Source organism: Eretmochelys imbricata, chromosome 1, assembly GCF_965152235.1.
Source record: "Eretmochelys imbricata isolate rEreImb1 chromosome 1, rEreImb1.hap1, whole genome shotgun sequence".
NCBI lineage: Eukaryota > Metazoa > Chordata > Testudines > Cheloniidae > Eretmochelys > Eretmochelys imbricata.
In genome coordinates, this window is record NC_135572.1 from 330872819 (window position 1) to 331401694 (window position 528876).

The window sequence follows — 528876 nt, forward strand, 5'->3', positions numbered from 1 at the left end:
AGAGCACCTGCTCTGAGCCTATCAATATAATTAACGCAGGGCAGGCCTGAGCGTCTGGCTACACTGCAGCTGCCTTGGGCTCACAGAGTTGTTTAATTGCAGTGTAGATATTCTGGCTCAGTCTGCAGCCTGAGCTCTGAGACCCTCCCACATCACAGGATCCTAGAGCCTGGGCCCCAGCCTGAGTGTCTATACCACAATTAAACAGCCCCACAAGCCCGAGTCAGCTGGCATGGGCCAGCTGTGGGGTTTTATTTGCAGTGTAGACATATGCTGAGTGTCCTGTCTCTTTTAGGACTAGTTAACCCTTTGGGGCATGGGCTCAGGGTGTCCACAACACAACAGCAAATGTGTTGAGCAAGTACTTTGCATGCAGTGCTGGGTTTACAATGGCCCCAGCTGGCCCCATGCTCAGAAGGGGCCCCAGCCTGCACTGCACTGAGCCCCAAGACCCCACTTCCCCCGCCCACCAAATGCTCCTCTTGGCCTGCCTGCCGGCTGGGTGGTGACTCCTCTCCGCCCCTTGGCCCCACTCCCCTGCTCCTCTCTGCTGGACCCCAGTGCACATCCAGCTCCAGGCAGTCTCTGCTTCCCACCACCTGTGGGGCCCCGCCTGTCTCCCTGGAGCTGAGCCGCCTGGGACTGGTGCAGAAGCCTGGACAGTCTCAGCCAGTGGGGGGCGGGAACAGAGTGTAGGGGGCTTAGTTGGGTCCCTCCAGGCAAGTGGTCTTGAGGGAGCCCGGCCGACGCAGGCCCTGGTCTGGCTGATCGTACCAGAGTTGCCTCTCATCAGGGCAGGTGACTGCCGCCAGGAGGCAGAGTGTGGGGGAGTTTCTTGGTGGGGGGGATGGGTACTGGGCTGTGAGGGGGCAGGGAAGATGTGTGTGTTGGGGCACTAGGGAGTGGGGGGTCTGTGTGGGATGCCGGGCAGTTGTGGTGGGGCTGTGGCAGGGGTGGTGTTGTGCAGGGTGCTGTGCATTTGTGAGGAGGGGATCTGGTGGGGCGCTGGGCATAGTGGGTCAAGTGGGGGCTCTGGTCATGGGCAGGGGGGCTGCGTGGCCCAAGCTGTGTGCTGCCAGCATGCCTCAAGGGGAAGGGGCATGCTGGTAGCACAGGGTCGGGCGGACCACTGTCTCTGGCAACTGCCAGTGTATAAATAGTGCCCTCGCACTGGGCTGGGGCCGTCCCTGCCATGCCTTGCCCCTGGCTGGCCCCTCGCTCTGGGGACTGACCTCTCCCCGCCATGCTCCATTGCCTCCATGGGGGTCCACAAACAGGTTTGGCGCCGGGCCCACAAAAGTTTAATCTGGCCCTGTTTGTATGGGATGTTTGGCAAGTCCCGATACTAGTAGTTCATGCTGGTGCCGTAGGGTTAAAACTTGCCCTGACAGCCTTTGAGACTCGTCTCGCTAATTTCAGCTGATCCTGCCTGTGCTGCTCTCACACAGTGTCAAACCCTCTCCCTTAAACCTCACTGCAAATGGTGGCTACATTCCTGTCACAGATCAATTCCAACCTAAAGCTGGCTGGCCTGGGATGTGAGAAGCCAAGCAGCAGCCTGTCACTTCAGTCTGTCCTAGACAGCAAAGCCCACAGCTTCAAAGATAGTTAGGCACCTAACTCCCTTTGAAATCAAGGAGCATTCGGTGCCTAGGTACCTTTGTGGATCTGAGCCCTTTACTCCTCTATGAAGGAAATGCAGGTTCTCTCTTCAAAAACTGAAAAATCCCATGAAGTTTTTACCTCTTTCAGGAATGTAGTGCCACTCCAGCCCTATCCGGGTGCTCTCTTAGTATAGTGCAGGCAGAGATCTCACGTGCTCCTTGGACTGCTTTTTGAATGGTTCAAAAATAACACAGTACAATTGTAAAGCAAATGCCATGAATTTATTTGGTGTTGAAATAAATTACAACTGTAAAGCATAATTTATTGCATTAAAAATGATCTGCTTTTAAAGGGCATTAAACCAAATGTAAACAGAACAAAGACAACTTTGATTGAGCAATTCATTCATTTTAAACTTTATAAACATTCTATACCCTATATTGTTGAAACCTCTGGACATAAGTTTATAAAAAGACTTGCACATGCACAAAGATAAATTTGAGTTTACCGAAAGGATATTATAGAATTAAAATCATTTTAGTGGCTTTAGGGAGGAAGTTACTATTGCAAATTCTCCAATCCTGCTTTCCTCGTGCAGACACAACTCCCTTTGATTTTAATGGAGTTTGATCTATGAGACTAGAATCCAGCCCTAAATGATGAAATTAGCATAGAACCAAAACTGATCAGTAAAGCAAACATTCATTGCAGTTGCAGTGTTAATAGCCAGAGAGCAGAGACTGTTTTTAAACATGTTTAAAACAAAACAAACCCCTGACCTTCAATGAATTAGTTTTGCTGGATAATTTGTATTTTAAATTTTTTTCCAGATAACACCTTTCCCCATTCCTGAGATTATATTAATTCTGCTCAAGGCCTTTTCTCCTGTAGTAGTCAGATCCTGTGAAGTGCTGAGTACCCTGAGTTTCCATTAATTTGAACAGGGTTTGAGGGTGTTCACAGCCCACGCAGAAGTGCTCTGCACAATCCAGCATCTGGCCTTGGTTCCATTATGATTTTAGCACATGAAATTCCTTAAACCAATGAGCTCAGCTGGGGCTAGCTCTGCATGGGCGTGCAAGGGGAAAAATAGGCACAAGGGCCCAGTCCCTCGAAGATATGTAGGCTCCCACCTTCTAGAGAAATTAATGGAAGTTAGGAGCCTAAACACCTTTTGAGAATGTGGGACAAGGAGGGGTCTTCTGCACACCCTGTTGCTGAGACTAGACACTCATGGTGTGAAATGACTCTGAAAGGGCAGTGCCCACAGAGGCAGAGACAAGGGGTGAGGGGTCATGTATCATTCCTGCCTCCTGAGCTAGCTGGCTGGCTGATCTCACTGAGGGTTCAATTCCCTGCTTACCCCACCCTTCCTTTGGGACCTTGAACAAGTCACATTGTCTTTTTGTACAATGCACTTCTCCCCTGCACAGGGTGTTGTGAGGCTAAGGATATTACAGATTGTGAGTGGCTCAGATGCTGCAATCTCTAGGTACAGATAAATGTTTGTTAGGTGGCTGCGTTGCCACAAAACAACAGCTACTCTTGAACTGTGAAAAGTGGGTGGCGCTTACCAGAAATGGGGCACAATCAGGATGGCGCTGGAGTCCTCTGTGGAGCACTAGCAGGAATGACAGCTGATCTCCTCCTGACAGGAACCGCAGCTAAGGGCAGTGGCAAACTGCTGGCGTTTTGAAGTCTTTTCTAGCACAAGCGTATTGAGCTTCCGTCTCTGCGACTAATGTCAATGCAACTCCAGTCTGAAGTACCCCATGGAAGAGCTAGCAGTGAGTACAGCTAGGCAAATGGCCTAAACCCTCCCTGAGCCTTAATACATCGCCTGTGTTTTGCAACGGAGCTTTGTCAGCCTGCAAAGCACCGGTCACACAGCAATCCCCTAACAATTAACTGTTTTCCTTTTAAAACAGACCCACCAAACTTCAGATCCAATTTCTCTCTGCTTAGCCTCTCTTGTTTCCCCAAAGCAGACTAAACACTTTCAAAAGCCATCCCTTCCTATTCTACCTTCCAGAGCTGTCCATTATGAGTGGCCTGTTGTACCAGAGGGGGAAGGGATCGTTGCACATTTCTGGACTGCACTCTCTCTTCATCCTGTCTCATCTACCCTTGTGCTGCTGTCAAGTAAAATATGGATGCAGCAAACCTTTTATCTGGAAGGTCAGAGGCACTGTGTTCTCGAGGAACTGGAACTTGAGAGTGCTTCAAATCTATTCCCGTCTCTCACCCTGACTCACTGCATGTTTGGCCTTGAGTGAGGTGCTAAGAAGGTCAATGTTTCCAGAAGCATGCTGCATTTGAGCTACCTTCAGGCTGACTGTCAAGAGGTTCAGAACAACCACAGCTCCCACTGAGGTAAAAAAAAAATTAGAGACTTCTGAAAACATGGCTGCAAACTTGTGTGTTCTCCCATTTGTAAGTGAGGATAGCAATGTTTACTCACCTTTCTGAGGGGCTGTGGGCATTAACTGATGGTTACACAGGGCTGTAACATTTTAAAGAACTCTAATTGCTGGGCATTTTTATTATCAGGGTGGTAGCTCATGAAAACTAAAGGGTGCATTAATAAAAAGACCTGGATCTTAGATAGGTCTTTTCATCCATCGATCACAAAGTGCCTTACACTTGTGAGTCATCTTATCCTCTTTTTATAGATAGGGAAATGAGGCAGAGAGGAGTAGTGACTTGCTTGAGGTCACAGCAGGTCAGTGGCAGAGCCAGGAACAGAACCTGAGTCTGACTCAGGATCCAATGCCTTGCCTACTAGAGTATACTGTATAATGGGCATTCGCATTCATAATCCCTTGAAAGGTTACTAGGAATTAATGTACATGTCCTGAGGAAAAAAGGCTTCTTAAATTATGCATTGTGGCATTCTGTACTCTACATGTGTATTATCTGTCTTGTTAAAGCCCTGTTAATTGGTTGAAAGGACAGTTGGATGGCTGCTGTTATGACAGTTATTTTCTGGGCTGCCTGTCATGTTGTTATTTCCTAGGGAAATGCAACTAACAACATGCATACAGCTCAGCTGAGGAACAGATTGGTTTCACATAGACAGGAAAATGTTTCCTTGTACCCAAACTAGATTTTTGCATGCATGTGCATACTCACCCAAAACCTGCCTTGCATTGCTCCATGCCGCCAGATTTGCTTTGTTTAGCAGGCATATCATATGCACAGGGCATTCTGTCATGAGAGCACATTCTGCCCATCAACTCCCAAGCAAGAATTCACCAAGCACATCTAACTGTGCCGGTAACAAAGGTGAATTGGGCTTTCACTAGGAATTACTGTAAGCTCTCATGACTAATCTTGTACAAAGTGCATTTGCTGATCTACTTTTCAGGGTTCAAACTACGTTCTTCCTTAATACCAAAATGCTAAAATCTTATAAAGCCCTATTTTTTGCTGACTACGTTTTTCTATGCTCTAAGCCTACCACAATGCATGCAAACAAGTGTTGTTAAATTTATAAAGCTTTTAACTAAAAATAATTAAAAATATCAAACATAAATTAAGATATTTATTCCTCTTTATCCATTGTTTTAAGCACTGAATCTTCTCCCAAGATTTTGCAAAGTTCATTCAGTCTCTGCTGCATTTCAGGAATTCCTGCAAGCTGGGATTCTAGTCTTTGTTTTTCCTCATTGAGTGATAAGCGGATAGCAGTGTCCAATTGTTCTAAACGCCAGCCTCCTTCTCCATCAAACTGCAACAAGTGAGTATGGTACTTCCTGCAGAAGAATTTAAAATATTAGTAATGGCTTTAGGGACATTTTTGTAAGTAAGGTTTGAGGTTCCTGGGTGTTAAGTGCCTTAAGGCAGACTTTGAGCCAGGCACTTTTGTATAAAACATCTTCACGCTGCAATACCACCATGGCTGAGAATGGGCCGTTTTTACAGTCACTGGGAAAAGCTTTTAAAAGCAAGTATGTGACTTGGAAGCCTAAGTCCCATTTTCAAAAAGAGACTTCAGAACTTTGTAGCCTAAGTCTCATTGAAAGTCACTGGGACTTACTCTAAGGCCTTGCCTACACAGGGATTCAGCAGTTGCCGGTCAGCAGTCTACGTAGCTGCACTGGTGCTGACCCCTGAGTGTAGACAAAGACAAGCCACGGTTTGCAGCAATTGAGCCCCCCGCCCTCTCAGAGCTCCCTGCTGAGGTGGTGCTGGTGGGCACCCTCAACTGGGTTATTAGGGGTGCTACCCCAGGGCCTTTGGCTTCAGGGGGTGGAAGTGGCTGTCTCCCACTTCCTGGCTGCCCAACAAGGAATGGCAATGGCGGCTGAGGCTGTGCTGCCCGGCAAAGCCCTGTTTCTTCAGATACTGTAACAGCAGCAGCATCTGGGGCTCTCTGTCATAGGGGAATGGCAGCAGGGAGCCCTCTTTCCTGGCTGCACTCACCAAAGCAGCCGAGACCTCTACACCTCCTCAACCAGCCAAGGAAAAATCCTTCTCTCCTGCCCACCCACCTGAAGAGAAGCGGCAGCTGCTCTCTATGTGCGCTTACCTGAGCAGAATGCCTCATGCTGCAGGGAGTCCCCTTCACACAAAGACATCACAACTCCACAGCTATGGGACCTCTACACAAGCCCAAGCCCCCATTTATATAAAATGACCCCTTCCACTCCACAGAACGGAGGGAGCATATAGACCATTTAATTTTCTTTATGTTACTTTCTATGTGATGATATACCTTCCTACCAGAAAGTCCACAGGTCCCGATATTTTGCAGGACTGGGTGCATCAGAATGCTATTGGTGCGACTGTATTTATTTTATGTTGCATGTCATTTTTCCTGAATTTCAAGCCCTGACTATAAGCTTTGCCTGTCCAAACCCTTCAGTTCTCCAGTGTCCCTTGATTTGCAAGTAGTGGAAAAAAAAACAACTCAGCACAGGTGTCATAGATCTTTCAATCAGCAGCAGGGCGTGTGCTCAAAGAAATATTACAAGATTTGCACATTGACTTTTTCAAGACACATACAGATACTTAAGAACATGGGGGGGTGGGGTTCCAGCAGATGTGCTGTTATGAGCTGGGTAATTGAAAGGAAGTTTATTGATGTCGAACTACATCACAAAGTGGTGATTATCAAAGTCATGTAATTCCATAAAGGAGATTTGATAAATTAATAAACTTCCACAGTTTATGACATAATCAGCAGATGAGATAGAATTGTATCATTATAATGACCACTTCACATGCATTGTTCTGTATAGCACAGATTGTTTAACCAATCCTCTTATACCCACTCCCAAAAGACACATAAATTAGAAAGAAGACACTGTCCTGAGAAGAAAATTGGCTGCTCTCCCAGACAGCATTAATCAGCCATCTCAGACTATCTGCTGCATGAAACATAAAATAACTGGTATTGTCCAGTGTTATCCTTGAGGAAGAGAGAACAGTTCATAATCTAATCTTCTGTCTCTGCCTGGCAATACCCTGGGAAGCATAGCTGAGTTGAAGACGTTTTAAGTCTAAATCTCAGAATTTGGTACTTCTTTCTTCCCATTCAAGACCAATACACGCAGTGTTTATTCCCCACAAGTTTATGAAATGGATGTATTAAAATTTGTCTCTCTTGCTATCAAACGATCAGATCAGATGATAATTTTGATAAACAAATGGAGATTACAAGAGGAACTGGAAACCTGCCTGACCAGCATAATTATCTGAAAAGAAGTAAAAACAGTGGGGACACAGACCTCCAATCCAAACCAATACACAGAAGCTCCCTCTGGGGTCTCACTCTCTTGTAGGCTAGACACCTCTCCCCCACGCCCATATTTAACTAGATACTTGCTTTCTTATCCAGTGATTTTAAAATAAGCTTGCCCTTTTTTATATTTAAATTGTTTTTTTATTTTTAATGTAATCTAATCTCTTAAAAATAAGTGGAATATGGGAGCTGAGCTTGGGGGTGGCAAACTTCTATTTTTCCAGATTTCCTGTCATTTGAGTTTTTTTCATAATTTAGGCCCCAATCCTACACATGCTTTGCTTTCTGCTCTGTGACTAGTCTCACTGACTAGGGAGGAATATGGCGGAAGCAATCCTTTTCTCAGAGAAGCTAAGGGAATGGGACAGTAATACAGCATATTTCAACTGTGAGGTCAAGAGGGCACAAAGCCTTTTGTCACAGGATAAAAAAAGAAGGTGGCAGTGGAGAACTTGGACTTGAGAACTAACGGTTCCCATTTAGTAACAGATTTCCTGCTTGCGGGTGCACTGAGAGGTAAAAAACATTGCAGGATTAGAATGCATAATTGATGCTATAAATGATGGGTCTGTTCCTCCTTGTGAATAGGGTGACCAAACAGCAAGTGTGAAAAATTGGGACAGGGGGTGGAAGGTGATACGAGCCTATATAAGAAAAAGACCCAAAAATCAGGACTGTCCCTAAAAAAAAAAAAACAGGGACATCTGGTCACCCTACTTGTGAAAGACAAAGGAGGAGATTATATTGGTGACATATTGGCCATCTTCTTCTTCCAAGCAATGGACAACCTGCCTGAGAAGTAGCCATTCTATTTATCTTTTCCCTTCATGTTTACAGAATAATATTGTGATATTTGCTGCAGCTGTGACATGATGTATTAATTAATTGGCTCTTTCACTATCTGCATGTTGCTATTAAGAGTGAAAAATTAAAATGCATTAAAAAAAAGGAAATAAATAGGTGTACATAAAAGGGAGAAAATCAATGCTAAATGCAGTTCCATGTCTATTATTGTAGTCAAGTTATCTTAAAAGGAGCATAGATATTGATTTAACAAGTGTACTGGAGCACAGAAGAAAAGTGAGTCTATCATCTGGTAGAAAGCTAAAAATAACCCCCCATTGTAAGTACTTGGATATACTCACCAAAGAGAAGGTCTGTGTGTGATAGAAAGCAAGGATATCCCAGAACCTTTTGCAGCTTGGAATATCTTTCCTTCAACATCAATGCTTACAGCACTCGTACATTCATCCAATAATGCATATTTTGGTCTTTCAAAAGAAAAGAAAACGTGTTCCTCATTTAGTTTTTGCACAACATTCCTATACACTGCATACAATGCTTAATTTAAAGAACAGAGATGATGCTTGTTGGGTGAGATAACTGGTTTTCAGAGACCACTGTCACTCATCTAGTACTGTAAGCTAGTATGCAACAGCACAATGGCCCCACTCCTCAAACCCTTACTCAGGTAAAACTGCCTTGGTCTTTAATTATAACCCACTAGTGCATGGGAGTAGAGTAGAGGCTTCACTCTACATGCAGCAGATTAGTGAGAAGTTTGCAAGTGCTGTACAATATCATAGAAGCTCCAAAGTTCTAATAAAAATACATTAAAAGCCCTTACCTAGGAGCCCAGCTTGGTGGATCAGTGATAAAGCATTGCTCTGCCATTCAAGAGATCTAGGCTCAATCCCAGATCACACTCTCTTACCCCCCAGGCCACAATGGAAGAATACAGCACCTGAGGGAAGGGAATGCTTTACGCTGCTTACAGGCAGCCATTCTGGCTGACAAAAGAATATAGTGGGCAGCTACTCAAAATAGGTTGATATTAAATTACACACGTGAGGCTTATACCCTAGAACCACTACACTACTGCCTTTGGAATGGAATAGATAGACTACCATCGAACAAAATCATCAGAGACAGAGATGAACATGATATGTTGGGGGAAGAGTCAACACAGCTTGTGTAAAGGGAAATCATGTCTCACCAATCTGTTAGAATTCTCTGAAGGAGTCAAACAAATATGTGGACAAGGGTGATCCAGCTAATATAGTGTACTTGTACTTTCAGAAAGCCTATGACAAGGTCCTATGTCAAAGGCCCTTAAACAAAGTAAGATAAAAGGGAAGGTCCTCTCATTGGATCAATAACTGGTTAAAAGATGGGAAACAGAGGGTAGGAATAAATAGTCAGTTTTCACAATGGAGAAAGGTAAATAGTGGAGTAACCCAAGGATCTGTACTGGAATCTGTGCTGTTCAACATATTCATAAGTGATCTGGAAAAGAGGGTGAACAGAGAAGTGGCAACATTTGCAGATGACACAAAATTATTCAAGATAGTTAAGTGCAAAGCTGACTGTGAAGAGTCACAAAGGGATCTCACTAAACCCAGTCATCCACTGAGTGACAAAACAGCAGACAAAATTCAGTGTTAATAAATGCAAAGTAATGCACATTGGAAAAAATAATCCCAACTATACATACAAAATGATGTGGTTTAAATTAGCTGTTGCCAATCAAAGAGATCTTGGCATCATTGATAGTTCTCTAAAAACATTCGCTCAATGTGCGGTAGCACTCAAAAAAGTGAGCAGAATATTAGGAACCATTAGGAAAGGGATAGATAAGAAGACAGTAAATATCATATTGCCAGTATATAAATGCATAGTATGCCTACACTTGGAATACTGCATGCAGATCTGGTTGACCCATCTTAAAATACACACACACACACACACACACACACACACACACACAAGAATTGGAAAAGGTGCAGAGAAGGGCAACCAAAATGACTAGGGGTTTGGAAGAACTTCCATAGGAGGAGAGATTAAAAAGACTGGGACTGTTCAGATTAGAAAAGAGATGACAAAGGGGGATATGACAGAGGTCTATAAAATCATGACCGGTGCGGAGAAAAAGTGTTATTTACCCCTTTGCAAAAGGGAAGTAGAGGTCACCTGATTAAACGATCAGGCAGCAGGTTTAAAACAAACAAAAGGAAAGGCTTCTTCACATAACACACAATCAGCCTGTGGAACTCATTACCACGGGATGTTGTGAAGGCCAAAGATATAACTGGGTTCAAAAAAGAATTATATAAATCCATGGAGGATAGGTCCAGCCTGACTAATAGCAACCCCATGTGCCACTGTCCCTGAACTTTCAACTGCCAAAAGCTAGGACTGGATGAGAGCAGATGGATTATTCAAAACTGCTCTTTTCTGTTCATTCCCTTTGAAGCATCTGGCACTGGCCACTATCAGAGAGAGGGGACTGGACTAGATAGGCCACTGATCTGACCCAGTGTGGCCATTCTTATGTTCTGATTAGATAAAATACCCAACAGGGAATCTAGGTTTGAATCCCATGCTGGGACTGTTATTTGGTATCGGTGTGTACAGCACCTAGCACAGTGAGGCCCATACCTGTCTGGCTTCTAGGCAGTACTGCAATATAAGTGTTAATGGCTTTTGCTTCCTGATCTTGCTCTGTGCATGGTGGTGGAACTTCTGGGTGCAGGGCTGATCTTGTATTACTCAGCAGTGTTAATGTATCAGAAAGTAACTAAAGAGCAACTCAAGATGCTTCTATCCCTCCAGGTGCTGAGTGTGTTGCCTTTGCAGAGTTTCCAGCCTTAGGTGGTCCAAGAGTAAAGGTCCAAAGGATAGGTCTCAAACTCACATCCCCCGTATGACGATATTTCCCACGATATTTCTAGGATTGCCCCAATGTGATCATTTTTGTTCATGATGCTAAGGAGAGTAATGTCTGGAAAACGCAATGCTTTTAGGGACAAATTAAGGCAGAAACAAGAAGCATCACCCAAACTAAAAAGCAGATCTCATACACACACCTCTTACAAACTGTGAAGTCTCTTTTCCTGTGCAACTGCCGATCAGTACTGTGTGGGGGTATAAAGACTATCACTGCTCAAACCATTTTTGCAAGCTTCCAAAGCTTGGCTGCCTGAAGAGCAAGTGAATACACTTACTTATGATAAAACATGCGAGCCATGCCCATCCTCTGCTTTTCTCCTCCTGATAAGACATCTCTCCAGTCCATCACAGCATCCCAGCCTTCAAAAAGATACAAACAAAACAGGGAACCATAATGTACAAAACAAGAAACCACAGAAAATTAAGTTCCTGCGTGCCTGCAATCCTCGATTTAAAGCAGAAACAAAATTCCCAGTGGTGTGGTAGAAGAGGTAGATCAAGGTGCTGGGTAAAATTTTCCGAAGTGCCTAAGACACTTATGATCCTAAATCCCATAGTCTTATTTGAAGTAGACTCCTAAATCCCACTTCAATTTTGAAAATGAGATTTGGCTCCTAAGTCACTTATGCACTTCTGAAATGTTTACATGTCACCTCTGACAAATGTATTCTTTCAGCTGGGTAAATCTATTTCTTTTTTTTTTTCCATGTTACTTTCCCATGGGATAATGCGACACTTCCTTAAAAGTTGAATAAGAATTTTAAAATAATCAACCTACAGGATAAAGAGAAAGGAAATTTAAGAAAATAAATGAGAATTCAATGAGTCAAAATATAAAACTATAACAGTTACAGAGTGACTCCCTTGCTATTGCAGGTAAGAATGATGTCCGCTCAGATTTTTGGTGACCCAGTTAGAAATGTCACTCACATGCCTCTGCACTGTGAATGCAGACTGTATGCACAAATGGGCAGCTAACACAAACTGGGTACCTGTACAGCACGTGTGCGCACACAGATTTTTTTTTCGCATGCAAACCTCTCCGCCCCTTTAATAAAAAGGTAACCCACAATTTCTATAACATTTGACACTGTTTATATAATTAGATTTTCCCATAAATCTTTTTACCATCTCTTCCTCATAGAAAAATCAGTAAAAAAACCCTATCTGAATGCATTTTATTTGCTTATTATTGTGGAATTGTGTTTATGTCAGCATTATGGCATACTCCTCACATTATACAGGCTACCTTATTAAAATTAAGATTTTAATAAAATTAAGCTTGATAGAACAGTGCAAAACAAGAAATTATTTTTAAAAGGGAGAAACTAGGGTAAGCACATTTCTCCCAATCAATCATTTACAGAGGAGAGAGACAGACTGTCTGACAGGTGGGAGAGGGGGTGGAAGAGAAGGAGGATATATTTCCAGATCAACCCAACACCACTGAAACTAGAGGAATAAAGAGATCCACAAAGACCTTTTCTGCTTCCGCTGCCTGATCAAAAATGAACAGTTGCCAGATAACACCATAAACAAGGTCGAGTAAGCAAGTTAGGCTGTGTGATTTCTTGGCTTTGGTCTATGGTTAGAAAAGTGCAGGCAGGGTTTTGCAAGGGTGCTGTAGGCTTCTGACTACACAATGGCATTGCTGGAATTGTGCCAGGGCCCACCAGGGCTGTGCCTTTGTAATTTAAGAAGCCTCAGTAAGTCTCCTGATGGGAAGTCAAGCTAAATGAAAATGGGAATCAGTAATGCTGTAAGCTGAATTCCTGGAATCTTCCGTCTACCCGATTGTAAAATATGTAGTAACACAATGACATTATTCATATATGTACATGCACGTAAATGACAGAGAAATACAACTTTTTCAGTCCTAGGTTCTATTATTTCTTAGAATTACATTGAACTCAAATCTGGAGGATCTATCTGGCTCTCAGTATATGGCATGTATATTGCTTCCTATCAGCGGATTTCCTTTAAAGAAAGTTGCTTAATTGTCTCCCACTTGAGTTACCATTTGGGTGAATTCTACCACTGGTGATAACTGAATGTGGGGGCTCTTTGTGACAGGGTGTCCCAGGTGCTACGACCCAGCACAGCACTGAGATGGAGTGCTATTCTGCAGACTCAGCCCAGCAGACAGATGCCATGGGTCTGGTGACCTCCAACCAAGGGGAACAGAAGTTTTGGTGTGTCTGTTTAAGACAAGGGGAACTGGGGTAGGGACAGAAAGTAGTAGCCATGCGAACACCTAAACTCAGGAAGTAACTGAGTCTGATGTTTATATCTCTTTCTTTTTACGTTAATAAAAAAGGGAACCCCAGGAACGTATTGGGATGGATGTTCTGGATCCAAAGTGGTCTCTGTGTGTGCGCACGTACTAAGAGTGGGGACTGTGCCCACCTACAGCCTATACCAGATATGGTACAAGAGTGGTGGAAGGCAAAAGAGAGGAAAGGTTGCTGGAAATGGAGGGAACATGACCTGTTCAGTAAACTCCCCCTATGGTCCCCTCCAAAAAAAGATGTGACTTCCATTTATCAAGGCAAAATTGCCAGGTTTGATTCTGCTTTAACTTATACTTTAACTGTATACTAGTATTTTTGTTTGTTTCCGCTGCCCTATTCCCTCTAATGCCTTCCTCATCCATCCCCTCCATGAGACTTAGAAACGTAAGGATTTAATAATGGTTAGGGAACATAATATAAATGTTACCTGTTGGGTAAATTTAAAATTAATGCTAATTTCTAATGCTCTGATTTCTTCCTCTGAACAGTCGGTAGTGTAGCTTGCAATAAACCAACTTCACAGTTTATATCTGCAACAATTGCATGTGGATAAACCCTTTGCACTTACATAGCACCTTTCAGCAAAGTATCTCAGTGCTTTGGAGACTTCAATAAAGCTTACAACACCCGGTGACACAGGCAATTATCCCCATTTTACAGATAAGAAAACTAAGGCAGAGAGGTTAAGGACGAGATCCTTATAACTTCCCCTTAGTCTCTGATTGCACAACACAGGTGTAAAGAATATTGAATATTGTATATATATTCATTTTAGAAATGGCAGGAAAACATCTCTGCAAAGTTGTTTGTGAAAGGAGAACTGTGGGATTTCAGAATGGATTTAGAGACATTTCACAGATAAAAGGTTGGTTTAGTCACATGACAGAATATAAGTAACAAAGCAATCAAGCAAAAAAAAATAACCAGACTATCAGAATGGCACATGTTTAATATGTTTAAGCCTGGGTGCTCTTGGCCAGAGTATCGTAAGTGGAAGCTCTTGTCAAAACTACTCTAAATTTGATTGCAAAACCAATTCAGTTCCTTGTACAGGCTCCTGGATCATCCTCTCCCACTTTCAACAACAAAAAGTAGGCATTTGTTCTGAGCACATGTGGTAAAGTACATCCCATGAGCCCCGTCTACATGGAAAGGATTGCACTCTGCTACCGCAAAGTGGTCAATAGACAGTCACATGTTCTTTTGAAACACTGAAAAATAGGCAAATTGAGGATCGGGGTGGAGCAGCTTCATTGACAAAAGCATAAATAGAACTATAGTTATCAGACTGAAGTCTCTGGAGCATATGCCACTGTATGTCTGTATGTCTATATAGTGCCCAGGCCTATGGGAACCAAGTACTGAAAAGGCTCCTGGAGCTACCGTAATGCAAAATAATAATGCTGCAAAGTCATGAACTAGTTCCACCTGCTTAGTAGTTCATCAGTCCCTAAGCCGACAAAACTGGGCAAGCACTAGGCAGGTTACAACAGGTATCTGGGGATTTTATAATGTAATAAACTGATCAGTGTGCCCCAGGCTGCAGTGCTACTGACAGTTGCTAAATATGTACACATTTTGACCCAGGATGGGGAATTAAAGCTCTACAGATCCATATTTACTTTTTTTTTTTAACTCTTTAATCTAGATTACTGGCCATGTCTTTTCAACATCAAATGTTAACCATGGCTTTATTTATTATTTCTAATATATTTTATGTTTCTATTCATTTATTTTATTGTAAAATTATTGGACAGCATCCTGAGCACCTTCACAGTGTTGTAGTGTGGGCTTTATAAATAAACCCAATATTAGCTTCCTCTAGCTGAGTAGACACTGTCAGTGTCCTTTTTGTGGATCTGGGACCAAATCCAGCAGTAGTATAAATAAACTGGCTATTATAAGCTTGTTGGAAAACAAGGGTAAGTGCCCCTCATCTGATATGTGAGGCAAACCTGCAGCCAGGCCAGGGTAGCTCACTCTTTTTGTGGATACAGACTAACACGGCTGCTACTCTGAAACCTGTCAGCTGGTCCTGACTCACTGCTCCAACAGAACCTGCAGTGACTCCCCACTCAGTATGCTGCAGCAGCCTATCCCTGAGCAAGACCCAGGTCAGATGACCCCCAGGCACAAGTATTTCACTGACCCTGCAGAGCTGCAAGTCAGTCTGTGCAACAGCACTTCCTGGCCAGGAACCCTTCTGCTGCTTTGCAATATTACTTGGGCCCTACCAAATGCATGGTCCATTTTGGTCAATTACATGGTCATAGGATTTTAAAAATGGTAAATTTCAGTTTCATATATTTAAACCTGAAATTTCACAGCAGGCTGGGGTGGAGGGGGGTGGTCGCAAGGCTGTTATAGGAAGGTCATGGTATTGCCACCCTTACTTCTGTGCTGCTGCCTTCAGAGCTGGGTGACATACCATACCATGCTGTCCTCACTTCTGCATTGCTGTTGGTGGCTGTGCTGCCTTCACAGCTTGGCTACTGGCCAGCAGCTGCCGCTCTCCGGCCGCCTAGCTCTGTGAAATCTGGTCTCCCCTACAATAGCCTGATTTCATGGGGGAGATCAGACGTCATGGTCTAGGACATGTTTTTCACGGCCATGAATTTGGTAGGGCCCTAAGTACTACAGATTTCCTAGGCTTCCAGCCTGCTCTTGATCTGGCTCCTGTTCCTGCCCCCCAGCCTTATCCCAATCTACTTTAGCCTGGTTCATGCCTTGCCCTGACCCCGCTCCAGGTTTGCATTAGCCTCCTGACCCCCAGACCCTTGCACTGACTCCAATCTGGCATCAACTCGTTTTCTGACTGTGATCCTGATTTGGCTTGTCCATGGACTCTGACCCTAGTTCTGACCCACAGCCTGTCTATGGGCCATGGTTTCAAAGTGGCCCAATCCTAACCCCACGTCCAGCTACCATGCCTGACCATGTAGAACCCAGAGCCTGACAAGTTGGCGTGGAGAATAATGATATGGATAGCAAATTCAGCCCCTCGCCTAAGGGAATGCACCTCACACTGGGAGTTGTCTGCTGGCACCAGAGCTGAATTTGGGTTTAGGAATGTTCAGATTCGATCAGCATAAATTAATTTATTGGGGTGGAAAAGACCTGATTTTTCTTGCACCCGCTGGTTAGTTGAGTTTCCTGTTGCATCCTGCTTCTGCCCCCACAGAGAGTAAGTTACATGTGGATAGTACATCTATTAAATGCCAAATCTGGGCAAGTTATTTTTCGTTCCCTTACACCCACTTTGACTCATTTTAGGCCGAATCTTAGTCCCGGTGCAGTAAAATGGAATTTCTGCTATTGGCTATAATGGGAATAGGAATTGGCCTCTGGGAGGGAGTTTGTGTGCAGGAGAGGGTGCAGGCTGCGAGCTTACATCACCACTGAATATGGTCCAGAGACTTCCACAGCAGTTGCACCCGCTGGGCCACATTTTGATTATATTTATACTGATGTAAATCTGAAGTAACTCTACTGAAGACAATGGGATTATTCTGGTATAAATCAGATCAGAATCAGGCTTGCTTACTCTAGGCTGTATTTGGCTCTCAACCCTACCTCTAGGGAGTGGAGCACAAATCCTTACAGCACCTTATTATGTGCACCCAGCAATCACAGACGATTAAAATATAGACAAACTGTAAACTCCTCAGGGCACAGCCCTAACAGAGACATAATACAGCAAGGGATGGGAAACAAAGGGAGTGGGATGTGAAAGACAAGAGCAAATAATGAGAAATGCTGTTTGTTATAGATATACATCTTGCTCCTTTTCTTAAGAATAATAAAAACATGTAAATTGTTTAAATAGCTTGCAGATATTCCACAGGTGTTGCTAGAAATTGGCTAAACTAATAATGGTTACATGAGAGCCTGTTGGGTAAAGTAATGTGTATTTTTAAAAAAGGTACATCATGTCTATTAACATGCACATATGCAAAATGTATGTAATGCATATAAAAGTACACATATTTTTTGATTGCCATCCTTCTCCTGCACCCTTTGTATGTTGCTTGTCTTGTGGAGAGGAAGGAAAGGGGGAAATGGAACAAACAAGCTGTGAGTTTATCATGGCTCTGACTTTTTTGCTGGTATGTTATAACCCGCTCCTGGTCCCTTTGTCTGCTTAGATTGCAAACTCTCTGGGACAGGGACTTTTCTTACCATGTGTTTGTGAAGCACCTTGTGTAGCGAGGTCCTGACCCTGTCTGGGGCCTCCGAGTACTCCTACAATAAGACTAATTATAATATTGTCATTTGAATTATTTGTATAAAGCGTGTGTTCAAATCTGAGGATAGAAAGTTAGGCAGGAGAGCAGGAATAGAGGGCAGTGATGAAAGGCTGACTGAAAGCCCTCCAGCCTCAGAAGCAAGAGACCAAGACCTTGATTCTGGGTCTTCCACTTGGTAGTATATGGCACGATCGGTAATGGCTGCTCTTTAGCTGCAGCATTGTTACTGCTTTATTATGGTTTATTACAACAATCTGTAACTCCACTAGTCCTCCCCCCATTTTTTTTGGTCCTGTGACTGCAGAAGTGTTAATGGGCCACTCCATTTGAATAGTCCCTTAGAACAGTGGTTCTCAAACTTTAGCAACCCGAGGGCTCCCATTGTCATTTAAATTTTTTCAGGGACCCTTAAGCACCCCCACTCAGTCCTTGCCCTGCCCCAAGGCCCTGCCCCCTGCTCTCCCCCACCCTCACTCACTTTCACCAGGCTGGGGCAGGAGATTGGGGTGCAGGAGGGGGTGAGGGGTGTGAGCTCTGTGAGGGAGTTTGGATGCAGGGTGTAGGCTCTGGGCTGGGGCAGGGAGGGGGTGAGGGCTCCGGCTCCCAAAAGCAACCGGCACATCCCTCTCTCATCCCTAGGCATGGGGGACAGGAGGGTCTCCGTGCACTGCCCCTGCCCACAGGCACTGCTCTCGCAGCTCCCATGGGCCGCAGTTCCCAGCCAATGGGAGGTGTGGAGCTGGCACTCAGGGTGGGGACAGCATGTGGAGACCCCCTTTCACCCCTGGGTCCTGAGGGATACGCCTTCGCCCTGTGTGCTGCCGGACTTTTAGCGTGCAGGAGGTGCTGGGAGGGAGGGGGAAGAGTTGATCAGCGGGGCCCCAAGTTTGAGAAACGCTGCCTTAGAATATGTGCTAACTACCAATGCTAAACAATCTGTTTCACCTTGTATTTAGCTGTGAGGCTCTAAGTAACCTTCCCAGACCTGAAGAAGAGCTCTGTGTAGATCAAAAACTTGTCTCTCTCACCAATGGAACTTTGTCCAAGAAAAGATATTACCTCACCCAACTGGTCTCTCTAATTAGCTGCATGTGTTCAGATAGAGAGCAGCAGGCAATTCATACTGGCGCATGCAGAGATGATGCATGGGGGGGGAGCATGCAGGGGTGAAGTACCCCCCAGATTGGCCTGCCGGGAGCAGGGAGGGAGAGAGGCTCTGTTCTGATCTCCTTGTGCCTCCCCCTCTTCTGCTCCCCCTGGCATGTTTGGCTGCTCTCCCTGGCAGCCAGAACTAGGCGGGGAGCGGGACGGAGCCACTTCTATCTGAGAGAGCCTGGCTGGGAGGCAGTGGCAGCCTGTTCCCTGCCCGGACTCGGCTGCTGGGGACAGGGGCCGAGCATGGTGCGTGGAAGGGGGGATCCAGCTCGCTCGGTCCCTGTCCCTGGCAGAAGGACCCGGATGGAGAGCCAGGCTCTCTCAGGCAGAAGTGGCTCTGTCCCACTCCCCGCCCAGCTGCCAGGTAATGTGGGGAGAACGTGGCGGCCTCGGGCTGGGCAGGATGTGTGTGGGGTCACTGGGCAGAGGAGACTTGTGGGGTGATCATGTGTCCTCCCCTTTACTTTGTGTCCCACTGCATATTGGGAGGCATGAGTCATCTATGGTTGAGGCCTTGTTTCTTTTCCACAGACCTCAGGAAAGCGTTGGCACCCATGAACATACACCATGCGATGGCTTATTGCTATTATAGCACAGATGCTTGATATGAAAGGTCTTTCTTTTAGAAAATATTTCTAAAACTGCTATTTGGAAAAAATGTCTAACATATCCTTCCACTATGAAGAAGAGTTCATAGTGGAAAGATAACAAAAAAAGCAGGGGAAAAACATAGATCCATCCTTCATATTCAGCTCTCACTTTATTTATTGTGTTTAGGGTTTATTTTTAAATTACTTCCTCCCCACCTCATCCCCAGGGTCCATTCTGCTGCTGCCCATAACAGCCACGGCTTAGCTGCTTTCACTGCTTCTGTTTTTGGTCCCACCTTCCATTAAAGAACGTAAATTGAGACTTAATATAGTTATAATTTTAAATTCTCAATTTAGTGAGTTGGGCCCTCTGACTCTTCTACCTCTGGCTAACAGGTTTTGTCTTCTGGTAAAATGTTTCATGCTGTGTGTTATATTAACAGATGTGAATGTTGAATGTGAATGGAGATGAAAGTAAATTTGATTTACTTTGGTTTTATTTTCTCATATTTATCCAACCAGGATAATGTCCCAAAATGTCCCAAAAACCCAAAGGGCAGAACCATCATGGCTTTTAGGTCAGTAGGTCACACAATCATTAAATTCTTCACGTGGGAAATGTTAACCTAGGTAAAAATATGAGTGCAGGATTGTGGATTGGGAAAAATGGGATAAGTACGGAAAATATTACACACATGGACATAAGTGATTACTAATGTTACACTCAGGAACTATTACTATCCACACTCCACAGTGTCACAGAAAGTCACCAATACGATATGTTTTTCAGAAAGAAACCAATGTCCTGGTCTTTTAGCAGAGTAATGGACTCCCAGGCAGGAATTGGAATTCAAAACTAGCCTTCAGTTTCCTACTGCCTGAGCCACTGGGGATGAACTACGCTGTGAAAATGATACAGTTGGTCTCCGAGAGCATGAATTACTGCACCTAAAGTACCTCCCCCTAAAGGAGCACCAACTATAGCTGCACAACCTGCTCTCCTACAGCCTCCTCCTGAGTATCCTTCTGCTTTTTTAAATGCTAGTAGTTCTGTCACAAATCAGTTACTAAAGCACACTACAAAGGCAGTCAATTCAAACTACAAATAAGGGATTGGTGGGACCAGAACTATGAAAATAATCTATAAGAAAACACAACAGAACAAAAAACACATTGACACCAGTGCTCCAGCTCCCTAGATACAACAGGAGACATTAATATCTTGACATTTACTGCGCTGAGGTATTTACAGTGTCCCCTATTCTTAGAATGAGGAATACTGGCAATACCATGGTAACTTATACTGCAAATGGTAAACATGATGGTTCTAAGGGCACTCACTGTAGTTTAGCTACTTTTAACTAGGTCAGTCTGGGGATGCTTGTAGAAAATACTACTTAAAACATGCCTGCTTTGATCAAAGCCATATAGGAGATATAACTGATAGTTGACAATGAATTTAATTCTCCTCTCACTTGCATCTTGTGGAGTCAATGGAGCTGCAATGTTTTAAAACAGGCGTGAGAAGGAGAATTGGGCCCAATATTTTCATAATATTACACTAAAATCTATGCCTGCAAAATGTTCAGTTATTTACTAAAATATAGGATTTACCTCCTTCTCTTTGAACTATGTGATACAGATGAACAATGTGCAGGATACATTCCAGATCCTGGTCTTGGTATCCTTTTTCATGCATGTCTTCCACTGAGTCCGGATAAATGACTTGATCACGTAGTGTTCCAATGGACATGTAGGGCCTGTAAAACAACAAAATGAAACTAGTAATCTACACCAAGTCACTTCTCTGCCCTGCTATTTAGTACATCTTGCTGACGTTCTGTGAGCAGCGTATAATGCTTTAAACACTGTTTCTAAAACTGTAATTATCTGTGGATACACTGTGGGTGTATGTTTCTCTAAACTCACTCTGGGGACAATGCACTGTTTACATAAAAACTGATTACAGTGCAGCAACATGCATAACATTAGCCTGAAAACAACATGATAGTTAAAGCAGAATAAACATTTCATGACCTAGTCTGAATCCATGTTGTTGTTGTTTTTTTTTGGGGGGGGGGGGGGAAGATACTTCATACTGTTTTGCATATGTTTTGGTTTTAGATTTTAAAAGTTTAATTCAACATATATATATATATATATATATATATATATATCAAAAGGAAACTACAATAAAAACTTAGCACAGGTGAGATTCTTTGCTGCATCTCTTAGAAGTGAAACACAGAATTCACAGGCCAGAAGGAAGGTGCCACAAAGTCATCTTTTCACCCTCTCTAACCTGAACTGGTTTTGAGGATGGGGAACAGCAGCGCCAGGCAGAGGCAATGGATTCTTCCTAAGAGTGGGGGGTCTACGAGACCTGCCCCCGCCCCTGCCCCTCTTCTTCCCCCCGAGGCCCAAGAACAGCCCCTGGCCCATGTTCTCTCCCCCCAGGTCACCCACCCAAGGCAGGTGGAGGGTCTGTGGCTCCTCAGAATGGCCCGCGCAGTTCTTACCCCAACCCAGCTCAGCCTGGGGGCGGGGCCTCAGTGGCCAAAGAGCCGCAGCCAGGCCATGGTAAGAGCCGTCTGGGCAGCTGTGGGGAGCCACAGACCTTCCATCTGCCCTGGGCAGAGGACACGGGGGGAGGGACATGGGCCAGGGGCTGCTCTTGGATCCCCCCATCCTGGGCAGGTGGAGGGTCCATGGCTCCTCACAGCTACCCGGGCTGCTCTTTCCAGGGCCGGGCTCCAGCTTCTGGCCTGGCTGGGGATTGGAGCCTTGGGGAGAAGGGGGGGGGGAAGAGGAGGGGCAGGGGCCTGGGCCTGTGGAGAAAAGTGGATGGGCCAGGCCTGTCCACTTTCAAAAGTGGGAGGGCCGTGGCCCCTTGGCCCCCATAGCCACAGGCATATCTCAGACAGCTGTGGACACCTGAGCTAGTGCTGACTCTTTGGAGTGGCCTAGGGGCAGGTGCCCGTGCTGCCCAGAATCTCTGCAATGCTTTGGTCAAGGGTTGCCAACCCTCCCTGATTGGCTGGGAGTTTCCCGGAATTGGCATCAATCTCCAGGTGACTACTGAGAGCAATCTTGGAGATTTTAATAGGATATTTTAAGAAAATAAATTGATATAATGAATGCACATAATTCAGACAGAAGTTCATTCATTGTTAAAACATAACGGTGTCATCTCACTGTGTTTTTCCTTCCCTTAGCAGCGTAATGACATAATACGTAATGTAAACCGGTAGTACTACCATAACTGACACACATGTACACTCTTAAAAGTTGCCTGTTTTTTCACTGCATTTCCCCAGTGAGCACTAGAAAAATTACATTAGCTATTTAGCTACCAGTTCAAAACAAAAACCCAAAACATAAATGATGGTGGTGAGGGGACAGTCGAACAGTGGCCCAGTGAAAAAGAAAAAGTATTTTTGCTGTTTTAATGACCAATGGTGCAAAGAACATGCATTCAAAAACTGGCTTCACAAAATTGACATGGTTGCAGCAGAATGCATTCCGTGCTGGCAGCTTTAAGGTAAAAACATAAAATTTAATTATAATTAATTATTTAAGTATGAAGGTTTAAAGTTTCAAGCTATTCCTTGTTGTTGCTCTGTAGCTAGCTTGATATTGTGAATGGGTTAAACAGCACAATTAATGACACTACATCATGTTGGGAAAAAAATTCTCCCATAATAGCTTCAGTCAGAGTTGGCAGAGTGTGGCCCCACTGCTGATACACCACCACTCCCATTCCCCCCACACCCCTTAAGCTTGGATTTATATGGGGGTTCTCAGAGAACAGCCTTACAATTGTCTCTGCAGTGCCTATGTTGGGAGAATCCTCCCCTACATGGATTACTAGCATTCAGGGCCCTTTCATGCTGCTCCTTCAATTTTATCTGGTGTAAAGGAGCTGGAGCAGGGGTGAGGATCTCACCCCATATCATGGGTGTAGCTATGGATGGACTATGGCCCACCCAATTAGCACCCAGAGCCACCCAAATCTGAGCCTGTGGAAATGCCAAACTTAAGTAAATTTATTAACATGCTTTTAAAAGATGTATTTATTTTAACCATGCACCCTGAAGGCAGCAGCTCAGATATTGAACAAATATGCTATTTTTAAAATATGTAGTAGACTTTGGCCAATCAAAGACAAAATTACTGTGATGCAATATTTATGTGGGATCTTCCCTCTTATACAACAAATTATGTGCAAGCAGCATTTGCACATTTATGTGCAAGGTTGTGGCCATGTGGTGCAAATCTGTTAGAAGTCCCAATTGTTTCCATATACCAACTTTATTTTACATGTACAAACTGAAGAAACTTAAGGTCTAATATAAATGATTTGCTCTGATTTCAGACCTTTATTCACTGCTTGTCCACTATAAGTAGGGGCCCACCCAAATTTCCATTTCTAGATATAACATTGCCACACATGTACAAATGCAACCATCAGATTTGTGTTTGGTATGTAATTGTTACAATAACATTTGAAGACTAAAGGAAAATTACATAACGTTGAAAGGACAAGTATTTTCTTATGACTTGTTTATTTTTGATTCGTCACTGAGAGAGTCTTAAAATACCCATTCTGTTTTTGGAGTGCTGCCCATTCTGATTAAGGAAAGTACTTATGCATGTGCCTAAGTTTAAGCACAAGGGTAGTATTTTTGATCTCAGTGGGACTAAGTCAGGTGCTTAAGTATCTTCCTGAATCAGGGCTATAATTGTTTATTGCAGGCATCTATACAAGTCCCATCACTGTACAATTTGGCTGCACTGATTGTTGCTTAGGAATGAGGCAAAACAATTCCCATTTGGAAGAAGTTGCCATACAGAAAACGAGAAGCAGAAAATATTGATTTTCGCCTACTATAGTGACTTATGAAGAACAAGCTGATATAGAACCTACTGCCCATTGGTATTTCCTCTCATAAGCACAGCGACGATAACAGTGCTGTTGGCACAGTGCAAGGAACAGTTTGTTAGTTAACTAGAATTCCCCAAACAGCTGGGCTCCAGATCATATTATATCTACTCAGGTGGCTTAGGTCCAGTCCTGCATCCATTGGGCCAGAGCCTCCACTGCAGCCAAACTGTGATCAATGCACACTGGGGCAGGTTAGTATATATAATTTTGAGCCACCCTGCTTCCAGCCTAAAGGCTGTTCTTTGCTGAGCTGTCCACTGTCTCAAGGATTGCAGCAGTCAGGGATGCCTGGTGACAGGTCCATGCAGGCCAGGTCTCTTTGCTGGGGGACCAGGATAGGTGGCACCAGTTCAGTTCCGGGGAATCCTCAGCAGACTGTATCCACTGGGTTTGTGCTACCAGAGGATTGCAAAGCCCAAGATCTGATCCTTTGACTTCAATGGTACTCAGATTAAAAAACCTTTATTATTCTGTCTGTAATGAGTTTCTTCGGTTGGTTGCCTTAGTACTGAGGCAAGGGTCATCTACCTCTAGTTCCTGGAACCAACCTGGGCTTCATTCAAAAACATTTACTGCCTTGTACAGACACTGCTACAGATAGATTGATATTAATTGAGCCATATTGTCCTAGCAAATGCACTTGTAGAGGGCTGATATCCCCCTGCCTGCCTATCACCATCTTCTGCTCTCTGGGATATTGTTGACACACCCTGTGGGTGATCTATGAGATATTTGGGGGTGCAGAATCTAGTGAGCTACAAAACACTGTCCCCTGCATTCTGTGTAGAAATCCTGGAGGAAGTTGTTATAGCTGGGAGCTATATTAAACTCCCTCTGGGTCCTCTTTAGCTGCTGATCTGCCAAAATCAGTACAGTTCCTGGTAGCGCTGTGGTGCCAGAGGCAAGAGGACCCAAAGGAGCAGTGAGGTGGGGCCAGCAGTAGTGAGCTCCAAGTAAGCACCCCTTGCCTCTGTGGATTGCTGTTAACTGTTAGTTTTACAGTGCCCAGAAGTATAGGCAACCCCTTCTCTGCAGACTCCAGGATCTATGGGGCTGGCAAGTCTCACCCAGGCAAACTCCATGGACCCCACATGGACTTTAAGGAGAAAGTTTACAGAAAGCTGAAAAGTTATTCTTTAAAAGTTTTTCTGTCTTCATGGCCTCCTCCCATGGGAGTCTTTTCAGTAGGGGGTGTTCTAACCCACTGATAGGATGACACTAATCAGACCACACTGCAGGGTAAAGGGAAAGAATTTTATGACACTAACAGTTATCGACTTCCAGGACTAAGGCCCTGTATAGTTTTTCATTTATTAATGGTATTGGCCTAGGCCTCAGTTGCACTTTCTGTAACAGTGCTGGCAATGGTGTTGTCCTATTTACACTAGTATAGCAGTTCCCAAACTGTGGGGCGCAATTCCAAATGGGGTCATGACCTCAGCAGATGGGGTCATGGCCATCCCTCATGTGTGGAAGATGCCAGTTTGCCTGGAACAGCGTGACCTTGTGTAACGCTGACAGACCCTAGTCATCGGCGGGCGGGTTTGAACCTGGGACTTCTGAGGCTTAGTGCATGAGCCTCTACTACATGAGCTGAAAGCCAACTGGCTGTTAGCTAAGGCTGTAGAGCAGACTCATTCTTCTCTCTAAGTGGTCTCAGTACCACTAGCTGGGACAGAACACCACACCCAGAAGGTGCGTGGGTTACACTTGCATGTACAGTGTATATGAGCTCACAATGCATGGAGTATATCACTTAAAAATGGCAATCTCCACACAGCGTGATCTCACATGCACTGTAGGTAAAGGTCATGCTGAGAGGACATCACCACGTTGTAGAGCAAAATGGCTAAGTCACATGCGGGTCCCAATCTGGTAGGCCCCCTCAGTGGCATGACCTCACACACACCATATGTACGAGGTCACACTGCTCTTCAAAATGGCATCCTCTGTGCTGTCTGGGGTCATGGGAGGAAATAATTAAAATGGGGTTGTGTCAACAAAAAGTTTAGGAACTGCTATACTAGCGTTTAGTGAAAGTTACTGTTTTCAGCACCAGCTTTTTGGAGTGGGGGAGGCAGGGAAATATGAATTGCTGACAACCACTTAGTCACTTTCCTACAAAACCACTGATTGTATTTTCATCCTCTGGATAAAGGACTTAAACTGCCTCATAGGTTTCCACCACAGCTTCAACAAAGCACCAACCGTCCGTTAAACTCTCTCTGGAACACTCCCAAGCTAGCATCAACTTCCTGGACACGACAATCAGCTTCAACAATGGAACCCTACGGACAACAATATACAAGAAACCCATGGATCACTACACTTATCTTCATATATCCAGTAACCACCTCAAACACACCAAGAAATCTGTTGTCTACAGCCAGGCACTCAGATACCACAGAATTCACTCCAAGGAGAAAGGCCGGGATATACACTTTAACACACTCAAATCCATGTTGACCAAACAAGGACACTCCACCAGAGAAGTGGCTTGTATCATGGAATGGGCAATCCAAATACTCTGAGAGAACCTGCTTCAATACAGAAATAAAAGCCCCTAGCTGTCACCTACCACACTACACTAGAACCCATATAGGATATCAAACAACTACGACGTATACTTGATGGGGACTCCATCTTGAAAGAAATCTTTCCTAAATTCCCCACGTCTGGCCTTCAAACAATCCCCAACCTTTCCAAGCTCTTCATCAGAAGCAAGCTCCCCACAGACCAAGGCACAAAAACTCAAAGCCAGCACCAGACCCTGCCAGAACAATAGATGTAAAACCTGCAGACACATCTCCACTGTTACAGTGACCAAAACCACCACAACACACCTTTCAAGATCCATGGGTCCTACACATGCCTTTCACAACATGTGGTGTACCTCATCCAGTGCACTACATGCCGAAATAGCAACCATGTGTGTGAAACCATACAATCACTATGCTCTCAAATGAGCTCACACAGGAAAATGATAAAAGACAAAAACACCATGTTAGGATATAGATATTCAGGCCTGTCTGTAAAGGCCCATACTCTAAGAATTTAGGTGTATTCTTATCACTCGGCTAGTTATAGAGATATAAAAGAAAGAATCAAAATCACTGTCTGCCGGTGTAAGGGCCTTCTCTTACCATGACAGTCTGAGGCGCTGTGCTTAGGCTAAGGCCTTTGGCTAAGCAACAGAGGCAGCCATAAGCTGGGAAGCGACCGGTCACATCCTCACATTCCAAACTAGTCACATTGAAATCAGGTTTAGTTAGTTTGTTAGGAATACAATCCTGTCCTGATAGTGCCTATCACCTCCAGAGAAAGGGAAGTGCCTAGAAAATGTAAAAGGAAACTTAGTTTGATAGCATCTTGTCTGGCAAGAACTCACTTATCAATAGCTGGGATGTGAAATCCTCACTTCTGTATTGTTTTGTCATTATAGTTCCCACTTTGCTATTGTTTGTCTGTATAATCTCTGTCTGGTTCTGTGATTGTTTCTGTCTGCTGTATAATTAATTTTGCTGGGTGTAAACTAATTAAGGTGGTGGGATATAATTGGTTACATAATCATGTTACAATATGTTAGGATTGGTTAGTTAAATTTCAGGAAAATGCTTGGTTAAGGTATAGCTAAGCAGAACTCAAGTTTTACTATATATTCTGCAGTCAATCAGGAAGTGGGTGGGTGGGTGGGTGGGTGGGGGGCGGGAAAATTGGAATCATGTTTGGCTAAGGGTAGGAATGGGAACAGGGATACAGGTGGTGTCAGAGCTGGGAAGGGGGACACTAAGGAAGGAAACTAGAATCATGCTTGCTGGAAGTTCACCCCAATAAACATTGAATTGTTTGCACCTTTGGACTTCGGGTATTGTTGCTCTCTGTTCATGCGAGAAGGACCAGGGAAGTAAGTGGGTGAAGGAATAAGCCCCCTAACACACCACATCACCTGTGGGTGAACACTTTTCAAAGTGATCATCACTCTGTCTGACCTACCAGTTCTCATCCTCAAAAGGAAACCTGCACAACACTTTCAAAAGACTAGTCTGGGAGCTTAAATTCATTACTCTGCTAGACACCAAAAATCGTGAACTGAACAGACACTGGATTTATGGCTTATTACAACAATTGGTTACCCACTAACCAAAGGTGAAAGTAAGCCAGAATGGGCTGGTACGGCATACCGGTAAGAAAGTAGCCACCGGTAAGGGCCGGTACACAGCCGATGTTAAAGCGCTGCCGTGGCGGGGAGGGCGGCGACGCTGATGGGGGGCAAAAGGGGCAGCTGCCCCAGGACCCAGCGATTTAAAAGGGCCCAGGACTCCCACCAGCGGCCAGAGCCCCAGGCCCTTTAAATCACTGCCAGAGCTCCGGGGTAGCAGTGACGGTGGCCGATAGCCCAGCGCTACGGCAGAGGTTTAAAGGGCCTGGGGCTCTTGGCTGCCGCCAGCGCCCTGAGTCCTTTAAATCACCGCTGGAGCCCCAGGTGGCACAGGCCAGGCAGTGCTGAAGGGCTGGCTGGGGGAGTCTGGCCCCAGCCCCGCCCCTTCCATTCGAGGTTCCATCCCTTCCAGGAGCCCAGAGCCACCGCCACCCCCAAGTTGCCCAGGACCCTGGCTGCCCTGTGTACTGGTAAGTACCGATGAAGTGAGCTGTAGCTCACGAAAGCTTATGCTCAAATAAATTTGTTAGTCTCTAAGGTGCCACAAGTACTCCTTTTCTTTAAGTCCTTTAAGTTACTTTCACCCCTGCCACTAACCCCCTCTTTTTGTCCTATAACTGCAGAGTGTTAACAGGTCACTCTAGCTTGAATAGTCCATTATAATATGTGCTAACTACTGCTGAATTGGAATTAATTTGCAAACTGGATATAATTAACTTAGGCTTGAATAAAGACTGGGAGTGGATGGGTCATTAAACAAAGTAAAACTATTTCCCCATGTTTATCCCCCCCCTCCCCCCGCTGTTCTCACAGGTTCTTGTCAACTGCTGGAAATGGCCCACCTTGATTATCACGACAAAAGGTTTTTTCCCCCTCCGCTCTCCTGCTGGTAATAGCTCACCTCACCTGATCACTGTCATTACAGTGTGTATGGTAACACCCATTGCTTCATGTTCTCTGTGTATATAAATCTCCTCACTGTATTTTCCACTGAATGCACCCGATGAAGTGAGCTGTAGCTCACGAAAGCTTATGCTCAAATAAATTTGTTAGTCTCTAAGGTGCCACAAGTCCTCCTTTTCTTTTTACTTACACTAAATAATCTGTTCCAATTTGCATTTTCCTGTGAAGCTGGGAGTTCCTTTCTCAGACTTGAAGAAGAGCTCTGTGCGACTCAAAAGCTTGTCTCTCTCACCAACAGAAGTTGGTCCAATAAAAGATATTACCTGACTCACCTTGTCTCTAATATCCTGGGACCGACATAACTACCTCTTTCATTGTATGCAATGTAGTTGTAGCTAGCTATATGCATTTGTTTGACTATTACGTAACAAATTAATTAAAACAATATATAAGTTCCCTAAGTAATATTGTGTTACATTTGTATTGCACCTTCCATCTCACCATCCCAAAGCAGTTCCTGGAATTATTTTACCCACTCCTGAAATGCAGCCATCTCTGGAGCTGACCACATCAACAGTACCAGGGCACAGCAACAGAACCCTACAGTTTAGATCAAGAAGTGAACAAGAAAGTTAATTAATTGAAAGTGCAGGGAGGATTAAGGTAGGTAGAATGTAATTAGCCAAACTATAATTTGGCTAGGACACTGGGGATAATACTTTAATCTTGCAAATAATGCCAAGGGATCTTTAATGACCACAAGTTCTCAGGGCTTCAGTTTCAACTCACACCTGAATGACTGCATTCCACACCAGGACACTGATCTCAGAACATCTACAGTCTAAGTTTTACACTATGCATGAGGGTGATGAAATCTTAGAGAGGGGACAGGATGAGGAAGAACAAAAGATGCAGCAACATGATTACATGGTTACTCAGTTTAGACACATCTTCATTTTTTTTTAAAAAATACTGCTTGCAGTACTGTTATGCACAGCTCAAAAAGACACTGTTTGTAATGGCTACTGATCTCTCCAATCACAGGGTTAGCATATAGCTGCTGTGTTACCAAAGGAGGAGTAATGCTGGTCCATAAGGTATGACAGGATAGAAAGGCTGTACTCCAGTCCGACTGTACTAGCATTTTCTAAGTCACTGTCTTGAAGTGTGGAGGGCCTTGTCAGCATAGAAGTTGTCAGGGTAGCAGGTGAAGAAAATCCATGTTTGGATGCCTGGAAATTCCTATTCCAAACCAGAAAAAAACAACCCATATCTTCAATACCACATTTAAAAATACTTCCTGAATGTATTCAGGTTTTTTGTTTTTGCTTTACATGGAAGTTCAAAACAGTTTAAGGTAAAATGTGCTTATAGAATGGATTAAGTATTCTAAACCACCACAATCTTACCATAGAAAATTATTGTGACTGAATACATTTTGATAATTTCTGAGATAATCTGAATGGTTCACAGTCCTAATTAAAAGCAGCATGCAGTAATTAATGCACTTAAAGTATATTTTAATTAAGTGGCTTGTACTGGAGTGTGACAGAGCTCATTCCAAATGAAAAGCTAGAGCATGCAGGAGACCTGATTTCAGAAGTGATCAAGACTACTTTACCTTTATTGGCAGGAGCTGCAACTGTCACAGAAATGCTCCGTCTTATATGGGGAAGAAGCAAAAGCAGCACAATTTGCATCATTCTGTCACAACTCTGTGCAGCTGACTCAGATTGATATAATCTTGGATGCGTTGGCTAGCCATACACCATCCATGAGTGATTGCAACTATGACATCAAATGGGGGCTGTTGCTCAGAAGGAAGGATTGGGTTATATAGGAAAAATAAAGGGGATGTAAAAGCCCAATAAACCCTGCCCGGATTGACGTAGGTTTAAAGTTTCTGCCTCAGGATGGTAAGAGACCCCCTTAACATAGGGGTAGGGCAGGGAGAGACTATGCTGGGATCTCAATAAAAGAATTACAGGTGGGATTTTTCAACAGAGTTCAGCGTTGGCTTAACTCCACTCCCTAGTGAAATCTATTATAAAACTCCCACTGATTTCACTGGGAGGCCCAGACCCACAAAGGTACTTAGGCACCTAAACCCCCGACTCAGGTGCCTAAATCTCAGATTTAAATCTCTGAGATGTACACATCTAAGCCCCAGTTTGGGCTCCACTGCAATCCATAAAACTCCTGTTGAACTCTGTAGGTGCCTAAACTCACGCAGTGAGCAAATTTTCCACAGTAAAAGTTCCCTCAGTGCCTATGCTCCTGCCTCTGGGCATGTGCACTGCTGCCTCCCTCTAGGCATCTGCCTGTGCCCCATAGTGAGCCACAAACTGGGAGAAGACAGCTGTTCATCCTCCTAAGTCACACGCAGAGCCCAATCTGGTAGGCCTCCTCAGTGGCAGCCTACCAGATCAGATCTATTCAAAAGCAGGCTGGAAGAGGTGGTGGTGCTGCTGACTTTAGAACTTTATCCCAGGGATTTGAGTACTCGCCAGGAATGTGGAAGACCCAGGTTCAATTTCCCCCTCATTCCCAGAGAGGGAGAAAGTATATGAATATGGGTCTCGCACCTCTCAGGAGGTTGCTCTCACCACCGAAATATTTTGACACGGGATTCCCTCGATCTCTCCTGTTGAAGGTGTTCTTCTGTGGATAAATAATGAAGCAGTAATTGGAGGAGGGGGACTGGCCCCAGGGTCTCCCACCTCCCAGGTGGGTGCTCTAACCACTGGACTACAGAGTCATTTTCTCTGTCTCTCTGGCCCGAAGACTCTAAGGGCCCAGTCCCCCTGCTCCATTCGCTCTTTTATTATTTATCCACAGTGGAATGGCTTAATCGAGAGAGACTGAAAGAGCGCCACATCAGAATTTCCCATGGCTCACTGGTGACAGCACACTCACGAGAAGTGGGAGACCCCTGTTCCAATCTCCCCCCTTGAGGGGTGGAGGAGAGGAATTGAACCTGGATCTCTCACATTCCAGGTGAATACTCTAACCACTGGGCTAAAACTTTTAAGGTGTGCATCACCTCCTCCTCCAGCTGTTTTGTGGTTGCCACTTGTGAATCACTAAGCAGAGAGGGGCAGGGTTTAGCACACACCTCTGACATCAGTATCTCCCATTGGCTAGCTTAGGCAGCTCCCCACCAGAGTGCTCTCTTTTGTGGATTGCATTCTACGGTGCCTATCTCTCCCCATTCATTGTACAGGGAGCCCAGGCTCCCTAACTCAGACTTTGTGCAACACAATGTTGTTCCTGTGATTTTATAGGTGCCTAAAGTTAAGCATTGTAGCACTAAGCATTACAGCATCTAAATCCCTTTGTGAATCTGGGCCAGAGAACATTAGAAAATCCCAGCCTACAGCTCTAACGTAAGGTGATGTCTGTTCCTATTCAACTCTCTGCTGGGACTAATAAGGTGAACAAAGAACAATCACAGCAGCACAACACAAACTAAGCTTTTATAAAGTTAGAGAGTCTTGAAAGAACATTAATTATGTTCCACTGCAGACACCAATCCTTGCATAGAAAAACATGGCGCTATTTAAAAAGAAAGTAAGATAGTGGAAATGAAGATTAGTTAAATGGAGTGTTATTTAGAGAACAGTAGGCTTGGTTCATAATATATTTGATTCTACTATATCTCGTTGAAGGGTTTAAGGGCCAGCTAAAGTTTCTACAACCCTTCTGAAGTTATAAATAATTGATCTGTGCTTAAAATATCCGACACTAAACTTTCCTCTCCACACGTACAAAAGCTATCCAAGAACATCTTCTAAATATTTCAGGTAGCTCAATTACCAAAGCTGAATGTAATTAGCTTACACCCACTAACAGTTTACAGGGTACGAAGTATAGAGCACAAAAGATATTTTCACTCTTGGCGCATATAATTAGAATCTTCTATCAAAGGCAGAAAAATCACAATAATGATTCTGTGCTCTCTTATAGAAAGTGCAAGCACATTTCAGTAGAAAAGAACCTGGGAAGAAATAGTAACCAGGATTGTAAATGCATGCCTTAATTATTACTGACTTGCCGCTATCAATTAGGGGTTCTCAAGCTTCATTGCACCATGACCCCCTTCTGACAACAACAACAATTATTACATGACACCAGGAGGGGGAACTGAAGCCTGAGCCCACCCAAGTCCTGCTGCCCTGAGTGGAGGGGCCAAAGACAAAGCCAAGGGCACCAGCTCCAGGCAGGAGGCATAACCTGAGCCCTGCTGCCCAGGGCTGAAACCTCAGACTTCGGCTTCGGCCCCGGGCACTGAGGCTCAGGCTTCGGCTTCAGACCCGGGCCCTAGCAAGTTTATGCCAGCCCTGGCAACACCTTTAAAACAGGGTCATGACCCACAGTTTTAGATACATTCTTTAACTACCAATTCACCATCACCAAGATCACTTACATTAAAACTAGCTATCATGAAAAAGCATAAAGAACTTTTTGTTAACAATTCACCAAAACTATTTTTCCATTTGGCCTGTTCATGTATGTTTATGTAAATGTATACCACAAAAGCACCCAGGTCAACCTCTAGGTTCTTTAACCTAAAACACACCATATCCATATAAAATAAAGACAGGAAATGCAGCCTGAAATTACCCCAGCTTTACATGACAAGTCACATTAATCAAGCAGACAAATGAAAAAAATATCCCACTTTTCTGAAGCAAGCAGTCTTTCCATGCCTCTCCTCTCTCCCTAACAGTGCAGGAAAATAGATGTGCCTAGTCGTAGATCATGAAGGTGAACAAATATAAGGGGTACGGAGGAGCAAATTCCAAAGTTAAGGACCCTTCATGGATCAGTGTCATGTGAGCCATGCCCTCCCATTTTAAACAGGGATGCTCCAACTCAAGGGCCTCTGCTGCTCACTATGTGACACAAACAGTCACTCTGATTTACGCAGCTCCCAGGATATTAGAGACACAAGGTGGGTGAGGTAATACCTTTTATTGGACCAACTTCTGTTGGTGAGAGAAAGAAGCTTTCAAGCTTACACAAAACTCTTCAGCTTATCCTGCTCACCAACAGAAGTTGGTCCAATAAAAGATATTACCTCACCCACTCTGTCTCTCTAAAATAAGGTTTGGTGATTCTATCCTAGAAGATTTGTTCTCATCATGCAACACAGAATGATTACTTGTTTCAGCTCACGAGAGTCTCCAGGGTATGAAGCAGGGTTAACTTTACTGCAGGTGAGGATCGATCAGCTCATATTCTGCAAGTCTATAAGCAATCCTCTAAATCCATTAATCACATGAAAGTTATCAACATAAAACTAGACATTTTTCCTCATTTGACTGAATCTTATCTTACTCCAATTCATATCTCCCCAAAAGGGGACCTTTGATTTATGCAAAGAACTTTAAAATATAAACCCCAGTGCAGCATACTGAGTGTGGTTTACAATCTGTGATTTCCATAGCTCTTTGCCTATACAAAATAAAGTGCTTGTAAGTCCTACACTAATTAGTAGACTCAGTGTCTGGGTGGTAGTCAAGGCACTTTAGACAGCTTGAGAGGAAATAACAGCTAATCCAGAAAGCCAATTTTCACTTCTGGAAATGAGCCCAGATAAATCTTACTCATTTTGCAAGTTACCTGCTGATCATCCGTGTTCAGAAACCATGTCCAAATTAAAATCCTTTGAAGTTCACAGTTCTAAGTGAATCCTTGATAGAACTGGACAGATCTTCCACTGACTCAGACAGGCAAAGCCCTTAACACATACAATAAAGACAAGGTCTCTTCTGATCTAGATAAGATAAGATGGACCTTTCTTTCAGGAGGATGGGGTAGAGAAAAGCATCTCAACTTAGAAGGTGTCCTCTACTAATTCAGATGAAGCATAACCTGGCCTGAACAGTGTCATTTGAGAACTCCTCAGAATCATGTTTCAGATGACATTGTGAAGGCTGTGTCCTAGTCGATGGACATAGCAACAGACCTGATGAACAAAATTTCTCATTTTTTATAGGTCAGCAGAAGCCCTGTCTGACCTTAGTGTATTTGCTTCAGAAACTTTTTTCCCCCAAAGCAACATTCAAATAAACTAATAGCCAATTATCTAAACTAAACCTAGTTTGAAAAGGCATATTTCACACAAAGGCTATTTCAATAACATTTAACAACAAGGCCACCATTAGTTTCAAATCAGACTACTTCCTCCTTGGCTTTAGAAATTCACCTATTTCTTTTTCAATATACACTAATGATGGCTGCTCAAATAAGGATGCTAGTTTATATCAGCTGATCAATTACATTCCTTTGGTTTTCACATCTCTATGATGGATGATGGCATTTAAGGACAGATATTCTTATAGAGAGTACTATGAACACAATGAAAATCAGCCTGATAAACAATGTCACTGATGAAAACTATGTTCAAAGGACTTAGTTTTGTGTATGAAGTGACCTGAAATAATGGCGAAAAGCTGGGAAAATAAAATAGGTGTGGTGGGACATCACTATTCACAAGCAGATGGGACAATGGATGATGTTAACATGGTGCTGGAATTCAGAAGAGAACGCTACATGGAATAGTCAAAGCCAATGAACCAGTTAACTCTCTCTACCCACAAAATGAGTCACAGATTTAGCAGAAGATGTCAAGATTAGGTGACAGATGCTTTAGAATATTAAACACGAGTGAGTCAGATGCACTTTACAATTGTTTGCAAGAACTACAGTATATAAAATAGTGGACCTGAAATGAGACAGTTTGTGTCAACATAATACATGCTATAAAAAAACCTGACATTTTACATGTCCATACGCTAATGAAAGAGCGAAACAAGATTTGACTTATCTAAAATAAAGAGGTAGATAACCCACACAGTTGCCCACTTTACAACTGTCTTCTTAAAGTTGTTACCTCATCATGACATTTTGTAATACTCTGATGCATTGCCACACAAAGAAAAGCAGATAATCCAATATCTGTCAAAATATAGAGAAGATGGACTGAAATGATTGTTTAGATAATTAAGAATTGTCTGTAAAATAGCCATATTTTACACTTACTGACTACCTGTATACGCAAGGTAACACTGGGTCTTGCATTATAATTCCATGCTTTTAACTTTCTGAAAAAGTTCTTTTAAGTCTGAAATTGTCCTTGCTGAGTCTCATCCAGGAGGTGAAATTTGGAGCTATTTGAGGAAAAATCACTTCAGACATCTGGGTTACTCTTTCTTCTGTCCTAAACCCTTCAGTATCTCGGTAGTTGATGCAATTTTATTTAGTAGCCAAGGAGAATTTTAGAACACAAAAGGAGAAACACCAGGGAACAAAGGCTTGTCATGGAAATCAAGATAAATCAGCAGAAACAGAAAAGCAGGAAGAAAGGACATAAAAGTTTCAAGAGGGCTCTATGGAACAGAATGGGCAAAATGTGCTAAACTCCTGAGCTATAAGACAACAGCAAAATATAGGTATGTAAATCTGATGAAAGATGAAAGATAAGTAATGTGGACAATACTATCGGTGAATCTTTGGTTGTTTCCATTTTAAAGATTTACAAGCCTGGTGTTGAAGGAAAAGGCTTAACATTAGAACACAGATCAAATTTCTGATTATCACCATCTTGTTAGAGAGGTACTGGAGGAAGGGAGAATTATGGAAGTGGACTCTGATGCCGATGGATATGAAAGTGGTCATGTAAAGTTTCTATATAATACCAGAAGACTGTGCACAGTGAAAGAGGGGATATATGTAGTAATGAAGAAACACATTTCTCATATAAAAAAGGCCTGATTTACACTGGAAACTACGCTGGATAGGAGACGTAGCACGGGATGTGAAAATCTGAGCCTAACTGATTAAGAGAGGTCACCAAAGGGTAGTCTACGTGCTCCTGGCTGGGTGTGGGGGACAAATGCTTATCTCGCTCTGGTTGGTCGTGTGCAGATTGAGTATTGTATCATTCACAATGAACGACCATTTACAATCTGAGTAAAATGCGCTCTCTCTCTATATATAGGTATATAATTCGTCACATATTTTCTATAAAAACATCTCACAATGATTACGCTGATCAGTGTGACATAGGCTTTCATTAGCGACCTTATGTGACATTGTTTTGGTGAACCCAAGGAATCCTTGTATCTCTATATACTCCTTGCCATCTGATGCTTGGCACTGAAGAAGTCCTTGTGTCACAATGTTAAATAATGTATCCATTTTTAAATGATAATACTTATAAAAAAGAAAAGGAGGACTCGTGGCACCTTAGAGACTATCAAATTTATTTGAGCATAAGCTTTCGTGAGCTACAGCTCACTTCATCGGATGCATTCAGTGGACTTATACAGTTTATACTTCCACAGAAAAGGGATTTCTGAGTGCTAAATCTGTAATTTTTGGTCAGTTAACCTCTCTGCCTCAGCTGTTTTAATATTCTGTATTGTGGTAGCACCTAAGGTTAGTGCCACCCACATTAGTGCCACCCTCCAGCATTGCTAACTTTGTTCTTAACATGTCTTCCTCCAACATCCAGGACCTTACCTCTCCCCTTCCCCAAATTCCCCTCCGCTTTGGGATTTTTTCCCCATTGGTGGGGGCAGAAAGGTGTGAGGGGGCGGGGCAGGGAAGAGAAGTCTCCTCTTGTTTCCTCGGGTGTTTTTGGGGCTAGAAGAGAGTTTTTACCGCAGTGGCTCTATTCGACATTGGTGAGGCCTCATCTGGAGTACTGTGTCCAGCTTTGGACCTCATGCTATAAGAAGGATGTGGAAAAATTGAAAAACGTCTAGCGGAGGGCAACAGAAATCATTAGGGGACTGGAACACATGACTTATGAGGAGAGGCTGAGGGAACGGGGATTGTTTAGTCTGCGGAAGAGAAGAATGAGGGGGGATTTGATAGCTGCTTTCAACTACCTGAAGGGGGGGTTCCAAAGAGGATGGATCTAGACTGTTCTCAGTGGTAGCAGATGACAGAGTGAGATGTAATGGTCTCAAGTTGCAGTGCGGGAGGTTTAGGTTGGATATTAGAAAAACTTTTTCACTAGGAGGGTGGTGAAACACTGGAATGCGTTACCTAGGGAGGTGGTGGAATCTCCTTCCTTAGAAGTTTTTAAGGTCAGGCTTGACAAAGCCCTGGCTGGGATGATTTAATTGGGGATCGGTCCTGCTTTGAGCAGGGGGTTGGACTAGATGACCTCCTGAGGTCCCTTCCAACCCTGATATTCTATGATTCTAAGAATGTGGTTCTGAGAGGTGGTTTGTGTAGTGGTCCCTCGCTCTTGAGTGGGGAGGGAGGCCACTCCGTCTCACTACAGGCAGACTGCAAGTCACGCTTTGTAGGGGAAACTCTGGCCCTCTGCACGGGGCTAGGGTTGCCAACATTCTAATCATACAAAACTGAACACCCCTGCCTGCCCTTCTCTGAAGCCCCACCCATGCCCTGCCCCTTCTCTGATGCCCCCCAACCTGCTCCATCCCCCCTCCCTCTGTTGCTCACTCTTCTCTACCCTCACTCACTTTCACTGGGCTGGGGCAGGGGACTTGAGTGCGGGAGGGGGTATGGGCTCTGGGCTGGGGGTGCAGGCTCTGGTATGGGGCTCAGTATGAGGGTTTTGAGGTGCAGGAGGGGGCTCTGGGCTGGGCCAGGGAGTTGGGGTGAAGGGGGCTGCGGGGTCCCAGCAACGCTTACTGCAGCTCTGGGGAAACGACGGTCAGGTCCCTGTGGCCTCTAGGCAGAGACACGGCCAGGTGGCCCTGCGCGATGCACGGTGCCTTCGCACCCGCAGGTACCGCCCCTGCAACTCCCATTGGTTGCGGTTCCCGGCCAATGGGAATTGCAGAGCCAGTACTCGGGACAAGGGCAGCACGCAGAGCCTCCCAGTCCCTGGCCGCGCCAGCGCCTAGGGGCCACAGGGACCTGAGAGCCGCTTCCAGGAGTGGCGTGGAGCCAGGGCAGGTAGGGAGCCTGCCTTAGTCCCGAGCACCCACTCCACCACCGACCGGATATTTAATGGCCTGGTCGGCATTGCTGACCAGAGCCACCAGGGTCCCTTTTCAACCGGGCGTTCCAGTTGAAAACCAGACACCTGGCAACCCTAGACGGGGCAGAGCCACAGTGTATAGCCCAGCACCTTCTGGCTGGGGCTGACAGTAATCAACAGTCTACAAGGGAAGCTCTGGCCCTCATGGCAGGGCAGAGCACAAACTGCCTAGGGCTCTGGCCTGCAGTCAGGGCACAGCAGCAAAGGAATCTATAAGTCCAGGCCCTCAGGCAGGACAGGGCACCAAATGTCCTTACTCTAGCAGGCCAACAAACTCAGGCCTCTGGGCCTAAAGGTGAGGAGGCTACCACCCCAGGGGTGGGGAGTAGGGATAGGGAAGGACCCAGATCCACCCGACTCCACCGGGTCTCAGCCCAGGGCCCTAACAGTGGTGGAGTTTTCCACCACTGGCATCAGCAGGGAGTTCAACTGCAACACACTAACTCACACTCCAGCAGCTGAATTGGACCAGACTCTGGTTCCCCTGGGCTACTTCCTACCGCAGTCTGAGTGTAGGGCTCTGTAGTCCAAAGGTCCTCTGTTTTATCAGGGTACTCTGCCACCTGCAGTTCCCACAGCTCTTCGGGGCATTCGTCTGATGGCAGTCCTGGCAGCTCCTCGGGGTACTCACCTGTCTCCTCAGACTGCAGGGCACAACTCCACTCAGGGCCTAGTCCAAGATCCGGTTGAGATCCCAGCTCCCTGAAAGAGCAGTCTGCTCCCTCTGGTGTTCCAGCCCCAACTGAACTCTAGGGAACTCCTTTTATACTTCCTGTCCCACCCTGGGAGTTCTGGTGAGGGGGTGGGGCAGGTTTAGCTCCGCCCACTAGGGGGAGCGTAGTGGTCCCTCACTCTAGCTCAGAGGGATGCCACTCTGCCTCGCTACAATCTGTAAGAAAGCTAAAGGAGCTAATGCTGGATGTTTTAGGAATGTGCTAAACTAGGAAGATTGTGAAAAACTGGAATAGAAGGTCTGACTGATCAGCATGGACTGAATGATAAATTGCCCAAAATCAATGAGAGCCTGTTACTAGAAGCAGAGTATGGTGAATAATGAACATCAGTAACCCTAAGAACATTTATGCTGACATGAAAATTTACAGGCCGGAAATGTTCTAATGAATGACCCTGTGGCATTGTCAAGGTAACCCACTGGGATGTTGGTCTGGGTGAGAGAGAAAGAAGTCAGAAACAAGATGGTCTGAAGGAAGCTGTGTTTCTTTACAGCTGAAGAGGTTTGGAAATTGTTTGGAGGTTTTGGATAGAAAGTGAGGAGAAGAAGAGTGAGCACTAGGTTCATCAAAATAGGAATGGAATTCTAGAGTTCATTAGTTCAACAAAGAGCCAGAGCCAGAATATTCTCCCAAGACCAAGAGAGAACTGGGGGAGGGCAGACTGGGCAAGTCAGGTTACCCTGAGGCACAATTGGTATGCTTACACAGCCTGCGCCAGTGAGCCTCCCAGCCTGGGACAACAGCCTCAGGCTCATGGGGCTTGTGCTCCCATACTAAAAGTAGCTGTGTAGATGTTGTGGCTTGGGCTGGAGCTCAGGCTCTGAAGCCTAGGGATGGGGGTGGGCTTCAGAGCCCAATCCCCAGCCTGAGTCGCAACTTCAAAGAGCTGGCTACACAGCTATATTTAAAAAGCTACCACAAGCCCTGCACACCCAAGTCTGTCAACCTAGGCTGGGAGGTTTGCTGCCGCATGTTGTATACACACACCCAATGCTGTTTTAGTATGGAAGGAGTGAGATTGTTTCCTTAATTCTTTCAAGTCAAGGACGAGTTCCATTTTCATATATGTAGAGTTAATTCTCATGTTGTCCTGTGCAGCTTTTTTGTTTTTTTAGTTTTTAAAAGTGTTTCTGGATTTTTTTAAACAAGATTTTCCATGTCCCTTAAATGTTAAATGCAATCATCTTTTGCTTCACTACCCTCTTGACCATTTACATTCAATGAAAAGGGAATGTAAAAGGAATAAATAGACTAACTTTGATATACCCTTGAAAACAAGACACAATTAGTCCTAGAGTGACCCTGGCCTTAGCAGAGGAAAAAGAGGAAGTGAAAGGAGCCTTTCCTTCCCTTCCCTATTGAAGCACGAGGACTGTTGCAGACCCTGTGCTTCATGGAGCACTTGAACTGCTCTGTCTATGGGCCCATGCGGGTGAAGACTGTCTGATTAGCATTAGTGACAATTTTTGCTCAATTAAGGACTAAGCGCTGCAAGATTTAGCACTGTATTTGGAAAAAAATTAATGGAAATCTCATAGTGATTTGGGAGACAGAGAACTTGGCAAAGAGAGACATTGACAACAGCCTAATTAATATTAAGCAATCTAGGAGATAGAAACCAGGGAGTCTCAGGTGATGCACTGTTTTAAAATCTAGAAATCACTAAGTAAAGCTACTGAGAAGTGTTTCCACAGCAGCAGAAACTTGGTAATATAAAAGGAGATAAATTGACCTTTTTATAATGTGTACTTATGTGTTCAGCTCTGAATTCAACCAAGCCAGCTGACTGTCCATGCATTTTTGGGACTGGACATTACATACAAAATCAGTGATGAAACAGGTTTCAGAGTGGTAGCCGTGTTAGTCTATCAACAAAAACAACAAGGAGTCCTTGTGGCACCTTAGAGACTAACAAATTTATTTGGGCATAAGCTTTTGTGGTCTAGAACCCACTTCATCAGATGCATGCAGTGGAAAACACAGTGGCAGGTATAAATTTGTTAGTCTCTAAGGTGCTACAAGGACTCCTTGTTGTTTTAGCGATGAAATAGTAATCATTCCATTCAGCCCCTCTTTATTTTGGTGTTTTTGTGGTGGTTCATCTTTTGCCTGCCTAATATCAGCAGAGATTCTTTTTTTATTTCTTACTCAACAGTCTGATGCACAGCTGATGGTGTCACCTGTGAGAGCACTGACTATATTGGTCTGTGCCCCCCAAAAAAAAAAAAAAAAAAAAAAGCTGACAGAGAACCACATTCAGCCCTAAGCAAGCAAGTGTGGCTCCCATTGGTTTCAACAGGAATTGTGCCCATTTATTGAGGGCTCAATAGGACCCTGTGATGGGATATGCAAACCCTACTTCGGGCTGGAAGCTGTTCAAGGATCGTACTGGGCCCAGGTAGCCCCCAACCCTCCAGCCCTCAGAGCCTGTTCCAACTGGAAAAGGGGTTGAAAAGGGACCAACCCAGCCCAGAAGTAGGAGGTCGGGCAGGGGAGAGACCTGCCCTGAAGGCTCCTGACAAAGGTGTCAGAGAAGCGTCCCTGAGGGACTGTATGTTGAGCCTGATTGGGGCTGATGATTTGGTGGCTTCTACTTTTTCTGTTCACCTTATATTGGACTGGAAGCTGGGGGAGAATAGCAGATGGTAGGAAGTAACCCAGGGAGGGTAAGTTGGAGAGCACTTTTGGGGACCAGACACTGTTGATCCTCCTAGGGCCCTGGGTCAGAATCTGGTGGAACTCTGACCAAGGCTCCCCTACCACTGACCAACTCACTGCATCCCTGGTTAAAAGAGGACTGGGACTGCAAGACCTGCCCACTGAGAGGATTATTACAAGCCCATATTGAAATGGAGATATAAAAGAGATTCCAAGTATACTCTTGCGCTTCTTTAACATATTGTAATTTATGGGAGAGCTGTAATCTGATAAGCCACCCCATGTTTCATCCGCCAAACTCACTGCACCACCAGCATACAGCTGCTTGAGGGCATTCTGCTATGCAATGCATTTTTCTTATGTGAGCAAATGAAAATGGTGATCTAAATAAGCGAGCCATAGTCATGCAGACCCTCTTTAGTGGCCTACAGCCTCCTTAAATCATCTAAGATTGATACATAGTCATGTGTCTGACTCAAAGGAGTTTTATGGAAAACCTGACATCGCCTCTCCAACAGATCCTCTTCAGGAAATCAGGCAGGTGGACAGTGTGTTATCAAGTCTGCTATTTTTGAATTATTTAAACAAACAAATAAAAAGGTCACTCTGACCATGCAGCAAATTGTAACAGGCTAATAAGTAAACTGGTTCCCTCAGGCTAGATTTCCCAAGACAAGTAGCGATTTGCTTCAATTGCACAGTTCTAGCACAATTTAGAATCTGCCAGGGTTATTCTCTGCCTCTTATAGTCAGGAACAAGCTAAATATTTAAAACACAATATACAATTCATGTAGGAATACAAATACACACTACAAAAAAGGAAGGTTCAACAGCCTTCAACCCCAGCAAAGACTATTAAATTATTCCACCCTTAGCTATAGTCAGAGTCCCCTGAATACTTGCCTAGCATCCCACCTAGGAAGTAACACCATTCTACTGGCCATGTTCATTCCAGGGCTCTCAGAAGAGTAAAGTATATCCTGTCAGGTTCATATGGACGCTGCTCTGAGATCTTGAAAAGATTTGACAATAAATGTGGTAAAATAACTTGATGGAGAGGAGAGGGGGAATTTTTACCCACCAACCTTCAAAAGTTTTAATCCCACAGTCCTTTTTACAAATACAAGCTACTTGTTGGCTGAGGGCCAAAGCTTCTCAGTTTTAAGGAATTAATATCCCAGAGAGCTGGACTTTCCCTTTCCTCAAAAAGGGGACTTTAAATCCTTCAACCAATAAAACAGAGAAGCTTTCTATTCAGACTTTAGAAGGAGTTTCCTCAACTCCATCTCTCACTTTCATCCCATTCTGAAGTAGAAGACCTTAATGGGGCCACCTGAACTAAGATGGGACTTGGTCAACTGAGAGCTCTGAAATGGACCTGGTAGCCAGGAAAGACAATAGTCTCATTGATGTGAAAATTCCCTCCTTCTGGGGCAAGAGACACCCCAGCACACTCCCATAAGGATACTAAGGGCAGCCTTAATTGGGCATATCCTAAATTTTGAATGCTTAACCTTATTATTATATATAGACTATCATTTGAGCTACTTGTGTGTTAAGCTTGAGAATCTATTTTGTAGTGTGTATGCAAGGAGTAGTCTATTTTTCACAAGCAACATACTACAGTCAACCTGGTCCTGGCTCTCATGATTTTTGAAGATGGGAGAATAGGCAACAGTGCCCAAAGGCCCCCTGTCACGGTGCGAGACTCACCCCTGCGGTGCCTCCTGCTGGTCTCTCAAGGAATTAGCTCTTCCAGCCTCCGGAGCACCCTCTGCAGGCCGGTGTCCTGCTTGTTGCTGACCCCTGTGTCCCTCCCGGACCCCGGTGCCCCTTTTACCCAGCATGCTGCCCCCTGGCAGTACCTCCCCAGTCTCTGGGTCTCCCCTCCCTGGGAAACCCCCACCCACTATCCCCACCTCACCTCAGTCTTTGGCTACTGCCAGTTACCATTGAGTCCCCACACACTGGGGCGGACTGCAGTGTATAAGCCTATCGTCACAGGCAAGGGGGAGCTTGGACCTGCTGCCTCTGCCTACCTTTGGGCTGCCCCCTGCAGCCCCAGTACCTATCCGGCCTTACCCTAGGCCTGTAGCCTGGGGGGTTTCCAGGCTGGAGCTCCCCAGTTCCCTTGGCCTTCCCCCAGCCCTGCTCCACCTCAGCTACTCTGGTACGCTCCCCAGCAGCCAGGCTCATCTCCCTCCACAGCTAGAGGAGACTCTGTGTGCTCCTGGCCCACTGCCCTCTTATAAGGGCGAGCTGAGCCCTGATTGGGGCATGGGACTGCTTGCTCCCAGCCACAGCCCTCTCCCAGGGGTGATTTCAAGCCCTTTAAGACCAGAGCAGGTGACCACCCCGCTACACCCCCATTTGTCCTACAACTACTCGTACGCTGAAGGAACAGTCTTATTTTGCAACAGTCATGGACTCTGTTGCCCTTGTTTTTACTGAACTCAGTTTGTTATAGAGTTTTGTTATGTTTTGTGACCAGGCTCTTCCATCAGTTCATTTATTTGTAACTATATAGAAAAAGATAATTATAGAGTAGCCAGCACGTTAAAACACCATGCTTTATGCCTTAATGCCAACATGCCTTGTGAAGTACATTAGACTATGCAGTATCTTTCTATATTACATTACATTTCTTGCTTAGACTTAACCATCATAAAATATTTATGCAAGCATATCTCAAAAGCAGAGATTTTTGATATGCTGCTTGGAGATTATAAATGAGAAAGGCCGAGAAGGGCTAGTAGTAAGATGATGATGAGACACATAAGCCCCTTTCTAGCACCTATCATATTCTAATTCTAGCAAAAGCTTGTTTATATGGTAGAGTTCAAAAAGCTCCTAGCAAAGAAATCTTTTACTTTGCAAGTAGTGAGAGATGTTGTGAACAGTGCAGGGGCAAAGGCATTAACGCTAAAAAAAAAGAGACCTCTTTAAAAGCAAGGAACATACAAATGTTCACCTTTCACCTCTTTGTCACAGTTACAATCAAGTGCTATGCAAGTAGTGACTGAAAGTGATAGTATCTGATGGCTACTTAGTGGCCTATCTGAAATGAACTGATGGCTTCAACTTACTTCCAAGAGGACATCTATGCACATCACAAAACCATAACCACAACTGGTACTTCTGTTTGCTATCTCAGCAAGGAGGGCAAGAATTCAGTGGCTAAGGAGCGTGAATTACTCTCTCCCCTTTAGAGGTGATCCCGTCAGGTCACAGCTAAGGATCACTTGCAGAGCAGTTTGTGGGAAGCCTTCTCCAAAGACAGAAAAAGAGACATTGAACACAGAAGTGGCTCCTCCAAGCGGACTTTCAGCCTCACTAGTGCCTAAATCTCTAGCACAGTCAGAGGGAAGTTTAAGATGTAACCCTTCCTGACCCTTCTAAATGTTTCAGGTGGAGCCAGGAAGGAAATGGGGAGCGTGGCTTTTTCTTTAAAATTTGTTTTCCCCTTGCCTAAAAAAGTCCCCTACAGTTCCAAGTGCCATTTCCGTCATTGCTTCAGATCTCTGGTTCAAGAGGAGCTGGAGAATTGTGATCACAGGACCTTTGTTACCAATCAGGAAGACTACTAGCAGCCTTGGACAATGGGTGCTTCTTTTCCAAAATGGCCTATTTTCTTATTGCAGCTCTGCCTGGCTCCTGACAGAACTGTATTCACACTGGAGGATAATTATCCTTTGCTATTTCTGTTAAATAAGCTGATTCTTGAGTTGGCTTTTAAAATCTTAAATAGAACATTAGACTTGCCATGCTTATTCAGAGTAATGGCTTATCTAGTCTAATACTGTGTTTCCCACAGTGGCAAGAACCAGATGCACTGGGTAAAGGTGCAAGAAACCCTTGAAGCGAGCAATTATAAAATAAACTCCCCATAAGAAAAGTTCTTCCTAGCCACATCTGTAACAGATTGAGTAACATGCCCTGAAGCATGACAGTTTATATCCTTTCCAAACGTCTTTTATTTTTTTTGCTTTTTTTTAATCCTTACTATTGTAATGGTGGGTGCTCATTATCCATTTTTTTTAATCCTGCTAAACTCTTGGTCCTTAATAATATCATGTGGCAGGGAGTCCCACAGGTTAATACTGTCATGTAAAAAGTAGCCTATTATCATTTTTAAATTTGCTGCCTTTCAGTTTCACTGAACATCTTCTGTTACCCTTTCTCATAACAACAAGAACCAGAAGTGTCTGGCTTACATTCTTTATACTGCCCATCATTTAAACCTTTCTTTCCAGGTGAGAGTGTACCATTGATTTCTATAGTGATGTAACCGTTCCCCAGAAGTTCTGAGAAGTTCCTCTTGGTATTGTTCAACTCCTCACTGCCTTCTACTAAGTACTGAGCTTTAATGACACTATCTAGTTACAAAATACTCCTTTGTGTTATTTGCTTTTTATGTTGTTTTGAAGGCTCTGTTTAGCTGCAGAGAAAAATCTATCCGTCACTTAACAGCTTCCACCCTGCTTTATCACTGGTATTTTTTAAGCAGAAACACATTGTGAACATTTACTTTTACCCAATTATAGAGGGTGAACTACAAAAGGCAAGCAAAGATTTTCAGTGCTTGATTTAGCTTTTGCAAAAACATCCAAGTTAGAACTCCAAAGAGAAATATTGGAATGTACTGGATTGTATTGTGGGAGTATTGTATTGTATTGTATTGTATTCTGGGAGGCCTGTAGATTACAAAGGAAACATTCAAAACATCATACTTTCCTTGGCAAAATGAACACAGATTTAAAAGCGATAATGTAAAAGTAATGCTGGATTTGGTTTTGGTTTAGTATTGAAAAATTTAGGTTTTTTTAAATTGTAATTCAAATTTGGGGAAAAATAATGTTCCCCACATGTGATACTTTATTTCAAATGTATTTTAAAAACAAGCTCTATTTGGCCTATTTCAAGTTTTGCTTGACAGAAAAGGAAACTATGTTCCAAAGCCTAAACTGTCCCACAGTGTTCTTCAGTCATCCAGCACTCTTTGGTGACTGGCAATGGGAGCTCTCCCCCTGCAACTGAATGTGGCAGCAATTCTTCTGCACTTTCCAGTAATAAGAGGTGAGGGTTACCATCTTCTAACCCAACTTTAGATGCCAGGGGTTTAGAAAATGGACCAAATCTCACAAAACTGGGGAAAAAGTATTTCCAATGTAGGCAAAGCACGTACCTTTGTGGGATATAGAACATGTGCTGGGGAGGTGGTTTGTAGAGAACACCATCATAGACTGGCCACAGACCACTTAAAATTCTGAAAAGAGAACTCTTTCCACAACCATTGGGACCAGTGATTAAAAGATGCATTCCTTCCTGTACCTAAAATAGTCATGAAAATGATAAAACAACCACCTTTCAAAATATATCACTTTTCACCATGAAGCCATGGTGTATAATGACACAATCTAGCACACCCCACAATGAAACCACCTAAGCATTTAGTTTAAGGAAGTACAAATTGTGAAATTGGCTACAACTCTTATTCAGTCTCTGTTTGAAAAACTGCATTTGCACAGAATATGTGGATTCAAAGAGCAAAAGCAAAGGAACCAGAAGAAATCGTATTTACTAGCTCCAAAGATGTGTTTTTTCTAATTTAGGAAACAATCCAGATGGCTATGCTATTACTTACAAAAGGCTATTTTGTGGAGGGGCATGAGTCATTAGCACTGAAACCTTTTTTAAACATTTGGGCACTTTGTGTCTTGGATAAAATCTAACTGCAGTTCATTTGAACATGTAGCAAAATTAGACCCTAGTCACAGAGAGCTGGGAAAAACATGCCCAAATACCATATGTCACTATCTATAATGAATCTTGATTTCAATATTCATTGTACTGAATCTACAAATCATATTTAGAGTCAAATATTCCCCTCAAGTACTTGAATGCACTGACTTCAATGTGAGGGAACTGTAAGGAGTTAAGGACACTCAGTACCTTACAAGCGTTAACATTCCTATAACTATACTAAACACCATCACAGTCTCATTAAACAGCGTATGGTATTTTTTATACAGGTGAATTAATTGCAAAGGGGTGAACTTGCAAAGCAGTGAATAGGGATGTGTGGCATGACCTTAAGTGAATGAATTGAAGCTGCATGAGCAAAGCCCAATGACTTGGAAAATAAACCTCAAAATTCCATTTCTGCTTATATAGTGTCATTTTTATGCATTTCTCTTTATTTATACACACACACACCCCTTTGTTTATTCACCCTATACACCCCTATACTTCCCCCCACCCACCCACACATTAGCACTGTTTGTGAATTCTCTCTATAAATCTACTAGGTAAAGTGTACAAACATACAGGTATCTCTGCCTGAATGTCAATCCATCATTTTATAGTGTTAAACGAAATACATTTAAAGTAGCTGGGAGTTTTGCCAAATTAAAGGCCCTATTCTGCCAGGTGCTGACTATTTCCTTAAAGATGCTCTCTCTCTCTCTGTCTCTCGCACACACCCAGTATACAAATACAGAGGTAACATAAGCAATTAGATGCATAAATGAGGTAGTGGAAGTTCTCATGCAACTTTCCAATGCTTTCACCTATTTCTATATAATTACTGCACTGACAGTCAGTATCGTGACATATTTTGGAGTCATTCAATAAATGAAATGCATTAACAATGTGATGCCAATAGGAATCAATTGCTATTTGCAATAAATCACTGAAAACAATGTGAGTTTTTACTGAGCAAAGATCGTAGGATTGGACCTGCAGATTATACTTTCAGCTGTTAGTTACTATTGCTCCTTGGAGTGGTCAAGTGAAGTTCCACAGACTCACTGTTTGCTCTAATGTTGTGGACTTGGAAGATTTTTAAAGCATCCCAAAGGTGATAAGCACCTCAGTCCCCTAGAAATTCAATGGGAGTTGGATGCAGAACTCCCTTAAGCAATTTTGAAAATGCAGCTGTAGTTTTTAATCTGACAATGACACAAGTCAAACCATTCCTTCTCCTCTCTCTCCATTTTCTTTGAGCAGGATACACTGTACATATCTGATGCATCCGATGAAGTGAGCTGTAGCTCACGAAAGCTTATGCTCAGATAAATTGGTTAGTCTCTAAGGTGCCACAAGTACTCCTTTTCTTTTTGCGAACACAGACTAACACGGCTGCTACTCTGAAACCTGTACATATCTGCCTCTAGTGAGCCGCTATGCCTACCTTTCTTGACTTCCCCTCTTCTCCAAGTATTTAACATAGGGTACATGAACTCTGTGTTGTTTTGTGTTAATGTGATGGCAACAATCAGAAGATTCTTGCATATCATCTTACTTTGAAGTTTAGTCTGGAAACCACCACATCTCCATTTGGGGTAATAATAGGAACATTTTCACAAACAATTCCATGATCAACATCAATAACTTTTCCTACAAGTTAAAAAAAAAAAAAGTTAGTGAAACATTCAGGGGGGCAGTGAGATCTAGTAGTCCAAGAACAGGGCTGAGAGACACGAATTTCTGGAGTTTATATGTCCCTTCATGCTTCAATCACCATTCCAGAGGACATGCATCCATGCTGATGATGGGTTCTGCTTGATAACGATCCAAAGCAGTGCGGTCCGACGCTCGTTCATTTTCATCATCTGAGTCAGATGCCACCAGCGAAGGTTGATTTTCTTTTTTGGTGGTTCAGGTTCTGTAGTTTCCGCATCAGACTGTTGCTCTTTTAAGGCTTCTGAAAGCATGTTCCACACCTCATCCCTCTCAATTTTGGAACACACTTCAGATTCTTAAACTTTGAGTCGAGTGCTGTAGCTGTCTTTAGAAATCTCACATTCGTACCTTCTTTGCATTTTGTCAAATCTGCAGTGAAAGTGTTCTTAAAATGAACAACATGTGCTGGGTCATCATACGAGACTGCTATACCATGAATTATATGGCAGAATGTGGGTAAAACAGAGCAGGGGGCATACAAATCTCCCCCAAGGAGTTCAGTCACAAATTAAATTAATACATTATTTTTCTAACGAGCATCATCAGCATGGAAGCATGTCCTCTGGAATGGTGGCAGAAGCATGAAGGGGCATGCGAATGTTTAGCATATCTGGCACATAAATATCTTGCAACGCTAGCTACAAAAGTGCCATGTGAACTCCTGTTCTCACTTTCAGGTGACATTGTAAATAAAAAGTGGGCAGCATTATCTCCAGTAAATGTAAACAAATTTGTTTCTTTTAGTGACTGGCTGAACAAGAAGTAGGACTGATGGACTTGTAGGCTCTAAAGTTTTACATGGTATTGTTTTTAAACTATTTGTAATAAAAATAATAATATAAAGTGAGCACCGTACACTTTGTATTCTGTGTTGTAATTGAAATCAATATATTTGAAAATGTAGAAAAACATCCAAAAATATTTAATAAATTTCAATTGGTATTCTATTGTTTAACAGTGCAATTAAAACTGTGATTAATCGCGATTTATTTTTTTGAGTTAATCGCATGAGTTAACTGTGATTAATTGACAGCCTTACGTATTTTGTTAAATCTTAAACTAATCCAAATAAAGAAACAATTAAATACAGGATTGTTACAGGTAAATCTGGTAGCAGTGCCTATAATTACGGTTGCTTTACGCTTTCCATTATAAGGCCCTGTTTTCAGTTGCTTATAACTTTACCAATCTGTAACTATTTGGGCTGAAATTTTCCATGTTGGGCATTTTCCTCAGGCTGAATTTTGCAAAGTTTCAGCTAAAATATTTTGGTGATTTCTGGGAATGAGATTAGGGTTGTTCTTCCCATCTTAAAATAGTTCTTACAACCACTTAGCTGAGAAGCTCTGTTGCTTCCAAGCTCTGGAGCAGGGACTTGAAATTTGGCAGACAGGTCACCCCGATGTCAGGGATGTGCCTTATGCCATCTCCATGAAAATTCATCCAAATTTGGCCAAGTTATAAGCCTCTGAAAAAAGTCTGAACATAAAGGCGTGGTAGAATTTGGCAGCTACATTCTCTGAATATTCCATCTGTTGCCTGCCTCATTTGTCAGAGAAGTTGGAAAATGTGTAGTGAAGGAGGCAGGAGACCATCAGAAGAGAATATATAGTCTTATGGTTAGAGAATTAAAATGCTATCCTGGAGAACTAGATTCTACTCCTTGCCTCTGCCATATGATGCTGGACAAGCCATTTGAACTAAAATGATCACCATTGGCCACTAACTGTGCGTTCCTTATTTTCTAGGTGCCTGACCTCAGACAGCTGGGACCAGATTTTCAGGAGTGCTCATGACTTCAACAGAAGTCAAAGCTGCACTTTGGACATATAAGGTGTTATAAAAATGTTAAATTATCTGAAACACCTAGTCATCTCAAGTTGGGTACCTATGACATATTTGTCCCTAATTTCTCCATGTCTCAGTTCCCCAGCTAGAATACAAGGATAATAATACCCTAAAACCGACCTTGTGAAGATCAATTCATTAACAGCTGTAAAATATGCAGATATTGTGGTGAGAGTTGTACAGGCAACATTAATTCTGGGATTTCCTAACATTTGAGTGCTTGACTTTGAGACCTTAAGGTTCTCTTAATGGAAGGGGGTGGGAGGTTGTTTTGTTTTGTTTTGTAAGGTAATGAGGCATATAATTGATAGCACTGCTACAAAAATAAAGTGATGATCCTTTTTATAATTCAGAATGATAAGATAAGGAATGACTATAGTAGAGTAATATATTATTGTTATTTTACTAAAGTATTTAAAAGGTTGTATGCAGGGTAGTTGTAGCCATGTCAGTCCCAGGATATTAGAGAGACAAGGTGAGGTAATAACTTTTACTGGACCAACTTCTACTGGTGAGAGACACCCGCTAAAGAGCAGCTCTGTGTGGCTCGAAAGTTTGTCTCTCTGACCAGTACAAGTTGGTCCAATAAAACATATTACATCACCCACCTTGTCTGTTTAACAGGTTGTCATTCTTTCTTGGCCTATGCCAGTACAGTTATGGGCTGTAGTAAATACAGAGGCTAATAGAACATTAGTTGGTGGCACAAGTTTATACTGATGATTAAAGAGGAAATAAGTGGTGTGGGTCGATGCAAAAAACTTGCCTTAAAAGACAGTTTAAAATATGGATTTTTCTTTTAATAATATGCACACTTACATGCATGCACACATGTGCACAGATACCCACACACACACACATACCCCTCCACTGTTATAAATTCCTATTCAGGGAATTCTGAAATTATGAAGGCTGAAAGAAAGGAAGAAAAATGTTATTCCATGGAACTTCTGATGGGAGAGCCTCCGAAAATGTGTTTCCACTACAGTTGCAAAGACTACAAAGTCTTGGTATGGGCTGAAGGAAAAAGAATGGGATGCTATACCACATTGAAACGTCAGCAGGGTTCTCAGACCCAAGCTGCAGTCAGTCTTTAAAATAACGAGGTAGCCATGCTAAAGAACAATGGCCTGTGGGCCAAGTACATTAATTTACTACTTTATGGACTAAAAAACCCTTTTCTCTACCACATTACAAAACAGAGTCTATTATAAAATGTGGTTTATTTTATTGGTAATCACACATTGTTTTGTCCTACAAGGTCAAGAAAACAGTTAATGTTTGTGCCGCCTCAGGGTGTTTATTATGACCCTGTTGAGAAATCTGTGCTGAAGGGCAATAATGTTGTAAGAGAAGGAAAAAAAATGTTTCATATATAGTAGTTTAACTCCTTCACCTCTGAATAGCTACATTTTTTCTTGTGGGGGTGGAGAAGGGATTTGGTTTGTCAGCAGCAGCTGGGAAACAGAAATGGAAGGTGTTCAATGTGGGTAATCAGGAAGAGTAAATGCAAAAGGCCATATGAGGGGACTGGGAAAGAAACTGGATGGGGGCGGGGAATAGAGACAGAAGGTGGTTAATGGGGCACAGTAAGAATTCAGTCACAGAGGACACATACACAGACCTTAGGTGGAGACAGAGGGGAAATGACAAAATGTAGAGGGTAGGAGGAGCAAGGGGAAAGGTAGGCAGGAGGGTTGGAGCGGATCAGAAAATTTTTCAGCAGAAAATTGCCTTTTTGTTGAAAATATGAAAACTGAACATATTTTGGTTTTCAGTGCCTGAAGTTTTTTAGGCCAAATCCTACTAAAAACATCAACGTTTTTCTCTTTTCAGATGAAAAATTTCAGGTTTCAGTTTTCTAATGAAAACTAAAAAAATTTAAAGGAAAGCAGATTCTTTCTGGGGGAAAAAAGTAAAAAAAAAACAAAAAACAATTTTCTGTGGAGGTTTTGATGGAGAATTTCCAGCCAGCCCTTGTGAGAGTACATTGGGAAGGAATCTCAGGGCTGTCTGCTGGGGGGCATAGAAAACTGCAAAGAAGTGGGCTAGGAATATGCAATGGGAGGGGAGTTGATCTGTGGCATCTCTGAAATAGCAGCAAGGGTTGTGTAAAGAAAGGCTTTGTTTATACCAGTAAAGTTGCATACTAGGCTGAAGGGTTTAACAGGGTTTAAAAGAGAACTGGATAAATTCATGGAGGTTAAGTCCATTAATGGCTATTAGCCAGGATGGGTAAGCAATGGTGTCCCTAGCCTTTGTTTCTCAGAGGATGGAGATGGATAGCAGGAAAGAGATCACTTGATCATTACCTGTTCTGTTCACTCCCTCCGGGGCACCTGGCATTGGCCACTGTCGGTAGACAGGATACTGGGCTGGATGGACCTTTGGTCTGACCCAGTATGGCCATTCTTATGTTCTTATGAAGAGTTTATAGAGAAAAGTATCAAAATGTGAATTACCCACCCTTGATTTCTAAGGGGCCATCAATACGTAGTTCTGCTTTATCTTCATTCTTGCTGTTCGTTTCAATCTCTTGAACAACAGCAGTTCTTTTGTAAATGCCCCTTTTCACTTCATCAAAGACTGAAAACATATTGTACACTCGAGCTGTATAGCCTGCTAACTCGGTGACCTGAGAAACAACAAATAATCTGTTTAAATTACATAATCTGGAAACTGGAAATTATATACTTTCTCTAATAATTTATGGATAGCATTCCCAATTGTTTTGACTCAGTACTACTTTGATTTCATTCTGGATTAAGAATAAAAGGAAATTTTTCCTCACCAATTAATTTTCTTTCTTTGAGATCTTCTCTGACAGTCCCCCCAGATGCACATGTACTGTTCCTATCCGCCAGCAGATGGCGACATTATGTTGAGGGACAGATTCTAAACTGATGTAAATTGGCATAACTCGAATGAAGGCCTTAAGAATTTTTAGTGCTGTCATCACCAGCAAATAAGGGGGCTGCTGGCTCCCATCTATCAGCTGAATCCCCTAAAGCAGTTCCTATCATTGCAATTTATTGTGCAAAATACACCAGATGCAATTTTTAGACCTTGGAGTCCTCGTATAAAACTTGTTGTTTGAAAAAGTCCTGGAAATTTGCAGAAGATAGTGCTAAGCTTGAAGGGTGGAGGCCTGGGCTGGCAGAAGATATCAAAGAAAGAAAATTTAACACATACGGAAAATTTTCCTCTCTTTGATTTTCTGTGCCAAGCCAGATGTTTGGCTACCTCCAAAAGCAACGCTGTGCCATTCAGTAGGGACTGATTATACCTCATGAAAGCTGCCTTCAGCGCTCTCACCAAATGATGAATCAGCTCATGCCTGAACATTACATTTGCTGAACACTACAGGTTAAACAGTGAAGGACATATACCCCAGGTGGCTGCCTTCCCTATCTCCTGTAGTTCTGTATACACCTTCCAGGCCACGATGCATTTAACTTTCTAATGCCACGCACTCTGAATGCTTCTGGGACTTCCTTGCTGGCACTGAAGCAACTTTCCCTGACTAGAAACTTCATTCTCTTGGAAGGAATGGATTTTGATGCTGCTCACTTTGTTTTTCTCTCTTTCTTCTGCGGCACTCATGCTGCTGTTGTGAGGCTCTGAACTGCTGAGCTTTTTTGCGAGATTCCTAACACCCATCCTGGGTCAATGGGGAGAAAAGCATGCCAGTGTACCATTCTATTTAATTGCTAGGGCATCTGGCTGCTAGAATTCATATCTCTAGTCCTGCTAAAATACTTCTCTGCTGTTCTGTTGGACTCTGTGGGAGTCTAGTCTGTTTAGGTCTTCTTCTATTGTGACAAATTCTCTCAAAAAACTCACTCCCTAGCATATTTAGGATCTGTTTGGCTAGTCTGCTCTATTGCATACTCTGACTATGGGAATAACAAATAGGATGGCTAAGGATGAATGGGGGGCTGCTTTCAATACCTGGTTTTCCTTGGCCATATCTTTGCTCCAGGTCGGTTTATTTGAGTGAGAGATGGTGGCTGTTCAGTGTACCCACACCAAAACATTTTTCAGCATGTGGTGAAAGTGCAGAGGAACAAGTCCAGCTGTTCTCCTCTGGATATGACAGATAGTTTTCACTGACAGAAAGGTATGAATCTACTACGGGGTCATGGCGTACCCCAGGTATACTCCTTTCTCTACACATTGGTATCTGTACTCAGGATTCCATGGGTAGGCTGAGGCCCCAGAGCAACGGAGACTCAAATGAGAGAGGCATCTAAAAATGTAGGGAAGGCTCTCCAGCAGACCCTGGCAAAGGTCCCATGAATCCTCCTTTGGATAAAGATCTGCTCTTCTGCCTGGACCTTGGACCCCCTGCAATTAAGGGGGCCGCTGGGGGACAGGGCTGACAGGGTATTAAGGAAGGGTCTTGACCTGTTTTATTTTTACCTCGTCATCCTCTATCTCACAGGAGAGGAATCCTGTGGGGTAAATCTATTTTTTGTGTGAAAGCCAAGCAACATGGGCACTTCCTACTCCTGAAATGACTGCAGCAGTTAGCCATATAGTACTCTTCTGAGGGCTAGCTCATTGCACTGCACGCTGTCTATGCCTCTTATGGAGCCTCATATTGGTGCATAACTGGAAATCCTCCTAGACCTTTGATGCCTGCTCAAGGACTTTCTCCTTTGTTCAGGCCTGTCTCCACAGCCATTGAAGATACTGATCCTCAGCCTGCTGGAGACAGAAACAAATAAGCTCTAGGACCTGGTAAGCCCCTTATCTTGCAGGGTGATGACCTCACCAAAAAGTCTCAATGTACTGTTTGCATCTGCTGGCAGAGAGTAATTACATCCAAGCATCTGCAGTAGTATAGAACAGTGCTACTCAAAGTGGTGATCCGCGGACTGGTGCCGGTCTGCGAGCCATCGGCTGCCGGTCTGCACGCACATTGGAAAAAAAAAATTGCCGGTCCCCCATATCAGATAGCTTGAGAAGCACAGGTATAGAAGACTGAAGGGAAAAGTATTATTCCTAATATAACTGAATGATTCCCAGGTTCAGAAAACACAAATTCTGATGTCAAAAGCTAGGAGAGAGGCAAAAATAGCAGAACAATGAGTATAAACGTGCATCTAAACAGTATGCTTCTTTCTGCGGCATGCAGAATACATACCGCGTAACCACCCTGCCCAGCACGGGTATAAACAGCACTGTAGACAGTCAGGCACGACTTAGGCAAATAAAGTAAAGGGGGGGGGTATGTATCTGAGTACAAACCCAACACAGCTCCAACTTGCCCAAGCCGTGTCTCCTCGTCTACACTGCTATTTCTAGCAGTATAGTGTCGCACTAACTCCCCATGGCCGAAGCCTTTTCCTGTCGCAGGAAAAGACGCAACCGGGGGGAGACAGAGGGGAAAGGTTTTGCCAGCTCCTCATTGCTGGAGTCCTTCCCTGCCATAGGAAAAGACTCCAGTAGAGGGAAAGGCTCTGACAGAGGGGAGCTGCTAGAACCTTTCCCAGCTGCCTCCCCCATTGCCAGAGCCTTTCACTGACACATGTAGCAACACGCCACAGCGTGAATGCAGCATGCTTTTCACTGTAGCATGTAGCACACGTATCTTACACGCCACCAAAAGTGGTGTGTCATTTACACATAGTCTTAAAAAACAAACAAATTAGCTAGTTGTAATAAAGCATTTAGAGGTAGCCCGATCCAAACCTGGTGTTAGAAGACACCTCTAGTATAAGGAAGTGTAACTCTAGACAAGTCCCATAATTGCACAAAATTAAAGAACAGCTATTTGTTATGAATTACAAGGTCCTGCTCTCAGCCATGGTTTTATAAGCGTATAGGAGTTTATAAGGAGAACATTGCAAAACCCATGATAATTATCAAATGTTTCAACTCCATGAGTAAGCCTAGACTGTCCTGCATTGGCAGTTTTTTGTCTCTAACACTTGTGAAAAGAGTTGTACTGACAGTATTTAAGACTGAAGATCTCCTTCTACCAGTATAGCAGGTACAACGTGGACAGCAGCAGGACAGCCTTTCCACATTGTCTCACCAGTGTGCCCTCCATCCTGACCTGCAATGACCACTTCTAAATATGACAACGTAATTCAGCCTCCAAGCCTATTCAAGGTCTCATCCAACTCCCACTGAAGTCATTGGGAAACTCTCCAGTGAATTCAGTGGGAGTTGAATCAAGCCCTCAATCCTTGGCCTCTGCTAAGACTTCAAACCAGCACTCCAAACAGTGTTCTCTGCTACAGTGATATTTGTGATACTGAACGCTGTACCCTATGAACAAACCTTAGACCATCATCTCAACTCTCACGCTGCAGGAAAGCTAACAGGTGGTAACAGTTTCCAAAGCATGAGCCTGTAGACTTATCCATCAAAACACTGAAAATTTGGATTTACACCAGTGGCCTACAGACAAAAAAAAAGAAATCGCAAAAAGCCAAACATTGCCCATCTTACTAACGAGGTCAGTTCCGCTGACCGATACAGGACTGCTTGTGTAAGAAAAGGGAGTGGGATTCTTACTTTATTACCATAAAATATTAAAGTTCACAGGAAGCATATTACCATTCTATGGCAATCACCTAAAACGAACTTAGAATAAAATATGAAGTTGTGGTATCCCAATACTTCTTTGGCAAAATTTGAAGTATAAAATTAAGATGGAAGCTCAGCTCACTGGTCTTTCACTTCATACTCTCCGAATTAAAGTGTAATTGTGTTACAAGTCAAATCAGTTTGCTGTCTTTCACCTATTATTTAGTGGCTATTTTTTCTGCGTCATAAAGCAGCCATGTTTGCAAGGCGCCATGTAAATTTATAGCATTATACAACACTGAATGCGAATAGTAACACCTTCACATAATTGGTAACCAGGCATTCTCTCTACATTGTAGGCCAAGTATTGAAACAGATGAATCAAAAATCACACAGTCTATTAGGAAAACTGCTTGAGAAGTCTGCACAGTACCTGGCTCTAGTCTAGAAAATGCTGTCATGGTTTATGCCAGGGGTAGGCAACCTATGGCACACATGTCAAAGGTGGCACATGAGCTGATTTTCAGTGGCACACTCACTGCCTGGGTCCTGGCCACTGGTCCAGGGGGCTCTGCATTTTAGTTTAATTTTAAATGAAGCTTCTTAAACATTTTATAAACCTTATTTACTTTACATACAACAATAATTTAGTTATATATTATAGACTTAAAGAAAGAGACCTTCTAAAAATGTTAAAATGTATTACTGGCACGCGAAACCTTAAATTAGGGTGAATAAATGAAAACTCAGCACACCACTTCTGAAAGGTTGCCGACCTCTGGTTTATGCTCATGGGCCACAAATTATCCCCACATTAAAATACTAGCTGTACTTAAGTTACTAAGGGACAAATTCTGCAGTCTTCACTTCAGAAAAACTCCCATTGATTTAAGGACTGCAGAATCTGCCCCAATATCATTACAAAAGAAATTAAAAAAAAAAATCTTACATTTGCAAATTCTGTTTTATTTTCATTTATTTCTCTTTTCAGTTGTATACTACAAATGACACACAATACCTCTTTGTAAGAAGACATAATCCTTTCAATGGCATCTGCTCCAGAGACCAACAGATTTCGTGAAGTAGTAAAGGCTTCTGTTCGCTCACTAACCATTGCTTGTTTATGGCCATCTTCTAATTCTAAAAGCAAAAAATGTTCTTCTGTTCAAATATTCTTCTGAAAAATATCTCTACAAATTAAATTATGGTTAAAATGTGAGCCATTATTAAAATAGATATTAAGTTAAGAACACTAACTCTATGAAGACAACTTTCTGAACGGAATCAGAAAGGCGAGCAATTAGCATAAAACTTCTAGTAACAAAGAAAAAATGGGAGTATGAGAAATTCTTCTTACACAGATCATCCTTTTTTCTTTTTAACACTCATCAGCCTCTTTTTCATTTTAATATACCATTACTCAGTCTGAGTTTTACCACAACTGTAATGAGTCAAACCTAAGTAATGTTCTAAAACAGAATTTCAGTTTCATTGTTTTGTTTTTACTAGTACTGCTATTACTCATTTTTAACCTTACTTAATTCTTCAACTCCACTTAAAAAGGAGCATTCATACTGATGCACATTTGGCAAAATTAGAATATTTTATAAGAATGCAATTAACTGTCAGTAAGTTTCTATATTCCTCTTGGTAGTATTAGAGGGATCTGTGTTTGAGTAAAAGCCTTCTTTCTCACACCCAGTTTCTCTGTCTGTCTGATCCCATAATGAAGTCATAATCCTTTGTTTATAACATTGTAACCTGTTAACATGAAAATTCTTCTGAATCAAATAAGAGCAAGAAGAGATGTGTTGTGAGAAAATACCCTGAACAACTGACAAAGGCAAAAATAGCAGCTGAAACTAGAGAGGGCATGGGAAAAAGAAACACATTTATGTTTTAAGTATAATATCTTCACATGAAGTGTTTGTTTTTACCAGAGTAAAATTCATTAAGTGTTTCAAGCCTGGAGTCCAACTCTGCTACTGTGATATCTCTTGCCGTCATCACACCCACAGAAACTGCTATACAGCACAGAGCCAATCTGTAATTTGCTCCTCCACAAAACCATCAAGATAATAATGTAGCTGAATTTTTTAAGAATGAATAATGTATAATCCTTAATATCTGCAACTAAGCAAATTAAGATGACAATATATGGTCAACCAAATGTAAAATTTTAGGTTGCAAGAGGGGTTTGGGGAGGATATGCAGATTGGAGCTTCTGTCTTTCTCTGAAGTATGGCTACTGCCAGACACTAGGCAAGCCACACTAGTAGGCTGATCCAGTATGCCAACTCCTATATCAGGAATTGTTATTAATAACGTCTATTAGGCTGGCTCAGTGCTTTTAGTCAAGAAAATCTGTGAGCAGTTTCCTACAGGTGTAACATGATGGTCACTTTATGTGCTGTTCTATGGCAGGTAATGATAAAGCAACATAAGCAAAATTTTCTTATGTAGCGAGTGGTTCTCTCACCTCCATGACAAGGTCAGACTCTGCAGTGTTTGAAATCCCGTACCATAAATCTTGTACCAAATCTCATTGTACCTGTCTGTATCTTCTTTTTGCTTTTGAAGCTCCTGATACCCAAACACTGGTTTGTTTTAATTTATCAAGTCACCAAAAAAAACCCTGGTTAAATACATCGTTGGTATAACTCCACTTACATCAATGAAGATACACCAGAGATAAGTATAAACATTTCGGGCCAAAATTATTATATAGAAAGTTACTGTCATATACGTAAGACCCCAATTTGGCCTCCCTTTGTCTCAAAATTCAATTTCTGAATTATTTAAGAAAACTGTGACTATTCAGATTTTTTAGTTTAAGTTATGCCAAGTCAATAGTGTGTCACCCACCACACTGGGATATACACATCTGGTACACAATGAGAGTCATGCCTTTCTAAAAAAGGACAGAACCTTCCTGAGTTAGGGTGTGATCCTAAAACCCTCACTCATATAGACAGTCATGTAAATTGTCACATTTACTCCAATTGGAGGATTCATGTGAATAAGGGTCTCAGTAGTGTTGCCAATTCAGTAGCACAAACTAAAAAAAAAATTATAACTCTTTCTTGGCAGATAACCAAGTTTTACTGATCTAGCCAGCATTTTAGATGTCATTGTAGGTTTAAAATTGGGTAAATTTGAGGAACTTTAAACTGTTCCAGAACACAATTCTCAATTATTGCATGACTGAAATCAAACCACCAGACCTGCCCAAAATAACTTTTCTTGATCATTTTCTCCAATATTTTTCATATATAGGCTTTTCCTTCTGTGTTAGAGGAAGTGCAGACTTTACAACAGACTAGGCCAGTCTAGTATCTAACCTCTGTCAGTAGTTTAACATGTTCCCCACTTATAAAACTTCTTAATCCCATTTGTTTTATGGAAAAAACATATCTATTGTGCCTAATGAAATTAAAGTCTCATTGTCATTAATGTTTAATTTTCAGGGAACTAACTACATTCAAGATATTTTGGTCTACTGGTATTTTTTGTATGATTCCTTTTGCATACTAGAGTACTATAAAACAACTTACAAAACGTATATACTGTAACAGCAAACGGATATCAGAAAATGTAGCACTAGCTGTGATGTGTGTGTGTGTGTGTGTTTTAAATACATACAAATACACAATTTTTTTTTTGGCAACAGTGAAAAGGCTATTGCTGTATTGATGCAATCCCTCCTGTCTGATGACCATCTGTGTGAACAGATGTGATTTCAGGCATGGTCATAAGTTCTAAACACTAGTATATTTTGGTCTACTGGTATTTTTTGTATGATTCCTTTTGCATACTAGAGTACTTAGAGTATAGTAGAGTATTGGGGTGAGGGATAGCTCAGTGGTTTGAGCATTGGCCTGCTAAACCCACAGTTGTAAGTTCAATCCTTGAGGGGGCCATTTAGGGATCTGGGGCAAAAATTTGGGGATTGGTGCTGCTTTGAGCAGGGGGTTGGACTAGATGACCTCCTGAGGTCCCTTCCAACCCTGAGAGTCTATGATACTTACAAAATGTATATACTGTAACAGCAAACAGATATCAGTAAAGGTAGCACTAGCTCTGATGTGTGTGTGTTTTAAATACATACAAATACCCAATTTTTTTTTGGCAACAGTGAAAAGGCTATTGCTGTATTGATGCAATCCCTGCTGTCTGAAATCACATCTATGTGAACAGATGTGATTTCAGGCATGATCATAAGTTCTAAACACTAGCTATTTGGTTCCGAACACTTCCTGGATTCTAATGGGTTTACTCATCAATGACAGTTCTAGTTTCCATTCCTGAGATTTTAACCAACTTCATTTGCCTTCCACACTTGATCTGATTGGATACAGTACTATTTCTCCAACTAATTTGCCTTCAGCGGTGAGCCACACTTGTTGGATTTTTAGCATACCTGGTTTACTTCTTACCACTTGATGGGGTCAATTTGTCACCATTAATAATGCATTTCTGATCTTGTCCCTGTTCTTGTAGAATGCCTCAGGGCTCTGTAATAAGTTCTACACTTTAACATTTTGCTGTTCCTCCAGGCCTATCACTGATTTGGAGAAGACAGATTTATTTTTCTGACCTTCTGCTCTTTCCACATTTTAAACATATTTGTCAGAGGTCCATTCCTGGATGTCAGAGAATGATATGGGTGAAATATTGCTCCTTTCCTCTCTACACCTTTATAGCGGCTCTCTCTTGTTGAAGGACAACTAACCTATTTCTGATTCATGGGTGAAGGGCTAGGGAGGAGACATTTACATTTGTGGTTAAATAATCTCTTTATCAGTTAAGGGATTTTGCTGAGCTGCGCTTATTTCCATTTTAGCAGAAAGTACATTAAATTGGCTAACATCATTTCTGTTACCAAAGTACTAAAGCACTGTTATCCTTCACTGGTTGTTGTGTGTAATATGGACCTGTATAAACTCCTTTGTTTAGAATATGATAACCAAATTTCAGAGCAGGTGAAATTTGTGCATATTGTCTGAATTCGATAAGGAATTTGGCAATTTGGTTAAATGTACTGGATTTAAAATTGATCTTTTCATATACAAAGCATAACAGAATCTTTGCATGGTGAATCTTATTGATTTTTTAAGATTTCTTATGATTCCAGTCATGTATATGGAGATTTGTTGAGCCAACTTCAAAGTCATTTGCTATCCATTTATTTAGCTTAGGTATTGCTAGGATACCTATCATTATAGTTTCTAAGCTCGAATATGCAGTATCTAAAAATGTTAAACAGGAATTTTTAATCATTGTATTCTTTTTTTGTGGATTTATCTTCTTCTGAAGTTAGTATACACTCTCAAAGTACAGCCTCAGAAACAACTCTGACATCATAATCAAAAAGGCTGACCAAGGGGGTGCTGTTGTCATCATGAATAGGTTGGAATATGAACAAGAGGCTGCGAGGCAGCTCTCCAACACCACTTTCTACAAGCCATTATCCTCTGATCCCACTGAGAGTTACCAAAAGAAACTACAGCATTTGCTCAAGAAACTCCCTGAAAAAGCACAAGATCAAATCCGCACAGACACACCCCTGGAACCCCGACCTGGGATATTCTATCTACTACCCAAGATCCATAAACCTGGAAATCCTGGGTGCCCCATCATCTCAGGCATTGGCACCCTGACAGCAGGATTGTCTCGCTATGTAGACTCCCTCCTCAGGCCCTACGCTACCAGCACTCCCAGCTACCTTCGAGACACCACTGACTTCCTGAGGAAACTACAATCCATCGGTGATCTTCCTGATAACATCATCCTGGCCACTATGGATGTAGAAGCCCTCTACACCAACATTCCACACAAAGATGGACTACAAGCCGTCAAGAACACTATCCCCGATAATGTCACGGCTAACCTGGTGGCTGAACTTTGTGACTTTGTCCTTACCCATAACTATTTCACATTTGGGGACAATGTATACCTTCAAATCAGCGGCACTGCTATGGGTACCCGCATGGCCCCACAGTATGCCAACATTTTTATGGCTGACTTAGAACAACGCTTCCTCAGCTCTCGTCCCATAACGCCCCTACTCTACTTGCGCTATATTGATGACGTCTTCATCATCTGGACCCATAGAAAAGAAGCCCTTGAGGAACTCCACCATGATTTCAACAATTTCCATCCCACCATCAACCTCAGCCCAGTCCAGTCCACACAAGAGATCCACTTCCTGGACACTACAGTGCTAATAAACAATGGTCACATAAACACCACCCTATACCGGAAACCTACTGACCGCTATTCCTACCTACATGCCTCCAGCTTTCACCCTGACCACACCACACGATCCATTGTCTACAGCCAAGCTCTGCGATACAACCGCATTTGCTCCAACCCCTCAGACAGAGACAAACACCTATAAGATCTCTATCAAGCATTCTTACAACTACAATACCCACCTGCGGAAGTCAAGAAACAGATTGATAGAGCCAGAAGAGTTCCCAGAAGTCACCTACTACAGGACAGGCCTAACAAAGAAAATAACAGAACGCCACTAGCCGTCACCTTCAGCCCCCAACTAAAACCCCTCCAACGCATTATTAAGGATCTACAACCTATCCTGAAGAATGACCCAACACTCTCACAAATCTTGGGAGACAGGCCAGTCCTTGCCTACAGACAGCCCCCCAACCTGAAGCAAATACTCACCAGCAACCACATACCACACAACAGAACCACTAACCCAGGAACCTATGCTTGCAACAAAGCCCGTTGCCAGCTGTGCCCACATATCTATTCAGGGGACACCATCACAAGGCCTAATAACATCAGCCACACTATCAGAGGCTCGTTCACCTGCACATCCACCAATGTGATATATGCCATCATGTGCCAGCAATTCCCCTCTGCCATGTACATTGGTCAAACTGGACAGTCTCTACGTAAAAGAATAAATGGACACAAATCAGATGTCAAAAATTATAACATTCATAAACCAGTCGGAGAACACTTCAATCTCTCTGGTCACGCGATTACAGACATGAAAGTTGCGATATTACAACAAAAAAACTTCAAAACCAGACTCCAGCGAGAGACTGTTGAATTGGAATTCATTTGCAAATTGGATACAATTAACTTAGGCTTGAATAGAGACTGGGAGTGGCTAAGTCATTATGCAAGATAACCTATTTCCCCTTGTTTTTTCCTCCCCTCCCCCTCCCCTCAGAGGTTCTTGTTAAACCCTGGATTTGTGCTGGAAATGGCCCACCTTGATTATCATACACATTGTAAGGAGAGTGATCACTTTAGATAAGCTATTACCAGAAGGAGAGTGGGGTGGGGGGAGAGAAAACCTTTTGTAGTGGTAAACACCCATTTTTTCATGCTTTGTGTGTATAAAAAGATCTTCTATACTTTCCACAGTATGCATCCGATGAAGTGACCTGTAGCTCACGAAAGCTTATGCTCAAATAAATTGGTTAGTTGCTAAGGTGCCACAAGTACTCCTTTTCTTTTTTTGAAAGTACAAAGAGTTGCACATGTTTCAAGTACATAAGAGGTTGTTACAAGGAGGAGGGAGAAGAATTGGGTTTAAACTGCAACAAGGGAGGTTTAGGTTGGACATTAGGAAAAACTTCCTGTCAGGGTGGTTAAGCACTGGAATAAATTGCCTAGGGAGGTTGCGGAATCTCCATCATTGGAGATTTTTAAGAGCAGGTTAGACAAATACCTGTCAGGAATGGTCTACATAATACTTAGTCCTGCTATGAGTGCAGGGGACTGGACTAGATGACCTCTTCAGGTCCCTTCCAGTCCTATGATTCTATGTAACAAGCAAATAATTTTTTTTTTTGCTTGTTACTACTTCTTAATTTAACACATTCCCCTTGCGTCCTGCTCTGCCAAACTGCATTTTTTCCCTGACTTTTTTTAAAAAAAAAAACACATTTCAAACAACTTTAAAATCAGGGCCTCACTTCGCTCTCATTGCTGGAAGATCTGGACATGATTTTCAGAAGACCTGAATAGTTCTGTCATAAAAGCCTATAACCTGAGCTTCATATCCCTTTCTGTACTCTACTTGAGATGAGAGGAGATGCTGATTCTTACACAGGTCAGCACAAAACAGAATAAATAAATATTAATTAATGTTTGTGAAGCACTCTGATACTAAGGTGATGAGCAAACGCCACAGAAAAACCACTAGATAGTCAGACAGTATTTAGTAATATAGCAGCAGACATTCTGAGAATTGACACACCTTCCCAGCCTTGGTTGGGGCATGAGAGCTACAGCTAAAGTTACAACTTGATGAGACATCACTGCTTAGGGCCTGTGAAGAGAGGAAAGCCAGCACCTGACATTCTTGATATTGCGAATATAAAAAACAAGATTTTATTTTAAAATTTGTGAGACCATCTTCATACATCAAAAAGGGCAGTAAATGGTTAAAGTGATATTTATAAACTGTTTCTCCACAATTCACCTTGGCATCTTATTTGAAAAACCTGTCCTTTGATTCAGAATGTATTCTGTTTATCAGGTTTAAATTCAAAGATATGTTTTTTGTCACTGATATTTCTTCAAGTGGTTTGTTTGTAAAGTTTAAACACATCCCAGGAGCTACCCAAGGATGAGGCATGCATGGTGTTTGGATATTATAGCGCGGCAGCTACAAATGGTATTAAAATGAAACGTAGTCTTCTTACATGACTACTCTTCTACACTAATATCTTTAAACAAACATTTGAAATTAAATAAAAGTCTTATTACCGCCATCTGCAAATCCTGTTGCTGTGATGATAGGTACCGCCACCATAATCAAACCACAGCTACTCCAGACGTACTTCATCAGGAACTGCTCTATCATGATGTACCACAAACGTTTAGACAATATGAGGTTCATTTGGTCTGCCAAAGCCTTGTAACTTTTCTGTAGTTGTTTCATCTCCACCTATAGTTAAAAAAATGTAAGTACTTACACAGAATAGTAAATATTAATATACATATAGGTACAATACACACACACGTACTTATAATATAATCAAATAACCAGTGTTCGGATTTGAATTCTTCACTATACCTTGCAATCAGTACTGCAAGCTATGTGGTATCTGTTTACACAAAGGGCCACATTCTCAGTGTAAATCAGCATAGCTCATGGAACTCATTGGGCCTGATTCTGATTTACACCAATGCCCCTTTACCTCACTCTGGCAGTTTTCCACCCACTTCACAGTACCAGAGCAAAATACAAGTGAGTGATAAAAGCTGTTCCTTACCATCAAAGTAAAACTAATTCTACATGTTTAATGAAGAGGAATAGGCAACATTTGGGGACTCAAGCCTGCAAAATTCCAATTTATTCCAATGAGAGTTTTGCCTGAGTAAATCTGCAGAACCAATACCTCGAATTGGTATTTCATGTCTTTCAGCAATGTGCCAAGAGGAAGTGATAATCTACATCAAGGAAATGAGTCAAGAATAGTGACAAATCAAAAAGAAAAGGAGTATTTGTGGCACCTTAGAGACTAACAAATTTATTTGAGCATAAGCTTTAGCTCACTTCATCGTATGCATTCAGTGGAAAATACAGTGTATTTTCAGTGTATTTTCCACTGAATGCACCCGATGAAGTGAGCTGTAGCTCACGAAAGCTTATGCTCAAATAAATTTGTTAGTCTCTAAGGTGCCACAAGTACTCCTTTTCTTTTTGCGAATACAGACTAACACGGCTGTTACTCTGAAAAGTGACAAATCAGTATGACATAATGCAGTCAATTTGAGCCCACACAAAAGTGGGAATCGGAAAAAAAGTGTTGAATTTAATGTTTATTTGAGCTGCAGTTAATGCAGTGCTGCAGACAATTTTTGGTGCTTATTGCTACTATAAAAATTAAATGTTTATGTTGTCTTATTAATACTTTTGACCGAAAGGGTAGTATGAAATTTTGCCATTTTCTTTTTCACATTATGTGAAACTTTTTTAAAAGCCATTTTAAACACAATGCAGTCAAAATTCACAATATAATTTTGAAAATTTCTTCAACATGCTGATTTTTAAATTATGTTACTTTTATGTAACTGATAACCCAAATACCGTACTCTATTTCAGCAACTTTAGGACTGTAGTGACAACAATTTTCCTTAGCTATCTATACAAGACAATGTCAAAGACTGTGTTGCCATCTAAACTATAGCAAAGTTTTCTTCTAGATTACTGTGTGCTACTTATTTTTGCATTTAGAGAAATAGTATTTCTGTATTATTAAATATTCTTAGTTAATAAAATAGGGGAGAAATAAGAGGCAGGAAAGGTTAAGAGCTAGGGCACCTTTTGGAAACGAGACAGAAAAGGGAAACTAAAATTTACTAGAGAAACGTGATGCTGCTCAGAAGTAGGAATACTTTAAAAGAAAAACAAAATGGAGAATACTCTATACTTCTGTCTCTCTCCAAACAATGTGGGAGAGTATATATCGTAAACAGGTTTAGGAATCAGAGGAATTCATATCCCTCACAGAGGAGAGGGCGAGGGCACATGACCACCATTATTACAGTAGATCAACATCTAGTAGTACAGCAACAGTTCTGAACCATCCCAGATTTTAGTCCTTGCCTTTATTTCCATTTTACCTTGTGTCCTCTGTAGAAGGCGATCTCTTCCACATTGGCTATAATCCGCGAATGGACGTACCGTAGATAACCCTTTCTATGAGCTTCCTCTGCGACCAGCTTGCCAAATTTGGGTGAGCACGCTTTCAGTACTCTCGCCGTGGCATACACCACAAGCCCTGCCAGCAGCGTAGGCCCGATGGGGCTTGCTCCCCTGGACCTGGCGGTCTGGATAAGACTATAGGATGTCAGCACCACATCCAGGATGGGTTTGGTCAGGTTGGAGTACAGGTGTGCCACCGACTGGGAGAACATCATGATGTCCTCGGTCAGGGACTGGTCAGGGTTCGCCAGCCTCCCATCCATATTGATCACCTTATAGTAAGTTTGATTGGCAAAGTAGGTCTCATAGGCATGATCCACCAGGCGGGTACGGAAGGCTAGGGCCAGCTTGCACTCCAGGTACCGTATGGCGCTGTTCACGAAAGTGGCAGGAATTGCAATCATGAGCCACTTGATTAATTTGATGGCAAAGCTCCTGGGCTTCTTCTCCACGATGCTCTTGACGATCTTCCCATCCAGACCGGCCACGTAGATGGAGAGGAAGGTCCGGGAGACCAGAGCCACCGAGTGGAGGCAAAGCCAGCCCAATTCGGTGCTCACAAGCTTCGGGAAGAGGATCTTACGAAGTTCCAGCAGCTGCCTGAAAAATTCCGCATTCACTGCCGGGGAGGCTCTGCCCCGGATCCGGCTGCAATGCAGCGGCTCCTCTCCCCCTCCCGCCCGGCAGGCAGCCTGCAAGCCCTTTTCGCAGGCTGTCTGCTGCAGGCGCTTGCGGAGGACGGGGTAGAGGATTTTCAGCCCATATGCCGCAGCCACCAGGCACGCAGCCCGCTTGGCCGCGCTGGATCTGCTCCACTTCCCTCGCCCGGTTGCGGCACGCAGCAGCTGGGTCATGTCGCACAGCCGCAGGGACCGCCGCGGAGCAGGGATGCTCTGGCGCTGGGTCATGCCCAAGAGGAAGACCGCCTAGGAGGGACGTTCATGAAGCCCGGGCATGCCCCATGCTCTGCCGCGGCGCCTTCCCCGCCGCCCTTGCTGGAACAGAGGCGAGGGGACGGACGCCGGCTCCCAGGGCCGGATGGTTCCCTCCAATGCACCGAGAGCTGCCGCCTGCTGAGATCCGCCGCCGCCAACTCCGCCTCCGCCGCCCGCTCATTGGCTGCGAAGAGCTGGGGAACCCACCGCTTCGCTCTGGACCTTTCCCAGCCCCGCGCGGCGCGCTCTGAATCCTGCGCCCGGAACAGGGCCGGTCCGTGCTGGGAGCACCCGATTCATGCAGCTCAACTTGGGCTAGGTATTGGCCTTGGCAGGAGCATCGCTAGACACTGGGAGGACCACCCAGGAGGCGCATCAGAGGTTGAGGGGGCGGGGAAAGAGTCACCAATGGGCTGCTGATTTTGCAAGTGTATCACTTCTAGATTTACCTCCAGAGAAAGAAAAGGAGTACTTGTGGCACCTTAGAGACTAACCAATTTATTTGAGCATGAGCTTTCATTGGTTAGTCTCTAAGGTGCCACAAGTACTCCTTTTCTTTTTGCGAATACAGACTAACACGGCTGTTACTCTGAAACCTCCAGAGAGAGGAACAAAAGGGGAACTGAAGGGAGGAGGGAAGGTACTTGGGAGCTACGTAAACTCTTCAGTAAAAGAACTAAAAAAGAGCCACGGTGGCTTCACAACTATGTAAAAGAAGCAGAGAGATAAAAAGGCATCTTTTAAAAAGTGGAAGTCAAAGCCTAGTGAGATAAATAGAAAGGAGCATAAACACTGCCAAATTAAATGTAAAAATGTAATAAGAAAAGCCAAAAAGGAGTTTGAACAACAGCTAGCCAAAAACTCAAAAGGTAATAACATATACATCAGAAGCAGGAAGCCTGCTAAACAACCAGTGTGGCCCCTGGACGATCCAGATACAAAAGGAGCACTTAAAAATGATAAAGTCATCACAGAGAAACTAAATGAATTCTTTGCTTCAGTCTTCATGGCTGAGGATGTTAGGGAGATTCCCAAACCTGAGCCGTCTTTTGTAGGTGACAAATCTGAGGAATTGTCACAGATTGAAGTGTCACTAGAGGAGGTTTTCGAATTAATTGAGAAACTTAACAGTAACAAGTCACTGGGACCAGATGGCATTCACCCAAGAATTCTGAAAGAACTCAAATGTGAAATTGTGGAATTATTAACTATGGTTTGTAACCTGTCCTTTAAATCAGCTTCTGTACCCAATGACTAGAAGATAGCTAATGTAACGCCAATATTTAAGAAGGGCTTTAGAGGTGATCCTGGCCATTACAGACTGGTAAGTCTAACGTCAGTACTGGGCAAATTAGTTGAAACAATAGTAAAAAATAAAATTGTCAGACACAGAAGAACATAAATTGTTGTGCAAAAGTCAACATGGTTTCTGTAAAGGGAGATCACATCTTACTAATCTATTAGAGTTCTTTGAGGGGGTCAACAAACATGTGGACAAAGGGGATCCGGTGGACACAGTGTACTTAGATTTCCAGTGTGAACGTAGAATAAATTATATTGAAATTATAATTCATTAAAGAAATGCTGCTTGAAGAGTTTGTTGAAATATAGTTGTCAGGAAGAGAAATGTTAAGGAGTGTGAGACAATGGGTCCTCAAACTAATTAACTTAGAGCTCCTACTGAGCTAGGAGATTGGTAAACATTAGTATGCACATAAGATATGTATGTATATTTGTCAGTTTCTGCTTCCTTTTGTCTCCTATGTTAAATTGGCTTTGGTTTCTGTATAAATATGTTAGCTTGAGCTTTTGCATGGGGCTCACATATATCTGGGTGCATTGGCAAAGCGCTTTGCTAATAAACAGAGTGATCTGACAAATTCTGTGAGCCTTGAATCTGACTTTGACAATTTGGAAGTTCCAACGAGATGGCAACCATCTTCACTGGAGCCGTGTGACTCCTGACCGTTCTTAGGACAGCCATGGCAAGCCGGCACCTGGGCATTTGGCCCGAGCGGTCCTCCGCCAGAACGGAAGGGTGCATGACCTCAGTGAAGTCTATGCCATCGAACCTGTTGGTTCCCACTCTGTTCTGGTAGGGATCCCAGGATCTGACATCAGGAATCTGGTCAGGTAATTATTTCTGTGTTTTGTCCGGACTGAGGACTGTCTTGTCTCTGTGTCTATCCGTCCTCCCTGTGGTGTGTTTGAGTCTGGGCGCTGTCTCTGCCTGGGGATCGGCTGACCAAAGGGTTCCTCTCCCCACGGTCTGAGTGAGTGAAATCTGCACAATCGCAGCCGCACCGTGCCTTGGGTAAAACCCTTGGTGTGAAAGCAAGGGCGATTGAGGCAGTAACCTGTGGGCTCCTTTTGTGTGTTGCACCGGGCATCACTCTGACGAACCCGACTTTCCTTCTTGTGTGATTGGTGTGTAAAGTCCTCCTGTATGGGTAACCAGACGTCTAAGTCGGGACAGTTCCCTAAAGGAACGCCGGCTCATTTTATGTATTTTAGGAAGGGTCCGGACTCCTGTAAATTTCTGGAAAAATGGTCTAGGCTAACTCAGGAGAATCCCAAAATTCAGTGGCCACTGTTAGGATCTTGGGACAAAGACCGAGTAGACCTCTTAAAAGACAAACTCGGCCAACCTAAAACTAAATTGGCAAAAGGAGAGGTTGATTGTTTCATGCAGTGGTGGGAAGAGGCAAATCATAGGTGGACAGAATCAAAACTTGCCTCTCTCAAAGATTCTGGCTTCTATCCCACCAGATACAATTCATTTTACTGTTGTTGATTTGTGCTCTGCTTTCTTTTCTGTCCCGGTTCACCCTGACTCCCAGTTCCTGTTTGCCTTTTCTTACAAGGGGCAACAGTACACATGGACCACACTGCCCCAGGGGTATACTGAAAGCCCGTCGTATTTTTCCCAAGCATTAGCCCGAGACCTTGCTGACCTTGTTTTCCCGTCCAGGTCCACACTAGTCCAATATGTAGATGATCTACTCCTCTGTTCCCCTTCATTGTCTGCCTCTGAAACTGACTCTTTACTGCTCCTTACTGCCCTAGCAAATAAGGGTCACAAAGCTTCTCACTCTAAACTACAACTCTGTCAAGCTTCTGTCACATAACTTGGCTTTCTCCTCTCCCAGGGTTCCCGTGCACTTTCTCCCACCCGCGTCCAAGCTATCCTTAGCTTTCCCCGACCCCACTCCCCACGCCCGGAAGTTTTTAGGCATGGCTGGATTTTGCAGACAGTGGATTCCCCAATATGCCTCCCTTGCAAAACCTCTCCAGGAACTCACTCGATTCTCTGTGCCTGACCCCATGCCGTGGCCCCCTGAGGCCAATTCTGCCTTTGTTTCTCTCAAACAGGGTTTGGCTTCTGCCCCTGCCTTAGGGCTGCCTGACTATTCTAAGCCTTTTACCCTTTTCTGCCACAAACAATCTAGATGTGCACTTGAAGTTCTCACTCAGATGCACGGAGAAAAGAACCGCCCAGTGGCTTATTTCTCTGCCAATTTAGACCCTGTTGCCCAAGGCTTACCCCCCTGGCTGCGTGCTGTGGCTGCTGCAGTGCGCTTAGTCGAAATGTCTGATTCCCTTGTTCTCCGCTCTCCTCTTACCCTCCTGGTCCCTCACTGACCTCACCCTGCTCCAAGACTTTGCCCCAGAAACCAAGAAAGAAGCCTGGGTTGCCCAAGGTTGTTCTCTACATCCCGATTCTCTTTGGCGCTCGCCTACTGGCGCCTTTGTAGCCCCCTTTTCACTCTACCCATCTCTGGCCGCCCTGCTACACGGTGTTTCACATGTCGGAAAGGAAGGGATGGTCTCTGCTGTAACTAAGACAAGATGGTGGGCCCCCCATTTTAGCTGTTTTGCAGCCCGCCACTGTGCAGCCTGTACCATTTGCCAAAGTCATAATATTGGTAAACCTGTAAAAGTGGTCCAGGGGTTCTGGGGTCTGCCTCAAGCACCGTTCTTGCATTGGCAACTTGATTTTGTACAAATGCCTAAGTGTCAACAATATGAATTTATATTGGTTATGGTATGTTTATTCTCTGATTGGATTGAAGCCTTTCCTTATCGCAAGGCTGACTCACTGTCTGTTGCCAAATGTTTGTTAAATCATATTATGCCTGCCAAGGGAATTCCTGCTACTCTGTCCAGTGATCGGGGTACACATTTTACTGGACAACTTGTTCAACACCTGGACCGTATAATGCATATCAAACACCTGTTGCACTGTCCCTACCACCCACAGAGTGCAGGTGCTGTTGAAAGACGAAATGGTGTACTTAAGAATAAGCTTGCTAACATTTGTGACTCTACAGGATTAAGCTGGCCAGTAGCCTTACCATTAGCCCTTATGGACATGAGATCCACTCCATCCCAAAGGCATAAATTAAGTCCCTTTGAAATTGTTATGGGACGCCCTATGCGAGCTATGACTACCATTACTCCCATTTCTGATTTGAACTTGACTCACAGTGCGCTCCTTCAGTATTGCAACGGACTAATGCTAGCTGTAAGTCACTTCCATTCACAGGTTCGAGCCGCCTGGCCCACGGAACCCACCTCCGACGCTTGCCACAACCTCGAGTCAGGTGATTGGGTCTACGTACGGCGCCATCATCGAAAGCACACCTTGGAGCCCCGGTGGAAGGGTCCTCATCAGGTACTGCTTATTACACAGACAGCTGTTAAACTATCTGGCATCGCATTGTGGATACATGCTTCACAGTGTAAGAAGGCACCATCCCCAGAGAACCAATCACCACCTCAGGACAGTGCAGAGTCAATTTTGACTCCAGAAGAAGACGTAGAGGAACAGTCTGCAATACCTTACAATCTACGCTCTCGTAAGGGTTGCCAGAAGCAGACGCTGTTCCCCGGCTGCTAGTATCTTACGGTCTGGGGAGACCACGATGACAATTCTTTTATCCAGCAGCAGGTGTGGATAGCTCAGACCCTTAATATTTCTAATTGCTGGGTCTGCAGCCACATCCCAGCCCACTCTCAAACTGGCTATCCCACTCAAGTCCCCAGACCTCACTGGAGGGCCTCGTCCGTTTAACAAAATATGGAACAGCAATGACACTTGTGAAGCAGTGGGAATAAATGCATCTAAATGGATAAGTGTGGTGGAGGGAAAAGGTCATTGGTGTTGGGTGTGTAATGGGACAGGGCTGGATCTGGGGAAAAGCCATTGCCTTCAGCATATTGTGGCCAATGGTGTATGGGATTATTCAAACAAAACTAAAAGGTGGCGGGCTGGGTATGGAGATATGAATTTTTTTTTCTCAACCTGGGATCAAACAGAGAAATCAATCTCATGTTCCCCCTACAGTCATGCAAATAACACCACTCCTCGTAAGGAGAATTACTCTGTACCCTTTGGGGGATACTCCTCCTCCTTTGCAAACACCTATATGATAAATGGGTGCAACCGACCCTTCCCGGCCTTAATAGGCCATCACTGGGTGTGTGGGACCAGAGCTTATACCGCACTACCAGCTAATTGGTCAGGAATCTGTTATCCCGCCCCACAATTCCGAGTGCTAGGAACCTTCCCTCGAGAACACCTCCTCAATTTCAGGCGAAAAAGAAGGGACTTAACAGATGCCCAATGGTATGTAAATAACATAACCCCTTAACCTGGGAAGAGGCCATTGGCGGTTCCTTAATACCATTAGGGGGAGTAATACACCATGGAAAAAGGCTCCTAAGGTTACAAGCAGTAGTTGAAATAATGGCAAATGAAACCGGAGAAAGTTTAAGAGCCCTGGCCAAAGAAACAGGGGCAATCCGACAAATGGCCCTCCAAAACCGTCAGGCATTGGACATAGTGCTGGCGGCAAAAGGAGGGACTTGTGCTCTCATTGGAAAAGACTGCTGTGTGTATATACCAGACAACACCAATGAAGTAGTAGATTGTGCTAGCCACTTAGAGCAAATCGCATATCTTTCCCACGAAGAGCCAAGTTCTTTATGGAAGTGGCTAAGTAACCTTTTCAATTTCTCTGGCATAGGAAACTGGTTGTTTCAGGGAGCCCTAACTCTCCTGTTTGGAATCCTAGTAATTTTTGTATGTTTTCAGTTACTTTCCTGTTGTATCCAAAATTGCGTCAGGCATGCTACACAGATAGCTGCCCCAAACCAGAGTGCTAATTTGATGATTTTAAATATCACTGATGAACAAAGAGATAAAGAACGATTGATATGTGGAACCCAGTCATTATTGGTCATTGCGTAGCTTTGTGTAGACTGCGTAGACCGAAAGGAGGGATTGTGAAAGTAGAATGAATTATATTGAAATTATAATTCATTAAAGAAATGATGCTTGAAGAGTTTGTTGAAATATAATTGTCAGGAAGAGAAACGTTAAGGAGTGTGAGACAATGGGTCCTCAAACTAATTGACTTAGAGCTCCTACTGAGCTAGGAGATTGGTAAACGTTAGTATGCACATAAGATATGTATGTATATTTGTCAGTTTCTGCTTCCTTTTGTCTCCTATGTTAAATTGGCTTTGGCTTCTGTATAAATAAGTTAGCTTGAGCTTTTGCAGGGGGCTCACATATATCTGGGTGCACTGGCAAAGCGCTTTGCTAATAAACAGAGTGGTCTGACAAATTCTGTGAGACTTGAATCTGACTTTGACACCAGAAAGTCTTTGACAAGGTCCCACACCAAGGACTCTTACATAAATTAAGTTGTCATGGGATAAGAGGGAAGATCCTTTCATGGATTGAGAACTGGTTAAAAAGACAGGGAACAAAGGGTAGGAATAAATAGTAAATTTTCAGAATGGAGAGGGGTAACTAGTGGTGTTCCCCAAGAGTCAGTCCTAGGACCAATCCTATTCAAAAATGATCTGGAGAAAGGGGTGAACAGTGAGGTGGCAAAGTTTGCAGATGATACTAAACTGCTCAAGATAGTTAAGACCAAAGCAGACTGTGAAGAACTTCAAAAAATCTCACAAAACTAAGTGATTGGGCAACAAAATAGCAAATGAAATTTCATGTGGATAAATGTAAAGTCATGCACACTGGAAAAAATAACCCCAACTGTACATAAAATATGATGGGGGCTAATTTAGCTACAACTAATCAGGAGAAAGATCTTGGAGTCATCGTGGCTAGTTCTCTGAAGACATCCACGCAGTGTGCAGCGGCAGTCAAAAAAGCAAATGGGATGTTAGGAATCATTAAAAAAGGGATGGAGAATAAGATGGAGAATATCTTATTGCCATTTATATAAATCCATGGTACGCCCACATCTTGTATACTGCGTACAGATGTGGTCCCCTCATCTCAAAAAAGATATATTGGCATTAGAAAAGGTTCAGAAAAGGGCAACTAAAATGATTAGGGATTTGGAACAGGTCCCATATGAGGAGAGAATATAATATAAGAACTAGGGGCCATCAAATGAATTTAATAGGTAGCAGGTTTAAAACAAATAAAAGGAAGTTCTTCTTCACTCAGCACACAGTCAACCTGTGGAACTCCTTGCCTGAGGAGGTTGTGAAGGCTAGGACTATAACAGGGTTTAAAAAAGAACTGGATAAATTCATGGAGGTTAAGTCCATTAATGGCTATTAGCCAGGATGGGTAAGGAATGGTGTCCCTAGCCTCTGTTTGTCAGAGGGTGGAGATGGATGGCAGGAAAGAGATCACTTGATCATTACCTGTTAGGTTCACTCCCTCTGTGGCACCTGGCATTGGCCACTGTCGGTAGACAGGATACTGGGCTAGATGGACCTTTGGTCTGACCCAGGATGGCCATTCTTATGTTCTTAGTGGGGAGAAGAGAAAAAAAATCAGGAATAACTCCAGTGAATTAACCCCCCCCCACTGTAAATAGGGTTGCCAACCCTCCAGGATTGGCCTGGAGTCTTCAGGAATTAAAGATTATGTCTGGTGATTAAATCTCTAGGTATACATCCAGCCAAAATTGGCAACCCCAACAGTAAATGAAATCAGAATCTTGCTCTAGATGAGAGCTCCAGGTATGGCCCCAGCATTGCAGCTAATTCAGAATGAAATCAGATGGGGGAGAAGGCAGAGAGGAAGAATAGGCCCCAGGTGAGGGAACTTAATTAGCTTGAGGTTTTGAATTCTAAATCTAGGTAGGCAGTTGGGACAGCATGAAGGATCAGATGGTTCCCTCTGGGAATATTTTGAAAAATACATTTAAACTGGAAATATTCCTCCCCCCCATGCATCCTGCTGCTGCACTACTACATACAGTTTATTGTATTGCCAATCATGGGATTTACTCCCCAAAAAATATTTGAATTCTTGTTACCTGAATCATTAGCACCTATAACATATCATAAATCCACAAAAAAGAATGACAATACAAACTGTTTCTCTAGCCATTTTTCATTTCCCTTGTTCCCCCAATCCCATTATTTCAAGGTATAATGCTTAGTAAGAGTATAGTATTTAGGACTCAGAAGGAGAAAAGAAAATGTAAAAAAGAGCAATTAACTTTTTAAAATGTGAAATATGTTCAAGTAATGCAGCCACTATAGCTATAAATGCAATAGTTCTTCCCCCATTTGGTGGCGGAGGGTAAATCAGAGTTTTGAAAATACATTATTTGAAATAACCATAAGACTAATATAACTAAGGATCACAAACTTCCATAAGAAATATTCATTAACATAAGGCCACTGAAAGGTGCATGACTCAACTATTCTATAAATAAGCTTATGCAGAGTAAAACTAGCTAATATTACTGCTAACAACAGAGTTTTTATGTAACGATGACATTTAGGAAGCATTTTACTCTGGATGATTCAGAAATACGAAACACTAGCTTAGCTCTGTGAAAGTTAGAATTGGAAAAAAAAATCTAATCAGGCACCAATCTCTGTAGTGTGAGAGCCCCCTAAACAAACCCAAAACAAGACAAGGTCCAACAAATCATCTATTTTTCTGCCTCCTTCCCTAACAGGGTTGCAGGAAATGTTTTTCATTGTGTACCCATTGTTGATTGGAAGAGTTGCGTAGAACAGATGGAAATGTAAAAACAATGGAGTTAGAATATTTGTAATTCTATATATTGTCAAGGGTGCCTAGTGGTTTGGATGGGTGTCTTTTTATCTTGTTACTTTGCAAATCAAAATAGATAAAATAAATTAAGCATAGAAAGCAGTTTTGTTGATATATGAGATAGCTGTACTCTGTTCTCTTTCACAGCTGCGCTTCCCCATTGCACCAGTTATTATTTTGTCAGTAAAATAACCAGAAAACATATAACTCAAAGATACACAGGAACTAGACATGTTGAGTAAGAAAGTACCTAGTTCAGACACACACATTTTTTTTTAAATCACAATTTCCATTTGATGATTGCATATTTGTACTGTTTTGTGCACTAGGCATAACATTATCTTAAAGTTGGTTTGCCAAGCCACAGTTACTTGCAATGTGCCCCCACCCCAGCATTTTTTTAAAAATAGGGGAAATGTTCATAGATCCCTATTTCACTTCTGCATATCTGCTGACTTTTGGCTGTACCAGAGTCTGAAAAACTGAAGCTTTCAGTCATGCGGGGCCCGTGGGAACGTTAAAATGAAACAAAAATCTCCTGACCATACAGTACTGTAATGAATAAGAGCAATGCATTTTATTTTTTTGAGAACACGGGAAAAGCCTGAACTGTCAATTGAATTACCCACTTTCTTCTGTTCTTGCTGTCTTGAGATTTTTGTGTCACTCTCTATAACCTGTAAACAAATTACATCTTTTGTGAAATGTAGCCTTAGTTGTTAGAATTTTTGGAATGGTTGCGACTAGTGATTTTATCACTTCATAATAAAACTACTCAGGCAACACTGATGAAACAGTTACCAAAGCTGTAGTAACATCTATCGCAGATTGTTTTTAACCTATGGGATCTGCCCAATTTCTAACTGATTTTATTTAAAAACCACAAAAAAAAAGTGCATTCAAATAAATTAGAATAACTGACACTGGAAAGGGGGCACTGTTGTAATTTCTGTCATGCATACATGAAGATCCAGAGATATGCATGTGTTTGATTTTTAAAAGTAATTTGGCTGCTTTTTTATTGATAAAACTGGTTTCAAACAAATAAATTAAAAGTCACTTGTATGCACTTTCTGAATGGAAGAACAATCCTAGAGAAGGAAAAATAAGGAGGATATGAATGACTTCTAAAGGCCAAGATGCAAGCAGGACAAAGTGCACTGTAACCATAATGTTGCTCCATGGAGATCTAATAGATTCTCCTTTTTCCAAACAGTAATGTTGTGATGAAGGAACGAACAGAATCATTGCATATGGAAATGGGTTGTATTCAGGTAACATTACATTCTTTGGAACATAAATAGAGGTGATTAATGTTAGGTTGGATAAGTTCTATGAACACATGAACATTTAGGAACTAGAATGGAGAGTGCATGAGGATGTCAACTGGCTCCTCCACCACTATAATGCCCTGCACTACTTGTGGACGTTATGCAATACTAGAGCTGAAATATAGGGGACAGTAAGAGAATCATTTAATGATACATCCAGCCTTCACAATTTTTAAAAATTCTTTTATATCTTTTGAATAATAATATAAAATGCAAAATTTGAGGCAAAAGCCCACTTACCTGATCTCCTCTAGGCCGGTGCCATCGGACTTTTTGAGTCTGTAACAGACATGGGGGGTTCAGAGTAGCAGTCGTGTTAGTCTGTATCTAGAGTGCCACTTGAGAGCTGGTTGGTGTGACATTGGGGATCTGAAATGAAAGTCAAAGGTAAATATAAAATAGATAGATACTGTATGTCCCATAGTCTTGCTATTTTGTGCTTTCAACATTTAAAATACATTTAATTCATATATGTATATATTTACACACACACACACACCCCATTGATTTCAATGGGATTTGAGTGGCTTAGCCTCTTACACAATTGGTCCATTTAAATCCACTTTAACTAGAGATTTTTCTTCTGTATTTCTACAATATGCTGATTAGAGGATTATATCTCTTCATTTTGGATGAATTTTTAGTATTTCTGTTGCCCTTCTGTAAACTAGGTACTGTGATGTTAGGTTGTACAAATATTTTCTTCTTCTGTTTGTATTAAGAACTACCTAATTTAATATTAGACTTCAATTGTAAATGATTTCTAAGATATGTAGTATATGAGTACATATCATAGGGTCCCTAGTGTTTTGTGACCATGATTTTTTTTTTTAATTTCACTCCATATGTTTATATACTATTGTAGGAAAGATCAGCTTTGATCTGAGCCAAAAGAAATAGTGCTTGATCATGCAAATCCTTATTCACATGAATACTTCTACTCATGGGAGTAGTTCCATTTAATTTAATGTGACAACTCGCACAAGTAGGGACTACTCTTGTAAGCAAAACTTTGCAGGATCAGGCCTACTTCCAGTCCCAAAGGCCAATGTCAAATTAGGCCTAATTTGACAGCCTACTTCCAGTCCCAAAGGCCAATGTCAAATTAGGCCAAGAAAGCATTTAAGGAGGCTGATATTTGCTCTGAAATGTTGTGTCAGCAGCAAATACTTGCTCAATATAACTCCTGCTTTTGAGAAGATACTGGCTTATAATCATGTATACAAAGTGGAATATCTAGAATGTGGAGATTTGAGCCAGACAAGAAGCACCAAATACCATATGGCAGATGTTGAAATAGAGTTGAACATTGATTATTGTGGTTAGACTGCATTGTACTGATTTTAAACTACTGAGCTGCACTGTGCAAAAATATATTTTGGTAACAATTGCTTTGGTCCTGATAAATCAATACTGTACGAAAGTTGACTTGTTGGTTATGGGACTCGTGCCCAACCCAACAAGTGATCCTGGGGATACCATAGTTAATGACAAATTGATCATAAACTGTTCAGAACCACAGACTATTCTAGAAAGAACTGTAGGTTCGTTTCAGAGTGGTAGCTGTGTTAGTCTGTATCAGCAAAAAGAACGAGGAATGCTTGTGGCACCTTAGAGACTAACAAATTTATTTGGGCATAAGCTTTCGTGGGCTAAAACCCACTTCATCAGATGCATGCAGTGGAAAATACAGTAGGAAGATATATATATGCAGAGAACATGAAAAAATGGGTGTTGCCATACCAACTCTAATGAGACTAATCAATTAAGGTGAGCTATTATCAGCAGGAGAAAAAAAAACTTTTGTAGTGATAATCAGGATGGCCAATTTCAAACAGTTGACCAGAAGATGTGAGTAACAGTAGAGGAAAAATTAGCATGGGGAAGTAGCTTTTAGTTTGTGTAATGACTCATCCATTCCCAGTCTTTATTCAAGCCTAATTTAATGGTATCCAGTTTGCAAATAAATTCCAGTTCTGCAGTTTCTCATTGGAGTCTGGTTTTGAAGGTTTTTTTTGTTGAAGAATTGTGACTTTTAGGTCTGTAATTGAGTGTCAAGGGAGGTTGAAGTGTTCTCCGACTGGTTTTTGAATATTATAATTCTTGATATCTGATTTATTCTTTTGCATAGAGACTGTCCAGTTTAGCCAATGTACATGGCAGAGGGGCTTTGCTGGCACATGATAGCATATATCACAGTGGTAGATGTGCAGGTAAATGAGCCCTTGATGGTGTGGCTGATGTGATTAGGTCCTATGATGGTGTCCCTTGAATAGATATGTGGATAGAGTTGGCAATGGGCTTTGTTGCAAGGGTAGCTTCCTGGGTTAGTGTTTTCCACTGTATTTTCCACTGCATGCATCCAATGAAGTGGGTTTTAGCCCTTGAAAGCTTATGCCCAAATAAATTTGTTCGTCTCTAAGGTGCCACGAGTACTCCTCATTTTTTTTGTAGGTTCTTTGTTATCCCTTTACTGAGAGAGAAAAGAGTGATTTCTGGGATGTAGATTTGTCTATCTGCTGAACCTGCTGCAATGAAGAATTGAATGATCACACGTTTGTATCAAATACTTGTGTTTTTAGAAGCTAAGTATTCACTTGTCTGACTTTTTTCAGGTACATTTTTACTGGAGAAAACCTTGATTTCAAAGACAGAGGCATAAACAAGGAAAAGACATACAGATAATTCCACCTACAACAAACTGCATAGTTACAGATATTAGCATGGGAATTATTCATGACTCTTTTAATCTTGTAACTGTCACAAATGTATTTCATAATTTGCCTTAAATCAGTGACATTGTAAAGTTCTGTTTTCAGATCAGTAGCAAGAACTAGACTTAGACAAAGATTTGCTAACAATTCTGAGTTAATAGTTTACTCAGCAGTGATGTAAACAATGGTATAAGGTGACATGTCAAGTGCAAATTGGTCATAAAATGACAAAGTCATCTAACTTGAACCAATTTAGCATTCATTATGGAGAAAATATAAAGAGGGCCCTTCCCACAGTGGAACCAGCTGTTTCCCTGTGGCAAAAGGATGACAGGATTATAAGAGGTTTTTTATCTTTGAGAAGATAACCAATTTTTTAGATGAAGGAAATGCAGTAGATCTAATCTACCTGGATTTCAGTAAGGCATTTGATACAGTTCCACAAAGGAAATTATTAGTTAAATTGGAGAGAGTGGGGATTAATATGAAAATTGAATGGTGGATAAAGAACTAGTTAAAGGGGAGACTACAATGCATCACACTGAAAGGTGAACTGTCAGGCTGGAGGGAGAAAAAACAACGAGGAGTCCTTGTGGCACCTTAGAGACTAACGCATTTATTTGGGCATAAGCATTTGTGGGCTAAAACCCACTTCATCGGATGCATGGAGTGAAAAATGGAACCAATCTCATTTAACATTTTTATTAATGACCTTGGCATAAGAAGTGGGAACGTGCAAATAAAATTTGCAGGTGACACAAAGTTAAGAGGTATTGGCTATACGGAGGAGGACTGGAATATCATTCAAAAATCATAGAAGATTAGGTTTGGACGAGACCTCAGGAGGTCATCTAGTCCAAACCTCTGCTCAAAGCAGGACCAACCCCAACTAAATTATTCCAGCCAGGGCTTTGTCAAGCCAGGCCTTAAAAACCACTAAGGATAGAGATTCCACCATCTCCTTAGATAACCCATTCCAGTGCTTCACCACCACCCCTAGTGAAACAGTGTTTCCTAATATCCAACCTAGACCTCCCCCACTGCAACGTGAGAACAGCCTATCCTCTTTGGAACCCCCCTTCAGGTAGTTGAAGGGTGCTATCAAATCCCCCCCTCACTCTTCTCTTCTGTAGACTGAATAAGCCCAGTTCCCTCAGCCTCTTCTCATAAGTCATGTGCCCCAACCCCCTAATAATTTTTGTTGCCCTCCGTTGGACTCTCTCCAATTTGTCCACATCCTTTCTGTAGTGGGGGTCCAAAACTGGACGCAGTATGCCAGAAGTAGCCTCACCAGTGCCAAATAGAGGTGATAATCACTTCCCTCAATCTGCTGGCAATGCTCCTACTAACGCAGCCCAATATGCCGTTAGCCTTCTTGGCAACAAAGGCACACTGTTGACTCACATCCAGTTTCTCATCCACTATAATCCCCAGGTCCTTTTCTGCAGAACTGCCGCTTAGCCAGTCAGTCCCCAACCTATAGCAGTGCATGGGATTCTTCCATCCTAAATTCAAGAAGAAGAAGAAGAAGATCCTCACAACCTTGAAACCTGGAGCAATAGAAAGGGGATGAAATTTAATAGTGCAAGGTAATGCACTTAGTGACGAACAACAAGAATTTTTGTGATAAGATGGGGATTTATCAGTTAGAAGTGACAGAGGAAGAAAAAGACCTGGGTGTAATGGTTGATCACAGGATGACGATGAGTGGTGGCTGCTGGCTGGGTGCCCTGCTCTGAAGGCAGCGCTGCCACCAGCAGCAGTGGAGAAGTGTCTGTGTTTGATCTTTGTGCTGGGAGGGGTGGCTATGGGGGAGCTAAGGCAAATTTTGGGGTGGCTATAGCCCCCTCAAGCCCCCACTAGTATTGCCCCTTTGGCTAATAGAAGTAGTTATTACTGAAAGAGAAGTGTGCTGTCTCTGTTATGTACCATGGGGTTCCCTTTCTGTTGATAACCTCTCTACTGTAATCAATCTTGGGGCTGAACTTTCACAGATTAAAGTAGGTGTAAACCCTCACTTTAGGGTGGGTAATTGGTTAAAGTAACCCATAAGCTATAGATAAAGCTACAATCTTTGTAAAATGCCCTTTATTACCTCCCATTGTCAGTGACTTTAGACTACTTTGGGTGGAGGACACATTACAGCAGCAAGTAAAATAATTTTTTGTGCTAATTAGCACTCATTGAAACAGCACAGAAACTAATTTTCTTGCCCCTTTTTGAGCCAGGGATTGAGGCACATAGGCAGGGAGTGTTCGCTCTGTTTTGTAGCTAACAAAGATACTTGAATCACTAGCGTTAGCAAACTAGTACTTTTACTTGGATCAAGACTAAATTTTTCAGCCATAAGTTAATATTTAGGCATCTAAATAAATGTAGTCTGATTTTCAGAAGTGCTAAATACCAACAATCTCCACAGAATTCAACAGAAGTATGGATCCTCAGTGCGTTTGAAAATCAGGCCAATTTTATTTAGCTATCTAAATATGGGTTTAATTCAACATATTCATAAACGATCTGGAAAAGGGGGTAAACAGTGAGGTGGCAAAATTTTCAGATGATACAAAACTACTCAAGATAGTTAAGTCCTAGGCAGACTGCGGAGAGCTACAAAAGGATTTCACAAAATGATGGGGTCTAAATTAGCTGTTACCACTCAAGAAAGAGAACTTGGAGTCATTGTGGATAGTTCTCTGAAAACATCCACTCAATGTGCAGCGGCAGTCAAAAAAGCTAACAATGTTGGGAATCATTAAGAAATGGATTGATCGATAAGACGACAGAAAATATCATGTTGCCTTTATATAAATCCCTGGTATGCCCACATCTTGAATACTGTGTGTAGATGTGGTTGCCCCATCTCAAAAAAGCTATATTGGAATTGGAAAAGGTACAAAAAAAGGGCAACAAAAATTATTAGGGGTATGGAACAGCTTCCGTATGAGGAGAGATTAATAAGACTGGGACTTTTCAGCTTAGAAAAGAGACGAATAACGGGGGATATGATAGAGGTCTATAAAATCATGACTGGTGTGGAAAAAGTAAAAAGAACTAAGGGTCACCAAATGAAATTAATAGACAGCAAGTTTAAAACAAACAAAAGGAAGTATTTTTTCACACAGTGCACAGTCAACGCCTGGAACTATTTTCCAGAGGATGTTGTGAAGGCCAAGACTATAACAGGGTTCAAAAAAGAACTAGATAAGCTCATGGAGGATAGGTCCATCAATGGCTATAAGCGGGGATGATGTCTCTAGCCTCTGACAGGTTTCAGAGTAACAGCCGTGTTAGTCTGTATTCGCAAAAAGAAAAGGAGTACTTGTGGCACCTTAGAGACTAACCAATTTATTTGAGCATGAGCTTTCGTGAGCTACAGCTCACTTCATCGGATGCATACCGTGGAAACTGCAGCAGACTTTATATACATACAGAGATCATAAAACAATACCTCCTCCCACCCCACTGTCCTGCTGGTAATAGCTTATCTAAAGTGATCATCAAGTTGGGCCATTTCCAGCACAAATCCAGGTTTTCTCACCCTCCACCCCCGCCCCCCCCCCCACACACACACAAACTCACTCTCCTGCTGGTAATAGCCCATCCAAAGTGACAACTCTCTACACAATGTGCATGATAATCAAGGTGGGCCATTTCCTGCACAAATCCAGGTTCTCTCACCCCCTCACCCCCCTCCAAAAAACACACACACAAACTCACTATCCTGCTGGTAATAGCTCATCCAAAGTGACCACTCTCCAAGTTTAAATCCAAGTTTAACCAGAACGTGCGGGGGGCGGGGGTAGGAAAAAACAAGGGGAAATAGGCTACCTTGCATAATGACTTAGCCACTCCCAGTCTCTATTTAAGCCTAAATTAATAGTATCCAATTTGCAAATGAATTCCAATTCAGCAGTTTCTCCCTGGAGTCTGGATTTGAAGTTTTTTTGTTTTAAGATAGCGACCTTCATGTCTGTGATTGCGTGACCAGAGAGATTGAAGTGTTCTCCGACTGGTTTATGAATGTTATAATTCTTGACATCTGATTTGTGTCCATTTATTCTTTTACGTAGAGACTGTCCAGTTTGACCAATGTAAACGGCAGAGGGGCATTGCTGGCACATGATGGCATATATCACATTGGTGGATGTGCAGGTGAACGAGCCTCTGATAGTGTGGCTGATGTTATTAGGCCCTGTGATGGTGTCCCCTGAATAGATATGTGGGCACAGTTGGCAACGGGCTTTGTTGCAAGGATAAGTTCCTGGGTTAGTGGTTCTGTTGTGTGGTATGTGGTTGTTGGTGAGTATTTGCTTCAGGTTGCGGGGCTGTCTGTAGGCAAGGACTGGCCTGTCTCCCAAGATTTGTGAGAGTGTTGGGTCATCCTTTAGGATAGGTTGTAGATCCTTAATAATGCATTGGAGGGGTTTTAGTTGGGGGCTGAAGGTGACGGCTAGTGGCGTTCTGTTATTTTCTTTGTTAGGCCTGTCCTGTAGTAGGTAACTTCTGGGACCGTCAAGAACACTATCCCTGATAATGTCACGGCTAACCTGGTGGCTGAACTTTCTGACTTTGTCCTTACCCATAACTATTTTACATTTGGGGACAATGTATACCTTCAGATCAGCGGCACTGCTATGGGTACCCGCATGGCCCCACAGTATGCCAACATTTTTATGGCTGATTTAGAACAACGCTTCCTCAGCTCTCGTCCCCTAAAGCCCCTACTCTACTTGCGCTATATTGATGACATCTTCATCATCTGGACCCATGGAAAAGAAGCCCTTGAGGAATTCCACCATGATTTCAACAACTTCCATCCCACCATCAACCTCAGCCTGGTCCAGTCCACACAAGAGATCCACTTCCTGGACACTACAGTGCTAATAAACAATGGTCACATAAACACCACCCTATACCAGAAACCTACTGACCGCTATTCCTACCTACATGCTTCCAGCTTTCACCCTGACCACACCACACGATCCATCATCTACAGCCAAGCTTTGCGATACAACCGCATTTGCTCCAACCCCTCAGACAGAGACAAACACCTATAAGATCTCTGTCAAGCTTTCTTACAACTACAATACCCACCTGCGGAAGTGAAGAAACAGATTGATAGAGCCAGAAGAGTTTCCAGAAGTTACCTACTACAGGACAGGCCTAACAAAGAAAACACTATCAGAGGCTCGTTCACCTGCACATCCACCAATGTGATATATGCCATCATGTGCCAGCAATGCCCCTCTGCCATTTACATTGGTCAAACTGGACAGTCTCTACGTAAAAGAATAAATGGACACAAATCAGATGTCAAGAATTATAACATTCATAAACCAGTCGGAGAACACTTCAATCTCTCTGGTCACGCAATCACAGACATGAAGGTTGCTATCTTAAAACAAAAAAACTTCAAATCCAGACTCCAGGGAGAAACTGCTGAATTGGAATTCATTTGCAAATTGGATACTATTAATTTAGGCTTAAATAGAGACTGGGAGTGGCTAAGTCATTATGCAAGGTAGCCTATTTCCCCTTGTTTTTTCCTACCCCCCCCCCCCGCCCCCAGACATTCTGGTTAAACTTGGATTTAAACTTGGAGAGTGGTCACTTTGGATGAGCTATTACCAACAGGATAGTGAGTTTGTGTGTGTGTTTTTTGGAGGGGGGTGAGGGGGTGAGAGAACCTGGATTTGTGCAGGAAATGGCCCACCTTGATTATCATGCACATTGTGTAGAGAGTTGTCACTTTGGATGGGCTATTACCAGCAGGAGAGTGAGTTTGTGTGTGTGTGGGGGGGGGGGGGATGGAGGGTGAGAAAACCTGGATTTGTGCTGGAAATGGCCCAACTTGATGATCACTTTAGATAAGCTATTACCAGCAGGACAGTGGGGTGGGAGGAGGTATTGTTTTATGATCTCTGTATGTATATAAAGTCTGCTGCAGTTTCCACGGTATGCATCCGATGAAGTGAGCTGTAGCTCACAAAAGCTCATGCTCAAATAAATTGGTTAGTCTCTAAGGTGCCACAAGTACTCCTTTTCTTCTCTAGCCTCTGTTTTCCACAAGCTGGGAATGGGTGACAGGGGATGGATCATTTGAGGATTACCTGTTCTGATCATTCCCTCTGGGGCACCTGGCATTGGCCACTGTCGGAAGACAGGATACTGGGCTAGATGGACCTTTGGTTTGACCCAGAATGGCCATTCTTATGTTCTTATGTTTAATTGACTAATGTTTGATGACAGGATTGAAAATTCTGGCCTAACAGAGTAAAAAAAGTGTGTTAAATTAACACACACAAAAGTTCAGTAGTAATAGACTTCATCTAAAGCCAGCTGTGAGAGTCTTCAGATTTTATTATACAATCATTTGCTAAGTAAAGTATTTAGGCACTTAAACCCCAGATGCAGGCACCCAAGTCTCTGAGCCAGAGAGAAAGTGAGAATGACTGTAGTCCAGTGGTTAGGGTGCCCACCTGAGAGGTGGGAGACTCCAGGTCCAGTTTTCCTACCCCAATCACTTATTATTTATCCACAGTGGAACAGTTTCAGGAGAGATTGAGGGAGCCCCACATCAGAATATCCAATAGCTCAGTTGTTAGAGCACCCCACTAAGAGGTGAGAGACCCCTGTTCTAAAGTTATAAGGTAGGAACCTCCTCCTCTGGCCATTTTGGGTGGAGCAAAACATTCCTGCAAGAAATGCCTTAGACGCTTAAGCAGCCTAGAGTCAGGCAGCTGGTTCCTGTTCTTGGGTCACTAAGCAGAAATAGCTGCCTCCCTGCTGCCAGACTTAGACGCTTATCTACACGAGAGGGGCAGGGCTTACCACCCATGCCTCTCACTGGCTACCTTACATGAGTTCCCACCTAGCATGTGACTTTGTGGATCACATTCTAAGCTGCCCATCTCTCCCCATTCATTGTATAGAGTGCCTAACTTGGCTTTGTGGATCGCAGTGTAGTTCCTGTACCCCAAAGTTAGGCCCTGTGATGCTCAGTGTTGCAACAGCTTTGTGGATCTCACTCCTCCTTTACCATAACCAGTAACAGACTGAGATCACTTGCTCGGAAGGAACTATAAAATGAAAGGACTTATTAAGAGACATAAGAATAATTTATAATCATGGAGAAACAAAGTTTATTTCTAATAAAATTAGAAAATTCAGTTTTTCTATATCTTCCTTTGTAAATACAGGGTTTTACATTAGCTGTTCCAATTCACTTCCCTCCACATGAGACAGTCCTGCTGAAGGAAAGCAGAGAGCTGGAGTCCTTACTGATCAGAGACCATAGGCTCTGTCAGTGCTCACCTCTACAACAAATTGCTGACCTGATTGTGCCCAAGAAAAAGCAGCAACTTTAGAACCGTACCTTCCCTGCCCCCAAGTATTTCTGGCAAGCGCCACTGAGCATTGGGATGTGGGGAGGTGCTTGACAAATGAATCCAGGGCAGAATTCTATTGTTTGATGAGGTGGCTATAAAAAAAAGTTACCAAATAAGTGAAGTCTTCAAGGCTATTTCTCCCATCAGGTTATTTCAGTTTCACAAACAGAGGAAACAGCTTTGCACTGTACTTCACTACAAAGAAAACCAATTGAAAAAAAAATCATGAAACTCAATATCTCTTCCTTCCAAAAATGAATAAGAATAATGGTGTCTTGCAATTCTTTGTATATGTGACATCATCCCATATCTGAGCCCACTGTCTAAAAGCTTTCAAATGTTGACAGTAAAAACATATTATTTAAACATTAGAAATCCTGGGTCAAAGTCATCCCTGGTATTACTCAACGACATTAAGCTCTGAAGATTGGACTTGAGGTCAGGAGGGGACACTGCCTGGTCATGGACTGGCAGCGACCATGCAGTCACCCACAATTAACCTGGCTGCACCAGATCAGTCATAATCCTGTGGAGCTCTTAGATGCTTCGAATAAAGCCATAGTGTGGTCATGGACACTGTGCTACATTTCTCCACTGTCTAAGCATATTGTTGTTGTTACTCCACTGACTTTACACTAGAGATAAATGTAATTCCTTATATTAAGTTGGTTTGAAATAACTTTTCAGGATTTTGGTCTCAAAAACACAATTTGGGGTGGGGGTGTCAATATTTTTTACACTAAAAGATAATCAAGTAATTTAAATCTTCATTCATGACAATTTTCCTTAACTACCGGATCCAGTAAATGAAACAAGTGAAAAAGTTGCTTGTGGTCTTTTTTCCTTTGACTCAAGGTAATACCACAAATTAAGAATAATTAAGAACAAAGGTGGTATAGAAAATATCAAACCTCTATGACCAAATTCAATTCTGATATAAGACAACACATTTGCCATTAAAAGTTGGGTTCAACCAGGGGCAACGTGGAGAAGCCTTTGGGGACCAGGGACAGCCTGCGTGGAAGGGAAGCTGGTAGCTTGTTGGCAGGGAAACGAACAGGACCCTGGAGCCGACCCCCACCCCCGCTCATTCTCCTGTCTCAGGGTCTATGAGAAGGGGCCTCCTTCATCCTCTGTCCCCTAAGCCTGTCACATTGCTTCCCTGCTGGTGCCCCTGGCAGCTACCACTTCTTTCTTCTGCTCCTCTCTGAGCAGTCCAAGCTGGCTGGCTGCCACTCTGCCAGCAAGGCGAGCACAGGGTGAGGAAGAGGAGGGACAGGCTCCCTGCTCTCAGTGTCAGCAGTCCCGCTGGTTGCGAGCCATCGCTACAGAAGAACCTCTGCTCAGCCCCAGCTGCAGCCGGCCTGCAGGCGGGCTGCCTTGACGTGGGTGGTCATTTGCGAGACCCTCACCATCAGCAGACCTCCAAGCCCCCTGCACTCATTCTCTCAGACAATGAACTGGGTTGGTGGCTCCCGGTGAGTGAAGCTCATCCAGGGCCTCACTGTTAAGGCACAACCAGGCACCGAGACAGTGTGAGGCTTCAACCCCCACCCCAGAGCGCACAGCCTGGAGCTGTGCGCAATGCGGCCTACACACTTCCCCCACTCCCAGACTGGGCAGCCTAGAGCTGTGCACAGTGGGGCCTACACACTTCTCTCTCTCTCACACACACACACACAGGGCAGCGTGGGGCTGTGTGCGATGGGGCCTACAAACTTCCCCAGCCCAGATCGGCAGCATGGGATTGTGCACAAAGGAGCCTACATGCTTCTCACACAGACACATACATGGCAGCAGGGGGCTGTATACGCTAGGGCCTACACGCTTCCCCAGCCCAGACTGACAGCAGAGGGCTGTGTACAATGGGGCCTACACACTTCACTCACTCACTCACACACACACACACGCACGACAGCGTGGGGCTGTGCACAATGGGGCCTATGCACTCTTCCCCCACCCCCATCCAGATTGGGTAGCATGGGGCTGTGTACTATGGTCCTCCCCACTTTGGAGCTGACACAGTCAGACTGTTTGAAAGGGCCTTCCTTCCTCGGCCTCCCTCACAGACCCCCCTTATTTGTGCAGTGCACAGGAGTCTCTTCCCAGGACTGGGTAAGGTGGGACATTTAGAAAGGGCTTCTCTGCACATACTTCCATCCCTACTTTTTGTTTGGGCAGTGCAGGGCTATATGTGACGTGACCTTCTCCCACTCCTCCAGGACTGATCAGAATGGGGCTGGGTGAAGGGGCCGTAACAGAAAGTGTTACTGCAGTGTCATCTGACCTGCATTTACTACAGCTGTATGAATGAAATGTGTATCTTGTTAACTGGAACGGGTATTTTTTTTTACATTTTGTTCAGCAGCATCATGATACTATCAGTACACGGGGCTTCTATACAAAATTTTAAGTTAGTTTCAGTCTATTATTACTTGTCTAAAGTTTTTAGTAGTATGGCATGTTTAACATTTGTACAGCAAAGATGCATGCATTACTAATTCACAGAAAATAATTGATTTTTTTAGAAAAGGAATTAGGGGTGAAAAATATTTATTAGGTCTTCTAGTCCTTTCTTCCACTTGTGCAGGATTAATCTCTTCAGTGTAATTTGTCAAGCTATCTTCAGTTCTGATAGGAATTTAGCATTATTGTGCTTTCTCTGAACACTGATCTACTAATTCAGACTGCTACAAAGCAGAATCTCTAAATCTCAAATCAATAATTAGTAAATTATTCTTTTCTCTCTTTTAGCTTAGGTCCTCCTCAGAAAGAAGATAAAGGTAAAGCAAATTTGTTAGTCTCTAAGGTGCCACAAGTACTCCTCGTTCTCTTTGCTGATACAGACTAACACAGCTACCACTCTGAAACCCATCTTTGAATGAGCTTCCTTTCCTTCAAATTCCGATTATGCTTTAGAATATTATCTACCACACCATTGTAGCTTTAGGGTAGAATTTTCAAGAAAGCCTAAACCCCCTTAAAAAGAAAAGGAGTACTTGTGGCACCTTAGAGACTAACAAACCCCCTTAGGCACTTTTAAAAACCCTAGACTTATTACTCTCAGTTTCCTTATCAGAAGGAGACAAAGTTTTCTCACTTCAGAAGATTGTTTTTATCCAAACAAGAAAACAGTTGAAGAAATTTTTTTTCTGAACCTGGCAATTTAGCCAATTTTTAAAAACCATTTAGGTCTGAACCTGGATTCTGTGCACAGGGACAGGCTCTGCCCACATCAAGCCCCATTGCAGGATGGGGACATTGGTCACTAGAATAGGTTTAGTTTAATTATAGACAACTGATTCTTTTACCCCTAATTATGCCATAAATTTTAAGTCATATACAGTTTTGACTGGACCTTCTTTGCTTAGTGTTCATTGGCTGTTTGCCCTCAACCCTCCCCCTCACTCTTCATTTGAGCTTCACTGCCCACTTGACCATCTTCACCCCTGCCCTTCCTATTTGGCTTATCCCCTCTTATTATTAATTAGTATTATCATAGCACTTAAGTACCCCCTCCCCCCACACACAGAAAAAATGGAACATGACATTTGCTGCCATCACATTGTTCACTGTTTGTGTGTTCTACCCCATGTCTGTCTTGTATATTTAAATTATAGCCTCTTTGGGGCAAAGAGTCTTGTACTCTATTTGTACAGTGCCTAGCACATGGGGACCCCATTCTCTAGGAACTACTATAATAAACATGATTAACCATACGATATTTTGGAAGGATGAAGAGTAAAAACTGAGTGAGAGAAATTTCCCCACCATTGTTTTAGCAAATATGAAAGACATGATGCTGGCAGCCACTCTACACTAGAGCTCCTTTCATTGGGAGCGCTGGTGAAGCTGCAGTGGTACTAGAGCAATGGTATGCAGTACCCCTAAAATGGTCAGTGTGGGCAAGGCCTAATTGTCTCACTCAGAGATTTGATGGTCCAAGACATGTTGTAAACCTTCAGACTTCTTTTAAATTTAAATGAAATTTAGAGAGCTTTTGTAACTTTACATTTCTGATTTTAGTTTCCGGGTCATTTTAACTTTGATGTTTTATATTTTTAAAATCCTAGCTGTAATAGAATCATGTTAATCAATTATCAACACATTTTGTTGTTCTCATTTTCTTGCAATTTGGAAACAGTTTCAAACTTTGTATTCTGCAACCTTCATAGTCTGAATTTACTATAACCTTTTATTCATAACTGCTACATTTCTAATCAAATTCAAGATCTTCCCCATCATAGAAGCCAAATGTACATGTCTCAATTATGAGAAATTAAAAGGAGACAAGCTCATCTTCTGAACATTAGAGAACTTTGAAAATAAAATGCCTACGATCAGTAGACCAAAGTTTAATTAGTGAGGAAACCTTCAGTGCCTTTTGCTCCCAGTAATGGTTTTAGTGACAAGATTGTTCATTCTCTTTCAACAGAAAAATTTGAAAGTTGGCAGTGTATATTTTCTATTATCCTATCTATTTTTATATCAAGTTCTGGGGAGGCAGATGTGAAACTACTGAGCTGTACAGAAAACAGTAAAGTCACCACCAGCAGGTTTACTAAGCTTTTTATAACAAATGTTTTTGAAATTTTTTTTTTTTAAGTATAAAAAGCACTCCACCATCAATTCAAAAATTTAAAATTCAAAGGATTTCACCAGGCTTTTGAGGTTAGTCTTGCTAAACAATTTTGTAATCATCCTAACCATATATGGAGAATCAAACTAAAGTAATTCCAAATGCATAAGGAAGCCTTTTTGTAAGATTCAAGTTGTTCAGCACTAAGTATGTGGGGGAAATTTCAGCTTGACATAAACATTGACCTAAATGCTTGGGAGCACTATCCTGTACATATCACAAAATATCTAGGAGGATAACATTCATTTTGCAAAATGTGTATCCCTTGTGTATTATTATGGTACCCACTATTGCTATTAATTGCATGTCAGGATTCCAGTGGTATCCTTAGGCAGCAGAAAAATTGCCTTTGACTAAGGCCCCCCCTACTGCAACTACATACAATATATATTTATAAAGTGCTTATCCAACATTAAAATGTACAGTTCCATGGAGACATCCCATCCCCACCTGGTACTTACAAAGGAGAGACCTCCATACTTACCTTCCTATTCCCATAAACATTTCCTACTTGAGCATACTGAGGCCCCTCAATCATCAGCTGGTCATCCTGAAATCATCCCTCACCTAGATTCCTGTCCCATAATTACCACTTAGCCCTCCAGACAAAATATCAATTTTCCTCACAGCAATGTTGAGAAAATTGGTTGGTTTTGTATTATGTCCTGAAATTAAGACTATGGGGAACCAGAGAGGGAAATCATCTCCTCACCAAGATGCTCTTCTAACAGCACCTGCCTCCATTTATATCAGGAAGGGATTGGTTGCTCAAGTATCTCAGGTGGTGTCAGCTACCATGTTAAAACAAGAAACAGAAGGCCCCTGTCACACCTGTCCACTCACCGCTAGGGCAGCATCTCCTCCTGACTACTCCAGTGATTAACTTGATCCTGGACTGACACCCCTTTCTGTCTTCTCATTCTCACTAGGCCCCCACTCAGTCTTTGGAACTCTACATATTGTGACTTTGCCTTCCAGACAGGAAACTGTACAGCCCTTCCAGGCTATCAAAGTGCCTCTGGATCAGCTGTCTTCATCCACACCCCACCCAAGGCCAGGTCTTGTACCCCTTTCCCAGCAGCTGATAGGTAAGCCCAGGTTCCCCTACTACTCTGGGTTCCCAATCAGAGACCCTATGTACAACCATAATCTGCTTGCTCCGAGACCCTGTTGTTATTTCCCTGGACTCTTTTCTAATTCTCTGCCCTCCCATCCTCTTTGGGTTGATTAACCCAAATTCCCTCCTCCAAGGGAGTGACTACTTAATTCTGCCATCATCATTGTTCCCCCTCCCTCCCAGGAAATGACTACAGGCTACTTCTTCTACAGCAATCTTCTGACTGCAGCTTGCTGGCTTTATACAAACTTTCTACCATTGCCCAGCTGGCCTCAATCATCAATCAGCCTTTAAAGCCCTGGCTCTCCCTCAGGGGCAGCCTATCAGGGCAATTGACCTGATTTAACCTGCTCACCTTGTGTGAGGGTGGACACTGTATTACAGTATCACAAGTGGATGGAGCCAAACCATTAGAGGACTTTAAAAGTCAAAAAAAACCAGCACTTTTAAAACTTCCAAGTAAATAAATGTATATGCTCTGCATAAGGCTAACCTTGAAATTCACCTAGAAGCTCCAGATAGCACTGAATGTAATCACCTGCCATCTGAGTGATGCAGGATGCTATGATCCCATAAAATCTGTAATGGCTTCCACCTTTACTTTTGGTTTCAATTCAAAATGTGGGTTATAATCTTGGAAGCCTAGAATGATGAGGAACTTGAGCTATACACATTAGCTTTTGTTTTTCCTTGCTCTTATAGCATCTGTACTACTGTTGAGCCATGGCATAAAAAGCAGAAAAAAGGCTGTTGAAAAACTGAAGGAATAAATATATTGTCAAAAATTTCTTATATTATTCTAAGGATTTAAAAATAGATAATTACATAGCTCATTAGTCACTTAAAAGTTTGGACTTTTAGGCACACAGTGTGTTTAGTAGCCCTGATTTAGAGACAATGGGCCAGATCCTGAGACAGATCCCCAGACAGAGCTCAAATTGACTAGAGCTATGTTGTCTCACACCAGCTGAGGACTGGCCCACTGTCTCATCCTCAGAGACGAGGGTTTATGCATTTATCTCCCAGTAGTGTTACTAAGAATTGCAGTCCAGCCTCCTCATGTCTCAACTTTAAATTACACTCTGCAAATAAATAATAATCCCTTTTTGAAGAACTAATTAGCTATTTGCCACCTTTCAGGAGCAGAATCATACTTAAACAGGAAAGGAGAAAGCAAAAGGTAAATTGTTATAGCTATTTATAATTATTTTACACAACTAAAAAAGGTTTAACATGAATTTCACATGCAGATAATTTTTCAAAGCAGTTGAAGGGAGGTACAGTGCTATGGGATTAGACTAGTGTGCATACCTTCAGAGTAATTTTTCAGGGCAAAAATATTTTGTCTAGGAGAGCTTCAAGCTGAATTCTTGATTTTTAATTATTATTTGTGTATGTATTTCTATGCATAAAAGTCCTGCAAAGTTTAGTAATTTCTTACCCATTACAAACATATGCCCGTTATACAGATATGACTGCAGGAATGGCTTGCAGATTCACAATCCTCAAATACTTGGTCATTTCAACTAATAGCTAATTACAGATAGATGGCATTCTTTCTGGGGTTAAACGTAAGAATGTTTAAGTACTTTTTTCTGGCTTCCAAAGTGCACTGAGTGGATCAAATTCTGTCCTGATATAAGCAGAGGAAATGTCACACAATAGGCAAGAAATCAGTGAGGGAGGGTGCGTGTAACTATAATAAGAACAGACTTTCTTCCTTCTTGGTAGGAGCTAGGAGCAGTGAGGCAAGGTTAGGAAGCCCAGGTAAGGGGCCTGCACCCACTCTGGACACAGAATAGATCATGGAGACTAGACTCCAAGTGGCACCTCTCACCAAGCCATAAAGGAGAAGGAAAAGCAGGCTTGTGGGATGTAGCCAGTCCCAGAAGCAGACTCCCACCAGTGGGATGACCCTCTGGGGTCCCCTTGTCCCTCCCCAAACACTCTCCTAATCCCTTGGATACACAAGTGATATGGGGCAGATCATTAAGGACTAACTGGGCTAATCAATAACATTACAAGTATGTAATGTGCTCCAGCATGGTAGGATGGTAGAAGCTGGCTGGAGGGGGTCCAGGAGCTGATGGAGAGGAATGTGACACAATAACTGTAAACAGTGCATTTAATAAGTGTGAAGGTAATGGGAAGAAGGTATATGGGACCATATCTGGATATATGCTGATAAGGGACAAGTGTGGGATTTTGAGGGCAGAGGCATTCAGAAAATTCTTGTATGGTGAGAGGGAAAGAGATAAAGATTATGAAGCAGCATTAAGAATGCTGAGGGAAATGAAAGGATTAAAAGAGGTGGACAGTAAGAATTGTGTTCACTTATGCCAGGGTTGAATTTGGCCCCTTGTCTTCCTAATCGGAAATAGCTTTATCTGAAGTATATATATGTTTTGCAAAGACCAATATCATAATAACTTGAAAGATTATTATACAATTGCTTATCCTGGAAAATATTTACCAAAAAGTCATATCTGAAATCTGTCAAATATCACATGGGGGTGGTTACTAGTCTAGTCCAAAATTATATTCCCATGAAAAGCATTGCAGCATTTTGTAACTTGGCACAGCCTGGAGACTTTGATGTCCTTGTGGTGGCTAAAACGAACAAGTTACCATTGTTCTTATTTACTCATTCAGTATTATTTGCTGCATTTGATACTGATGATCTCAGGATGATTATTAATAATCTGTTCTCCTGCACAAAGCTTGTTCCCTGCATTGCTATGAACAGAATTCAAGGGTTAAACTGAATTGTTTACATAATCCATAGATTTTGGAAGTGTTAACCAGATCTGCTTTAGACTCTTGCCACATGAGGGCAGCTATGGGAGTTTTTTTTCTTTTTTTCATAGGACTGTATATTCTGTGCCAAGGAAGGCTATCTAAGAGAATGATAAGCTCTTTGCATCTTTGTGGATGGCCATGTGTATATAATCCTTGTTGATGTTCTTGCTAGTTTATAATGTGCATACAAAGTCTCAGCTCTTCAAATTATTGAAAAATAGAAGTTGTTTTTCTTCCAGGGAGTCTGACACTTAAAAAAAATGTTGTACAAAGTTTTAAATTGTTAATAGGTAGGTGAAGGTGGAAAGAGTGAAATTTCAGAGACTGAATTTTCCCATCAGAAGCACCATCATTCATTTGGTTTTCAAAAAGCAATTCAGATAATATTTGTACAAGAAATCTTTTTTTAAAGAGATGAAAGTGAATTTAAATGCTAGATTTGTGTGTATAGCGATTCAGCCATGTGATTTTATTGATATTAAAGGCAATTGTGCAGGTAAATCATGAATATGTACCACATATACTTCTGCGTTGCTCTGTAGTATCTATCAAGTGGTTTATTGTTCTGTCTTTTGAAAATTATAGGAATTCTTTGAAAAGAAAAAGCTTAGATCAAAGATGAAGCTGCTAGGAGTATCATCACCCCCTAAAAGTTCAACAGTCAGTTTAGATCTCCTCAACCTGTATGTTGTTAACCAGATATCCACCAAGAAAGACACTGCTGGTGAGTATAATATAGTAATAGACTTTACAATTGGAAGACCCATTTACTGTAACCTATAACTGCTATTGCCTCAACTCTTCTGTACTCCCTTGTAAGATTATAGCTTGTAGTGTCAACAATTCAATTTATCTTTAATCAAAATCTAACTGAAAGTGAAACAGCAACCACACAAAAAAGTCAGAGGACAAAAGAGGAACCTAATAATCTTGGCTAGCAGCATAATTTCACCTTCAAGGCTGTGCTCAGCTCTGCACCTGGCTAAGTAGCATCATACATCCCTTTTTTTTGTTCCTTGTGACCTTCTTTTCTTAAACACTCCATTCATATACTACTTCCACTTTCATGACTTCTTTCATGGAACATACTATCACTCTGGAATAGCCTATCACCACCTCTACATCAAGTACTTCCTTCAGATCCCTCCTCAAAATCCACTTCTTTCACACTCTTCCTACACTGATCTCCTCAATAACGTCTCCATCTACCTTATGAACCTTAACTGTTGTACTGTATTGCATTTTTGTATGAATAAAACTGTAGAGGCCTTGCGTTTCAAGTTTTTTCATGGGCTGTGGGAACACCTTAGCCCTCAGGAACTAAATGAGAAGTGTAATAGAACCTTGCAGTGCCCAAAATCTGGTGGATAAAAGAAGTGTATACTCTAATAGACTGTAAAATAGAGTTAATAATAAAGCAGTTCAGATAGCGGTAATGGCAAATAAAGCAAAACGTATGTATTTTATATTGATTATGTAGAGTGAAGGGTGGGTTCTGTGTTCTTATTAAAATTCAGATATCTCAAATCTCTCTGTGACATAGGTACTAACACTCTGAACACTTTCATTACAGACAGAGTGAGAAAACCAGTCCATGTGGATCTGAACAGGGGCTTAAAAACACCTACAAGGAGACAAAATATAGAATTTCCCAGGTCACCACAATGCACATCATCTAAAATAGCCCTAGATGACATCCAGTACAGGTACTTGAATAATTATGGACACTGGTCAAACATTAATGAAGTTCAGCAAAGATAAGAGCTCCATGATGCCATTTCTTCCTTTTGATTTATAAAATATATATTCTAAAAGTGCCAATCCAGGCACCATCACAAAATTGAAAAATACAATCAGAACAAGAGTAAAACCAGCAACTTCCACAACACCCCCCTCCCCAAAGCCAGCCCTATAGATGCTCAATCTACACTAACAGCCCTTATTATGCTCCTCCCTCCCCCAAAGCCTGGCTAAATGGCTAGAGCATGCTGCACGGTCCCCTGGTCAAAGAAGTTGTGCTATTTCAGACCAAAGGGAAGGGACCGGGTCCCATGGCTGAGGACCCCTCACACAGAACACTCTGCCAACAGACCCCTCTCTTTTTTTTTTTTTTTTTAAACTGAGATCAAACACTTCTGCTGATTGGTGGTGTGGCACTATAATTCTGGGAGAGAAGCAGTTTCTCAAGTAGGTAGTAGGTGCTAAGCCATTTCAGTCAAAACAAACACCTGAATTTCTACCTGCAATCTACAGACAGCCTTTGCAGATCCTAGGGCACTTGTGTCATGTGCTCTCAGCAAGATACACTCAAAAAGTGGATTCTGCAGCAGCTTCTGGTTTCACTTAAGATATGGCCCGATATGGAACACACTGCATAGTCTAATGATGAGCTAACAAAGACAGGGATCACAGTAGCGAGGTGTGCATCCAGAAGAAATTATTGCAATCTCTTAGCTGGAGCAAGACGGAAAACACTGTTGCTATGTGATTAACAGCAGCTGGAAATCCAGCAACACCTCAAATAAATATAGGCCATACTTACATAATAGGGGACTGTATCCTGGAAACAGTGACTCTGAAAAAGATGTAGACGTCATAGAGACAAACAGCTGAACATAAACTCCCAGTGTGATGCTGGGGCAAAAAGCACTAATGCAATCCTTGGATGTATAAACAGGAGAGTAGTAAATAGGAGTAGGGAGGTGAGACTGATACTGGAATACAACATCCAGTTCCGGTGTCCACATTTTAAAGGGGATTTTGAAAAATTGGAGAGGGTGCAGAGAAATGTTATACAGGATGTCAGACTAGATGATCTAATGGTCCCTCTGGCTTTAAAATCTCAGAATCTATGAACTGGCAGATATGCACCCTCCACAGAGGGACAGATACAATTCTCACTATATGTTCTTATTGCTTTCCCCAGCCTTCCACCATCATCTCAGCCTTATCCAGATTAAGTTCTAGCCAGCTAGATCGCTTCCATGCCTCAGTCTCTTCCAGACATTGGGCCAGGTGCTCACCAGCACTGGTTACACTGGATAAGATAGAAATTTAGAGATAAGGATGTCCTCTCCCCACCGTTCATGACTGATCCCATGGGGAAAAGGCAGTTGGAGGACTAGTGGGTGATTGGGAGCCTAGGACTGTTCTGGACTGAAGCGGGGGATCTGCTTTCATGAGGAGGTATCTGTGTTGCCTGCGCTTGTAGCGGTCTTGTTACCCAGACAGTCCTGTCTTGAAAAGATCTTCTGAGGAAACGTCAATTATGAGTAGGAAAATAAATACAATATTCTAGGGTTGAAATAGTTTCACAGCAGTGCTTTAAGTTCCAATTAGATGGGTCATAAACATCTTCACCAATATAAAGGAGTTCGGAAATGTATTTTGAACAAACAAAAAGTTGTAGGTGAGGCTCTAGATTTTCAAAAGTGACTAAGGACTATTTCTTTACTCATGTAAGATCCTGCATGCAGTAGCTATATCTAAGGAGCAGGCCACTGTATTCAAACATTATTTTGAATCTTCAATCTTTCGGTGCCCAACTTGAGACATCTTAAAGGAGCCAGATTTTCAGATGGACCATGGTGATTGCTCAGGACTCTTTGAAAATCAAACCCTTTTAAGATCTTTCAAGTTAGGTACCCAAAATCATGAGTCTCTTTTGAAAATGTTGGCCAAGAACTCCAAATATCATAGGTTTTTCTTATACTTTGTTACAAGGATACAACAACAAGTATTAGAGAACAGAAGAAAGCATCTCTCAGACAAGATGAAATACCAACCTCAGGTAAGTTAAATATACATTTATAACTTGACATCAGTTTTGTAAACAAATAACCCTTAAATTGTTTTTTAAAACAATGCCTAATCTCACAGATTTTTGGTGTGAAGTAGAGCTTTCCTCTTTAAGGCTATGCTGCATCATTACAATTATCTTCCAAATTATTCTAGGTGGTTTCAAAACACTCAAGAACAGTCTCTGCTCTAAAGAGTTTACAGTAAGGACAAACAAGTACACAGAGGTTAGGGGAAAGGGAATGGGAACAACAAAAGGCAAACTATGTAAAATGTACATAAAGTCAGTTTGATTCACTGTGAGCAACATGGCAGAAATGAATCTTTAAATGTGGACAGGATATGGGCTGTGAGGATGAATTCAGAGGAGTGTACCACACACAGCAGGTCACGTGGAAGAAGACACAGAGGTCATTGTAAGAAGTTGAGAAATTGGCAGACAAAGCTGGGAACACTGGCAGAGCCCAGGGGATGGGAGGCAACTTGACAATAGAAGATAAATAGGGAAAGGGCAGGGTTATACAAATCAAATCTGGTCCTCAGCTCTTTCTCCTAAAACACTTTGAAACAAATTCTCCTTCCACTACACCTGTTCAACTTGATGGTGTTGTAGGGGTATAACTGAGAAGAGAATTTGTCCCTGGAAAAATCCATTACAAGCATTTCCAAAAGTATATTGAATTTAGGGTAGATGTCAGTAAGCTATCATAAACAAATCTGTACAGTCTTTAAATGCATTTGCCAAAAAGATGTGGGACCACGGGGAAGCTATTATCTCACACATAGTTAAAGCATGGTTTGTTTGCATTCTTTTAGATGGACTGAAGGATAGTTTAGATGGTTTATCAACTTGCAACCCCCTGTACTGGTGGGTGCAGATGAGTAGGAGGTGGAAGGATAGCTTTATTATCCACCTGGGCCTCCACAGGAGGCTCCCTGCTAGAAGATGCCCATGAAAGAAGCTGAATCAGCACTTCTCCAGAAGGCCTAGCCCGACCTCACCCCACTTTTGCAGCTCTGCTGGCCCACTCCCAGGCTCCTTGGTGTAACAGGGATTGCTGGCAATTCATGACACTGCACTCCTCAGACTGTCAACAGCTGAGAGCCTGGGTTGTGTCATCTTGCACCAACAGAATTCATTAAGTGAATCGGGCCTATAGGTGAGACCATACGGACTTGTGCTCCACACAATTAGGCCCTTTGTTTCTGTCTAGGCTAACTGAACCATGTTGTCCCCAGTGTGTCACAACAAAGCTCCATCATCATTTTTGCTTTGGTAGTGTGAGTGTAAGGCCTTAGAATGCAAATATTGAAGTATTAGATCTGTGTAAAAGTTACACTTCTAATAGCTTTTATGAAAGGCATCCTTTGAATAAAGTTATCAGCTGCTCAGATGCAGCTACTAAACACCAATTCTTCTATGAATAAAGAGATAAAATCTCTCTAGACCTAGCAATTAAGCAAAGTTCTCTACTGGCATAATCCACTGATTCCACTGCAGTTATGCTGGTGGAGAATTTGATCCATTGTTCCTAAAGTCATGCAATTGGGCCGAGATTTTTAGACAAAGTAAGAAAGATAAACCTATTTGTAGGATTAAATTCTTTGTCTGAGCAAAGGAGAATTACTTAGTCTAGGTTAGGTGTTTGGCTATGAAAATATATTTTACAAAGATCACAGCTTGCAATAAATTAATTTCCTAGATATTACTCTAGTAAAAGTCTTCCACTACAGTTTTATCCCTCATACTGGTTGGAGAGAAAGAGGCCATTATTTTAGGTTGGTATAGAATGCCCAGAACTCATTGGGGGCAAATTGTCATCTGGGCCTGTGCCTGCTCTTTATATATGCAAAGACTTGCTAACACTGTGCACATACAAGTGTCAGGCTGGTTTGAAAAGTGTGCACCAGCATTTGCACCTGCATGCTTGTTTGCATCCAAAAATGGAGGCACTGGGCTAAAAAAATGTTAAAAATAAATAATTGCATTGAGTGAAATTTTTCCATCCCCCACAAAACCTGAAAGTGGGATTTGTACAAAGTACTAAGCAGAGAGGGTGGGTCTGAAGATTCATATTCTCCAGCCTATTGGCAAGCCATAGGATTGCAATGCAAAGGCATTGTCCATTCGTTTGAACAGAAGACCTTGCCACTATGTGCTCCTTATGCTGAGTGTAAGGGCAACCAGGATCTGTGTAGTTGCAGATCCCATAGCACTTCACCCAGTCTACCTCCAAATCTCCTTTATATGCTGACTGGCTTGAGCCAACATAGCACCCTCCCTCCCACAGAACAGCTCTCCAGCCTACAGTAAAATAGAATATATTTTGTTAATTTAAGCCTCAACTCAGCAAAGCACTTTAGTACATGTTTAAAGTTAAATACATGTTTAAGTCCATCTCCATTCATCATAGCACTTAAGCACATGCCTAACTTTACGCATGTGCCTAAGTGCACTGCTGAAATGGCATTGGCAGAATTTTTTTTTTCTTCGTGAAAAGGTTTATATCTGGATAGGTCAAATAGGTTTACGTTTTTCTTGTAGTAGGTACATGTGTAATGTATTCTGTAAAATAAAGAATTTTACTGAAAGTGTAACGTTAAACCAAAATATTTTTAGATAAATAAAATGTCTGTTGTGCTTTACTTAAGTTATCACAAGTTATGGAATCAACTTGCACAGACTCTAGTCTTGAACATCTGCACAATCTAGCAGCAGACTGTAATTCCTATCCAGCATCCTCTTCAGTTTCCTGGTCTTCTAATTACAAACAATCTACAGAACAAGATTTCAGAACGAACCTAGCATGCAGCCCTTGGGAAGTGGCCTACAAAGAGGAGAAGCAGATCAAACAGGTTTGATATGTTGTCACTTCAGAGGAATTGTATTCAATGAAATTTTTTCTTTTGGGATAGGTCTAGCGCACTGTTTCCCAAACTTGGGACGCCACTTGTTCAGGGAAAGCCCCTGGCGGGCCGGGCCAGTTTGTTTACCTGCCGCATCCGCAGTTTCAGCCAATCGCGGCTCCCACTGGCCGCGGTTCGCCATTGCAGGCCAATGGGGGCTGCGGGAAGTGGCACGGCGAACCGCGGCCAGTGGGAGCCACGATCGGCCGAACCTGTGGATGTGGCAGGTAAACAAACCGGCCCAGCCTTCCAGGGGCTTTCCCTGAACAAGCAGCATCCCAAGTTTGGGAAACACTGGTCTAGTGAAATGGCAGAAGGTTTCTTGCCGATTGGTGCAAACTACATTTAGAGTGACTTAAAAAAAAAAATTGGTTGGTTTGAAAATAAGCCCAGGTTGATCTTATGAACATGCAGAACTTTCTCTGAGTTCTTATTCATGAATACATAACAATAGTGTAAAGGCTAAGCAAGCTCTATGGACTACACACAGATGCCGGCAAGTGCTCTGTGGAGAGCTGGCTGGTAATATGGTGCTGACTCTCCTCTTTCCCACTCCTGCATTGAAGTAAAGATAGCTAAAATGTATGAAATATTTTCCTAATATTACTCTGTACTTGCTTATGTGGGAATCTAATTTGTGATCACACAACATCCTCTTACACAATCTCTCTATTAAGATGTTGTCAATGCTCTGAAAAAGTTTGAGAACGCCTGCTCCAGAGGATACCTTTTAACTGAAATCAGTATTTTGATATACCATTTTAAGGCAATTAATGACAGTTGTTTATTCTATTTTGAAGTTTTATTTTGTTTTAAATATGAAAAATCATGTGAAAAAAAATACAATAGCAATTATGAGGGTTTTTTCCTGCTAAAATATTTTTATTTTTTAGAAAATAATTTTGTCACACATATGTAAACCCTTTAAATTCTATTAGTGATGGTATCTTAATGCAAGTTCAGGAAGTCAGAACTTTGTAGTTCTGATGGCATTGGATGCTAGATGGACATTTGAAGGCCTTCTGTTTGCAAGCTCGCTGACAGCCAGCATTTAAAATACGACCTGCACTGAAGTCAGTTGAGACACTTATGTGAATAAGGTAAGCAGGATTTGGCCTGTTACATAGAGCAGTACTATGAATGTTTTCTTCCATAATGAATTTATGGAAATAAATAGCATTATTCCATTTTTTTCAATTGTATTAGAATAAAATCTTGTTTTTCCTCACAGAGATCGAAAGGACATTGTCTTGTTGAATTTTATTGTACAAAATTCAAAAGAATCACAATAGTTAATATAGTATATATAATGTGAAATGTCATTTTAAATATTAAAATTTAACTATTCTCTATATTTAATATTTTGGCAGTTTCTACCATTTTCTCAGTCGGGAAATATTCTCTCTCAAGACCCTGGGGTTTCAAAATCCCAAAACAGGCAATACATTTTCAGCAAGTCCAATACAGCAGGGCCATTGGGAACATTGTTTAAGAAATTGAATAGGTAGGCGGAGATTTTGTTTGTTTGTTTGTTTTAAAAAAAGAGTCACATTTAAAAAATAAGAAAGGACTTTCAAGACTCATCTGATTATTATTTTTTATTGTACTTCAATGCCCTTTGAAAATTAAGTTGGAATGAAAAGTAAATGACAAAAGTACCAGATTACTTACAAATTGCTGAAATACATCAAAATGTTATTTTAGTTCAATATCCTAGATTCAATTGTTCATTTTCTCACTACATTATTCAGTAGTGTCACTGAATTCCTCCATTACACATGTAATTTGCAGAACAAACAAAAGCATGCACTTTCCTCCTGTTGGTTAAATAATTCTTCTGGTTTCTTTTTTAATTAAGAATTTAATTTTTTTTCATGAAATCATTCCCTTTTCACAAAGGAGAAATAGAAATATAGCGAGCAGATCGAGGGACGTGATCGTCCCCCTCTATTCGACATTGGTGAGGCCTCATCTGGAGTACTGTGTCCAGTTTTGGGCCCCACACTACAAGAAGGATGTGGATAAATTGGAGAGAGTCCAGCGAAGGGCAACAAAAATGATTAGGGGTCTGGAACACATGACTTATGAGGAGAGGCTGAGGGAACTGGGATTGTTTAGTCTGCAGACGAGAAGAATGAGGGGGGATTTGATAGCTGCTTTCAACTACCTGACAGGTGGTTCCAGAGAGGATGGTTCTAGACTATTCTCAGTGGTAGAAGAGGACAGGACAAGGAGTAATGGTCTCAAGTTGCAGTGGGGGAGGTTTAGGTTGGATATTAGGAAAAACTTTTTCACTAGGAGGGTGGTGAAACACTGGAATGCGTTACCTAAGGAGGTGGTGGAATCTCCTTCCTTAGAAGTTTTTAAGGTCAGGCTTGACAAAGCCCTGGCTGGGATGATTTAATTGGGGATTGGTCCTGCTTTGAGCAGGGGGTTGGACTAGATGACCTCCTGAGGTCCCTTCCAACCCTGATATTCTATGATTCTATGATAAATAAATATATTTTGAACAATGTGCCGATAAGAGAAAAACTTTACCTATTGACTGACTGCTTAGGGCCATATGCAGTTTATAATAAATATCTTATTTCAAGTTTGTTCCAGGGGTTCTCTGCATGTCTCTTGGGTTCCTAAGGAGTCTACTTTTTCTGCCCAGTTTATTGCATCACTTGCTCTCCAGTCCCTGGTCCACCCCTGACCTGACTGAGGAGGGCAAGACAGAATGCCTTTTGGAATCCATCCTCATGTTCCAACACTGACTAGAGTGATCGGGGAAGCACAGTAATGGGAGCTCTTCTCAAGTACACCCAGTCTATTTGCTTGCCTCTACAAGAAAGGGACTGTAGATTTCTCACTTCGTGGCAGGCAGCACTAGCTACAGGAACACTGGACTGACCAATAACTTGATCACCATAAATTTAACTTATCTTTGTTTCTCACCTCTCCCACCTTTTCCCCAGCTATTGAAAATGCAGATGATTGAAGTCCTCTTCCTGTTCTCTCACTCGGACCACATCATGCCCATCCTTGAATCCCTTCATTTACTTCCTGGCCCTCATTGCATCACATTGAAAGCCCTACATAATCTTGCCTCGCCTACATTTCCACTTTCATTTCCTCATGCCCCTTCACTTGTGCACTCTTTTCAATCCTCTCTTCTTACTGTTCCCCAGTTGTCTCCTTCTCCCACTCAAGGATTGTGCTTTAAGCTTGGAACACTTTCCTCCTCTTTGCTGAAGAAATGCTTCTCTCACTCCTTCATATCTTCCCTCCTCCATACTGGATTCTCTTCATCTATAATCCCTACAACCTCTTATCTGAACTGTTGTCCCACATCTTATCTTGCCTTTGACTGCCAGCTGTTCAAGGTAGGGAATGTGTTTTTCATGGTTTGTAAGGTACAGTGAAAACTGTGCATTATCGGAGTTTTATTTAAAATAACTATTTAGAGTATTTGCATTTATTTATTAAGCAGTAACCAAAAACTTGGATGTAATGTACAAATGCCAGATGGCTATGACTCTAAATAGTAGTAGACTGGGTCATAGATGAGCACTTACTTTTACTTAGCATTAAATAGTGTCACTTGGCGGTGTTATAATGCTCACAGGTTAGCTTTGGTCAACACTACTGAAAGTCATTTCAGAGACAGCATGGTTTTACTGATACCACTTGAAGAAAAGAGAGACCAGGACAAAAGTTGTGGGAAAATGAAGTGAGAGGAGATTAATTAGGGGCTTCAGGGATGGTAAATCAGCTGAATAGGAGGTAGTTAAAAGAAGCTGAGGATAGCAAACAGTAGCTGGGAGGAGGGCAGACGCATAAGAGCAGAGCCCCTGCATTCTGTGTTGCTTCAGTTCTGTTATGTTCTTACAGAGCTGTGTCCGTAGGTTTCTGCAGATAACGTTTTCCCTCCTCATGTATTTAGTCTCTTAAAACTTAAATGTTTGCCAGTTTTTACATAAGCAAAGGACACTGCTTTCACCTTAGGATCATTTTGGGTCTTTGTTCAATTTCTAGTATTTCCTAACAGACACTCCAAAACTTTTATCATGGTATGCAACACTGTGGCATTTCTCTTTCTCCGATGGTCATGCAGTTGTGCCCTGCATTGGTGACCGGACTCAAGGATGAAATATTGGCCATTAATTTACAGTCCCTTGCTTTTGTCAGTTCTCAGAGCCTTAATGTGGGTTTGTACTAAGATACCTCTGTATTTCTGTTCAAAAACTATGCTGCACATGATGCATCCTTCCTTACTGTGCACGAACATGTGCTATGTGCATGATTTTTTCCCAAAGGCTCTTCACTTGGTCAAAATCAAAAACACTTTTCACCAGAACACACCAATGCACGTCTCTCTAGTGAGGAATTTTTCCAGACATTTAAGTTGTGTGGTGTTCAGGAAAAAAGACTTATGCACTTAAACAGTTAAACTTATTTACTTAGACTCCCTGAAATATTATCCTGCAGGCAGGATCCGAAGCTGGAAAGTTTTAGTTTGAAAGGTGAAAATTTCATTAAGGCTCAAGTGAGCTTAGAATGGAAATATTTATGCAGCCTTAATTATAGTGGTCATTAATGTCACCCCTACTGTATGCTGAGGCTGTACTATGGGCAAAAGAAAATGTATGTTTGGTCCCATTACTACTTTATTAAAAAATTCTGTGCCAAATGTAAATCACTGCCACTAGATACAAATGGAATTCCCCTCTGTCCAGAGAGCTTGCACAAGGCCTATTGACCACTTAAGAACAGTGACTTAAGTGGTACAGAGACTTTGTATGGGCCTTCTGTATAGAGGGGAATTGTACCCTAAAAGAACAAACCACCTTCTAAAAACCCTAAAGAAGATTGTCTTGCATTTGGATGTTGTGCACAGTCCAGTGTCTAATTCAGCTGAGTGGAGCAGCAGTGACATACAGTGGGTGATTTGGTTATTCACAGCTCTTTGTGCAAGAGGATACATCTCAGGTCTGCAGTTATGTCCAGAGGTGGCGTGAAACCGAATTCTAATTCTCTTTAAAGCTGCAGGTCTAGGTTCTAAGTTTTTTGCCTTACTATAAAACCACATCTATAATACAGGAGGATTTATCCATTAAAAGAACATGCGTTTTTGATAGAAGTATGGAGAGCATAAAGAGTAAAGGTTTTTTGAGATTCTTAACTTAAAATTGGTAATTTAATGTTTAAGCATTTAGTGTTTTGCTTACCTTTGTACTGAGCAGGCTTTTTCTCTTTTATTTTTTTTTCCCCTCAAAGTCCAGAATATACTGGTAATACTCCAGCTTTAATTACTGGTAAAGATTCTGGAAGCAACAACAGAATAAAAGAGCCATTATTTGGTATTGTGAAAGAAACAGCAGCAAACGACACTCACGGTGAAAATGGTCTAGCACTGTCTGAAGATGAGAGACCGCTGTTTCATGATATTCCTTCCATGGAATATTGTGGTCCTTTTGTTAACCAAGGTAGTATCCGCCAGTTATTTACAGATCCAGATGATATGAATGAAATATCCTACAGATGTAGCCCTTATAATAGAGAAATTTATAACATGACTGAATGTACTGAAAGGTATACTGTAGACAGATGCCTTAAAGGGATTTTCACTGTTCCAGAGCAGACTTTCTTTAAAAGTAAGAATATTTCAAGTGCAAGCCATAAAGAAAATAAACAGCCTAATAAAAGCCACTTGAAAGAATATCCTGATGGACATGATTACATTATATCTTCTGAAAACCAAGAAAATCCTTCAAAATCTGAAAGAACAGGTAAGTATCAGTGATGCAAGGAAGTAACATACTATGCTTCCATCTTTTTGGCATTGTTTTAGTGAGCCACAGGATTTGTATGTCATAGTGAGAAAGATGTTATGAAACTAGGCACTGTAGTATTTTTGTTTCAGGTAGAATTATATAATGGTAATCATCTTATGAGCTAATATGTCACTTAATAGTAATTTCTGATCAAAACTGTGATGGAATCATTTGTTTTAATTCAAAATTGTATTTTAAATTCAAGGTTTAATTTTTGTTTTTAAGGAGCATTTACAAATCACCACAATCACAAGATTAGCTTAGAGGAAAAAATGTGGAATTATTCAACAATTAATAAGTAAGTTTCATAAGCAATTGTTAAATTAAAATGCGATATCTGTATATGATAGACTTGATGGGCGAAATCCTAGCTCTACAGCAGTCAATGGCAAAACTCCAATTGACTTCAGTGGGTCCACAGTTTCACCCACTGAGTATAAGAACATGAAAATTTCTTTAAGATTATTAGCTTTGCAGCTCATAAGTCTGCAAATATTTAATATACAAGATATTTCTGAACATGCACCATCCTCTTCTATATAAAATGAGTATTTAGATTGTGCCTTTCATACTCAAGCTCATGCAAAGTGCTTTAAAAATAATAAGTTAAATAGACAGTGTGACAATATTTTTAAATAAAACAAACAGCCATTATTGGCATTATTGAGCAGACCCATCAGTTACCTCAAGGTTGCTCAAGTACCCAATGTTACAGTCTTTCCTCTGGAGCTGTCTTTTTTTCATTTTACAAAGTGGCGTTGTCTTCAGTAATCTTTAACAGCATACTGTTCCACAAAAATGATGTTTATAAAATCAAGTTCTTTGTATTATATCTTTAACAAATTGTAATAGCGGGATGCATTTTGTAATTAGAGAGCAGTGACAATGAGCTACAAATAGCAGTATTGCTATGTTTTATGAAAATAATCAAAGTGGACCATAAGTTTATTAGTAATATTTTTCATTTGAGGTGTAAATAGATGCTGAAAACCATAGCATGAATCTCTTCCCTTAGGACCTTATTTTGGTTTTATTCCTTAGTGACAATGCTCCTCTTGAACAATTCACTTGTGAGTGCTCACAAGTCTTTGGATTTGAAGAGGTAAAACAGTTTTACTTAGCTTTTGCTTAAGGAGACAAATGTACTTTTGTGCTATGTACTACAAGATGTTGGTGCCAGGCACTTTGGATCAGATTCTTTGCTGCAGCTCCAGAAAGCAGCAGGCAGCTACTGTTTGGGGTGGGTACTGTGAGAGAGGTTGCCACATACCATTTCCTGATATGAGAGTGCTCTATAGCTGTGCATATGTAAATAGCTATATAGATAAGGGGCCAGTAGATGGCATTCAAAAATACATAGAATTGTTCATCGGTTTTGTAGGCCCAATAGTACGTGTGCACTTCAGTGGCTTCCTCTGTGTTCTTTACATGGAGCTCTTAACATTCACCACTTGATCCAAAATATGATGCAAGGATACAGCAACTCTATGGGAAAGGGGTTCCTGGCCCCGATACCTCTCAGCACCAGAACCAGGGCAGCCAGGGGGCCATGGCTCCCCACTTTTTAACAAAAATAAGCACAAAATTCATGTCTCCTTCAGATTTCTCCCCCAGCAAAATAACAGATTCTGCTGGGGAGGTGCTGCAATTACATAGAATCATAGAATATCAGGGTTGGAAGGGACCTCAGGAGGTCATCTAGTCCAACCCCCTGCTCAAAGCAGGACCAATCCCCAATTAAATCATCCCAGCCAGGGCTTTGTCAAGCCTGACCTTAAAAACTTCTAAGGAAGGAGATTCTACCACCTCCTTAGGTAACGCATTCCAGTGTTTCACCACCCTCCTAGTGAAAAAGTTTTTCCTAATATCCAACCTAAACCTCCCCCACTGCAACTTGAGACCATTACTCCTTGTCCTGTCCTCTTCTACCACTGAGAATAGTCTAGAACCATCCTCTCTGGAACCTCAGGTAGTTGAAAGCAGCTATCAAATCCCCCCTCATTCTTCTCGTCTGCAGACTAATCAATCCCAGTTCCCTCAGCCTCTCCTCATAAGTCATGTGTTCCAGACCCCTAATCATTTTTGTTGCCCTTCGCTGGACTCTCTCCAATTTATCCACATCCTTCTTGTAGTGTGGGGCCCAAAACTGGACACAGTACTCCAGATGAGGCCTCACCAATGTCGAATAGAGGGGGACGATCACGTCCCTCGATCTGCTCGCTATGCCTCTACTTATACATCCCAAAATGCCATTGGCCTTCTTGGCAACAAGGGCACACTGCTGACTCATATCCAGCTTCTCGTCCACTGTCACCCCTAGGTCCTTTTCCGCAGAACTGCTGCCTAGCCATTCGGTCCCTAGTCTGTAGCGGTGCATTGGGTTCTTCCGTCCTAAGTGCAGGACCCTGCACTTATCCTTATTGAACCTCATCAGATTTCTTTTGGCCCAATCCTCCAATTTGTCTAGGTCCCTCTGTATCCTATCCCTGCCCTCCAGCGTATCTACCACTCCTCCCAGTTTAGTATCATCCGCAAATTTGCTGAGAGTGCAATCCACACCATCCTCCAGATAATTTATGAAGATATTGAACAAAACCGGCCCCAGGACCGACCCCTGGGGCACTCCACTTGACACCGGCTGCCAAGTAGACATGGAGCCATTGATCACTACCCGTTGAGCCCAACAATCTAGCCAACTTTCTACCCACCTTATAGTGCATTCATCCAGCCCATACTTCTTTAACTTGCTGACAAGAATACTGTGGGAGACCGTGTCAAAAGCTTTGCTAAAGTCAAGAAACGATACATCCACTGCTTTCCCTTCATCCACAGAACCATTTTTTTGCCCACCAGGAGCCGCTGTAGTGTCAGAAGATAGGGGAGCTGGCTCACCATGGGAGTAGCTTGAGCCCCAGAACTTGAGCCCCAGTGCCCCCTGCGGGGCTGAAACCCCGATCCCTGGCACCCTCCGTGGGGCTGAAGCTGAGAGCCATGGGGCTGAAGTCCCGGGGGTAAGGGGGTTGGGGCTGAATCCCTGGTATCCCTCCTCCCCTCGCTGAAGCCAGGAGCTGCGGGCGCTGAATGCCTGAGCCCTGGCAACCACCGCGGGGCTAAAGGCAGGAGCCGCGGGGTTGAATCCCGGATTCCTGATGCTCCCTGTGGGGCAGAAGCTCCTGAGCCCATGGGCAGAGTTGGGGGGCATCGGGAATGTTGCCCCTCCCAAACTGCTGTGCAAGTGCAGGGCAGTCCAGGGGGAAGCTTTACACCCCCCACAGCTCCTGCCTTCAGCCCCGTGGCGGTCGCCAGGGCTCAGACATTCAGCAACCACAGCTCCCGGCTTCAACAGGGGGAGGACGGGTGCCAGGGATTGGGGCTTCAGCCCCAGGGGAGGGCTGGGGGGGGGAATCAGGGTTTCAGCCCTGCAGGGGGAACTGGAGCTCAAGCTCTGGGTTTCAGCATTGGCGCCCAGTGACCCCCCTGAAAGGGCTTGCGGCCCCTCCCCTTGAGAACTCCTGCTTTAGATTTCACATGGAGAGGGGTCACACACACCCCTACCCCATCCTCCCTCCCCCAGGGCTGCCTCTCCTCCTACCTGATGTTGCCTCTCCACCCAGCCTGAGGCCACCACCTGCCCACACTCACCCACCTGCTGCAAACAAAAGGCAGATGGGGGTGTGCTGACTGACCAGCAGGGGAGCAGAAAATACCAGACAACTTACCTGTTTTTGTTTGTTTGTTTGTTTTGTTTTTAAAGGTGGGACACCTGCAAGAGGGCTTAAATACAGGACTGACCTGTTAAAAACGGGATGGATGGTCACCCTATTTTTAATGGCGCGCCTCCTTCTCTCCCTGCCCCCTGGCCAGTTTGAGGCAAGGAGCCACACAGAGTGGAGCTGGTGCCATGGAGTAGGCAGCTGTGGTGTTCCCTCCTCTTCTGCTGGTGCAGGGAGTAGAAGCTACTCCTTAGCTCCCAGCCCCCTTTTTTTCATGCAGCTGGTAAGAGCTGCAGGGGTGGGGGACCTGGCGCCATGGCCGGCAGAGCCCTCAGGGAACAGGGACCACAGGGGAGCCCTCCTGCCACATGGCCTCTAGCCACCCCTTCCCTGTGCTAGCCCCCTGCCCGCACACAGTCCCTACTTACCCCTTCCCTTCACCCTGAGCTACCCCCTGCCTGCACCCTGAGCTGTTTTCAAACTTTTTGAGCTGAACTCCCCATCTTTTGGGTTATAATTTTGGGTTGCGCCTTTCCCCCCCTGCCACAACCAAGACAGGCTGGGTGGGCTGCTGAGGTGAATCAGGGGGTGGAGGTGGCACTCCCTCCCTGGACCCACCATATGGAGCTGGCTTGAGCCCCACTGGCCCCTGCCCCCAAAATAGAAGTCGTACTATGCCTATGCCCGAGGCGCCACGCCAGCCAAGCCCCCAAAGCCCCCCCTTCCCCTACTGGGCCCTGGAGTTTTTATAGCATGTTTGTTTTTGAGATGGGGTACTGCAGAGTTCTCATTGATTGATTGCCATTGAACTCACTTGAATTTGAACAATTTTACCAGGTGTCCTATATTCAGCATAGGGAAATATGGTCACCCTACTTTAAAAGCTGGCCACGCAGACTCCTCTAACATTACAGCCATGTGACTAGGTGAGGCCCACCATCAGTTAATAGGGATAAAGTGGACCCCATGACATGGAAGGCAGCGTCCTTTCCTCAGATATACTCGCCAAAAAGAAAAAGGCAAGAAACATGCCAAATGTCCCTGCTCCAAAGCATAGACACAAGAGCTTCTCAATGAAATGGATGTAAGCCTATTTTTTAACATGGGCAAACCACGTTTTTTTTTTTTTTTTCTCTCATCTTGGCAATAGCCAAAACACTTGAGCTTACATTTTCCAGAAAAATTCAGCCTGAGGCTGGAAGTTTTCAGCCCAAAAGGCTGAAGTGTGGCCAAGTTATAATCAACTGAAAATCGAGGTTTCCAATAGAAAGTGTCAGGAAGCCTTAACTAGTAGCAGCACTACTTGTGCTGACTAGAATAAATGGTCTGGCAACTAATTGATATTTCTTAGTCCAGTGAATGAAGTGTTAAGTTATAAAGTGGAGGAATATTAACCCCAAGAGAACTAGATAATTGCCATGTGGCTGCTATTATGCTCTTATGAGGGAAGGCTGGGACACATTGCTAGGTCAGGCTAGATGCATGGCAGAACCATCGTGGAGATTTCTAGTATCCTCAGCCAATGGGATACAGGAAAAAGAGATTCTATAGAAAGGAATACAAGGAAGAAAAGTATGACTGTTGGACTGAAAAATGTGTTAACTTCACTTTTTTAAAAAAGGTTCTGACAGCAAAGGAGGAACAGTGTGATTTTGAAGTCTGTTCAAAGCTTGGAAAGATGGAAAAGGGTCAGTATACATAGTTCTAAAGTAGATTTTCTCCACGTAAAACTGATACAGCAACATCTAAAGTCAAGTAAAAGTGACTGCATCCTGTTTTGTGAGCTACGAATATGTCTGATTCACCCAACAGTGAATGAAGAAATTGGAACATTAGTGCATAACTGAAATACTTTTAATTACTTCTATCTAAAAAGATTAAAGTTAGCATCTCCTTAGTGATTAATCCTCTGTTATTTTTTCATTGTCTCTTTTCTGCTACTATTGGCATATCCAAAAACATAAAAAGCCAATTTTGCGAAGAGTGGTAATTGTAAAAAAACATAGACAGTTTAGCAATGCTGCTAAGAACACAACAGCATAAGCCTATGAATAAGCCCATAGTATAAGGTGATCATTCCAGATATAGTTTTTTCATTTGCTTCCTTTCTCATTCCTTTGGACCATGATTAGCTTGAAAATATTTTGTAAAATATTTTGACATGAATTAGTCCCTGCCCTGGAAGTTCAACCGTAGTCTCTTACTAGACTCTTTACCCTCTTAGTGCCAGACTGTCCTGCAACTCCACAGGGGCATTGTAGTGATAGGAGTCTGCACCCTCACCTGTCCCTCTGTAGCAGCAGGGCACAGATTAAGTCTCTGTGGTTTCCAGAAACATCCCCACCTCCTGGGGCACAAGATACCCAATGAGGTAAAGCAGCTGCCACACTCCCTATGGAGCTTGCCTCTGACAGTACAGCGCCACACTGTGCCCATCACAGGGCTGCATTTTAATAGCACAATTTAGGCCTTTGAGCATGAATATAATTCCCATGGGTTCTACCAGGAGACAGCACCTATTCTGAGAGGAGAATAGGCACTTTATAATGTACTGCACAATGAACTAGCTAACCTTTACTACTATAAATAGTGTCTTAAAATTATTTATAAATTGGGTCAGTGTTATTTTAAGGTGGTGTGCATGCAGTATATGAGAGGTTGGTTGGTTTGTTTGTTTGTACCTAATTTTTCTCAGTCTAACCTCATTTTGTAGACATTGAATCATCACTGAGCAGTCAGTCCCCCGGTTACTCTCCAAAGCAAACAGACAGTTGTTTCTGTACTAGTTCCGAGATGGTAAGCAATACAATTTTATCTTTCTTATATTTTTATTATTATTATGCTTTTTATTTGTACGAGCTCATCACCATGCTATCTCATGCCAAAGCACATGCAGATGAACTTGCTGTATTACCGTAGTTATTAGCTTTTTTTTTTATACAAGCAAAAATCACTTGTGAGAAATATAAAAAAGAATCCACTTTAAGCTTTAAAATAGCATAGGCAAGCAGTCATTTACATTATCTGTAAGTGATATTGGACCATAGGGAATTTTGATAATATCTAATGAAATACAGTTCCACTCAGTTCCTTATATTGCATAACTGTTCGTGAACAAGAAGATCATAGGTCTGGCCTTTTCACTTTACTTACTGTAGTTGCGGTAGCAACTTATTGGATTTATGTACACCTGCATTCATACAAATCTATTTGTGCAGTCTGAAGAGGACTACCTAGCTGAAAAGTGTCTTTCTGACAGCTCCTTTCAAGTAAACAGTGCCAATCCAATTGCAGCTTCAACAAGCAAAGGACCACAACATAGCTTTGGCACAGAGAGTTTGTTTTTCCCTCCCTGCACTGGTGTTGCTATGAAAGAAGCCAACACTCCTAAACAGAAAGAGCCCAGTTTACAAGCAACAGAGGAGGAAAATAAAGACCAGCCTCAGCACAACTCACCACACATATCATTTAAAAGGAAGAATATTAATCTGAGAGAAAGATGTGATGCTTGGTCACAAACTGAGAGCCCCCCTGTAAGGGTAGAAAAATTAAATGCTGCCATACAGTGTGATATAATACAAGCATGTTGCTGTAGAAATCATCTTTCCTCTGTCCACAGTGCTGAACTACTAACTAATGTTAGTAAAGCAGATACCACTGGAGGGCAGGAAATTACAGCCGATGAGGCATTTCAGTCTTCAGGAACAGACAGTGCAACAATTATTGCAGAATTTCCTCCTGAAACTGGGTATCTGACTTTGCCTGACAAGATGACTGTAGATGTACTGAACTACATTAACATAATGAAAAAGAGAGAAGAGAACAACTGAATACAAAGGAGAACCTATTAAATATATTGTGGGTACATCAAAGAGCCCTGTACTCTTAGGGGATTTTATTAATTCCACAGTACATTATTTCCTTTTATTTGGTACATTTGGTTTTAGTTGTTGGACAAGATATTCTTTTACAAATTATTATTAATGTACTCTCAATATTTTATAGTAGCTTATTGAAAATAGCCCTTATTCATTAGATACACTTCCACAATACAGTTATAATATTTTGTGGTTTGGGATGGATCCTGTTCTTATTGAAGTCAATGTAAATACTCCAGTTAACTTCCAAGGGCATTGGATAGGGCACTTGGTGCACAAAAACATATACATGGTTATACACCCATTTTAACACACACACACACACATATATGCAATATTTGTATGATTTTTAGTAAAAAACAAACAAACAAAAACCCAAAACCAGAAAAGTCATATTTATGCACACAGAATAAATTAAAATTACTACAACATATTAAAATGAGCAGTAATGTTTATGCTCTGATTGCAAATACAGATTCATCTTTTTTGTAGTTTGCCTGCTGATTAAAATGCTGCATTCTAACCTTTTCTTATTTAGTTCAGTATTTGTGTTAATCCATAAATCTTGAAAAATAAAGAGTTGTATTTCCTATAACACTGTTTACATTTATTTCCCCTCCCCTTCCCCACCACCAAACACACACTTTAAAATGTAGTTCTCGTGAAAGGGACCGAGCAGACTACAACTGAAATCCTCTATTTACCTACATGACCAACAGTAGAAGTGCACATCTCCCATCAGTATAGCTCAATCTTGTTCAGAAAAGGCCACCTCTAGAGTTGTCTCCATTTGCTTTCAAGCTTTATGCTCCTGACTTCTTGGAGTGATCACATTTGTTGAGAAATGAGTTTAGTCAAAAGATGCATTAGCAATTGTTCTGTGAACAGTCCGGTGGGTTTTCTTTATAAGGGTAATATGCTGTGGCTTCTCCTGTTGGTGACCCCTGTTGCAAGATTCACTAAGTCTACCCCTATGAGGTCAGTTTCTCCTCTTACCATGTTTTGACTAGAAAGGATTCCTGGCTGAAGGGATGTGGGCAATCCCACACTGCTAAAATCCCTTTCCATTGTAAGCAGAACGTTATTTATCCCCAGGCCCATGGCTAAGCTATAGGTTGCATTTTCTACATCATTTTATTTTTGGAGCTAAGGGACACTTACCTAGAGCTATTTTTAAAAGGAGGTTGACAGTTGTCAGGAATGTGCGGGTTTAGGGCTAGGATGTTTCTAAAAGAGTGCTTGTCAGAAATTTCATTGGATCTTTCAGCACTTTGAGAGCACCAAAATTTAGGGTATTGGCCTTTTTACATTCACAAATCTTGTGTGGGATGGGGTTTGTACAGCCAGACTTCTGAAATATGGGGCCAGTATTCAGCCAGAACAGAGCCTGATTCCTGGGGCCAGACATAAACAGATTTTCTTCATTCACATTATCTCAATCGGACTTCAAAGAACACAAGCTTCCTTGTAATTTTCTTACCTGAAATTACAATGATGATCTTCCTCAGAGGGAGGTATGATTAGCTGAATCATATTTATGATTTGCTAAAAGCACAGTTTTAACATATAGTCTGAAATACTGTCCCTACAGTTCCTGACAATATTTAGTAAAAATGTGATATACCATATCACAACTATGGGCTAGTAGTCTGTAAGGTGTTGTGTTGTAACAGGGACATAATTACGCTGCACACACCCCTGCAAAACTTGTGCAGACTATGTCACATGAAAGAGGTTTTAAGTGTTGAGGTTTTAAGTCTCTGTATCCTCGACTTTCTTTTGAGAGTCAATTATATGGTATCAGAGTACCTGTAGATAACAGATATGTTGGTGTGTCTGAAGAATCTAAGTGTGGGGGTCCATGGGTTTCTTGTATACAGTCCTCTGTCTGGTTCCATATTGAAGCTGATCATGGTGTCTAGGAAGTTGATACTGGTGTGGGAGTGTTCTAGAGAGAGTGATGCCTGGGTGATGGTTGTTTAAAGTTGTGGTAGAAATGTATGAGGGAGTTTAGGTAGGGGATACACATTTAAAACCACCTTCACTAAACAAAGATGCTCCACCAGAGAAGTAGATTGCATCATGGAATATGCCACCTGAATACACTGGGAGAATCTGCTTTAATACAGGGTGAAAAAACCCCTACTAATCAGACACCCGAAGTTGTCACCTATCACCCCACACTAGAACTCAGATGGGCTATCACCAAACAGTTACAATACATACTTGAAAGGGACTGCATCCTGAAATAATTGTTTTCCAAGCCCCCTCTTTTGGCCTTCAAACGAGCTCCACATCCTCATCATCAGAAGCAAGCTCTGCACAGACCAGGATACATGAACGCAAAGTGGTACCGGTCCCTACCCGAACAACAGATGCAAAACCTGAAGATGCATCTTCACTACTATGATGCTCAATACCCTCCCCTGCAACACATCTTTCAAGGTCCCTAGGTCCCACACATGCCTATCATAACTTACGATGTACTTCATCCAGTACATCAAAAGCCCCACAACAACAATGTGGCTGAAACCAGACAATCATTGCACTCTTGAATGAACTTACACAGCAAAATGATAAAAAACAAAAACACCATAACATCTGTGGGCAAACACTTTTCACAAAGCCATCATGACATATCTGAACTCTCAGTCCTCATCCTCAGAAGAATCCTGAACACCACCTTCAAAAGACAAGTCTGGGTCCTTAAATTCAGAACTCTGCTGGACAATAAAAACCATAGACCAAACAGCACCACTACTAATTGTCTGGCTCATTACAATAATTTGTAACACACACTGCTGCCTGCAAACTCTTAATTGCCCACTTCATGTTAAGTGGCCTCCTGGAACATGTGCAGAACCCCTGCTGCTTAACAAGCTGTCCCACCTTGTATTTAGGTTGGATACTCTGGTTACCTTCCCTAGACCTGAGGAAGAGCTCTGTGAAGCTCGAAAGCTTATCCCTTCCACTAACAAAAGTTAGCCCAATAAAAGATATTACTTCACCTACCTTGTCTCTCATATTTACCTGTCAGTTTTTTCAGTTGCTTGTGTCATACATCATGCATGTCTTTACATGCCACATGTTTTTTTGGCTCTGTTCTAGGTATTAGGCTGTGCCATTCTACCACAACTATCCTTTGACATGTAGCAGCCAAATGTTCCTGAGTGACACATTTTACATTTGGGCTGCTGATTTAGCTGGAAAATGCAAAAATCCCATGTGGCCAGGGAATTCTCTAGTGACTACGGTTGGGCAGATGCTGAAGAGTACAAGTTATTCTGACTTTAAGGTTGCAATTAAAAATCTGCCACTATGGGGACCTAGTTCAGATAGCGTAGTCAAGGTTTTTTTAGATTTGTTCTTGTTCTCTTAATATAGCACCACCCACTTTTGGACAAAAGTGTCTGACCTGTAGGCCTAAACTTTCTGCAGGACAGCACTCTACCTTGGTGCAGCGCACCTGCTACTGTAAAAAGAAAGGCATATTTCAGAGCCATACAGTACAGGTGTGAGAGCATCATAGAGACCTAAGCATGGTAGCTTTAAAAGAGGCAAAACTGCTTGATAAAAATAAATGTAATGTAAATATAAGACCTTAGAGCCTTGCCGTAGGCTGGACGTTTTTCATAAATTATACTACTAATTTCCGTGGCAAGTCAGTTCATTGTTACTGATGCTGGCAGTGCAAAGAAGCCATAAAGCTGTTTTAACCAGCTTCCTGAGGATTCCCCAGCATAAGGCCAATCACTGCTTTGTGCAGATTGGTTTGACAGTTCTTAACCAACCTAGAGGTAGTGGCTGAGGGGAAATACCTGGATACCAGATAGGTGCCTTGGTGCTCCGGGTAGTTTAGAGCCAGCTTGAGGCTGTTCAGAATTGCATGGGGGAGGGACAAACTGGCTCCAAGATTGGGAAGCTGCAAAGCTTTGTACCTCCCCTCTGCTCCAGTAGCCAGCACAGCTCATTCTGTCCAAAATGGCCTTACCAGTTTACTTAGTTTTCAGTTTAGGCTAAATGACCTTCCAGTTAAGACTGAAAACATGCAGCTCAATGGCAGAAACAAGCATTGTACTGAGTATATGCAGGAGAGAGAGAGAATGTATTGTGTGAATAACCTGTCAAACACAGGTCTAGATGTCTATAACATGTAATAATTCTGTGCCAGGACTGTGTCTATCAAAATAAAAGGAGTACTCGTGGCACCTTAGAGACTAACCAATTTATTTGAGCATAAGCTTTCGTGAGCTACAGCTCACTTCATCGGATGCATACTGTGGAAACTTATGCTCAAATAAATTTGTTAGTTTCTAAGGTGCCACAAGTACTCCTTTTCTTTTTGCGAATGCAGACTAACACGACTGCTACTCTGAAATCTATCAAAATAGATAACCTTATTCCAAACCCTTTGGATGAGAGCATGTCAAATCCAATTACTCGCTCTTCAATGCTTCTCACTTATAATGCTAAACCAATGAGAAGAAATAAATTGATTTTTCTAGTTATAAATATGGCAGCATGTTTCCTTGAGCCACTGCAAAGGTATTTTAAAGTTTTTATACTCAGATAATGCATATAAGCGAATAATTCAAATACATTTGCCATAACATTCTATCCAAGTTAAAGAATATACAAAAGCTTAATAATAGGTATGTGTCTTACTCATCTATTTCTTCATTCTGTTCATGTGCATCCCGAAGGGAAGCAAATCACATTTAATATCCTATTGCGATCTCTAAAAACGTAAAAACATGCTGTAATGGAGTCCACAAGTAAGGCTTATTAGCTAGCACAGACAGTCATGCCTTTAACCTAATCTCAGCATTTGTACTACTAACCTTTTCTTGAAACCCTGTTTGCACCACAGGAGTGTTTATTTACAGGCAGGATCCCAAATAGACTGGACGCTGCTGAAATCTGCTATGTCTGTCATCTCAAATAAAAAAATAGGAGCATCAAAGTATTGATGTAGCTCTCCCAGGATGATCAATTCAAACGAGGTGGTGCAGGTTCAATTTAATAACATCAGAGTGCCATAATCAGAGATGGGCTAACATACCTCACACCTCTTTCTCATACTCACCAGAATGTCAATCCATTCCAAGAAATCATAGCACATCCTTTCACATTTCGGGGCGGGGGGCGGGGGAGCATGAAATTTTGGAAGCATGAAGGCTGACTTAATGGGGATTTCTTCAGTCTTTTCCAGTGGGTGTTTCTAATAAAAATTTTCCTTAAGTCTTCACCAGCAGAGGCTTTGAAGCAACTGGCATTGGTTATCTGTACTGAAGACCATGATTTCACTGCTGCATGTTGAGCAACCACTTCAGGTTTATCTAATCTAATGAAATTGATAGAGATGTGGTTTATCAATCCATATTTGTCTTCCTGAAATCGTAAAAGCACCTTTGAAAGTTTAAAACAATGTAGATTTGCCTTGTGTATGTTTAGTAGGAGTTAATTCTTATGTCTGTGCTATATTTCTCAGTTCACTTTTAAAAAGAAACCCAGGTTTTCTTAAGGAAGAGTGTAGAAAGGTATCTGAAACTGACCACAAACTATAGAATTATCTTACTATCACTTCAGCATTTCTAAATATAAATCACCCGGTTTGACTAAATTTTCTAAACAAATTTATTCCCTTATTGAAAACTTTATACCAAGTCTCAGTCTGAAGCAATGTTAATGGCCAAGTTAGAAACCCTTTTTAAATAAAAATGTCTCTAATTACAGTTGCCCTCCTGGGAATAGATTTAAATAGGTATGTTTTTTAGGCAAACACCAACAGGATTGTACCTTTAGTGCTACTCTACTTCATGTAGCTTGTACTGGATGCAGCTAACTGCAGCCTCCATGAACTCGGCGGAAATATTTGTTCCATTTTTGTAAAAGAGCATCACTGTGTGAAATGAAAAGCTTAATGTAAGTCTTCAGACACCTGACTAGTTCTCAACTGGAGACCATTTGGGAACTTCCTTTTTTCCTAAAGGTTTTAGTGGAGAGCTTGGTTTACCACTGTCAGCAGGTAATACGACGTTGGGATTCTTGCTTAGTGTTGCCCATAGGACTAGCTAGCCTTTATTATATTCACTGCCTTGCCTTCATTATATTCAGCAGTGATGCAAGGAGCTTACAGGCCTGTATTCTGTAAGATATTGACTTCAGCAGTTAGCCTAAGTCTTGAGGCCTATGAACTTTGGCGAAGATAAATGGCCTAACAATCACCCCTAAGTTTTGGGAAACTGGAAATATAGTGTGAGGGGAAATTTTGTCCATAATGACATCAGCCAACCACAGTAACATGAGCTAACACCAGCTTTTGGATAGGACATCTGCAAATGTCTGACCACAAGAGTGCCATGACAACGATTTAACACACATGATAATAAGCTGAGGTCATTAATATACTAACCTATAGGAGAATGACACCCCAACATTAGTAGGGTGAGGAAATACAACTAAGGAAGAGGGGAGAAACCCCCACTGAATATGCATTAGACATAGTGGCATCAGTGTAACGTATTATAAAAGCTGTATCCCAGCCTGTGTGCAGGAGGAGAGAGAGATGCAGCCTTGGGGAGGTGCCAGGATATGGCCACTGGTGATGATGAGAAAGATAATGGCTAACATATCAGATTGTTCTGCAAGGGGTGGTGTGAGTATATGGATGTCCAGATGTATATTTTGTATTATCTCCTTACTGAGTTGGAGTGTCTGTGACTTTGCTAAATGTGTTCATAAACTATTGTAAATATAGAAGAGTTCTTATAGGGTGAGTGTTGCAACTGTGCACATCAGGGTTCCCAACTCTACAGTAAGTTTAATAATATTGGGCCTGCTCTTGAGACACGAACCTATCAAATCTCAAAGGGATAACTGGGAATTCTTAAGTAATCAGTAGAATTAATACATAATCCATAGATCAGCTACATTAGAACAAGTCCCAACTCTCCTATCTAAATTGTAGTCTGTCCCTCTAGTCCAGAGGTACAAAACCTCCCTGCTACTATTTCTCATCCTAACCTTGTAAACATCCTCCTGTGGATCAGTCCTGTTCATTTGACTCTGAAAGCACAAGCCTCTAAAACCTGAGCTAAAAGAGAACTCCTGTCAGAGCTGTCCCGTCCATAGAATGGACTGGGGCAACTGCCCTGTGCCCTGCGCTTTGGGGAGCCCCACACTTCGGGACGCGGGGTCCAGGGTGGCCTAGGGTGCTAGTGGGGGGCCTGGCGGTGACAGCAGCAAGCGGCCCGGCCCCAGCCTGCTTCACTCCGCCCGCTGGCTCCCTGCATCATTAAGAGGAGGGGGCAGAAGCCAGAATGATACAGGGCAAGGGCTTGCGGTGAGGGGTGGGCAGGGGGCGGGGAAGAGGCAGGGAAGGGGCTTGGGGGAAGGGGTGGAGTGGGGGCAGGGCCTGGGCCAGAAGGGGGTTGTCCTGGGCCCTGCACCCCCCTCGTGACAGCCCTGACTCCTGTATTTCTGCTAGTAGGTCTTTTATCATTTCTATGAGCCAGCCTCTAGAGGGCAGTCTCTCTCACACACATATGTGCATGCACCAGTACATTATAATGTAATTTATGCTCCACCGATAGAAAATGATCATCCCAGTTAATGGAGGCTGATGGGAGTTCAAATCCAGCAGGCACCAACCTGTAATGAATTCATATAAAGCACACAGATCAGTTACACAAGTCACGTGGGAGCCCAGCCAGCAGAAGGTCAGGAAAAGATACCAGCTGGAAGCTAGAAGAAGTTGGCCCAGCAGCTCTGTGGTGGGGGACAGGGAGTAGGTAGGATTGGCTCAGGAGGGAAAGGAGTCAGGTTAGGGCTCTTTGCAAGAGAGGCTGGGAGACGGGAAAGGGCTAGTTCTTTCATCCGCTCAATTGCTCAAGGCGCAAATATTTTAGGTTTCCTAAATGACTGCATACTTCTGCACAGCACACACTGTTGGTGGGAGGGATTGTGCATCACTCCATATCTGTACAGTGCCTAGCACAATGGAGTCCCAACCTGGACGACGCCTCCAGGAGCTACTGTACCACACATGACAACCAATAATAATGTACCCAATTTATCCTATCCTGGGGCTGGGAACCTGGCTAGAGCAATGAGATAACTCCAGTGCGGTTGGCTATCCACGCCACACATAACTGGAGAGGCTCTTCAGTCCACCAGATTCATCCTTCAGCACGCTGAAGATCCCTTCTTCTTGCCCAGCCCCAATCAGCACTGCTAGGCATATCCCTACAATCCGGTTCCGGGGTCATGGCTCTGTTCCCACAGCATAGGCCCATTTCCAGGCCATGGCCCACTCCTATGTCAGGCCCTGTCACCACCATGGCCCTACTGCTGCTTGGGGTGATGATGTGGGGGCCATCCACACAAGAGACATCTGCTGGAATGGTGGCCCATCGCCACACTAGAGGGGTCTCCTGCCAGCTCAGTAGAAGGCCTCGGCTAGACCACCATTCCAATAAATGTGAGTGCCAGCCTCCTCCACGGACCCTTGCTCCTGGGGTGGGGTCATGACCCCCTCCTGGCTGCCTGGAAAGCAGTATCTGTGGCAGCTGAGTCTCTCTTCCCCAGAAGAGCAGCAAGAGCTGGGCTGGGCTGGCCTGTCTTTCAGCTGTTTGGCTTTGGGTACTCACCAGGAGACTACAGTTGCTAATAGGCAGGGACAGGCCAATAGTACATAATGTGACCCCAGGCTAGAGTTGGATACGTTCACCTGGTAGCTCTCTTCCCTACAGCCATTGTCATGAGTGATGGGGCAATCCGAGCCTGGATCTCCTCCTTTGGGCAGTGGACTGTACAACAGCTTCATCTTTTTTTCCATGGACTGTATGCCAGTTGCAGGGCTGATGGAATCAGGGACTCAGGTGTGCAGTGACTGAAGGGAGGCAGCTGTTCAGTGTTGGCCCATCTCCCTTCTGCCTGCTGCATTCACATCTCCTGCCTGTCACTGCTCCAGATTTCACTGGCAATGGCCAACAGCAGCATTTGTACTGAGCAACCGGTTCCCTGCCCCTGGTCTAGGTGTTTGTAAACACAATTAACAGATAATTAACAGCTGTGGTGAGCCCCAATACTTAGTGGAATACAACACAGTTCTGGGCAGGCTCAGGGACTGTTGCAAACCACATTTTGAAAGAATTCATGATGTTGCATCCTATGAGGTTATCTTAAGCTTTCAACTTTTCCCCATGAATCTGAGACACAATAATAATTTCTGACATACTAGGAGGCTTTATGTAAAAGATATCTCAGCTGCTATCAGGCAGGGGGCACAAGTCATCCAGCTCCCCATCTTATAAGAAAATTGCTTGCACTGTTGTGACTATTTTTATGTTATCTTTACCACTCAGTCCCTGCCCAGCAATAAGAAAACAGCAGGTGCACCAGTACCAACTCCTGACTTAACTTTGATGTTCTGCAATACGTACAGCCTCCCACTCTATTCCTCAGCTAACTTGTCAGACATTGTCACATATAAAACAGAGGGGCAAGGGGGAAAGACACCACAGACAATTAAGGGCCAGGTCTAACTGGAATCTCATGTCTGTGACAGTCAAAGAGGACATGATTGTGACACTCTACACCCCAGGGGAGCACCCTGTAACCCCCATGTTCATCATTTGTATATAATTGTGATATTGCATATAAAGCATGCCTTGTAAGGTATCATGGGAAAGGTTATGATCTGCTGAAACCCACTGTTCCATCTAAATATGCATATCATTAATGCATATGAAGTTATGAGATTGTGTTGTATGGCTGTCACTAAAACATGTTGTGGGTTTGGGAAGTGCCCAGATACTAGCTCCCCAAAGACAAGAACCAGGGGGATAACCAATGCGTAGACGGGTGTTGAACAACCATCAACAGCCATTGTCAGCAAGGGAGCTACAATACAATGACTCATTTGCACAAGGCCACACCAGGGGAATTGCTCAACCTTGCCTGCTGACTCAGCAATGCCCACCAGACATGCCTGGACTTGTGTTCTCCAAGCACATGGACTAAGAGTATAAAACAGACCACAGCAGGCCCATGCTTTGCCTTTTCTCCTTCCCCTGTGCTGCAAGCAACAAGGACACTCAAAAGACTGAAGGCTCCAACAGAGGAGACTGGCCCAGGTTTCAAGGATGAAACCTATGTACTATGAACTGCAGTATCCACTGGGGTGAGATAAACTTCTTAAGCTAGATGTTCCCCAGTCTAATAGGGTTCAGAGTTTAGACTGCATGTTTATATTTTATCTTATTTTATTTTGGTAACCACTCTGACCTTTTGCCTATCACTTATAATCACTTAAAATCTCTCTTTTGTAGTCAATAAACATGTTTAACTGTTTATTTTAACCAGTGAGTTTGCCTGAAGTGCTTGGTAAATCTGCTCAAGTTTACAAAGTCTGGTGTATATCCACTTTCCATTGATGAAGTGGTGAACCAATTAATAAACTTGCATTGCTCAAGAAAGGGTCTTGAGCAGTGCAAAACAATATATTTCTGAGCTTCAAGGCTGGGAGCTGGGAGAATTTGGATGGTGCCTTTCTCTGTGTGATTCATGAGTGGCTCTGGGAGCATTCATGCAATCTAGCTGGTATAGGGCACCACATGTGGTTGTGCTGAGTGAGAACAGTGCCTGGAGGGGTTTGCTGCTTTCCACTAGCAAAGCATTGTGAGAGACAGTCTGGAGAGTTAAGGGGGCACAGCAGTCCCATAGTCCTAGGCTGCACCCTGAATCATAGAATATCAGGGTTGGAAGGGACCTCAGGAGGTCATCTAGTCCAACCCTCTGCTCAAAGCAGGACCAATCCCCAATTTTTGCCCCTGATCCCTAAATGGCCCCCTCAGGGATTGAACTCACAACCCTGGGTTTAGCAGGCCAATGCTCAAACCACTGAGCTATCCTTCCCCCCAAAAAAGGAAGATTAGTGGGAGCAATAGCATGGGCTTTGGTGCTGTTCTCGTGTGAAAAGATTAAATAGGACATCTCTTTAAGAAAAATAATTACCCCCAAAGTATCATGTTACATTGTGGCCATCCAACATCTTGACAGATGAAAAGAGACACAACAAAGTTGGTCCCTCAGTGGTGCTTAGCAATGGTATGGGAAAAGAGCCAACTGTGCGAGCAGCAAACCGTTCCCAGAGTGGCTACAGGTTCATTTGTCAGATGGAGCCTGAAGCATACCCTGATTCCTGACTTGCCTATAGGCCTCAGCCTGCGCTCTCTGATGGCTCTCTATGGTGACTGCACCAGCCTTACCCCGGCTTCTCCAAACTGAGCGACTGTGGGCAGGATTTTCCCAGTTGTCACTGGGAATGCTGAATTTCTTGAGACCTTTGATCTTGTGGCAGAATCAGAGCTTTGGCTTTCCTCTGCATTGTGGGCAGTTCTTAAGTTGGCCATAGAGCACAGCCTTTGGCAGATGATCTTGAGGCATACGCTCTACATGTCCCAACCAGAGAAACCAGCAAACGTCCAGTGTAGTCTGCATAGACTGTAGGCCAGTTCGCTCAAGGAGCTCATTATTGCTGAGCCATTGGTCCCAAGTCACTCCAAAGATTTTTCTAAGATAACAGAGGAGGAAACTGTTCAATCTTCGCTTGGAGAATGTAACCCAGCTTTCACAACCATAAAGGAGGGTACTAAGGACATAAGCCTGATAGATGGACTCCTTTATGTTCAGGGCTAGCAACTTCTTGTTCCAAACATGTGTGGTAAGTTTGCCAAAAGTGACAGAAGCTTAGCCAATTCTAGCATCAAGTTTGCTGTCAAGGTGAAGTGAGCTGGTAAGAATTGAGCCAAGATAGCAGAAGTGATCCACGTTTTCCAGAGCTTCGTTATTGATACAGATGTTGGGTGGAATGTTGGAACCTTGTGACATAACAACTGTTTTCTTGATCTGATTACCATGCTAAACTTGGTGCATGCATCTGAGAACTTGTTCATCCTGACCTGCAGTTCATCAGGTAAATTAGAGATGAATGCAGCGCCATCTGCGAAAAGCAGATCCCGAATAGTAAGCTGGGTGATATGCCATCTGCTCTTGAATTGTTTGATGTTAAACAAGCCACCATCCATCCTCAATTCAATTAATGCACCAGATATGTCATTTCCAAAGCTGTACTTAAGAAGAATAGAGAAGAAGATGCCAAAGTCAGTGGACACTAAGATGGCAGCCTTTCTTCATACCAGTATCAATATTAAACTCAGATCATGTTTCATTTTCATACTAGATGGTAGCCTTCGTTCCCTCATGGAACTGTTTGAACAGGGAGAGCACCTTTTGTGGACAAATTTCTTGACAGCAAATCCAACACCATGTATTCTTGGTTCAGTGTCAGATTTCCCAGACCAGGAGAAGTTGTAATTTACTTCATCTAGTGATCCAATTTCCAAAAGCCTGATTTTACTGAATGCTGTAATATCAATGCCCAATTGATGTAGTTCTTTAACAAGAAGGGCTGTTTTCCAAAGTTCATAGTCTTCCAGTTCAAGTCCAGTTAACGAGTGTGAACATTACATTAGAGGCTGTGATTCCTACATTTAGAATAGGTTACTCTTATCTCATACTTGCAGGATGATGTATTCATATCACATGATGAAATACTTTCCAGTCCACTAAAAATGAAGGAGGTTGTTAAACAGCATGTAGTAGGGATAAATATTGTAAAATCAGTGGGCCATCATAACTTGGACCCAAGAGTCCTAAAAGAGTTGGCTGGGGAGAGCTCTGGCCTGATGTTTTTAATATTTAATAATTTATATTTTAATATTTAATATTTAATATTTATATTTAATATTTAAAACTTGGAATACTGAGGAAATTCCAAAAGACTGGAAGGATGCTACTGTTGTGCCACTATTCAAAGAAGGCATATAGGGTTACTAGGGTAAATATAGGTTGGGTATCTAGACATCAATTTCAGGCAAAATAATAAAAAAGGCTGATATAAAATTAAATCGATAAAGGCTTAAAGGACCGGAATATAACTAATGCCTGTCAATATTGTTTTATTGAAAAGAGATCCTGTCAAACAAATGATGAGACAACAAGTTTGGTTGACAAAAGTAACCGCCTAGATGTAACATAATTAGAATTTTGTAAGATGCTTGAATTAGTGCCGCATAATATTCTGATTTAAAAATTAGCAGTATACAATAAATCATACATTAAATTAATTCACAACTGGCGAACTGACCGCTCAAAAAGTAGTTTTCAATGGAGAATCATCACTGAATAGTTCACAGTGGTGATCTGCAGGAATTGGTGCTGGGCCCAGTGCTGCTATTCAACATTTTCATCAATGATCAGGGAGTATATACTGCGGACAAAATTTGCTGATGACATACAGATAGGTAAACAGTTATGCAGACTGGGCAGTCATATGGAGCAATCTGGATTGCTTGGTAAGGTGGGCCCCGTCAAACAAAATGTATTTGAATATAGCCAAATGCCTAGTTCTATATCTAGGAGCCAGTGCTGGTGTTAGCCCATTGTGGGCCCTAAGTAGGAATATTTTTGTCCCTCCCCAAACACCACATACTAATAATTAATAGGGGGCCCTCTTGAGCTGCTCAGGGCCCCAAGCAATTGCTTAGTCTGCTTATGCCTAGCGCCGGATCTGCTAGGAGCAATGAACACAGGCCATACTCACAGAATGGGGGGGCTATATCCTGGAAAGCAGTGACTCTGAAAGCCTTAAGGGGCCAAAGTGGACAAGCAACTCAACATGCCCTTGTGCTGGGATGCAGTGGCAGAAAGGGCTGATGCGATCCTTGGATGTATAAACAGGGAAGTAGTGAGTAGGAGCAGGGAGTGATTACCTCTGTATTTGGCATGGTGAGCCTGATACTGGAATATTGTGACCCGTTCTGGGTTCTGCATTTTAAAAAGGATGTTGAAAAACTGGCGAGGGTGTAGAAAAGTGGCACACAAATTACTCGGGAGTAGGAGAAAATGCCTTACAGCAGGGGTCCTTCAGCAACCTTTGGCACGCGGCCCATCAGGGTAATCTGCTGGCGGGCCACGAGACATTTTGTTTACGTTGACTGTCCACAGGCATGGCCCCCCACAGCTCCCAGTGGCCGTGGTTCACCATTCCAGGCCAATGGGAGCTTCAGAAAGCAGCGGCCAGCATGTCCCCATGGTTGCCGACCCCTGCCTTACTGTGACAGATTTAAAGACCTCAACCTGTTTAACTCATCCAAGATATGATTGAGAGGTGACTTGATTACAATGTATAAGTACCTTCATGAGGGAAAAAATACTGGATACGAAAGTGCTCTTTCGTCTAATGGAGAGAGGCATAACAAGACCAACTAGCTGGAAGCCGAAGCCAGACAAGCAGAACCAAGGCACACATTTTAAACAGTGAGGGTGACTAACAACTAGAGTAACTACCAGGGAAGTGGTGAAAGCCAGACATGTATGAGCCTAACACAAGTTATTAGGGTTAATACTGGGGTAGCTGGAAGAAATGAAAGGATTTGTAATATACAGGAGCTCAGACTAGATGACCTAATGTTCCATTCTGGTCTTAAACGATGAATCTATAATATAAATCTTCTTATTTTTGTCAGCTACACTGCTGCACATATCACAACGGGTCTTGAAAACACACTTGCCCCGGGCTGACAACTGGTATTTTACATTTCAGCTCTGTGAGTCAGAACCCTCTGAACACTGGGGATTATAAGAGCAATGCCAGATGCCTTGTCTTTCTCGCTCGGCATCTGGAGCATCCTCAGTGCAGCAAGAATTTTCTTTTATGTACAGTTCCATTTTACCTGGTAAGTGTAAGTATTTCCTGTGAAATACGCTGATGGCCAAAAAGACAGTTTTAAGATACTGGAAAAAACATGTATATAGCTGTGGTTCGCTGCGCTCCCGGATTTAGCTAATAGCCGAAGAACGCCCTTTGTAGCCTGGTACCCATGACACTATTTGGAAATGCCTGCTGAAATTACAGTACAAGTAATTAAGCTGTTGCAGGCACTTAGACTTCCCCCCGCATCCTACAACCTAATATGGGCTGTGGGATAGGTGCTGGGATCCTCCTCCTGACTTACTCCAAGGCCTCTCATCCGTATTCATTCTCCTTGGTCTCTGCTACTTTTTGACACTGGAATTGCAGTTTTGCCAGGAGACCTCCTTCTCCCAGAGAAACCAGGTCTCTGTGTGTTCCTGATTCTCCTCTTGATGACCACTCCTTCCATATCTCTTGCTTTCTCCCTCTGACATCCATCAGGGTTTTGTTCTCAATTGTCTTTTCTTCTGGCACCCTCATTTTCTTGGCAACCGAATCCAATCCCAGAGTTTCATCTACCACCATCACTCTGAAACTTTGCAAATTAACTCTCCACCCCAGCTTTTCCCTTGCTGTCTAGTCCTGGCTGTATCGCCATCTGCTCCTTTGAGTCTCCTGGATTCTTTGCTGCTTCCTCAAACATTGCCTTGCACCCTTCTGCCCCTTTCTCTTTTGCCATCTTCAGTGGGACACAAGCACATGCCTAAAGACTTTGTTAAATAGGGGTGGGCTGCAACATGTGGTTAAGTGCTTGACTGAATTGAGGCCCTGCCGTGGACCAACAGCCTACCGCAGCAGTGTAAGATCAGCCTCTACTGAATATCATCCTCATCGCTGGATGAGGCTTTCATGCTGGAAGCTTCTACCAAGAGCTCCTGAAAAGGATAGCTACATTTGAGGGTATTCGGATGGAGTTGGTGGAGGAGAATCCTCATAAGGTAATCCTTCCTGTAAATGAGAATCCATAAATATAAATAAATATGTCCCATCAAGTCACCGGGGCAACACCCTTTCTTCTGTTTCACCCAGGGTTAAGTTCATGGAGTACAAAACAGGTTCTAGACCAGAAGGTTGAGCAGTTTGATTCACACTCTGCAGCGGGCTCACTGTTATGGTGAATAAAAGGAACTGTCAAGGTCAAGCTGAGTCTACATTCCAAGAAAAGGAAGCCAATAAAGCTAGATCTCTTTGGGAGAAAGATTTATTCACTTGCAGGGTTACAGCTTCACATTGCCAACCCCGGCTTGGCCCAGTATGACTATTCAAATTGGGCAGCAATGTCTCAGTTCAAGGATGAATTGCCTGAAAGCGATAAGGAACAGTTCCAGCCCCTCATTCAGCTCTGCAGGCTTCCTTGTATGCAGCCAATTCTGCAGCGAGAGCCATGGCAACAGCAGTAACTGTGTGCCATTCCTCATGGTTGCAGTCGTCAGGGGTCCTGCAAAAGTACTGCAGATGACTGAAGACCTTCCTTTGGCAGTCTATGCTTTATTTTCCTCCTAGACTGAAGAAGTTTTACACACATTAAAAGACTTGAGAGCAGTCTCAGATTCCTAGGCTTATACACGCTGGACTCAAAGAGGACAAAATATCAGCCTCGATTCCAGATGAGACAGCAGTTCTACCCCTACAGACTGCCTGACTGTTCTAGGTGCAAAGAGCTCAAAGAAGGAGGCCTCCCTGTTCTATCTCCTCAGTTACTTCATTGAGGCAACCACAAACCTGTAAGCAGCCTGTTTGTCCCTTCTGTCAAGGATAGAATGCCTAGCAACTCTGATCTCGCCGGCTCTCTCCGTCAATTTGGAAACAGGTTGTTCCATTTCCTAAAAGCATGACTTGCCATCAACTGAGTGCTTTGCACAGTGGGATCAGGATATACCTTACTGTTTATTTCTATCCCCGTGTCTCAGCCCCTGTTCAAGGACCCATCTTACGAAACTGTGCAAAGTCAAGAAGTGAAGATTCTACATTCTTTCGGAGCTAAAGAGGAAGCGCCTCCTCAACAGAGAGGCAACATTTTAACTCCCAATGTTTCCTAATGCCCAAAGCCAGAAGGGTTCAAACCCACTGCAGACTTTCAGAATTTAAACAGATAAATGTTAACATTCCACATGGTTTCCCTTGCTTCTATTATTTCCTCTCTAGATCTGGGAGATTGTGCTCAATTTACAGGATGTCTACTTCCATGTGACAATCCATCCTGGCCACAGGAAGTTCGTAATGCTCATGGGAGGAGGAGATTACTCTACCAGTCCATCATTCTACCCTTCAAACATCATAAGCACAACGATTTTTCCCTAGTGCACGGTGGCAGCCTATCTCCACCAGAGGGACATCCTTACCTGGTTTATTGGTTGGTACAAGATCACTCCAGTCATCAGATAGAGGCCATAATCCATCTGAATCTCCTGTTCAGCATTTTGGGTCTGAAAATAAACAGAGAAAAGTCACTCTTGTAACCTTTTTAAAGAATAGAATTAACTGGTGCGGCTCTGGATTTGACCTTGGCCATATAGAACCGCTCTGTGTTGTTTAAGATCAGCCACAAACCACAGTGAGGAATTGCCTCAGGCTCCTACATCACATGTCTGCTTGTATATGTATGACCCCTCATGTCAATCTGCACCTCTGCAGCCATGTATACATGGCTCAAATCAGTCTACTGCCCTCGGGTTCACCATCATTTTGGTATATATTAACAGGAGTGTTGTAAGCAAGAAATAATGCTGAATCCTTCCATTCTATTCAACACTGATGACTGTGTCCAGTTCTGGGCACCACCCTTCAGGAAAGATGTGGACAAATTGGAGGAAGTCCAGAGAAGAGCAACAAAAATTATTAAAGGTCTAGAAAACATGACCTATGAGGAAAGATTATTTAGTCTGGAGAAGATAAAACGGGGGGGGGGGGCAGAGTTATGATAATAGGCTTCAAGTGTGTAAAAGGTTGTTACGAAGAGGATAAATTGTTCTCCTTAAGAAGAAATACTGAGTTTAAATTTCAGGAGGGAGATTTAGGAGACATTAGGAAAAACTTCCTAACTGTAAGAGTAGTTAAACACTGGAAAAAATTACCTGGGGAGGTTGTGGAATCTCCGATATTGGAGGTTTTTAAGAACAGATTAGATAAATACATATTAAGGGTGGGGTAGATAATACTTAGTCCTGTGAGTGCAGGGGCCTCTTCCAGTCCTACATTTCTATAATTCTATCTAGACATGTTATTATGCATACCAGACAGGGTGTTATCATCTCTGAATTGATGGATTAGTCAGGACAATGTGTGCGGGGGAGTCCCCTTCTCTCCATCTCTCCCCTCTTTGGCAATATATGCTTCAATTATGGGTGGGAAGCCCATTTGGGTGATCTTCAGGCTCAAGGCTTGTAGGTCACCCATGAGGCCAGGTTACATATAAATGTTCTTGAGCAGCATGCAGTATTCCAGGTGTGTCAACAGTCCAGAATATCTTGGCAGACCACCCCCACCTGAGCAGATCCTTCACCCTGGACCACAAATCGTCTCTTAACACAACAGTTCTAGGATCAGTGTTTTGGATAGTAGAATTTCTGATAGAAGATTCATTAGCAACTCATTAGAACAGGCAATGTCTCCAGTTCTGTTTAAGAGTAGGTCACAGTCCTGGGTCGATCGCTGACACTTTTCTCTTCCCATGAGGCAAGGCCATGCTGAAGGTGTACCCACCAGTGCCACTCATTCCCATAGCTATTGTCAAGCTGAAGCAAGAACGAGGCAGAATGTTTCTCATATCTCCAGCCTGGCCAAGGCAGCCTTGGTATTCGAATCAGCACAGGCTATCCACCAGAGAACCCTTGCTTCTGTCACTAAGCAAAGACTTGATTGCCTAACATCACGGGGGGGGGGGGTATTACACCCTAATCCTTGGGTGCTACACCTCACAGTGCGGTTCATTAGTGGTTAAATACAGAACAGGTGGGCTGTTCAGTGGTAGGTCAGAATATCCTTCTTAATAGCAGGAAGCCTTCCATGACCTCTAATTACCTTAGTAAATGGAAGTGTTTCTGCTTCTGGATGGCTAGCCATAATGTGGCTAATTCACAATTCAAAAGATTTTGGACTCTCTTTTATATCTCAGAGAATCAGGATTATGAGTCAGCTCCATTAAGGTGCATCTGGCTACAATTTCAGCCTTTCAACTCTGTATTTAGGGAAGGACTGTTTTCTCCAAACCTACAACAACCAGATTTCTAAAAGGTCAGGTTGTTTCCACCCATCAGGGATCCAACTCCACCTCAGGATTTCAATTTAGTGCTGTCAGCACTTATGGGTCCTCTTAGCCTCCCGCTTGTTATTATACGGCTCAGTAAAAGTGGCCTTCTTAGTGGCCATCGTCTCTGCTAGAAGAGTGGGGGAATTGCATGTCCTGGTAATGGATCCCCCATACACTATAGTCAGGACAATGTGAAGCTTAGGCCCCACCACAAGTTTCTTTTCAGTTTGGTGTCTGATTTCCACCTAAATCAGTATAAGGAGTTGCCTGTCTTTTTTCCAAAGTCACAGGCTCATGAGGATGAACAAAAGCTGCACACTTTAGATGTATGCCAAGCTGTAGCTTTTTAGACCAAAGCTTTTTTTTGGTCTCTTCTCAGCTCTTCATAGCTTATGTGGAACGAATGAGATGAGAGGACATCCTATTACAACACAACCACTCTCGAAATGGATTACCAGTTGCACTGTCAAGTGCTATGCTGCCAAAAGTATCATGCCTCCCATGATGCTGTCAGTACATTCAATCCGAGCACTCTCAGCTTCTGTGGCGTTTGTGAGCAAGGTCCCTGTTGTGGATATCTGCAGCGCAGCAATGTGATGCTTGGTCCACACGTTTATCAGATACTATGCCATTATAGCTGCATCCAGGGAAGAGGCAAAAGACAGAAAAGGTCCTATAGTCCCTCTTCCGATGAAGCCCCCTAGCCCCACCTCCATTTATAAGGGCTTGGGAATCACCTACATCGTAACAGACATACGCAAGCACTCAAAGAATTAGAAGTCACTCACCTTCTCATCACTGCTGTTCTTCGAGATGTGTTACCCGTGTCCTTTACAGGATCCACCCTCCTTCCCCAACGCATTGGAGTCTATCGTCAGGATCCTGGTGTGAAGGAACCGCAAGGTTGTGCACTCATATGCCCTTGAGGAAGCCAGGGTTCATGTGGGGCTCTATCAGCATTGGAGCACACGACACCCGCCCCTACAACATCATGGGCATGTGCAGCACATCTTGAAGAACACCAGTTAGGAGAAGGTGAGTAACTATTTCAACCCTTTCAAAACACCCCATTTCTTGATCCGCTGTATTAATTCTATTAAAACCCAGATGGGAAATGTTCTCGTCTGAAATCCAAAAGAACGATAAAATCAATACTGCTAATTGTGGCAGATGACTGCTGTGTGTAAAGAAGTGACTTATACCAAAAGACTTCAAAAGGTCCACTTCTGCAGGTCTTCTGGATAAAACCCTCCCCAAGAGTTCAATGGGGTTTTTTGCCCCAGAAGGTATATCTGACCATACTGCAGTTATCCTTCTTAAAAGGAGTATTTGAAAGCTGTTGAATATTAACTTCAGCAGTGCTCCCATTTTAATATTGCACTGGCTACGTGCGCTGGTCTGTACAATGGTTGAAGAGAGAGTTCCTAAACTGAAGACCTTACAGGCGCGAGTACAATACAGAACATACACAGGTGGCCTGTGGTCTTTAGAGAGAGAATGCTTCCTGGAATAAGTGGATCTCCAGGAACTTTGGAAGCAGCAGAGGAAGCCCATTTATTACAACTACACTGATCTCAGCATTGAGGAACCACATATGATGATGTGTGTCCTGTGCCAGCTCCCAATCCTGCCTGTGGCTGTGCCCCCTTCAGCATAATCCAGCATAAGGCTTAGAACCTCCCCCCACAATACCTCCTTGCTGGGGTCCCACCAGCTCCAGCTTCCTCACACCTGAACCTCCTTCGTGGGCTGGGGGAGAACGAGGAAGAGTTGCTGGTGGAGACGAGGGGTAGTCTGTCCTCTGTCGTTGGTGTTCTGCTCGGTGCTCGGAGCCTGTGGAGGGGACTGGCAGGGAAGGAGCTGAGGCTCATAGAACAGCATCCTGTCTACCCAGTGCGGGAGCAGAGCAAATCCTAGTTATGTGGCTGCAGCTGCAGCTCCTCCTCAAAGCCCAGCTGACCAGCTCAACAGGAGGAAGTGCTGAGCTGCAGTAACCAACAGGGAGACTGCCCCCTCCTCCTCTCTGCTGCATCCCCTGCTACCAAAGGGGAGTAAAAGTTGGGGTGGGTGCAGTATGGTCCTCTGCAAGATGAACGCCGGGTAGGCAATGTCCTTTCTCGTTTAACTTAAATCAATTTTTAAATCATAGAATCATAGAAGATTAGGGTTGGAAAAGACCTCAGAAGGTTCATCTAGTGCAACCCCCTGCTCAAAGCAGGACCAACCCCAACTAAATCATCCCAGCCAGGGCTTTGTCAAGCCTGACCTTAAAAACCTCTAAGGAAGGAGATTCCACCACCTCCCTAGGTAACCCATTCCAGCGCTTCACCACCCTCCTAGTGAAACAGTGTTTCCTAATATCCAACTTACACCTCCCCCACTGCAACTTGAGACCATTACTCCTTGTTCTATCATCTGCCACCACTGAGAACAGCCTAATTCCATCCTCTTTGGAACCCCCTTTCAGGTAGTTGAAGGCTGCTATCAAATTCCCCCTCGTTCTTCTCTCTGCAGACTAAATAAACCCAGTTCCCTCAGCCTCTTCTCATAAGTCATGTGCCCCAGCCCCCAAATCATGTTCGTTGCCCTCTGCTGGACTCTCTCCAATTTGTCCACATCCCTTCTGTAGTGGGGGGCCCAAAACTGGACACAATACTCTAGATGTGGCCTCACCAGTGCTGAATAGAGGGGAATAATCACTTCCCTTGATCTGCTGGCAATGCTCCTACTAAATGGATTTAGTTAACCCAGTGCAAATGCCTGTTTGGACACTCCGTTTTGTGGGGGAGGGATTACAAGTGGTTTATTTCAGTTCAGTTTAAATCTGTTCCTAATCTACTGAAACCAGATTGAATTAAGTCATGCTGAGGGTTTGTCTACACTATGAGGACTATTGTGACAGAGCTATGGCTCCACAGCTATGTCAGCATTACCCACTGGTGTAGATGCAGCCTACAGTGACGGAAGGGGTTTGTCTGTCAGAGTATGAACACTACTTCTTTGAGTGACAGTAGCTAGGCCATGAAAACATTCTTTTGTTGACACAGATGTGTCTAAACTGGGTATTAGGTTGGCCTACCTACATCAGTCAGGCATGTGGAGTTTTATGCCATAGATACGCTAAGCTACATTTTAAATGTAGACCATGCCTGACACCCCCAAAATGAGTGTCTGCACAGGGTTTTGGCCCAGTTTAATGTTTAACTAAATGGGATTATAATCACATTTTAAGTTCAACTGGTGCAACTTTCTCATGTGGACAAGCCCAAAGACACAGTCCCTGCTCTGAAGCAAAAGATAAAAAAGGCAGGGGGGACGGGGGAATGAACAAGCTACAAGAATATCAGTAGTAAGCTCACATGGCTACCCAGGTGAAGCCTGGCTCCATTTTGCTAAGATCAGATCAAATGTTTTTGCTTAAACTTACCTCTCTTATCGTGTGCAGCAGCTTCCTGTTATTGTGGTAGAAATTGTAATGGTATCAGACAACAGGCAGGGGCATGTCTATGTCTCACAGGGAAAACGGAGCGAATGCAAATGCTGTCCTATGTGGGTGATTTGGGGTTAACTACAGCTCTGCAAAGCTTTGATGTTTATGGGTATGAGCCTGCAAAGCCTTACTCATATGGGCAATTGCACTCATGTCAATGAGAGTGAGCCTGGGCGCAGCACCGCTCACATCAGTACACGTTTGCAGCAGCTGGAGTCTCTCTGAGCAAAGATGTGTCCATTGATTGACCTGTAATTCGTCTTTGAAAGCTGCTGGGGCGGAGTGGAATGGGAGGCAGCACAGAAGAGGATTATTTGACGGTCCATGTTCTGTCCTTTTTCACTTTCCACACAGCTGATGTATGCCTATCGCGACAGGTCATTCAGAAAGGCTAGTGTCCATCACTTTGACAAGAAACCTAATCAAGCGTAACCTGTCCAGATTAGCCTCCCTTTGCTCACTCATGGTGGTGAGCTCGGTCACACATAAAGGGGATTTGCTAAACAAGTGCCCTTTGCCACTCTCTCTTCTCTGAGCCCTGTTGCTTTGGGGTATGTGTTCAGCACAGCGCATGTGAAAAGACTGCAGCTTTGTCACAGCTATGAAAGGCGTCCATGATGTCTGACCTTTTGTGCGTGGGTAGAGGGACAAGACCAGACTCACTCAGTGTCTTGAGGGCTGCTCATTTAAAGCCTTGCTTTCCCGGGAGGGTTAGTGAGCAGGAGCTCACGGTGTTAGGGCTAGGGTGAATTGTCAAGATGGTGTGTGCACACGTGTGTCCGTCTCTGTGCATCCCATGGCCTCACTGGCTCAGCATTTTGGGGAAGTCATAAGGAGGGCTCCTTGACTGCAGCAGTGGCCAGCGTGGCTGACCCCAGAGCTGCCCAAGCAGCGGCTCTGGGGCCAGCTGCTCAGGTGGCCTCAGGGGCAGCCCTGGGCAGCCGGCCCTGGGGACTGCCTGAGCAGCGGCCGGTGCAGGTGACTCTAGGGAAGCGCCTGAGCAGCAGTCCTGGGGGGCGGCTGGAGCAGCCACTGCTCGGCAGCCCCTGGCAGCAGTCCCAGGGCAGTGTCGCCAGCTGCCTCCCCCTCCCCCACGAGCGGTGCTCCCCACCACTTTCCCCCTCCCGCGCGGCGGTCCCGGGGCAGCCAGAGCAGCCACTGCTTGTGCCACTGGCTCCACTCCCCCAAGCAGTGGCCCGCACCCCCCCAGCCAAGATTTAGTCAGGGGTATTTATAATATAAGTCCTGGACAGGTCATAGGCCATGAATTTTTGTTTATTGCCCACGACCTGTCCGTGACTTTTACTAAAAGTAGCCGTGACTAAACCATAGTCATAAGGCTTATGTAAGTTGGCTTCAGAGGGCGCTGCAGGGCCCTGCTCCCTTTGTAGACGCTGAGTCAGGGAAGCAGCGCTGAGGCGGCGGCCGTCGCAGTTGTGCTCCCTGCCCAGCCTCCTGCATGGCAGCATGGCTGAACCAGCAGCCACTGGGCTGAGAGGGTTAGCTGGTCGCTGTACTGTTCATTACCCATCAGCAGATGGCTCTGAACAGTTTCACCTGCACATTATTTTGATTAAAATATGTACTCTGGGACACTGGGCAGTTTTTGCTCCACATTTGTGACTTCTGCACGCTCCCTGGTCCCATAATCAGACAAAGTATTTGAGTATAAATTGCCCCCCAAACCATTAGACTTTGTCATAAGCTAAGCAGAGCTACGCCTGGTCTGTACTTGGATGGGAGACCTGGAAGGCAGCAGTATTTGTGCGGCAGTAGGGGCACTCTTCCCTTGCAATCAGGAGTAAAGCAATGCCACAGAATGATGTAAAGGAGGCATGGTGCTGGAGTTCCTTAATTCAGATGACACCTAATGCATTGACCATTTGTAGCCTTAAAGAACCTATGATACTTTTCACAAGGGTAGGTGGGTAAGCCACATTACCCATGCCATATTCCATCCTGGATATTTACAGTCTGCCTACCTCAGGGCCACCTGTAATTGTAAGTGAAGTTATCATCATTAATTTCTGCTCCTAAAAAACACTTGCAAGGAATCATATAATGGTTGCTGCATTTTGCTCAGGGAGGGCTGTGTTTCACGGCTGACCTGTGCTCCTGAGTTCCATTATACGTTTTATTTAAAGCCTCCAGGAAGGAAAGTGGACCCGTCAATTTTTAAGTGAGTGCTACCACCATCATTAGAAAAACACCCCATTTTTGAGATATCTATATAATAATATGAGCTGAGTGAAACCTTGTTATGCCTTGGAAAGCCCTGTTGAGATTGGTAGGTGTGAACACATCCTTCAATTAACGTAACTGTAAACATATGCCCACCTAAGACAAAAGGGGTGTGTGGACCCGCCCAGGAGCTTTTGGGCTGAGTATTATTTTGAGAAGGGGTGGGGGCGAGTCTGAGAGAGCACACAGATATTGAGATAGCAGACAAAAAGAGAGAGAGAGGCAAGGGAGGGAGGCAAGAAAAAACCAAGTAGGAACCTGTAAGCACAATGTGACTCAGGAAAAAGCTAGAGTGAGTGCTTTTGGGTCTAATGTTGGCCAAGGGGGGCTGGTAAGCTGAGGGCTTGTCTACACTGGCAATTTACAGCGCTGCAACTTTCTCGCTCAGGGGTGTGAAAAAACACACCCCTGAGCGCAGCAAGTTTCAGCGCTGTGAAGTGCCAGTGTAGACAGTGCCCCAGCGCTGGGAGCCGCATTCCCAGCGCTGGGAGCTACGCCCCTCATGGAGGAGGTTTTTTTTAGAGTGCTGGGAGACCTCTCTTCCACGACTACACAAGCCATGTTAAAACGCTGCCATGGCAGCGCTTTAGCATTGCCTGTGTAGCCTAGACCTACAAAACTGCTTATTTTGGTTTTGGTGAATTCTGCATTCAGAAACACAGGACGTTGTACATTCCTTGTAAATAAAAAAAGACTGCATCAAAGAAATACCTATCACCAATTTCTATTCCCAGCTATAACACCCCCAGGGCCCAAACTTTGGCTAGCCACTTGGGTCAAAAGGGGCAACAATAAGATTTCAGGGACTCTGAAGCCTAAAATGTCTATTGAGTCAGTGTGAAGTGATGGAACCTGCTGCAGGCATGTTTGAGAGCTCTTTTTGTTTCGAATATTCCCAGGTTCAACAGTGGGATTCATGGTTTATTACCATCCAGTTTTTAAGTTCTCAGCCATTTTTGGCTTTTTTACACACATGACTTTATAAATGACACTTGTATGTCATCTTGGGCTTTCAGCTACCAATGTTATTTAACAGCATAGCAATCAAATAGATTAAGAAATACTTTAATATCATCTAAGCCAATATTTATATCTCATTTCTAGCTCATCTTGCTAGATGATTTGTTTTTCCAGCTATAAAAAGTTACTTAAATTCTAGTACAAATAAAACTCTTAGAAAGATTATGTAATTAACTATCTCACCTTTTATTTTGTTCATTTACAAGTCTGGCAATGACAATTCTCTGAAGATATTTATTTTTTATGTAAAGCCATTAGAACATAAAACAATCATTTAACTTTACATCACTGAAATTTCATAAAATGTACAACACTTTCATACATTATAGGCTTGTTTGGCTGCAAAAGGAAACAGCACATGTTCAACAGGCTGGTGAATAACATATTCACATTAGTTTTGCCAAAACTCATTTCTTAAGTACTACATACTGTAACATGCAATCAGGGTTTAGTGTATGCCCACCAGCTTCACATGTGTACGTGTTAGTAATAAGCACATCAATATAACTAAATTTAGTCTCTAATAACATTTTGTTTCAAGTATTCTAAATCTGACTTCATTAGAGAAATATCAAGTTAAAGATTCTGACAGAGTCTAAATGAGAAGTTGCTGTATATATAGGCCCTGATTCCCGGCTGGAGCCCGATCCAGCACAGCATGTAAACACGTGCTTAATTTCAAGCCTAATTCCACTGATTTCACTGGGACAACCCAAGTGCCTAAAACTGAGCATGTGATTATGTGTTCTGCTGGACTGAGACTGGTTTAAACTGCAGAAGGTCTGCGAAAGCATGAAACCACACTATTTGACATCAGCTAAGGATCTGTCCCACAAGGCTGAGCCTTTGTTCAGAAATCACGATGGTTACATTTTCAATCCTTTCTTAATTTTGCTGAATGTTTAAAGAAATGAGATAAGTTTGCTTGTATTTTAAGGCCTTCACAAACTTTATTTGTATTTTTAAGCATATGGACGTTTTTACTATTCTGTGTTATCCCTTGCTAGTCATATATATATGATAAAATGTCAAACTAACTTTTGAAAAGTAAAATCCAAATAAAAAGTGTACAGTTTAACAGAATCATATTTAGAGCTTTATAATTACACATGCCAAATCACTCAACTGTAACATACTGTACATCTATTACATAAAAACGTAAGGATTTACAGAAACTCTGGATTCATCAGGCCTGATTCTGGTCTAACTTACACACTGGTGTGATTCAGGAGTCAACTGAAGTCAACTGTTGAGAAACTGGTGTAAGTGAGATTAGAAATGGGCCTTTAGTTAACACAAACAGATTGTGTGGCTAAAATATTTTCCTCTACAGTACTTTGGAACACCATTAACACTTTGTTACAAAACACCACAGTGACGATTATTGGCACATAAAAAACTCCTCTATGTGAGAACATACACAAAATACACAGGAACTGCCATTTTCTCTGACTTTTAAAATCTATATAGTTGCCTTTAGGGAGTCTCCCCCCCAATAACCCAAACAACAATATTTCTTCAACAATGTTCACCTAGAAGAGTTTACTGGTCTGACATTTTTAACACTGCCACAACCTAAACCACTTCATGGATTATGCTTAACTGTACTGTACACAAGGCTATGAAGTTTTATAGAAAACAACAAGTATTTTTGCACAAAAAAAAGTGACTTGTCTAAATCTGGAGAATAATTCAGAATCATTTTTATAGGCAGCAGCTACATGTAAGCTGTAAATGTTACCCGCAATAAAACAAGTTGCCATAAAGCACATATTGTGGATTATCTGCTTCTGGCCTGGTACACAAAGCTCTATTTTCTTCTAGATGAAAAGGACTGGGATTTGGTCAGTTTCAATCGCTCAGAAAAAGTGCACAAATATCTTTGCTTTTTTAAAGTGCTTAGCAGAACTTTGTTTTTTATACTAAAATATCTCTATAATGTGGAATGCGACATCTCTCTTTTGTTAAACAACGTCTGGACAATAAAAGCTTCTTTTTGTAAATTACAGGTAATGTTAAAAACAAAAAATCCTTGTTAAAATAATATTAAAGGTGAGAAACAAACAAACAGAATTATGAGTCTGGTCCATCTTATCCCATTGTACATAGCTACTCCTGCACACAGGGCCTCTTCCAAAGTCCGAAAAGTCAAAGGAAAGACTCCCATAAATGCAATGAGCTTTGGATCCTTATGGTCAAAACTTCTCTCCAGTGCCCAGCCCAAGAAACTCAGGGGAGCAATGGGGAGCTCCAGAGGAAAGGGAGCTCCCTCTTCGCAGATCTGCTCAAGCCCAGTGTTCCCCCCTTCCTATGAGAAGCTAGGACTGGAGGACATGTGGAGCAATTGCATCCTTCTTCCAACTCACTCCTGCCATGCCATCTCATTTCATGGGGCACACCTGCTCCGATGTTTATGGGAATAATCTGGGGAACTGGACTCCATGCCACACAAGGGGTGGCTTCTACCATTCTGTACCTTCCTACAAAGCAGAATTACAGCATTGCCCCTGCCGGACGCCCATTCAACCTGCAAAGGAGGGGGCAGGATTTGCCCTTTTGGCACATTCGCTTTGCTGAATAACCTTGCATGCCCCCAAGTCCCCGGTTAATAGAGGATTTATAATGAGGTAAGTAAAAGACAATTCCTTGTCCTCCTTGATGGGTGTCTCAACTGTAATGTTACTTTAAGAAACTTCTAATATGAAATATTTGATCTTTTTTCTCCAGCACTAACTCCTATACAAGAAAGTCATTGCGACTTCCATTTTATTCAAAAAGAAGTTAGCACAACAACATTTCTTTTCATGTCTCTTCCCTTATTACAAGGTTCTGACTTGCTATCACTACAACTCACACGATAAAAATGATCTCCTGTGTATGCTCAGCAACTACATTTCATTACTAAATGCTCTCTAAATGATTCCTGGAGGGCTTAGTCCACTTTAATGATTATCTTCAAAACCAAATTAAAAAGAACAAAAAACCAAAACCCCACAATTTGACCAGCAATTTGATGACGGGCAGAAACAACTTGTAAATTACATGAAAGAAGCTTTAGAACTCTACAACAGGATTAACAAATTAATTTTTAATAAAATTTTAAAAAATAAAATATGCATCTGGACTAACATCTCCTATACCTATTATCAGACCTACATGATCTGAAGCATCAGAGGTATGAAATTCCCCAAACTGTAAGTACGTAACTCATATGCCAATTTAGCCAAAATTATACCACCAATCCTACTTTAACTTTCCCGATGCCCCTGAATTAAACATGTAGTACGTGTGAAGAAATAATTTCACATCTTCTGCAGAAAGCTTTTAATAAAAATGACACTGTGCTTAGACATACTATTTACGTTCTTTTATAAATTAAAATCCTGTCATAAGAAATTATTCAGCTACATTGTATTTATATCTTTTTATCTGGAATGTTAGTAAGTCTACCCACACTATCAAAATCTCTTAGAACGTAAAATATGCACAAATATAAAAACCTGTTGCAAAATAGAAATATTTGTTTCATTTTCTTCATACATTATAAATGTTAACGGATTCTAAAAATAAAACCCTAATTATGTAAGATTAATTTCAAGTATTCAGTTGATCTTGTTTTTATTATAAATAATGCTTGGAATTATGTCTAATACTTATAAGAGCTGGAATATTATCTTTGTATAAAGCAATAGTAAAAGGAAGACTTAAATCCAACTCCACTGGGTGGGAAAAGAAAGTGACAGAAAAGAAGACAGTAGGTTTTGTGCCCTCATTACTCAGCTGCATTCACAGCTGAAATGCATTGTGTTTTTAGTCTCTATGCCTAGAGAGTAGGGAAATGTCATGCATGACTTTAGAAAATTGTCTACAATAAGATAAAAGTCATAAGTGTCAGAAATATAGCAGAGTACTGTGCACAGCGGGATGTAGTTTATGAGAACACCCAAGAAACACTGTTGACAAAGGATAATGGTCTTCTTTTGCTAAAAAGCCCCAGCATTTGCAGAAAAACAAGTCACTGATCTTGTGACAATTTCTATTACAGTCACTTTACTTCAGTTATGCCAAATGAGTGACAGCAGTGCAATAATTTTGTCTAATCATAGATGTTGGTGCAATAGAGTGACAGTTGATCACTAAAGCTATTAGAGATCAGCTGCATTTCAAGTAGCTTAGGCCCCAGTCCAGCAAAAGCACTTAAATCAATGGGACTAATCGCATGCTAAAAGTTAAGCACATTCTTAAGTGTATTGCTGGGTCAGGGCCTTAGGAGAGATACATGCTAAAGTCTGTCTCTATTCAGGGCAGCATTTAAATGTGTGCTTACATGCTGTCCTGAATAGGGATTCTTTTCTGAATCATGGCCTGGAGAATAGACTTTTGGGGGTCAGGCAGAAGCCAGGTTACCCATAAAAGTATTTAAGACTATCTTGTGCCCTCAGTGAAGGCTATACACTGGCAACAGTGTGCCTAATAGAGTGTACGTTTGAATTTGTACATGCTGCAACATTTTCAACATCTCATACTTGAGGGCATAAAAGTGTGGTGTGCCTAAATGAGAGCAGAGATCTGAGGCCTGGGAGCCTGGCCCCCTAACTGAGCAGGTGCACATTCAGAGTCCAATCATGCCAAAGCCCTCTGTTTATCATGCTTATTTCCTCCTTTTCCAAATTACAAGAGGGATGTTTTAAACCATTTGCTTTTTAAACAGTTCTTTTTGTTAACGGTTTTATAAAGTTAAAAAGACAGCCACACCCAACTCTGACAAAATACACAATTCAAAGAAAACTCAAGGAGTTAGAAAAGCCCCTGTATAAAATTATATAGCGCAATATAAATCAGATCTAGCAAAGAGTTACAATACAAACTTATCACCATGTGTGACCGACTACAATAATTAGGCAACCAATAACATTCTTGTTCTTAGAGAGCAAACCCACATTCAAAATATGTCTCTCAGTCCATGAAAAGGCCACCAAACCTGTATCTATAAAACCCAACGATCTCATATAGTTTCATCAAAACTGTACAGCATGAAAAGAAAGGGATATGTGAAAAGGGATTTTTCCTCCATTCAGAATTTCAGGGGTATGACTTTGAGCTTCCAACTTTTTTAAAAACTTATTTCTCTGAAGGATTAACTGGGTAAGGGGTAGAGAGGGAGGAAAATATCATGATATTTTAATGCAGCCTTATAAGATTCTACTTGCCAACACAAGTAATTTTTTTGGCAGGTGAATAAAATACCATTAATTTTTTCATTACCATGGTGAATGTGGGTGAGCAGCTTTTTGTGCCTGACGTGGTGAATTTTCCTGACAATTTTGCAATGCTTCATAAGACAATTAATGTGAGTAAATATCAGCATTTGAATACTGCTAATTTTCTTTTCAGATCCAAAGACGCTGTATGAGTAAAGGGAGGAAAGACCTGCTAGAAATAATTTACTTTGCACATAAGACATAAATTGGAAGTGACATGTATATTAATGAGCAATGGCGCAGTGATTGCTGTGAACTTATCAACACAAGATCTTAACCCTATTTTTCTTCCTTTTTTTTTAAACTGATATTTGTGTTCAAAACTGGACACGTACCAGAATGCTTAGATGCACAAATGGGAATGAAAAATCACTTTTTTCCAGTTAACCTTTCCAGTTAAGGCCTTTAAGTGGCACTTATCAATATCTGTCAGTTTATTTGTCCAGGCAATCACGTTTAATTACACCTTACTGTGAACTTAAGGTCATTCTTTGGCAATTTAGCTCACTAATACCAACTACTGATCATAATATATGGTCAAAGATCAATAGCTGGATAGAGTAATATAACCGACATCCACTGTGCCACTAGAGTTGAAACACTGAGCAATTTAGTACAGACCGCTGGATATCACCGCAAAGAAACAAGAGTGGAATCCCATTAGGGAAACGTAGGAGATACATCTCTCCCATAAAGACAGAAGATATTTGTATTTTCAAACTGTGTGATAATTTCAAGTGATTATTCTACAGCATCCTGTTGATTTCTCATTCTGCTTATTTCATATTCAGGCTGCTGTGACAAAAACACCAAATATGTAGGGCTAGAGTCACAAAGGGATTAAGGCACCTAACTGCCACTTTGGGTACCTAAATCCCAGGATCAGGCACCACTGGGATTCACAAAACCCCTGCTCAGTTGCTGCCAAACCCTGTAGGTTCCTAAGATTTTGCATTAAAAGTTCCCCTTGGTGCTGATATTGTGCCTCTCAGTACATACACTGTGGCTCCCCTGTAGGTGTCTGGGTGCCTAAGCCCCAGTGCAAAGCACAAACCAGGGGAAGATAGGAATTCCTCCGCCTAACTCGCCTGTAGGGCCCAATCTTCGATGCATGCTCACGGGAGGAGGATGCAGAGGAGTACCTCACTCAACTTTTATCCCAGTGGCTAGGGTACTCATCAAGGATGTGGGAGTGCCCTGGTTCATGTTGCCCGTCCACCTGACACAAAGAAGGGTTTCAAATAGGGATCTGCCACCTCTCAGGTGAGTGCCCTAACTCCTGGTGAATCTCCAAGAGAGGGCTTGCAGCTGAGAATCCCAAGGAGAGGGAGATGCCTCCCTCCAGCCTGGATTTAGGTGCCAAACTCTCAGAGAGAGACATGCCTTAGGACACCCCCCCTCTCCCTGGCATCTCCCACTGGCTATAGGAATCCGCCTAGTGTGCTGGCTTTGGTGAATCCCATTCACAGGTGCCTATATCCCACCAGTCATTGTACAGGAAGCCTGAGTGCTTAACTCAAATTTTGTGAATCCCAGTGATTTTTTTAGGTGCCTAGAAGTTAAAGTTCTTTTGTGAATCCAGCCCCTGTTCCCAGATTTATTTTACTTTTATGAGTCATTTGGTTGCTGATTAGCTATTACATTATTTTAACTTTTGTCAAAAAAGAAAGATAAGGATATACAGTATGGTACACCATATGCATTTCATTTGGTATAATGCACAGATACCTGTATTGCACACCATAGGTAAATTCATACAATCGAAGAATTAAATCCCCTTTGGAAACCATTACTTTCCATGATCAGAAAACATTATTACACTTAATTTTCTCCCAAATAAAGTATTTTATTACATGAAGGCATTTGTAACTAGGCAGTAGAAAGGAGAACCAGACCAGAAGCAGGGCAGTGAGGTCACCAAGAGCTGCTCTTCCCCCAGGAGGCTTTTAAATGATTAATACATCAGCAGCTGAAAATTATTCCACATCAGAAGCATCATTGTCAGACAGATGATAATTACTTCCCTTCACCCGAATATATTCAATATACCTCCCTTCATCAGAATCTGAAATACCACATGTACATAGCCTGTTTTCAAACAAAGATTCAATTTCCTCTAGTTTTTTCCCTTTAGTCTCAGGAAGGCAGCCGTAGATGAAAATGAGTCCCATACCAGCAAACCCTGCATAGAGGAAGAATGCCCCTGCAATACAAAACAACACACATACTAGGTTACAGAACTTTATCCCTCCTGTCTTTACCATCTCCCACAGAAACAACAGAATTAGGAGGCTACAGAAATCAAAGAAGTTTGTGAAATATGAACTGCAGCATTACAATAAAGGAGCACATGTCTGTGGACATGAGAAAAAACGGCTTTTTTACATCACTCTAGAATAAATCAAATTAGTAAGGAGCAATACTCCACTTGATTTTAGAATAACATGAAAACTCAAACAGATCCTTTTAACTTCCCATCAGTTAAAAGAAATAGCAATAACATTACTGGAGGTCTGCAATAAAGAGACACGTGAAAGGGAAGGTTTGGCTTCCCCCAGGCTGAATGGGCCCTGAGGTGACCCAGAAAACAGAGAAACATCAACAAAAATAGCCAAAAGGATTACACAGATTAAACCAGACTTTTGAATTTACCCTATCCCTAATTACTATTTGCAATGACTGTATAACCACATGACTAGGCATGTGATGGTAATGACAAGAAGGGGAATCTCAGATACTACTATGTGATAAAAGTTGGCAAATGCTACTCTTTTAAATGGGCACCATAGTATTATACTAAACAGAAGGTTTCCCTCATTTTCCTCATTATAAATGATCTGTTTACATTCCCTTCTTAAAGAATGAAACTTACTAAACTAGTGTTAATCAAGAACTTGGCAGCTAAAATGGCATACCACAAAACAGCTAGTATATCATCATCTAAACCAGGGGGGGCAAACCAGGGGTGTGGGAGGGGGTGAGGTGTGCAGGAAGGGGCTCAAGGCAAGGAGTTGGGTCAAAGAAGGAGTGCGGAGTGTATGTGGGGGCTCAGGGCAGGGGGTTGGGGTACAGGAGGGGGGCAGGGTGCAGCAGGGAGCTCAGGGCAGGGGTTTGCGGTTCAGGGGGCCCAGGGCATGGAGCTGGGGGGCAGGGTGCAGGAGGGGTTCAGGTTCCGACCCGGCATCGCTTACCTGGGGTGGCTCCAGGGTGACAGCGGCATGCACCGGGGCCAAGGCAAGCTCTCTGCCTGCCTGTCCTGGCCCAGCGCCGCTCTGGGAAGCAGCTGGCACCATGTCCCTGCGGCCCCTGGGAGTGGGGCGCAGAGAGCTCCGCATGCTGCTCTTGCCTGTGGGTACCTCTCCCGAAGCTCCCATTGGCCGTGGTTCCCTGTTCCTGGCCAATGGGAGCTTCAGGGGAGGTACCCACAGGCAAGAGCAGCGCACAGAGCCCTCTGCCCCCCCTCCCCCAGGGGTTGCAGGGATGTGGCAATCCCGCCGGCCAGATCCAAAGGGTGGCAATCCCACGGGCCGGATCCAAAGCCCTCATGGGCCGGATCTGGCTCGCGGGCCATAGTTTTCCCACCCCTGATCTAAACTGTAGTAAATCTACATGCCATGTAAGAATGCAAATGTTATTACTGCAGATTAAGACATAAACAACATCTTACCATAGTATGTAAGGTATTCTGCTGTATGCAAAAATGTCAGTGACACCAGAACATTGAAAATCCAGTTTACACCAGATGAACATGCATTTCCTGTACTTCTAGCCCAAAGTGGATAGATTTCAGAATTTACTGTCCAGGGCATAGGTCCCATTCCTGAGAATTTAAAAAAAGATCAATTTTAGTATAACAATCAGACTGAACAGTAAGAGAAGCTTCAAGTGGTCTGACCATTAAGAACTTCAAATGTTTGCTATTTACTTAAAGCTATGTGCTAAAACAAGTATTTGCTTACCAGGTGCGAAGAAAACCAAGTATAAAATAAGGCCCAGAAGTGTTGTCCAAGAGTATGGAGTAGGGCAGAAATTATATGCCCAAAATAATTCTTCTGTTTTGAATCTGGTTTCATTTGAACATCTGAAAAATAACCATATAAAATAATCATTAGATAATTGTGTTCAGGGAAATTAGCAGCCTTTCAATACAAATGTGGTATCCGAATGTCTTAATGAAAAAAACAAGCAAATATATTTTCAAAACTTTTAATGTCAGATCAAGCAAGTATAAAGTTAGAAAACTGAATTGTTCCTTAATTTAATAAAGACATTTTGAGCCAAATGCTACATTCAAGTACATGCCTATTTCAAAACCATTCAAAGACATTTTGTGTTTGACATTGTGGCCCAAGGAATAGTAACCGGCGGCTCTGCACTTAAGTACTGTACTCGTGTTCTTGGGGCCCAATCCTCCAATTCTTCAGACGAATAGTCTTTGCTACACATGAATAGTCCCATCAAAACCAATTCACATAAACATTACCCATCTGAGTAAGAGGTGCAGCATCAGGCCCATAAGCTGGAAGTGCTGCAACAGTAGCGTATTCATGCCAGAAGTGTGGGGTGCTAAACTTTTAACTCAAAGTACATAGTTTTTGCACTGGAATCTTTGGACATAACCAGTAAGGCATTGGTCCGTGCCAAAACCAGGAAAACATGTTTGTATAACAGGGGGGAAAAGTTATTTTCTTCTAAAGACTACACCAATGTCTATGTATAGTACTTCATTTAAGTATTTAAGGAGAAAGTATTTGAATTGCTGGAGAAAAAGTATGCTTCTCCATCTCCATCTCTCCCACTCTGCATGCATTTAGAAACTGTGCATTTCCAGAAATAAAGTGTACAAAATAGAGCTTATGATCCATGCATATAAAAGCATATCAAAACATAATGTCAAATAGTTTAGTATCAGTGAATTAGTTTAGTATTTTATTTTTTATAGATTTAAAGGGACACCACCAACTTGAAATTTTTGAATTGATTTTTTTTAAATCCACTTTCTGAAAGAGTACTCTTTAAATAGTATGTTTTGATTAATTACAATTCATTAATTATTTTTGGTAAGGATTTTCCTGTTTTCCTGTTGATGTTTATAAGGATCTTTTCAACAAGTCAGAAATTAACTGACTCTACAATGACCAATTGTGCTGTGAAATGCATAAACTAAATAAACTTGACGGAGATATTTTCTTCTCCCTTCCCCGAATAACTTTTTAATTATAATAACCTTAGCTGTTACTGTTGACTACCGTAGTACCACATTTTCAGTCAGAAATGTGATTTTTAAGATGACAGTGTCCCTACAGTATAGACAAAACATTACTTATTTGTAGACGAAAAAGTATAAAGAATTGAACATCTGTGTAGGTTAAAAATTTCTGATACAGCTGCACACTCATGAATTTGATGTGTCATATAGCATGAAAAACAGGATGCACTGGTATAAGTGGGCAATAAGTAGTGAGGAGGAAGAGCAGGAATTACCATCTGGAACGTATTATTGGGCCTGTCATTATTACAGTTGGTTCCCAAAAAAATGCAAAAGAAAAACTGTTATATCTCTTAAACTTAGTACGCTGCTGGTTTATGAAATGAATGATGAATTGTGACAGAGTGCTGAGAACCAGCAGCTGAAGCAGCACTCTGGTCACTGCAAATTTAGTTAGTTCCCTCCAGAGAGCCTGAGTTCCAAAGGAGTGGATAATTACTAGGCTGCGAGAGCTAAGTTGCTAATTGGCATGTTAACTGCCAGAGTAGAAAAGGAGCACAGGAGGAAAGTATGAGGAGGAAAACAGAGAGAGGTGGGGACGGGGCAGGCCAGCAGGGCCATGGTAAGGGAGATCTCTGCGTGGAGAGATCCCTGCCCTCTCTTCTGTCTGGCAAAAAGGAATGATGATAGAATTGCTGGATGGGTAAGAGGATGGTGTTGATATAACATGTTAGGATATAGATATTCAGACCTGTCTGTAAAGGCCTATACTCTAAGAATTTAGGTGTATTCTTATCACTTAGCTAGTTCTAGAGGTATAAAAGAGAATCAAAATCACTGTCTGCTGGTGTAAGGTCCTTCTCTTACTGTGACAGTCTGAGGCCCTGTGCTTAGGCTAAGATCTTTGGCTAAGCAGCAGAGGCAGCCATAAGCTGGGAAGCAAATGGTCAGATCCTCACATTCCAAACTAGTCACACTGAAATAAGGTGCTACTGGGCTGTTAGGAATACAATCCTGTCCTGAAAATGCCTATCGCCTCCAGAGAAAGGGAAGTGCCTAGAAGATGTAAAAGGAAACTTAGTTTGATAGCATCCTGTCTGGCAAGAACTCACTTATCAATAGCTGGGATGTGAAATCCTCATTTCTTTGTTGTTCTATCACTGTAGTCCCCATTTCCCTATTGTTTGTCTGTATAAACTCTGTCTGGTTCTGTGATTGTTTCTGTCTGTTGTATAATTAATTTTGCTGGGTGTAAACTAATTAAGGTGGTGGGATATAATTGGTTACATAATCATGTTACAATATGTTAGGATTGGGTTAAATTTCAGTAAAATGATTGGTTAAGGTATAGCTAAGCAGTACTCAAGTTTTACTATATAGTCTGCAGTCAATCAGGAAGTGGGTGGGGGGGAATGGGAACAGCAAATGGGGGTGCGGAAATTGGAATCATGTTTAGCTAAGGAATGGGAACAGGGACACAGGTAAGGCTCTGTGGTGTCAAAGCTGGGAAGGGGGACACTAAGGAAGGAAACTGGAATCATGCTTGCTGGAAGTTCACCCCAATAAGCATCGAATTGTTTGCACCTTTGGACTTCGAGTACTGTTGCTCTCTGTTCATGCGAGAAGTACCAGGGAAGTAAGTGGGTGAAGGAATAAGCCCCCTAACATAACACAAATAAACTACACCGTGGTGGTTACAAACCAGAGGTGTTAGAGCCATTTGTCCAGGAAGACAGGAGCAGAGAGCCATGCCCTATCACATAAAGATAACAACATGGCTGATAAAACATAATACTTCCTAATTGGAATTAACCCACTATATATTCTCAGGCAAAGTTTGAGCATACAGGTCAATTCAATGTTTACTGTTAAGTTTACATAATGTTTAAGTTTAAAACAAACCCAAATCTCAACTTCAGAATGCCTGGAAATATAGGCACACTTAAAACAGGTATAAAAATAATCCAAACACTGGATAGATTGTCAATGCACATTTAAAGCCAGAAAAACAACCTTAACTCTTCCCTAGCTTAATTGAGTTATAAGGATTTCTACATCACCATTTGCATGTGTTCAGTACTCTTATGTTTTTGAGTACTTTTAAACAAATGGTTTAAGCTAAGAAAGCTGGGTTATGCATGTGTGATGAACATAGCTATTAAGTGACACCTTTCATCTCCTAACACTGATGTACCTGTATTGGAACCATAATTCACTCTCTGCAGAATAAAGGGCACGTTTAGTAACCCTGTCTCATTCAGTTTCTTCTGATTTGTTTCTGGCCTTCAGGTGACAAACATATGGATAACCAAGGTCAGTTAAGTACCCCCCACAAAAGATGGTTATCAACTTGCCAGGCAGAAAGAACAAACAGATCTTTAGCAACTGCTGCTACATGGATATCCAGAAGCAGCTGGCAATCTAACAAGACCCCAGGTTGCAAACCTGATTAAGACTGAGGGATCAAGGAAACTGCTATAATCTTTGTCATTTCTTCTGGTTGGCTCTCCCAACTGTTAAACATGACACCAGGTCTTGTCTCATCTCACCTCTGATATTTTGTTTGTGGCTTCGTTCAATGTCACGTTGTACACTGAAATAGCTTGAAAAACAACATCCCCTACCTTTTTTTGGCAAACTTTTACAGTATAAACAGTTTCATGCATTCCTCCCTGATGGGTAAAGGTTCAATTTGATTCAGGCAATGTACAGTGTGTGATATTCACGCAAGATGGTGAATTGACTGGAAGACTATCCTTGTGCATAAGTTTGTGGTTCCTTAAATGCCGAGCAAATGATGTTTGATATATTTAATATCCTAGCACCTGGTGATTGCATAGCCTTCTCCCATCCACCCCTGCATGGTCACCTTCTTTGCATTTGCATCACCATCAAATCATGGAATTGCTCAGACAATGCCCTCTAGTTTCATTAGCACACATTTGCTTCTTTCACTGCTACTGTTAGTACATTTGCAGGTGCATAGTAATGAATAGAAGCTGATTATTACTTTAAAATGTCTTGTTGCAAACAATATTGTAATTGGTTTCTTTGTTCCTTTCAGTCTGCACTGCGGCTGCCCATCAAAGAAGAGTCCGCTGCTTTCTTATGATTTTTTCCCTCACAGTACACAAAGATGTTACTTTGTTTTATCATCTTGTAGCTATATCTACCGGCATGCACCAACCTACTGATTCCCATAGGCATCACCACCAAGAGGCTTGGATGTTTCATTCTATCACAGTTTTTCTCCAGGTGTGTCCTTCTACTTTTGACAGAATGGAACAAACATAAAGCATATGGGGAAAAAAACACATGTCATTAAAAACCTCCTTCTGCTGGGGCCACTGACCTGCTCTCTCTAGAAACGTCAGTAACAGAGAGGAAGTACTGTTTCAAGGAAAGCTGATTCAGTGTCATGGGTATAGGAAAACACAGCATTAGAAACTAAATGTTAGTATAAACTTGGGCAGGTATGATCCTCTGTGCTTTATTTATCTTCTCTATAGTGAGGTGGCACATGGCACCCAGAAGAAACCCATTAGCTACAGATAGAGATATATATTTGCACTTGCTGAAGGCTGACACATCAAGATATGTAAATAAATAAAACGAATGCAAGGCCAATAGGTTAGAAACTGACTGCTGCATGAAGTACTGTTAATGTAGTCATTCTAATGCAATCATCTACCATTTTACTAAGAAAATATATTAATAATAACAACTATACAGCATGCTGCTACATAAAGGGCTGTATTTGGAACTGCATGAATGGAATATCTATGGTAGTTACCCAAATGCTTTCTGAGCAATTTCATCACTTTAATGGGAATGCAAATACAAGGAGAAAATTCCATGGAAATAGTTTACAAAAGAAATAATGCAAATCAGGTCCCAGCAGAAAGAGTTTATAAATAACAAGAATGTGTCAGATCATAAAACTATAAGCTGTAAGGATATATCAGATCTCTTCCCCTTAAATTGCAGCTGAAGTGAAAACATAATAGTCTCACAGTTAAAACATTTTAATGCAAGTTGCTTTTGTCATGTATTTTCTGCAAACACTTTAAGAAGCACCCTTTACTTTAAATTAATGGAAACTAAACAGCCATAACATATTGAGAAATCTACCCCGAATTACTCTCAGTATCTCAGGAGAACTCAAACTGCTAACAGGAGATTTTATCATCCTCATGGGCTGAAAACAAATCTAGAGCAACAGTTTATATAATGACATAGGCTATGGTGTTCCAGTCAAAAGCCAATTCGTAGTAATTCATGTTAATGCAGTAACACTATTTGTGTTGAACTCAGATGAAACGCTTATTAACTCTTACCTATAGTAATGCTAGGTAAGATTATTGGAACTTTACTTTTAGTAAATATGGTAAAAATCATTTGAAACAGATGATTAATTTACTGGGTTATTTATTTTTAATACATCCATTTATACATAGTAAGTCACCACTATCGTCATCTCAGGTCAAATGCTGCTAACAATTTTAAAGTTCTTATGCTTACACAGAAGTGTGTCACTTTTTGATTTCACTGTGACCACAGAAGGCATTTCTTTATCAGAAAAGTCACTGAAGTTAGGAATATTTGAAAAACCTTATTTTCTAAGGGCTTAATCCAAGGTCTCTTGAAGTTAACTGGAGTCTTTCCATGGACTTCAGTTGTCTTTAGATTTTTATAACAGTAAATGCATATTTTTAATGTGCAATATATTAACACATTTTTAAAACCATGTAAACACTCAGGAGGATAAAAACTGCTCTGGACTGTCCAAAGTATTTCGGTAGAAGTAATGGGATGAAACTGAGAAGAAGAGGATAATTTCCTTGAGAGTCAGCATTAGTTTTCCTAACAATGAGGCCAATTGGACTGTAGAATAGCTCCCCAGGGCAGTGCTGGAAATACCAGCATGGGCATTATTTAGAACTACATTAGAGAAATCATTAGGAAGTATATTGGAAAAAAAATTAGCAAAACAAGAGAAACTGATCTTTCCTTCTCTAATTCCTATTAACTTTTGCTTTGTTGTAAGGGTCACATATTGGTGCAACATCATGAAATAGACAATAAGAACATAAGAATGGCCATAATGGGTCAGACCAATGGTCTATCTAGACCAATTATCCCACCTTTTGACAGTGGCCAATGCCAGACATTTTCCACTTCAGAGGAAATGAACAGAACAGGGCAATTATCCAGTGTCATCCAGTCTCAGCTTCAGGCAGTTGGAGGTTTAGGGACATCCAGAGTATAGGTGGACAGGATATTACACGACCAACACAGAAAAATGTAATATTCCTATAAAGATGGGTATTGTTGTCCCACTAAGCACATTTGTGTGAGTTAGATTTTTAACCCAAAGGATTTTTTCATAGTAAAATCTATTATATATGATGGCCTCCTCTTTACTAACATTCTGGCCTGTTCACCAGCATTTTAGACTAATGCAGTTAAAAGTTCAAAGCTTTTGCCCACGAAGTCTAAGGATACAAAATAATTTTCTACAAACTCACCAGTGTTATGATTCAGCTCTTTAAACTCTTGGTAAAATAAACACATTTCAAAATGATCCTCTGTACTTGGAGATGACGTGTAGCTGTCAAGGCTAATTCCCCACTCTGGCACTTTGAGTGCAGAAGATGGGGGCCCACAAGGATTTAAAAAATTAACACTGGCCACTTCAGGCTTGTATTAAACTCCAAAGGTTACAGTTTTTCTCTGACCTTGGATTGGTAGATGCTGCCACCACCCAAGTGCAGAACCCCTTTGAGAGCCCAGGAAGGTGCACTTGGGAATTCCTTTCTGTGGGGTACTCTCAAGTCCTTCTACGCCCCTCTCTGGGGAAGAGCTCAGAAAGAAAAAAAAAAAAGGAAATCAGCTGTTTCCACCAGCTAATTAAACAACATGTGCACAAACCTCTTACGACACAAAAATCAAAATCTGTTCTTAAAAAGGTAAATTTTATTAATAAAAAATAAGAAAGAAAATATATCCGGGAACTCAGGCTGTTGCTAGATTTTAAAAGAGCAACGATAAGAATTAAACACCAAGAATAGCTTTCCTGAGATCCAGCTTAAAGGTTACAAGCAAAACAAAAGCACTTGGGGTTAGCACAGAGGAATCCACAAGCCGTAATGAAATAAAAGGGATAAACTTAATTGCATCTTGCTAGACATTCCCTGACCTACTTACATATCTGGGTTTTAAATGAGTAGTTTCTAGGTATGATACTGATGATTTTTTTCATACCTGGCCCAAGCTTCTTACAGCATAGCTGTTGCCCTGTCTGCCTCTCCCCGGGAGAACAGACAGACAGACAAAAGGAGAGTCTTTTTTCAATTTTAAAAAGTTCTAGTCTTCCCATTGGCTCTTTTGGCCAGGTGCCCACTCCCTTCCTTTTACCTATGCATAGCAGTGAGACTTTTTAACCCTTTACAGGTAGGGCAATTAGAGAACAGTTACTAAAAGGGATTTTATAGCTACTGGCTGGCTGGGTGTCTATAAAAGGGAGCTATTCCCAACCCCTTCATTTGTCAGAGTAGCCCTAGCTGCTGATGGTGTACAAAGAAATTGGGTCTGATTCTCATTTACACAACACTCACTTTTCACTGCTCGAACAGTGTACATCCACTTTGGGGCTATTAATACTCCGAATGACAAGTTCCTGTGTTAAGTGATGATGATCCACAATTTACTTTTGCCATTAGATAACAGGGTTCATTCACTGTGGCCGCTCTGTTTCATAGCCTCTGCTGTAACTGTGGTTCTGCGAGATATGAGCAGATGTGTATTCTACTAGGTGCACACCCAAACAGAACCGGAGAATTTTTCCTAGCAGTACCTATAGGAGGCAGCACTCGCGTCTCGTGGCCACACCCCTTCCCCTGGCTATCTGAGACTGCCTCAATCCCCTTTCAGTTCCTTCCCACCAATCATTCAGTAACTAAACTCCGATGCAGAGAGCATGGAGGGTGGGTCATGGAATACACAGCTGCATCACATCTCAAAGAACTAGTTACAGTAAGTAACTGTTTCTTCTCCTTTGAGTAGATGAAGCCATGAATTCCACTTAGGTGACTCACAAGCAGTACCCATAGGGGGTGGGACTCAGTCTACTTGAACAAGGACTGCAAGACTGCCTTCCCAAAGTTTGCATCTGCTCTGGATGCCATGGTAATGCCATAATGATTCATAAACACATGTATTGATGACCATGTGGTAGCCGTGAAAATGTCCAATATTGAGATGTCACTCAAGAATGCCACTGACATAGCTTGCACTCTGGTAAAAGGGGCTCGCTCCCACTGAGGGGCGTGTATATGAACCTATTTCATGTGCAGTCTTGATACAGGATGTCACTCCTTTAGAGATCATCTGTGAAGAGACCGCTTGCCCCTTCTCAGGGTCTGCATATGGCACAAACAGGCGAGGCGAAGCAATGAAGGGTCAATCCTGTCCAGGATGAAGGCTAGACATCAGCTGATGTCTAACATGTGAAGGCACTGCTCCTCTGAGATGAATGCAGCTTCGGAAAGAACAGGGAAAGAAACTGCCTGGTTCCAACAAAACCGAGACCACTTTAAACAAAAATTTGGGGTGCGGCTGCAAGGTCACTTTGTCTTTGGAGAACTGTATATAAGGAGGGTCTGCCATCAAAGCCTGCACCTCACATGCTCTCCTTGTGGATGTTATTGCCACCAAATGTAGGTTTTTGACACAAGAGAGTAAAGGGACAAGATGTCGAGGCTTGAACGGAGGACCCATCAGAGCCTCTAAGACTATCCTAAGATCCCACACAGGAACTGTTTCCTACTCCAACAGATGGAGACAAAGAATTCCTTTTAAGAATTTTGTTACCGTGGCATTGGAAAATACCAGTGAAAGGTTGGACAGTAAACTGGCCTGAGCCACATTTGAAGAGGGCGAAGGCGCAACATGGCAAACTGAACCACCTGTGTGCATGTGACCCAAGTGTCTCAGGCACAAGTGAACCATTGTGGAAGGCTGAGACTGCAGACTGAGACAAAAGCAACAAATTGTCTGAAACCAGTTGGTCAGCAAAAATGCTCTTGAACTTGTAAGATTCATATCCGCAGACACATCCTGAGTGAACCTGGAGAGGCAACCGATAAAGCAGAACATATATTTTGGAGTAAAACTGATTATATGTATGTAGTCTTAATGCCATCTGAACTAAGACTCAAAGCATAACTCTCTTTGCCAAAAGATGAATAATAAATCGATTTCAAAAGTAACTAAATTCTGAAATATCAACAAGCATCTTTTCTCACAGTTTCCGAGTCACTGGCTCACATGCCTCAGAATGGATCCATTGAATATGTAAACCTTTCTGGAGGAGCTTATGTCCACATCCACAATTCTTACACCTGTAACATACATCTGGAGTAACGTCTTGATCATTAAAACACACATTGCCACCAATATGTGAGTAAAGCATTTTATGCCAGATGATCAGCCTCAATTTAAAAAACGAAACAGATCTAGGCTTGAAAAATGTGCACATAATGTTTACCACTGCGCTTAGCTAGATGCTGCTTCACTTCTGGTTAGACAATAATATCAGGGGCATCTTCCAACAGTTGCAGCATTTTGCTAAAACTGCTAATGAGTTTTTGAAATATTGACATCCGCCAAAAGGAAAGATATTGGAAAAAGAGATTACTTTGGGCAAGAAACCTAATATCATGTTTGCAAGGTTCTCGGAGAGACTGAAGAGGCGTAAATATGAATAATGTTCTAGGCGGATGACTAACCTTTATCTACCTGTTATTCTTAGAGCTTTCTATAGGTCCCAGCATTATAGTGTCTGCCAACTAAGTGTGGAGAATCTTAGATTATGTGTTCCTTGGCAAAGAAGAGAAACATTACTGGGCATTTTAACTGGATAACAGCTATAGTAATTGGAGCAGGCCAAAGTATCCAATAAATGTCAAACTGAAGTGGTAACAGCAGTTTCTGTCTCTATGCAATGCAACGCAGAGCACATAAGTTCAGTAGCAGCAAGTGTGGCTAGAACAATACTAATGAGAAAATATTCACTGCAAGTTGTATGACTGGCAGTTCCTACTGCAGGTCTGGGAAATAAAAAGCACAGGTTACAAGGATAAATAAAAATCTCATAAAAGCTCCATCATTTTGCTCTTTGCTCTTCATTGTGTATTGTATTATGCTACAAATTATTTTTGCAATAAAATGTCTACGTTAAAATTGACGTTTCAGAGAAACCTGTTGCCAACATACCATTGTTTTGGAAAGTTCTGGCAAAAGCAGAAATTTTGAAGTAGTTCATTGGAGGATCTTTAAAAGAAAAACTTCACAACCTTGTTTTCAGGGTCAGTGTCGACCTGCTTACACTTAGCAATGAAGCTATGTTGAACTTTTGTAAGGTTACAGGGAAAGCCCTGCTTTCTATATATTTGGAAAAGTTCTAAGCAACTGAAATGTGTACATGATTTTTGTAATGGGTATTTTATAATTGGAAGTGTTGGCCAGTCTTAATAATAGATGGTGCTACCTGTCCCATCTATAATAAATTTAGTTTGCATATGAGATGTTTACATTAATTGGTGTTGTTTCAAGGAGCTAGATGAAAATTTATGCTGCACTGCTTGCACTTTACAGCTTAGTCTAGTGGACTGAGCTTGGTGCTGATGTGAGGGACTTTCCCTGGTTCTGCGCCTGGCTTGCTCCGTAGCCTTGATTCCAGACACTAGGGGCTTCTGTTCCGAAGTCCACTGAACTCAGTATGACAGGTTTCAGAATAGCAGCCGTGTTAGTCTGTATCCGCAAAAAGAAAAGGAGTACTTGTGGCACCTTAGAGACTAACAAATTTATTGGAGCATAAGCTTTCGTGAGCTACAGCTTCGCCTTGTCTGTTTGTGTCATATGCAGCTACAGCTCACGAAAGCTTATGCCCCAATAAATCTGTTAGTCTCTAAAGTGCCACAAGTACTCCTTTTCTTTCTGAACTCAGTATGAGTCTTTACACTGACTTCAGTGGATTTGGGATCAGGCTCTTAGTGTCTCTGTTCTGCCACTGGTAAAATGAAAATTATAATACTTAAATACCTATATCTATGGGGGAGCTGTGAGGATTATTAATTTTACAGCATTTTGAAAATATCAAGCTCCCTGTAAGTGCAAAGCATTAAATGAAATATCAAATCTTACTTCCAGAGCTGGGCTGTCATCCATTAGACTGATGCACAAAGTATACCTAAAGTCATGTTAATTTCAAGCTGTACTGGAAACATAAAGGAGATTTTTTTTTCCAGCAGAAAAAGCAAGATTAGTCTTTTCAGGTTTTTGAGAGAGTATTAAAAAAATTGGAGACTCAAGTAAAATAAACCAGGAATAAAAATGCTTGTAAACCAGGAATAAAATGCAGTATTTTAAAGATATTATACTATGGTTAAAAATGCTGGATTGACAGCAATGGGAAATAAGTCCTATTAACACTCCGAGTAAGCACAGCGTAGGCAACTGCAGTGCAAGTTTTCTTACACTGTCTGAAGGTAACACAAGGTAACTCAACATTAACCTGAAAGGACCCCTGTCAAGGTTCCTTCCCCACTCTGAACAGGGTACAGATGTGGGGACCTGCATGAAAACCTCCTAAGCTTATTTTTACCAGCTTAGGTTAAACTTTCCCAAGGTACAAACTATTTTCCTTTTTCCCTTGGACTTTATTGCTGCCACCACCAAGCATCTAACAGATATATAACCGGGAAAGAGCCCGCTTGGAAATGTCTTTCCCCCCAAAATCCTCCCCAAACCCTACACCCCCTTTCCTGGGGAAGGCTTGATAAAAATCCTCACCAATTTACATAGGTGAGCACAGACCCAAACCCTTGGATCTTAAGAACAATGAAAAAGCAATCAGGTTCTTAAAAGAAGAATTTTAATAGAAGAAAAAGTAAAAGAATCACCTCTGTAAAATCAGGATGGTAAATACCTTACAGGGTAATTAGATTCAAAACATAGAGAATCCCTCTAGGCAAAACCTTAAGTTACAAAAAGACACAAAAACAGGAATATCCATTCCATTCAGCACAGCTTATTTTCTCAGCCATTTAAACAAACAGAATCTAATGCATATCTAGCTAGATTACTTACTAAATTCTAAGGGTATGTCTACACTATGGAATAAGGTCGAATTTATAGAAGTCGGTTTTTTAGAAATCGGTTTTATATATTCAAGTGTGTGTCCCCCCACAGAAAATGCTCTAAGTGCATTAAGTGCATTAACTCGGCGGAGTGCTTCCACAGTACCGAGGCTAGAGTCGACTTCCAGAGTGTTGCACTGTGGGTAGTTATCCCACAGTTCCTGCAGTCTCCGCTGCCCATTGGAATTCTGGGTTGAGATCCCAATGCCTGATGGGGCTAAAACATTGTCGCGGGTGGTTCTGGGTACATATCGTCAGGCCCCCCTTCCCTCCCTCCCTCCGTGAAAGCAAGGGCAGACAATCGTTTTGCGCCTTTTTTCCTGAGCAGACACCATACCACGGCAAGCATGGAGCCCGCTCAGGTAACTGTCACCGTACGTCTCCTGGGTGCTGGCAGACCCGGTATGGCATTGCTACACAGTAGCAGCAACCCATTGCCTTCTGGCAGCAGACGGTGCAGTACGACTGGTAGCCGTCCTCGTCATGTCCGAGGTGCTCCTGGCCACGTCGGCTGGGAGCGCCTGGGCAGACATGGGTGCAGGGACTAAATTTGGAGTGACCTGACCAGGTCATTCTCTTTAGTCCTGCAGTCAGTCCTATTGAACCGTCTTATGGTGAGCAGGCAGGCAATATGGATTGCTAGCAGTCGTATTGTACCATCTTCTGCCGGGCAGGCAAGAGATGAGGATGGCTAGCAGTCGTACTGTACCATCTTCTGCCGAGCAGCCATGAGATGTGGATGGCATGCAGTCCTTCTGCACCGTCTGCTGCCAGCCAAAGATGTAAAAGATAGATGGAGTGGATCAAAACAAGAAATAGACCAGATTTGTTTTGTACTCATTTGCCTCCTCCCCCGTCTAGGGGACTCATTCCTCTAGGTCACACTGCAGTCACTCACAGAGAAGGTGCAGCGAGGTAAATCTAGCCATGTATCAATCAGAGGCCAGGCTAACCTCCTTGTTCCAATAAGAACAATAACTTAGGTGCACCATTTCTTATTGGAACCCTCCGTGAAGTCCTGCCTGAAATACTCCTTGATGTAAAGCCACCCCCTTTGTTGATTTTAGCTCCCTGAAGCCAACCTGTAAGCCATGTCGTCAATTGCCCCTCCCTCCATCAGAGCGACGGCAGACAATCGTTCCGCGCCTTTTTTCTGTGCAGACGCCATACCAAGGCAAGCATGGAGGCCGCTCAGCTCACTTTGGCAATTAGGAGCACATTAAACACCACATGCATTATCCAGCAGTATATGCAGCACCAGAACCTGGCAAAGCGATACCGGGCGAGGAGGCGACGTCAGCGCGGTCACGTGAGTGATCAGGACATGGACACAGATTTCTCTGAAAGCATGGGCCCTGCCAATGCATGCATCATGGTGCTAATGGGGCAGGTTCATGCTGTGGAAAGCCGATTCTGGGCTCGGGAAACAAGCACAGACTGGTGGGACCACATAGTGTTGCAGGTCTGGGACGATTCCCGGTGGCTGCGAAACTTTCGCATGCGTAAGGGCACTTTCATGGAACTTTGTGACTTGCTTTCCCCTGCCCTGAGGCGCATGAATACCAAGATGAGAGCAGCCCTCACAGTTGAGAAGCGAGTGGCGATAGCCCTGTGGAAGCTTGCAACGCCAGACAGCTACCGGTCAGTTGGGAATCAATTTGGAGTGGGCAAATCTACTGTGGGGGCTGCTGTGATGCAAGTAGCCCACGCAATCAAAGATCTGCTGATATCAAGGGTAGTGACCCTGGAAAATGTGCAGGTCATAGTGGATGGCTTTGCTGCAATGGGATTCCCTAACTGTGTGGGGCCATAGACAGAACCCATATCCCTATCTTGGCACCGGAGCACCAAGCCGCCGAGTACATAAACCACAAAGGGTACTTTTCAATAGTGCTGCAAGCTCTGGTGGATCACAAGGGATGTTTCACCAACATCAACGTGGGATGGCCGGGAAAGGTACATGACGCTCGCATCTTCAGGAACTCTGGTCTGTTTCAAAAGCTGCAGGAAGGGACTTTATTCCCAGACCAGAAAATAACTGTTGGGGATGTTGAAATGCCTATATGTATCCTTGGGGACCCAGCCTACCCCTTAATGCCATGGCTCATGAAGCCGTACACAGGCAGCCTGGACAGTAGTCAAGAGCTGTTCAACTACAGGCTGAGCAAGTGCAGAATGGTGGTAGAATGTGCATTTGGACGTTTAAAGGCGCGCTGGCGCAGTTTACTGACTCGCTTAGACCTCAGCGAAACCAATATTTCCACTGTTATTACTGCTTGCTGTGTGCTCCACAATATCTGTGAGAGTAAGGGGGAGACGTCTATGGCGGGGTGGGAGGTTGAGGCAAATTGCCTGGCTGCTGGTTACGCGCAGCCAGACACCAGGGCGGTTAGAAGAGCACAGGAGGGTGCGGTACGCATCAGAGAAGCTTTGAAAACCAGTTTCATGACTGGCCAGGCTACGGTGTGAAAGTTCGGTTTGTTTCTCCTTGATGAAACCCCCCGCCCCTTGGTTCATTCTACTTCCTTGTAAGCTAACCACCCTTCCCTCCTCCCTTCGATCACCGCTTGCAGAGGCAATAAAGTCATTGTTGCTTCACATTCATGCATTCTTTATTCATTCATCACACAAATAGGGGGATGACTACCAAGGTAGCCCAGGAGGGCTGGTGGAGGAGGGAAGGAAGATGCCATATAGCACTTTAAAAGTTTACAACTTTAAAATTTATTGAATGCCAGCCTTCTTTTTTTGGGCAATCCTCTGTGGCGGAGTGGCTGGTTGGCTGGTGGCCCCCCGCACCAGATGCTTGGGCGTCTGGGTGTGGAGGCTATGGAACTTGGGGAGGAGGGCGGTTGGTTACACAGGGGCTGTAGTGGCAGTCTGTGCTCCAGCTGCCTTTGCTGCAGCTCAACCATACACTGGAGCATACTGGTTTGGTCCTCCAGCAGCCTCAGCATTGAATCCTGCCTCCTCTCATCATGCTGCCACCACATTTGAGCTTCAGACCTGTCTTCAGCCCGCCACTTACTCTCTTCAGCCCGCCACCTCTCCCCCCGGTCATTTTGTGCTTTCCTGCACTCTGACATTATTTGCCTCCACGCATTCATCTGTGCTCTGTCAGTGTGGGAGGACAGCATGAGCTCGGAGAACATTTCATCTCGAGTGCGTTTTTTTTTCTTTCTAAGCTTCACTAGCCTCTGGGAAGGAGAAGATCCTGTGATCATTGAAACACATGCAGCTGGTGGAGAAAAAAAAAGGGACAGCGGTATTTAAAAAGACACATTTTATAAAACAGTGGCTACACTCTTTTAGGGTAAACCTTGCTGTTAACATTACATACATAGCACATGTGCTTTTGTTACAAGGTCGCATTTTGCCTCCCCCCACCACGTGGCTACCCCCTCAACCCTCTCCCCTCCCTGTGGCTAATAGCGGGGAACATTTCTGTTTAGCCACAGGCAAACAGCCCAGCAGGAATGGGCTCCTCTGAGTGTCCCCTGAAGAAAAGCACTCTATTTCAACCAGGTGACCATGAATTATATCTCACTCTCCTGAAGATAACACAGAGAGATAAAGAACGGATGTTGTTTGAACGCCAGCAAACATACACTGTAATACTTTGTTGTACAATGATTCCCGAGTACGTGTTACTGGCCTGGAGTGGTAAAGCGTCCTACCACGAAGGACACAATAAGGCTGCCCTCCCCAGAAACCTTTTGCAAAGGCTTTGGGAGTACATCCAGGAGAGCCGCGAATGCCAAGACAAAGTAATCCTTTCACATGCTTGCTTTTAAACCATGTATAGTATTTTAAAAGGTAGACTCACCGGAGGTCCCTTCTCCGCCTGCTGGGTCCAGGAGGCAGCCTTGGGCGGGTTCGGGGGGTACTGGCTCCAGGTCCAGAGTGAGAAACAGTTCCTGGCTGTCGGGAAAACCGGTTTCTCCGCTTGCTTGCTATGAGCTATCTACAACCTCATCATCATCTTCTTCGTCCCCAAAACCTGCTTCCGTATTGCCTCCATCTCCATTGAAGGAGTCAAACAACACGGCTGGGGTAGTGGTGGCTGAACCCCCTAGAATGGCATGCAGCTCATCATAGAAGCGGCATGTTTGGGGCTCTGACCCGGAGCGGCCGTTCGCCTCTCTGGTTTTCTGGTAGGCTTGCCTCAGCTCCTTCAGTTTCATGCGGCACTGCCTCTGTCCTTCATGCCCTAGGAGATTTTGACAAAGGTTTTGGCTTTTCGAAAACTGGAACAGAGTTCTGATAGCACGGATTCCTCTCCCCATACAGCGATCAGATCCCGTACCTCCCATTCGGTCCATGCTGGAGCTCTTTTGCGATTCTGGGACTCCATCATGGTCACCTCTGCTGATGAGCTCTGCATGGTCACCTGCAGCTTGCCATGCTGGCCAAACAGGAAGTGAGATTCAAAAGTTCGCGGTTCTTTTCCTGTCTACCTGGCCAGTGCATCTGGGTTGAGAGTGCTGTCCAGAGCGGTCACAATGGAGCACTCTGGGATAGCTCCCGGAGGCCAACACCGTCGAATTGTGTCCACAGTACCCCAAATTCGAGCCGGCAAGGCCGATTTAAGCGCTAATCCACTTGTCAGGGGTGGAGTAAGGAAATCAATTTTAAGAGCCCTTTAAGTCGAAATAAAGGGCTTCATCGTGTGGACAGGTGCAGGTTTACATCGATTTAATACTGCTAAATTCGACCTAAAGTCCTAGTGTAGACCAGGGCTAAGACTTCATTCCTTTCTGTTCCTGGCAAATGCATCACACAGACAGACAGACAGAGACTCCCTCTCTCCAGCTTTTGAAAGTATCTTGTCTTCTCACTGGTCATTTTGGTCAGGTGCCAGCGAGGTTATCCTACTTCTTAACCCTTTACAGGTGAAAGGGTTTTTCCTCTGGCCAGGAGGGATTTTAAAGGTGTTTACCCTTCCCTTTATATTTATGACTATCCCCTCTATAGTAAATCAGCATCACTGGCATTTCGGTCCATGGCCTGTGCTTTGTAGTGCTATTACAAGGGTGCCAGCTGTGGCAGTGTTATTTTAAGTAAAGGGCTTTATTTTCAACATTTAGTGCATACAACATTTTGCTTTAACATTATGTATAATACACATATATGTTTGTTGCATTTGTGCCATTACAAGTAAAGCATGACTCTAGTGTGTTGCATTTTTTCAAATATTCCTTTGTTTACCTAAAGTGCCCTCAAAATTGTTTGCTTCTCTACTCCTAGGGTAATTCTAGGCACAACAGCAGACCAGGATGCTACACCACTGCCACCACCCATTACATCAAAATCATTAGTGGTGACAGATTTCAGGTTATTCTGTTCTAAATGCCTGGGCCTTGCCACTTTAGCTAAAAGAAAATATCCTTTAGCAGTAGCTTGATTAGAGCTTGTGAAATTCACTTGAGAGGGTTGATCCTAGTAGTACAGAAACACTTGTCAGTACATTGTACTAAGTGTCAATTTCCCCAAATTGGATATTGCATCTTCCTTCTTCCAGGAAGGTCTACAGGCATCTTAATGCCTCAAATCAATAACGAAGCTTTCTTTCTTTATCTCATACATATTTTAATATAAAAAAACTCAGCGCTTTCATTTATCTCAGCACACCCAGGCATAATAAAACTACCTGCATAATTTTTCCACGAAAATAACAAATGCAATTTAATAATTGTATCTTCACTCATGCTCCTCAAATTCTGGCAGAGAGCAGGATGTTGCACGTGTTTGTATCAGATTTTATATGCTATACTATGTGCATCTAACTCTGTCCATGATTGCCTGTACATATGCATGCATGCTAATTTCCTACGATTTAACCCAAAACGTATAAAAAGTTTTATTCTGATACCAGCATTTTTCATAGGCTGTTTGAAAAATCTGTGCTGCCTTCCTGCTTTGCAGCTGCAGCTTTCTTTACCCAATCAATAAAATGCTGGAGCTATTACTCAATCAAGAGACTGTCAAAAGATGTAAAATAGCAATGACTATGGTGAAACTGCTGCTAACAAAATCGTGCATCTCCCTAATACATTTCTAAATTAGCTGCTCTGCCTAAGCCTGCCTAAGTAACCTCTACATATGAGGCTGAATGTGGTAAGAAGTCTACATAAGACAACTTCTTAGCCATTTATTAAGAATAAACAGAAAATGGGCAATATGCTACTAAGAGATGTCAAAGAAGACTGTAGTACAAGTTCATGGATTGATAGAGTCTAAGATCAGATGGGACCATCAGATCCTCCAACCTGACCTCCTGCATATCAAAGATCTAACTCAACCAATTAACCCTGCATCAAGCCCAACAACTTATGTCTGACTAAAGTCTGTTTTCCAGAAAGGCATCCAGTCTTGATCTGAAGATTGAAGCACAGGGAGAATCCATCACTTTCCTGGTAGTTTGTTCCAGTGGCTAATCACCCTCCCAGGTAAAAATGTGTGCCTTATTTCTAATTTGAATTTATCTGTCTTCAGCTTCTGGCCATGATTTCCTATTATGCCTTTCTCTGGTAGATTAAAGAGCCCCCTAGTACTCAGTGTTTTTCCCTGTGAAGGTTATACATTGTTGTCAAGTCACCTTTCAATCTTCTTTTTGATAAGCTAAAATGATGGAGCACTTTATCTTTCACAGTAAAGCATTTTCTCCAGCCCTCAAATCATTGTTGTGACTCTTTTCTGCACCCTCTCCAATTTTTAAAAATTCAGTTCTGATGCCATTATCAGCCTCACTAATGCTGTATACAGAGATAAAATCTCCTCTCTGCTCATGCTCACTTGTTTGACAGCATTGCACCGAGAGTGACTATGAATCCTAAAACCTTTTCAGAGTCCCTACTTTCCAGGAGAGAGACATCCATTCCATAGATATGGCCTGCATTCCTTGTTCTTAAAAGTGTAATTTTACATTTGGCTATATTAAAATGCATTTTGATTGCCTAGACTCTGCTTGCCCAGAGATCACAGTTGCTCCATATGACTGCCCTGTTGTCATAATTTTTTTTTTACTACTCTGCCAATCTTTGTGTCATCTGCAGATTTTATCAGTAGTAATTTTATATTTACTTCCAGATCATTGATGAAGATGTTGAACAGTGTTGGGTCTAGTACTGATCCCCATGGATCCCCACTAGAAATTCCCCATTCAATGATGATTCTTCAATGACAACTACTTTTTGAGATTTGTCAATTAGCCAGTTCTTAATCCTTTTACATGTTCTCATATTGATATTGTATAGTGCTAGTTTTTTAATTAAAATGTCATGTGGTACTAAATCAAATACCCAATAAAAGTCTAAGTATATTGTAAACTTGTAAACACAGCAAACAGTGAAATAATGTTTGTCAACACCTATTTTCCATAAACCCATATTGACTGGCATTAATGATATTCCTATCCTTTAGTTCTTTTTCACTTGAATCCTGTATCAACCTTTTAAATTACCTCTTGACTTTCCTGGTACAGAGCATATGTGTTACAATCACTCCTCATAAAGGATTCTAGGCAATATGCATCTGATCCAAAGCTCATTGATGTCAATGGAAATCATTTCACTGGCTTCAAAGGGCTTTACATCAGACCCTGTGTACCTACGGATTCTCACAATTCATGAGATTTACAGGATTTATTATTTATTTTACAGAATTGTCAAGAGGCCCAAACCAAGATTAGAGGCCCACTGTGCTAGATGCTGTACAAAACATAGTAAGACAGTCCTTACCCCAAAGAGCTTATAGTCTAAATAGAGAGGGCTGACAAAGCACAGGAGAAAGGAAATAACATGTTTTTAACACAATCTATTTTCCTAATCTCAACATGATCCATGTAAATAGGATAATATGACTTCTAATTGGGTACCCAACGTTATTAGGTTAAAATGAAAGGAACTGTAGCTCTCTACTAGACTAACAATAATGGAGTTTCAGTGCATTATGAGATGTCAGTTGAATCCCTTTTCACATTAACACACTTCTACAGTGTATCCACATTAGTACTAAATCAACAGTAGAGGAAGACAAACTTTCAGTTAAAGTTTCAATAACGGGAAAGTTACTTTAAAAAAAATCAGGAATTCAGTTAATAAATCCTTGATTTTTTTAACAGAATTTAATTATTGTATTTCATAGAAAGCACAGGCAAACCTGCATCAGATATCTTCCAAGGTAAGCAATGAAAATACTTATATTATTCCTGGGGGAATTCTGCGCCACTAAGCACACACAGAATTCATGTACTCTGCAGAAAATACACCTCTCACCCATTAGGGGCTGCTGTGGTGCCAGAAGAGAGGGTAGCCAGCTCAGGGCCAAAGCAGCCAGTTGCGGAGACAGTGGGGCCAGCGGCTGCCATCCTCACAGCACCTCATCTACAGAATCAGGTGAGGCATGGGATATGGGGGGGACAGAGTGGGGCACCCAGGCCTGCTAGGGGGCCACACAGACGTGGGTTCGAAAGGGCTAATGGGGGGATATATTTGGGGGGGCACAGGAGGTAGTGGGGTGACAGCGTTGAGTCAAGGGTTGAATGGGAGTGGGGTGCAGGGCCACATGGGGATGGGGGGAAAGAGGTGGTTGAGTGGGGGTGCAAGTACACCAGGAGAAGGAGAGAGGACAGCTGAGGAGTGTGGCTGAGTGGGAGTGCAGGGCCACATGGGGACAGGGGAGGAGGGGTGGCTGAGTGGGGGATGTAGAGATACATGGGGACGGGGGAGGGGGATGGCTGAGTGGGGGTTCAGGGACACACACAGACAAGGACAGATGTGCCTGACTGAATGGGAGAGATTAGGGGTTAGCCAGGGTCTGCATGAGGGGAGGCTCCCCAACTCCCTAACAACCCCCCTCCCCAAAAGCCTGTTCCATACTTCTCCCCCCCATACACAACAACCCTCCAGGTTCACTCCCAGTCTCCTTTTCAGCAATTACTTCCCTCTCCCTCAGCTCCTCCATTACCATAACTCCCCCAAGCCTTTGCACTGTTTCTGAGAGGTGCGGGAAATAAGTGTCTGTATTGTAGTTTAAATGAATTATTACTGAAAGTTCTGTATTAATATGCTTAGTAAGGAATCTGTTTGTCAAAAATCATTCCCTGAATCTTTTTTGTGATCTGTACAGTTACACACACACTTGCTGACAGGTATTTTGAAATAAATTACCAAAATAATTGAAACTGGCATGATTATATTGTGTTATTTTGACAATTAAATTTTGCAGACTTACAAAATATTGTGCATAGAATTCTTAATTTTTGGGCACAGAATTGCTCCAGGAGTGTTATATATATGATTTGAAAAAAAGTTTTATTATGTCAAGCATATATAGGAACAAATGCAAAAATGCAGCCAACTGGCAACATTAATTGTGATGGTGGGATGACTAAGGGTATCAGCATGGTTTATCTGGTAGTACTTTCACACCTGTAACAAAACTATTACCCAGTGCGGGCCCTGCCGCACAAAAGGGATGATGCATAGTGAGTTACGCTATACATTTGAATCTCTTTTATTCTATCATCCCCTCTGTTAATTTCTGGAGAAGTTAAGGATTCCAGATTAAAGTGATTCATGGCCAAGGAAAAGCTTTAGATGTAGTTAAGTGCACAGCAGCTGCTGTGAGTTTGTGGTCATTTTTTGTTCAGCAGTTAGTATCAACCTTAGGAGGAGAGCTGAATGAACTGAATTTTCAGCTTTGGGACTGTGACAGTGCGGGACACACCCCTGCAGCACCTCCTGCTGGTTGTCCAGGGAATTAGCATTCCAGCCTCCGGAGCGCCCTCTGCAGGTCAGGGTCCCGCTTGCTGCTGGCCCCCCGTGTTCCTCCCAGACCACGGTGCCCCCTTTCATGCCGGGGTGCTGCCACATGCAGTACCCTGCACAGATTTGGATCGCCCCTCCCCAGGGAACCCCTACCCTCTACCACCACCTCGCCTCGGTCTATAGCCACTGCCAGTCATCATCTAGCCCCTGTTCCCTGGGGCCAGCTGCAGTGTAACCACCACTCATCATAGGCAAGGGGGGTTTGGAGCTGCTGCCTCTGCCTACCTTTGGCTGCCCCCTGCAACCCCAGTACCTATTTGGCCTTCCACTAGGCCTGCAGCCTGGGGGGTTTCCAGGCCGGAGCTCCCCAGCTCCTTTGGACTTCCCCTAGCCCTGCTCCACCTCAGGTACTCTCTCAGCTTCCCAGCAGCCAGGCCCCTCTCCCTTAGCAAGCAAGAGGGAGAGTTCCCTTGCTTCTGGCTTCACTGACTTTTATAGGGACAGCGGGGTCTGTTTGGGGCGTGGCCACCGCTGAGGCTGCCTCCTAATCAGCCCAGCCTTTCCCCTGCCTAGCCCTCTCCCAGGGCTGCTTTAAGCCCTTCCAGGCAGGAGCAGGAGACCACCCCGCTACAGGGACCAAATTCAAAAATCCAACAAAGAATCTGATTCATTTCAAACTGAAACTGATTTTTTTTTCAGTTTTTCTCACCTAACAAAAAACTGAAAAATGTGGATTAAAAAAACACCCGAAAAGAAAAACACACACCAAAACAAGTTTTGTTTTAGCTTTTGGGGGGAAGGTTGTTTGGTTTTGTTTTCAGGATGTTTCTCACTCTTTTAAAAAATAAATACAGCTAGATTTCAAAACAAAATATCATTTCGAAATTAAAAGTTGAAATGTTTCATTTCAAAATGGTAAAAACAAACCATTTTCGGCTTTTTGGGGAAACAAATCAATTTATTTTTCAGCTGAAACTATTTGCCAAATTTGACCCATATTTGTGTATAGTTTCAGTGTCACAAAATGGTATTTTTTGGTGAATTTACTATTTGTCAAAATATTTCCACTCATTGCAATTTAGGAGTCATTATACATATGAATTAATATGCAAACTAGATTCCATTAACTTAGGTTTGAATAGAGACTGGGAGTGGCTGGGTCATTACACATATTGAATCTATTTCCCCATGTTAAGTATCCTCACACCTTCTTGTCAATTGTCTATATGGGCCATCTTGATTATCACTACAAAAGTTTTTTTCTCCTCCTGATAATAGCTCATCTTAATTAATTAGCCTCTTACAGTTGGTATGACTACTTCCACCTTTTCATGTTCTCTGTATGTATATATATGTTCCATTCTATGCGTCTGATGAAGTGGGCTGTAGCTCACGAAAACTTATGCTTAAATAAATTTGTTAGTCTCTAAGGTGCCACAAGTACTCCTGTTCTTTTTGTGGATTAACTAACTAATTAACTAACATGGCTGCTACTCTGAAACCTGTCATTATACATATGTTTACATAGTTCAACCTCAGACTAAAAACGTTCAACTTTGGATTGATTTCTGCACTGAGTGTCCTCTTCGATGCTGACATATTCTACTTCCAAGCATCTTCGATTTTCGTGGTTATATTCCTTCAGATTCCCTATTATGCTTCATTGATATCTTCCAAGTGGCTTCCTCCACACCTTTAGCTTCAATGCACCTTTTCTTCTGTCATACTTTCTTCACGTGTTTCCAGCTTCACTCTTTATTATATATTTCATGAACCAATAAAGACATCTCTCTACTTTCTTGCAGGACAATATCAGACATATTTATCTGCCCTTTCTTTTATGCTTTCCTGAGCGTGTGAAAAGATCTCCTCGAAACAGGGAGAAGCAGAACACTGCATTTATCCTGGTTTTAAAGATCTATTATTTGAAACTTTATAGCAGCTATTAGCTCTCATCCAGCCCAATCCATTATAGCAACTCTAATATACAATGCATCTAAAGAATAAGAAGAGAAAAGTGCAAATACCTGTTTTTGTCATAGGAACAATGATTATATTAATTGCAGCTGACTTTTTTTTCCCCTCCTAAAATTATTTCTATTATTCTAGATGTGGAAGGGGATAATAAACTCTTCAGGGAAAGGGCTGTGTATGTCTGTGTTTGTATAGTTAGTACCTAGCACAATGGGGCTCTGATCTTGATTGGGGCCTGTGGCTTTTACTGAAATAAAAATTCAAAATAATTAATAATTCATTGGTGCAGTTTCACAATTTTATCAGGTGCAAACCACAAATTAACTGAAAATTTAAACAAAAAAGCTGAAAGCTTATGAAGAGCTAGACAATAGTTTTGAAAAGGTACTCACTGTACATTCAATTGACTAATTACTAAGAGTATCTTCCGTAGAAATGTAATTGCTGATTAGTCAGATTTAAGTTTAAGCAGTTTACATAAACACCATTGTTCATAATCTGACCACTTTAACCGAAAATTTTCAGATACAAAAAAAAAAAAATGCAGGCACAATTTTGGTTATTTAGTAGATTGGGCTAAAAACCGTAAAATGTGTAACATTTTCATTTTTGTCTGAAAACTTAAAAAAAACTAAACTAAACAAACCACCCCCCCATTAAAAAAATAGTTTATATTTCCTACACTGCCTTACTCCCCCCCATTTTTTTCTATCCCTTCTTCTTCCCCTTTTTTAGTGACAAAAAGGAAAAAAAACGGGGCAGAAGAAGGAAGGAAAAAAGGGGTGTCACAAGAAAACAAACAAACAAAAAAAATTTTTGGTTTTCAGTTTAAAAATCCCAAAGATTTTTTTTCTAGTTAGGTTTTTTCATTAAAAAAAATTGGAACATTTAGAGAGGGAAAAAAATAACGTTTCTGTGAGAATTTTCAAAGTCAAGCCTCTTTTTGTTTAAAAAAAAAAGATTTTGAACTCAATATTTTAACTAGCTCTACTATTCTGGCCTTTCAATACCTGACTGCACACACTTATCAGGTAAAAAGAAAAGGAGTACTTGTGGCACCTTAGAGACTAACCAATTTATTTGAGCATGAGCTTTCGTGAGCTACAGCTCACTTCATCAGATACATCACGAAAGCTCATGCTCAAATAAATTGGTTAGTCTCTAAGGTGCCACAAGTACTCCTTTTCTTTTTGCGAATACAGACTAACACGGCTGTTACTCTGAAACTTATCAGGTACTTAGAGTACATCTACACAGCCTGCGGAAGCCAGCCTACCAGGCCAGGTTGACAAACATGGGGTAGTGGGGCTCATGCTAACAGTCTAAAAATAGCTATGTAGAATGTGTTTTGAAGTTGTGGCTTGGGCTGGAGCTCTGAAGCCTAGAGAAGGGGTGGGCTTCAAAAAGAGACCTGGTGAAGACCTTGTGGAAATTCAGTCCCATAAAGATTTGAACACTTCTGGTGAAATTTATCTGGCAAAATTATACACAGCATTCACAACTTTGAGGTAAAAGCAAAAACAAAGTGCCTGACACACATTTGTATTTGTGCCCAGAAAACTATTGTCAAGATTTCAAAATGCAAAATCCAACCCCACCAGCTTTGTGGATAAGATGGCTCTAGAGGTACTAGGTACTATATGAAGACTCTGTGTGTGAGAGAGAGAAAGAGGATTAATAGTTGATGTGCCCTATTTTTCTGTGCAACTTCCAGTCTTGCTAGTACTCGCTAAATATTTTGTAGATACCGTACCTTTGTTCCTTTTTTCAAAAAGTTATTCTGAGGAGCCTTTTCCCCATTTTACAATTTGACTCATGTATTAGCATGATTTGTTCATATTTGGTTGCAGAAAATGCTCCCCTAAAATACCAGAGAACAATTTATTGGAACTGGATGTCATAGAAGGTTAAAGTTGCAGTAGAAGTAGTACAAAGGAGAAGGAGGACAGCAGATGTCTTTTTATTTTTCATAAGAGAACAAATGATTATATTTTAGCAATTTTAAAAGCCTTGTCTACACTTGCAGCAGTGTGTAGGATACATGTGGTTACACGCTGCACTGAAAGGCAGGCTGCGTCAGCACTGTGATATATAGCTACATGCAGCAGTGAAAGGCTCTGGCAGTGGGGAACTGCCAAAGCCTTTCCCACTGCCACCCCCAGCCAGAGCCTTTACCCTCTCCCAGTCTTTTACTGCAACAGAGAAAGGCTCCGGCAGCAGGAGGTTGCAGGACAAGACACTGCAAAATATAGCAGTGTAGACATGGGAAGCACTGCTTGGGCAAGTAAAGAGCCATGTAGGGTTCTGATGTGTCTGTTCTCTACTTGCGGAAGCAGTGCCTGACTGTCTACAGCAGTTTAGTTGCAACCATGTCAGTCCCAGGATATTAGAGAGACACGGTGGGTGAGGTAATATGTTTTATTGGACCAACTTCTGTTGGCGTCTCTCTCACCAGCAGAAGTTGGTCTAATAAAAGATATTACCTCCCAACCTTCTCTCTTTAATTAAAACTGAGCTAGTTGGATGTACAGGATCTGTTATCTACTTGCCACCGTAAGTGTAGACCTACATATTCCTCCTTTTGCAACTATAATAAGAAACAAAGCATTAGTGAAAAAGTGCACTGGGGTCCAGTAAAGTTGCAAAAGGCAATGACGGGTAAAATATATTTCCTATCACGAAGAATGATGAATCCAAGTGGTCCACTATCTAACAGTTATATTACTGGGCTGAACTTCCTACATAGATTCAATTTACCATGAGCAATCAGAACGCGACTTTGCACTGAATTCCAAGACCAAGTTCTTCAATAGTCTTTCCAGATTCTTTAGCTTATAAAATGCAAACTTTAATCTTGTCAGGAATTACATCAAATATCACAAGCAACGTGAAATCTGTTCCCCCTTCATTCATCTGAGCCATTTAACTTTTTTTACTTAAACATAATTTTTGTGTCTGTTCTTTCTAATGATATGCATCTCATGATGTTGCTGAACTCTTCACCTCTTGGAAATGAAACATTTGTCATCTTTTCCCTTCTGTTAAAAAGATAGATTCTACTGGTTTCTTGCAGCATCCACACTAGCAATGCCAAAGAGCCTCCACAGCCCCCCCCCCCACAGCAACAATTTTATAACCATGTGGATGTGCTCCAGAATGTTGCCACAGGCAGTGAGTGGGCTGAACTATTTTTATGGAGTTTTAACAACAAGGTTCCCTCTCATATATTTGGGATACCTGAGAAGTAGTAGTTCAGATCTGTATGTGATATGGAAACAGCTGCCAAATTAAGAAAAACATGATCATTTCCACAAATAATAAAAATACAATAAAAGACAAGTCACATTTTGGAGCTACACGACTTCTCATTCAAAATTGTGACAGTGTTTTGCTGCATGCTGTAATTTCCATTAATGCTTCACTGAATCTTCAATCAACTATCCAAGGTCTTTCATGAAGTTTATAGAAACATGAATGAAAGAAGTACTGACTTATGTAAACAGTTTAGAAGAAGTAAAGTGTATAATCTAGCTACCTCAGGTAGAAGTGGGGTTATTTAGGAGTGATGATGATTAGAAACAGTAACTATCTAAAGGTATTTGAAGGCTGTTAACACCAAGTTTGGTTAGGATCTGTTAATATTAAGGGTAGTATACAGACCTATAACAAAGAATAATGGGAAGCTGGAGAGAGTGAAATGAGTTTGAGGCAGAAGGCTTAATGGCTATCGCTATTACGATGTGGCAGTGGATAAAGCTTGCCTGTTTCCTTTGAGCACCAAAACACCCAAATCTCAAAGCATTACTTATTATGTCCTGCTCGTAGGGTGACCAGATGTCCCAATGTTATAGGGACAGTCCCTATATTTGGGGCTTTTTCTTATATAAGCTCCTATTATCCCCCACCCACTGTCCCGATTTTTCACACTTGCTGTCTGGTCACCCTACCTGCTCACCATGACTAAATGTAAGACAGAACCAGAACCACGCAAACCCCAGCACCAACACAGCCCAACAGTAAAACTTTCACATGAACTGTCCTCAGGAATTTTTAATAAGATTGATTCTATTTCACACATTTTAAAACAGACAGTTGTTGACGAAACATGTTTTTGTTATAAATACAGCAGTAGGTTAAAGCTGTCCACACATCACAACTGGCAAACAACAATCTCAGCAGAGAGACATAGCACTGAATCTTAATGGAGAACACTATTCTTTTGCCCCAGAGATGGTCACCTGTAAAGCAGAGTCGAGACACACTAATGAGATTGTGTATGCATGGCTGGGTGGGGTAAGTTGTAATGCCACCGTTTATCCAGTATATCTTCTGTGGATAAACAGAATTGTTCAGTTCCTAGAGCTGCCAACTTAGCATCTTTAATATGAATTTATATGGGGGAGGGAGGAAATGGATTAACTAATTTCTGTGAAATGATTCAAAATCAGAGTGGAACATTCACTAATGATCAGTCTATTACTTCTGACAACTGTGACTAAATTTCTGTTTCTATGAATTCCAGTGATGAGCAACAATTGAAAGGAAGGTTGTAAATCACTGTGATGGATATCCAGAATTAACATGTACAGTACCTTGACTTACACACAAAGAAGCTAAAAGGTTTGGACATTGTATATTAGCACTCAGTGATATATGTCATGGAGTTGTCTGAAGTGCCTGAAGATAGTCAGATATTACCCAATCATTATCCTTTTAAACAGACACTTTTTTGACTTCCAAGGGAATTATGCTCAAAGTAACTAAGTAAAGTATACTTTACTATACCCAACTGCTAAGTAAAGCATAAATTTTAAAAACAATTGACTATAAATTAATCTAACAATGATCTGCAACCTGCAGATGATACATAGGATTTTTTAAAAAAATCTATCCTTTATTGTAAATGGCCTGGAAAAATGGTGTTCATGACTGAGGGCTAAAAGTGGTGGATTGAGATAGACATAGCGCAGTCTGGTACTGTGCAAGAGCACAGTAAACATACCCCTAACCTAATCTGCAACAATCCTGCTCCTCCAGACACAGGGCTCTTTTGTGCAGAAGTTGACAGTTATTTCTGTGTTTTTGATGTGATAAGAGAGGTTATGGGATTTGCCATAATTTACATAGCAAATCTGTGGTGGACAGTTGGGATTAGAGAATTCAAGAGTCTGTGACTTAACACCTGAATTAATATTTATTTGATACATAATTCAATTACTGAAACAAATTGTGCTGAAGATTACTTGTCTCATATTTTAAACAGTTTTGAGTGGACCACATAAAATAAAGCATATTAGAGATTCAAGGTGTCCACTGCCAACAGTTGTCTGTTCACTATATGTTCCATCTACTTATCTATTTCTTGACCTCAGTTTTAATTTTTTTTTAAAAAGTTTTTGTGTAACAGATCTTGAAGGCTCTCTTATCTCAAACTGTTTGGTCGTGAATCAGATGTTAGTCACCCAGAAGAGACCACTCTGCCCCTTAGTGTTGATACTGATAGTCTATATATTAATGATATAAGAAATGGCCATACTTAGGGCCAGATTGAAAGCCTACTGAAGCCAATGAAAATACTGACTAGAGATTCTAAAAGGTGATGAGAACTCGGTCAGGCTGTCAAGAAATTCAACACAGGAGATAACAATTGCAATATAATAAGCTTTTGGGGGCATGGACTGTCTCTTACGTTGTGCATGTACAGTGCCTAGCACAATGGGTCCAAATATCAGTGCTACTGTAATATAAATAAATAACAATTATCCCTGAGTGCAGAATTACCACAACTCTGTACATAGAACACATACTGATGAGAATTTAGGATGAACAGATAATTTTTTCATCAGTGGTTCCCAAGGCTTAATTAAGTTAACCATTCATGCTTAGTTGCTGAGTCATACATGCTTAATCTAATTAATAAGGATTATATTACTTTAAAGATGCTATCTTTCTAATTATAACTTAGTTTTTTCAACTTTGATTATGATCTTGTTTTATGATGTTATCTAAATAGACATAGAGATTTTCTTCCTTTATTAATATAAAGAAATCATAACATCTCAGAATTACAGTAAAGGTTACTTATGTAAAGATTACTTAGTAAAGGTTACTTAAGATTTATGGCAATTTCATTCATAAATATCAAAAGTGATAGTCAGGGCTGATGTAATCATAAAGTTTTGTTCTTTCTTTAAAATACTGCTGATAGAACAATATGTACGAATTGCAGATGTCTTGTAATGAGCAATACTTCAAAAACTTCTGTGCAATGTGTTTTTATAATGGAGACAGGTGGCAGTGACATTTATGAAACAATACAGTATCTTTTGGGGGTTTCAGGCAGTTTTAGGAAGTCCAATATTTGTAACGGTATAGTATGGTATGGTATGGCTCATAGTAAAAGAGGAATTTGTAATGAATCATAGAAGATTAGGGTTAGAAGAGATCTCAGGAGGTCATCTAGTCCAACCCCCTGCTCAAAGCAGGACCAACACCAGCTAAATCAACCCAGCCAGGGCTTTGTCATGCCGGGTCTTAAAAACCTCTAAGGATGGAGATTCCACCACCTCCCTAGGTAACCCATTCCAGTGCTTCACCACCTTCCTAGTGAAATAGTTTTTCCTAGTATCCAACTTGGACCTCCCCCACTGCAACTTGAGACCATTGCTCCTTGTTCTGTCATCTGCTACCACTGAGAACAGCCTAGCTCCATCCTCTTTGGAACCCCCCTACAGGTAGTTGAAGGCTGCTATCAAATCCCCTCCCCCCCCCACCGCACTCTTCTGCAGACTAAATAAGCCCAGTTCCCTCAGCCTCTCCTCATAAGTCATGTGCCCCAGCCCCCTAATAATTTTTGTTGCCCTCTGCTAGACTCTCTCCAATTTGTTCACATCCTTTCTGTAGTGGGGGGCGCAAAATAGAGGGGAATAATCTCTACCCTCGATCTGCTGGCAATGCTCCTAGTAATGCAATATGTCCCAATATGCCGTTAGCCATCTTGGGAACAAGGGCACCCTGTTGACTCGTATCCAGCTTCTCGTTCACTGTAATCCCCAGGTCCTTTTCTGCAGAACTGCCGCCTAGAGAGTCGGTCCCCAGCCTGTAGCAGTGCATGGGATTCTTCCATCCTAAGTGCAGGACTCTACACTTGTCCTTGTTGAACCTCATCAGATTTCTTTTGGCCCAATCCTCCAATTTGTCTAGGTCACTCTGGACCCTATCCCTACCTTCCAGTGTATCTACCTCTCCCCACAACTTAGTGTCATCTGCGAACTTGCTGAGGGTGACATCCATCCCATCATCCACATCATTAATGAAGATGGTGAACAAAACTGACACCTGGGGCACTCCACTTGCCAACTAGACATCGAGCCATTGATCACTACCCGTTAAGCCTGACGATCTAGCCAGCTTTCTATCCACCTTATAATCCATTCATCCAATTCATACTTTTTTAACTTGCTGGCAAGAATACTGGGGGAGACCGTATCAAAAGCTTTGCTAAAGTCAAGGTATAGCACGTTCATCACTTTCCCCATATCCACAGAACCAGTTATCTCATCATAGAAGGCAATCAGGTTGGTCAGGCATGACTTGCCCTTGGTGAATCCATGTTGACTGTTCCTGGTCACCTTCCTCTCCTCCAAGTGCTTCAAATTGGATTCCTTGAGGATCTGCTCCATGATTTTTCCAGGGACTGAGGTGAGGCTGACCAGTCTGTAGTTCCCTGGATTCTCCATCTTCCTTTTTTAAAAGATGGGCACTATATTTGCCTTTTTCCAATTGTCCGCGACCTCCCCTGATCGTCATGAGTTTTCAAAGATAATGGCCAGTGGCTCTGCAAACACATCAGCCATCTCCCTCAGCACCCTCGGATGCATTAGATCTGGACCTATGGACTTGTGCAGTCCAGCTTTTCTAAATAGTCCTTAACCTGTTCTTTCACCACTGAAGGCTGCTCACCTCCTCCCCATACTGTGCTGCCCAGTGCAGCAGTCTGGGAGCTGACTTTGTCTGTGAAGGCCGAGGATTTAAATGATATTAATAGCCACATTTCAACAGCCTTGTCATCAGGGTTTCCCAGCATACATGCATGTTGCTAAAGGAAGAAGCACAAAAACCTGTTAGCTCCATGAGAAGCTGCACTTTACTTATTCATTCACTCCATCTCACACACAGATAGACAATAAGGGGTTAGTTTCTACATACTGCAGGTGTGGACTGCTGCACATATAAACGCAAGGTATGAAGTATAAACGCAAAGTATAAAGTAATGAGCAGGAAAGAGAGCCTGATTCTCCACACTAGAGTGCTGCTGTACAGCCCTCAAAGTTACTCCTCTCCAGTAAAAGGAAGAAAACCACCTCATCTGGATGCTGAGGATCACAATACTTAAACCTAGGTCTTCCCAGGCAAATCCATTCTCTGCCCACAACCCACTTCTTATTTCTCCCTGCACTCTTGAAAACATGCAGGGGTGACTGAAATTGACTTTTGCTCCACGCAGAGTACCAGCATCTAGTGCTTAACTTCAGTTGACTTCGTAAGTAGAAGTGGGTGCGAAAGGTTTTACCCATCCCACAAAAAGTTGAAATTTCTAAAATTTTCTAATTTCACATTGGGACGAAACCAAGACTTTTCCAAAATTTTCATGAAAAAAGGAAGAGAAAAAGTGGCTAGGTTAGGGTACTTATCTGGATGCAGGAAATCCAAGGCCAAGTACCTTCTCTGCCTAATTCAGAGTCTATGGAATCAGTCTCTGCCTCTCCCTATCTCGGCCAGTCTACTCTACAGACTTAAGTTAACCTATGTAATTACTGCAGTGGCTGATGCTCACACTACCCGCCTGGTAGGTGATGCGTGTTGTCAAGGTTCCTCCCCCACTCTGAACTCTAGGGTACAGATGTGGGGACCTGCATGAAAAACCTACTAAGCTTATCTTTACCAGCTTAGGTCAAAACTTCCCCAAGGTACAAAATATTCCACCCTTTGTCCTTGGATTGGCCGCTACCACCACCAAACTAATACTGGTTACTGGGGAAGAGTGGTTTGGACACGTCTTTCCCCCCAAAATACTTCCCAAAACCTTGCACTCCACTTCCTGGACAAGGTTTGGTAAAAAGCCTCACCAGTTTGCCTAGGTGACTACAGACCCAGACCCTTGGATCTTAAGAACAATGAACAATCCTCCCAACACTTGCACCCCCCCTTTCCTGGGAGATGTTGGATAAAAAGCCTCACCAATTTGCATAGGTGACCACAGACCCAAACCCTTGGATCTGAGAACAATGAAAAAGCATTCAGTTTTCTTACAAGAAGACTTTTAATAAAAATAGAAGTAAATAGAAATAAAGAAATCCCCCCTGTAAAATCAGGATGGTAGATACCTTACAGGGTAATTAGATTCAAAAACATAGAGAACCCCTCTAGGCAAAACCTTAAGTTACAAAAAAGATACACAGACAGAAATAGTTATTCTATTCAGCACAGTTCTTTTCTCAGCCATTTAAAGAAATCATAATCTAACACGTACCTAGCTAGATTACTTACTAAAAGTTCTAAGACTCCATTCCTGGTCTATCCCCGGCAAAGACCCAGCATACAGACAGACACAGACCCTTTGTTTCTCTCCCTCCTCCCAGCTTTTGAAAGTATCTTGTCTCCTCATTGGTCATTTTGGTCAGGTGCCAGCGAGGTTACCTTTAGCTTCTTAACCCTTTACAGGTGAGAGGAGCTTTCCCCTGGCCAGGAGGGATTTCAAAGGGGTTTACCCTTCCCTTCATATTTATGACACATGTCCTCACCAGGAGTGCTTCCATCGACTGAAGAGGTGCAGTGTGGGGGGGCTGAGAGCCAGGGATCTCAGCTCTGTGCAGCTTCCTACTGGGAGCCCAGCTGCCCCCCCAGTCTCTTGGCTCCCTGAGCGGGGAGTGGGGAGGGCACAACCTAGCTAAGAATGGGGAGCCCTGAAATTGACAAGATAGCCAACAGCTGATATAAATAACGCAATGTCTACATAGGCACTACGTCACCCTAACTACACTGACATAAGCCCTACGCCTCTCGTGGAGGGGGAGTTACGATGTCAGTGTAGTATGGCACTTATGTCGGCAGGACAAGGCTGTAGTGTGCAGACTGACATAATTACGTCAGTGTAAGCTGCCATCTGCCAATCTAACTGCGTAGTGTAGACCAGGCCTTTGTCTCTCCTGCTCCACTGTGTATAAGTATTCACTGGGCCAGAGAGAGAGAGAGAGAAACTGACTCTCAGCTTCAAGTCCTTGTTCCAATTAAGATTTAACAGCTGCAGGAGAAGATGCTGAGAGAGACCCACCCCAGAACAGCCAACTGGTTAAGGTACTTACCTGAGATGTGAGAGACTTGAGTTCAAAGTTCCTTCTCCACATCAGATAGAGCAGAGACTTCAACCCAGCTCTCCTAGGTGAATGCCAAAACCATTATACTATTGGCTGTTCTGGGCGGAGTCTCTCTGTGACCAGAAACTCCATCCTGGAACCTAAGAAATCTTCCTGACAAAAGTTTCATTGAAATTGACCCTTCCCTATGAAAAAAAATCAGTTTTCTGGTTTAAAACTGTTTTGTCGAACAATTCCTGACCAGCTCTATTCATAAGTATCCTTTCCTCACTCTTGTGCCAGAGAGCAACAGCCTTGCACTTTATACAGCACACAGTGTGAGGATTCTCAGGATTATCATTATGTATAACAGTGTCCAAAACTTTGGTAGGTGCTTCTGAAAACATAAAAATACATGATATCTGCCCTAAAGACCTTATAAGCTAACATCAGGCATGATTAGGGTGACCAGATGTCCGGTTTTTAAAGGGACAGTCCCGTTTTTGGGGACTTTTTCTTATATAGACGCCTATTACCCCCCAACACCTGTCCTGTTTTTTCACAGTTGCTATCTGGTCACCCTCGGCATGATGTAACCTTAAAGTTAGAAAAGAGCTACATGCCAGGAAATTAGATGAGAAGAAATACTACAAGAATACCAGTTACTTTCATTGCAAGTGGGTGAAAATATTTGATTGCAAACAAAGTGTCTGGCAATCAGCCTGCTAAACCACCTGAACCGAGGTGAGAAATTCTGAAGGTCAGTCTTACAGGCAGAACAGCTAATGCCTAAATCAGGATGACACTGCTTCTTTGATTCTTGAGGAGACCCAGGATGCTACTGACAGAAGTAACACATTCCCCTCTAGTCACTGACATTGAAAAAAAATACAGGAGCGTCAAATACAGACTCCCAGTAATGATTCTTTCAGTTCTGCTGCTACAAAAAGAACTACAGTATTACGAAAACAAGAAGTAGATATGTGATCATAGAGCTGCTGAGGTTCAGCAATAGTAGCTGCTTTGTTCAGTAGGACAGAACAATCCACACCTGCTTAAGTTTCAGATAGACTACCCAGATTTCCATCCCAGACGGCTCCATTTGTATGTTTTATTAAATGACCCCATTGGTTTGTGGTTGCTATTTTTGGTTATGTTTTATTTGCGTTTCATTAAAAACAACATATGTATTTAATTGTGGAAATGTGTTTGTAGAAAAGTTGTTTAATTAGCTATTTAACATCCCCCTTCAAATTATTGACACTAATTGCACCATTTATAGACTGTTTGCTATCAAATTTCTGCTTTTTATTCTGAGTAAATTCTAAATTATTCACATGTAAAGAACATATATTTATAGTGGAAGCTAAGCAGTGCAGCTAATGACAATCTCTTGGGTCCTGTGTTCAAATTTCACTAAGATCAAAAGTAAAAATAAGTTTGATGGTCTCAGTTTACAGTTATATTGGTCTCTGACACACATGCAGAACTCCCAAAAATGGCAGTGCAAACATTCAGTAGATATTTATCAGCATTAGCACTTAATTTACAATTGCAGAAAGTGATTCTGAGTCCTGTTCTCAGAAGATGCCCAAGACAATGAAAGTTAGGATGTTGTTTGAAACCATAACATTGGAATAGGTCATACTTTCTTTGGAAAAAGTTGTGTAAACTTCAAACAATATTTCCCTTAAGGCACCTTTAATACTGAGTTACACTCTTCTGAAGTCCCCAGTACAGTCCATAAAACAATAATAATTAGCAAAAGTAACAGAACTTTACAAATCTAATACATTCAAATGGACAAACCAAAAAGACTGTAAAGAAAATGTTGCTCCCATGCTGAAACCTCATATACCAAGTTCAGAGAACAGTGAGTTTTTGTGGTCTAATTTTAAGCTTCACAAAAGCCACATGTCCTGTACTGGAAATGCTGACACAATCATAACTATTACAAGATAGCAGGTGGTACTCTAAATTGCATCATTATGAATTTCATTCATATCCAATGCATATCCTTCAAAACTGCTGTTCTAAAGTTGCAGTGAGGCTTAGAAGCATTTCCTGTGTAATTAATTTCAGCTCTTTAAATAATAAAAGTATGAAGGAATAAAGAATGTAAAGGAAAATTCTCTGCGTAGTATATTTTGAGACATCTATCTTAGCAATTACATGGAAAAGATCATCCCTTTTGAAATTTCACTGTTCTTTTTTCATATTCAATTCTGAATAAAATAGGGACGCCTTCTCTGTTAGCATTCACATGTATTGCTTTTTTGGGGGGGCCAACAAAAGGCTCCAAGTGTGTAGAGTACCGAACGGCAGAGTTAAATTCATGTAATAGTGATTTAGACTTGAGCATTATAGTTCATCACAGACAGGGCGGCAGGTATCACAGGTCAGGGGAGGCTGAGCCTCCCCAAACAGCCCAGCGTGGCTTCACCCATGCTCCGCCCCCAGGGCACCTCCTGCCTGCTTCCAGTTCCCGCTCTTCTCCCGTGGTGTGGGCTGGGGTGGCCCAGCCTGTGACTGGGACTCGGGATGGCTGGCACTGGTGCTCGTGCCACTCCCCCGCCAGACTCCAACAAGAGACTGCTGAATTGGAATTAACTTGCAAACTGGATACAATTAACTTAGGCTTGAATAAAGACTGGGAGTGGATGTGTCATTAGAATCATAGAATATCAGGGTTGGAAGGGACCTCAGGAGGTCATCTAGTCCAACCCCCTGCTCAAAGCAGGACCAATCCCCAATTAAATCATCCCAGCCAGGGCTTTGTCAAGCCTGACCTTAAAAACTTCTAAGGAAGGAGATTCTACCACCTCCCTAGGCATTCCAGTGTTTCACCACCCTCCTAGTGAAAAAGTTTTTCCTAATATCCAACCTAAACCTCCCCCACTGCAACTTGAGACCATTACTCCCTGTCCTGTCCTCTTCTACCACTGAGAATAGTCTAGAACCATCCTCTCTGGAACCACCTCTCAGGTAGTTTGAAAGCAGCTATCAAATCCCCCCTCATTCTTCTCTTCTGCAGACTAAACAATCCCAGTTCCCTCAGCCTCTCCTCACAAGTCATGTGTTCCAGACCCCTAACCATTTTTGTTGCCCTTCGCTGGACTCTCTCCAATTTATCCACATCCTTCTTGTAGTGTGGGGCCCAAAACTGGACACAGTACCCCAGATGAGGCCTCACCAATGTCGAATAGAGGGGGACGATCACGTCCCTTGATCTGCTCGCTATGCCCCTACTTATACATCCCAAAATGCCATTGGCCTTCTTGGCAACAAGGGCACACTGCTGACTCATATCCAGCTTCTCGTCCACTGTCACCCCTAGGTCCTTTTCCGCAGAACTGCTGCCTAGCCATTCGGTCCCTAGTCTGTAGCGGTGCATTCGGTCCCTAGTCTGTAGCTGTGCAGACACAAAGTAAAACTATTTCCCCATGTTTATTCCCCACCCCCCACTGTTCCTCACACATTCTTGTCAACTGCTGGAAATGTCCCACCTTGATTATCACCACAAAAGGTTTTTTCCCCATCCCCACTCTCCTGCTGGTAATAGCTCACCTTACCTGATCACCCTCCTTACAGTGTGTATGGTAACACCCATTGTTTCATGTTCTCTGTGTATATAAATCTTCCCACTGTATTTTCCACTGAATGCATCCGATGAAGTGAGCTGTAGCTCACGAAAGCTTATGCTCAAATAAATTTGTTAGTCTCTAAGGTGCCACAAGTACTCCTTTTCTTTATGCCTGTAATAGTATCTCTGACACTATGTTTACAATCTGTCACTGGATGAGCCATAAATCCAGTGTCTTTATTAAGTCCATGATTATTAGCCTAACAAAGTTATGAATTTAAGCTTTTAGGCTCATCTTTTGAAACTGTTGTACAAGTTTCTTTGAGGATGAGAACTGAGCAGTCAGATACGGAGTGATTGTTTTTTGAGAAGTGTTTGCCCATGGGTGATAGGACGTTTTTGTCTTTTATCATTTTTCAGTGAGAGTTCACTCTGGAACCCACACAGGGTATCATTAAACAATTACAACCCACATCTGGTGGGGACCACATCTGAAAGAAATCTTTCCTAAATGCTCTCTTCTGGCCTTCAAACAATCCCTCCAAGCTCATCATCAGAAGCAAACTCCACACACAACTCAAGGCAGCACCAAACCCTGCCATAACAAACACATGCAAAACCTGGACACATATCTCCATTGCTATGATGATCAATACTCCCCACAACACACCTTTCAAGATCCCTGGATCCTACACATGCCTATCACAACGTGGTGTACCTCATCCAGTGCACTAAATGCCCCAATAAAAACTATGTGGGTGAAACGAGACAATCACTATGCTCTTGAATGAACTCATACAGAAATATGATAAAAGACAAAAACATCCTATCACCCATGGGTGTACACTATTCACAAAACTATCACACAGTAACTGACCTCTGAGTCCTTGTCTTCAAAGATAACTTGCACAATACCTTCAAAAGACAAGCCTGAGAGCTTAAATTCATAACTTTGTGAAAAGAAAAGGAGTACTTGTGGCACCTTAGTCTTAGTCTTTTCTTTTTGCGGATACAGACTAACATGGCTTCTACTCTGATAACTTTGTGAGACACTAAAAATTATGGATTTAACAAAGATACTGGATTTATGGCTCACTGTAACAATCTGTACATTGTGTAGAGAGTTGTCACTTTGGATGGGCTATTACCAGCAGGAGAGTGAGTTTGTGTGTGGGTGGGGTAGAGGGTGAGAAAACCTGGATTTGTGCTGGAAATGGCCCAACTTGATGATCACTTTAGATAAGCTATTACCAGCAGGACAGTGGGGTGGGAGGAGGTATTGTTTTATGATCTCTGTATGTATATAAAGTCTGCTGCAGTTTCCACGGTATGCATCCGATGAAGTGAGCTGCAGCTCACGAAAGCTCATGCTCAAATAAATTGGTTAGTCTCTAAGGTGCCACAAGTCCTCCTTTTCTTTTTGCGAATACAGACTAACAGGGCTGCTACTCTGAAACCTGTAACAATCTATAATCCACTAATCTTCCTTTGTCCTGTGACTGCAAAGGTGTTAACTGCCTACCTCACTTTCAATGGTCTCTTACAACCTGTTAACTTCTTATGCTAAATAATCTGTTCCACCTAGTATTTAGCTGTGACACCCTGAGTACCTTTCCCAGACCTGAAGAAGAGCTCTGTGTAAGTTTGAAAGCTTGTCTCTTTGGGCATGGCTACACTGGAAACTTAAATGTGCTGCCGCGGAAGCGCAGCGCTTTGAAGTGCGAGTGTGGTCGCGTGAGCGTGCTGGGTAATCCACCTCCACGAGGGGATTAGCTCCAAGTGCTGGGAGCATGGTTCCCAGCACTCGGAGCCTGTCTACACTAGCGCTTTGAAGCGCTCAGACTTGCTGCACTCAGGGGGGTGATTTTTCACCCCCGTCTCCCGAGCCAGCAAGTTAGAGCGCTATAAAATGTAAGTGTAGACAAGCCCTGAGACTAACAGAAGTTGGTCCAAAACAGGGTATTATCTCACCCACCCTCATGTAAGTATCTATCTATAGTCAGACAATTATTTCATGGTTTAGAGTAGTAACTGGTCATTCTCCTACTTCTGTCTTGGTTCTTTGGATTCAGATGCAAAATGTATTCAAGACTATTGCAAGTTAAGGAATTTTATACAAAAAAAAATACAAAGATGAATGATCACATTATAACCATCACTTGAGATACCAGGGACCTTATAACTATCTGGAAATATTTGTGAGTACAACAAAAGTTTGGGATAACTGGAGGCCTATATGACATGGCTGCCAGTTCCCTTATGGCCCAGAGTGTTTCTAATGCTCTAGCCTGTAATCTAACAGAAACCAAGCAGAACCCCATCTACAACATGCCTTATTAAAATTAAAAATTATCTTTAAAGGTATAATTTACTCGTGGTGCCTCTCCTGGTATTAAAACAAAAAGAAAACAAGTGCTAAATGCAATGAAAATTATCTGGAGTGACAGGCCTTAATAGACAAATAATCATGCAGATTCTTAAAGACATTCCTCCTTACCACCTATTCAAAGTATACATTATAATGCAAGACGGCTACAGAAAAATAATCTATGTACACAAGCAACTATAAGTCTTTACTCAAATCTCCCAAAGTCCACAGATATACATATAATATTCCTTGTACTTGGTTGTACTCATTTCTTTTTCCTTATTAACACATGAATTAACTTAAAAGGGGGACCTGACTTTGAACCAAATCAATCAATAATTCTGGCTCAACTTGTGCCAGTGAAGGATTAATGTCATTGCCTTCATTTTCAAGGAAATGAGCTACAGATGCAGGCAGCACATATAATAATTCATGTGAATTAAACTAATCAAAGATATTGAATTATTCAGCAGTCCTAGTGTAGAAATCTGTGTTCTTTCAGAAAGAAAAATCCACACAAGTCTCCTTCCTTTTAAGAAGAGCAGAGATAATAACCTTTATTACATCAGATGACATGATTACAGAGGGCATGTCTACACTTACAGCACTGCAGTGGTTCAGCTGTACCGGTACAGATACACCGCTCCAGCGCATGTGGTGAAGACGTTCTATGGCGATGGGAGAGCGCTCCCGTTGGCATAAAAACCATCCTCACGAGCGACAGAAGCTATGTCTCCTGACGACATAGCACTGTGCACACTAGCACTTATGCTGGCATAATTTATGTCGCTTTGGGGGTGTGTGTGTTTGGAATATTCACACCCCCCCAACGACATAAGTTTTGCTGACATAAGTCCTAGTGTAGACATAGCCTCATTTAGCAAGAGTTAGACAGAACCCTTATAATTGTCAGCACCATGATCACCAAATGAAGGTGTAGAAGAATGAAGAGATGAAAGCTGTTTACACTACAAGTGTCCATCCGATGAAGTGGGCTGTAGCCCACGAAAGCTTATGCTCTAATAAATTTGTTAGTCTCTAAGGTGTCACAAGTACTCCTGTTCTTTTTGCGGATACAGACTAACACGGCTGCTACTCTGAAACCATCAGGAGAAAGATTCTATTCTGCTGAATAGACTTTGCCACTTAACAAAACACAAACCTTCACATTTTTTTTCAAAATAAAGTACATTTTAATTTAAGATTTGATTTGGTTACTTTAGTAATTCCACAGTATGAAACCCTGCAAAAGATCTACTACCCAGTCAATTTGTCATAGAGTGGTCATATGTTTAAGAGCATAAAAATGGCTATATTGGGTCTGACCAATGGTCCAGCTGCCTCAGTATCCTGTCTTCCGACAGTGCCCGGTGCCAGATGCTTCAGAGGGAATGAACAGAACAGGGCAATTATCAAGTGATCCATCCCAGTCTGCCAGCCCCAGCTTCTGGCAGTCAGAGGTTTCGAGACATCCAGAGCATAGGGTTGTGTCCCTGACCATCTTGGCTAATAGCCACTGATGGACTTATCCTCCATGAACTTATCTCATACTTTTTTGAACTCAGTTATATTTTTGGGCTTCACAACATCCTCTGGATGTTTAAATTTGAATGTTAAATTTGATGATTAAAGTCAGTATTGAATGAATGTGAACAAAAACTGTTTGATGCCTTTTCCCAGTAGAATTCATTAAAGGAGATTTTAAAAAAATCTGTACTGAGAGATTAATGTTACAGATGAGCATGAACCAAAGCCTCAGATCTTATTCCCCTCCTCATTGCTGAGCTTTGGAGCGGTTCATCCACAAAGCCCCAGCTCCAAATCAGCTCCTTCTGTTTTGGGTCCAGGTCTGATCCAAAACAAAAGGGGCTCCTCTTCTGCAAAGGTACCTGCTCCTTCTCACTCCATCAGACCCATTCCCAGCAATGATGAGAATGAGAACTCCTCTTTCATCTCTCTGTTGGGAGAGCTATCCCAGGAAGACAGCAAGAAGGAGAGGCAAAGCTGCTGTCTGGCGGAAAGGTAACAGCAGGCAGGGGAGCTGATTACCAGCAGACTACTCTGTGCATTATATCTATACAGGGGCTGTTTTTCAGCTTTCTCCACCATGTATTTTGGCAGAGATGGGATATGAGAATTTGTGTGATCCCCCATGTATCCTAATAATATTGAGAGTGGGATTGGGAGTTCTCTTATGTACTCTGGAAAAGCAGTTTGGATTTTTTTGTGCTCCTTTGTGTATCTGGGCAACACTAAATTTACTTCTACAATTATTTTTTGTTTGTTATTCCCCACATAAGTTTAGAAGCAGGGCAAGAATGATTTAAAAGGGAGACAAGATTAATTTCCTTCTACTCCACTATAAGGGAGCAGAGGACAACTGAAACCCTCCGTATTTCTGCACGATATGAATTGAAATTCGAGACACAGAGCATTGTCCTTGCACTGGTGCAGAGTACTGATTTAAACATCTTGGCATATAAATTATTATAACCCAACGTTTTACTCACATAAGGCATGATTTGTGGATACTTTATACTGAGGACCACTTATTTTCTCCTATTCCACAGCTACTTGAAATGTTATAGAATTTGAAGCTATTCTTACAATTAACAAGAAAAACTGCCAGCAAAGCACGAATCTGTCTCTTCTCTCTCCCCTCCCTTCTTCCTTTGTTCTTTTTTCAAATGATTGTTCAACACTAACTAGCATTTCAAAAGAATAAAAAGATAAGTGAAGAGGAAGATGGAAGGAAAGATTTAAGAAAGGAATGAAACGAGGAAAAGGACAGAAGATTTTATCCCAGGAACAGAAACTCATTATTATATTGTGATTGGGTCGGATTGTCAAAAAGCACTTAAGTGACTAAGGACTACAAGTCCCAATGAAAGTCAATGGGATTAGTGCCCCTTAAATCACTTAGGCATCTTTGAAAATCCCACCCACTGACTCATTTTGATCTAGAACAACAAATCAATGAATTTCAGAATCACATCTATGTGTTAAATTATAAAAACTTTCCTTTAACCTTCTAGATGGTGAACAGATTTCCCTGTTTACTGGGAACATCCTGGTGTCATGGCCAATTAATCTGAAACCAGATTTTGTTCCAGTTTCTCTCTATGGAAAAGTCCAATAGAATTTATTTAAAAATTACCTCCTTTCATAGAGGAATCATCCTACGAAGCTTAATAGAGAATCATATCCCAGTTATAGAATTCTACGTAATGGTTCAGGAAACTTACAAAAAGGACATTATTCGCTATTAGAACATAGCGCAGAATCTGGCCCACCCCCAAACAAAGAATATTCCTATTGCCTGAGACATGTGTACAATCTGGGGAGTTCTAGGATGGGGAATGATCTACATCTATAGAACATATATATACAGTCTCCATATTTAATTTTTAATTTAAATTTCTATTGCTACCATCCTGACCATTTGGAAGCTGATATCTTCTCAAACATTCATGTTGAGGCTTTAACAAAGAGAATAAAATGCCTCACCATTTTCCTGATTCTAAAATGTGTAGAAATACATCAAGGGACTGATCTGAAGCCCACTGATTTCAAATGGCTGTGGATTGGACCCTATAACTAATGGATGCCATTTCATGCTATTCAAGCTTCACACTGTCTCTTCTGGAGTGGCCATGACAGCTTCCAGCACTGTATTATTATTTCTGTTGCAGCCTTATACCCTTCATAACTTACTTGCTACAGCTGTTTATTTCGCATGGAACACAATGTCTTGCTTGGAATGAACCTGGAGCCTAGCAAGACATGAAGCATTTATAGAAGATCATTGAGAAAAGCTAGTGACTTGCTGCTGAGGGGTTTAATGAAACAAGGGGAAACAACATGCATATTCATAAAAGGCCCTCCCTTCTATACAGCAGAGAATAAAATGCAATACCGCACACAGAAAGATTATGCCTCTTGACTTCATACATGCTGTACATATACACACACACTATATTTGTCTGATAATTATTAAGTGGCTTCAGGCATCTGAGAAGAAGACAAAAAATGAAGTCCCCTTAGATTTTCTGAAAATAAGACAAAACAAATTAAGAATAAACCAAACATGGACAACAAGATACAAATGTTTCCCCACACACTAAAGAAAGATAGCATTGCTTTTCCTTCCCTTAGAGAACATCAGTCTTCTGTAGCTGAGTATCAATGAATTAGAAAATTAAATATCCTCTTTCTAACATATACAGATGTGAGAAAATACTAGCTTGTTTTCAGGTATTGTACTCTTATACTTTATTAAAACCTTGCGTTGAACATAAGGCTCTAACGAAAAGTTAATAAAATTATTTGCTAACAAAGATCCTTCTGGAAGAACAGCATAAGATATTCTATACTTTGAAATTTATTTCCTTTGTTTCCTCCTATATTGTGAATTGACATTACTCAACTATGCACTTAAGAAATACACAAGTTAACAGTGGGAAGAATGAAAAAAAGATGTTCTAGACCCTAAAATAAAAAGTAAATTCAATTAAAAAAATTAGACGACTAAACTAAAGTGTGTTTTAGTGCAACCTAAGGGTAATACATGTACCTGATAAAAAATTATGTAGGTTTTATGGAGTAATTTGCTCTGTCATTTTATCAGAAAGGGCATTTACTATTAGAACCCATGTGAATTATAAGTAGGATTGCAATTTTATAATGATAACTTTTAAGGAAAATCATGGGACGAACATGATGAAAAAGCAAAAGATATAGGAATATAATTAAGTCATCATCCAAAGTCACACAGATTTTCTCCTAGTTTTTTTTTTTCAATTTCATATGTGTAAAGAATATAGAACAAATTAATAAGACTCCCTCACAGATACTATGTATCCCCAGATATATAGAGAGGGGAAAATACAATAACCGAATGGTTATTAAAGCATTCACCTGTCTGGTTGTGCAACACAACAGCAGTGCCCCTTGTTTAAGGTTCAGTAGAATAGTTCAGCAGTTCTAGCACCAAACACTTCTTCTACGCTGACCATATATTGTTAAGAGTGAAATCATAAATTCCTAGATAAAGCAAAAGTCTCTTAACCAAACAACATTTCTGCATATGGCTTCATGATACGTAAAACAAAATTAAAACTAAACAATTTAACCTTCTGTATCATTTTTTATTATTAAACAGTGACAATGTTATTAGACCGGTGATTGCCAGCTGCATTTTCAAAATTAAACTTTTCTATTGATTTATTAGCCAAAGGAGCATTCCAGAAGATATAGGACTTCACCTTAACCTGAATTTTTAAGCTTTGCTGGAAACGAAGCTAACAAGGGGTAATATTCTTCCATGAAAACTTTGACAACTGCTTTGTCTTTCTGTTATGTTTGAGTTGCTGGCTGACCTCCTGTAATCTTGACTTCATCTCTGACTGCCCTCTCTTGACCCACATACCCAGGGCATACCTAAGGCCAAGTCTACACTACAGACTTCTGCTGGCACAGCTATGTCAGTCAGGGGTATGAAGAGGTGTGATCCTTGACTGGCTGTGCTAGCAATAGCCCTTAGCACAGATGTAGTTGCACCAGCGGCAGCAGGACGGCACTTTTACCAGTATAGCTTGTTTCACTTGTGGGGCATAGTCTTCTTATACTGGTACAAAGCCCAGCTTTGCTGGAATAGCTGTGACCTATACTGGCAGAGCACTCCTTGTGTAGACACAGAGTAAACCTTGCCACTTCTTCCTGCATGACGTCTGCAAGATCTGACCTTTCCTCTCTGCCCACCATCAAAACTCTTTTGCAAGCCCTGATCATCCCATGCCTTGACTCCTGTAATCTCCTCCTCTGTGGCCTCAATGATTCAACCTTGCCCCCCGTGAAATCCATTCAAAATACTGCTACCAAGGTCATTGTCCTGACTTGTCGTTCTGTCTAGATCACCTCCCCGTCTTTATGCCCCCTCTTGCATTGCACACACAAATGTCTTATCCTCACTTCCAAAGCCCTTTACAACTGTGTAGTGCAGAACTACCTGACCTTTGACCTTATCACAAGATTGAGGTCTGCCTCCATTTTGCCGCTGACACCATCCTGATTCTCTGATTCTCCAGCAAGCACGTTCATGCTTTCTCCCATGCGGCCCGTACAAGTGGGAAAAGCTCGCAGTTGAAATTCCTGAAGTCACTTCAGGTCCCTTCTCTTCCATAATGCATATGTAACCCACACACCTCCTGGGTGTGGTGTTCTGTCCCATCTAGTGGCACTAAGACCACTTAAAGAGAGAGAGAGAGCAATTAATGAGTCTGCTTTACAGCCTCAGCTAAGAGGCAAGTGGTTTTTAGCTCATGCGGTAGAGGCTCACGCACTAAGCTCCAGAGATCCCCGGTTCGATCCCAACGAGTGGGGTCTGTTGGCATTACGCATACAGTACACAGCAACCTGATACTGACTAGGAAAATGGTGAGTTGCCATTGTTAAGCCTGATTGTCTAAGAGCTGCACACATCTTATTTCAGAGTAGCAGCCGTGTTAGTCTGTATTCGCAAAAAGAAAAGGAGTACTTGTGGCACTTTAGAGACTAACAAATTTATTTGAGCATAAGCTTTCGTGAGCTACAGCTCACTTCATCGGATGCATTCAGTGAATGCTCTAATAAATTTGTTAGTCTCTAAGGTGCCACAAGTACTTCTTTTCTTTTTACACATTTTATTATTTTTTTACCCTGTCTCCTCCAGCTGCGACCAGCTTGTCTGTCTCATCCTCCCTTTATATCTTATCTTTTAGACTGCAATACATCTGAGAACATGAGAATTTTACTGTTGAACTCGATTCACCACTAATTTTTCTCTGACTTTACCCAAGGAAGAAAAATAGCAATTTGAGAAGTAGCTAGTGAGGCTATTTTGAGCACTCGCCTAAGCAGTGCATCACTTTCTGGGTCACTTACAGATTTTTTTTCTTTGAGAGAAATATTTAACAGAGATGGTGGTGGTTTTGGTTCGTTATCCTTCCATCTGTCTGGGTACTTATCTTCCATCACCATAGTATCTCAACACCTCACAACCATTAATTGATTTTATCTTCACTGCACGCCCCCAAGGCAAAGAAACATCCCTATTTTATAAATGAGGATCTGAGGCACAGAGTAGCTTAGTGACTTGCTCAGAGTCACATAAGAAGTCTGTGGCTGAGCTGAGAACTCAGGTCTCCTGATAACTGCACACCAGACTGTGCTTTGTGATCTCTTAATTGCTTTTATTTCAGCAGCCATTTTAGGATAACATAAAACAACAACAGCACCCTGCCCCTCAACGCTCCCACCCCCCACCTCAGTTCTAAGCCTGGATTTATTTATTTCTTCTGCCCCTCACCCCCCAATTTTTTAAAAATCAAGAAATCTCTGTCTTCTATGACAGTTATGACAAAAACCCTGTCTTAATCTGAATTCTTTATGTACATATATGAAAACTTGATATTTTATTTTAAAAACCATTTAAAGGGATACTGTCAAGGTTGACAGGCCCAACAGGTAATCAACCCTTAAAGTAAATTAAAAAAAAAAAGTTACCCTCAGGACTGACAGGTCAGGATGGTTAAAACACAGGGCTGTCGATTAATCGCAGTTAACTCATGCCATTAACTCAAAAATGTTACTCGTGATTAAAATATTAATCACGATCAATTGCACTGTTCAACAATAGAATACCAATTGAAATTTATTAAATATTTGTGGTTGTTCTTCTACATTTTCAAATATATCTATTTCAATTACAACATAGACTACAAAGTCTACAGTGATCACTTTATATTATTTTTTATTACAAATACTTGCACTGTAAAAATGCTAAACAAAAGAAATAGTATTTTTCAGCTCACCTCATACAAGTACTGTAGTGCAATCTCTTTATCATGAAAGTGCAATTTACAAATGTAGGGTTTTTTGTTATATAACTGCACTCAAAAACAAAACAATGTAAAACTTTAGAGCCGACAAGTCCACTCCTTCCTACTTCTTGTTCAGCCAATCGCTATGAAAAACAAGTTTGTTTACATTTATAGGAGATAATGTTGCCCACTTCTTAATTACAATGTCACCTGAAAGTGAGAACAGGTGTTCGCATGGTACTGTAGTAGCTGATGTCGCAAGGTATTTACGTGACGAAAGCTGTGCTAAAGATTCATATGCCTCTCCATGTTTCGGCCATCGTTCCAGAGGGCATGCTGATGACACTCATTAAAAAAAATAATGTGTTAATTAAATTTGTGACTGAACTCTTTGGGGGAGATTTGTATGTCTCCTGCTCCGTTTTACCTGCATTCTGCCATATAGTTCATGTTATAGCAGTCTCTGATGATGACCCAGCACATATTGTTCATTTTAAAAACACTTTCATTGTAAATCTGGCAAAATGCAAAGAAGATACCAATGTGAAATTTCTAAAAATAGCTACAGCACTCGACCCAAGATTTAAGAATCTGAAGTGCCTTCCAAAATCTGAGAGGGATGAGGTGTGGAGCATGCTTTCAGAAGTCCTAAAAGAGCAACACTCTGATGTTGAAACTATAGAACCCAAAACACCAAAAAAGAAAATCAACCTTCTGCTGGTGGCATCTGATGCATTTGATGAAAACGAACATGCATTGGTCCGCAGTTCTTTGGATCGTTATGGAGCAGAACCCGTCATCAGCATGGACACGTCCTCTGGAATGGTGGTTGAAGCATTAACAGACATATGAATCTTTAGTGCATCTGGCATGTAAATATCTTGCAACACCGACTACAACAGTGCCATGCAAACACCTGTTCTCACTTTCAGGTGACACTGTAAACAAGAAGCAAGCAGCATTATCTTCTGTGATTGTAACCAATCTTGTTTGTCAGAGCTATTGGCTGAACAAGAAGTAGGACTGATTGGACTTGTAGGCTCTAAAGTTTTACATTGTTTTATTTTTGAGTGCAGTTATTTTTGTACATAATTCTACATTTGTAAGTTCAACTTTCATGATAAAGTTATTGCACTACAGTTCTTGTATTAGGTGAATTGAAAAATACTGTTTCTTTTGTTTTTTACAGTCCAAATATTTGTAATAAAAAATAAATATAAAGTGAGCACTGTAAACTTTGTATTCTGTGTTGTAATTGAAATCAATATATTTGAAAATGTTGAAAACATCCAAAAATATTTAAATAAATGGTATTCTATTATTGTTTAACAGCATGATTAATTGCAATTAATTTTTTTAATTACACTATTAATTTTGTTAATCGCTTAACAGCCCTATGAAAATACCATCTACTTTGCTGGCCACCTGACCATAAATGCGACAAGAGCAGCAGGTTTATTTGTGATTGTGGACCTAATATACACATTGCTTTGTCCTGCTGTTCTGCTGGCTCTCTCTGTTAATAGTTAGTGGAGATGATATTGAAGTATACATCCACAATTTGTAAATTATCTGCTACCTCTTAAGAATGGAAGTTGTCAGGATCAGCATAGGAAAAATGAAAGTGACCCCACACTCTATCCTCAGAAAAGGATAGTTCATCAGATTTTAGGCTTCATAGTGAAATCTGAAGAACCTATAACAGTAAAAAAACCATTTTTTTTTATTTCTATTTTCATATTTTCTTGTATTTTATACATTACTATTCTGCACAATGTATTTACTCAAATGGGACAATATGGACATGTTGTTATTCTGGGACTGCACCAATAATGGATTCCAACTGCACAAAGATCTGCAGTTTTCAGCTTTTGGTAAATCTGCAGTTAGAATCGCTGTATTCTCCCCAAGTCTCTATTTACTTAATTCATAAAATATTTTATTCTTATTTCTGAAAATGATCCAGTGAAAAAGAAAAGTAACAAAATACTGTTTTCTGCAGCCTATAAAGGCTGTGGATATTTTAGTGGATTGAATAATTAGATTAGGGTCACATACTCTACCCAGAAAGAAATCCCTCTGGGGGTACTTGATTAGTTAACGTACTCCTTTTGTGTGTTGGCAGTATGGCAGATCTAGCTAGCCTTTTCAATTAATTATTCACTCTGTTGTGCTACCATTTTAAAAATACAGTAGCAATTATATTCATGCCTGTAATCTATTAACCTGAGGTCTCCACAAGAGAAACTGATTCCCCAGTACTTCAGTTTTTACTAAAATAACTTGTAAATGCAAGTCTTTATAGAAAGGTTCTGAAGATTGCAGTTTCACTAATAATATTTTTACTGATACTCCCTGTAATGCGAAACAAGCAACTTCATTTGAATTGACGATAACTTCATTCTCAGAGTATTTACTGATCTCAGATTGATGTACAAGGGGGATTTATGCATCTATCTCCTATGAAGAAACAGAGAGACTCACAGGTTTTAAATATACAAATACACACATACATTTTTAATCATAAATAAAATGTCTTTTAAAAAGTGATTCATATTATACCTGTCATATTTCAGAAGCTACTATACAAATTGGTCAATGGCTTGGAAAACTGAGTAGTAATGAGTTTCTCACTTTACTGGATATGAAAATAATACAGGAGGGTCATTTACAAACAGCTAAAGGACCCTTTGCTAATAGATCTCCACCTGCTGAACCCTCCAGGAAAATCTACTATCGCCACAAAATAAAAGAGTATTTAAATTGCTTTTCAATAATCTTAACTGATATGTATTGGTCCAATAGAAAAGATGGGATGAATGTATAACTTTCCAGAGTCTTTACAAAGCCTTTAAAATATTTTGTCTAAAGTTTCACCCACAGGCAGGTAACCAAGATGATCAGTAATACCTATATCTCTTTGAAATTAAACAAACTTATAAAATGTCTCAATAGCAGGAATCTATTTAGGATTTCTGGTCTCTCAAAATCTGGTCTCTAATTGTCCAATTTACTTTCGATGAACCAGGATACTTTAAAAAAAAAAATCAGAATAGCGAACTTGCATTCTTGGAGGTGTGCCAACAACATCCTTGTAGCCAACTGACTACAAAAGTAAAATGCACATAGCTCTTGCTAATGTCTCCCTCCCTCAGTGCCAATGTACTACCTAGCACATAAAGTCAGAGCCATGGGTGCTGATCTGTTTCTATCCACAGGCTGTGCCCAGAGCCAATCTTGGGGGCTCACGTGCACAGTCCCACTGTATTGAGGATACAGATGTGTCAAGAGTAACTACAGGTCTCATTATTTTTGCCCCTCGAGCTTTTTTCCTTGTAGAGATAAAATCTTACATATTTTGACAATTAAAAGTCTCTTCCTGTTGCCCTATGGATTAGCCTTGGGGCAGGAGTGTCCATGAAATGAACAAACAGAAGTCACATAGTTTCTGAGAAGACCCCAGATTTGTTTGCAGTGATAGACTGCCCATGGTTCCTCTATTAGGAAGTGAAGGAGCAGTTCAAGAGAGGCAGCGTCGTCTAGTGGATTAAGCACAGGTTTGAAAATAATCAACTCCACATGCTGGGCCCTCACTTCTCTCACAAAATGTGGCTGGTAGTGATCTGAAGATTCCCATTCCTCTTCCTTTCTTTTACATAAAATGAATCAGTACAGAACAATCTTGCTAACCAACCTCAAAATATTTGGGCTGGCCTTGGGAACAGTGGTGTGATCACTGTACACAGGAGTCAGGAAGGTTGGTGGTGCATACAAAAATTGTTTTTCAGGCCCATACAAAAATGCCAAGGCCTGCCGTGTCTATGCTAATGAGTTAGATGAGCTGTCCCTCAATGTTTCACCCTCAAATATACCTGACATATGAGTCATGTTTATGTAACAGATCAAACATGCAACATCTCTTCTAGCCTTTTCTCTATGGAAACTCACCCCCCTCCCAATTCCTTGCTGTCAACCAGACAGTTATGCTTGCTGCACATTTCTTGTGGCATACGTTTGGGTTGGATTTATTTTTGTGGGTTCTTTTCATCCCCTGGTACCATTGTCTGCCATGGGCATCCCTACATTTGAGAGAATCAATGTCTCATATTTTTCCTGTAAAAACATTTTGATACTCTAATTTTCTTCTCAGGTTTCCATGGCAACCTCTGCAATATAAACAGCCTTGCTGGCAGTCTCAAGGGACTGAAATCTCTATCTTCCTTTCCTCCACCATACAGATATTCTTGATTTTGAACATACTGTACTTGTGAATAATTGTCATTCACTGTAAACACACATGCAGTGTTATTGCTACAAAATAGGAGCAGAGGAAACATTTAAAAAATAACTACAGTATTCTACAGAAGTAGTCCACAACATTACAAGTTCCAGTAATTTTATGATGCTTAGGGGCCATTACTGAAGAATAATGCAGGGTTTGTTTTTATTACAATACTCACAATCTAGGAACTCCAAGATTAAGGGCAGGGGGATAACGGTTTTGGACGGTCTCCTGGTTTAGGGCCGTCTAAACAAAGGTGTAGCATTCTGTCCTTGTTTCTTAAGAAAAAGGATAAGAGCCCCTACTGGAGAGGTGGAGCACTGGATGAAGCCGTTGGCCAGGTTTTCCTGGATGCACGCATGAAGGGTTGCCAGTTCTGGATTGGACATCACATAAACCCATAAGGGACCTTCGCCCATCTATGGGGAAGTCATAGTCCCAGTGTGGAGGTAGCATGGCTGCAATCTTCTTTTTAAAACTTCCACATAATCCCAATACTTTTCAAAAGATAGGGACTCAGGCTTAGGAGTGACTCCTTCTGGCTAACTGCCATCTGGAGTTCCCCCACACATGCTGTCACTTCCAATCAGCTACAGGAGCCTGGAGCAGAGGATTGGGGCCAGTTGCGCATAAACAGACGTTTCGGCAGCATTCAGATGGGAAGCTGATCCTCTTTTCTTGCAAGGAGATACAAGGGCCACGTTGCTCCAGCCAAGTGATACAGAGAAGTAGGGGGAAGTGTGGTGAATGGATCACATTGAACTGTTGTACTTCCTGATGGCCCTGGATTACAGCCTCTAGACGTACTGTTTCCTGCATTACTGGCCCCAAGGACAGGAGGGACCCATCAGTTGTTTCTAAAAGAACGGATGTATGCTTTTAATGGAGGGGGATTTGTAGTGCTCAAGTGGCTTTAGCCTCTAAAGAAGTCATCGGTAGCCCTGGAAGCAACCAAGGCCCACTGAGGGGGAATCCATTTGGCATCATCCATGGTATGTAACTTTATTCATACTTGGAAGTATGGGGAGGACCTGCATATCCTGGATTGCGTTTCTCTGCAGGTCTTGGGGATAGTTCCAGAGCACAATGCTCCAGTAGTGCCCAGGCCGCACCCCCCAACCCAGTATGGTTTGGGCTTGCTTGTTTCCTGATTCCTTAGGGGTCAAGGTCTGCAATGGGCAAGAGGCCATGGCACATGCTGGTGCTCCACAGTAAAAGTGTAAGTTATTGTGCTGTTGCTGTTTCTTTTCTTCCAGGGTCAAGCATCAGTGGCCCAGATCAACCCACATTATTTAATGATTGGGCGCTCAGGCTTTTGGTCTAGGGTGTGGGTGACGCAGTGGCAGGATGCCCGTCCTCTCCTTTCGCTCCTGCAGCTAGTTGTCAGTGCAGAGAGAGAGGTTAATGAAAGCACCTAAGCGGGTCAGGGTCTCAACATAGGCTAGCCCATCCTTTACTTCTTCACTAAGTCCACACTGAAAATGATGCAGTTGGGCTGCCTTATTCCACTCAACGTCAGCCACAAGTTGATGGAACTGGGCAGGACCATCATTCGGTGGGTTGCAGGGCTTGGGACAAATCAGTACCCGCTGGCTTAGGGGCCCCACTCTGCATCTGCGGCCAGGCTGGCGGGACAGATCTGGCCTGGTGCTGGGCTGCCTGCTGCTGCTGGCAGTTGGCGGTGCCTACCGCAGGGCTATTGTTGACCATAGCGCCACAGCGGCTCATGGCTCCAGCCGGGTGGATGACTCATTGCACCGAAATGCGGGTGGCAGAGCCTCGGTCGCGCAGGGCAGCAGCTGGGACCCCAGTCGCGTGGGGCGGCAGCCGGGAGCCCAGGCGGGCGGGGCGGCAGCACTCCCTGCACTCCTAGTTCTTGCACCTATGTCTTCCAGGACCGACCATGCTGGCCAATTGCACTGGCCTGCGGGGCTCCCCAAAGTGCAGGGCCCACAGCAGTCATCCCGATTCGCCCTACCCAAGGGATGGCTCTGGAAGTGGGCAGCGTATGAGGCAGCTGGCTCCTATCCTTGCTGGGGCCTCGTAGTTGCGGCTTCAGCTGAGCAAGTGCAATGAAGGTGGTCAAAGGTCGCGGATGATACTCACAGGAAGGCATACCAGTCCATTAACACCAGGCTGTCCTGCTCCAGCAGGAGGGAGGTCCAATCCAGTGCTTCCTCTGCCTGCAAACTGATCGCTAGTCCCACGTGGGCCTGGTAGGTGGGATACATTAGAAGGCGAAGCAGGAAAAGGAGACGGCATTGGTTCAGGAGCCCCTTGAACTTCTGGCAGTTCCTCTCAAATCGTTGGGTAGTGGTACTGCAGGGCCCTGTACAGAGGGCAGTGGCCCAACCTGAGCCTGGAGCACAGAATTCTCTTCCTGGGACCATGCTAACTGCTCAAGGAGTATCTGATTTTCCTCTAAGAGCTGTGCCACTTGGAACTGCAGCAGATGGTTCTTGCTTTGGAGTTGCATGACCCGCTCCTGCAGGTCTGGTACACCATGGGGTCCAATGGGTGATGGTAGATCCACCCCTTCCATATCCCTGTTAATGGGCTCCTGCGGAGGAGGTTGGAAGTGGGTCTAGGCAAACTGTAAGAGACGAGAGCCTAGGTGGTCTGGTCACAGCTGGGCTGGGGTTCACACTTCAGGGACAGTAGTTGGTGAGCAGGGGTCAGAGGAATCACCAGAGCTGGGTTCATTAAGCAAGAGTCAGGATAAAAGTCAGTCTGGGATTGGAGACCTGCCGAAGTACCAGACTGGAATCGGGAGGCAGGCTCAGGCTCAGAGTCAGGCTGGAGTCAGAGACAGTACCAAAATAGAGTCACGAGGCAAGAGTCAGGGTCAGGCTGGAACTGGAGATCAGAGACCAGGAGATGAGGTGAGGTCTGGAGTTGCAGCAGGCCTGAAGTCTCTGTTGTTGCCCACACAACTTCCTGGGGCACCCTCCAGGACTAAATAGGGTGCTGGCCAATCAGAGGGCTGCAGGGTACTGTCACTCTGGGTTCTTTGGGAGTGTCTGTTTTCCACAAAGCTCCCTGGCTGTTGCTCTGCATGGCCTGCAGGTGGCACTGTGAGCATCAACTATTCTAGCTCTGCAGATCTGGATTCTATTCCCCACATCCTTACAGTGAGTATTGTAGTAGGTTTTCCTCCTCTTAGGAAGGATTTTCAGAGTAACAAGTTTATGTCTCCATTTAAGTCTTACTGTATACTATTACATCTTCCCTAGCTACAGAGATGGTACTTAAAATGGTAGATTTCAGAGTAACAGCCGTGTTAGTCTGTATTTTGCAGAAAGAAAAGGAGTACTTGTGGCACCTTAGAGACTAACCAATTTATTTGAGCATAAGCTTTCGTGAGCTACAGCTCACTTCATCGGATGTGATGAAGTGAGCTGTAGCTCACGAAAGCTTATGCTCAAATAAATTGGTTAGTCTCTAAGGTGCCACAAGTACTCCTTTTCTTTCTTAAAATGGTAGAGTACATGAAACAAATGTTGATTCTGAATATGAAGAAAGATCTATTATGACAAATAAAGAATATGGGAGCTCCTCTGAAAATCAAGATGGTGCGAGCTACAGGGGAGATATTCACTATATGCTCAAGAGCATGATGTACGGCTCTGTAGAACTAGAACCGAGGTCTGTTGAGCCTGGGATAGTTGACATTCCCACATCACCACGGGGAGGCTGTACAGAGCCCTATCCAAGGAACACTCTCGAGATTAGGCGCCACAGGAAGTACCACCTAATGATCAATACTGACAACACCCAGTGGCCCTCTGTTTGGTTTATGAGCATTATTTAACCCTGGAGGTTGCTTCAGGAAGTTGTCTTGGACAACCACGCAGGCTTCTGGACTGCTGCGAATCCAGACTACACCTCGCTTTCTGATCTCTGGTTTCCAACCCCAGGCTGACACTGACCCTTTTGTTTATCAGTCCCAGTTCTAATGATTATTCCGATCCCTGCTCGCTGGCTACTTCCTCGTGGCCATCCTTGACTGGTGAACACCAGCCGGGACTGCCTACACCCTGGTCCCTTACACATGAGATTTTATAGCCTTTATTTTAGGTTTTTTTTAACTACATATTTTATTGGTCACAAAATTATCCAACCACTTTTAAAATCAAGCCACAATATGGTGATGCAGCAAAGCAGCAGTGATGCTTTTTCATAAGTGAATAAATATAATATCCCTCGATCTAATGGAATCACATCACTCACCTCTATGCCTGGAACGGCCCAAGAGATTGGACATAACATTTTAATGTATATTGAAGAAAGATGAGGTCCTTTTTAGAGACACTTTACACATATTATTTACTTAGTTAGTTTGATATTTTCATTTCCTCTGAGCCCTAGGCAGTTGTGACTCATCATAGCTAAGGCTCCTGACTTTGAAGTTGGAGAAAGACAAAAAATAGCTCCAATAAAAACTTAAAAAACTTTTCTAAAAACACTTTTATGGAACATGTGGCATAAACAAAATACATGGTAGTGAAATGAAGTAGAAAGGTTTTATCAGCAGTCGTGGATGACTATATAATTTCCTTGTGGCTTCACACCATCCCAAACTCATGTTGATAAAGACTTTACACTACATTATCACAGGTTATTGGTCTTACAGTGATTGCCTGATAAAAGTTAAAACTATACAAAATCTTTCTAAGGGTAGGTAAATGCTTTGCTATCTCATGCACAAGGGCATAGTAACTGCTGACATTTTAGTGGGAACCTCTCTGTGTGTACACATATATATTCACACACAAGCACAAGGTATACAGTGTTGCCACTTTAAAAATGTGGGAAACCACAAAATCTTGCACACATACCATGCAGCAGACATTTTAGACTTGTTCAGCTGACTGACTAGGCCTATAAGCTTTGTCTTAATTTTAAAATGTTTGAACAAAGGTAAGGTTTAAAAGAAAATGAAACTTCACAGCTTCAAATGTAACTGGAGGGCGTGCGGGGGAGGGGAAATTGTCTCAGAAGAAAAAATCCAAAACAGCAGGAAAATGAAAAGTGCCTTAGAGTTGGTCCTAGAGGTTTGCCACTCTATTCGTGTTGCAGCACTTAAACATATGTGTGTACAGCTGTGTCAATACACAAACATACCCACTATATCTTGCCTTTTTAATCACTTCATCTGTGCAGCACAGAAGTCTGCATAATTAATGTCTTTCAAAGCTATCATTCTGTCATAGCACGAGTACTAATTTTTCATCGTTCTTTGCAATTAGTGTTCCGAAAAATCTGATGTGACCTTTTAAGTCAACCATCACAAGTACTTCAACTCCTAGACAGCTTCTATTTTCTTTGAAAAATGAAGTCTACCTGGGACCTTTTTCACACTGGAAATGTATACTATACACTATAATGAAATAATAATGTCAAAAATACCAGTCAAAAGATCAATTTTCTGGAAAGATGTTTAAGAATACCATTTTCAATGAAAGCATAAATGCTCACAGCAGTCTGAAAATAAATTTTGATTGAGGCCAGTTATGAATTAAGGAATATAAACTCTCAAAGTGACATACCTGCCCCATGCTGCTGCCATTGTAGATTCTTTCTTAACTGGAACACATGAGGAGTCAACAACATTTGACTTGTTCAGTTTATAGCAGAGACCACAATCTGGATCTAGCATGCATCCATTACAATAACTGAAAGAGAGAAACAAACAGACATGCTAAACAATATTTTCTTTACCTATACCTGTGAAGCGAAACACTTACCTACGAGATTGTACTAAACATGCTGATTTAAAAGCATGAAGTTGTTTGTCTTTTCTTCCTCCGTGCCACATTCTAGTGAATGGGCAGTTCTGCATCCCTTATCAGTGCTGCTGTGAATAGTAAAATAATGCATACTAAATTGCAGCTGATCATATACTCAGGTTCTAGGAAAATACATGTGGAACATTTTTGGTCGAGAAACAGAGAAAGTACCTTTAAGTGTATGAGGATGGTGAAGACCCTAGACGAAGAAAAAGCAAATCTCACATAATCTTTATACAGAGGTGAGTAAATGAATCAAATGATTTTTTTAAAGAGGAATTTAACCAGAAGCTAAATTTAATTAAAATCTACATTTATAAATAACTGTGTCATATTTGTATATTAATCTTACATACCAAATGGTTAAAATGAAGGTTAACACACATTATTAATTCTTGATGTCTGATTTGTGTCCATTTATTCTTTTACGTAGAGACTGTCCAGTTTGACCAATGTACATGGCAGAGGGGCACTGCTGGCAGATGTGACAATTACAGTTACAATGCCCATATATGTTGAAACCTTTTAAACCACTATATGAGAAAATAATCTTGCAGAAAGAAAAGAGTAGCTGTATAGCTGTTTGTTTCATAGCCTCTCTTCTACAACATAAAAGACAGGGAAGAAGAAGGGTGGTCCAGTGATAAGGGTTCTAGTTTAGGCCTTAGAACAGTGGTACTCAGCCAGGGCCCTGGGGAGGCTGCGAGCAGGTTTCAGGGGGAGGGGGATACCAAACAGGGCCAGCATTAAACTCGCTGTAGCCCAGGGCTGTGAGCCCTACCACATGGGACTGAAGCCAAAGACTGAGCAATGTAGCTTTGTGGGGGCCCCTGTGGCATGAGGCTCCAGGCAATTATGCCAGCCCTGGCTTTTATATTCAGAAAACCAGTTACTGTGGCACAGGTGGGCCATGGAGTTTTTATAGCATGTTGGTGGGGGGGGGGGGGGGGGGAGGGAGAGGAGTCTCAAAAAGAAAAAGGTTGAGAACCCCTGCCTTAGAGGATCAGGTTCAATTCCTTGAACCACTCCCCTACCTCCCTGGGGTGTTGTGAGACTATAACATGTTAAAAATTGTGAGGTACACAGATACATATTCCCTATTATTAGAGTAAGTACCAAAGAGATAGTGTAGCCTGTCCTCCACACCACCCCCCTCCACTATCTCTCTCAACAGAAAGAGAAGAGCAGTGGCAATGACAGAGAATCAAAGAAGCATGCTGAATTTTTCTTTCATTTCTAAAAAGTTATTATTTTTAAATTAATATTTTTTTATTCTGATTTGGCTTCTGGAAGTTGAAAACCCAAATTTTATCCTGCCTTTGGGAACTTGGAAATGTATATACTGCAGCTATTGAATTAATAATATAACATCGAAATACAAAATCTCACTGCTTCAAATGTTTCATATTCATGATTTGATCTTTAAAGTTTACTCGCATATAATTAGATGAATATATCATGTATGGTATTAAAAGCAATAGTGAAAAGGAAAAATAAGCTGAACAATGAAATAAACTTCCTGAAATAAATACCAGCAGTAAATAATAGTAATAATAATAAATTTTCTTTAAAAAAAAAAAAGAAGCATGAACAAAATAAATAAAAGATAGCTGTGCTGTTTGAATCAAGTCTACCAAAAAGGAACTACTTTTTCTTAGGAGACGTGCTTTCAGGATAAAAAGAAAAGGAGGACTTGTGGCACCTTAAAGACTAACCAATTTATTTGAGCATAAGCTTTTGTGAGCTACAGCTCACTTCATTGGATGCATGCAGTGGAAAATACAGGGAGGAGATTTATATACACACAGAACATGAAACAATGGGTGTTACCATACATACTGTAAGGAGAGAGATCACTTAAGATGAGCTATTACCAGCAGGAGAGCTGGGGGGCGGGGGTGAGAGTGACACCTTGTGTAGCGATAATCAAGGTGGGCCATTTCCAGCAGTTAACAGGAATGTCTGAGGAACAGTTGGTGGGGGGGGGGGGGGGAGGAATAAACAAGGGGAAATAGTTTTACTTTGTGTAATGACACATTCACTCCCAGTCTCTATTCAAGCCTAAGTTAATTGTAGCCAGTTTGCAAATTAATTCCAATTCAGCAGTCTCTCGTTGGAGTCTGTTTTTGAAGTTTTTTTTGTTGAAGAATTGCCACTTTTAGGTCTGTAATCGAGTGACCAAAGAGATTAAAGTGTTCTCCGACTGGTTTTTGAACGTTATAATGTTATATTATAACATGTATAATGTTATAATATATTAATAATTATAATAATAATAATATATAATAATGTTATATTATTAATTCTTGATGTCTGATTTGTGTCCATTTATTCTTTTACGTAGAGACTGTCCAGTTTGACCAATGTACATGGCAGAGGGGCATTGCTGGCAGATGATGGCATATATCACATTGGTAGATGTGCAGGTGAACGAGCCTCTGACAGTGTGGCTGATGTGATTAGGCCCTATGATGGTGTCCCCTGAATAGATATGTGGACACAGTTGGCAACAGGCTTTGTTGCAAGGATAGGTTCCTTGGTTAGTGGTTCTGTTGTGTGGTTGCTGGTGAGTATTTGCTTCAGGTTGGGGGGCTGTGATTCTAGGTGGACTCTCCTGAAGGTCAAAACAACAGACTGGACTTCTACACAGAGTGCTTCCGCCGACGTGCACGGGCTGAAATTGTGGAAAAGCAGCATCACTTGCCCCATAACCTCAGCTGTGCAGAACACAATGCCATCCACAGCCTCAGAAACAACTCTGACATCATAATCAAAAAGGCTGACAAAGGAGGTGCTGTCATCATCATGAATAGGTCGGAATATGAACAAGAGGCTGCGAGGCAGCTCTCCAACACCACTTTCTACAAGCCATTACCCTGATCCCACTGAAGGTTACCAAAAGAAACTACAGCATTTGCTCAAGAAACTCCCTGAAAAAGCACAAGAACAAATCCGCACAGACACACCCCTGGAATCCCGACCTGGGGTATTCTATCTGCTACCCAAGATCCATAAACCTGGAAATCCTGGGCGCCCCATCATCTCAGGCATTGGAACCCTGACAGCAGGATTGTCTGGCTATGTAGACTCCCTCCTCAGGCCCTACACTACCAGCACTCTCAGCTATCTTCGAGACACCGCTGACTTCCTGAGGAAACTACAATCCATCGGTGATCTTCCTGAAAACACCATCCCGGCCACTATGGATGTAGAAGCCCTCTACACCAACATTCCACACAAAGATGGACTACAAGCCATCAGGAACAGTATCCCTGATAATGTCATGGCAAACCTGGTGGCTGAACTTTGTGACTTTGTCCTCACCCATAACTATTTCATGTTTGGGGACAATGTATACCTTCAAATCAGTGGCACTGCTATGGGTACCCGCATGGCCCCACAGTATGCCAACATTTTTATGGCTGACTTAGAACAACGCTTCCTCAGCTCTTGTCCCCTAACGCCCCTACTCTACTTGCGCTATATTGATGACATCTTCATCATCTGGACCCATGGAAAAGAAGCCCTTGAGGAATTCCACCATGATTTCAACAATTTCCATCCCACCATCAACCTCAGCCTGGACCAGTCCACACAAGAGATCCACTTCCTGGACACTACGGTGCTAATAAGCGACGGTCACATAAACACCACCCTATACCAGAAACCTACTGACCGCTATTCCTACCTACATGCCTCCAGCTTTCAGCCAGACCACACCACACGGTCCATCGTCTACAGCCAAGCTCTACGTACAACCACATTTGCTCCAACCCCTCAGAAAGAGACAAACACCTACAAGATCTCTATCAAGCATTCTTACAACTACAGTACCCACCTGCTGAAGTGAAGAAACAAATTGACAGAGCCAGAAGAGTACCCAGAAGTCACCTACTACAGGACAGGCCCAACAAAGATAATAAGAGAACGCCACTAGCCATCACCTTCAGCCCCCAGCTAAAACCTCTCCAACGCATCATCAAGGATCTACAACCTATCCTGAGGGACGACCCATCACTCTCACAAATCTTGGGAGACAGGCCAGTCGTTGCCCACAGACTGCCCCCCAACCTGAAGCAAATACTCACCAGCAACCACACACATCACACAACAGAACCACTAATCAGGAACCTATCCTTGCAACAAATCCCGTTGCCAACTCTGTCCACATATCTATTCAGGGGACACCATCATAGGGCCTAATCACATCAGTCACACTATCAGAGGCTCGTTCACCTGCACATCTACCAATGTGATCTATGCCATCATGTGCCAGCAATGCGCCTCTGCCATGTACATTGGTCAAACTGGACAGTCTCTATGTAAAAGAATAAATGGACACAAATCAAATGTCAAGAATTATAACATTCATAAACCAGTCGGAGAACACTTCAATCTCTCTGGTCACTCGATTACAGACCTAAAGGTCACAATATTACAACAAAAAGACTTCAAAAACAGACTCCAATGAGAGACTGCTGAATTGGAATTAATTTGCAAACTGGCTACAATTAACTTAGGCTTGAATAGAGACTGGGAGTGGATGTGTCATTACACAAAGTAAAACTATTTCCCCTTGTTTATTTCCCCCCTCCCACCCCCACTGTTCCTCAGACGTTCCTGTTAACTGCTGGAAATGGCCCACCTTGATTATCACTACAAAAGGTTTTCTCCCCTCCCCCCCCCAGCTCTCCTGCTGGTAATAGCTCATCTTAAGTGATCTCTCTCCTTACAGTGTGTATGATAACACCCATTGTTTCATGTTCTGCGTGTATATAAATCTCCTCACTGTATTTTCCACTGAATGTATCCGATGAAGTGATCTGTAGCTCACAAAAGCTTATGCTCAAATAAATTGGTTAGTCTCTAAGGTGCCACTAGTACTCCTTTTCTTTTTGCGAATACAGACTAACATGGCTGCTACTCTGAAAGCTTTCAGGATAGAAATTCAGTTATGTTTTGTAAGTCGTTTAGGGCTGGGATTGTCTCTTTTCTGTGTTTTAGAGCACCCAGGAAAATGGGGCCCAAATCTCAAATGGGGCCTTTGGACACCATCATAATATAAATATTTACTGCTGCTGCTTTGTTGCTATGTTTCAGTTGCAAGAATTTGAAAAAGCTTATATCCTAACACCCCACGTTACTCCAGGTAAAGTATTTTGGAGCATTTAGAGTTTTTTATATGGATGTAAAGGAGCAAACTGTAAAACTATATAAAAGTAACTGTTACATTTAACTTCAGAGGGGCCTGTGACCCTGCACTGACCCAGCTGGGGTTAACCGTATACTGTGGGCTGAAGAGGCCACGCCCCCCTCACCCCTGCTGGGCATGCTCAGCCTAGAGACAGAATATAAAAGGGAGTGGCCCAGCTCAGTTTGGGCTGGCTGAAGAGGAGAGCTGACACACACTGCTGACTCCTGCCAGGGAATTGCTGGAGCTACAGACTGTTGAGGCCGAGCCAATGGGATCGATGGCGGAACCCCTGATAACCCTGGAGGACAAGAGCGAGCTGGAAGGCCAATATCCCACGAGAACTGACAGAGCAGAAAGCATGGGTAGGAAGCGACCCAGGGAACGTGACTGCTAAAATAGGAAACAGAGCTGAACTGTGGACTACTGGTTTCACAGGGCACTAGATCAGGACCCGGTGAAGAAGGATGGGCCAGGGTCCCCCTACCATACCCAAAACCTACTGCAGTGTGGGGGCACTGCTCAAGGACTCTGGCCACTGGCCCACACTGCCCCAAGAGCAAGAGCAGCCCTGAGGACTCTAGCCACTAGGCCGCGCTGCCCCAAGAGCAAACGCAGCCCCGAGGACTCTGGCCACTAGGTTGCGCTGCTTTGTTTTGTAGACTAGGACAGCAGTATCTTGTCTAGCCACTTGAGCCATAACCCCTATTTTGTCCTTTGCAACCAGACACCCCATGGCGGGGTGTATCTACCCGGCAACAGTGCCACATCTGCAGTCCTTACTCACATGAATGACAAGTGCTGCAGGAATGTACCCTAGAATGTGTTCCCTCTCTGATCTTTCAGAACCTGAATCTGCTGACCTGCAGAGCACAGTTTAAGATCTCGTTGAGACTTCTTGTGATGGTAGTACATAATTCATGACAGAGGAGTGGAGCTGCACTGGAGAATCAGAGGTGGTGACCTGCAATTCAATTTTTCTCTCAAGCTCTGTGGAGACTCCTGTCACTGAGCAATTCTTAACATTTTTTTTAAATGAAGGAAATTTCCACGCAAAAACTTCATTAAACTGTTTGGCTGTAAATATTTATCAGTTACTTAAGGAGGGAAAAATAAGACAATGCAGTATTTATCCTAAAATACTACAGTAAAAAGTCTGGAAATTCCAGATTAAAATTAAACTTTAAAAAAATCCAACATTAGAAAGTGTCAATTTATAAAAGGAGACTGATTTATTTATTAATTTATTAAGGAGACTGATTAGCTCTGCCCCTGTATCACAAAAAAGCTAGAGGAAACAATCCTAGTCGTGATGTGCAAGTGATCTAACTGTACTACCTTCCTAGTGCAGATAGACTAACTGTACACTCAAATTGTGTACGCCAAAATCCCTCAGTTTCATAGGCGAATTAAACCAACAGGCAGATTTAGGATATTTAAGAGGTTCAGAGCTGCAGAGTTAAAACCTTACTTCTCAAAGTCCTTCAAAATTGCCATAAAAATGTTTCTAAATTCAGATAAGATGAGTATGCAGGGTGTTAGGTGGAGAGGAGCTGGGGGCAGAGTTAAGGTTCTTTCAGTAAGCTTAACTGTGCACGCCTCTGCTTCATTAAGTTTGGGATTTCTTTAAAATGTAAACATTACCCTAGAATTTCCAGACTGTTGTGTTTTTGAGAAAATTAATATTTTTAAGGACATTTTCCCTTTATATAACACATAGGTATTTACAACCCTAGCGAGCTTAACAAAATATTTCTCCTGGGAATACCCTATTAAATCAAATATTTTTTTACAGAATGATATAAACTGCAGAAAAGATGACAGTTTTCAAAGAAAAAGAGATAGTAGAGGGATACATCAACTTTCCTTCACTCGTCCTGATATATAAAGACACACAAATCTAATAATTTGTACAACAGAAATAGAAAAAACTTTCAGGAAGAAGTCAATTTGAAAGTAATTTCATCATCAGAATATTTCTCTTACAAGATTTCATGAGAAAAATGTAGCCCTGCAATTATCAACTGCAAAAGGAAATAACAATTCCGATATTACATTAGAGAGTCTTAATTAAATTTTGTAAACCACTATTTGAGGCAGCAGTGGTCAACAGCAAAAACAGTTGACAGGAACAGAAGGCTACAAATAAACCAGGATAAAATGTTTTTAAAAAATCGTAAAGGAGTGTATGTGTGTGTGTGTGCATGGAGATTTCACATATGGCATATAATGGGCGTATAAAAAATTGCATGACCGACTAGTGAAAATGATGCTGTGATGATGATGGAAGGCTATATTTCGGATTTTAACATTGTGATAACACATGTCATATGATTTCTTTTTAAGGGTGAGAAAACCCTCAAACTTAATACCACAGAGACACAGCTATCGATTGTATCATCTAGGCCACTATCCTGGCTTCAAAAGTGCTCAAGCTGAAGCTGTGCCAAGCGCTGCTGCTGTTGGCTCTCAGCAAGCCACTTGATGAGTTTCTTAACCTCCATTCTTCCTGGTCGGGAAGGTTCACCGTTTTATCGTCCAGCAGAGGGGGGAATTCAATTTGCTGCTGCACTGGACTTGTCCCCTTGTTTCAGGCGATGCCTGCATTCTCCAGCAAGATTAGTGGTTCCTTGCTCTCGAGGGCACAGGGAGGCCACTGTGCCTCGCTACAGGAAGATGGTAAACAATAGTTTATAGGGGGAAGCTCCAGTACTCTGGGCGTGGCAGAGCACAGTCTTTAGCGCAGAGCCTTCTGGCTGGGACAGACAGCAATTATCAGTCTATAATGGCAGTCTATAAGGGGGCTCTGACCCTCTGGGTGGGGCACAACACTAACAATCTTTAGCCCAAGCCTTCTGGCTGGGACAGTCTATAGGTACAGGCCTCTTGGTCTAGGATGAGTTTGCAACCACCCCAGGTGTGGGATAGCAGCTGCGGGGAGGGGCAGGGAGACCCAGGCCCACCCTACTCCACCAGGTCCCAGCCCAGGGCCCTATCTGTGGTGGGCAGTCCTGCCACTGGGTCAATGGGGAAAGCCCCTGAACCAGGCTGCCTTGCTTCCTGGCAGCACAGCTGACTCAAGGTATGGCTCCCCCAGGCTACTTCCTACCCCACTTAGCCACTGGGGCTCTGTCGAGCAGGGGCTTGGTCTTATTGCCTCACAGTCAGGCAGGGGCCAGTGCAGTTCCTCCTTGGGGTCTTCTGTCTCCTCAGGGGCTGGTCTGGGATCCTGCACAGGACTCTGCTCCCTGGAAGAGACGTCTACTCTCTCCCATGGCCCAGCACCTACTCAGCTCTTTTTATACTTACTATCCCGCCCTGGTATTTCCAGTGAGGGAAGCGGGGCAGTTTGGAGGGAGGCCACTCCGCCTTGCTACTCTAACAAAGAAGTTATTACAAAATTCAAGAACGCAGGAGGAGAGAAGTGCATTGTAATTATTTCATTTAAAACATTTCTCTTTTAAAACCCAGTATAAACCATCAATTGCAGTGCATAAAAAAAAATACAGAAAGGGACAACTGAATAAGTTAATGGAAGATCTCAGGCCTATGACAGTACAAGCCATTCAATCTTCTCTCTCTGGGTTTAATGTCATTAGGACTACCTGGTATATGATAAAACTTGTAAAGTTACCTGTGTAAATACTCTTTTTGGGTGGTGAGAAAAAGAAGGGGTAGGAGAGATCTCAGAGAACTGTGAGTGAACCAAATAAAAGCTACCTTAGAGCAGTCAAACAGATTCTGTGGCCTATGAGAGACTTCAGCTGAAGACAGAAGAGACAGATGAAATGGACGAGGAACCACCATTCAGGCCCCACCAGTTCATCTGAATAAACCACTTACGAGCCAGAATTAGGGGGAAACAGAACTTCCGGGGCTCCATACTTCTCTAGAATTTTTCTTTCCTTTTATTAGGTCTGGCTCTAGGTGGAAATGTGACACTAGATAGGAAGTCAGGACACTTGTGGATTCTACTCCTAACTCTGTCACTGACTTGCTGTGTGAGGTAAGTCACTTAACAGCTCTGTGCCTCAGCTTCTCCATCTGAAAAAATGAGGATAATATTGGTAACCCACCTTTGCAAATTTTCAGTCCTGTATTAGTATTTTTATACCTAAAAATGTAATGACTTCAAAGTTCAATATCTTGCAGCATGCATGGATGGAAATGGGTGCTTTATAGAGGAGAAATTCCCAGCTTCCCAAAGGGATCCTGCATTCACGTCTAGCTCTGAAAATGCCCAAGATCAGACTTTACAACTTGTGACATGTCCAGATATAGAAAAGCTTATGGCTGTCTCTCAGCTCTGTACAGTTGGATTGACAATAACTAAGGCACTGGACTTTACAGAGAGAGGGACATAAATATTCCCAGTAAAATTGGAAATATTTAACTCTCTAAAATATACCTTGTCACTTTTTGGGGATAACCTGTATACATCAATTGTGTGTGGCAAAGTCACATGTCTGATGTGGCTACCTGAGTTCCATGTTAATAAAATAATAATTAAAGAATAATAGTAATATTCATGGCTTTAAAGTCTAATATATCTTGAAATATTTCAATGCTTCTGTACAAGATTGTTCTTGGTCACTTCTGGTATCCAAGCACCAGAAACAGGCAAGAAACAAACAAGACCCACAGATTGCAAACCTTGGTAACAGAAGAGGGCCAAATCCCCTTGATGAAGTGGCAGTTATTCTATTTACCATCCCTTCCAGATGGATTATATTCAAGACATTTTCAATAACCTACTAACAATACTTCAGTCATATTTCCTGTTCATGTCTCAGATCCAAGCAACAGTCAGACATTGGGAAAGACAAAAGAATGCCCTGTCCTGGAAGGATAATAAAGAGCTCTAAAGCGCAATGTCACCCTCATACTGATGGCACCACACCATATAATACCTCATTATCTCCTTTAACGTTCTCACAAAAACAATGCACAGGAGGGCGACAGAACAGAACCTTGTAGTAGGTCACATAAGAAAGCCTTGGGGCAGATGAGGAATTGCCCTAGGCTAGACCAATGGGTCCACGGTCCACAACTCCACATAATCTTACCCTGGAAATGCCAACGGCCATCATTGTCTGGGACCATAGGTCTCAAACCTGGAGCCATAGGACTCTTAGGACCTAGTAAGCTCCAACCTGCCACACAACAACTTGCTAACAGTTGCTAGGGCAGAAGCTGAACCTCGACAGACGACTCCAGTCCTGGAACCTGACTGGCAGAATGCTGGAACCTGGAACCTGACTGGTCCATAGCTTCTATATAAATCCAGCACAAGAACAGGAAGTTGTCCATACAATAGGAACCCACCTTGCTCTGGACTGTGAGCCTTGTGCTTCCTGCTCCTGCTTCCACTCCCACTCTTGCTCCCCTGGCTTGACTCTGGTTATTGATTTGTAGTTCTCCTGCTTCTGATCTCCTGGTAACCTGACCCTGCCTGCCTTCTGACACTTGATTCTAGGTATGCCCTCTGGCCTATCTTAGACTCTGACCTACTGATATCTGACCCAGCCTGACTCCTGCTTGGACCACTAGATCAGACAGCCCACGTCTAGGTCGTAACCATCAGATGTCTTCATGCACAGTATCAAAGGCAACTGGTAGAGCTGAAGGAATCAGCATGGACTCTTGATCATGGTCTCTTGTGATGAGAGCAGCCATCAATTAGATCACTGCAGATTCTGCCATACGCTGGCTTAAAGCTAGACTGAAAAGAGTCAAGAAACTCCATGTACTTCAAGTACAGATAAACTCATATCTGAATCTTGATTATATAAAATCCAGATACGTCCCCCAAGCCAGTCTGATAGGATTTACTTGTATTGCCAGAATGGTTTTGCTGTGGGTACTTTTAATTTCTTCTCAATCGAAAGTAAACAAACAAACAATATTCTACCTTACCTGCCCCTTGCCTTCTACCATCCTAAAATAATAGGGTAGGAACAGGGCAATAATAGGCAAGACTGAAAATACGGGGGCTGGTTTATTTAGTAAGTATGTAACAAAAACGTATATAAGAGGTGATGGAACCTTGCCCTCTCAAGGCGGGCACCGACCATCATCTTCACCCACACTGAACCAATGCTTCCTTCCCACAAGCTCCATCAGCCATGATGGATGTGGGTCCAAAATGCAAGTTGCAGCCAGAAACTCCCCAAGCATGTCCAGCCCCTCAAGGATTCAAGGTGGCAGAAGCTGAAGCAAAGAAGGTATCACATTTGTCCACTCTGAGTGCAGAATCGACCATCACAAATGCAGAAAATCTGAACGTTCAAATTGGCGTAGTAGGCTGAAAACTTTTCACACAGACCAACAGAGAGTTCAGACACCACAGCAACTGTGTATCTATGCAGAGAAAACTCAGATTCTGCCTACTAGCTGGAACTGTTCTGCAAATTAGTGTTCTGCTTCAAGCCATGCCATGAAATTTCAAAAATGTATTTATGCTACAGCCAGTAGTTTTCGGCTACTGATAACCTATCCTCCTCCTTTCCACATTCTATGTCACAGGCCATCTATACATCTTTGTGGCGTGCAAGGACAAAGAATCAAAGGAGAGATATTAAGAGCCACAGCACGAGCCCTGGTTCAGTACTAACTCAGAAAAAAGAGGACTATCTCCCACATTACTAATGATACTTCTTGCAGCATCCAAGTGTTCCTTCCAGATCTCCCATTGAATTTTTCTGGCTGCTTAGCTTGTAAGAGTTGGTGTGATCACAGAACAAGGTGATATAGCCACAAAGATTCAAGTGTATCCTGGCACAGTTCTGTTTGCCACAGTTCACAAAACTTTACGAAGAGTCATGTATGTGATTTCTCTTTTGATCCTCTAAGAACAATTTGCACAAAGATTACATTTGCCCTATCACTACATTATGCAGCGAAAGAATGCTCCATTTGCAGATAAAGCATCTGACTCTCTTATTCTATGAATAAGGGAGTGTCAAAGTGACAAGGGAGTTGTGGCACACTATTTTCTAATAGGGTGAACAAATAGTTCTGCCTTCTTGGACTTCTGTCCTTTGCAATGAGTCTTTCCATGTACTGAATATTAGGTAAACTATCAATCTGTCCTGGTCCCACTGATCATCAAGCTGTGGTATGTGAAACTAAAAGCGTATAAAATTAACAGAAAGAACAAAACAAGAAAATTATAGCAAGCTTTGTTACTGACTCCAGACTCTTCTCATGCGATTCCCAGTTTAGTTGTTACTCAGGCTCTGGTGAGCATACTCAGCTAAACTGCAGTAGAGAGCAAACAGAATAAGAGTTACTTGTTTCAGTAACAGAGGCTACAGTTATCTAGCACAGCTTAAATAAATTTGTAAAAACAGGCCAGAGTTCTTTTCTGTGGCTTGCCTGAAGCACCACCTTAATGATTTTTTTCTATTTCATCTGCTTGTAGCCTTGAGCTGTGTTCCAAAGGAAAGTCAAATGACCACCATTGAATAGTCATTTATTCTTAGACCAGGAGTTCCATGAATAAATGAGTTACATGAATTCACATTGTGTTAGGGTTTGACCTTAAGTCTTTGAGGGAAGATCAGTCTATGTCAGAGGAAAACTAGAAATCTAGTGGACAAAAGACTTAAAAGCTGTTTCAAATGTAATTTACAATTAAGTTTTAGGTACTGCAGGTGACTTGCTGTTTCAGAACATTTTGCATTCCTCCATGCACTATGTTATTGGAGAAGCTGAATTTTTGCACAGATTGCATCTAGGAAGATAATGTATAGCTTTTTTCCAACATCAAGACTGAGTAAAATCGAGTAGTTTATTCCAGTACCTCTTGAAAGTATACACCATCTCTAGTATATTAAAACTCTTTCACAGTACAACATACTAAGCTATACCAGTTAACAAAAAGTAAAAAGGGATTGGAAAGATGGACTGAAAGGAGTGGGTGAGAAAGAGAAAGGAAAAATTAAGAGCATTAACTCCCTGAATTTGTGTAAATGGTTTGCTTTAAATTTTATGCCCCATAAAAATCACTTTGGCACAGAATAATACCTAAAAGTTTGCAGGCCAAAAGGAGTTATTGTAACAAAGATAGAAGGGGTTCTTAACGAGATCTTAAAATGGAAATGGTCTTGCAACCTTATGTCTTTCATGACAGTGACTCTATAACTATTTGCTAACTAGCAAATGTTATGGTACATATCGTATATTACTCACATATTATGTATTTAGGCACAGTGATGTGGCTTACACGTAATATACAAAAAAGTACTGTGCACATCATAATCTTTATTGCTTTAGTAGATATCAGTATGGACCCCCAGCATTCTTTAAATTTCACCAGTAACCCCAAAGAATACTCGGATGTATGCCAGAGCTGTGTGCATGGATTCAACTCCCAAGGAATCTCAAATAGACACTACAACCATTGACACATATTCAATGCCACCCACAGAACAGTGGTTTCCAACCAGGGGCCTTCAAGGCGCTACACTGTAGGCCTCAAGGGTGTGTGTGTTAAGAAGAAAACTAGTATTTGCTTACAAATTGAAACGTGTTCCCTGAACGGGTCCCTCTCTTTTAACCTGAAGCACTGGGGAGGCGATAAAGCGGTGCCATCTTCCCAACAGCCTTCCACTGATGCTCCAGAATACAGCTGGTCAGAAATTCTCCAGTGGAACATTTTTTTCATCAGAGAAAGCCAATATGTTGAAATCAAAACATTTAATGGAGGTGGTTCCATTTTCAACAAAGCTGCAACAGGACTGTGCCAACCAGGCACGTTTCGAAAGCTGCCTGGCTGCCTACCACTTTGCCGGCATGGCCTCTCGCCAGCTTGCCTGGTAGGTTAAGATGGAGCAGAGAGTCTGGAAGCCCCAACTCCCAAGTTCCAAAGCTCCCAGGCTGCCAAGTAGTGGGACACCAAGGGCTTCCAGGAACCCAGCTCCAACACAACTCACCAGGTGTGCTGCCACAGAACAGAGTTCGCAAGGCTTCCTGTTCCTCATCAGAGTGCCTGATGGCGAATTGGGAACCTGGAAGACACAGCACTCAAGTGCTGAGGTTTCCAGGTTAGAAAGAGCTTGCAGGGTCCTGGCTTCCCTTCAGCTTGCCAGGTGGGATGACTAGGAGCAGGAGCCTGGAAGTGCCAAATTCTGAAATATTGAAACCCTCTGTGAAACGGAATGGCCTTTCTCTGCACAGCTCTACCACACAGACAGCTTGCATCTAAGCCAGGATTAGGTGGAGCTGTTGTCCCTGTGCTGCAGCAGCTGTTCCAATAACTGCATGCTTGTATCACTGCAGGCTGTAGGAGCCCATGGGAAAGCAGGAGAGGTGCCTCACTGGGTCTGCCTATACAGGATGGCTCCCCTCTTCCACACAGCCATCCAGGATGGGCTAGCAGAAGTGTGAAAATGAGAACAACCAGTTACAGCTCCCTGATTTTCTGTGCTAGCCCCTAACTCGTGCCACCAGGCAATGGTCCCCAAGGGACCATACACCAGCTAGAGCACAGCATGCACCTGCCACTCCTCTTTGTCCAGACTCACACACAAGCGGCTGCAGGGAGAGAGCCAGGGGGACTGGCTACATCCACTGGGGACTCCTTTTCAGCCAAGAGTCTGTGATGGGGATGATATGGTTCATGGACAGGTATAACTGGGGCCCTTATATTACTTGGATTCCAAAACTATCTGTAACAGGGGAAATTTTTTTACCAATGCTACTATGTTCTCATCAGAACAAGAATTAGCCAAACAGATTTGACAACTGGCCTAACTTACTTTATAGCACTCAACATGTGTTGAGGGCCTTTTAAAGCACAAAAGGGGAAATAAAATGAAGGGTAGAGATGAAAAGAGAGAGAAGAAAAGGACAAAGAGTGGGATGGAATGATCAGAGGGAGGGGAAATCAGGGAGAAAAGAGAAAGGGATATAAAAAAAAATCTTTAAAAATTGAAAAGCCATTCACCACTTAGGACACTTACAACAGAAAAAGGCAACCATTCAATTTTAAATACGACAACTTTAAAAGTGAAAATCATTTGGAAGCAGCCTTTATTTTATTATGAAATTAGCTTTGGAGAATGCTATTTCACAATGGGAAATCACTTGTGAGAGAGCCTGTTGGGGCCAGTTGCATACAGCTTTTCTGTTACTCAGACAGGATTTTTCTACCATTAAATAAATAATTTAGTTCAACCAGAGATAAAGTGTGATTATATCTCCCTATTCTCCCAGGGTGAGTAGGATTCAGTTACTGTTCATTTTAAGTTCTGCAATTGCTTCTTTCCTCACTTTTTTTCACTGGTTACGGTGTTCTGTACTTGTATTTTGTTAGACATTACACCTCATGCGTGAAATTTCTGCAAAGTCCTAGTCAGTTTGGCTTTTCTATGTGCCTCAGAAGCACCTTAATTTGAAATGCAAATTGTACAATACCTGGTTTTTGTGGCATGACTTAGCAGTAAAGACCTTTTTTCAGGCAGCTTGTTCTATGGATGTAATTTCTCTTTTTGACAAGTGAATTGTCCAGTTTTTCTTGCTTTGATCCTTAGTTTTGGGGTTGTTCAGTTTTGATTTATTTTAAGATTTCTGGGTTCCTTGTACAGTTTATGCTCAATTTTCAACTTTGTCTTCTGAATTCTTTTATCCTCACCAATCCTTTCCAAAGACTGATTACAGAACAATGTTAATATTCTCTTGTTGTCTGTTTAAGAAAATCAAGACAGGGCCTGAAAATCTATTCCCTTTTAGTTAATATATGGTTTTGTACTATCCTGCCACATGGGCAGAGTACACAGTCACCCACCCAGAGGAGCAAAGAATTCTGTAAGTAGCAGCAGGCAGTTCTCCTGTCACGTAGCCCCATTAATAAAGTTACTTCCCTTAATTACCTCAGGCAAGAAATTAGTACATACTTAGTAATTCTGATTATCCCTGTGTTGCTTCCAAAGATTAACCTAAATCTTGACACTAAATAATTAAATATTTAAATTTAATTAGATTAAATTCCATTAAAAAGCAACACAGGGAGAATGTTAAGGTTGCTCTGGTAAGCAGTCAAAAGCCAAGGAATCACAGGGTTGTTTGGCATGCACAGAAAATCACCCAGTTCTTCAAGGTTACACTTGTGTACCTAAAATTATACAAAATATTAGGATAATATATCATGTATTTTACCAAACATAACGGTGCAGGAGGGAAAGAGTTAAGACTCCAGGTGCAATTGTAATTTTGTCATTTTCTTACTTCTGAGCAATTAACTGGGCAATCTTAACACTTTCAACTTTGTTTTCTAATGAAATTTCCTCGGATTCTTTTTTTCTTAAGTCATTTAAAACTTGATATTCCACACTATGGAAATGCTAGGTTAGACACCACTGGCCCTGTCCTACACACTTTAAAATGTCTGCACAAGGCAACCTCTTCCCTGTACACCTTAAGACATTCTGCTCTGAAGCTTAAGAGCTGTGTGGCTTTTACCTGATAAGGTAAGGAGTCATGCCTAATTCACTACAAACTTTACAAGGATCTTGGTCCAGTAAAGAGCTGAGCCCCTCCTGAAGGTTAGTGAGCACATACAAGTCTCATTGATTTCAGTGGCAGGTGAGGATGCTCACCTGAAAGATATACACGGCTCCAGGTCACCTACTGGAAACTTATGCATATCCCCTTCTCAGCCCTCAGCCCCTCCCCTGCTTCCTCTCCACCTCAGCAGAATCGCAGCATTCTTCCGTCCCTCCCCTTCTGCTAACTGCAATTTCCTTCACATGCCAGTGCAAATTCTGCCACTGCTCTGAGAAAATTTCTTTCAGCCCTGGCTTACTTCTTACATCCACTACAAGCCCCAGTTCCCCGAAACCACACCACCTCCCATAGACTTATGTCCTGATTTTACTCAGGCCAATCCAGGAGCACCTGTTCCAGGTCTCTACCCACTCGACTTCCCTACAATCCCCAAATTCCGAATAAATCCCCCAAAGCATCTCCAAATATTTCCACATGAAATTATAGAAGTTAAAAATGGAAAAGATCTATCTGATTGTGGAGTCTAAATCCCTCACAACGCAGAAAGTCACAGAATAATAATGGAGGCTACCATCTGCAATATGAAACACATAAAATAAGAGAAAGCTATTATAGTAAGTTGGAGACCATGCAGTTCAAAAGTAATATATAACAACTCTGAACAGACTGTAAGGTTATACTGTAAGCAATTGGGGCAGGGGCTGTCTTTGTACAGCACCAGCACAATGGGTCTCTGATCCAGGATTAGTGCCTCTAGGCACTGCTGTAATACAAATAACCAGTTATTATAATTGGTTCTCTTTTCCCTTTGTACCTTATCTCTTCATAATTTCATCAACAAAACAAATTCAGCTACCATCTCTGTGCTGATGACTCTCAAACCTACTTTTTCTACTGCAGACCTATCGCCTTCTGTCCAACTAAGATCTTGGTGTGCTCTCTGACATCTCCTCACGGATGTCTAGCTGTCAGCTCAAGCACAACATGGCTAAAACAGAGCTCTTAATCTTCCCACTCCATGACCTCCCCATTTCCTCCTTTCTTGATCACTGTGGACATCACCACAATCCTGCCGGTCACTCAGCCCCATAATCTGATCATAATCTTTTATTTGGACGTCCTTCTAGGTCCTCATATCCAAGAAATGTCTAAATCTTGCTGATTCTTTCTGCATCACACCTCAAAGATATGGCCATTTCTATCCATTCAGACAGCTAGATCTCTTGTCCTGACTCTCACTGCCTCGCATATTAATTACTGTAGCATCCTTTCCCCTTGGCCTTGATAAATGCAATCTTGACTTGCTCATTTTCAGAATGCTGCTGCAAAGATAATTGTCCTAGCCTGTTGCTCCTCTCTTTGCATCCTTGAATTGGGCCTCCCTTCTCTATTGCATTGAACATATGCAGCTTGTCTTCACTTTCAAGGCTCTTCCCAGCCTATCACCACTCTGTGTATCATCTCTCATTCACTATGAAGATGTCTGCTCCTATCTCCAGTTGGCCCATGATGCCAGCCTCCATTGCCCCTTTGTTAAACTTTCAAAAAAGCATCTTCCTGGTTTCTCCCAGGATGCCCCTAATGCTTGGGAGGAATTCCCTATAACAGTCTGCAACACTAACTCATTATCCATCTTCAAAAGCCGTCTTGACTGTGATGTCTACAAAAACAAACCTGATAATGGTTAGCCAGCTGGTGTGCTCAGACTACTGCCTATTATATTGACCAATATTATCCCATTGTTTCCTTGTGGTCCATCTTCTGACTGAATCCATCAGTTGTCTCTTGTCTTAGAGCAGGGGTGAGCAAACTACGGCCCGCGGGCCAAATCCAACCCCTCAGGGAACGGGGAACCACGGCCAATGGGAGCTTCGGGGGAGGTACCCACAGGCAAGAGCAGCGGGCGGAGCTCTCTGTCCGCCCCACTGGGGGCTGCAGAGATGTGGTGCTGGCCACTTCTGGGAGCGGGCTGGTGCCGGGGCCAGGGCACGCAGGCAGGGAACCTGCCCTGGCCCTGGTGCGCGCCACTGCCACCCCGGAGCTGCTCCAGGTAAGTGGCCCCGGGCCAGAGCCCAAACCCCTCCTGCAACCCAACCCCCTGCCCTGAGCCTCCTGCTGCATCCCGCAGCCCCCGCTGCACCCCAACCCTGTTCCCTGAGTCCCCTCATATACCCCACACCTCTCCTCTGCCCCAACCCCTTGCCCTGAGCCCCTTCCTGCTCACCGCACCCCGTCCCGCACCCTAACCCCCTGCCCCGGCCCTGTATGCAATTTCCCCACCTAGATGTGGCCCTTGGGCCAAAAAGTTTGCCCACCCTGAGAGTGTAAGCACTTTGAGTCAGGGACCATCTGTACAGTGCCTAGCACAATAGAGTCCTAGTCTATTACTAGGGTTCTTAGGTGCTATTGTAATATAAATAATAAATACATAATTACAACCACTGAATTTATTGTACAGAGGCCTTTGATAGGAACACACTTATAGTATCTAAACAATGTACACGCATTTGTAACATTTCTTTCAGACAAAAAGAAAAGGAGTACTTGTGGCACCTTAGAGACTAACCAATTTATTTGAGCATGAGCTTTCGTGAGCTAGAGCTCACTTCATCGGATGCATACCGTGGAAACTGCAGCAGACTTTATATACACACAGAGAATATGAAACAATACCTCCTCCCACCTCACTGTCCTGCTGGTAATAGCTTATCTAAAGTGATCATCAAGTTGGGCCATTTCCAGCACAAATCCAGGTTTTCTCACCCTCCACCCCCCCACACAAATTCACTCTCCTGCTGGTGATAGCCCATCCAAAGTGACAACTCTCTACACAATGTGCATGATAATCAAGTTGGGCCATTTCCTGCACAAATCCAGGTTCTCTCACCCCCCTCCCAAAAACCACACACACAAACTCACTCTCCTGCTGGTAATAGCTCATCCAAAGTGACCACTCTCCCTACAATGTGCATGATAATCAAGGTGGGCCATTTCCAGCACAAATCCAGGTTTTCTCACCCCCCCACCCCCATACACACACAAACTCACTCTCCTGCTGGTAATAGCTCATCCAAACTGACCACTCTCCAAGTTTAAATCCAAGTTAAACCAGAACATCTGGGGGGGTGGGGTGGGTAGGAAAAAACAAGGGGAAATAGGCTACCTTGCATAATGACTTAGCCACTCCCAGTCTCTATTTAAGCCTAAATTAATAGTATCCAACAAACACACACAGAGAAAGAGCATTCCACTGCCCTCTGCTGGACAAAATAGCAGATCTGCTTACGTGTGTAAAGTCACCCTGTCATGACTAAAATGGACAGAGCATGTATACCATAATACCACCACATATGGAGGTTTCACAAATTACCTTTAAAGTATTACTTTTGTAACCCTTGTTTGTGATTAACATTTTTTAAAAAAAATAACTCTTATGAATGAAAATGAAAGTGCCAGAGATATTCTATTGAATAGTGGAAATAACTGGATGTTCCCCCATTTATACAGAGCTTGACCCAAAGACCACTGAAGTAAATGGAAAAGTTCCCAATGACTTCAGTGGGCTTTGGATCAGGTTAGTCACATATGTTTCAAATGGATAGCTATCAAGCTCTGTGTTTTCAGTGTGACATGAAAGGAGTTTTGCACACAACTTTCATTACTAATAGGAAGGATGCCCTACACATTGTTCTGAAATGGACCTTTCTGCCACCTAGGATTTTAAGTTACAGTATCAGGTTTGATTTCAAGCAGCAACATGCTAGCAAAAGGTTAAATGCCAACACCTGAAATGGCTTTCCTACTTAAACAATTTCCGGATTTGTACTAAGGTCATTCTTCAGTTCTACAGCATGAACTCTCCACTAGAATTTTAATTAAATTTTGACTGAAACACAGATTTATCCCTCAATTTACTTTTAGTTCGTTTGGGCTTTAGAGAGGAAAGCAATCACTGTGTTTATCACTGTAATTCTCAGTTATTAGGATGCCAGGTAGTGCTGTCTCTTCAATATCAGAAAAATAAAACAGGAATAATATTTTAAAGGATACGAGGTCTGTAATATCTATATATCACAGCTCTATAAATCCTGATCACTGCATTGTAAATAACACATAACTATAAATTTGGGCTAGCTGGGGCAGATGTAAGCGCCAATAGCTATTTTTTTCCATACTCACTGACGGGATACCAAAGTGTAAACTCCAGATAAAACAAATTTAAATTATTTGTTTTACTGGGTTTTTCACAAGACTAAAGACAATGCTATTTTATTGTTGAACTCAAATATATGTTTTTTACTCAGTGAAAATTTGTTTCTGTGATTGTTGTTCAGCACCCAGAGAGCTTTTGTATGTGTGGGTGCTTTATAAATAAAATTATTAATTACTATTAAATACTTACAGCTATTAACTGTGTAATATAACTAATGTATAATATTATTAAGCATGAATGCCTTCATCTTAGTCAGTGATGCATACTCGCTTGATGAGATTAGGAAGATTAATTGTGTGAGGATGACTCAGGCAAAGATGAACACCACAATATCTGTGTGCTGGGTATAGCAGATTGGCTCCTTTACCTTAAATGAACTCTGAAGGCAACCAGTTCTGATAGAAACTGAACGGGAAAGTTCTTGCATTGAGATAGTGTACCCACAATGATGTGAGCTGAAGAGTTACATTCATAGATACATTAATAGATTCCAAAGCCAAACGGGACCATTGTGATCATCTAATCTGACCTCCTGTATAACACAGGCCATAGAACGTCCCCCAAATAATTCTTGTTTGAACTAGAACATATCTTCTAGAATAACATCCTCATCTTGATTTAAAAATTTCCAGTGATAAAGAATCCACCCTAACCTTTGGTAAATTGTTCCAGTTGTTGATTTCTCTCATTGTTAAAAATGTATACCTTACTTCCAGTCTGAATTTGTCTCGCTTCAACTTCCAACCATTACATTGTTTTATACCTTTAACTGCTAGACTGAAGAGCCTTCTATTATATTTGTTCCCCAGGAAGGTACTCATAGACTGTGATCATGTCACCCCTTAACTTTCTCTTTGGTAAGGTAAACTGATTCTGCTACAATAAGGCATGAGTTCTAATTCTTTAATTATTCTTGCAGCTTTTCTCTGAACTCTCCCCAATTTATCAACCTCCTTCTTGAATTGTGGACACCAGAACAGGACACAGTATTCATTCAGTGCCAAATACAGAGGTAAAATAATGTCTGTATTTAAAAGTTAACCTGACATGGATGGACACAACCACTGTCAGTTTCAAACTGAAGCGAGTACTAAGGACAAAAACATTGTTTGGGCAAAAGGCAACTCTGCACTATTTCTTCTGCACCTGGTGATCAAACTGTCAAGAAAAAACAAAAGAGAACAGTAAGGAGGAGAGACAAATTAAGGAAAGAAGAAAAGAGAGACTGAAAAATGGAACAAAATAACAATAATGGCTGTCAAAAGCTGGGTCTGTTTCCCTGTGAAGAGATGGATGGTGTGCTCAAGCCACCAGATCTTTGATATTCTAAGGGTTTGTTAAGATCTCGGAAAGATTGCAGTGAGCTAACGTGTTACTGACCCTCAACCTCTTTCCAAATCTGGTTAGTTCATTTTAAACCTTTTTATTTCTGAACCAATTCATTTTTGGAGACTGCTAACTTGCTCTCTGGTATCTAAACCTCTCTCTGAAGCCTTATGATAATTTGTACTTTACAGTTGATGATGTTGATACTGTCTCAAGTGACCTTTTTCTAAACAAACTAAGGAACCTAGATGGAGCTGCTCTAAGGTGGGTGCACAACTGGTTGGAAAACCATTCCCAGAGAGTAGTTATCAGTGGTTCACTATCAAGTTGGAAGGGCATATTGAGTGGGATCCCACAGGGTTCAGTTCTGGGTCTGGTTCTGTTCAATATCTTCATCAATGATTTAGATAATGGCATAGAGATACACTTCTAAAGTCTGAGGATGATATCAAGCTGAGAGGGGTTGCAAGTGCTTTGCAGGATAGGATTAAAATTCAAAATGAACTAGTCAAACTGGAGAAAAGGTCTGAAGTAAATAGGATGAAATTCAATAAGGACAAATGCAAAGTACTCCATTTAGGAAGGAACAATCAATTGCAAACATACAAAATGGGAAATGACTGCCTAGGAAGGAGTACTGTGGAAAAGGATCTGGAGGTCATAGTGGGTCAAAAGCTAAATATGAGTCAATGGTGTAACATGGTTGCAAAAAAAGAAAACATAATTCTGGGATGCATTAGCAGGAATGTTGTAAGTAAGACATGAGAAATAATTCTTCCATTCTACTCCATGCTGAAAGAGCCTCAGCTGGAGTATTGCATCCAGTTCTGGGGGCCACATTTCAGGAAAAGATGTGGACAAATTGGAAAAAGTCCATAGGAGAGCAACAAAAATGATTCAAGGTCTAGAAAATATGTCCTATGAGGGAAGATTAAAAATACTGGGTTTGTTTAGTCTGGAGAAGAGACTAAGGAGGAACACGACAACCGTTTTCAAGTACATAAAAGGTTGTTACAAGGAGGAGAGAGAAAAATTGTTCTCTTTAACCTCCGAGGATAGGACAAGAACCAATCGTCTTAAATTGCAGCAAGAGAGGTTTAGGTTGGACATTAGGAAAAAATTCCTTACTGTCAGAGTGGTTAAGCACAGGAATAAATTGCCCAGGGAGATTGTGGAATCACCATCACTGGAGATTTTTAAGAGCAAGTTAGACAATCATCTGTCAGGGATGGTCTAGATAATATTTAGTCCTGCCTTGAGTGCAGGGGACTGGACTAGAAGACCTCTCGAGGTCCCTTCCAGTACTATGAGTCTATATTGATTTTGCTACTGAGCAATGCATCATTGTAGGAAGAGAGAGGACCTGTAAGTGACATTTTCTTTTGACATCTTAATGTGAGTGGTTTGTGAGCCAACTTGAACTTGAGGAAGGAGCTTAGGAGGCAACCTACACCTTTTATTTTTTCCAATATGACCCTTGCCCAGCTTCATCTATGAACAGAAAGTTGAATTTAAAGGACAGTGCAGCCTGCCAGAGTTTATATGAATGTGATTTCCACAATACCCTTGTAAATAAGGACTAAGGTCAAATTCTGCACTGATTTACACTCCAAAGCAGTTCAATCCCTTTGCTCCTTTATTATTTTTGAAGTTACTGATTGTGATATTTTCTGTTCTTAAACCAAATACAAGTATCAGTGTGTGTGGCAGAACTCTTCTGTGGGGTGACAGCTGTCCCCAAGCTACCTCAGAGAAAACACCCACACATGGAAATTACTTTTGAGTCAGGAAAACAATTGTGGATTTTTATTCGTTAAGTCTGTTCTACCTTCAATCTTATCCTAGCAATATCTGTAAAAGATGAGCTGGGGAATACAGCTCTTACCAATCAGCAGACAAATGGGACATGTGCAGTAGTATTTAGGTTTCTTTTACAGACACCACACTCAATCCTACAAAACAGACGTGCAAATTTAAAATCCATTATTCATAATCTGTATAGTGCTAGGAAAATTTTGTTTCTCAGCAGAATATATTATGGATAAGACAGTTTGTTCAACTTACTATTTTGTAGACTGTATCAGAAACACACCCACACACATCTTACTTCCAACACTTACAGTACATCTATACTGCAAAAACAAACCAAAACAAAACAAAAAACCCCACAACCCCACAGCGATGAATCTCAGAGCCTGGGCCAACTGACTCCTACTCATGTTACAAGGCTGAAAATATTAGTGTTGACTTTCCACCAGCCTGGGCTCTGATGCCTGGTGAGGGGGATGGGTCTCAGAGCCCAGGCTCCAACATGTGTGGGAATGTCTGCGCTGCTATTTTGAGCCTCACAGCACCAGCCTCGCGAGCTCGAGTCAGTTGACCTGGGCTCTGAGACTCACTGCCGCAGGGTTTTTTTGGCAGCGTAGATGTACCCACAGTTGGATGTTTGCCTCATAGGCCAACTCTAGGTCAACATTAGGTGGGGTATGGTTAGCTTCATTACCTGAATGCATTGGCATTAACTGAGGGCATTTTTGAAAGTGCCTCTTAGTTCTCCAGTGTGGCTACAAGGCTGTTCCATTAATGGCTGGCACCCTCCCTAAAGTCCTGTTATTTTTTGGTTTTGAAACACCTATTAAGACCCCCTTATTACTTATGAGACGTCTAATCAATGAGAGATACTGAAGCAGCTGTCCTGCAGGGATCCTCAATCTATTAGCCAAGATGGTCAGGGATGTAACTCCATGGTCTGCATGTCCCTAAACCTCTGACTGCCAGAAGCTGGGACGGGACGATAGGGCATGGACCACTTGATAATTGCCCTGTTCTGTTCATTTCCTCTGAAGCACCTAGCACCAGCCATTGCTGGAAGGATACCGGTCTGACCCAGTATGGCCATTCTTATGTTCTTAATTGAGAAAGAATAGAGTTCCCTCTTCTGCTCTCCATTTCTAATAGGAGCTGAGGTAGTTAAAACTTATTTTAACCAGTGAAGTCATATGATAGGACTCTGAATACACAGGAAGCAAAGCTACTCAGTAACAAGGTGCTATTTTAACACAGCCACTTTTCAGAGTAGAACCACAGTGTGAAGTCTATGTATGAAGTCTATTATAGGAATAGATTTCATAGAATAGATAGAAGCTGTTCTCCTGGATTCTGTACTTGTGGATTAAAAGGTTTGGAACGGAGACAGGTTGGAGCTGAACTCCTCCAGAGACTCCACTGGAGAGCAAATGTTTTTTTAATTGCTTTTTCTTCATTTGAAAACCCACTAAAAATATTAATTTTCTATTCTTATTGTCTTGGCTGGAAGAGACTGGATCTCTGAGGTTTCATAGTGCTGTGAATGACAATGGCAAATATCAGATACTTCAGAGGAGGAAGTAAGACCCTCCCCACCCAAACTGACAGTTATGGATAACAGGTTTATGAGGGAAGGTTTTCTAATCTCAGGAAGTTAGTAGTATGCTGATGACCTGAGTCAAGAGGATTGATATCCCACATACAATTTTATTCTGTATAATATAAGTGTAGACATTCTGGTAATTCATACAAATATCTAAACCTGTTTTGAATTCTGCTAAATCATTGGCACTGAAGCTCACAAGTTAAGTATGTGTTGTGTAGAAAAACATTTCTGCTTTTTAGTTTTAACTTTGTTGTCTTTAGTTTAATTGTGTGTCTCCTTGTAACTGTGCTATAAGAATATAAATAGGAGCACAAGACCTTCTCTCTTATTCCATTCACTATTTCATATACCTCTAACATGTTCACTATTATCTTTATGCAAAGACAGTTCTAGTCTTTTCAATCTCTCTGCATACGGATGTTTTTCATCACTTCTAATCCTTTTTTCCACCTTCTTTAGACCTCTTCTATTAATATCCACTTTTTGTCAGAAACATTTTGATGAAAGCATTCTATTGATTCATATAATGGCATCCCTTTCTTAATAGTCTAATATCTTGTTTGCCTTTTTTGCCCACAACTGCACATTGAGATGTCCACAATAATATCAGTTACAGTTAATTCCAAAATCAACAATGTGCACAAGTAATTCAAATTATTCTTCCAAATGAGAATTATCTGGAATGTGCCTGCATCAAATTTCATCTGGTTGAAAATCACTTTGCTTTGTTAGGTTCTTTTGAAAGACCTCATAGTCTTGAGATGTGATTAACCTAAATAATTTTGTCATCTGCAAATGTTGCACCACTTACCGTTCACCTCTCTTCCAAATGACAAACACAGATCTGAATGCACAGGTTCTAGTATGGATACTTGAGGCATCTCACTATTAATCTCCTTCCACACCTTGCAAAGGGACCTTTTGTTTTATTTTATTTTTTTGGAGACTCTTTTTTCCCCTCTCTCTTAACTAGATCCATGTGAGAAAGAGAATGGGTAACCATCAAAACCAGGCAAAGTAGTATATGTAGTCTTTGCTGAGGTAGTGAACACATAAAAGGATGCTTTTGCATTCAGGGATCTAATACATGGCTGGTATCCAAAGCCCTGAATTCAAGTTGATTATCAGCATCTCTTCTACACTTTCTCCATGATGCTATGAGGTTCCTCTCCCCAGACTCACTTCTGGGGTATGATGAGCAGCCATATGTACTTCTTGCCACCTCTTCTGACATCTTTGGGGAAACTAGACCTGCCCCTCCCATTCCCAGGGTCCTACTAGAAGGTCCTCATCCCCACAATCCTCCTATATCTCTTAGGAGTTAGTTATCCACTGTTAGTTTATTAGAATCCAAACAGAGTCTGGGGAAAATAATTGATCAGCCTGTGTTCTGCTGCTGAGACAGAATAGCAGATAGCAGGGACAGACAGCTGAATATTAGTGCCCAAATAGTCTGCACACTGAATTGCATGGATATTTACAGTGTTTGAGAAATTATTCAACTCACTCATTTCTAGAATAAACTCAAGACTAATTTGTACTGCAGTCTTAACTTGTCAAGCAAAGATTTTGAATTGCAACAAGAATTGTTTTAGCCTTTATAGCATTTGAACTCAGTCACATTTAACTAGTCTTTTCTCAATGGGAGACTGAGACATTTTCCAGCCTGCCAGCCAAATGAATGCTGAAGAGCTCATATACAAGACTGCAGTCTCCAAAGGGATAAAGACTAGCTACTGATTGTTATCCTGTGCATATCAATAGGTAAGTCAAGTCAGAAGATGCTTAGTCTTTACTAAATTCTGGTATGCAGAAAGACACAATTTTTGCTATCTTACCAGTTTGGATATTTTATTTACTAAGGGAGGAAAAAGTGAACAAAAACTCAAAATACAGAAAATGATAGAATATTTTTTAGAAAAACATTCTAAATAAATGACTCATCTTTTGAAACAAATACTGGGGGTGAACTATCTATGAAAGTACAAGTTCAATTTACCATCGATAAAGGTTAACATGATTGTGTCTGTTTTGAATTAATCATTAATGGGTCTGTAATTATCACTATTTGAAAAAACAGAACCCTTTTTTTTAAAAAACAGTAAAATGAAGGGCAAGGGGCACAAATGTTCTCTGGGAGAGCTCACAGTTGTGGTGCAGTGTAACGTCCATGAACAGACTAGTAATAGCAAGCACATTCGCAGCTTACATTTAAAAAAATTACTCAGTCTTGCACTCACTGAATATTAACATTATGAGTTTTAATAGGGTTGCAACACCTGCAAAATTGGGGAAAATCTTGCAGAAGACATTTAAAAAACAATGATCATGAAATCTCACCTGTAGTTTGTGCAAGTAGAATTTTGACCTGAAGGATCTGTTGGGTTAAGACTGACTCGAGGTGAGACCTGAGCTGACAGCAAAAATCCCAATGCTAGGATAATGAGTGCTACAGTAGTACCTAAAATACAAAAATAAAAAAGATTTTACTTCAAAGTACGCAAAATAATTCTTTGCTGCATAGACCTAGGTCTGGAAAAAGGAAGACACCCAATTTATATGATCTTAGCACAGTATTTCCTCACTATGCTAATCTATTGTATAAGGATCTGAGAAAAAAATTGTTTTTTTGGGTTGGGATCAGTGTTAAATTCAACAGCTCCTGATTTATTATCCAGATATTAAATTACTCAGTTGTTTCTTTTTTTTAAACATGGAGTTGAAGACTGTATGAATTAACTCGTATTCCCTTAAGTGATACAAATAATGTTAAAAAAGCAGAGTTAAACAGTGGCTTGTAAATCACAATATGTCCCTAGCTCCCAGACATCCAGACCCACCTGGAAGAAGGACAATAGCAACACGCTTTTGCAGCACAGCATTCCTAGTTATATAGAAACAAGAAAATAAATTTGATTTTTTTTGCAGAGCTCAGTTTGTAGAAATGCTACCAAAAATATAAACCTGCTGTTATGAATCAACCTTTTTCTACCAATCCACTCGAGCCCCCAGAATTTTCTGTGCATCTGTTGTCTCAATGTGTAACACCAAAAAGGGGAGGACATAGGCAAAAAAGATACATGCAGTGTATTAAAAATAGTTCATTCCTAGCACAAAACCTTAGACCATATAAACTGATAACACCTTGGTCAGCCTTCAGCATGTCCTAATAAGTAACATAGGTTATTTTGCTTTTGGGGAAGAATACCATACTGTGTACTATATCTTGTGTTATCTATTTCTAGTAAGCTCAATCACTGTATATTGAAATATCATATTTTATATTATGTTTGTGTTTATATACATATCTTTCTATATGCTATATATATGAAGTTGATAATCGTGTGATAAGTTACAAAGAAATATGATAAACTTCAGTGTCGTTTGATGAATGAAGATATCATGCACTTGTTACCAGCACTCATACCCTTTTCCCAAAATTCCATCTCTCTAAGACTACTTCTAAAAGCCTAAGCAAATTTAAATAGACTTTTAATATAAATCCACCAGAAAAAAATGGTTTTCCTCCTCCAAATTTCACCTGTTCAGGGCTCAGGATGCACAAGAATCAACCCTACACCAGTTAAAGCTTTTCTCCAAATAAAAATAGTGTGACTTCAAAGCCTGATATCTTGAAGCCCTGCAGAGCTTTATGCTATTGGAAAGGGGAGATCATGATTTTCAACTTCCCAGTAGAACTCAGCACTCATTTTTAGTCCTGGAAAGACCACAGATATTAGAACTTTAAAATGTGACATCTTTAGGTACCAAAAAGCAATTAAAGGTATTTTTGGAGGGTTTTATGGCTCCCTCTGATTCCTGTATAGTTCTACTAATGGTGACAAAGGGACTTGGTGTCAGGATGGAGGGATACAAAAACTCATGCCTATAATTAAAATATACCTCCCCAAGCCATTCCTACAGCAGTTTTTTTTCTAAAATAGGTGGCACACAGAGAAATACATGATGGTTTTGTTGAAAGCTAATTTGGAACTGTCTGTAAAGCTCACATATGGCTTCACCAGTCATGAGGAATGTGACTATCCCAAATTCATGCCGATAAAATCTTTATACTATATCACACCCTCATGTATTCCTTTATTTAACTATTCATACATTTCACACACAGAAAATATCTGTATATGTCTATATATGTAATACAGTATGCTGTATTACACATTTAGCTAACACCTTTACCCAAGGATCCGACAAAGTACTTATAATGTGAAGCTAGCTTTTACCTTAGTTATGCAGACACAATAAGTCCTTCTGTAACATATGGGGACAGATTCACAACCCATTTCACTACCATACAAGTGGAGTGCAGCGGAAGTTTAGAAGTGCACAACACCACTATGTAATAGTTCGGACAAGTGAAAAATACTTTACCCAGTTCAGTCGGCATGGGGAACAAAGGTATTGCAGTCAGAATGTAATTGTATCTAAGAAGAAGAGCACAACACACACATTCAAAAACTCACACACACTTGTGTGTGCCTGGCTTACACATTAAAAACTTAGGCAGATATTCTTTAAAGAACTACCCATAATATGGTTCTTATGTTTTTCAAGGAAAACATCTGGTTTCTTGAGAAAACCAATTTACAAAATATGAAAAATATTATTACTACTACTTCTACAACTAATGTCCTGTGTAGCAAAGAGTGTTTGTTTGATGTATTATAGTAACCAGTCTATTATTCTGGTATTAAAATACTGTGCACCAGCATTTACCAGCAACTTTGCCAGCATGGACGCATGTACATTAATAAGGTGTTTTTCTGAGCACACACAGGCAGTTTACTTACGCTGATAGATCTGTTTCTGATGCCAAAAGCTTAAGCCAAACCAGGAAGCCTAAATCTCTGGAGAAATTATGAAGCCATCATCAAAATAAAAATGTGGATTTTCAATTTATTCTATATTTGGCTTTGTGCTGCTACTATGACTATTTACATCAACGACAATCATCTGGGCATGCTGAAGCTCATCCTGGATTTAATGTACTTTCCAAATGCCTATAAGCCAGAACATCAAATATTTTTAGACATGTTTCACATGGGGAACTATCATCAAATTTATATTCATTCTAAATATGCTTTGTTCATCTTTTGAGAGGTTGACCTAATACTGAAACATCTTCCTTCATCCTTTAACCCCTTGTACAAAGGAGGAGGAAAATATTCAGATTTGGCAAATAGGCATTATATAGTATTTCCGTCTGTGGAAAGTTTTCCTTTGGCTAACAACACAAACCAATACAGCATATCATTAATTGAGGCTAAAAAACTGTAAGTATTCTGAAGATATTTAATGTCCTCTCTATTACATAAAGCTAAAATGTTGTCATATGTACAAATACAGTGTGTTTTCAGACTGCCAAAGCCTGAGAAAAAAACTAAAACAGACATTACACCCATTAAAATCTCTGCACATTTTACATTTAATGAACAGCCTTTGAAGATACAGAACAAAGGAAAGAAAGACAACTGGCATCAAAATATAGCAGGAGTTGGAAACTAAGTGGAGTCAGTAGCCAACCTGTTAAAATTCTGCCTGTCTTCTCCCCTTTTTTGGCAGAAAGAAGCCTATGATAACTTTCGTAACTTTTCAGCGATCTATCAGCATGGTAGGATTTTTTTTAAATGTTGCCAGCTCTTTGAAACTAGTGAAGATGCCAGACTTCAAATGGTAAACACTTCTTTACAGAACATTGGCAGAGAATGGAAAATGTCCATATCAGTTTAGGAAAAAGAATTTAGAGTAAATCTACCTTTTTTATCCAATCATTAACAATGATACTATAGACCACAGCTAGTCCAATAAATGTCAAGGCATTACCATAAGACAATACTTAATGTGCACACTGTTACACTATGTAATGTTTAGAAATAATACTTATGACTTATACGGTGCTTTTCATAACTTCATACATTTGTGCACATTTTTCAATTTTTTCTTGCACTTAGCTTTCATATATCCATGCAGCCAGTGAGTATTGTCCTCATTTTACATATTGAGAGATGACAGCAGAGAGGTTACCCACAGAGGCAGCACCAGTTGTAACCAGTTTAGAGTTCAAGATTTCCCAGTTCCCTTGAAAGGCAGTTTAAAGTAGCAGAGTGAAAAATGCACACTTACAAACATAACAAAACCCTCTATTTGAAACACTGCCCACCAGAGGATCTAAAGAGCAACATAGGACCTAGTGTTTATTTATTAAGCATCCCTCCTCCTAAGATGCTCTGTATGCTGCACAGACGATTAAAATGCAGTAATAACAGATATGCAAGAATGAAATCATCATAGAATATGTGACTTACAAACACAACACTGCCTCCCCCAACCAAACTCTAAAAGCCAAGCACCACACAAAAAGCTCTAAATAGTATTTAGAGATGGTATGTGATCTCAGTCTCAGCTCGATGGGAGTCAGTATTGCATTTTTCCTTTTTTAAAAGGCCACAGGATAAAGATGATGAAAAGTAACACAACACTAATTAAAATGATTGAAAGAAGGCAACCCAGTAAAGAGAAGGGACCTAGAAAAGGACATCTTTACGTACTAATTCTGTTCTGCATCTAAGTACCACAAAAACACACACTCTTTACAGTATTCTTCTTGGTTTTACTACAGTGGCCATCTACTCTTTACTAAACTGCTTTGCGAGAAATGTTTGCATGAACATTTTCAGATCATTGATCTTTGAATATATTAGTCAGAGGACCTGGTCACAAAGGGCCCAAAAATTCCGGAGGCAGTGACTAAAGCCTGATGGTCAGGACCCAAAAGGATCAGTTTGTAATTCTGGCACTGAGACACTGAAAAATACACTATGCCTAACACAGAGTACAAGATCAGTATTGTGTTATTGCAAGAAATAGGCTTAAAGTATTTTGGGAGTAATAATAAAGTAATACATTTCTGCTTTGTTCTGCTTTTGTTCATGCCCCATTATAATATTTGATAGACCACACAGAAAAAGAATGACTATTAACTGAATAAATAGCATTAGATGACAGAGTTAGACAAATTCACACAACGTTATATATTACTGTAAGAGTGATATACAGTAAACAGTTTTGGGACTAAACAAGTCGCCTGGTCTGGAGTCAGTCACAAGCAATGAAGTGCATATTATTTTGATGTGTGCTTTAAACCGCTAGGAAATTTAAACAAAGGTCAACAGCATGAAAGCTATCAGCAACTCAATCCAAAGAATAAAGGTGGATTTGATAAATCAGTTTCATGTCTAGGGAGCATGATCAGATACATAAGCCATGTGCCGACAGATATGGAAAAATAAAAGATGCAGGTTGCAGAGACGTGAGTCATTCAACATTAACTAGTGATTGCAACAGAGGGTTGCTAGCATGGAGACCATTCCTCATGCATTTACAATTTTAATTTTAAACTTATCTGCTTGAGCTAAAGTTGAAGAAGTACTTTCTCAGCATTGCTGTGTTCAATTATGATCATAAAGGTTTTTAGAAAATACTAAAGGTCACAAGAATGGAAGGAATGTACCCTGATATTCCATACCATGGTGTCTCCTGCAATGTCATTAAATTGCCTACTATGGGGAGCAGCTAAGTTACTAGATACTATTGATGGAAATAACTTCATGTAACATTCTGGCTTTGAACTCAGTTGGTAGATGGTTAACGGTGATTGCTCTCTTTTATCCAAATTATCTCTGTCAAGTTTCAACCCTTCTGCTGTTGAATCATGTATAAGAAGATTTAAGTTGTCAAAATCTGCACTGAAAAGGCATTATTTTAAATGTGGGTACCTATTGTAAGTTGAACATACCAAATTTGCTCAAAATTACATGTTTTAATGTACAAATTGGTTAACTGTGCATACCAACCTGCACAGTTACCACACATAAATGCATGTTTTGTAGGCAAAATAAATGTAGACAAATTTTGCAGCTCAAGTGCTATTAGTTGAGAATTTTGTCCAAATGTATTGGTGTTCCACTCTGGCAAATAAATTATTAAATGAACTAGTAAGTTATTTTACTCTTGAGACATTGAGATCCTTGATACAGAGACCACTACTGTCAAATTTCATGTTTCTGGGCCAATTATGGGGTAGTAGAACTTCTCAACTACACAGTTATACAATTTTCTTAAAATGGGCAAAACAAAGTACCTTTCCCTAATCTCGTTCTCTGAAATGGCAGAACTGTTTTAGCTGAAACTTTCCAAAACAAAACCAGGCCTCTCAACCTGAGGCAGATACTTGACATGGAAAATTTCAGGCCAAACAGTCTGGTTAAGATATAAGCAAATGAAAACATGGTCTTATCATGAGAACTGCTGGGCTACATTAACGATAGACAGTGCTACTAGCTCTGCCTATATCATCTTCCTAGAAGTGACTGTTTTTATTGAGTTTAAGTGTGATGTTAATGCCATTATAGAAGAATGCTTAGCTAATGGCTAAAATTCATAAGGCATTCAGAATTTTACACTTTAGTTTCTCATGTGACTATGTTGCATTAGCCACTTCATGTTAAACCATTAACTATAATGCTTTTACTATTTCATATTTGGAGGGACAATGAACAGAACAGCACTCTTCTCTTTTTAAAAGAACACAGCAATTATATGTCTTTTTGCTTTCTGTAATAATTTCTGACAAAATGTTACAAATTCATTTTAGTTTCTAAAAATTACATATGCCATATTATATATTTAAAAACTAACCAACTGTGAAGTTAGGCACATTTGATTGCTCCTAAATTAAAGTCTTAAAGGGATATACATATTATTGTCAACTGTGCCCTGAAGCAGAAATTGCAGCTGAACAAATATATTCGTTATGATAAATTTAAAAATTGCTTTCATTCTTAGCACGTAGCTGCACATTATTTTCATTCTTAAAGGGCCCTGTGTACTTCAGCTTAATGTATTTAAACACACACACACATTTTATTTGTGTGTGTGTGTGTGCAAAATGAGTCAGTCGTTTATTTTACTTTTCTTTAGAAGATCGTGTTGATCAAAGGAGAATTCAGAGCCTTATTTTCATTTTGTTCACCTTCATTAGAATCAAACAGTATTCCCCAAGTAATGTCTCACCTGTTAGGCTACCAAGCGTAAGTTTCCGGCGGCCCACTTTTTCAACAAGCCAGACTCCCACTAGTGTGAAAAGGAAGTTTGTAAATGCTGTCACTGCAGCCAGCCAGATTGCAAGACTGTCATCTTGAACCCCCGACATCTGCAAAATGGTTGCACTGTAGTACCTGTAAAATGAACAAGAGTCAAATATAAGTACCACCACTAATTTGACCTTTGCTTAGATCACAGATTCCGTCATACAGTTTAAGGCCAGAAGGGACCATTAGATCATCTAGTCTGACCTCCTGTATGACAGACCACAGAATTTCACCCAGTTACCCCTCTATTGAGCTCAGTAGCTTGTGTTTCGCTAATGTGTAGCTTCCAGAAAGGCATCCAAGTCTTGATTTGAAGTCTTCCAACAGTTGGAGAATCTACTTCTTCCTTTGGTAGTTTGTTCGAATGGTTAATCACCCTCAGTGTTAAAAAGTTAAACATGTTTTAGCAAGAGTGAAGTGGAGAATGGTCTTTATCCTCAAGGAGAGAACACGCTGCTGAGAGATTTCATAACCTTTCGAAGTGCTTTAAAAGAGCCACACAAATACATTCAGTGCCATTTCATTGCAAGAAGTTTTTCAGCAGCAAAAAACACAAAACAAAAACTCCAGCTGCTTGCTCGCTGACAAGGAAAACAATGGATCACAGTTCACAAGGGGGAAGAAAAGAACATCAATCACTATTGGGCTATTACCAGCAGGAGAGTGAGTTTGTGTGGGGGGGGGATGGAGGGTGAGAAAACCTGGATTTGTGCTGGAAATGGCCCAACTTGATGATCACTTTAGATAAGCTATTACCAGCAGGACAGTAGGGTGGGAGGAGGTATTGTTTCATGATCTCTGTGTGTGTATATAATGTCTGCTGCAGTTTCCACGGTATGCATCCGATGAAGTGAGCTGTAGCTCACGAAAGCTCATGCTCAAATAAATTGGTTAGTCTCTAAGGTGCCACAAGTACTCCTTTTCTTTGCGAATACAGACTAACACGGCTGTTACTCTGAAACCTATCAATCACTGTGTTAACTTGTAGGGCCAGTGGTCTTGACCTGAATCTTATGCTTGTGATAAACAGCATTTTTGTGCATTGGAAAGGGGAGGATAGTTGTGTTGGCATCAAAAGAGGAAAAGTCAACCAAAACTCCCCATTATCCAAACTTCACTTAAGCTTTGCCCTCTTTATCTCATTTATTTTAAATATCTCAAACACTTTGGGTAAAATTGTTATTGAAAATTGACTAACAAAAGCTAATAATTGATTTTGGAGCATGTGTTTAAATTGCATTTGCCAGTTGTAATTCCAGTTCTAATTTTGTTATGGGAGAGCACTGAGTGTTTGGCGTTGAGCTCTTTTTCAATATTTAAATATCTGAAAGATGAGAGATAACCAAGCAGGGCCGGCTCTAGGCACCAGCAAAACAAGCAGGTGCCTGGGGCGGCACATTTCTAGGGGCGGCATTCCGGCGCCGGCCATGCAGCCCCTAGAAATGTGCCCCCCGCTCGCCTCCGCCTGCTCCCCTGAGTGCGCTGCTGCCACCGCTCCGCTTTCCCCCTCCACCTCCCAGGCTTGCCGCGTGCTAAACAGCTGTGGTGGAACGGCGGTGAGCTGGGGCGGGAAGTGGTTCCTCTCCACCCCCCTCCCCCCGTGCTCCCCATTACTTCCTACGCTCCCCCCCCCAGCTCACCTCCGCTCCGCCTGCTCCCCTGAACGCGCGGCCTCTCCCTCGCCTGAGAGGGAGGAGGGAGAAGCGGAGTAGCGGCATGTTCAGGGGAACAGGCAGAGCAGAGGTGAGCTAGGGCGGGGGGTTGCGGGGCGGGAATGCAGCACGCCTGAGGGAGGAGGTGGGGCCGGGGATTTGGGGAAGGGGTTGGGGGCGGGGGCAGCCAAAAAAAAATCTCTTGGTGTAGTAAAAATCCTAGAGCCGGCCCTGTAACCAAGAGCAAGAAAGAAGGGATGATGTGAAGGGACACACCCTTGCTCTGGTGGAGAGGAGACTAATGAGCTCTTCTGAACCTGCTGAGCGTTAACAAGGTGCACCGAAAGGCTTGCTCTGCCTGGGTGGGGAGCCTAAAAAGGGAAAACCTGCCACAGGAAGGGGTGATGAACAGGAGGAGAGCTGCTACACCACAGAAACAGATCAGCCAAGAGGGAGACAGGTGCAGGCCTCACTGCCCCAAAACTGCACAGACTAGCCGCAAAGCAGGACACCAAATAGGAGGGGCTGGAGGTAGACCCTAATAAAAGACAACAGACTCACTGATGGACCATGCCCAGAGAGCTGAACCAAGAAAGACTGACTGAGGGACAGGCCACCTTTCCCTGTCTTTGCTTTCACTTACATTTCCCTTTCTCATAAGTGAGAGAGAAAGGAAAGGACCTTTCTTTTGACTGTTTTGCTTAGAGCAGTGGTTCTCAACCAGGGGTCTGGGGCCCCCAGGGGGGCTGTGAGCAGGTTTCAGGGGGGCGGTCTTCCAAGCAGGGCTGGCATTAGACCGGCTGGGGCCTAGGACAGAAAGCTGAAGCCCCCACCACCTAGGGCTGAAGCCTGGGAGTTCAAGTCCTGCCATCCAGGGCTGAAGCTGAAGCCTGAGGAACTTAGCATTGCAGGACCCCTGTGGCATGGGGCACTGGGCAGTTGCCCTGCTTCTTACCCCCTAATGTTGGCTCTGGCTTTTATATACAGAAAAAATTGTTGTGGCACAGGTGGGTTGTGGACTTTTTATAGTATGTTGGGGGGGCGGGGGGGAAGGCTCGGAAAGAAAAAGGTTGAGAATCCCTGGCCAAGAGAACCCCACCTATGCTACGAACTAGGAGCAAAGACTTTAGAAATGAAGTGGTGTCTGGAGGAGACTCGGGAGCATCTACCCCCACAGATGAAATGAAGAAAATAAAAAATGTGAGGTTTCACTATTGTAAAAGAGCAAGAATGGCAATCCTAATGAATGCAGACACAGTAACAGGAGAAGCAGGACAGAGGTCTTTTGAGAGCAGCAGTAATGGCTCCTCTTCCTTTGGACTCCAGAAGTTCAGCATCAGGAACAAACTCTGATACTACTACTGTTGACAGCTGACATTAGCAATGTTGACACTAACCGTTCATTTAGTAAGTACAATTTAGGATAGAACTCAGGATTAGGATTCATATGTCATCATTAATCATATAGCATTTACTAACAGCACATTGATTGAGGTCACAGCCATACTACTAGCCTGCCACCAATTTTCTGTTAGTTTGATCTTGCTCGGTTCATGTCTTTGGTTTGCTTCTGAAGTATCTGTTTTGTTGTGTGAAGACTCAGAAGCTGGTATTGCACACTAGCTCAAGTGCCAACTAACAGTGCTTTATTTATTTATTTATTTACAGTGATGGGCCTAGGTTCCTGAGCCCTGTTCTCTATCTTATTTTAATACTTGTTTGTATTTAAAAAAGCAATCTTCTTTCAAAAAAAGGTTCCTGTATAATCTTGAGAGATACCACAGGAAGCTGGTACAATTTCTTTCTTTTTCAGAAAAAAAATCATTTGCCCAGGAAACATAACAATTAGAGGTGTCAATTAAAAATGGGCACAATTAAAAAAATAAAGAAGCTGTGGCCATTTTTGCCCAAGTTTAATCAAATGCATGTCTTGTATGCTTGTTTTTAAAGTTTTGGTGAGCTGTTTAATATTTCAACAAAACATGAAGTTTGTTTTGCACAAACTCCTCCATCTTCATTTTCTTTTGTTAAGCTGAACTGACTGAAGAATTGATTATTCAGTCATTCAAAAACTCCTTCAAATACACAATAGCTCTTCAGGTTTTGACACAGCAATCACCAAACAAAATGTCAGAGCTCACCTTTGTAGTTTGCATTAAATGCCACCTCATTACTTTAATGCCTCAGCCTTCCAGCCTCTGAAATTTGGTGGTCTTATTATTTTATGTTTCGGACAGCAAAGAGTTCTTATTTCTAGCAAACAACCTATGGCCAAGCATTCGGTGCAACTGTATCTTGCAGTAGTATAGATTTTCTTTATAAATGAAATGATAGCATGTTCACATAAAATTAAGATATGAAACATTTAGGCCCTTTGAGTCCCTACAGTGGCTGCCCTTCCCCATCACCTCAACACAAGCATCTGCCGCCTCATTTTTACAGCCCTTCACTTAGCTTCTCCTTACTTACCCACTCTTGTAACTTACTACATTGCTCTTACTGCCACCTGCTCATCCAGTGGTGGTTTGCCTCCCTTGCTCATTTGTCTAGTCTCCTACAACCATCTTCACATTTTCTTCTATATATAGGAAATGGACCCCAAAGGTGAAATCCTGGCCTACTGAAGTCTATGATAAAACTCACATTGACTTCAATCGGACCAGAATTTCAACGCATGAAGTAGTATATAAAAGCCTCTACTCTTTTCTCCTTCAAGTCCCTCCTTAAGATTCAATTCTACTATGATGTCTACAGGAAATTGCCAGCTGTTACCCATTAGGTACAGGCTTCTGATACTTATTTTCTGTTTTGTTTATTATTTATTTAAAAACAAAAATAATCAACTTGAAACCATGTCAGTGTACATATACATGGCCTATAAAAACACATTCTCATAACTATTCCCTTTATCTACTCTCCACGTTCCTTCCAGCGGCTTGTTGCACCCCCTTGTTTCATCTGTCTTCACTATATTTTAAGCACTTATCTGAACCACCAAAGTTTCAGAGGTTGAGTACAGAGTTTGGATAAAAGGTTTCTATTCCGTCCCATTTCTGTGGTGAGCAAACCAGGGCAGTTTGTGTTTTGCATAGGGCTATTGATTAATCTCCGTTAATTTACACAATTAACTCAAAAAATTAATCACGATTAACCACACTGTTAAACAATAGAATACCAACTGAAATTTATTAAATATTCATGGATGCTTTTCTACATTTTCAAATGTATCTATTTTAATTACAACACAGAATACAAAGTGCACAGTGCTCACTTTATATTTTTTATTACAAATACTTGCACTGGAAAAATGATAAACAAAAGAAATAGTATTTTTCAATTCACCTCATACAAATACTGTAGTGCAATCTCTTTATCATGAGAGTGCAACTTACAAATGTAGTTTTCTCGGTTACATAACTGCACTCAAAAATAAAACAATTTAAAACTTTAGAGCCTACAAGTCCACTTAGTGCTACTTGTTGTTCAGCCAATCGTTAAGAGAAACAAGTTTGTTTAAATTTACCAGAGATAGTGCTGCCCATTTCTTAATTACAATGTCACCTGAAAGTGAGAACAGGCGTTCAGATGGCACTGTTGTAGCTGGTGTCACAAGATATTTATGTGCCAGATGTGCTAAAGATTTATATGCCTCTTCATGTTTTGGCCATTGTTCCAGAAGACATGCTTCCATGCCGACTACACTCATTAAAAAAAGAATGCGTTCATTAAATTTGAACTCTCTGGGGGAGAATTATATGTCTCCTGCTCTGTTTTACCCGCATTCTGCCATATATTTTATGTTATAGCAGTCTCAGATGATGACCCAGCACGTGTTCGTTTTAAGAACACTCACTGCAAATCTGACAAAATGCAAAGAAGATACCAATGTGAAATTTCTAAAGAAAGCTACAACACTCGACCCAAGATTTAAGAATCTGAAGTGCCTTCCAAAATCTGAGAGGGATGAGGTGTGGGGCATGCTTTCAGAAGTCTTAAAAAAGCAACACTGATGTGGAAACTACAGAACCCAAACCACCAAAAAAGAAAATCAACCTTCTGCTGGTGGCATCTGATGCAGATGATGAACTCATCATCAGCATGAATGCATGTCCTCTGGAATGGTGGTTGAAGCATCAAGGGACATGTGAATCTTTAGAGCATCTGGTATGTAAATATCTTGCGAAGCCGGCTACAACAGTGTCATGCAAATGCCTGTTCTCACTTTCAGGTGACATTGTAAACAAGAAGCAGGCAGCATTATCTTCTGCAAATGTAAACAAATTTGTTTGTCTGAGCGATTGGCTGAACAAGAAGTAGGACTGACTGGACTTTTAGGCTCCAAAGTTTTACACTGTTTTATTTTTGAATGCAGGTTTTTTTTTGTATATAATTCTACATTTGTAAGTTCAACTTTCATGATAAATAGATTGCACTACAGTACTTGTATAGGTGAACTGAAAAATACTAAAAAATGCAAATAATTGTAATAAAAAATAAATATGTGAGCACTGTACACTGTATTCTGTGTTGTAACTGAAATCAATATATCTGAAAGTGTAGAAAACTTCCCAAAATATTTAAATAAATGGTATTCTATTATTAACAGTGTGATTAGTCGTGATTAATTTTTTTAATCGCTTGACAGCCCTAGTTTTGCAAAACCAAACCACAAGCCACCAAAGTTCAGGCATTGATGTAAGGAAGCCTGATTAGTATAGAAGTTTTGGATATGACCCAGCTCTCCTATGGCATGGCAACATAACGGGCTAAAAATCCCAGCTGTTATGTATATGTGTCTGTTAGAGTCAGGCTATGAGAAATAAGAATAGACTGAATTTAGCACTTGAGTCCATACTTCATTATTTCTCTATTGTCCACCGGTGCAGCTCTAGCTGCTTATTAAATGTTACAAGCAATAGGTGATGACAGCCTATTTTAAATTCTTCCTGAAGAGGGGAAAAACCCGTTAGGTCCACAAAGGTGAAGTCTTGATACTGTGTATTACAGACAACACTGAACTTGCACCCAATATTATAAAGGACATAAAAATGAATGTACAGGGCATAGCCTTTTAAAGTTTTTGTGATTCTAGAATATTTTTAAAAATTCTAAAACAAATGACAAAAGACAGTCTTTGAAACACATATATTGTTGAAAGCAAATAAATGCAGAAAGACAATCATATGATTATGTAAAGTTATGCACTCATATACATATTAAAGTATCTTAAATAACACATGATTTTTGAAGATGTGCCTCCTGAACTTGAGGAAAGCTGGCCTTTAATACATCACAATCTACAAAGTCAAATGGCGCATTGCTAATTCTATAAACACAAGCAGTTTTATATACACATTATTTTAAAGCAATCCTCATACAATGAAGTACTTGATAGCCACACACAATATTGAGAGAGAGCGCGTTCAGTTTCTAATAAAACAATACATTTCATCTCTTTCCTCTACAGAGTTGACATTGTTCTGGAGGGGGTTCAGGAGGGAGCTCTGGGCTGGAGCATAGGAGGGGGCTCCGTACTGAGACAGGGGGCTGGCATGTGGGAGGAGGTACAGGCTCTGGGATGGGGGTGTGGGTTCTGGGGTGGGGCCAAAAATGAGGGGTTCAGGGTGAAGAACGGAGCTCAAGGCTGGGGCAGGGGATTCTGTGCTCTGCCCCATCTCCAGGCACTGCCCACGGAGCTCCCATTGGCTGCGGTTCCTTGCCAATGGGAGCAGCAGGGGCGACACTTGGACCGGGGGCACTGTGCGGAGCCCCCTGGCTGCTCCTAGGTGTAGGAGCCAGAGGGGGGACGTACTGCTGCTTCCTGGGAGCCACGTGGCATGGAGGCTAGCAGGGTGCCTGCCAGCCCCACTGCGCAGCGCCGCCAACTGGACAGTGAATGGCCCGGAGCTGCTCGAAAACTGGATACCTGGTCACTCTAGAGACACTGTAGTAGTTAGGAAGGAGCCAAAGAGTGCAGAAGCTGCAGTTGTGTGTGCTGACTGAGGAGCAGTGTAGGACCTGGGAAAGGGAGCCAAACGTGGGGATAAGTAACTACAGAGCTAGCAGGGAGAAGCTGCTCCTGGGCTGTATTTGTGTGAATGAAGGGTTTCAGCGCAATGGCAATGCAGCAGTCCTTTGGACACATGGTGTGTTGGGATAAAGGGATTCATATTTCTACCTACATATCATGCATATCCCACTGGTATCCAAGATACTACAGTGACTACTTAGAAAAGATTGTAGTACAGTGGATAAGGCATCAGACTGGTGATTAGGAGACCTAAATTCTTATTCCAGCTCTGCTGTTGACCTCTTGTGACCTTGGTCAAAACATGGTTAACCTCTTGGCCCCCGTGTCTATCTTATCTCTTATTTAATATTGTTATGTATAACTGGTCCCTCATGTTGATTTTGTACTCTAGGCATTACCATAATACACGTAAGGAACAATAAGAACAATAGCTCAGCTACTGTGTGGTAACTGAGCAAAGGTTTGCCTTTTAATGGGCGGGGGTGGGGTGAGGTGCTAAGTCTGCCTTTACCAGGAAAAGCTTTTCTGATTCTGAACTTCCACTAACTCAACTTGAAGAAGATACAAAAAGGAAGGGCACTGAAAGGACATCTAACTCCCTATTCCCTTTTAATGTTAGTATGTATAACAAACCTTGACATACAACCTATAAAACTACCTTTTCATTATTCTGACTCAGCACCAGTTTACAGGTTACAGTATTAGTTTTTCTAACAGGTTTTCAGCAGCCTCTAACTCCCCTACAAAAATAAAATTTTCCCTCTGGTGTTTCATTGTGCAGTGGATCAATGCTTCAGCTCCTTGTTTGTTTCCATATCAGAAGGTGATGTAAACCTGCTAGGCATCTTATAAACTCTATTCTCTCCCTTAAAGATTTGATTCTTTCTTTCTGTACATGATGAAAAATTTCAATTTATCATAACTACTTCAACCACCGTAAAATTACAGTTCATCCATATTTGGATTAGACTTTTGAATCACAATGGCAGCATGGTCCACCCATATGTACTCACTGAAAGAGGAGAAAATAAATATTCTATGCTCTCCATTTAATTAACAGAACTTCAGATCAGGCTAACAGCCATTAAACTGATGTAGGAGCTACTGTTCAAAAAGACTTAATGCACCTGAACAACTAAATTAATCCTCTGGATTTCCACCTCAGTGAGAGTCATGGGTAACCAGGCCAAAACCCAGATATATTAGTTTAATCTGATCTTGTCCAACTTCCTCCCACTCTATCAGTGCATTCCTCATCTGCGTCTCTATTGTGTTTCCCTCTTAATATGCTGCCTCATTTCCAGACTATTATGCAGAGACCCTCTTTGGAGATCACATTATCTGATTGCTTTCCTCTTTAGCATTTACCTCTCTCTCCAATTCAAATTCGAAAATGTACCTTGTAATCTACCCTTATTATTTTGTTGCATCTTCTCAGCTCCTAAAATCACCATCTTAACCCTCCCTAAGTTTAAGTAGTACCTTACATCTGTGGTTTAGCACCAAATATCAGACTCTGTATTAGACTATAAAAACAGGAAAGCAATTGAGTACCTACCATGAATACTAGGAAATATATTTTCAGATTCTGATACATATTTTCATGATTTTTAAATGCGTCAAACAGGTACAATACTTGTTGCACTAGAGAATATAAAATAAATGTATCTACAGAGAGACTTTCTTGGTGAACATGATTTTATGGCTCATCTAAAACATAATTTGTCATATTTTATTATTCAACATGACTGAGTAAATCCCACAGTCATTTCATCGAAGCAAAAGAGAACATTTTGTCATCTCCATTGTTGTCTCCCAAAAGACACTTAATACTTGCCTGTATCGATTATTAGTAAGCAGCTTTATTGATGCCTGTGGTATCCCTTGTGGCAGAAGTGAGACAAATCTCAGTGATAATAATATACAGGGGCTTCTTTATTCCATCTGTTGGACACAAACAAGATCCTGTAGTTCTCTGGCTTTCTAGCTCCCTAAATAAATTAACATAGGGTAGTATACAGGACAAAGCAAGTATCCTACACACCATGTATATAATACAAGATATTCTCACACCCATCTGTAGACTAGTATGCAATAACATAAATAACCTGTACTTAAAATGCATTCCCCCTGCAGCAATTTGAGAATGGACTAGAGAATACACACATTCCATTTCAGTCAATTTAACACAAAGACAAAGTTAACCTCTTTAAGGGCCTGACCCTTTAATTTATTGACTTCAGTGGGGCTTCAGGTGGACACAAGAGCCTTCTCTTGCATAATAAACTGCAGGATCAGGGCTTAAGGCAATGCAATGATATGTCCTTGCCCGTATTTATATTTTGGAAGTCATGGAAGACTATTATGCCTCAACATGAGGCAAAGGTTATTGTAGCATCCAAAAGGTTACACAACTGCTTACACCAGATTACATGGACTCTGTACATCGATTCTTCACTATTAGAAGAATCTCAGTGTATGTACATTAGAACAATGTTTCTCATACTGGGGTCTGCCGACCACTGGGGGTCGCTGAGGGTACCCCTGGGGGTCCGTGGGCCCCGATGATCAACTCCCCCCCCAAATCCTCCCCTTCCCTCTATCTCCCGGAGACTATTGAAGCCAAAGTGGGAGATTTTAGGCGCTAAAAGTCCGGCAGTGCAGGGGGGCTAAGGCAGGCTCCCTGCCTAACCTAGCTCCACACCATGTCTGGAATTGGCCGGCACACCCCTGTGGCTCCTGGGGGGAGCAAGGAGCCGGGAACTGCGGCCAATGGGAACTGCAGGGGCGGTGCCTCCGGGCAAGGGCAACGCACCGCGACCCCCTGGTCCTCCCGCCTAGGAGCCATTGCCAGAGAGATGTGCCGGTTGCTTTCAAGAGCCGCCTGAGGTAAACGCCACCTGGCCAGAGCCTGCACCCCTCACTCCCTCCACACCCCAACCCAGGGCCGCACCCTGCACGCAAACTCCCTCCCAGAGCCTTTACCCCACACCTTTTCTGCACCCAAACTCCCTCCCAGAGCCCACACCCCACACACCTCCTGCACCCAAACACCCTGCCCCACCCTGGCAAAAGTGAGTGAGGGTGGGGAAGAGCGAGCAATGAAGGGAGGGGGGATGGAGTGAGCAGGGGGCGGGAAGAGGTTGGGCAGGATGGGGTTTTGGGGGAAGGAGTAAAATGGGGGCAGGGCCTTGGGGGTCCCCAACATTTTAAAAATCAAAATGGGGGTCCTCGGGTTGCTAAAGTTTGAGAACCACAGCGTTAGAACACTCTACAACCCCCAACCCTGGAGGCAGGAATTGGGCTTCTGTGAATTTTTGGTTATTGCCCATGCCTTTTACGAAAAATTACCATGACAAAAATCTTAACTTTAAATTATCTCTGTCTAGGATATACTGTAGATACAGGAAAAATAAGAACAAAGTCATTTGTAAAAATTTTAATGATCACCACTTAACTTTGTTAAGAAAATACGGGGGCAGAGGGAATGCGTTACTATTCAAAGAGACAAATGTCACTTTTAAACAAATTCAGAAAGAGGATGCACTAAGGATTAACAATCCTTGAAATATTTTTAAGACCCCTATCAATCCTTGAAATATGTCAATTTCCCCAATTTAAAGGGACAAAATCACGCCTCTCTGATATTTTTAAACTTTGTTGGAAATAAGACCCATTATTACTATAAACTGAAAGATCAGAGAAAAAAATCGCTTCTCAGTTTTCCATTTGTTTACTGTGTGTACTGGAAAGCTCTTTGGACGTAGTCAATTTCCTTATAGGCTCAGACTATTTCTCCAGTTTGTATGGGTCTTTTCACAGCAAAAAGGGAGAAAAATATCTTTTTTTTAAAAAAAAAAAAAAAGGTAGGAAAATGTGATTGTCAAATAAAATGGCGGGGGGGGGGGGGGGTTAGAATCAAGTGTAGCGCCTTAAATTATTTTTAACACTTAAAAAATCCCCAACAGGATTTCAAGTTGCTTAATATTTAGCCAAAGAATCCTAAAGTTAAACCAATTAAAGAAATGTGTTCAGCTAGAGCAAGAAATGAAAGAGTGATTGTAAAGACCAAGCAGCAGCATTTGGAATTAAATGCAAGCACCAGGGGTCAACGAAGTCATCACAAAAGGAATGAGGTGACATTTTCTGATTATAACCAGCTGGGTTTCACCATTTATTACCCACTGCCATGAGTCTTGGCATGATGCGAATCTCATTTTTTTCTTCTTCTCTTCTATAAATTTGTCTATTTTTGTAATTCTCACTTAATAATATATTACCTAGCTCTTTTACAGTGGTTTTCATCAGTAGATCTCAAAGTGCTTTATAAAGGAGATTACGAACATTATCTCTGTTTCAGCTTTATAAAGATTCCACCTGCCTGAACAGACCCATTTCACATTATATTAGACCCCATTGGAAATACTTATCTTAGGACTTTGTATTGCCACCCATAATTGTGGTATCTGAGCTATTTATCTAAATCAAAATATTTTTTTTAATTAAGAGAGCTTTACTTTTTTAATAAAAACATGTCAAACATACAAAAATTTAGTTAGTAGTTACAGTATATAAGGATGTGATATCTATGAAAACAATTATCTTAAAATTAGTTGTTTCAGTAGCCATGATATATGACACGATCATGGAGTCCTTATCCCCCTATTCCCCAGTAACATACTTGCTGACTAGTCTTGTTCTGGTAACAAGATACAAGTATCTTGTTACAACTTGGACAGTGTTCCTAGAAATGCATTTATTTGGGTAAAGCAGCTCATGGGGACACAGATTTAGCATAATTTCTGCCAATTTATTCGGCAAAGAACTAGGTTGCAGTGACTCCAGCTTCAGTACATACTATATCTATCTATACAATGAAGCTGTACTGTATGCAATATAAATTGTATATTGCATGCAAAAAACCTATGTTAAAACAATGCTAAGGTTACAAAGCCAGGCCCTAAAAAGCGAGGCCGCCTGTACAACCTTCATTTGGCCTCTTGTGTGAATGCAAGGTAATCACAGAAATGTAGGGCCAGAAAGAACCTTGCAAGATATCTAGTCCAGCTCCCCGTGCTGAGACAGGACTGAGTATACCACCTAGATCATCCTGGCACATGTCTGTCTAATGCAGAGGTGGGCAAACTACGGCCCACGGGCCACATCCAGCCTGCGGGACCCTCCTGCCCGGCCCCTGAGCTCCTGGCCCAGGAGGCTAGTCCCCGGCCCCTCCCGCGCTGTGCCCCCCTCCCTGCAGCCTCAGCGCGCCACGCTGCCGGCGCAATGCTCTGGGTGCAGCGCAGTTGCAGAACCGCAGCCTGAGCCGGTGCTCTGGGCAGTGCAGCCGTAGCGCCACCAGCCACTGGTGCTCCAGGCAGTGCAGTAAGGGGGCAGAGAGCGGGGGGAGGGGGTTGGATAGAGGGCAGGGGAGTTGGGGGTGGTGGTCAGGGGGCAGGGGTGTGGATAGGGATTGGGGTGGTCAGAGGGCGGGGAACAGGGGGGCTGGATGGGGCAGGGGCAGGAATGAGGGGGGGGTGGATGGGATGGCAGGGGGCAGCCGGGGTGGGGGATCCGGGGGTGGGGGATGGGGTAGGAGTCCCGGGAGGGCCGTCAGGGGACAGTGGGGGTTGGATGGGGCAGGAGTCCTGGGGGAGCCGTCAGGGGGTGAGAAGCGGGGTGCGGGGGCCACGCCTGGCTGTTTGGGGAGACACAGCCTCCCTTAACTGGCCCTCCATACAATTTTGGAAACCCGATGTGGCCCTCAAGCCAAAAAGTTTGCCCACCCCTGGTCTAATGTGTCCTTAACGATCTCCAATGATGGGGATTCCACAACCTCCCTTGGTAACATATTCCAGAGCTTAACTACCCTTAGAGAGTTTTTCTTAACATGTAACTTAAATCTCCCTTGCTGCAGATTAAGCCCATTATTTCTTGTCTTATGTTCAGTGGACATGGAAAACAATTGGTCACTGTCTTCTACCACAGTCCTTAATAGATTTGAAGACTGTATCAAGTCCCCCTTCAGTCTTCTTTTCTCAAGATTAAATATCACCAATTCTTTTAACCTATCCTCACATGTCATATTTTACTCCTGGTGGAATTCTGTGCCAAAAAAATAAAAGTTCTGCAACAAAAAAAAATTCTATGCACAATATTTTAAAATTGTGCAAAATTCTGCATATTTTATTTGTCAGAATAATACATTATAATCACACCAGTTTCAACTATATTTGGTCATTTATTTCAAAATACCAGTCAGCAACTATGTCTGTAACAATACAGACAACAAAAAAGATTCAGGAAATATTTTTTGACAAATAGATTCCTTACTAGGCATATTAATACAGAACTCTGAGTAATAATTCATTTAAACTACAATACAGAACCATTTCCCACACCCCTCAGAAGCAGTGAAAAGGCTTGGGGGAGTCAGGGGTAACAGAGGAGCTGAGGGAGAGGGAAGTAAATTGCTGGGAAGGAGCCTGGGTGTGAACTTGGAAGGTTGTTGGGTATGGGTCGGAAAAGTATGGAACAGGGCTTTGTTTTGTTTTTTTTGGGGGGGGGGGGGCGGGAGGGGGAGGGATGGTTAGGGAGCTTCCCCTATGCAGACCCTGGCTGACCCTTAGCCTCTCCCATTCAGTCAGGCACATCTGCCCCTGTCCCCACGTGTCTCTGTGCTCTCACCCAGCCACCCCCTGTCCCTGTACCCTCTCCCATCCCCGTGTGTCTCTATGCCCCCACCCAGCCACCCCCCTCTGTACCTCTCTCCCCCTGTAGCTCTGTGCCTCTGTGTTCTCTCCTATCTAGTGGCACCAAGACCACTTAGAGAGAGATTAATGAGTTTGCTCTACAGCCTTAGCTAACAGCCAATTGGTTTTTGGCTCATGCACTAAGCTCCAGAGGTCCCAGGTTCGATCCCGCCCACTGATGACCAGGGTCTGTCGGCTTTACACCTCCACACTCATTCCGCCCCTGCCCCAGTCTGTCCTCCACCACCAACCCTTGTGAGCCCCTGTCTGAACCCGCCCACCCCCTCTGCCCCAGCACTCCATAGTGTCTGTCTCCCCATAGCCCCTGTTTCCTAACCTGGCCAGCTGCGAAGAAGGCTCTGCAGGCTCTTACTCTTCCCTCGCTGGCAGGGAGCTGCTGCGGTGTTCTATCACCACAGCACTCTCTGGTTGAAAAAGGTGGAACTGCAGCAATATATTGGCAGAAGCTTTTCTCTGAGCAAAAAATTAGAAATCTGCCGGGCTCACTAAATATGCATGCACACAGTAGCACAGAATTTCTCCAGGAGTAATATTTTAGGGAAAATAATTTCTTTCATGTAACAAAAAGAATTTTTACCAGTAAAGATTTACTTCCCTGAGAGGAGGCTGATTTATATTTACCATTACAAACATGAAAGGTGATAGTTTAAATAACACACATACAGTATGTAAAGCAAAGAAATATAGAATTCTTAAACGTTTATAAACAGCACAAATAAAACCCATGGACCCTGCATGCAGAATTCTATTTTCCTAATGAAATCATCCACCTGATCAACATCATTCCCTTAGAGGCGCAACGGAAGTGCTTAATAGTCTAGTGACACTGCAAATATTAGTTTATATGTAAAACCTTATTAATATTATCTCCTTTTTCCAACTTTTAATTAAAATCTGGTGCTTCAGGAATGTTTATCTTCCATAGTTTAACTTTTTTAAGAACAAAGCTTGTGCAAAACTCTGTAATTAATTCTCACAAAAGGCCCAGAAAATGATTATCAAATAGTTAATGGAACTTTGTCATTCATACCACAGCATCAAAGAATCAAAGGAATGAAGACATATTCAAAGATATAGAGTTCTATAGATATATCTTCTGTGGTGACCACCCTCTCTAGCGATCCAAGAATGTTACGGGTTTGAGGTCCTGACTAGGTTTGCAGAAATTGGTCATCTGATCCAGATTTGAAGAGCCTCCTTTGTCACGTAGAAGTGCACCAAACTACTGGTAATTTTAGTGCTGGGGAAGCTAGCAGCTGCTTTGTGTTATGGTACTGATGCCTTCCTTCTTCCCTCCTATCTCTATGGTTATCATTACAATAGAGTGAGCAGGGAGGATGGTGCTCCTGTATGTGTGTAGACCAGAGCCAAAGAGGAGCTGTCACAAACATACAGCTAAGGGTATCATAAAATGCCTCAGGTAACTGGTTGGCACCTGACCAAAAGGCCCAATAAGGGGAGAAGATACTTTCAAATCTGTGGGGGAAAGTTTTTGCTTTGTTCTCTTTGTCGGTTCTCTTCGGGTCAGCGAGGAATTGGGACAGGCAAAATACACCTCCCAAAGCCCTACTTGAACTAAGCATCTAGATTACAAAAATTGTAAGTAAAAGCAAGGAAATGTATTAGTTTATCTTTTGTTGTAGGGCGTCAATTTTCCCTGTGCTAGAGGTAGTTTTATCCCAGGTTTTTGGGATAAAAGGATAACTTTTAAGTTTTGCCTAGAGGGAAATCCTCTGTGATTTGAATCTGATTGTCCTGTAAAATTAACTTCCATCCTGATTTTACAGAGGTGCTTCTTTTACTTTTTTTTTCTTTTATTATAAAGTTCTGTTTAAGAATCTGATTGGGTTTTTAGTGTTCTACAAACCCAAGGGTCTGGCTTGTGCTCACCTTGTTTATTTTTCAAGCCTCCCTAGGAAAGGAGGTGTAGGCTTGGGGGGATATTTTATAGGAATAGGAACTCCAAGTGGTCCTTTCCCTGATTCTTTGTCTAAATCACTTGGTGATGGCAGCATACCTCAGCCAAGGACAAATACAGATTTGTGCCTTGGGGAAGTTTTTAACCTAAGCTGGTAGAATTAAGCTTAGGGGGTCTTTCATGCAGGTCCCCACATCTGTACCCTGGCAGGGAGCCTGCCTTACCTAGAGTTCAGAGTGGAGAGGGAACCCTGACAGGAGCATGCACTAGGGGCCTGATCTAAAGCCATTTGAAGTCAATGGAAAACCTACCACTAACTTTACTAGGCTTTGGATCAGGCCCTAAGTACTTCCCTCACAACATCCCAGCCCAGCTAGGAGACAGGCAACACAGTGCATGTGCACCGTTGGGAGGGAGGGAAGGCGGATGTAAAAAGAAGACTCCAGTCTAGCTGGGAGCACTACATGAGGGAAACCAGCTAGCAGCACAGGAGTCCCTGTCTCTGAGCTGGCAGGGAAAGGCAGTATTACACGATAAAGTATTCCTGCCCGTTCCTCTGGGTTAAGGAACTCAAGAGACTGACTCAGCATAAAGGATTCTAGCAAGAAAGAAGACAAAAGCAGAGGAAAATATATTATTTAGGACCTGAGGCTGGAGATAAAGGGAGAGGAACAGAGAAAGCAATTAATATTGTAGAGGGAAGAAGGGGGGAAAAACATCTTGTAGGACTGTTATGCTGACAAAGACTACTGCACCACAACAAGGAGAGTGTCCCAGTTTCTCATTTCAAATATTATATTATTAGGATTGCCAACTTTCTATTCGCACAATGCCAAACACCCTTGCCCCGCCCCTTGCCCTGCCCCTCCTCTGATACCCCACCCCTTCTCCAATGCCCCGCCCCAACTCCTTCCTCCCTCCCTCCGTCACTTGCTCTCCCCACCTTCACTTACTCACTCATTTTCATTATGTTCGCTCAGAGGGTTGGGTTGGGGGAGGGGATGAAGGCTCTGGCTGGGGGTGCAGGCTCTGGGGTGGGACAGGAATGAGGGGTTTGGCGCATAGGAGGGGGCTCTGGGCTGGGTGGGGGGTGAAGCCGAGGAGTTCAGAGTATAGGCTGGGGGGTCCGACCTAAGGCAGGGGGTTGGAGTGTGGGAGGGGGTACAGGCTCTGGGCTGGGGGTACAGGTTCTGGGGTGGAGCCAGAAATGAGGAGTTCAGGGTGCAGGAGTGGGCTCTGGGCTGGGACCAAGGGGTTCAGAGGGTGGGAGAGGGATCAGGGCTGGTGCAGGGGTTGGGGTGCAGGGGATGCGAGGTCTCCGGCTGGGGGTGCAGGCTCTAGGGTGGGGCTGGGGATGAGAGGTTTGGGGTGCAGGAGGGTGCTCTGGGCTTGGATCAAAGGGTTTGGCAGGCAGGAGGAGGATCAGGGCTGGGGCAGGGGGTTGGGGTGCAAGCTCCGGGTGGTGCTTACCTCAACCAGCTTCCGGAAGCAGTGGTATGTCCCCCCCTTCGACTCGTACATGGAGGTGCAGCCATGTGGCTCTGTGCACTGCCTTGTCTGCAGGCGCTCCCATTGGCCACGGTTCCCAGCCAGTGGGAGTTGTGAAGCCAGCGCTTGGGGAAGGGGCAGTGTGCAGAGCCCCCTGGCTGCCCCTACCCATAGGAGCTGCAGGGGGGGGACATGCCACTGCTTTCAGGAGCCACACAGAGCCATAGCTGGAAGGGAGCCTGCCTTAGCCCCACTGCGCTGCCAACCGGACTTTCAATGGGAACCCAGCGTCCCTTTTTGGTCAAAAGCTGGACACCTGGCAACCCCTTCTATGATATTTAATTATATTATGTTGTGTGTGTGTGTGTATTATCTATCTCTCTCTATAACAACTCTACTCTTAACACACTAACTTGCTGCTGCAGAATAGCAAGTACTTAGAACAAATATTGGCGAAATCTATCAACCAAGAATACTGTAAAATACTAGATGACTAATTATCATGCGCAAGACTTTTCATTTATTGTTCATGTAACATTTTACTTACCAATCTGTATCATTAACAACACTAAATAGGGATTTTCCTTTAGTGTGTTTGAGGTTGCTCCTATCCATGCAACTTCAGCCCCTAGTTTTCAGTTTTCCCCAACCAGTCCCCTGATCTTTACTATAACTTCCTCAGAGGTCATAGCTGTACATACTCTCACTGATGGACGTACATCTGTTGCAGTGGTTTGTGCTTCTCTGTTTTCCTGGGTCAGAGACAGCGCAATCTGAGAAATCTCTCAGATGGGGAGGCCTAGTAGTACATTGAAAGAAAAGGAGTACTTGTGGCACCTTAGAGACTAACCAATTTATTGTATATTGTGCTCCAACGGACAAAAAAGAGATACATTGACTCCACAGAATAACTCATCTACAAAAGGTAGAAGATCTTGTAGAGAATGTTTCTGATCTTACAGGGATGGAACATATAGGAAAACTGTTGAGACCACATGGAAGAGCAAAGTGGGGAAGGAGAGATGGATCTAGTTCTGAAAAAGAACTTCCAAATAGTCCAGAAACTAACTGATGGAATTAGGTTTTAGTTAATCAGTTTTCATACACATCTCTAATTCTTAGATACTTTATATATTGAGTGTTCTAAAATACTTAACTCCAGAGAAAGAAGCATCATAAACATCACACAGGATGAATTTTTTATACATTGCAAGAAGCCAGGAATATAAAATGTAAGGTTGCTACATGAATATGACTATGTCTGTGTATACATTAAACAATGTATGATTGGACACATGAATTGGATACATTCATCAAGAGGATGCTGAAAAACTGGAAAGGGTTCAGAAAAGAGCCAGAAGAATGATCTGAAGTCTGAAAAACTTGCCTTTTGGGAAGAGATTTAAGCAGTCCTAAATATTTAGCTTATCAAAAATAAGGTTAAGAGATGATTTGATCACAGTCTATCAGTATCTGTATGAGGAGAAGATTTCTGATAGTAGAGGGTTCTTTAATGTAGCAGAAAATATAGCAAGAGCCAATGGCTAGAAGTTGAAACTACACAAATTACAGGTGAGATATTTATCCTGATCCCAGTTCACCGGGTAAAATAGATGGAAGAGCATAAAAGGACCCTAAAAGCCCTGGTTCCAGCCAAGAGAGTGTGTTCACAGGGTAGGCACTGTGGTAAACAACCCTAAGGCCATCTTCAGAGGACTCGCCTGCAAGTCCCAGTGTAGAGGGTGTGCTGGGGCAAGGAAAGGCATGTCCTGGGCTCAGCTGAAGCACACAGAGCCAATAGACTGGCCTCTCAGATTGTCTAAATTATGCTGAGGACTCCTTCAGCTGCTGGACCAGCCCAGTATCAGGGGTGTGTGCACACTCAAGTGTGTGTTTGCGTTCACTGGCAGAAAAGTGCTTAAAGCCAACATAATCCCCCACTGCATGTAATTACCAATGGCAATGGAACAAACGACAAACTTTAATTCGGAAAACTTCCATATGTGGCAGACATTTTCTACACATCCTGAGTTAGTCTAGGAGAGTGCAGCTCAAAAATTTGCTGCCCCAATCCTATAGCCATTATGAGAAAATTCTTGGTAATTGACTGGGACATTTGTCCGTGTAAGGCATACAGAACAACATTCAAAGAATGTGAGAGAGTTTATGTGCACTACAGCAGAAGTCACTACAGACAAGTAAAAATTTCATAGTGCACATAATTGGGCACAACACTCTTCTTAGTAACAGACTGAAAATGTATCTTGGATTATTAAAGAGAAGGGGAATACTCCCTTATTACTGCAAACTTATAAAGTACTTAAAATATTGATTATAACTGCATTTATCATAAAGAAAATATTACACTGAAAAGCAAATTTTCAACCTTATTTTTTAGGGGTTTTTTTTTAAATAAAGGATAATTTCAGACTAGTGTAACCATCTGAATTCATCGCTTGCTGCTTGGGTACGATGGATACAGGTTAGAACCCTTTCTGGAATAAACATTTTGAGAAAATGCCCAAACTTGGGTGTCCAATGTTAGGGTCCTCTATCCACATATGGGAACTTAAAAGAAAACTGCCCAAGTTTCACAGATGCTGAGCATCCAGAGATACCCTGGAAGTAAAGGTTAAGTGCAAGTGCTCAGCATCTTTGAAAATCTGGCCACTTTTACCTACATGACTAGAAACGGATTTAAAAGCCTCATTTTAGGCGCCCAGGTTTGAAAAGATTGGCCATAAATTCAAGTATCAAGACATTTGCAAAATAACTCAAACATGCTGCACATAGACTTAACTTTGTTTACCTTGCCCCCCCCCAAACTATATATAAACTGCCCAGTAAACCTTAATGTATGCAACATGAATACTAATTTGGCAGTGTTTGCTCCTGTTACTCATAATCTTAATAGTTGTATTCTGCTTTATCTATTCCAGCAGAGAAAGTAACAATCATGGGAGACCAAAAAAAGATAACCTTGGTAGCTACAAGACCCATATACTAAATTCTAAAAGCTATGATCCAGCAAGATCTTCTGCCAGCAGTGACATTGCCAATGGACCCAGGCTGTTTCTCTCTTTTTAGGAGTGGGAAAACTAGCCTGGATAAAATAAAATAATGTTCAGAGCCAAACATTAGCCCCAAAATTTGAAGCTTTGTAATTTGAAAATACACAGCAAAATGTTTAACCTGTCTATAAGAGGTTTGGGATTTTTAATATAGTACTTTTAACCTTCCTCTTAATGATATCAACAGAAGTTCAGAACATGACAAAGTGGCCCAGGTTTACCACCAGCTTGATATGAAGATGGGTGCGAGTCACCTAACCTCTCTGCACCTTGGTTTTCTAATCTGTAAAATGGGTATAATGATGCTTATCCACTTGTAAAGAGGTCTAAGTTGAATGCAGCACTTATCATCCATAATGCTAAGTATAATCATTACTACTATATAGTATTGAGAGGTAGGTAAAATAGCCCTGTGGCAGATCATTCAAAATCCAAGTACCTCTTTTTAGGAATATACAACAAAAGATATGGCTGAAATAAGGAAACCATTTCATGGTTCTTTTATGTCCACATCTTTTACATAGCCTGCCTATTATACATTAATTCAGAAATTGTGACATTAAAAATTCAAAATATTTTTTCTGAAACTCCAGAAGATGTTCCTTGCATACATCAAAATTATTAGGACTATATAAAGTTATCTTTGAAGATTATTAGGAAGACATGAAAGAGGTCATTTCCAAACAACATGTAAGAATACAAATACAAGAGAAATACTTTATTTAAGAAAAACATACCTTATAGTGTATGACAGAAAAATTTAAAGTTCACAAGATCCATATTTGGTTAAGCACACAATGCTTGAATATCTTTGGCAGCTGCTAACTTCTCAGTTACAGAACTTTAATTACTTTATATGCTCCTATTATATAACCAAATTTTGTTCTGGTTTTCTTAACAACAAATCTTTGCAAATACTTTCATATGACAAATATACAGAGGAGGATTTAGTAACACGTTTATTCTGTCTATGAACTAACACAAAAAGTGTCATTAGCATATCAATTTTTATATTCATGTAACGTCCTACTGACCTCATTTTGATCAGTTCAGAGTTTAAAATCTTCCATATCTATATGATCTTTAAAAGACACTCTGAATTTACAATTCAGTAAAACTGCTGTAACTAGCATGAAAGAAAACCTCAAGGCTTAAGATAAAATGACTTGTGTTAAATTCTTGCATAAAACATATGTATTGACAGATGGTTTTGTTAAATAATTCTGTGCTTAATATTTAAATGAATCCCCTTTATAACTTATTTCTTAAATAATCAGTCAGATTAATGAGAAAAGGTGGATAGTGTATTGGCTTTGTGGTTAATTGCTTCAACCAATACATTTTTCACATCAGCTGTCTGTTTTTCATTGTTGCCCTTGCGTAAAAAATACTTTCATGTTGATGATTTCTTTGCTGCATCTAATTAAGCTGGGAAGTTTTAAGTCTCTGCCAGTTCACATATTCAAATCAATTATCTCTTATGTTCAGGAATGCCTGACTGTACCTAATTTATCTTCCTTATCCCTGAGAGGCTTGCAGTTTGAACTCAAAGCTGAGAGCCAAGAACTGAATTCTAATCCTAGTTCTGTCAGTGACTCACTCTGTAGCCTTGGGAAAGTCACTTAACCTTTCTGCCTCAGTTTCCCCACCTGTAAAATGTGGTTAATAATATCATCTTCATAGGGTGATGAGAGGATTCATGTCTATATATGGTGCATGTGTTATGGAAGGACCAGATTGCAATACTCATATTTCCTCCAAATACTACTTTAGACTATGAGTAGTCCCATCGATTTCAAAAGGACTATTTATGGAGTAAATTAATACTCAGCACGAGGATGTGCATCACAATTGGTCCCAAGTCACTAAATATTGTTACTATACTATCACAGCCAAGTTGCAGTTTGAAATAAATGTGTGAGAGGCAGTTTTTATAAAACTATCTGGGGAAGCACGGGCTTGGGCCTCTCCTTTGCTCAAGAAGTCTAGTCTTCTCCTGGGCCAGTTTGAGGAGTTTGTCCAGGCCCGTTGGTAGCCTTTGATGACCCAAACTATGCTATGCTAAACTATACTATGACCCAGCTATGTTGTGGACTTTCAGCACCTGGTGGCAGAGACCAAAAGGAACAGAGCTGTTCAGCACTACCACTTCTGACTCCACCTGAAAAAGCCGGCACAGGTAGAACCTCAATCAGCCAGGATGCATTTATCAACCTTTTTATTAAAAATCTATGACTCGCTATCAGAACATTGCCAGGAAAGAAAGAGAAGCACCCAACCCACGCCTGCTCCCATGATCAGCCCACCTCCATTCCCACCCCTTCCCATCACCTGGACTCATGCAGGTCAACATGGAACAGTCTTATCTCCCTGATACTGAGAAGACCCAGCACCAAGCATCAGGTCTCTGTCTTTACTGTGGGGCATTGGGGCACTTTGACTCTTCCTGTCAAGTAAAAGGCTGGGTTGCATCTGGGTCAGGAAAAGCCAGGTTACAACTCCCAGTAAAGAAGTCTAGGCTGGGCTGGTTATCTTCTCCTCAAGATCGCATATGGCCTCCATACCTGTCCACTGGTACTCTAGTAGCAGCCCAGCAATGTCTGATGTACCTTCTACCTCCACTTTTTCTGTGACATTCTGCCATGTCGAAGGTCATCTTGACAGCATTAATAGATTCTGGTGCTTCCAGATGTTTTATTGATTCAGATTTTGCTTGAGCACATGAAATTTTGCTTGAGCCTGAGCTCATGGAATTCCAACCCAGAGCAAGCTGTTGCTGACCTGGTCAAATCCATTGACAGGTCACTCCTCTCCTAGGGTCCTCTCATGCCTGAGCCATCGCCCTTACAAGTCACTACTGTTAAGGAACCTCACAAAACCCTGCAGTTCGGACTGGTGCATTCCTTATATTCTCCAGTCATCCTCAGGATTACCTGGCTTACCACTCACAACCCATTTATCTTCTAGAAGCTGCAGTTTTACTGACTGGGATAGAGAAAGTGAAAAGACAGATTCATGAGAAGGGGAGGAAATGTAAAAAAAACTGACCTTGATTCTGGTTGTCTGAGTTTGTAAGTTTTTTTGCTGAAGCTGCTTTGCTTATAGGGAGAATAATGAATTGTTATTGGCTGTTGCTAGGGAAATTGTTAGCCTGTTAGCGGCTATTATGAGTTATATGCTTTGTCTGGAGAAAATTTATAGAGTTTAGTTAGAAAGTGTGCTTTGAAGCAGTTCAAGGAAGTCTTCCTTCTGCCAAGGAGCTGACATCTAAGTTTCCTAGTAGCTGGACGAAAGGCGGGCCCCCGAAAGTCTGTTTTTTGATTACTCAAAACCATCTCAGACTTTGGGTAAATATAAATGTTTGGGATACTCTGAACCTATGGCGATAGCAAATGTGTGTGTGTGTTCCTGAGATCTAATAAAAGAGTAGTTTTAGGTAAAAGCACTACTGTTTGTACCCATCATTTATCACACTGGTTCTCAACAAGGGGTATGGGTACCCTTAGGGCTACTCAGAGATCTTCCAGGGGTACATCAACTCATCTAGATATTGGCCTAGTTTTACAACAGGCTACATAAAAAGCATAAAAAGCAAAATTAGTACAAAACTAAAATTTCATACAATTACTTATTTATACTGCTCTATACTATACACAGATGTAAGTACAATATTTATATTGCAATTGATTTATTTAATAATTATATGGTAAAATGAGAAAGCAATTTCTCAGGAATAGTATATTTTTGTGTCTGATTGTAAGCAAGTAGTTTTTAAGTGAGGTGTAACTTGAGGATATGCAAGACAAATCAGACGCCTGAAAGGGGTAAAGTAGTCTGGAAAGGTTGAGAGCCACTGATTTATCAGATGGCAGACGTGATTTATTTCTGACATGTCTGGAGAGAAAAAGTTAAATTACCACCATTTTGGGTTCTTAAAACCCTGGGTAACATATCTAGATAACATCTTTATCTTTTCTGAGAAACAGGCCCTTCACAGCCAAAACATATGCGACGTTTTGGAGAGGCTCCGTCAAAACCACCTCTATTGTAAAATATCAAATTTAGAAAATAGATAGAAAATCAATATAGAAAAATCAAATTTGATCATAGCATGATCAAGTTCCTCAGCTACATAACATGCCAGATGGGTTAACTATGGATCCATGCAAATCACTGAGTGATCCACTTCAAATGACATGCCTGGAGTATAACAGTTTCTTGTCTTCACCAACTTTATCATCCTGCTGAACTACAGTCCCATGAGTATGAGAGTCCTGGAACAAACAATTTAATAGTTAAAGGCTATTCTAGTCAGATTCACCAACAGGTTACATCCAGTGGCTATATAGGTAGTACAAATTGTTTGATGTTTTGTTGCAATAATATGTACTATGACTAGGAAATGTATCAATCAATCTTTAAAAAAATGCAATGTATACTATTGGAGACATAAATATGTATGTCTTTATATTTGCATTCTATTTGGATCATGGCTGAAGTCCAAGCCTTAGAATTGCAAAGATTTTTTACATTTAATAAAAACATCCATGTGGTGTTTTCCTTCTCGGATTTCTAGTTCCAGAAATGCCAAGGTCAGAAAATAATAAAGCATACTAATAGTATAGCCACTTATTACCTTTCCTGTTACTCAGAAGATTTTTATGAATTCCTGTAAGATTCATTTACTGGACTTTTAATAATTTACCAATACAGAGCATATAAAATATTTAAGTTGAAAAACAAACTGATCCCAATTTATGGAATCCATGAGAGAACAGGAATTAGCTTTAATGTGTTTTTTATATCATGAAAGTTTGAGGGATGTAGAATTAGTCAGTAAATGGTGATGCCTCACCTTATTCAGAAGATGAATTCCATTCTACATAGTAATTAATTATACTTTTACACATTTCATCACTCAACAACACTGATTAAGCCACAGAAAATGAATGACAAACTATGTAGGAAGATTCTTTTCTTAACAGCCTCCAGTGTTTTCTGTTAATGATGCAGTGCGTGTCATGCAGCATAACAGTCCATGTTTTCTTATGTCTTAAGGCAATTTAATTATAGTACATCACTTCTATAAGAATTGCTACTGTAATAGTATATATATAGACCAAGAATCAAATCACATAGGGAAAAAATATATTCACCAAAAAAAAAAAGTGTTGACTCATTGTTATTCTCCATCCTGACTCACTCTTCTGTTACCTCAACAATATTTATCATGACTATTCTCACGTGTATTGTTTATGTACTATGATGCCTAAAAATATTCACTTTGGTTTGTGCCTATAGAATACATCCATTATGCTCTCTTGATGTGGTTATGCAATGCATGGCCCTGTGCTTTGTCTTTACTAGGAAAGGTACATGGAAGTCAGAATGGAGGAATTACCTTAGGAATATGACATTAATGTAAAAACTAATATGAAAACAGGGTGGTGACACTTTTCTCTTCTCAGAAGCCTGGGGTGCTGAGACGTTTAGGGACCCCTTAGCAGAATTAAGTTTAAATCGTTACACAATTGGGATGCCACTCATAGATGTCATTCTGTGTACAGAAATGTATACTTAGAATTCCCATGGTAGATGTCTAAAGAACTGGGGTATTATGTGGCAGTGGTTGTTACACAGGCTGAGTTCCTAGGTCTGTAAACCCTCCGTCTCTTTCATGGTGGCTCCTGAGGACATTGGTGATAAAACAGATGAGGAGGTGATCTATACCCTGTCTGTGGTATTTTCTTTTGTGGCAGGAGTATAAATACCCAGCCAGTGAAGCACTGTCCTTGAGTCTTTGAGGGAGTGGAGAGACTAGGCTGACAGTATCAAAGGGCAGATATTGGATGGCACTCAGCACCTTTCTAGAGAAACCTAAGGATTGTAACCACAAGTTTCGCCTCACAACAATGAGCATAGTAACCCCCCTAGACGCAGTATCTGTTGTATCCACTGCAGCTTGGAAGGATGGTTTGGCCACCAATCTGTCCTCATCTACTAAGGCCTGAAAGTGGGTCCTTTCCTTCTCAGGGAGCTTGTCCTTAAATTCTATAAACTTACAATCAGTAAAATCATATTTGGCCAAAACGGACTGAAAATTTGAGATCCTGAACTGCAGGGAAGTGGAAGAGAAAACCTTTCTCCCTAGACAGTTGAGTCACTTGTGTCCCTCATCAGAGAAAGCAGTCTTTGGGTATTGTTGCTTGGGCTGCTTTGTAGTCGCCAGCTCCACCAAAGAGCTAGGTGGTGGATGAGAGAAGAAAAATTCCCACTCCCTCCTTGGACAGAACAAAGTAGCACTTCTTGGTCCTTTGAGGCCAAGAAGAGAGTGGGCCAAACCATCTTTGTCAGATCCGTGATGGCTTCTTTGATGGCGAGGACCACTTGCCTGGCATTGGAGGGCTGCAGAATAACTAGTATACAGTACTGAGGCTCCTGGACTTCCTCAAGTTGAATCGATAGCTCTGCAGTCACCCTGTGCATGAGTCTTGATATTGTTTAAAGTCGGCTGTCAGAGATGGAGTAACCGCCTCATCCAATGAAGCCAACTAGATCGCTCTGGAACCAGTGGACCTGACTCACCTTCCCCTTCCAAATATTCCAATGAGGCTGGTTGTCGGTGCAATGGTAATGGCAAATAGGACTCTTGCACCAATCCTGGATGTCTAGGATAGGGCTCCCACGGTACCCAGTATTGCCAGAAGGATGAATCAACTGGTGGAGGAGGACCCCATGGCATAGCATATACCACCTGTGTCTTGGCCAATCATATCTGGTTGGAGGCCATAACCCCAGTCTTCTGGGGTTAATGTCTCATGCCACTTCTATCCTATGCTGCAGAGGTTCCTGCAGGGCCTCAGACTCATCTGAAGAGAAAGCTGAATCCCCTGTCTCTGGCAGATTCCACAGTACTGGTGGTTGCACCTCAAGGCTGGCAGGAGGGTTGGGAGAACAACTCTGACTTACCGGGATAGCCTCTTCCTCTGGCGTATCCATGTCCGAGAATAAAGGCGGTTCCAATAGGAGGAGTGAATGTGGATAAGGAAGAGCAAAGATATTTTCTGGGGAGACTCAGGTCTCTGACCACCCAGGGGTACAAGGAGAGTCCACTGGCAGAGCAGAGCTCCTCTGGTCACCACGGTGGTCAGCTTCCTTCAGAGCCATGTCACTACCACTACCACATCGGTTCTAGAAGTGGATGGGAGCAACGGAAGCTGTTTATCCCGAGCCTTCATCATCGGAACCATCATCAGAACTGTTGGATCTTTATCCTTGTTTACCTCCTTCTCCAGTCGAGAAGATTCACTCGAGTGTAAGTCCTTAGCATCTGTGCATGCCAGTTCTCCCAACTTTGATAGGGTCGTGGAGGGATCCTTTCTCTTCCAGAAAGTCTTGGATGATACAGCTTGTGCCTCTGTCTAAGAGAGTGACCTTTGCTCAAACGTAAAGCCTTTGCTTTCAGGCTTAACAGTCTTAGCTTCCACTCCTGAGCTCGTGCTCAGAGAGGTGCTGCCCACTTGGTAAAACTGATGTATTGGGCAAGGTGTGGGGAGTGGTCCCTAGCCTGGATCTGACTTCATCGCTTTCTCCAGGAGATGTTTTCTGAATCTCAACTCCCAACCCTCATGAGTTCTGGAGTAAAAAATATGAGCCTCAACCAGAAAGTAGAGGCAACACTGATGTTTGCTGTTCATCAAAATGGAGTCAGGGCAGGAAACACAGTTCTTGACCCTAGGCATAGTCCCAGACTTCTCTGTGGGAAAAGGTAGGGAAGAAATGGGGAAAAAACACTAACTATACAATGTAAACTATACTCATACACATTGTAAGGAGAGTGATCACTTTAGATAAGCTATTACCAGCAGGAGAGTGGAGTGGGAGGAGGTATTTTTTCATGCTTTTTGTGTGTGTATGATAAGATCTTCTACACTTTCCACAGCATGCATCCGATGAAGTGAGCTGTAGCTCATGCAAGCTTATGCTCAAATAAATTGGTTAGTTTCTAAGGTGCCACAAGTACTCCTTTTCTTTTTGCGAATACAGACTAACACGGCTGTTACTCTGAAACCTATACTATGACAATTACTAAAACTAGCTATATACAATATCTTACAGCAATGATGCAGTAAAAAGGGAGCTGAGGACTGACATCTCTCGAGATAGGAGTTACGTTCACCATCTTCTGCTCAGACTTTATCCTCTTGTGTATCTGGAGAGTGTGGGTTTGGAGCATTTGAGGGCCAGTAAACCAATGGTGATGGACAACTGTTAGTTGCAGAGTATTACCACTCTCTAATAACATGATTTTTCATTGTTGTGTGACACTGATTAGGTCTGTGTCCATTTCTGTATCCCAGATTCCCCATCAGGGGCGCTCCTGTATTGTTAGTAAGGATAGTGCTCTTTTTCTTAATTGGCTCAAACTGATACTGTGATTTACAACAGAAATTCCAATGCTCAGCATGCATAATGCACGCTTCCTAAATACATTTCATTTGCAAACACTGCATGCAGTACATATTACTGAGTACTTGTATTTCTGTCAAGGGATTGTCATGTAGCTGTTTGTCTTTACAGTGTGCTTTCTTTTTATGATTTGTGGATAGAAAGTTAAACAAAGTGAAGGCAATATATTTACACACACTTCAAAATTATGGCGTATCATTCTCAGTCATTCTACCTAAAAGCCCTTTACTTTTTTCTTCTTACCAGAAACAGTCACATTTTTCTCACTTATCTTTTAACTCAGTGTTTTCTGTATAGCTTAATTTCTTTATTATTGAACAACTTCCTCTATCTAGTTGAAGTCTTTAGATTTAGTCCCTATAAGATGAAAAAAGCCTTTGAACTTATTGTATACACTACTATATACAGTACATACTGTGGATACAAAAAAATTCACAATTTTAATAATATTAGTGCATCAATGAAGAGTGTTGTAATAAATGCAAATTTTTTAAATTATGTCAGAGTTACAGAAGGGGCCAGAAGGAACCACCAGATCATGTAGTCTGACTTCATGTTTATCACAGGCTACCAGCCACCTCCACACCAAGCTCAACAATCAGAATTAGACCCAAAGTATTACAGCCAGTAGGAGGAGACTAAACTACTGTTCCTACACAGGTACTTAACTTGTGCTACCATTAATAAGTAATACTGGGCAAATCTTGTTCCCAGCATCCTGACCAAATAACTGGGCAAGGCAGGAGTCTCTGCAGAGGCAAGAGGAGAAATCCTATTTATCACATGCTACAGAGATGCAGTGGAAAAGCTACTGCAGTCTTGAGGTTGTAGCAGGCTCCATGTGCTTCTGCTCTGCTCCTATATCTCTCCTGTAACACAACTGCCCCACATCATGTAGAGTAAGCCACCTCCTACCTTGCATTGTGAAACCACCACTGCTCCGTTGTGTTTAGGGTCCTCCATACAGACACAAAAGGGAACATGCTTGTAACCATGCTCTGGTCTGCACAACGATTACATCACTCAGGGGGATTGATTTTCCACACCGCTGAGTAACACAGTTATACCAACATAACTCCTAGTGTAGATAGCACTATGTTGACGGGAGGGCTTCTCTCATCAACATAGCTACCGCCTCTCGGGGAGGTGGATTAACTACCTTCTCCAGTGGCCTAGGTAGAGTTGTCACTAAGCGCTACAGTGGCGCAGGCTGTTGCAGTGCTGTAAGCGTAGACCAGGCCCATTGGTGCAAACTATCCTGCACTGCTAAGATTTTACCCCCACTGCATATGTTGTTCTTTACTTTTCATATTTAATTATGTCTATAAATATTTTAAAAACAAATAAAGGTCAGACATTGAGCATTTAAACTCTTTATGTCGACCACAATCAAATATAGATTTGTCTGAGTAGCTTGAATTTTCCACAAAACCAGCTCACTTGTCCCAACAGCCAAACCATGTCACGTGGCTTCACTTCTGCATTAATTAGTTGAATGAATATTGCAACCTCATTAGAGAGGGCAACAGCAGATGTGGTCCTGATATGAAGTCTCTGGAGAGCTTGTCTATGGCAGTAAGGATAACAGCCAGTCTGAAGAGCAAACAGCATTCTGCTGCCATGAAGGAATGAATTAGGCCTTGAATGCAAGTTAATTTGTTCTGGAAAAAGAGTTTTGCAGTTGAGAAAGTCTTCTGTGAAACCAGGATAAATCCCTGGATTAGTGAATCACCCTACTAGAATGCTTAGTTTAAGGAGTACTATACATGGAAGGTGCTTGTAAGTCTTCTATCTAATAACAACCATATTTAAAGCTGGCAAAAGAGGATGAAATCCTAGGAATGCTGTAAGAGAGCCAAGGAGAACAGTCTCATACCTTTACAAAAACTTAATTTTGTATAGTATAAATTTGTATCCAGTACTTCAGTATGTGAGAGTAAAGCAAACAGCGAACATGGAGCCAGTGGGAGACCATGGTGTGCAGCAGTTAGCAAGAATCAAAATTTGAAAAGGACTGGCTACTAGACCACAAGTATTTTGTGAAAAAGATGAATTATAACAAGTCTGACATTGGCTCAGAACTCAACAGAAGATGGATGACAGACCTTAGAAGGCCCCAAGTCATAAGGTACTGTAACCACTCTGGATGATCCAGCACATACAGTGACACAAAAACATTGAAACAGACACATGAGACCATGAGCAGCTCAACCCTCAGCATCCCCCTGAAAAGGGAAACCTGTCAGACTGTTAAAACCAACCTTGTTCATGAATGAGAAAGAAAAAGATGGTGGCTTGTGAATGGACTGCACTGTGCCTGGTACCTAAACACGGTTGTGATAGGCATACCAGAAAGACACTCAGCAGAAAGCGTGAAAGGTTGGCAAAGGGGCAGTACTTTGTTACACTAAATCAGAGATAATTGCTTAGAGCAGCATGCAAATGTGTACTCCTATGCGGTATATAAATTTGTGTGGGGAAGGAGGAAAGGCAGGGTAATATGTTTCTGGCAGGAGTCTTACTGCTACTGATTTCATTATTTAACCCTGGTTGAATAATTTAACAGCCCTACACTCCTTAGGAAAAAGTAGATTCTGCTTCAACATAATCAAAGAGAACGAATATGGCTTCCGGGAATACCCGAAAGGGTATGAGAGGGGAGTTAAAATTCTGTGACAGTGTCTTTGAATTTCCATGAGTCAAACCTTTGGCTCAAGATTTTTTCCACAGGTTATATTTCAAAAGGTTGTAAAAACTAGAGCTTAAGAATATATTGTTGAGCAGAGAATTAATAGTTATTTACTGAATTATCTTAATAAAGCAAAAGTCTAGGAATGCATCTAAAACTATTCTCCTTCCCAGCAGAGTCAGCTTCTCACCAGGGCGTCACCACCGGACCTCACTACTTGGGCTTCTCAGCCTTGTCTTTCCTATTGACCATTAGCTAGTCTGATGACTCCAGTAGGTGTCCGGTATATTTTTCAAGCCCTGTCTCTCAGGCTCTATACATCTGTATTCCTCTCTCCTTAAGTACTCTATCATTTTCTCTAACTTTATGCTTCAAGGTTCTCTCATGCTCTCCCATATGCCACATCTCTCCCAATACAAATCCCTTTATCTTTAATCACCTCTTTAGTATTGTCTGCTCTCACCAATGCACCTGATCATTTGTGTTGCTGCATTATATTGTTCCTCCCAGTAGGTAAACAGTGCTGGATTCCAAATCTCAGTCCCAAGAAGTTTACTTATGTTTAGAAACTGATAAATTAAAATGGGCTTCTACACTGAAGAGAGTCTCTAAAAAGGCAGGACAAATAAAGGTTAATTGGGTTTAGTTGTGATTGAGCGCATAAATGGAATACAATGGGGTTGCACAGATGTAACTGAAGACATAATTTAGAATACAGAATCTTTTACACACAGTGATACCTGAGAAGGAAATAACTCATCTAGGCATTTAGAGCGAAAGGTGAATTTGCTGGTAAGGCCGTTAATTTTTTTTTTCCATGTGCAAAAAATGAGACCAAAATACCCATGGAAGTCCCTGATACCAATCTTTCCAGTGTATCCAAAACATAATCACAGTAAGTCAGTCACATATACTGTGCAAAAACACCTGGTTTCTGCCTCTGTGCATGACAGTTGCCTTGGCTGAATACACCTGTCACATGACCAGATACTCATGCTAGATGAATCAATAAAATAATTTTCTGTTAAAAACTATTTTAGATTTTCAAACTAGAACTACTTACCTCTGGAAAACATAACGGGCCAAGTCTTGCTAATTTTTCTCATTCAAGTAATCCTAATGACTCCAACCGGCCAAACAGCACTGGACAGGATACAGGCCTATGTTTGAAAACTATCCAACCACCAATGGTCTAAACACATGGTGGTCATTTCACTACAGTTAAATAAGAAATAGCACGGAAAGTGAGAGAGAGAGAAAAATTATTCAAAATGAGAGTGCATTTCCCCAGAGAGCAGCCCCATTTCCCTAATAAGCCACTCTCCATTCTCAGGCACATCATAGAGACAAAAAACAGGCTATGTCCTGCCTTTTATTTTTGCTTTAAATAAGCGACCTACTGAGCAAACTTAACACCAAAACAACGTGCGTTACAATATGGAGGACAAGTATAAGAACAAATGAGAGTCATGAATGTTAAAACATCATTACAATATTTGTTGACAATCTAAAATTTTGGAAAGCTGAGTAAGAAAAAATAGTCAGCTGATAATAATTTTAAGATTCTCAGCCTGGTTAAAAACCCCTTTCTGCTGCTCCAGTGGTACAAATAGGATGTATAGAACCCTAAATTGGCAGCTGGGGATTTCTTTAGTCTGGTAAAATCCATAGGTGGTGTAAAACTAAGGTAGCTATGCATGGGCCCCACCTTCAGAGTTAGGGTGTGTTGGGGATCGAAAGGGGTGTGGACGGAACACACTGTGTTCCAGCAATCCTCACCAGCATAAGGACCCATAGGGTTTTTTTACAAGATGACAAGGTTAAAAGAATGCTGAGATTAGTCTAATTTGCACTGGCACCTGAACCCTGGCAGCCCCAGGGATAGGTGAAGGTGGAAATCTATTTTTGCCTTCCCTTCCACCCACTCTCCCAGGCACCAAGTGGTGCTGCAATGCACATTACAATCTGGCCCACTATATTTAAAATACTAATGAAAAAAAAAAGATAGGTTAGACAGACACATATGCACATTTTATCTATCTAGATAGCTGTACAGAAAATGTAGGGTGCACTTAGTTCTACCAAGCCTTTTAAACGGATTAGAATTTTAAAAAGCAAAAAAATATTAGTAACATTATTAGTGAGAAGAGTTCATCTGTTCATTCCTTTCTGGGGACAATAGTATATACCAATGGTAGTTTTCTTTTCCACATGCCATGAGGGAAATTACTATGAAAAGCCAGATTTTCATCTCTTCTCTCTGCCAACAACACAACCTTTTTTCTCCCCTTTTACTATCAGTTATTTAACTTCAGAAAGTGCAGCTGACTGGGATAATATATAAGAACTTTTAAACCAGTTAAATCTAAATACCTCCCAAAACTACATGCATTAGCTGCATTTAGAGGTTTGGCAAGCAAGTAAACTACTAAAAGGACTTATTATTTGCACGTAGCTAAGCTTAACACCACTCCCCTAAGAACCTGTTTCCTAGTCTCCATTCAACAATGTCATTGTCTCTAACCCAAAGAGCATATTTAAAGACCACCAAGTGGGCCCATTTTGTGGTATTTGATGTTTTTCTTAACACCCCAGAGCTTGGAGTCTTGCAAATATATCAGAATCTCAGCTTTCATTTTTAAAAAGGTGTGTAGCGCTCATGGCTGTGCAGAAAAGCCTGAAAACATTAATCCTACTTGGTCAAAAAACATATGGCACATAAAAAGTACCTACAATTTATTATTTTAACTCTCATGATTTTAAAACCAGTTTTGTTATTATGCTTATTGAACACCTGGTGTTGACAAAACTAAGTGGCTGCCTTACAAAGTTCCTCTTTTGAAACTTCTCCCTTTCTTCCCATACATAGCCCCCTGCTTACTGGTAGGACCATTTATTTCATTTGGTCTAAAATAATATGCAAATTACATGCTCCAAGGATGCAGGAACACAACCATTTGGCAACAGCAAAACTGAAAGCTGCTATGACTCGTTGAGGGCCCTTAGAAGCGTGCAAAAAGAAAGTCTACTTTCCTACAGGAGGATGTCCCAGCAAGATGGACTCTATGTGCACTGTATACGTATAGAGAGTGCCAAAACTTCTTTTTAAGGTCCTTTGGATTAGGACAAGCATTTGGAAGGTGAATAGCCTGATTTAAATGAAACTTCGATAGCAATTTGGGAATTAAGTTACGACAGGTCCATAATACTATTTTGTCCTTATGAAATGGGATCGGGGGAGGGCCGCCAGGTCACACACTCATGTACCTGAAGATATGGCTACTAAAAGGACTACCTTCCCCCAAAAGAAAATGGACAATGAGTGTCCAGGGATCTGGCTTAGTTTCTGAAACACGAAGTCAAAACTCCAGATGGATCCTCAAAGAGGTAAACATAGAAAGCTGCTTTCAGGACTTTGGAGATGAGGGGATGACATGGTATCACTCCTTCATTTGAATCTTCCCAAAAGAGCACTACTTCTGAACACGCCTATGCTCATAGAACTAATAGCAAGCGCTTGTCTATCCCCCATTTAAGTTCAGAAGCCCTCGAGGGCACAATACCTCTGGCTTTGCACACAATTCCCTGGACCAGGGAATATGTTGCTGCTGATGTCCCTTGTTTCATAAGAGTGGAAAGGACTTTTAGATGTCGTCTTGTTTTGTTGGTTTGTTAGCAACTGCATTTCAAGAGCCAGGGTAAGAGCTCGAGTTTAAGTGAAGACAGAGGCCTTGGGAAACCAACAGATTATTAACACATGAGGAGTTGGCTCACTGTGGTCCAACAGACAAAAGTACCGGCATGTACGTCAGTAAACCAGGTATCTATTTCCAGCTCTGGCTTGCTTGCAGGCAATTTTGTGCCCCAGTTTACCCTTCTGTAAAATGCAGACAATACTTCCCTCCTTTTGTAAAGTGCACTGAGGTCTGCAGATAAAAAGAACTATAAGACCACATAAGACTCACCAACCTAGTTAGGAGGAGTGTAAACTAGATTCAAAGAGGGCAGGTGACAAAAGCGCACAGTAAAAAGAAAGGTGAGTTTAACAGAGGGCTAGAAGTTGGGGGTGAGTGAGAATGGGAAATTAAAATAGGGTCATAGTAGCTACGAGAGGGTAAGGCAGTGGGGGAATCTGATGAAAATGTTAGATGTCTATAGGACACGGTGTATAGGAAATAAGCAGGAAGAACTGTGCTCTCTTTAAGCTGTTGGAGCCAAATAAATGCACCATGTTGCTTCAACTTTTTAATAATCTGACTAAAGTGGACATTCCTAGACTGCATGAACATACAGAGCATATTTCTGTGTCATACACAACTTCATTTGTTTTCTCATTCCCTCACCTCATATTGTGTAAGGTTATTTTTTCTTAAATTGCAGTGGGTTCACTCATATTCACAGGATCTGAGGAATCTAATCTCCAAAACTGGTTCTCATGTTGTAAAGGGAAAGGTGAATAAACAAATGAACAATAAACAAAGGGCATCATGTCTTTTACTTTATGTTGTGTTTTGTTCACTTTTATTCTGCAAAGGCTTCACTGGTACATTGCACTGAATCTTTCATATTACACTAACTGACAGTGTCTGACAAGGTTACCTTTTACAATTTATTTTTATTCCTCTTTCCTGAGGTTTCAAACTATCAGCTTTGAATTGTTTTACATTTGCATCATACCATTACTTTGGATATTAAACAGCATCCCACCTTTTGTTGCAAAGAATCGGTTACAACATTTCATTACACACAGTCTCTACCACTCCACAGTACAGCAAACACATTAACTAAACAACATCCCAACCGTGTACTGTATCTGAAGAAAAAACTATTGTACATTTAAATTGGTCGTGTCAGAAGTACCTGATTTCATAACAATTTTTCAAGCCATAATGAGATACTTGACTGCAGGACACTATTTAACATAAGGATGGCTCTTGCTCAAGATAATTTTGTTAGTATATAGACTCTCTTTGCATTATGCTTATTAACGTTTAATCAAGATGCAAGAGACAAATTAATGGGACATAGCCATTTTACAAGTGTGGGAAGAGTGCGATAAATAGAACCGTACTTCAATGACTATCTAGACAAAACATCAGAAAAATGTGAGGAGATTTAGGAACATTTCTTTAGCAATCCTTCATGAATAATTAATGAATAACATTATGATTCTGCTTTCATTTAATTAGTAAGCTTTACATATGAAAATACTAATGCAATGCATTTAACTGGCTGACACACACTGGCAATTTTTTGATGATACAAGACTTAAAACAAAGCCATGTTATCGCTCACATTTTTTCATAATTGTCTTATCATAATTGCTAATTACCCAAGCTGCATATTTCAACAAAGCCTTTTGCTCCCTCCCACACAATCCATACTCTCCCTGCTTTTTGATCCTGCAGTGAAGTTATAATGCCGATTTTTTGACATTACAGTTATTACCAAGGCAACAGACTGAAATCAAACAATATTATGACTTCACTATAGGCTCAAGTAGGAGAAGAAGCTGGACTATGAGGGAGAAATCTTTATTAAAATACAAATGCCTTCAATAACAGCAAAGGGAACACCACAAAGGTATTGGCTTTTCTTTTCTTCTTTAAATCAATAATTTCTGTTTTCAAGTTTTGTCCTTTGTTAAAATCCATCTTTACATAGTCTTTCACAGCCCTAATAAAACTGTCCAAAGCATATTGATTTTACCAAGTACAATCTCTTAAGTTAAATGAATGTAAAACAAAGGTACACATTCTCACTATGATTAATGGTATATTTGGTTTTCAATTTCCCATAATCCTGCTTTCAATATTCTGGATGATTTACTGATGTAAACCAACTTGGTATGCATGAAAAACTGAAAATTTATTATATATTTTCTAATAAGTTTCTTTTGAAAAGAAAAAAGTATTGAAAATTAAAAAGACAACAACCCTGGCTATTCCTTCAAAATAATGAATATCAATTAACCCTTTTAACTTTTATATGATTACTAGAATAGACAATGTCAAAATGTATTTACTCACAATTCAAAATGAAGCTGACTTTGTTCAATTTATATTAGCTACATTTGACTTTTAGTGAGTTTTAAGTGAATCAACCAGGGAAGGTGCCTGACCTAAAAAGCTGCTAAATATTAAAATCCAGCTACTTTAATTTAATTGTTCCAATGTTTGGATGGTTGAACAAAAACAACTTCAGTTTACAGTCTAAACCACCTTTTGGGGGCTGGACTTGATGACCTGTCGAAGTACCTTCTAGCCCTACATTTCTCTGAATGTGTGTAAAGGTGCTTTACAATTATAGCACAACACTTTACTAGCATTACATAATACACTGTACAATGCAATGTTACACAGTGTGTGCAGTGCTAGAGTCCTATTCTTTAATAATTCAGAGTGGAAGGTTACAATAGTTACATTAACTATTTAAAAAAGTTTAGTTATAGTAATTCTTTTAACACTCATTATTATTGTAACTGATTGGCTTACAAACAATAATATGTGAGATAATAGAAATTTACTTTTGCCTCTTTTATAATTTCAGAATAGTCTGAAAATAGAATGACAAATATTAACATTTCATACATTGTGAAAATGGGGGACAGTAAATGTTCCAGAAAGGAAGAGAAGCTGTAGGGAAGTGGAACAATGCAATATAGTGAGTAAAACTAAGTGGAGTACTCCGAGCTTGTTTCCATTAGGCATTTTATACAACATACCATTTTTTACAAAAGATAAAATCCAAACTAGGCTGGAAAGAAAATCATTATCAATCCGTCTTGGAGGATGTTTGGAAGGCTGAATCATTACTGTTTTTAAAATTAGATCTTAAATAATAATCTAATTAAAATAAATATGTATGATATTACAGATACACAATTCATGGGGAGGTTGCGTGCAAGAAATACAATTGAAATAAGGCTAGCTACTTTTGTATGAGCTTATGGTCTTGTTTTACAATTTATAAATATAATAATTCAGTGTTATAAAGCACAACAGAGTGCGCTATATAACATATCCTCTGGTTTGTATGGGCAAGTTCAAAAAGTTAGAAATGATGAGCATTCTCTACTTCCCTTAAGAGACTACATCAATCTAGATCTCAGCAGTAGAAATATTTTTCTGATATTCATCATAAATTTTCCTTTTCTTGATTTCATCCTATTACTCTAGTTATATAACCTCTTGTATCACTCTCCAGCTCTCTATCTTTGGGACTCAGCCTTTAAAAAACTTTTAGAAACACTTTCAGGGCATAGAAACTGAACCACCTTCTCTCTCATACCAAATGCTCAGGGTGAAGATTTTGAAACACCTATTTGTGCCTTGAGTTGGTGTGTCCTGGTCTGTGGGGAGCCTGCCTCTGATGATGAGCTTGGAGCAGTTGGTGGGGGTGTTGTTTGAAGGCCAGAAGAGGGGGGTTGGAAAAGATTTCTTTCAGGGTGGGGTCTCCATCGAGTATGGGGTGTAGTAGTTTGATGATACCCCGGATGGGTGCCAGTGTGGGAACTAGGGGTGTCTGGTCAGAGGGGGCTTCATTTCTGTATTGAAGCAAATTTTCTCAGGGTATTTGGGTGGCTTGTTCCATGATGAAATCTACTTCTCTGGTGAAGGGTCCTTGTTTGGTTAAGGTGGTTTTAAGTGTTTTAAAGTGAATATCTTAGACTTTCTCCTCAAAGCATATTCTGTGGTATCTGAGTGCCTGGCTGTAGAGAACAGATTTCTTGGTGTGTTTGAGGTCACTACTGGATCTATGAAGGTAGGTGAGGGGATCCTTGGGTTTCTTGTATATGCTTGTCTGTAAGGTTCCATTGCAGAACCTGATCGTGGTGTCCAACAAGTTGATGTTGGTGCCGGAGTGTTCCAGAGACAGTTTAACGGATGGGTGGTGATTGTTGAAATTGTGGTGGAAATCTCTGAAGGAGCTGAAGTTATCTGGCCAGAGGATGAAATAAATAATTGATTTATCTCAGGCATATCACTGGTTTTGTGGTGCACTTGTCCAGAAATTCTTCAAGGTGGCCCATGAAGAATTTGGCACATTCGGGAGCCATCACAGTACCCAGGACTGTTCCCACAGTTTGGACAAAGTGTTTGTTGTTGAATGTAAAATTGTTATGGTGAGGAAGAAATGGATGAGTTTGGGGATGGTAATTTTCTGGTAATCACACAAATATAACACAATAGGGTGAAAAAAGTTGCATCCGTCCCTTTACTTTATCTTTCGCTAAAACAGTTTGAAATGCTATTCTAATCTTTCATCTCCATTTGAACACAATATTAAGCCACAGTGCTCATTTTTATGGTTTCACCTTGGGATGTGTCTCCTTTTGCCTTTATTCCTTGTGTATCCCTTAACCCTGTCCTAATGAACAACTGTCAATTGCCCTTTTACAATTATCTGAACTAATAACTTATGGACTAGTGCAGCCATCCGCTAAACTGTCCAGCTCCCAGCTGTTGTAAATGTGGTTCAGTATATTGTTTTAGCTTTTGTACCTTTTTATAGATAAAAGAATGTTTAAGAAAGTGCTGTACTTTACAATGTTTGTGTAAGTCAAAAATTCTAAACTATGAAAAAAACAGTCCTTTCTAACACAGGAAAGGGCACATAAAAGGTGGCAAATGTGAAGATGGCAAACATGATTGTCCCATAGCCTTTCATTTTTCATTCCTAGTATGTGATATTCTAAATACAAATGCTATAAGTGATAATGAATGCAATAAATGGGCTGGAACTAATCACGGGATATGTTGTGGCTTTGCCACATGCCCTGAGTAAGGGGCACCATGTAGTTCTCCCAAGAGCAGGCCAGGGCCCAGTTTATGAACCAGAGTCACAGTATGGTGCCTGGCTCCCCACTTGCTCCAGGGAGGGGAAATAATCTGCACCAGTCCTCCTAAACTTGACACAGACTATTTCCCCCTTGCATAGTTTAGCTGTACTGGCTGGGGACATGATGGAAACCAGGGCTTAGGCGCCACCCATTCTGTGTCCCTGCCCACCCACCTATTCAGGAGGGGGAGTAGCAGCCCCATGGAGGCTGCCTTCCTTTCCCCAGCATTGTCCTCTCAGATATGAAGAGCTTCTTATGCTCCCTTAGTCCCATGTGTTGGAAGTAATAAAAATCACAAATCTAGTCTAACAAGATCATTCCAGGTCAGGCTACCCAGCAGGCTTCATGATACGTGTTTAAACAAGGGACAAAGAACTAGGGTGACTAGGAAAGGATGGCCTGAGAAACAAATGCCTCCATTTTTCATGGGCTTTTATCCTTCGTTTCTCTTTCATTTTTGTTAAAAGGTGTGAATGTATAACTCCTAGAGAGCCACGTTGGCCTCCAGACAGGCAGGGCCTTCATATGTCAAACTGTTTCTCAGAGTTATAAGCTATTCCTGGTGAGGACCATGTCTTAGTCTGCACTTTTTAAAGCACCTTACACATTTGCAGCACTCTATAGATAAATAGTAAGTGCCACTTAAAATAACCCATTCCATGTGATCTTCAAAGCAATTCAGAAGCATCACATGGGATATTAAAGTTTTTGATGTTCAAGGAGACTGGAAGTTACAACTGCTCTGGTGTGCAGCCTTTCGTATTTCAGAGGATGAGAGTATTATCCTCTACTTTATAGGAAAAATCAAAGTAGTTTATTCTACTGTAATTTATCTACAGTTCACTCTATAAAACTTGGTCCTCAACAAATACCACTCTCCTTCAGTCTGATACTTCCACTTCATAAGACGCAGAAAAATATTGATTTAGTTCAGATACAGCTATTTTCATGTGTAATTTGACACTACCTGTGATCAAACATATACCAAACAGAAAGCTAATAGTAAAATCCAATGTGATTTAAGTGAAGGTGCTGCAGTGCATTTGAGGGCAATGTCTTACTCCTTGTGTGCTCAGGACCATTTACATTAAAAGAAAAGGAAGAAGAATCATGAACAGTCACCTCAGCTTTTTAACATGAGCCATATGTTTTCTTAATGGAAGAAACAAGAAAGCTTTTAAATGCTTCCCTCACTTTTCTGAATCCCACAGCCGAATACTCTGTTGTCAGGAAGTTTTCCTCATCTGCAACTTGAAGTTTTCCTTTTCTTAGTTTCATCTCATTTTACCTGTGCCACACTAAGTTTTTCTCTCACCTTGGTGTTTACACTCTTCATTTATCTGTGGGTTTACATCCCTCTCTGTTGGCACTTAGACAAGCTACACATATTTTCTGTAGCTCTTTAGGCCCCAACTCAGCAAAACCTTTAAGTATACTTTACTTTGAGCACATGAATAGTCTTGTTGAAATCTTGGCTGCATCACGGCCATACTCTTTCCTTTTGTCATCCCTCCAGGCCCTGCTAACAAAATGCACTCTCTTGCGGGGTGAACTTTATTCAAACTCCATATCTTATGATGAGGAGTAGCTGTCACAGCAGTGGAGCAAACAGACAAGTGGAACAAAAACTGCAATGTGTGTGTTTTAGATCAAAAAGTCACTGCTTTTCCTGAGAGAGAGACTGTTTTCTAGTTTCCTAACGCAAAGGGAACAGATTCCCATTCAGGCGATGGCTACACTAGACAGCTTACAGCGTCGGAGCTGCACCAATGGAGCTGCGCCACTATAAGCTCCCTAGTGTAGCTGCTCTAAGCCAACAGGAGAGAGCTCTCTCATTGACTTAATTCATCCACCACCACTGAGCGGTAGTAGCTAGGTTGGCAGGAGAAGCTCTCCTACTTACATAGCGTTGTCCACAGCAGTGCTTACGTCGGTGTAACTTATGTCCCTCATGGGGATGACTTATTCACACCCGTGAGCGACAAAACTTATACTAACATAAGTGGTGGTATAGACATAGCCTAAGACAATGACAGTTGGTTTCAGACCTGTCAACCTGCTGCAACAGGCTACATTCCAGGCATTGGGAACTGGGACTGCAGTCTGGCTGGTGGGTCTGCTGCAAAAAGCGAGGCAACATGGAGTGTAGTGAAGTTATGTTATGCACGCTAGACAAATTTTTAAAAACCGTCCATAACTAAGTGATTTAAAAAAAATAGTAAACTATTGAAGTCCCAGTGTTACTCTCCAATTACATCTTGAACTGTTGCAAACGTGATACAGCCCCTCTAAGTCTGTTGCAGCTACTGGAGAACATGGCCTTTTCAAAAAACAATCCTGTTTTTTTTTTTCCCCCAAGAGGATAGGTGAGGGTTGGTTGTAAATGTTTTACTTTAAAAATATTCCTAATTGAAGATTATTAATTGGGTATAAACATTATTAGGATCATCAGTAAATTTCCACAGTGTCTTTAATAAATGTTTATCTGTACCATTACTCTGTGGACTGTCAGTCCAGTGTTTTATTTTTGAAGATAAATGGATATTAGAAGTAGTGTTTCTTCACCCTTCCTCCTCCTACTGTAATGGAAGTCAGTTGTATACTCTTATCAAGTTAGCTACAATACTAGCAAATGCATTAGTAGAGGAAGCTTGCTTTCCCTCTGTTTGGATATAGTCATGTGAGTGGATGAGCACCTTCAACATCCCATTTAAGTTAACAGAAGCTGAGGGCTCACAGAACCTCACGTGATCAGACCCTATAACTGCAGTAGAGTGCATTGCAGAAGAGACTATTAAACCTGTCGAGAAATGCTTTTCTTTATTTTGTTAGATGTGTGTTAGACTTTTCTCCAATACCTACTCATCTTCAAAAGCATCCTGGCCTCATTCCCATCTATCTCAAAATCTGTCTTCTATGCAGTTTCTATTCTCTTTCTTTCATTTGTACTCAGTGTGATATTTGTTCGCTTTTCATTTTCTTTTTAAATATTTCTAACTTTCCTTCGGTGTGTCTGTTTCTAAAACCTGTTTCTCTTTTTCCCCTCTTTTGTCTTTTCCATTTTTATCTCTTATTCTTAACTGCCTTATTTGACTCTGTTTTTCTTCTCTCTTTTTCTGTTGAGCTTTTCTTTCTTTGTTGTATTTTTTACTCTCTTGTTATATTTCTTGCCAGCTGGAAATTGATGCTTGTTTTTGTGATTTCATTTCTTGTTCTCTTGGTATTTTTTTTTAATCAGTGCAAGCTTATTACGGACTGAAGATGTCTATGGACCAAGTCCAGACATAGATGTATTATGTATAATAGTTACATTTAATTTATTTGTTGGAAGGAGGTGGGGCACAAAAATACTTAATTAAATGAAGACAAGTGGCATGTTTATTAATTTGGACTAATAAAGATCAAACAGGCTTATGAAAATCCAAGGTAAAGTGGTAAAGAAACACAGAAGGACTTAAGCTCTGTTTGTTCAAATGGCTATTAGAAAAAATTATGAAACTGAAAAATAGAATGTGGTTTAAGATGAAATCAAACAGCTCCTTGGCATTACATTTAAATTTCCATCTGGAAAACAAAATATTTTGTTTAGGCTTTATCTGGTCTGGTGCTCTCAAAATGTATCTTGTGGGGATAAGAGGAGAATCGAGATGAACCACTTGCCTCTAAAATACTAGATCAGAAATCAGGGCATTCCAGAACTAGAGTCTGTAAAATCTTCAAATATGTCTAAATCCCAAAAGGACTCTTTTGCAACAATATATCCTATGGTATCGGTCTCCTTGTCCCCTAAAAAGAACTTTTGGTCCTTGACATTTACTTTTCTAGTGACCAAATTCAGCATTCCAAAATTTACTCCACTCTGATTGAATCATTTGTCTGCTTAGACAGTCCGCTTTTTTGTTCCCGTTTTAGATCCATTTCCTTAATGGAGAGAACATTGTTCTGCATTCAGCTCTCACAGTTTCATGGTATGTCCACACTGCAATGAGACACCTGAGGCTGGCCCAGGCCAGGTGACTCAGGCTAAGACTCTAATTGCAATATAGATGTTTGGGCTTGGGTTGGAGCCCGGGATCTCCAGCCCTGAAAGATGGGAGAGTCTCAGAGCTCAAGCTGCAGCCTGAGCCCAGAAGTCTATACTGCAATTAACCAGCCCTGCAGCCTGAGCACCACAAGCCCAAATCAGCTGACATGGACCAGCTACGAGTTTTTAACTGCAGTGCAGACATACCCACAATGGCTTTCTGCTTATGCTTACAGTTCTTGTCTGTCTGTGCAGCCGGATATGCTGCAGGAGTTTTGCTATCTGATACATGTAGATGTCATATGAATCTCTTTTTATATATGCTGTCAAACACGTCCATTTTACTATAGAATTTCTTAGCGAGAACAGAGTCGTTGGGAATTTTCACACGAGCCCATTTATCCCTTCCCTTTCTATTCCTCACCAAAAAGCAGCCTACTGAAAGTGACCATTTCTCTCCTGTAGCTATTATTGGGTTCTCCAAGTAAATTAGTTGTTTTTTTAAATTGGAAAATATATAGCAGAGTCCTAAACCTTTCAGCACCAAACCACTACAATACTTGTTGTTTGTATGTGTTTTTTAAATATGTGTTTTTCAGAGTTCTCCTATTGTCCATTAGTCCTGGAACGCTCAACAACTCCACAAGATCTGTTTTGAAAGTAATCTTTCAGAACGTTTTCACAAGGTCTAATGAGCCTGGCAATTTTTTTCCTGCTTCCTAATCACCCAGTCTTTCTGATTCAAAACTTTTGTTTCTTTTACAGACACAGTAGTATACTTTTCAGTGCAAACACAGATATACGGAAGAGTGGTTATTATACTATTCCTCCAGCTTCTGCACCTCTAAAATACAGTATTTTGAATTCACCTATTATCATTAATTTATCAGTAAACTACTAACTTTTTAGAAAAAAATTACAAGGCTTCTGGAGCTTTGTCTTCTTAAAAGGAGACACAGCTATATTGAATCTGTCATCTCACAAATGGTGGAAAGTATCCAGCCAGAAGACTAGAACACAGGATACACTGCCATGAATGCTGCTACATTAAATCAACTGGTAAAAGAGTGCTCTGGCACTTCCGAGAAGGTGAAAAGCCAGCTTAACAGGCTACATGGAGATCTCTGCAGGGTAAGGGAAGCCCAGATAGCAATGAGCCAGAATTGTCAGCCCCTCTCCCCCCACAATAGAGGATGCTGGGGGATGGGAACATGCCAGAGTACTGCTGTGCTATGGTGAACCTCATCTGACAAAACAGCCTCATTGGGGCCCATTACCAGCCAAGGCAACTTCGAGGAGCACTAAGAAATAAAACCATCTTTGTTCCTCCAACCCTTCTGGCTGACTGCCACTTGCCACAGCTGCGGTAGTAGGTGTTTGTGAAACTAATATTAGGTCTGTTATAATTCCTTTCTAACTGGCACTATCGCTAAGTCACTTAGCGGAATATATCTAGGTTTACAAGAAGGTTTTACTATCATTATTAACTGTTTGTGTTGTATAGTCTACTGTTCCTGATTGGGACGAAGGCCTCATTGTGTTAGTGCTGTATGAACTTATGGTGAGAGACAATCCTTGCCCCCGTGAGCATACAATCTAATTTGAGATCAAACACAAAGAGTGCAAACAGCAAATAAAAAGGTTAGGAGGATGAGAACAATGAAAATAAGACCATGCAGTTACATAGCTAGCTACTGCACAGACAGACAGTTCTTGAAGGTAACAATTTTTTAAAAAGAAAATTAAAAACAGTTATCCCCAATTTATTGTGCAACCAAACCATCAACAGATGTCCAATGTCCTGTATAAAGAAACTGCTTTCATGGGAAAATGTTCACGTAGCTTGCAAAATTTGTGAAATGAAAAGGGAAATCAACTATCCTGATTTTTTAAAAAAATGCTGGATACTGTAAATGATTATACGCTATTCTTTTATCAACACTTTTTAATGTGTTTATTAAAGGCATCTTTCTATGCAAAGTCTATAAAGTCCAGCTATATTGTATAGCAGTAATTTCTTCCACTCACGCACTCACTATCAAATTAGGTCAATTACAAGCTGATTGTAAAAGCTATTGCATGGTAAAATGTTTGATCTGAACACATCTGCAATTTAGAATAAGCAAAGTAAGCTACTATAGATCTTATGCCATTTCAATATATTTCTGCTGTAATGAAGTTTTGGATCTGTTGCAAATAAAATGATTCTCAAAAATCAAAAGTTTAACCGTTTAACATTATATCCTGACACCGTATTCATGTGAACATTTTAAAGTATTATTATTCACGAATATATTCCATATGCCCTTTTTCTCCTTCTTACCAGGATCTTGAAAGTTATAGTGCAGTTTAAAAAAAAAAATCAAAGCGTATGCTTAATAAACTAGAAATGGGCTGAACACACCATGGTCCCCTTCATAAACAAAATGATATAGACAATTCACACATTAACATTCACATTTCTCTCCTTTACATTTCTAATATTCTGTCATATCCATTACCCAGTCCAGTTACACTCTACCCTTCCTATTATGGCCCCTGTATTTCTTTGATTATAATCACGCTTCTTTCTCTAGGTCAGGTCATAGGAGCATGTTCTTAGCAAGATGTGCAGACAGAATTCAAAACACTAATGAGTTACACATATTAAGTAGAGGATACACGCCACATTTTTATTTTCCCTTCTGCAGGAGAAGAAACTGCCACTCTCATTGTAACTGTGGGTCTTCCAGATGACTGCCTTCATGAATCCACACTGCAGACAATGCTCAAACCTTGGGTGTGTGAGCTCAGTCTATTTCATCTAACCTGACAGCTCAAAGCAAAGGTTTCAAGGAGAGTATAAACTGACCTCTCAAATGAGTCTATTTTGTCTAAATTATACAGCATTATGAAGAACTGCTGGCTTCTGGGACAGTGAGTCAGCCAAACCCTCTCTCTCTTACCGTATTCCGAGGTGATGACAGACAGTTTTCTACCTATACAAATACTGAGTTACTCATTTTCTAAGCTTACTGTTGTGCCAGAAGTTGAATCTTAAAAGCAGCTGCAGTACTATTAAGGCAGAAATGGACCATGATAATCATTTGTGACAATCTGTTGATGCAAAAGAGCATGAGGTTACTCTTCAGATTTTTCATGACAGTGAGAGTATCATGCATGGGTGTGTATGTTACAATGCATATTGTTTTTAAGTATGTGTTGGAGAAGGAAAGGAAAATGTTAAGAAGTGCTGGAGTGTCTTATCTCCAGAAATGTAGGTGTGTAGATGATGCGAAGGTAGCAAGGAATGCTGGAGACTTGCCCCTTAAATTATTTTCATGCTCCCAAAGATGTGAATTGATGGGGTGTGTCCTGACGCAACTTGCCCAGTCCAACTAAATGAAGTTTTTGTTTGTCCTAATATTACACATAGATGTCTTTGAGGTATAAATAAGGTAAAGATTCTGCAAATAGAACATTGTTAGCAATTTGTTGATGCTTAGGCTGGAGTAGAGTCCAGCCCAGTCAACCAGAGAAGTATGGGGTCTGCAATAGAGAGAGTAGTAAAGTGCACAGTAATAAAATCCAATAAAGTACATGAGACTCTGATTATGGCATATAGAAAATCTGTGCAGGATGTTTTACACCAACATCTTTCTGACCATAACCATGATGCAAAGAAATCAACATCTAATTTTAAATAATAGCTCACCATCATTGAATTATTGATACTCAAAATATGGTATACTTGTGATGTTCCATACATACAATATCCAATTTAATGATTCAGAACCCCATTAATATTCAGCCTAAAAGCCAAACGTTGAAAAACCTCATGAAATGTTATTCCAATATTTTATCAAAAGGATGAACAGATACTTACATGACTGTGTTAATGCCTGACAGTTGTTGGAACATCTGTAGACCACAACCCACAATTAAAGCTCTTCGAGTTGGAGAGTAGGTCAGCATTCTGCAAATCACAGGTCCAGCTTTAAAAACAGAAAAGCACAAAATGTATTATTATCCCACCAGTTCAGTACTCCCAGTTAGGACACACTTCCTCCTCATTTTCACCAAATTCAGAATATTTTGTTCATACTTAGTAGAATGCATAAAATGGGAAACTAGACCAAATAGGAGACTTTCAGGGGTCTAAGGCCCAAAATGCAACTATTTTTTTAAAAAAATTCAGTTATAAACCAATAAATCTTGTTGATTACAAGAGGTTCATTTAATAAAAAGGCTTATGCAAATTTAGATTACGAACGTCTGCTGATATTAACACAGACCATGAAACTAAATGGAGTATGCTCTGCCACTGTTCGTATTCAGATTTTGCAATCAAAATGCATCTCCAACTCCCATTGACTTCATTTGTATGGTGATTGCAGGTGAGGATGCGTTTAGGAACTCACTGGGTTTCTGCTCTCCAGCAGAAGGAGCACAAGTTAATTGACAAAAACTTTCCCACACTTCTCTAGCATCCTTCATATGTGGAACAGTAAAAGAGGAGCAAATGATTTAGTCAAAGTAACTTTGTGCTCCATAAGGAGGACAGAAACATGTCTGCCAAACAGAAAACGGTTCTTTCCCTGACAAGTTTAATTTTAAAGTGTAAGTGTCCTAAAAACAATGTGATAAAGAAAGCTATAACATGAAAACAAACAAAAAAGACAAGGAGTACTTGTGGCACCTTAGAGACTAACCAATTTATTTGAGCATAAGCTTTCGTGAGCTACAGCTCACTTCATCGGATGCATACTGTGGAAAATACAGAAGATGTTTTTATACATACAAACCATGAAAAAATAGGTGTTTACCACTACAAAAGGTTTTCTCTCCCCCCACCCCACTCTCCTGCTGGTAATAGCTTATCTAAAGTGATCACTCTTCTTACAATGTGTATGATAATCAAGGTGGGCCATTTCCAGCACAAAGCCAGAAGAGTTCCCAGAAGTCACCTACTACAGGACAGGCCTAACAAAGAAAAGAACAGAACGCCACTAGCCGTCACCTTCAGCCCCCAACTAAAACCCCTCCAATGCATTATTAAGGATCTACAACCTATCCTGAAGGATGACCCAACACGCTCACAAATCTTGGGAGACAGGCCAGTCCTTGCCTACAGACAGCCCCCCAACCTGAAGTGAATACTCACCAGCAACCACATACCACACAACAGAACCACTAACCCAGGAACCTATCCTTGCAACAAAGCCCGTTGCCAACTGTGCCCACATATCTATTCAGGGGACACCATCACAGGGCCTAATAACATCAGCCACACTATCAGAGGCTCGTTCACCTGCACATCTACCAATGTGATATATGCCATCATGTGCCAGCAATGCCCCTCTGCCATGTACATTGGTCAAACTGGACAGTCTCTACGTAAAAGAATAAATGGACACAAATCAGATGTCAAGACTTATAGCATTCATAAACCAGTCGGAGAACACTTCAATCTCTCTGGTCACGCGATTACAGACATGAAAGTTGAGATATTACAACAGAAAAACTTCAAAACCAGACTCCAGCGAGAGACTCTTGAATTGGAATTAATTTGCAAATTGGATACAATTAACTTAGGCTTGAATAGAGACTGGGAGTGGCTAAGTCATTATGTAAGGTAATCTATTTCCCCTTGTTTTTCCTACCTACACCCCCCCCATTCCTCAGATGTTCTTGTTAAACCCTGGATTTGTGCTGGAAATGGCCCAACTTGATTATCATACACATTGTAAGGAGAGTGATCACTTTAGATAAGCTATTACCAGCAGGAGAGTGGGGTGGGGGGAGAGAAAACCTTTTGTAGTGGTAAACACCCATTTTTTCATGGTTTGTATGTATAAGAACATCTTCTGTATTTTCCACAGTATGTATCCAATGAAGTGAGCTGTAGCGCACGAAAGCTTATGCTCAAATAAATTGGTTAGTCTCTTAGGTGCCACAAGTCCTCCTTTTCTTTTTGCGAATACAGACTAACACAGCTGTTACTCTGAAACCAAACAAAAAAAGAGTGTATAATACTTGATTCCATTTGTTAACAGAATGAGTTTGTGCCCGTAATGCCATTAAACAGAATATATTCTGATCCTAATTATATTTTACACATATACATTATATATGGTATACCTACATACAGCACCTAATAAAAAATTAAGATAGGCATAAGAATCAAAATGGATTCAATCAAAGGAATAATACACAAAAAGCTCAACAAAAATAATCAGTTCTGACATACTCAAGGTTCTAAGCTTCATAGGTTTATTTCTACATTTTCCTCACTGTGTCTCCTCAAAATGTTGCTCTTGATTAACAATTAACATGAACTGTGGAAATCTCTTGTGAAATGAATGGCTTTTAACTAACAAAGTAAAAAAATTTCAATACACTGATATAAATATAGTTACAAATATCCAGCTTCGCTGAATTGGAAGTAGTTTCAACAACTGAATTATGAAACAAGTTCAAAGAGAATCTCTTATTAAAAGCTGTCTAGGCAAGAGCCACTTTCAACAACTTTAAAAATAATATTTTTTTTAAGTGAGCTGTGGCTCACGAAAGCTCATGCTCAAATAAATTGGTTAGTCTCTAAGGTGCCACAAGTACTCCTTTACTTTTTGCGAATACAGACTAACACGGCTGTTACTCTGAAACCTGTCATTTTTTTTGTTGACACCCCACTTGTAGTCATCAACCAACTACCTCTACATCATTAAAAGAAGAAGATTCATGGTCCAGCGTAGGAGAAAACAAAATTTACAGAATTAATGAAAAGACACTAAAATAGAAGGCTAACAAGAGCTCAAGTCTTACCTTCCTAGATACCTTTAAAATGTTTCATCAGATAAATTCAGTAAATTTGTTTGTAATTTTTCATGTTTTTGACCTAGAGTCACAAATATGACGTCCAAATTATCATTCTGCTTTTGCAGCTATGCTGAAGATAGAAGGTTTATCACAAATCTGTGCCAGGGCAATTGCACATCTGATTAGATATAAACAAAATTAAAGATTTTCCTTTCATAAAATTCATAGCTTTTGGCAAAATAAACCAATAAAGTGACTGAATAAATAAAATGCATCATTAATCTCAGTATTACAGAAGCTTTGCAAACCTAAGACAATCCAAAGAAACAAATTGACTGAGCATCTGTAAAACAGATGCTTTTAAAAAGATATTGAGTGTGATTCTGATTCTTATGTTATTTAAAACCAACTGGCTTTAATTGTTTTCAGTATTTTGCATTGTGTATGTCTCCTGCCAGCAAAATAAAAGGTGCTCTTGAACAGTACCAGCCAGCAATTTACTAGAATACTTTTCAGATAAGATGTACGATATTAAATAGTAGAGAGATGTCCCTGGGTGGGGGGACGGGGGGGAGAGGTGGGCTGCATCTGTCTATTAACAGCATGGTCTCACTTCAGGCAAACAAGTTTGTAAATATTCATGTCAAGGTGTTTCAGAGTCAGATATCATTAGTAAGGATGATACTAGACTTCTGCCATGAGAAAAAGTCCAGACACAGAGAAGAAACATTTAATGTTTCTGAGGAAACACTCTGCTTAATTGATTAAATGAAAGAATCCTATACTGACTTTAGATCTTCATGCAAATACGACCTCTGCTAAAATGGAATTGGTAAACTTATTTAGAGTGATGGTCTCAGATAAGTGAGAGACTGATGAAGAAAAAAGGATCATCAGAAATCAAGCCACTGGCTAGCACATCACAGGAAATAAAAATGTACCACATATGATGTTATGACCTAAATACTTGCCCTTCCAGGGTCTGACCTACCGTCTTCTGCTCCAACCACCAACTGAAGGCTCATCTTATCTACAGAGATTTCGGTGTTTGGCCTGGAACCCCTAAACCAATGATTGATAAATATTGCCACCCCAAAAATAACAAAGAAACACAACTACAAGCATGAAAAATCTGTGAGAGAGAGACAGAGAGAGGAGAAGGGGGATTTCAAAATACATACAAAGAGATCTATAAAGGAAAAATGGATGTTTGTGGAAAAGTCCTCTTAGAATTTAAGTGGTCACCAAAAACATCTCAACGTTTTTTTAATTAGAAGGAGACACTTCCCAAATTGTTCAGATCTTCCTGAGGCCCTTCTTACCTACAGAGGGAAATCAAAGGGATTTGGTATGTGGCTCAGAACCCATAAACCAATTACTTATATGTGGCACCCCCCTTTAGAAGTGAAAAAGAACTGCATCTAAAATAGTGAAATTGTGGTGTAAGTTTTAGGCATAAAAATAGGAGATGGCAGAGTTAAGATGACTACCCACAAGGGGGGGCTAAATTAAGGTTGCACAGGCAGTATGATAGTCTTTAATTACATGATCATAAACTAGATGCCCCAAATGGACCTGCTCTGGAGATGAATCAGGGTTGTGTAGTGAAGGAGATTTGTCTATAGCTCCCCTGCTTCATTTGTCACAGAAGTTAGATGGTACTGAGTGAATGGGACAGGGGAGAAAAAAGATGGTTTCATGTTTAGAGCAAGTTGAATACTGCCCTAGAAAACTGGATTCTATACCTGGTTCTGCCAAAGAGTTCCTATGCAATTCTAGGCAAGTCATTTAAATCAGACATTTCACAGGTGGTCACTAACTATGTTGCCCCTCCAGATGAATGAATTGAGATTCTAGAGTCCAATCCGCAGAAGTGCTGGGTTCTCAGCTGTAGTTAATGGGAGTTGGGCTTTTACGAGTTATAAAATGCTAAGTACATTGAAAAATCTGGATCTAGTTGTCTCAAATTGATCACCCAAAATTAGTGAATACTTTTGACCTTAATCTCTGTGGCTCAGTTCCCCATCTGTAAAATGGAGATAATAATACCTCCTCATCACAAATTCATTGATATTTGTGATTCGCTGACGATGAGCACCATAGCAAAGCCCAAGAAGAAATTCATCATTCTGTCTTCACAGCAGTGTTTGAAAGTGTGCAATAAATAAGGTATGGGGACTTCCACTGAACAATGAGAGAACAAAATAACATGACCACTGTCCATCCTGTCCACACAATGCAATCATCTAATGACTGCATCACAATGCATATGCACAAGGGGGCTGAAATAAGAAAGCACAGACAACCTTAATTCTGGCATTTCGTGACTTTGGAGTGCTTGATTTCACAACTTTAACAATATTAAATGCAGTTGTGTGTGTGTAAATTTGTAGGCTTTTCAAAGAGAAAACAGAAAAAAAAATTCCACCACATGGCATCAGATTGACACCCTAATGGTTTATCAGCAGTAGTGGAAACATTAGCTTCACCACATAGACCTCTTTCACTTGAGGTAGGGGAGTGACTGACAGCAGTACCAGGTTCTCAGTCTCCATGGGACCAGCACTGGAGGGGGAGGGGACACACACTTTGCCAATGGGTTTTGCAGCTATTTGTTGACAGCAGAGGAATGGTGAGATTCAGGAATCTTGGGTTCCTTTCCAATCTCTGGAGAGGCGTGTGCTCTAGTGGTCACAGACCCTTCAGCCTGTTCTTCCCAAGCTTGACCCTCTTTGCCCCATCTTTTCCCACCTATTTCTGTTCCAATCCTGTCCCTTCCCTACCCAGCTCCTCAACCCAGTCCTGGTCTCCTTGCCCAGCCATTCCTAGTCTCCCCCTGTGAACTTCCCTGTCCCAGTCTCCCCCAACATCTAGTCCTCTCCACACTCCCAGTCTTCCTGCCCAAGCTTTTCATCCAATCTCACTTCTCCCCTAGGTCCTTGTACAAATCTTTTTGCTCTGTCAGTCCGTTTCCCCCACAACCATCTTCAATCCTCATCAGATCTGTCTCCCCTCCCCCTCACTTTTTTCACCCACTGGTTTTCAGTCCCACTCTCCTTATCCAGCCTGTTCCAGTCACTCTTCAACACCAAATCCCCATCCCAGTTTCCCTCTCCCCACTACCAGCCTCCAGTCTCAGTCTTCCCCACACGCAACTTCTTTGTTCCAATCTACTCTTGCAAGTCCATCTTTTCTCACCCTCTGCATTTAATTTAGACAACTTCCTCCTCTGTGCTGCCCAGGCTTAGCATGGTGGGCATTTGGAGCACAGGAGAGAGACTCCCTCTTTTCAGTTCTGGTGCCTGGATCTCGACCCAGACCTGACACAGTCCACTAAGAATAGCCCATAGCAGCAATTGTAAGAAAAGTCTTCCTCAGCCCTGGGCTGGAGCATGCCCAGTGCACATGGAAACTTCAGAGATTTTAGCTCTTCTACCCTTCTACTGAGCATGCAAACTGATTTTTGAAAGTCTTATAACTGGGCCAAATTTCAGTTGATTTTCGTAGGGACAGCAAGGCATCCCTGAAACAAGAGCCATGCCCCTGGCTAATTTCAGTTCCCTTCTCCAAACATGGAGTCACTAGAGATTTTCAAAGAAAAGGTCACCAGAATTTTTTAGTGCAGGCAAAACTCTGTATTTTTCCCTAAGCTCCTCCCATCACCAACTGCCAATTAAATCACATTGGGGTGTTTTGCGTTAATACTTAAATTCTAAGAATTTTTTTTATAAACCTTCCTTTTTAACTTTGCAGAACCTCTCTCTCACACACCCAGCTTTTTATGCTTTTAGCTGTGTTTCTTCATCATTTGCATCAGTCATTATCAGTCACTGGTTTAAAGGGTACTACTGGTTTCCCTCCCAAAGTGAGGAAGGCACTGGGGAGGTAAAAAGGGCTTGGTTAGGCCCCTCTTTAATTAATCATGTGGGAAAACACATTGGGTCATTTTAGTTAACTTTTGGATTTACTAACAAAGTAAAGTTGTTGGTTTAGGGTTGTGGGCTACATCCTGCATCTTACTTCCTTCTCTTTTTCAGTAAGGAGACCCTTAAAGAGCTGATAGGGTATTGTTCAGGGTCTCCCTTACCCCAGTGTTTTTGTACTTCATGTGACAATTCCACTAAGCCAATCTGATTTCTTACGGTGATTATGTAGTACGGAAATTTGTGAGTATTCTGCCTGGTCACAAGAATGTAGAGGCAGAGCAGAAAGACAACAAAACATGGCTATGATTACAACCAGAGTGGGCCATCAAATAACAAATGAGAAGCTGGAAACCTGATAGTCACTTAACATCATGATTTTGGAAGACACAATTTATTCAAGATCAAGACAAAAGTTACAACAATCTCAGTTTTCAGCCCTGGAAGCATCCTAACAGAAGGAGAGGTATCAGGGAGCCATGGAGAAAAGGGGGCTGAGAAGGTCAAAAATATTTTCAATGAATGATTTTTCAAGTAAAACCAAAAAGTGGAAGGTTGCTGTGTTGCCAACTCTAGCAATTTTATCTTGAGTCTCACAGTACTTGATGTTTCACTTAAAGCTCCTGGAGACACAGGATTATGTGAGACTCAGCTTTAAAAAAGTAAAAATAAAAGCTTCTAGACCTCATGACTATGGAGAAAAGTTTGAAAATGTGACCCAGGCGCACCCTACAGACTCAAAGACCAGAAAGCAAAAAAAACTCTCCCAAATTATTCTTATTTTAATCTCATGATTTTTAAGATAATCTCATGATTTTGCAGGGCCTGCATCATGAGTTTTGAACATTTAGAGCTGGCATAGAGTGTATATTTGGGCGAATTTTTGGATATTTTCTCTGCCTTTTTCTCATACCCTTGTAGAAAGAAAACAATCGAAAATCCACCAGCAGCAACCTGGTGTGTGGGAACCTGGGGATCCTCAGACCACTATCTTATTAGTATTGTCCCTGACAAAATTTCACACTATCTGGCAACTATCATAGGAGACTGGGCAATGCAAAGTTATTAGCAGAGTCTTCATCCGTCTCTTGCCAAGTAATTTAGGCAGCACCTTGTAGCAACAGCTTAAAAAATGGAAGCCTGCATCAACATTACTCTGCAGTTACTGAGAAGGAATATTTCCAAGGAAGCAAGGGCATGGAACAGTAAGATAGCCACCTCTCAGTTGTTTAACATAAATAATCTCAACTTGTAGAGTTGTTCCTCTGACCAAATCTTATCATGACACCAAACCATGTCCTTTCTTCTATCTATATAGAGCAATACAGGAATTATCCTATCCAGAGACATAAGGCAAGAAGGAAAATGCTTTTCTCTCTCTCTCTTTCCTAGCTACTGAGGATGGAAGACAGGTGTGTGTTTGTCTCTTTTTTTGCTCCTCCCCACATAAAACGATTGCTATTACCCCATTTCCTGTGGCAGCTTCCACACTCTCTTCTCCAGCATCATCAGCTCTGCTGTTCATGCTTTTTAACAGGTACCCAGTGCTCTGCTCCCTAGCCTCCCCTACTACACAACAGCCAGAGAAGGTGAGAACACCCATAACTACCACGCTGAGCTCAACACGAGGCATACATGCTCAACCAGAACTTGCTGTGCACTGCTGTAGTTTCCAAAGTACACGTGTTAGAGATAAGAACATAAGAAAGGCCATACTGGGTCACACCAAAAGTCCATCCAGCCCAGTATCCTGTCTGCTGACAGTGGCCAATGCCAGGTGCCCCAGAGGAAGTGAACCGAACAGGTAATGATCAAGTGATCTCTCTCCTGCCATCTATCTATATCCTCTGACAAACAGAAGCTAGGGACACCATTCCTTACCCATCCTGGCTAATAGCCATTAATGGACTTAACCTCCATGAATTTATCCAGTTCTCTTGTAAACCCTGTTATAATCCTAGCCTTCACAACCTCCTCAGGCAAGGAGTTCCACAGGTTGACTATGCGCTGTGTGAAGAAGAACTTCCTTTTATTTATTTTAAACCTGCTGCCCATTAATTTCATTTGGTGGCCCCTAGTTCTTATATTATGGGAACAAGTAAATAACTTTTCCTTATTCACTTTCTCCACACCACTCATGATTTTATATACCTCTATCATATCCCTCCTTAGTCTCCTCTTTTCCAAGCTGAAAATTCCTGGCCTCTTTAATCTCTCCTCATATGGGACCTGTTCCAAATCCCTAATCATTTTAGTTGCCCTTCTCTGAACCTTTTCTAATGCCAGTATATCTTTTTTGAGATGAGGAGACCACATCTGTATGCAGTACTCAAGATGTGGGTGTACCACGGATTTATATAAAGGCAATAAGATATTTTCCATCTTATTCTCTATCCCCTTTTTAATGATTCCTAACATCCCGTTTGCTTTTCTGACTGCCGCTGAGCATTGCATGGACGTCTTCAGAGAACTATCCACGATGACTCCAAGATCTCTTTCCTGATTAGCTGTAGCTAAATTAGCCCCCATCATATTGTATGTATAGTTGGGGTTATTTTTTCCAATGTGTATTACTTTACATTTATCCACATTAAATTTCATTTGCCATTTTGTTGCCCAATCACTTAGTTTTGTGAGATCTTTTTAAAGTTCTTCACAGTCTGCTTTGGTCTTAACTATCTTGAGCAGTTTAGAATCATCTGCAAACTTTGCCACCTCACTGTTTACCCCTTTCTCCAGACATTTATGAATAAGTTGAATAGGATTGGTCCTATGATTGAACCTTGGGGAACACCACTAGTTACCCCTCTCCATTCTGAAAATTTACCATTTATTCCTACCCTAACAGTCAGCACTGTTGCCATACAATAGGTAAGAGAGGAATAAAATTAGAGGATCCCCAAACCACACCTTACCTCACAACAGAACAAGTAGGATGCAGTAAGGAACATCAATGTGCCAGAGGCCTCAACCCATGTGAGGCCCTGCTCCAGCAGGAGGAGCTCCAAGAGAAACCTTAGCGCCCCCAAGCTTCTTGCTCTTTAGTCAGGAGCAGCAGCAGGAGGCTGCCCTATCAGATTCCTTGTCACTGGACAGTCAGACTTGAACTCTGGTTATTTTCCACACGTTGATTGGTTGGGTGCAGTGACATCTTCCTGATCTTCTAACCTACATCCCTCAGCATCAGAGCCTTATTCCCCCTGGCCACACTGGTCCTCTCCACCCACCCCAGAGTTTCCTCCTCTCCCTCAATTGTCCTCCACTCTCCCCTCCCATTTTTTCCTTCACACTCATCCATCCCTATCATTCCCCTCATCTCCACCTTTACCCCACCATGCCCTCCCCTGTAAACAAAAATCACTCATGTTAAAACTTAAACCATGGAAGTACCAAGATGTGATACAAGCCTTGTGCTTATCACCTCCCTGACCACTTTGGTCTTTTTCCTTCACCCCTTTTCTCTGGTGTGATAAATTCAGGACAGATAGCTGCAAGAGCAGGGTAGAAAACAATCCCAGAAGGGTAAAAGACCCTCCTCCCTATCAACGGAGAAGGGGTGACTACAGGTCAATCAGATTCAGCTAAGAAGGGGTTACCAGAAATCAATTAGGATCAGATGAGAGGGAGTTACCTGAGGGCGATTAGGATCAGCTGATTCCAACTAAGGGCTGCATGAGACCTTTTTAAACCCTCCCCTATGGGGGGGGGGGGGGAGAAGAGTAGTCAAGCTGCCAGTAGTTGAGGCGCAGCAAGACAGCAAGCCTCACCAGGAGGGGAGGCTGCATTCCCTCTCCTAAGGGAGAAAAACAAGCCTAAAAGACTGGCTAAGAGAAGGAGCGGACTGCCCCTGTGCAGCCAAGAGGAACTGTTTTACACTAAGCCCGTCACGCCAAGGCTAAAAACAGTTGAGGCTAGTGAGACTGAGAAGGTGCCTTGCCACACTGGGCAGGGACAATCTTCTAGGCAGGAACTTTGCACACTTGGCACAACTGTATTTAAATAACAGCAAATACACCAGTTGTGTATTTACTGAGTTGGAGGATAACGTCACATTGCCCAGCTCAGAACTATTTTCTTCTAGGGAGTAGATGGTCAGGACGCAATTGGTCAGGTATGGAACAAAAACGTGGGGAGGTTGGCAGAACTCCAGAAACAAAACCCTGGGAAGGCTGGTAGACCTCCAGCAGCAAACAGGTTTTTCTATTTTAATAGCGAGTTGGGTTGGCCTCCTGGGAATCCTGAAAACAAAGACACTTTATTTTGTCAGTGAAGAAAAAAAAAAAAAAATCTATCCTTTGATAACATATTATTTGAGTTAAAGCTTTGTTCATGGAAAATCTAAAGCCATTGAGCACATCCACAAAGAAGGGGGCAGATGCATCTCTTAATAATGCTTTTAAGTAGGACAAGAAGTAGAATCAAGTAGGGAAACAAGACAGGGCAGAAATAAAGAAAAGAATATTTTGGCCTCATAGGACATTCTTTCTGGAAAGTACAAACTACTGTAATAAAAGCCTTCAAAACCACAGAAATAATGATGAAACAGACAGTGCACAGACAAAAGGGACAATTAAAATGATACCACAGGGAGCTGAGAGAAGTTGCTATGAGCGTGAAAAGGCAATGAACTGGACAGGTGAAAGCAGAGGCTTCTGTTTGCGATGCTAGCTTGTCAGCTCCTTCAGAGACAAGAGAGATGAACACCATAATATGGTAACTCTGTGAAATTTAATTTTTAAGACTACTGATAAACAACGTATAAACTGTATGTATATGTAACGCCAACAGACCCCGGTCGTCGGGATTGAACCTGAGACCTCTGGAGCTTAGTGCAGGAGTATCTATTGCATGAGCTAAAAGCCAACTGCCTATTAGTTAAGGCTGTAGAGCTGACTCATTTCTCATCTCTCTCTTCTAAGTGGTGTCAGTGCCACTAACTGGGACAGACCACCACATCAGGAGGTGTGTGGGTTACATGTGCACTTTCTACTTTCCTTATGGCTTTCCTAAATATCTTTTCATGAGGGAAAGAGTTATAAAAAAGACAAATTTAGTATAGGAAACGTTTATAATGTGATTTAAAAGAGATGATACTGAAGTATACCACACACCATTTATCAGTATGTTGGAATTAAAAAATGTTTCTACTTCTGGACCTAAATGTAGTGAAGGAATTTGGGGAAAATCCCAAACAGATTGAATTTCATAATAGAGAGATGTTTTTAAATGACTTTTGAGATATTTCCTATATACACCTCTATAATATGCTGTGCCCTGCTTCAGTGCAGGGATGGCTCTGGGGACATGAGTATTAGTACTAGGAAGTTCTTGTCAGCAAGTTAAAGAAGTATGGGCTGGATGATTGCACTATAAGGTGGGTAGAAAGTTGGCTAGATTGTCGGGCTCAACGGGTAGTGATCAATGGCTCCATGTCTAGTTGGCAGCCGGTGTCAAGTGGAGTGCCCCAGGGGTCGGTCCTGGGGCCGGTTTTGTTCAATATCTTCATTAATGATCTGGAGGATGGTGTGGATTGCACTCTCAGCAAATTTGCAGATGATACTAAACTGGGAGGAGTGGTAGATACGCTGGAGGGCAGGGATAGGATACAGAGGGACCTAGACAAAGTGGAGGATTGGGCCAAAAGAAATCTGATGAGGTTCAATAAGGATAAGTGCAGGGTCCTGCACTTAGGACAGAAGAACCCAATGCACAGCTACAGACTAGGGACCGAATGGCTAGGCAGCAGTTCTGCGGAAAAGGACCTAGGGGTGACAGTGGACGAGAAGCTGGATATGAGTCAGCAGTGTGCTCTTGTTGCCAAGAAGGCCAATGGCATTTTGGGATGTATAAGTAGGGGCATAGCGAGCAGATGGAGGGATGTGATCGTCCCCCTCTATTCGACATTGGTGAGGCCTCATCTGGAGTACTGTGTCCAGTTTTGGGCCCCACACTATAAGAAGGATGTGGATAAATTGGAGAGAGTCCAGCGAAGGGCAACAAAAATGATTAGGGGTCTGGAACACATGACTTATGAGGAGAGGCTGAGGGAACTGGGATTGTTTAGTCTGCGGAAGAGAAGAATGAGGGGGGATTTGATAGCTGCTTTCAACTACCTGAGAGGTGGTTCCAGAGAGGATGGTTCTAGACTATTCTCAGTGGTGGAAGAGGACAGGACAAGGAGTAATGGTCTCAAGTTGCAGTGGGGGAGGTTTAGGTTGGATATTAGGAAAAACTTTTTCACTAGGAGGGTGGTGAAACACTGGAATGCGTTGCCTAGGGAGGTGGTGGAATCTCCTTCCTTAGAAGTTTTTAAGGTCAGGCTTGACAAAGCCCTGGCTGGGATGATTTAATTGGGGATGGGTCCTGCTTTTGAGCAGGGGGTTGGACTAGATGACCCACTGAGGTCCCTTCCAACCCTGATATTCTATGATTCTATGAAGTTGAGTATGTGTCAAAGTCCCTCCCAACCCCAATTAGCAATCTGCTCTCAATGGACCCTTTCAGTCTGGTTCTGCACTTCGTTTCTTACATTAGGCATTGTACTTCATTTTCTGAGCAATACATATTCTAACTTCTCATACTTTCCTTTGAATTTTACTGCAGAAATCGGCTCCCAGGACGGTTTTCAATTAATTTATTTTTGCCTGATGCTTTTCCAGCTGATGAAATGAAAGATGGATGCATACTCTTCAGACATAAGGATAGCTACACTTCAGCCTCTGTTCCTCATTTCCAAATAGCTGTCCCCTCTTCCTGGTTACTTTAAATCACTACCCTGACTGCTTACAAGTATTTATTAATGATAAACCCAGTTTCCCTGAAAAGAGTTAAAATGGATGGAAATATTCCCAAACAAAAAAATCCAAAAGCAAAAATATTTAAACTACTCAAGTAGCCTAGAGCTCAGTGGAAGTCTGTATGGGATATGATTTGTTCTTAATTCTTTATTTGCTTCATTGGTGATACATTTAGTTTAAACTGGCTCCTAGGAAGTCTGGTTTGTCCTCCATGGAATTGTATGAGAGATTCCTATCAATTTTTTTTCTCACTTTGTGTAAAACCATTCTGAAAAATGAAATACCATTAGCAGAGACACACTTTTATTAAAAATGAAACAGACATAACATTACATTAAGTTAAAACTGAGGGTCATATCCAAGCATGGTAAAAAGTAACTGTTTAAATCAATGCAATTACAACATAGCTGATTGATTCCAAAATTAACGTACACACCAGGAAAGGGAAATTCAAAGTTAAACGTACTGTCTGCCTCAGTGCTTAACATCTGGTTTTCTAACACCAAACCAAGTCAACAATGGATCTACTAATGACACGCAGTATCACTAACAGCATGAGCCTCCAATGGGGTCAAAACTCAAGACCTTCACTGCTAAGACTTAAGCACATTCTTAAGTCCATCTTTATTGAGCCAAGCTCCTAAGTATGTATTTAATAATTGTAAGTACCACTGAAGTCAGTAGGACCCAAATACATACTTAAGAACTTTGCTGAACTGGGGCCCAGGAGCATAACCTCTATTGACTGAGCTAAAGTAGCAACTCCTCTACCTGGCAGCTATAGCAGACTCAGATCCTCTTATGTGCACCACCAACTACAGGAGGACAAAGCCCCACATTCTCATAATGTAGGATATAGCAAATCAAAACATTGACTTATTTTATTAAGTACTGCAGTTAACTGAAACAAAGGAACACATTACGAAAGAAATTTGAACCTTGAACTTCCAATCAAGAAATAAATGATTGGAACTTTTGGGTATTGGTCCCGAGATCTTTTAGCAACCATTAAGAGAAACTGCAGAATGTGAGCAGAAGCTGAATTCATCAAATGCTTTAATAAAGTATATAGTCTTCACTGCCTTGAACCTTATATACGTTTTAGCATCTGTGCAGTGTTTTACTCTAATTTTGCACAAGTGTTAAGTACTACACAATGTGCAAGGTTGTGGATCATCCATAACATCTCACGCTCTCTCCATGCATTACTTTTATAATGCCATCAATAACAGCAACCAACTTTGTCTGGCAGTTTATAGATTGTTTTTTATAAATCCTCATCCCACATCGTCTGTTTGGTTTTCAAGGTTTATGGGGAGACTGTCATTGTATTGACATTTACAGGAGTTTCTTGTTTGGTCCCCTTTTTAGACCTACTTGGATTTTGGCAGTAATTCTTTGTTCCTGACGTCTGGACAATTGTTTGTACACACTCAGACTAAAGATCTTTTCTTTAGCTGATCAAAGGGACAGAGTGTGGGTTTTGGCTTAATTAAATCCTTTCCTTAATCAGTAATTTCAGTAACTGACAAACAGAAATCATTTATCATCAGCAATGATTTAAGCGTTACTGAAGGCTAATGGATAAGACAGAATTCACAAATATAGCATAGAGTTGCATAGGATAGTGAGGCAGAAAATCAGCAGAATCATCAAGGAGGAAGGGCACCAACTGAAAATGCAAATACTATCTACATAACAGACACGCTAAGATCTCCTGTACTGCACAGTAGATTTAATTTGGAAGCTGGTTAGTTGGTATTGAGTGGAAACATCTCTAATGATTTTCAGCATAATGAAGACAAAATGCAATTGCCTGAATATCACATTTATGTAATAACAGAAAACACGTATCACTAATCATGTCCCACCTTAATCAAATTTCTTTGCATTTAAAAAAATGTTATTCTGTACAGGCTGGCTGGAGTTCCCTATAAAGCTATGGAAGAGATCCAACAAAGCATAAGATCTTCATTGTTTTTAAGTTTAAAAAAGAAAATCACTCTGTACTTTATTTTTACCTAGCTGTTTCCAGTAGTGCTTAGTTGTAAACATGTGATGCAACCCAAAATCCTGCTCTCAGTACACTGAAAAATATACATTCAAGGTTGAGAAATACACGATAGTCATGAGTGGTAGGAGGTGATCCCATGGTTTGCATAATGAGACGTACTATTAAGCTTCAAAGTCACACAGTATGTTGCAGAGTCGATGGCAACTTAAGGAGGGGGTCAGTTTTGCACAAAGGACAGAGCATATTATGGGCTAGAATGGCCTATAATTAGGAAGAGTAAGAAAGGAAAGATGGCCTTGTGGTTAAGGCCCTGGACTAGGACTCAAGAGATTTGGATTCAGTTCTTGGCACTGTAACAGGCTTCCTATGTGACCTGGAGAAAGTCAGTCAACGAATTCCCTGCCATTGCAAAGCCCTATGGCATTGGTGTATCTTGGTCCCGCCTATTCTCTGCCTGTAGCATATAATAATTTAGTCTCCTGAGGGCTGTAATACTTTGGTCTAATTCTGGTTCTTGGGTTTAGTGTGCGGGTGCTGGGTGGTGTTGGTGTTCTATGATATCCAGGAGGTCAGATTAGATGATCTGGTGGTCCCTTCTGGCCTTAAACGCTACGACTATGACAGGAGCTTCCCATTGCCACTAAATATACAAGTATTTAGACAAATACAATTTTCATAAGAGCTTAAGTGATTCAGAAGCCTAAGTCCCATTTCCAAACAGCTATAGGTGCTTTGGAAAATTGTACCCAACATCTTTCAGTGACTGAGTTCTTCCATAACATCCTTCCCGACTTTGTAACTTACAACCCTTACCCAACTGATCTGTTACCTAAGGGTGAGGGGAACATCTAGATGAGCACAAATTATGGAGCCCTTTTAAAAAACTTAGACGATGCAGTATATATACAAAAAACGACAACAGTTAGGCCATGGGTGTGCCGCCATTACTGCCTATCATGATAATCAATATTGTCCAATTGTTTCCTTGTACTCCTCGCATTTGTCTGTCTGTCGTCTCTGGTTTTAGACTAAGTTCTGTAGGGAAGAGAGTCTTTATTCTGTGTTTGTTCAGTGCCAAGCACAGTGGGGTCCATGACTAGAGCTCCTAGACACTTTGGGAATAAAATTTTTTATTAATAATAAAATACGTTTAAGAATATGATGATTGGCCTTCAGCTGCATCGGCACTCCCATAATTTTAAATGCATATATTTTCACTCCAATACTGTAGAGAAATTAAGCCATTCCAAATCATTTCCAAACAGCTAAGCAAATGGAAGTTTTTCAGATTTCTGAAGAGATAAAAATCTCAATTTTAATAGAGAGATCTCATCAAGGAAAGCAACAAAATGATAATACTATTGATACAGAATGTTATTTCCTACAATACTAGCAGTAAGTTGCATCCACAGAAGATTGCTTTTTCTCGGTTCAAGAAAAATAAAGAGGAATGTCAGGAACAATTTATAGTTGTGAACAGAAGCAAACATAGGCCAATATGGTAGTAGAGCAAGCAGTGCAGCTCTGACCCACAAGTACAGTTTGCCATACTCATAAGAGAACTGAAGTGTTTCAAGGGCTTAATATAAATTTCAGTGCAACTACCATGTGTTCACATGATATCCTTTGTACAGTGTGTAAGAATATTGCTTTGATATACAAATATGCCCCAGGTATAGGGAAGGCCAGTATACAGTTTTGGCTCAGAAAGTTCTATTTTAAAGGCAGAGTACAAATTTCAGTGTGTTTCACCTATGGGAGTGATTTTCTTCAGGATCACAATTTCATTCTGTCTAGGAAAACCATGATATATTACCACTCCTGAAACACAATTTATCACTGAAAAAATCCAGTAAAATTCTCCTACACAAAAGCAAAGCAATACCAAAGCCACTGCACATCAGAATTTGCCGGGGGGCGGATTCAGTTTTATGCATTTTCATGCAAATGGTCTTCTAATCAACAACACATTAAGGCTTTTATTCATTTAAAAATTATGTTATGCTTTCAGTACATGTTCAGGATTATCCTATTTACCAGATGTGCTTTGTTTCACAAATGGTAATCAAGACGTCTGGTGTGATCCACTGCCAAAGGGGCAAGCCAGCTCCCACCCTACCCTGCTCCTGAGAACTCCAGTCTTCTGTTGTGAACAAAGGCAGAAGTCCAAGTGTCACTCTCTGACTCCCTAGAGCACCTTCCTGCCTCAGAACCATGAGGGCTCTGTCCCAGGCCACAATCTCTGGGTTTCTTCTCTCCCAAAACAGTAGTAGTCCATTAGCAGTCAGAAAAGGAGAGTGCAAAAACCTCTATTCTGTTTAAATTTTCAGAGAGGATTTTCAGGGGTTCTTGCCCTGTCTACCCACCAAGACTGAAAGGGGTGATACATCACAGTGACATATCCTGGTCCCTAATGGACAGACCAAGTAAAACCATATGAACGGTGTAAAGACGGATGGTGAAAATGGAATCCTTCCTGCTGGGGAACCTACACAGCTGCACTGTGGTTGCTACTACCGGATGTATGTGTGTGTCTCTCTCTCATTGACACAGACAGACAAACACACATAGCTGTAGGAAAGTTGATCCACATGGAATGTACCACCTGATCACACCACTTCAATATCACAGGGCTGTTTAAATTCCAGCTGGCACTCAAAAACACAGAACAACAAAGTAATTCTATGCTGTGGAAGAAACAGAAATTAAAATACAAGAGAAAACCTTCTATGTTCCACTTTGGGGCTATTTTTTCAGGATCAAACTTTAAGATCATGACTTCAATAAACTCAGCTAAATATTTTTCGTGGTGATAAGTTATTATACTTTATATTACCGTAGTGCCTAGGAGCCCTAGTAATAGATCAGCCATTAAACAAAAGGAAATCTAACGCATTTCTAGCTAGATTACTTACTAACTTAAGGAGTTGTGAGGCTGCATTCCTGATCTGTTCCCAGCAAAAGCATCACACAGACAGACCAGACCCTTTGTTCCCCCACCCTCCAGATTTGAAAGAATCTTGTCCTCTCATTGGTCATCTTGGGTCAGGTGCCAGCTAGGTTACCTTAGCTTCTTAACCCTTTACAGGTGAAAGGGTTTTGCCTCTGGCCAGGGGGGATTTTATAGCACTTTATACAGAAAGGTGGTTACCCTCCCCCCCCCTTTTTTTTTTTTATTTATGACACCTGCTTTTCACAGAGTAAGGTCAGAAGTGACCATTACAATCATCAGACTCTAAACAGTTGTCATGGTTGTGGGGCTACCATGTGCTATCAGCTACAGAGGTTAGTTATGGTTAAGGCTGCGAGTCTGTCACGGAGGTTGCAGAAGTCACAGATTCTGTGACTTTCCGAGACCTCCGTGATTTCCACAGCTTCAGCAGCCAGTGCAGCTGGCCCTGGGGACCGCCCAAGCAGCAGCCAGTCCGGCAGGCCCTGGGGACAGCCCCAGCAGCACTCCTGGGGCTGCCCTGGGGGCTGCCCCGGGGACTGCCAGAGAAGCAGTGGTCCCAGGGGCCACCTCGGAGGCAGCCAGAGCAGCAACCCCAGGGGCAGCTGGAGGCAGTCAGCCCCCACCACTGGAGTAGTGATACCCCAGGGGCACCCTCCCCCACCCCCGCACACAGCAGCGGCGCCCCAGGGGGCCTCCCAGAGCAGCAGTGCCTTAGAAGCAGCTACGATTTAGTCAGGGGTATTTACAGTAAAAGTCATGGACAGGTCAGGGGATGTGAATTTTTGTTATTGTCCGTGACCTGTCCATGACTTTTGCTAAAAATACGCATGACTAAATCTTAGCCTCAGTTATGGCTGGAGTGGACCCTACAAAAGGGCAAGTTATTTTCTTTGATAAGCACGTCTCTCAGTGCACAGTAGGGATGTTTCATAATGTTTTGACAACTTTCCATAGGTGGCATGTAGCCTGCTATGAAAATACAATTATGGCAGTGAGCTATGTCTGAAGAACCTGCAGACCCCAAAAGTATCAGTAGATACATAGATATTTAGGTCAGAAGGGACCGTTATGGTCATCTAGTCTGACCTCCTGCACAACACAGGCCACAGAATTTCACCCACCACTCCTACAAAAAAAAAAACCCTCACACCTATATCTGTGCTATTGAAGTCCTCAAATCGTAGTTTAAAGACTTCAGTACAATCTCACATTCTTCAGTGAAAGAAAGCAATGGCTCCATCCAAACTTTTTCAGGTTTCAAGGACAGGCAAACCTGAAAATGTCAGTGAGAACGCTTCATACGATTATTAATTATAACAGATCAGTTGATGGTGTACTGGGTCAGGAAACAAAGTTATTTTTCAAGTGTAATATGTAAGAGCCCCCTGCTACCTCATATGTCTTTATTAAGTCACTGGGAAGATATTTTCAGGTCTATCAATATTAGTACCATTGTCCGACTATGCCTGCTGTCAGCTTTCCCTAATTTATTAAATGAGCTGGAGAGCAAATTCCTGACCAGGGAGATTGTGGGGAAACCCTTGAACAAAACAGAGGTTTAGTGGGGAGGGGGAAGGAGGGGAGCTGAAGCAGGAAAAAGGCAGAAGTAGTAGGGCCACCCTGACAGTTTGGAGATGGGGGATTATCTTCACAGTTCTTCCCCTGTTTACTGACTTGGCAGCTGTTGAGCTGCCAGAAAGCTGCTGAGAAAGTCTCTGTCTCTGAAGATGGAAACCAGAAGACAGGGAAGAAACATCAGTTCAGTTTTCCAGATGCATTGTAGAGGGTGCTAAGAGGTAGGCTGCACATGAAAGGGATGGGGGAGGAAGGAAAGGAAAAGGAAGAGAAGAGGAGCCTTTTGCCTGCCTCCAGCACTTGGAAAAGGCAGCAAAATCCCAGAAGTTCCATGCCAGATGGAGCAACATATTGTCATGACAGAGAAAAGAATGGCACCCCCTTCCCTGTGGAGTTTACACTCTGAGATTGACATTCAGAATGCAATGAGATGCCCAGAGGATTGATCTATCTTGGAGTGTTTTGGGTTTTTAAATCTAATGGATGAGAGTATTTTTTTTTTCTTATGGAGGTTAGTATTTGTGGGCTTTGCTGAAGATGAGAGTCTTGATTTGAAAGAAGAGAGTAGGTGCTCAGACAGAGTTCAAGAGATCATTGGGGAGAGAATATCTTACACTAACACCACAGAACAAACAGTATATCGTTTCTAAATACCTTTTAAAAATAATAAAAGTGACAAAACTTCCACATTAAACTGAGATTCTTCAACTTAATAGACACTGTAATAATGGTACCTTTAGTACCTTCTAAAAATACATGGAAATACGATCATGCTAACTTTCCTTAGGCAAGCAGTAATAAGTGAGACAGATACATAAAATATCTTAACTGTAACCTGTCCATATAGAGATGCTAAGCCACAAATCTTTTCATAAATATATGATTGTTAGCTCTGTTGAAGTATCTATGTAAAAAGATCACAGCCACATACACGATATATATATATAAAGCCATCCATTCCTAAACAATTGTTTCAACTTCTTCATACAAGAAAGAAGGTATATGACTAACACTGAAAAGTAGATCAGGACAACTAGCTATGTATATAAGTGAAAATAAACACAGCATATATATATATATACACACACACATATATATACACACACACACACGTGTGTATTACAGATACAAAATCAGTCACACTAGCAATGAAATGTGAAATGATTAAGTTATAACTGTAGACAGAATTTGCATGATTGTATCTTTTTATTTTATAAAAACTTGTTCTGGCACAATCTGACAAGCTATCTTTTCCTACCAACAGAAGGATGGGAACTGAAACCACCACTTTTTTATTTTGTTTCTTCAATATTATGTGCATGTGTATAAATTATGACACACAGAAGCTTTGCAGCTCCCTACAGAGAATTTTTGGGGAGATGGGGAAGGCAGGAGAGGCTAGAAGAGAGGTTTGGTCAGAAAGACAGAGAAATTGGCATGATTTTTTCCACCTCTGGCAACAAGTCTTCACTGGTTATTTGTCATGGTCAATGAAGATTGAATTTCTTTTCATAATTCAGTGCCTGAACAGCATATCAGTTAACTTTGACCATGGCAATTTATGTGATAATTCTCTATTTGTAAATCAGTAGTCTATAAAAATTAAAGCAAGCAGCTTTTGTATTTTAACTTAAAGACAATCAGATGCAGAACTGCCAACTATACAGAATTTTCACTTATTATACTATGAGACCCTTCTGTGTCTGAAGAAATACCATCTGACAACACCACTGCAAACATGACGTCTATGGATAAAGACACGCTGACTGATTGCCCTTCCCCATTCTCCTGCCTTCTGGGGAAGGAGAGAGGAATCAGAACTGTTACATGTGGTGGTCAAAGCTCTGTTTTGGGGAAGGGGATGAGAAGGAGGAGCAGATGCAGTTTACACATGAAATGAGTGGAGAGCAGAAAGAGCAAAATAGTTCAGGATGGCACTGCTCCCTCCTCCACACTCTTGTAAAAAAAAATATATCTACTCCTGGGGAAGAAGAAGAGGCTCCCTGGAGCTGACCATTAAGACCTGTGATAGAAATGGTGGGAAAGAAAAGAATTCTGGATTAGACCCCTCCCCCCTAATCCGAGGGGTATGGGTGGGCATGTGCGAGAAATCTCCAGAGCTGAGGAGGAGCAGAGGTATGCTGGAAAGGGCCAGGGGCAGATGTGGGGCTGGTAGGGAGGAGCACATAATTCATGTGGGGCTGGAGACTGCAGAACTACTATGCATCTGCTCCCCCTCCAGGCCAGCACATGATTAATTGATGTGGGCTGGGGGACAGGACTCGTTTTGGGCTGCAGAATTAGCTATTGTATTTGTATTCTTGGAAGGAACTTGAAGTTCCAGCATCATCAGGCAACACTTTATGCAATTTTCTGTGTTTTAATGCAAATTTGAAATCTACTTTTTTGGGGAGGGGCACAATGGGCTGGCAAGTATGGAAAGCTGTACTGCAGAATAGGTTTAGATAAAGGAGGGTGAACATTTAAAACTGAACCTGCCTCCATAACAGAAGACTCCAAAACACACTGAAGTACTTTTCTAAACATGGAAAGTTCCATCTGTTACTGACACAGCAATCCCTGTTAAGTCAACAAAAGGAATAATGTCTGCATAGAGACAGAGTCCATTTATAAACATGAAAGTCGTATGTAGAAATTCTACTTAATTTAGCTAGTTCAACACATGAACTGTGCGTCGGTGTCAAAAAAAAATCCACATAAACCAGAGCTATAATCGGTAGTTGAGATGGTTTCACTACACTAAAACCAAGAGGATCAAGGAGAATTCTTCACTGTAGGAGTTGATCATATCAAAAAGTACACGAAATCTAATGTCTTAACACCCACAAATAAAATTAAGTTATTACTAATTCAATATACAGTAGAACCTCAGATTTACAGACACCTCGCAATTGGAGGTTGTTCGTAACTCTGAAATGTTCCATAATTCTGAACAAGAGGTTACGGATAGGGTGACCAGATGTCCCGATTTTATAGGGACAGTCCCTATATTTGGGGCTTTGTCTTATATAAGCATCTATTACCTCGCATCCCTTGTCCCCATTTTTCACTCTTGCTATCTGGTCACCCTAGTTACCAGCTGCAGGGTGGGGTGGGGGGTGTTGGGGTTTCTGACCCTCAGGGCGCCAGGGCTCTGGGTACGGGGCTGAGGGCTTCTGCCCCACGGGAGCACCAGGGCTCAGGGCTTTAGACCTGGGGGGAACGCTGGGGCTCGGGACTTCAGCCATGCATGTCTGCTCCTGGTTTCAGCCTCGTGGGGCGTGCCGGGACTGGGGGCTTCAGCTCTGCAGCTCTGTTCTGGGCTTCTGCCCCATGGGGGGAGCCAGGGCTCAGAGCTCCCCACAGCTCCACCCCCGATTTCAGCCGGTGGGGCACGCCAGGACGCAGGGCTTTAGCTACAAGGGAAACACTGCACCTGAAACCCGCAATCCCCTTGTAGCTAAAGCCTTGTGACCTGGAGCCCCACACGGGGCTGAAGCCCCGAGCCCCGGCACCCCCCGGTCTAAAGCCCTGAACCCCAGCACTCCCCAGGGTCAGAAGCCCTGACCCCCCCACACACACTGCAGCTGCAGCCCAAACCCCTCCATCCTCCGAAGCCCTGAGGCAATACAGTATTTATTTGTTTTTTTTGACTCCACTGCTACCCGATTACCTCCAGGTCCACAGGGTGTCCAATTGACCAGTAAGTCTGTAACTCTGGTGTTCATATCTTTGAGGTTCTACTGTAAATCACATCCACCAAAAGTATGTGATGACGATTTGAAACAAACAGATATTGCATCTGGAACGGATTACCCAATTCATTTATCACAGCTAGAACTATCAATGTATCTTTTACGAATTAAGTCCAAGATCACCATCAGCATTGGATCTGAACAGAACATAAACCAACACGAGTGAGTCATCCAAAGCCAGAACCAAGTATAGCAGAATCTTTCTGTGAAGCACTTATATCCCTGTCTTCAAACTGCCAGTCCTGCAAACTCAGACTGGAATCTGAGAGTCAAGCTGGGATCTTTCATTATTAATGGTGATGGATGGTATGAGGCACAAAGTATTACAGGCTAAATTATAGTCTCAGTGAATCTGTACTGCCTTATTCTTGTCAGTGGGGTTGAACACCTGTAACTGACTGGAAGTTAGTAAACATGGATGTCAAAAAACAAAAGAAAAAAGAGGAAAGTTTTGTAGATGGTAATGTTCTAAATCGTCCTTTTACATCCTGACTTTTGGGGGACATCCAGCACATGTTGTTAAAGGAACAAAGTTTTACACTTGTCAAGTCATCTTTAAAAGAGACAAGACAACAAATTTTACATTGTCAATGGAAGTTAATATCAGTAGCTTATCAATTTTTCACATATATAAGATCATATGTGTGTGTTTGCCTGAGTGGATTTGCATTTTAAACCTTCTATTCTATTACATGCCTGACATCATATTTGCATATCATAAAAAATTAACAATACTATATTTTAGAAATAGATCTGTAACCTTGATCTTTAACCTTTCAAAAACACATTTAAAACCTACATTTTCAGCTACCGGGAATTCAGACATGGAAAAAAAAGAACCTCACTATAATGTTATGGTTAAAGATTTTAATGTTTCTAGTCAGACTTTTTTTTAATATACATTTGATATCTTATTGCTTCAGGCATCAGCCTGTCATGCTTTAGGCAAATAACAAGCCATAGTCCCTATTATTGTTTACTCTCAACCTTTAACATTTTTAAATAACTAAAAAAAATTGACACCATCACCACATCTTACATGTACCCACACACATCTTTTTTACAGTTTGGATGTAGGTTTCAAGGCAAGCTTTCATCACAGAAATTATACAGAGATAAGGTTTTATTTTTTTATTCAGGCAGATGACCATTTTGAAATAGTCAGTGGAGGTCTTGCATTCCTGTGTGTCTGTATCTTTCCCATGTGTTTCAATGCTGGTTGCTAGGATACAGAATCCCCTTCTCTTTGATGTTTAAGATCTGGAAGAGGATGAGCTCAATAGCTATCTGAGTGATGGTGACATACTTTTCATTTTCCCGTATTTGAAAGCAACCTTTGCAAAGGAAAAAAGGGGGGGGGGAATGGGGGGGACAGAGGGGGACAGGGAGAGAACCCTCACATTTAGTTTGCCTCGGGAAGTCCAGGTCTAAATTTGTCACTTTGAGGTCTGCTCGTGGGATTAGCTATTTAAACACATTCTTCCATCAAAATACAATAAAGCAACTTCTCAGATATATAATTTTTGAAAGAATCGATTTGCTGAAGTCTGCAAATACAAGAAATACAAGGTGATGAATCCTTTTGAACTGATGCCATAAAACAGAATGAACCTACCCAAAGCTTTCTTAGAGTACTGTATATTAAAGCATGTACAACAGAACTCACATTCAAAGCTAATATTCTGATTTATTACAAACCTTCGGTGGGATCTCTCAATTTTTACGGTCAGCCAGGTTTTTTAAAATTATTTTTACAACTAACAGCTGCTTCTGATGGGGCTGATTGTTTCCAAGTGAGTGATAGGAGATGCAAAATAAGCTCTGTTGACCGCATACAAATTTGTATAGGTATGCTGTACGCTGCATTTGTTACCCTTATCTTATCCTGAGGCAAAATGTAAAAATTCAAACTATGTTTATAATCATATGTTTTAATTAATAAGCAGAATATTACTTAGGGAAAAATATAATTACAATATCAAACATTTTAAAACAGATTTATTTAAAACCATACAGGTTTCTCATGGGAAATAGCTACATCATGACGAACTCTGCACTGCTGCACTAGTAAGGGGGTGGAAGAAAGGGCAGGGGCCAATCATAGTCCTTGAGCTTCCGTCCAGCAAAAGCTACTTGAAGCTACTACCAATAACAGTAACCTCCCCAAATGGAGCGTATCTGGGGAGGTGGGGAGGACACAAACACACAGGAAAAAGCACATGCTCCCCCGACTTTCAAAATATGCAGAGGGGTAGATCTGGCTCAGATTCCTGGAGGCATTGGGATTCAATCAGGCACCTATTATTTCCACATTATGGCTTACATTTAACAATATGGTTGTTCAAAATATTTTAGTAAATATAATCAGTTTGCCCTGTTTTGTAACTGTGCTTCCTGAGTTCCAAAAACACAACCTATACTATCGGTTCTTCATGCCACAAGATCACTTTATTCATCCATCACTGCCATATTGCATACGGAAATATAAAGTATGACAAGTAAGAGTGCAAGTATCCCTAATTGTTTTGGGATACTGTCCAGAGTTATTTCAGCAATATTAATTAACAAATAAATGTGTGGTAGATGGGGTAATAATTCTTACAGTGTTTTACCTAACAAGTATTAATTGAATCCCAAAAAGTCATTATCTAACACTGCTACTCACAATGGGAAAAAAAATCCCATAAGATATTTACCTTACAGAAGCAATTCTTTATTTAATATAACTGAAAAATAAGTATATTCAATGAACAGCATTAAATTTGATTTATCTAGGTTATCTTCTTGGTCAAATATTAGGACTACTACCCCATTTTCATCCTCCTTGATCTCTCTACCACTTTTCTCTTCAACTCCATCAAGTTCAAGTCTCCTGTCCTTGGCCTTCTAAAAACCTGCTATAACCCTGACGTAAACCAGTTTAAATTGCCAGCATGATCTGGCTGCTTTGCACTGCTCCAGAGTAGTATAAAGCAGCCAGCATGTAGTAGGTACTGGTGAATTTGGTTCTGAATATTAACTACTTTTTAGTTACTTAAGGTTGATACTACATATGATTAGCAATACCTCATGGTAACATTTTCTTTGGGTTTCTTGGCTAGATGAAAACTTATATTTTTAATCATTTAAAAGAAACCACACACAAGGAAATTCTCTGACTCTCTCACCCACCGCCCCACCAAAAAAAAAAAAAAAGTTAAGATTGGGAATGAAGGTTGAGTTTATATATCAGGGTTAAGAAATGACAGGGATGATGCAATTATTAAAACAAGCATTACAAACCCAGGAAATTCAGACTAATTAATGCAGATGCCACATAGATAGATATGCCGCCTTATGTCAGTCCAAGGCTTTTCTTTCCCCCTGTTCCTTTATGCAATCTTATTTAGGTGAAAAGAACTGCTTCCTCTGCGTTTCTTTTAATTTGTGTTTTAATGACAGGTTGGTGAAGCCCCACACTGATGTGAATGTTTGTATGTCTATATTTCATAGCGGTTTTCCATTCTAGGTGCCAGTTTTACTGAATACTCCACCTCCAGTGCATCCATTTTCACTAACAGAAGAGGCAGTGGAACCCCAAACTACTGTGCGAGTCATGTGCCACTATCTCTATTTCCTTCAAGACTCCCAACCAAGTAGGGGCAGGGCTAGGGAAGCTCACAGTGATTCTGTAGACTACCAGAAAAGAACATTTTTTCAAGCAGTACAGGGGGATACATTTAACATTGCTAAGCTTAATTTAATCAGTGTCTAAGTGAGTAGGGTTTGATTTACAGCGCTAGTATAAACCAAAATGGGACTGGAGTCAGATACCCTGCAGACTTCAAGAAACAGTTCAAGAGAAAGTGAGGAGAATGATGCAGTGTGGATTACATGCAGGAGACTCAGCTTCTTTTTCCACAAGTGAGCACTCCAAGAAATGGTCTGAAAGGTCTCTCAACTCAGACACTCAAGGATGATGGGAGTTGGAATTGTCAAAGTGGTGTCTTAATGCCACTAAGAGACCAAAGACATTTCACTCCTTTAAAGATGACTATTTTGAAGGAAGAACCTGAATTCCAGTGGGTTGAACACTGTACTTTGATAACGTTTTGAAGACTTTCAGTGAAATGAACTTATATTTTTTTAAGGAGTGCATGAAAACTACTTTACCGAGTCTTGACAGCTCAAAGAAATGGCTTAGCACAGATACCACACTTGGAGTTGACAGATACCCTAATCATAAAAAGATACAGCAGTTGATGTCATGCTTAAGGGGCATTTTTCAAAGATGGGCATTGCTTGAAATTATTTCAATGCTTTGCCATCAAACTAGATGTGTCAACTATATGCCTCTTGATGAAAAATTATAAAGACAAACTACAAATTAAGACTCTCTAAAATATCCAAACCATAATTCAATAAAAATCTTATGAGGGCTCAAATAGAAGAGAACTACATTTATTTTTTATTTCAGTGGTGACAAAAACATTAGTGCACATACATACATTTTTATAGGACAGAACTCTAATGAAATATAGTATTAGATCTTGCTTCTAATTGCTGAACACTCTGTATATGCAACTTTTTGGCTCAGCAGGATAGACTGATCACTCAAACAATTTTCCAGTGAAAAGTAGCTTTTACAGCATGATAGTATTCTGCATGTGGTGATAACCTTTAAAAAAAAAAAAAGGATTTTGTCAATTTATCAGAACAAAATCACCACTGATGTATTTGTTTTCCCTTCAGTATGTGTGGGGAGCTAATTAGAATCAATGGGAACTACATTGCTTATCAAGAAAAAATTAGCTGGTAAAAACTTCTGAACTTTTGATATGACAGTTGTTGTTCTAATATAGACTTAGGGTTACCATATTTCAAGTTCTCAAATAGAAGACATTGCTGCGGTGATGGCGAAGGGGAAGTGGAGGAGGAAGGTACAGTTAGGGGGTGCTGGAGTGTTGGAGGGGGTAATTAGGAGGGTGTGGGTGTGTGTGTGTACTGGGAAGAGGTATTTGGGGGATGCTGGAGGGATGTGTGTGTACTGGGATGGGAGGAGGCATTTGGGGGGTGCTGGAGGAGGTTTTGGGGAGGTGCTGGAGGGAGGTGTACTGGGAGGAGGTATTTGGGGGTGTGCTGGAAGGTGTGTATATACTGGGAAGGGGGTATTTGGAGGGTGCTGGAGGAGTATGCAGCCTCATACTCGAGGTGGGGGGCACCTCCCTGTCACAGTGGCAGGGAGTTGGAGCAGGCCCGGGATACATAGCCAGCCTGTCAGTCAGTGCCTGTCACCCTCCCCAGGGTGGGGAGCCAGGGCTTGGCCCTGTCACCTCTTCTGGCCAGGCTCTGAGGCCCCAGGGTGGGGAAGACGGCCTGACTGAGAGGTGCTTGGCGGCTCTGCTTACATGGAAGCTGTGGATCTAGGGGAGGGAGAATCGGAGCATAGAGATGGCTCTTTCTGAGCTGCAACATCTGCTCTGCAAAGAAAAATCCCTGACATTTCCTCTTATTTAAAAAATCTGCCAGGACTGAGGGCTGAGGATAAATAAAGAAGTCATGTCTGGGAAAACCCAGACGTATGGTAACACTATATAGGCACCTTTATGTTCTTAAAAAATTCAAAGGAACAAATAGCATGCAATTATAGAGTAAGAGATAAGAGCATTATCACCTTTGCAGCTTAATCAGACTTTTTTTTACTATAAGAAAGGGCAAGTTGATGTACTTGCCTCAATTTCAAAATGTGTATAATGTAAGACTGCTGCAATTACATGTTTCTTTAAACTTTAATTATTTATCATGAAGGTTTTCAGAATGATTTTTCTGCGTATACAGAGTATATTAGAAAAGGGTAAACAGAGTGCAGATAGGGCTCGTTCCTGCAACTATTGCACATGCTGAAATGCCACTGATTTCAGTGGGGTCTTGAGAGCTTTCAGCACCTCCCAGAATTAAGCCCTTACCAATTTTATTGCTTTGAAATATATAAGATCAAGGCCATTTGAGAATCATGCAGGGGGGATAAAAATCAATGATTTATTTTTAAACACATTTTAAAAAATTATTTACTTTGGGTTTTATTTTTAATTCAAATTAAGTATATTTTTTCTTTTTAAACATAGAGCTATTTGAAATTAAATCTGAAATTATAACAATTTATGTTAAGGACAGAATATAATCTATTAAAATAATTTGAATTAAATAAAAAAATTGAGCACTATGCATTTGTTTTTAAAGTTTTAAATAAAGTCAAAGCCACTGAATTGTGGAAGTCAGTAGCTAAGCACTTGGAACCAGAGTCTGAAGTGCTAAGCCAGCTTTTGACATCAATAGCCTCTCCTTCCATGCAAAGAAAAATTAAATTTCATTCAAAGTGAAACTGACAGGGAGCTGAAAAAGCAGGAAAGCTTGTTTTCCTCTTCCAATCTATGGATAAACATTATGTGGTGAGAGAGGAGATCTACTAGTTCTAAAATCTTGAAGGACATGGAGACCACAAACAGTCAGTTCAATTCACTAAACTACAGACTATACTTCCCTTGTTTAACAAATCAATTCGTTTTAAATTCAAAACGTGTTTTGAGAAACGTTTTCTTCCTGTTGTGTCCAGCACATTTAAAGTTGCTTATCCAAGTAAAAAACAACTTTAAAATGATGTTTTTGTGCATTAATTGAATTCCAATTTCCTTCCAAACAGAATTTGGCACAAATCACACGTCAAAAATTGATCTAATAATAAAGAAATGCATCACTAACCATTTTCTAATCAAAATGTAAAAATTAAAATGCTGAATAAATGTTAAGCTCTATAATTGCTTAAACAAACGTGTATAAAGTATCCTCCTGGTTACAAAAAGAAGTACCAAATTTAGAGGACAGGTTGTATTTAGTTGCAAATCAACATGTCCCTTTCTTTAGGATAACTAAAAAGTACAAATGCAAAACAAGATTAAAATTGATTAGGTTCCATCAAGGTTTATTGCTTGCTGATTTAAATCATGATTAAAATTGGTGGCAATTTGCTTTGAATTAAATCAACCCATCCTGAAATGATTATTTTATTCTCGTACATTCCATTTTATTAACTCACCTAATAAACTATCTGTGAAGTGTTAAAAAATGAGCTGACGTTGAATTTCATAAAAGAAAAACCATTTCTATTCTAAAGAAGAAAATGGTACTGACAGATGTCTGTTTTTCTATGCCGCCCCTGGAACTAAAAGTTGATCTCAAGAAAAAAATCTTAATGCATCAAATCCTCCACCAGCATCTCTACCTCAGCAATGGAGAACTAGGATTTTATGAACAAATCTCAGGAGATGCCATGTCTAATGCTATTAAGATGGAGACTGAATTTTTTCCACACTGACTGATTCTTCTTTGTAAACCAGAGTGGAGAATAAATCCAGACGAAATCAGAGCAATATCAACCCCAGTCTGCTACAATATGTAGATTGATATTTATAAGCAATTTTGACCCTTCCAAGTACAGGCAAGCTGAGTCACATGAGATATCGAGACTGTACTTAGGGGAAGACAGCAGCCATTCACTTCAACATCTGTATCCGAATTATGCTGCTGCATTGAAATTGAATTAAGAAAAAGAGGCTCATTTTCCACCTTCAGTTGACAAAGATCATGAAGGTCAAAGGACAAGCAAGAGAGTCTTCCTTTCAACCTTTTTATGCTTGGGCTCGGGTGGAAATGGTAGTTACTGGAGAGAAACCTATGCTCATACAACTAAGGTGTTACACAACAAGCAAAACACACAGACTGTCACATTTTGTGGTGCAGTTCAGACCAGTAAGGGGTTGTGTCATCACTTGTCCTGTAACCCTGGATACTTTAAAATGTTCTGCTGCAGTAGCTCCCTGTTTGGACGCTCCCAGTCAGCACACAAGCACGCATGAGTGTGTGTATGTGTTGAGCAGTCCCAATTCAGGAACTCTGACTCCAGCAGCCTGATTCTTACACCACAGCCACACACTGGTGTCCACCGATCTTGGCTACTACTAACCAAGTGACCCCAACATACTCCCAGTCCTGAATTTCCCCAAAACTGTCTGCCCTAAAATGTCCAGCCCTCTCCTGAAAGATTCAGAGTAATAATAATGTCCATTGCTCCTGTAAAGAGACTAAAGCACACTTTATTAATTTCACCAGAATTAGCCCTCACTTGAATTTAAATGCAGCACTGGGTTGGTTTAGATTAAAAGTTAAACAAGTTTATAAAACAAAAGACATCAGTTTTAAGTGAGTTTAAGAACAAGAAATAAAGACAAAGTGGTTTCAAGCAAATAAAAATAAAATATGCTTTCTAGTGGCTAAGACTTAACTTAACAAGCTATAGCCTTCATTCAAGGTAGACTTCTTACCAGCCTGTCTTATTTCAGTCATGGCTGACTTTCTCTCAGTCAGGACCTTCCACAGAAGTACAAGATGCTAGTTTCCCATTTCTTCCTAGGTGAAAGCAAGTTTCTCACCTATATTCAGTTCACAGAGACTTCAAACCCACCCACCCCCTTCCCTCCAGGCTGAAACACCCATCTTTCTCCGCTTCCAAGAGCTCTGGCCCCTTGTGTCTGTCCAGTGATGGATGCCAAGATGGTTTCTTCTCTCTCCTTACATCTCCCCAAACTCAATGTTTTGTCCCCAGATTCAGGATGACATCCTGCTGTTCTTCCCTTCCTGTGGGCTTCCCATCCCCCTGCTGATTTGTATGTAAATAGGGGTTTCGTTGTTTTTGGTCATGCCTTGCTTAATTTCACTTGAGATAGCTCTCTTCCCTCCTGTCTGGCAGAAAGCTTGTTTCTCTTTGTGCTTGTTCACAGTCTTTAAAGCATAATATAAGTAAGTATTCATAATTCCTCATATAGTGTTGATACATACATTTTACAGTGATATTAATCTCCAATGCATCATTAGCTTTCATAAAGACCTTACTTGATATACTTTGATAATACAGTAATATTGTACACAATCAGTTGATTCAGTGACTTAGCATTTGAGGTTCAGAGGCTCTCTCTCCCACTTGCTAGGCTGATAGCTTTGTTTACCTTTTATGTAAATGTATCTTCATTGTGTCTGCCTGACAACCAGGCTGGTCACTCAAACGAACACATTCCTTTGTCTAGGGTGGACTGGGCTTATGCATTGTTTGCCCAACACATTTTAAGAATATAATTTTGGTACATATCCATAAGTTTCTGAACACTCCCTGTACATACATGACTCAAGAATATTAATGAGTAGTGAGTTATTACTTTTCAAATGATGAGTTACCTTTTGGGTATATATCATAACAAAAGTATAGTGAATATGTCAGGCCTGACAAGAATTGTGACACAGAGTAGTGAACCACCAAAGGGACAGTTCCTCCTTCCATCTCCCTCTCATACACACGACAAAATGTCCATCCTTTAGCATGGGTACAAAGGGCTAATTATGTGACTATGTATAGGATAAATATAATCATGGAGCAGCAATATTTACTATTAAGAATCTACAGAATCTCATACTTAAATAACCACTTCTGGCCAACAAACAATTGTATAATTAATACAAGATTAAACAGTAGAGTGGCTATTGTAATTTAAGTGACATTTCTTTGAAACACCAATAAAGCCTGGTGGTTCAGCACATGCAATATTAGTACAGTGCTGTTATATGCCAGAAAACACCTAATCCATCAGGTGAAATCCCATTCTCCAGTTTTTTAATATAAATCTTGCAATAAAAGAAGTGCATTTGTTCTTTACTCACAAGATTAAGTTGATAAGACTTGTACTCAACTCTCTTAGGCACTTTGCAAAATCCCACCATAAATCAAGAGGATTTCTTAGATTGCAGTGCCACCTGAAATGTGCCTAGTGCTGTTCAAACATAGGAAGAAAAATCTCTGTTTCAGAGAGCATGTGAAGTCTTAAGTATTAATAATACATCCAAAACACAGTGACCTAAACAAATGATTTCTGGAAGCCTCACTCCCACTTTCCTTTACACTAGTTTTCTACAGCAGTCAAGCTTCTTTACAGCACATAGAAATGTCAGCACAGATAATGATAAACACATTAATGTGTCATTGACTTTTTCCCATCAGAGCCTTGCTTCAAAGAGATGTACTGTACCCGACAGCACAAATTTGGGTATCAACTGCCAAAATCAAGTAAGACTCAAAGGTGTATATATATTGAAGAGCAGAAGAAACAAAATGAATAACTGCAGAATGGCACCTGAACTGAAGATGGTTTGAAGTGAACAAAAATTGAATAATTTGTTATTTAATCCATGCTTACTATTCCCTTTTCCAAGGGCTTCGCAATGCTATTAGGACCACTGGGCATCAAAAGACAAGAGCAAATCAAGAAGAATAAAGTAGGTCTCTCTTCAAAGTAAGGAGAAACTGAACTACTGCTTATATAACACTCAACATGTGCTAGGCATTTTACTGGCAAAATGAAGTGCAGACATCCAATTAATGGGAAGTATTTTCAATAAATATTTCATTTCATTTTAAATGTGATGCAATTAACCAGAAGTTTTGTGAACTTAGAAACAAATTTTATATAAAAATAGTTTGCAATAGATTTTGAACATCTCTTTTGGATACACAAAAGAAACTCATCTGATATTATCTCTGACCCCTAGAAATGAAGGACCTCCTGGACATGGGTTATTCAAGTTCCAAAGGGCAGCTCTGAATGGGGTTGCATGAAGGGGATTCATTTTCTTTGGAAAATACTCAGTGATACACTTTCAACACTGGCCATTAGTATTAACATTTTCAACATTACATTTGCAAGGAAAGGTGCTAGAACCTTCCCACATATCTCCCCCCCGTCAAATCACAGCTTCAATATTAGCATTGGCATCTGGAGCCCTTAGAATTGCAGAGAGAACGGCAGCTGCCGCTTCAAAGGCCCCAAAAGCTGGTAGGATTCTACAGTGGCAAAAGTGCTATAGTATAATGGAAAATGTCCATACTGATCCATCAAAAGTCCATAAAAATAGGGGTCCTGGTCAGATAAATATTGCTGAGCTGTACCCATCTCCTCAATCTTATTAACAACGCAAGTACTGTAACACTAAATATTGTTCTCCTGGAAATTCCATCTAAAGGTAAAGAACTATCACAGAAAGTGCTCAGTTTTTATGCTAACCTGAGAGATGATCATTATTTCCTGCTAACTTTAAAGGAAAGTTTAGGACAATTCTACAAGACCAAATTCTCGAGACCTAAAGGTAGCATCATCATTAACAACAAAATCACTAAAAACCACTTAACTGCCAGGCAAACTAGATTGATCCAGACAACAATTATCAAAGCTAATTTGAGTCCTGTTTCCTTTGTACTGCAAAGCATTCAACAGTTAACCGTAAATCTCTGTAAAAATTTGCTCAGGTGTCCTCAGATGGTGCCTGTGAAAGATATTGGAGACACAGGGAATATCTTTGAGATTGCCTCAGAGTTACAAATACCTCGCGCACGGAGGTTGTTCGTCATTCTAAATGTTCATAACTCTGAACGTTATGGTTCTTTCAAAAGTTTACAACTGAACAATGACTTAATACATCTTTGAAACTTAAGTATGCAGAAGACAAACGCTGCTTTTAACCATCTTAATTTAAATTAAACAAAGCACAGAAAGAATGTCCTTACCTTGTAAAATCTTTTTTTTAAAACTTTCCCTTTATCTTTTTAATAGTTTACATTTAACACAGTACTGTACTGGCTTTTTTTTTTTTTTTTTTTTTGGTATCTGCTGATGCCTGATTGTGTATTACCGGTTCCAAATGAGGTATGTGGTTGAATGGTCAGTTCATAACTCTGGTGTTCGTAACTCTGAGGTTCTACTGAAACATCCTTATAAATGTTATAGGTATCTCTGTGGATTAGGTTTGCTTTTTGCTTCATGGGGGAGGAGTTACAGGAGCTTCAAGCAGGAACTGAAATCATAGGTGTTTGGGGGGTGGAAATAAATGCAAACCCCTAGGCAGGTAGCAAATCTGGAGCAGCCTTGCCCCTTGGAGGAAACTGTGAACCCGGTTCAAGAGACCCTGCAAACTCAAAGAACTGTATAACACGTCTATTGTCACATAACACTCACTCGATCCCAGACCTCACATGAAACTGTGACCAAGACAGGCCTGTGGAAAGAGCGTGAAGTACTTTAGCCTAGATCCACAAAGGCACTCAGGTGCTTAACTCTTAGGCCCTGTTTTTAGGATTACTGCAATCCACAGAACACCCCCTCAGCTGTCGCCTAAACCAGCAGGCATCTAAACTCATTTGGCCTCTAAGCTTTTGCAGTAAAAGTTCCCTCAGCACCTGTGTTTCTGCCTCTGGGCATGTGCACTGCTGCCTCCCTCTAGGCGTCCAGACACCTCTCTCCCATCTAAGTCTAGAGTGACCCACAAGCCAGGGGACTACAGACATTCCTTCCCCTAATTCAAGTGCAGGGCCTGATCCCATGGGCATGATCAGACATCACCTAACTCCACACTACACAGCTGAGGAAGAGCCCTCCCTTTTAATCTTTAGCCCAATGGTAAGAGTACTCACCTGGGATGTAGGAGACCCTCAAATTCAAGTCCGCCCCACCTGATGAGAAGGGATTTAAACACGGATTTCTCACCTCTCAGGTGAGCTAACCAGTGGGTTATGGAATATTCTAATGTGGGGGGGGCTCTCCTTCAATCTCTTCTAGTAAAGTTGTTCCACTTAATATTTAATCATTCAATTATTTAATTTAATTGGGCTGGAGAAAGTGAGAATCACTCTAGAGTCCAGTGCTTAGAGCACTCACATGAGAGGTGGCAGATCCCTGTTCAAATCCCTTCTCCTCATCATGCAAATAGGGGACTTGAACCGGGGACCTGGCTCAACTCAGTTGAGTACCCTAGCCAGTGGGTTAAAGGTTATAAAGAAGGCTCTCCTCCCCTCCCCGGGCTGTTTTTTTGTGGAGTGAGATAGCCTCTGACCATGCCTACTGGATCTAGCCACTCATGCAAGTTAGGGGAAGGAATATGGATTGCCAGCAGAGAGAGGCATCTCCTCACAGCCTGGACTTAGGTGTCTCTCTCAGTGAGAGAAACGGGGCTTAGGACATACCCCTGTCATCTGCATCTCCCATAAGCTAATATAGGCAGCTCCCTGCCTAGCATGCTGGATTCAGGGCTCGCATTCTAAGGCACCTTTCTCTCGCTATTCATTGTATAAGGAATTTAGGTGCCACACTCAGGCTTTGTGATCACATTTCCCCTAGGGGATCAAGGCCTTTGTCTCCACATGGAAGATGCCAAGAACTGCATATAAGTACTTTATCATATAGGTTCTCTCTGTAATGCTTTTGACAAATAAATAAAAAATGCTTTATGAAGGCTGGATGGTCACTAGTTAACTCTGTCATAGACCGAGAGATAGCAGAGCTGTATGGGCTGAACTAAACTCAGACCTGCTGGAATAATCACAGCGAGTCGCTGGAGGAATTGCAGCCTAAATCCCTGAAGGACTCTTCCCCTAAGAAATGTGACAGCTAGAAGCCTGTGGGGTGCCCTCCAGGAAGTCATGAAGGAGTCAGATACAGGTAGTGAGGGAGATGCAGTTAGTGCGGGAATTGTGACAGTACCAATTCCTTAGTCCTTATTATCTAAATAATTTGCTAATAATAAGCGCAGAATAACAGCTCCATCCCCATGAAGTCCTTTGGTATATAATCCCAGTAGTAACCTCTAGAGATCTAGCATTGCAGTGAAATAAGATTTTACCAATAAATATATATTTTTGTTAAGAAGCTAAGGGCCACCATGCATTCCCCCAGGCATCATGTAGAATAGTCCATACTTTAGACATGCATTGGGTATTAACTTATGACATCCACTTTCCGGACTAGAAAATACACGTACTCTAATCATAACCAGTATTTGTGAAGTCAAAGGTTACTGACCCTCAAGGAAAGGTGTTATGTGAATGCCCTCTCTCATTTAGCAATGGGGAATCTGGTTTCAGAAATTGTCCTGGCCTAACCTACTCTCTCATTCAACTCCACTGTTTTTCAGTCTTTGGTTCAAGGTGCTTAATGTTAAGTTTAAAATGGTTGCCTATGAGTTACTATGCCCTTAACAGGTTAGTGTGCATCAAATATCAAGCCTGTACATAACAGAAAAAATATTAGCCCATTTCAATGGCTTTAAATATTCAAAATGCATACAAAGTAGAAATGAGTTACAGTATTTTAAACTTTTGTTTGCAGAGCAGTTAATAAACTGGTTGACAATGCCAGTGACAGTGACAATTGAGCAGATCAGTTGTGATATCCCGAGTTCCATGGTAACTTGCCTCCTGTTTTATGCCTTGTAGGTCATAGATAATAATTATTCCCTAGGTGTACCTGGTTTCACAGTGCAGCAGGTTAGTCATGACTTTCTTGTTTTAGTGCCATTCTGAGAAATAAAATCAGGTAATCTTCAGTGAAGGGTATGAAAAAGAATATTTTTCCATATTGCTAAAGGGAAACCTACACGAACATCCAGACAGCTTACCTCCAGCATAACAGCCTGAATACTAATAGTGTTAGAGTCATTTGCCTAGGGACATTTGACAGAAATGTCACTTCTCATTTCGACCTTTTCAGTTACCAAGTCTGAAGCGACTGTAAAGAAGAGTCCTCCCTAAGAAGACTTGTATTATCCCCAGGGGCATATATTGTTCAGGAAAGGATCTGAAGGATGGGTCAGCATCTATAGTGCTTACCCAGGTCTCTGGAAAGCTGGGCTGAACCACCACTAGCTTCATGTGTGAGCTTGGGCAAGGCCCTCATTTCCCCATCTGTAAAATGGGGATAATAGGACTTCCCTACCTCACAAGGGTGTCATGAGGATACACACCTTAAAGATTGTGAGGTGCTCAGGTAGCGATGACCCTCTCTGCCATATTATCTAAGTGGGATAAAGTAAGAAACTAAACAAAGTTCCAGGGGATTTTGCATTTACATGTGAGAGGTTAGGATTTATACACTGTTTACACTACTAAACTGGTCTGTCTAGAAAGTGATCAAATTTCTATACTTCTAGGGAATATCCAACTTCTGCCTTTAGATGCTGAAAGAGATCTTAAAGTCTGGCAAATAAGGCAAGTTAAAGTGCATTGGCAAACACAAGGAAAACTAGCTCCAGTTTAAAAAATGTCATGCAAATGATCACAAGTGGTGATCTTCAATCATATTTGATACAGGTAGCTACAGGCGAATATGGGAGAGAAAAAAGATAGAATAAGAAACGCCCTCTGTATACGTTTTGCACGTGTGCACATTAGCAGGAATAGCAAGAACTAGTCACAAGCAAACTTTCTCTTAACTGAAAAAGATATGTTGGGTGAGGTGAAATGGTAAGAAGCACAGACATAATTGCACTAGGGAATCCAGCCTCATGCAATATGTATGCGTGAGACTTAATACAATGCAAATTGACAGTGTTGCCAAGTCATTCACTGAGCTGCCACGAAACGCTGCCCCTTCTTTTCCTACCGCCATAAAGTAACTTGTGAAAACAATTGCAGCAACAGTGGTCACGCTGAAAATGAAGGTTACCTACCTTACAATAGCTGGAATTCTTCAAGATGTGTGATCCCTATGGATATGCCACTGTGAGTACACCTGCACTCCAGGCGCCTAAGACTGCAAAATTTTTACTATCAACATGCCAAACCAAGGGCCTCAGGGGAGTCACCTCTCCAGTTCTTTTCTACTGTGAATCACCTTAGGGAAAGGTCCGAAGCAGATAGGAAGGAATATGGGTAGTGGAATGACAATAGGGACCACACTTCTAAACACTCCTTTACTGTAAGACAGGAGCTTAATATCTTTTTTGAATCATGCTCCCCTACCCAACTTCATTTTTAAATTTGGAGCACCACCCCCCCTTACAAAATGGGAATTTCCAATATAATCTAGATGGCACAGGGCACATTAATACTTTGATTCCAGTAAAGGGGATTCTGCTTTAAATAAGTCGTCCTTTTGACTCTGCCAACTGTGCCTAGGCAAGAAAACCTTTTAAAAGCACATACCTTAATATTCATAAAGTTTCCAGGGCAGCATTTCTCAATTTCAGCACTGGAGAGTGATAGAGGGTGTTAAGACCCCTTGCACAGGTTGCAATACCACACACTCAAATTTAGCCCAGCCAGCTCTCCTTCACAATGGAAGGATGGCCAGGCCAAACATGGAGTTGCAACCCCCTGAGTGGGAAGGCTTGTCGTACTCCCCTAGGAAGTCTGACATGCCCCTCCAGCTGAGAGCTGTAAAGTGAGTAACTTTCTTTTCTTCTTCAAGTGGTGGTTGCCATGGGTATTGCTACTGTGGGTGACTCCCACACAGTATTCATCGAGGAGGGTACAAGGAACCAGGCCACACCACAGACTGCAGGATTGCCATACAGAGGCTTGTATCCGGGTGTAATGTATGAACAGAGCCTCACGTTGCCACTTCATAGGTCTCCAGGACGGGAAATCCCAGAAGAGAAGTTTTTGAGGTAGCCTGGGGTCTGGATGAGTGAGCTCTTGCACTTTGAGGTGGAGGAGCTCCATCAACACATAGCAAAGCAGGGTGTAACCGGAGATCCATTTAAAGAGTCTATGAGGAGACTTCTTTCCCCTTTCAGACTTTCAGCTATGAAAGATTTCCTGAAGGATTTTGTCCTCTGCAGGTAGAAAGCTCAGATTCAATGGACATCTAAGGAATGTAGGGTCTTGTCTTCTCTGGCATTGTGAGGTTTTGGTTAGAATATAGGCAGGTATAAGACCTGATTTATGTGGCATTAACTTGGGGTGTAACCTCAAAGAAACCTTATCCTTATGGAAGACAGCGTACGGAGGGTCTGCCATAACAGCCCTGAGCTCACCTTCTCTTTTGATGGAAGTGACTGCAGTCAGAAAGCTACCATCAGAGACAGATGAAGAAGAGAGCAGGAGGCCAAGTGTTTGAAATCAGAATCCATGAGCACTGACAAAACTAGACTAAGGTTCCTAATAGGCATCTGTTTGAGTCCCAGAGGAAAGGCCTTCCAAAAACCTTCTGGTTGGAGAGGGAGTGATACCTTCAGACTGAGGCATTCAGCAACAACCTGAACCACCAGAGTTCAGGGTGGGGCAAGAAAACAAATATTCTGTGCCATTAGAAATGCTTTTTCTCTGTCTTTTTGGGGTGGTGATATAGGTGACTGGGATATGCCAGACCATCTTGGCTGGCTCCACTATACCTTCATTGATCAGAAGTGCCACTTTGCTTAGGTCTGAAGGCAGAAGGATGTCTAGCAACTTGTGAGTCAAGTCCTGGGACTTCCTCCAGGGGAATCTGGAGTGACTCCACAATCTTCTGCAGGAGGTCCTGTAACTGCTTGTAGTCATCAGGTGATGATGGTGAGGCCTGATAGTGAGGCCGGTGCCCCCATTTCATCAGGCCCTGAGGATGAAAGTGCTGCATGGGGTAATTAAGTGGATCTGTCTGTTAGAATTGATCCTCCTCAAAATAATACTCCTGTCATAAACATACAGCTAAGGGTAGCATAAAATCACTCCTTTGCCTGTAAAGTGTTAAGAAGCTCAGATAACCTGGCTGGCACCTGACCAAAAGGACCAATAAGGGGAGAAGATACTTTCATATCTGTGGGGGAAGGTTTTTGTTTTGGGCTTCTTTTTTTCTCTCTCTGCAACAGTGAGGAACCAGGGCATGGAAAATACATCTCCTAAAGCCATACCTGAACTAAGCATCTAATATTACAAATTGTAAGTAATAGGAAGAAAATGCATTAGATTATCTTTTGGTTTAGATTGTGAATTTTCCCTAGGCTAAGAGGGAGGTTTATTCCTGGGGGGATTTTTTTTTTTGTAACTTCAAAGTTTTGCCCAGAGGGGAATCCTCTGTGTTTTGAATCTGATTACCTGTAAAATTACCTTCCATCTTGCTTTTACAGAGGTGCTTCTTTTCCTTTTTCTTTATAATAAAGTTCTGCTTTTAAGAATCTGATTGGTTTTTAGTGTCCTAAAAACCCAAGGGGCTGCTGACCTTGTTTACTCTCAAGCCTCTCCAGGAAAGGGGGTGAAAGAGTTTGGGGGGATATTTTGGGAAAACAGGAACTCCAAGTGGTCTTTTTCCTAAATCTTTGTATAACTCACTTGGTGGTGGCAGTAATACTGTTCCAAGGACAAGGAAGAATTTGTGCCTTGGGGAAGTTTTAACCTAAGCTTAGGAGGTCTTTCATGTGGGTCCCCACGTCTGTACCCTAGAGTTCAGAGTGGAGAAGGAACCCTGACAACTCCTGAAAGAGCTGACACACCTTTCTACTCAGTGACCTTTGTCTGAACTTGAACTAGGATCCTTTGAGGTTGGGAGGTCTGAAGTAAGGATCCAAGAATCCCAATAGGGCCAGCGTGTGTGATCTTAAGAGTAAGGAGCAGGTGCCAAAGGGAAAGGGTACCATTGCTCCTGAACTCTGTAATGTGCCCTGTGGGAGTGTGACGGTGCCCAAGAGACTCAGGAACCCCACCAGGGCTAATTTCATGCCTTTGAGCAGTGGAGGAGCCCGTGTCTGAGCCTCCAGCTCATCAGAGAAGTAGGATACTTCATATTCCATCAGCAGGGGCATTGTTAGTGTTCGCCTTGTGATGCCTTGGCTGATGGAGAGTACTGGCAATGGCGTGGGTATCTCCCTAGACATCACCACTTCCACAAGTGCAATCCTAGGTTATCTAGGATAGTGTACCCAGGTCCAGTATAAGACCAACTGAATAGTAAAGGAAAAGTAAGCAGCATTAAAAAACAGGAAATTGGATACCTGAATTATACTGTAAACTCTAGAGAGCAGGGACCGTGTCTTTCTGTGTGTATGTACAGTGCCTAACACAATGGGGCCCGATTCTACCCACAGATGTGGGGAATTTTCCATTACTTAAAATTTGTGAAGGTTTTCAAAGGAGATGCTCTCGTTCAATCACAAAATTATTGATCTTAATATCAGAAACCGATGAAATTCTTTGGCCTGTGTTATGCAGGAGGTCAGACTAGAGCACAGTGGTCCCTTCTGGACTTAAAATCTCTGGATGCCAATTGAGGCCTTGAGGTGCTACTAAAAATTATGTTTCATACATATACTTGTATGAAATATAATATTTAGTAGCATGGGTGGGTTGTTCTATGTTATTTACACACACACACACGCTTTACAAAGTCAAGGACTCCGAAGCTAGGAAGAGACAGAATTAAACCTGACCATGCAATCTTAATTTAGCCGTCCTGTATGCATACATTATGATATTGTCTTTAATTACATACTGTTTTCTCCCACTCAGAATAGGAAGCTGTTCAATATTTTGTTTGTCCTCAACATTCAACTTGTGGCCTCGTGCCCAATTTACCGTATACCATTCACAACCTCAATGGAACAAAAAGATTTTTTTTAAAAATGTCCTCATGGGCTTTTCTGTGGTGCTCATCTCCACAGTACCTAAGCACCTCAGAAACAATATATTTAGCTTCACAAAAGCCCAATGAGGTGAGGAATTATCCCCATTTTACAGATGGAAAACTGCAGCTCCCACTGGCTTCAGCTGGAGTTAGGAGTCCTCTGCACTCCTCAGCTATAGATGTCTCAAGTTTGGCACCCAGAAAATGAAGAACTCATTTCCAATTACCTGTGAAAGTTCTCATTTAAATGGCTTTGAGCAAAATGAGAGAGTTTATGGCAGAACCAGAGTTGAAAATCAGTTCAGTTGGGTCAGAGTCAAGTGCCTTAACAATAAGGCTCTTTGCAACTCTGTTATCCATTACACATCTTCCATGTTCTGCAGCAAATAAGGCAGAGGATACTCAAATAAATCTAATTTACTATCATCAATCTTATACACCTGTGAAGACAAGCATTCTGTGGAAAAAGTAATATGTTCATGCAATTCAAAGATTAATGCCTACATACAAGAGGGAAGAATTAAGATTGCCAAGGCAACATTAATTGTTATTTGCGTGCTTGACTTTGCAGTCTTAATGTTCTTTAACATTGTTTTTTATTTATTCTCTCTTTCTTTTTGGTAAATAAAAAAATTTTATCCATATGCAACTAACAACTGACCCAGGGGTTATCATGGGTCTGAACCCAGGACCTACAAACCCCTATCAGTTGAGTTAAAAAAAATAGATCCATTAGCTGAAAGCAGAAGTAGGCAGTTATCCTCCAGCCACTAGAAGAAGGCACGTAACTCACTGGACTAGTGGCTTACATATGCAGGAGTAGCCCCATTTCAAGTCAGTATACCTAACCACAAAGATCATAGATTCTTTATGAGAGACAGTAACTACATAGGGAAGATCTGGGGGCTCTAGTCTCAGCTGCTTCAAATTGACGTTTGAGGTTCCACAGGGTTTGGGAGCGTGCAGAGAACTGTTGGAATACTCAGAAAATTCACATCTAGTGTTGGGGGGAAAAAGAGTTCCACTGTGCATAAGCAAATGGTGATTTTCTCTGGCTTATAAACCACAGCAAAATCTGAACAGATTTTTACAGGCACAGCAAAAAGGCCCCAACCCGAGGACTACCAACCTACTAGATTTCAAAATCCTACTTCAAACTCATGGAACATGTTAGGTAACCTTAATACAATGTCACTACCACTCCATTTATAATTATAAATGTTATATAAATGTACACATAATATTGCCTATATGCTATCAAGAATGAAGCAGAAGAGCAGACAAGATTTATTGAATTTTACAGGCTGTACTTGAAAGTCTGTACAAATCATATACCTGAAACTGCCTCACAGAATTTGTCTAATGGGAAAAGAGAAAGTTCATAGCATTTCCAAAGGAGAATAAAATGCTTTTCAAAAATCTCTTAAAAGAATTTTCTTCAGACTGAACTACCATTCAATTTATTCTTGTTGCTTAAAACTGCCAGACATTGAAAATGTTCAATCCAAGAAAATTTGGTACATAAAAATGTTATATCCAAATAATGTAACTTTTTTTCCCTTTTGGGAGCTCACCTGCCTTGAGTCACTTATATTAGAAAAATAGTCATATACAAATCAATGCTTCTGTTTATACGCACTCCAGGGGTGGGTAGGTAAGATTGAAGAAAAAAATCAAACAGGTATGGAAACATCATTTTTCTCTCTTCCCTGCCATTTTTGAGTGCTAGACGCTCCAAAAATATTGGGACAAATGCTGTGTTTTTCACCATAGCAATACAAACTAAACTCTTCGGAGCACTATTTTTACATGCTTAAATGAAAAATGACTGGTGATGTTCAGTGTTTATGTCTTAAAGAAAACTATTGCCAACTCACAAATTTATTTTAACAAGTGTAACACTAACATTTATTCTATTATCGCTAAAAGTAAACAACAACTGAATTGTATACAAAAGGGCTACATAGAATCATAGAATATCAGGGTTGAAAGGGACCTCAGGAAGTCATTTAGTCCAACCCTCTGCTCAAAGCAAGACCTATCCCCAACTACATCATCCCAGCCAGGGCTTTGTCAAGCCTGACCTTAAAAACATCTAAGGAAGGAGATTCCACCACCTCCCTAGGTAATGCATTCCAGTGTTTCACCACCCTCTTAGTGAAAAAGTTTTTCCTAATATCCAACCTAAATCTCCCCCACTGCAACTTGAGACCATTACTCCTCATTCTGCCATCTGCTACTACTGAGAACACTCTAGATCCATCCTCTTTGGAACCCCCTTTCAGGTAGTTGAAAGCAGCTATCAAATCCCCCCTCATTCTTCTCTTCCGCAGACTAAACAATCCCAGTTCCCTCAGCCTCTCCTCATAAGTCATGTGTTCCAGTCTCCTAATCATTTTTGTTGCCCTCCGCTGGACTCTCTCCAATTTTTCCACACCTTTCTTGTAGTGTGGGGCCCAAAACTGGACACAGTACTCCAGATGAGGCCTCACCAATGTCGAATAGAGGAAAATAATCACATCCCTCAATCTGCTGGCAATGCCCCTACTTATACATCCCAATATGCCATTGGCCTTCTTGGCAACAAGGACACTCTGTTGACACATATCCAGCTTCTTGTCCACTGTAACCCCTAGGTCCTTTTCTGCAGAACTGCTGCTGCCTAGCCATTTGGTCCCTAGTCTGTAGCCATGCATGGGATTCTTCCGTCCTAAGTGCAGGACTCTGCACTTGTCCTTGTTGAACCTCATCAGATTTCTTTTGGCCCAATCCTCTAATTTGTCTAGGTCCCTCTATATCTAATCCCTACCCTCCAGCGTATCTACCTCTCCTCCCAGTTTAGTGTCATCTGAAAACCTGCTGAGGGTGCAATCCACACCATCCTCCAGATCATTAATGAAGATATTGAACAAAACCAGCCCCAGGACCGACCCTTGGGGCACTCCGCTTGATACCGACTGCCAACTAGACATGGAGCCATTGATCACTAACTGTTGAGCCTGACAATCCAGCCAGCTTTCTATCCACCTTTATAGTCCATTCATCCAGCCCATACTTCTTTAACTTGCTAGCAAGAAAACTGTGGGAGACCGTGTCAAAAGCTTTGCTAAAGTCAAGGAATAACACGTCCACTGCTTTCCCCTCATCCACAGAGCCAGTTATCTCATCATAGAAGACATGACTTGCCCTTGGTGAATCCATGCTGACTGTTCCTGATCACTTTCCTCTCCTCTAAGTGCTTCAGAATTGATTCCTTGAGGAACTGCTCCATGATTTTTCCAGGGATTGAGGTGAGGCTGATTGGCCTGTAGTTCCCCAGATCCTCCTCCTTCCCTTTTTTAAAGATGGGCACTACATTAGCCTTTTTCCAGTCTTCTGGGACCTCCCCCAATTGCCATGAGTTTTCAAAGATAATGGCCAATGGCTCTGCAATCACATCCGCCAACTCTCGGATGCAGCACATCCGGCCTCATGGACTTGTGCTCGTCCAGCTTTTCTAAATAGTCCCGAACCACTTCTTTCTCCACAGAGGGCTGGTCACCTCCTTCCCAAGCTGTGATGCCCAGTGCAGTAGTCTGCAAGCTGACCTTGTTCGTGAAGACTGAGGCAAAAAAAGCACTGAGTACATTAGCTTTTTCCACATCCTCTGTCACTAGGTTGCCTCCCTCATTCAGTAAGGGGCCCACACTTTCCTTGACTTTCTTCTTGTTGCTAACATACCTGAAGAAACCCTTCTTGTTACTCTGAACACCTCTTGCTAGCTGCAACTCCAAGTGTGATTTGGCCTTCCTGATTTCACTCTTGCATGCCTGAGCAATATTTTTATACTCTTCCCTGGTCATTTGTCCAATCTTCCACTTCTTGTAAGCTTCTTTTTTGTGTTTAAGATCAGCAAGAATTTCACTGTTAAGCCAAGCTGGTCACCTGCCATATTTACTATTCTTTCTACACATTCTTTCTCTTGGCTTAACAGAGAAATCTTCGGTGAGATTAAACTCAAAAAGGAAGCTTACGAGAAGTAGAAACTTGGACAGATGACTAGGGAGGAGAATAAAAATATTGCTTGAGCATGCAGGGGTGTAATCCGGAAGGCCAACGCACAATTGGAGTTACTCTTTACATACCTTGCTAGCTGCAACAAGAAGGGTTTCTACAGGTATGTTAGCAACAAGAAGGCGGTCAGGGAAAGTTGGGACCCTTACTGAATGGGGGAAACAACCTAGTGATAGACAAAAAAGGCTGAAGTACTCAATGCTTTTTTTGCCTCAGTCTTCACAGACAAGGTCAGCTCCCAGACTGCTACACTAGGCAGCATTGTATGGGGAGGAGGTGAGCAGCCCTCAGTGGTGAAAGAACAGGTTAAGGACTATTTAGAAAAGTTGGACATGCACAAATTCAGGGGGCCAGATCTAATGCATCAGAGGGTGCTGAGGGAGTTCGCTAATGTGACTGCAGAGCCATTGCTCATTATCTTTCAAAACTCATGGTGATTGGGGGAGGTGCTGGATGATTGGAAAAAGGCAAATATAGTGCCTATCTTTTAAAAAGGGAAGAAGGAGAATCCGGGAAACTACAGATCAATCAGCCTCACCTCAATCCCTGAAAAAATCATGGAGCACGTCCTCAAGGAATCCATTTTGAAGCACTTGGAGGAGAGGAAGGTGATCAGGAACAGTCAACATGGATTCATCAAGAGCAAGTCATGCCTGACCAACCTGAATGCCTTCTATGATGAGATAACTGGCTCTGTGGATATGGGGAAAGTGGTGGACGTGATCAATCTTGACTTTAGGAAAGCTTTTGATATGGTCTCCCATAGTATTCTTGCCAGCAAGTTAAAAAAGTATGGATTGGATGAATGGCCTATAAGGTGGATAGAAAGCTGGCCAGATCATCGGGCTCAATGGGTATTGATCAACGGCTCAATGTCTAGTTGGCAGCCGATACCAAGCAGACATCAAATATTCAACATCTTCATTAATGACTTGGATGATGGGATGGATTGCACCCTCAGCAAGTTCGCAGGTGACACAAAGCTGCGGGGAGAGGTAGATACGATGCAGGGTAGGGATAGGGTCTGGAGTGACCTAGACAAAAATTAAAGGATTGGGCCAAAAGAAATCTGATAAGGTTCAACAAGGACAAGTGCAGAGTCCTGCACTTAGGATGGAACAATCCCATGCACTGCTACAGGCTGGCTAAGCGGCAGTTCTGCAGAAAAGGACCTGGGGATTACAGTGGACAAGAAGCTGGATATAAGTCAACAGTGTGCCCCTGTTGCCAAGAAGGCTAAGGGCATATTGGGCTGCATTAGGAGGAGCATTGCCAGTAGATCGAGGGAAGTGATTATTCTCCTCTATTCAGCACTGGTGAGGCCACATCTGGAATATTGCGTCCAGTTTTGGGCCCCCACTACAGAAAGGATGTGGACAAATTGGAGAGACTCCAGCAGAGGACAATTAAAATTATTAGGGGGCTAGGGCACATGACTTATGAGGAGAGGCTGAGGGAACTGGGCTTATTTAGTCTGCAGAAGAGAAGAGTGAGGGGGGATTCAATAGCAGCCTTCAATTACCTGAAGGGGGGTTCCAAAGAGGATGGAGCTAGGCTGTTCTCAGTGGTGGAAGATGACAGAACAAGGAACAATGCTCTTAAGTTGCAATGCGGGAGGTGTAGGTTGGATATCAGGAAAATCTGTGGGTGAAGCTGGAATGGGTTACCTAGGAAGGTGGTGGAATGTCCATCTGTGACACTCTGTATCTCGGTGGGACACCCTACACCCACATGTTCATCTTTATAAAATGATTGTGTGGTATCCAATACAAAGTTTGTCATGTTGGGTGTCTTTGGAAGGCTCATAATGCACTAAGCATGGTTATAGTGATGTTACAGTAACTGTTACAGTAATGGTATAGGTTATAATTTCATGTACATAGTTATGAGGCTGAAAATGTATCCTCATGGCTTAAAGCAAGACCAGGCAAAAACTCTCCAAGAACCGAGAGGCAGTTCACACCTCGTCAGGGCATGAATGGGACAAACCCAGCACAGCCTCACAGGAACAATGGACACTGGTGTGGCAGCAACAAAAGAATCTGTTAGGCCCTCAGGGGAGTCACCCCCTTCCTTTGGGACTGCGATGAGATAATGACCATGTGACTCTGAAGGAGATGGGGGTGTGTGTGTAAAGCCAGAAGGAAAGAAAGGTCACGATAAAAGGGAGACACATTTTGCCATGCTCTCTCTCTTCCACCTACATCTACAGACACCACCACCACCAAGCAACTGAATGACTGATCAAAGGGGAGAGCCTGGCTGAAGAGGCAGCCTGTAGTGAGAAGCATCTACAGTTGTAAGGACGCTGAAAGTGTTAAGATCAGCTTACATGCCAGAGGCTGTGCATGAACAGCCCAGGAGTGGGGGTTCTCACAGCAGAGCAGGGTAAGGCTGGCTCCCAGAGTCAAGGATTGGAGTAGCCTAGCAGATCACTGGTCTAGACAACACCAGAGGGGAACATCACACAATCCTTAGAGGTTTTTAAGGCCCAGCTTGACAAAGTCCTGGCTGGGATGATTAAGTTGAGGTTGGTCCTGCTTTGAGCAGGGGGTTGGACTAGATGACCTCCTGAGGTCTCTTCCAACCCTAATCTTCTATGATTCAGCAAAGCACAGAATTGCACTACTTTGCAAAATGCGAAGTAATGCACATTGGAAAACATAATCCCAACTATACATATAAAATGATGGGGTCTAAATTAGCTGCTATCACTCAAGAAAGAGATCTTGGAGTCACTGTGGATAGTTCTCTGAAAACATCCACTCAGTGTGCAGTGGCAGTCAAAAAAGCCAACAGAATGTTGGGAATTCTTAAGAAAGGGACAGAAAATAAGACAGAAAAGATCATATTGCCTCTATATAAATCCATGGTATGCCCACATCTTGAATACTGTGTGCAAATGTGGTCATCCCATCTCAAAAAAGATACTTTGGAATTGGAAAAGGTTCAGAAAAGGGCAAGAAAAATTATTAGGGTTATGGAACGGCTTCCGTATGAGGAGAGATTAATAAGACTGGGACTTTTCAGCTTGGAAAAGAGACGACTAAGTGGGGGATAGGATAGAGCTCTATAAAATCATGACTGGTGTGGAGAAAGTAAATAAGGAAGTGTTATTTACTCCTCCTCGTAACACAAGAACTAGGGATCACCAAATTAAATTAATAGGCAGCAAGTTTAAAACAAACAGAAGTATTTTTTCACGCTGTGCACTCATATGAGTAGCGTCGGTCATTACCTAGTTTGCCACTGCAACAAAAAGGTAATGTACTTGTAACCGCCATTGTTAACCTGAACTGACTTCCAAAACACACTGTTTAAGGTACAATATAAAATAGATTTACTAACTACAGAAAGATAGATTTTAAATGATTATAAGTAGTAGGCATGAAGTCAGAGATAGTTACCTTAAGAAATAAAAATAGAAACATTCATTCTAAATCCTAAACTTTTAGTCTAAACAACAGATGAATCAAACAGCTTTTCTCACCCTGATAGATGTTACAAGCAGGTTACAGTTCTTCAATACACAGACTGGAGCCTTTTCCAGCCTGGTACCAAACTCCCCAGTTCAAAATCTTTATCTTTCAGAAGTTCTTACAGGTGTTGAGGTGTGTGGGGGGGAGGGTAGGGGCAATGAGATAATGTCACTTCTCCTCTTCTATACTTGCTTTCAGCTTGCTGGAAAGATCCTTGCTGTGACGTGGGGATCAGGCAGTCCCCACTGGTCAAGCAGTCCCCATTGCATAGGTGCCTTCTCTAAGGAGTCTCTGGGATAGTGGATTCTTTTCTTGATGGGCGTTGATGAGCCATTAACACTGTCTGGCTATTGATGGCTATTCCTTTGTTGTAACTGAAAGGTTGGTTGTAGGTATTAAAGGGTATTCTATCACTGTATGAATTAAATATGCCAGTTTTTAAAAAGAAAACTGGGAAAACAAATTCCATCACATGCCATCATCAGGGCCTCAACCCACTGATTTCAATGAGACAAACTTGGGGACCAAGGCACTAAACATGAGCCAACGCAGAAGAATCTGGCTCAGGGACAGCAGCTTTGCAGAATGGGGCAGCAAGACAACTACTTTAAAGGCATTCACCTATGACTCAGCAATCAGTGTGTTCTGCATGGGTTACTGTTCAGGCAGTGTGCTTCAAATATTTTTTGTATTTAAAGCTTTAAATATTGGAACTGTTCTACTTGTGCATGGCTGTCTCATGTTTTTTGTTTTAGTACTATGCTATAATGTAATTAGGGAAGGACAACGGTTTCTCGTTGTGCTTGATTCCATTTATTTGTGGCATGTTGCCCTTTTTTATGAAACTGATTTTAGTGATCTTCTGTTAAAGTTCCCAGATACTTTCCAGTATCGGGTGCCATTAAAGGCCATAGTGTTTAAGAAGACATACAAATCTTAAAGGTCTTAACAAAATATACATGAAGCAAAGCTATTACAAGCTATCATTAAAGTTATATACCTTGACTCCAACAAATTTTCAGATTATAGTTATGTTTATGCACAGAGTCCTAGATTGTGATTAGGATCCTATTTTTTCTAGGTATTGTACATAGAGAGAGGGAGAATGTCCTTGTCACGAAAAGCTTACAATCTAAGAAAAAGAAACTCATATAAAAGTGGGAAATAAAAAATGTAGACCTATCCCATGCTCCGCATGCTGCAGAAGTGATTCCTTATTGCATGGTGTTTGAAACTATTAACATTCCCACTTGTCCTGATGTAGTGAATTTACCCAGAGGAAGTAATTACAGTAGTCAGGGAGGGATTTTATCCAATTCTCTTTGTGCTAATAATTAAGAAACAAGACAAGTACTGTGCTGTGACACATTATAAGCCCGAGGCAACATGAGTGATGCATTAACAGTTCATGCCTCAATATTCACAAACTACTGATGCCAAACTTCATTAAAAATGAATTATGTTTAACTAAGTCCACTCTGTATGATTGGGTCACATCCACATCCTCCTAACACAACTTTCAAATTTACAATCATGCATTTTACAAATAAAACAAGTTCATAGTAACTGATAGAACACCAAATTCTATCAAGACAAGTTGTCAAACATCTTTTCAATTCCATGTTTACAATTGCAATAAGATGTTTTATAACAGTGTATTATTGGAAAAAAGTTATCAATTGGGTGACATTTCACAGATTCCATAGATTTTAAGGGAAGGAACCATTATAATCTTCTAATCTGACCTCCTGCTTAACATAAGGTACAGAATTTCACCCAATAATTTCCTGTATCAAGTTCCAAAACTCCAGCCAGTCCTTATATGACTGGGATTGTATCATTATGTTGGCCTTTAAAACAAAAGATAGATACATAATGGTTATCTGTGGAGGTTGTGCAATCTCCGTCATTAGAGTTTTTAAGAACAGGTACACACACACACACACACCCCCCTGTGGGATGGTCTAGGTCTAATTCATCCTGACTCAGCACATGGGGATGAACTAAATGACCTCCAGGTCCCTTCCAGCCCTACATTTCTATGATTTATATTAATCTAGATTGGGTTTTTTAACTGACTTGTGATTTCTAGTACATCAGTTTTTGGATGCTCAACTTAAGATACCTTAAAGGCTCTGATTTTCAGAAAGTGCCAAGAATTCACCCTGTGAAAATCAGGCCCTGTTAAGGGGTCTCAATTTGGGTATCCAAAACCAAGGCATCCAAAACCATACATCACTTTTGAAATTCTTGGTCACATTGTTAAACAGGAGGCTAGACGTTAACAATTTTTAAATCTTCCTTAATAGAATGTTTAAAGAAACATCTAAATGCTTTCTAATATATTGAACATTTAGAAACAACAGGCAAACATTGCTAACCACCCATTTAGAAAATTGCGTGCATGTACACAGTTCATCCTTAAGCAATAAAATATCATGCTTCAACAGAACAGATTACCGTATATACTCATTCATAAGCCAAATATTTTTGGTAAAAAAGTGATGCATCAAAGAGTGGGGGTCGGCTTATAAATGGGTCTACACCAAAATTTGATGATTTTAAACTCTATGAAATCATTGAATTGAATATCTAATACATCATCATTTTGTTTACCTGGAGTGTCTGCAGGCATGGAGCCCCTCAGTTCCCTGTGGCCACAGTTCGCCATTCCCAGCCAATTCTCGCAGCTCCCATTGGCTGGGAACGGTGAACCGTGGCCACTGGGACAGAGGGGCTCCGTGCCTGTGAACGCTCCAGGTAAACAAAACATCCTGACCAGCCAGCAGCTTACCCTGACGGGCTGGGAGCCAAAGTTTGCCCACCCCTGAAATATAGGGTCGGTTCATACAGTTTACACTATTTTTACCTATCCATCTTTGGGGGTTGGCTTATAAACGAATGGGCTAATGAATGAGTATATACGGTATGTAAAGTTTCCTAAATAATGTAGGTTTTGATTTGGAAATTCCAGCTGTTTGCAGCACCTCTGGCCCTGGTATTATATGCTTAATTTAATAAGGGAAAAAATGTAAGCCTTCTTACTAGTAATATCTTTATTCTTAATTAGAACCTTTTGTTATACTTTTCTGCATGTGTTGAGAGAGTCTGTAACCTACACAATGAGTTCAGTTCAGTTCCTCTGAGGTAGAACACACAAAGCTTTGATAAAATATGTCAGATATACTGTGTTATGAAAGACCATTGAACAATTTCTATTTTGTGGAACAAAGTTTTAATAAATGGATTCACTGGAGAAAAGTGCCAACACGGAAAAAAATCTGCTTTTTTCCTGGGTATTTACTTCCTCTTTTTACAAACATGTAAAAGCAACATTAATAGAAAGCAATATTTTAAAATGGAAAAATATCTATTTTACCTGTTGAGGAGATAAATTAAAATGTTCTTCGATGAAGATACGACTGCTGCTGACCCTTGTGGGATCTTGGAAATTAGATAAATCCTTTTTTCCCCACCTTAAAACCAGCTGCTGTAGTAACAGATACAGAATTTCCCTTAATAAAATCCAAGATGCCAGTTATCCTCCTAGCTTATCAGTATCGTGTTATAATGTAATAGCAAACATTTACATTGTGTATATCCCTGAAACTAAATAACCCATCAAAGGAGAAAGAAGCCTTGTGGAATGCAAATGAAGAACTTTAACAGAAAAGTACTAATTTCAAAGCAAGTGGCTATTGTGTGTGATGACCGGAGGTTAAAGACTAAATGGATTCCTCACTCTCCATCATCAAAGGAAAAGCCTGTTTAATTAGTGACACGGTCAGCTTGTTTTCTGTGAAAAGAAGCTATAAGCATGGATTCAAGGAAAGATCCTTCATCTCTGAACTGTTTGGACTCTTACAACTGAACGAGAAGACAGAGTTCCCCAGAGATATTCTGGGTAGCCCTGAGAGACTTTTGGGAAACTGGCAGGTTACTAAATCTCTGCTACAATTTGGTATTATAGACTGACTCACCTGTACATATATTTTACCTGCTTTAACCTCTCAATAACTCACTTCCTTTTCTTAGCTAATAAACCTTTAGTTAGTTTTCTATAGAATTGGCAACCAGCATTGTCTTTGGTGTAAAATCTAGAGTACCAATTGATCTGGGGTAAGTGACTGATCTCTTGGGACTGGGAGCAACTTAAATGTGATGTTATCTTTGGTATAAGTGACCATTTATCAAAGACCAGTTTGTCTGGGTGGCAAGACAGACTGGAGTGTCTCTGGGGACTGCATCTGACTCCATGGTAAGACTGGTATAGTGATCCAGGAGTTCACATCTGTTAATAGCTTGGCGAAACCTAATTATAGAACATACCACCAGTTTGGGGTGCATGTCCTGTGGTAGGCACACACAGTTGTGAGCCACTTCAGACAGCATAACAATTTTACTTCTGTATTTGGCACTGATGCACCAATACTGGAATACGGTGTCCAGTTCTGGTGTCCAAAATTGAAGAAGGTTGATAAATTAAAGAGGGTTCAGAGAAGAGCCAGAGAATGATTAAAGGGTTAGAAAACATGCCTTATAGCGATAGACGCAAGGAGCTCAATTGATTTAGCTTAACAAAGAGAAGGTTAAAGAGTGACTTGATTAGACTTCATAAGTATCTGAGTAACAAATATATTATAATGGGTTCGTCAATCTACCAGAGAAAGGTATCACATGATTCAATGGCTGGAAGTTGAAGCTAGACAAATTCAGATTGGAAATAAATTATTAATTTTTAACCATCAGAGTAATTAACCATTAAAACAATTTACCAAAGGTTGTGGTGGATTCTTTATCCTTGACAATTTTTAAATCAAGAGTTGATGTTTCTCTAAAAGTTCTGCTCTAGGAATTATCTGGCTTGTGTTACTCAGGAGATCAGACTAGACTATCGCAATGGTCCCTTTTGGCCTTGGAATCTATGAACTCAGAGTGCCAGAAGGGGGAGAAGGGAGGTGGAAACTAGCCCTGTAACCATGGCACCCACAACTTAGCAAGGTGACTATTAATAATGTTAAAAAAAGTATGCTTCAATAACTAATGTCTGAACAAACAGAAGTTTATCAAACAAGGAAATCTATTCTTCAACTTTAGTCCTTTCATCATAGGAATTTCAATGTGTTTAATAATTATATGGACTTTTATTCATCAAATTAAAACATCTATTTTACAGTTTCCCCACTCATCTTCACAAGATTAAAGAGCAAAGAAGCTACAAGCTTACCTCCAATTTTAGCTGTCAGAGTATGTTCTCTGACCAAACAATTAATGGTATTGTGGTAGTGGAGTGTTACAATTGTTTCCTAGTGGTCAAAGAAATATTCCCCCTATGCCCATTTAACTCTTTCACGAACACTGCGTTTTTGCCTAAATCCCTGTTACATGTAAATATGGAGCTACAGTGGGAGTAATCTTTTTGGAATTGTATATTCAGTTCTGAAGTTGGAACCTGCAGGCAAATAGTGAAAAAACAGACCTTTTTTTCTTTTTAATTAAATCAACTCTTGAATACCATTAGCTATACTGAAGGTAGCATAATTTCATTTCCTTTTAAGCACAATATGAATATACCCTTTATATTTACGTATGCTTATTTCTTATCCAAAATTATATCAATATGACTACCACATAAAAACATATGCTCAAAGATAGCACAAGTTGTGTGGTTAATGCATATGCACACAAAAATAAGGAAATTCAAATTTGTGTTTCCCTGGCTGCTTCTGACAAATCAACATGAAAATCAGAGCCTATTCACCAGGCTGATTGCACTACATACTCAACCAATCTGACCTTAAATTGAACTTGCTATCTAGATGCTCTTCTTTCAGTGTTGCTGGGTTATTCTCCACCCACTCTGAAGGGACACATTTATAGCCTTTAACAAGCATGTTCTTTCACCAGCAAATTCTAGCACTGAAACTAGTAGCAGATTCGATATCACAGTCATTTTGAGGGAAGCAAACCTCATAGACTATTGTCCAAACATATTAGGTAAATAGAATTACACCACTGAAGAATCTGTCCCAATGGCACAGGCCCCATGCCATGAACTAAGCGTTGCCACGTTCACCATAACAATCAAAATCTTCCCTGTCCTCATCATCCACATAATCAAAACCGTCATTGTGAAGACAAGAAGCCTGCATTAATCAAGGCTGTGCTCCCCGTTCCAATTTATTCAATGTCACTACAAAAGTCATCTCTCCACTTTCACTATGTCACCTCCCTTGAATCTCTTTACTGAATTATTCAGAGAAGGAGTAAGCCTACCTCCTCAACTCTACAGAACCTTACCCCTTCATCTTTGCTCTTCCTTTCTATTTCCCTTAGTCCTTCCTCCTTTCAGTTCCTTTTGTCCCATTGCCATTATTTATGCTGTACACAGTAATCTCTACTTGTTAGCCAAGCAACTGCCCCTCCAGCAAGCTTACTACTTCCAGGAATCTTTCAAACCAACCACCTCTGTACACGCTCTTTTACCTGATGTCTTGTGCCCCATCTCTTCTAGGTCTTGTCCATTAGGTTGCAAACAGTTTGGAGCATGGCATGTATCTTGTTCTAAGCTTGTAAACCACTATGCAAGTTTACAGTGCTATAAAGCTGACTTAACAATACTGAATTTATTTGGATGACATATTTCTTTCAAATCCAAGAAATATTCTTGCTTTTACAGTTTCCTAGAATTCAACTGAGCTTCTAAATTGTATGGAAATTGGGATTGGAAGTCTCCAACTTCTGGAAACTGACTTGAAAGCCAAGTTAGTTACTCTCACTGGTGTAACCCAAATACAAAGGAACATACTTTTTGCCTCATGGAGCAAAGTCTGATTGCCTCTTTCTCCATATTTTTAAAACTTGAGCTATAGCTGTAGCTAGACCAAAATGAATATAGTAATATATAAAGCATTGCCATCCAACTCCAATCTATAGATGATGATTGGTTTGAAGCAACCGGTGTATGTTAAGTATTCTGAAGACTGATGAAGACCAAATTTCCTTGATTTACTATTTTCCATAGTTCTGGTTTGAATTTTCTGTAGGTTAAGAAATTGTTCGTACATTTTTAATTCATACACTTTTCCTTTAGTGGGGCTGGCATAAAGTTGATATGTGGAAAATTTACTGCACTTTCAAAGGCCTGATTTTCTTTTTCAAAGGATGTAACACCCTGTTGAAGCTTGAGTTGACCAAAAAAATCTTTAATGTAAGTTCTAGTCATTGAAAGCCGACACCAATTATTAATATTAGCTTTCATGAAGTGAACTCTGTCCCATTCCTACTGATAATGTCTGAACAAATAACAGACTGACATCAAACTAGTCTTGTTACAGTGAGTAGAGTCAGACTATTCTCTACCGTTGTTCTGTCTAGGAACGTCAACAAAAATGCAAAAATAGAAATGTGCAAATCTGAACTTTCGTGGTGAATGCCTGAAAGGTGTCTTGTCTTCAGAAGCAGCCTTTGAATAAGTCTTTTCTTCCTGGGCTGTAAGTAAAGGGGATTTTGTTCTGGATTGTAGTTTAGTGGTGCATCACATCCTTCCCTGAAGAACATCTGACCTTTAAAGGGCAAAGTAATTATCCTCTCTTTCCACGTTAAATTTCCAGACCAAGGATTTACTTACAGAATGCTATCTTAAAAACCAGGGCTTACAGCTAGATTTTGTGAAGATAGGAAAATAACATCTACACATGACACTCAAAACTTTACTGCTAGGGAAATGAAGTCTTAGAAAGGATTCTTCATAGTATGATCACATGATCTACTCGCCAATACTACAGAAAAACTTTTGGAAGTTTGTGTTACTTGTGAATGGATTTAGGACCAACATTTTAGCACTGCTCTAAAATGTTAAAAGAAAAGGAGGACTTGTGGCACCTTAGAGACTAACCAATTTATCTGAGCATGCTCAAGTCCTCCTTTTCTTTTTGTGGCTACAGACTAACACAGCTGCTACTCTGAAATCTAAAATGTTAGAAACAGAGTAAATATATCCTTTTAAAATATACAGTCTTCACCTTATTTGTCTCACTGAGGACATGACCATTATGCTTATTATACAGTGCACTTTTCAGTGAAGAGCAGAGATGTGGTTGACAAATTAAGCCAGCCTTTCAAGGGCATAACAACAAATGGAAGGAGCATCAGAATAACTTTATTTGCTGCCTTGTTTATCTACTGTTCACTATTTTAGATGTGTTAACTGTCTGACACGTTCCACATTCATGGCCAAATTATTGCAGGAGTCATTTTGTAATTACACTATCTCACAATATGTTGCTTAGTGCTCTCCCTAGACATTTTTGGGGACATCTGATATCTTCATATTTCATTTGCCTACATTCTCAGAATTGTAGGTCATCCAAAGGTGTCGTTCTTTGGCTTCAGCTCAAAGCCAGTCAAAATCTATTACAGACTGTGTGTTATCAGATGGAAAGAATTCTGCTTGTTTCTTTCAAGAAGACTATAAAGAAAACTGATCTGAATTCAAATTGTTGAAAAGCCAAGAATAAAACTGAAATTCCCCTTTAAGCAGGACGTTTTTCTGCCTGATCCTCACAAAATATACACACAGCACTAGTCGAGACCTATGCCCTTCCTGGTATTTGGTTTTGTGACAGACAACAAAAGCTTCGGGCTAAGCGGTTTACACAAACCTCTCTGTTCTGTTTTCCTTAAGGATCCCTAGCTCCTTCTGTCAGAGACACTAACCCATCTTACACCATGTTTAGAGATAAGAGCCACGCAACAGCATGACTCAGCAATGATTACTGCGTTTTACACATGGTTCTAACCCCTCAGCAAGGGTAACATAGAGGAGCTCTGCACCCATAATGCACGATCATAGAAACACCCGCTCCATTACACTCAAATTTCGCTGATGTCCATAGCAGCAAGCACACCAATATATTTTTGGGCTGCAGGCCTGCCAGACAGTGCAACTCTCAGTAAGATAAAGGTATTCAAAAGGGAACTAATGGAAGAGTTACTTTTCAGAATTAATGAATAACACACCTCTAGGACCCTTCTGGAGGACCAGTTTAAAATTGTTGTCACAAAACACCACAGACTCAAAGAGTGACAGAACCTAAACATTGTCATGAAAGAAAAGTTACAAGAAATAAAAAAGGGTACTGGAAAACTGCTCCTGTAAAAATATTGGCAAAGTGCAGCTCAATAATAGAGCAGCTGGAGAACGGAATGGTAGCCAAGAATAACCATGTATTCAGGGTACTGGTAGAGAAAAATTCCTGACCCAATTAACTTTACAGGAAAATCTGTTGCAAGATGAAACCACATGAAGATGAGGAACTAACCTACAAGAAGAAAGAATGCACCAGCTCTGAGAAGGAGAACATAAAACCCAAGAATGGAGGTGGGAATGCCCGTTTTGACTCTGATGATCGGGAACAAGTTCTGTGGGAAATCAAGGATTAATCAGCTACACCATTTCAGAGGGCAAAAACACTTCTCAGATTCAGCCCAAAGCTAGGTCTGAGTTCAGAATGTACAAAAATTAACAACCATTCCAGGCTGGAGGAATAAGAGGAGAAAAAGGAGGAGATGGATGCCTCCCTCCTGTTTCCAGAAACAAAGGAATATTTATGGAGAACATATTTTATCATTACAGACACAAGTAGACTGTTAACCAAAGAGCAAAGGCCATCGCTGGATAGTCTGCTATAGGAGCAGAACATTAGATTGATCACCATCTACCGCAATATTGTTGAATTTTGTAGATCATTTCGGGTGAATTGAACCCAACAGCAGAGGTGCAGTGCATCACGTAAGCCTCTGTTACTAGGGAGAGCTACACATGAAGTCACCATGACGGGGAAACCTCTGCACACCCACTGTGTCTTCCCAAGGTTGTCACATAAGGTATGATTTAGGGCAGGCCAAGGGAGGAGTCAAGAGATGCATGATTATATAGCAGCTCATGCAAAGTAGCACAGAGGGTGATGCAGTCACTGATCTTGTCCACTGGTGGGAGTAGTGTGTATGTGTGTGTGGAAGGAATGGGGGAAAGAAAGTATTTTGTTGCAGTCCCACACTGAATCCAGACTATGCAAGCTCACACACATCATCCACGTAAACTCCAGTTATTCAGTCTTCATGCAGATAACAGCACTTTCAACAGGATCCTGAATGAAATTTAAATGTGCTTGGTTTCATGTTTGATTTCACTCGCAATATGTGCTTTGCTACATCTGTACTTTTTATATTGCTTGGAACTAGGAGTAGATACATGAGCAGGAGCCATGATTTTGGGTATTTTCAGCAACTCAAAGAATAATTTAAATAAGTGGACAGAGGCTTTTCCATTATTTGACTTAGTGAAACCTAACTAGGTCATTAACTTCACATATATTTTTAACAATCAGGCACCACAAAAGCTGTAACCTGATTATTTATTTAAAGTAAGCAGCCACACTATCAGACTGAAAGAATTTATCTAAAAAAAGACTACTTTATATATGCTAACTTTTTTAAACCAGTGGTTCTCAAACCTTTCCCAACTACTGAAACCCGAGCCCTGCTACCCACATATTAAGCATGTATCTTAGCTTTGTGGTGCCCCTCTGGCATGGAGCCCCTGGCAATTGCCCTGCTTGCCATCCTCTAAAGCTGGCCCTACACTTGTGACAACCCTAAACCTGTCCTGTGACCCTCCCATCCCCCCACAGCTCCTGACCTACAGGTTGAGAAACACTGATCTCGATGAGTTGATGTACCCCATGGAAGACCTGAGTACCCCAAGGAGTACACGTACTGCTGGTTGAGAACCACCGTTTTAAACCATGCACAAAACTACTACAGGTAGAATAGCTTTGCAATGTTTGCTTTGGAGTGTGATTTTCAGAAGTGTGTAAGTCAGCTACCCACATCAAGTACCACTGATTTGACTTGTACTCCCTGAGTCATACACTTTTGAAAATCCCAACCAAATGCACGTGACTCCCAAAACACTTCAAACTGCTTAACCTGTCGCAGACACAAAGCCAACAGCAACAAAGTAATTTGATTATGTACTATAAGAGGGGAAAAAATTTAAATACACACAACCACCAGGTAACTCTTGTTGCACTTCCCACCAACTCTGAAGAAGTTGAAGTAGAAGTTGTCTCGTTGATGATTTCAGAAATGATAAACTTTCAAAGGTTGTCTTGTACTTCCTGCTTCCCTACATAATTACTATAGTTACTGTCCCTTAGTTGTCAACCACAGACAAAGTTAGGGGGAAAAAATTAAGAAGTCAATGGAACTGCTCACATGCTTGAAGTTAAAGTATTTGTGGGATCAGATGAGGTGTAAAAGAAATGCAAAGAATTGAATGACACCACAGTCTAAAGAAAGAACATATGTGACCTCAAAAGACTGTTTACTAAAATGTTGCTGATAATGTATATGTCTAGTTCTGTAAGTCTTGCCACAGTTGCTTGCTGAGATTCTGCTCAGCCAGGACATAGCCTCTGGATAACTTCAGGCATTTGAGGGATTAACCCTTTAACCCTTCTATAGCTTCTATTTTGTCCTTTTTCCTACATCCCAATCTTTTTTCTATAAATGATAGAAATAAACATACAAAATAGATATATTTAACTTAAGTATAAATCTGCTCCTCATGTCCATCTTACTATATACAGATTTGTGAACTATATGCCTTGCTTATTCCTTCTTGAAACATACATTTCAAGTGACAACATAAAATCTTATAATATATAGCTTCATTTTTTTCCCTCACTTAAAAAATAAAATCAGGATAGCATTTACAACAGCATCTTCAGTTCTACAGATTAAATTTATTTAGACTTAAACTACCAATACAATAATAATAGAAATATTTACAAGATCAGAAAAAAGCAACATATGAAATTACCGAAGTACAATTTCCTGTTATTTGCCTCTTTAGTGACATAGGTAGACAGAGATGCCAAGAAATTTCTAACCTACCTGCTCCAACTTCTTTTTCTTCCTCTTCAATGTTGTTCTTGATACTATCATATTCCTCATCAATCGTTTGGTTGCCACGTATCTGAGACAGAATTCTCCGTGCTTTCTGAGTCTGGCCTTTCTGAATCAGCCAGCGGGGGCTTTCAGGAAGAAACAGGAAGCCAAAAAACTGTATAATTGCTGGAACTGCTGAGAGGCCCAGCATGTACCTAGAAACAAACAAAAATATCTTTAATTCAAACTTAAAAAATTCTCACATTTGCAAGTACTCCAGCTCCCATTAGCCACTTTCTGAAAACACATCCTGCAGCTTAAATAACCAAATGGGTGAATGTATGCATTACAAAAGCAGCTTCCAGGATTTTCTACCAGAATCAAAAGGAATCCTGAAGAGATTATCGTGCCGCTGACATTTAATTTGGGTGTCAAAAAACAGAATATTCACTACAAAGACATAACTTTCAATTTCAGCTCTTGACAAAATAATTACTTTACAACACATCTGCCTTTATGGCTGCACTTCTCAGCACCACCAACAGAAGACTCAACATTATAATTACAGGTTTCAGAGTAACAGCCGTGTTAGTCTGTATTCGCAAAAAGAAAAGGAGTCCTTGTGGCACCTTAGAGACTAACCAATTTATTTGAGCATGAGCTTTCGTGAGCTCACGAAAGCTCATGCTCAAATAAATTGGTTAGTCTCTAAGGTGCCACAAGGACTCCTTTTCTTTTTGCGAACATTATAATTGCCATTTCTACGGGGCAATTCAAGTTGATGGCCCCAAAATGTAATACTCCCCCAAGAAGTTCCTATGCTGTTTTAAAAAAATCCCAGGAGATGGAGAAAATAGCCTCAAAAACAAATGCTACCGCAGTCTTAAAAATACCAAATTCTTCACTGGGAAACCCTTCAGGAAATGGGGAAATGGCAGAAGTGCTAAATGACTTTTTTGTTTCAGTTTTCACCAAAAAGTTTAGCAGTGATTGGACATCTAACATAGTGAATGCCAGTGAAGATGAGGTAGGATCAGAGGTTCAAATAGGGAAAGAATAAGTTAAAAATTACATAGACAAGTCAGATATCTTCAGGTGCCCAAGGCCTGATGAAATATATCCTAGAATGCTCAAGGAGCTGACTAAGGAGATATCTGTGCCATTAGCAATTATCTTTGAAAAGTCATGGAAGACGGGAGAGATTCCAGAGGACTAGAAAAGGGCATCTATAGTGCCACTCTATAAAAAGGGAAATAAGGACAATCTGGGGAATTACAGACCAGTCAGCTTAACTTCAGTACCCAGAAAGATAATGGAGCAAATAATTAAGCAATCAATCTGCAAACATCTAGATGATAGTAAGGTAATAAGTAACAGTCAGCATGGATTTGTCAAGAATAAATCATGTCAAACCAACCTAATAGCTTTCCTTGACACAGTAACAAGCTTTGTGGATGGGGAGAAGTAATACATGTGATATATCTTGACTTTAGTAAGGCTTTTGATACTGTCTAATGAGTGTCTCATAAACAACTAGGGAAATACAACCTAGATGGAGCTACTATAAAGTGGGTGCATAACTTATTTTAAAACCATTCCTAGAAAGTAGTTATCAGTGGTTCACAATCAAGCTGGAAGAGCATATCGAATGGGGTTCCACAGGGATCAGTTCTGGGTTCAGTTCTGTTCAATATCTTCATCAGTGATTTAGATAATGGCACAGAGAGTATACTTATAAAGTTTGTGGATGATACCAAGCTGGGAAGGGTTGCAAGTGCTTTGGAGGATAGGATTAAAATTCAAAATGATCTGTACAAACAGGCGAAATGGCCTGAAGTAAACAGGCTGAAATTCAATTAAGAACAAATGCAAAGTACTCCATTTAGGAAGGAACAATCAGTTGCACACATACAAAATGCGAAATGACTGCCTAGGAAGGAGCAATGCGGAAAGGTGTCTGGGGGGGGCATAGTGAATCACAAGATAAATATGAGTCAACAGTGCAACACTATTGCAAAAAAAAGCAAACATTCTGGAATGTGTTAGCAGGAATGCTGTAAGTGAGACATGAGAAATAATTCTTCCACTCTTACTCAGGCCTCAGTTGCAGTATTGCATCCAGTTTTGGGCACCACATTTCAGGAAAGATGTGGACAAATTGGAGAAAGTCCAGAGAAGAGCAACAAAAATGATTAAAAGTCTAGAAAACATGACCTGCGATGGAAGACTGAAAAAATTGGGTTTGTTTAGGCTGGAAAAGAAAAGATTGAGATGGGATAACAGTTTTCAAGTATATAAAAGGTTGCTACAAAGAAGAAGGAGAAAAATTATTCTCTTTAACCTCAGAGGATAGGACAAGAAGCAATGGGCTTAAATTGCCACAAGGGACGTTTAGGTCAGACATTAGGAAAAACTTCCTAACTGTCAGGGTAGTTAAGAACTGGAATAAATCACCTAGGGAGGTTGTGGAATCTCCATCACTGGGGATTTTTAAGAGCAGGTTAGACAAACACCTGTCAGAGGTGGCCTAGATAATATTTAGTCCTGCCATGAGTGCAGGGGACTGGACTAAATGATTTGTCAAGGTCCCTTTCAGTCCTATGATTCTATGTTGGGATTACGAACACACATGATAATACAATATTCACTTAACACTAGTGTAAATCAGGACTAACTCCACCGAAATCAATGGAATTGTACTGGTATAAAATCAACTACAGGGTAATCTGGCCCATAATTTCTTCTATATCTCACCCCGAATGCTTCCATTCTTGTGGACCAGAAGGTGATTTAAGAGGATACTGGTCTCTGAAATGCTTGGAAGATAGCATGCTCATCGATTTCAATCCTGATGGCTCACAAGAATGAGTCTGGAGGTAAAAGCCCCCCTTGTCAGCAATCGCAGTAGCCAAAAGTCTCGGGTTGATAAATAGCCCAGGTAAGGACTTGGGGTATTTATAATATTGATTTTGTTGTTGTTGTGAACTTGGGTTTGTCTCTTCAGCGAGAGGAGAGAGGGGAGGAAATGAAAAGTGCAAATTTCAGAAGAGAAAATTGGTTATAGGGAGAAGGGGAAAATTCAATTTCTGATACTTGAGTCAAAATAGAACATTCTTCACTCTCCCGTAGCTATACTGGTTTTTCAGGAGTAAAAAGTAACACACTTATGTTGTGTCAGTAAAGCTGGTATGAGTCTAAATATACACAGGAGTAAGGATCTGTGGAGTAGACATATTTACAATTTTCTGACTATATACACAAATGCAACATAGAAAAACTTTATTTTAATAGACAAGGGACCCACCCACATAAAAAGGACTTCATTTCTGACTTTTGGAAGGCAGTTTGCCTCTTAAGTTTGGATTGATCCAGCTCTGGGGTCTTTAGAAGTCCATCTCAGAACAACATCATCATCCATGTGAAGAGTTGGAATTTACTCTTCCATTTACAATACGCTGGCTGATCTAACATTCTGTGATCATCTCCAGGGTTATCATGGTAGGGAGAACTAGCTAGGCTGCCATGCTGGAACCCACTAATGATTAACAACCTTATGTCATATCTTGCCCTAGCTACGCAGGGCATTTAGAACAGAAGACAAAAGTAAACTGACAGTTTGGAGTTCTAGCGTTCTGATCTATGTGCTTGCTTATTCCTTGTGTTTTATTTCTTCAAAAATAAAATGACAGATATGAGCAATAATAAATAATGTATTTGCAAACACAAATATGTTGGTATTTCAATTTTACTGTTTTGAAAACTATTACATATTTCTAGCACACTGCACTGAAGAATTATAGATTATCAATAATTCAATCATATACACGTCTAGAAACAGATATTTGCCTCAGCTGTAAAGTGAGTTTTTTCACACTGAATCCAGAATATTCCATAATATCCAAACCTATAGCAGATTTTCACTTAAGCATAAGTGATTTTCATAATTATATGTGCTCATAATGAAGTATTTCTGCACATATTTTTGTTCAGAATATACTCCAAAGCATCCCCATGTGTATGAAGTTTATATAGTCTTCTGGCTTTTCAGCATGGTAATGAAAAAGAACAAAGTAACAGTTATTTAGCCCACAAAAAGGTCTTTCACTTAAAATGTCACAGTAGGTCAGGCAAAGGCAGAAGTCCTCCAGTTTCATGACCTATCTCAAAAAATCTTAAAGACTAAAATGTCCTTCAGCTTTTCTAGCCAAAGTCTGATTTGTTTAGAAATTATGGATACCAAAAAAAAGAACATCCAGGTAGGTAACAGCATAATTTAAGTAATTTGTTTTTTAAATTAATCTTTTTACTGTATGTGAAAACACCACATTCACCACGCATTGGAAGAAACCTGAAGATATCTGGATATTTTATTTCAAATGGTCCTGGAACCACTCTAAATGCACCTAATATCTTGTTCACTTCATTAGTTAACTTGACTGTACTAGCTACAAACATACCCCTAGAGATTGTTTATACACCAAAATTTAGTGTACAAACATCCTCACATCTGAAATGATTCCATGAACTAACAGTGGTTATTTTAACTGGACCTGAAAAACGAATGTTTTTCTGTCTCAAGGTGCATGCTTCCAGACAGAGGGCAGGAGCAACAAAATCTCATTCCTGGACATTTTACGAAGTACAGTATAAAGAGAAATGACCAACGAGTGCAGGGGACAGATCATTTTAAACATTAGAGGAATTTAATTTCAGGCTTGCTACCCAAACGAATTTAGTGATAAGCCAAAACATGGCTAGAATTGAAATGGAAGCAATATAAAGGTAATTGAAAAATTGTATTAATGGGTTTAATGAAGATGGTAACAGAGGGGCAAAGAGACAGAGAATGGAGGGGGGGGGGATGAAGGAGTACCTAATAGCTAAGGTGAAGAGGGACAGGGTGGCTAGTCTGAACAGTGCGCATCCACCCCAGTCTTTCATATCAACCTGTGGGTAGCCGATTTAATCCTCTGGCTACTAACTTGTATCTTGACTTTAGCAAAGCTTTTGATACGGTCTCCCACAGTATTCTTGCCAGTAAGTTAAAAAACTATGGATTGGATTAATGGATTATAAGGTGGATAGAAAGTTGGCTAGATCGTCGGGCTCAACAGGTAGTGATCAATGGCTCAATGTCTAGTTGGCAGCCGGTATGAAGTGGAGTGCCCCAGGGGTCTGTCCTTGGGCCGGTTTTGTTCAATATCTTCATTAATGATCTGGATGATGGGATGGATTGCACCCTCAGCAAGTTTGCGGATGACACTAAGCGGCGGGGAGAAGTAGATACGCTGGAAGGTAGGGACAGGGTCCAGTGTGACAGACAAATTAAAGGATTGGGCTAAAAGGAATTGGGCTAAAAGGGTTGAATTGGGCTAAAGGATTGGGCTAAAAGGAATCTGATGAGGTTCAACAAGGACAAGTGCAGAGTCCTACACTTAGGATGGAAGAATCCCATGCACTGCTACAGACTGGGGATCAACTGGGTAAGCAGCAGTTCTGCAAAAAAGGACCTGGGGATTACAGTGGACGAGAAGCTGGACATGAGTCAACAGTGTGCCCTTGTTGCCAAGAAAGCTAATGGCATATTGGGCTGTAGTAGGAGCATTGCCAGCAGACGGAGGGAAGTGATTATTCCCCTCTATTCAGCACTAGAGTATTGCATCCAGTTTTGGGCCCCCTCACCACAGAAAGGATGTGGACAAATTGGAGAGACTCCAGCAGAGGGCAACGAAAATGACTGGGGGGCTGGGGCACATGACTTATGAGGGAAGGCTGAGGGAACTGGTCTTATTTCGTCTGCCGAAAAGAAAAGTGTGGGGGGATTTGATAGCAACCTTCAACTACCTGAAGGGGGGTTCCAAAGAGGATGGAGCTAGGCTATTCTCAGCGATGGCAGATGACAGAACAAGGAGCAATGGTCTCAAGTTGCAGTGGGGGAGGTCAAGGTTGGATATTAGGAAATACTATTTCACTAGGAGGGTGGTGAAGCACGGGAACGGGTTAACCTATGGAAATGGTGGAATCTCCATCCTTAGAGGTTTTTAAGGCCCAGCCCGACAAAGCCCTGGCTGAGATGATTTAATTGGGGTTGGTCCAGTTTTGAGCAGGGGGTTGGATTAGATGAACCTCCTGAGGTCCCTTCCATCCCTAATCTTCTATGATTCTATGAACTGTCAGGTAAAAAATTCCAAACCTTATCTGTGAGTAGACTAGCACTGCAGGAAAGAGATATTGAAAGGATAAGTAAAGACAACTCAGGAAACAATATCCCCTCACCTATTATAAAAAGAAAAGCAGACACTACAAAGAGAAAGTAAATCAAGAGGAGAAAGCAGTAGACGGCAAAACTCATTGAGCAGCATTTGACCAACATAGCTGACAAATGTCACCACTACTAACTAAGTAATGTGTCAATTAGCCATGTGGCCATCACACACTATTCATTTATAAATTTATTCAGTGAACACCAGTAAACTTCATCAAATGATATACTCAACATACGGTTCTTCTACCATTTCTCCATCTCTAATAGTAAGTTGATGTTTTAAAAGAGTGGACTAAATATATTACAATCACATATAGTACATAACTGGTTTATTCCTTTAAATTACAGGGAGCGTGACAGTACAGCTGACTTTCAACCTGGTCGATGAGGCTTAGTCCTCTAGATTATAGACAATAGGTACATATTTCCTGTTTTGTCTGTGATAAAGTGCTTTATCAATATAATTAATATGCCTGAGTGCTATGTTTGTAGTCACAATAGAGTATGGAGAGGAAGCCAAGAGGAAAAATACCTGAAGAGCCAAGAGTACAGTAACTCCTCACTTAACTTTGTAGTTAAGTTCCTGAAAAATGCGACTAAGTGAAACAATGTTAAGCGAATCCAATTTCCCCATAAGAATGAATGTAAATGGGGGGGGGGTTAGGTGCCAGGGAAATTTTTTTTTGCCAGAGAGTACAGTACTATAGTTGGGGGATGCCCCCCACCTTACCCCACACAGGCACAGCCCATTGGCACAGGAGACAACGAGGCAGGCAGAGAGGCTGAAGGTGCTGTAGGCTAGGAGAAGCATGTTGCGCAGCAGCAGTGGCAGCTTCCCCTACTCTGCAAGCACCAGGGGTGGGGGGGGGCTCAACTCTCGACCCGCGCACTCCCCCCCTTCCCCCAAGCCCCCACCCTTAACCTGCCTCTTCTTCCTCCCCCCTCCCCCTTTACTCTGCACGCCATGTCCTCACTCCTCCCCCCTCCCTCCCCTGCCTCTGGCAATCAGCTGGCTTGCAGCATTCAGGAGGGACGGGGGAGGAGCGAGGACATGGCATGCAGGCTCCCCCTCCCTCCTGAACGCCACAAGCCAGCTCATTGCCACGGGCAGGAGGCAGGGGGGAGGAGCGCCGCATCCTTGCTCCTCTCCCTTCCCTCCTGCCCGTGGCAAATCAGCTGGCTTGCAACATTCAGGGGGCAGGAGGGTGGGGAGGGAGCGAGGACTCAGCACGCAGCCTCCCCAATTCCTCCCCTGCCTCCTGCCAGCAGCAATCAGCTGGTCTGCGGCTTTTGGGAAGCAGGGGAGGGAGAGGGAGCCTGCGCACCGAGTCCTCGCTCCTCCCTTCTCCCTCCTGAATGCTACAAGCCAGCTGATTGCCGTGGGCAGGAGGTGGAAGGCGCTGATCTGCGGGATCTGCCAGCAGGCGGGAGGCACTGTGGTGGGGGGGCGTAGGGGAGCTGATGGGAGGCTGCCAGCTGTGGACAAAGCAGGCAGCCAAACAACGTTATAGCGAAGAATTGCACAACTTTAAATGGAGCATGTTCTGTAATTGAGCAGGGACGTAAGATCAAAACAACGTTAAGCGAGAAGACATTAAGTGGGGAGTTACTGTATAAATCTACTGCAAATTGACTAGCTGCCTGGTCTGGAAATGGGAATAACTTTCAGTCTAGATTTGGTATATTACAGTCTAGCATAGGTCCTAATGTCACTCCAGCAATTTTTAAAACGTACGTCTAGTGAGCCAGCATTCAGAAATCTAATATATTTCTTTCCTATGGAGAGTATAAAACTTTGAATTTGAAGCCAAATGCCTAACAGAAGTGAAAAAAAATCAAGCATGAAATTTAATGTATTTTCTGTAACATTCCTCGTCCTCAGAGACATCACTATAATACTATTGAGTTGGCACTTAGAGTATATAAACATGACAGGAGAATCATGCTGACTTGTTTTATTTTGCTTTGTTTTGCTTGTAATTTAATATCCAGTATCTGCAAGAACAAGTAGAGTTTAAAGAAGGTGTTTACCATTTTCACTGGCATCAGCAGGTTAAAGAATATTTAGATAAAGTAGATGTATTCATGTCAAGAGGAAAATTCACCCTAGGACACTTGAGGAACTAGATGAAGCAATCTTGGAACCATTAGCAATAATCGTTGAGAACTAGTGAAGGATGGGTGAAGTCCCAGAGGACCGGAGAAGAGCAAACACAGTATCTTATCTTTAAAATGGGGAGCAAAGAGGACTGGGGTATTCTAGACCAATCAGCCTAACTTCGAAACCTTGAAAGTTACTGGAACAAAAATTACTGTAAGAATCTTGAAGATAATAGGGTTATAAGGAATAGCCAGCACGAGGACAGTTAAGCGCTAGAACAGGCTTCCAAACGGAGATCATTGGAGGTTTCTAAGAACAAGTAAGACAAACACCTGTCAGGGATGGTCTAGGTATACTAGGTCCTACCTCGGTGCAGGGGTCTGGACTTGATGACCTCTCAAAGTCCCTTCTAGCTCTACATTTCTATGATTAGGTAAGTGCCTAGAAAGTCCAATCAAAGGTCAGGGCCCCACTGTTTTTAAGTACTGTACAAATAAATCAAAGACAGTCCCTGCTCCTGAGAGCCCAGGGTCTCATTTTCATACAGAAAAAACAGGTGGATGAGAAAGAAGGGAGGATGAGGTAACAATAAAACCAACTAAACTTTTTCATAAAAGCATATATCATTTTGGATGCTACTGCAATAATAATAATAAAGATAAAGATATCAACTCTTAGGCCTTGTTTTGTTCCTTTATGCCAGTGTAAAGGGGAAACATGCATTCAGTTATACCAGTATAAAGGTGCTTATACCATTATAGAAAGTTTAATTTGGCAAAGCAAAATAAGCTATTTGGTATAGCTGCATCTACACTAGGGCTTTCACCAGCTTACCTATGATTGCAAAAAAATCATACCCCGTACTACATAGTTATACTAGTAAAACTTAAGTGATGTCTGAGCATTCAAGTGATCGCTGTGCCAAACATACCCTAGAGCTATTGGTCACCAACCTGAACAGACCCATGAGCATCATATTATTTATCAAGTAAGGCAGCTATTGTTTACTTCCACCTACTGATGGATCTCCACCAGATTCCTACTTTTATCTTTTCAATACCGTTAATTTACTATAATCTTTATATTGTCATATTTTTCTCTAAGTAATACAAATAATTAAAATATATTTTGAAGCATCAATGGGGTTGATTAGCAATATTGGGCAAATAATTGATTTTTTTACTTTGTTGGCAATTGTGAAAAAAATCATTTTGGGTCAAACTGAAAACAAAACTTTTTGAAATATTTTGGCAAACTGAAAAGTTGAAAGAAAAAACCTTTGGGTCAAATAAAATGTTTTACTTGAGGCAAAACCAAATGCTTCATTTTGAATATTTATTAAAATGTGTGAAGTCATTTCAACTAAAATAATTTATTTCATTTAGAGAATGTCACAACAAAACATTGATTTTTTTCTGAATTTTTGGTTGTTTTTTTTTTTTAAACCAAAATGATTTGGCAAAATAGACACAAATTCACAAAATGTTTTGGGATCACTGAATCTACATTTTCTTCTACCACAAAAAGTTTTAGTCAAAATTTTTCACCCAGCTGTATGAGCTAGGTTCTGGACTCCCAGGTGCGGAGATGTCAGAGGAAGTTTGTCAGGTTCTTCAAGTTTGTCAGTTGCTCCAGAACGGGATATGTGTGCACAAGAACAGTGGAAGAAAGAAAAAAGATTGCCTACTGTAATAACTTTAAATATATCAGAAATTCGGTGTAGAGAATGAGGGAGAGAACTATTATTTTTCTGAATATTAGCTGTACCTCATTTTACTTCCTTGATAGTATTCTGTCTGACTGCCTGGAGTTAAACCAAAAGAGGCTGTTGGGAGGGTTGGGGGAAGAAACAGGAAACAAAGTGACAGTGATAAGGTCTATCCAAGAAAAATACCAAAGGTCCTTAAGAGAACAATGGGGGACCTGTTCATTGGGAAATGCCTACCAGCCTGTCTCCAGCCAGGTTAACAGTCCTATTTTTCCAAGCCCAGAGTCTAAAATCAAAGGAATGCTAAGGCCAGGTCTGCACCACAAACTTCTACTGGCACAGCTACGTAGGCCAGGGCTGTGATTTGTAATGGACATCGCTATGCCACCAAAAGGCCATAGGGTAGATGCAGCTGCACTGGCAGAACGTCTCTAATATTATAAACTGCATCCACACTAGAAGCACCTTGACTGTACAGTATACCAGTGAGGCTACACCAGCCAAATGCTCCTAGTGTAGATCCTCCGCCATTAAAAACCTCTGCCTTCAGACTAAGTCTTTGTCTATGTTACACAATTTTGTTAACAAAAGGAAGGCAGTCTGTCTCCCCCAGCCCAGAAATGGAGGTAATTGGGCTAAGGGGAACTTACCAGAAGTGGCAATGAAAGATTAAGGTTTACGTAATATCAGAGGTGTGTAGCCTTTTGGTTAATTTAACCCTCTTCTCTGCTTGCTACATACCTTTTGGTGTAAAGCAAGAAGCTTGTTTTGGCATTCTCCAGATCTCTGGGACTTTGTCCATTCTCCATGAGTTTTCAAAGATAGTCGCTCAAGGTTCTGAGATTGCTTCAGCTACTTCCTTAGGTACCCTACAGTGAATTTCATAGGGCCATGCCAACTTAAATACATCTAAATATTCTTTAACCTGTTCTTTACCCAGTTTTGGCTTGCATTCCTTCCCCCTTGTTGTTAATATTAATAGTGTTCAGTATCTGGTCACAATTTACCTTTTTAGTGAAGACTGAAGCAAAACAGGCATTAAACTCCTCAGCCTTCTTGATGCCATCAATTATTAGCTCTCCCTTCCTGCTAAGCAGAGGACCTACACTTTCCTTCACGTTTCTTTTACTCCTAATGTATTTATAGAACCTCTTCTTATTGCCTTTTACATCCCTTGGTAGATGTAACTCATTTTGTGACCTAACCTTTCTGATTCGGTCCCTACCTGTTTGTACTGGTCCTTTGGTTTCCATTTTTTTAGGATAATAGACATATATATAAGATGTACAAAGGTGCTCTCCCTACACATAGGAAGACAGTCCCTGCTCTGAAAACCACTGTCTAAAAAAACAGTTGAGGAGTTATCTGCTTCCCCTTACTAGTTCCTAACCAAACAGTGGGAAATGCATGTTGGAGACTGAGGACATTTCCTACCAGAAAAGTGGAAAGGTACACTGAGATTCCCTTCTGATGAAACCCCAGACTGCCTTAACTCCTAGCAGCCAGAAAATCCTTGTGATGCCTGGACTAGTGATCTCTGTCTGTCCAAGCCAAGTCCATTTAAGGGGACCCAATCCCAGGTGTTAGGTAAATAGCCATTTGGCTCATAGTTAATATAGTTTTGGCACAAATACTAGTAAGGTAAATGTTTTTATAACAACACAAGCATTTAGAATCTGCCCAAAAATGTAAAAGGGAATTACTGGCAGAACATGAAACATCATAGGTTATTTTATCTTTTACTTTGGTTTAATAAATTTACAGAAGAAAACTGAAAGCAGATAACTGACACTTGAAGTAAATTGGAACAGTAATTTACACTTAAATAAGGTCACTGATCTGAGTTACATGCAACTGTACTTTGTTCTTCTGTCTGTTTGACTTAGAATTAAAAACAAAATCTCCCCAAACTGTAAAAGCTAATTCTTTAGATACTGACAGAGGTTTTCCAAACATGCCAATTCATTTATTTGCTGTGAATTGTAAGCTATGCAAAAAGTTTAATTTAGTTGCATAATTATATAAAAATACAGTCCAGATAAGAAGGCCTTTCATGCTCATCAGACATACATCCTCGGAGCATAATAAAGCCCTTCACATTTGCTGTTCATTTGTAGCTTTTATTTTTTCCTCAAATAAGCAGTTAACTCTTCATTTAATCTTAAATAGAGCACAGGATCTGGCCCAAGATCCTATAATTATGTCACAAAGGTCACATAACTTCAGTCCCAGGTCAGCCAGGCTGGAGCTGTTGGTTGATGCAGGGCCTCCGCAGCTCCCAGCCCCTGTGGGCAGCAGTTGCTGCACCTTCCCTCCCCTCCTGCAGCAGGGCTCAGGCTCTCGTCCCCTGTCAGCCCCATTTTTCTAACAGTTATTTTTAGTAAAAGTCAGGGACAGGTCCATGGCTTCCATGAATTTGTGTTTATTGCCCGTGACAAAATCTTAACTATATCTTACTTGCTCAGTAATAGAGACCGAAATGCAATTAAATTCAACATCCTTGTGGAGGGGGAAACCAAAAAACCCAACCACTGTAGCATTTAACTTCAGAAAGGGGAACTAAACAAAAATGAGGAAGCTAGAAAAGTGGAAATTTAATGGAACAGTCACAAGACTGACATGCTTGCAATCTCACGGAAACATTTTAAAAAATTCATAATAGAGGCTCAAACTATATGTATATCCCAAATTTAAAAAAAACACAGCAAAGACACCAAAAATTGCCACCGTGGCTAAACAGAGCAAAAAAGGCGGTTAGAGACAAAAAGACATCCTTTACAAACTGGAAGTCAAACCCTACTGAGGAACATAGGAAGGAGCATAAACTCTAGGAAGTCAAATGTAAAAATATAATTCAGCAGCCAAAAAAGAATTTGAAGAGCAACTAGCAAAAAACCCCACAAAAACTAACAACAAAAAATGTTTTTAAGTACATCAGAAGCAAGAACCCTAGCAAACAATCAAGACGATCAAGGTTCCAAAGAAACACTTAAGGAAGAGAAGGAGTACTTGTGGCACCTTAGAAACTAACCAATTTATTTGAGCATAAGCTTTCATGAGCTACAGCTCACTGGCTGTTGCAGAGAAGCTACAGGAATTCTTTGCATCACTATTCACTGAATAGGCTATGAGGGAGATTCCCACACCCCTGAGCCATTGTTTTTAGGTGACAAATCTACGGAAACATCCCAAACTGAGGTGTCAATAGTGGAGGTTTTGGAACAAATTGATAAATTAAACAATAATAAGTCTCCAGAACCAGATAGTATTCACCTAAGAGTTGTGAAAGAATTCAGATATGAAATTGCAGATCTACTAACTGTGGTATGAGCCTATCGCTTAAATCAGCCTCTGTACCAGATGACTGGAGGATAGGTAATGTGAAGGCTCCAAAGGTAATCCTGGCAATTACAGGCTGGTAAGCCTACCATCAGTCCCAGGAAAATTGGTTGAAACTAAAGTAAAGAACAGAATGATCAGACACAGATGAACACCATATGTTGGGGAAGAGTCAACATGGTTTTTGTAAAGGGAAAACACACTTCACCAATCTGTAACAATTCTTTGAGGTAGTCAACAAGGATGTGGACAAGGGTGATCCAGCTGATCTAGTGTACTAGAACTTTCAGAAAGCTTTGGTGAGGTCCCTCAAAGGGTCTTAAGTAAACTAAGCAGTCATGAGTTAAGAGGGAAGATCCTCTCACAGATCTGTAGCTAGATACAGATAAAAGATAAGACACAAAGAGCAGGAATAAATGGTCATTTTTCACAGTGGACTGGGGTTAATAGCGGGGTTCCCTCAAGGAAATGTACTGGGACCAATGCTTTTCAAAGTATTCATAAATGATCAGTAAAACAGGGTGAACAGTAAGGTGCCAAATTTGCAGAGGATACAGAATTACTCAAGATAGTTAAGTCCAAAGCAGACTGCAAAGGGATCTCACCCTGGGGTGACTGGGCAGCAAAATGGGAAAAGTAATTCAAGTTGACAAGTGCAAAGTAGTGCACATTGGAAAATATAATACAGCTATACATACAAAAATAATGGGGTCTAAATTAGCTGTTACCATGCAAGAATGAGATCTTGGGAGTCATCATGGATAGTTCTCTGAAAACATCTGTTCAATGTACTGCAGCAGTCCAAAAAAGCTAACAATGTTAGGAACCATTAGGAAAGGGATAGATAATAAGACACAATATCAAAATGCCACTATATTGTACGCCCACACCTTAAACACTACATGCAGTTCTGGTCGCCCCATCTCAGAAAAGATATATTTGAATTGGAAAAGGTACAGAGAAGGGCAGCAAAAGTGATTAGGGATATGGTGCAGCTTCCATGTGAGGAGAGATTAAAAGACTAGGGCTGTTTAGCTTGGAAAGGGGACAACTAAGGGGGGATATGATAGAGGTCTTTAAAATTATGAATTGTGTGAAGAAAGTAAGTGTTATCTACCCCTCCATTTAACACAAGAATTAGGGGTCCTCCGACGAAATTAATAGGCAACAAGTTTAAAAAAAAAACATAAGCAAGTAGTTCACACAATGAACAGCCAACCTGTGGAATTCATTGCCAGGGGATGTTGTAAAGGACAAAAGTGTAACTGGGTTAAAAAAAAAAAGAATTAGATACATTCATGGAGGACAGGTTCATCAATGGCTATTTATTCCTGGTGGAATTTTGCATTACTGCACGTGTTCAGAATTCATGGCCCCTGCAGATTTCTTTGATTACCCGCAGAAAAATGACTTCTGATGGGCAGGCAAAGGGAAGCCTCAAGAGCGGTCATGCGCCCACTCCCTGTCAGTGAAGACAGGTCGGTTTGGGCACCCAGAGCAGCCGGTAGAGATGTAAATCACTGCTTAGAGGGGGCTGGGTAGTCATATGTGTGTGAGAGAGAGACTCTGTCCCTTTCACTTGCTATTGCAGCACGCTTGGAGTGGAGGGTCAGGGCTTTGGGGTATTTCTGAAGATGTAGTTGTGGGGCAGGCTCTGTTACCTCAGGCAGATGAGCATTTAGCAGCCTGCCTGCTTTGTGAATTGTTCCCATTGTTTTTAGTGAATTCCCCCAAAAATATAAAACAGCTATAAAAACTTTAAGGCTCCTTTACATTGCCAGAGTGGTGTAAAGGAGCCTTATTGTTAGCACAGTATAGCCTTATAAATGTTTATGGTGTTTCAGTGATTCGAACTGGTCTAAATTTTTGGACTGAAAAATTTTCCTATCAAAATGTGCTCCATAAACTGATTGCTACTGACCTTTTTGGAGATGGTCAGTAGCCAGTATAAATTGTGAGTTTAAGTCCCCAGCCCTCACTTGCTCAGTGTTACATCATAGGCAACTGAAGAGCATATGGCTGCATATATTTGTTGACTAATAACTATAAGTAAAGGGTCAATACTAGCTACACTACTATTAGACAGAGGGGTTTTGGTGATTTCCTCCAATGCTCCTCACTCCCATTCTCCATACATTGTACTGTAATTTAAATACATTACCAAAATAATTGAAATTAGCTGGATTATATTGCATTACTTTGACCAAAACATAGGCAGACTTTTACAGAATTTTAAAATATTGTGTGCAGAATTTTTAATTTTTTGGTGCAGAATTTTAAAAAAATATTGGTGCAGAATTCCCGCAGGGGAGCTATTAACCAAGATAGTTAATAGGATCCAACCCCATATTTTGGGTCTCCCCAGCCTCTGACTACCAAAAGATGGGATTGGGATGACAAGGGATGGATCACTTGATAATTGCCTTGTTCTGTTAATTCCCTCTGAAGCATGTGGAACTGGCCATTGTTAGAAGACAGAATACAGGACTCGATGGACCATTGGTCTGACACAGTACAGCCATTTTTATGGTCTTAATTATTAAAGGATATTTAGTAAATTTAGTAAAGGACATCGGGTATTTAAATAACAAAAGTGCCCCATTCTTCAGTCACTTGTCAGACTCTGTCTACACCATTAAGATTAATCAGTGCACATATCCTTCTATTGGTGAGAAATACACTTGTATCCACAAAGTTTGCTCCACTTGATGTTTTTCTGTCCATAAATTCAAGCAAACTAGGTAAACTCCTACTGACGTCAAAGAGAGTCTGACCTAAACAGCAACTGCAGGAAGAGCCCCAATACTGTATCAAATAGTGCATCAGAGTTTCATTGCCAAATGACTTTTCTTCTATAAGATTTTTTTTCACCAGTGTTATGTCAATGCGGTATACCGTTAGTGTATCTTGATTTAAAGCCCAATTTAAATAAGATACTCAGCCACATGGCCTAGACACCCAATAGGATGATTTGCTGCGGGGACTGGTTGCACTTGGTTTGCTGGCATTTTGGCCTTAAGTTTATTACTCCATGTTTCTACCTTTTCAGCTTTAAAACTGAGCACATTCCTTTTACATGTAAGCAAGATACACAATTCTAAAAATCTTCGTTTTTCTTGAAGTATTTTCCCCACCAGCAATTTGAACAGCAGTCTGTAGCAGACTACAACTGCATTACAATGAAAAAGTTATCAAAACACATTCCCCTTTTGATATGGGTGATACTTTGTTTTCATTTGAACTGAAATAACCAATATATTATAAATACTAAGTAGAATTACAAATGACCATATGTAAGGTCTGTGGAAACTGACTTAAAAATACTGTTCTTAGTGAAAATTGCTTTTGGTTCATTTGTGACCTTAAGTTCCAAGAGAAAAATTATACGATCCAAAATAAGAACATGTTAAAACTTTTTTTAAAAAAATCATGGTGTTTGAATGTAGATTAGATAGACAGATAGATAAAAATGTAAGAAAAATTTAATTGAGCAAATGGCTTCCTAACCCATCTTTCTTCAGGTTAATAATGAAGCCTAACTTCCAAGAATATGTATGTACCGCTTCTAGATTAATTTTTCCATGGTTCAAACTGCCCAAAGTTTGGTAAACTATTTGTCCAGTAAATAAGCAGCAATTTCTCAACAGCAACTAACAGCAAAATATTCATTTTGCAAAAATCCCTCAGGCTGCTTCAAACAGACCTTTCAGATATCAAAATAACGCTTTAATTTTAATAATGTTTTAATTCTAGGAATAGAATGTTTAGGGGAGAAAAAGCAACATGCCATACTACAAAGCACATCTTCCATCTCCTCCTGCTGATGTTAAGAAATCTGCCCTGTAAAGCATTAGGACAGTAATACTTTTTTTTTAATAAAGCTGGTCAAAAAAAACACAAACCCCATCACACCCCACTTTCAATTAAACTTCTTCTCCATTGAAAAATTCCATTTTATCAAAACCAAAATGTTTTCCGGAAACACGTCAGTTTGGGCTAAAATGTCATCGAGGAGATTTCTCAGTAGAAGGATGGGATTTCTTATCAACATAAGACACACACACATGCCCTAAGTTCAGAACAACCAACAGACACTGGTGGTCAGGGGATTCACTGAGGGTACGGGAGAGCCAGGTTCAGTCCCTGCTTCAAATTAGATGGAGAGATACTTAAATCTTAATTTGTGATGAGGAACAAAAAAACAAAACTGTTCAAAAATTCTCCATGAAAAAACATGAGAAAGCCCAGAATAGCTAATAGTACGGTGGTTAGGTCACTCATCTGGTATATGGTTTAATTCCTCTCTGCCTAATTTGGAGCAGGGACTTGAACCTGAGTCTTCCACATACCAGATGAGTGATCTAACCACAAGACTACAGGCAGTTCTGGTGTGGATGGTGTTCTCTCTTGTTTTTCCCCACTAATGTTTCTGAAAGGTCTCACTTTCATTCCACATAACACAACAGAAGTATTCTGATGCCAGCCTTACTTTTAAAGTTTTTTTTTTTTTTTTTTTTTACAAACATTGTTTATTGCACACCAATATTATTTCTATTTCATAAATAGAGAAACTGAAGCACAGAGGTTTTTCAAAGGTGCCACAGGGCGTTTGTATTTCTAGTTCCCTTAAGATCTTCTGAAAATCCCAGCCTAAATAACTTCCATAACCACATAACAGCTCAGCAGCAGAACCACAAATAGCATCCAGCTCTAAAACAGCTGTTTGATTAATCAAGTTTAGAAGATAATTAGGACTATTTAACTTCTCCATTCAAACAGTGAATATTATTTTAAATGTGGCTGTTTTTATATTAGAGTCAATGTTACTGAACTCTCTCAACTTTCAAAACATTTGAAATGTAATGGACTAGATTAGTGGTTCCCAAAACTGTGGTACATGCATCACTGGGTTACGTGAGTTTGATGTTCCATCCATTCACTTCACCAACTTTTTAAGAAGGTGATAAGTGAACCAATAAAATCTGGTAGCCCCTGGACAACATAAAATATTGCTTTTGTTTTAGGGAAAGGGATAACAATGTACCTACAATCACTGTGATGTGAGAATCAGACATGTCAAGGAAACAGTCCAAATTCTATGAAGGTTCACTTTATCTTTTAAAAAGTAGGAGACAGACACTATCTATTTTTGTTACAACTATTGGAATACAAAGGCAATATATTGGCAACAGGCAGGTTCCCTGCTTCCTGAATACAATAGACACAAAGCTCTTGGTATGAACCGGTGAAAGCACTTAACTTTGTAGTTCTTATGCTATGTTTTTTCCTTACAATTCATTATGTATGTATATGCAAAATTACATCAAAACAGGCTCAATGTACTTCGTTTTGCTTCAATAAATTTAGAAAATGCATGATAAAAAATGTTCCTAAATAGTAGCTATACATTTCTCAGTAATAAGGCACTAATTACAGCAGGATTTGATTGAAGTGTGATTTGACCTGAGTGAAGATACAGAAAAAGCTTTTTTTAAAGAGCCTCTTCTGGTCTTGAGGATCTACGAGATGGAGCTCTAAGTAATTTAGATCAAGAAGCACATAGTGATACAATCTTAAATTCCCTGCACAGGAGACAAATGACAGCAAAATCTTCACCAAACCCACTGCTACCGATAGCTTTAGAACCTTAATACCCCCTATGTAGGGAATTAGACAGCAAACTCTTCTTTCTCTCTCCATCTCCTGCAGCCTCTTTCCCCATAGCAACAGTGATATGTTGATTCCAAAGTCTCTGGACTCAGACAGGGAATCATGTACTCTATGACATCTATGAGCGGCATTTCAAAATTACGTGCTTCCTTTCATAAAAGCATAGGGTGGCTTTGTAATTTACAGTGTGATACTGTGTGTACAAATGGAGAATTAGGAGGCTGCAGACACCAGCAGAAATACTACCCAATACAGGAAGCTGGACACGATCCTCCCTTTCCCCCCACCCGGATAACTACTAGTTTACAATGTGAAGAAATGTAAAAAGTAACCGTTTAACTTTAAAAAATAATTTCCAAGCAATCAAAAGTATGGAACACACAGTTAAGGGACCCAAAGAACCTCAGCTCTGCCCTCCTGCTCTGCTGTTAAGAGCTGGGAGTGTGAGGGAGGGGACCCAGTGATGAGAATATTGTATTGACCCAAAGTGTAATTTCTGTTAGGACTACAAAAATGAAATGCCTCGCTCCTAATCATGCAGCTCTTATATTGATTTTGGACTTATTTACGGTCATGCACTGTCCACAGAAAGACTTGTTACAAATTCCTGATTAGACAAATAGCATACTGATGGCAGTCATTTCATTCCCCATTCTTCATTAAAATTCCTGTACCACCAATTATGCAATGTGATCAGAGAGCTCAAGTATAGCCACATATGCATACCTCCTAGCCCAGTCCATGCAACTTATAATATTGATATGAAAACAGTAATGGCTAGGGTGACTAAAAAAAATATCACATAAGAAACTTGGACATATAGTATAACGCTAAATTATAAAACCAACTCTCTCCGGTGCCCATATTTTTATAGTCCACCCACAAAATGTCAAACAAAGTGGCTTTTCTAAATGTGTTATGTTCTCATCTATGGCTACAGAGTTAAATGCCTTAGAAATTCATTTCAGGAGATTATCTAATTTGATCCAAAACTAAAGTAATGAAGAAGGGAAAACAGGAGTCCAGCATCACTACAGGGCCAGAAATAAGGCTGCTTGAGTACCTTAAATGTGTATTTTCATACTTTCAAATCTTTGGGTTTCTTTTAAGTTCAGCCTTAACTCTGAATTTCCTTACTTTGCAAGAGTGCTTTCTTGATAACTGCAATGTTTTTGTAAGGGGTTTTTACCCTGACATTAATTATTTTACTTGTTACCAAAACTGCAGCTTAAAGTGTTTTGTCTGGGATTCCGTGGTTTTGCGATTTTAACGTATTCTATTCTCTGTACATACATCTGCTACCCCCACCCCAGCCCTGTGGTGATTTCCTTCAAACCCTACCCAAAACAGTGCCCAGATATTTTGATGATGGACACCACAGAAGAACTTTGACAGTCGGTTCCTGGCTCCCACATTCTTTTCACACAGACACCAAAGCAGTCTTTTCCTCTGCTCAGCTGCTCTTCTGGCACCGCTAGATGAGGTGTCCCCTTAGACCAGGGGTGGCCAGCCTGCAGCCCTTCAGAGGCTAACATGCGGCTCCTTGTCTAGGCACCGACTCCGGGGCTGGAGCTGCAGGCGCCAACTTTCCAACGTGCCGGGGGGTGCTCACGGCTCAACCCCTGGCTCTGCCCCAGGCCCTGCCCCCACTCCACCCCTTCCCACCCCCTCCCCTGAGCCTGCCATGCCTTGTTCCTCTCCCTCCGCGCCTTCTATATGACACGAAACAGCTGATTGGGAGGTGCGGGGAGAGAGGGGGAGGCCCTGATTGGCGGGGCTGGTGGGCAGGAAGCACTGGGAGCCGGAGGAGCTGCTGAGGTATTACTGTGGCTCTTTGGCAATGCACACTGGTAAATTCTGGCTCCTTCTCAGGCTGGCCTGCCTTAGAGTGAATTTCCAGATCTGGCAGGCTCAAATGACTCAGTACTGTTATTCTCAAGTGAAACAACACCCATCGATTAGGATAGTTTTTGGTTTTTGTTTCTTTTTTTACTGTAGATTACAGTGTGCTGTCCAAGAGCTATAGTACTTCAATCATCAAAAAAGAGGAGGGGGGATATATTTTGTACATATGAATATATTTGACACACAAAAACTAAAATCATTAAGATTGTAAAGTTAAGCATTTAAAAGTTAGGAAAGGCCAGAATTAAGGTTGCCTGTAAAACCTTAATTCCGACCCCTGGGCATACGCATTGTGATAAAGTAAATATCACATACTATATTTCCCAGAAGACCCCTGCCTAATTCCATGCACAGGATAGACCATGCTAAGGGGATCAATCATGGTTGTATATTGAAGGAGGTTGTTGTCAATAGGACCCCTACCTAATTTTCTACAGAAATATTCACGTGTATTGAATAAGGCAGAGACTGCAGGGAAAGAAAAGTGGATCTCAGGATTAAAGCAGTTGAATTCTGCCCTTAAGAGCTGGATTCTCTACTCCTGCCACAGAGTTTCTACATAATGCTAAACAAGTCACATAAACCAACTTTTCACAGGTGGTCACTAACTGTATGGTCCTCATTTTTTGGGTCCCCAACTTGAGCTGTCGGGGTGTAATTTGCATTAACTGAAGTCAAGAAGAGCTGTACTTTGAATATATAAAGTACTATGTAATCCTATTTACTCTGAAAAATAAGGCCTGCAGATCTCAAAATTTGGCACCCAAAATAAGTGGATGTTTTTTACCTTAACCTTCCTGTGCCTCGGTTTTCCACCTGTAAAATGAATGCCCCCTCATTTCACAGGAGTGTTGTGACGATAAATGTATTAATATTTGTGAGGCACTATAACGATGAGCACCACAGAAGAGACCGTGAGGAAATTAACAGTTCTGCCTTCAGGGCTGAGTTTGACTAGTGTACAGCAATTAAGGCATGGTATTACACACTGATCAGTGAGGAGACAACAGAACGCTGTGAATAGCTGCTTACTAAACGAGCACTGTCAACCCTGTGAACTGAATAAAGCAGGGGTCCTGTGGATTACAGTATTAAAGATTATTCATAAGGCACACAAGGAGGCCGAATTAAGGTTGGACAATGTATTTTTTCCCTAGCTTCATTTTGTGAAACGGCTGAATTGTTTTGGCTGAAATGAAAAGAAAAAAAAAAATTCTGCCTGAGGCAGACACTTTGCATGGAAATTTCAGTCCAAACAGTTAGTTTTGGCAAAGTTAAAAGCAGCTGAAAACCGGTTCTTATAATGAGAAGTTTGGGGCAACCTTAATAATAGGTAATGTTTAGCCTGCCTATAAATTTATTGCTCTATATGTATATCCTATCCCTCCTCCATACCTAGGTATACTTGCAATATTGCACTCTTAAAACGTAATCCAATATTGTGGCAACGATCACTGTTTCATGCTCAGATGTAACTGTGATCAGTCAAGAGACTTAGAAAGAAATGCTTTATACCAGTAAAAGGCCTTTCTGTTCCTCTATACACTAGTATTTAGGTGAAGGGAAAGGATTCCTTTGCTGACTTTTGAAATCTGTATTTAAATGACAATTAGTAAAGCTCCACAGTGATATAATTGAAAAGCTACGAAATACAGACACAAACAGTCTAGGTGTCCATTCTTTTGAAGACTCTGCAATCAATGAACCCCTATTCCGCAACAGAAGTTTCTAAGGAACCCCCCACTTGCTTAAATAAAAAAGTTCCTAAAGATTAGAATGATCTTTTAATGGGTAGTCAATTTTAATTATCCTACGTGAACACATTTATAAGTCACCTTTTAAAAAGAAAGCCAGAGTTAAATTCTTGGCTTAATGCATTATAATACATTCTGTTTGTATACATCATTTCTATTTTACTCTTTTGAAATATGCAGCCCTGTAGGAAGGACACTCAGTCAAAGCTCAATGGACTAAAACTAAAAGAAAAACTCAGAATCCAGAAAGTGGAACAAAAAATATTAGCTAACATATTCTGAATCCACAGTTTAAACAGAATGCTGCCCTTGAGTACAATGACATCCAATTCTCAATAGATAACTATTGCTCAAACAAGACTATTAGGCATACGTTCAAATGTAATCTTTAAAGTGCCACAGTTATTTGGAGACTGCCTTTTTAAGGAGTCAATATTTACTTTAATATATTTTAAATGCAAGAGGCTAGCTGGCTTCATTATAGTAGAGCAGCAGCACCACTATAGCTAAGGTTGTGCCATGACCTCTGTTTAAAGGTGTTCTAAATCCTCTAAAATCGACAAGCTTAGTCAGATTTCTGAAGCACTCAGAGGAGAGGAAAGTGATCAGGAACAGTCAGCATGGATTCACCAAGGGCAAGTCATGCCTGACTAATCTAATTGCCTTCTATGACGAGATAACTGGCTCTCTGGATGAAGGGAAAGCAGTGGATATGTTGTTCCTTAACTTTAGCAAAGCTTTTGACACAGTCTCCCACAGTATTCTTGCCAGCAAGTTAAAGAAGCATGGGCTGGATGAATGGACTATAAGGTGGATAGAAAGTTGGCTAGTTTGTCAGACTCAATGGTTAGTGATCAATGGCTCCATGTCTAGTTGGCAGCCAGTAGCAAGTGGAGTGCCCCAAGGGTTGGTCCTCGGGCCGGTTTTGTTCAATATCTTCATAAATGATCTGGAGGATGGTGTGGATTGCACCCTCAGCAAGTTTGCAGATGACACTAAACTGGGAGGAGAGGTAGATACGCTGGAGGGCAGGGATAGGATACAGAGGGACCTAGACAAATTAGAGGATTGGGCCAAAAGAAATCTGATGAGGTTCAACAAGGACAAGTGCAGAGTCCTGCACTTAGGACAGAAGAATCCCATGCACCACTACAGACTAGGGACCGAATGGCTAGGCAGCAGTTCTGCAGAAAAGGACCTAGGGGTAACAGTGGACAAGAAGCTGGATATGTGTCAACAGTGAGCCCTTGTTGCCAAGGCGGCCAATGGCATTTTGGGATGTATATGTAGGGGCATTGCCAGCAGATCGAGGGACGTGATCGTTCCCCTCTATTCAACATTGGTGAGGCCTCATCTGGAGTACTGTGTCCAGTTTTGGGCCCCACACTACAAGAAGGATGTGGAAAAATTGGAGAGAGTCCAGTGGAGGGCAACAAAAATGATTAGGGGACTGGAACACATGACTTATGAGGAGAGGCTGAGGGAACTGGGATTGTTTAGTCTGCGGAAGAGAAGAATGAGGGGGGATTTGATAGCTGCTTTCAACTACCTGAAAGGGAGTTCTACAGAGGATGGATCTAGACTGTTCTCAGTGGTAGCTGATGACAGAACAAGGAGTAATGGTCTCAAGTTGCAATGGGGGAGATTTAGGTTCGATATTAGGAAAAACTTTTTCACTAGGAGGGTGGTGAAGCACTGGAATGCATTACCTAGGGAGGTGATGGAATCTCCTTCCTTAGATATTTTTAAGGTCAGGCTTGACAAAGCCTTGGCTGGGATGATTTAGTTGGGGATTGGTCCTGCTTTGAGCAGGGGGCTGGACTAGATGACCTCCTGAGGTCCCTTCCAACCATGATATTATATGATTTCTTTGAAATTTGGGTATGCCTCAGAAGTGTGCCTGGTAAAGTTAGTAACCCAAATGTGAATCAGTAGAGCCAGGGGATCAAAAAAACAGCCTTTTTTTAAAAAGTTTCTAGGTGGGATTTTTTTGCCTGAATTAGAGATTAAACTATTGATGTGAAGCAGATCAAAAAGGTCTCAATCTGTCGCATTTTACTCAAGGTAGTGCATGGCACCCACAGAATCCTCATGGGGCCCAAATTGAAAACAGTATTTAAGAAAACTTACATATTTTACCCTGTGCATGGATCAATACAGAAAAATGGCTAGAGGGTTTCCATTCCCTCTTTTATATTTATATAAAACGGGAAGAATGGAAACCCTATAGCACATAGCTTTAAACTTTACTCTTGGAAGTGCTCTGAAATCCAAACAATACAATTAATCATTTGAAGTTTGGTGTGCCCCTTGGGGGTGCAGCATAGCATTAATTATTAAAATTTGGGGTCAATTGACTGAGAGGTTCCCAAGTTACAAACCCACCCCACCCTATCCAAAAAAAAAAGTCGTCTTCTGATACCTTGTACTGTTAAACTGAGGCTACTAATGACTGGAGGAGTCACAGACCTCACTGATGGCTGTGAATTTACCCTTCAATTAACCTAAGGTTAAATTAACCTCAAATCCCCACCTAAAACAAAAGGAGTTTTGGACAGAGTGGCTGGAGATTACTACAATTTATGAGTCCTGGGTGGCAATTTTATTTTGGAGGAGAATAAAGTATTTGGGGGGAGAATTTAGACATATGAATGCTTCTGGGGAGATCAGGAGTATTGGGCAGGGCAGTAGGGGAATGCAAACTATCAAAATAGTTTTGTTTTATAAACATGAATTATGGTAGCTATCAACTATTTAGAATTCTTTCCTTTATCTATCTAGTTCAGTGATCCCTGAACTTTTCACGTCGTCCTCTCCCCTGACATATTGTTGTTATGGCTAGAAATACTAGACCTGTTTTGAGATAATGATAAATTTGTTGAAATTAGAAGAATAGATGACCCAATAGAGGTTATTATGCTGACTCATTAGGAGTCACTATAAGGTTATGCGTTTTATTAAAGTTAGCTATAAAAGATTAGGTAAAAGTAAATAACGGAGTAGTCCAAGGAAGCTTTTCTCAGGGCAAGGAACTGACATCTAAACTCCCCATCAGTTAGACAGAAAGAGGGCTCCTGGAAGTCCGACTGGTGATTATTCAAAACCATCTCAGACTGTAGGTAACTATAGCTGGGAAGTCCCAAACTATTGCTTTTGTGTGTGTGTGTTTAATATCTAATAAATTGTAGTTTTAGATAAGAGCACATTTGCTCGTATTAATCATTTTATCAGACACAATAGCTGTGTTCCCACTGATTTATTCCTGATACCGCCTGGAGCGAAACAGTTAAGCTACCACTGTTTTGGGTTCTGAAAACCCAGAGTAACACCAGAGGCTGGGGGGGGGGGAGGGGGCAGGGGGAGTGTGGACTGGGGTAAGGGGGCAGAGGCTAGAGCCAGAGCTGTGGCCAGGCCGTAAACCAGGGGCTGAGGCCAGGGCTGCAGCTAGGGGCAGAAGCAAGGCCAGCAGCTGGGGCCCGGGGGTGGGAGAGAGGCCGGCAGCTGGGGGTGGGGGACAGGCTGGGGCTGGAACAGCATTGGGGGCAGAGCAGGGCTGTGTGGCACTCCCTCCCTGCCCCCCTGTGGGGCTGGCCAAGACCCCGCTGCATCCCCTCCCCCCATATTGTTCCTCCATGGCCCCACAGGGAGGCGCACGCCACAGTTTGGGGACCACTGATCTAGTTCCTTCCCAAGTCATGACAACGCTATTTTCACTTTTAAATGTAAAAATTTACAAACCTCCATCCATCCTTTGCGAGGTAGCTGAAGGCTCCATCAACAACACTTGCAAAGAACTGCCCTCCTGTGATGAAGAGAGTATTAATGGTAACTAATCTGCCTCTTAAGTGGGGTGGAGCGACCTCTGCGATGTATACTGGTACTGTCATGGAAGCCACACCTACAAGAAAAAAGTGATGGATTAAATTTACACAACTGTACACAACATTCTCTGTAGTCATGAAGCATTAAAGTACAGTATATAATAAATGTGACAACAAATTGTAAGCACTTGATTGCTGAGTTCCAACGGAGAAAACTAACAGCAGCATTTTGTTGCACTGCTAATAAGCGCTAGAGAACAGTTATCTGAAGCAGATGGACACAGGTATTCGGAAGTAATAATAATTACCATGTTTGTGAATATTCACAGATTCACAATACATAAAGGAATTTAAAGAGAGTCTGGCATCATGAAACAAATCACAGATTTTTAAGCAAAAATCATCTAAGGTGAACTAAAGATAACCCTAAAATATAAGCAAATATATTTATAGTTTCAGTTCAAGAGAAAACAAGCAGGCACAGTACCACATGAAACTGAATTGGAGTGCAACAGAGTCATACATTTATAATCTAAATTGATACATGACAACCATTAGCAAAGTATTGAAAGCTTCGATTAACACATAGGGCTTGATGCTGTGCAGCCACAGCTCTCCCTGGCTTCAAATGAAACTGAGTGCTCTCCACTTCTGGAAAAAATCACCGCCATTCCCCTTATGGGTGGGGAATTTCATTTATGTTTAACAGAATTTAAGATTCATTGTACAACTGCTTTCTGAGCTTTAGCTATCTCATATGGAATAAAGAGAAAGTTCTGTCTGGATTTAAATTTATAAGGTGCAATTCAGACCATTGCAATGAAAAATGTTAGCCAAAATACCCAACCTTGTATTTCTGATAATACATGGTCATCTCTTGCCCTATCATAATGTATCTAATTGTTCCCATGAATTAGGGAACGCTTCCAAACGAATAATTTGGAATAAGAGATCTAAAACATTTTTTTAAAGCTGAAAAACATGTATAAAAAAGGAACTTCATGGCATATCAACAGCAGATCTGTGTATCGTACATAATCAGAAATTCTGAATATGCCACGCAAATTTATGGTGTAGTTTCCAAGGAACATAAAAGTACTTTCTGGCAGAAAGAAACAACCAGTGACAGCTAGTGGCTCTAGGTTATGTATGGTTTATTAAAATTAAAGATACTTTTGGGACAGGGGAGAGAAGGGGAATATTTCTATTGAAGCTTGTTTAAATGGAGCACAGTGAAATACACTATGCGGGTACAGAATAAACTGTGTCCAAAGGCAAAGCTCCACTCTGAACTGGTGGCTGAGCCTTTTGATGAGGTCACAGCCATGCACTACGTCTCATTAGCACACAAATGGCACCTCTTCACCAAAATTTAACATAAAATTCCTACAGCCATTGTAATTACTTTGTCTCATTTTCCTCTTCCCTCCTTTTGGCAGTGCTTAAGGAGCAGTCAGGTTGCTTTTATAGATTAGCTATTTAAAACTGAATTAGAAGAGGTTTCAGAGTTCCCAGCTGAGCTAAACAAAGAGTCTATGTCATCACATACACCATATTCAAGGTAGATTGCAGGGCTGCTACTAGCAGGTTCGGCTGTACCAGATATGGACTGGCCACAGAGCTTCTCTCTCAGAGCAATAAACACCAAATGTGTTCACTATAAGATCCTTTAATGTACTGCCAGGTATACCTGTTGTATGCTCAGATAAGGTATGTTATACATGGTGCCATCTAGTGACTAAACAATAGAATACGAATTAATATCCCATTACATCTCCCCCCTAAAGTTTTACATTCTAACTATTTACAACATTTTACAAAATATACACTATCATGCTATCTTTAAAGTTCAGTACAGATCAGTCTTAAGTATCTCTGAATCATACAGTTATCCAATTACATGACCTGGATGTGTAAAATCTTGGTCATCTGACTGTCCATTAGTTGGTTTGGAATCTTTAAATCATTTAAATCTTTAAATCATTCAGATTATTCTGAATCTGCCATCTGTATAGTTTGCTCTGTTGATTGTTCTTTGTAAGGAACAAACTATAGATGTCAGTTTCTGTTGAACTTGCCACTCTCAATCACATGATCTGGGCGATGAATTCTTTTCATAAGAGCTGGAGTTCATCCTTTTTCTCCATACAGTTTGACACAAAACACAGTCACCAGGTTCTAGAATCAGCAGTTCTTTAGCTGAGTGACATCTGTCATAAAAGCATTCATAAGCTCTTTTTGCCTTTTTATCTGATTTGGCTACTCTTTTCATGTGCGGTCACTTCGGAGATTAGAAAAGAATTTCATTGGAATAGTTGTCCTCCCATCTGGATTTCTGCTGGGCTATATCCACTAGCTGCTACAGTGTTATCTGTAGCTCAGAAGAACAAGGAATGGCTCTTTCTAACGTAGGATTTTCTTGGCTGTCTGTAGAGTTCTCTCAATCTCTCCATTTGTTTGTGGGCAATGTGGGCTGCTATCAATATGATCAAAAATCATATTTAGTTTGGATTGACAAACTCAGCTGCAGTAAACTGGTTCATAGTCCATCACTAGTTTTGCATTTTAGTTTCTCAATAATACTAAGACATGTTACGTCTTTTAAGTACGTTATTCCTATATACCTGGAAAAATAGTCCACTAAGATCTAGTAACAATGTCCTCTGAAATCTGCATAAATCTGCAGCTAGTCTTTTTCGAGATCTGTCTGGTAGAGATGTTATTAAATGTTTCTTGCATTGTGTTGGTCTGTTGGTTCTGCAATGTCCACATGCAGACACCTCATTGTCTGTGTCCTTGCTGATACCTGGCCACTATACTGACTGGTTAGCCTGTTCATGGCATTTAATTAGTCCTTGATGTCCCTCATGAATGAGGTTTAGGATTTCTCCTCTCATTTCATTTGGAATTACGATGCAATCGCCTTTAAACATTAATTCGAGTCGCCTAATTGTCCACATGCTGCAAAGTAGTCTCTTATCACTTTAGTGTCCTTTAGATACTTGAGCCAGCTGATTCTAATGTAACTTAGAACACTGGAAGTTGTGTGTCTGTCAAGGTTGCTTGTGGTAATGGGTGTAGTTTCTTTTCTGACTCTGATCTGTATACATTCAAATAATCCATGTAAACCTTTACGTCAACTTTGTGCTCCCAGTTAGTTGAGTGTGATGCTCAGCTCTGCGACAGGAGTGTCTGCTACCAGCAGACTTTTCCCAGGAATGTATTAAACATTAATCTGATCAAAACACATCAGCATCTCAACGGTGCTTGATCCTATACTTTTCTGTTGATTAGGGCTACAAGCGGCTTATGGTCTGTTATCAGTGCAAAAGAATCCAATCCACACAGATGTGTAAAAGTTCTCATATGCCTATACACTTGCCAGGCACTCCTTTTCAATCTGCACAGTTTTCCTGCTTCTGGGTGTGCACGAGAACAAAATGCAACTGGCTTCCACTCAAATCCATGTTATTGCAACTATATATCAGCTAGGCCATGCCTGCTTGTATGCATCCGATGAAGTGAGCTGTAGCTCACGAAAGCTCATGCTCAAATAAATTGGTTAGTCTCGAAGGTGCCACAAGTACTCCTTTTCTTTTTGTGAATACAGACTAACACGGCTGTTACTCTGAAACCTGTATCTACACTGACCATTGTGGGTTTCATCACACTATAATACCTGAGAACTGGAGCTGTTGAGATAATTTTTTACCGTTTTTGAAGGCAATTTTTATTTGACCCCCATAGCCACAATGTGTTGGACTTTAAACAGTTCATTCAGTGGTTTTGTCACTACAGAAAGGTCTTATAGGTATTGATCAAGGTAATTTGTCATCCCCAGTACACAGCTCAGTTCTGGTACATTCAATTCTTGAATTGCTTTTACTTTCTCAGGGCTAGGCCTGATTTCATCGTTGTTTATTGTTTATCCAAAAAACTCAATTTGGAATAGGTGGAAAATGCACTTTTCCTTGTTTATCTTCCGTCCAGACTGACAGATAACACTTAGAATTTCTTTGAGGATTTTGTTGTGTTCTTCCATCAAATATCGTATATCAAAATATTGTCCGTGAAAATTACAACTCCATTTGCGTTGCATCAACAGTTCTGCCATCTTTCTTTGGAAAGTTTCATGTGCACTGTAATCCCAAAAGGTAATCTTCAAAAGCAAAATTTCCCAAACAGTGTGACAAATGTAGTCAGTTTAGAACTCATTGGCTAAAGGAATTTGCCAGAATCTGCTCAAGGCATCCAGCTTGTAGAATACTATAGCTCTTTTCACTTTAGGGAGGAAGTTATCCAGTGTGGGGAGGATATATTTTTCTCACAACTACTTCAATAAGTCTTTTAATAGGCACACATTAATATTTTTCCTTTTTTTAAAATAATCAGTACCATTCGGGCACCTCATGTTGTTGACTCAGATTTTCTCAATAATGCCAATCTGTTCTATTCTCTTTAATTCACCTTCTACTTCATGAATAATAGGAATATGTAGTATGGTGTATGTACACTATATGGTTCAACATTGTCTCTTAAGGTTATTTGTACTGGATCTCCTTTCATAAGTCCAATATCCCCAAATACAATGGGAAGACTGTAGGTCTTTCATTCCATACATTCTTAATGCATAACTTTTCTTTGTAAATTGTTTCTGCAGTAAACTGGCTCATGCAGTTCAGAATACCTCCAGAGAGATATCAAGTCTGTGTCAGGGGATTTCAGCTTTGGGTGGAGTTGAATGTGATTGTAAGTTCCTTCTGAGATGATAGTCATATCTGCTCCTGAGTCCATTTTAAACTCAATAGTCTTTCTATGAATATTCAGTTTAATTCTCCAGGCAGGCTCTGTCATAATGTGATAGATACCATCACGTGATAGATATCCGAAATAATGGCTCTTGATTATCTGTAATTGTAGTTAGCTGTCTCATTGTTTTAGTACAGCAAACAGCTGCAAAATGTCCATATTTTGCACATTTATTACATATTTCACCTTTGGTTGGACACAAGTCTTTTGAGCTATGAAATTTTCTATACCTTGTACATTTATTGTGAAAGGCTTTGTAGTTTGCCTGGAATTTGCCCCTCTTAGCCAAAGGGGTCATGTGATAATTATTTTTATAACTCATGCTGCATCTGTTTACAGCTTCTCAATGAGTTTCTTGCTTTTCAGGTTTGTTCTGTTATTTCACAACTTCAGTCTTTGCTATTTGGACAGCTGTGTTTAGGGTTAAGTCTGTCTTAAATTTTAGTTGCTGTTAAAGGTTCCTGTCTGCAAGACCTATATTTAGCCTCTCTCTAATGTTCATCCATTCCCCAAAAAACATGGTTTTCAGCCAACACATATGAAACTCTTCTAAAAGATTAACATTTTCTCTTGGTTCCTGAATTCTCTGGCAAAAACATTCTCTTTCATAAACCACATTTCTCCAAGGTATAAAGTATGAATCAAAAATAGCCAGAACCCTTTCATAGTCATCTTTTTGACTGTGGTTAAGTAAAGGCAAAAGATTTAAAGATATGCTCTGCATGCTTACCCATAGTATAAATTACAGAGAATACCTGAATATTTCCAGTTTCCTTATGGAGTTCTGTAGCAATTCAAAATCTTGCAAAATACTGCTTCCAGTCAGGCCATTGGAAGGTTTGTCAAAACGGAAGTTCTCTGGGGAACTAAGTGGCATATTGATAAGATCCTACAAAGTTTTTTGCTTTCCTTCTGTTTGTAATCTTTATTGTTGCTTTCCTTCTATTTCTGTTGTCCTCTGGCATTAGTTAACTTTGACACCATTTGAGTTACTACAGAGAATTCTTTCCTAGGTGTCTGGCTGATGAGTCTTGCCCACATGCTCAGGGTTTAGCTGATCGCCATATTTGGGGTCGGGAAGGAATTTTCCTCCAGGGCAGATTGGCAGAGGCCCTGGGGGTATTTCACCTTCCTCTGCAGCGTGGAGCACGGGTCACTTGCTGGAGGATTCTCTGCATCTTGGGTCTTTAAACCACAATTTGAGGACTTCAGTAGCTCAGACATAGGTTAGGGGTTTGTTACTGGAGTAGGTGGGTGAGATTCTGTGGACTGCGTTGTGCAGGAGGTCAGACTAGACAATCATAATGGTTCCTTCTGACCTTAAAGTCTATGCTTCTATTATTCATTTCATGGAAACCTTGTACATGGTAGTTTGCAGCGCTGCTTCTACTAGCAGGCCAGGCTTCTGTACCAGATATGGACTGGTCAGTGCTTCCTTCTCAGAGAGATACATACCAGATGTGTTCACTATAAGATCCTTTAATGTACTGCTAGGTAGATCTGTTGTATGCTCAGACAGGATATGTTTCAGAGCGCCACCTAGTGACTGAACAGTATAATACAGTTAATATTCCATTACTTGTGTAGAGAGGGGAAAACCAAGAGGACTGGGTACAAGGAAAGAAGTGGCAAGTTTTAAAAAACAGCATTTCAGCCTCTTAGATGACAAAATGCGAAATAAAAGCTAACAGACACCTTCTAGCATAAAAACTAGTGCTTAGACCGTGCAATGGAATCCAAGTGGAAGGACTCTTGGAGGGTCCCACTGAAGTCACGTATCAGGGGGTAGCCATGTTAGTCTGTATCCACAAAAACAACATCCCTTGCAGGACTGAGGCTTAGAACAAGGGTATTGAATAGCTCCCCATTTCAGTTTTATTACAGAAATAGAGTCAAAAAGGACACCTGGAGTAAAGGAGGACGAATGTGTCCAGGACATTAGAATTAGTAATAAAAACATTTCAAAAGATATATGTTATACTACTCTTTTCTGTTTTTTCTATAAACTATTTGGCATAATTCTGAGGGTTTAATGCAATGTATTTAGGGGGAAAAAATCTTCTATTTGTTGTAAAAGCTTTTATATTAAGTAACCATACTTCAGTTGCAAGAGGTTTTGTACTAGTGCATATTTTGGGTGACAAAAGGTAATCTCCTTTTGTTCTTATGCCTCAGAGTGCGCCTGAGGTGTATAACTATATCTTAACACTGCAGATGCCATTTTGGCTTATCGTTATAGGCACACACTATGAAAGGGGTTACAACACCGGACTTGAACATCTTTGCCAGAAAAAGTTACATTCTCATACTCTGGAAAGCAACATGATTCACGAGTACCCTGCTGTCTGGCTGATTCACTACACTAAGAGCTCCAAGTTATCTTTAATATGAAAGTTAGTTTTACAGATCTGCTGGAAGCCTTCAAAAGCTTGAGTGAGGAATACAAATTATTTAATAATAGAGTGGCATTGAAAAAATATTTTGTTATAATGGGTAAATGCTTATGACGCTCTCAGCATGACAACCCAATCCACGGCTAATTAAATTAGCAGAAATATATCAATACCTCTCTTAACACTACTCACTGACTGACCCATCAGGATTTCAATTTCCTAATGCTGGTAAAAAGATTTTAGAGAGATATTTCAACCATTCAGTGCCAAATGAAACACATGAAATATAAAAGCACCATATAGCTCTTTACACATTTTGTATCTTGTCACGTAATCCAGAAGAAAAATTTTGAATTCATACCAGTGTTAAAAATACATTCACTTTTCATTTTTCATAACCAACAAGTATCTGATATCACCAATGTCCGTATTAAATTATGTTCAGAGGCATGGGGTTGGTTACGGGTGCAGACAGATAATCATTTGAAGAAGGGCCCTTGAACTATCTTCTCCCCTACCATTCTTTTTTTTGGGGGAGAGGGGTTAAAGAAAATGACTACAGCCATGGCAGTATGAGAGGAGCTCGTACTATATTAAAAAGAAAGGATAGTCTAGTCATCAGGGTGCTAGCCTATGACTTGAGAGATTTGGGCATTAATTCCCTACTCTACCACATACTTGCTTCATGACCTTGGGCACGTCACTTAGCCTCTCTGTGCCTCAATTTTCCATGAGTAATGTAGCAATAATTATACTTCACTACCTCCCAGAGGTGTTGTGAGGATGAATATATTAAAGATTATAAGGTGCTCATATATCATTGGGGACATAAAAATATCTTATTAGGTTTCTCAGCCAGTGGCTGGCAAGCCCCCTGGAGGTAGGGGAAAAAAAATCACAAAAGGCAGTCAGGGAGTTGTGAGGTGTTTAAAAAAAAAAATTACAATCTAAAGCAAAAAACAAAAAAAAAAAAACCTCTCCCCCCACTATTCCCCACGCACCTTTACCTTTCAAGGTCAAGTATTCTCTGTCAACCTCTTCACACACACAAACTATATAGACTTATTATCATGGATACATTCAGTGGTGAGCTAGAACCGGTTGTTAAATTTAGAAGCCCTTTTAGAACCGGTTGTTCCGCGAGGGACAACTGGTTCTAAAAGGGCTTCTAAATTTAACTGGCCAAAAGTGGCGCCTTAGGCGCCAATTCCATGGGTGCTCCAGGGCTGGAGCACCCAAGGGGAAAATTTGGTGGGTGCAGAGCACCCACCAGCAGCTCCCAGCCCTATCCCCAGCCCCAGCTCACCTCCGCTCCGCCTCCTCCCCTGAACGCGCCGCCCCTCTCTGCTTCTCCGTCTGCCCCCCACCTTCCCGCGAATCAGCTGTTCGCGTGGGAAGCCGGGGCGGGCTGAGAAGCAGGCGGCGGCTTCACACTCAGGCCCAGGGAGGTGGAGGTGAGCTAAGGTTCATAGGTTCAGATAAGCATCCAAATTCCCAGATGCTTAACCTAATGCTTCTGAGTCTGATAATGGCAATATTCATGTTAAAATAAGCTGAATTCACCAAAATGTGCAGAACAGCTGCCCCTAGACGCTGTTTTCCTGGCAGTCTGATTACCTGAAGAATTGTCCTGTGGGGAGGAAGTGGAGATCCACATACTGCCAGCTGCATCTCTCACATGTGCATTTAATTTTCATTTTGTAAGACAACCTGATCAATAGAGTTAGAAACAGGACTACAGTACAGTGGGAAAGAAGCTTCATACATAAGGCTAAAAAACACTTTAGTAAATCTATTTATTTTTACTTCAAATTATTTGTGCAATAATATAGTTATAACTAAATTATGTTTTTAAAAACTCTGGATCTCTAATTTAGAATGAAATATTGGAATAATAAAATCAGCCTAAGACACTCCATGGCATGCGTCATGCTGGGACTTTCCCGCTCCTTAGGAGGTTCATGGCAATTGGCCTCATACTTGAGGCAGCACAATATCCCAGAATTATATAAGCCTTGACTCATTGCCTAATGAGAAAATAGAGAATATATTGTTTCAAGCTGCGATACTTCAAACAGCTCAGTTTAAGGAGGCTTTAATTTTTCTGTTCACACTGAACAAGACCAATCATGTACTCATCATTATGAAATCACAAAAAAGAAACGTATGACAGGTTTCAGAGTAGCAGCCATGTTAGTCTGTATTCGCAAAAAGAAAAGGAGTACTAGTGGCACCTTAAAGACTAACCAATTTATCTGAGCATAAGCTTTCGTGAGCTACAGCTCACTTCATCGGATGCATCCACTGAATGCCTCTGATGAAGTGAGCTGTAGCTCACGAAAGCTTATGCTCAAATAAATTGGTTAGTCTCTAAGGTGCCACAAGTCCTCCTTTTCTTTTAAAAAAATTTATATTTTGATCCCATGCCAAGTTATAAATGTTCAGATTACTGAGAGACACAAAGGCACTTTAGGAAAATTATTCTGTCTAGGTGGAAATCAGAAGTCACGCATTACACTCAGAGCTTAGAATATTTAACGAAAAGACACTGAAGTAGAGTTCAAACAATTTGGACTATCACTTATTAGATACAGGAGGCAGCACGGGTTTAGTGCGAGAGCAAGGGACTAGAATTCAGAAGTTCTGGATTCCAGTAAGGCACGACTTGCTGCATGACCTCAGGTAAACCATTTAACCTCTCTATCTCAGTTTTCTCCACTGATTACAAGATACAATGGCTGCCATTAAAACTTACAATTACCATGGTGTTTTCAATACCCTCCATTCTGAGTACAAGAATGTTATGAACACTGCAGTTAAATTAATTTTGCCTGCAAATGGTAATTGTCAATTTAATGCTGATCACCTATCTTCATCATAAGGGTGTTGTGGGGCTTAATTAATGTTTGCAAAGTACTGGTACTTGGATGAAAGGCACTGTAAAAGCGTGAAGGTTGTTACAGTTGCATGCGTATCATGACCATGCCCAGCTCTACCTAGCAACCCAGCAACTACAATGGTCTCGCTATCATCAGTTGTATGGTAAACTAAAACATTTTGAGATTAGAATCTACCAAGGATTTTAACACCAGGGTTCAAGTAATTTAGCACCAACTTTATAATCCAGGGGTGGCCAAACTGTGCCTCTTTTACCATTAAAGTGTGGCTCATGGAGCTCTCCACATCCCCCCCGCCCCCCATTCTTCACCTACCAGACTGGGGGGTGGGGGAAACTCAGGACCTCTGCCTTGCAGGGAGGGGTGTCTTAGGGCTTCAGCCCTGCGGGGCACACCTGCCAGGGTTCGGGACTTCAGGAGGAGCACAGCTGAAGCCCCTACCCCCAGCAGGTGTGCCCCAGCTCTTGAACTTCTGAAGACTGTCGTATGTGGCTCGGAGGGCTAGTAAGTTTGGTCACCCCACTTATAATCACAGGAAGGATATGCTTTATATTTTAATTTCCTAGAATCTCCTGAGATTTTTATATGATTATTATAATTTTGTGCTCTTTTGTGGAATATACCAGTAGATGAAGCAAAAGCTACAAGCTCCAGTAATTAAAGCCTATTATCCAAACCTGTGCAAAATGTATTAATGATCTTCATACAGACACAAGTAAATGAAGTACAGCCATGCTGATGTATGCTCCCTTTCATCTTGCATCTCAGGCTGTGGATCTTAAATCACATCTTTAACGGCTCAAGCTAAATGTGGTCTAAATTTGAGTACTTGATATTTCCTTCTACTTCCTATCTGGTGTTTACACTAAAATCATCTTCTTTGTCACTTAGGAATACAAACACTGCTGAATTTTTAATTTGCCCCGCTCTCTCCCCCTTCACGTTCAGGCCACAACATAACAGTGACCAATGCTAGAGGCTTCAGAAGGAATGAACAGAATAGGGCAATTATGTCATCCATTCCCGGTCATCCAGTCCCGGTTTCTGGCAATCAGAGGTTTAGGGACATGCAGACCATGGGGTTGCATCCCTGACCATTGTGGCTAACAGCCATCTATTAACCTATCCTCTATGAATTAATTCCTTTTTTTAACCCATTTATACTTTTGGCCTTCACAACATCCCATGGCAACAAGTTCCACAGATTGACCGTGCGTTGTGTGAAGAACTGCTTCCTTATGTTTGTTTTAAACCTGCTGCCTATTAATTTCATTGAGTGACCCCTGATGTATGTGTTATGTGAAGGGGTAGATAACATTTCTCTCTTCACTTTCTCTACACCATGATTTATAGCCCTCTATCATATCCCCCCTTAGTCTTTTTTCTAAGATGAACAGTCCCATCCCAGTCCTTTTAATCTCTCCTCACGTGAAAGCTGTTCTATATCCCTAATCATTTTTGTTGCCTTTCTCTGTACCTTTTCCAACTCTAATATCTTTTTTTGAGATGGGTCAACCAGAACTATCCATAGTAATCAAGGTGTGGGAATACCAACAATGTTATTATATATTTTGTTTTATTACCTATCCCTTTCCTAAGGGTTCTTAACATTGTTAGCTTTTTTGACTGCTGCTGCACATTCAGCAGATGATTTAAGAGCGCTAGCCACAATGACTCCAAGATCTCTTTCTTGAGTAGCAAGACCCATCATTTTGTATGTATTCCAATGTGCATTACACTGTATTTATCAACACTGAATTTCATCTACCATTTTGTTGCCTAGTCATCCAGTTTTGTGAGATCCCTTTGTAACTCTTTGCAGTCAGCTTTGGACTTGATACAGAATTACTCAAGATACCTATCTGCAAATTTTGCCACCCGTTTACCCCCTTTTCCAGATCATTTCTGAACGTTGAACAGCACTGATCCCAATACAGATCCTTAGGGATACCCTGCTATTTATCTCTATCCTTTGTGAAAAACTAACATTATTTCTCCATTTCACCAGTTACTGATCCATGAGAGGACCTTCCTTCTTATCCCATGACTCCTTACTTTGCTTATGAGCCTTTAGTGTGGGACCTTGTCATAGACCTTTTGAAAGTCCAGTATACAATATCCACTGGATCACCCTTGTCCACATGTTTGTTGACCCCCCTCAGATAATTCTAATAAATTGGTGAGGCATGCTTTCCCTTTACAAAAGCAGTGTTGACTCTTACGCAACATACTGCGTTCATTTACGTGCCTGATAATTCTGTTCTTTACTATAGTTTTAAACAATTTGCTCGGGACTGAAGTTAGGCTTCCCCACCTGTAATTGCCATGAATGCCTCTGTAGCCTTTTTATTTAAAAAAAAAAAATCAGCTGTACATTAGCTATCCTCCAGCATCTGGTACAGAGGCTGATTTAAGAGAGAGGTTACATACCATAGTTAGCAGTTCTGCAATTTCATATTTGATTTCCTTCAGAACTCTTGAGTGAATACCCTATGGTTCTGGGGACTTACTACTGTTCTATTTATCAATTTGTTCCAACGCCTTCTCTACTGACACCTCATTCAGGCACAGTTCCTTGGATCTGTCATCTAAAACAGTAGCTCAGGTGTGGGAATCTCCTTCATATCCTCTTTAGTGAAGACTGATGCAAAGCATTCATTTAACTTCTCCACAACAGCTGTGTCTTCCTGGAGTGCTCACTTAGTACCTCAACCGTCCAGTGGCCACCACTGAATGGTTGGCAGGCTTTTTGGTTTTCATGTACTTTAAAAAACCCTTTCCTGGTAGCTTTTGCTAGCTGCTCTTCAAATTATTTATTAACCTGCCTAATTATACTTTTACAGTTGACTTGCCTTTCTCTTTTCCGCAGCAGGATTTGACTTCCAATTTTTAAAGAATGTCTGTATCTATCCATCTCTTTTACTCTGTTTAAGCACGGTGGCATTTTTTTGGATCCTCTTGCTTTTGGAGCGGGGGTGTATATATTTAGTTTGAGTCTTTATTATGGCATTTTTAAAACATTTCCATGCAGTTCGCAGGCATGTCACTCTTGTAATCATTCTTCTTAAATTTCCATTTAGCTAGCTTCCTCATTTTTGTGTAGTCCCCCGTTCTGAAGTTAAATACTACTGTGGTAGGTTTATTTGGCATTCCAAAGAATTAATTTCATAATTACATTATGGTCATTATTACTGAGCGATTCAACCATATTCACTTTTGGACCAGATTCTGTGCATCATTTCAGACTAAATAAAGAATTGCCTCTCCCTTTCTGGATTCCAGGACTAGCTGCTCCAAAAAGCAGTCATAATGGTGTATAGAAAATTTATCTCTGCATCCTGTCCTGAGGTGACACGTACCCAGTCAAAATGGGGATAGCTGAAATCCCCCATTATTAATTATTAAGGAGTTCTCTCTTTTTGGAGCCTCTCTAACCTCCCTGAGCATTTCACAATCACCATCACCTTCCTGGTCAGACAGTCAGTGGTATATTGCTACACTCATATTATTCAAACATGGAATTTCTGTCCATAGAAATTTCAATCAAGTTTTCTGTAGTTTCTTCATTCAAAACATACAAAAAATTCTACTCTTCAATCATACTCATGACTACATCATTTTCCCAAGCCCTAGTCATCTTTAACCTCTGTTAGTACATCCTTTATTTATACTGAGGTATTGCCCAGATGTCCCAATCAGAATCAGAGCCCCCTACTCCCCTCAGTGCACAAACATATTGCACAAACATATGGTGACATAGTATCTCCCACAAACAGCACCTCTTACCCTCCCCCCTCCTTTTCAAGTCTCTCCAGAATGCTGCTTCTAAAAATCCCCTTCCTTGTCTGGCATTAAGTGCAGACTTAATCCCTCAAGTGCAGTGGTTTTCAACCTGTCTTCATTTGCAGACCCAGGGCCAGCTCCAGGCACCTACATTCCAAGCAGGTGCTTGGGGTGGCAGTTAGAAAGGGGCGGCAGTTCATCCGGCCGCGGCGGCAATTCAGCGGCGACTTCTCCCCTTTGCCGTCCGCAGCAGCAGTTTTTTTCATTGCTTCGGGCGGCAAAAGCTGTCGAGCTGGCCCTGTGCAGACCACTAACAAAATTTTTGAATAAAGGTGCAGAACCCTTTGGAAATTCAACCTGTCTTCTGCAGACCCGTACCATAGAAGTGTTAGACTGAAAACTGACTGAACAGAATTAAACTAAAAACATTTGCATGTGCTTGGCACGGCAATTGACACAGCATGAGAAATGTGGGCTTCTATGGTGACAGCAGAACTTCCGGTTTTGACCTGTAAGTGGGGGTATTCACATACTTTTGATTGATCAAAAAATGGAATGCCTTTTCTGGGATCTGAAACTTTATTTTCAAAGTTACCTTTTGCGGACCTCTTATACATAGTGAGTGGACCCTCAGGGGGTCCATGGACCACAGGTTGAAAACCACTGTTCCAGTAGATTCCCATCACAATAGGCAACAAATTGAAATGCCAAACTTCTTGGCTGCTTGAAGCCACAGTCGGAAAAGAAGACCAGATGACAGATGCAGGTAGGACACAAGAGTTACCAAGATGCATGACCTGATGCAACAGAGAGAGATAAGAATGCAGTGAAGAAAAAAGGAAGGAAAAGATTGAGAGAGAAACTCTCAGTTTGTTTAGTTCCCATTCAGCAAGATGCTTGGACATAAATAGCAATGGGTGTCACAAAATCTAGGCAGGCATAAAGTGCAAAAGCCATCATGATCTATTCTGGATCAGGCCATATCACAGAAAGACAACACAACTTCAGGAGAAATTGCGAATTACCATCTCTAAGCTTTCAGAATGTTAACATTTAAATTACTGATTTGTTTTTAATTATATTAAATTGCATTTGAGATCTCAATATTGTACAGATTTTGCTCTTTTAGTTTCAGCTTCAGATAGGAAAAAAATCACTTTCCCAGGGTACACTAACAGAAAGACTGATATGAAGCATGGAAGTTCTCTGTAAGGTATTTCTTGTATTAAATTTTTAGACTCCAGGTTTAATACCCTTTGTGGAATATGTAATTAATAATCACTTCATGTAGTGTTATTTTAATAGATTTTTCAAAATAATTTAAAACTAAATTAGAAAAGAGGCAAATGTTCTGAGCACAGGAAACATGCCTGGGAAGTGATCACCTTTCAGTCTCTCACAAGAGTGCTATAATTTACACTTCGAAAATGTCATCTTAATATGCTCTCAATATTAAACTCTTCTCACCACGTAACCATTGTTGCTGTAGACAAGAATATCAGCTTTATTAGTTATGCAGCAATAAGTGACACACTGTGTCAGGAAAAGATCACTAGAAACAACTGCTGGGATCTGACACAAACTATTCTAAGTTCTATACAGACACCCTCAATCATGACAAGAAAAGAGAACCTAATTTTTAATCAGTCAAGCAGCCAAGCCACAAGTCATGCTTTCTGACCTTGTATGTTAGTTTTCATGCAGTACACTTCAGCAAAAGTTCTTAAAATTTTGACAACAGGCTGGACAATGGACTGAACACACACCACTTCAGATTTCCTGAAAATCCATGACAAGACCACTCTTCAGGCTGTGTGTACACATGGCTATCACGAGTATTTTGTGGTGGGACTGAGCACCACTGCACACACATGTCCTACTTTAGGCTCAAGCACCTTCACCCTCCATAAGATTGTGGGTGTCTGGCCCCTCAGCTGGGCTTAGGAAGGGGACAGAGAAATAGGAACTGGGCTGTCATAGGGGTTTGTTTAACTCTCTACTCCTGGGGGAATTTTTGTGTGTGTCTGTATTGTTACAAGAAGAAAAGGAGTACTTGTGGATCTTAGAGACTGACCAATTTATTTGAGCATAAGATCCACAAGTACTCCTTTTCTTTTTGCGAATACAGACTAACATGGCTGCTACTCTGAAATCTGTATTGTTACAGACATACTTGCAGACAGGTATTTTGGAATAAATTACCAAAATAATTGAAACTGGCATGATTATGTAGTGTTATTTTGACAAATAAAATTTGCAGAATTTTAAAATATTGTGCACAGAATTTAATTTTTTTGGTGCAGAATGCCACCATGAGTAAAAAATGAAAACATAGGATCATCAGGCAACCCATACACCCATACATAACTAGAATCTTGTACACTTTGTTCCTTTTGTAGGCTGAGCTAATTGAACACATCAAGGGCTCCTTATTCCCACCACCCAAACACACACGCTTCTTGTGTGATAGATACCCTTCCATCACCTGCTGTTTCAGGGACTCCCTGCACTAGTCTTAGCTACCCCCTCATGTCAAGACTTCTCTGTGCTCTCACTTTTTCCCCCTTTCTGGGAGATAAGTCATTCAGGGCATCAACACTTTTAACTGTATTGGGATGCTGGGCAGAGCTGGGATTGGGGGAGAGGTGTTGTGGGCTGCCATCAACCAGCTATTTGATCAATAGGTATTTATAGACATGGTTGAAGCTGATACATCTGCCACCAAGTGTTTCATGTCCCCCATTTCCCCTTACTGTTTTCCAATTTTTACTAAAATCAGTAAGGTTCTACCCATTAATGCCTATAACAATCCCTTAAAGTGTGGAACTGATTGGATGCCATCTTCAGAAGTTATTGCATTACATCCAGACACAAACAAAGAATTGCCATCAAATTGAGCATAAGGCCTCGCTTTGCTCTGCCAGTTAATTCTCTAATTTTTCAATTATATTAAAATTCAGTGTATTAGAATGCAGGGAGCTGGAACCATTAATGAAGGACTTTTTTCCTTGACCTTCAACCAGGGGACTGTGCCAGAGTCTTAAAATCCTGTGAAAAAGTTAATGAAATCAGAGGACTTTCAACTTGTATTCTTTTTCACCTATGTATACCCTTGAGACTCCCAAGCACGCTGCTAGGGCTCAGCCCCAAGGAAGGACAGTATTGGCAAGCCCAAGCATTGAAAAATCATCTCTTCGTATTTCTCTCACACGATTGTCTCAGAAATTAGACTTTCTTTTTAAATTACTACATTGGGTGGGGGCGTTCACTTGACTTCTGCTACCTGAGCCTTTAGGGTACACTCACTTCATGATTTCAAGCTTTTCTCTACAATCATGAGGGCTATAAATTTAGCATCGATTTTTTTTTTAAAAAACGATAGATAAGATTTTCATGTAAATCACATGACTCCAGGAGCAGGGGCTTTAAGAAAAAAACATCAAATACTGTGAGACTCAGGATAAGATCATAAGAGTTGGCAACACGGGAAAGGCACCTCAAGCTCTCTGGAATGAGGGGCTTCTTCACAATATATACGGTGGCCTGGAGACTGCAGTCCATGCATTAGCCCAATAAGTGTGGATAAAGTCAGTAATAGGATAGTGTGGATAATAGTCAGTAAACACAGTAGGATAAAAGTTGAGCTCTTGCTAAGGGATGCTTTACCGATTAACACAGCAGAATGGTCACAATCAAACAAGTAGGGGGTAGATTAGATTTTACTGCTGTCCAGAAGAGAGTGTGTTTCAAGAAAAATAAGTTCCTCCATCCCCATGCAAAGTGGGTGCTGGTGGGGAATCTCATCCTGACTCTAAAGTTAAAGTTGTTTTAATATATATCCACAGTGTTGGGCACCCCAGTTCCGTACAGCCCTGCTCCTCCACAGATCCTACATGGAGGAACAGGTATGAGAAATTTCCATGCACAGGAAGTGTGGAGAAAGCATCACTCAGCCCTGATAACTCAAGTTCTGCTGCTGTCATAGAAAGACAAACTAGTGCTTGTAGAGATAGTAGCTCAGAACTACCACGCATATAGTTATTCCCTCATACTGCTGAAAAATTACTCATTGTACTGCTAACACTAAGGATAGTTTCCCACATGTTACTACATCACTTTCTCAATATGATTTTCTGCTACTATTTAATTTAATATGGAGATATACCTATCTCTCAGAACTGGAAGGGACCTTAAAAGGTCATCGAGTCCAGTCCCCTGCCTTCACAGCAGGACCAAATACCGTCCCTTATTGGTGCCCCAGATCCCTAAATGGCCCCCTCAAGGATTGAACTCTCAACCCTGGGTATTCATAAGAATTAGTGTTTGCAAAGACTATAAAGATTATTTTTATCTGAACATATGAATCCCATTTGTTTTTCAGCAAGCCAAATGAGGGAAGAGAGATGCTGTGATCGACTATCAATGTGTATGGCATTAGGAGTATAACAAATATTACCACTCCCAATTTTCCTGTTATCCAGGAAATTAAAAGGGAAAACCAAAAAAGTAATGATACACAAACTATTTAATTCATTTTTCTTATTTTAAATTTCTAAATTCAAATTTAGTGGTGCTATTATTTTCTAAACTATCAAGCAATAGATGACTCCATAGGTTTCAGAAAAGCCAGGTAAAGAGTGGTGAAAGTATTCTCACTGCTTTAAGCTCCTAAAAACAAAGGATGAATAAACAGACATTTCTAGCAATAGCTGTAAAATATTGCCTTCTGGACAGAAATTACCTCAACTGTGAACAACATTCACAAAACTCTTCAGTTCCTTGAACAATATTTTATACAAACTGCCCTCTCATTTCTCAAGAATCTCTCTTCCATTTTGGAGGACCTGTTACAGCAAAATGGGAGACTATCCAAGCGTAATGGACTTGTCATGTTTATTACTGGGTTCTAAGTTAATAGTAGCCGCTCGGGGAGCAGGCGGAAAGGATGGGCAGTACGTACAGCTCAGTGAAAAAATCTGTTCTATAAATTAATGGCACACTTTCAGCAGGATTACTATGTTCTGCATGTTTTAGTCAGACAAGTTACCAGCTCATTACAGCGGCAACTGGGCAAAATACTAATGGTATTTTGTGGGCCCCTTAATGAATGAGGGAGGCAACCTAGTGACAGAGGATGTGGAAAAAGCTAATGTGCTCAATGCTTTTTTTGCCTCTGTCTTCACTAACAAGGTCAGCTCCCAGACTGCTGCGCTGGGCATCACAACATGGGTAGTAGATGGCCAGCCCTCTGTGGAGAAAGAGGCGGTTAGGGACTATTTAGAAAAGCTGGACGTGCACAAATCCATGGGGCCGGACGAGTTGCATCCGAGAGTGCTGAAGGAATTGGCGGCTGTGATTGCAGAGCCATTGGCCATTATCTTTGAAAACTCGTGGCGAACGGGGGAAGTCCCAGATGACTGGAAAAAGGCTAATGTAGTGCCAATCTTTAAAAAAGGGAAGAAGGAGGATCCTGGGAATTACAGGCCAGTCAGCCTCACCTCAGTCCCTGGAAAAATCATGGAGCAGATCCTCAAGGAATCAATCCTGAAGCACTTACATGAGAGGAAAGTGATCAGGAACGGTCAGCATGGATTCACCAAGGGAAGGTCATGCCTGACTAATCTAATCGCCTTCTATGATGAGATTACTGGTTCTGTGGATGAAGGGAAAGCAGTGGATGTATTGTTTCTTGACTTTAGCAAAGCTTTTGACAAGGTCTCCCACAGTATTCTTGTCAGCAAGTTAAAGAAGTACGGGCTGGATGAATGCACTATAAGGTGGATAGAAAGTTGGCTAGATTGTCGGGCTCAACGGGTAGTGATCAATGGCTCCATGTCTAGTTGGCAGCCGGTGTCAAGTGGAGTGCCCTAGGGGTTGGTCCTCGGGCCGGTTTTGTTCAATATCTTCATAAATGATCTGAAGGATGGTGTGGATTGCACTCTCAGCAAATTTGCGGATGATACTAAACTGGGAGGAGTGGTTGATACGCTGGAGGGCAGGGATAGGATACAGAGGGACCTAGACAAATTGGAGGATTGGGCCAAAAGAAATCTGATGAGGTTCAATAAGGATAAGTGCAGGGTCCTGCACTTAGGACGGAAGAACCCAATGCACAGCTACAGACTAGGGACCGAATGGCTAGGCAGCAGTTCTGCAGAAAAGGACCTAGGGGTGACAGTGAACGAGAAGCTGGATATGAGTCAGCAGTGTGCCCTTGTTGCCAAGAAGGCCAATGGCATTTTGGGATGTATAAGTAGGGGCATAGCGAGCAGATCGAGGGACGTGATCGTTCCCCTCTATTCGACATTGGTGAGGCCTCATCTGGAGTACTGTGTCCAGTTTTGGGCCCCACACTACAAGAAGGATGTGGAAAAATTGGAGAGAGTCCAGTGGAGGGCAACAAAAATGATTAGGGGTCTGGAACATGACTTATGAGGAGAGGCCGAGGGAACTGGGATTGTTTAGTCTGCAGAAGAGAAGAATGAGAGAGGATCTGATAGCTGCTTTCAACTACCTGAGAGGTGGTTCCAGAGAGGATGGTTCTAGACTATTCTCAGTGGTAGAAGAGGACAGGACAAGGAGTAATGGTCTCAAGTTGCAGTGGGGGAGGTTTAGGTTGGATATTAGGAAAAACTTCTTCACTGGGAGGGTGGTGAAACACTGGAATGCATTACCTAGGGAGGTGGTAGAATCTCCTTCCTTAGAAGTTTTTAAGGTCAGGCTTGACAAAACCCTGGCTGGGATGATTTAATTGGGAATTGGTCCTGCTTTGAGCAGGAGGTTGGACTAGATGACCTCCTGAGGTCCCTTCCAACCCTGATATTCTATGATTCTATGGTCTGTAATATACAGGAGGTCAGACCAGATGATCTAGTGGTCCTTTCTGGCCATCATCTATCAAGCTATCAATCCCATTCATAAATAAAAACCCTTAACTCAGTTGTCGTGGTGTGTTTAACTCAGGTTGACAGACCAATCAAGGAAGATGTGCTAATTTGTGTTTAAGACTAACTCATCAGATACTAATCGAATCACTTTGGGCTGCTCAAATATTCTTCACAGGGCGGCTGCTCTCCCTCGAGTTAGCCTAAACTGAGAAAAGTTGGCCCAACTTGAATTATCTACACTCAAGTCTTCACAGCAGAGTTAAGACTAAGTAAGAAGAGCACTACTGCAGCATTAAGCAGTCACTATAATACATAAACATGGGCCATACATATGTAAAGACAGTCACACAGACACCAAAAGGTCAATTTTCACCAAAACACTTAGTAACATTAAGTTTTCATAGCTTCACTTGAGACTATGAATTCAAAATCTACACTAAGTACTATACAACTGAGTTTATAATGAAAATAAATAGTGCTGTCAATTAATCGCAGTTATCAAGCGATTAACTCAAAACAAATTAACCTGATTTTAAAAATTAATCAGGATTAATCGCAGTTTTAATCACACTGGTAAACAATAATAGAATACCAATTGAAATGTCTTATAAATATTTTTGGATTTTTTTTTACATTTTGAAATATATTGATTTCAATTACAACACAGAATACAAAATAGAGAGCTCACTTTGTAATTAGAAATAATAGTTATTTGCACTGTAAAAAAGATAAACAAAAAAGTATTTTTCAATTCACCTCATACAAGTACTGTAGTGCAATCGCTTTATTGTGAAAGTGCAACTTACACATTTAGATTTTTTTTGTTACATATCTGCACTCAAAACCAAAACAATGTAAAACTTTAGAGCCTACAAGTCCACTCAGTCCTACTTCTTGTTCAATCGCTAAAACAAACAAATTTGTTTACATTTACAGGAGATAATGCTGGCTGCTTCTTTACCATGTTACCTGAAAGTGAGAACAGGTGTTTGCCTGGCACTTCTGTGGCCAGTGCTGCAAGGTATTTACGTGCCAGATATACTAAACATCCGTATGCCACTTCATGCTTCAGCCACTAGTCTAGAGGACATGCTTCCATGCTGATGCTAGTTAAAAAAATAAAAAATAAAAAAAAATTTAAATTCATGACTGAACTCCTTGGAAAAGAATTGTATGTCTTTTGCTCCATGGTTTTACTTGCATTCTGCCACATATGTCGTGTTATGGCAGTCTCTGATGACAACCCAGCATATGTTGTTCGATTTAAAAACACTTATTGCAGATTTGACACAACACCAAAAAAAAAACCCCAATATGAGATTTCTGAAGATAGCTATAGCACTCGACCCAAGGTTTACGAATCTGAAGTGCCTTCCAAAATCTGATTGGGATGAGGTGTGGAACATGCTGTCAGAAGTCTTCAAAGACTAACACCCCAATTTGAAAACTATAGAACCCGAACCATGCAAAAAGAAAATCAACCTTCTGTTGGTGGCATCTGACTCAGCTGATGAAAATGAATGCATCAGTCCGCACTGCTTTGGATCGTTATCGAGCAGAACACGTCATCAGCGTGGAAGCACATCTTCTGGAATGGTGGCCGAAGCATGAAGGGGCTTATGAATGTTTAGCATATCTGACATGTAAATACCTTGCAATGCCGGCTACAACAGTGCCATGCGAACACCTGTGCTCACTTTCAGGTGACACTGTAAATAAGAAGAGAGCAGCATTATCTCCCGTAAATGTAAACAAACCTGTTTGTCTAAGTGACTGGCTGGACAAGAAGTAGAACTGAGTGGACTTGTAGGTTCTGAAGTTTTACATTGTTTTATTTTTGAGTGCAGTTGTGCAAGACAAAACCCTATATTTGTAATTATCACTTTCACGATAAAGAGATTGCGCTACCGTACTTGTGAATTGAAAAATACTTTTTTACAGTGTAAATATTTGTAATAAAAAATAATCTAAAGTGAGCACTGTACACTCTGTATTGTGTTGTAATTGAAATCAATGTAAAAAAAATCCAAAAATATTTAAACAAAGGGTATTCTATTGTTTAACAATGCAATTAAAACTGCCATTAATCCCAATTATTTTTTAAATTGTTTGACAGCCCTAAAAATAAACACTTAGTATACCCAATTTACACAATGTGCTAAATCCCAACATAGCGAGGCCCTTCATGGTTTTTGCTGCTAGCAAATATTCTGTCTCATAAGCAAAGCACACAGAGGGTTTGCAGAGGCAATTTGATGAAAAAGTATATAGTGAAACAAAATCAGGAATTAAATGCTTTAATTTTTCAATAAAGAAAATTGCACAACTTAACAGATGTTCTCGTGGCATGAAAAAGTGTAACAAATTTGTTGATTTTGATTTCAGCCTTTCAATTTAACAGCAAATTCCAAAGGGAAAAAAAAATGAAGAAAAAAAAAACCTCATTACATTTCCCAAGCTAGACATGAACACCAGAATAATGTGCTCTTCCAGTCACTTTACATGAAGTCTAATACTCAAGATGTAAGAAATTTATCAGACATGCAACCTGAAGTTAGAATAAAACACAAGGCTTGAGTCACAGAGTTTTTCTGCCTACGCCCTTGATCCCAGAACAGCACAATCTACAGACCAAAAGACACTTTCATCAAGTATTTTCTTTCAAATTTACTCCCATGAATTATGCCCTAGAGTTTATAGTTTATTTCTGATAAAAAGGACACAGCTCTCTGCACACAGGCTTTAAATGAGTCACTGTTGCCAGCTGGAAAATTTCAAAAAAAAAATGTACTCATATTTCATCAGAGGTGTATCACACAACACCTTTAACAAGTCCACAAATTAGTTAGCATATTAAAAGGAGTAACAAATTTCACACTGATCCCATACTTCTTTTACTGTGCATCTGAGGGAGAAGCTGTTTAAATGGTGCCAGAGAAGAAAATGTGACAATCTAATTTTTGACAATAACTGTGAAGTGTATTTCAATCAGAGACCCACCAGCCTTCCAGTATTTCTCTGCCCACTCCACTAATGTTACCTCAATCTATTTCACAACTGCATTTTACAGCTATTTCCATACTAATGCATTAGTGACAACTTTCTATTATATGAGGATTAAGATGCAAAAAAATTAATCAAGTTTATTAATATTCTAGAAAGGATTCTTTTTGTGCTGTTACAGAAAACTGAAGTGTTATTAGCAATGACAGTGTCAACATCAGAGAAGATTATTGTGCATCATTAGACATGCTAATAGGGAAGATTCAAGGAAGCTGCACATTTGATCATTATTCAAATTAGTATACTCAACAAACCTGTGCCTTGCAGCTCTAAGATTAAAATCCTCACTAGGACAGCTAATAATTCACCATTTATGTTGAGGCTGTGGACAACAGGAGGTAACAACCTCAAACTAGCACCTTAAATATTACACCAATTTAAAAAAAAATGAAACCTCTGCAGTATGCCCTCTTTAGTCCCGGTTTTTATGAAATATTTATCTACAGCATTTTGAAACTTCGGAAGACTTTCTCAAGAAGTGAGTTATGTTCCTGAATACTGTCTCTTAACGCATAAACCAGGGTTGAATTTTTTGCCTAATAGATGTCCTATGAACACATGCATGTGTACACCACCCCTACACAAAAAATACAAGAAGATACAAAGAAATTGCTTCTACCAACCACTTCAGTTAGTAGCAACTCTTCTTTCAGTGCCCAGTTATGTCCCATTCTTATAGGCCAGCACCATCATGTTTACCTCGAACAATTTTCAAGTTTTGTCCTTGAAAAATCACTTCATGACAGGGGTGATTTATAGCAGTGGTTCTCAACCCTGTGGGTATACAGAGGTCTTCCAGGGGGTACATCAACCCATCTAGATATTTGCCTAGTTTTACAACAGGCTACATAAAAAGCACTAGCAAAGTCAGTACAGACTAAAATTTCATACAGACAATTACTTGTTTATACTGCTCAATATACTACACACTGAAATGCAAGTACGATGTTTATATTCCAATTAATTTAGTTCATAAGGCTATGGTAACAAGAATGTAAATAATTTTTCAGTAATAGCATGCGGTGACATTTTTGTAATGTTAGGTCTGATTTTGTAAGCAAGTAGTTTTTAAGTGAGGTGAAACTTGGAGGTACACAAGACAAATCAGACTCCTGAAAGGGGTACAATAGTCTGGAAAGGCTGATAGCCACTGATTTATAGTGTAGATGAGCAGACCAGCAACAGAGAAAAGTTAACACTGTTTCATAGCAGCTGTGCCAAGAGACAGCAGCACTTTCCCATCTGTGCAGCAACTAGGGTTGCCAACTTTCTAACTGCACAAAACAGCACACCCTTGCCCTGCCTCCCACTCCGCCCCTGCCCGCCCCTTCGGAGGCCCTGTCCCCACTCACTCCAGCCCCACTCCCTCACTTGCACGCTCTCCCCCACCCTCACTCACTTTCACTATGCTGGGGCAGGGGGTTGGGGTGCAGGAGGGAGTGAGGGTTCCGACTAGGGATGCAGGCTCTGGGATGAACTGGGGATGAGAGGTTTGGGGTGCAGGAGGGGACTCTCGGCTGGGGCCAAGAGGTTTGGAGCGCGGGAGTGAGCACAAGGCTAGGGGTGTGGGCTCTGGGGTTGGCCCAGGAATGAGGGGTTTGGGGAGCTCATGGCTCTGGAGTGGGGTGCAGGCTCCAGGAGGGAGTTTGGGTGCGTGAGGTGGTTCTGGAGCAGGGGATAGCGGTGCAGGAGGGGGTTTGGAGCGTGGGCTCCGGCCGGGCAGCACTTACCGCAGGCGGCTCCCAGTTGACGGTGCAGTGGAGCTAAGGCAGGCTCCCTGCCTGCCCTGGCTCCGTGCCGCTCCCGGAAGAAGCCAGCATGTCCAGCCCTTAGGCAGAGGTGCGGCCAAGAGCGGAGCATGCTGCCTGTGCTCGCAGGCGCCACTCTCTGACCAATGGGAGCTGCGAAACCAGTGCTCGAGGCTGGGGCAGCACGCGGAGCTTCCCTGATCACCCCTGTGCCTAGGGTCCGCAGGGAAATGCCGGCTGCTTCCAGGAGCTGTGCAGAGCCAGGGCAGGCAGGGAGCCTGCTTTAGCCCCACTGTGCTGCCAACCAGATTCTTAACGGCCCAGTCAGTGGGCATTCCTGTCGAAAACCAGATGCCTGGCAACCCTAGCAGCAACATACTGGAATAGACCAGGTAAAGGACTATGTGGTACAAGCCACTGGCATTGGGAAAGCCCTGCTGTGTAAGATAACAACCACAATGCACAATAACTCTACATAGTCCAACCTGGATGAGTTACAAAGAATTGGATAGAGTGAGACTTTTGTATTTCCCTAGCATAAAAGCAGGAAGTGAAGGAAGACAGCAGTGATACTTGTAGTGACTACAGTTAGGGGGGACTCAAACACAGTTGCAACACACTAGCTAAGTGAGTGAGATCATCTCACCCTCTAGTGGCTGGCCCAAACAGGGGGTGTAAGAGCCTGCTACTAACGATGGTTAGTGGAGCTGGTCCTTTAACTTCAATGGTAGAGACTTGCACTTTGGTCTTGAGGGTGCTGTACCTGTCACTGACCATTCTCTGGAATCATCAATCCTGGAAACTTTTATATTCTCCAGATTATATGTTCCATGCTGTCTCATCCTATTAATTCAATTTGAAAAATTGCATATTCAGAGACCCAGAGGCAGTAGCAAATTTTAGAAGCAGGTATCTGGTGGACCGTATAGAACAACTGAGTTTTGCTGGGTAATGATGACCTAATTAGCCCTACTTCTTCACACCTTCTCATCCAGCCCACTAGTGATTTCCACCTATTGTATACACAATCTAGGAGTGGGGGAAGGGAAGCAGGGTCATATCTTATAGGCAAAGGTCTGCATCTAAAAAAGGTTCAGACCAACTAAGGCAAGTGAACAAAACAAAACAAAAAACCATACTATTGATATTAGGGCCCTATGAGAGCCATGTAAATAAGAACATGGACAGAATCGTGGAATCAAAACACCAAACACTGAATCCAGAACTGTAAAAAAAAACAAATAAATAAAATAAAGAGGTCTCCCTGCCGTGGCCCTGGGGCTGGAGGAGCTCTCTGTGCCCCCGCCCACTCGAGGTGGGACTGAGTGACAGGGTTCACTGTACTCCAAGATTCGCTATTGCGAAGGGTGTTATAGTGAGGTTGTACTGTTATTTTTGCCCCTCACCACCACCGTAGATTAAGTGACTATTGTTTAGAGACATAGCCTGCTAATACTAGTGCAGTTCCTTCCCCACCCCCACCCTGCATAGTTCAGTACACGATTTAAACATGTCTAAAAGGCATTCTACAAGTAGAAAATACTTGTCCAAAAAGTTAAGAAATGACACCCTGACAACAAAGTTAAGAGCTAGTCAAGTTCCCTAATGACTTCTATGAATTAGACGATACGATGTTCTGCAAATGCTGTCAACATACAATAGACTAGACCTGAAAAGATACCTCCAACGATCATCTAATGTCAAAAAGCCATCTCAAGAATTATGCCAAAGATGATGAGAATCATTGAGGATCTCACTTGCTACAGAGAACAATTGCAGATAGTATGAAATCTGCAGATGCCAGATGGGAGTTTGTTGAGGATTTTTGTCATCTGTGCTGAGGCTGGTACCCTGGTGGAAAAAATGAAGAAGCTTCAACCTTTTCTCTTAAAACAGTGCGGGGGTGGGGGCACTGCCTGAAAATAAAGTGACACTTGAGCAGATTCACCTGCCACGTGTTTATCAGAAGCAGTGGCAGTGCTGACCAAAATCCATAAGAAAAAGACTTCTGTGATGATCAACAAGACAACAGATATCCAAGACTGCAGTGTGCTAAATATGGTCATAGGTACATTTTTTTCTTTTAGTATAATGACAAATCCTTAAGATGACACTTTTTTATAATAATGTGTGCATTGGCCTTTAGGAAAAGGTTAATTGTACTTAGAAAAGACAAACAACTTATATCATTTAAAGTACAAATAATTTTTAAAAAATGTTTAAAATGCTGTAATCCTTTTAAATAGCTTTAACCGAAAGAAAAAAAAAGCACCATAGTGGGATTTTGGAGATATTCTATTAAATGCTTGTTAATCAATTTTACCAAGCATTTCATAATTAATATGCATTGGGAAACGTAATTGCGTATTGCAATGCACCTGTAATATTATGCCTATATAATATTAAAACCCCTTTTTAACATTGAACAATACAACAGCGATGTTCAATGTTTTTTTCCCCCCATTACTGAAGTGGGCTGTAGCTCACGAAAGCTTATGCTCAAATAAATTGGTGAGTCTCTAAGGTGCCACAAGTACTCCTTTTCTGATTGTTTAATGTAATCCTCCAGTAACAAACAAGCAGAAAAATGAAAATAGCATTTTTTTCAGGTGTTGAAGATCAGTACTATTCGACTGATGTCATATTCATGGAGAGCTGCAACCATTCCACATTCTCACAGGCTGTTCTGGAGTCAATGAATAGGAACCAGCTCAGCCTCAATAATTTTTGGGCAGTTGTAACGGACAATCCAGCATAGCATCAAAGCATAGAAAGAAGCACTGAAATGTGTCCTGCCCAACAATGTACATGTGACATGTCTATGTCACATAATTAATTTGATAGGTGAGATATGGAAGCATTTTCACTTCTTTGGCGATGCAGCATCTGCCTTCTTCAAAAAGCCAGCCAGAAAGTGAAGATCGATTGCTTTTCTTAAGTCCAAAGAAAATGTGCCCACCACGAAGGTCCCCCCCCCCGAAGCAGTACATACAAGATGGAATAGCTGGTTTCAGGCAGTAAAATATGCAGAGCACATTGATCTCTACCAGGACTTTTTTGAAAAAGTTGTCAGCACAGACTGTGACAAACCTTTTGACATCATTTAGCAGTCAGGAGAAATGAGATTTGCTGATACTTACAATCATTTTCATATCTGAAGCTTGCCCCAAACTGATAAACAGCCCTAACCCTCTTTAAGGGTACCCACTGCCCTACACCTGTCTCAGCTTTCAATATTATGGAAGACCTAGGGTCTTACTTGATTTCTGGAACAGCCAAAACCTGTGGGTTTGGTGAAGAAACAGTATTGGATGACTTCTCCATAAGCGAGAAAAAGAAATATACTGGACAATCTGCATGAAGCCTATCAGCTTGTTTTTCTCAAAATTCTCCAAACACTGGAATGTCCATCCAACAAAAAGGCATGCATCAACTGATCCATGTGTTTGATCCCAGGCAGACTCCAGCAATGTAGCAAAATACTGATCAATACAACAATCCCCTTTCCCCTACCAGAACTGTGTGAACAATGGCTGGTGTTTCTGCACAGCACTCTGAATGAGCCCATCCCAGATCCACTGAATTTTGCGCTTACTGGAAGGTTATGAAGGGAAGAGTACCTAAGAGTAGCAGAGGTTGCCCTACCTTACATCTTCCCTGCCAGCTCTCTAGACAGAGAGAAGCTTCAGTAAATATCAAAATCTACTTATAGGCAAGACGGAATCACTTTCTGAGGAAAACACTAAAAGACTAACCATAACCACACTGGAGAAGTCTGCACAGATGACAAACTTAAACGTAATTATTTTTGCCAATTTGTAACGTTACTCAGCAATAAACTGTTGACTTGAGAGTTTCAAATTGTTTAATCAAATTTGAAATTTTAATTTTAAGCATTCCCTCAAAATACAGGAAGCTTGAAAGTACTGAGTTTAATTTAAAATGGCAACACTAACTGCTGCAAGGATAAGTTACTTTATGTTTAGTGCATTTATTTTTAATTATTCAACTATGAATTCTGTTAAATTAACACCAAGAGGCTCTTACTTCTGTGGACTCCTTGTACTACCCTTCAGCAATGTCAGTTTGGTCATATTACCGACTGCTACTTTAAAAAAAAGTGATTGAAAAATGTTACTTTATATCTGCAGGATGTTTTGTTTAAATTGTATCTCGTAAAAGTAAGGGGTTGTGGGGGTTTTTTTAAATCAGTTTTTCACTGCAATCCAATTCTGAACATTTCTATGCATTTATGGTAAAGCTGCTTAATTGTTGTCAATGTATCAAAGAATTCTGACTTAAATTGAAAAAAAAATCAGAAAATTCAAAATCCGCAATAATAGAACGGATTTCATAGGGCCCTATGATATGTATAACTTCTAAAAGGAACTGCATCACAGCTAACAAGAAATTTCCCCTATCTATACAGCCAGTTAAAGACTCATGGGTCTATTTGTAATAGTGCTATTTGGAGACTCTGTATTAGTGTTTTTGACTCACACTATACATAAGCCATGCTAAGATTTACTTGCTGTCTTGATCAGACAACCCCATACACAATTAACCTAAGGTCACAAGAAATAACCCATTCAAGCTATGAATTAAAGACACGATATTAAACAAAAAAATCTCTCTACTGTAGCAAATGTGCTCAAAAAACTTCTTTCCCTGCTGCCCTCATGAACAGAGAGTCAGAGTCTGGAGGAGGGTTGATTCATAAAAGATCTGGAAAAAGGGGTAAACAGTGAGGTGGCAAAATCTGCAGATGATACAAGACTACTCAAGATAATTAAGCACCAGGCAGACTGCCAAGAGCTACAAAATGCTCTCTCAAAACTGGGTGACTGGGCAACAAAATGGCAGATGACATTCAATGTTGATAAATGCAAAGTAATGCACATTGGAAAACAATCCCAAGTATTCATATAAAATGTTGGTGTCTAGATTAGCTGTTATCACTTAAGAGAGAGATCTTGGAGGCCTTGTGAATAGTTCTCTGAAAACATCCACTCAGTGTGCAGCAGCAGTCAAAAAAGAGAACACAATGTTGGGACTCATTAAGAAGGGGATAGATAAGACCAAAAATATCATGTTGTTTCTATATAAATCCATGACATGCCCACATCTTGAATACTGCATGCAGATGTGGTCGCCCATCTCAAAAAAGATATATTGGAATTGGAAAAGGTTCAGAAAAGGGCAACAAAAATGATTAGGAGTGAGTAGGGAATATCTGCCATCTGAGTAGAGATTAATAAGACTGGGACTTTTCAGCTTGGAAAAGAGACAACTAAAGGGGGATATGACAGAGGTCATGATTTTACAGACTGGTGTGGAGAAAGTGTTATTTACTTCTTCTCATAACTCAAGAACTAGGGGCCACCAAATAAAATTAATAGGCAGCAGGTTTAAAACAAACAAAAGGAAGTATTTCTCCACACAATGTACAGTCAACCTGTGGAACTCCTTGACAGAGGATGTTGTGAAGGCCAAGACTATAACAGGGTTCAAAAAAGAACTAGATAAATTCATGGAGGATAAGTCTATCAATGGCTATTAGCCAGGATGGGCCAGGATGGTGTCCCTAGCCTCGGTTTGCCAGAAGTTGGGAATGGGTGACAGGAAATGGATCACTTGATGATTACCTGTTCTATTCATTCCTCTGGGGCACCTGGCATTGGCCATTGTCAGAAGACAGGATACTGGGCTAGATGGACCTTTGGTCTGACCCAGTATGGCCGTTCTTATGATTGCAGGAAAAATACTGGAGTTTGGCTCGGCAAGGAATCTTGACTGGTTTATGTTGTGGCGACAGAGGAGTATGGGAATTATGAAGCAGGGCAATTCCTAATTTTGTTTGTGATGCCAAGTGGTGAGGGAATTGGAAAACTCAAATTTGGCTAAGAAGCCAGAAGGTAAGACTGGCTAGAGAATGGGCCAGAGCGTAGGGAGCTGTAGAAAGAAAGTTCACACAACATGACAGTAAGAAATACTTACACATTCCCAGCACTGAAGCCAGCAGCTCTTCAGCTTTACCAGGTAATATTCCTACAAAGTGCAGAGGGAAAAAAGAGTGCGCACACAGAGTTCACAAAAGGAGCAAATGAGGCTGTGATCTCATGAAAGAGCAGGTGGCAGAACAAGAACAGCAAGAACGCAGTCTTCTTTTTCAGACATATTAGCAAACAAAGGATGCCCAGCAAATGTAATACATGAAAGGGCATATGATCTGGAAAGTTAAATTTATTTTCCCCATAAATTAAGGCCTTGTTTACACTACAAAGTTAAGTTGACGTAAGGCAGCTGACATTCACCTAGCTATGGAGGTTTCAGAGTAGCAGCCGTAGTCTGTATTCACAAAAAGAAAAGGAGGACTTGTGGCATCTTAGAGACTAACCAATTTATTTGAGCATAAGCTTTCGTGAGCTACAGCTCACTTCATCGGATGCATCCAATGAAGTGAGCTGTAGCTCACGAAAGCTTATGCTCAAATAAATTGGTTAGTCTCTAAGATGCCACAAGTCCTCCTTTTCTTCTAGCTATGGAAGTGTACACACTGCAGTGTTCCTCCCACCGCTTTTACTCACCTGCTACGCCGATCTAATTAAATCACCTTGGCAATAGGCGTAGCACTTAGGGCAACACAGTTAGAGTGACGCAGTGGCAGCATAGACACTGCATTACTTACGTTGACCTAAGTAGCCTCCAGGAGGTGCCCCACAATGCCCACCATGACCACTCTGGTTACCATTTCAAACTCCGCTGTCCTGCAGCCAGGTACATGGGTATGCACCTCACCCCTTTTTAAACCCCAGGGAAATTTTGAAATCGCTCTTCTTGTTTGCTCAGTGTGCAGAGCTCATATAGCAACTGACTCCACACAGCAAATGTGCTCCTGCCTGGAGTACACGGAGATGGTGGATTTCCTGGGTCTCTGGGGAGAGGAGGCTGTGCAGTCACAGCTCTGCTCCAGCCGTAGGAACTTTGACTTCTATAGTCAGATTGCTCAGGGAATGGAGGGAAGGGCTGTGATAGGGACACAGCAGTGCCACATAAAAATCAAGGAGCTGAGGCAGGTGTCCAGAAGGCAAGGGAGGCAAATAGTCACTCTGGTGTGGAGTCGCAGACATACCGCTTCTACAAGCAGCTGCATGCCATCCTCAGCAGCGACTCCACCTCTACCTGGAGCTGCAGCTGGAGCTGCAGCTAGCGAGAGATGTCAAGAGTAACAAGAAGGGTTTTTTCAGGTATGTTGGCAACAAGAAGAAAGCCAAGGAAAGTGTGGGCCCCTTACTGAATGAGGGAGGCAACCTAGTGACAGAGGATGTGGAAAAAGCTAATGTACTCAATGCTTTTTTTGCCTCTGTTTTCACTAACAAGGTCAGCTCCCAGACTGCTGCGCTGGGCATCACAAAATGAGGAAGAGATGGCCAGCACTCTGTGGAGATAGAGGTGGTTAGGGACTATTTAGAAAAGCTGGATGTGCACAAGTCCATGGGGCCGGACGAGTTGCATCCGAGAGTGCTGAAGGAATTGGCGGCTGTGATTGCAGAGCCATTGGCCATTATCTCTGAAAACTCGTGGCGAACGGGGGAAGTCCCGGATGACTGGAAAAAGGCTAATGTAGTGCCAATCTTTACAAAAGGGAAAAAGGAGGATCCTGGGAACTACAGGCCAGTCAGCCTCACCTCAGTCCCTGGAAAAATCATGGAGCAGGTCCTCAAAGAATCAATCCTGAGCACTTACATGAGAGGAAAGTGATCAGGAACAGCCAGCATGGATTCACCAAGGGAAGGTCATGCCTGACTAATCTAATCGCCTTTTATCATGAGATTACTGGTTCTGTGGATGAAGGGAAAGCAGTGGATGTATTGTTTCTTGACTTTAGCAAAGCTTTTGACAAGGTCTCCCACAGTATTCTTGTCAGCAAGTTAAGGAAGTATGGGCTGGATGAATGCACTATCAGGTGGGTAGAAAGCTGGCTAGATTGTCGGGCTCAACGGGTAGTGATCAATGGCTCCATGTCTAGTTGGCAGCCGGTATCAAGTGGAGTGCCCCAAAGGTCGGTCCTGGGGCCGGTTTTGTTCAGTATCTTCATAAATGATCTGGAGGATGGTGTGGATTGCACTCTCAGCAAATTTGCGGATGATACTAAACTGGGAGGAGTGGTAGATACGCTGGAGGGGAGGGGATAGGATACAGAAGGACCTAGACAAATTGGAGGATTGGGCCAAAAGAAATCTGATGAGGTTCAATAAGGATAAGTGCAGGGTCCTGCACTTAGGATGGAAGAATCCAATGCACCGCTACAGACTAGGGACCGAATGGCTAGGCAGCAGTTCTGCGGAAAAGGACCTAGGGGTGACAGTGGACGAGAAGCTGGATATGAGTCAGCAGTGTGCCCTTGTTGCCAAGAAGGCCAATGGCATTTTGGGATGTATAAGTAGGGGCATAGCGAGCAGATCGAGGGACGTGATCGTTCCCCTCTATTCGACATTGGTGAGGCCTCATCTGGAGTACTGTGTCCAGTTTTGGGCCCCGCACTACAAGAAGGATGTGGATAAATTGGAGAGAGTCCAGCGAAGGGCAACAAAAATGATTAGGGGTCTAGAACACATGACTTATGAGGAGAGGCTGAGGGAGCTGGGATTGTTTAGCCTGCAGAAGAGAAGAATGAGGGGGGATTTGATAGCTGCTTTCAACTACCTGAAAGGGGGTTCCAAAGAGGATGGCTCTAGACTGTTCTCAATGGTAGCAGATGACAGAATGAGGAGTAATGGTCTCAAGTTGCAGTGGGGGAGGTTTAGATTGGATATTAGGAAAAACTTTTTCACTAAGAGGGTGGTGAAACACTTGAATGCGTTACCTAGGCAGGTGGTAGTATCTCCTTCCTTAGAGGTTTTTAAGGTCATGCTTGACAAAGCCCTGGCTGGGATGATTTAACTGGGAATAGGTCCTGCTTCGAGCAGGGGGTTGGACTAGATGACCTTCAGGGGTCCCTTCCAACCCTGATATTCTATGATTCTATACCATCAAGAGCCTCGTGGATACTTTTGGAAGGCTGGTGTCACTGGAATGAACCATGAGGATGAGGTGCTAGACAAGGAAGAGGAGGATGAAGATTGAGGACAGGGGAGAGGGAGATCCAGTGGCATGGCAAGCCAGGACCTCTTTTTGACTCCTGAGCAGTCTAGCCAATCCCAGCAGTGGCGAGCCTGATGCAGGGATGGAAGCTCTGGCAAGTACTCAGTTTGCTTCAATAGTGCAGGAACACATCTGCTCATGTTCTGCTTTTTTAATCAGGCTAGAAGAGGTAGTGAAATAACCAATAAAGGTACAGTTGCTATCTGCCTCTTACTCTCCAGTATAGCGAGGTAGAGAGGGCCCTGTGGAACACTTTATTTATGCACACAAGATGACCTGTGAATCCTCTATATAGATCTCTAGGAAATTTTCTTGGACGTACTCTGCAATCCTCTGCCGAAGTTTTCTGAGGAAGGCTGCCTTGTTTCTTCCCCATGGTAGAAAAGTTTGCCCACCACTCGGCAATAACTTCAGCAGGCACCATTGCAGCACATAGGCTAGCTGCTTACGGACCTGGTCTGCAGCCACACGCATGCAGTAGCTGCTCCCTTGCAGCCTCGGTTACCATCAAGAGTGAGATATCAGCTACAATCACCACCACCTATGGAAAATGGTGCCAGTATTCAGTACAATAGCCCTATGGACCATGCCCCCCATTTGTCCCAACTCACCCCTTCCCCCTACCCCCAAACCATTACTCACCACGGCTGGGGCTGCCACCGTGGTCCATGACTCCCCAGGGAACATGAAAAAGTTTACATGTGCTTGTAACTTGTTTGGATCAAGGGGTGTAAATGTACTGACAATAGGACCTTTGTCCATTGTTTCTTTACCAGCTGAAGATGTGGCCTGGAGGGTCTCCTCATGCACACTGGCAGAGCGGCTTGGCCAGATAAGGAGAAGAAAGAAAAAAAAAAAAAGAGGAATAAGGAAGACATGTTCCAGGTGGTGCTGCAATCCTCTGGTGCTTCAGATTGTTTCTCTCCAAGCTCTGTGCTCGCAATCAATGAGAAAACGCAGGAGGAGAGTGAGGACAGGAAAGACAGACAGCAACAGATGGTAACGCTGTTCAGGGAGTAAACAGATATGCTGCGATCTCTGACTGAACTTCAAGCTGAACACATCTGCACTTGCCTCCCGCTGCAGCCCAGAGAATTGCATTCCAGGACCTGCCTACACTCCCCTGACACACTCCAAGTATCCTCTGCGGCCCCAGCAGTATCCTAGGCCCTCCACCTTATGGGAGGTTACACACAATGACAGCTGTACATACACCCAACTGTGAGAGCCTCATTGAGTATGTGCTTGTGAATTCCCTGTTCCTTCCCTTTAAAGTTACTTTTCCCTCTATGTATGAGCTTTATGTCAGAATTACATGGGCACGTTTGAATGGGTGTAGAATCAAAATCTACTCATGGAAAAGTAAACAAAAAACTTTATTATTCTCCGGCATATGGTGTCCGCTCCTAACATTCAGCGACAGTAGCAATAGGTGTATCTGCATTGCTGTGTGTCCACTACTATAACAATCATAACAAGTTTCATACCACAGTGGAAAAATAAAATATATAAATAAATAAAAAATAAATTCCAGGCTCAACATATTACAGCAACATGTATTATTGTGGCTCATTGTTAAAATGCTCCTTCAAAGCGTCTCTGATCCAAATAGCTTCCCACTGAGTCCCTCTTATAGCCCAGGTATCTGGCTGCTCAAAATCAGCAGACAGCTGATCCAACTCCATGCTCCACCCTGGGAAAACTTCTACCCCTTTGCTTCACAGATACCAAGTGCACAGCAGGCAGCTATGACCATGGAGATATTGCAGTCACTGAGGTCTAAACTCCTGAGGAGACAGCACCAGCAGCCCTTTAAGCAGACAAAAGCACATTCCACAGTCATTCTGCACCTGCTGAGCCTGTTGTTGGAAGTGCTCCTTGCTGCTCTCAAGATGACCTCCTTCACGGGCCATGGGACCAACGTGTAGGCTAGATCTCTAAATGTTCAATGGTAATCCTCTCGTCTGGAAAAAAAAGTCCTGCTTGCAGCTTTCTGTACAGGCCTGTGTTCCTAAAGATGTCTGCATCATTCACTGACAACACAGACTGGTCAGGGAAGGTGAAACAACCCAAGTGATCCTCCAGTGCTTGCAATACCATAAAAAAGTAGCCCTTTCTGTTGATGTACTCTGTCACAAGGTGATCTGGGGACAAAATAAGGATATGCATGCCATCTATCGCCCCACCACAGTTAGGGAACCCTATTGCTGCAAAACCATCCGCTATTTCAGGTACATTGCCCGGAGTCACAGTCCTTCATAGCAGGAGGCAATTAATGGCCCCGCACACTTGCATCACAGAAACCTCCATGGTGGATTTGCCAACTCCCAACTGACTCATGACTAATCGGTAGCAGTCTGGAATTGCCAGCTTCCACACAGCGACCACCACTTGCTGCTCCACTATGAGTGCAGCTCTGATTTTGGCATCCCTGCACCAGAGGACTGGGGCATGCTCTACACGCAGTTCCGGGAAGGTGGCTTAGCGCAACCGAAAGTTCTGCAGCCATTTATCCCATACCTGCATAATTATGCGATCCCACCACAGTGCTTGTTTCTCGTGCCCAGAATCAACTGTCCACCATGTGCAACTGCTCCGTGAATGCCAACTGCAATCTTGAATTGACACCAAGGCTTTGTCATCAGACCCGCAGCTCATGAAACACTGCGGGATCAGGCATGCTGTATTCATAACACTCATCATAGTACTAGAGAGTAGTCCAGGATCCATGCTTTGTGACAGAGATGGCGGGCACACAAGTTACAGGGGCTGTTGAAAAGCAGTGCACAGTGTACTAGGAAGCCCATGGAATGGAGAAAACAAATTTGTTTCCCTTTGCTACATACAGCATTCCAAAATGCGTATTTAATGAAGAGAAAATTTAGAGTGACCGACAGATTGATATATAACTAGGAGTAAAAAAAACTTTGCCAGTGAGATTTGGGCAGACATGGTTGTTTGCACAGAGTAAGTCTCTGAACAGAGCACTAGAAAGGTAGCGTAAGGAAGAGTTATCTATGGAGTCTCCGGTCACTTGAAAGGACTTCCAAAGCTAAAAGCATTTGCTCAAGCTGTAGTATCTCAAGAGCCAAGGCTCAGTGGCTGGGGGCTTTAACAACTCATTTCTTCTGCCCATTGGCATAGAGAAACTTAACACACACTCACCAATAGGTAACGCATTTAGGAGGGTGACAAAAAAATAAGGTATTAGAGCACCTATTTGATCTACAAGATAAGGATTGGATGGAGTCATGAATGATTTTATTGTTCAGTTCAAGATCAAGAAACTTGAAATTGACGTGCTTTGATCACATCAACTGGTGCAGTCAGAATGAAAAACGACTACATGAGATTGGCAGGAACAAAACACTAGCACTGAACTGTGAGGGGAATGCCATAATTCAGACCACGGGGAAAGCACTCATGATTAACCCAGGAAACACACACAAAGTATTATCACTCCCTCCGAGGAAGTGAGTCACTTGGCTTCTGCTTACACCTTCCTGAGCCCACTCAGTACGCTCATCCCAACAGAAAGAGAAGACACACTATGCAACTCCAACTATTTTACTTCTGCCACAGAACCAATCCTGATCAAGACACGTCATATGAAGCTGCCTAGGAATATTTACAGAATAGAAAGGCCATGACATTTCATGCCAAACTAAGTTTTACACAAAACACTGCCTGGACCTATTTAAACTCAAAGTATTAAAACAATCCCCTAGACACCTGATGAATTCACACACACAAAAAGTAAACCGGACCCTCACTAGAACGCGCGTTTATATAGCATGAATTCACATATAACGCGGTCGTGGCCATGGATCCCAAATTTAATTACTTTAATTGGAATTCATTTTAACACGGTCCGTGCGTTAACGCTGTACCGCACATGGATCCCAAATCCCATGTTCTAGCGAGGGTCCAGTGTATGTACGATTAGCCCACACCAGTCTAGTCTATTGAACAAAACTAACCAACAAAAAGAATTAGCTAACAAGTTAGCCAAAAAAGCACAAAGGAATACAAAGAGTTAAATTGCCTGTTGTCAGTAATAGTCTTCCCAAAGATTATAGGCAAAGGTCTAGATTGCTATGAAAGCCCTAGTGCCAGAATAACAAATAAATATATTTCTACTATGCAGTCTTTTGCCAGCTCACTGACACAGCTCCCATTCTGTTTTGTCCCTGATAACCTACATCTTTTAACATCTAATTGAATCTGCTCCATCCTGGATGCTTTCAAAAAATTATTTTTAGCACAATATTTTCAGAACTTCTCTCTAATGATATTAAGGCACTACATCATCATCATCAAGGGGTGGCTCAGGCTAAAGTTTTCCAGAAAGAACTTATTTTGATTATGTTTACTTAAAAGACGGTCCAGTAATTCAATGTATTTTACAAACTGTTTCATGGGTTGGCACTTGACTCTGATTTATGTAACATTTTTCTCAAGGATTTAAAAATTAAGAGACTTTTGCCTCTTTTGGAGACTTAGCCCTGGTCTACACTATGGGATTAGGTCGAATTTAGCCGCATTAGGTCGATTTTAAAATGAATACATCTACACAACCAACCCCATTCCGTCGACCTAAAGGGCTCTTAAAATCGACTTCTGTACTCTCCGGCGAGGGGAGTAGTGCTAAAATCAACCTTCCGGGGTTGAATTTGGGGTAGTGCAGATGGAATTCGACAGTATTGGCCTCCAGGAGCTATCCCAGAGTGATCTAATGTGACGGCTCTGGACAGCGCTTTGAAGTCCGATGCACTAGCCAGGTACACAGGAAAATCCCCAGGAAATTTCATTTCCTATTTGGTCAGTGTGGTGAGCTCAGCAGCACAGGTGAGCAGGCAGTCCCCCCAGAATCGCAAACCATGGATCAAAAGGGAGACACTGTATCTGATCGCTGTATGGGGAGAAGAATCTGTGTAGGCCAAACGCCGATTAAAAAGAAGAAATGCTAATATACATGCCAAAATAGCACAGGGCATGGTGGAGAGAGGCTACAACAGGGACACACAGCAGTGCCGTGTGAAAGTCAAGAAGCTCAGGCAAGCCTACCAAGAGACAAAGGAGGCAAATGGTCACTCCGGGTCAGAGCCCCATACATGCCACTTCTATGATCAGCTGTATGGCATTCTAAGGGGGGACCCTACCACTACCCCACTACTGTCCGTGGACACCTGCAAGGAGGGAGTCTCACGCAACAGGAAGGAGGATTTTGTGGAGGAGGAGGAGGAAGAGATGCACAGCAGGCAAGCGGTGAATCCATTCTCCCTGGCAGCCAGGACCTCTTCATCACCCTGGAGTCAGTACCCCCCCAAGGCGGGATCCCCGACCCTGAAGCCAGAGAAGGCAGCTCTAGAGAGTGCACATTTGTAACTACAGTACAGGGTTTAAAAGCAATAGTGTTTAATGTTTCATTTGTCCTGAAGAATTAGGATGCATTCGTGGCCAGTACAGCTACTGGAAAAGTCTGTTAATGAGTTTGTGGATGGAGCGGGAATTCTCCAAGGACATCTCCATGAAGCTCTCCTGGAGGTACTCTGAAAGCCTTGCAGAAGGTTTTGGGGAAGGTTGCCTTGTCCTCCACAGTGTGACACTTTACCATGCCAAGCCAGTAGCAAGTAGTCTGGAATCATTGCAGCACAAAGCATGGCAGTGAATGGTCCTGGGTTTTGGTCACATTCAAGCAACATTTGGTCTTTATCTTTCCATGTTAGCCTCAGGAGAGTGATATCATTCATGGTCACCTGGTTGAAATAGGGGAATTTTTGTAAGGGAACAGTAAAAGGACCCCATTCATGCTGAGTTGTTTGCGTTTGACTAAAAGGGATCATCCCGGAGAACAGCCACACAGCAGGGTAGGGGGAAGGCATGTGGTGTACATCCACCCGAAAACCGCAGCCCCTCCTTTTAAATGTGAAGCCCAACCGGCATTGCTTGCTATGGGAAAGGATGGCACTGCGGTTTGAAACAATTCCCACATGTTACAAAGGCGTAAGAAGCCAACTTCGCATACCAAAAGGCTTACCATGGCTGCCTGGAAACCGAATTTTGTTGCCCAGCTGTTTGTGATGTGTCACCATACCGGCAGGCACCCAATATAAAAGGCAAAATGTGACCTTGTACCTAAAGCACATGTGCTGTCTGCTGTGAATTGCTTGATTCACTGTGAAAGAGTCTCCCTTTTGTTCTCAGAAATGTATCTTAAATTTTACTCTCCCTTTTTATCTCCCCCCAGGTGCAAATGTTTCTATGCTCCATCATCTCCGTCCCTAAGGTTATTGCAGATTAGAAGGTGAAAAAAAAGCACTCATGATGACATGTTTTCCAAGTTCATGCAGTCCTGCCACACTGATAGGGCAGAGCTTAATGCATGGAGGAATTCAGTGGCAGAGGCCAGGAAAGCATTAAGTGAGCGTGAAGAGCAGAGGCAGGAGGCAATGCGGAGGCTAATGGGGGAGCAAACGTACATGATGAAGCGTCTGTTGGAGCTGCAGGAAAGCCAACAAGTGCACAGACCCCCGCTGCATCCATTGTATCACCGCCTGCCCTCCTCCCCGAGTTCCATATCCTCCTCACCTAGACGCCCAAGAATGTGTTGGGGGGGGGGGGGGAAGAGAGAGAAAGAGAGGCTCCAGGCACCTAGCCACTCCACAGGATGGCCCAAGCAACAGAAGGCTGTCATTCAAAACAGTTTTGATTTGTAGTGTGGCTACAATAAGCAATGTGGCCTTGTCCTTCCCTCCTCCTGCACCCCACCCCACCCGGGCTACCTTGTCAGTTATCTCACTTTTTTAAAAATTAAGAGAGAATGCATGATTTCAAAACAATAGTGACTTTATTTCCTTTGCCAGATGTGATCAAAGGGGGGGAGAGTGGTTGGCTTACAGGTAATTAAAATCAACAAAGAGGGCGAGTTTGCAGCAAGGGGAAAAAAAACTGTCACACCATAGCCCGGCAAGTCATGAAACTGGTTTTCAAAGCCTCTCTAATGCGCAGCATGCCTAGCTGTGCTCTTCTAGTCACCCTGGTATCTGGCTGCTCAAAATCGGCTGCCAGGAGATTTGCCTCAACCTCCCACCCCACCATAAACGTCTCCACCTTACTCTCACAGATATTATGGAGCGCACAGCAAGCAGCAATAACAATGGGAATGTTGGTTATGCTGAGGTCTAACCTAGTCAGCATACAGCGCCAGCAAGCTTTTAAAATGTCCAAAGGCACATTCTACCACCATTCTGCACTTGCTCAGCCTATAGTTGAACTGCTCCTTACTACTGTCCAGGCTGCCTGTGTACGACTTCACAAGCCATGGAAGCAAGGGATAGGCTGGGTCCCCAAGGATAACGACTGGCATTTCAACATCCCCAATAGTAATTTTCTGGTCTGGAAAGTAAGTCCCTTCTTGCAACTGCTCGAACAGCCTGGAGTTTCTAAAGATGTGAGTGTCATGCACCTTTCCTGGCCATCCCACGTTGATGTCGGTGAAATGGCCCTTGTGATCCACCGGCGCTTGCAGTACCATTGAAAAGTACCCCTTGTGGTTTACATACTGGTTGGCAAGGTGGTCCAGTGCCAAGATAGAGATATGTGTTCCGTCTATGGCCCCACCACAGTTAGGGAACCCCATTGCAGCAGAGCCATCCAGTATGACCTGCACATTTCCCAGAGTCCCTACCCTTGATAGCAGAATGTCAGTGATTGCATTGGCTACTTGGATCACAGCAGTCCCCACAGTAGACTTGCCCACTCCAAACTGATTCCCGACTGACCAGTAGCAGTCAGGCGTTGCAAGCTTCCACAGGGCTATTGCCACTTGCTTCTCAACTGTCAGGGCAGTTCTCATCTTGGATTCCTGCACTTCAGGGAGGGGGAAAGCAACTCAAAGTTCAAGGGAAGTGGCCTTATGCATGCGAAAGTTTCACAGCCACAGTGAATCATCCCATACCGGCAACACTATGCGGTCCCACCAGTCTATGCTTGTTTGCAGGGCCCACAATAGGCGTTCCACTGTATCAATGAGCCTCACTGCCGCCATGATGTCCCAATTGCTACAGCCCGTGCTTTCAGGAACACCTGTGTCCATGTCCACGTCACAATCATCCTTGTGCTGGCATCTCTTAGCCCAGTTCTGCACATACTCCAGGATAACGTGTGAGGTGTTTACAATGCTCACAACAGCAGCAGTGAGCTGAGCGGGCTCCATGCTCGCCGTGGTATGGCATCTGTTTGGGTAACCCAGGAAAATAGGTGCGAAATGATTGTCTGCCGCTGCTTTCATGGAGGGAGGGAGGAGAGGGGCGACTGACAACATGTACCCAAAACCACCCTCGACAATGTTTTTGCCCCCTCAGGCATTGGGAATTTAACCCATAATTCCAATGGGTAGTGGAGACTGTGGGATAGCTACCCACAGGGCACCACTCCATAAGTCGATGCTAGCCATGGTATTGAGGACACACTCCACCGACTTAATGCGCTTAGTGGAGACATACACAATCGACTGTATAAAAATCAATTTCTAAAAATTGACTTCTATGAAATTAGGTCAATTTTATAATGTAGATATACCCTTAGGGTGTGTCTACACTGCAATTAAAAATCCACGGCTGGCCCATGCCAGCTGACAGGATCAAGGGACTCGAGTTATGGGGATGTTTAATTGCATTGTAGACTTCCAGGCTCAAGGTAGCAGGATCCTGTGAGGTCTGAGACCAAAAGTCTACAGTTAGGCTGCAATTAAACAGCCCCGCAGCCCGAGCCCCATATCAGTTGGCATGGGCCAGCCACAGGGGTCTAACGGCAGTATAGACATACCTAATGAGCTAAATTGCCTTTCAAAAGATATAACCTGGAGATTAGGGTGTTAAACTACAAGCGAAGTAAAAAAAAGCGCTAATGTATTAAAAATTACATTTTCAGAGATTAGAGTTCTACATGCTTATAAAAATGACTGGTCTCGTTCCTTTGACAAACTAGTAATGCATTTGAAGCACAGAGCAAAGTTATTTTTAATCAAACTCAAGGTGAATTAAGGATTTCAAGAGAAGAGGAATGGTATTATACCATAAAGCAAACCTTTATCTCCTTTTAAGAAAATACTAGAGCATTTTTCTGAATGCTATTTAGATATCCACAAGCACAATTTTTCTTTTTTTTTGGAAGGGATAAAGAAGGAAAAAGCTACATGGAGACTAACTTAATCTGGAGCTGCTAGACTTCCTAACCCTGAGCGGTCTTAATATGTAATAATTTGTACAAGGGGGTCACATGCTTTGTAGCTTCTGTAGGCCAAGGTCACTATAACACACAAGAAGCTCATTGCATTCCCCCATTCACCCCTTTCCCCCACCCTGCCACCCTTGCATCCCCATCTATTTCTATGTTAGGGACTGTGTGTCCATCATCCTTCCCCCCCACGTTAGGGGCTCCATGTGAAACCCCTTTTTCCCTTGCAAGGGGTTATGAGGCCCTCATCTCCCCCTCCCCACCATACCAGGTCCCCTAATCTTCTCCTCATGCCAGGGGCTCCATATGCCCCCCTCAGACCTTCCCCAACCATCATTATTTCTTCTCATCTTTGTGTCTGGGAGATAAATCAGATAAGATGTCAACATTTTAAAACTGCATTTGAAGGATCAGCAGAGACCAGACAGGAATATTGGTATACTGGAAGGTGTTTAGGGACTGCCATAAACCGGTTCTTTGATCTACAAACAATTACAAAGGTGCTTGCCATTGTGGCTCTGCTAAAGAGATGCCAGGACAGGCAATCCCATTAGTATTACCACCATGTAAGCTGAATTTTAAAACAAACAATGCTATAGCACTGCAGAAGGATTGCAAAACATTGTACAAATGTGAATGAATTAATCATGCAAGGTAGGCAAGTTTTGCCTATATCGTTACATGTAAGGAAAGAGGCTCTGATGTTTAGCTTACTTCTCTACGTTCATACAGTGAAACCATTTCTTTTCCCTATAAAAACATTTTCAGGCAGACCAGTTCAAAGCTTCCCTGTGATTATTTGTGTCTTACTGAAAAGCTTAACCCTTTTTTAATGTGGCTGTTTTTTAATCAACATCAAATCTTTATATGGTTGGACTGTTCTCTTTAAGTTGGCTGGTCTGTGAAATGTTTTGGATCATATATGCTTTTTTTTTTAAGAGAAAATAATTAAAGTTAATTTATAACCATATTCATGGGTAAAAACAATACGATCAGAACTTTAGAATATCAGTTCACTACTTTTACAACAAAGGAAGATGCCGTATCTTCTGGTCTAGAGTATTCAGCTACTATCCATGCAAATTCACAATGGTTAAGTTAGCTACAAGAATAGCCCTCCTCTCCCATGAATGCAACAACAGGGAAACACATAAGTAACCATTTAATTAAAGGCACAACATAAGAACTAACACTGGGCTTGGATCATGTTAACTTATCAATTTCACTCTTGTTACATGGTCCCTTCCGAGTTAGTTGCGCTTTCTGATACTCACACAGCAATGTCTGGGAAAATGTGTAGATCCAAATCAGAGACTGATTTCATTGTAGTTAAAAGAGTTACAAAACCTAATGTTAATCAGAACATTTTATGCAGCTTATTTTTAAATTAAAAGTTGGAAGCTACCTCTTTCTATGAAAAGGGTAGCTATTAAAATGTCTGCACAAAAATAGAATACAGTAAAGTTTCAGTGAGTAATAATGAGAGCAATAACCCAGAGTCCCCTACCAAGTTCAGTTGTCGTCATTAACAACAATGGTAATCCTTTCTTGCTTGACAGATCACTAGTCTGACTCTCAGGATTAGCTTTTAAAATAAATTTCAAACAAACAATGTAATGATATTTGTAAGCTTGACAATGTCCTTGATATTGTGGATGAACATTATACACAACGAACAATCAAAGCATGAATCTGTTTTTGCTTTCACATCCCTCGTGATTTTATGCTCGTCATGTATAACAGACTGCAATTTAGGTCCTGCAATAGTCATGACACAAAACCGTGTGTCAAGGTTCCTTCCCCACTCTGAACTCTAGGGTACAGATGTGGGGACCTGCATGAAAAACCCCCTAAGCTTATTTTTACCAGCTTAGGTTAAAACTTCCCCAACGTACAAACTATTTTACCTTTTGTCCCTGGACTTTATTGCTGCCACCACCAAGCATCTAACAAATATATAACAGGGAAAGAGCCAGCTTGGAAACGTCTTTCCCCCCCAAAATCCTCCCCAAACCCTACACCCCCTTTCCTGGGGAAGGCTTGATAAAAATCCTCACCAATTTGCATAGGTGAACACAGACCCAAACCCTTGGATCTTAAGAACAATGAAAAAACAATCAGGTTCTTAAAAGAAGAATTTTAATTGAAGAAAAAGTAAAAGAATCACCTCTGTAAAATCAGGATGGTAAATACCTTAAGGGTAATCAGATTCAAAACACAGAGATTCCCCCTAGGCAAAACCTTAAGTTACAAAAAGACAAAAACCAGAATACATATTCCATTCAGCACAACTTATTTTATCAGCCATTTAAACAAAACAGAATCTAATGCATATCTAACTAGATTGCTTATTAACCCTTTACAGGAGTTCTGACCTGCGTTCCTGCTCTGGTCCCGGCAAAAAAACAACACAGACAGAGAGAGAGAACCCTTTGTTTTCCCCCCAACTCCAGCTTTGAAAGTATCTTGTCTCCTCATTGGTCATTTTGGTCAGGTGCCAGCGAGGTTATCTTAGCTTCTTAACCCTTTACAGGTGAAAGGGTTTTTCCTCTGGCCAGGAGGGATTTAAAGGTGTTTACCCTTCCCTTTATTTTTCTGACACCATGTATCTGAATATGAAATACCTACATATAGGTAATTACCTGTTTATGCAAGTGGCAGAAATCCAATTTATAAAGATCGGTACCAAATTGAGTTTTATAAATATTACTGTTTAAAAAAAAATAGCAAGTCTTCACTTTCTCATATCTAAATAATTGTGTAAGCTACAACACACATTTCAGTGCCACACATTTTATAAAGAATTTTTGAATCATTTTAAGCTAATACTCAGTTTCCTATTATGCTGAAGATATTTCATGTTTTAATCTGGCTGTGGTTTGTATACCAGATTCAAAAAAGAAAAACCAATTTATGCAGAGGTACAATACAGTACAATCTTACTTTTGTAGAGCGCTATGTACACAAACGTTCTCCAACAGTGTGGTATCTGAGCACCTCTCAAGTACGTGAAAATCAAAAACTGTCTCTCCTGTTCCAGGAGAAGAAATAGCTTGATGAATTTCTAAGGTTCATTGTGCAAGGGAAAGAGGATGAGGGGGTAGTGTGTGTTCGTGGAACTTTGAGGTAAAGCTAAGTTGAAATAGTAAGATTCCTGTAGTTCTGAAAGTGCTGTTTCTTTTCCTTTGTGGGTGTGAGTTCCTTCATCTAGGTCCAACTATTACGAAAGTTCTCTCTCGTAGTCACTAGCCTCCTCCTATCAGACATCAGTTTCATGGTTCCAGTGGAATACAGTTGTAATAAGAAATCATGGCCACAAGAGGCGGAGATGATTTCTAAGACAGTGAAAACCCGCTGTGGGATTAGCATTAGCTATTAAGACAGGGACCTTGAGCTCGACTGTCCTTGGAAAGGAACCTGCACTGCTAAACTATGCTGAAGCTTTTTCCCGGTACATGACTTCATTCCTAGATAAGGAGTTGCAATTGTCAGAGTCTGGTAGTCACAAATATATTATCAGGTCAGCGTTCAGTATGATGGGGTGCGATCCTCTGATCAGTCGCAGAAGAAAATGGGTGTTTTACACAAGACGGTTGGCATATGGTGCTGTTTACATCTGATGAAAAGGAGACTTTTTTCAAAAGATATGCTCCACTCAAATAGGAAATAATGCAGGGTAGTCCTATGGATATATTTAGGACACAATTTAATAATGCCACCAACATGGCTCCCATGGCAAGTGATAACATGGACATCACCTGGAAAGAGAAAAGGTGACTGAGAGAAACATGTAGAACAACAGAGAAAGAAGCTAAATCCATGAGCATGACTGTAAAAAGCAGCTCAACACACATGGAAAACAGGGGGAGTATTTGCTCCAAGAGGGACCTATTCCATGTAATGGCTACAGTTTATGCAGCTTATTGTGTTCCAGTAACTTAATAAAAACTACTCCTTACAACATGAGAATTGGAACATTTCAGTGACAGAGCACCCACTATATCCTTATAGTCTGTTACCCGGCCTCTTGCAGTTGTCCATAACCAATACTTAAGACAATAGTGAAAACAGTCGGTTTTTCACCCAGTATTTGAAAAGAAGAATGAATAAGAATTGGTTTTCAAGTAACACTGCTGGTAGATTCGTCATCTAGCCAACATAGCGGCAACGATTGTCTTTAAGATAAAATGTGCCTTCTTGCAAAAAATCTGGGTTTGCCTCAACTATTTCTACTGGGGAATGTCACAAGGTGATTAAATAGACTGTAATGGAAATAAATTTTCTTTCCATTCCATCCAGTGCTTCATCCCTTCTATATTATGGGACACGGCTCACAGGCTCATCAAGTTAACAACTGCCATATGCATTATTTTACATATCTCCCTCAACCTAAGTAATCTTCAATGTACCCATCTGGACATTTTCAATTTTATCTATGCCTCTTTTTGAGGTGAGGCTGATCAGTGGCTTAACAATGAAATCTTTAGTGAGCTTAAACTCAAAAAGGAAGCTTACAAGAAGTGGAAATTTGGACAGATGACTAGCGAGGAGTATAAAAATATTGCTAGAGCATGCAGGGGTGTAATCAGGAAGGCCAAGGCACAACTGGAGTTGCAGCTAGCAAGGGATGTGAAGGGTAACAAGAAGGGTTTCTACAGGTATGTTAGCAACAAGGTGGTGGTCAGGGAAAGTGTGGGACCCTTACTGAATGTGGGAGGCAACACAGTGACAGATGATGTGGAAAAAGCTGAAGTACTCCATGCTTTTTTTGCTTTGGTCTTCACAAATAAGGTCAGCTCCCAGATTGCTGCACTGGGCAACACAGAACAGGGAGGAGATGAGCAGCCACCCGTGGTAAAAGGACAGGTTAAGGACTATTTAGAAAAGCTGGACATGAACAAGTCCATGGGTCCAGATCTAATGCATCCAAGGGTGCAGAAGGAGCTGGCTGATGTGATTGCAGAGCCATTGGCCATTACCTTTGAAAATTCATGGTGATCGGGGAGGTCCTGGACAGTTGAAAAAAGGCAAATATAGTGCCCATATTTAAAAAAAGAAAGAGAACCCAGGGAACTACAGATTCGTCAGCCTCACTTCAGTCCCTTGCAAAATCATGGAGCAGGTCCTCAAGGAATCCATTTTGAAGCACTTGGAGCAGAAGGTGGTCAGGAACAGTCAGCATGGATTCATCAAGGGCAAGTCATGCCTGACCAACCTGATTGCCTTCTATGATGAGATAACTGGCTCTGTGGATATGGGGAAAGTGGTGAGCGTGATATATCTTGACTTTAGCAAAGCTTTTGATACTGTCTCCCACAGTATTCTTGCCAGCAAGTTAAAAAAGTATGGATTGGATGAATGGACTATAAGATGGATAGAAAGCTGGCTAGTTTGTCGGGCTCAAGGGGTAGTGATCAACGGCTCAATGTCTAGTTGGCAGCTGGTATCAAGCGGAGTGCCCCAAGGGTCGGTCCTGGGGCAGGTTTTGTTCAACATCTTTATTAATGATTTGGATGATGGGATTAATTGCACCCTCAGCAAGTTTGCAGATGAAACTATACTGGGGGAAGAGGCAGATACGCTGGAGCAGAGGTGGGCAAACTACGGCCCATGGGCTACATCCGGCCCATGGGCCCCTTTCTGCCCGGCCCCTGAGCTCCTGACCCGGGAGGCTAGCCCCCAGCCCCTGCCCCCCGCTATTCCCCGCAGCCTCAACTCACTGTGCCGTGGGCGCAACGCTCTGGACGGCGGGGCTGCGAGCTGCAGAGCCTGGCCTGAACCGCTGCTCTGTGCTTCGCGGTCGCACGGCTGCGGCGCCGCCAGCCACTGGTGCTCCAGGCAGCGTGGTAAGGGGGTGGAGGGGGCTGGATAGAGGGCAGGAGAGCTTGGGATGGTGGTCAAGGGGCAGGGGTGTGGATAGAGGTCAGGGGGCAGTCAGGGGCAGGGATTCCCGGGGCAATGGTCCTGGTGTGGCAGCCAAGAATGAGAGGAGGGATTGGATGGGGCAGCGGGGGTTGCAGGGGCGGTCAGGGGATAGGGAGGTGGTGGGTGGATGGGGCAGGAGTCCTGGGGTTGGGGGCGCATCAGGGGGCAAGAAGCAAGAGGGGCGGAGGCACAGCCTCCCCTAACCGGCCCTCCATACAATTTCCAAAACCTGATGCGGCCCTCAGGCTAAAAAGTTTGCCCACCCCTGCGCTGGAGGGTAGGGACAGGGTCCAGAGTGACCTAGAAAAAAATTGTAGGATTGGGCCAAAAGAAATATGATGAGGTTCAACAAGGACAAGTGCAGAGTCCTGCTCTTACTAAGGAAGAATCCCATGCACTGCTACAGGCTGGGGACCTTCTGGCTAAGTAGCAGTTCAGCAGAAAAGGACCTGGGGATTACAGTGGACAAGAAGCTGGATATGAGTCAGCAGTGTGCCCTTGTTGCCAAGAAGATCAACGGCATATTGGGCTGTATCAGTAGCAGCATTGCCAGCAGATCGAGAGAAGTGATTATTCCCCTCTATTCGGCAATGGTGAGGCCACACCTGGAGTACTGCATCCAGTTTTGCCCCCCCCTTCCCCCCACTACAGAAGGGATGTGGACAAATTGGAGATAATCCAGCAGAGGGCAACGAAAATTATTAGGGGGCTGGAGCACAAAACTTATGAGGAAAGCCTGAGGGAACTGGAGTTATTTAGTCTGCAAAAGAGAAGAGTGAGGGGGGATTTGATAGCAGCCTTCAATTACCTGAAGGGGGGTTCCAAAGAGGATGGAGCTAGGCTATTCTCAGTGGTGGCAGATGACAGAACAAGGAGCAATGGTCTCAAGTTGCAGTGGATATTGGGAAATACTAAGTTGGATATTAGGAAACACTATTTCACTAGGAGGGTGTCAGAGTAGCAGCCATGTTAATCTGTATCTGTAAAAAGAGAAGGAGGACTTGTGGCACCTTAGAGACTAACAAATTTATTTGAGCATAAGCTTTCATGAGCTACAGCTCACTTCATCGGATGGTGGTGAAGCACTGGAATAGGTTACCTAGGGAGGTGGTGGACTCTCCATCCTTAGAGGTTTTTAAGGCCCAACTTGACAAAGCCCTGGCTGGGATGATTTAGTTGGGGTTGGTCCTGCTTTGAGCAGGGGATTGGACTAGATGACCTCTTGAGGTCTCTTCCAACTCTAATCTTCTAGGATGGCTGATTTATACACATGCAACAAAAAGACATTGCAATGAGGGTTTCCAGTTTTAAGTGAAATGACATCAGAAATACCAAAGAAAAAACTGAAAATAGGTTTTCTATAAGATAGACTAAAGATATCCCAAATGTACAGATTTTGTACTCCTTAAGCGTTTGCAAAAAAAAGTGTAAGAAGCCCTCAAAGTTCTTTCACATATGCCAGTGCGAACAGGCCATAGGGGAACCATGAACTGAGTCTGACCAGACAGAAGACTAAGTCAAGTAGAGTGCATGGAGTCTAGATCAATGCACTCTGCCTGGAGCCACAGCTCAGTGCTTATCCCCTCTAAGAGAGCTGGGGAAGGACCCTCTCCTATCTTTTATATTATGGGACCCTCTCAAATTTAACAGCAGAAGTAGAGAAGTTGAAGCTTTTTGTACAGTCTGTTAACACAGACCTGCTTTACAAGAGTATCCTCAACTACAAGGCTTTTGTTGTCAGATTTCTAATACTCCAGGAAGGATACAGTGACCTGTCATTCTCCTCCCATAACTCCTTTCAAAAGAAGGTGGAGACGGCATCTCAACCTGCTCCACATAAACTGGACCTGCAGCTCACCTGACTATAAAAAGGAAGCATCAGTCAAAACTTCTTGAACTTTGAAAGCTTAATTATATTGCAATCCCTACTTGGTCTAGCCAGATGTCTTTTTCTGTTCTTTAAGACCTTCTCTTAAAATCTCTTCCTTACATCAAGGCAAGAGCTGCTGGTGCTGTTCTAATGACAGGGGATGCAGAACAGCATTAGGGAGACTGACAGACAGAGCCCTTGCTGCCAAATGGAAGAGAACTAGTTTGGGGATGCAGCCAAGTCCTAATGTGGCAATTGTAGGAGGGAAAGGAGCAACTGGTGGCTCTTCTAGTTAGCTACAATCAGTAAGGCCCAGATCCACAAATCTATTTAGGCTCCTAACTTCCACTGGAATCCTTTGTGGATCTGGGCCAAAGTGCATTTTAGTGCCAGATGCTGGCAGCTGACTAGGAACCAGCTAGGTGACTCACACTGGCTTTATTTCAACTTTACCTCCCCTCTTCCTTTTTCCATATCTGTCCAGCTTGGATTATAAACTCTCTGGTGCAGAGACCATGTCTTTTCACATTTCTGCAAAGTGTCAGGCAAAGTTATTGTGCTATGAAAAGAAAGAATATTACAGCATTTTAACTGCACTAGTTAAAATTACAATCAGTGTTACAAGCTTTTTCCATAGGTGATGACAGAGGCTTATACACGTACAGTGCCTTCATAGTAAATCCACATTCTCCAATACCGTCCTGTTATTATTCCAGGCATTCATGTAGAAAATTCCCATATGATTTTTCTAACCATACAATCCTGCCTATGCCTTTCCTTAGTAGCACTGACCCCAATGTAACGTAGCAAGAACCAGAACTATTGCTGTTGTCTTGTGCTGCCAAATACAATGGGCTTATCTACAATGAACCACTCAGCTTTCTACCGCTTACTACACATGCAGATAACAAAGTTGCACCTTATCTTTTAAAATTTCCAGAGTTCAAATCCAAGAACTTTACGCATTCATAGAGAATGGGTTTGGACTTCTCTCCTTTATAACTGTTTTAGAAGGGTTTTTTTGTTTGTTTTTTTTAACACTCACTGGGAAAAACGGTTACTAACCTTCCATAACAGTTGTTCTTCGAGATATGTTGCACATGCCAATTCCACACTAGGTGTGTGTGCATGCCCCAAGCACGGTTGCCAGAAATTTTTCCCTCAGTGGTACCAGTCAAAGCATCTCTAGAGCCCTCTGGTGCCGTGCTCTCATAGCACTGGTATAAAATGCCCAGGTGACCCCGTGCTCCCTCAGTTCCTTCTTTCTGGAACCCTCAATTGCCAGCAAAAAGTTGCCATTACCTGGCATTTGCCAATAAGTGGAAGGCAGGTTTTCAAGACAACTGCCAGGGAAGGAAGCGCTGGGACATGCCTTTCCTGGCTGCAATCCTGCAAGCGGGCAGAGGGGCTGCAGACTGGATGCCAGAATTTTCTATAGGGAGAAGGGGCACTGGGAGCCTGTGGAGCTGCACTTGTACCTTTGTCTGTGCTCTCCGGGGGTCAGGACTCAGCATGTCACAGCGATTCCTTCCCCCAGCAGGGCGCAGCCTTGATAATGCAGGGAGTGGTACCATGCAGCTTCGACATCTGGGCTACTTGGTCTGCAGCCTCCCTTCCCAGCCCACCGCCCTTTACCTCCTGTGTAGTCAATATGAGCAGGCAGGTTTGCCAGGCTACAGCCCCAGAAGGGAGTGCTGGGACAGGCTGAGCACAGGCCACAGACTGGTTTAAAGGCTGCAGCCAAGGAAGGCAAATACTAGTGTAACCCACACACCTCCTGGGTGTGGTGTTCTGTCCCATCTAGTGGCACCGAGACCACTAATCTTAGCTAACAGGCAGTTGGCTTTTAGCTCATGCTGCAGAGGCTCATGCACTAAGCTCCAGAAGCCCCAGGTTCGATCCCACCCGCCAGTGACCAGGGTCTGTCAGCATTACACTGGCACTGCCTTCCCTGGCTGCAGCCTCACAAACCTGCCTGCAAGTGGGGCCTTTAAAAAAAAAGAGTTGCTATTAAGTTGCATGCCACTGTGAATATCTGAATCCTATTAACAGGGATGTTAATGGGACGGGACTGATGACTGGACAGGTGTTGCCATGAACCAGAAGTTGCTAATGTCAGGATTGCTATTAAGCAGAACCTACTGTATTTAAAATCGTATGCTGAAGTGAGGTATATATTATATTGACACATGCAGTCTTAAAGCTGTATATGTTGGAGCAGAATAGTGATTTGGTTAATATCTTGCCACATGGGATAGGGCTACATCAGGCTCTCACACTCTGAGGCCACAGGGAGCGAGGCCTTGCTCTAGACAGAGGCTTCATTGTGAGTTCAGCTACTATGTTAGCAGCACTGGTGCAGACTCCTAATGTGCAGACAGAAAACTGGTCTTAGCTTTAATTATTAAAGAACTGATTATTAAATTAGAATTATTAAAAAACTAAATTATTAAATAAGAATTATTAAAGAACTAATGCTCTGCTATAATAGGCAAAGTCGCCATTGCACCAAGCAGAGCCTGCCCTGGGTTCAAGTGGGTAAACACTAAGACTAGATTGGCTTGTCCTACAAGGGGGTGTACTGGCACAGCAGAGAAGGCACATAGAACAGAAGTGAAAATCTCCACCTTAAGAGAGGTGAGTGTTTACTAACTACACTATTTAATATGTAAACATACCTAGTAGCAATTTAGTGTATGCCAGATAACATGGGGCAAATAAAAGTCCAAGCTGCAAACTGAAAATGCTGCGAAGTGCAGCTAGCTCACTCAATTAGGTTGGGAATTTGTGGTGTTTACACAACTGCCAGCAGCTAAACAGCTGAGATGTTTAAAAGAATAAATATTTTTTGCTCATATACCATTTATCCTTTGTCTTAAGCAGGAAACGCAGCACTGCTCTGAGTAAGATGGGAAGCTTTCACTTTAACAACAATGTTACTGAAAAATACACCACAAATTCAATGAAGAAATACAACAAATTACACAAAAAGTAATGATCTCACGCACAAGACTAGTATAAGTGTTTCTAAATGAACATCACAAAATTGTATGTTCTCTCTTACTGTATCAGGAATGCCTTAAAGCTAAGAAAAATCCCAAAGCGTAAGATTTCCAATATACATCTAAGCACGATGCAGCATATTTACCACAGAATTTAAGTATTATTAACCTGAACATTTAAAAAAAGCTACAGAGAGCAACATTCAAAAATTCAGATGTGTAGCTCCTTTATTTCTATCACTTCACAGGCCTGATTCACCACTCTGTTACACTAGTTTCACACTTATGTGATATCAATGGGAGTCATGCTGGCATAAAACTAGTGAAATGGAGTGGTGAATCAGGCTTCGTGTATTTGCTTTTCCACTCGATATCATCGTACAGAAGAGAGTTTATTATTTCCAGGTAGGTGTTAGCCTGTACATTTATCTGTTCTCCACATTATCCGGATCAAGGAAGTTATTCACACTTGAGGAAGTCAACTAAGATCTTTATCCTTTGAAAAGAACTTCTCTTTTGTATGGGGGGGGGGAAAAAAGCAGCATATATTATAAGCAGTGCCTCCTCACGTGCTCAACACAGTGGAATCAAATTCCACAGCAGGAATCTTAAAATTCTGCAAAGTTATTTTATTCTCTCCCCATGAAAAACCCTTCATTCCCATCCCTCCACCCATAGAAAGAACACATAGCTATAGCTCATAGTTGAAAATGCTCACTGGGGTAAAACCAAACAATTATTTTTGACTATGGTTTGCCCAGCTGTCTAGGTAGCCTGGCTCCAAACCACGATCCCTTGCTCCTGTGAAGTTGTCCAGGAAGCCTGGCTCTGAATTTTATTCTCCCCATATGAGCCAGGAAAGCAGAGAGCTTGTAGCTTGCTTCAGTAACTCGTCGGTGTCAGCCTTGGTTGCTTCATTGCTCTCAGCTAGACTGCCAGCGCTTTGGATTCCCCCTGTTCCTTGGGCCACAAGCAGGACTCTGGCTCCAGTACCCTGATTCCTGCATTGGTCCGTGGCTCAGGCAACATATTTTAATCCAATTAAAGCACCCTTGTGAGGGACACTTGGAGAACAAGAGCCAAGTGTGGGCAGCTCCTGGAAAGGCAGGGAGGCAAAACAACATGTTGAGTACTTTGACTGCAACAAAATGGTGAATGCTATGGCAGAAACACTGAATTCCGCAGGATCTTGAGGACAGGACAATTTATGGTATCATGGAGTCCACAGGACCCCTGACTCAGATGAACTACACAGTTGACACCTTAGATCTATTGTTTCAGGCTCTCTACAGACTCAGGAAGACACCAACATTGCATTGGTTTACATTCAATTTTCCCCTCAGCCAGAAGGCCCCGAAACAGTTACTGTTTAAAACAGAAGCTGAAACTCCATCACAATTCTGTGACAGAGGGTTAATTTCAGGCCCTGGATTAATGTTCTGGTCATAGAATGCTAATTCATCATCTTCCTTCCTAGAGACACGGGAGTTGCCCTGTTTAAACATTAAGGTAATATTAAGTCCGTTCAGCTAGATAAGGAGAATGGGGCCAGAGATTAAAGTCTTATTTGCACTGAATAAAAAAGCCCCAAAATAAACCATAAGACCTCTTATATTTAAACAAAATATTCCAGTGAAAGTTCGCTTTGCTTAGTGAGCTGCACAGATCCAGGCCCTGCCACAATCTCACCTCTTATTTTCTACCTGTCTCTCCAGCTATCTAGGTCCCTTTGTATTCTGTCCATACTGGCTCTAGGTTAGTCATACTTCTTGCATTTAACACCTTCTGAAAATTAATATTTGTTCCAAAGATACAGATGCTCCCCAACTTACGCAAGTGTTCCGTTCCGGAACACCTTGCGTAACTCCAATTTTGCGTAAGTTGGAAATATATCTCCGATCATTATGCAAAAAACAAAGCAAAAAAAAAACCAAAAAACCCACACTCCTATTTCTAGTTTACGGAACTTTTCCCCTAAATGCGGATTTGTGTAAGTCGGGTTTGCGTAACCCGGGGAGCGTCTGTATGAACACATACTGCAAAGCAAGTTTTTATTCAAATTAATACTACAAGCCTGAAAGCTAACTTTTCAGGAAAGTTTCATTACTATGCCCTCCAATTATGCAAGTTCAAAGGTACAGTAGAAGAATACAAAAAAGCTTTCAGTCACTTCAGGAGAGCAATTCCTGCAGCTCTCCCATGGCAGCTCAGCTTGCCATTTGTATCTTCCACCAGGTCTGCAGAACTCACAGATGACATGAGTATTCTCTGTATGCAGGACGGCTAAGGTCTGAAGAGAGTACTTCCGCAGTAGTTTGCTTATTGCCATCCTGTGAGTCAAATATCTGATCCACAATGTGAGCCAATATTTTAATCTTGAATGGAAAGAATTTCTGCTCAGAACAGCAGACCGTTTTGTTGAAGCTGGAGATCTCTCACACTGAATTGCCTAACCATACACCCTCTGCAAAAGTTGATGGAATAGCCTGCTTTAAAAACAAAAACAAATTTTTGGTCCCAGGATAAGAGTGAGTGGAATGGACCAGGGGAACAGAGAAAGCCTAAAGAGAGAACATGATTCCCAAATCTTATTGATTTCAACAGGAGTCAAGGACATTCAGCACTATGCAGGATCAGTCCCATAGTAATTCTACTGACACTACATTTATAGGTGAAGCTGAATTTCGACGTTAAGTCCTTTTTCAGATGCTCATAACTTTCTAAAAAAGTTTACTCTTTAGGTTCAAGCCTCTCATTGGCTTTTATCCCAGAGCTGATATTTTTTCAAGAGAGATCATATGTGACAATGTAAGATAACCTAATAATTAAAAATGTGTTTTTCAATAGTTCTGGTTTTTGAAGAAAGTTGTTTAGAAAATAGATTTTAGATGACGTTGCACTTACGTATCACCTTTCAGAAAGAGCTTTCAAAGTATTTGGCAGAGATGGTATTATTCCCACTTTACAGTGAAGGAAGCTAAGGCAAAAAACAAACAGATTTAATTACTTGCTTAAAGCAAGCCAGCTGTTGAGTTGGGAACAGAACCCCCAGAGTCCTAACTCCCAGTCCTCTGCTTTATGCACTAAACACAGAAAAATGATAAAAGATAAAATCACCTGTGGGTGAATACTTTTCTCAAAATGATCACTCTTATCTGATCTCTCAGTTCTTGTCCTTAAAGGAAACCTGCACAACACGTTCAAAAAACGAACCTGGGAACATACATTCATAATTCTGCTAGACAGCAGAAAAATCATGAACTTAATAAAGACACTGGACTTATGGCTCATTACACCAATCTGTAACCCACTAACCCTCTTTTGTCCTATGACTGTAGAGGTGTTAGCTGCCCACTTTGCCTTGAATGGTCTCTTGCAACATATGTTAACTCCTTATCCATTCCACTCTTCTATTTAGCTGACACACTATGAGGCCAGGTCTACACTAGAGACCTATATTGGTATAACTGTCCCTCAGGGGTGTGAGAAACCCACACCCCTGAGCAATGTAGCTGTATGTGTGATGCTATGTCTAAGAAAGATGACAATTTATATCACTGTTGCTACCACTGTTATACAATTGCAACAAATCTTGTACAAAAGTATGTCATGTAAAGTGTCAATGTAAAAGCTATTATTTGCTAAGTATGATTATCCTGTTTGTATGCATGTATCATCTTTGTATCTGAAGTTATGAATACTAGCTATGCACTTGTACCTTAAACATGTGTTGTACTCCTGGGTGACACCCACTAGATAGAATTTACATTAAGGCTAGATAGCTGCATGTTGATGAAACATCAAGGACACTCCACTCTCACAATGGATCATTGAAGAAACTCATTCCATGCAGATAGCTCTTCCTGAGGATGCCTCAGACAGCGAGGCATCAATGCCTCCCCACCCCATGATTCATCGAACATGTAGGGGCATGTGATAAGGACATGTGACCTCAGACTCCATCTTGGGCCCGTAACTTTCCATTCACCTGGGCTGTGGGCTTTGTTTGGAATAATAAATTTCCATGCACAAGGCAGAGGATATAAATATACTTGAGACACCCCGCTTTGCCTCTTTCTTGCTTTAATTCCCTGGATTGTGGATTTACAACTAAAAGGAGTATGTTGAACTATGGACTGAGGACCATCCAATCTTTTGGAAGTTACCGGAGAGACTTTACAAGCCAGCAGTCTATTCTATAACTGCTACAAACCTGCTAGAAGGACTTTGCAATCATTTGTATGTATATGATCTATTAACCATTTATAACTCTTATTTTATTATTAAATCTTCATTTCGTTTACTAAGAATTGGCTGACAGCATATTTGGGCAAGATCTAAGATACACATTGATCGGGGTTAAGTGTCTGATCAATATGTGAGGTTCTTACTGATCCCAAAGGATAAAACGGGTTTTCAACAACATCTCGCTGTATTACACCTGTTTGTCTGGATGGAAACTAAGGGCTGGAATGCCAAAATGGAACTGTGTTTGGCTTCTGGTTAACCAGTGTGGTACTGCAGAAGCTCTTCTGTTACTAGCTTGGTGAATCTAATTATAAAATAAGCCACCAGTTTGAGGGATTGTCTGCCCTAAGTGTGACATTCTCAGTGTAGACTATCCCAACCTAACCAACTGTGTGGACTGCACGATGTCGATGGGAGAGCTTTTTCCATCAACATAACTACCGCCTCTCAGACAGGTGGATTAACTATGCCAATGGGAGAAGCTCTCCCGTCGGTGTAGGAGCATCTTCACTGAAGTGCTGCAGTTGTGCCGATGCAACATTTTAAACGTAGACCTGCCCTGAGTATCTTTCCGACCTGAAGAAGAGCTCTGTGTAAACTTGAAAGTTTGTCTCTCTCACCAGCAGAAGTTGGTCCAACAAAAGCTATTATGTCACCCACCTTGTCTCCCCAATATCCTGGGACCAATCCAGCTACAACACTACTGAATGAAGTCAGTAATTAGGATTTAGGATAGGATTTGTTTTATCTACACATTACTCCCCTCTTACATAAAAGAGACAATCGCTACAGAGCAGGACCCTTATTTTTCAAAATGTAAACAAACATCACACGACTCATGCCCGGACACCTGTAACATTTTAGTTCTTTTGCAGGTTCCTGAAGTTGTTGTCCTGCACTTTCCGGCTTCCCCTTGAGGGCGAGCTGTCCCAATGTGAACCAGACTGGAGAGGTCAGCAGCACCTATGACCAATGCAGGAGCAGGGAATCTATCTACGAGGAAAAAAATCTCAGAGGTCCAACTCAGTAATGAATAAAACTAGGCTTACCTTTTCTCAGGCAGATTCCCCACTCCTGCGTTCACTTAGCTACTACTGACCTCAACAGTCCAGTAAGCAAGGACCTGTAAACACATAAAAAGGTACCTTAGTGCAAGCATTTGCCAAGGTGCACATTCTGATACCTGCTTTGAAGTTTAAAATGCCAAATGTACCTTTCTGTCCGATGTTAACTTCTCATTCAGTGTACCTGGTCACCTCAGCACTCTTCCTGGTTATGACTCTCTGCCTGGGCTCCCCCTTAAAGCATTCAATGCTCCCTCAGTTAAAGTGAGTGCCTAGATGCTGATCTCTCGGACACTCTTGAAAAACAAATATTTTTTTTTAAAAAACAGTCTTCTCTCTACATGGATGCTAGACTCCTACAGAGAATTCCTTAAACAACCATTACAGTTCTTATATTTCAAAAGGTTGGTTAGCATAGAGAATTAAATTGAAAATGAAGAGTAGTAATTGAGCAGAATATAAATCATAACTAGGCTAAAAGCATGATAAATACAGCATGTTAGCATGAACGCCTTCATTAAAGAATGGCCAAAAAGATGAAGCCCTACATGGTAGAAAAGTCTAATAGTTCCACCGTGTGTCTCCAAGTGTCCCATGATGCATCTTGTGTGTTCTGCAGGTTGGGTTAAGCCTCACTCTTGGGGCTTGTGCCACCTTTAGGTATTTCTGAAGTCGCCCAAGTCTTCATTAGCATAGTTGGTCATCAGCTGCCAGGAATTCAGAGTTCACATCCGTATTTACTAACTCAATGTGTATTTTTTAACTTTCCATAAATAATTGGTCCTTTTCACTCCAAATTTTCTCTCAGGGATACCTAAAATGGGCCAATATTTTGAGTAACTCTTTCATCAATGCATTGTTACAGGCTCATTGAGAGTCTACACTGACAAAACAAAAAAAAATGGGATCCATAGATCATAGCAGTCCATGCCATAGAAGAAGCTGTAAAGTAGTCAGGACATGGTTGTTTTTACTACCATGTTTATCTAAAGTTGAGTTAGGGGACACTAGATAACTATGACTGAACCCTAACACTACAGCTTCTGCTCGTGGAATTACAATGGTGATGAAATTTGGGTCTTATTTTGGCCAATGTAGGAAAAGCCCTAGAAGTGTCCAGCCCATGTAGAGTAAAATCTGTTAGGTAGTTAAAGAACACTTTCATCCAAGGTCAGATCTCATTTTGTGATTGAGAATATACTGAAGACAAAAAATTAAAAAAACAGGTGGACAAGAACCACCCAGCATCCAAAATAGAAAAGTCCACTGTTCCTCTTTAGGACTTTATTAGGAGACATGCGCAATCAAAACTGGTTAGAGTGGACTCTTTAGGTAAAGCTCAAGTTGTTATTCTACCTCAAATAGACATCGGTTAAGATGGTATGTTTTCCCATCGGGCAAACCACTGGGCAAGAGCAGTAAACAACAAAGGAAGCAACATGAAGGTATCAGAAGCTATTGGGCAAGGAAGGAAAATGAAAGAGGGTTTAGAAGATATCCAGACAGATTTTCTGCACTTGCCTAAAAGAAGAACTGCAAAGAAACAAAAATAGTTTCTTCTCAAGGCTGTAAAAAGAGTGCCTTGAAAGTTTAAATTTCTTTTATTTATTTGTATAAGAAATTCAGGTCTCGTCTACACCAGACGACAACGCTGACTGGAGAAATGGTGATGTTATGAATTAGGATATGTAAGGAGCCAAGCAAAGTAAAGGACAAATGATGTTTTTAGACGTTGTTTAAAGCTCTTTGTTAAAACCATATTTTTATAAACACACAAGAGAAAGAATCTCCTTGTTATAGAATCAGTTAAGGTGGGAGTTCATAATACATATCTAAAAGCTTAAATTCTCCAACAAAAATCCTGGCATATTAAGCTTGACATTGCTGATATTTCTAAAGTCAGAACACACGGGTTTTTTTTTAAAAATTAGTCTTTTCTGTAATATCATAAGAGCAAAAACCTACTTTAAGAGTTTTTCTGGAGATAACGTAAGCTGAATCACAAAGCATGCAGAAAAGTGTATGGTTAAAATTAATTTAATATGAATATTTCATGTTTTTCTTACAGGGGTAGTCATTCCCCCAAAAATACATTGGATTCCAGTCCAAAACTGGTGCTCTACTTGGGCTAGCATCTCTGCTTGAAAACAGCACTTTGAAACTAGCCTCACTGCTTGTTCAAAGGCAAAAATCATAGGCATCATCCATCGTAAGTAGAGACTGAAAAATGCACACATACCCCCCACTCCTGAAATCTTTTCTGACCCACAGCAGCCATGCAGTTCTCCCATGTCATCCAATCCCTTAGGAAACTGTTGTATGTTGGCAACGGAAGCGATACTATCTGATCCTGTAAAATTGTAGCAAAACAACTCTCAGAATTCTTCACTAGGTGATAAAGCCTATTCCCAGTAAAAGTAATGGGTGCTACGGAAGTTGAGCCTCAGTGGTCTCAGAATGCACAGTAACCACCATCATATCGTTTTAGGAGGATGCACCAAAAGCATTTTCAGAAATTGTGTTGCTCTGCATGTGTACCTCAACCATTGTAGGGACAGTCATATACCTGTACCATGCAATCAATAATCCTGCAATGGTTTCCTCACTTCAGACTCAGTAGGCACACTGAAATAGCTTATCTCCTTTAGATAGGAGGATATGTCACAATAGCTACTTGCTGTGATCCATTCTTTATCTTCTTCCTTTGAAGCATAATTTAATAGGATGGCAAAACTTTTGAATTAATTAGCCCAAGTATGGTCCACCACAGGCTCATCCATAGGAAGTGATACACATCTTGGAAATCTTAAGGATTAATCTACTTCAGGGATTTAGTTTGTTGCCATGAAGCAATGATTGAAGCGCAATCAATCAGTGAAACATCTGCTTGTTAGTCACTTTTAAATGCATGGAAGCATCCTCTACTGTTAAAATTTCCTTATCCCCTGCTAACTGTGGTATGTGAATTGGTTTTAGTGGGTATAACTGAATTGTTAAACGAACTGAGATGAAGCAAAGTGAAGTCTTTACCATGCATTTTCCATTCTGTTTTGTAAAATTATATTTTAAAAACGTATACAAGGTTGTAAATTCACAGGTAAGTTTTCCTCTTTGACATGACACTTGAAACGTATAGCAAAAATACAGTCTGTCTTATATAAGAATAAGCAAACCCAACTGAAAAAACGCCCCACTTTTCAGAGCTGCTGTAGGGTTCTGCAGTTTGGAGGCCCAATACATTTCTACTGAATGTAATTCCTAAAGATTAACGGAACCTAAAATTTCTGAAACTTCACTCACTTCACTTACACAAGAATACGGAACCACTGTGTTATTGAAAATGGACTTCTAGATCAGGTCAAGTATCTGAATCTAAACATGGAAATGTTAGTGATTCTCACAGCTCAAAAGAAAAAAAAATCTAGGCATTTCAATGCCCACTTTTAATAATTAATAAGGAAAATGTTTTAGAATTTTGTCTTCCCCGTAGACGTAAGTGTAACATATACGTTAGTACTCTTTTAGGAGTAAAATTACATACAGATTCAATTCTAATAATCCATACCAGAAAGCACTATAGTGCATGCTCCATGCTACTATTATGGTTGCCTTTCAGTAATACCCTTGATCATATATTTATTTACTGACAGCTGTTTATAAACCCTTCCATTTAAGCAGTTTGTTTTGCTGCAGGTCCATTGGGTAATTTTATGATTTTTATAATTTTCTTTATGCTTGCTAGACTGATGTCACTGATCTCCCTCCTTTGGAAAAAAGTGATTTTGAAAGTGAGCTCATATATAACAACTGCATGAATCTGGCAATATGTATAAAAAACAGTTACAATTTGGTCTTCCATTACGTTTGTTTTTATGTTAACAGGGACAATTCTCCTCTGCAACCCCCTCCTCCCAGGAAGTTAAAGGTAAACATTATGCTAATATAATGTTAAGGTTGCAGTGTTAACGTTACAGTCAGGAAGCACAAAATTTGATGTTTTTACAACATGCTAACCTGGATCCAAGAGGTGCATATGTTTTATGGTATATGTTTCATAACATGAACTGAAATACTTTAATCTACACATTGTACAAAAAATGTATGCAATATGTTTAATGGAACTCTAGCACCGCATAGTAAAGTTTACATACAGATTTCCATGATAACTTGAAAGTATTATGCAATATCTATGTGTTGAATTAAAAGAGCAATTTCAAATGCATATTCATGTATGAGCTACATGCATTTCTTAGGGCATTTTGAAGGAAAAAATAAAAGGAGGTTAGTTGTAACTGTTTCAAAAAGCTCCACCAAATATTTTCCAAAGTCACATTTTCTTCAGACCTCTTATTAATAAAAGTGCACTAGAACAGTCTGAGGAATGAAATTGACCATGTCTTAACTGCTCAGACCAAAGAATTGCACAAGTGAGAGTTAAAAGTGGTATTACGTTTTGTATTAGTAGTTAAGGTTCCTAAAAGTTAACATCCTGTATGTTGACACAACGTTACTTATGACAAACTATGGAAACAGCACAGGAGTTACATCAATACAGTGCCAGAAGGTTTGGGATGCTGCAATAACACAAATATACTGCTTACTATGAGGGTAGAAGTCTTCAGAAGATGCAACTGTAACCTATCCTAAATCATGGGGCTCTTTGTCACCCTGTAAGGGCTACATCACAGACAGTGGTTTATGAGTCTATACTTCCCTTGAGCTTTTGGACCTGGTATTTCAGCTCATGCACTAGCAGTTCATGCTTTTAGATGCAGGCACTGAATGCCTTCAGATTAATGTGAGGATCTGAATAGCTTGGGACGAGCATCTCTGGTCATGAGGAGTGTGTAACCCATTCTGTCAGCTCAGCTCTTTGCCCCTTGTAGGGCTGTTCACAATGACACCCCCTCTCTGGTGGAATGAACCCCAGATCTCTAGATTTAAAAGCATTAGTCTCTACTGCTTCAGCTCACGGGAGTTAGGCGTCTACACCCTTTTTGGGGGGTGGAGAATATATATAATTATGTATTTATTTAAAATCATGCTATGCACCTATCTGCATCTAAATGCGTAAATAGCTTTTAAAATCTGGTCTTCAGGCCTTTAGTTCAAAACACAGGAGCAGGCTCAAACCTCCAGATGTTGTGTAGCTACTAGAGAGGGACAAACCCACATTGTTAGTGGGGATTTTGCAGTGTTTTCAATATAAATAATAGTCCAAGGCATTTGAAACAACATCTTAAAACAGTGGAGTACAAATGAGGTTGGTATTAAATATTGACAATACTTTGGTCAAGCATTAATGTCAAGATTATATTTGGTGCTGACCCTTGCTGTCAAGAGGACACAGTATCTCCCTCAGGAGACCCTCCACCAATTATACCCCAACCTCTGATGCCCAACCCTTTTTAATCCTAACCCTTGCCTCCTCCAGTAGATTGATTAGCTCTATTGAGGTTACAAGACAGGATGGTGATCCAGAAGAAGGATGCTAGCAGAAATATGGTGTTCGTGGCATGTGTGTGTGAGTTAGTTAACATAAGGCTAAATTATCTAATCTATCTGAAGTACAGAGGCTGAAAAGATCTATTACAAACATTTCCTACATTTGGTAAGCATTTTGAGTGCTGGTGTCACAGGAAGGGTATGCTTCAAACTGGCAGAAAAGTAGAAAGCAGAGGGAAGGGGAGAACAGAAGGCAGACCAGCCGATGGAGTGTAGGCACACAGCCTGCTGATGCACTGTTCAGGAAATGAGAGATGACAGAGGTTCTGTCATCACTACTAAATGTGGCAAGTTGCTCTTGACATACCTACTTTCCCTAACTTTTCAAACAGTGATAAAGACCCACCTTTTGCGAGCTTTAGGAGGGTTGACACAGCCAGGAGCAACTTCAGCAGTATAGTGCTATGGCATAGGTTAAATCTTGCTGTTAGGCATGGGGCATAACTACCACCTTACCTTTTTAAGTGTAAAGAAGCCATTGTAAATCAGGCATTTGAGACAGTTAAGTGGACTTCATCACAAAACACAGAAGCATGTCTCCAGCCAAAACAAAAAGACACATCCAAGACCTTCAGGGTATGTCTACACAGTAAGTAGATACCCGCAGAGAGCCTGTGACAGCTGACTCGGGCTCATGGGGCTCAGGTTGTAGGTCAGTTCAATTGGGATGTAGACATTTGGGGTTGGACTACAGCTTGACCTCTGGGTCCTTCCAACTCACAGGGTCCTAGAGCCTTGTCTTCAGCCCAATCCCCAGAACATCTACTCTGCAATTAAACAGCCCCTTAGCATGAGTCAGCCAGCATGGGCCAGCCACAGGTTTTTAATTGCAGAGTATACCCTCAAGAATTTGAGCTATTTGGGCAGGGGCTCAGCTGGTGTTGTTTGGGTAAGCGTATGAGAGTGAGACACAGGACAGAGTCAGAGAGAAGAAGAAAGACTGCCAAGCAGACAGTAACGTAAGTGGTAGTAACATGGCCCTGAAACACAGCTAAGAGGGAAAAAAAACTTTTAGGTGCAGAGCGCTGGTTTGAAAGACAGGCTTCTAACACCGAGCAAAGAAACCGTCCCCCATTGTATTCTAGGATACAGGTCTTCATGTACATTCTTTGTTGCAGAATTCCCCCAGAAGCATCCAAATAAAAAAATTCTGCGCACAATATTTTAAAATTCTGCATATTTTGTCAAAACAACACAATACAGTGACACTCCTGCTGTCAGCCCTGAGCAGCTGGGACTGACAGCAGGCGGGAGTGCTGGGGGGGGGGGGGGAGGGAGGGAGGGAGAAAAGAATCACAAATTCTGCGGGGAAAAATAAAATTCTATGGAGAACATTAATTCCATGCAAATTCTGCACCATGTAGTGGTGCAGAATACCTGCAGGAGTACTTTGTAAATAAACAAGATACCTGACTTGCCAATTTCTCCTAACTGGAACAAACCCCCAACACCCCAAATGTGGCCTACTGCTCACATCAAAAGTAGCAACAATAGTTTCTCCTGATCCTGGGGAGCTACCAACTACAGTAAACCAACCACGTACAAAGGAAAACAAAGAAATAAAGTCAAGTCAAGACCTTCCAGGCACCTCATTTTTTCCCCCACTTAATTTCTCAGTTTCCCTTCTTCTTCTACTTACTTTTCACTCCAACAACCCCTTCATCTCTACCATCTCAACCCCCGCCCCCAACCCATCTAAAACTGTTATAATATGAATTAGGAATCCATGGAATTAACAAAACATGGACAATTCATGAACCCGTTCACTTTGCATGCAGTCTCCCTTTCCTCTCCACCCTTCAGTTTTTTTCAGATTGTAATCTCAAGAATAAGGACTATGCATACTTTAGGAACTAACACAACATAAAGTTTATTCAGCTAATCCTTGGACAGTAAGTTTCTTTTTCCCAGAAATGTCTCCTAATGCAAGTCACTGGTGAGAAGGGAAAGCTTCACTGTGGACACTTATTCTTTCTGGTTTTAAAAAAAAAGCTAAGTGTGGCGACAGAAGCAAACAAACTGAAAGATACTCCTTGTTTATAGATTTTCTTTTTCAATATTTGTGAAGATCAAGTTTTCTAAGAACTTTAATACTAACCTAAAAAAATGGCTGTTTTAATACATGGAGGCCTCATTGTTGCACTAGGACTGAGTGAGCTGAGTTAGTGAACTTCACTGCATGTTTCAGACCACACCACAGCTATTGCACATGTACATTAACTCATTTTACTAAATATACTCTACTAAGTAGCTGAGGGCAGGGTCCAGTCCTTAGTTTGCAATGGTACAGGGGTGGAAGCAGAAAGAAGAAAGTTCAATTTGCATACAAAGTCCTGATTATTACCTTTTTTTCATATACAGGCAGATAACATTTGGGATCCAAAATGCTGTCATTCACCTGTAACAGTGCAATCCTAATTCAAATGCAAGATCATTCTTTCCTAGCCTGCTGTTTCATTTTTGAAAAGCAATGGGGATATAGACAATGCTAAAGAGAGACCTGCATCTTAGATAACCACCAGAATATAAAAACTGCATACAGATGAAGTTAGGCTAGGTTTAAATGTCACAAGATTAGCAGGCTATATAGTGTTTTTCTGCCTTGCTATTGCCTTCCATACAGGAATGAATTGTATAACACACCCAGCTCTGTTACACTTATGTTTACCATCAACTACCACATTTGAATAGAATTACAAAAGTATCTTTTTAACAGGCACAATTCTTATGCAAAAATACATGGGAAAAAGAGGAATTTGTTATTCATCTGCTGTCCTTTTCTTTTCATATGTAATACCAGGATTTCAGTTTGGTTGAACTGACAGAAATACTGACTAAAATTTCTTCATTTTGCTTTATCTCCAAATTTCTGTTGCCTTCATGAGGTTATCCAAGCTCCCTCTGGTGGCTAATTTAAAACTCTAAAATTAACAAAAAAAAAAACTATGGAGAGTTTGCTGGATAAGAGCATCATTACTTTTATACAGAAGGTTGTGGGTTGTTCAAATTCTGTTGGGATCATTACATATTCCAGTAATAACTTTTTCGCTCAGATTGTTATGAATGAATGACTAACTTCTCATTTTCTAAAAAAACAAGCAATATGAAAATATCACCACATGTATAAAGAACCGCCACATTTGAAAGAGGTCAACAATTTTATTCAGTTTCTGCAGTGCTTCCCATCCAAGAATCTCAGCACATTTACTTTACAAAGCCCCTGCAAGACAAGCAGTATCTCTGCTGTACAGATGGGAAAGGGGAAGTATAGAGAGGTAAAGTCACTTACTCAAGGTGACACAGGAGGTCTGTGACTATCACAAATAAAACCCTGACCTCCTGATTTTCAGTTTGTACTTCAACCCACAAAGCCATATTGCATTCAAAAATATGGAGCCAAAAATCTATTACTACTCTGGTCTGACACCAGCATAACTAACACCTTTGCAAGAGAGCACAGAATAAGGCCTTTATATATCTAGAAATGCAAAAACAAAACAAATCGAAGGACCAGTCTGTCCTAGTCCCATTGAAGTAAATCTTCTTTCGTATGCCATTTGAAAAACAAGGGGCTGGCATGATAATTGCATTTTGAGATTTGAAAGCCATTCTAAAGCTTCTGGGTAGCTAAATGGATCCCCCTGGTGCTACCACTGTAAGCATGAATTGGACAGCAGCTGTTCATGATGTGTCGCATGGCTTGTACCTCACAATTCCTTGATTCTTTGATTTTTCCATTTGTGGAAGAGATGTCCACACCTTCCGTGCATTGTCCAAAGATCGAGTGCAGTCCACTGAGTATGGGAACAGCAGAATCCCGGGACCTCTTTGTTGGATCTTCAATCAGGTCTTTGTTTGGGATGCCAAAAGTGGCCCATGATTTGACCCAGCAAGTGCTCGTGTCCTTTCCATTGGCCTGTAGTGTTCACACATGTATCCAGAAAGGCTTCTTGGATTTGAGTCCAGAGAGCGGCAGTAGATTAAGGTGTTGCTGTATTGGCAGGTCCGGTGCAATCAGGATCTTGCTGTACTCCAAGACCACAGCAACATCTCATCTGATGTTGACTGATGCAATGCCCGTCAAAACCAGAAGCCATGGTACAAGCACTGATTTGAGACAGTCCTTCACAATCCTGAGCATTAATTTCAGTGTCAAAAAGAGTGTCTCGTTGACACGAATATTAATTGAAGTAAATGAATGGCAAACTTCTTTTGACATGGACTACATTGAGGCCCTAAGCTGGAACAAAAATAAAGTTTAACTTTTCAGATGCAAAAGGTAAATAGCACAAATTAGATCTAATTTGTGCTAATCATCTTCAATTGTTCATAAACCCCAATTACTGTCAGAATATTATAAATGAAGTATTTATGGTAATGATGCAATTTTCCTTACTGTACTTGATATAACATATAGGGCAAAAAACATATATTGTATGTAGCCATATGACACTGTAGACAATACAGAAATAAGTGCACGAAGTATGAGGGTCTAGAATTAAAAAAAATCGTTCCCAACCCTAATATTTTTGGGTATTAAAGGTGCATCAAAAGCTTCCAATCCTGGGTATACAGTATATATTCTGATTGTTTTGTACATTATCACTGTAGTAAATTTAACTGGAAAACATTGATTAGAAGTGTAGCACAAACAAAACGAAGCAGCTAGTTTTATCTCAATCTTTTTTCATTATGACTTGGTTTAACTTTTTTCTTTAAAAAAACTGAATAGTATCACAGCAAATATGTTTTTAACAACTTACAGAATTCTCAAAAAATGGGCTCATTCAATGGCTGAGAAATAGCACTCAGTCTCAAACTGGGTTCTTCTGCAGAAAAATGGCTGAACGTGCAACAGAGAGAAGGAGGAATGATCTCCCAAAAAACCAAAGGAGCCACACTGAAGGGCTCCAAAGATCCTGTCCAATCTTGCTTAGATGAAGGTTGGTGGCGATAAAAGCTTTAAGTCTGGGGAGGAGGTGGGGCAACTGAAGAGTGACGTGTGTTGAGTGCAGTGCTGTTGTAACTATGTGGGTCCCAGAATATTAGAGACAGTGTTATTTAGGACTCATTTGGCATGTAGCAGACCCTCCCCCCACATCAAGATTAAAATGGAGTAAGTATTGCTCACATTAAGCCCATCCAGTAAACTTGGGGAAAAAAATAGACAGAATTAACTGTATTTACAGTCCATACAGACGTGTATCAAGAACTACACACTGAAACAAACAAAACAGCAATTCACATTGCTCAAGGCAGCACAAATGGAATCTAAATCCTGATTTTTTGGCTTCTAAAACAAATGCTGTCTAACTGAATCAAAGAACTTCTACTAGCTTATTAGTGTATTTTCATAGTTATACCTTCAGTATGTATCCAACAGAGCAGAGAACCACAGAGGGGACATTTGTTATGAGGTTAGATACCTTGACATTCTTTAAGTGTATTAATCCAGAATCTATTTTTTCATATTCTCTACTTTTGATCACTCTCTTTGCCTCTAGATTTGACAAGGGAGATATTCACAGAGAAGGACCCTCAAAAAAGCCACCAGGAAGTTGGAGAAGGGAATAGCATAGAACTCCTTCTCCTGCATTCCATTGCATGAGCCAGAAGGGAGAGCACTCTTCCCTTCTTAGGTGGGCTGGAATGACGGAATACAATCCCACACCAACTAGAGGCCAATGGGAAAGATGATGTCCACAAATAGGAGAGGCTGCTGTTTCTGGGCCCTCTCTCTGTTGCTCAGGACATCACTTGAAGATCCCACTCCGACACATTCATCATCTCTCATATCTACCTCTAGTTGATAGATATCTGGTAAATGTCAAAAGATCAGCTCTTATGTTGCTTAAAATATTTGCCTGAGACTGGCACTAGTATAAAATGGTTGTCGGGTGCTCCAACATGAACAGTCTAAGGTTATGTCTAAGCTTAAACAAATATAGCCACGCATTACAGCAACAACAGTGGTTCTCCCATCACTGTAGTTAATCCACCTACCTGAGAGGCTGCAGTTAGGTCAACAGAAGAATTTTTCTAGTGCTGTCTAGACTTCAAGTTCGATTGACTTAACTATGTGGCTCATGAGCAATGTAACTGGGTCAACTTAACTTTTTAGAGTAGACCTGGCCTAAGGATATGTTCTTTTGTGGTTTGGGTAGCTACTACTTGCTGCTAAACTTGCTTTCCGTCTCCACACAGTTGTATTCTAATCAATATTTTGAGTAAGTTGAGAACTACACTTACCAGTAAGTTTCAGAGTAGCAGCCGTGTTAGTCTGTATCCGCAAAAAGAAAAGGAGGACTTGTTAGTCTCTAAGGTGCCACAAGTCCTCCTTTTCTACTTACTGGTAAGTAAATACCAAGAATAGGGATCTGTGGAGAGAATCTCTCATTCTGTACAAATTTTGGAATTATTAAAAACCTATTCATAAAATATCCAGGTGCCACTCCACCCACACATCACAGCTCATTTCCTCCCACAGCTAACTGCTTTAATGCTTTTTATGGCACGGCACGTGACTCCAGAAGTAAGTATCTGTAGAGGCAATTTCATACAAAGCAACATTCCACACTCCACTTTGAAAATGGTTCTCTAACAAATGAGAGCACCCATGCAGATAGTCATCTACTGTAGATGGAGGAGAATCAGAAAACTGGCCAAATACACAGACCAAGGTACTGAGCCTGAATAGAGTGGTGGGACAGATATTTATCCTCACACTAATCAAATACTTAATACTGATATAGCACTTTTCAGGTTCAAAGCCATATGCAGACATTAATCCTAACAACCAACTCGAGGAGGTAGTATTATTCCCATTTTACAGATGGGGAAATGGAGGCAGACAGGTGAAGCAACCTGCCCAATGCTATATGAGTCCACTGCAGAGCTCCAGTTGGCATTCCATCACAAGCCTCACCACTTTCTGCTAAGTGCAATACCCATACTTTGACTTTGCCTTCTCTAACACAAACATATCAACAGGTATACTTACATTTAAAGAAGAAAAAAAAAACTAACAAAACCAGCCACTCCACTGCCAGCACTTCTCCCTTCGGGGAAGAAAATCAGAGAACTAACCACACAGATCAGCTATGTAGCACACTGCTTAATGTGCTCCTGGAAGGCACTCAGATATTACAGTGATAAGCCCAGGACAAAACCCTACATAAAACCGAAGAGCACTGAGTACCTTCCAGAGTAGCAGCCGTGTTAGTCTGTATTTGCAAAAAGAAAAGGAGGACTTGTGGCACCTTCGAGACTAACCGATTTATTTGAGCATAAGCTTTCGTGAGCTACAGCTCACTTCATTGGATGCATAAAAGTGGAAAATGCAGTGAGGATGAGAAGTGAGCTGTAGCTCAGGAAAGCTTATGCTCAAATAAATTGGTTAGTCTCTAAGGTGCCACAAGTCCTCCTTTTCTTTTTGAGTACCTTCCCACTGCCAACCCCGTCATTCCTCCACAGCACACAGGGGAAACAAAGACTCTCAGTCTGACTCTCACTTTCAAGCTACACAATAACCAGGCAATCCCTAGGGGAGGGGGCGCCCACTTTTGAGAGCCAGATGCCCCAAGCGGAGGGGAGTATACGGGCCATGCAAGGAGTGTCCCCTGCTTTGGAGGAACAGTGCTGGCCCCGCCCATGTAACCTCAACTCCAGTCACTCTATCCGGGAGCGGCACTTCCCGGGAGGGAGACCTGTGCGGTGGGAGCAGACCCAAAACACCCTCATCCCCAGCGCTTCCCGGGCTTGCCTGTGGACTCGCCAGCGACTGTCAGCGCTCAGGTCATACTTGCCGAGTTACTGAAACAAAGCCACGCGTCACTGAAAGGGACACGCCGCGGCGCAGGAGGGGGTGGGGGAACCGGGGCAGAGAAGCAGAGGGAGGGAAGGGAGCCGGCCAGGGAGAGAAGGGGAAGCGGCGGGGATCGAGGGGCGGGCTGGCAGCGCAGGACTCACCGATGCCCAGCCCCACCACGATGCGCCCCCCCAGCAGGGTCTCCTTGTCCTGGGCAGCGGCCAGCAGGGCGGCGCCCGCGATGAAGCAGCAGCTAGACAGGAGGATGCAAGGTCTGCGGCCCCACAGCCCGTTGAGCACCCCGCCGGCCAGCGCCGAGAGGGCGGCGGCGCCCACCGTGCTGGAGACCAGCAGCTCCTGCCAGAGGGCGCCCAGGTTGAGCTCCCGCTTGAGGAGCAGCAGGGCCCCGGACACCACGCCGGTGTCATAGCCGAAGAGGAAGCCCCCCAGGGCGGAGAACACCGACACCACGTAGACGAAGCCTGGGCTCTCGTCCTGCTGGAACTGCCGCCGGGCCGCCCGCTCCAGCTCCCCGCCGGACGCCTGGCTATTGATGCTGGAGCAGGACTCGGCGGCGATCAGGCTGCGCTCCCCGGCCGCCGCCGCGCTGGAGCCGGCCGAGGCGTCCGGCTGCCTCCGGCGCTTCTCGCCCATCAGGTTGCTCAGGCTCCGCAGCGTGTACTCCACATTCTCACTGGCCTTGCGGGACATGGGGCAACCGCCGCCGCCGCTCAGCGCCCCCCGCCCGGCGAGGGGGCGGGCTCGGAGCTGCTGCTGCTGCTGCCCTGCCGGGGCCGCGATCAGCCGGGGTGCATAAGTCCTGCGCCCGCCCGCACTTGGGGGAAAGTTACCAGCCGCGGCCGCCGCTCCTGGCGCTCAGGCGGAGTTTGAGCTAGAGGGAGGCTCGGGCGGGCGGGGAGGGGACTTCAGCCCAGCTGGCCGGGCGGGGCGGAGCCGGCACTGGGGGCGGGGCCGCCCGGCCTGCTCGTCAAGGGATGGCCCGCTTGGCTCTTACTGAGCATGCGCGGGAGCTCGGAGCATGCGCGGGAACCACAGCGAAGCCCCCCTCCCGCCCTGACCTGATGCCCGAACCTGATCGAGAAGGGAAAGGGGCGGGAAATGTAAACAGGGGCCGCGGCCCAGGCTAATGTTAAACGTCCCTCAAGTGAGCCGGGCCCGGGGAGCCGCCCAGCCACGTGCCCTTTGTCGGCCCGGAGCAGGCCGGGGGCAGCAGGCCGCGCGAAGCGGGGGCGCTGCTCTCTCCGGGAAGGGGGAGAACAAAGCCCACGGCAGTGCGTGCAGCTAAGAGCCTAGCAAGCTCCTCTGCGCCCCGGACACCCTGCAGCCAGCGCTGGGACTGCGCCGGCTGCACGGACCGCTCCTGACCCTGGGACGTAGCGGAGCAGGGCCGGGCCGGGGGGAGGAGGAGGTAAGAAGACTCCTGCTGATAACAGTACCAAGAGACAGCAAGAGTCACAGAGAAAACCTGAGTCAATCCTAGTTTATGAGGGAGGCTGATAGTGGGCGGCAGTGGGAAAAAACCCCAGGCAGGGTCACTGCCACCCTTAGTCTATTTCAGTTTCTCAGCTGCAAACAAAAAAAGAAATAAATAAAAATATATAGTGCAATGCAAACAACAGATGTTATTCACAGTAGAGGTACATACAAGGACTGGGTACCGAATATCTGTCTGCCTTTCTCTCCTAACCAGTATCCCTTCTTCCTCTATGCAGTCTCCTGCTGGGGCTAGATCTTTCAGCAGGGACTAAGGCTCTGCACTGCAATGCAACACCCAACTTTAGGCACCCTGCTGCCCTGGGGAATCCTCAGCCCAGAGTTAAACACTCACTCTCCCTATACAACAAATGAGGAAAATTAGGCACCTAAGAATGGGATTGACAGAAGCCAGATACTGAGTGGAGAGTGGCCTAAGCTAGTCCTCAGGAAATTCCACCAAGAGCCCCACCTTTTTCAAAGGAAGTTAGGCACCTGTCTCTGCTTGGGATTCAGGGCATAATTGGCTATGAGGCAGAAAGGGTAATTGCCCCCCTCCACTCCTGGTTTTTCATAGCTCCTTCCCAGTCACTGCTGTGGTGTCTCAGCTTTCAGGGGCTGCTGTGGGACAAGTGGGGGACAGGGCTCCTAATCACAATGTTGTGGGCATCCCCAGCACCTCTCCCCACAAGTAGGACAGGAAGCCTCTGCTGTAGTCTGGGCTGAGCAAGCCAGCCCCCAATCCCTCCCTAGGCCGGCTGAAGGTGAGAAATCTCCCACCATCCCTTTACGTTTTGGGATAGGACTGACCCATCACCTCATCAGCCTTTCCAGGATGGGACTGGCTCACTAACAGGGATGCTGATGCAACTTCCCCCACTTCCTGAAATTTTCTGAAATGATGCCCCTGTTGGGATTCATGTGGAGGTGGTGGTGAGCATCCCTCTTATGCCAAATAGCCCAGTGATTACAGCACTTACTCAGGATATGCAAGAGCTAGGTTCAGATCTGCCCTCTGCCTAAATCAGAGCAGGCAAGTGGAGGTAGATCTGCTCCCAACTGAGTGACCTAGTGACTGAGAGGTATTCTAGGGTGGGTCTCTCTCTCCTGTTGAACCAGTTCCACTTTGAATAAAATATTTATATATTCATTGGAGCAGGGCCAGGAACGTAGGTCTTCCTCATGAGTTTACTAACCAGGAGGCTAACTCACTCACTCTCTTTTTCTAACCTCCTCATTGTATTCTGTGCAAGGCCTGATCTGATAGGTGGGCTCTAAGGTTATCTCTGAGAATGGCTGCCAGGTAGGGCCCCCCGAAGTGAGATAGGCAGAGGAACACCAAAAGCAGGGATAATCAATTATTTTTTTGTCGTGGTATAGTCAAGGTCCTGACTACAGAAAAAATAATGATGATAAGTACATAAAAAGATTTCATGGTCCATTCAAACATGTCTGGTGGTCCGCATTTGGCCTACTGACTACCCTAGACCCGAAGGATCCCCCGGGGCTTAAACACCGCAACTTGGTGGCATCAGGATTTAGGCTTCAGTCTGTGCGTGTGTCCACCAGCAAAAACTTCACCATGCGGGAGCCTCTACTAGCAGAAACATAGCCACCTACAGGATTAGGTGGCAGCTGAGCAAGGGTTTTAAGGATCTAAATTTGGAGTTAGGCACCTTAAGGGACAGTTAGGTACCTAAATGCATTTGTCAGTGTAGCCCACTGTCTTTTAGGGATTGGTCCTGCAAACACTCTGAAAATTATTTTTGTCACAGGAGCAGTGCCGCTATTTGCATGTGTAGAGTTACTTGTTTGCAGATCAGGTGTTTTGTATATAAGTTCTTCCAGTGCAGGAACTGTCTTCATGTGATGTTTTGTCTTATCTGGCCAAGTGCAGACAGCATGTAAGGTAAAAAAAAATTTCTGGTTTGCATCCACAGACATTGCAGGTGAGTGTTTCTTTTTCATAGCTTCATAGATTCCAAGGCCAGAAGGGACCATTGTGATCATCTAGTCTGACCTCCTGTATAACACAGGCCATAGAACTTCCCCAAAATAATTCTTAGAGCATGTCCTCTAGAAAAGCATCCCATCTTGATTTTAAAATTGTGGGTGATGGAGAATTCCACCATGACCCTTGCTAAATTGTTTCAGTGTGTAATTGCTGTTATCATTTAAAAATTTGCACTTTATTTCCAGTCTGAATTTGTCTTGCTTCAGCTTCCAGCCACTGGATCATGTTACACTTTTCTGTGCTAGATTGAAGAGCCCATTATTAAATATTTGATCACCACATAGATACTTTTCAGAGTAGCAGCTTTGTTAGTCTGTATTCGCAAAAAGAAAAGGAGTACTTGTGGCACCTTAGAGACTAACATTTATTTGAGCATAAGCTTTCGTGAGCTACAGCTCACTTCATCGGATGCATTCAGTGGAAAATACAATGGGGAGATTTATATACATAGAGAACATAAAACAATGGATGTTACCATACACACTATAAGGAGAGTGATCACTTAAAGTGAGCTATTACAAGCAGGAGAGCGGGGGGCGGGGGGAAAGGGTAACAGCTTTTGTAGTGATAATCAAGGTGGGCCATTTCCAGCAGTTGACAAGAACTTCTGAGGAACGGTGGGGAATAAACATGGGGAAATAGTTTTACTTTGTGTAATGACACATCCACTCCCAGTCTCTATTCAAGCCTAAGTTAATTGTATTCAGTTTGCAAGTTAATTCCAATTCAGCAGTCTCTCGCTGAAGTCTGTTTTTGAAGTTTTTTTGTTGAAGAATTGCAGCTTTTAGGTCTGTAATCGAGTGACCAAAGAGATTGAAGTGTTCTCCAACTGGTTTTTGAATGTTATAATTCTTGACGTCTGATTTGTGTCCATTTATTCTTTTATGTAGAGACTGTCCAGTTTGACCAATGTACATGGCAGAGGGGCATTGCTGGCACATGATGGCATATATCACATTGGTAGATGTGCAGGTGAACGAGCCTCTGATAGTGTGGCTGATGTGATTAGGACACTGTAATCAAGTCACCCCTTAATCTGGTCTTTGGTAAACTAAATAGATTTAGCTTCTTGAGTCTGTCACTGTAAATCAGGTTTTCTAATCCTCTAATCATTCTCATGGCTCTTCTCTGAACCCTCTCCAATTTATCAATATCCTTCTTGAATTGCGGGCACCAGAACTGGACACAGTATTCCAGAAGTGGTTGTACCAGTGCCAAATAGAAAGGTAAAATAACCTCTCTACTCCTACTTGAGATTCCCCTGTTTATGTCTCCCAGGATCACATTAGCACTTTTGGCCACAGCGTCACACTGGGAGCTCATGTTTAGCTGATTATCCACTACGATACCACAAAGATTTTTCAGAGTCACTGTTTCCCAAGATAGAGGTTCTTATTGTGTAAGTGCGGCCTAGTTTCTAGTTCTTTGTTCCTAGATCTATACTTTTACATTTAGCTGTATTAAAAACACATTGTTTGCTTTCAACAAGTTTGCTAAGCAGTCCAGATCACTCTGAATCACTGTGACCTGTCCTCTTCATTATTTACCATGCTCCCAATTTTTGTGCCATCTACAAACTATCAGTGATTATTTTGATTTCTGCCAAGTCATTGATGAAAGTGTTAAATAACAGAGTGAAGAACTAATCCTTGTAGGACCCCACTGAAAACATGGCTGTTTGATGAGGATTCCCCAGTTACAGTTACATTTTGAGACCTGTCAATTGGCGAATTTTTAAACCATTTTATATGTGCCATATTTATATTTTATTTTATCTTGTTCTAGTTTTTTTAATAAAAATGTCATGCACTACCAAGTCAAACACCTTACAAAAATCTAAGTATATTAAGTCAACACTTTTACCATTATCAACCAAACTTGTAATCTCATAAAAAATATCCTCTTTTTATTAAAACCTTTCTGTTGATCTTATATGATTTAGTAGGGTGACACTTTGAATGATAAAAACCTCATAATTTTATGAGGTTTTTAAAACATTTAAGTAACTTTTTTGATAAGACATTTAATAATCTCTTTTTTTAAAAAATCCATTCAAATTGTGAAATCATGTAACTTTTTAATGTTTTAAGGGTTAAAAGATTTGATTATGCTAAGTGGCAATACAGAAATATCAGTTGTAGATCAGGTATTGTAAAATCTTATATAGAATCAATTTTGAAATTTTTTTCTGCAGTTTGAGGTGAAACTAGATTATAAAATATTGACCAGTCTTTAATTCAGTTTTTAGCTGCTTTTAACTGGGTTTTTCACCAATCAAAAAAATTTGAGGATTTCACTTCACAGAAGAGATTACAGAAGCAGCAATACTTAGTGGAATTGGTAGGAAAACTATGCCTCCTGGTGGTTAAAATGTTAGATTTAAGAAATATAAATGAGTGACTTTCATCTGAGAAGTTTAGCAGAGTCTCTGCTAGTGCAATATCAAAGGAAGGGTTTTTTCAGTTTATGTGGCAAAGATGCTGCCTCTAGAACACAAGAACCCCAGTTTGACTTCACTAGCATTCAGGCTACTCTCATGGGTCTGATCTAGCACCCTTTGAAATTAGTGTAAGTTTTTCCATTTACTTCAGTGTATGTTGGGCTGGTAATGAGTCCAGACAGCAGATGAAGGATTTTGCTAATTGGCTAGGTACGCTCTAAGGTCTGGGTGTTAATGGATAGATGCAATAGTGTGCAGTGGCTTTTTTTTAAAAAAGGTAGCAACTAATTATGTATTTAGTTCACCCAGTTAGTGATTGGGGTTGTATTAGACTTGTAAATGTATATAGTCTCTCCCATGCTAATTAATTACATACCTGGAAGGTGAGACCTGGATCAGACAAGTATCAGACCTATATAACAATTAACAACATTTAGTTGTTCTTAACTACCATATGGATCATACAGTTTGATCTGTACAGGCAGCATCTTGTTCCTATGCAGAGCTAATTGGGCCCCACTCAAACATGGAACAAGGATCCAATCCCACAACTCACATTGCAGGATCAGGGTCTGAAGCTTTACTCAGCTATGAGACATGTCCTGAGCCAAAACAGTCCTCTTCACATCCAGGAGCTTTCCAATGATAGAATGGCTTGGAATTCCAAAATGTCATCAGTCAGGAGAACATGACTATTCCAGGGTTAGGTCAATCTCTTGACTTGCTAACTTAACCTAGTGTTACAGATTCAGTACCTAGTACTCTCAAAAATAGGCCTCAAATCTAAAGTGCAGGAAACAGTGCATTAAAGAAACAAGCAAAACCATAATCAAACCAACTTCTTGGCCACATAAAGTAAACTACAGTACAATTACTCTGACCACAGCAGCTGGCTATCACAAAGACCACCTCTCCTTCTAGCATCCACTCTTGAAGGTGCAGTTGTTCTGTACATTATGATTAACAGAGTCCAGGCATATACCCAAGAGAGCCAGTGGAAGAATTTTTTCCGTAACTAGCCCAAGATTCTGTTACACCCTGCTAAAGGAGAGCTGAAATAGTCCCATCATCTTCAGATCATGCTGCAATACTCCACTCTTCAAAGTATTCCCTAAAGAACCAAAGCTAGGACAACCTCATTAACAGAATCCAAAATAGAAGCACGGAGGATTTAACCATCTTTTTCAGGGAGATTCCCACTGTCTTATATAATCTTTGCTTGTGTCTAGATTTCACAGTAATAGGTGCCTTATAAATACAGATACTCAATATAAAAGTTTGTATGATTTGTAAGCATGATATTTGGAGATCATATCTAGTTTAACATTACAGAATGATTTGTATTCTAAAAACTGGATCAAAAATAGAAACGTATTCGTTGAGATTTTGAAGGTCAGCTGAGGATTAAGATGTACACACAACATTTATTCATGTAAACAGGTATTGTGTGTCTTGATCTTCAGCTTTGAAAATCTCAACCATAGTCTATCTGCTTTTTCTTGGGCTTTCACTGTAAGCACCTGATCAGCAAATAGGATTTGAATTAAGATACCAGCCAAAGATAAATGTATTTTAGTTTTGATATGGGTAGTACAGTAATTTGGACCATACTTGCTTTATTTTATGCTTATCTTTGCTCAATGACAAACATTAGTGCTCTGGATTCTCCTTTCTTCCCTTTCAAGAGGGGAAGAACTTTACAACTTAACAGAACACCACTAGCCATCACCTTCAGCCCCCAATTAAAACCTCCTCAATGCATCATCAAGGATCTACAACCTATCCTGAAGGATGACCCATCACTCTCACAAATCTTGGGAGACAGGTCAGTCCTTGCCTACAGACAGCCCCCCAACCTGAAGCAAATACTCACCAGCAACCACACACCAGAACCACTAACCCAGGAACCTATCCTTGCAACAAAGCCTGTTGCCAACTGTGCCCACATATCTATTCAGGGGACACCATCATAGGGCCTAATCACATCAGCCACACTATCAGAGGCTCGTTCACCTACTCATCTATCAATGTGATATATGCCATCATGTGCCAGCAATGCCCCTCTGCCATGTACATTGGTAATAGCTCATCTTAAGTGATCCCTCTCCTTACAGTGTGTATGATAACACCCATTTTTTCATGTTGTGTGTGTATATAAATCTCCTCACTGTATTTTCCACTGAAGGCATCCGATGAAGTGAGCTGTAGCTCACGAAAGCTTATGCTCAAATAAATTGGTTAGTCTCTAAGGTGCCATTAGTACTCCTTTTCTTTTTGCGAATATAGACTAATACGGCTGCTACTCTGAAACCTTTACAATGGCTACCATCCAGGTGCTTACAACTAAAATCTTCACTGTCACTGTCCCCAGAAAAGGGTTTGTATTAACTGGGGTTGAGATTAGGACTGTGCTCTTTAATGATAAATGCATGCAGACAGGCAAAAAACAATGGACATCATATGCTGCATTAGAACCCTAATACTTTTTGCTAGTGAAACAAGTTACTCCTTTCTTCCTGAGCTGGTATTTCTATAGGTTGCCTAATATGGATATAAGTGGCATAGTACAAAACTGCTTACAGTTTTAGTTTCCAGGAGGTAACTTTTTGTTAGTGTGGAAATGCCATTCTGTTAAATTCTGACAGGCCCTCTGTTCTGCTCCAGATATTCAAATTATTTTGATATGAGCACAGTTGCTCTTTAATTTTATAAATACCATATACTTCAGGTGAAGGAAATCATGATACTGTTACTCCTTGCCCAAACAGCTAGCCAAAATTTGGGTTGTTCCACTGGCAGGAGGAACTGATGATACATGGGTATTTTCTTTGATGCAGTCTTGTTAATTGACAATGACTATACGCGTAGGCGCTAACTCCGTGGGTGCTCTGGGGCTGGAGCACCCACGGGGAAAAATTAGTGGGTTCTCTGCACCCACTGGCAGCCAAGCTCCCCGCCCCGCCCCGCCTCACCTCACCTCCTCCGCCTCCTCCCCAAGCGCGCTCTGTCCCTGCTCCTCTGCCTACCTCCCAGCGCTTGTCACTGCCAAACAGCTGTAGCAAGCTCTGGGAGGGAGTGGGGGGAGCAGGAACATGGCACACTTAGGGGAGGAGGTGGGGAAGAGGCAGGGCCGGGGCGGGGATTTTGGGAAGGGGGTCGGAATGGGGGTGGGAGGGGGTAGGGCAGGGGTGGAGTCAGGGCAGGGCCGGGGGCAGAGAGGGGTCGAGCACCCACCGGCGCCAGAAGAAGTCAGCACCTATGACTATACATAAAAGTCCTGCTTCCCTGACTATAGTAAGAATCGAGCAGCAGGAGACAGTTTCTTTCCTCACTGTTCCAAATCTGCCTTTCCAGCCAGCACTCAGTCACCAGAGAGCTCTCTCTCAGAGCCACACTACCATCACTTCTCCCTTTCCAGCTTCCTCCCCATATACACACTTACCCGAAAACAATACTCAGCAAAGCTGTCCATCCATACAGTTCTAATTCTTCTGTGGTCGCCCAGATACCTTTGTTTTTATGTGTGGCCTGCTTAACTGTTTTACCATTATCTTAAATGCGGGGGGGAGGGAGGTTTATACATAAGAGTTTAAAGGAGATTTAACCCAACCCACATAACAGCAATACTGACTTCATTGAACAGGCACTGCAAGACTGAGTTTTATTTTAGCTACTATACTTGTATCTGTAATACCAATACTATTGCAAATGCAAAAGACATTTCTTCATTACTGACAGTAATGTCAAAAACCACTCTCCACACCAATGACCAGCTTCCTTCAAGACACTACTGACCTCCTCCAGAAACTCTGCATCAACAACCTCCTTCAGAACACCATCCTTTCCACCATGGATGTGACCTCCCTGTAGACTAACACCCCTCACCATGATGGCATTGCTGCCTGCCTCAAATACCTATCAGATAACATACAACACTTGGAAATCCAGCCTAAACATTTTGCCAAACTCATTCGTTTCATCCTCACCCACAACAGCTTCACATTTGTCAACAAACACTTGGTCCAAATCATGGGAACAGCCATGGGTACTAGAATGGCTCCCCAACATGAAAACCTCTTAATGGGCCATCTCAAGGAAGAATTTCTGGAAAAATGCACCATGAAACCAACAATATACCTGCGGTACTTCTCCAAAGGAATCCTGAATAACACCTTCAAAAGACAAGCTTGGGAACCTAAATTCATAACTCTGCTAAACACTAAGAACCATGGACTAAACAGACACTGGTTTTATGGCTCATTACAACAATTTTTAATATACCCTACTACCTAGTAATTCTTAATTGCCCATTCATTTTAAGTGGTCTCCTACAGCACGTCTGAGCCCCTTTTGTTTAACAATATGTCCCAATTTGCTTTAGCTTAGACACTCTGGTTACCTTCCCCAGACCTGAAGAAGAGCACTGTGAAGCTTGAAAGCTTGTCCCTTCCAGCAACAGAATATGGTCCAGTAAAAGATATTACTTAATCATCTTGTCTCTCTCATATCTTGGGCCCAACACAGCTACAACAGCACAAACAAAAAGCTTTTATGAGTTTTTTATGTTTATATGCAATACTGTGGATTAATTTCAGTTTCATTTTTTCATCTGCTGATATGTACTAGAAGCTCAAATAAATCCTTTTTGTGAGCACAGAAATATTAATATATAATATTTGCTAACCAAAGGATAACTGTAATAGATATTTATCATGCAGTACTTTGATAAGAAAAGTAAAGTGCATCAGCCTTCTGAAGAGACACAAATCCAGTTTCTATATTCCCAGACAAAACAATTAGTTAAACTGGATTTAAATTTATAAATATGTATCAATAACATAAGGGATGGGAAGACTTAAAAGAATACTGTAGTTTCAAGAAAATATTGGCTAGAAAGTAAATTGAAAGCAAAGGCTAAAAAAATGTATATATAAAACACACTGGAATGAATAGAAAATTAAGGAAACCCACATTTCCCTTCTATTCCAGCCACCTCTTGCATTCTTCATGGAAAGACGACACATGTCTATGACAAGCACCACAATTATTTGACATCAAAAATCCTGCATACAGTTACTAATCCAGGTTGCCTAACACTTTCCATTATATGCTCCTGTTTTTAATATCTTTACTGAAATGTAATTCTTTGGGGCTGTGTGGCAGGGCCCACTCGCCTCTTGTGAGAGTCTTTACTGGCTGGGTGTGTCTGCTGCTGCATTCCAGCACCCAGTGGTGCAAGTAGAAATCATTTCTTGCCGGTACTCTGCACTCATAGGAGGCACACAAAGGGGAGGGGGTCACGTGACCTCCCCATGTGACTCCTCCCCACCCCACCCCCAGCCCAGGGAGCCCGTGCTTCTCCCCATCCCCTCCTCATGATCCACATCCATCCTGCGTTACCTGCAGGGCAGGGGGCTCTGTCCTCCTCCCACGCTGCACTGGATACTTTCTGCTCTACAGACCCCAGGCAGGAGGACTCAGGAGATGCAGCTGCATGGAAGGGCTGGAGGCGGGCTCCTCCTGTGCCTTTCTGGTACACCATACCAGCTATAAATATCTTATTGGTATGGTGTACCAGACCATACCACTGTACTTGCACCACTGCCAGCACCCCCTGCTAACAATTAACCTTCTCGGGCTGGCTTTCAATGACTCAGCCAATCACACACAGTCCATATGTGAAACAAACACAAAACAGACCCCTTCCAGGGTAAACAGTCCAATAAGGGCCTATCACAATACCCTAGCTATTTCCATTCCTGGGCTAGCTTTCAAAGTGTCTCTTAGCCCCTCATGGGCTTGCTCAAGTATTGTCCCCTGCTCTGGAATGGAGCTGTACCTCCAGAGCTTCCTCCCTGGAGACTCTTTGCCTGGTGCCCCAGCTCTCTAGCTGAGCCACTGTTTATAGTTCAGCTCCCCTTCCAGAGCAGTAACAAAGTTCAAACGTTACAGACCCTCTTCCAGGTCTTCAGACCCTTCTGTGAGCTACCCCCTTGCTCAAGATTTTAGTCACTCTGACTGTGGCTGGTGCGGGGGGTACCCAGGGACACCCACTACTCTGGCTTCCAACCAGGGACCCTACAAATAGCAGCCACCTGCTGCATCGCTTCTTACTCTGTTGCTGCTGCTACTGTTCCCTGGGCCAATTCCCCACAGCCCCAGCACCTTCACCCTAACCCCAGGGCTGAAGTTCTGCTTCTCTACAGCCAACCAAGAATATCATTCTTGCTCACCTGGCTCCAGCCAGCAACTGAGCTGCTCTGTCCAGCAGCTCCTTTTTATATGTTCCCAACAGCCTCTCTCTGATTGGCTGTTTGGAGGATTCACCTCTACTGCTCTTTCCTGGGGCAGGGTGTGGTAGGTTTGCCAAAGCTTTGTGCTTGGCTACACTGTCTAATGACTACACAGTCACCTGGCTTTGTCTTGTATGTATTTATTTGGATATAGCCTTTGATTACATGATCATGTGCCATCTATTCTTGAGGAGGATCCTCTGCTTCATTCAGTATACAGCATCAGCAGTGGCTGAAGTAGAGGGTTGGAAAAACGAAGGATGTTCTCCCATGGTTAAGGCATTAACCTGGAAGCCAAAAAAGTTGGGTTCTACTTCTTGCTCTGCCATAGGTTTTTGGGTTTTTTTGTTTGTTTTTTTTTTTTTTGTGATTTTGGACAGGACTATCATAATGCATATGCATAAAAGGTGGAAGATCTGAGGCCTTCTTCTGTAGTAAAAACAACAGCCATGAGCAAGTTGAAGAGAGTCACATTCCATCTAAATTGCATCAAAACAATGTAATATTGGGCTGTTTAAAAGGTACTCCTGTCCTAATAGTACCCACCATCACCAGATAAAGAAACAGCTCTTAAAGAAAACTTTGATAGCATTCTGCCTGGTAAGAAACCACTTAATAGTTGTTATTGTGAAACCTATACTTCTATTGTTTTGCCTTTATGTTCCCTACTTTTCTATTATTTATTTATATGGTCTCTATCTCAGCTAGTCCTGGAACCCACAAGAGTAGAGGCAATTCTTTATATAGTCCTAAGTGGAGTACAGGATCTGGTCCAAAAGGTGAATATAGATGAACCGCTTGGTAATAGTGACTATAATGTAATTAAATTTAACATCCCTGTGGTGGGGAAAACATTATATCATGGTAGTATATAATTTCAGAAAGGGGAGCTACACAAAAATGAGGCAGTTAGTTAAACAGAAATTAAAAGGTACAGTGCCAAAAGTGAAATCCCTTCAAGGAAACTTTTTAAAGACACCATAATAGAGGCTCAATTTAAATTTATACCCCAAATGAAAAAAAAAACATAGTAAGAACCAATAAAAGTGCCTGTGGCTAAACAACAGTACTGTGGCTAAACAACAAAGTAAAAGGAGCAGTGAGAGGCAAAGAGGCATCCTTTAAAAAATGGAAGTTAAATCCTAGTGAGGAAAATGGAAAGGAGCGTAAACATTGGCAAGTGAAGTGTAAAAATATAATTAGGAAGGCCAAAAGAATTTGAAGAACAGCTAGCCAAAGACTTAAAAAGTAATAGCAAAAAAATTTTAAGTACAACAGAAGCAGGAAGGCTGCTAAACAACCAGCGGAGCCACCGGACAATTGAGATACTCAAGGACGATAAGGCCATTGCAGAGAAACTAAATGAATTCTTTGCATCGATCTTCATGGATGAGGATGTGAGGGAGATCCCCAAACCTGAGCCATTCTTTTTAGGTGACAAAATCTGAGGAACTGTCCCAGATTGAGGTGTCATTAGAGGAGGTTCTGGAGCAAATTGATAAACTAAACAGTAATAATTCACCAGGACAAGATGGTATTCACACAAGAGTTCTGAAGGAACTCAAATGTGAAACTGCAGAATGACTAACTGTGGTATGTAATCTATCATTTAAATCAGTCTTGGTACCAGATGACTGGAGCATAGCTAATGTGACACCAATTTTTTAAAAAGGCTCCAGAGGCGATCCTGGAAATTATAGGCTGGTAAACCCAACTTCAGTATCTGGCAAACTGGTTGAAACTATAGTAAAAAATGGAATTATCAGACACATAGATGAACATAATTTGTTGGGAAAGAGTCAACATGTTTTTTGTAAAGGGAAATCATGCCTCACCAATCTATTAGAATTCTTTGAGGGGGTCAACAAGCATGTGGACAAGGGGGATCCAGTGGGTATAGTATATTAAAATTTTCAGAAAGCTTTTGATAAGGTCCCTCACCAAAGGCTCTTAAGCAAAGTAAGCTGTCATGGGGTAAGAAGGAAGGTCCTCTCACGGATCAGTAACTGGTTAAAAGATAGGAAACAAAGGATAGGAATAAATGGTCAGTTTTCAGAATGGAGAGATGTAAATAGTGATGTCCCTCAGGGTTCTGTACTGGGCCCAGAAATGTTCAGCATATTCATAAATGTTCTGGAAAAGGGGGTAAACAGTGAGATGCCAAAAATTGAAGATGATACAAAACTACTCAAAATAGTTAAGTCCAAAGCAGACTGAAGAGTTACAAAGGGATCTCACAAAATTGGGTGACTTAGAGTCATTGTGGATAGTTCTCTGAAAACATCCATTCAGTGTGCCGTGGCAGTCAAAAAGCTAACAGAATGTTGGGAATTATTAAGAAAGGGATAGATAATAAGACATTCTTATTCTCAGAATAATCATATTGCTCTATATAAATGCATAGTATGCCCACATCTTGAATTCTGTATGCAGATGTGGTCATCCTATCTCAAAAAAGATACTTTGGAATTGGAAAAGGTTCAGAAAAGGGCAACAAAAACTATTAGGGGTATGGAACAGCTTCCATATGAGGAGAGATTAATAAGACTGGGATTTTTCAGCTTGGAAAAGAGGCTACTAAGGGGGGAGATGATAGAGGTGGAGAAAGTAAATAAGGAAGTGTTATTTACTCTTCCTCATAACACAAGAACTAGGGGTCACCAAATTAAATTAATAGGCAGCAGGTTTAAAACAAACAAAAGGAAGTATTTCTTCACGCAACGCACAATCATTGTGTGGAACTCTGCCGGAGGATGTTGTGAATGCCAGGACTATAACAGGTTCAAAAAAGAACTAGATAAATTCCTGGAGGATAGGTCCATCAATGGCTATGAACCAGGATGGGCAGGGATGGTGTCCTTAGCCTCTGTTTGCCAGAAGCTAGGAATGGGCGGCAGGGGATGGATCACTTGATGATTACCTGTTTTGGTAATTCCCTCTGAAGCACCTGGCATTGCCCACTGCCAGAAGACAGGTACTGGGCTAGATGGACCTTTGGTCTGACCTGGTATGGCTGTTCTTATGATTCTTTAACTGTTATGTCTGTTGCGATTTTGCAAGATTTAAATCAACTAAAGATGGTGGGGTATGATTGGTTAAAGAATTGTTTCTAATGTGATAGGATTGGTGCAATAATTGTTTCATAATGGTCTAGGGTTGGTGAAAAATACTATTTTGTAGTTACTTTAGTTTTAAATGATTGGTTATAATTAAGTAGGACCCAAGTTTTAACTATATAAACTGGGGTCCAAAAGTAAGTTCTTTGGAACCTAACTCCAGGAAGGTGGCCCAAGATCAGAGCTACCAGACCTCAACACCCTGCCTTCCATACCGTGCAGAAACTGGATTCCTGAACAATCTAATCTTGACGGGCCATCAAGAAAAGTTCATCTGCCTTATTGGGAGTGGTGAGCATTGTATCCTTCGTGTATATTCTGTTTTAGTAACCGTTAATAAACAGAGGTTAAGGATATTCCTGTGGAAGGCTCTTTCACTGGTAAAAGACCACACAGACCTGTGGAGCCCTGAGTCCACCCAAAATGGGTGTTAGTCCTGAATCCACTGGGAATGGGTGTTAGCTCAAAGCCCATGGAGGGGCAGACCCTGAAATTGTGCTGGTAACAGATGGCCAAATAAAAGTTACATGGGGCAACCTTACATCTGGCATTTCCTAACTTTTGAGTTCTTTACTTTGCACTCTTAGCATTCTTTTAGGTTTTGCTTGTTAGTAACTGATAAATAAGTACAATCAGATATTAGCTAGTAAAAAGAGGTCCAGCTTCTCCCTCACAGGGGCAGTACAGGAACTTCTCAGAACTCCATCAAAACAGCTCAGTATTCAAGAAGACTGTTCCTGCTTCTCTAAAGCCATTGCTTCAACTTTTGTGCTGCCCTGGGTACGGCAAAGGTTATGCATTTCCTCTCTGCCTGATGTTGTGTCATTGATCAGTTTTTCTCCATGTTGTGGAATAGTCCTAACCTGTCAATCCTATTGTTCCAGCCTGCCTACTCATTAGGCCAAATTCTCTGCTGGTGTAAATTGATGCAACTCTGTTACTTTCAATATCGTTTCATCCATTTTAACCAGGTGAGAATATGATCGCTCTGTCTAGGGGATTGTCTACACTGGCTATTTACAGCTGTCAAAGTTTGACTCAGACTCACAATTTATCAGACCACTCTGTTTTATTAGCAAAGCTGCTCTGCTAATACATTTAGAAGTGAGCCCCCCAAGTGGGGCTTGTGTCTTTTAATTTATACAGTTTTTTGGAGAACAAGTTACAGAGAAGTTACAGACAAAAGAATGGTGTGCCTTGTGCAGTTTTGGATACAACAAGAAATCAATTGAAAACACACAAAGATTATTAGAATTCCAAATAGGATAGTCAGGATTCCTTGAAACAACCAGTTTCCCAGACTAGAGAAAGTGAATAAGTTACTTATCCATTTCCACAAGGAACTTGGTTCTTCGTGGGGAAGGTATGCAATTTGCTCCAGATGGCTAGCACGATTTATTACCTTATTAGTATTATCAGGTATGTATACACAGCATTCTGTTCCAATTAGAGCACAGGTCCCTCCTTTGGCTGCCAGTATTATATCTAATGCCCGACGGTTTTGGAGGTCCACTTGTCGCACCGCTCCTGCTTCTTTGGCTAGAGCTTTTAAGCTCTCTCCTGTTTCATTGGCCATGATCTCAACCACCGCTTGTAACCTTAAAAGCCTTTTTGCATGGTGGATTACCCCCCCTACTGGGACTAAAGAAATGCCAACAGCTTCTTCCCAAGTTAGGGGGTTTATGTCATCCACATACCATTTAGCATCTGGCAAGTCCCTCCTTTTTCGCCTGAAATTACGGAGGTGATTTCGTGGGAGGGATTGAAGCACCCGGAATTGTGGGAAAAGCTGAGCAGGATAACAGATACCTGACCAATTTTCTGGTAACACAGTGTAAGCATTTTCCCCACAAACCCAATGATGTCCCATTAAAGCTGGGAAGGGTTGACTGCAACCCTTTGACATGTAAGAATTTACGAAGGAGGAATAGTATCCCCCAAAGGGCACAGGATGATTTTCACTGGGAGAAGAGGTAGCATTCACATGACATTTGTAGATGGTGCTGTTTTCTCAGGGAGGCTGTAGGGGGAGCAAGAGATTGAATCTTTGGTTTGATCCCAGGTTGAGAGGAAGTTTATCTTTCCATACCCGGTTTGCCATTCTCCAACCTTGTTTGAATAGTTCCATACACCATGGGACACGATGTATTGGAGACAGCTGCTCCTCCCTAGATTCAGCCCTGTCCCATTACACACCCAGCACCAGTGGCCCTTTCCTTTCACCACACTTATAAGTTTAGGAACATATGTTTTTCCCAGCCCCCAAGTGTCATTTTCCTTCCATGTCCTTTTAAGTGGATAGGGTTTTCCAGCAAACTCTGAGGAATTCAAAGGGATTGCCATGGTGGGGATACTAGCTTGTGAGTGAGCTGGGATGTGGCTGCAGACCCAGCAATTAGAAATATTCAGGATCTGGGCTATCTGCACCTGTTTTGGATGAAAGAATTGTCACTGTCACTCTGGATTCCCCAGACCCTCAGGACACAGTAGCTGAGGATTAAGCTTCTCAAAGGACATATGTTGGAAGCAGGACCCTTTCTGGTTCCGACAACCCCTTTCGAGGGAACCGCAGTCACGGTTTTACGTCCACCAGGCAGCAGGCGCTAGGCTCACTACTGCTTCTTGTTTGTTGGGTCCTGCTGTCTGCTTACCCTCTGCTTCTGGCAACCCTTACGAGAGCGCAGATTGTAAGGTATTGCAAGCTATTCCTCTTCGTCTTCTGGGGTTGAAGCTGGTTCTGCGTGGTCTTGCAGAGGTGCTTGGTCCCCTGGAGGTGGCGCTGGCTTACACTGTGAGGCGTAGATCCATGCAGCGATGCCGGATAATTTCACTGCTGTCTGGGTGGTGAGCAGTACCTGGTATGGACCCTTCCACCGGGGTTCCAAGGCGTGCTTCCGAAGGTGGTGCCGCAGGTAGACCCAATCACCAGGCTCAAGAGTGTGACAGGCAGCAGAGGTGGGTTCCCTCGGCCAAGCTGCTCGCAGCTGCGAATGGAAGGAGCTCACAGCTTGCATTAACCCTTTGCAGTACTGGAGGAGCATGCTGTGAGTTAGGTTTAGGTCTGGGGCTGGGGTAATAGTAGCCATTGTTCGCATAGGGCGTCCCATGATGATTTCAAATGGACTCAATTTGTGTCTCTGGGATGGGGATGACCGAATTTCCATAAGGGCCAGTGGTAAAGCAGCTGGCCAGTTTAACCCTGTGGAACTACAGATTTTTGCCAGCTTATTTTTAAGCACACCATTTCGCCTTTCAACTGCCCCTGCACTCTGTGGATGGTAAGGGCAGTGCAACAGGTGGGTGACATGTAATACCTGGTTTAGATGTTGAACAATTTTTCCAGTAAAATGTGTTCCCCAGTCACTAGACAAAGTGGCAGGAATTCCCTTGGTAGGGATAATGTTGTTTAACAGACATTTTGCAACGGACAATGAATCAGCTTTGCGACAGGGAAAGGCTTCAATCCAACCCGAAAACAGACATATTATAACTAAAATGAATTCATATTTCTGACACTTTGGCATTTGTACAAAATCAAGTTGCCAGTGTAAGAAAGGTGCTTGAGGCAAACCCCGGAACCCTTGTGTTACTTTTACAGATTTGCCTACATTGTGGCTTTGACAAGTAACACAAGCGGCATAGTGGCGGGTTGCAAAGGAGCTGAAATGGGGAGCCCACCACACAGCCTTACTCATAGCAGAGACCATCCCCTCCTTGCCGACATGCGAAACACCATGTAGCAGGCCGGCTAGAGACGGGTAGAGTGAGAGGGGGGCTACAAAGGTACCGGTGGGCGATCGCCAAAGGGAATCAGAATGCAAAGAGCAACCCAAAGCACTCCAGGAGTCTTTCTCTGTTTCTGGGGCAGAATCCTAGAGCTGAGCGAGATGAGACAGGGATGGTGGCATTACAGAGACAGAGCGGGGACCAAGAAACGCTTCTGGTGAAGGTTTTATAGTGGCGGCATGTTTTGCAGCAGCATCAGCAAGTGCATTACCTTTTGCCACCTCGGTGTCTGCCGCTGAGTGGCCAGTACACTTAACAATTGCCAAGGCAGATGGTAGTAAAACTGCATACAGGAGGGTGGCAATGTAGGGGCCATTCTTGATAGGGGTACCAGTAGAGGTAAGAAAACCTCAAGCCCTCCAGAGGGTGCCAAAGTCATGCACAACCCCAAAGGCATACCGAGAATCAGTAAAAATAGTGGCAGAGAGCCCCTCGGCTAGAAAGCAGGCACGGGTTAGAGCAATCAGTTCAGCCACCTGGGCAGAGGTCACAGAGGGTAAGGGCGCAGCTTCTATGGTCTCAGAGAGAGAGACCACAGCGTACCCTGCAAGAAGGTGGCCTTGGTCATTTCTATAACAGGACCCATCAGTGAATAATACCAGGTCAGAGTTAGGGAGAGGTACATCTGAAAGGTCGGGGCGTGGGACAGTGATAGCGGAGACAGTTGCAAGGCAGTCATGGGGTTCACCATCACTAGGTAAAGGAAGGAGGGTAGCAGGGTTTAACCGGGAGCAGCGCTTAATAGTGATATGTGAGGCTGAAAGCAGCAAAAGTTCATACCTAGTGAGGCGAGCAGAGGAGAGGTGAGCAGTGTTGCGTTGCAGAAGGAGAGTTTCCACAGAATGGGGAACCATGAGAGTGAGAGGAGAGCGGAGGACAAGGGACTCAGACATCTTGACCAGGCGCGCTGCAGCAGCTACAGCGCATAGGCAAGGGGGTAAACCCTGGGCCACAGGGTCCAAGGTTGCAGAAAAATAAGCCACCGGGCGATTTCTGTCACTGTGCTCCTGAGTAAGAACCCCGAGGGCACAAGCAGATTGTTTGTGACAGAAAAGGGTAAAAGGCTTGTCATAGTTAGGTAACCCTAAGGCAGGGGCAGAGGCTAAATTCTGCTTAAGGGAGATGAAAGCAGCATTTGCTTCAAGTAGCCATGGCATGGGGTTAGGTACAGAGGATTGAGTGAGTTCTTGGAATGGTTTAGCCAGAGAAGCATATTGGGGAATCCATTGCCTACAGAACCCTGTCATGCCTAAGAATTTTCTGACCTGGCGTGGAGAGCAAGGCTGGAGAAAGCTAAGGATGGCTTGTACCTGGGCTGGATAGAGTGTACGGGAGCCCTGGGAGAGAAGGAAGCCTAGGTATGTGACAGAGGTTTGGCAGAGCTGCAATTTTGTGAGAGAAGCCTTATGACCCTTATTTGCTAAAGCTGTGAGAAGTGTTAGTGAATCAGTTTCTGAGGCAGACAGAGAGGGGGAGCACAGGAGTAAGTCGTCCACATATTGAATCAGTGTGGATCCTGATGGGAAAACCAGATCAGCGAGATCCCTGGCTAGGGCTTGAGAAAAATAGGATGGACTCTCTGTATACCCCTGGGGAAGGGTAGTCCATGTATATTGCTGAACCTTGTAGGAGAAGGCAAAGAGATATTGGGATTCAGAGTGAACTGGGACAGAGAAGAAAGCGGAGCACAAATCTACAACAGTAAAGTGGGTTGCATTTGGAGGAATAGACGCTACTATTGTAGCAGGGTTAGGAACCACTGGAAAAGAAGGTATGACAATACGGTTAATAGCTCGAAGGTCTTGAACAAATCGCCACGATTTGCCATCAGACTTTTGAACTGGGAGGATAGGGGTGTTACAGGGGCTGGAACAAGGGACAATAATTCCTTGTTCTTTTAATGCAGATATAACTGGAGCAATCCCAGCCTCTGCCTCAGGATTCAAAGGATACTGAGACAGGCGAGGCAGAGGTTTGGAATTGTCTACAGTAATCTGAACTGGGTCAGTATTTAATCGGCCCACTTCAGATGGGTGAGATGGCCATAGGGAGGAAGGAACCTGAGAGATTAGGTGCTCTAGGGACGGAGTTAAGGGACAGCAAGGGACCAGAGTGGAGAGGGAAGTTTCAGACAGCAGGGAGGCTACAGAATCACATAAGGAAGACTGAGGGATTTGCAGATAGACACCATCTGGGGAGCAGTAAATAGAACAGCCAAGTTTGCATAGCAAGTCCCGTCCCAGAAGGTTTGCAGGGGCGGAATCAGAGAGGAGGAATGCATGCTCCTCAGAGAGGGGACCGACCTGAACAGACAAAGGTTTTGAGAGGGGAAAAGAGGTAGGGATCCCTGTAATGCCAACAGCAGACACAGATTTTCCAGATCGGGGAACCTCAGGCAAGTCAGTGGTGCGGATTGTAGAAAGAGAAGCTCCAGTATCAACAAGGAAAGAGAGAGAGAGATCATTTACAGTCAGGACACATTCTCCAGTAGGGGACAGAGGTAATAAGGGAGCTAAAACTTTGTGAGGTTCCCCAGCATCCTGTCATTGTTGGGGTGAAAAATAGGGTTGGGGATCAGCTGGAGGAACCAGCGGGGGGGTTCACTTGATTTCCCATACAATTATTAGGTCGTCTTGGACACTCTTTTTTCCAGTGTCCAGGCTGTTTACAGTAGTTACAAACCCCAGTTAATCCTGCCCCCCGCCCCTTCCGCAACCCCATCCCTGTCCCTGGTGTGGTCTGCTTAGTCCTGAATAATGCTGTATCTGCAGAGCCATTAACTTTTGGGAGGACTGTTCCTCCTTTCCTTTTAAAGTGCGGTGGCAATGCTCTGCTACTGCCAGCAATTTGTCCATGGTTTCAGTCTCCCATCCCACACTTATTCGTTTTAACATGCTGCCTGTGGCAGGGAGAAGACCATCAACAAATGCATGTGCCAAGGCCCCCTGCCCATTTACATCGGGATCTTGTATTCCTGAATGTTGTAGGAAAATATCAGTTAGCCGGGACCTATAGTCGCCTGGGCTTTCTCCTTGCCCTTGCTTACAGCAATGTATTGCTGTCCAGTTTGTTTTAGGAGACCACACTTTGGGAATGGCTTGATGCAGGCGCTTCCAAAGAGCCATACACTGGTCTCTGTATGCCGAATCTGGGCCAGTACTTTTTATGGTTGAGTGGCGTGCCTCAGCTGGCCAGTCTGCGGCAGCCAACCATTTTTCATAATAACTGGCAGGAGCTAACAATTTACACAGTTGGAGGAGATCTGTCTCAGAGGGTTCATAGGTTTCACAGATTAACAGAAACTCCTCAGCAAATTTGACAGTTTTCCTGTGGTTTGGGAAAACTTTTAACTACAGATAAAAGTTCCGTACGAGTCCAGGGTTTATAATCCCATATGGACTCACTTTCTCCCATCTTAAGGACTTGTAAGGGTGCCACAACAGTTTGATCAGAGTTTCTCATTAACCTCCCATCAGGTTCTCTTTTCCAAGAAGAGATGTCAAGAGAATCTTTGCAGTCTGCTTTGGATTTCTTCTTCATAATATTTTGCAGAGCTGCGAGGCCAATGAGGGTATCTTCTTCACTTTCATTATCTGTAGTCACTGAAGATTTTTCCTTTTCTGATTTCTTATTTGCGCAGGAGTATGGTGGGGGTCGGGTTTAATCCGGATCATTGCACAGGACTGGGCAAAGGGGAGCGCTCGGACTAGTGATGGGAGAGACTGCATCCAATTGAACTGTTAGTTTTTTGATAGAATTTTTAAGAGAGGTGAATTTTGACTCAGTCCATCTACGATTTGCCTCTTCTCACCACTGCATGAAGCAGTCTACTTCTCCTCTCTCCAATTTGGTTTTTGGGAGGACGAGTTTGCTTTTTAAAGTGTCCACTTGATCCTTGTCCCAAGAACCTAACAGTGGCCACTGTAATTTGGGGTTCTCTAGATCTAATTTGGGCCATTTTTCAAGAAACCTACAAGAGTCTGGACCCCTCCTAAAATACATAAAATAAGCTGGAGTTCCCTTAGGGAACTGTTCTACCTTAGACTTCTGATTACCCATCCAGGAGGACTTCACACAGCACTCACACAAGAAGGAAATTCGGGCTCAGCAGAGCGGTACCCGGTGCAACATACAGAAAGGAGCCCGCAGGCTACTGCCTCAACTGTCCTTGCTTTCACACCAGGGGTTATACCCAAGGCGTGGTGCGGCTGCAGCTGTGCAGATTCCACTTATTCAGACCGTGGGGATGGGGACCTCTTGGTCAGCCAGTCTCCGGACAGCGATGGCTCCCAGATTCACACACACACCATGGGGAAGACGAATAGACACAAAGACAAGACAGTCCTCAAACCGGTTAAAGCACAAAAATAATAATTACCTGAGACGTCTGATTCCAGAAGCTGGATCCAAAGACCCCTACCCGAACAGAGTGGGAACCAACAAGACTGCGTAGACTGCGCTGCTGCTGTGTACCTTTCTGTCTTGTGGAGGATTGCTTGGATTAAGCGTCCACGCGCCGGCTGCCACAATCATCTGTTAGCTGACGGCCAAGGATGTTTGGTGAGGTGCCAGCTATGCCCGTTTATACCATCCGTGACTTTAACCGCTAGGACGCACTGTCCCTTCGCGGCGGGCAGCCCGGGCTAGGCTGACGGATGCCCCAAGGTCCTAACCACCCGTGACTTTAACTGCTAGAGCTCAGAGCTCCTTCGCAGCGGGCAGTCAATACTGACTGACAGGTGCCCCAATGGCAGCACTAAGAGCCTCTCCACACCCGTGACTTTAACTGCTAGAGCTCAGAGCTCCTTCGCAGCGGGCAGCCAGGATTGACTGACAGGTGCCCCAAGAGTTTGCCCCGTGGAGGCGGCACAACTCAACGCTAGGCTCTTAGTACTCTCACCTAATGGCCAGGCTTTAGAGCCAAAACGGCTGAGGTTCTTTAATTGTGTCGGCTGCTTTACAGTAAACCAGAGAAAACAAGTCAGGCTTATGCATAAATGGTTACCAAAATTTATTAAGCTAGATTCTAATCATGTGGTTACAAAATTGCTAGTGCCTACTTATTTAAATGTAGAGATGTCACACACACAAACAAGTTACAAAACTGAAGCCACAATCCCAAAGAAAGAAAACAAAGTATAGAGCTCTATTTCAAAATATGTGTACACTAAAGATAGGAGATCAGGTGTGGGTGCTTCTTACCCTCCTTGCATCTCTCGATTCCAGCGGTGCCAAGCCAGGATCGGTCACTCAATTCCGCGGAAAGATGAATAAGGGACAAGGCGTAGGGACCCTCTTAGCTGCAGAAGCCTTGGGAGGCTGTCACTTATCTGACCAGCAGATAGATAGTGAAAAGCACTCAAAAATCATGGTGCTGTAGGTCCCCTACTTATACCTCTGTACTCCTTTATTCTCTTTCTCCTTTCTTATGCCAAATTGAGGCTGGTCTGTCTGGGTGACGCCAGCTTTCGCAAGAGTAGTTTACACTTGCAAGGGAGAGAAACAATAAGTGTCGACTACTGGACATTTCTTTTATCAGGGTAAATATTTTCCCAACTAGGATGTTGGTGTGTGTGCATCACGCTAGTTAGTAGGGGCTAAAAGCCATGTCTGTCACAGGGCCTCTGCCTGCTGTGAGCTTAATCGTTGTATCTGATCCCAGAGGCACACTGTAGCAGCACACCTGTGCTTTCACAGCTTCAAAGGCTGTGCTGGAATATATGTTAAGTGCCCTGTTCCGGCTTCCTCCTGTGTTTCCAGCAATGCTGGTCTGAGGGGGGGGGGGGCTGTCTGTCTGGCTACATCGTCCTGCAAGACAGAAAGGAGGGGAGGGATAGGATACAGAAGGACCCAGACAAGTTGGAGGATTGGGCCAAAAGAAATCTGATGAGGTTCAATAAGGATAAGTGCAGGGTCCTGCACTTAGGACGGAAGAATCCAATGCACCGCTACAGACTAGGGGCCGAATGGCTAGGCAGCAGTTCTGCGGAAAAGGACCTAGGGGTGACAGTGGATGAGAATCTGGATGTGAGTCAGCAGTGTGCCCTTGTTGCCAAGAAGGCCAATGGCATTTTGGGATGTATAAGTAGGGGTATAGCGAGCAGATCGAGGGACGTGATCGTTCCCCTCTATTCGACATTGGTGAGACCTCATCTGGAGTACTGTGTCCAGTTTTGGGCCCCACACTACAAGAAGGATGTGGATAAATTGGAGAGAGTCCAGCGAAGGGCAACAAAAATGATTAGGGGTCTAGAACACATGACTTATGAGGAGAGGCTGAGGGAGCTGGGATTGTTTAGTCTGCAGAAGAGAAGAATGAGGGGGGATTTGATAGCTGCTTTCAACTACCTGAAAGGGGATTCCAAAGAGGATGGCTCTAGACTGTTCTCAATGGTAGCAGATGACAGAACGAGGAGTAATGGTCTCAAGTTGCAGGGGGGGAGGTTTAGATTGGATATTAGGAAAAACTTTTTCACTATGAGGGTGGTGAAACACTGGAATGCGTTACCTAGGGAGGTGGTAGAATCTCCTTCCTTAGAGGTTTTTAAGGTCAGGCTTGACAAAGCCCTGGCTGGGATGATTTAACTGGGAATTGGTCCAGCTTCGAGCAGGGGGTTGGACTAGATGACCTTCTGGGGTCCCTTCCAACCCTGATATTCTATGATTCTATGACAGTCAGGGATCACACAGCCTCAGTGAAGCCGCTTGCCATCTCGGTAGAACCTCCAAATTGTCAAAGTTTGACTCAGACTCACAATTTATCAGACCACTCTGTTTTATTAGCAAAGCTGCTCTGCTAATACATTTAGAAGTGAGCCCCCCGAGTGGGGCTTGTGTCTTTTAATTTATACAGTTTTTTGGAGAACAAGTTACAGAGAAGTTACAGACAAAAGAAGAAAAAGATTTTAGTCACCACCCTTCAAGATCCCTGAGACCAGTCACGTATCTTCAATTACCTGCCACCCTTAACAATCTTCTTTAACAGCTTCCAGTTAACTTAACTAATTGCCCTTCACACCTTCCATTCTGATGCCTGCTTCTTAAACGTGCTGGCTCTATCTTAATTGCTTCTCCATTCAAAAGCTAACTGTCCCTACGTGTGCTCCCTCCGATACTCTGTAACATGTTTTGGCATGCCCTCTCATATACAATGTATCCAGCATGTCCCCTTATACAGTGTTATACTTCCACACAGCGCTGCAACTTTCTCGCTCAGGGGTGTGAAAAAACACCCCCCTGAGCCCAGCAAGTTTCAGCGCTGTAAAGCACCAGTGTAAACAGTGCACCAGCACTGGGAGCCGCACTCCCAGTGCTGGTAGCTATGCCCCTGGTGGAGGTGGTTTTTTTAGAGCGCTGGGAGAGCTGTCTCCCAGTGCTGTGCCGCAACCACCCAAGCCACATTAAAGCGCTGCCCCAGCAACGCTTTAGCACTGCCAGTGTAGACTAGCCCTAGGACTTAAAATCTTCTTAGCACATTCTGCATGCCTGAATCCCATCTTGGATTTACAATCTTTAAATCAACTAAATATGCACATTTACCTAATGCTGCTTTTGCACCTCCACATCTGAATCTGGCCCAGAAAGTCTGCATCTGTGGTACAGATATTTAGGTACCCACTTGACTTACCACATTTGTAAAGAACCTCAGCCTTTGAGAGAATAGGTAATATAAGCATGCTGTGAAATCAGACTATGCAGTAACAGTTATGTGTTCCCAGTTCATGTGCCATTAAGCACTGAGTCATTAATCTCATTAGGTAGGGGACTTCAGAGTGCCCTCTAATACTGTTAAATTTGAGATGTGGGGGACAGACTCCTCAAAGAAAGGTTCAGCTTAAATCTAAGAATGCACTTCATATCTGTACTACTACTCCTACGTTGTTAAAGAGGCTGTTTAGTTTTATTTTCTGTGCAAAATACCATCAATGGAATATTTAACAAGTGTAGGAATTCTAAATCCAATTTTCAAAACTTGACACTTAAATTTGGTGCCCAAAAGAATATATAGGCTCATTAAATTGATAGTTTTGCACCTAAATCCCCACTCAAGTTTCAAATGTGAGATTTGGTGCCCTGATCAGATGCTCTCCTTTAAAAATTGGGACTAGTGTATGCTAAAAAAAGTGACTGTGCAAAATAGAAAAAACCCTTTTGATTACTGTATCGTTGTATGTGGGATGGTGTTTTATTTTTATATACTTGAAATGATACTCCAAAAGGTTACCTTTCTTATCAAGTCGTAATTATGTTGCATAATGAAAACCATCTTTAAATTTAACATTTGGCAGTATAAAATCAATGACTCAGCACAGCACTACCCACAAGATACAGATCTCAAGAGAAACACCACTCTTGAATTGCATATCCAAGAATAAATCTGTGTCAGAAAAACCTTTATGTTCTGTCTGCCAGATAGGAACCTCTTTAAATGCTTCAGGTAGGCTTAGCAGAACAACAGGTCATCCCTCAGTGACCTCAGCATTCTCAGGAACACATATTTTGATATTAATCCCTTCAAATACTTATCAACCATTATCTATAAGAAACGATACATACATGAATAAGAGAATTACCTACAAAAATCAATATTAGTTCCAAAGACCTAGAGTTAACTATTTACTTAACTAATCTAATTTACAATGGTCAATTTCTTAAAAGGTAAAGAGTATTATTAGACCAAATCCATATTTCTCCTTCTGATATGGAACCCCCTGTAAAGATAATTTAAGAAAAGAATACCAGCTATTTACAATTTAGTTAAATAAACTAAATCAAAAAGTGATCAAGATAGGTTATTAGACAATGCTAACCAGTCCATCATCCTGTGTTATTTAAAAAGTCTTTGCTGACTCAAAGCTTGCTGAATGCCTTACAAGCACTCATTTTAGCAAAGTAAAAGCTGACCTTCAAACTAATATCTCAAGAAGTGAAAACCGTCTGGTTATTCATGCAACAGGTTTAAAGGTTGACTTTGCTGTCATTTTTGACAATATATCCCCATTGAGCAACATATTATATGATATTGTTTGATCTAGGGTTGCAAATGAAAGTGAACACAGATCGGGATGAATTCAGTTACTGCCTGATTAAATCTGTCATATTCTCTGTATCTGAAAGATGGTGAATAAATCAAAATTTGTTCAGTATTTTTTGGACCGTACTCCACACTAGGTAGTAAGCAAATTTGAGAGTCACTGGATCAAATTAATCCTTGGTATAAATACATTGAAATTAATTGTTTTACATAAGGGACTAATTTGGCAGATTGAGAGTAATAAAATCATCGCATATCTGAAATTAATCCCATTTTCAATCTTTTTTGGAGCACCTGGTAGAAGTTAAAACAAATTCCCAGCATGTATCAACCCATCAGACTGTGAATTTCAAGAATACAGATTCATGAAATCCTGATGAAAATTGTACCAACAGAGATAATTTTTGACCACTGCCAAGCAGTTGTTTTTAATATGCATTAATCTCATGGAAAGGTTGAGGCTGACAGTTTGAAATGTTGCAAATTCATTGATGTGTGAAGAATTTATAACCAAATCATGCCGTTATTATTTAGGTAGAACTCCTTATTAAAATGAATATGGATTTCTGCTTAAAAGCTGTTGGGACAAAATGGCCATGGTTTAAACCTAGTTTACTTCATTAATTCAGTGCAGCAGTTGAAAAGAGAAGAGAAATTAGTGTATGTAATTGGTCCTACCACCTCCAGATCAAATAATCATCTTTGCTTGAGGCTGTTTGTATGTAAATATATTTAACTATTGTTATGAAAAGGATAGTTTTGTGGGCAATGGAATGAGCATTCCAAAGAGTGCAATTGATGAGATAGATTTACAGAAAGGGCGAAGAGGAGAAATGAAGATTAATAATGGAGATTAGAGGCCAAATGGGAAGACCAGAATTAGGATTAATATCCCCCAGATAAAGAGAGAGAGATTTTATGAGTCTGACAAGAAAAGATTGAGAGAGCAAGCAAAAATAATGAAATGAAACTGTAGTGAAAAACCAGAAATCAAGAACATGAAAAATAAGATGATAGGCTTTTGAGAGGAGATTTGCCCTGTTGAAAGCTTTGTGACAGCAAAGACAGCCGTAAGGGGAAAGAAAAACAACAATGGGTCCAGGAAGAGAAGTGGCAGTGGCAGATCCAAGTGAGCTAGTTATTGGAGAGGAGAGCAAGGGTGTCTCATGCTTGCAGTTGATCACACAAGAGCACTATTTAAAGCATCACCATAAGAGGATCCTCCTGATTGACCCCAAAGCCAGAAAGAAAGCCAGAAAGTTCAATTTATTTACTTCACCAAAAGTTACAGCATTCCAATTTCTGTTGGGGAAATCCAAACACCTCTAGTTTATATCTATATACTGTAATTTGTAAAAAAGTTACATGTGTACATATCTGATGCTGCTGTTCATAAACCTGTCTATCCAATTCCCTAGTATTTTCATTCATGTCCTTTGAATTTTTGAGCTGAAATACCTCTCTGGTATTGAGATCTCCCAAATGCCAACATTTGGCCTTAGCCTATTTTCCATCTAGGACAATAAAGTGATCATTGCATAATGACCAAATAGGATGTTTCACTGCTCCAATAGTTACCAGGTCTATATGGGTCAGTCTACTGCAAAGTCTGAATACGGTTGTGAAGAACTGAGGAAGCTGATACTTGAGAACGTGCAACGTGTAACTGCACAGACACTCAGCTCATTCCGACTCTGCTCAGGCTTCTGGAACCACTTCCTTCAGACTGGGCATGCTCAGAGGCTCAAATACTAAGATAGCAAACCCCACACTAACATCATGTCATCTCATCTTCATAGGCACTCCCGACCTGTACTCTAACATATCTATTTTTACATCCTCTTCCAAGGACAAAGGAAGGAATAAGGAACAGGACAAAGGACATCTTGGAATAGGGAACTGTCTCTTGATCCTTGTCAACACTGAGCTTTTCCTTTAAGTTGCCCACCACTGTAGCTCCATTGGTGGTAGCAAAGGAGGGGGTACTAGTGGAAATAAGGGCTCACCATTTATAATCAACATGTCATCAAGACCTGCTTAGAGGTCTAGAAAACACAGTGGGTGAGAAACCAGTGGGTGGTCTGTGCTACTCATACCAATGCTACAACAGATTGCGCTGTGTATATAACTGCAACAGTAGAAGAAAAATTCAGTGTAGATACAGGCCCAGATGCTATGCTACAATCAAAAGCCACAGTGGCTATTACTTCCACCACAGTGCAGATTTTCTCTGTGCCTCAGGCCACCAGATTCTCCTCAACCCCTCTCTTGCTTACTGTGACTCAAGTCATCTCTCCACATAGAAGCGAATCTAGCCATCTCCTCAGATCCTCACCAGATTGCCTTCTCAGCTCAGACAGACAACCTTACTCGTTACCCTCCAGTTTAAGTTCTGATCCTGAGTGGTGTAGAGTCTAATCCTCTGAAAGAAGGGAGTGATGCTGGGCTTCATTGGGGTGTGATACTGGATGGATAGAGGTGGATAGGCAATGCTGGTCCTGCTTGGGGTGATGTAAGAAAATGGTTCTGGTCCTAGTGTGGGTTAAGGGATCATCCCCCCTTCAAAGGAGTACTTGCTTGTCTGGCAAATAGCTATTTTCTCTGTGAAACAGCCATCTTCCTCGGATTCAAGTTCTGACAAATAGGTTTAAATTTGCTAGTTGACATGCAGTGCCTGTGGAGCAGGTCTTTACATTTTCATTAGAGAGACATTTATTAGTACACTGAACTGCCTTCAGTGCATTTTTATTTAAAGAGTAAAATAATCCACTGTTAAAATTTTACACTCTTGTTGAGCATGCAGACTAGAGAGCAAACCTAGTCCAAACATTTCTGACCACCTGAATCATATTTTTGCTGAACTTATGCATCCATCTGAAAGATTGTAGGGCCCTACCAAATTCATGGACCATTTTGATCAATTTCACGGCCAGAGGGTTTTTGGCTGCAAAATGTATAGGCTGCTATACAGTTCAGCTCCCTTCACATGAAAAGGGAATAGGTGATGCTACCATATTGAAACAAATTGCATCGCATTGTTTTCCAAGCCCACTGCTTCAGTACTGAAATAACTTACTTCCTCTAGACCACCTCAGAATCGATGTATGCAATATCTGCACCTCAGTCACTGTTTCTTAGGGAGTTACGTTCACTTTCAGGGGATAAAATTCCTTTTAAAACAGCAGTATCTCCTGCTAAGTTTCTCCTGCTAAGTAGGGAGTGATACTGCTGGGTTTCCAAATGAAACTCAGAAAGAAAGTGACTGACTTTCTTGGGGCAGGAGAAAGAATAAAAGGATCCTTAGTATCATCAAAGATCTGTGAGGACCGTTGGGGAAAAATGACGAAAGAAAAAATCCTCTTAAGTAGGCCATGGATGTGGCAGAGTGGGGGAAGTACAACTGAGCAGTGTCCTGTGTAGCATGAAGAGTCTCCCAGAAGATACACTGGACAGTAACAAAGAACAACTCTTCTCTGCCAATTTTCTTTTCAGTTACAGAGGTAATTTATTAATCTGATGGAAGAGAAAGAGAGCTATTGGAAGCCGTTTGCCAGCCACAAGTGAGGGCATAAATAGGATGGGGTATTTTAATGTTAGGTATGTAATCATTAAAATCAATTAATATGAAACGTAAAGCACTGAAACTTTTCTTGGAAGGTTTTGAAAATCTTAAATTTCATGTGTGCAGCAAAGAGCTCAGCACTCATTGACACCTGTTAGAAGTCTACTATCATTTATGCTCAACCTTTACATTGCAAATAAACAGAACACTTTTCACAAACATCGCCCCATGCTGAAAATGTATTCTTTGAAAGCACAACCATATTTGTTCTGTACACATACATGCTGTACTGCTGAATCTGGGCTTTATTTGCCGTTTACATTGGTTCCAAGGGCTACGTTAGTGATATTGGTGCTATGTGAAAGGAGGGTGAGGGGAGCCAAGGCCCTGAGTCCTGAAGAGTGTGCTTTAAGGGCTCCTGCCTCAGCTACCACAGCAGTACTGCCTTGGTAAGTGGTGCTATGGAGAGTGGTGCAACTTTAAGAACTGATGCCCAAGACAGCATGTGGCCACAGAATTTTTAAGGAGCAGTGATAAAGTAAGCCACTCTTGATGTGTCAAGCCTTCCTCATGCCACAGAGTCATTACAATCAGTAGAACTGTTTGTATGCAAACTAGCTGTAGAGGAAAGAGGGTGAATGACTGAATTACCTTTCAGAGTAGCAGCCGTGTTAGTCTGTATTCGCAAAAAGAAAAGGAGGACTTGTGGGACCTTAGAGACTAACAAGTGAGCTGTAGCTCATGAAAGCTTATGCTCAAATAAATTTGTTAGTCTCTAAGGTGCCACAAGTCCTCCTTTTCTTTTTGTGAATTACCTTTGATATCACAATGGCCCCATTTAAGAGTAACCTGAGATGTTGAAGTGAGTTGCCTGTAGCCTACTAATCATAAGTTAGATACAACCTAATTTCTTCAAATATAGACTATGCCTAAGATTTCAATTAATTTTAACTACATGGAACATTTGAAGAAGCTGTGTCATTCCATTATTAAGCTCATTCAGGACGAAGAAAAGAATGACTCAGATGCAAGGGCTGAATCCCTGCTTTAATTTAATTTAATAGGGAATTCAATATTAATTATGGAGTCACGACCAGTACCTACAAACTATTGGCTAAAAGAACAAAGTTGTGCATGCAACAATATGCACATCATGATCTTTCTCTCTGCCTGACCCTCCCCCACTCCACCACAATGTGACCTCTTCCCTTCTATCTCACCTGCTAAATTCATCTCTTGCTACATTATATCTAATTTAGATTGTAAACTGGTTGGGGTGGGGATCCATCTTTTTCTGTAAAGTGCCATGTTCATCTATGGCACTAGCTACATAATTAATACAAAAACCATATTTAAAAGAATGTTAAGAAACTAAAGTTAAAAACTCAAACATTAGGAAGTGCCAGAATTAAGGGTGCCCATGCAGTCTGAACCCCTTGTGCATTTGCATTATGATACACAAGTATGATCACATACTTTTTCCCTACAGTACCACTGCTTCATTCAATGCACAGGATGAATGGTGCAAAACTGCATGGGCAGCTATTCAATATTTTGGTTTATCTTCATTGTTCGGGCCTTATTTACTGCATATTATTCAAACCCTGCTCTGAATACAGAATTATTAATTTCCTCAAAGGCTTTTCTGTAGTGCTCACTGCTATACTATCAAAGTGCTTTGCAAACATTCATTAATTTTCACAACACCCTACTGAGGTAAGAGGCTATTACTATCTGAATTCCACAGATGAGGAACTGAGGTGTAGGAGAGAGAGAGAGAGAGCCTGGAGCACTGGGCCTGCCACAAGATCTGAGGCCTGAACCAGAGGCTGTGTATTAAAGTAGGTGTTTATAAGTTTATGAATTTGGCAGAGTTGTTGCTAGCATATTAGGTATTTTTAAGTCTCCATGTCTGTCATGGAAGTCACAGATTCTGTGACTCTCCGTGACCTCCGTAGCGGCCAGTGTGCCTGGCCTGGGGGCTGCCCCTGAGCTAGGTGGGCAAACTCAGGCCTCTCCACCCCCCAGGAACAGGAGTTTGGATGGGGGGGGGGGGCTCAGGGCTGGGGGTTGGGGCGATGCTTACCTGGGGGGCTCAGGTCCTAGCTCCATATGCTGCCTCCACCTGCAGGCACTGCCCCTGCAGCTCCCATGGGCCGCAGTTCCCAGCCAATGGGAGCTGCAAAACTGGGGCTTAGGGTGGAGTGGAGACATCATATGGAGCTAGAGGTCACTGCTTCCCAGGAGCCCAGTAGGGAGCCTGCCCCAGCCCTGCCCCACCCCGTCAATTCCCCTCCCCCCCCAGCACCCACGGCGCCCCCAGTGCTGACCCCCCCGAGCCAACCTCCCCAAGTTTTAGTCAGGGGTATATAGTAAAAGTCATGGACAGGTCACAGGCTGTGAATTTTTGTTTACTGTCCATGACTTTTACTAAAAATACCCTTGACTAAAACATAGCCTTAGGTATTAGATATTTATATAAATATATTTCAAGGCTAGTTCCAGTACCTCCCCTTGTTCCTGATATCTTGAACAAAAAATTCCTATTCATTTTTCTGTCAAGCCAGCTTATTTTATACTAGATTGGGGTGTAACAAACAGATGTCACGAAATACGTAAGGTGGTATGTAAGTTATGTATTCCAGTTGTTTGTCTCAGCCTATAAATGTTGGGGTACTTCGCCTTAATCCTTTGTGTAGCCTAGGGGAAGGCAGAAATTTCCACTGCTAACTGAGACACTCCTTGCTACTAGGCACTCATGTTAGTACACCTGTAACCATGGAGCCAGGGCACTAATATTGTGCCTAGGGGGCAATAGGCCTGGCCGAGTGCCTTTATCACCAAACCATGCCTATCGTCTTTCTTTATGAGTAACATTGAGGTCTGCTGAATGACCAGGCTGGCTTATCTGTTGATAATAGTGATAATATTGGAGCTTCAAGGACAGAAGCACTGGGCAGCCTGAACAGCGTTAGTGAGGCAACGACATTCCAGCCTTCAGCACTTAACAACACTGGGTGGTACTATGGAGGTCTGCTGGCCCAGCTAGCTACACAGAGCTGGGACAGTACACTGAAAGAACACACACACACACAAGCCAACTGATAAAGCAGAGAGAGGTTAAGGTCACAAATGACCACTAATTTTGTGTGCCCATTTTGGGACACTTAGAGCCTGATTTTCCAGAAAACTGATTATATAGCACTTCATATGTCCAAAGCATAGCTCCCATTGAGTTCAGTTGCCGCTGTGAGTGCTCAGCTCCTAGATATCAGTTGGACACCAAGAAAATGAGGAACACATAATTAGTAGCCACCACTGGGAAAAGTTTGGTTTATGCGACTTTCCCAGCACCACAAAGGAACTTTCCATGGCAAAGGCCAGGATAGAATCCACTTCTCCAGGGCAGTATTCAACTGTGTTGACCATGAGACCATGCTCTCCCTTCCTTCATTCCCCTTCCTTATTCATTATGCAGCTTCCACTCCACTCCACACGTCCCTCATCGTGTGCTCCAGGAGTGAGGGTAGCCTTGCTTCATGCTTCTCTCAATTTCCTTGAACAGGTCCTGCAGGATGGTGCTCCCTGCTCACCTCTCACTCCAGGCCCTGCAAAATGCATCATTGGTCCCCTACCCTGTGAGCCTTCCTGGCCACCCACCCCTGGCAAACAACCTAATTCAGCTGTACAACATCCAGCTGGTCTGCCTCTGAACTGTGCCCAGAAAACAAGTAATTACAGGGACAACAAATGAAAAAACAGGGACAGAAATGAAGGTCAGAGTGTAAAACTCAGGGAACCAGAAGGAGACACCAAGCAGAGAGCCACTGACACGCCCACTGCTCCGCAAAGGCATCTATGTAGTTCGTGGACACTGCCCAGAACTCTGCTTGGAGGTGTGACTGTACAAGGGAATGGGAACAGACCCCGCAGCCACAAAACACCTCCCTGTCCAACTTTCTCCTCGTGGACAAAACAACATTTCCCCCCTACTCTCATTCTTGGAAATGGCTGAACAAGTTTTATTGAAACTTATAAACTAAAAAGGGAAGTGTCAGGCAACCTTAACGGTAGGCAGCACCCCCAGCACCACCTATACGTGGTAAGTCTGGCGCACTTGAGTATTCAGTACTGTTTGCGCATTACTTTTTGGCTTACATGCTAAACAGCATGCCATGTTACTTTGTTCATTGCTAGACTCATGGCCACACTATATTCTGTGCTAATTGTATTATTTAATAAGATAATCTATAGGTAGGGCCCTACCAAATTCACGGACTATTTTGATCAATTTCACAGCCAGAGGGTTTTTTAATTGGTCATTTTCACATTTTCAGATGTTTATATCTGAAATTTCATAGTGTTGTAACTGTGGGGGTCCCAACCCAAAAAAGGGTCATGGGGGAGTCACAAAACTGATGTAGGGGGGGCATGGGATTGACATCCTCACTTCTGCGCTGAAGCTCTGAAGGCACCAGCCATGGAACTTCCTGCAGCTGGGGGAGATTCCCAGAGGTGGGTCTGATCTCCCCCCTGAGAGCAGCCCTGCAGGGGAAGAGAAAGTCCTGTCCCTCCCCAGCTCAGCAGACTAGCAGCTGGAGCCAGATGGATGGCAGGAGCCCCCGGTGGGGGTGCCTCCAGCTTGGATCTCCTCCACTAGCTAGATTTCATGGGGAAGGTCTGATTGTTTTTCATGACCATGAATTTGGTAGGGCCCTATCTATAGAGAATACTTTAATTCATAAAATATAATTCTAGGTCTAAAGGCAGCAAAAGCTAACCCCAAAAATAACTTATTGACAAGAAGATTAACTCATTCATTCCTTTTAATTTATTTTAGCAAGTAATCCCAAAACCGGGTCTGTGATTGATGATACAGGATGAAATTTATACATAACAAGACAGAATTCATCTGTTGTAAGCAGCATTCTTATGACAGCAGACTGACACAACAGATTTGTTCTGCAACAAGATACCACTTAGGGAATGATTCTTCCAACCATTACTCAGGCAAGGAGTTCCACTGACTTTCAGGGGGGCTAATCATATGAGTAAGGGGTTAAAGGATAAAGTTTGTTAGCAATATTTATCCATCAAGAGAAAAACTGTTGGATTTAAAGTAAGTCATTTTAGTGTTCCAAAAACATCCCAGAAATCAGAGTGATAGGCTGAAGGAGGTTACAAAGCAAAGAAAGATATTTTGAGTTATTTCATAACAGACACATTCCAAGCAAATAGGAAAATAAGGCATCGCTTTCAAACTGGCAGAGAAAATAAAGGCAGCGTATCAAGTCAGAACAAAGGTTAGTGGCTTTCTCACTTTGTCCAAAGAAAGTAAAAGCTACAAGGACAGAGCTGTGTCACAATAAGTTATGTTTTGTTATTAAAAGGGTGGCCTGACCTTTTGTAGCAGTGGTTTAAAGTACCAGAGCAATATCCCACACTCTATCATAGCAAATCAGGAATGCTGGGGCAGCTTTGAATCACTTTGCTGCCCTGGAGCTGCTTACCTGGTTACTCAAGGATTCTCCTAGGGTAAGGGAATCCTTATGTATTTTAGAGCCACCACAGCGAAGAGGGAGCATGGCTGAGGTATTCTTCTGCCTTGGTGATCCCTGGCTGCCATATGTCCGCAGAGCTTGTTGTAAACAACAGTTTGTAGCAGCCTTCAGCTGGGGCTGAAACAGCGGGGGGAGGGGTAAACATGCACAAGCCCCTTGGCTGAAGCTCAAGGTAGGGCCATGTATCTTTAGGTACACAGAAAACTGAATGATGAAAATATTTGCTGTTTAGCTTTTCTCTGGTGATCCTACAATTAATTTTTACTGTGAAAATCCTAAGTAGCAAATAAATCTACCTTTAAAGATCTGTGTGGTGTATTAAAAACTACGATCTAGCCCTTTTAATTTGTAGGCAGTTTCCTGGTCCTGCCTGAAGGTAGGGAGCGCTGCAGAGAAGCGTGTGAATTTGCAGTCAGCCACAGGCAGCCAGCTTAGAGTAAGTTGGGTGAGTTGTGACTTGGATTTAGGGCAGTGGTTCCCAAAGTGGGGTTCCTGGGGGGTCTGCCAGGATTATGTGGGGGTCTTTCCCTTGAGCCAGGGCCACTGTTCTCAAAATGGTCTCCTACGGACAGAATGACCTCACATGCACTGTGTGTGAGAGGTCACACTGGTGATACCAGAAATACAAGGGGTCCAGGACACATGGAAAGGTGCCAAAGGGGTCCTTGGAGAAAAACATTTGGGAACCCCTGATTTAGGGAGTAGCCTGCTTTGTCACTGTGTTGTGGGTTCTTGTATGTTTGTCAATCTAAAGTCTAAGAAATAAAGTAGTGTTAGATTGCAACCTTCCAGCAACAGGATTTTATATTTTTAATCTATTTCTCTGTTGTTTGGCATGAAACCATCAGTGCTGATGTTTTCAAACTGATTGGTACCTTTATTACTTGACATTTTAGCAAAAGCTTGTTTTTTAAAAGCATGCTATGGGAGTGAGGTTCTTTTATTTGCCTTTCTCTAAACAAGTCTCCAGGCTCTTCAAGTAAAACCCGTCACTCTTTCTGGGATCTGTTTTATGCAGAAAAGCCCCCTACAGTCTCACTGCCAACTGCGTCACCCTCTTGGGTTCTGACCTATTCATCCAGACAAGAGAGTTTGTAAGTCCTTTTTAAAGGAAGTTTTATAAATCTGAAATAATTGTACAGTATTGAATAATTGTATTCCTCGTGTTCTAAAAGCTACTGCACTTGAGATTTGGAAAATACCAGCATCACAGTATTCAGAAAACAGTGGCTAGAGGTTTGATTGTATGAGGCAACCTCCTTCTGTCTAAAAAAATATTAACACTGAAGAAATATTCATCTTCCTCAAGAGAAAATTTCCCTTCTTACTTTAATGAAAGAGATATTTGCTGCAGCTGCTGTTTTGATACTAACATCTGTCCATGCCATATGGAGAATATTGCCTTTAAAAAGAAGACTACTACAGCGTGTGCCAAATGCTATCATATATACACTACTAATGAATGAACTAACATTTAATACTGGAAAAAATTGAAGAGAATACTGAAAAAAAACAACATGAGAAATGTCAGTTAATGTAAACAGTCAGTTAAAAGAAATGTACCACAGAGTGAGAAAATAAAAGATATTTCTGTGAAACAATACAGGAATCTTTGGAGTGTATGAGTTTGAACCAAAGCTCATTGAAGTCAATGGAAAGACTCCAGTTGACGTCAGTGGACTTGGATCAGGCCCTACACAAGGACGAAACTTGTTTGAGAAGCAGCATGAACTTAACTACTATAATTTATAACTAAGTCTGACTATTAAGTGTCAGATTTTCAAACAGTAAAAAGGCTGGGACCAAATGCAATTTTGGTGGGTAAAAATGAGTATTTAGTTAGAGATGTGCAAACACATCAAACTTTCACTCAATAAATATGCATGTACTGTTTGCATGTGTCCATGTATTTCTCATTATTTGAAAATCTGATTCTAAGTGATGTGTATCAGTAAAGGCATAGAAATATTCTCCTAACCAATGTAAATAAGAAATTATGGATACATACTTAATACTACATACAAAAAAAATCTATGTTAAAGGAACATTTGTGCATCAGTCCTGCGTATGGAACGAGGCAGGGGTCCTGTGGAAGAAATAGTATGCTGTCATAAAATTAAAGAATGTATAGGTCACCTTAAATTTTACATTTCCTACCTTTAGGGTGCTTGACTCTGCAAAGTACATAAGATTTTAAGAAGAGAGGATTTTGCATGTAGTTTTCTAGTTTTTTGGGTTGGTTTTTTTTTTAAATTCTGTTATGTGTAACTAACATTCTATCCCACTATTATGCACCATTAGTAGAATTTGAAACCTGAACCTTCAGCACTGCTACAGAGACTGCTACCACTTGAGCTGCAGACTAACGATATTAAATGGCAACATAAGTAGGCTGTCTCAGAGGGGAGAAATGGATGTCCGTGTCCAAGTGCTAGGGAGACTGGCATGGCACACCCATCACTCAGGATTGGGGAAGCTCTTGCCCCATGTTGTGGCAACAGGTGTGCGGATGGGATGGACCACTAGGTCTTCATGCTGGGTCCAGGGGTAAGTGAGGGGGGAACATGGCCCAGCTCTTTCTCCTCACACTTGAGAACTGGGAGGAGTGCCAGTTCTGTGACCTCTAGTCAGCCAGCAGCAAGTCTCTTGAGGTAATTGCTTATAGTCCTGACATGCCTTGCAGGTGTGGAGGTATTACTGGATGAACTCTATTCACCACAGGTGATTAGCTCTGCCCAGTTCAACACCCCCTCTTCTCTGATTTTACTGTCTTCCCCACTTAAAGTCACAGTACAGCCATTTCGTAACTCAGCCCAGGTCACTCTGTGTTTTCCCCTTTCGAGGGAGTCTTTCCAACTCTCTATGAGCAAGCAGCATCAGGCAGTCTTCACATCCTCTGCCCTGTCACTCCCGCAGTAATTCAGGCAGTCTTCTAGTTCACTGCCCCAAGTAGTGCCACACTGGATTCCAGAGCAGTTAAGGTTCACGACTGCATCAACCTTACTGCTCTCCCACCTGGACCACTTCCTACCATGCTTCTCCAAGCTCTTCATTTTCTAGCTTTCCTAGTCAGACCCCTCTCTCTTAGGCCTACTAGGTAAACCCTTTCTCAGGGATTCCTAATCCTACCTTTCTTCTCCCTCACCTCAGGATGAGAAAATAAACACTGGTTCCCTGCTATCTCCCACATGATTGCTGGCCTCCTGCCTTTATAGAAGCCCCATCTGTTCCTTCACAGGTGAGCTTCTGCCTAATTAGCAGCCTCCCCACAGCCTAAATCTCCCCCATTTGCAGATTAATTGGCTGATAGGCCAGGTGGGCCCAAACTCAACTCTTTCAGGTCTGGTGTGAGGATTAAACCTCCTCACAGGTCATGGCTGCTCAAGCCCATAGCAACTCCTTAAACCCTTCCTGCCTGGTGCAGGTTTTGTGTACCCTGTCACACATTTATAATGGAAACTGTTCAATAACCTAAATGTAGGGGTTTCTACTCACTCCCCCTATAATGGTTAGAAACATTTGGTGTTTGACCTGTAAAGTGGCAAGTCCCTTTAACGCTGACTAAAGTCAATGGGAATGTACTTACTTTGATGTATCAGCAGTGAATGCTGTCTATGCCATGGGCACTGTTATATATGTTAAGATTCCACAATCTCAATATTCAGATATTTACATAAAGGATTGTTCAATAAATTCTCAAACACCCACAAGTAAAATAAAGATTAAAGCCCCTCCACAGCACGTAACCCCAATCCCGCCACCCCCTTCACATCTCAAAGCCACTCTGTCACAGCATGACTGGCCCTTTAAATGAAGGATATCCAGCCTCCCTGAAGACTACACAGGACCACCTGTTGAGAGCAACATGTAGGGTGACCAGATGTCCCAATTTTATAGGGACAGTCCCGATATTCAGGGATTTGTTTTATTTTGGTGCCTATTACCTCTCAGCCTCTGTTCCAATTTTTCACACTTACTATCTGGTCACCCTAGCAGCATCAGATTTGGGGTATAGCAAGGAGGAGAGAGTAGGACAGGGATACCTTGAAGAGGGTCTGGGGAAATTCCTAGGAATAAACTGTTCCTAGCTATGAAAAGTAGCAACCCCCTTCAGGATAAAGGTAGGCCTGGGGAGGGCAGAAACAAACTGCAGTTAGCTGCAAAGAGCAGCACAAACCCTTCAGGAAGAAGGTAGGCCCAGGGAGGGCAGAACTGGGACTAGCTGCAAAGAAAGATGCATGAAACCTCAGCAAAATCATAGGCCTTGGGAAAGTAGAACTATACATTTAACTATAAGCCTTGAGAGGGGGTAGTTAAAAAAATGTTCCAAGAAGGTGCAAAGCTTGAAGAACCTGGTGTAATAGTTTGAAACTAAGTAAGTAAAACTTCAGCAACAGAGTTTTTTGGTGCATAAGAAAGCGTCTGGTTGGTAATTAGTAAAACACAAGGGGAAATACCTTTGCCACCAGTGGATGGATGACTACAGATGTCCACATACCTCCTTCCCAAATGTATCAAAGAAGGCTTTACAGCATGTCTGAAATGTAAAGAGATCTGGTTTGGGGCAGTGGGGAATAAATTTCAGAGTATATGCACCCGCACAGAGAATGCCCATCTGGCTGTTCATTTATAACAAGAAAGTTCTAAATTAATTGCAACAGTGGCAATATGGCTCAAGGACAAAGATGGCCTCTCAAATAACTTTGTCCACAGTCTGTGACAAAGTGAACTGTCACAGGGAGAAATGTGCTTTAAGAAGCTGGACTTATTCTCCTCTTTGATCTAGTATTTCTCTTTAAGGGAAGGACATCAGACAGGCTCCCCTAGAAAGCTGCTTCCTACTTTGAAATTAGACTTATAATGCGGATTAGCCAGTTTCACCCACTGGTACTCTTTTTAGCAAAGTATGCTGCCACTGGGTGGAGTTTGGTGTTCTATTATAATATAGGCTCATTTAACTCTCAATGAGAGCTAAGAAGGGCAGCACCAGAGAGGATGGTACTATACTTAAAGATCTTTAGGCATCCTCCTGCAGAGGAGAAGACCGGGCATTCTGAGTACCCATTCTTGTGGGGAACTGGAATTGGATCTGGCTTTGGGAGTCTGCTGGTGTAATACAGTTAAAACACATAGGTGTTCCTCTGCATTGTTTCCTCCCCACGTTTAATATGGTTAAAATTCCATAACCCCAATATGCAAATATTTATATAATGGATTGTTCATCTAAGTTTCCAAACACCCACCAGCAAAAGAGAAACAAAATCCCCTCCACAGTAAGCTTCTCAACCCCCAAACCACCCCCTGCCTAACTGCCTTAGAGATGATGAGCTTGACAGCATGTCTGGAAGGTAAACAGTACTGGGTTTGCAGCAGATAGGTTGAGGTAACAGATTTCAGAGTCTAGGGCCCATCACAGAGAATGTCCTACCAGTTGTTCAACCCCATTGATAATAAGTAAGTTCTAGCTCTCATGCTTTCACTGTGGCAATGTGGCTCAGGGCCTGAGATGGGTTTCACAAGTAAACTTTTCCATTGCCATTTAGTGCTTTAGAAATTGTAACCTCCAGTTGTAGTTTGCCAGCTGCTGCAGCTCTAGACTGAACATCTAGGTGGCCCTACCAAATGGACTACAACAATAATGGCTATCAAAGCCCTTGGACTCCATTTCCCAGTAACTTGGCTTTGGGGAGGAGGAGAGAAGCAACTAGAAACCGCTGCTGAGGCCCATAAGGAAGGTTCTGCATGGGACAAGTGGTTTACTGGACCCTTGACAAGCCAGGGCTGCACAGCCCCCCAGTGAGCAGACTGCCTGACTCTAAACAAAGGGAAAATAATTTAGTATCAGTTTTGGAAACTGGGAAGGAGACAGCATAGTTCAGGGAGTCCCTGTTAAACTCCCACTCCCCCCAGGGGAGATCTTGCACAACTGGGAGATAAGCTGCATGGAGCAGGCTGTTCCAGCACTGCAGTCACCAGCTGCCAGCAAAGAGAGAGAGAGATCTGACCCAGCACTGGCCACTTAGAGCCAGCTGAGACCCCAGGAGGATTCTAGACCAGGAGAACCAGCGAGACCGACTGTAATCAGGAGCAGGTGAAGAAGATAAAGATGACTTTTATTTAAGCTGATCGATGCTATAGGGCTGAAATACTGCCTCTCAGGAATTGAAACCTCAGCCTACCATCCACCTCAAGAAGGTGCCAAGGAGGGAGCTTGGAGTTGGAGGGTTGCGGATTGATAAGAAATGGGGAACTGTATTAGTTAACTGTAACCCTTTCCTTCTCCATATTCTGTTTTCCTGTTCCCAGTAAAGCTCCCCATTTCTTATAATGTTGGTTTGGGTGTGTAATTGCTTTGCTGGGATTTATTTTATTTATTCTGTTGTCCCTCGTGTACTGGACCTTACATTCTTGCCAACTAGTAGTACAGTATATGATATACTACAGCACTTTCTGTGTCTATGGCACAGTGAGGCATCACCTTGGGCAGAGGTGCCAGGCACCAAAAAAGAACCCAAGATCTGACCCACATGAGAGGGATAATGCTACTTCAAATCTTGGTGTTAGCAAGCAGCTGGGATGGAGACAAGGGAGAAGACTTGAGCCACATCTTGAGGAGGACAAACATAAAGTGTAAAAACAAAACCCAGCTCTTAATTGGATAACCTGTCAGGATTCTCAAACTCTCACAGTGCCCAAGCACTGCAGTACAAGAGGAACACACTGGCAGGATAAAGGACAAATGCTGCACATAGTACACATTGGACAGAGACACCACAGAGAGACATTAGAAGATAATAAGGTAATAAATAACTGTCAACATGGATTAGTCAAGAATAAATCATTTCAAACCAACCTAATAGCTTTCTTTGACAGGGTAACAAGCCTTGTGTAGAGGGAGGAAGTGATAGATGTGCTGTATCTTTACTTTAGTAAGGTTTTTGATACTGTCCTGCATGACCTTCTCATAAACGCACTAGGGAAATATAGCCTATGGAGCTATTATAAGGTGGGTGCATAACTGGTTGGAAAACCATTCCCAGACAATAGTTATCAGCAGTTCATGGTGAAGCTGGAAGGACATATCAAGTGGGGGAATCGGTCCTCGGTCCTGTTCCATTCAATATCTTCATATAATATTTAGATAATGGCATAGAGAGTACACTTCTAAAGTTTGTGGACGACAACAAGCTGTGAGAGGGGTTTCAAGTGCTTTGGAGGATAGGATTAAAATTCAAAATGATCTGGACAAACTGGAGAAATGATCTGAAGTAAATACAATGAAATTCAATAAGGACAAATGCAAAGTACTCCACTTAGGAAGGCACAATCAATTGCTCATATACTAAATAGGAAATGACGGCCTAGGACAGAGTGCTGCAGAAAGCTAAATATGAGTCAACAGTGTAATGCTGTTGCAAAAAAAAAGTGAACATCATTCTGGGATGTATCAGCAGGAGTGTTGTAAGTAAGACATGAGAAGTAATTCTTCCACTCTACTCCTGCTGATAAGGCCTCGGCTGGAGTATTGTGTCCAGTTCTGGGTGCCACATATCAGGAAAAAGGTGGACAAATTGGGGAAAGTCCAGAGGAGAGCAACAAAAAATGATTAAAGGTCTAGAAAACATGATTTATGAGGATAGATTGAAAAAATTGGGTTTGTTTAGTCTGGAGAAGAGAAGACTGAGGGAAGGGACATGATAACAGTTTTCAAGTACATGAAAGGTTGTTATAAGGAGGAGGGTGAAAAATTGTTCTCATTAACCTCTGAGGTTAGGACAAGAAGCAATGGGCTTAAATTGCAACAATGGAGTTTTAGCTTGGATGTTAGGAAAAACTTCCTAACTGTCACAGTTGTTAAGCACTGGAACAAATTATCTAGGGAAGTTGTGGAATCTCCATCATTGGAGGTTTTTAAGAACAGGTTAGACAAACACCTGTCAGAAACGATCTAGTTTTTGGCTTAATTTTGCCTTGAGTGCAGGGGACTGGACTAGGTGACCTACTGAGGTTCCTTCTAGTCCTACTCTTCTATGATTCTATGATTATTTATTTGTATTACCATAGCACCTAGGAGCACTAGTCTTGAACCAGGACCCCATTGTGCTAAGTGCTGTGCTAACACAGAACAAAAAGACAGTCCCTGCCCCAAGGAGCTTACAATCTAAGTGTAAGACAAGAGATAGATGGAGACAGACAGGTGAGTAGATGTTAAATAGTAAGACAGGAGAAACATCACACGCTGCCACCTATAGCCTAGAAGTCAAAAATCCAGATCCACAAATGGTCAAACAGGGAACAAGCCCATTTATAACAAGTAGCACAGCAAAGTGATGGGCCCTCCTCAGACCAGAGCAACAGAAAATGCAGTTCACTGAGACTTTACTGGCATGACAAGCTACTTAAAAGTGTTGTTAAAGTGACAGACTCCGCTACTGTCTTTCATGGATGGATCTGATGCATCTAGGGTATGGTTACACATTTTGTTTGGGGTTTTATCTGCTGGGTCCATTCCTGGTCTGGGGACAGGTTGTTATGTAGTCCAGTACCATCTCATGTGTCTCTCCTCATCCCTTTTTGATGAGAAGTCTTATGATTCTTGATGATTTGAAGGAATTATTTTCTTCTTGCACTTCTTCATATTTTAGACATGGGAATAGAAAGTGCGCATGGTGGCCAACCACTGTTTTCCAGTTCTATTTCTCCACCTACTATTTCTCTTCACAGCTTTCCTAACTCCTAGTAGGCTAGAGAAGGGCATACTGATACCAGCCACCTAGGTCAGGACATACCCCTCACTCTGATAGTGACATACAGGCATGGAATGATCAGAGACCAAGGCAGTGGGGAAACCTCCCCAGCAGAAACAGCACCAGGGGCCACACCAGCTCAAGCCCCACACAAGGGAGATAATCAGCACGTATTTTCGTTTTCGGGGATCAGCCCTCCCACCATCTGATTGAAAGACTATTCTGCCTCTGTCAGGCCACAGCAGCAGATGCCACACACTGCTAAATTCACTCATCATTCTTGATATGCACCAAGGGCCTAGATGTCAGATATGTGGCCATGATCTGTTTCCTGACATACTCAGTAGCCAGCACATATTGCTGATAGGACCTTGCAAGAGTTTTGCACTGTACTTTCTTGTAGAATCACTATCATCTCTCCATGCACTCTGGTAGCTGAAGACCTCAAGCCTGTGCTTCTGTCCCATGCCCTGCCCCCCACTTCCCCACAGCCTCCTGACACTACTACAGTCTGTATGTTTGCACAACTGGGCCTGACCTACGCAGGCCAATCCTCATCTCCTCATGCCCCACAGTCATTTACTTAAGTTGTGCCATTTGCAGGATACATAGCTGGAGGCTACTCCTGCAAATGTGACCCAGAATACAGTTACTTATGACAAAGCAAGATGGAGGTGGGGGACGAAAGCAGCATTTCTTTGGGTGCTTGATAAGCAGAATACATTTTCAGTTTACATACATAGCTCTTTATATAGTATCTATATGTACTTTTCACAACAATATTAAAGACCAGTGTGACCTGACTTTCATGTAAGACCTCACAGGATATTCTTTAGTGAACCAGAGCATACATACTAGGAACAGAATAATCTTGTAACCCTCTTGAGGGTTTTTTGGGCCATACCCTGTTAGTTGTAAAGTATGGATGTATCTGATTTTATAGTTTAATATTAATGTTGTTTTTGTATATGTATTGTGCAAATGGTAATTATAAGTTTAATGTTCATTTTTTTTTGCTTTATTTTCTTTTTGTACGGTTGTTTGTATTGAAAAGCAAAATCAATAAAACTTTAATAAAAAAATCAATATTTTAATGAGTAGCTCTGTACCATGACTAAATTGTCCACTTTATTATAAGTTAAATAAACAAGCTTCTGTTCCAAACTCAGTGTTTTCTTTATTAATGCAGTTCCTAGTTTTGTGGGAAGCTAAAGCCCCTCCCCCAATCCCACCCCAGTTGTCAATGCCCATGGGTGGTTAGGGTTTGGGGACTTTCTTCTGCTGGACACTTATTGAGACTGGTGGGAAGTGAGATGAAGAAACTTCTGGTATGTTTACTTAGGTTTCTTATATAAATACTGAGGGGGTTTTTGGGTGGGAGGGTTGTGACTGTGTTACCTTTCCCTTCAATAAGATTCCTGTGTTCCATATTTCAACATAGACTTGGGTGCTGGCGAGTGGAGAAGAACTACCCACAAAGGGTGACTAAGGAGTTAATTTTAGCTTTGGGGAAAATAAAGTAAGACTCTAGGTAGAGACACGAGACTTTGTTGTTTTAGTTATTTTCAAAATAGGAGCCTTAGACATTTTGAATCTCACCCTTGTAGCTTCCATTGGCACCTGATGGACAGGCTGCACTTGTAATACGGCATATGACTGTGGCAAGGAGTATAAGTGTGGCATAATATGAACATGAGACAAAGGCAACCATACATTAAAAACAAAGCATTACTAGTCATGGAGAATAACTGAGAACTTAAACCTACTCATGAAGTGAAATATTTAATTTCCATTGTGAATTTCAGCTCCTTCCTCTACCAACCAAACAGGAAAGCCCACAACGGGAGTTTGGAAAATCAAGTATCTTCAACACCTCAAGACAACAGGATTGACACAACTGTGGGCCACTCATCCTAAAAGTATTCCATGTTGATTTGATTTCCTAATTATATATAATCAATTTTCTAGTTAATGTATAAGTTAGTTTGCAGAAACAGAAGGAGTCTGGTTTTGAACTGCAGAAAATAACAATTCAGTTAGTGAAAGAGTCAAATAATAATTGTGTTAGATATTCTTAATGAACTTAGAGATGGGAAGGTGAAGAGGATAACTAGTCATCACAATCATTTATTTCTGGATAGTTTACGTAGGAAGGCACAGGACTGATATTGTACAGTAAATGTTAAGCTTGTAACATGAATTAGGTTTAATTAATATAAACTGGAGCTATGCTTTACACTGAAAAAAAAAACAGTTTAAAAACAATGGGGAAACAGTTATGTTAATTACCAGCATGTAAGGAGCTATTTAAGATACAATGGGATCCACTCATACTTTTCAGTATTCCCAAAACAATGAAAACTCTGAAGCAATTTCATTTTTTGAATTTAATGGGACTCCATAAATTAGATTTCTATTGCTTTCCTCAAAATCGCGATTTGATTAAATCATTGACTCATCTTTGAGTAGAATCCCTGTGGGTGCCCCACTCACCTCAGATCAGAGATTTTCAGTAGCAGTGCCTGTTCAGGCCACACGTGCCCCCACAGCCCCTTGCTCCACACTGAGGCTATATAGGGCTGCGTGGTCAAACCACCCTCAGTTCCTTCTCAATTGCCTTCAGCCTGAGATGGAGCATCAAGCTTGCCCACACTAATTGCATTTAGATAGTAGTTAGTTTGGGGTTGTTCTCTCTCTTTTGTTTATGTTTTTTTCCCCATTTCAGGGGTTATTTTGGACTTTTATTATTGGGGTATGCCAGGAGATAAACATTTGTTATTTTTGCTGGGAATCCTTCCTCGTTAGCAACAGACACTCTCAATGTTTTCAGTGTTTGGGGGATACCCATCTACCGTCAAAGTGTAAAATCAGCAGTGAACACTATATGTATCAAGATACAAATGTACTGACTTGTGCATGTGCAAGAAAAGCAACCACCATTAATGATGCATGAATTAAAGTAAATGTTACCATTGAGTGGGCCAGTGATCTGGCTGTAACAGAGAAAAAAAGTCTTGAGACTCCAGCAAATTAAATAATGCCATACAAAGGCAGCACTCTACATCTACCCACTCCAGAAGAAATGTTCAGCTGTTGGATACCAGGCTTTTGAAACACACGAGTAGGCAAGCAATTGTCCCTAAGCTAAAAAGGTACATGGTCACAACCCTGCTGACAAACACTGCATCCTGAACAATGCCTGTTGCTCAATGGAAGGGGCTCAGAGTCACTCCTTTCATTGTCTCTGACTGGGCAAGGAAGCTCTGAGGCTGTCGTGCCAGGGGTTCCCTCTTTCTGTGGTTACCATTACTGTCTCCTGGCTGGGGTGTGTAGGAGTTGGCAATGGGGAGAATAGGCTCCAAGGCTGCTTCTCCGCAATGCCTCATGACTGTCACTGTTCCTAGCAGTCCACAAAGATCCCTGCTCAGCATCCCCTCGCTAGGCCTGGTGAAAGATCAATGCTCTAACTGATCCTCCAGACCGGTCTGCTGGCATACAGAAGAGTAGAAGGAACAGGGATAGCAAAATCAGGGATGCACAGAGATGTAGGGGCATGTGATTTTGGGTATGTGCATGTGTGGCGGGGGGAGACAGTGGCAGTAATTTTGGCAGAATATGCAAGAGGGAAGAAAATGGAGCAAGAAAAATAAAATACACGTGATAAGGGAGAGGGAATGCTGTGAGACGAGACTTGGAAGGAGGGAGTGATTGGCTCATAGTTAGACTGAATGAAAACCAATAAGGACAGTGAACAAAGTGGGTGAATGGGGATTGTGGCTCATAAGAATTAATCTTATGTTCAGTCAAGCCTGACATTCTGCATGCAGGGGGAAAAACGAAATATTGCTGACCAGTGAAACTGAATGAGAGTCTTCCCTGTTATGTATGTTCAGTACACTGTGGGTATGCTACTGATTTTATAAGTTACCATTTGGGATTAAATTTGCCAGTGAAATATTCCAGAAATCAAATAAGATATTTGGTAACATTCATTGGGTATTAATTTATGATGCAGCTGATGAAGCAGAGCATGACAGTCAGAAACGTACTGCAAAGGGCAGAAGATGAAAACATTCCGTTTGATGAAGGTAAAATACAATACAAAGATGCCATGATGAAACACATGGGCTTAAATTTTGATTCCACAGGGGATAAGACTTGGTCAAAGAAAGTTTACAGGCAGCCATAGCTTATATGCCAGTTCCTGACTGTGATTAGGAGATATTTTTTCCTTTTAAAATATTAATTTTCATGAGCACAGGAAGGAAAATAAATGACATCTCTCTGAAATGGAAAGAACCCCCACCCATAAAAAAGGGAATATAATTGATAAATTGATGACATCTGAAGCTATTGCAAGTTCAAAGAGACCAGTGGAAATAGTAAGAAGGCTGTTATTTTCCATTTAGGTTTCCTTCAGTCTCTTGGCAACTTCAGTTTAAGAAGCTGTACAACTTGCAATTAGACACATCTACTGCTTCACTGGAAGACATTTTTTGGCCAGAAAAAGACTTGAATCCCATTTTGACACATGTGATAATGAATGCAACAGCAAGATAAACTCTCTCTCAATGCCTCTCAATGCTCCAGTGAGAGCACAGCTAGGGTAAAACTATCATTCAAAGATATCTAGACCCTGGGCAGTCTTGATCCTTTATTCACCTGTGTAGCACTATGACATTCCATCCTAGCACTTCAAATTCCCTCACCAATATGTAGGTGAATTAAAGTTCACAACATCTGTGTGGTGTAGATATATGTTATGCCCACCATAAAGATAGGAAAATCTGGACAGTGTGTGACTTGCCACAAATTTCAAAGCAACTCTGTAGTAGAGGTTGGAACAGAGCTCTGACTTCAAGATTTAGTTCTGAACCACTAAGACCATCCTTCTTCCCCAATGTGTTATTTCCTTTTTATCTTTTCCTGTTACAGTATTACTGTTGTAAAGAGAAAAATAGACATCAGCATACAGTCTAGTAAGGAAAAGCAATGTAATATAAAAAGTAGGCCAGAAAAGTTCCCTTTCATTTCACAGTATAATAGCCTGAGAAGCTAGTAATCTAATTACAACAGTAAATTTGATAAGAGCCTCCATGATGTACATTTGCTTTGAAAATATAAAATAAGTATAAAGGGTAAAAATACCTAAAGTAATTATCTAAACCGACTGATGTTTTTATTTTAATAGCCTCACCAGGGGGAAGTGAACGTTTCTCCAAAACTTCTTTCACTACCTTAATAAAGCAAAGAAATAATTGTTGTTACTAGCCCTGCAGTTAGATTTCCAACACCTCAAGTATTAAATGTTCATGTTTAATCATCTTTTAAAGGTATAAAGATAAAAAGAGATCCTGAGATTATTAGAAGGCACCTATCCAATCTTTTTCCAATTAAAAATAATATCGTGAAACAGTTCTGGACATATCTAATGAGGACATGAAAGCTGTTCATTATTCTGTAATTTTGTGAAAATGGCAGGGTATTTTCAGTATAAAAATAAACTTTTTTCCTTCTGTAGTATAACCCTAAAAGTAACAGAAGGAGGTCTAAAAATTTCTACAAAGGGTCCAATTATAAAACACAAACTGGATAAGAAGCAACTTTTCTTAGAAATAACCAAGGTCAAGGAAAAGAATCTTACTTGATAACTTATTTCCTTAAACTTAAAAATACAGTCTATGTGAGGGACACACCAAATGGCACACAACAGAGAGACAGCAAGTGCTCAGAACAATTTATTTGTTAGCATTACAATATAGAGGTTCCTTACAGAGGAAGCAATGTTAGGCAATAAAACCCCTACCTGACATTGATTTGCTAAAAAACAATTCATGTGCGATGAATTTTGGTTTGCCTGTGCAATCTACTTGGACTTTAAGAGGTGTAAGTGCCACATAGAGGAGACCAAAAGGGATTATGTGAGGCATTCCCCATCTGTGGAGTTGGAAAACTGGGTAGGATGGAGGTGGGCCTGAGTGCAGTCATGCTAATTAGTTCCAATGGGCAAACTAGATAGCAGCAGCAATGGCAATAGCCCTAAGCCACACCTCACTCTGCAGTGATAAAGAAGAGTCTTGGTGCACAGCAGAGTAGCCAGTAAGCATCTCAGACACTCTCATGGAGCAGCACTTACAAGAAAATACATTTTATCTCTACGCTGCAGCATACAGACTAACACTATAGATCTGGCTTCAGAAACCTACACTTGCTTGGATGTGTATCCTGCTTACAACAAACATGACACAACTACACCAACCTAAATTACAGTGGCAAGTTTCATTTGTGGCCAGATACAAGGCAATACAGGCCCTCAAAGGACATGGAGGATGGCCGCTGCCTTAGCTGGGTGACATTACTACATGCACAGGGCAAGCCTACGTGTTTTGCCAGCCAAGGTGGAATATGTTTTCAGGCTCCCCCTCCTAGTGTGGCTGAGCCAACCCCCCTGCCTCCGCCCATTACCACAAAAAAAGGCCAGCCAATCAGCAGAGCAGTGGGGGAAAGAATGTGCAACACAGCAGTGTGGAGTGCCCAGGGTGACTACTCTGCTTTCCCACTCCTAAAGCTGGCCCCGTATATGCACAATAGATTGCGGATGTCCATCTGCAAAAATCCCACATGAGTAACTAAAAGGGAATATCTGTGTACTTAAACCAAAATCAAGCTGTGAGGGTCTCATGGTCCCCAAATCCAACAATGAATCTGTACCTGTTTCCACTGCTCCATAAGTGGCTACAAATGGGGCTGCAGAGCACAAGGGTACAGTGTGCACTGACCCATTGCAGTAACATCCAGAGGCATGGATGAGGATCACCGTTGTGCTAGTTGCTAGTGTGCAGAGAGGGAGACATGGTTCAGTAAAATGGAACGGCTGTTGCAGGCAACTGTATAAATAGCAGAAGAAGTGGTTAGTTCACAGTCTACCCTCTGCTTCCATCAACCACTGCAGAGTAGTTCCTCAGGGGCATTAAGGGAATACATCCTCAGTTCTCCATAAGACGTCATACCATGCCAACAGTCTCCAATGGCAGCAGGGTGGATAGGGATCAATTTTTTATTTAAATCAGATTTTTTATTCAAATTATAAATAAGTTTTTCTTTCAAAAAGATAAACCTTTTAAAATACATTTGAATTTATGGCAACTTAAGGCTTAAACTTATTATGATACATTTACAGTGATCTCCTTCCTCTGGGAGACCTTCCTTCCCAGTTTCTCTCCCTCAACAGTCTCTGATTGAGTCCTAATTAGCTTACTATTAGGCCCAGCTCCAGTAGGAGAACTGAGGGAAGCTGTGTAAAAACAGAAAACTGGTGAGAACTGTGTCTCAGCTCTGAGGAAGGATAATGGAAAGATTGCTGTATTCCAGCTCTGAGTAGAAAGCTGGGAGTTTCTTGCTTTAAAGGAAGATTTAGAGACTGTTTAGCAGAGAATCTCAATTCCAGGGGCAGGGACTAGAACACTTGGTGATGAGATTTTGTTTCTTGCTTGGTAGATTATTTGTTGAATAAAGGGGTGTTCTCCCATACGAAGCCTGTCAAGGTTCCTTCCCACTCTGAACTCTAGGGTACAGATGTGGAGACCTGCATGAAAGACCCCCTAAGCTTATTCTTACCAGCTTAGGTTAAAAACTTCCTCAAGGTACAAACTTTGCCTTGTCCTTGAACCCTATGCTGCCACCACCAAGTGTGTTAAACAAAGAACAAGGAAAGAGCCCACTTGGAGATGTCTTCCCCCCCAGAATATCCCCCCAAGCCCTACACCCCCTTTCCTGGGGAAGGCTTGATAAAAATCCTCACCAATTTGCATAGGTGAACACAGACCCAAACCCTTAGATCTTAAGAACAAGGAAAAAGCAATCAGGATCTTAAAAGAAGAATTTTAATGAAAGAAAAAGTAAAAGAATCACCTCTGTAAACTCAGGATGGTAAATACCCTACAGGGTAATCAGATTCAAAACATAGAGAATCCCTCTAGGCAAAACCTTAAGTTACAAAAAGACACAAAAACAGGAATATACATTCCATTCAGCACACCTTATTTACCAGCCATTTAAACAAAAGGAAATCTAACATTTCTAGCTAGATTACTTACTAATTTAACAGAAGTTCTGAAAAGCATTCCTGACCTGGTCCCAGCAAAAGCATGACACAGACAGACAGACAGACAGACCCCCCTTTTTTTTTTGCCCCCCTCCCTCCAGCTTTGAAAGTAACTTGTCTCCTCATTGGTCATTTTGGTCAGGTGCCAGGGAGGTTATCCTAGCTTCTTAACCCTTTACAGGTGAAAGGGTTTTTCCTCTGGCCAGGAAGGATTTTACAGTTCTGGATACAGAAAGGTAGTTACCTTTCCCTTTATTGATAAGATTTCATTTCTTGCTTGGTAGATTATTTGCTGAATAAAGGGGTGTTCTCCCACACGAAGCCTGTCTTGAATTTATTGGTAGCCCCAGAGAGGCGGGATTAAGAGGAAGAATCTATGTCATGACAGCACAAGAGGCCAGTAGAAAAAGGGGATGCAAGTCCATTACAGCATCCAGTAATCAGCCAATCAATCACGCCAACCATAATCAATTTCAGGGCTGAAAGCAAACTATTCAAGCTGTACATGGTTTTTGCTGATGTTTAAAGGAAGTCAAGCCAATAAATTGGTGAAAGATGGTGGCTAAGCAATTGGAACAAGAATTTATTGAAGTGTTAAACCAACTTTTGATGGCAATCACCTGTCTGCAGATGCAGAGAGAATATTTTCTTCATTTGGACTAGTTCGTTTAAAGTTGAGAGCCCAGTTAGGAGTTGAAAAAGTTTGAAAGCTCATTATCTTCCAGTCTGTGAATAAAAGCAAGGTGGGAGGTGTTTAATATTTGAAGGATATGATGCCCAAGAACAAATCAATGAATTGAACTGCTTTGTTAATACAATTAATACTACTTTTGATTTTTTCTTATTTATCCAACACAATTAGGGCCATTTTATTTAATAAAAGAAATTAAATGCTGCTTTAACTGAATGCCAAGTTTCATCCAAATGCAGATTGACATAAATCATGAGTATTATTACATAATTAGTTTCCTAAAGTCATCATTTTCCAACAAAATGGAATTAAGCAGAATAAATGTAGAAATTAAGCAGAATAAATGTATATTAAGTGATATAATAAATGTTTATGGTTTATCCTTGTGACTAGTAAGAAGTATCAAACTAGTGTAAATTCTATATTTGGTTGTAAATAACCCTAAAAACATGTTGATTTGGTTGTAAATAACCATTAAAACATGTTGATTTGGTTATACAGGCAATAAGAATAAACCTATCATTAGGAAAATAACTAAAAGTACAAATGAAAAACATGGAATCATAGAAATGTAGGACTGGAAGGGACCTCGAGAAGTCATCTAATCCAGACTCCCAGACTGAGGCAGGACCAAGTACACCTAGACCATCCCTCACAGGTGTTTGTCTAAACTGTTCTTAAAAAACCTCCAAGTACAGGGATTCCACAACTTCCCTGGGAAGCTATGACACAGAGGCCCATTTGTGGTTCACTACTTTTTGTCAGCAACTCCTGTTAGGCCTGACACACTCATAACATCTAACTCACTGTTGTCATAATCTGTATCTAAAAGGTGGCATGTAAGAAATCATTGAAAAACTAATAACTCACTGATCATTAACATTCATGCCCAATGTATGCATAGGGTGTGTACACAGAGTTACGAATATGTGCTAGAATTACATTCTTAAAATGTGTTTGACAAGCAATCCATAAGCCCAGTCTGCCCTGGACAAAGGAGTGTGTATTTGTCTGCCTGTCCAGCCTGTTCATCAGGCAGAGACAACGAAGGCCCATTTACATATATGATAAACAAAGCCACCGAGTGGGGGAGAAGACAGCATTGCATCTATACCGCAGCAGGGGAGACAAACTTTATCTGGGCTATAAAGGCAAGACTGCTGAACCTCAAATGATAAGTAATTGAATCAACTGACTGTATACAATATTAATGTATTATAAAAGTGTATCAGATAAGGTCTTTTCTGAAAGCTAACGATCCACTGGTGATTAATATTGTGAAATGTATGTCTTAACATATATGAGAAAATATGGATACTTAATAATATTATACTTTAAAGCCTGTGACCAATCACAGGGAGAAACAGACCTTTTCTTAGACAGAATGGAAGGCAGCTGTCTTCCTGTCTCCAATGAAATTAAGCAAGGTGTGACCAAAAACAGCGGAAGCTCCATTTACATACAAATCAGCAAGGCAATGGGAAGTCCACAGAAAGGGAAGAACAGCAGGAGGTCATCCTAAATTTGGGACAAAACAGTAAGTTTGGGAAGATATAAGGAGAAACTATCTCAGCATCCATCACTGGACAGACACAAAGGGCCAGAGCTCTTGGAAGCTGAGAAAGATGGGTCCTTCAGCCAAGGGGGAATGGAAGATTGGTAAGGACCATCAACAAACACTGTAGCTTGTTAAGTTAGGTTTTAGCCATTTAAAAGTGTATTCTTACTAGGGCTGTCAAGCGATTAAAAAAATTAATTGTGATTAATTGCACTGTTAAAGAATAATAGAATACCATTTATTTAAATATTTTTGGATGTTTTCTGCATTTTCAAATATATTGATTTCAATTACCACACAGAATACAAAGTGTACAGTGCTCACTTTATATTATTATTTTTATTACAAAGATTTGCACAGTAAAAAAAAAGAAATAGTATTTTTCAATTCACCTAATACAAATAATGTAGTGCAATCTCTTTATCATGAAAGTTGAACTTACAAATGTAGCATTATGTACAAAAATATAACTGCACTCAAAAATTAAACAATGTAAAATTTTAGAGCCTGCATGTCCACTGAGTCCTATTGCTTGTTCAGCTAATCGCTCAGACAAACAAGTTTGTTTACATTTGCAGGAGATAATGCTGCCCGTTTCTTGTTTACAATGTTACCTGAAAGTGACAACAGGTGTTTGCATGACACAGCTGTAGCCGTCATCGCAAGGTATTTACGTGCCAGATGCTCTAAAGATTCATACGTCCCTTCATGCTTCAACCACCCTTCCAGGGGACATATGTCCATGTTGATGATGGGTTCTGCTCAATAACGATCCAAAGCAGTGCAGAGTGATGCATATTCATTTTCATCATCTGAGTCAGATGCCACCAGCAGAAGATTGATTTTTTTTTTTTTGGTGGTTCAGGTTCTGTAGTTCCCACATTGGAGTTTTGCTCTTTTAAGACTTCTGAAAGCATGCTCCACACCTCATCCCTCTCAGATTTTGGAGGGCACTTCAGATTCTTAAATCTTGGGTTAAGTGCTGTAGCTATCTTTAGAAATCTAACATTAGAACCTTCTTTGCGTTTTGTCAAATCTGAAGTGAAAATGTTCTTAAAACAAACAACATGTGCGGGGTCATCATCTGAGGCTGCTATAACATGAAATATATGGCAGAATGTGGGTAAAACAGAGCAGGAGTCATATAATTCTCCCCCAACGAGTTCAGTCACAAATTTAATTAACGCATTATTTTTTTCACGAGCATCATCAGCATGGAAGCATGTCTTCTGTAATGGTGGTTGAAGCATGAAGGGGCAAACGAATGTTTAGCATATCTGGCACATAAATACCTTGCAATGCTGGCTACAAAAATGCCATGCGAACGCCTGTTTTATTTTAAGGTGACATTGTAAATAAGAAGTGAGCAGCATTATCTCCCTTAAATGTAAACAAACTTGTTTTGTCTTAGCGATTAGCTGAATAAGAAGTAGGACTGAGTGGACTTGTAACTGCTAAAGTTTGACATTGTTTTGTTTTTGAGTGCAATTATGTAACCAAAAAAATCTACATTTGTAAGTTGCACTTTCATGATAAAGAGATTGCACTACAGTACTTGTATGAGGTGAATTGAAAAGTATGATTTATTTTATCATTTTTACAGTACAAATATTTGTAATAAAAATAATAATATGAAGTGAGCACCATACAACTTTGTATTCTGTGTTGTAATTTAAATCAATATACACCGGATCCTCGCTAGAACATGGGGTTCGGCATCCACGTTAATGCAGGGACCGTGTTATAGAGGGGGCCGCGTTGCCATGGATCCCAATTTAAATATTTAAATTTGGGCTCCATCGCCACAACCGCGCTATATGCGAATCTGCGCTCTAGCGATGTGCGCTCTAGCAAGGGTCCGCTGTATTTAAAAATGTAGAAAAAATCCAAAAAATTTAACAAATTTCAATTACTATTCTGTTGTTTAACAGTGTGATTAAAACAGTGATTAATCACGATTAATTTTTTTGAGTTAATCGTGTGAGTTAACCATGATTAATTGACAGCCCTACTTCTAATACAGAACTCTCCTTATGAGTTACTACGGCTATGCCTACACTACAGCTTATGTCAGCATAACTTATGTCGCTCAAGGATGTAACTAAATTGTCTGCTTAGAGCAGCTACGTTAGAGAGCGTACAGCAGCGCAGCTACATCAGTGCATCTGCGCCACTGTAAACTCTCTAGTGTGGCCGTGTCCTAAGATTAAATTGCCTCAGCATAGGACTGATCATATAAAGAACTGACATAGGCACTCATTGCTTTAGTATTACTGAATGAATACATATCAACCACTAGGTGTCACTCAAATTTAAGGCAAAGACATGCAAAGACTATGATCATTCCATGAAGTATCATTCTCATAACAGTTGATTTTCACAGCATACACAGGAGGCTATGCAGAAAGCTTTTAGCCAAAACACCTTTTGATAATCCCTTTTTAAAACAGGCTCTGTAACGTGTCTTAAACAAATGAAAGCATCCCACCTGCCCCCCCCCCCCCCCCCGAGCTGCATTCACAAAAACATTAGCTGCAAAATATCTAGCACCTCACTTGCTAAATATGAAACCCAGAAAAAAGTCTACTTTGGAAGCAGCACCTTACACAAAGACAATACGGAATACTACTATAGAATCAGAAAGTTAATGCCCCGTTGTCTGAACAACAGGTAATTCATGTATCAGAGCCTACACCAATTATTCTGAAGGGTCCACATGAAAGGTATGGATGTATAGTTGCAAATAGGTCATATTTGACATTTATTATGGGTGCGTCAAATGGCTTACAAAAACATCTGCCAGATTTCACAAAATTATACCTGTGCAGGCTATTCATAAGTTAATGCCACACCAATGCATATATGTCCGTCTTTAGCTAGCAATGGCCCAAAGATGTTTATTGTTCAGCAGCATCATGAACTTGTCACATGTATCACTTGATTCCCTGCCAACACTTATCTCACATGCATGAATGTGCTGAAGTGGCTTGAGAAGCCCATGATGGTCATTCATCCAGTTTGATTATGAGCTGGATGACATACTGTCACAGCTGTGCACATAAGAAACCAAGGTTTATTCAATCCTGCCTGCATAGTCTGAGTAAGTGTGACAGCGTGGACTAGGCCCCGAGGCCCCCTGCTGGAGGCCTCAGGCTCCTGTCACACCTGTGTCCCCGGAAAGATGCTTAATCTTCCAAGCGGTCTAGCCGATGGAGACTCCTGTGACTGTGGGGCCTATTTCTGATCCTCTGTCCGTTCACGCATCCAAGCAGAGTTCCTCTGGGCGGTGTCCACTGACTCCCTTGACACCTTTGAGGAGCAGTGGGTGCTGTCTGGGGTTCTCTGCTCGGTGTCCCCATCAGGCTCCCTTTGTTTGACCTGTTGCCCGCGCTCCTGTTCTTGTTATTTTATTAGTTGTCCTCCGAAATCACTTGGCTTCCAGGTCCTGTGGATCCCCCCCTTAGGCTGGAACAAGTAGCCTAGAGAGAGACTGTGCAGGAAAGCAGCCAGTCAGGAGGGAGGCTGCAAGGTGCTAGCCAATCAGAGGGTTCCAGGCTAGTATAAAAGAGCTGCAGTGCAGACAAAAGTTAGTTCTTTGCTGGAGCTATAAGAGTGCAGATAGTGCTCCTTGCAAGCTAAAGGGCACTGCAGCTCAGTGCAGGCAGGGACTGGGGGAGCAAGAAAGAACTCCTGCTGGCTGCTTGGCCTGAACATAGAATGGCCCTGAGGTAGGGGTGAAGAACTGGGTGAGGGCTGGGGCTGTGGGGAAGTAGCCCAGGGAACTGAAAGCAGTTTAGTTAAAGGGACATGGTGGTGTGTGGCTGATATTCTTAGGGTCCCTGAACTGTGATCCAGAGTAGTGGATAGGCCTGTCTCCTCCCCCCAATAGGCCACTAGGGAAGTAACCTACAATTGGATAGTGATAAACCCCCAAAAGGGGATCTGAACTGTTAAGAGCCCCAGCTGGTAGATTAATACCCTGGAATGAGTCTGTTTGAATTGTGCTCTGAACAGAGCATGAGTGACTCGGCTGGAGGGGTGAATCACTAGAAACCACCAGAGGATCTGCCAGAAGGGATCACCATAAACTGTGAGCAGTGCAGACACACCTAACCAGAAGGAGGCCCTAATGAGAAGTGGGTGCCACACAGTTACAATAAGCATAAGAAAGTAAGGTATATGTTGGCTTATGAGAAAAGCATTGCAGCAGATGCTTAGAGACCAGAATACTTGTGCCTGGGAATGTAAGCTTTTTTAAAATATCAGATCTCTCCCATGACAGCATGAAGCTTTGGGGTCAATGAAATCAACTTCATTCAAGCCTTTTCAGTTTTTATACTGATGATAAATAGCTAAAGGCTGCTCCATCAATAGGTAAACAAAGCAGCTGCCACAGATTGGTGGGGATGGAGGGGTGGAGCAGCATATCTTCAAAATGGTGCTCCCTGTGTAGTTGGACCTCGCAGGCACATGATGGTGGGAGGGGTTCACTCCAGTGGGCCTACCCCCACTGTGTTCCTGGCTGTCCAGTATTCCAGGAATGCAGACATGTCAAGTGTCACCCACTGGGTGTCAATCTCTCACATGCATTCCTAAGCTTATCTCACTCATTTTGAATAAAAATATATATAAAGATTTAAAATATCTTTACTCAGGCACTGCAAGAGACAACAATACATCCAGGGCTTGGGGCACAGGGCTCGGAGTTTGGAAAGCTGCTTTCCAAGCTTGTGTACTGTGGTAACCAGGGAGATTTCAGGCCCACATTCTACACACACATACGCGCGCAGTGGCTACATGGGGTTTGTGTGTGTGAATACTTGACTGTCAACCATATGAGTTTGCCCAAAAAAAACAGCAGGACTTGATTGAAAGTTTGCAGGTTCTGCAAAATACAGTTCAAAATTTAAACCATGGTGGAAAAATTCGTGGCCCTTCATTATCCCAGTAGCAGGCAAAACTTCTTTTAATATATGCTGTGTTGCCAGGAGCCTTTCTGTGGCCATCAAGGAGGAAAAAGCTGTAACTCTCCCTCTGAAATGTGAAATACTCCACACAAATGGCAGAGTAGCTATGAATTCCTTTTGTACCTATAGTGAATCCCCTCACTGAAAAATAATTAACAGTAATCAATTAAACATATTCAACTTTATTATTATTAACCCTATTCAGGGCACTTGGGTTCCCCAGCAGTAATTTGTTTGCCTTTTTTGGGGCGTGGGGGGTTCGTATAGTTACTTATAGCTAGTACTCTGTTTGTAATGTTTTTTCAGAAAGCTTTGATTTTTTTTATGAATGTTTTTATTGGGCCCAAGATTTTCTGTACAGTTTTCAATGTATCCTGATGAGGGTTAAATATTTAATTTAGCTGATGCCTTTATCCAAGGAAACAGGATTATTAAAATACAGTATATTACATATACAAAGTTACACAGATACAAATTTGCAATCCTTCTATCACATAAAGAAAATCCACTCACTATTTGTATCATTGTTAACATTAATACTTGTGAAAATCTGGTTATACTGTTTGAATGTCTTTTAATTGTCTTAATTTTTATATTCAACTTTGATAAGTCACTTTTTGGTTTTATTTATTACACCTTGTTTATGTACAAAATATGACCAAACGAACCCCCCTCCCGGTGCAACGTGCAAAAGTGAAAGTTACAACTCTGTAGTACAGCACTATATTCCTCTTGCGAGTGCAAACCACCTGAGCCCCCTGTTTAAAGATATCTCCAGACTGTGCAACAGGATCATGTATCTGCAAGAACCAAGTCAACCTGTCTGCTGAATGGTGCCACTGCTCCTTATTTCCAAGATCATAGTGTGAGGCAACTGAAGATTGAAGCCTTTTCTCCTTCTGTTGATGGCTCTATTGACTTGGGCTTAGAAAAAATGAATCCACTGATGGTGAGGCTTTTTGATATGCAGAAAGATCTTCTGACAGTGACCCCCCGCCTGGAAGAACTCGCAGCAGTTATGCTGAGGATCTGCAACAATATGTTGCAAGCCCAGACTGTCCGAAACTGAACAAGGCCAGCCAGGGCAGATATGGCAAAACAATGCTAAACAAAGCAACTCTCTATGTGGTTTAACAGATGGTACAAAGAAAAAGGTAGCTGGTGTACCGGATTGGCTGGCTATATGGATACTTAGGGCAGCTTGCTATTGAATAAGTATGCTGAAAAAAAAGATGTATAAAAGTCTGTGTAACTTCCTGCTCTGTGTGCAGGATTTGAGATTAATGTCTCCCTGTACCACTTGAAGCTTCAAATAAACTTTTCCGCTTCTCCACCCTGTTGTGATTATTGGGCAACGCACACCGGGCAACGAACCCTACTATTGCTTGCCTCGGGCACTCTGTGCCGGCAACAGCTTCTATATCTCCCCTCTTCCACTGCTCCCTGGCTCTGCTGTGTTGCATATTTCCCCCAACTGCTGCAGGGCTGGCTTATCTGCCACCTTGTATGGGTGTGGAGCTGGTGTTGTGAGCAGGATGCCAGCTAGGTGCTGCTGCTGGGCTTGCTTCAGTTTCCCTCTGGTCCAGGTCCCCTGCTTCTGCTCCCTTGCTGGCCAGTTGCCCCCCTTGCTTGCTTGCTGCTGCCCTCCAGGGGTTGCTCCTTAGAGGGGGAGTGAGGGACCCTGACCCTGCTGTTCCTGATACCACCTGAGGGCCATCTTTCTCCCCAACCCCCGCCACCACTGTTGCCCCCTCCACCACTCCTACCATCTGCCGCCACTCCTGGACTCAGCTGCTTGCTATGCCATCATCTGGGACTGTTACAACAGCCAGCATAAGACTGAGTGTGCAAGCGCATGTGGGTCCACGTGCCTTCCCTTTGGATTTTTCCCCTGCCTTCCTCTGTCTCCCCCATTCAGTTAGGGTCTCACACATTCCCTGACCATCTTCTTGTTGCTAACATACCTGTAGAAACCCTTCTTATTACCCTTCACATCCCTTGCTAGCTACAACTCCAATTGTGCCTTGGCCTTCCTGATTACACCCCTGAATGCTCAAGTAATATTTTTATACTCCTCCCTCGTCTGTTCAGCCTCACTTCAAAAAGAGGCATAGGTAAAATTGAAAATGTCCAGATTGGTACAATGAAAATTTAAAGATTAAGATTAGTGTGAGGGAGATATGTAAAATAATGCATATGACAATTGTTAACTTGATGAGCCTGTGAGCCATGTCACATAATATAAAAGTGATGGAGCACTTGATGGGATAGAAAGGAAATTACCTCCATTACAGTCTATGTAATCATCCTGTGGCATTCCCCAGTAGAAATAATTGAGGCAAACCAGATTTTTTGCAAGAAGGCATATTTTATCTTAAAGACAATCACTGCTGCTATGTTAGCTAGATGAAGAATCTACCAGCAGTGTTGCTTGAAAACCAATTCTTATTTCATTCTTCTTTTCAAATACTGGGTGAAAAATGGACTATTTTCACTATTGTCTTAAGTATCAGTTATGGATAACTGCAAGAGGCAGGGTAACAGACTATAAGGATAGAGTGGGTGCTCTGTCACTGAAATGTTCCAATTCTCATGTTGTAAAGAGTCATTTTTATTAAGTTACTATTACTGGAACACAATAGGCTGCATAAACTGTCCAACTTTCCTTGGCCAGAGGGAGGGTTACAGTGATGTGGATCTTTGGGAGCACTATAAGGAGGTTAAATGAGATCCCAGAGGACACTTTCTACAAGAAAATATAGTACCATCAGTTGTTTCTCAGGTGCTCCACATCAGTTCCTTCTAGGATTCCATATTTGAGGTGCTATCTTCCATGCCATAATAACTCTAAAAAGAAGGCTTTGATACTATGCACACACAGGTGTCATTGTTGCCTTGTGCTTCTCTTGTCTGTTTTATTTCTCTCTTGGCTTGTACTTAGACTAAGTTTTTCAGGGTAGAGGGTATCTTTTTGTTCTGTATTTGTACAGCGTCATGTCTACATGACTGGGGCCTCAGGAGCTACAACAAACCAACCTGAAACCAAAAAGCTCAAATTATGACCCTCCAGAGGAAGGTGGAAAAAGGAGTCAAACCTAAGAACAAGAGAGGAACAAGTTAACCCTATGTTAGTGTAAGCAGTGTCAGGATGAGCTCCACCCTGACATCTGGTGGTGAGGTGTGGCAAGTTGTGAAAAAACTTCAGGGGCTGATCTCATTTGCATAGGCACACCCACCCCGCCTAGAATGAGGCCATAGCTGCCCAAATGGTCACTTTGGCTGCTGTGGGATCCCCAGTGTCTCTGTTATTGGGGCAGGAAGAATAAATTATTACGCTGATTATGGGAACTGTGCTTGGAACTGTACTTGGCCTTTTGTTATGATGGAGGGACTCACCATCAACTAAGGAGCACTCGCTAGGCAAGGGTCATGGGTTCCAAAACTCTGTGACTTGAGAGAGGCTGGGGACAAGTATTAATACTTGGTGGCATGGGCTCTTTGGTGAGGGCCTTACATGCTAATTGCACTTTCTCCTCTCTCCACTATGGAATATCAGAGCTAATTTTGATTTCATTAGAAGTCTAGTTACAGGCTGCTGAGCTCACTTTGGGCTAACAGTGCACCAGCATTGAGGCTCCCCTACTACAAGCTGAATTCACCAAAGAGCTGAACTGACTAAGAGCTGAAATCACTGAGCGTTGTGTTAAGTAGTGGGGGAGCCTGAAGATATAATGTGGAGCAGTTTGCGGAATGGCTGGAGTGCCTTGTGGACAAGCTGGTGAAGCAGTTTGTAGGACAGCGGGAGCTGCTGGTGGGCTGCAGAGCAGAGCTGAGCGAAGGAGTTCGTGGGGTGGCTGGCGGAGTGGAGCGAAGGCCTATGGAGCGGTCAGCTTCAGATCACGTAAGGTGCCTCTTACCCCTGTCCCATCTCCACCCAGGTTGGGAGGTAAAGCTCCACAGATAAACTTTCGAACTCTGGGGCTGCCCTGACCAGGAACAGAGACTTTTGGGTCATGGGACTTTTGGCACGCTGGGTGATTTGGGGTTGCTGGACTCAAGAACCAAAGGGAAAGGGACATGCCCCAATTTGCTTGGGGTGGGTTTTTTTGCTCATGGGTTGTGTTATGAATCCTGTTGGTGGTGTTTCCCCAACATAATGCCACATTGTTTCTCTCTGTTATTAAAAGGCTTTTTGCTACACTGAGACTATGTGCTTGTGAGAGGGGAAGTATTGCCTCTTGGAGGTGCCCAGCGGGGGTGGTATATATTTGTCCCAGGTCACTGGGTGGGGGCTCGAGCCGGTTTGCATTGTGTTATTGGAACGGATCCCCTAGATATTGAACCCGGCCCTTGTTGCTGCTAACTCTGACGGGCAGAAGGGTTACATTAGGTATAAATAAGTAAGGAATGTGGGTACTGTTTAATGCGTTCAATTAGCTGTCTCAAGTGTATTTATGAGGAAATGTTATGTGAATCACTGTTTTAATGAAATCCAGCATGGAGTATATGAACTGTGACCCTCAGACTCCATCTTTGTAAGCTGACTTCTTTACAGTTAAGACAGGGGATTCCCTTGGCTCAAACTGGACAGAATCAGCTTTTCCCACTAGAGCCAGCCCCCACCATTCCATTCCCTCAGAACTTTTCCTCCCATAGAGACTATTGTGACAAAGCTCTGTCCTTGCCTCAGTGGGTCCCGCGTTTCCTGGCAGATTTCGCTAGCCTCAGAGGCTCACTGTGACCCTCCACATAACCCTTCTATCTCTAGAGACAAGGGTCACAGTCTACTGATCCATTTTCATCATAAACCAGTGAGGGAGGTGAGGTTATCTTTCCTTGCACAGTTTCTGTTGTCTCCCAGGCTCAGTGATTAATCAGGAGGCAAAGGTTGGTGAGGGAGCCCGGGCCCACCCTCTACTCCAGGCTCCAACCCAGGGACCCTAATAGTATCAGCTATGGTAGCTGACCTTTTAGAAACACGACGTACAATTCCCTGGGCTACTTCCCCCACAGCAGCCCTCACTTCCTCAAGATCCACTTCACCCTTACCTCAGGGCCTCCTTCCTTGTGCCTGATATGGTGTGTACTACTCAGCCTCTCCACCAGCACAACTTCCTCCCACAGCTCCTGACATGCACACACCCATCTGACTAACTGCGAGGCTTTTAACTAGTTTCAGCCAGCCCCTGATTGGCTTCAGGTGTCCCAATCAACCTAGCATTCTCCCTGCCTTCTGGAAAGTTCTTAATTGGCCCTAGGTGTCTTAATTGACCTGGAGCAGCTGCCATTTCACTTATCCTGGTACCAGGGATTTGTTTAGCCTGGAGCTAATATATCTATCTCCCACTACTTTTCCATAATCATCTGGCCGTGCCCCGTCACACTATATAAGATCTTGCTCAGCGCCTTCGCAGTGCTTTCCATTCCAGCAGCAGCGCGTGTATGGTCGGGTCTTCCCAACGCTCCAGAGCCAGTGAGAAAAACACCATCCATCCCATAGCGAGACGAGGAAGGAGAGGCCTAACATTGACATCCCCACCACAGCAAATCCACCTTACCTGTGAAGGGTCTTGCTGTTTTCCTGGTGATCAGCATCCCAGAGGGTCTCCCCACCTGCAACAAAGCCCATCAGTTGTCAGGACTCCCCAGTGGTCCTCCTCGAAGGCTCCCAATCAGCCAGAGAGTAGAAGGTCCTGGGCCTCGCATCCGTATATTGTGTCCACTGCACCTAGAAATAGTAGGGAAAGGTTTCTGTACTGGGGTTATCTGTTGTATTCTCAAAAACCAAGAGAAGTTTTGTGGGTCTGAGCTTCAAGCTCCTAAACCAGTCACTGATTCATTGTTTGTTTCTCCCCCTATTTTACCCAGTTTCTGTACCTTTACCCTTAATAGACTTACCTTTGTTGGACCATATCACTTTGTCTTCTCTTAGTTTTCACTGCACCACACAGGGAGGGAGGGACACACCTATTGTCAGCTAATCTAACTGGTGACAGACACGGAAGAGAGTCGAGTCTGCTCTTCTGAGGAAAGGGGCTTTCCGTTTCTATTTCCCCTTCCTCTACCATTTCTAGAGTTTTCCCTTTGAAGCGTTACCTTATTCCCCTTGAGGTAACACCTAAGTAAAAAAATATATATATAATATATGCATGCTTTTTTGTGTGTATGCAGGGCTGAAATCTGAAGACAGGTACAAAAGGGGTCTGCTTATATGTATGACACCCTTACCTTTTAATTCACCAAAACTGCAATGATATCATTAAATTAAAAAGCCTATGCAAAGATTTCAAGAGGATGTTGAACACATTGGCCTCAAAAACAAATTGCCTAAATAAAAGGCATGGTATAACAAGATACTTTTGTATATGATTTTTGGAAAAAAACCTTTAAGGTCTTATGGTAATGATGCTTCTCAGCTATTAGCTGTGAATAAACTTAAAGCTGAACAGTGGGATAATTCACCCTCTAACCTTAAAAGGTAGAACACATTGAAACCTGGCCTGCCCATAGAACAAAAACACAGGAAAGTATGTGGGTAATTTCTCTTTTTTTGCCTGTAATCAGCAATGGTATTTGTAAAAGAAAGGGATATTTTAAGCAATAATCTGCCACCCCAAAGGGGGTAGAAATATGTTTCTTTTGTCTTTCAGAAAATCCGGAAAAGCTGATACCAGCTGAAGAGCAACCCAGAATACATGAATCTACTGTCTTGACAAAAATTGTGTATTGTGTTTTATCTTGTTGCTAGTATTGTTGTGTATTGTGATACCAAAAAAACCCTACTGCATTAGGCAGAAAAGGATTAATAAGCATGTTAACTGTATTTACAGAAACCAATGTTGCAGAAGGGTGGAGGTCAAGGAATGCCAGTCTGCTAACAGGGAAACATCCTCAGGTAGCACACTCCATATTAGGAGGGATTGGTTTTGGAGCAGGTAATTAAGAATAAGTTAAGTTCTTTATCACAACTGCAAGATAGTCTCATTCACAAGCAGGTAGATACTACTGTGGACTTGGTACAAATAGGTCTGGAAAACCTAAAAGCAATATGGAATATGTGGTGATGGTTAAACACCACCACCTGGCTGCTGTATAAACAACAAATAGAATTAGGGAATAAAACTGCCTTGGCCATAGGATGTACTGAGATGCAAATTTTTAGTTTAACATCACTTGAACACAAAATGTTTTGGGTAATATCTGGAAATGTTAGGGTATTAACGCATCTTTTAAAAAAACGGAAGAGGTCCTTGTTCAACACCTACAAATATGAATGGATGCAATATGTTTCCAGCATGGTTAAGCCTGATTTGCTATTAGGTGAAATGTATTGTTAAAATTGCTCACAGACAGTCTGTGGAGACAGAAACATGGAAAGTGAGCCTGCTCCCAAAATTGACCCTCAGATCCTTTTGGCTACCCTGGGTTATGGGTCAGTGGACTGGGATAGAGGAGAAATTATTGGATACCCGAGGGTGTACGGAGTGGAGCCCTCAAAATGGGTGTGCTTGTCCCTACCTGTCACCACAGAACCATGTAGTAGGGATATATCATTGGGAACGTGTGTGGGACGAACTAGAAAATGTTACTTGTGTTTTGTACAATGGACTATGTGTTACATCCCGGGAAACTGTATTTTGGGAAGATGAAAGTATCAGCTAACCCCCAGTGGATGAATGTGGATGTAATGCCAGCGTATTATATACTAGTAATCACACATACTATTTACGTGTGTGTGTGTGTGTGTGTAATTTCTGTTACCCTTGGTCTGGATTGGCACAATTTAACTGATCACTTGTTGTGAGAAACAAAGGTGACTCAATTTTTACAACAGACACAGAGGGACATAGGGAGGCATGTTGTCATAAATATAAAGGGAAGGCTAACCATCTTTAAATCCCTCCTGGCCAGAAGAAAAACCCTTTCACTTGTAATGGGTTACGAAGCTAAAGATAACCTCGCTGGCACCTGACCAAAATGACCAATGAGGAGACAAGATACTTTCAAAGCTGGAGGGGGTGGGGAAACAAAGGGTTCTCTCTGTCTGTCTGTGTGTCTTTTGCCGGGACCAGAGCAGGAACGCAGGTCAGAACTCCTGTAAAGGGTTAATAAGCAATCTAGTTAGATATGCGTTAGA

General features: G+C 41.8%; 3 protein-coding genes across 3 annotated transcripts; 1 reads left to right on the forward strand and 2 right to left on the reverse strand.

Moving 5' to 3' along the window:
- Positions 1 to 5149: 5149 nt before the first annotated feature.
- Positions 5150 to 70207, reverse strand: ABCD2 (ATP binding cassette subfamily D member 2). The gene is made up of 10 exons (XM_077807856.1): positions 69257 to 70207; positions 67394 to 67574; positions 59661 to 59782; positions 54569 to 54737; positions 50094 to 50188; positions 47976 to 48121; positions 20978 to 21123; positions 11356 to 11440; positions 8497 to 8622; positions 5150 to 5360 (listed from the first exon to the last, which is right to left on the reverse strand). Exons 1-10 carry the CDS (start codon positions 70190 to 70192, stop codon positions 5150 to 5152), a joined length of 2217 nt encoding a protein of 738 aa, XP_077663982.1. The 5' UTR covers positions 70193 to 70207.
- A 22015-nt stretch (positions 70208 to 92222) lies between these two features.
- On the forward strand, positions 92223 to 119389 carry REDIC1 (regulator of DNA class I crossover intermediates 1). Its single transcript, XM_077807857.1, has 13 exons — positions 92223 to 92245; positions 97664 to 97703; positions 99908 to 100046; positions 100896 to 101028; positions 103046 to 103112; positions 105773 to 105976; positions 107398 to 107531; positions 111290 to 111801; positions 112072 to 112144; positions 112888 to 112948; positions 117181 to 117247; positions 118273 to 118355; positions 118778 to 119389. Exons 1-13 carry the CDS (start codon positions 92223 to 92225, stop codon positions 119387 to 119389), a joined length of 2148 nt encoding a protein of 715 aa, XP_077663983.1.
- Positions 119390 to 152495: 33106 nt separating this feature from the next.
- On the reverse strand, positions 152496 to 460083 carry SLC2A13 (solute carrier family 2 member 13). Its single transcript, XM_077807858.1, has 10 exons — positions 459534 to 460083; positions 385905 to 386064; positions 359431 to 359639; positions 296546 to 296654; positions 247650 to 247813; positions 240900 to 241020; positions 212670 to 212795; positions 154479 to 154600; positions 154187 to 154339; positions 152496 to 152722 (listed from the first exon to the last, which is right to left on the reverse strand). The coding sequence occupies exons 1-10, from the start codon at positions 460081 to 460083 to the stop codon at positions 152496 to 152498; spliced, it is 1941 nt and encodes a 646-aa protein (XP_077663984.1).
- Positions 460084 to 528876: the final 68793 nt, after the last annotated feature.

Excerpts from the sequence above, each read along its gene's own strand:
- SLC2A13 (XM_077807858.1), bottom strand. The coding sequence starts at position 460,083 with ATGTCCCGCAAGGCCAGTGAGAATGTGGAGTACACGCTGCGGAGCCTG. Across the intron at positions 359,640-385,904 it reads CTCGCAAAGGATGGATGGAG|GTACATGCTGGGCCTCTCAG; the intron begins GTTTGTAAATTT and ends GTTTGTTTCTAG. Across the intron at positions 247,814-296,545 it reads TCAGGCATTAACACAGTCAT|GTACTACAGTGCAACCATTT; the intron begins GTAAGTATCTGT and ends TTCATTTTACAG.
- REDIC1 (XM_077807857.1), top strand. The coding sequence starts at position 92,223 with ATGAACTGGGTTGGTGGCTCCCG. Across the intron at positions 97,704-99,907 it reads AGGAAAGGAGAAAGCAAAAG|GAATTCTTTGAAAAGAAAAA; the intron begins GTAAATTGTTAT and ends TGAAAATTATAG. Across the intron at positions 112,145-112,887 it reads AATTATTCAACAATTAATAA|TGACAATGCTCCTCTTGAAC; the intron begins GTAAGTTTCATA and ends TTTATTCCTTAG.
- ABCD2 (XM_077807856.1), bottom strand. The coding sequence starts at position 70,192 with ATGACCCAGCTGCTGCGTGCCGCAACCGGGCGAGGGAAGTGGAGCAGA. Across the intron at positions 48,122-50,093 it reads TTTCCAGACTAAACTTCAAA|GTACAGGAAGGAATGCATCT; the intron begins GTAAGATGATAT and ends TGACTATTTTAG. Across the intron at positions 8,623-11,355 it reads GCTCGCATGTTTTATCATAA|ACCAAAATATGCATTATTGG; the intron begins GTAAGTGTATTC and ends TTCTTTTGAAAG.